The 576,716-nt window shown below is 37.7% G+C and overlaps 4 protein-coding genes across 10 annotated transcripts in view; 1 reads left to right on the forward strand and 3 right to left on the reverse strand.

The window, feature by feature from the left end:
• Positions 1–148,549: 148,549 nt before the first annotated feature.
• Positions 148,550–458,856, reverse strand: unc80 (unc80, NALCN channel complex subunit). Of its 2 annotated transcripts, XM_083128960.1 has the most exons (64): positions 458,700–458,856; positions 418,889–418,988; positions 398,362–398,410; positions 392,151–392,177; positions 355,122–355,142; positions 352,649–352,794; positions 351,165–351,330; positions 347,329–347,548; positions 342,278–342,384; positions 336,958–337,041; positions 334,808–334,870; positions 332,680–332,822; positions 331,277–331,462; positions 327,597–327,775; positions 315,135–315,331; positions 309,624–309,769; positions 301,053–301,079; positions 297,077–297,212; positions 293,675–293,860; positions 289,530–289,765; positions 287,819–288,057; positions 283,329–283,516; positions 281,302–281,450; positions 280,276–280,396; positions 278,946–279,108; positions 277,315–277,438; positions 275,908–276,023; positions 272,346–272,536; positions 269,526–269,741; positions 267,592–267,727; positions 266,741–267,001; positions 265,525–265,613; positions 262,621–262,783; positions 260,209–260,408; positions 258,396–258,515; positions 254,828–254,991; positions 254,115–254,289; positions 249,819–250,066; positions 247,464–247,671; positions 246,633–246,822; positions 244,806–244,975; positions 241,948–242,196; positions 240,904–241,036; positions 238,131–238,271; positions 228,605–228,798; positions 223,935–224,045; positions 222,073–222,302; positions 220,488–220,683; positions 214,961–215,179; positions 206,042–206,187; positions 204,060–204,234; positions 202,034–202,183; positions 201,163–201,366; positions 199,103–199,219; positions 198,358–198,501; positions 192,045–192,168; positions 188,672–188,881; positions 187,120–187,304; positions 185,348–185,513; positions 184,342–184,482; positions 173,923–174,039; positions 159,260–159,379; positions 154,422–154,573; positions 148,550–151,528 (listed from the first exon to the last, which is right to left on the reverse strand). In XM_083128960.1, exons 2-64 carry the CDS (start codon positions 418,972–418,974, stop codon positions 150,956–150,958), a joined length of 10,233 nt encoding a protein of 3,410 aa, XP_082985086.1. In that variant the 5' UTR covers positions 418,975–418,988; positions 458,700–458,856; the 3' UTR covers positions 148,550–150,955. The 2 variants fall into 2 exon arrangements, with proteins under 2 accessions (XP_082985086.1, XP_082985094.1); XM_083128968.1 differs by lacking the exon at positions 301,053–301,079.
• A 46,961-nt stretch (positions 458,857–505,817) lies between these two features.
• On the forward strand, positions 505,818–541,923 carry LOC145983892 (aminopeptidase N-like). Its single transcript, XM_083117032.1, has 15 exons — positions 505,818–505,862; positions 507,956–508,566; positions 510,391–510,549; positions 512,936–513,229; positions 513,908–514,091; positions 516,907–517,063; positions 521,331–521,412; positions 522,601–522,784; positions 524,709–524,910; positions 527,070–527,347; positions 532,897–533,096; positions 536,344–536,499; positions 539,485–539,628; positions 539,875–539,953; positions 541,689–541,923. The coding sequence occupies exons 2-15, from the start codon at positions 507,977–507,979 to the stop codon at positions 541,836–541,838; spliced, it is 2,859 nt and encodes a 952-aa protein (XP_082973158.1). The 5' UTR covers positions 505,818–505,862; positions 507,956–507,976; the 3' UTR covers positions 541,839–541,923.
• Positions 541,924–555,442: 13,519 nt separating this feature from the next.
• Positions 555,443–560,610, reverse strand: LOC145983941 (uncharacterized). Its single transcript, XM_083117168.1, has 4 exons — positions 560,473–560,610; positions 559,548–559,675; positions 557,188–557,366; positions 555,443–555,754 (listed from the first exon to the last, which is right to left on the reverse strand). The coding sequence occupies exons 2-4, from the start codon at positions 559,627–559,629 to the stop codon at positions 555,536–555,538; spliced, it is 480 nt and encodes a 159-aa protein (XP_082973294.1). The 5' UTR covers positions 559,630–559,675; positions 560,473–560,610; the 3' UTR covers positions 555,443–555,535.
• A 16,081-nt stretch (positions 560,611–576,691) lies between these two features.
• The window catches only part of LOC145992616 (aminopeptidase N-like), a 351,916-nt gene continuing 351,891 nt past the window's right edge, over positions 576,692–576,716 (reverse strand). For all 6 annotated transcript variants that reach the window (XM_083128997.1, XM_083129006.1, XM_083129014.1 and 3 more), the window contains one exon: positions 576,692–576,716. This exon is cut by the window's right edge and continues 1,293 nt beyond it. The gene's annotated coding sequence lies outside the window, so the exon portion shown is untranslated.

Raw genomic sequence — 576,716 nt, forward strand, 5'->3', positions numbered from 1 at the left:
TTCGACTTGGCAGTCAATTTTAGGTGACCGTGACCACTATGCATCTCATTAGAAAATATGACATCACACGAGATACAAATTTTCTTCATCATGTTTCAGAGATGAAAATTATAGGAAAAGGATCAAGATAGGGGAAAAAATGCCAAAATATGTTGTTTTATGTAAAGTAAATGAGCAAATATGTAAAAATATGTAATACAAAACTTATACAAAATGATGTCAGTTACATAATTCGTTGACATTTTCGTGTTCAAAGTATGTATCTAGAAAGAAATAGAATCGTAGCAATAGCTTGATTTCGTTACCGAACGGGGGTAAGTTACATTCACCCTATCTGCCATTCCCACTTGTTCAGTCAGAAGTGTTAAATCTAAAACATGGTTTTTTTAAAATTTATTACTATATGATAATCTAATTATTCGTACCTGGTTCCTTAGGGCCGTCTCTACCAAGAAGTGTTACAATTAGTACGGTGAGTTACATCCCTATGTTCGATCCCCGCGTTCCAAACACTGCAACGCTACGGAATATGTAATTACAGGTATATACAAATCCAAGCTCTATTTATCATCCTCCATTTCTATGTTACAGCAACATGCTCTGCAGGTACTAATCGGAAACTGGCTGATCGATATTTCATCGGCTTCTAATCGAAGAAAATCAGAACTCTCCCAGTTGATAACATTTCAACAACAGCAAATATGATGAGTACACTCGTGAGCAGAAATGAATTGGAGGGAAAGTGGGATCCGAACAACTTGTGCCCGGGTATCGAACCTGGGATCCCTTAATTACATCACTTCATATCATGAGGAGAGTATTCTTAATATATATTTTCTAAAAATATCAAACTGTTTAAAAACTGCTGGTTTCAAGGAAATTATACACATACACCAGAGAGACAGGACGTTCAAATTTCCCTCGCAAAGGGATATTTTAGGGATGAATTCCAATCTATTGAGGGAAATTTCCTATAAATCGAGATTTTTCATAAACATTTTGCAGGTTAATCTGTGCTATGACACAATTTTACAAAATTTCCCTCGCAAAGGGAAATTTGGAGACTAATTCCAATTTAATGATGGAAATTCCCTTTGGACATTTTCCTGTTAAAGGAGAAACTCATAGCTGGATTTCCGTGCTACGAGACAATTTTGCAAAATTTCCCCCTTAAATTGTAATGTGACAGCTTCACTTCCAAATTTCGAAGGAAATTCCCGTCCCGTTTGACAATTTCTATAAAATTTCCCTCGAAAAGGAAATGGCGTGTAATGATATAACGATATTACCTTGGAAGGAGAAAATTTTCTCATTAAAATCTAGGATTCTATTAGATTTGCCTTGAAAGTGTTAAAGGGGAGTGCTAGGAAATTTCTCCTTAATTCGAATAAACATTAAACCTGTATTTCCGCAGAACGCGAGAAGTGATCTTGTAAAATAGAGAATTTCTTTAGAATTTCTCTCACAAATTGCAGTGTTAGTAGTTCATTACAGTTCAAGTACGAAAATTCCCTTCCAATGTTAATTTTTCCGCTAAATGCAAAGTTTCATTCCGTGCAAGCATGACATTTTCCCTTCACATCTGGAATTTATTGACAATATATTTACAGGTTATACGTTAGAGCGGAATTTACGTGTAACAACAAAAATTTCTCCCTTAAAGAGGTACATTAGACCTGAACTTACCTAAACAGCGGGAAATTTTTACAAGGACAGATTTTTTCCCTCACGTGGCAACACTGGCTCCGAATTGAAGGGCCACGATGCGGCAGTTGGGTATTGATCGGGCAACCTTGGGTCCAGCTGGTTTTCTGGACCAATGCCAGCCTCACGCCATTCTCTCTTCTGAGGACCTAGCCCCCCCCCCCCCCCCTCAACTCAAACGCAACCGATCCTCTACAGCATGTGACATTTGTCGCTTCTCATCTTCCCAACCTCCCTTGTGTGGTTGAAACTAAATATCAAGATTCAGTATCATTTTGAGGTAGCAAGATTTCAAGTTTCACCTTTAATCTGGAACCAAATTCGGTCAGGATTTGAACTGGAAACCTTGGCATTCTTCGACATTAACTATGCGAATGTAGAGCACACTGCAATGGTTGAAATATTGATAATATCAAAGAGTCGATACATAGTATTAAGATGTATAAATTTTCAATTATTTTATCGTGTATTTAGGCCTATGCCCTTTAAATACACCATAGTAAACGTGTTTTGTTGCTATAAATGGAGTTTTAATGCACTTTCTACTGTTCTTGTAGGATTTTCGTTAAACCGGTCAACTTATCCCCCCATTAGTCCGGATTAACGAGGTTTTACTGTATGTATCACGTAACCAGGGGTACAACATGGCACCTCTGGCTTCGTAGCACGTTACGCTGACCTTTTTTGCCATACAAGAATGTAAATCTTTAGAAACAAATTGAACAAATCTTAACCACAACTCAATACATTTTTTTAGATTTCCAAATATTCAAATTTATCAAATCCCAGAACAGGTATATAACAATGTAAGTTCACTATACTGTAAAAACAAATAGCAAAATTTCTTGACCACAAGCATAATTTCTTCACTTTCTTGACTGGTAGACACCCTGTAGAAAGTATTCTATTTTATTCTTGGATATAGACATCTGTGTCATTTATAAAAGTAAAAGAGGGGATGTCAGCGAAAAACATTTAGGTCCGAAAAATGACTTCCAGTTGATAACCTTCTCTGCGGATTCATTCCGGTGAAGCTCGCTAAATTATAGCTGGAGGCATGGCGTTCATTTGGCAACAAGTTCTTCTTAATGATCGACAACTGTTCGTGGTACCCCCCAAAGGAAGAAGTCGCAGACAGAGAGATCTGGCGATCGCGGTGGCCACAAAATATCGCACCGTGGGAAATGACACGTCGTTGAAACATGCTGTACGCAACTGCCATTGAAGTCCTAGATGTATGGGATGTTGCCCCATCCTGTTGGAACCACTCATGGCGTAATAGAACATCACGTCTGCGGAGTTTTGGTGCAAGGCAATTGCGCAAGATCAAAACGTAGCGATCTGAATTGACGGTAATATTAATACCGGGTTGCTAACAAAAAGTACGGGCCCAATGATCCAGAAATTCTGTTGATAGTTAGAGCATATCGACAAATATTGAAATGTCTGTACTTACGCTGAGTATCCACTATAGATTCGTTATTTTAAAAATATATATTACATAATGTTTATATCTCCATGGCAAACGCCCAATGCATAGCGTTCCGTAACTGAAATGCCAAGGCACGGACGTCCGGATGGAGGGCAAAGGGGGGGGGGGGGGGCACGGCCTCCCATGCAAAATGAATGTCCACCTAAGATGTATTTCACACATTATTTAATTTCACTCACAGTCATTTTTGTTAATTATTAAAGGAACACGTTAATTTCAGAATGAAGAAGTGATTTTAAGGGAGTATCACTATTATGGGTAAAATATCCCTCCTTCCCCCCCCTGGAAAAAAATTCCTAGCTGGCCCCTCCCTGGAATAAATCCTGAGGACGTCCATGGGCAAGAGTAGTAGCATACAGCGCCACCACTCTATGACGACTATCTTCTCTGAAGCCAAAGTACTTGCGAAAATAAAAAATCAGATTTTTTTGCCTGACCCTTTACATACCGGTATATACGCACATTATATGTAAGTGTGTGATTGATAGTGTTCAAAATACCAAGCGGTTACTGAAACTACGTTTGCTTCTCATTCTAGCCAAATCACAGGTAGGTGGCGACATGAATTCCCACGGGTATACGAATAAACCATTTGTTTTTGGTACATGAATAGGAAGACTGTTAAAACGTGAAGGTAGGATATTGTAAATTTTAGTTACTGCCGACAGTGAACGTAGCAACACAGATAAGGATATGTATTTTCCAAAATCTAGTCTTTAAAAAGATGTACATCACACTATGGTATCCTAACCGCTAGTGAAAAAAAAGCAGTCTTCGCGGTCAGTTTTCAATGTCGAAGAACTGAGGCAGAACTGAGGCTTCGCAGGTGGAAGATTTTCTCGGAATCCATCGGTCAGGGCAATGCTGGCGTCGTGGACCGGTGAACAACGCGCTTTTGCCGTAAAGGCGTTTCACAAAAACAACGACAGCTACGTGGCCACGCAGAGTTTTTGTGAAACGCCTTTACGGCAAAAGCGCGTTGTTCACCGGTCCACGACGCCATCTCGACTGAACACCGATATCAGTGTCAATGGCAAAGGTTTGTTGTCCAGATGGCACCACTCCCGTTATCTGATTCCTTAGGTAACTTGCTATTTCCAGGGTTGCCAAATCGGCCGTTTCACAGCCGCACCTGTTATATCCTTATCTGTGGTAGTAACCAGGAGGATGGCGAGCAACCGTCATCACGCGCGGAAGCTAAATCCTTATTGCCAATTGGTGTAACTCTCAATTGGCACATGTAAAGAAAGGCACTTCCATTGTGAGGGGGGGGGGACATTCACACAAATTTACATTCATTTTTTAATTATTTTCTTAGCACCTTCAAATATGTAACTTTATCAATTCACGTAATTTCATTTTCCTTGATGAAAGTCATTTAATTTGAGACTATTTCTCACCCATCTCAATTTTCAGCAACAGAAAATACATTTTTTGTAATTGTGCCACTCCTGTGACTTGACTTTAAGACCTTCCTCAGTCTTTCAGAAACTCTGAAATATATGTGTCGACTGATTTTATTTTTACAAAGCAAACTTGACACGAAATTTAGATGCTTTTAGTGTCTAAAAATATTACGACAAACTTTTTTATAATCAATTTTTGCCTGTGACCATGCAGATTATTTACTTTGAATGATTATGTAACAAGACAAAGGCTATGAAAATGATCATAAATAGATTCTTCAAACTAAGTTTGTTTTAGAAATGAAGTAGGATACTTCAAAGCTTAAGATGTAGAAAAATCAATGAGAAAATTTGAACAAAATTAGAATTTATTTAGTTTTCATATGGTATGAAACTAAATTAAGTGCAGAATCACAAATAAAATCCCACCTTTACCACAAAAATGTATTAGATTTGAAACAATACGTTATTTGTTTCTATTAATAATCCCAAATTCTGGATAGTTTTCCCTTTAAGTTCATGCATAATAAGTGATACTTTGAATGAAAATAAAATTAACTTTCTTTGTTCAGTTTCACATGGAATGGCTCAGAATCAGTTACTGTTCTAGACTCAACTCCACAACTGAATAACAGCTAGAGTTTATAAGGCTTGAAACGTTGTGCATGTAGCACATGGAAACTTCCCACGGCCAAATGATGTTCACTTTCTCAGGATATCGTTTGATTTACGAGACTTCCATCCAACAGGTGGTGCTATATATACATACTCGTGACCGTATAATATTGTACGTCAAGCAGTTTGCTTGCGGCTTAAAATAACATTGTCCTTTTATGAACGAACCACATCACGAAACTCTAACGTTTGTCATTTATTTGCACACAATGACCATACCATTTGGAATATGAAATATTTAGGTAAACATTCCGTTAAAAATATGACAAAAGAGACAACTTGTTACTCGTTCACCAAAATGCACTTTCACGTACTTATTGGTTTACAAATTAAGTTTTATTTTGTCTAACGTCTCATTTATTTTTCCATATGAACATTACCAGCTTTACTATGGATCGTGAAGTGAAAGACTCAGTGAGGTTGTAACTGAAGTGAAGATAGTTATCATATTCACGCTAAAATGTAGTTTAGTCCTACCAATTCTGATTTATATGAAAATGAAATAGATGATTGTGGGCTGAAACTGCCAGGACGGATATTTTACATACATGTGTCTAAGATTATTGTCACATTATGATATTTCACTGTATACACTCGAGGGTGGGAGAAAGTTGTTCCATGTAATACTCTACTAAACGCACGGCCATGAAAATAGGCGTCTGGGCAGAATTGCGCGGGTGCCACATATGGGAAAAGCAAAGTGAGAGCGGAACAAAAGTCGCTGGTTCCCGCGCACTGTGTGGCAACGTCAAGCGGGCTGCGTTGCCTAGTTCAAGCGTCAGACCGACCTCTCTCCGGGGCACTTTTGTGTCATCCCTGACCTTTCGAGGAAATACTGTCAGTTTGTATCGAATGGATTACAAAGACCAACTCTACAACGAGATCTTTCATTCTCTTCAACCTCCGAACACACGGGGTTGTGCTCCGACGTGGCAACAGCGCGAACTTCTGCCACGCTCCTAATTTCATGGGCGTGCGTTTAGCTTCAAGTGCTTCTAGGAAGTTTTCAGGTGCGTGTGAGATGGAGAATGTTCAAAGCAAATAGATGTGGAAAGCGCCTTGCGGTGAAAGCAGACGACACGACTGTCGAGAAGACTGTAGAAATCTACCTTTGCCCCATAACACACACCAATTGAAGTTAAGTATGGCCTTGCAATGAAAGAGGAGTCGCGGGTTCGATTCCCAGGGTCAATGGCACGCATGTCTGGAAAAAGCTATAGCAAACATTGTTCTCTGTTTGGCCACCAGAGTGCAACACGCAAATGACAACTCCAGGGAATCGATTTCAGTCCCTTCTGCCCCCGCAGACGTCGTAGCAACAGCGGCGTCTCCCGGCCACACGCCATGGTACCTCTCCCACACCCATGCAAGGTTATTGACACCGTGTGTGTTGATCCGAAGGGCATCTACTGGGAAACAGATAGAAGCCTATCTATTCCCTATCGTCAGTTTTCGCTCTCACAAGACGTGAGAGCAAGGACGATTGATTCAATCATACTCTGTCTTGGGAATCTACAGAGCAAGGCCGCGCAGTACAGTGGGAGGAGCAAAGCAGTGTGCGTTGCTGCAAACGGCTGATATAGGTGTAACCACAAGCAAAATAACCTGTTCGTCGTACTCTGATTAACCTAAATTGTTAGAAGAGTGACGTAAAACGAGGAATAGAGTCTACAAAATATATAAATAGATCTGTGAAAGTAAATTTTATAGAAAATAAATGCAAAAAAATTAAAGCCGAAAATTAATATTAGGGTGTCCTATAAGTAATGTCGAATTTGCCGAGTCTTTTGTCATTGACATTTTTTCCCTCGTAAATCGCACTGATATAAATTTCGTATTTATCGACATAAAACTTGCATCTGTAGTTCTGTAAATTTTACACGAAAATAGAAAGCCGGGAAGATTTGTAAATATGAGCCTTGTTGCGCCATTCTTGGAAAAGGAACTACTCTTTCTGAAGGCACACAAATGTACACCCTGGGCTGCATTATGCAGGCTAACAAGGCTCTGGCGCCTGGACCTGTGCTCAGGATAATCCTCTGCAGGACTTATGTTGCGTCGTCCTTGGGCGTTTGTGATTTTTCCTTGATCCATTTCATCCTATCACCCAGTGGCGTGTCCTGGTTCAGAATGTTGGTGGTTGCAGCGAATATATATATATATATAATTTATTTATATATAATGTTAATTTTTATATATTTATAATGTAAGTATACTACAGCTTGTCCACGCTAGAGGGATCGAGAAATAAATGCTCGCCATTTAAAACCAGATAAGGATATTGCTGTATTTTTCATATGACAGGAAAGGGAAACTCTCCGAGATTGTGCAACACTGTTTTCAGACAGCTACACGGTCGCGCATGCGCGTCAATAGCTTTTGTCTCGAAACGAAGCCAGGCGCCATTCAGTAGTCGATCGCGCAGTGGAAAACACGTGGACACCGCAACAGAAAGTTCAGTGCGTGTTATGGCTAGCAGAAGAGAAATCTGTTACTCGGGTTCAACGTCGTGTTCGTCGTACGTGGAATGTGGATCCACCTGGTCATAAAGCGATTCTCCATGGGACAGAACACTCCGAGAAACAGGTTCTTTACTACCGCAAACCGGCAAACATGCGAAAGTGTCTGTGAATGAGGCAACAATCGAACGTGTGAGAACGGCATTTGTAAGGAGTCCAAGGAAGTCTATCCGAAGAGCTAGTTCCGAACTTCAAATTCCTAGATCGACTATTCACAAGGTCTTACACAAGCGACTCCATTTGACTGCTTACAAGATCGAGCTTCATCACCACATAAAGCCAAATGATCGTCCGCTTAGGGCACATTTTGCAGCTGAAATACTTCTGCGATTTGAAAATGACAACTCGTATCTGGACAAGATTGTTTTCTCGGATGAAGCAACCTTTCATTTATGCGCCAAAATCAATAGGCACAACTGCCGGATATGGGGTTCAGAGATTCCCCATGTTATTCAAGAACATGAGAGAGACACGCCTAAAGTGAATGTCTGGTGTGGATTGACGAGGAACTCTGTCATTGGACCATTCTTCTTCTTAGAGGCTACAATCACAGGACATGTGTATCTGGACATGTTGCAGAACTTTGCCATAGACCAATTTCCCCCAGGATCGATTTTCCAGCAAGATGGAGCACCGGCCCATTATCATCGACAGGTACATGACTTCTTGGATGAACGTTTCCCCGATATGTGGATCGGAAGAGAAGGACCCCTTGCCTGGCCACCCAGGTCACCCGATTTGACCTCCTTGGGATTGTTTTTTCTGGGGATATGTTAAGGACGTTGTTTATCAAGGAGACAGACCAAGAAATTTGCAGGAACTGAGGGGCCGCATCACAAATGCAGTAGCGCTTGTGACTCCCCAAATGCTAGAGAACACTTGGCGGGAAGTTGAATACCGTTTAGATGTGTGCACAGCCACCAAAGGTGCACATATCGAGTTGCATTGAACATAATCTGAAACTCGGTGAGTTTTGTATCAAGTAAAAGTAAACGTTTATGTTACCAATACATTCTGTTCACTAGAAATTATCACTTATTTCTCGATCCCTCTAGCGTGGGCACCCTGTATATATTCATAATTTTATATGTATTTATATTCGGGCTGAGCCGATGTCGATGTATCGATATCGGAAAGTATCGGTTATATTTTTTTCACCGGTACCGGCTCTTTCGCAGGATCGGCAAAATGCCACGTGATACTTTCGAGGTGGTATAATTAATAATTATCATGCAAAATTTGAAGTTTCCATTTGTTCGGCAACAATAGTATTGTGCCCAATTGTTTTTTTTCTTTTGTTACGTAAGAATACTTCAATGTTCAGATTCAACTGTTGAAGGGAAACTCTGATAAAGCGATGTTTCTAATTGGACTCACCCAATAATATTAATCAGTATTTTGAACAATTTTAATTGTTAAAATTTTCAAGCATTGGTATCGGGACCGTTTGGAACACGACTTAACAACAGTACACTAAATATCGCAACTATAACAATAGACAATTAGTCCCAGCGCTCACGCTACAACATCAGGGAAGATAACTAGCACTCCACTTGTATACGATAAGTTATATTTTAAACTGAATTAGGATTGGTGATAAGGTTAGTAAATTAAGTTAAAATTCTCCCCAAAAGAAAATATTTATGTTTGCCTAACGTGGACATTTTGTCTGTTGCTCTAAGGCACGGGACAGTAAGACCTTGCCTACTGTTCGCACGCTGTTGCTCTCTAACGGCGTAAAAAATAACTAACATCCCAGGGTTTCCTGCCGGTCCGTCGTGAAGTCTTCTTCCCTGGTGGGTGACCTTGGTTTGTTGCACATTCTCTGCAACGAGGAGTCGGCTTAAGCGCGAGGATAGCAACAACGGCGTTGAACCTCGCTCCCATACTCTTCAGACCGTGAGGCAGTTGCTTCGGCGCTGCAACGTCGACCTATACGTCTACTCATATACGGTGAAATCTCGCAGGTTGTTGCCTTCTTTTTAACGGATCATAATGGAATTAGATTTTTAAAGCAAACAAGGTAAACTTATTTGTTTACGTTCAATTTATTTAATAGGAAAGCAATGAAAAAAATACTAACAAGAAGCATGAAATTTCGTGGTAAAATATCCGGTCGTGGTGCAACACTGCAACAATATCAGTAACCGTTCCTGCTATTACCATCCGCCCTCGTCGTCGCGATTAGGCAAAAGTGGCAGAATAGAAAAGTAAAATAACCTTAATCACTGTTGAAACAAGGCTCTCTGCGCGTGCAACTGCAGCTGAAATTCGTGCTGTAAAATACCACAGAATGACCACGGTTTGGTGCAAAGCTTGTTGATCCGTTTTAGAGACGGGAAGACCAGCATCGAAGCTTCGTCTTTCTCTGGGAGACCACCGCTGCGTGAACAGAAAATCCATGGAGCTTCGAAATGTAAATAGGACCTGCAGAATTGTATCCCGTGAAATGATTTTGTTCAGGTCCAGAGGAGATTTGAAGTTGCTCATCTGCTGCTGGCTAACCCGACCAATCGACGTTTATCGGGGTGTAAGGGATTGCCCTTTGTGAGGACGCTCAAATGCCAACCTCCCTTTCACGTGGTACCCCCTGGACTGCATTTTGCAAACTAACGAGGCTCTGGTGCCCGGACTCGCAGCCAGTATAATCCTCTGTGAGGCTCGTAACTGTCTGCGTGTGTTTGCGATTGTCCCATTCGTCTTATAACTATTCATCCTCATCTTCGCGATTAGCCAAAAGTGACAGAGAAGCGACGTAAAATCATGCAAAAACCAATCGAAGTTTTATCGAGCGAATTGCCATTTGTGATGTGTAAGTAGGGCTTGTAAGTTGAGGAAAAATCCTTTTTTTTTCCTAGTGTCCGAAGATGAGGCCCAATATAATATATGTTCATTGTGAGTTATTGTAGGCCAGAAAAAGGTGGGTTTTATTTGTCCTTTTTTGCTTTTTTCGGCGATTTTTGGCTTATTGGTCCTTTTATAGCCTTTTTTAGGTCTTAACGGCTTTTTTTTTTGCAACTTCACCTTCTTTCGACTACGTTTTTACTGCCCATTCTCAATTCGAATCATCATCAGTTCATCACCTCTTAAACATCCTTTCTGTAGTAAAATAAAAATATATTTGAACCATCCCTGAAACGAGAGAAAAACATTTTTGGACTGAAAGAAGATGCATTTCATTCACATAGTTTTTTCGCACTGTTCCATAGCACCAGAATTTAGTATTTTTTTATTCATTAAATATGTAATTAAAACTGAAGTTATTAATTAATTTGGATCCCATTTATACGTCCTTTATTTTCGTTTTTAGGTGCTTTTTTGGATATTTTTAGGTATTTTTATAGGTATTTTCTTTTGTCAATTTATAGGTCCTCAACTTCAGCGCCCTAGTGATGAGCAGGAACTGGACGAGGACAAGTGACCCACCTAACTGACGATTTATTTGGTTTATTTCACTTCGCATTTCTGCCGCTTTTGGCTAATCGGGAAGATGAAGATGAGGAATGATATGATGAAATTATGAAGGGACACTAACACCCACCCATCGCCAGGCCGGGATTCGAAGCCGGGACCTCTGGCATCGTCGCGTGCTGTGCTAACCGCTCCGCCATATGATAACGATCCATCTTCAGTTACTTCCAGTTGGTAGAGCCACCACAACCTTTTATCTCAACAACTGGGGAAATGTACAAAGGTTTCGCCCAAAATTACTTTCATTTCTTTAGTAGCGAGCTAGAAATAAATAATGGCATGTGGCGGTGGCTCAGTAACGCGTCTGACTACCACGCTCAAGGTCCCGGGTTCGATCCCCGGCCGGTTCAAATCCGGGAACTTTTCTAACGTTGGAAGCGGCCCCGGCGCCCACCCAGCGTCGAATAACATGGGTACCTGGGGGAAGCCCTGGGGGGTAAAGGCGGTCAGTGGCGTGGTGCTGATTACATCACCCCCTATATGCCTTCATGGCGTGGTGCTAAACACATTACCTTTTCTATCTTTACCTTTTTATACGCTGTGGAAGTCACCTGCAGCCCATGAAGTCAGAGATTGACCGCATGTCGCCATACGTCATCCGCGCATTTACTATATTAAGAGTAGTAAATAATAATTTATATCTGTGGTCATACTTGAGATACACACGTCAAACTTCCGGATGTGGATCAAATGTGTTATATAAACAGCTGTTTACAATTTCTTTACAATGTTATTGAATTTGAAATTATGCATTTCAAGATTGCACGTTTCCATACAATTTCCATTTTTGAAATATCTAGTGAAGATCTGCATTTAATTTTTCCCCAGAGAGGTGTAAAAATAATCAGTCTTCAAGTACAAAAAGTACCAATATAATATCTAAAGTTGATTATGAACTGTGTGGTGTTAAGTTCCCCGTTCTTGCAAAATGAAAGAAAATTACACTCTTTCATGAATTTTTCGTTCTAATAAGAAAATGCAATGAAGAATAATTTTCAGATAACGCTTATTAAAAATAGATACTTGAAGCTTTCCAATGAGGTATACTTACTTGTTTTCCTCCCACGGACTACAATTTTACAAGCACGCAAACCTAGGGCTCAACTTTTTTTATGTGAATAACAGTCTACACCATGCTTCCAGGAAACCTGTAACTGCGACGTTGGTGTATGATCTCACCGAGATAGCAAGCATGTCTCGATCCGTGTAGCTTGAGCGACAACCTGCGTCCTGGGGAACAGCTGGAAATCGATTCCGTTCCGCTAGCTCCAAAACCGGACGCCTAACCGCCCCGTCTCGGTGGCGAGGCACGAAGTTAGCCAACTGACGAAGGTGGTGTAAATACTTCACGCCTCCTAAATGAAACACTCACGGTTGGCGGGAGGCGTTGAAATATTTAATCCGATTTCTTGGACCAAATGCGGTTAGAAGCGGCCAAATCCCTCGGCTACCCGTCCGGAAAGGAAGCTACGTGCTGCTTAGAGGGTGTCTGGTCACACGAGTGGAGCAAATAACGGACGGTAATCGATGCGGTCCAAGATTGCGGGAAAAAATTGAATCTAGAGGGAAAAAAAGAGCAGGATTACATCAACTTAATCCCTAGGGTATTGGGGACAGATTAAGTCTAGATGTATTGGATACGAGCAACCAGGAGAAATAGCTTCCACATGTGATGTTCATCACAAAAAAATCACGGATGTCGTTCTTTTTCATAACTATTGAATTCATTTCCAATACCTTTTTAGCAACGTGCAATTTTAAAATTCAAAACAGAAAAAATATGCTTCTTTGGAAAAAAAATGTTTCCGGCAACTAAAAATTTGTTAAAATACTCGATAATTTTCGCCGAAGCTAAATTATTCCAGTATTCCTGCATATTTGTTTAAAGTTATAAAAAAATTGGTAAAAATTACCAAATTTAGTAAAAGTTACCAAAAACTCTGTTTAGCTACCAACATTTGGTCCAAATTACCAAATTTAGTAAAGGATACCAAAACTTTTCTTGATAGTTACCAAAAAATGTGGTCAAAATTATGAAATTTAGTAAAGACTACCAAATTTTCTTAAAAATTACCAAATTTATTAAACGTTACCAAAAACTTTGCTTATAGTTACCAAAAATTTGGTCAAAATTACCAAATTTAGTAAATGCTACCAAATATTTGTTCAGATACCAAAAAATTTGAACAAAATTACCAAATTTAGTAAAAAGTACCAAAATTTACCAAACGTGTTTTGCTAATTCAAACAATTTTTTTTTGCATCATGCTTTCTACCTTCCCTTTCCGCAATTCTGCACCACCATCAGAACTAGATCTCCAAAATAGCTAAACAATTGAAATGGAAATCCTCAATTTTCAACAAAACGCTGGCGGAACTTTCGAGTCCCAACAATAAGCATACAATTAAATCTGAAACCCGAACACAAAACCAGCATTCAAACAATTAAGGCTAATATGTGGTTTACTAATAAAACGTAAACAGATCGATGTACAGACTGAAACCAATAAATGGACAATTAAGAACTCCAACAATGCGTAAACAATTCAGACGATTCACAATGTACTAAAAGAGGGAAGGAGGGGAATAGCGTCACGTTAATTATTCAACTAATAAGCATGTGAACACTATTTGGGGAGCGAGTTCGTTTTCGTTGTATTCCCGCTCAATTCTAAGTTCACAGCCCATAAAGCACTCCACCCAAAAGGTGGCAACTCCCTGTTAGTGCTAAATTCTTGATGAAAATTATTTTGGACGGACACAAATTCATTAAAGTAATTAAGATCATTCACTGATTCGGACTGGACTTACAGTTGTTAAGGAATTCGAACTAAGCCACGAGTTCAAACCAAGCTGGTTGAACGCAGGGGAGAGATAATTGGGATACAGCCCCTTCCGAAATTTTGAGAAAATCAAAAGTTTGAAACAAAAGCACTAAAAAGAAGTCGGGAAACACCAAAGTGGTATAATAAATGCAAACCCACATTTTTTGTCTGAACAACTTTTATAAGGAATGTTGAAAATGGTATTTATGAAATACTCGCCCCCCTAAAAAAAAAAAAATGGGTGCACTACTAGTTACAGTAGATAATTGTGTAAAATGAGAATTTGCATTATATTCTTTGTCGTTGTACTGCAAATCTATTATCATAAAGGTGTAAATGTTATATAAATATGATTTTAGTAGAATGTTTTGGCATCTATATCTTTACAAAGAGTCAGTGATAGACTGACTGCATTGTGAGGTTTTACATCAAGTCAGACATTCTAGGTTTGTATTCAAATTCTGCAAAACGCCTAATTCCCTGAGCGTACTTACCGTTTCTCGCAAGAATATTGTTCATATTATACCAGTACAGTAGGAAATAGTTTACCTGTAAGAGAAGAAAAAAATCTTCATTAAAAAGAGTCAGTTGCTTTAAACTTGCTAGTGCCAAACTCATATCATCTTGCGTAATGTATGTTTATATTAATTTATATCTTACAGTGATTCTCCAACAACTAGGAAGAATCAAGTAAACGATAAAATGATACAGTAGGTCTCCGAGGTGGAGTGGCTAGATTAAAGCGCTACTTTGCCATGCTACAGAGCATTCCCTGATATTTTCTACGAGACTCGGCGGCAAGCGGCCCGGTATCAGCGCTTGTCTTACCCGGTGAACGGAGTCCGCGACAGTCGCTAGAGTCGGCTATTTAAATTACAGTTTTCATATTGTGTACTAACCTTGACTACAGAAGGTGTTGAAAATGATGTCCCTCTGCTGCAACACATTCCTGGCATCTCCGAAGGAAATTGGCATTTACACGTGCAAGTTCGTCTACTGTAATTCTCCCGATTAAGAATTTTAGCGGCTCTGTGGTTTTTGAAACACCCGTTTCTTGTGAGAGGCGGCGGATAAATTTCCGAGGAGACTGTTCTAACCTTTGCCCTATCTCATCGAGTTTTTCCTCAGTAAGTACACGTGGGTTTTTCTTTCCACTTTTATTCAGAACTGACCCTGTTACTCTAAACTTTTTACGAGGTTTAATTAATATAGTGGTCCTATGTGGAACGGGAACACCAGGAAATTTCGTTGCAAAACGTCGTCGCATATCTCCACAATTCCTCTTTCCGAAGTAACACTCGACAAGATAAATCCTTTGTTGTAATGTAAACTTTTCTGGTGCCATATTAAGCCACAATCTTCAACACACGGACACTACACAACACAACTTCCGAGGGAGGATTATACTGGCGTCAGTGTGCAACGTCAACAGAAAGGGAAAGAGAGCGAAGGCAGGGAGAGCGAAAGAAACATACTGTAGCGTGCGACTGTTCACCGTTCACCGGGAAAGACAAGCGCTGATGTCAGGCCGTTTGCCGGCGAGTCTCGTAGCGAATGTCAGGGAATGCTCTGTACATGTGTTATTAGCCCCATGTTGGGCGCCAATGTTTGCTACCTGCAATCTATAAATTCTATATTTAGATTCGTGTTTGATTTCTTGTTATTATCGGCCCTTGTCTCTCACTTTTAGCTAACCGTGACGATGAGGATGAATGATGATCAGATGAAGAAACACTCACACAGAGCACCAATGCTCAGGACGGGACTCGAACCTGAGAATTGCGGCAGTAATTTTTGAAAATCAGCCACTTAACGTGTCTCACTACCGATTCGTCATGTGAAACACGTTTTGTATTAAGAAAATGTACTGTTCGTCAGTTCTCACATTGGTTACAGAATATATGGCCAACCTGTATGTGTTATGTTTGATCTCCTTCATGAACTCATTTCCAGCAGACACCCTGTTATTGTAACGCGAGAAATATTAGCCCCTACTATGTGTGGGTGTCATATAACAAATGGACAGTAGGTTCCATTACGTTTCGTAACTGCCTTGCATCCAGAATAGGTTTTTACAGGCAACGCGATATGTTGATCTCAAATTTCAAGAAACACGTGGAGATATTTTCCCCTTGGTGCAAGACTCTCCATTGAGGGAATCAACGGCCTCAAGGAACTGCAGTTTGCACCCAGACTAGAAGCTTCGTTCGGCATGGATCGATCTGTCGAGACGAAGTTACCATGGCAACCATCTCAGCTGCTCTCAGTGTTGCCAGACATGTATATGTTATCGTAGGTTTGATCTTAAAGCTACACCTCTCAACTGTCTTTAAACCTGTATATCGAACCAGGGTGGCACACACTTAGATATAAAATTCAACTATAATTCCAGATTTTCAAGCCTAATTTATAAAAAAAATTCAAGCCTAAAACTAAGAAATCATTCTAGGCTACAGATTTACGACATGTTGCACATTGAACAAGGTACATACAGTGCAACCACGATTTTACGTTCTCGGATTTGACATTTTCCCATCTTATACACTGAATATTTATGGTCCCAACAGAGCAAATTATTATATATGTTTGTATTTTATTTTAGATGTTAGTGAAATTTACGTTTTTTCACCTAGGTTCCCTGAAAAACGTAAAATCGAGGTTATGGATAAGAAAAAATCACAAATGAACGTCACAGGAAGTTCAATGAATCATTATTCCTGTTGATCAATTTCTTTAATACAAATGAAAAAGTGCATTTTTACATTGCGAAGTTTTAAAACTACTAGATGCTGTAGACTTACATACTAGCGGATGATATACGTAAATACAATAAAGAATAATGCTAAAATATTTTTAAAAGCAGCTAAAGAGATAGGTTTGAGGGTTAAAAAAGAGACAACTAAATATTTGCTTACAGGTCGAAACCAAGTGTTAGGTAATAATGAAAATTTAATTATTAATAACTCGTTTGAATCAGTTTGTAAATTCAAGTACTAAGGAGTAATACTAACAAATGAAAATGATATTAAAGAGGAAATAAAAAGCAGATTTAATTCAGGAAATGTGTGTTACTCTTCGCTTCATAAACTTTTATATTCTCGTATAATATCTAAGAAACTAAAAGTTAGAATATACAAAACAGTAATTTTGCCTGTAGTATTATATGGATGCGAAACTTGGTCCTTTACATTGAAAGAGGAACATAAATTAAGAGTTGTAGATTAGACACACACAGGCGTTGTACTACGTAGAAATTTTTCAGCGATTCCACGCAAGTAAAACAGCGATAGCGAAAGATCAGGTGAGGCCAGGCCGGCTCAGTAGCTCAGTGGTTAGAGCAATGGCACGGTATGCCAGATACCCGGGTTCGAGTCCTCATTTTTCGCTGAAAAATTTCTACGTAATAAATTAAGAGTATTTGAAAAAAAAAGTCTTTAGGAAAATATTTGGACCTAAATGGGATGAGGAGACAGGTGAGTGGAGAAGGTTACATAATTTAGAAGTAGGCCTACATAATTTGTATTCATGTCCAGATATTATTACAATGATTAAATCAAGAAGACTTTGGTGGGCAGGCCATGTGGCACGAATGGGAGAGAAAAGAGGAGTTTACAGGATTGTTGTTGGGAAACCCGATGGTAAGAGACCAGTAGGAAGGCCAAGACGAAGATGAATGGATAACGTTGAGATGGACCTAAAGGAAATCGGTAAGCATGGAAAAGATTGAATTGATCTTGCCCAGGATAGGGACAGATGGAAGGCTTGTGTTGCTGCAGCCATAAACCTTCGGGTTTTGTTTGATTGATTGATTGAATTGTTGTTATAAGTCCACTTTATGCACAGATGCGCTAATCGGGACTGGACCTACAGTTTAAAGTGCGATCCAAACCACTATGCGCTTCCACCGGGTATCGAACCCGAGACCCTTTGATTACACGGCGACAACGTTACCACTACGCCATCGGGGAGGCGAAACCTTCGGGTTTAAGAAGGCTAGTAAGTTAGTTAGTTGTGAAACTTCGTAAGGTAACATGCTGCATATGTTACTTAGTACTATTATATATACTTGAATACTCTAACAGATGAGACTGAGAACGGGGTACAGTCACCGGCAATAAAAAATGGGACACCTAGATCCTGAAATGCTCGCTCAAACATAACTCACTGGAGGATGGTACAGTGTCCGAAAATTCAATGGCTCCTGGCAACCCTGCTTGCCACTTGAAAGGGCAAGCTTATTATATGCGACAGCGGATCTGCAATCAAATGACAGTGACAATTCACCAGAGACTGCGAACGGCCGACTTTAACCAGGGGGCGTAACAGATGAACTTAGAGAACCAAATGAGGCTCTTGACTACAATCTTACAGTGTTTCGTCGAAAACAGGGTGGTTCCAAAAAAGTTGACACTTTCCAATACTTAATTCGTTGAGTGGATTATGTAGTGTACTTTAGTAGCTTTTTTATGATAATCGCCATGTTGATAATTGATAATGAAGAAGGTAGTAAAGCGGGTATGGAACCCAGGAACCCTGTATTAAGTAAAGGCAGAATCGGACGGATTGGCTACCTGGCTGGAAATGATGGCTGCCAGGCTGGCTGTTAGACTGGTTTTGGCTACTAGACCGTGTTCTAATTGCATCTTGCTTTTTTGGTAGATGCTATGGAAACAACCAATTAGAGAGAACGTTTTGTCGTTGAAGATAATCTGTGGGCAAGAAAACTCGGATTTTGTCTGTGGTTTTTGATTGTTGGTTGTGCAAATTTTGTTCTTTCCTCGATAAAAATCAGCATCGCTCACAAGTTCCTCTTTGAACACTGCTGCCCCGCCATCCGTTCCCAGGCGCCTAGATAGTAATTATAATAATTGCAAAAATACAATCATTTACAAAAAAAGAACAATTTATTCAGTCACTTACATGAGTGTCATGTATGACACATGACATACATGAGTATGTTCCGGAATATACGTACATCCAAGGAAGAGGGAGGGAGCAGATAGACCCATCGCTTGAATTTGGCTTCCTAATTATACTCTGTCCCTTCTATCTCTAGAGCAAGCGAACGAAAACATGTCTGTGCGCAGGTAGTGACGCTAGACGACTCCACCAATTGAGAGTTGAGAGAGTTTATTGAGAAATTTTCACACCGAAAGTACCCTTGAGGGGCATTGTTGACATCGCACGTAATGTATATCTATACATCAATTGAGCAGTATGTTTTTATAATAGTATAACAATTAAATAATACAATGTAAAATCATACAATGACAAATTATATTTTTAAGTGGACTAGTGCTGTAAAAGTACAATATTATATACTGTATACAATCTAGATTTATTTTATAAAGTTATTTAATTCCTGAAATTATTTAACTGAATATAATGTATATTCCAATAGCAATTTTTTACTTTACTTTTAAAGATCGAGGTTGTTTCAAAATTTTTGTAACTATGTATTTGAAAAACTAAATATGCTGACCAAGGCAGTAATTTACAAGTAGTAGACCTCATAACAGGACTTAAGTTAAATGAGATGAAGACGACAATGTTTAGCTTAGACGTGAAAAGTATGTTCCCGAGCATGAAGAGGGGACACGTTTTGGACATTATTAAAAAGAGAATGGGACAAGAAATTATAGTAGAATGGGATAGTGAAAGGGTAGTGAAGGCGCTGGAAACCATTTGGAATAACGGTTGCAGTATAATGGGAGATAAAATAATGTTAATGAGTGAAGGACTGAATATAGGTTCTAGCCTAAGCCCAGCGTTGGTTGAATTGGTTATGAATGAATGGGAAAATAAAGTGATAGAAAAAGGAGGTGACAAAATAATTCTGTTTTGCAGATATGTGGACGATTGTTTTGGCATATGGAAGGGAACGAAGAGGCAGATTGGCTTTGGCATTTTTGCCAAAGAAATACAAGATGAAGAAAGAGGAATATTATTGTAACTTGAAATAGAAGAAGAAGACAAGTTAAGCTATCTAGATATATTGATGAAAAGGAAGAGAGGACAAGAAATTGAAACCGCTTGGCATCAGAAGAAGTGTGCAGCAGGGGTATTCTGCCACAAAAGAAGTGATGTAAGTGAGGTGACAAAAATAAATTTTATAAAGAATATGGAGGACAGAATCAAGAAAATATGCATGAAAAAATGTGAAAAAGAAGGCAAAATAAATAGCCTATGGAAACAGCTGGAAAAGAATGGCTATGAGAAGCAGGATAGACTGGACATAAACAGAAGAAGGAAGAAAAGTGGCAGGGGAGAATTGGAAGAGGAAGAGAAAGAAAAAGAGAGAAGGTTTGGAATAAGGAGTATGGGGAAGACCACAGAAAAGATATGCAAAGTGCTTAGGAAAGCGGCCATAAAAACTTACAGGAAGGGAGGGAGAAGCAAGCATCTTAAGAATAGTGAAGAATGCAAACAAGAAAAAGGAAAACAGAGAAGAGGAAGAGGAAGGGATTATCTACGAAGTGAAATGTAAAGAATGTCAGTGTGTGTACATAGGAGAAACGAAAAAAGGCTGAAAGACAGGTTGAAACAACATAGTAATGATGTACGACTTAAGAGAGAGAGAAATGCGATATTTAAACACACGAGAGAAACAGGACATGACATAGAGTGGGATGAGGCTAAGCAGATAGGAAGGGAGAAGAGAATGCTAGTGAGAAAATGGAAGGAAGCAAAGGAAATAGAGAAGAAAGGTGAAGAAGACAATGAACTGGAATTGGGGACTGAAGTTAAACAAAGAATGGAAGAAGGTGTTAGAAAGAGTGGAAAGGACAAGAGAGAAAGAGGAGAGGAGAAGGAAGAAAAATGAAGGAAAAAGAGCGTGAGATAAAAAGTCCAATCCCATTCTATATGGAAGTAATTGTGTTTAGCCTTTTAGGTGAAAGTACAGTTGGCAAGTGAAAGCCACCTGCTAGAAAGTTCCAAACAACTTTCTAAATAGTCTGGAGGGAATAATGTTTGTGTATATATAATGACCTGTTTTTGTATCTTGTTACATTTGTACTTGATACAGAGTCTGAAGAAGACCTTGCTAGAAGGTTGAAACGTTACGTTTAGTTTATGTTTTTAATAAAATAAATTACTGCTTTGGTCAGCATATTTAGTTTTTCACAATCATGGAAACGAGGCTTAATGGTGTTATAACTATGAACATATTGAATTTGGTAACATATTGAATGCCTATGTAAAAGGTCCTGTTTGGTATGCTGTTAGCCTCACTTTGGGAATGTGGAAGTTATTTTTTTTTGTCTGGTATTGTAATTGTGAGTAATGAACACGTGAGAGGGAACAGGATTGCGTGGAGGAGGGAAAGCGACTGCCTGCAATTACCAGCCTTCGCAGCAATGTGAACTGATTTGCTCTGCCCACTCGATTTCTCCTTCTTTCAGCCACTATGTGCGGCCTTGGTCAAGAGATAGCCGGAACAGAGTAAACGTTACCTTTATGATTTTGTTGACAAAAATAAGACAGAAACATGGGGAACACCCTATAGAACAATTTAATATCGATGGTGATGAACCTGGCACATACTCCCCCCCTCTCGAGTAAGCTAAGGTTAGTAATCTCACCGCTATTCCTATTTTTGAAGTGATATGATAAGATCTTTTTCATGTTCACAGTAACTCGAAATTATGTCCAGCTTCTGTCACTTTCATGACCTGAATACGTCAGGATATAGACATTTATTTAATATATTTTCGGTGCACGGATTGACCAATCCCGTTTCCCAATACCCGAACTGTGCAATACACTCGCTGTAGATGTGACGTCACTTCCTTCCTTTTCCCGCTCTTTATGGACACTTCAGGGAGAAAACCCGCGCCAATATAACCCAGTATTTCAAATTTCTCTTGTTCGGGAAATAAAAATAAAATGCAATTTGCTTTGAAGGGAAAGTTTGACCGGGACTTTAAGTATAGAGGAGCTTCCTATCTTATCTCCCAAGGGATTTCAAGCGAAGCAGCCTCTCCAAATAATCTTTCTCCGATAAAACGGAAATGGGGATGTAGCCTCGACCGCAGGGTCTTGGAGGGATTTTTTTTCATAAAAAAGGGATTTTTTCATAAAAAAGGGATTTTTTCATAAAAAAGGGATTTTTATGTCAGAGCAAAAGAATAAAAGACGGGAAAATATTGTCTTTGTCGTTTCTAGAGTACTTTGTACAGTCACGGACACTTCTGGGTTGTAACAATCCCATTAACTTTTAATGTGATTTCTGCAACCCAGAAGTGTCCATGACTGTACCGGCCATGTCCGATTGCCAGATTTTTTTTTTATTGTATCGCATAAGTAAAGTTTCATTACTACTTTTGTGTCTTACTATCGTACAGAATTTTGAGAACGAAAGGGGGAAATTTTTGTTTCAAATCACTCTTTTTTTTTATCAAAAAAGGGAATTTTCAAGTTTAAAAAAGTCGGGAAAAAGGGATTTTCTCAGATTGAAAATTAAATTTTTTTTACAAAATGACATTGTTAAAATGAGAATTTTTCAGGTTAAAAATGATTTTCAGACGTAGAATAATTATCTAAACTAAAAATATAAGGAGGGAAAATGTTAGATTACAAAACGAAATTTCAAGTAGAGAAGTGTAAGGCCCAGGTGGGACTGGGACTGTCTTTGCGACTGCCTCTTCCTCATTTCATCATTCCTATCGTTGCGATTAGCTAAAAGTTGCAGAAAAGTAGTGTTGCCCACGGGACAAGACGGGACAGGCTTTTAAAAATTCGAGACGAGACAAGATTGATCATGTGTCCCGAGACAAACGAATATTTTCGAGACGAGACAGCATTTCACAGCATTTCCACGAGACGAGACAGGCCAAAGTCTCGTCTCGTGGGCAACACTACAGAAAAGCAACGCAAAATAACAAAAACCAAATTAAATCAGAGTTCTGATAGTTCGAGATGATGTTAAATTGATTCGGTAGACAATTGCATAAGAAACGTTGTATGAGTGTGCGAGTCTTTGAGTTGCAGTGAGAAAGGTTTACATGTTTCGTGAGATTCCGTGAGGAAAAGTTCGTGGAGTGGAATGCTACCAGTGACGTTCTCAAGGGGGAGGGGGTTGATGGTGGTCTTACCCTCCCTTTGGCCTAGTGTTCCTTTAAAAAAAATAACGTCAAAAGCAGAAAAAGGTGGCAAAATGCTGGCTGACTACGAGAAAAAAGCATACGTCGTACCCCCCACACCTTTCAAAATCCTGGGTACGCCACTGGATGCTACATTTTTGCATTCCATGTATGATCTTGTAGCTATTGTAAATTCTTCATCTCCAATGTTGGTTGGTTAATTTGGTGTTTAAGTCCACTTATGCACAGTAAGGCTAACCGGGACTGGACCTACAGTTTAAAGTAGGTTCCGAACCACTATGTGCCTCCGCCGGGTATCGAATCCGGGACCCCTTGATTACAATGCGACGACGCTACCAGTGCGCCATCGGGAAGGCCCCTTATCTCCAATGTGTTTACGAGATTCTGGGCTATTAATGTGTAAGTTTCCAAGAGATCAGAACATAAATGGGGTTTTCGACACAAAATGGGATTTGATTATATTGAAATGGTATGTATAACATCAAAACAAAATTTTCATGGAATACTGAAACTTTCAAACCCAAACGGAAATTGTTCGTATCAAAAATCGAAAATTTAAGGGTTGCGGCCTAATTGCGAACAGTCCTAATTGCGAACAGTGCCTGAATCGTCCTAATTGCGAACACATGAAACTGAGAAATATTTCCACGTCCTAATTGCGAACACATAGAACTGAAAGCCTGTTTTTAAAAACAGGTAAGAGCAAGACATGAGAATTCTGTTCTTTGCCAGCACCAAAGGAAGAGAGACTTTGAAGACGAAAACACTTTTTTTTTTTTCTTTTTTTTTTTTTTTGATGAGCTGTGCTAGCCTGTTTTCTTGGATACACGAGTATACCATACATGCAGATTTGGGAAGTACGAATTTAGAAGCAAATGTTGTTGTACCTCTAGTCGCCACCAGACAAGAAGAAATACATTTATTTACGATTGTTTCGATTAATCGTGAGGGAAATATCAGAGTGGAACCCTGAAACGGTGAACATTGACTTCGAGGCTGCTGATATCTCTGCTTTAAACGTGGTTTTAACCAACGATTCACGGTTGTTTTTTCCACATTACACAAAGTCTTTGGAGGAAAGTTCAAGAAATTCGCATGACTATATCTTGCAATGAAGATGAAGAAATAAAGACGAGCATCAGTATGCGAGCGTCTTTAGCTTTTCTAAACCTAGAACATCTTGAAGAATGATGGCTTCATATTTACAAGCAAGCTCCTCGTAATGAAAACCTTGTGAAGTTCTTCGACTATTTTGTGGACCGGTGGCTCGGAAACTCCTTACTGCGAAAAGATATGTGGAACTGTTTCAACAGGAGGCACCGGACAAATAATGCAGTGGAGGGATGGAATCATAAAATCAACAGCGAGCTTGGTAGGCCACATCCAAGAGTGGCAGAGCTAATTAAATGCTGAGATGCTGAGGTGTCAAGCGGAAGAAAGTAAGTTTTGTTGGACGAGAGGATAGCAAGACGCACCGACAAATACAAGGAGATTGGTGATATCCCTATTTTTTTAAGAACAATATCATGTCTTTTTTTAATTAGACTAGGTAACGTCGTAACATTCACCGCATTATTAACTGACAAAGTCATTAATTATTAATTGAATAAGCTCTTTTTGTACAATAGGTAATGTATGTACTTCGACGAAGGCTTTAATCATGTCGGATTTTATGTTACAACTGACATGCTTCAATTTGAGGTGCAACTTTTACCACCACCAGAGACCCACACCACTGACCAGTCGCAAGTGTGGTACTGAGTTTCTTTTAAAATATAGTTAAAAGGACTCGGGAAATTGAGAGAAAGTTGTAGGTCACAAGGCAGAAAAATGTGTTCGCAATAAGGACGAACCCCTTCGAGTGTATTCCTGTTCAGGCAGGAAATTTGATTTGATTTATCTTACTTCGCTTCTTGTGCCACTTTTGGCTAATCTGCGAAGATGGGGATGAGTGATGATATGATGAAATTGATGAATAGACATCACAAATGTCCATTCCCAAGCCAGGATTCGAACCCGGGACCCCTGGCGTCGCAACGCGATGTGCTAACCACTCCGCCACGGGGGCCGGCTCAGGCAGGAAGTGTTCGCAATTAGGAGGACTCCAAGTTTAAGACCAGAAAAATATTTATATATTCAGAAAAGACAAATTTACATACAAAAAACAAAATTCATTTGAAAAGTGTAATTTCAATTCGAAAATATTGTAACATTTTTAGATGATAAGGGAATTTTATATTTCTCAGGTGGGAAATTTATGTCTGAGGAATTCCAGTCTATCTAGGTAGCTCAATCAAACGATCTATCCACAGTTCCAGAAAGAGGGATGAAAAATGATTTGCAGTCGTTCCGTAGTTGGGTCTGTTCTTTATATTCATGAACCAGCTAACTAGAGACAAATAAGCTCCTTCTAGGGAACAAAATGATCCCTAAGGCTCTCATTACAATTCGACACAATATCCTGGGAATCGGAGGCAATATCTGAAGAAAATGGAGGTGCTGTGATATTAAGGGAGATAGAGGGAATTTTGCTGTGTTGGTTGCATTGATATGGAGGAATGGTTCTTTTGATTCCAAGTCTTACGATTCGATTCATTCTTCTGATTCATTCAAAATAATCGATCAATCTAATTAAAACTAGTCCGATTCTACACATAGAAGATTCTATTTGTTATTTTCACGTCGCCTATCATTCTAGATTAATCTTGAAGTGACGAATGAGGTTATGTGAAAAACGCACGCTCAAACCTTGACCGGGATTCGAACGTAGGAATGCCTAGCACCAGTCACCAAAGAATTATTTTGATTGAATCGAAATGCTTATGATCAAGTTAAGATGGTGAGTTATTTGGTCAGGTAAATCGGATCAAATTATTCGTCAAACCTAACCTCAATCTGGACGGTTCTTGTTCGTTAGAAATATGCTTCATTCAAATAAATCGAAATGTCTCTAATTTGCGATTACTGAATCAAATGATTCGTTCAAAGAAGCGCACGTTGCAAGCTGGCATTAACAGGTGGGTCAGAATTCATGAGATATTCACCGAACGTACACTCACCGGCATTAAAAATGGGACACGTTGATCCTGAAATACTCGCTTCCCTGCAAGACGTCGTGTGTTGTGCCAACTATCGGATTAAAACTTATAGATACTTTAGACTGAAATTAAAAATTAACGAGTAGACGAACAATAAAACGGCACACAGCGATGTCCGTTGGACAGCGGAAACTGCGAGCTGTCGCTGCGAGTCTGTGCTTGCGGCGTTGCCACGTTCCGCGTACATTTTTACTCTGCTGAATAAAAATGTGCATAAAATCTGTTTCTCAATGTGAATTGACAACGATAATGGACTTTAAAAACAGATTCAAAGAGCTTCAAAACAACACTTATATTGTATTTGTAGGACTACCCAATACTAAGAAAAAGTTGTTTCGCAAAATTGATGATAACGATTTTTTGACAAATTTTAAAAATCTGAAAATTAATATTTGTTTTTAGGACCTCTCTTCCTGCATCATACTAAAATTTCATAACGATCGGACAACCAGTTTTTGATTTATAGAATTTCAAAGAGAGCGATCCTTTGCAAAACTCAAAATAATGGCCCTTTTCTTGTTCTCACGACGATGAAAAATACAAAGCATACTCGAAAAAATTAATTAGCATAGATCGGTGGCTCAGTCGGTAACGCGTCTGACTACCATGCTAAAGGTCCCGGGTTCGATCCCCGGCCGGTTCAAATCCGGGAACTTTTCTAACGGTGGAAGCGGCCCCGGCGCCTACCCAGCGTCGAATAACATGGGTACCTGGGGGAAACCCTGGGGGGTAAAGGCGGTCAGGGGCGTGATGCTGATCACATCACCCCCACTCACGACCGGATCAAGAAAGTGTGGGGCGTTACCCCCACACCCCCTATACGCCTTCATGGCGTGGTGCTATGCACAGGGGAGCACTTTACCTTTTTTTTTTTTTAGATTAACGCAGAATTGAATAAGCTAAATTTTGATATAACTTGTTTTTAAGTAGATCAACTGGTTAATTTTTAATTAGAGTCCAAACTCGAGTATCTACAATTTTTAATCCGACAGTAACTCTAAGGCTGTGCTAAAAGTTGTCATTAAAAATTTGCTATTAAGATCCACATATCGACGTAGAGTTAAGCAACACGCATAACGCCTAGCAGGGAAGAGACGATTTTAGGATCAACGTGTCGCATTTTTATTGCCGACGACTGTACAGTGAGCAAGGCCTCCGCGGTCACCAGACTTAACTGCACTTAACTGCATGTGGCTTTTACCTGTGGGTTACCTCAAAGGGTAGTGTTTATGAAACTAATCCACAGACTGTCAAACAGCAGACAGAAATTCATACCCGGGTATCTACCATCGTGTTTCAGAGTATCATTCCAAGAACTCATCGTTGCCTTGAGGCTTACAGAAACCACTTCTACCAGTAAGTACGTGCTTTTCCGGCTCCATAGCTAGATATTTTGACGCCCTAGGCATAATTGTGGTTTACCCCCCCCCCCCTAATCCCCCTCGCTATACCAAACAACGACATTGTATGCGAGTCCTTCGATATTTTATGATGCCATGGTTTGTGATATTTACATCCCACAAATTTTGAAATGAGGAAACAAAGAAAACTCATTGAAAACAATAGGTAATATTTAAAGATTCGTAGTTTGTATTTCTGATTTAAAAAAGTTTGTCATATTTAAGAATATTTCGGCTATGTCTTAGTATCAGAAGAATAAAAGTTGAGAATAATAATTAAAATAAATAACACAGTGTGCAGTATGTTTTCTGTATAAATTGTAATTTAAAATTATTCAACTCTGCTTGAAAATAATAACATCTTTATAAACTATAGATTATTACACATTATTCTAAGTAAAATTCACAAAATAATTACAAAACCAGACTGATATCTCAGAAAAAAATTATTGGAATTAAACTTCTCTTGCTTTCAATTAAGCAAAGTTGCCATTACCCTACCAAAATTGACAATTTTTGCAATTTCTTTTTTAGTTGACAATATTGATATATTATATAACCCACAGACTTGAATGCTGACATCTTAACGTGGTGACCCCAAATAAAGTATCTAAGGGCCACTTCATCACTTGAAAATTTTCAATGGGAACAAGGATCGAGTAACACATTGTATATTTTCCTTCTCCCCTTACCTCTGCCAAGCGTACACCCTGTATGCACATTGGCCTTGGGCTTCAACCCCTTAGCCTACCTGTGCTTTTCCATTTGTATGTTACAAAACAACCGGGGAAAGAACACCGGGAGCTGGTTCGGTTTTTCGTGGGCCACCTTGTATAGTGTATTTAATTTCTAGCACGTACGTAAGAAGAAATGAAGACTACAGGGGAAAAGGGAGGCAAGTCAGTAAATGGTCGAAAATGAGTTAACAGCATGCGACAAGGATGTGGGATTACAAAAAACAAAAACTGTAACTGAAGTTCCTAAGGACTGGGTTGCAGTGTTCCAAAGTGCACGAGTTAAACCAGAACCCTTCACAGTTGTAGAAGAGGATGATAGGATGATCAGAGACTGGAGAGGATTCCTTGAAAACTATTACATCAGGAAATGCCCCATTCCAACCAGACCAATCAAGGAGCTGAAAGTTGAAGGAGACCATCCCAGTCTGATCATGCATCGGGAACACTACAATGAAGCATGGATTTCCACAATTGTGAGCGGGAAGAAGAAAGACAGAAGCCTTGCACCTCATCTGTAATCTAACGAATTTCTACATCCTGCTAGAGCTTATGAGGGACTTCTGCAAATACCAGACGAAAAGTTCAATAATCTTCAGGAATTGAAAGTGTTCTGCACAAGAGAGGCTCAGGTTTACTACACAAACCTGCCACATGGACCTAAGGGGCAGAAACAATAAGGACAGCACTGCCTAAAACTGAACAAGTGAATTTGTGCACCACTTCATAATGCTGTAAACTGTTACATTGAGAAAGTTTTTGTCATAACTTGTGTACTCTTCTTGAATCAATTTCTTTCATACTTCATTTTCATACAAAGAAATATAAGCTTTTTTCATAATACATGTAATACAGAACATACATCAATAAGAATAAAGATTATTTGGTTTCAAACTTTCAATTTGCTATTCTGTAAAATTATGAAAAACTGACTTGCCTCCCATTCCCCCTGTAGTCTTCAAATATAACAGCTTCCTTTCTTCAAAATACTCGGAGAATTCCCTTGCATTTGAAGACCATTTACATGGACTAGAGCGGTGTGAGAAGAGGCCAAGAGAGGGGTGAGAGGAAGGATAGGGGAAGTCAATGTCCAACGACCCTTAGTTACACACAGATCTCCCTCGTTTTCTTCCCGTCTCCGTTGGTTGTTTCCTTTTGCTTGCTTACGTCACTGTTGTAACAAACTTTGACGTGCTGGCTGCTCTTTCATCTCTCTGTTTCGCTTGAAGCCTGAAAATATGCGTGCGCTCTGTCTAAACACCAAATACTTGATGTCTCGAAAGATCGCAAACGACTTCAAACTGTATTCGCACGCGGAAGGGTCAACGCTCCCTGTGTTAAGATAGCAAACTTAAGATGGTAATGTAATGTTCCTGGTTGGTACAGCCAACGGCAAAACTTCTATCTGTATATTCGTTGATTTTTATTTCATTTCATTCTCGATGCGAAGCAGATGTTGTCGTCTACTTATTAACATTTTTGTTTCGATTCATAAATCATTACATTGAGGAAATCGAACTGAATCAAAATGGTGGGCAATTCACCTGCTATTACTTTTGCAGTGCGTGAACCCACTGACAGTATGGAGGGTATAGATCTATGACCTATATATCCTTAATACGATTGTGATACAATGTTAATTGATTTGCTTTATTTTACTTCGCGTCTTGTGCCACTTTTTGACTAATTTGCGAAGATGGGGATGAGTGATGACATGATGAAATTGATAAATGGACACTCGCAAACATCCATGCCCAGGCCAGGATTCGAACCCGGGACCCCTGGTGTCGTAGCGCGATGTGATAACCACTCTGCCACGGGGCCGGCCTAATATAATGTTAAGAAATAAGCAATGGATAGGACAAAAACAGAGAAAACAATAACAATAAAAATGATGTATATAAATTGAGAACTTTAACAGAATGGCAGAAGAAACAAGCATAAAAAGAATAGAAAAAAATAGAAGTAATACAAATTAGAAGTGGTTAAACTTGAGTAAACACTTGAAGACAAGCAAGGAGGAGAGTAAAGTGGTAGGAAGGGGTAAATATAAATGAATGCATTAGAATGTTAAGAAGTAACATTAAAAAAAGTAAGGAATAAGAGTGAGGAAGCAGATAAAAAGAAGAGAAAGAACAACGAGTGAAGAATGATTAGGCATAGACAGCTCAACGTAATTAGCAGTGGCTAAGTTTCTTGTATGCCCATTTTATGCGCGGATAAGCTAATCGGGACTGAGCCTACAGTTTAAAGTGGAAGTATAATTACTGCAAAAATGCTGTTCCATCGGGAATCGAACCCTAAGCCTCTTTATTACGGGGCAACAGCGTTACACAGCATAAATAGGCTGCGGTAAGGAAGAGATTGAATGGGGGACAGGACGGAAAACAAAGGAATTACAAGTTTGCGTTCGGTAACACTGAATCGTCCTGTACAGTGTGACAATTTCGCTGAACCGCCCGGTTAAAGCGGGTCCACCGGATCTCAATCGCCGAGGCGAGTCAAAAGCTTTCACGTTGGACAATATTTGAGCTGGGTCGTACGCTCTGTGTAAATAAACTACCTTTAATGAGGTCGGGGTGAGGGTGGGGGCTGGAGCTGTTGAAGGGGAAGGGTCCGTTATGAAGTTATTCTAGACCCAGGCGTAAGTGCATATGCCTACTCTGACCTCTCCCACGGGCGTCGGGAATCGATACAGCTTGCTCGAAGCGCCCCCTGCAATGCCACGCCCACTTTTCTGCATGCGATGCGCTGCCGAAAGTGGGGACCATGCTTACAAGGTCCCTGCAGTATAAAACTGTCTCGGACGGATGGACGGATCTACACAGGTTGAATGGTAGATTCCAAGTTGTTACGTACAGTGGGATCCATGCCGTGCAAATTGTCCATCACCATGTTCGTGTACTTTATTTGACCCAATGAGAGCTTCAAGAATTAAAAGAAAACCCAAAACAAGCTGTTGACAACTTCTGCACCAGCATACATAAAAATCCATCGCTTAAAAACACATAGGATGCGAGAGAAAAATTAATGAAAATAGTCATGGACAATTTGCACGGTAATATTCAAGGATCCCACTGTACGCATGCACCGACTGGACGAGTCTAGTCGCAAAATAGGGGTGGACGGATTAGTGAAACAGGTTCCATGAAAATCGTCTGCTGTTGAAACAACATTGAAGTTTCACACATAGTAACGTCGCTGGCAAAATACGTTAAGAGGGGAGTTAAAGAGTTGCATAAGCCATCACAAACAAAACAAAGCGAGTGACAGTACAACAAAACAACTCAAATATTGATCTGAAATCTACATTGTTGCTTAATGTATGTTTTGCCTACTTTCTCTATCGCGTGTCGATTAGTCTTCTCAAGGTCTTGGCTTCGAATCCTGCCTAACGAATGTATATGGCTGATTGTCTCTTCCACTTCATCGGTTCATCACAATCGTTAGAGGAAACAAAATTCTATCCCAAGAAAAAGTGCTCCACATATGTGAGTACCACAGGAAATGAACAAAAAAGGGCTTATAACATAGAATACTAGTAAAAATTCATAATTTATTCACATATCGTGGAATGTCTGTCGGTGCAGGTATGAGTCTCATCATCATTGAGTTTTTTTTAAACGCATAAATACATATTATATAGTGTCTGGTTTATATTTAACATAGTCTATATTCTAAGAAGTACAACAATTAAAAATACAACTCCAACGTTTGAGAAAAATAATTTCGACTTTTAATTAAAATTTTAAAGTAAATTTGTTTAGTCACCGAAAAGGGGGCCATTGAGAAGTTTATGGGGGCCGGTGCCCCTTTAACAGGTCGGGATTTCGTATGAACTGCTGGTGGTTACAGTTACAAAATACAGCAGCTAAGGAAACGAATTTCCGTTGTGGGGCCATCACAAGTGGAAAATGAGAAAGATATTCGAAGTGGAAAGAAGAAGGATTCCTCGTTTACCACGCCCCACTGGCTTTCGCAAACAGTTGGGTGGTTCTTCCCTTGCATGCAGATGGCACCACCTGCATGGCTGCAGTGCACTCGTGGCCTTTCTCACGAAGATTGAAACATCTGTCTTTGCTCGCAACGTTCGTGATACCATTCCGTTCTGCTTCCGCAAAGAACGAAGAAAATCCAGCTTGGATTTGTCAGAGGGCTTGTTCAATTTACCAGCTTTCTGTGATTAGTGAAAGAGGTATCTGGCAACTGTGAACACACAATATCACCTTTAATCTTTTAGATTATTATCTCGTTGGTTTTTAGGTGTCTAAGTCTAAAGACCAGCTTTTAACGGAAGCATTCAACAGCGCCCGGAGGGGTGGAGGTGGGGAGTGCAAGTGCCCCCTGAGATATCTGGAAAAAAATCATGTAATTCGAGTAATTCGAAGGGTGAAATTGTATCTAAACATTTCATTACAAATAATATTGTTTTCTGTGATTTACAGGCTGTAAGTTACATATAAGAAATGACACAAAGCGCCAAACAAGCTATTGGCAACCTCTACACCAGCATACGTAAAAATCTACTCCTTAAAAACACGTAGCATACACGAGACAAATTAATGCAAATAGCCATGGACAATCTGCCGAGTAATGCTTCTGCATCCCACTGTACATATACTCTCACAGAGGAAGCTTGTTTTTGTAGCCGTTGGGAATGAATTTTCAAATTCAGAGTCTTAGAAAGAATGTCCAGAAAGAGCACTGAATCAGGGGAAGAGGGCGATGGGCGATAACTCCCTCCCCCCCCCCCCAGATCCTCATTGACGTAAGTAAAGACTTCACATTATCGAGCAAAATCTCCAGTTTTTAGTCACATTTCGCCATCTTTTAGATTCCTGTTTCCTTCCCGCCAAAGATAGATCCGAAAAGCAGTGGGGAAACGTGATGGTATCTGCTTCCCGAGTAGCCTATACGCCGACGACACAGACTATTCTTCCACTGTTGGATACACTCACTCCCTGCGAGTTTTGCCACAGCTGAAAGGAACTTCTTTGTTCTCAAAAAATGGTTAAGATCCCGCATGGAGGAAGAGGACTGGCTCTACTGAACATACATTTTGATATAATTAAAAGGGTTGGCAAAATAATAGAGAGGTTCCCAAATTACATGGTGAAACAAAAGTCACTACTGGTTATTGATATAATGTTATTTTTGTGAAACAAAATGCGGTAATCAATGCATAAACTATATTGAACTAATCAAAATATATTAAAAGAGTGAAATTGGTCAAGAATGCCTGTAATGCTGGCAGTGCAGCATTCGGACTGACCTCTAGAGGAAAACCTGACTTACTAACCACAATATTGGGATTGACGTACGTGAAGACAACATTTCTCTCAACAGATGGCAACTTTTTACGTCAATTTTTCTTGCGAATGATGCATTCTTCCAACATAAATAGTGACTTTTGGCACATAGTGTACAAGAAGATGATTCAGATTATCTTCTGTACATTAAAGGCTGTATTTTTGATCAAGGTCTGCAATTTTATCTTCAACTTGTACAATTCTATTTGTGAGACACCATAATCTCTTGCTTTATGTTAATTAAAAAGATGACTTCAACTTCGTTATTAACAGTGCGAATCAAATAACTTAAAAAATTAAAGATCTTTCCGACCTCAGTTCCCTCTGCTATTCACTTACACTCCTCCAAATTAAGCTCTGGGTCCGCCCCTGGACCTCTCATTCCCCCTCAATTCCAACACTAGCTATTGCGCTGAATGCAAGACATCAACCGGTCCCGATTTGACTCTCCTGTTGTAATTCGGAGTCTAAGCCATATTTTCCGTTACCATTCATGCAATCAGGGAGATCATAAAAGGGTGCTCGGGGGGCACTGACCCCCCCCCCCCTCCCCAATCTGCTCCACGCCTCCCCTGTTGAAATTTTCCGTAATCCCTTGATTACAAGGCTAAGGCGTTCCCACTACGTTATCGGGTAGGCTCCACATACAATATGTATTAAATATTATTAACACATAGAAAACAAAATTTAATTGTTCCGAGTGCCATCGCGCACAACAAGAAGCACTCAACTTTTCGATTCTCAGAAGCCAAAGTTAAGCTTCATCCAGCGTTTCCTGTTCTACTACTACTAATAATAATTTAACAAGTCAAATAGACATTTTTGAAAATCAGACAAGTTTTAAAAGGCTGTTGTACAAAAATGTATAAGGCTCATTATTGCATGTAATTTTTGTTTATGTTGCTATTTTTTGCTCTTCTTTTTCTACTGTTAAACATTCCAATGTAAAATGACTAACGCTGTATTTGTTAAATAAATAAATAAATTATAATACATATTATGCTGTAGCCTATTACAGGGTGGCTACAAACAAGCAGAAATGAAATTCACTGACTTTTCCAGGTTTTCCAGGACAAAATTTACATTTTTCCCTGACAATTACAAACTAAACTAAATCGATGTTTTTGCAAAATGGAAATAATAAACTCGTACAGATCCACGTATGGTTTTGTTAAGTACCAATATCAACTTCTATGAAATTGACTTAATTTCTCTATTCTATACGATTTGAATTCAAACTGCAAAATAGTGAATTTGGAAAATTATTACAATTCACAAGCTAGGGAAGGATTACGGAATTTTGTCATACGCAGTAAGTTTAAAATAAAATACTTGATTATTTTTAAAGTTTCGACTAAATGAGATAAGAGTGAAGAGTGATTGATTAAGAAATACAATTTTTAATTTATCAGTCTCCTTATACATTCTCGGTATTATATGTTGATATTTCCACTGCTTGCAAGAACCATGAGTGCAGACTCATTTTTCGATGCATAAAGCTACTTCTCTCTTTTCTGTAAAGCAAACAACTTAAATCTTGCATATAAGTGAAACAATTGATACGAACAAAATAAAGTGTCATATTTCCTTACATTATCAATGGGATTTCTGCTTCAGTACAGTATATCCAAGTGAAGTACTGTGAAACTGACAACATTAATGCTGACGAAAAGGGTATGTAGGTATTAGAAATTTAACGCAAGGAATTTATAGAATTGCATTCTATAGGTACCTGATTTAGCTTACCACACATTAAAACAGGAACATTCTAATAATAAAAGCTTCTGAAAGTTCATATACGAGGGGCATCCTGAAAAAAACTTCAATGGTGTATATACGCAGCACTAATGGTCATAGATAGACACACACACACACATGCAGGCAGCAAGAAGTGGCATGTAGCTGTAATCTGGTACAGTTGCAATGCAGCCGTTTTAGGACAGTTCTAGGTTAAAGATTGCAGCTCTCATACAGTCTCCCACGACTGCGATGTAGCCTACATTGCACGCTCAGAATTTGGCACAGAGCCACCAGCAATTATGTGAGGTGTGCAGACCGGACGTCGTGAGTGGTAGTATGGTCAGACGATGGTGCAGACAATTCACGGAAGGCCAATCGAATATGCACAAGACCATACAGCTGAGTATACGCGGGCCCTTTGCATCACTTCAAACTGAGAGATCATGGACTATTCCCTGTATAGCCCTGGCCTTGCATGTACAGACTTTCATCTCTTTGTTTAACTGAAGAGGTTTCTGGCAGGGCAAGGATTTGACAGCTACACTGCGGTACAGATGGTTCCAGTCTTTGCTGTCAGACACATATACCATGGGCATACAAAATTTTGTGCCATGCTACACCAAATGCCAGAACAATGGTGGTGATTATGCCAAATTAGGTTAGGACTCACTGTTACTAATGCAATAAATTACAACTGATATTCATGTTTTATTTATGCCTAATCGGTAGGGACCTTGATATTTTTTTTTTTTTTTTACTTTACAATACGGTGTTATTTTTCCCAAAATTCACATTTTCATTTTAGCGCATTTTCTGGCAAATATCTGAAATTATACCTTCATGGTGTTTTTAAACTACTGTTTCAAATTGTAAGTCACATGGCTTACACCTCTTCGTGAGAGTTTGATATCTTGAAAGTTATTTTGGGAAAGTTGTTTTCCATACCCCTTTTTTAATTTTAAGGTATGGATTTTAGATAATGGAATTTTCCCCATATATACTGAAGGGTGCATAATGCCCATAAGTGGCGACGCACCCAAAAAATTAAAATCAATCAATCTCAAGTGACAGATACCGATATATTACGGCACCAAAAATTGGCATTATCTTGTTTTGACTTGTTAGTGTTACGTTTCTCAAAATTCGCGTTTCTGTTTTAGAACATTTATCTGCCGAATATACCGAAACTTAATACTCCAGTGTGCTTTTAAATTGTAGGTCACATGGTCTACGTATTTTCGTGACAGTTTGATATGTTGGAACAGATTTTTGAGGAAGTAAATGTAAAGTGCTCCCCTGCACTTTGCCATGAAGGTGTAAAGGGGATAATTGACAATTCAAAACATATCTCGTGCGACAAATACGAAGATGTGGCTCCCGTGCGACGGTACATATAAAGTCGATCTTCTGTTATAACCCTGCCATTTTGATCTGTGATGCAAATGGTTTTGATAGAAGTTGAAAAAATCATGGGAAATACATGATTTAATGTGGCTGTCGGAATTATTCCATGTACGTATAACTTTATAGTTTACTCTTGAGTAAAATGTTGGAAAACTTGCATGTTCTATACACAAAGATGGCCTAGAAAAGACACGAATGTTGGATTTCATGGAATTTTTCGTTGTTTTAGGACATTTCTTTTAAAGAATCGCTAAAAACGCCAACAATTTGCATTTTATGCCAAATTCGCATTATTTCGATATTTTGAACGGGCGAAAAATGTGTCCAGACATCACTTCACATTCATAAACATAACTTCGCAGCAATTACCATTTTTCACGGTTTTGGCGTTTGCGAAAAATCAATGTCCCTACTAATTGGAAATTACTTTCTGGCCACCCCTCGTATAAATCAGTAGATGGAAAGTGAAAATTTAGCAGGACTGGCAGAGAAAAGTCAATTCTTGAAGAAAGTGATTTGCTTTTATGATTGAATGATTCGAGTAAATATGATATTAAAATATTTACGTATTTATTATTAGTATTTTATTTCATAATATTGGACATTAACTTCACTCAGTGACAGATTAATGATCTTCTCTCACGAGTTTAAACAGACAGGACAGAGATTGGCGTTAATTTATTTGCAATACTAGTGTTGCAGTAAATTTGAGGTTGGGATCATGCACTTGCCAATTTTTATAACGTTCACCAATGCAGATTTATGTTTCACTTTTTCGTGATAGTATTCCATATATATCCCGTTTGATTGGATTCTTCTTGATATCTAAGAATAGTGCAATGTCATTGTAAACGTATGTTAACTTGTGCGAAACCAGTAATACGTCAGGATGATGAATGAAAACACTCGTAAGCACTGCTACATTAAATAAGGTGAAGTGAGCCAGAAGAGTAATAAAATTCCAGCAGCATATTTGCAGTCTAAAGCTCTTCTTGTTTATGCATGCGATTTTTGATAGATGTTGCAGTCCATGCAATTTCTGTCGCATGTGGTAGCATATTCTATGGTGGTAGTGAGATACTTTGTCGTATGTATTAATGGAAGCTATTTGTTTCCATGTTCCCACAGTTTGCCCAACAAAATGCCTTACTACGACATCCGACAACTATCGAACTGCGCCACCTGCTCTTATCCCCTCCATCTGTTGACAAGTCCCCTTACTACTCCCATACAGACAAGAAAAAATGATAATTCAATGCATTTTCCACGTAATATTTAGAGGCTTAACCTTCACTCCCCCGATGATACCATATGGTATCATCAGAGTAAGGTCGTACTCGCCCGATGATACCATATGGTATCATGGTGCTGATTAAGAAATGAATGTGCTTTTTGGACCTTCATACACTTATGTTTGGGTGGAAACTCTGACACAGGTCTGGAGCAAGCCTGGGAAATTCATATTGATGAATAACCTCCCCCCCCCCTCCGCAACATATCCATGCCACATTTCTGAACAGTGTTTTTTAAATTTTGGTTAATTATTCAACTAGTATGGCACCCAGGAACATGAAACATGTTTCATACTCTTGAGAAATGTCCATTCGTTGAAAATAATACTGAGGTTCGCGCCTTCTTCCCAAATAGTGGGAGAAGAGATTGCAAACTCCAGATTTTTATGTTGTTTTCACTGAAATTCGGGGGTCGCGCCCCCAAACCCCCTACCTCGGTTCGGCGTTCTAATTGTACACGGTTACATGCTATGATGTTTTAGCTGCAAAACAAAACTTCTCCGAAGTAGATTGCTCCCATAGTGCCCGAGGTATAACAATTTTCCTCCAAAAATGCAAATTACCTATTTTTCGTAAAAAGAAAAAATAGTCACATTTTGGCTTATTATTCAACTTGTATGGCACCCAAGAACATGAAACATATTTCATTCTCTTGAGAAATGTCCATTCTTTGAAAAGAATATTAACGTTTGTGCCTTATTCCCAAATAGCGGGAGAAGAGGGGGCAAACTCCAGATTTTTATGTTTTTTCCACTGAAATTCGGGGGTCGCGCCTACCCTTTTCACCCTTCCTCGGTTTGGCGTTCTGAATTGTACACGGTTGCATGTTATGATGTTTTAGCTGCTAAACAAAACTTCTTCGAAGTAGATTGCTCCCATAGTACCCGAGGTATAACAATTTTCCTCCAAAAATCCAAATTACCAATTTTTCGTAAAAAAAAAAATATCACATTTTGGCTTATTATTCAACTTGTATGGCACCCAAGAACATGAAACATGTTTCATACTCTTGAGAAATGTCCATTCTTTGAAAATAATACTAAAGTTCGCGCCCTTTCCCCAAAATAGAGGGAGAAGAGGGGGCAAACTTCAAATTTTTATGTTTTTTCCATTGAAATTTCGGGGGACCTGCCCCCCAAGCCTTCCTTCCTTGGTCCGTTGTTCTGAATTGTACACGGTTGCATGCGCTGATGTCTTAGCTGAAAAAGAAAAGTTATCCGAAGTAGATTGCTCCCATAGTGTCAGAGTTATAACAATTTTCCTCCAAAGAGTGTTCGAATTTAAAATTCCCGCCGAGAAGCCCGAGCGAGAGAAATTTCTCTCTCTCTCTCTCTCTCTCTCTCTCTCTCTCTCTCTCTCTCTCTCTCTCCTCCTGCCATCACTGGTTTCTGGCGCCGTGGTTGTGTTGCACATAAAAGGGGCCTAAAACTTGAGGCCGAAACTTACGAACGAGATTTCCTGTTCCCGAGCAGAGTTCCATAACGATATCTTTAAATAAATAAATAAAAAGAAGTCAATGAAGACAAAATTCCCTGACATTTCCCTGATTTTTTTGACACCTCAAATTCCCTGACTTTTCCCGGTTTTCCAGGTTTTCCAGGTCTGTCGCCACCCTGTATTAGCCAAATTTGTTCCCCGCTACATGCAATACATCCTTTCACCCCTCTTCATGAGAAAGAAAAATAATGAAGTTTGCAAAGCGTGAAGCTAATCGAAGGGATATCATGGAGTATAAATTACACATTAATGTCTGCGCGCATGCGCGATGCAAGCAGCGAGATCAGCGTTTCGATATTACATTACTTGAAGCAGAAATTGAATTAAGCAGTTCGCCCCTTCTTCCCAACCTACCCTAACAAGAGCGTTTCCTTGCTCGTTACATCGCAATCCAGTCTGGATTACACCCCTCGGGTGAATCGATAGCCACCAGACAGTGTTGCCAACCTCCATACATTGTTACTACTCGAGGAGCATGGGTCGACGTCCAGAAGTGCTTCTTCCTTCAACTTCTCAAACAAGTGGGCGGTAAAACAATTTAGAACTTATTGCGCTTACGATGGACGGTACCGACACGAGACCGAGGCATCAATTTAAAAATCAAGACGAAGCGAGACAGACATCTGTAAAATCGAGAAGATTTTGATTTTTGTTAGTGTCACTTCTCTGGCACTTTGGCTAATCGGGCCGATGAGGATGAGTGATGACATGAATAAATTGATTAAGAGACATTAACAGAACACCATGCCCAGGCCGGGATTCGAACTCGTGACCCCTGGCGTCGTAGCGCGCTCTGTTAACCACTCCGCCACGGGGGTCATTGTAAAATCGAGAAGAAGACACTTCGGTAAAAAGTAATGAACATTTTGCACAAATTGAAATTGCTCTATTCAGAGATGAGCCATATTGAGTTTATCGTAATTGCAGTGTTAATTCAGGGTGGCTACTCTAGGACCATGATAAAATTCAAGTATAATTCCCGGTTTTCAAGGCGAACTTTCCAAAAAATCAAGCAGACGTTTTCTCTATTTCAACCTTACGTATTACCGCCTCTCAACAACCACACACAAATATCTTCATAATATAAACAGTTATGTGATTCCAACATCCAAAAATTATAATTCAATTAAACGGTATACGTAATATAATTAAAATATTTAATTTAAGGTGCTGAGTTTCTATGTACAATCAGAGGCGCAACCACGAATTTTGTCTGAGCGGGCGGGGAGAAAGTGCCAGAATAAACGTACTAATACTACTACTAATAATAGTATTCGGTAGGGATGGAAAGGAGTATATAGATCTTGCTCAGGATAGGGCCAGATGGAAGGGCTGTGTTGCTGCAGCCATGAAGCTTCGGGTTTAAGAAGGCTAGAGAGTTAGTTAGTTAGTTAATAATATTATTATTATAACATTATTATTATTATTATTGATTTGTTTTATTTTACTTCGCTTCTTGTGCCACGTTCGGCTAATTTGCGAAGATGGGGATGAGTGATATGATGAAATTGATGAATGGACAGTCACAAACATCCATGCCCAAGCCAGGATTCGAACCCGCCGGGACCCAGTGATTTATCCACACACCCCTAACACAGCCCAACACCCTCCCAAATTTTGACGAACACCCCCCAAGCAAAAAGTGGAACACTTCCCCTGCAGGGGGGGTGTAAAAATGGATTTTTATATCAACAATAGAATGACAATACTTCAATATAAAGGAACCATTTGTAGCTCTACAAGAAGCGAAGTCCAATGGACCTTTCGATCAACTACAACCAAAGTGTCAAAGAAGGAGGGTGGAATGTTCAGCATGGTCATTTCCCTTGACAAGGCTTTAGGGAAGGGACACTGCCATCTGGAAAATGTCAAACTGACCTCTAGCCCTCCTTCCAGGGAGCACACATACCGCATACAGTGTTGATATTTCTTAAATACGTTACAGGTTTGTAAATTCAACCCTTGAGTCAATTAAATTTACATTTCGTTTCATTTTCCTTTCAATTCTTTCAATGGGCTTCCGGAAGGCCCCCAAAAGTCAACCAAAAATTATATATTTTTCACATATAATTTCATTTCAGCCATAATAATATGCGTTAATTATTGCATGAATGTGATAAATTCAAATTTAAGCAATGTTTTTAGGGAACAATACTATTATTGAGGAAAATGTGCCTCGTTTCCCCTCCCCCCTTGGAAAAAAATACCTTCCTTGTCCCTTCCTGGAAAAAATCCTGCTGACGTCCATGATTCTTTCATGTGAAAAATGTACGATAAAAGTAAGGGAAGAAATTCAAAGATACAGGTTAGCAACACTGTTTTCTGTAACTTGGGCGAGATGGATGATTTTGAAGTGGTAGAGAAGAGAACAGTCAAATGTCTTAGGTCAGTCTCAGTGTAGCATCTCAGTTCGTGTGTTGTCGTTCTGCTTATGTAACAATGTCTAAAACTTTACTGCAAAATTGGCTTTAGAAGATAGAGAAATTGAAACCAGACAGAAAGAAACCGAAAATCGCGAGTAGAAAAGCAGTGACACTATATGTAGGTATAATTTCTCCCAACGGATATTCATAAAGTACCAATATAAAATTTACTGACCGAGTATTCGATATAAAACTGCAAGTATTTCATAAAGAACCTAAGTGATTCATTCGTCTATAGTTGATGTGTGTGACCATTTTTGTGGCTCTAAGAGTTCTTATCTTTGTAAAAGAAAGTATATTTTATAAGCAATTAGAAAGAGTGTTGTAAAGAAGGGGGGGTCGCGCGGGGTTTGCCTGGGTGCAAAGGACAAATGGGCCACCAAACAAGCAAAACAGATATAAATAGAAAACCGTTAACGTCGTAGTGCCCTGTGAAATTACTGGCACCCTATTAAAGTTATTGCCAGTTTGCAACGATATAGATTTAGTAAAAATTGTCTTCCTCTTTTTATCTACTCTGTTCCCTGACATAATGACATATTTAATTTTTTTCCAACTTTTCAGAGAAAGCAAAGGAAGTATAAGGAATTAAACATAAAAAGAAATGTTATTTACATTAAGTCCCAAATTTATGTCTGACCATAGGCGCACCAGTGGGGGCACGACGGTGCTTGCCACTGCCTGCTGGAAAACGTGGAGAGAAAAAATTTGCTTGTTTCATTGTGCTATTTGTGTTGGAAAGTGAAATAATTGCTATTCAATTTTTAAATAATTGAAAATAAAGCATTTCCTCAAATTAGAAGTGAAAATTCCTTGCCTTCCCTTTGCAGCTAACATGCCATGCGTTTATTTGCACATGTTATTTCGTTTTCATTTAAGGCAAAGAGGCACAATCCCTAGTGTCTCTCGTTCAGTATTTGAAAGATAAACTCTCAACATCGCCAAGCATATTTTCCAAAGTTTTGTAAGGGTATAAGACTTCAATATGCAATTCCTTGACCTATATCATTCAAAAGCAATACCAAATGTCTATCAAACGTGCATCTCAACTTCCCACTATATTTTAAAGTCTTCATGGCCATGCTCTATATAGAGTTTCATTATTTTATTTCAGTTTGTGAATCATTGTTTAAACAGAGATTTGAAAACACCAGCAGCATTTGGAACACACTCGCAACATAGAACTATTAAAATTATATATATGCATATTGTCTAACTGTAGCTAGAACAGGAGGGGGCAGGGGGCATGTGCTGAGGTAAAGAGGACACCGAACGAGCAAAGCAAGATTGTAAAGAGTACACATGGTGGGATACTGTGAAATGAAAGTATTGTCGCTATGTTTAATTAATAATATGCATTATCATTTTGCAAATAAATAGTTCTAAAAATTTTCTTGCTCGCTTCGCTCGCAGTGAGATCATTTATTTAAGACTCATATTATATCTGCAGATACATGTACTTATTACTACTACTTCAGACAGACAAGAGGACACGCACCCGCCCATGCATTGCATTCTCACTGATATTTCATCAATGAATTGGGACCCCCCTTCCAAGATAATATCTGAGTTACACCTACGATAAGAACCATACAAATACAGTTAAAAAATATTGCGCAAGTGTTCCTAAGCTTAAGAATTGATTGAAATGATCCCTGGTAATAATATTTTTAAATTTTGTGTTTTTCAATGTCATCTCTTGTGTTTGTCTAACGATTGATTAAATCAAGTACTGAACTGTAGACTGAAATGTTAACATTATCACAAAAATCTATTTTCCATCTTTTCCAGCATTTGACATCTTTTTTCTTCTGAAATGTTACGTGAAGGGAAGGGGGGGTTAATCTCTGGAAACATCTATGAACAAATTGAATTAGGGCAAACATTTTAAAATAGTCTAAAATATGCACTTAACATTTCCAAACCTACACCCCCCAAAGTTTCCAACACCCGCCCCCCAAGGGAAAAATCCTGGATTAACCCCTGCCGGGATCAACATTGTTGTTGTTGTTGTTGTTATTATTATTATTATTATTAGTAGTAGTAGTAGTAGTAGTCATAGTATCAAAGACGTTATTATCCTCGTAAATTATGCAAAAAGGGGGTAGAAGTTTGTGCTAAAGCATGTGTGTTCGAACAAACGATTTCAATTATTTTTTTTCCACACGGCACAGTAGTTCGGATCCCACTTCAAACTGTAGGTCCAGTCCCGATTACCCTTTCTGTGCATAAAGTGGACTTAAGCCACAAATCAATCAATCAATTTGAAAACATTTTTCATTTAGATAGTTCGGCGCCCAGGGCCGACTCCCGCCGCCTCCGAGCTATGGTTATAAACTTGATAAGACTAAGAAAAGCAGAAGTTGCGAGCGAAGCGAGCAAGAAAATTTTACGAAAATAATTCTTATTTGCATAAAATGTGAATAGGATTTGGATTAGAAAAAGTTGTAATTTTTCACGTCTACGGAGAAAAATTCAAGTAGAATTCACGCATAATTTCCGGAGCCAATAATTCACGCATAATACCCGTAATTCAAGGAATTCCCAGTGAGTAGCCACCCTGTAATTCTTATGTGGCAAGTAAATGTGTGCAATGCGGTTGCGTACTTTCAGGTTAAAATTCCGATTTGCAAGGGTTTGTAGCGACGAAACGTGGGTGTCAAACGGAAAGAATGTAATCAAGGAAAATTGTTTGGCTTAATGACCTCTATACGTGCTTGTAACGTCATCGCCTTGTAATCAAGGGGTCCCGGGTTCGATACCCCAGTGGTGGCACATTACATATTGGTTCGGATCCCACTTTAAAAAATGTCCAGTCTCGATTAGTCTATATGTGCCTAAAGTGAACTTTAAAGAAAAATTTATCAGCAACCCTGTATGAAGTAAACTGGTAATGTTAAGCACCAGAAAATATCTCGATGGATGACTCTACAATGCAGGAAACCTGATGTAAATATCTTTTAAAGTTTTCATGTTACAAGCCATTTAAGTTTAGGTTATGCGACTTTTGAAACACACTGTAGTACAAGAATAAGGCAGTTGGCGATGATGCAGTTTATCTCGGCTTTGAAAACTGTGCCACTCAAATAGCAGAATGCATTAGTTTCTTATTAGGAGAACTGCTAAGAACTTTTACGTAATCAATGAGTGCTATGTTTGATTCTCAGTGTTAGTACAACCGTGGTACGTGAAAACACATTTTTTTTTACCCATTCTAGTGATTCTTCGCTGCACTGAGTTGGCAACATTTCCGTGATGATACACGAGAATGACCGAATTGCTCCGAGGCGGAAGTCGGCTCCCCGGACATTCACCATATCGCAGACGATGGGAGGGACTATTTCACTCGAACCCTACACTTGTCTTCGTGCAACCAATAATTCTGCTGCAATGTAGAAAGCAAAAATTGTGTCCACCTGTTCATTATCGCAATAAACGCTCACGCCTCTGACCTCTGTTGAATGCACCTGCGAGTTAATTGACATATAAATAAGGTGGCGTTTTTATTCCGTGTGCGAGTTGATCGCATTATTATTATTTTTAGTAGTACTACTATTTCATTATTTTACATTGTATTTTAACAACGTGCTGTATGTAGCAGGCAGCATCTTCATGACATTCACGTAAAACATATTCACAATCAGCAGCAAGATAACGGTAGGTAAATTAAAATTTGCTATTTTCATTTTTTTCGTCTTGGTTCTTTGTGTTTCTATACTCTGTCCCGGTTATCTCTGGAGCAAGGCCGCGCATAGCGGTAGAAAAGGGGAGAATCGAGTAGGCAGAGCGAAGCAGTACACGCTTCTGCAAAGGCTGGTAACCGCAGTCGCTTTACCCCTCCACGCAATCCCATTCCCTCTCACATGCTCATTGGTGAAGCCGTCTTGCGTCGCTACTTGCGCAGAGACTTATTTTCGTTCGCCTGCTCCAGAGATATGTGGGACGGAGTGTAGCTTCCCTACAAGGAATTGTGTAACTCTACGGTGGTGGTAGAAGTCGCCATTGGAAATTTACTATAAAAATTTACTTATCGCCGCAGAGTTAGGCAACACACATAACGCCTTGCAAGGAAGTGAGCATTTCAGGATCCAGGTGTCCCATTTATATTGCCGGTGAATGTACAGTCACGGACACTTCTGGGTTGTAGTGATAGAACTGAAAGTCAATGGAGTTGTTACAAACCAGAAGTGTCCGTTACTGTACTTGTGCTGGATCAACTGTTGCCATAGCCTACTATTATATTTGCCACTGACTGTACAACTTCGACAAGCTTTCACAGCGTGTAGATGGATTCCATCAAGGCGAGAGAGTCTCTTTTCTTTAAAAAAAAATTAAAAAATAAGGTTTTACTTATTAATGTTCAGGCCCATACCCAAGAGAGGGGGGAAATGACCATGCCCCCTCCCGTGGAACTATGAAATGCCTTAATGTGAAAATAAAACTACGAAAATGACACTGACAATTTTTAAATTTTGTTAAGAATTTCGATGTTGACCTTCAATAAATGAATGGGTTGTTTGTGGGGAGAGAAAGGCTTCAGAAGTCTGCAGTCTGAAATCTTTGCTAATTTCAGTTTTATAACCATACCTTCCGATTTAGTCGTACGGCATTCATGGTTCATATCCACTAATGAGTAATTGTGCAACGGAAGAAATATTGCAGAACTTAAACGAAAGTGAACTAATTGTTGACAGCGATAAACGACAATACCGAGGATAAAATAAACAATACCAAAGCATTTCTGAAGTGTCAGAGATTGTTTGTAAACTATATATAGTGACATTATATCGATGCCACTGGGCATTTATTTCAGTAGCATGGACCTCAAAACAGCAAATGTTGGGAGAGCGTTGCGCGTGACATCTAGCGGAGATCCTCTGGTACTAACTTGTAATGGGTCGTCGAGACAAATACAGACTACTTACATTTTGCCGAATCACATTGCAGTACTGGAGCATTTTACCCACCTGTAAGAAAATAAAAATAAAATATAGTATCTATCACTTTATTCATAATAGTACACACTTATGTACATTATTATTTTTCTAGAAGATAATCGTATTTTTTAAAAAAAATGTCCCCGTTTAAGGGAGATTTACACCAGTGACAAGCTGCAAGCACAGTATAGATATGGCAGAGTGTTTAACAAGTAACGAAAATGACGCATTTACGTTGACTCTAGAGCCTCCAAGCGGTGACCCTTTTAAACACAAGCAGTTACGTCCCAATGGCTGGGATGATGCCATTCCTCATCATTATTAATTAAATACAACTCTATTTAGGTAACTTTTAGTTCTTTAACAATATTAACTCTACAAGATTGATTTTTTGTGAATATAGAATTGATTCAACACTTGAAAGAAATAATGAACTTGCAACCATGAGAACATACGTATATTTTCGTGTACAAAAAAACGAAACGTGGAAAACTTGTAAAGAGGAATGCAAGAACATGGAGAGAACTACATTCTTCGAAATCATGAACTTTAGTTTGGCTCTGTAAGGATCACAGGGAACATGACCACAGAAGATCCAATATGACCACCTCCCCGCCATTTGATATCCAAGCCAACACAAACGAAAATATTGGTAATTGAACCAAGTTTTACCTTTAGCACTCATTATACAACGATATCTATGCGTATAAAATGTAACAACCCACTTCCATGAAATAATGTCAACATATCTACCACTCCAGTCACTTTTGGCCGGGGACCAGCTTGAAAATTAACATAAATAAGTTGTGATATAACATCGTGAAGGACAAAGTTTTCTTAAAGTCATTCATTATAGATTAAAAAGCCGCCAGTTTTCATTAAAGTATTAGAAATTAACAATGAAATCACCCCTAAAACTGTAATCGGTTTCCATGTGGATGAGTGCGAGTCTCACATACGATCTTTTTCGACCAATGGGGTTAGACAAAATGTTTTGAAAACTTCATAGGAAGTTGACCTTGATTCCTCTCCAAGTCCCGAGTTGGGGACCTGGCTAGTCATTAGAATGGTGACACATGTCACGCGAACTCACTGAATCAATTTAGGCAGATCAAAATTTGAGACGAACTGTTTCCAATAATCAATATATTCAGAAAGTTTGTGAATCGTATTCAGTATTAGGCATTGTTTGATTCAAAGCAATATTTTAGGTGTGCTATGAGCAGCACAAACCAAATTCAAAAGATTATATAGGTTGCTACACGAAATATTTATGGTAATTAATGAATGAATAATGATTGATTTAATGCACTTAGAGTTATATTACCTTAGTTATAATTCGTGCCACCGGCACCAACTTTAGACCCTGAGATTTGTTTTATGATCTTATGAAATAATATATGTAAGCTGAGGATGTGCCCTCAAATGCATTTCTGTTCCTTGGACAAAAAATGTAGGCTTTTACATTTAAAAATCCTTTAAGGCCATTTCTGAAAAGGAATACATGGATTTTTATTGGCTGTCTTTGCCTATTCCGCAGATACCCTCACATTTAAATATAACAATTTTGACGTAAAATAATTCAATGTAAACCTCTATTCTTGAATACAATTGTTACACAATACATTTTTCAGCAACAAATATGTGCTGGAGAACGTACCGGTGTATCTTCCACCACTTTGTAATATCCATCGGATTTTTTAAAACGTTACCAGTAGAAACAAGGCGTTGTTTCTACTACTGCTGACTTTATTCATATGCCTCGTTTCGTCTGCTCCATGAATCCAGTTCTGCACAGTTTTACAGTATTGCGACTTCATATTTGTTGTTTCAGTTAGAAACGTGAATATTGTAACTCTTTAATTTTGGAACTGTTCTGTACACTATCATGTGGGGCATGACGGGGTGCCACCCCATTTTGACTCGTAATGTCTTCGGACAGTATTCTGCTTCGGTTTTTCCAGCGAGTTCAATATTTAACGTAATATTATATACTGTATGAACAAGGGTCGTGGGGTTCAAGGGGTGATCTTTCACGTAGTACACCCTGGACTGCATTTTACAGACTAGCGAGGCTCTGGCGTCTGGACGTGCGGACAGTGTAATCTTCGTAGGACTGTGTGTGTGTGCTGACTGTCCCCTTCACAGACTCAGCATTTAGCTCAGGTAAGGATATTTTAGATTTCAGACACGCTTTTATTTTTGGCATGGTAAGGGACTCGGCCCCGTATAGTGTGACGGGCGCAAAATATCTTAAGTGCTGACGCACCCAAAATTTTTAATTCAAATTCAACAAGGGTCGTGAGTTAAGGTGGGCTTCGACAACATTTTGTCATCTTTGGATTTGCTGCTCCGCTTGTGGACGACGGGCACATAACTCTTGCCCAGGTACAGACGCTGAGAATGAAAACGCTGTTCAAGACTGCGTTTTATGAGAAATAAGTACATTTACGTTTGTCTTTAGTAGCACTAAAGGTTTCATTCTTTATGGTAGGTAAATAGTGATACCACGTCATTGCCCGCTTGTGGACAAGCGACATTGTGTCAAATATTAGTTTTAACCTTTATTACATGTAAAGAATGGTTTAATAAAGGGGTTTGTGTTTTAACAAATGGACGTTTGTTAATTTTTAGTATTCATTTCGTGCAGTTAAACATTACGTATCTCGTCCTACCCCCTACATAGATATTAAGCCCTTAAAGGGATTTATTCCCTGCAAGAAACAAAAGAGAAGTAACTCTGAATTCAGTTACTTGTTACTTGGGCCTACACTTATTATTTTCAAGAAGTACTCAAGTACATTTACAGTTATTCGGAAAGGGGTATTAAATAGTTCAAAAAATATTAATTGATTGACTGGCTTTTCTTTAAAAAATTGATCTCTTTATAGTTTGTTACCCATATGCATGTGTAGATCAAAACACGCATTATTTTTCTTACCTGGCTTTGTTTAAAAATGGCATTCGGCATTTTTTGGACTTTCCAGACAGTTCCGATAACTCAGCTAAGAAAAATTATAGAAAACTGGGTGAAAAAATTGTGTTCTGTACAGTTCAAGCTATATTTTATGTCCAGTCCCCCTCTAATGCAAACGACTGAAATTTAGGACCAAAACTGATATTTGCCTTTGAACAAAAAACAAAGTTTAGGATTTTTTAACAGGGAAGTAATGCTTTTTTTAATGGCCACACAACCAGTGCTGGAATATTTGGTATGGATTGATCTAAAAGTAGATTTGACTTGATTTTATCTTTGTTATTTATTGTCGATTTACTCGGCAGGAATAAGGATAATCGCGACGATGAAATTGATAAAGGCTCACTCACAAAGAACACTCATGCCCAGCGAAAAGTAGAATAACTGTTACAAGTAACTCATCATTTCGAAATAATGGATACTCGTATGAGCATCTGGACCTATTCTTCCCGTTTTTGATATTATCAGCTAACGGTCACATGCCATACAAATATATTAAAGAATTCTGGACTTGGAAATTTCTCGTGACGGTCAAGTAAGAAGTTTCCAAAGTGTTCATTGCTCAATGTTTAACACCTACCAACTTCTCACCATAGTTCCAAATTTTTCCGTTAGATCGCAGCATCGGAAGGCAGCGAGCGGGAATCGAAGCTTGGACACTCGCGCCACTGCGGGTAAGACTCGAACTAGATTCGATAAATATGCTCCCTTTGGAAGGCAATGACCTAGTGCAATAAATATTACAACTTTCCCCGTATAGATCATGAGTTTCATAGAGAGTTTGAATCTTTTATAAAGGACAGTTTTATTCCGGCCTCCATACTTCACAAATCATATTCGATCTTCTATTTTCTTACTATTTTTTTTGTGATAGATGTTTTTATTGTGAGACACCAGTGTGTGGAAGTATCGAGTTAGGAGGTTGAAGTAATATTTACTTTTTTAAACGGGCAACTTAAACTTGGTTACTTTACGAACATAAAAGCAATGAACAAAAATATGGTTTACTAAAAAATGTAGAAGAGATTAAATTTAATTAACCTTTATATATATATACGCAAACGGCTGGGGGCTCGTCGGGCTGATCACCCGTCCCCCTTTACTGGTCTAAGAACTCCACGCTCCAACAAGGTGACGGCGGAACAGTGTGGGAGGGAGACCAGCAGTCGGTAGGTAAGCCAAGGCCCTTCAAGGTGCTGTAGAGCTGTGGGTTATTATTATTATTATATATATACGCACATTTTTGGGAGCAACGTTCTTGGTTATGTAATTTTTCAAGTATACGTATACATTCGTACTTTGAATATTCACATTGCTTAAACATATTATGTTTATTATAAATATTAATGAAAATTAATGTTAATTTTTAGGTGTTGCCAATTGCACGGTTCCCTGGAGGTAATATCATGTTTCATACAAATGTACAGTGGGATCCATGAGTATTACCTTGCAAATTGTCCATCACCATGTTCGTGCACTTTATTTGACCCAATAAGAGCTTCAAGAATTAAAAGAAAACTCAAAACAAGCTGTTGACAACTTTTTCACCAGCATACATAAAAATCCATCGCTTAAAAACACATAGGATGTAAGAGAAAAATTAATGAAAATGGTCATGGACAATTTGCACGGTAATACTCATGGATCCCACTGTACGGCCCAGATCTAGGAATCTTACATTAAATATACTGTCATCATGGAGAGAATTTTTAATAACTTGAACATAATTAGCAATGATATGCCAATATTGAACCATGATACAACATACTGTATCTGATTCTGCTATTACTAAAAATCTCGCAGTAAGTGGGTAACTCCGCCCTAAAGAAAAAAAGTCTAATTTACAAGATGTTGCTTATGTACCGAAAAGATAATCATACATGCCAAGGGGGAGGGCAAGGTTATTTCCGCCCCCTCCAACGTTCTTCAAGGAGGAGAAAGAGCATTTTGTCCCTCCCCCCAGATACTGTTTAAAATTCAGGAATGTTTTATTTGAAGGTTGATTAAAATCTCGATTCAAATCAAGATTTAAATCACGTGATTTTTTAAAAAAATTAAGTAATTTGTAGATATCAGAACTACTTTTGGTGAGTCCGACCCTGTGGCCGAGTGGTTAGCGCTGCGACGCCAAGGGTCCCGGGTTCGAATCCCGGTCGGGCTTGGTTGTTTGTGAATGTCCATTCATCAATTTCATCATTTCATCACTCATCCCCATCTTCGCAAATTAGCCAAGAGGCACAAAACGCGAAGTAAAATAAACTAAATCAAATAAAATAAAAAATACTTTTGGTGAAAGCACATTCAACTCTTAATCATTCACCAAAAGTAATTCTGATTCAGTGGTGTTTATTAGGCTCTTAGATACTCTAAAATTTTCAAGGAAATTTTCTTTTCTTAATTTGAATTAAACATTTTTGGGTGCGTCAGCACTGAGGCTATTTTGCACCCGTCACACTATACGGGGTCCAGCCCCTTATCATAACAAAAATAAAAGCGTGTCTGATAACTAAAAGTTCCTTACCTTGGTTAAAAGCTGAGGCTAAAAAGGGCGCTCAGCACAAATAAGGACAAAACACAGGACGACACAGAGTTATACTGGCCATTGGGCCAGTCGCCAGAGCCTCGTTAGTCTGCAGTCCAGGGTGTACTACGTGGAAGGAGTTCCCCTTACACCCCATTTCAAGGAAAAACGTGGGAACAAAATAATGGAGTGAAGGCGATTGGGTTCCTAAGCTTTAGGGGGGGGGAAGAACAGTATAATTTCTCTTGGTAGACAAGGCTTAGCATTGAGAGGCCATCGTGGCAATTTCCTGCACGCCCCCCCAAACCACTAATCGCCGCCACTGGGTGGAGCTAATACGAAAGGAAAATATAATATGTAAATTGTAAACTCAGTACATTTCTGTTGCTTTCAAAGTCAATAATAGCAAAAATAGCAAATATTTTGTGTAGTGTAGAATAATATACAAAATACTAACCGTGTTAAACTGTAAATTGTGTAATTATCGTTATGCTATGCTCTAAACAAACATGGCAGCAACAAAACTAAATTTCGTGATAAGGGTGATAACATAACATGTAATTGAATATTCTGATGTACGTAATTCTTGAATATTGGAAAACACAAAAGTTGAAACTTGATCAATTGCATACAATAAGAGTCGAATACTACTTATACACAGGGTGGATAAAAATAATGATTGTATCTAAAAGATCATTTTTGATGATTTTCTTGATTTAAATCAAAATTTTTGGGAATTAAATCGATTTTTAATTTCTTTCTTAACCACGCATAAAATTGCTTGTATGAGTTTTGGCACCACACATATAGATATATTTTCTTTGTAGAAAGGCTTTTTCTAGTAAACGGCCCTGTAAAATATTTGAACAGTTTGATTAAAGCAAATAAGAAAAATATATGCACTTGTACATTTTTCTGTTCTGGTACTTTATATGTGGACCTACTATGGAAATGCTTGTTGTGTGTTAATGAAACTATAATAATTTCAGTAACTTTTCTTCCAGTGAAAATAAAACTTTCTGGATGTACTCTATAATTATAACTTAAAATATTTTTACAGTCTTTGTAGTTGAATTTTGGCAATTTTTTAGTTTACAAACTATCAGCTGCCATGTTTACTTACAGTTTAATGATAATGACACTATCTACGATTTAAAATGATTAGCATTTTGTATATTTTTGTGCACAAAATGTTTACTATTTTTGCCAATAAAATTATTGAATTTAAAATCAAGAGAAATCCTGTGTTTACATTTCCTTTCGTATGAGCTTCACACCATCAGTACATATATTTTGTTTCCTTTCTTTTTTCTTTCTCAGAGCCTAATAAACACCATTAAATGATTACGAGATTAATATACTTTCACGATTCTGATATTTACAAAAGCCTTATGTACATTATTCTGTAAATTATTTATTTAAAGTGATTTTAATCCTGATTTAATGGCCTCCCCGATGGCGCAGTGGTAGCATCGTCGCCTTTTAATCAATGGGTATCGGGTCAGATTCCCAGTGGAAGCACATAGTGGTTCGGATCCCTCTTTAAACTGTAGGTCCAGTTCAGATGAGCGTTACTGTGCATAAAGTGGACTTAAAACACCAAATCAATCAATCAGTATCGGTTGAAAGTGGTATCGAATTAGCACATTACAAATTCGCCTTGCCACACAAAAACTATGTATGGAAAACTACTCAGGTGAATTAAAAAAAAATCATATGTATAAAGTTTGTCAATCATGCGCTTTGTACACATCCAACTTGTTTACTTCAAAGCTCATACTTCTATATACCTCAGAGAGAGTGGGACCTAATTGTATTTCTCGATATCATCGTGCCGGTTTCCAACATTAACACGGACGCGCCAAGAATTCTAATTCACCGAAATGAAGCTCATAAGCGGGGGTCATAAAACGGTAGAAGGCAAAAAACGTTATGTGAAATTCCCCGACCCGTCCTCATTTAATTCCTTCCCACCCCAATAAAAATCCCCTTTGTATTCTGCAACCAGCTCTGCACGTGCTCGACAACATTGATCCCGGTCGAGGATCTCGTTTCCGAAACTCCCTTCGCACCTCGCGCGGCGGGCGTGCGCAGTGCGATATGGCTTCAACCGCGAGTAATGGATATTGCTCGCAGTCTTTGCCAGGCTCTTGTAACGCGTGCGAGCTGATCAAATAACGTCAATATTTTTATCCACGTGCTTCGAAGTGATAGATCACTATAAGCAATACTTTTGATTGATGTTTTGTGAAGTTTCAATCTGCGTTCAAGGAGTTAGCACCTCTGCTTTGAAACTGTAATTGAAACTCAGCATGAAAGAAGACTATCATGATCAAACAGCTTATTCAGCACCTGATAAGATTCACGTAGTAGTATTTGCTCCAGCGTTACATAATTTCGTCATGAAGTATGGCATTTCTTTTATACTCGCACCGAGCGTTTTGATTGGTCAACTAACATTCTGGACATATTCATTCTCAGGGTTGCGGTTAGCCTAAAGATACAGAAAAGTCGCTATTAGTTGACAAATGTTACGGCAAAACAATACGTTCAATGAACTTTTAACTTAACTCAGGGTTTCCGTTAGGAAACACGAGCCCTGTGCAGCGGGATCCAGAAAGTATTGCTCGGCAAATTGTCCATGACTACTTTCATTAATTTCTCTCTTGTATCCTGTTGTTTTTAAGGAATTAATTTTTACTTCTGCTGATGCAGAGGTTGCCAGCAGAATATTTGGCGTTTTGTTCGAATTCTTGAAGCTCTCATTGCGTAAAATAGAGTAAACTAGGTGATGGACAGTTTGCTTGGTAATACTCATGGATCCCCCTGTACGACTAATATACGCGAGGGCCTTACATTTGACATTGACACCATGCAAAGAACATGAAGGTAAACAGCTTTGGTAAAGTTAAAATAATGTAAAATTTAATTTGTATATATTTTTCTAAAATGTATAAAAAGTTTACATCTTGCTGCAATATGTACGATGAAGAGGGGGAGGGGGCAATCAGATTATACTTACACTTTACTTATACTATAAGTAATTCCTTTACTTTATCTTGTTCAAAGTCACTTTTGTTGTCAGGTTCACCATATTTAATCTGTTAGATGAAATAAAGTGTTCAGTAAAACGTAGTTAGATGAAATAAGTGTTCATGTAAAACGTAAGAAAGCGACCGAGTAACAGGATAGTGGTAGATACGCTATCGTAATTAAAAACTTTATGGCCTCGGGGGGAGGGATGGGGCACCCCTGGCAGTATGAGCACTCGAGTTGAGTTGAATTGAGTTTCAAGTACACTTTATGCACAGATAGGCTAATCGGGACTAAAGTAGGATCCTAACTACTGTGCCTCTATTGGCTTGATTACAGGGCGAAGACATTACCACTACGCTATGGGGGAAGGCTCTATGAGCACATATTTTATCACATGTGTGTGCAGCCATGCATTACGGATTCATTGTTGCCACTAACATTTTTATTTCTGTGTGATAACATTAAAAAAAAGTTATCTACGGAAAGGAATCGTGCTCAGGATAAAACCCTATTCATGCATTGTTGAACGACAATTAAAGGCAGTCAAATATTAAAGCATCTTCTTGCTGTTTAAAAAAAAACTTCTTTTTCCCTTTTAAATTTTTAAAATTCCGATTCGAATTTACGTTCCTTAGGCAATTCAATATATCTAGGGTGGAGAATCAAATAGAAACCTTACACTGTTTTCATTTCTTATCTAGTAGATTTCTGAATGTAGGTTGCACAAGTGTGCTGCATTTTAGCATATATTGTAGCACGAGGCCCTGTGCGGTGGTACATGTCGCACACCCCTAACGGCGGCCCCGACTTAACCTATCATTGCTCCATCTAACAGTAATGACCGACACATGATCTTGGCTCTGAAGGTACTGCGTTCGAGTTCCGGTCAAGGCAAGGCGATTGTCATTTCGGCTACTGCAATTACGAGTGCAATTACGAGTAAATAAATGTTTTCTACGCGACAAGTAAATTACGCGTAGAAAAAAGTAAAGTATGCAAAAAAAATAGAATGAAACATAAAAATTAAAAGAAAACATGTTTTTTTGCGATGGTTATTGGCAGTGGTAGAAAAAAGGCTTTAAAAAACTTCCTTTCCTGGAGGCACTTAGAGATTCGGATCCCACTTTAAACTGTAGGTCCAGTCCCGATCAGCCTTACTGTGCATAAAGTGGACTTAAAACAACACCAACTCAATTAAGCAAGTGTACAGTACGCATGGAAAAGGAATTTGAACCTGTTACTAAAACTTTAAAATCCAACCCAAACAAATTGTTGTTAATCGTTATGTTATGTACAAGACGTACGTATCTATCAACAGGTTTCTCGACTTTTAAAAATATGGGAAAGAACACTTCAATTTTTAAAAATCTGTTGGTGAGGGTGAAGGCGTGAGTGAGGTGGCTGTGTAGACAATTTCAGAAAATAATGATTTTGTGCTGAAGTATGTAAGAAAATTAAAGTTTAAAATGAAATATCATTAAAGTAGTTTTTAAATTACTAATTTACAATTATTTTGTTTTTTGCATTTGCGTAAAAATGTTTTTCTACGCGAAGTAAATTACTAGTAAATTACACGAAATTTACGTAAAAACTAACGATTAAATTACTTTGCCAACCCTGACTGCATCCAATAACTTCTACGTCGCGATTAACCGAAGAGGCGGATACACGACGTTAAGTATCAAGGCTAGCCCTAAATTTCGTCAAAGCGGGTCAAGCTCCTTCTTGACAAGGACACGGCCCCGTCACAGAGAGAGAGACAGGCCGCCCAAATTTAGTTCCACCTCCTCAGGGGCAAAACGTGCCGCGTTTCCTGGCAACATTGCACTCTGGTCCTCCGAAATTAGCAGCGAGCTAAAAACTGCACCTTTACTTACTCATCCGTACGTAAATCGACGGTGGCGCCAAATGCGACAGAATCTGGAAATAAACAGGTGAGGGCAATAACTGAATGCCCTTCGCAGTTTCTGTATTGCGCAGGCGTGTCGAGGAATTTATTGCGTTGGAATCAAGAGTTCATAAAATGAGAAAAACGTGACATCTGCCTGCTCAAGCGAACTGAGAATGGATCGATACAATGCGACCTATCGAAGCCCCATTTAATAGGATAATATTTCGTAAAACTTTTGTGCGTACTTGGTCCATATAATTAACGTTCCTTATTTCGCCCATTTGGTTAACCCCAAAGAGTCAATAAGTAGAAGATGGACAAGGCAATAAGAGGAAGAGTCAATTGTCTTCATTAAAGGTACTAACCCAGCAACCTCATGGCATAATAGGCATAGCATGAAATTTACTATACTTTACCGTTAAAATTTAATAATCTGCCTGTTACACTCACTTAAAGTTTACATGGTCTCTGTAGACCATGTAAATTACACTAATAATTAATATACAAATCTGACTCGAAGGTAAAATTCCATTTTTCAATAATGTAAGTACGTATCAAATTGAAAACAATACTTATTACAACAAAACTTCACGTTTTTTTCTCTCACGCACCATCTGTTGGGAAAAAGTAAAATGTAGACAAAAAAACGCGACAATAGTGAAACAAAAAGGTGTGTATATTTTCCACCAATCATGACGAGTCTTGTTTTTTGATATCAGGTAGAAAATTGTTAGTATTATTTGTAAAGAGGAGGGCAAGGCAATTCTCTTATTTTCTTAAATGAAGTGCAGAGGAATTCTATTTCACTTCTACGAGGCCCATTGTTAGCACATGTTTCTTGTCTACGTATTGTCTACGCGTAGATGTAGGTTATCTTTATTTATGGGTCAACACAAATCACTGGATTTCAATACTTCCTAAGACATTTCCAAAAACATAATATATATATATATATATTTTTTTGTATTTGAATGCTTACTTACTAGATATATAATAACTGTGGGAAGTTATTTCTGTAAATACTTTGTCTATTGTCTGGTTCCCAAAAACCCCAAAGAGAAATTGAAAGCGCGCACAGTAAGTTCCTTAGATTACTAAAACTGAAGGTAGACAATATTTATCCAAAGCATGTTTCATAAGAGACACTAGAAAGGTATTTCAACCTTGAACCCGTACACAATCGAAGACACATTCATCAGCCACGTTCTCTACATAGACTCCCAAACAGTAGAACATAATCTTCACGTCATCTTTCGAAAGTTCAATTTTGTGTTGTACGTAATGAAGCGAAACCACGAAAAGAGTTCTTCCAAATCCTAGAGCAACTAAATCAGTAGATATGTAAGTCAAAAGATATGGTTTGCATCTTCCTTAGCATAAATAAATTCATAACTGAAATTCAAACATACTTAAAAGATATGTAACTTAAGTAAATGAAAGTATGTAATCTATTATTTGTCAGTTTTCCATTTTTTCTATTGTGATTGATTGAAGTGTCAGAAATGCGAAGTAAAATAAACCTAATCAAATCAAATCAAAATTAATTGTACTAAAAATGATCTAGTGTCCTATATTGTTTACTTCACTGTTAGGAATTCTCAAGGAAGCTATATAATAAAATAATATGAATGAGACATAAAAATAATAGTCCGAATGTATCTTCAAGGTTTCCATATTATTAATGATCACACGTAGTTTCAATAACTTTTCGATCATCATTACTTCAAAGTAGCGTTACAATTGAGCGACTCAGGAGTAAAACTAGATAACTCATACTCCGTTCAAAATCTAGTTAACATTGCATTCAATTGCTGCACAGTCTACAGTTGCTGTGCAATTGTGAAAATGTTATTTCAATGACCGGTGATAGCCAGAAACACAAGGGAACAGCTGGGTATCTCATAATAGGGTGGCCACTGTAGGAGCATGATAAAATTCAAGTTTGCCCTGTTTTCAGGGCAAACTTTCTAAAAATTTAAGGGTACAAGCAGATGTTTTCTCCATTTCAACCTGAGGTATTACTCTAACCACCCACACATATATATATTAACTATATAAAGGGTCTGGGTGATTCCAATGATTCCAAAAATTATAAAAAAATCAATTTCACGGTACATACATGTATAATATTTAAGGTTCGGAGTTTACTTTTGCCATTTCATGTACTCAATCTCGAAATGCACCTACAAGTCAGAAATGTTACGGGATTTAATAATCTACGAAAAAATGTTAATTGTATAAGAATTTGAAATTTAAATTTCACAAATCAACTTCAAGATATCTTATCTTGCAATAATCTTTCATCTGTCAGATTGTTCTGCAAGTAAACGAATTGGGACAATTCTGTTTTATTTTCCTCGCAGCTTTCTTTTTCTTCCTCGATAAAAATATTTTAAAAATGTGAAAAACTTGCGTTAAGGGCATTATATATATATATATATATTATATATATATATATATATATATATATAAATTCAATAGGATTTCGGATTAATAATAGTTGCAATTTTCACGTCTACGAAGAAGAAAATCACGCGCAATTGACGTAGAATTCCCGGAGCCAATAATACACGCAAAATTCCAGGAATTCCCGGTGAGTAGCTACCCTGCATAAGACACAATGCAAAGCACGAATTTTCACCTGCGTTCTTCTCGGTTTCATACTTTTGTGTGTTATCAAGTTTTACTCCTGAGCCGCTCAATTAATACTTTACTTCCATAGATTAATCATACCAAATGATACCCTTGAGCTTGAGCGATAACAATAAGCTTCCTGACCATATAGTGAGATATCACGCCAAATATATTTTACGCAACAATCTACGCTCATTCTTACATTCTTACATCCATAATAGCACCGTTGTTCAGAAACTTCAGAACCAATAATCTGTCTTGTTTACGAACCTGGTGCCACTAGAGTAGCTCCAACCTGTGCCATGTTTAGTGCCCCCCGAGTGTTACCATTTGCGCTCGTTAGTTTTAAAGAAACCCCACGGTTATCCTGTAAACATACTTCCAGTAATACACAAAATCTTAAAAGGCTGATGACCTCATTCTTGCCCGCGAACGAGAGAAAGGGCCAGCCCTTCCCTAGGAGCCGCTTCGAGCCCTCTCTCCCTTTACCCATCGACACGCAATTATTGATCCCTTCGCCTCACGCATGCGTCACAGGAACGCATCGAGCTGCCCAGGATGCCTAACTCACAGGATACAACAAAAAAGGGTGGGAGTTTCATCGGCCACTTGAGATGGAAACGAATGCAACAATACGAGGGGACCCTGGAAGCAAACGCCCGATTGCACTCTCCTTCGAGTGGTTACGAACGCGAGTCGAGGCCTGCACATGTTGTAGTGGAAAGAAACAGCGTCTGACCTTGGACAACTCTTTCAAACATATCTTTCGTACCGAAAGACCGATGTTGGTATTCTATTCAGAAAAACAGTTTTCTTTGGATTAACAATTTATTTATATATTTCAAACAGTATTTATAGTGTGGTATACAGAAAGTTTAAATGTACACAGAGTGGTAACTATAGAACAATGATAAAATTCAAGAATAATTCCTAGTTTTGAAGGCGAAGTTTCCAAAAATTCAAGGGCCCAAGCAGCTGCTTTCTCTATTTCAACCTTACCGCCTGCCCCCCCCCCCAAATATTCATAAATATATGAACAACAAAGGGTTTGTGTGATTCCAATGTGTCCAAAAATTCCACCTAGGTAATTAAATTAAATTAAAACGGTATATATATATATATATATATATATATATATATATATATATATAAACACACACACACACTATTGAAAATATTCATTTTAAGGTGCGGAGTGTACATTTGCCATTTCACATACTGAAAACTCGAAATACATCTACAAACACAAGTCACAAATGTTATGTACGGACTACACTATTCTATGAATAATTGTTAATTGTATGAGGATTTCAAACTCAAATTTACCTAATCAAATTCAAGATATCTTATCTTGCAATAACCTTCACTCTGTCAGATAGATTGTTCTGCAAAGGACATTAACAAAATAAAAGAATTTAGAGAATTCTGTTGAATTTTCCAAGCAGCTTCCATTTTCTTTCTTCCCCGATAAACATAAAAGCTAAACTGTCAAAAAATTGCCTTGGGGCATTTGTAAATGTATGAATTATTTTGGATTAATAAAAGTTGCAATTTTTCAGGTCTACGGACAAACATTCACATAGACTTCACACATAATTGACGGAAATCAATGAATTCCCCGTGAGTAGCCACCCTGGTATACATACACTCATAAGTAAATATCACAAAGCAAGAGAGAAAATTAACGTAAGAATAAAATACAACATGTTTGACAAGGACAAGAAAGATATAAAAATCTGAACAGTAATGTAAAATAATCCAATCCCAAAGACATATGTCAAACAATAGAAAATCCAAACAAAACATATATACATTCTAGTTATTCTTGGTAACATTGAGTTATTAGATCATGTAAAAATTATTTCTTCCCATTATTTTTATGCATTATGTTACTGCTCTATCATTTCCCACACCATATACTGGAGTTTATAGGCCTAATTTCATAAGAATATTGACGCATGATATTTTGCTATTCAAAATATTATCTATAAAGTTGAATTCAAGATTACTTGTTCCATCTACTAGTGACCTGAGGTTCAATCTGTGTAACATATTTTCATAGTTATAATAGAGACGAAATAATTTAAATTGAAAATAAACAAATGTAACTAGTGTTTCCTGCATGTAATTATGGTCAAATTGTTTGTAAACAAATATGAAAGATTGGTAACAGAACTAGGTTGTGGTAAACAATAATTAGATTGTTGCCTATTTAAACAAAATAAACACTGTTACTAAAAGAATTTTGTTCTGGTGAATAATCATTTGTTTTTCGCCAATTTACACAAATGAACACGGTTACTAAAATAATTTGGTTCTCGTGTATAACTATTTGTTGCATGTTTAAACAAATGTGCAAAATTGCTGAAAGAATCAAAGATACTCTTGAACAATCTTAATCGCCTATTTACCTAGCCTCCAAGCCGGAGTGGTTATCTCGGCGCGCAACGACTCCAGGGGTCCCGGGTTCGAAGCACGGCCTTACCATGGGTGTTCTTTGTGAGTGTCCCGTCATTAATTTCATTATATCATCCCTCAGCATCATCTTCACGGTTACCCAAAACTGTCAGAAAAGCGATGTGAAATAAACAAAATCATTTAAACAAATGAGGACGGTTACCGAAAAATTGAACAATCATTTGTTTGTTGCCTATTTACACATATATTTGGTTACCAGAAACTATTTCTTCGATATTTTGTTTCTCTGAGTAATAATAATTATTACTTTTATAATAAACATTTTGTTTAGAATCCTCTTGTTAGAACATTCTAGACCATCTTTATATTCATGTCTATTTTGTGGGAAGCAAGGGTGATCCTTTAGGATGGCACTCAAAATTCAACCTCTCTTCCATGCAGTACACCTTGGAGTGCATTTTGCAGCCTAACGGGGCTCTAGCGTGTAGGCTCACAGCCAGTATAATCCTCCGTGGGATTTGTTGTGTGCTGCCCGTGTGTGTTTGCACTGAAAAAGCGCTGCCGACACAGATAGTTCCAGGAGATCCACACCACATTTTGGTCAACAGCGGAGTCAAAATGGTTTTGATTAAAACCACTTATCTTGTTACTTTAACACCACTGAGGTTAAATGTGACCACAATCAGTGGCGTGCCCAAGGGATTTTGGTAAGGGATCTTTGGATAGTTTTCCTAAAAATAAAAAAAAATAAAAAAAAAGCTGGAAAAGATGGGGAAATGAAGAGTGACTGCTGAAAAACTACACGTAACCCCTTCCTCCTTTCGAAAATCCTAGGCACGCCAGTGACCTCAATGACCTCCGACATCACTGTTCTTGTGTTCATGTTTGGAGCTTGACCAACAATGTATTATTTATGCTAAGAGAACTAAACCTATGGATTGAGTGGTGGTAAAGTCGTCGCCTTGTAATCAAGTGGTCCCGGGTTCTATACCCGGTGGAGTCTCATAGGTGGTTCGGATCCCACTTTAAACTATAGATCCAGTCCCGATTAGCCTTTCTGTGTATAAAGTGGACTTAAAACAACAATTCAATCTGATTCAATATGAACCTAAAATTTCAGCTGACGTCATAAGGAGAAGACGGGAAAGGTGGTTGAGGCTCGTGCGATGAGTGAGATCAGCAAAACGATGCCATATACAGGGTGTTTTAAAAAGGTAACAAACTCTGCACTCAAATCATGTTAAAACACCCTGTACCTATTGGTACTAATTCGAATGGTGCATTCGACGACAAAGGTTAATAGTGGGCGAAGTGTCCATCAGCATGTTCAATCACTCAGTTTTCCGTAATGCAAGATTGAAGAATTGAAACACCAATAACGAGATCAACCTTTGTAATAGCAGTCTAATTTCAATCCTTAAAAAAAATTTTAAAAAAATTAAAAAAAAACATACGACGTACAAGAGAAAAGAACAAATAGAAGCTATGGTCAATTTCCCCATCATTATCTTTGCCGCTGAGTGTACTATAGAGTTTGCACTCCTCGAAATGCAAAAGCACATTACGAATAAATAAATCTGGCCGAGGTTTGAGTGAAAAATTCATGGGAGCAGGTGATTTCTACATGTAGTTCTGGAGTTATTGGTCCTTTGGGAACTTTTGTCCGCAGCTTTAGAGCTTTGTTATTGCTCAGCCCCCAGTGTGGACGCTGATTGTCATGCATCTTGCATACACGGTCCTCCAGTCGCTGGAAAAGTGCCATTTTGGACGGACGGGAGCCCTTTACCGGAACACGAGAACTCTTTTGTCTTCCGCTCTGGGAACATTTGATTGGTGCTAGAGAGACTGACCGAAAGGTCCGGACCCCCACCAAAAGGAATTGTCAAGTGTAACTTTGGTATAACTTTTTTCTTTTTTAATAATAATGTATCTGTACTAAAGTGCAACAAATGATTAGTAATGATTCGATGGGATGTATAATTTTTCATTGGCACACTGTTGAAAAGGGTTTAGTCAATAATGACTAAATCGATATATTCGAGCGGGTTTTAGTCAAAATTCAAGAAACTGTTTCCGAAAGTGAGGAAGTTGGCGTACCCAGTCTTTATCATGTCGATTTAGTCATTTGTATAGAATATTTTATTTTAAGTTTTGCAAGCTGATTGAAATCGAAATCACCAAGAGAAAATATTTTCAACCATTCTTCACATTCTTCACTTGAAACATATTTCTGTGCGTGCTGTCAATAGAAAAAGAGAACTGTTTTTCCTCTCGGTATAGCTTCGTTTCTGTGCGCACCTCATTGCGCGGAAGGATACTTACTGATGCCTGCCACCATACTGCATAACAACACCAATAAAAATATAGAATAAGAATTTGTATTTTCTGCTGAGCGAGGTTCAGCCTAGGGCTGCTCTACCACCTAACTCAGGGCAAGATATTACAAAGTAGATTACTTGTGAAAAACATTAAACAAAATAGATTATAATACATGAAAAAAATAGAAGCACACATATTGGTTCACACAATATATAATTCAAAATTGTATCTAATAAGAAGTAAAGAAATGTGTACACTAAACGCATTATTCGTGATGACAGGCGGGTGTATGGATATTTTGGGGAGAATACTGATAATTTGTATGTTAGTTTAGTCACTTGTGGAGTGACTTAATCGTTGTTTTTTCAGTAAATTTGATCTTTTCTTTGAAGTGTTTGATTGAGGTAGCAGACCTTTATTTCTTCATCAGCTGGAAATAGCAATTTTTTTGTACTCCTTGCTGTTTTGTATTTATTTATTTTAACATTGTCTGTCTTCAGAGAACATTTTATTTATACAAATTTTAGTAATTCTAACTAGAAATAAGATTGTATGTTGTTATGGGTAATCATGGAAAAACTTCCGCAAATGAACCAGACGGAATCTATTTCACAATGCACCTAGCTGTGAAGGAGATTTCTGACCGAAGCGACAAGCGGGCCTTGAGGATTTCACCAATAGAACGCAGGCTTGGGGAGACCTGCCATGCCGCTACGATGTGAAACGTTGCTGTTGATTTGCTTGTTCTCAAGCGACACGCGATAACCAACCATCAGAAATATGCAATATAATAGGTTCGGGGTATTTTTGGTTCGTTTGGATGGAGAAAGACAAAATAAACTGTTGTGTTTAACTACTAAAGGAAAGGCAATTCTTTGAACGCCAGCATCTTGTCAGCTGTCAAATTATTTGAAGGGGTACATTTAGTATCAAAGGATTTAGGAAGGCACTGCAAAACATTTGGTACGATGTACCCCTGTTCCCCCTCCAGTTCCTGCGCCACTGAGGGACACCAGATTCTCGGAAGTGTATCAGCAGGTTCGTCCATATTGATCAATTCCCTCCATCGTGAAACTTCTGTGCTTGCCTTTTGTCATTTGACCTTGAATTGGATCATTACCCACAAGTACCTTCTTCGTCTACGTCACACCAAGCATTGCCTCACTGAGAATCCCTAATTTAACTTTTTAATGTTAAAAGGACGCGCGTGACCTTGAACTCAAAAGAAGGCACTAATTGCTCTGTCACTATGTTGTAATTATTGATGCAAACCCTTTTCTCGGAAAATGTCGTCGTGCAAAATCGATAAAAAGCTTCCCACGGGAAAAACAATATATTTTTAATGTTCTCTCAATCGTATCGGAGACTTAAATGAAAAACTTAAAAGTTAGACAAAAACTGTAAGACAGACTGTATGATTCTCAACTGTTATTTACAAAACTACCTCAAGGTTGCAACACTGATATGAACAACGCTACTTTTGCCATTTTAAAGATGGTGCCTCCTCTGCACACTTCCATCAGTAAAGAACAGTGCTTTTTTGTCCTCTGAATGCCTAAAACTATATAAATTCACAACCAATTGAAAATTCAATATATCTCTGCATGCTTACCACACCAGCATGGATATCCGGAAGGAGGAACAAAGGGAGGCCAGCGCCTCTGGAAAATTAATGTCCACATAAAAATTATATATTTCACACATAATTTCATTTCAGTCACAGTAAGTTATGTTAATTATTATAAGGTCGTTGAAGAAACATAATGATTTCAGACTGAAGGGGTGGTTTTTGAGGGCGCATTAGGGGAGACCGGGGCATAGCGATCCCCTGGGGCAAAGTAATCCCTCGAAGAAAATGTACTTTACGGTGCTGCTTCCAAGCGGGAAACATGTCATCTGCAGAGCAGCCATCGTGAGTGTGTTGTAGCCGATGAGTGTTGCGGAACGTGGGCTGTGAACAACAAGTGGCGATAAAAAGAAAAGTTTTTTGGCACGTCTGAACTAAGGTAAGCAGTTTACAATATCGTGTATTGATAATTGCGTTATTGACCGAATCTGCTGGTTGAAGCTTGTTGTGAGAGGGCAAAATATGAACGATATACAAATATGAATACTTCTGTTCTTTGACGGTGAGAATGGCCGCTGATATCAACACTGGTGTGGGGCAAAGCGATCCCTGAAAAGGAAGGATGAATCAAGTGCAATGGATGCTAACAATGGACACAGGAAAAATGTGCTGGTGTGGAGGAAGATGATAGTGCTTATACTTGTGATTTTGGCTTGAAAATTAGGCTAAGTACACTTTTAAATTACCAACTTGTATTTCGTTAAAACAAATTTTTCTTTGTTTTTATTTTTTCATATGAACATGTTTCAAATTTTCTTCTCTGAATGACACTTGTTTTCTTCAACGTGTTTGTAAGTTACTTAGTTTTAATACATTTACTTTTTATTAATAAAATTAATTAATTAATTGTAATAACATTTTGAAAAGGGATCACTTTGCCCCGCATTACCTTACTTTTGGCCAAATTACTTCTTAAATACACAATGAAATAACTTCAAACATAGCTATATCAATGTAAAAACAAATTTGGTATCAACTGTGTTAAGTTTCAATGTATTCGTCGCCATACAGTGTCCTGTAGGAAGGGTCAAAGCTTAGGGGGATCACGCTGCCCAGGTCTCCCCTACTATTATGGGGAAAAATAGGCCTCCATTGCCCTCCCGGGGAAAGAAATACCTTGCTTGCCCCTCCCTAGAAAAAATCCTGCGTACGCGCATGCGCACCAGCAAGTTTACGAACGGAGGAGGAAGTTCGACAATGGCCTCAGTTCTTAGGCAGATGGGTGGCTCATAAGTGATTGCACGTGCATCCAAACCTCAGACTTCAATTGCAACTTGTGCAACCATAATGCAGAAATGTACTAGATAAAAAAAACAATAACAAATTAAGATCTTGATTTGAATCTCCCTCGTATTTGATGAGTGGAGTTCACAGACAAACTGCCATGTATTTGAATTAAATAAGTTATATCATAAAATTGGCTTTGTGTAATTAGCCTTACCAGTATATTCGTTTCAGCCATTTCATTGACGATCTCCTGCATCAATGAAGAATAACGTCCAGGTACGTTTTGATTATCTGGTAAGATTAAAGATTATAGGGGAGGAAATGTGACAATCCTAGCTTACCCGAGGGGAGGGTGGTGTCAGGTCTATCACCCTTACTTTCTCGATTTTTCAACTGTGAAATTTTTTATAAACAATGAAAATATAATACATTGTTCCCTATAGCGTTCCCAATATTCTGCATTACTTTTGTTCATAAAAACTTAAATGTAATGTACATAGGAGGCAAAAGCCCCTAGTGGCCCTATCAGGCACACCCTTTGGATGCGAGTTATTCCAGACACTCACGACAGGAACAGTGTACACTTAGTTGGCAATGATGAAAAGTTTTGTAATTATTATAATTAATAGAGAAAACTTATATTACTGCACCTTTATACACAAAAAAGCATTGATGAACAATGATTGCGAGTTTTACTGAATGTCAAAATATGTGAGTGACACTCATTTGATAATTGGTTAGTAATTTTTATTAATTATGGTAATTTTTGCAATTGTTTTAATTAATAAAAAACTAAGTTTATATAAACAAGAAAGAAAGCAGTGATTTGATAACAAAATTGTTTCTTGAATTTTAGTGAAAAAAAAGGTGGGTCTGTGAGATCCTCCTCAGGTTAAGTAAGTTTCACCTACGACACGGGTAAACTAGGGTTAATGAATAGACCTCTTATCAGACAATGTCTGTAGTTGCGCTAAAATACGTTTCTCACAAAAAGTTTGGAATATTATGTGAGACAAGAGATGATAGATACGGGATTGGAATGCAACAACATATGGGATCTGTCTGCGGGACGTTCTCGTCTTTTCGCCGACATATGGCCACCGTACCTATCACCTATTGCCTAATATAATATATTACTAGCTTGATTGCCGGGCGTTGCCCGGGTATTTATTTATCCCAATCTTCTATTAGATAGGAAAATAATGAATTCTAACTATAGTGTAAAATCAACTTTGAGTTGAACGGCATTGGGAGTGTCACTATTCATCTTAGCGACCCCGAAAACTATGGATTCCACACTAATATAGGTAGTTTTCTGTTATTTTTACGTCCCCCCTTCCCACCCCCACCCCTAGGGGTGCCAGGAGTGTCTTACCCCCAGATTTTAAGTGATATGTGTATCAAGTTTGCTTGAAATCGCTCCAGGCGTTCGAGATTTATGCCGGAACAAACATATATACATACATACATTTTTATATATCTCATAGATTCCAAACTTTTTGTGAGGACTGTAGTATTGCGACGGACAGAAGCTCATGTCTGTGTTCAAACGAAAAGAACAAACAATAAAACGTTCTTTGAACCAAACCTAACGGAAGCCTCGTTTTTACATGTGAGAAGAGTCTTGTGAAGTAAGTAACAGGATTTGGCTTTAAAACCCTTCGTGGCGCTTTTCCTCCGCTTGCAGTGCATTCGCATAGCAGTCTAGAACAATCGGTGATGTATGGGAGCTAAGCGTGCTGCCTTGTATGGCCCGTATTCTTTACGGGAACCGGAAGTGCTCCCGAGTTGTTCACACGACGGGAAGACCCTGTGAATCAAACGGTGCTGAAACAAACTCCGATGGGACGGCTGATAACGAGGCTGGAATGAATTTGCTCTACAGGTGGCGCTCGCTCACTGTGAGCGCGGACCTGTGAGAAGTCTCCTACCTTCGTCACGAAAGCCAATTGGCCAGCAACTACTGAAGCCTTTAGAACCTACGAATATTGTTGGGTTAGTTACTTAAAACAAGAAAAATGTTAGTGCTAACTTTACCATACAGTAAGGACATTTTAAGTTTCAGTGTTTGAAAGCATGTACGTCGATAGAAAATTTTGTAGGGGTGGTCAGGCCATTGATAAAACTTGAATAAAAAACAAAACTTTTTGCTATTTAGCGTCGCTTTTCTGAGACTTTTGGCTCATCGCGACGATGAGAATGAGTGATGATATGATGAAATTGATAATGGGACACTCACAAAGAACACAGGTATCCAGGCCGGGACTAGAGTACACACAAACTCAAAATGCATCAAATCAAAGATTATGCATTTTTATGCATAAATTGGCACAGTTCAACGTGCAACTTTTTTTCTTTGGAATGATCATGTCTAATCTTCTAAATTGATGTGTTATTAGTGCACCAAACTGAACAGCAACCGATAGAAGTACCCTTACATGCATTTCTGAATGACGAAATCGAAAATTAAGAACTTAACCAGCTTGGCAACTGAGCGAGCGATCACAAACACTTAATGGACCTAAAATATAAACACTTAAAGTCTATTAGGTCTACGATATATTATTTGCCACGGGGAGTTGCCAGTTGTCACGTTATAGGGAGGCCACTGTGAACCGCCCTCCCCCAGTTTCTTTTTAGAAAAAAAATTGATTCTCGATATATGCAGTTATTCACAATGTTGTTCGTACAGATGAAGTGTGAGAAGTAAACGAAAGCAAAAATTACAATAAGCCAGTGCCGGATCTAGAACCCGCAAAACCCCGCAGTGCGGGGGTGGGGGGTTGGGGGGCGGATGCAAGTAAGCCTTTAGTGGGCCCTTAGCCATTGACATAGTAGAGGGTTAGTGAATGCGCATATAAAAAATAAACGTAGTTTCTCAGAGGTACACGAATACAATATACGTGACAGGTAAAGGTAAAGTTAAAGTTCCCTGTGCATGTAGCACCGTGCCATGAAGGCACATTTAGGATATGTGGGGGCAGCGCCGTTTCGCCGCAGGAAATTACGTCACAGATACGATCAAATGTTGTGTTGGGTTGCCAGCATCCAGGCGGCAAAACAAGTCTATTTTGAACGGCTGTAGCGTCGAGTCGACGCATCAACGAGAAAAATATTACTGAGAAAAGTTGTTTGTTTTGATGTCCTCTATACGAATCTGTGGTCCGTAGGCGCCATTAAAATGACATCCGGTATATATATATATACAGGGTGCTCGAAAATTCCCCTTACAAACTCCTAGGGCTAGTAGAGGGGACTGAGTAGACACTATTTGGAATAGGAACCCATGTCCGGAAACGTACCGTTTCCGTGCTACAACCATGACAATGTGTTGGATGTGCCTGTGCTGGTATGCAACCTGGTAGGCAGTACATGACGTCAGAATATGACCTGATGGCACGTGACGTCTACCCTGCCGCGGTATCCAGTCAGGCTAACGGGTGCCGCGTACTTGATCTTCCTACAGGAAGTATTGGCCTGTTCTTGGATGCTGTGCCATTGAACGTCCGTCAGGAACTGTAGTTTCAGCACGATGGCGCACCGCCTCACTTTACACGTGACGTTCGGAAATATCTTAACCGAAGATTCGGGCTGAGATGGATAAGCCCAGGTGATCCAACCGCGTGGCCCCCACGATCGCCGGATTTAACGCCATTGGACTATTTCTTATGAGGTCGTATGAAGAGTATGGTGTACGAGACTCATGTAGAGACACGAGTTCTGGTCGCTGCACAAGAAACTAACGGGACACCGGTGTGATGGAGCGATTGTACCGGAAAATGATTCGTCGGTATAATGTGTGCAACGACGTTGGTGGTCGTCATATCAAGCCACTGTTTTAGTTGAGCAGTGCCGTATGCAACACATCCAGTGCAGAAACAAATTGTTGCGTTCCACTGTCGACACAAGTGTTATTGTGATCAATGAATAGTACGTTCCCTTTTGTTCCTTAGCATTGTTACCAATTTGATTGTATTATGTACTGTCACACATCATTCAATTCTGTACCTTACGTAACACCTCATTTGACATGGTTGTAATAAATGATTACACTTTAGGTCATCAGGTGATCTTCGGAAGTCATGTACTGCCTACCCGGTTGAATACCAACACAGGCACATCCGACACATTGTCATGGTTGTAGAATGGAAACGGAACGTTTCCGGACATGGGTTCCTATTCCAAATATTGTCTACTCAGTCCCCTCTACTAGCCCTAGGAGTTTGTAAGGGGAATTTCCGAGCACCCTGTGTGTGTGTATATATATATATATATATACATATATATATATATATATATATATATATATATATATAAAAATGGAAGAATGTAAATACAGAAGAGGGAAGACATAATTACAGGATACTGAATAACCAGCTAAGAAAAGAAACTGACAGGGCAAAAGAACAATGGATGAAACAAAAATGTGAAGAAATTGAAGAACTGGAAAAAAGAGGAAGATATGACTGTATCGTGAAGTAAACTGCTTGGGCTTCCACAACAAGAAATGGAAAACAATGTGGATGATATAAGACGAAGAAGGATGTGAAATCATAGACAGAAAAGGAATATCGAATGTGTGGGGAAAGTACATTGAAGAGCTCTACCAGAAAGAGAATCGCCCAGACAGTCTGAATGTAGAAAATGAAGACGACGTGCCTCATGATGAGAAAGGATACTATATCCTGAATGAAGAATTTGAGCAAGCACTCAAAGAAATGAGGAATGGGAAAGCAACGGGCACCGATGAAATTCCTGTTGAACTTATCAAATGTCTGGGAGATGGAAAAAGAGAAATACTGCACTTATGCAATGAAATCTATGAGAAAGGGGATTGGCCACAAGATTTCACGGAGACTGTTTTGGTACCTCTGCAGAAGAAAAGCAATGCCAGAAAATGTTCTGAGTACAGGACAATCATCTTGATATCTCACTCGGCAAAAATTCTTCTAAGAATTCTGAACAGACGCCTATACTCGAAGGTCAGTGGCGAGTTAGAGGAAGAACAGTTTGATTTCAGGAAAGGGAGAGGTACAAGGGATGCAATTGGTTTACTGAGGACCATTGGGGAAAGATATTTAGAGAAAGGAAAGGAGGTGTTTGTAGTATTTGTAGACCTGGAGAAAGCCTTTGATAGAGTGAATTTGGTTATTCTCTCAGAAATTCTGAAGAAAATTCGGGTAGATTGGAAAGAGAGGAGACTTCTAAGCAACTTATATATGAATCAACGAGTTAAAGTGAGAACAGGAGACGAAATGACAGAAGGCTGTGAAATTGGAAGAGGAGTACGACAAGGATGCTGCCTATCGCCTACTTTGTTTAATATCTATTTAGAAGATATAGTGAAAAATTGTTTCCATGGAACAGGAGGTGTCAAATTGGGAGGAAGAAGAATAAACTGCATAAGATTTGCTGATGACATGGCATTATTCGCTGAGGATGAAATAACCATAAATAGTATGTTAGAAGAGTTAAACAGCAGCTGTGAGCAGTATGGGATGAAGATTAATGTAAAGAAGACAAAGGCAATGGTTATAGGACGGAAACCAAGGAATATTAATGTCAGAGCAAACAGTGAAAGAATCCAGCAAGTGGATAGCTTCAGGTACCTCGGATGCACTATAAGCAGTGACATGAGCTGCAAACAAGAAGTGAAAATGAGAATCGCAATAGCAAAAGAAGCTTTCAATAGAAGAAAAAATGTTTTTTGTGGACCCATGGACATAGGTCTAAGGAAGAGATTAGTGAAATGTTTTGTGTGGAGTGTAGCACTATGTGGTGCAGAAACCTGGACGTTGAGAAGAAATGAAGAGAAACGACTCGAAGCTTTTGAAATGTGGACAAGGCGAAAAATGGAGCGTGTAAAATGGACGGACAAGGTAAGAAACGAAGCCGTACTGAAAAGAGTTGGTGAAAAAATATCTATACTGGAGACCATCAAGAAGAGGAAAAGAAACTGGTTAGGACACTGTCTAAGAAGGAACTGCCTGCTAAGGGATGCCTTGGAGGGAATGGTTGAAGGAGGAAATGTCCGTGGAAGAAAGAGATATCAGCTTATGGATGATATTAAATTAACTGGGTCGTATGCTATTACGAAGCGTAAGGCGGAGAATAGGGAAAGCTGGAGATTGCAGTGAAAAACCTGCCAATTAGGCAGAAAACAATGAATGAATGAATGAATGAATATATATATAATGTGTGTGTGAAGGTAGGTGGGGGGGGGGGCTCAAGATTTGTAGATCCGGCACTGCAATAAGCCTTAGTACATTAGGTATTCTCCCTTCATGTAACACGTATGGTGATTTATTTACAACCGTTTGTTCCCGCACAAACTTTATTAACAACGTAAGAACATTATATTTTAGCACAAACATGCTACTTTGATGTCACATTTCTCTTCTTACAGTTGCAATGAAAACAGAAAAACAAACACAGAAATGTTACAAAATGAGTCAATTTAATAGGCAGAATCACAACCCTTGGCCTTAATAACCGTTTGGCATATCGTGCACAGAAGCGATCCAAATCTTGCAGATGTCTGGGCTGATTCCCTTCCACTCTAAAGCCACGGCCCTCTTCAGATCTTCTTTTGACTTGCACTCATGTTTATGGGCACGTTTCTTCAAAAATGTCCATAAATGCTCAATCGGATTCAGATCTGAAATCTGGAATAGTGTTTTCAACTGCTTTGGTACATTCAAAATCAACCAGTCGCTGTTGAGTTGAGCAGTATGTTTGCTATCGTTATCCTGCTGGAACGTGAACACACGTGGCACCCCATTTGCTGGGAACTTTCAAGTTATTCTTCAGGATATTATTACAGACATGTTTGTCCATGATTCCACCAATGACTTACATTTTCCCAACTCCTTTACTCGACATACAGGCCCAGATCATTATGGATCCTACACCATTGTCCTGAATGTTGGCTTTCCACCACACACTGGTCACACCATCTGAATCCTTGGAGGTTTATTTTGGTTTAATCTGACAAGATCACGTTGTCCCAAAACTCCTGATTCTTATGTCAATGTTCTTTAGCAAAACCAACTCTATTGATACGTTTGCCCTGTACGAACAACACTGTGAGTAACTGTATAATTGCAATATTATCACCACATGCAAAATTACGCCTTAATTTTCGAATTTCTCTGTATCCTTCCAATTTCTTGTCTCTCTCTATAGGATGCTCCTCATGTCACTAACGGTTTACGCTTCACCTTACAATCGAAGCCGGAACCTGTTGACCGGCTCAAACCTTTTTCCAGCTTGTCTTATGTAATCTGCTCTGAAGTACCTTTTACAAAGGACATAATATGTAACGCCGTTACCTTGAAAGAAGCGTCAACAGCTACACTCAAATGAGAAACTCAACCGCTCCAATGTTTACCTTTGTGACGTCACCCACAGCAAAGTAAACTTGTCGAAAACATCGTCTTCACCTCTCGAGCATGCAAGATTCTGTGCACAAGCCTATCTGGTTAGGGAATTAGCACTCGTGCGTGAAAGATATAATCAGGGAACGTGTTCATATGTAAATACATATTTATGTATGAAGCTGAATTCAGTTATATTTTGTATTGTTTTTGCATATCATGGCATGTATACTTGAAAAATTCAATTTTAATTTTCCATATTTGTACATATATTAGGTTTTGGTTAACTTTTTACGTATTTTTACATATTATGTCCATATTTGAGAACATTTATCACCATATACGTCATAACTACATGTCCCCATGCAACCGAAAGAGGTGGGTGATTTTCTTTGGAATAACTGACAAATTTGAAATACGCTCCCATAACTTCTCCCCATTTGAACCAAGTTTTAGTCAATATAAATCCCTCTTAACTGACAGCACAAGGAAAGTCACGTTCGAACACTTACTACAAAATGTTTTATTCATTGATTTCGAAACAAAAAATGAAAATACATTTTGCGTTGTTTTACAATTAATGTCAATGTAAGCGAACTGTATTTTATATAGCTCGTGTAGTATCTTATGTTAAATTTTTAGTCCACATTTAACTTCATATTTTGGTGAAAATAACTAAATATGTATTTACATATTTAGCACATTTTTACCACATATAAATCCTTTCCCTGGTTATCAGTAAAGCTGTTACGAACGCCTACAGGGTGCTTTCAGCTTGGCCCTACATTGAGGCAATGAACAATGGGATCCATTATTACGCATTCGTAAGAAATATTTCACTTTAGCTTCAACATAATTTTGCATATCCCTTAGTTTTCCAGGTATTTTGAAAAAGGTTTCCAGACCTTTCGTTCTCTGTTTGCGATGTGTAAGGGGTGGTCTTTTGAGACGGTATCAAAAACTCAACCTCACTGCTCATTCCTTAATTATTTTGTGTATATAAATTGGACTGATTGGTTGGGTTCATTTTTAATTCGCTTTTCTGGCACTTTTGACTAATCGCGAAGATGAGGATGAGTGATATCTTCTTTTAAAGTTCTGAAGAAAGTAGCACTTACTTGATACTGGAGTGTGTAAGTCTTCATGTAAGCAAGGTCTGTGAAATAGTGCCTTTCTTTCTCTTACCTGAAAAAGAAAAATACAATTCTAAATATAAAACAAATTTCAATTTGTACAAATTAAAATGCATGTCGCTCTAATATGAAGTTATGGTAATTTACATGACTTACTAGATTTAATCAAGTATATGCTTCAGAAACCTTACGTTAAATTTAATGTGATCAAAAGCTAAATTCCAGCAGGCGTATATTTTGTAGGGTTACCAGACGTACTCTTTTTCCCGGGACATGTCCTCTTTCTCGGGTCCTAAAAATTGTGCGGGCGGGTTTTTAGGAAAATGGAGAAATATCCTCTTTTGAGGGGTGTAAACAAAGATTCGTGACAAAATGTTATATTTGTAAATAATTGTTAATATTGTTTCCGTGTTCAATTTCAAAGTAAGGAAATACAACACACACAGTTGCAAGAGCAAAGATAAGAAACTTTTCTTCCAAGAATATAGTTTATGTAGTTCATTATTATGTAATATCTCCATCTCTTTTTGATCTAAATATTCTCCCAAGTTCTTTATTTTCAGAAACTCTCAATTTATGTTCTTCTTCTAAAGTTATAGACCAAGTTTCACAATACTACTACTGGAATACAATACTACTGGAATAGTATGTTAATATTAGAATATTCAGACATTTGCCTGTAACTAAGCATATTATTAGTTATACTGAAACGGCGTAAATTTTTTTGCATTGGCGTGTGCTCTACAAGCTCACCAAGACACTAGTAAACTCAAAACTTGTGTTCGAAGTACAGCATCTAAAAATGTCTTCTTTTTTAGATTACGAAATCTAAAAATGTCCTCTTTTTTTTAAAGTTTGTGATCTGACAACATAAACATTTTGAAACTTACTTTCTTTGTGATGTTGGGGACAGTTGAAATGTCTAAACGTAACATTTGACGTAAATAACATCAAGCAATGGTAAAATGGTGAATTGTTACAACTATTTGGCAATAAAATATTCTCAAAATTACATTTTCTTGTGCTCTGTGGGGAAAGTAGTTTTTCAATATTGCTCTACATAAGCAAAGATGCATTCCATTTCACACTGGCAGCACACAACTCATTTAAATCACATATATTCCTCAAACATATACTTTATCACATTCTTAGAGTAAACTTTTCCCATAACTCTCGCATATTGTGTTACATAAGAGTAATTCATCCCCAGGTCATGTTAGGTCACGAAATTATTCTACAACAGATGTTTTCTATCACACTAAATGTACATATTTCTTTCCATAATTCCATCTTACCACATTAAGTGTGCATATTTCTTCCCCAAACCTCTGTTCTACCATAGTAACAAGTAAGTGTATGTATGCATTTCTTCCCCCACGTTAAGGGAATGAATTTCTCGCTTCCCAGCCTTTGTTCTACCGCGTTGGCAGTTTGTGAGTTGCTTCCAAAACAGGTGGTTGATATTCTCTACACTATTCGCAGCTCTACTCCTGGCTCATATTGACGTCTGTTGCGCCTATCGACTGGGAGTGAAGAGTGAACAAGTTAGATTGAAATCTGAGAGCAGTGTTGCCAGATAGTACAGCTTTGTCACTTCACGTGGAGATGACAACTCTGGAGCTATCTGTGACACAAAAGGGCAATGGAATAAAACTGAAACGCTTGGGTCATTAAAGAACTCCCGCAGCTTCCTCGATAACTGAGACACATATGGCCTATTGATATCCTTTCCGCTCCTTCGAACGTTCCGTTTTAAGGGTTAGAATAATGTTACCCAGCCCCGTAGCTATATATTTTGACGCCCTAGGCTGAATTGTGGTTGCCCCCCTTCCCTTCCATGCCTTCGCACTACCAAATATTGACATTTTGTGTGTGTCCTTCCTTCGATATTTTCTTCTTACGCCATGGTTTGAATCAATCCTACCAATTTTGAAATGAGGAAACAACGAAAAACTCATTACAACATAATGTAGGTTACATTTAAAGATTCGTAGTTTGCATTCCTGATTAATAAAAAGTTTAACATAATATTTCACTTATATCTGAAGAACATGTTTAAAAACGTACTATTAATACCACTTTAGGAAACAGAAAATCCCAGCAGTTGCAGAATATAAGCCTACAAATAAGTGGCGGCGATTGAGTTCCAAAACTAGGAGGAGAAGGTGCAAAAAGTGGGGGGGGGGGCAAAGATAGTTTACTTTCTCTTGTCACATAAGGATTAGCATAGTGCTGGGGCAAAAGTGGCAAAAAGCGGGGGGGAACTGGCACCCCTAATCGCCGCCACTGCTACAAATATAAGAAAAAAGGTTAGGTAGGAATAATCATTAAAATAAATACAGTGTCCAGTATGTTCTCAGTAGAAAAAAATAATTACAAATTATTCAGCTACTCTTGAAAAAATAAACCTTACATTTTCCATTTCCTTCTTTACAACTTGGACGTATTAGTTGGCACTTCAGTTTTACTTACACTTTCGTTCTCTGCACCTCCTGCAATTTCAACGTTCGAATTACATGAACTTTTTCCAGATTTCTCAGATTTTGATTAAAATTTCTGTACAATTTGTCCATACAAGCGACCTGCTTCTGTGCCTTGTACATTTTCAATTCACCCCCATTCGCCATACTGTCTTCACACATTAACCCGTGCCGGACCCTGTGACTGAGTGGTTAGCACATCGCGCTGCGACGCCAGGGGTCCCGGGTTCGAATCCCGCTCGGGCATGGTTGTTTGTGAATGTCCATTCATCAATTTCATCCTTTCATCACTCATCCCCATCTTCGCAAACTAGCCAAAAGGCACAAAACGGGGTAAAATAAAATAAATCAATCAATCAACATTAACCCGTGCAGTTACCACAACGAAATGCATTATTTGGTCAAGTCTTCATATCATGTACGTATTTGTGTAGTTTGTGTGTCAAGACAATACATAGTGGAAAGTCAAGTGTACTTGGTAAATAGAGAAGAATGGTGCATAATTAGAGGCAAAATAAGAAGTGTGTGTGCATGTGTGTTTGTGTGTACAGAAACACACATGCACATAACTATAAAACATGTAATTGTAGCTAATGTTTTCTGAAATAGAGGTTGTGCATTAGGGCATAATGATATGAACGAAGGATGCAATTTCGAAACGAAAGGAGTCTTAATTTTTTCCCCCTTCGATCAGGGTAGATTACCACAAAAATATGTTTGCAGTCAGACAACATCTTCTGTTGGCGCAAACTCGAAATATCAAAATTATTGATGACTTTGAGGGGGAGACAAATGCCCCCTGCTGGCGCCCTTGCATCTCTGCCACTTTTGGTTAATCGCCAAGATAAGGTTGAATGGTGATACAATGAGATGGATGGGCACAAACACAAGCACATAGGGACAACACAACACGAGTCCCACCGAGTCCTGACTGCAGGTCCAGGCACCACAGCCACAGTTCCGTGAGTGATCCCATCAATTTCATCACCCATTCTCATCGTCGCTGTTAGTCAAAGTGGCTGAAAAGCGACGCTAAATAAAAAAATATATACCAAGAATGTTAAAATACAAGTATATGGCACCGTTCTGCCCCACTCCTTGCGACGCTGACATCTGTTGGCAAACGGTGACAAAAGCAGCTTGCTTTTCTGTTGGCCAGAGGTCGCCTCGCGAAAAATAATCGCCCAGCTGCTGGGCGCATCTCATTACATGGTAACAAGGAAATGGCTCAAACACGTGATGTCACTGGGTCGGGGCTCCCAGTTGAGGTTCGGAATTAACCAAGAGCAGAGGGAGAGAGAGGAGTTTACGTCATGCCCCCTGTCGCAGCACGCAGGGAGGGGGGGCCTTTCTCATGGCCAAACGTATACAGTTCCTTGCATTCATTCGTGTTCCGTCACAGCAAAATATTCCATTATATTTATTTATATAAAGGGTTCAAGTAGAGTAAATATGTACTTCTGACCACAACTTTGATTTCTTGACCAAACGACCACAAAAAGTTGAAAAACTCACTTTCTCTCCCCGTTCCGCGCCTCATTTATTGCGCTGACGATGTTTCACGGGGACAAAAAGGCAGTGATGAGTGAAAGATGAGCTCTCATTCTCTCATCCTTCTCATCTTTCTCATCTTTCTCATTGTTCTCTCATTGTCTTTTTATTCTCCTCTCATCCTCTTATTTTTTTTTATTCTCTTATTTTTTTATTCTCTTATTTTCTTATTTTTTGAAAGATGAGTGCATCTTATCGTAATTTTCCAAGTCTGGGACCAAATGTTTATATATCGTGACCTACGTAAACCTCTCCTCTCATTCTCTCATTCTCTCATTTTCTTATTTTTTGAAAGATGAGTGCACTTTATCGTAATTTTCCAAGTTTGGGACCAAATGTTTATATATTGTGACCTACGTAAACCTCTTCTCTTATCCTCTTATTCTCTCAATCTCTCAATCTCTCAATCTCTCAATCTCTCATTCTCTCATTCTCTCTACCTTTAGAATATTGTCGTCAACATTAGAGATGAAGTTGGAGTGCTGGAATCAACGGGGCCAAATGTTTATATATATCGTGATCTTCGTAAACCTCTTCTCTCGGGGAGGGAACGATGTACCACACACACACACACACACACACACACACACACACACACACACACACACACACACACACACACACACACACACACACACACGCGCGTATGCCTCTTATTATTTTCCGTATTGTGACGCAAACAAACAAACAAAATAATAATTGTTGTTTTTTAGAATACCTGGCCCCTAACCCGCCAGGGTGCGTGGTGCCCAACCCAAAAAGGTTCTAACGGCTACGGCTCTAGATAACCGCACCTCTGTAGGGTTTCACGTGTTTTTTTTTTTCCCCAAACTTCCATGAAACCCTACAGAGGACCTCCGTAATGCATGCAACGTGTACTAACGACTCTAGTGTTATTTGATGTTGTGATATTTTTGGATATAGAGTTTTATTGTGAGATATAGATAAAAATAATTATGTTTATTATAATATTTTCTTGATGAAGATGGAGAATGTATGTGAGTGTTACAAATAAAGTTGCATGCTTTTTTTCTAGTGTGTGTATGTGTATATGTGTTTTGATGTTTCGACAGCATCTGAAACGATAAAAAAGAAATTTTATTGTTAATTTTCACGTGTAAAAACAACAACAAATTTTTTGTGCAAATTTTCTGATTGTCTCTCGTGCTATAGTGCAAAAAAGATATTGTAACTTATAACTAATGAAATTGACATTTGTAACTGATCTGAACTAGTGAAATTCGTATTATGCCATTGTAACTGATTGTGCTAGCACTAAAAATTTCTTATTGTGCAAGAAAATAGATGATAAAAACTTGTTAAAACTGCTCTGTGACCCTCTCATTCTTCACGTCGTAGGCGAAGGACTTCTCTGCAATCAGGATGACACTGCATAGGGTATCCTCGGGCAAGGCATCGTGGAACTCGCAGACGACCTTGATGTTGGTTCGATCGTTGACCACAACCTTTTTTCTCTTAGATGTGTTGATGACGGTCATGGGTCTCCATGTTTTGAACTCGCTGGGCGTGTAGTACATGTCCACACTTCCCTCGGTCACGCGTTTGTAAGCCGAAAACGCTTCGTAAAGTTTGAGGTAATCGTTTTTGGTCACGTCGAGGTTGTAATTCTCGCGCGGGAACACTTCGTTGCGTCCGTTCTTGAGATATACGTTCTTGATCTTGCAGTCGTCGAATTTGCTGGAATCTTTTTCCTGATTCTTGTCCCTCCCGGTCTGAAAAAGCACTACAACGAAATCTGGCATGTCGAACTGTATGTTGTTGAACTGCGTCGTCACGTCGAATTCCATGTGACTTCCCCTCGCCATCTTCTGCACGCACTGGTAACCGTGAAAGTGAATCGGTACCTGCGGACTTTTCAAGATCTCCGCTTTGTACTTGAGGGCATAGTTTGTCTCGTATTCCACCACCGGCATTCTCAATTCCATGCTCCGGATGATGCACTTGGCTGCTTCGGGTAAAGTGTTGGCTATTGGTGTGGTGCCGTCCGGACCCAAAGTAGCGTATCGCATCAGTGCGTCGTTGTCGTTGGCCGCTCTTCGAAACGTGACTCTCAGTCCTCCCTTCCACATGATCTCCTTGTAATCGGAGAAGAAACCAGGCAGCAGACGCATGGGAAAGAGCACCGTGTGACTTGTTGTCGATATTTTGGTCCCCGCTTCGAATCCTCCCGCCTGATAGTATGCTGCGTCCGTTTTGGATAATTTCAACGTTCCCACTGCCGTCGACGTGATGCCTGGATAATCTATTCTGTCAATGACGGTGTTGTGTTTCCTCACCTCCACCTGCGAGAACAGGTGAGGCACGAAGTTGTCTACGAGTATCAAGTTTGCTGCTGCGGGAAACGCGTCTCCGCTTTCTTTCTTCACCACGTCGAATTGAAGGTAGAGGTCTGCTCTGTGAGGATGAACGAACCCGTCGCCTACGTCAACGTCGTATTCGACCTCCCTGTTTGCCTCGTTGAGATTGGCAAACGTGCGACGGTTGGGAGGGAAAGATTGCAATTCGTAACTTTCGATTTGCTCCATTTTATATGTATGGTTATTTATTATACGTTGATCTCCACGATGGCAGTAGTTGTTGCACCTGCGAAATCCACCACGTCTCCTTTCTCGTTCGTCACCACCAACTCTATGTCGTCTATGCGGTTGCGACATACTGGAAAATAGATCGGCGAAGAGGGCGTGTAGATGATCGGTTCCATGAACTCGGAACTTGGTTTGAAAGTGGCTATGATTCCCGTCTGCTTGTGACTTCCTAACAATCCGTCCGAAGATTTCGTGATCATACCTTCCGCCACGTTGCAGTGTACGTTCAGAGTCTCTATGGCCAAAAATTTAGGAATGTTTGTTGCCACGTGCTTGATGCCAGCTTCGAGTTTTGTGTTGTTCTCGAAACCTAAAAGTTCTCCTATGGTGCCCAGGTCCACGGTCTCCGTCGCGGATAGGATTTCCACTCTGTGCGTGACCGAATTTTGAGAAAGGTACGTGCCTTTGGGTAATTGAGCTTGCAAAGTGGAAAGATTGTATTGTCCTGGCGTGACGACGATGTGTTCGCTTCCGACGCTAATTTTGTTGTTGTGCTGCGTAACATTAGGTATGAGGTACATGCTGTAGAATGCACGCAGAGCCACGGATTTAGGATAGACAATGTCGTCGTGCAGCGTGAGTTTCAAGATTGAAGATTCACTCGTGAGATGGAACACGCCCATCCTAGTGATGCTGTTTGAGGTTCCACAATGCTTTCTGGAAATCCTCGATCGTAGGGTTATTTATTTTAGAGAGAAACGCGAGCACGGAGAGGCAGAGATGACCGCAGTTCACGTCTCCGAAATCTTGAATGCGTTCGTCGTTGTAGTATATAGAGGTTTTGTTTGTTTTCAGATAATGAACTAAATTTGTAGGTGGAACACCTCCGAAAGAATCGAAAACGAATGCTTTATCATTGTCGTTTTTGTGGTAACATATCCAATGCGTGCCTGGATTTTCTTGACCGTCCAAGTTGACTACTCCGCATTCTCTTCTTTTAACGCTTGAAGGTAACGAGTCGGACATGAAAACTCCTCTGAAGTATTTGATTCGTAACGGTTCGATCAGAGATTCAATGTCTCGGTTGGTGAGTGCTTCTGTTTCTTTTTTTTTAAACTTTCTCATCACGCCCTTCCCCTTCTTCTCCATGGCCAGGTTGTGACGTTTCTGTTCTTCCAACTCGGCTTTGTTCTTCTTCGAGTCGATGACGGTTTTCGCGATGGCGGCACTTCCGCCAGCCAAACTTCCAACGGCCCCCAATGCTGCTAGGATGGCCGGGATGCTGAATATGAAACCTCCGATCTTTTGCTGTTTCCGCGAACGCTGCAATCTTTTCAATTGAGGTGTGCTGAGCAGCAATTTCATTCCATGTCCTTTCGACAAGCAAGAACGTTTCTTCTCGCGTTGTTTCTTGGTGAGTAACCCATCGAGGGCACCTAGATTTTTAAGATTGGAGTATGGTATCTGGTACACGACACCCTTGGGCTTCATGTTGATGCTCTATGCGTTATTTTCGCAGTATGTTATTTATATATATTCTGAGATTTTTTCTTGTGTAGTTTTTTACGGTATGTTATTTATATATTTTCAAGGCCTCGCAGTCGCTACACAAATTCTATTACGTGCTTTGTTTTCTTGCCAAGAAGTTCCTTTGTCCCCTTGTACACGATTTTTGCTTTGTTCTCGATTAAAATAGATAGCTTCTCGTCCGATAACATGTTAGCGTATCGATCTGGTAAAAATAAACTGTATTGTGCGTTGAGCAACAGGCGTACCTTGGGACCATACTGGGTAGAAACGATTGAACCGGAAGTTATCGTGTAAGATTTGTCGACTTCCAATTCCCGAATTTTTACATACTCAAATGACAAATTTAGCATTTGTTTTAATGCTTGGAGCTCACTTATTTTTTCAGTTGTCATATCGAAGAAGAGAAATTTTCAGTGTGCGTGTTAGAGAAATTTAATTGTTTTTTTTTCACCATGTGTGTTATTTATATATACCGAAGATTATATTTTTCACGATGTGCGTTATTTATATATCAAGTTTTTTTGATGCATATATATATATTATTATTTTTTAACAGAGGAAGAAAGTCCGTGCTTCGGAAAACGCGATGATGTGCGTAATGATATCTTCTTTCTCCTGCATAGACTTGTACCAATCATCAGTATACCGTCTTCTTCCCTGCATCGCCTCGTGCAGTTCCTCCGACCTCTCGCTCAATTTTTCCCCTGCAGCCGAAAGCAGAATGTTGAGATCACTGCACCTCAGGCCGCTGATCTCCCGAAGATGGTCCTTGAGAACCATTTCACAAGGGATGCGAAATTCCGGCGTTGTTCTTGCCATGATTACAAGTTTATTAACATCTCCGTTAACTACCTTTTTGAATATTTTAGATAGTAGTTCGTGCGGCAAATCAGTTATGCAAGCCATGTTTATTTTTTACTGTATGTTATTTATATACCCCACCCCAATTTTTGTTTCGTGTTCATGGCGATGGTGGTGCCTAGTGCGGCGACCCGTTCACCCAACGATGCGTCTCTGCTCACGAACCTTTCGAAAGCTGCGTGCTCTAACTTTCTGTCTGCTTCGTGACGTGCATCCAGATCCGTCTGCGTGGTGTTGTAGGCGATGTCGTGATCTTTGCATGCCGCGTCCAACGGATTCACACCCTTGTCTCCTCTCTCCAATCTTTTCTCGAGTTTGGTACCCGGTCCGCAGTACTGGTAGCCAGGTAAATGCATCTCGAAAGGTAACTTGTTGATGATGTCGTTCACAAGCCCCTTTCCTTCGGCCATGTTCCAAAATTTCGGAGGCAGCGTGTTGATGATTTTGATGAGGTAACCTATGCCCTTGTCGTCGTTCACGATGAAGTTGGAAAGTTTCGTGCTGATCATGTCCACGATGCCAACCTTCTCGTTGTAGAAATTACGGTTGCCTGCATTCTCTTCGCCGGCTATCACCAACAATCGGTCCACGAGCTTCCTCACGTCGTCCACCCAAACGAATTCTTTGGGTAACGTGTTGTAGCGTTTGACCCCGCTGCCTGTTTTGACCTGGTTCCAAATCGGTTTGATGAGATTCCTGTACTTCTCGCCGCTGCTTGATTTCACCCTATTCTGCGAGGCGTCGTTGTTCTGGTACAAGGCATCCGTCATGATCAGAATTTCCTTGTAACTTTGGTAATCTTCGTCGGTGTAATCTTTCGGCTGCTTTTTGGCAACGAGTTCCCACAGTCCCACCGTACCCGGATACCTGTTCCAACTATCCTTGTCGCCTAAATTGACTTTAATGTCGTTGCCTTCGAAGGTCACCTTCGATTTCCCAATCTTCCACACCACACCGCCGCCTTCGCTGGTTTCCATGCTGGGATACAATCCGAACACTTCATCCTTGTCGAATTTCCCCGTGCTCAGGTAGTCTCGTGCCAAAGGTCCCAACTCGATTTTATCCGAAGACGTGCTACCTATAGCTCGACGTCGTGCCGGTACATCCTTCAGTTCGAACGGCGTCGAAGGAATGCTTGAAATAGGCGTGGGTACAGCGTAACTTTTAGCTGCGAGCGGTACGAGTTCATTAATCAAATTTTTATTTTGTTCCGTGACACTTTTAATTTCTTTACCTAGACCGCTGATGGCATCGATCACAGGTTGATCCTGACGTTTCTTCTCTTCGTAGAATCCACGATTCTCGGATTTCCAACCTTTGAAGCGTTTCACAAGGTAATTGCGAAGCTTGAGATTTTCGTCTTCGATTTTTCGTTTCGTCATGACGTTATTTATATACGTCGTTTCTCACAACGTTGCAACGTTTAGAAAGTCGTTGATTTTGTTTCTGTATTTTCCATCGTTGGGTTTTCTCGTCATGTCGATCGTCACAAATCCGAAATCGTCACCGTTCCAGCAAGTAGAGCAGCCTTCCGAAAATTGATTGTAGTTCATGTCTCCGCCTACGTAGTCATCGTACGCATGCTTGAGGTTGGTGTGATCTTGACGAAACAAACATATGAAATTAGCGTTGTCGCGTACTAACTGTTTTGGAATTTTGGAAAACGTTTGAGCTAGGTAGAAGCAGTCCATTCCTTTGTGACGGCCTTGCGTGAAAAAGTTGCGAATTTCATTTTGATTTTCCAGGATGGCGTCGTCGAACACAACGACTGAATTTTCACGACAATCGTCGAGTGGTTTTATTTCCGAGGCGAACGTTGCAATGTCCAGACCATCGTACAGTTTCATCAGTTGCTGGTATTTGGATTGCTCTAAACTTTTCGAGAACACGTACAGGTGCCTGTTCTTCCAATCTAACCAATTCGGTGCAAGGAGAAAATTGTCCACGAGCAGTGTCGTTTTTCCACACCCCGAAGGTCCTACGATCAGACAGCGGATGCTGTCGGGGAGCAATTCACCGTTTTTTTTCTTCCTTCCACTTTCCGAATTAGGTAAACGTTTCACAACATTCCACGTACTCATAGAATCACTTTGTTTGAATCGATCCAACTTGTTTCCGGAAGTCCCAGCCATTTCACCAAAAGTTTGTTGCCTCTCTTGCGCAAAACTTTTTCGATAAGGTAGGTGTCAGGGTATTTAGTTTTAGAGAGTTCCTCCTCGTAGAAGCGCCCCAATAAAATTTCACCGCCACTGTCTTTTATTATATACGTGTGACGGTTCCCGGGTAGAACCCGAACCACGGTAAAAAGTTCAGTACTCCAGTTTCGTGTGAAACCCCTGTCAAACGTTCGCTTCAATTTACTGACCCTCACCTGTTCTCCAATTTTGTATTTAGCTTTTTTTGTTGTGGGCGTGTATTTTGGACAGTAAACGCTAGAAATTAAACGTTGCTCGTCAGACTTGGTAACGTCAGCTGGCTTCATGCCTATCGTTGCGTGCCGTGTGTGATTATAGTCGTTAACAAGTTCCGGGAGAATAGTGACCCACTTGTAGCTTCCCTGAAGCGTGAAGCGTGACCACATGCGCGATTTCAGAGTGCGATTGAATCTTTCCACAATGCTGGCCTTGACGTCACTGAAGGTCGAGTAATGATGAACGTTGTGTTTCCGAATAAACTTTTGGAATGCGGCATTGTAAAATTCCTTCCCTTTGTCCGTGTGCAGAAACCGAGGTCGTCTGCCGCCGCTTTCGCGAAAAATTGTCTTGAATGCTTCCGTGACGCACGTTCCTGTTTTCGCCTTCAAAGGTAGAGCCCATGCGAATTTCGAAAATGTGTCTATGACGGTGAGGAGGTACTTGTTGCCCTTGTTCAATTTATGCACGTTTTTTAACTTGCCGCTACTCATTTCGACGAGGTCGCTTTCCCAGAGGTCGTCGATTCCCTTGGTTACCACAGCCAAACGTTCGTAGTTGCGGCGTGCAGGTTTATGCAATTCTTCGACGATGGCTTGCCTAGACATTTTTTATTATTTTTAGAGATTACGTTTCAAAAGAAGCACAAGCGTGATGGGATTCAAAGAGGGTGGCACTTCGCTCGTGTTTTGAATGATCAGCTTATCGCCGGCACTCACGTCGAAAACAGTAAGATCTTCGTCTTCGTGTATTTCATATATGTTGCGCGTTTCGTTCCAACGCGCCAGAGGAATGTTTCCTGCTTTCTGGACACCACGATTCGATATCAAAGTCATGGTGGGAACGCTAGCTTTTCTGCCGTGAGACCAGTACGAAAATTCGTTTATCTGAATCGTGCCATCGAGGAGAAACTTGTAGTACGGATGATAAGGATGTAGCATGTACAGTTTGTTACCTTCGACGAAGGTGGAGATTCTCTGTTGATTGGGAACACTGTTGATTTCGATGGCTTGCAGAGAATGCAGTTTAGCGAATTTAGTGTCGACGCTAACGAGGTTGCTGTGAAGCTGACCCAGTGTGTTTTGTACGGGCACCAAATGCTCGACTATGGTATCCGTTACGGTAGAAAATGACGGTTTGATTTTCACTTCCACGTTCAACTGCTTGTAGCTTTCGTTGAGTTCTTGCAACTTGGCACCGAAAGAGGCCAGCGTTGATTCCTGCGTTGATTCCAGCACTCCAACTTGATCTCTGATGTTGACGACAATGTTCTGAAGGTTCTCGATTTGATTCAATTTCGAGCTCTTCTCGGTAAGATCGTTCACGATGATTCGCATCTCTGTAAACTGCGTGTGAAGGTCGGCGACGCTCTGCGAAGTGGGCAGCGTCGACACCAGCGAACTAATTTCGTCTCGAATCTGTTCCACGTTCGCCGTTTCCGTTTCTAGTCGTTTCAGCATACGTGATATGTTCCTTTTCAAAGCGTGTAATTCTTTGGAGGTGGGGAGATTGGCCACTTTACTCTCGAGATCGCTCAACGAACTTTTGATGTCACTCGAATCGGATAGTGCCGTCACCGCCGTTTTCAATTTTTCCAAATCTTCACTTGAAGGCACGCTTGTTCGTAACGATTCCAAGTCACCCTGTATGTTGTCCAGTACGTGATGAAAATGAGCGAGATTCGTTTCGACGTTCAAATTTTCCAAATATTGGATCTTCTGCTGAACCGTGCTTAACGTGTCTTGAATGCTCGTCAACGCTCTCGCTTCGGCGTGAATATTTTTAATTTCTTCGTTGATCAATTCCAAGGACGCCTGAAGCGTAGCGATGGTGGTTTGAATGTGTTCGAAATCTTGATAGGCCTCCAATTGAATTTTTATGTTCGCGACGCTTTTACCGATGACCTGCAGTTCGTCCGACGATGGTAGGTTCGTCATTGTATCTTCCAAAGTCTGCAACTTAGATTTGATTTCTTCCAACGTGCCGGTGAATTCTTCTTGTAATTTAGAAACAACGACCTGCAAGCGTTCTATATCAATATCATTCACGACGGTTTGAAGTTCAGAGAAATTCTTTTCTATTGCGGAAGTTCGCTCTTCGATTTCGAGTTTCAATTTTTCCAAATCTTCATTTTTCGATTGAAATTGCTGTAATTTGGCCAAATCATTTTGAAGCGAATCCATGCTCAACTGTATATTTTGAATGTTGTCGTAAGAAGGTACGTCAACATAATTTTTTATCAGTGTTTTCAGTTCGGAATCGATTTTCAGAATGGGATCGAGACATTGCGTTTGGAGCGTAGCGATCTCAGACTCTAAACTTTTGTTTAAGGTCTCCTGCAAAGCGATCAAATCGGTCCTCAACTTCTTAACTCGAACGTCCAGCATGAGAATCTCTTCTGCATGGTCTACACGCTTAGTGTTGCCGAAAATGTCGTTAGGCATTTTGGTTAACGGTTATTTATAATAGGATAGACGATTCGTAATTCTACGAAGAGAGGAATAAGTTTGTCGTAATCTCCTAGGAGTTCCACGTAAAGATAATCTCCTGCAGACACATCGTACGACATGTTAGAAAGTAGCTTGTCGTGCTTCATTCGAAAAATGTTCTTGCCGGTAGAAATTTTGATTTCGCCTGCGTTTTCCGGATTCACGGTGATTTGAAGTTTCCCGTCGATCGGAATTTCATAGAAATGTAAATTGTTATTAAAAACATAAAACATCTTGCCCACATCGTTATTTATTTCCGTCCAAATGCTGTTGAGGTGAATGATTAACAAACCGTTGAGTTTAGATAACATGGAAGGTAAGAGGTTATTGAAATTTGGTGATGCAGTGTCCATGTTGCTTTGTTTGCGAAAACCAAAGAGATTCATTGTTCTTGTTAGTTATTTAACACATCGTGCTTTTTGCTATTCTTCAAAACATATGGAGGAAAAGAATGAATGGGAGAGCCCTCGGGCGATGAAAAGTTGCAACCTGTTATTATGTTGTTAAGCCCGCTCCAAATCGAGGCTCATTAAATTCAACTCTTATTTTTCATCGCCCGAGGGCTCCCTCTTTTATTCTTTTCCTCTGTCTGTTTTTGAAGAAGAATGGGAAAAACACAGCGGACTTCATGGCTATGGGGTTACGGTTAACACACGTCACATTTATCGCTTTTATTGTAGTGCCCCCACTCTCGCGTGTGGATTTGACAATCGAGAACGCGTAACTTGTTGTCTCTGCCATCCAATGCGACCTTGGTTACGCGCGTCGTGTACAAATCATGCAATTTACTTGCAATGCGATGATCGGTGCTAAGTTGCCTTTTACCATGAAAAAGGCATTCTTTGTAGTCTTGCATGCTAAATTTGCTGGTACTTATTTTTCCTACCCCCTTCGCCTTCTTGATCTCTTTTTCTTCTGTAATCTTTACACAGTACATTTTGGCACGAAGCCCCGCAAATTCCCTGCTGTAATTACCAGCCGCTTCATCTTTGTATTTTCCAATCGTCATTTTGTTTTCTGTCGAATGTAAGTGATGGCCTGATGGTAAGTTGCTAAAATCAAACAGATGCTTCATCTTAGTCAGATCATGTTCGAGGCTTGGTGTTTGGATTAGAAAAATGAAGCTATCCGTGTCAATGTAACATATTTGGATGTTATCTCCATAAAAAGGTTGAAACTGATCGTAGTACGATTGGTACATGTGCAATTTTGATAGTTCAAGGACGGTGGCACCTATGGCAATCGGCTTGTTGAGCATCACTTGCTTCTTGTTCCTCTCAACAAATACTAGATTCTCGTCGAAAATAGTGAAGTTTTTGAAGTAGGGTGACGCGACGATCTTCTCAAATTTCTTTTCGTCCGTGACCAACGTTGCGTCGATGTAATTACGCACGTTCTCCATCGTCTTGCCGTAGATGGCGTTATTGAACAGTTTGTACAGATCCTTGTCTGCAGGCGATGTCGATTGCACTCTGCGCCGCGTGTTCTCGGCTATGTACGGTTCGAGCCACTTGCTCTGTCGGAACTTCAATCCTCTATGAACTTTCTTCAACTGCAAGCCGTGACTTATGTAAAATTGGAGGAGTCGGTAGTGCAGAACGTAATTCCGCTTGTTCTCCATGCTTAGTATGAGTTTTGGCTCCGATCCTCCAGGTGGCTTCTCCTTGGTGGGGGCCAGGGCCAATCCGTGATGTTTCTCGTGAAGCGTTTCGGGATAATCGAGATCCACTTCCAAGAAACAGCCCCATTCATTATCTTCGCTCCAGTTAAGAAAATCTTCGCAGGAGAGTTCCTCTTCGGTCATCCACCCGTAGTCGCTGATGGGAAGACACTGGGACATGGAGTGGCCGTACAGGTTGTTGACATCCCAGTAGACAATATAGGTGTTGGGTTTCGATGCATCGTAACCAGGCGTATGAGGATTGTTTGCTTGAGCATGGCGTCGGGGACATTGGACGATGCCACCCCGTATCGCACTCTCCATGAAAGCATACTGTTCCTTCTCTGCGATGAGGCCCAGTTCCACGTTGGTGTATTTCATCATCGATTCCCAAGTCAATCACGGCGTGGTGAAGAAATACGCAGGATCCAACTTGTATATCGCGATGCATCTCTTACGAAACGATTCGAAAATATCCATCAGAAGTGTCACGTCCAATTTCAGATAGAGATCGTGATAATCGCGAAAAGTTTGGCAATTGAATGCCGTCCACACACTACGAGCGTGTTCGTAGTCCTCTTCGGAACAGACGTCCTCTGTGAGAGAAGAATAAAATACCTCCCGGGGTGGAAGTTCCGTCTCGTCAAATTTCTCGAAATTGTTGACGTACTCGTAGGGGTAGACCCCCTTGCGACGCAACAGATTCAAATTCTCATCTCTCCCCGAAAAACACATTTGCTTGGTGGCCACAAGATCTTCGTCGCCAAGTTGAGCTGCAAGGCTTGCGAGGCTGGAGGACAGGAAATTGTACGAGTCCAGAATTCGCACTTCCACACTTCCTCCTTCTTGGAGAGGGATCCACACTCTCACCACAATATATTTCTCGCTTGTTCTCGGGATGATGCTGATTCGAGAAGTTATGTTGTGGAGCTCTTTGACGAAGAGATGTGTGTCGTACTTCTCCGTGTAGTGCAGAAACACGGCAACAAAATGCGACTCCTTAATTTTAAGATTGCACGAATTACAGATGGTACTTAGAAATAATCCATTCTGGTGGTTATGGTGGGCGACCTTGTAATTTTCGGCGGTGAAAGCCTGGTTACACTCCTCGCATCTTGTCGCCGCGCCATGTCTCTGTTGTTGTTCTGTTGTGAGAGCAGGTGGAGAAACGTAAGAGCCTTTCAGGCTGGGTGCAAGTTCTCTCGCGCATTCCGCTATCTTCTCAACAAAATGTTTTGCCGCATCGGGTCCGCAATACAAGATGACATCATTCAATTTTTCTCCGTAGATGGAGAAACTGCAAGGCTCGTGGTGAAAAATTTGGGTCGTGCTTGAGGTAGAGGGATCAGGCTCGCAAAACGTCATGGGAACTTGGAAGCTTTCAAAGTCGGCATAAAGGACGACGGGATGGTGGAGAAGAGCCTGGTGTTTCTGAAATTTCATCTTGGTTCCGGGTTCCGGCATGACATCTTCGGGTTCTGCATTCACAGAGCCAAAACACTTGTGCGGTTCTCTCATCTTTTTACCTCCGCGAAAAATTCTCAAACACCGATCGCAAATTTCGATCTTATCGTGATGCTTGCTGATCTGTCTTCCTACTAATCCTGAGAAATTCCGTATCAAACTGTAACGGCCATCTACAAGCAAGAGTCGAATTACATTATTCTGGCTTCTCGCAGGTCTTAACACACGAATGTTGTCGCAATCGTCAACCCCAAACACAGAAATATTGATATCTTTTCCTTTTTCCTCTCTATAGTTTTTTTCAAATTGATTGATCTTATTTAGAGGCACAGGATAGGAAATTCCTCTCATCATATTCTCGTATCTTCCCTCGTATCCTCTGTAATTGGACAGACGTTGGGGGTTATTATTATTAGCTGGGTGTAATGCGGCGATGACAGACCATAAGAAACTTTTCTGATCATTACTTTGTATGTTCAACACTGCATTTTGCTTTTTTTTTTTGTTTTTTGTTTTTTTTGAGCGCTGCGTAATGGTTTGAAATTGCAGACTCGAAGTTCTAACATGTGGCTGCGACCGCAAAGACTCCATCCACTTCCTCTACCTTCAAACTCTTCTTGTTTTTGTGTCAGGTGATCAAATAGCCGTGTCACTATCTCGTCAAGATCCTCGTTATTGTCATCGTGTAAGGCTTCACACCCTACGTAAAAGCTAAAAGTACTTGACTCGGACGAGACAACTTTCTCATACAGCAGGGTCAAGACGAGATGAATTTTAATTGCAACATTGACGAGGCAATCACGTAATTTATCGACTACCAGAGATTTCACATTGTTGAGGAAGATGCTCGAGTCACACTTTTCATCGCTTCCAGATTTATAAGTCATGATGCGTGCACTTTTATTCAAAGCACCCTCCTCATGCCCATCAGTGCGAGATTTCTTTGCCGGCGGGGCTACGACATCATGATCTGGTAGACGACATTTTTTCAAATGCCTAGCAATATTAGGTTTAGAAATCAACTTTCGACAGTTGCGACATGCCACAAGACCGGAGGGACCTGGTTGCGGTTCCATTTTTTCTCTCTGTTATTTATATATACAGAGAAATTTTTTTGGGGGGGTTGTGGTAGTGGTAGTGGAAAGCGCACTGAAACAGAAGAAAAAAAAATTGAAAAAATGCTCGACATTTTTTCCTTCCACATATATATTAGACGCAAACAGTATGTATGTATGTATGTATGTATGTATGTATGTATGTATGTGTGTGTGCACTGTTGTAGGAGGTTAAAAAATATGGGACATGTAAGTGTGTGTCAATTTTTTATGGCTCCTCTAAATATGTGTGTGTCAGACGCAAAACAAAAATATTAATATATCATGAAAATAAAAACTTACCTTTCAACAGAGATGGAGAGAAACTTCAAAATAAAAACTTGTAGCTCACTAAAACTTCCACGATGATATATATGTATACTGCCAGACAAACAATTAAGAATACTGAACTCCCACGATTGACGTTCACCCTTCAAGAGAGATAGAAAAACTTCAAAATAAAACTTGTAGCTCACTAAAACTTCCACGATGATATATATGTATACTGCCAGATAAACAAATTAAAAAATACTGAACTGCCACGATTGACGTTCACTATGATAATGATGTACAAAGAAGAAACTACTACGTTATATAGGAACTCCTCTTTTTTTTCTCCTTCTCTCCTCCCTACTCCACGCGACTCTCTTTGGTGAAAACACAATGAGGGCTATGGTCAATATCCTAGCAAATAAAACCCTTGTTAACTAATTCATTCATGCCATATTTTTTTCAACAAAAGATTTTTGTGATGTGCACAATATTCTGTAGGGACAAATAACAATAAACGGGGCGTTGACAGTTCCACCCATGCATGTATTGTCGTTTATTTCCCCCTCGGCCTCTATTCCACGCCCCGTCAGGGTGTGGTGTGTGAAACAAACGATTCCCAGCACAAAACTCAAAAAGCGGAAGATGCTGCTGTGTTTGCTTCCGCCGCATCCGCTTCTGAATCTATTGTTATCGGGGATGTAATAGATTCTTTATTCAGAACCGTGGGAAAGCTGAAAAAAAAATAAAATCTCTTCGGGCGAAAAAGGATGTAAGGTGAATGGGTTCGGGGAGGGGTTGCTGTGGCTAGTTTGGTCCGTGATGAAAATGTTACATTGAGCGATGAAACACAATTTCTCCACAGGGACAGGAAAAATTCTACCGAGCGTCGCTATCCACGCGAACATTAGAAATTGCCTGAATAGCTTGGGGGCTTGGCATAGGATTATCGATTTTTGTTTTAGAGAATAATCTATGTAAGATTCTAGCATCGAGAATAAACAACATTGATTAAATTTTTGACAACATTCGCAGTACAAATCTAAACTCGTGATGATTTCGCCGTTAGAACCTTTTTGGGTTGGGCACCACGCACCCTGGCGGGTTAGGGGCCAGGTATTCTAAAAAACAGCAATTATTATTTTGTTTGTTTGTTTGTTTGCGTCACAATACATACGCGCACATGTGTGTGTGTGTGTGTGTGTGTGTGTGTGTGTGTGTGTGTGTGTGTGTGTGTGTGTGTGTGTGTGTGTGTGTGTGTGTGTGTGTGTGTGTGTGTGGTACATCGTTCCCTCCCCGAGAGAAGAGGTTTACGAAGATCACGATATATATAAACATTTGGCCCCGTTGATTCCAGCACTCCAACTTCATCTCTAATGTTGACGACAATATTCTAAAGGTAGAGAGAATGAGAGAATGAGAGATTGAGAGATTGAGAGATTGAGAGATTGAGAGAATAAGAGGATAAGAGAAGAGGTTTACGTAGGTCACAATATATAAACATTTGGTCCCAAACTTGGAAAATTACGATAAAGTGCACTCATCTTTCAAAAAATAAGAGAATGAGAGAATGAGAGATTGAGAGATTGAGAGATTGAGAGAATAAGAGGATAAGAGAAGAGGTTTACGTAGGTCACAATATATAAACATTTGGTCCCAAACTTGGAAAATTACGATAAAGTGCACTCATCTTTCAAAAAATAAGAGAATAAGAGAATGAGAGAATGAGAGGAGAGGTTTACGTAGGTCACGATATATAAACATTTGGTCCCAGACTTGGAAAATTACGATAAGATGCACTCATCTTTCAAAAAATAAGAAAATAAGAGAATAAAAAAATAAGAGAATAAAAAAAAATAAGAGGATGAGAGGAGAATAAAAAGAGAATGAGAGAACAATAAGAAAGATGAGAAGGATGAGAGAATGAGAGCTCATCTTTCACTCATCACTGCCTTTTTGTCCCCGTGAAACATCGTCAGCGCAATAAATGAGGCGCGGAACGGGGAGAGAAAGTGAGTTTTTCAACTTTTTGTGGTCGTTTGGTCAAGAAATCAAAGTTGTGGTCAGAAGTACATATTTACTCTACTGGTTCATGTTTGATAATGTTTGCTAAAGACTGAACGAAGTCAGAGGTTCTAGGTTCGAATCGTGAGTAACAAGTTGAGCCTCGGAAGTTGTTTACTTTTCCCAGGAAGCAACCGACCTCAGTGTTAGCATAGCACGCAACGACGGTAGGGATCCCGGGATCGAATCCCGGTCGGGGCATGGATTCCTTGTAAGTGTCCCTTTATTATATCACATCACTCATTCTCATCGTCGCGATTAGCCAAAAGTGGCAAAAACGACGCATATAACGTACCTCAAGTAATCAATAAAGTTTCCCAGAAACCGGTCCACCGATTGCTAGGTTTTTTTTCCAAAATTTAGACACAGGTTACCTACTGCATTTATTTTACTTGCTTAAACGTAGTATGTATACACCACAGACCTCCAGTACCAGACTGGAAGAGTGAGGCTTTTAACACGGGTCAACTTGAAGCCAAAAATGTCGAAGGCGGGGCTGCATGGCTGCAAGCATATCTTCATATGTCCACTTATAGGCTAACAACTATTTGAAATTTTAAAGATTGTGAGTCATTACACCACACAATATTGCAATTTTTAAGTTTACTAAGAAGGATATAACTCTACATCTTCCACTCCACAAGTGAGAACAAATAATTTCTCCATGAAAATGAAAACAATATCAAGGTCTAATGCGCAGCTCCGCCATATTTCTATCCCCTTAGCTGTGCGCGAGAGAAACTAAAGCGCATCGTTTCCAATCTGTTATTAAATGTCTATGGTACACTCATACACACGCTATAAATACATAAATGACATGCGCATGTATGAGTATAGGAGAGAACTTGGCTATAAAGCGTGCAGCAACTGTAGCAACTTATACAGCGGAAGGCAAAGAAAAATTCTGACGTAAGAAGCAGGCCAGTGGACTGAGTGAGTACGGTTCATTTTATATATTTATTATTCATTGGTCATGGGGCCTTTGATCCCCACGAGGAGTAAAATAAACGCCTTATATAAAGAAAGGGAAACCATCAATCATGAAACAATATTCAGGGGAATTAACTCACCATTACCCTTTAACTAGGAATCCAGATATGAAATACTTTGTCTAGTCCAAGTTCTGGAATCCAGAACGAGTGCAGAGCGTCCGGGCATGCCAAATCGCATCCCAAACTTTCGACAACAACTTCATACCCTCTTCTAACATACACTCATCTCTCAACGCCCTATAATGTCATTAAGTCTAAACATTAAACAACTGTTCTGGACTCCAGAATTATTATCAATAAATGGATGACCAAGATCTAAACGGAGCAAATTGACAATACCGGAAGTATCTTCAATTGCTTTCAAATTCGGCATACTCACTAATTTTGGCCTCGTAATCACGAATCTGCAGTTAAAATTTGGCGGTCACGTCTAGAAATTGCAAAATAGGTCGAAAAAAGTGGGTCCGTGAACGGAGTAAACACCCTTGATTTATGAAGAAAACAACTATTTTTGCAATGATTACCGTTTCAAAACTATGTTTACGATCACACTTAATTTTAACTATGCTTGCCTAACCTGACCGTTAATGGCTCGTGGGGCAAAAATGTTTTCCATCTTTACGCAAGACGCCATTTTCTCACATGCAAATGAAAGCTCCATGCAACGGGTCTCACTTATTGCACAACACTTGAGCAACGTCGTGTTATGACTAAGGTAGCAAGACCGTTGTGCGGAAAGGAAGACGTCTTCATATCAGAAAATGGTTTCCATGTTAGTGTATGGAGAATCATAGCGGAAATTGACAAGCTTATTTTGCAATTTCTAGACGTGACCGCCAGTTTTTAACTGCAGATTCGTGATTACGAGGCCAAAATTAGTGAGTATACCGAATTTGAAAGCAATTGGAGATACTTCCAGTATTGTACATTTATACTAACGAAAATATTATTAAATTCAAATAGACGCGTAATTACAACAATCTATAGACACTCATCTTTATTATACTATCAATATATTTAGGCTAATAAACTCACACACGAGGCCTGTTCTGGGCATCATAATGGGTCTACACATTGTACTACTTCTATCAACTTTATTTTATGTATGTTTTGTTTGTTTGCATATTATATATATTTGTATATTATAAATCGGTGTAAGGCGCTGTGCTTTGGGCTCCGACTGCGGGACGGCATGGGTTCGAGTCCGCCTGGGTTCAGTCTCTTTGTTTTCGGCCTGTGTATAGGACCGGTGGCAACCCACCATCGTGAGGAAATTTGGGAGCTACGAGTGAGTTGCGTAACTCGGTTTCGGAACTCTCTTATAGCGGCTGGGGGTTAGACGTGCTGACCACACGTCACCCCATTACTGGTTGAAGATCTCTACACCTCTAGGTAGGATTGCGGGAGGAAGATTTGAAGTCGGGAGATAGGCCAAGGACCTTCAAGGGCTATAGGGCCACGCGTTATTATTATTATATTAGAAATAATAAATAAACATGAAAAAAAGGCGGGGGAACCAATTAAATTCAATCAACTGACGTCCTGGTCTCCTCTCATCTTTTTCCATTGGATATAAACAACTGCTAGATAGATTGCAATTGATTTTTTGCATGTTGTAGTCCGATCGGCTTCTTTGGTGTATGTAAATATTATTATTCTCCTTGTTTATTATTATCAGCGGAGCGAAGGAGGAAGTTTGTACTAAATATTTTGCAAATCGACAATAATAATGATGTTGTAGATCAGCATTTCTTGTTTTTATTTTGTCAAGATATCGAATGCTGAATTATAGTGAAACCACACGTGAAAGAACCTGTGCAGACTGGCAACTTCTGTGCACCATACTCCCGCTGGAGGGGGAGGTGCACGAAAACTTTTGGCTGAAGGTTATTTTCCTTGAGGTTGCTCTATGGCCCAATAGCCTTCTCGTGATTGACGGTTTTTAGATTTGTAACAAAATTATCATGGGCTATTTAAAAAAAAATCAACTCTGCCATAGTCTCATTATCAGTGTAAGATGGTCATGAATTGGGTTGCCAATTCATTTAGCATTATTATGTACGCCAAAACGGATGTGACTAATTGAATGGGCGGATAGCACTTCTTCTGTGCGCGAAGCTGAAGTGCACACCCAAAGAATCAGGCCACCAGCTGCCACAGAGTGTAATAAAGAAATAACACACCGCGCTCTCGAGACGTTTTTTCAATACCAAACGAGGAAATTCTGCAGAATTCCGTATCTGTATTCTGCTGGTATTGAAGGCAGTAATCCCATGGATTTGCTGATCGCGTTCCGTTAAGTGCCTGCCTGAGGTCGTACCCACATATAATTCATGTTACACCTGTCACCGTTCAAGCCACTGTGAGTGTCTGTCTCCGATACTCGATACTTTTACATCTGACGGCTGAAAAGTTTGACCGACATTTACAAAACTGCGGGGAAAAGCTGCTTTCGCTCCACAAAGTGCATGTTCAATGCATGGCACCCAAATGTCAACCTCACTTCCACCCCGGGAACGGCATTTTGCGGGCCAACGAGGCTCTGGCGTCTGGGCCTATGGACATTATAATCTTCGTAGGGCTGTGTGTGTGTGTTGTCCTTGTGTGTGCTGAGTGTCCCTTTACAGCCTCAGAATTTAACCCAGGTAGGTATTTTTTGGTCCTCAGACACGTTTTCAGTTTAGTAATGGTAAGGGGCTGGGCTGCGTGTAATGAGACGGGTGCAAAATAGGCTAAGTGATGACGCAGCCATAATTTTCAAATCAATCAAAATATATTATAAAAATGGAAATACCTGCGTTAGGGCCTTACTTGATAACATATTGCATATGTTTAGATAATAATTATTAGTAGTAATGAACTCAAAAGGGACAGTATGTAGATTAGTGTAGCCAACCTCCGTGGTGGAGTGGTTAGCACAGCGCGTTACGACGTCAGGGGTCCCGGGTTCGAATCCCGGCCTGGGCATTGGTGTTCTGTGTAAGTGTTCCTTCATCAATTTCACCATATCATCACTCATCGTCGCAATTAACCAAAAGTTGAAGAAAGGCGACGCTAAATAACAAAAATTAAATCATTTATTTTTTGTTGTTAATTTTTTTTTGCTGCTGTTACAGTTTCAGTACAAAATGGTATTTCAGTACCCTATCTGAAACGTTAAATAAGTGAAGAAAAGCACAATACGTAAACCAAAATTTAAAAAAGATAATGTAAGCACCTGGGTTTGACTAAGTCCAGTGTGCGAATTAACGCTGGGGGATGCCGGCCGCCCCCCCAAAATATCCCACAAAAAAGAAAAGTATTTTTATCCCTGCCTGGGATGTTTCTATCCTCCTCATAGAAAATGGAATTGAAACCATATACCGGGTGATCCATTTGAGATGTCAGAAAACTCAACCTTTATACACAAAAGGTTAATGTCCGTATATGTGAGCAGCTTGTTGTAATATAAGCAGAAAGGATGTAAGTTTCGAATGAGTGGAGGTTTACAGACTTCAGCCACATGGCGGCGCTAATGTGCATGGTAACAAAGGTGGTGATCACGTCACAACAGCGCACACAGTGGGTGCGTTCGGAAAGTCTTAACAAAACGAAGGCATTCAACGAAAATAACTGGGCTCGTGAATCTGGTGAAACCAGTTATTTTACAGACTTATGGGACACTCTAGGTGAAAGCGCAGGCGCATCGTTTTGTTTAGAGAAAGTTTCCACATGGCGTCAAGCGGAAAGAATGTCCTTATGGCAAAAATAAACTCTACTGTGGACACTGTTACTAATTTTAATCACATTCTAAGAACGGTTAAGGCATATTCATCTTGTGCACATTGCTTCATATTGCTTCATATCGCTATCTGTTAAAATTACAGTACATTTTCCAAACTAGTGCAGTTTCAATCCATCAGCACGCGCGTTGTCTGAAGGCAGCAGACGATTCTCACTGAACAAACCAGCCTCCTGGCGTTTGGTGAATCTCGTTCTTGCGCGAGACGCACAGAATGCGACTTTTGGGACAGCATAATGGAACTCACGAAATGCACGGAAGCACTTATGGGCTAGCTAGTTACCATAACTCGTTTAACGCGTTAAACTCGTGCGACTTTCGGAACGGGCCCAGTATGTCGTATGGCATGCGAAATTTTCGAGTATTCCATGCATGCTACTGCCGCCATGCAGCTGAAGTCTGTAAACCTCCAATCACTCGAAACTTACATCCTTTCTGCTTATATTACAACAAACTGCTCACAGATACGTACATTAACCTCTTTACATTACATTTCTGACATCTCAAACGGATCAATCGGCAGTATACCAGCCTTAAACCATGCTTTAACTGACCAACCCCATCCCACCGAGACAACAGAGGGCTGTTTTCTACTTAAGTTTCCATGGTGTAGTGCTGATATTTTACTTGTTAAAGTGTTCAGAAGAAACTTGTGAGTAGGTTTAGATGACCGTTAAGTTTGAACTTCGGAAAATAAATTACGTCAAGTTTTAGCTGTTATTAGTTTAATAGTTCTTCTTGTGTATGACTTCTGGTTGCCTTACAATGTAAATATAGTGAGTGTTTTTAAATTACGTGTAATTGTTGTCATAGCTATAATGACGTAGGTTGGGGGCCAGTGTCCTAAGGGAAGGGTTCCCAAACTTTTCGTTTCACGGTGCCCTTAGTGTTTCAAGATTTTTCCTCGGCGCCCAAGTCAGAATGTAGAGCTATCTAACACTTGCAACGCTCAGTTAGTGTGGTTAGGTTGCTTGTCTTAGGTACGCTTTAGACGAAAGCATTTTCCTCAGCATTTCTTTTAACATTTATGCCATGACCAAAAAACTATCGTGTAAAGTGAGAAATGTTATGGCATTCAGATGCCATTGTATATTTCATGGCATTTCTTAAGGATAGGCTCGGTCCGTAGCATTTTTCGTAGCGTAACCAATCAGAAGCGACCTCAAGGTCACGAGTGCAGTTGTAATGGCGGCCGCGTGAGATGTAGACAACGTATCACATCACACTTTTAAACGACGATAACTATTCAACCGAGAGGAATATCGCTTCGTATTAAATGGTTTTAGGTAGAGAAGAATGGCGCTGATTAAATTCATATTTTACAACGTTTACTATACACGTATGGAAGAATATTTTAGCTTTTTCAATTGTAAACACTGTGCACGCAGCATTGACGGTGTAACTCGACGTGCCTTTCGTGCTGTATGTATTGTACATTGTAATTGCAACAGCTAACCGAAATGTTCCATGAAATGCTTTGGTGAAAAACTGTAAAGTACGATCTGCTATAAGATTTTTGGAAGCATTTACGTATCATTTATGCTAGCAAAACATTAAAGGAAATGCTTTTGTCTAAAGCCATCTTTATGCTAAAAAACAAACACACATTTCAAATTCAGAAACATTTTATGTGTAAATAGTACTAAAAACCATGTGTTAGACTAACAAGTAAGTGTCATTTCAGTAAAAAAAAATTGGAACATTTCCAGTCGTCACTACACTTTGGCAACCAGTGTCCTAAGGTACTAAGAACTGCATGCAAGGCAAAAGTTGAGCTTACTGACTGTTAACTACAAATTTGCATACACAAAAGAACTCTACCTCCCAAAATGGAATCACAAATACGTGATTGAATGCCCCCGCCCCCCAAAGCAAAAACCTTAATTCCGCACAGTGACTGAATCTCAACCAACTCTGTTATCAACAAATGAAACTATTAAACTTGCAAGCTGAACGATGTCACAATGGACTACCAAAAATAACTAATATTTGCGAACGTGCAAGTCTAGTGCTTGCCACTAATTGCTCTGTAGAGGAATTTAACGACTGAAATGTTTGCAATCTAAAATCTTCAGAGGACCAATGTGCAAATTACAGTACTTTCGCACACCTGTCCACTTTAACTGCGGAATAACTTCATTTGCAACCACTCTGTGGACCTGCGTCTTTGTACTCAAGTTGCTACCTGATTCATCATCAGATCGATACGCAGATGTTTTGGTGCCTGTCTTCGGCTGTTACGACCTCGATACCACCGGAACAATCTCAATATTCAAGCCTTTCCGGGCGAATCATCGGCAGGCACTCCAAACTCCGGCGGCCAATCAGCGGACAGGAAGTTCCCGTCAAGATAGCCATCATAAGAGATTGGCAGAGGGAAGAATTGGGTTGGTTCTTTCAGGGAATAATTGCAGATTCTGATGGAATTAGATTTCTTGTAGCTTCTGCAGTAAAGATAACTTTTAAAAAAAGGTGTAGTAGGATGGGTGATCATATGATGATTGAGTGATTTGGTGTTTTAAGTCCACTTTATGCACAGTAAGGCTAATCGGGACTGGACCTACAGTTTAAAGTGTGATCCGAACCACTATGTGCCTCCACCGGGTATCGAACCCGAAACCCCTTGATTACAAAGCGACGACGCTACCACTGCGCCATCGGGGAGGCCCGAAATTGATGAAACAACGCTTACAAAGAACATCCATATCGGGATTGAAACCAAGGACATCTGGCGTCGTAGCGCGCTGTGCTAACCACTACGTCACGGAGGTCGGTGTTGACTTCTCACGAAAACGCTAGAGTCGAGTCGAAAGGCGACATTGTAATCGTACGTAGTTACCATCCGGGAGTACCTAGAAAATTTCAAATGGTAAATGGGGATACATTTATTCCAATACCTTCCTGATTTGATTCCTTCATGGGGTGTAAGGGTCACCTCTGAGGGCACTTAAACATCAACCTCTCTTCCAAGTAGTACACTTTCGGATGCATTTTTGCAGCCTAACGAGGTTCTGGCGCCTGTGCCCATATGTGTCATCCATTTATGTTTTTATGATCGTTCCATTCATCTAATCATCCATCTTAATGTATCATCATTCATCCCCATCGTCGCGATTAAACGTAAGTAACAGAAAAACGAAGTAAAATAAAGCAGGGTTGCTAAAGGTCCAGGAATTTTAGATAAATTCAATTCCGGTCCAGGAGAGAAAATCAGCAGGCGTAAATGGTTTTTGTACTTTAAAGAACCTTTTTTCGCTGTAAAGTATTTCAATTCAGTCCAGGAACATTTTTCCGGATCAATTTAAATTCGGTCCAGAATTTTTTTCCCGGATGAATTTAAATACGGTCCACGAAATTTTTTTTACGTATGGATTTAAATTCAGTCCAGGAACGTTTTATCCTGATCATTTTTAAATAGGGTCTATGTTCCGTACTAAAATGAAACAATATGCAACTTTGGACCGAATTTGAATTGTGCGAGAAAAAATGTTCCTGTCCTGGACCTTTAACAACCCTCATACGAGGGCTGCTGGAAAAGTATATGCAATCAAAATGAAAAGAGACATGTAAAATTCTGAGAATGGCTTCATTGTTTTTCAAAGTATTCACCCTTAAGATCGATACATTTTGCATTCGCTCAAACCAATTTTGAAAGCATTTTCCATTTCCATTTCTCACACGAAGCTGCTTCTTCAAACTGCTGTTGAAAATAAACGACTAGGCTTAAACAAACAATCAAAGATAATTTAAACATCAAAAAGGTCCATTCTTCCGATTTTTATAACAGCGGAACACTAGCGCCACTGTTGGTGGTAGTTTGCAGAAACTTTTCCAGCAGCCCTCGTATAAACCAATCAATCAATAGAGGTAACGTCGATCGTCTGTCTACAAGTTTCGAAAGTGGTATCCTGTTACGAAGTTATAGACATCCTGTATAGGAACCACTCCCGATTAAAGTTGCCATGAGCTAGCCTCGTTCAGCTAATTTTATCACCCTAGCTTAAGAGGTTTCCATACATCGACAGTTGACACACGGCCATCATATAGAAGTACCTCTTTCAACCCTGTTGATTAGTGCATTGAAAAATCCGGCTTGTCTGGGTCATAAATTGAAAAGAAATGGCTTCTGAAGGATGAATGGCATATTTCCTTCAATGCTACAGCTCGCGATGTCGCAAAAATGCCTTTCCTTCACGTCCATACAAGTCATATAAAATTGATGAGCGAAAATCAATATCACAACAGCACCTTAGTCTGTGGCGCAAATTCCGTCATCGATACAAAGGAAGGTAATGTTCATGCCTGTCCGAGAAATCGATCACACGAGACAGATAAATGACTGTCGACAATGTTTGAAGATGTTCCCGTTCCATTTTTGTTTATACTTTTAGCGTCGCTGCCGGGCGTGTAAGGGGGTAACCTTCTGGTAAGGCATCCAAAGTCATTCTCACTTCCACACCCTGATAACTGCTTCTTTCAGGCCAACGAGGTTCTGGCGTCTCGACCTACGACCAGTATAAACCTCTCTAGGACTGTGTTTGTCCATCTGTGTGCTGAGTGTCCCTTTACAGCCTCCGCTTTTAATCTAGGTAAGGATATTTCAGTCCTAAATTTTTAGTTCTGGTTTAGTATTGAATGAATGAATTAAGTTTTAATAACTGAGTAACATTTTTTAAAGAGGCATTTCTTTTCATTTGGGGGCCTGCCTTCCATTTGGGTTTATCCTCGTACAACTTTGGTGACAATGAAGTTCGACCAGAAAGGAATACGTGATTAAATGCACAGAGGCATAGGCGGTGGAATGGGTGACCCGCAGAAGTGACGCATGTGTGTAAGAGGAGGCGTGTGAGCAGGCAAGAATCGTGATCCCAGCATGTTGCACCCAAGGTCACGTAAAGAACGAAAACGGGGAACAATACGCGTGACATTGAACTTCGACCAGGCACCAGACCCATAAGGAGAATTCCAGATAGTGGCGCATTCGACGGAAGCATGACGTCACGGACACGATAAGGGAGTCCGCCGTATATAAGCGCGTGCTGTGCACCGAGGAACCGCAGTGCATCATCACCATGGCAGGGGCAAACCTATTGACAACACCGTGAGGAGAAGAGTGGTGGAGTTGCAACGGGATGGACTCAGTGAACGGGAAATAGGGCGCCAACTGAACTTACCCAAGTCAACCGTCCACTGCATCATCAAACACCACCAAAATACGGGTACTACAGAGCCAGGTAAGGCCCCCGGTCGAAAACGCCTGCTGAGCGTGCGTGACGTACGGATATTTAGGCGCTATATCCAGACCAACAATCATGTTTCTGTGGCCGAATTACGACTGTGGACTCGAGAACGCTTTCACACTGAAGTGTCAACCAGAACCATTCGCCGTTACCTACAGTGATGCGGTTACCGAGTGTACAAGGCGAAACGTAAACCCTTCCTTTCCATGTTGAACAAAGGCAATCGACTACGGTGGGCACGAATGTACCGGGGATGGACATTTCGGCAGTGGAACAGGGTTTTGTGGACGGACGAATCCATTTTCAATATTGTGTACGGGAAAATACGGAAAACAGTCATTTGTCGGAAGGAGGAACAGAATGAAGCAAAATGTTATGCACGTCGGGTACAGAAACCTGCGTCAGTGATGGTATGGGGATGCATGACGGCATCTGGGGTTGGACCCACTACACGTCTGTGAGGGCATTGTGAATGCACACGCCTATACACGCATACTGGAGCGGCATCTTCCCACAGTGCGAAGGCACCTGTTCCACAGGCGGCGTCTCATCTTTCAACACGACAATGCCAGGCCTCATACAGCGTGGCTGACAAGAGAATTGTTGACTCGCCATCACGTGCGAACTCTGCCATGGCCACCATCGAGTCCCGACCTCTCGCCCATTGAGAATGTGTGGCGTGTTCTTAAGCGACGTGTGCAACAGAGGGGACCCACGACAGTGGCTGTTCTTATCGCCTGCCTGCAGGAGGAATGGCACCGCATCGATGGAATACCTTGAACGACTCGTCCGCAGCATGCCCCGACGCATTGCCACAGTTATTCGCCGACGGGGCGGCGTCACACCATGGTAAACAGGATCCCCTCTAACAGTGGTCGAACTTCAATGTCACGTGTAGATGGACGAAAATGTTTTATTTTGTGAGGACACCATACATTGCTGCGTTGCAGCGGAAATTTATGTTTTCCTTTGTTCCATGTAGCCTGCTGAATAAAATATGTTCAGCATATGCATGTGTTCTCCTTCTTTCACAACGCACTCCTATATTTGTGACTGGTAGAACTTCATTGTCACTAAGGTTGTATAACGTGATGGGCCCAAATAGCCTATGTGCTGAAGTGCCCACACAAACCAATAAACTGCTTTCCTGTCACTTTAACTAATCGCAACCATGAGGAGGAATGATGATTAGATTAAATTGACGAAGAGAAACAATGTCGAGGTTGGGATTCGAACCCGGGACTTCGGTGGCGTGATTGAAAGAATCACTTAACGTTGCGTTTTACCTTTGGCTAACTCCAGCCAAGCCATCTGCTCAGAATTCGTTCTAGAGCAGTAGCCTATTTCCCAACCGCTGGGCAGTGTTCCGGTATCGGACCACGAGAGGTTCTACTGACATTTACAATTTCAGTTTGCGCAGCAAATCTCATTAATCATATTTTGCAGTGCAAAATATTCTGATTAATTTGAAATTTTCGGCGTTCAAAATTCAACATGTCAAAGAAAAGAAGCACTGGCCAATTTAATTTAAATTAAATTAATGTTTTTCAGGAAACACAATAAACATGTAGGAGTATTATATTACTTGCGCTCATGAGAATATCAAACTTCCGATGGCTTAGAAAAACAAATGAACGGAAAGAAGACAGGATGAAGATTTTGTTTGTGATAGAAAAAGTCGAAACTTCCATTTGATTAGCCGTAACTTGAAGTTGCTTTTCCATAGAAATGCACGGGGATATGTAAATATGTATTCATCATATTTTTTACAGATCGTATCTACGTAGCTTAGTCAACTTTAAAAAAACCGCTTCCACTTGCAACATGGGGAGAAATTCATACTCTTGTGTAGAATTTTTTCTCCCAGTAGCACTGGGAGCGAAACTGTTACTGTTCACATTAAACATAACGAAATATCTAATACCACAATATCTGTCACACAATAAACATGCAAGGGGTAACATAAATAAACAACAACAAAAACCTTAGAAGTAAACAAAGCAACTTCAACGGCAAAGTTACGTTGTTACAGTCGCGTGCACGTCAAGTCTTCCTGCGAGGAAATCAATTTTCCGGGTCATGAGAAGATACGTATGACCTGGAAACCCGGGTGCATTATTCATAGGGAAGATTTCTCATTCCCCACGCCCTAAAAAAGGAAGAATTAGCTGCCGCAACATGGCGGACAATGAACTAACAAACGCAATGTATTAAAAAGCAGCACCTCCGAGCTATTTAAGTAAAGTGGTTGTCCAATGAAGAAAGAATCTAATATCTAGTGTTCATCTGGCAACACCGAGATAAGATTCTTTAAAGTTTAAATAGGTATGGCATAGGGGAAGGAAGGATAAAGTGACCTGTGTGGGCAAAGTGGCCCAGTGAGTTTTCTTCGCTGTATAGCGTTGTCAGTGTTGTCTGCGACTTTGAATCGGGAGGCTGAACTTTTCTAGATGTGAACTCATTTTATTGTTTTTTCGCAAGTCTAAGTGGTACAAATTGTTCATTATAGCTAAATAATAGTAAGTGTTATAATTATATGATCTTGTGCTGTTTGATCAGCGTGAAATAACCTTTTAAATGATGTGTGTTTGAAAACGCTAAGTCATGTAGGTTAGACGTCAGACCACAGTTTTTGTAATGGCGTCATTCCGGGCAAAGTGGCCACGAAACAGACAGACTAGAAAGGCAATGAAGGATGGATTAGATGTTTAAAATGTAAGAAGTGGGCACGCGAAGAGTGCGCCGGTTGTGACGAAGAAGATGAGTTTGCGTGCGAATTTTGCAAATAGGCCTACGCCTAATTCTTTATTGATAGACTATTGATTACAAGATAAAGTAAAGAGTAATTCGTAAAGATTTCATACGTAAGATAATAGTTAAAAAACATAATACTTATTCTTAATGTGTATTACTTCAGCTTGTGTTGATTAAATACACACTCTGAATCAATGTGATTTGTTCATTTACCTATGCTGGTAAAATAGGAAGTGACTGGCCACTTTACCCAACCTAGGCGGGCATATTACTTTCTTTAAAAAAAAAGTAACGTGTACATTTCTAAACAACAAGAATTTTAAAAAAATAGAAATTGGAAGTAAAGTTATTATACTTACTATTGGTCTATGTTTTTATAACTTTGCTGATTAAAAAGGTATAAGAATTCATCAAACCTTAGAGTGGCCATTTTACCCTTCCTTCCCCTACCTATCTCGTTATTGGTCGTTGGCTGGGTTATTCAAGGTCCAGGAATTTTGAATAAATTCAAATCCGGTTCAGGAGAGAAAATCAGGAAGGGTAAATGGGTTCTAGACCGTAAAGAAACTTTTCATCTGTAAAGTGTTTCAATTCGGTCCAGGAATATTTATTCCGTCTGAATTTAAATTCGGTCCATGAACCTTTTCTTCCTGATCAATTTAAATACGGCCCCGGAACCTTTTCCAATGAAAGAATACGCAACTTGAACCGAATTTAAATTGTGCGTGAAGAAACGTTCCAGTGAAACCCAATATATGCGATTGGAATTTATCGGTTTCTGTACCTTTAACAATCCTGGTCGTTGATGCGTCGTTTCGGCGCTAAAAACATTCTAAAAAGCCCGTTCTGCTGCCTATATGCAGGCAACCCAACATAACATTTGATCGTATTTGTGACCTATCTTCCTGTCGTGAAACGGCGTGTGGCAGGCTTGCAAGGAACTTAAATATTATAAGAAAATGCCAAACTACCAATCACGTCATTTGTTGTAAAACGTAGCGAGGGAAACGCTCATTCACCCAAATGGAAGTAAACCAACGATAGGATACAGTGGGGGGAAAATTAAGGGTTAATGTATCCAAAAGGATGTAGTGAAAACTCAGACATAAGGGTGGGCGCCATTATAATGACACCTTGTGTGTGCATGTCTGTACACACACACACAGGGTGATTCAAAAGTCCGGCAACATGGGAAAACTCCCATTATTCGTGCAAATACCGAAAAATGGAAATAGGGAAAATATATTGGAAATATGTTTTCAATCTAATGTGCTTGAATTTTCAGCGCACAAGGCGCCATTCACGCTGTACACTCGCACGAGCCTCAGTGAGAAAGGAAATCGAACCCACGACCTCTTGAATACAATGCGACAGCGTTAATCAATACACTAGAGCAGGGGTTCCGCAAACTTTTTCATTTCATGGTGCCCCAGTGTTTCAAGATTTTTCCGCGGGCCCAAGTCAAAATGTAGGCCTGTCTAACACTTGCCAAGCTTATTTAGTGTGGGTAGTTTCCTTGCCTTAAGTTAAAAAATAAACAAATATTTCAAATTCAGAAACATTTTACATGTAAAAAGTAGTAAATAATCACATATTTTGAACAGTCAAAGGTAAGAATTGACAATATAGAGAAAGTCTGTAATTCACTTCCTACTTCTTATACTCACTTCTTATGCACTCCTGGTGACGTATCTGGAGTTACGATTTGGGGGTCGCGTGTTAAAATTGTACATTTACGTGTAGAAGTTGTAAAATAACGTTGTTATTTACCGCGATAATTCTCCATAAAGAAACACAGGCACCATCTTTCATGTAAGAACAAATGACGTTCAAAATTCGTTGCGCTGTCTACAGTGTTGCCACACTGTTCAGAGCATTGGTTGTGGAAAGTGATTGAGGTTACGCGGGAGAGGAATGCGGGCTTCAATTACAGTTAAGTTTGGCAACAGTGCTTCACCGCTGATTTCAGGAAAAATGGCGTGTTCCGTCGCTTACGTGCTACAAAACTACGAATTCCTTATTGAAAGTGATCATTAGCCCACAAACCATTCACGGAAGGTTAGGTTAGGTTAGGTTAGGTTTAGTTAGGTTAGGCAAGCATAGTTATAACATTTCGTTCGTAAAAGTTATAACATTTGGTTCGTAAAACTGCGCATATACACCTATCAATAAAAAAGTTCAATCGGCTTTTTATCAAATTTCCAGACGTGACCCCCGGTTTTTTACAACAGATTCGTGATTAGGAGGGCAAAATTAGTTAGTATACCGAAAATTAACAAAATTGGATACTTTCTCTATATTGTCAATTCGCTCCCAATTAAATCATTGATTGAATGTACAATTGTATTGGAACATGCCGCGGCGCACAGTTTGGGAACCACTGCACTAGAATGGAAACACTTTCGCTTGTACGAGCGAAGTTAAATAAATAAAATCAATCCAACTCAAAAAATTTGGATACGCAAACGGATGAGTAAAACACAGGATACTTGAAGTACAGTCAAAGTGGGCAAGATTTTTCTTTCTAACTTTATTTTTCCTCACATCTGTAAAAGAGTAAGTTCCAAGCATTAAATCACCCTGCCTGCCTCAACCAGTTAAGACGGCATCACGTGGCGCCACCTACGCTCAATCACAGGAAGGACGGGCGAGAATGAAGTGGAGGAAGCAGAGGACAGCACAACCAATTCACTGTCTCGGAACAAGTAATTGACACAGAGGCCTCACCGTCAGGTCACGTGGTCACTCCCACACGCAATCGCTCGACTCGGCAGTTGATACGAGCACTTAGCACCATCTCGACTACGACTAGATTTCCTCGCTAAATTTTAAGTGCTCTTTCATAAGAAACGCTTGAAGACATACAGTGCGATGCATGAGTATCTGTGTTTGGAAGTAACTAGTTACAAGTAACTTAGTTACAAGTAACAGTTACTGTTTTTTAAGAAATTAACTTCAACTAGTTACTTTTAAAACCAAGTAGCTGTAACTGTAACAGAGTTACTTTTTTCTAATAGAAGTAACGTTTCAACAGTTACTTCATGACACTTAAGTTGCTATATAAGTGTCGTAAATTATTGGTGATTACAGTGAACCAGAACCATCGATAAACTACTAGTTTCTGCTGCGATACAAATGTTCATCCTGTGTTACATTAATTGCTGCCAACAATAGAAGAGAAAAAGAGAAAGTTGTTGAACTAAACGTGTCTCCTGTCCGTGACCAGTCTGTGGCTCTGGGTTCCAGGCATTTCAGAGCGACAGGCTTATCGCATGTTTCATCTTTTGTTTGGTAGTCCTCAATTCTAAAGCGATATGCATACCTCGGAAGGGGAGTGGATTTCCCAGAGGCAGGAAGATGAGATTAGGAGAATGATTCTTTCCTATTTCAGTCAGTTTGCCATTGTCAGTTGTGTGTCTAGTTTCTGTACTTCGTTCATCTGTGGCCTCATAATTGTCCCCCTTGTGTAAGCAGCATCCGATAGTTTTTTTCTTTTTTATTACAATTAGTAATCGATTTGTGTAATTTGTTTGCAAGAAAATTTCCAGTGGAAAGTAACGGAGTTACTTTTTAAAATGAGTAACTGTAACTCTGTTACTTTTTAAGCAAGTAACTGTAAATAGTTATCTTTTAAAAAGTAACTTTCCGAACACTGATGAGTATTACCGTGCAAATTGTCCATCACCATGTTCGTCCTTCAAGAATTAAAACAAAATTCAAAACAAGCTGTTGACTACTTCTGCACCAGCATACATAAAAATCTATCGCTTAAAAACACACAGGACGTAAGAGAAAAATTAATGAAAATAGTCATGGACAATTTGCCGAGCAATACTATTGGATTCCACTGTACATGGAGACAGAAATGAGGAGAAGAGATGCAAAGAGGCAATTATTAAAATTAAGAGACACACGCGCGTGCAGCTACGTGTAAAAATAAGTTCAGTTATGTAGAAACTCGGTCACAGCAATTAGGAAAATGCAACCCAGTCGCAGTTATTTATTAGAAAAAGTAATCCAGTTCCAATTATTTATTAGGGAAAAGTAACATAATTACAGTTATGTATTAGAAAAAAGAACCCAGTTACAGTTATTTATTAGAATAACGCTGTTGCAATTGTTCGTGAAAATATAAGTTAATAGAAAAACTAACTCAGTCGCAGTTAGAGTGGCAAGCCTGGTGTTGTAACAAATTTGAACTTCTTGCAGCTAATTTAACGGTTAGTCAGTCAACAGTTTGCTGAGGAATGGTCATGTGCATTTTTATCGAAATCTACACTTAATTTAACTATGCAGTAGAGATAAGGGGCAATTTTAAATTGTTTTGTATTAATTTTGTATTGTTTTAATTAGTATTAAAATTTGTTAGGTATGTGTCTTGGTTTAACACCGTGACCCCCCTCCCGACGGCCATGCTACAGAAACCAGTTTCGCTTACCGCTTGAGCTTGTTGCCTCAGTCTGAAAGCTCCCTTACGAAAACTGACACAGGCAAAAGTCAGCATTGAAAAAGCTGTGACGGGAGAGTAAAATTTCAGTCCAGTATTACTCACTAATCACCATTTTGGCGTACTCCAACAGACAGCCAGTTCAATTAACTCTTGGCGGAAACGGATTTAAGAAGCCTTCAAGGAGTTTGATAAAGATATTCCGTGACTTGCCGATCACGCTATATCATGCAGGAAACATTATCGTGACGTAGTTATCGGGCGTTTGCCCTTCGTCCGGCTCAGCCAGATATTAAACCTTATGGATTTATCTGTGATTGATGTGAACTGCGTTATTGATTCAGCGAGTCAACTTAGCGAACCTGGAATATGAAGGTTAGACAGCTGCGTGATAAAAATAAACGTTTGTACGCAAAAATATGTCAAGTATGTACAAAAAACGTTCAGCGTTTATGGTATTAACTTGGAAGAAAGGAAAAGTGTATAATCGTTGTGTAGCAGATTACACTGTTCAACAAATTTTGACTCAAACTTTGTAAATGTCACAAAAGTAAGTTGCTTGTATTTCTTTCAGCTTATTGTGATGAAACATCATCATCAAAATGAATTCTTAGCTGTGGTTACAAAAATAAGCACCCTCAAGTTACGCGTATCGAGCTGCAACAACATACTTGAAAAAGTATTAAGTACAAAAATTTGTCAAACTCTGAAGTTTATAATTATTCAAATTGTATGCAACGATACGAACTTGAAAGAGAAGTAATGAACGTTAAAAGAAAGTTATTTACATATAAGGCTACAAATAATAAAAAAAAAGATGTAGGAAACGACGAGTGCAGAAAGAAATAACAAGATCATGAATTAAAATAAAAATGTGATTAAACACAGAACAAGATATCCTTTGCATCAACAGAATTCCAATTCTTAAAAGCAGGGCTGTGGAAAGTCCAGGAACCCATAAATTCTCTTGGGTTCCACAACAAGATCGGAACCTTCTTCCTCGCACAATTTAAATTCGGTCCAACTTACGTATTGTTTCATTTCAATACGGAACTTGGACCCTATTTAAACTGATCCGGAAAAGAGGTTCCTAGACCGAATTTAAATTCATCCGGAAGAAAAAGTTCCTGGACCGAATTGAAATACGTTATAGATAAAAAGGTTCTTTACGGTCCAGAACCCATTTACGCTTGCGATTTTCTCTCATGGACCGGAATTTAATTTGAAATTAAAAACCACTGATTGTAGAATAAAATATGAATTCAAATACGTGATGGGCAATTTGCATACTACGTATTAGCTCTGCTGTTGGATGTACGTGCTAAATACGTAAAACTTGTTAACATTTAAATCTGCCTATCAATACCGGTGTATTCGATGTTTTCTGGCATCGTAGCCTAAGCAGAGAGTATATTGGATTTCGAGACCTATTACCCAAAAGCTAATCCGAAGAAAAATTATGATCGAATACGAAACTAAAAAGATGAAAATATGAAGAGGTCGTTAAACGTGAAGACAAAGAGAAGTGGAAGCGAGCCAATAACAAACACCAAAAGAAAGCAAAGAAGCGTTCCACAGCAGCTGACCAATCACAGAGTTCGGCAGACAGGGAACGAGGAAATGAAGAAGACAATAGAGCGATGATCGACCATCGGACAGCTCATCTGGCGTTTTTCCCACACCAGCGAGAGAAAAAAGTGAAAGAATGAGAGAAAAAGAATTTGGACAAACCGTATATCTTCTTGTGGCAGGTACCTGTCTGAGGAACGACCGCATTGCATGATGGGAATGGGACATAAAAGTTTGTTGTGAACACTTCTAGGAGCGTGCACTACTTCATAAGGCGATATGTATATTTATGACGCATCCTAGGGTTCGAAAGGACAATAACTAATTCTGCAGAACTACGAAGGTCACCGCATTTCCTTGGTAAAGTTGAAGTCCCGATTCGAACGACAGTTTGGGATCTTTGACATAACTCGACCGAAGCCGACAGGACGCGTATCTGGTTTCGAGACAGTGCCTGTTTTTCTGAGAAGCGCTGGTGTGGCTTTTCCCTGCAGTGTTTAGATATCCAACACGAACTGCGACGACATTACACTCCCAAGGCCTTCACATTGTATAAAAACAATAGCACAACACAATAACACAAACTAGCAAAGATAACCGGAACCTCACGTTATGAAATCTCTAAAGAAACTGAATTGGCAACATCTCATTTACTCCACGTGAACTTGACAAGTACTGTCACTTCCTAAAACGGCCGGTATTTGTGGGAAAGGATTGAGGGGAGGATATACTGGGCTCCACGTGGACTTGACATATGGTTGTCAGAGGAAAATTGATATTCCAAACTTTCTGTGAAGTAAAGTGGCGTTCGAATCAGGACTTCAACTTTATCCCGATTGCTGGTGAAAATCGAGGACCCATTATCAAAACGTCTCACTGTTGGTTACAGGTTGATACGCAGGAGTGGCGGCAAGGGCGTTCACAGGGAGGAGCAAACAGGGGCAATTGCCCTCCCTCGATCTCAAATGCATTCAGTTCAGTAATATAAGATTTTCTTTCGGTTTTCATGTCGAAAACTTACACTCGCCTCAGTAACGCTACGCCACGTTATCAATCAATCAAACTGAAGTAGAGAGAGAACTTGGGTGCGGTTGTCTACTACACAGGCGCCTGGCTCTGACGCAGAACCACTGTGTGCCACCGGGTATCGAACCCGTGCCCTCTTGATTACAAGTAGACGACATTAACAATACGCCCTCGGGGAAGCCGAGGATGGCTGAAGTCCTCTCCCACCGTAATCTCACAAATATCTACTTTAAATAGTGTATAGTGGTAATTAATTTTACTTCATTAGCACATTAAAAAATATCCAACTGAGTTGCCATCAAAAGTGGTGCAATACCGTAATTGGTGTAGCTCAACACCTAATGGAGTGTTAAGGCGTCCATACTTGGTGTGGTGTGACGGCAAATGGTGTAACAGAACACTAAAAATGGTGTTAAGCAACGCCAATTCAACATTAACACCAAAAAGGGTGTCCTATTACCACTACTTTTGGTGGCAGCTCAGTTGCAAATTTTTTGAGAGTGCAGGATTAAACATATTGTGTAATAAGTTGTATTATACTGAGCTGAGAAATTCATCGCCAGGACTTGTACATCCCCACTTTTTGGCTTTTAGGTGGCGGCTGCTGATAAGGGATGAGCACCCCCCCCCCCTTCAAAATAAAATTCTGGCTACGGACCTGCTCATGGAGCATATCGTGGTCATGTAGTGGGCTAAACGACGCTTTATTTCTGCTGTGTTCCAAGTTATGAAAATACATGCTTTCGCCTTCATCTTTGGCACTTTTCGAGCCCATTTTAATCACTGCTAGTGTACAATTCCTTCATCACTTTTATTTCTAAATTTCAAACCTCGTGGTTTATGACATTACATGTTGCTCCGGAGATACAAACAAAGAACAGCCTTACAACAACCAGAATTAATATCATTTCCTTTGTTATAAACAAACAAATAGCATAAATAACACGGTAAGCAAGGCACGTATGTTTCCAGTCATTTTTACGAATGTACTCGTACAAAGAATCGTGTTGCCATCTATTTTTGGGACACAGTAAAGGAAAGGATTGTGGGAAACTAGATTATATCCAAGCAGACAAACAGTTTAATCCCATAAAAAGTTATAACAATCATCAAATATATTTAATTACAACACTTTCAAAACAAGGAAATGTGCTTCTTTTTTTACAATGAGTTCAATAATTTGGCCAATACTGTATATTCCTCGGTTTATCATATCGTATAAATATACACACACGTTGAATAGTATTTGAAGCATCTAACGCACACCCAGTACCAGGACATCTTCCATCGCCCTATCACGCACATCTCTGGCCTTTTAATTGCTAACTGGTGATAATCGACCTTTCAAAATGGCAGTCGATGCCCCGCTTCCATTATTGACAACGGCGGGAGCAATTAATTTCATTTCCGGATTGATTTTATACGGACACTTAGAATCACGTGACTGACAAACAGAGTCAATAATGTTTCCGGATTGGTGGATTTATTTTACTCTTGATGGCCAAATCTGAATGTGATGTCATCTAGATAGTGCAGCTCCTGACGCTAACCACTACACCGTGGAGGCAGAATTCACCATAAAATAACTGAAAAATAGGGATGCTACCGAGAGAGGTCAAGAACGAGAGAGACGAAACCGAGACTTAGTGTCCGAGACTCGAGGTCTCGTTGGAGAATTTGGGGGTCATTCCGTGTCAAATCAACCAATGGTCTTAACCTTGACATCTCAGAAACTGATATTTTTTTACAGGGGTAATGTCAGTGAAGTTGACAAACGAAAATTTCAGATTTTAGGGGTTCTTAATTTTTGACCTATTGACTTTCAAAAAAAAAACTGCAAAACTTGACAACGTTTTGAAATTATTAAACAGCTGTAGATAAAAAAACTATCGAGGATTTTCAGGTTTCGAAAAAAAATCAACTTTTCGAAAAATTACAAAATTCAAATACTACAGTCATGTTCCATTTCAAATTAAAGCTCACTAAATGCAGAAGTGTATGACACAAATCTGAGCTCTCTATGTCAAATAGTTTTCGATATGTATAAAAATTTCAAATATCAAAGTTTTCAGATTTTTGCTTATTTGAGAGTCGATAGCTCAAAAACTAAGGGGCGAAAAATTCTTAAATTTAGTATGTTTTGTCCTCTTTATTTGTACAGTGAATAAATCAAAAATCTTGAAAATACTAATCCTAAAGGTTATGTAATAAAATTCAGTTTTTGAAAGCTCCTAGCGCTGAAACAAGGCGTCAAATGAAATAAAAAAGTTATTAAGGAACGTTGTTTGCCAGAGAACAAGGCAGGCATTTGCAACTCGAGACAAAACTACACTCAGGGCCTCCCCCAATGGCGCAGTGACAGCGTCGTCGCCTTGTAATCAAAAGGTCCCGGGTTCGATTGACGGTGGATGTACGATGTACGTAGTGGTCCGGATCCCACTTTAGGCCCAGACCCGATTATCCTTTATGTGCATAAAGTGGACTTAAAAACTCAAACTAAAACAGGATGACTACTCTAAGGCTATGATAAAATTCAAGTATAATTCCCGGTCTTCAAGGCGAATTTTCCAGAAATTCAAGGTTACAAGCACATGTTTATTTCTATTTCAACTTGCGTATTACCGCCTCTCACCAACCTACACGCAAATAATTAACAATATAACGGATCGGTGTGATTCCAATGCATCCAAAAATTCTAATTCAATTAAATTGAACGGTATATATATTTAAAATATTTAATTTAAAGTTCGAAGTTTACATTTGCCACTTCACATACTCAGACTCCAAATAGACATCTAGAAACACAAGTCACAAATGTTACGGTTTATATTCTAATCTACGAAAAATTGTTAATTGTATAAGAATTCCAGACTAAAATTTACCTAGTCATCTTCAAGATATCTTGTCTTCCGTCTGTCAGATATTGTTCTGCAAAGAACAGTAACAAAGTAATCGGATTGAGAGAATTCTGTTTTATTTTTAAAGCAACTTTCTTTTCCTTCCTCGATAAATATAAAAAGTAAACTGTGAACAACTTGCCTCAATGCATTTATAAATATGTATAAATTCAATGGTATTTGGATTAACAAAAGTTGCAACTTTTCAAAGGATTCCCGGTGAGTAGCCACCCTGTAAAAAAAAAAAAAAACGCATGAAGGAAAAAATTCGGCTGTAGCTACCAGCCATTTGCACTGCTTTTCTCCACCCACTAGCTTTCTCCCCTTCTCTACAGTTATGCGCAGTTTTCCTCCACAGATTTTCGAGACAGAGCCTATTCTTTTACAAAGGGAATTTCGGATACAAACAGTCGACCTGCATATGCTTCATGCACACTCATGTATCGTCAAAAGCAAAAGAGCGAGGTTGGCCAAACTGCTTTAAATTTACATTACAGTGCAGGCCGAACGTGGCTGCTATGAGGTAGGAACTCCTCCCAGCTTTACATCCCGTCAAAGCCAAGTTCTTCGACCCGCCTAGTGGGAGAACACATTTCTTTAAAAAACAGCGATGAATGAACTCGGGCAACGAATGCGTGGGAGTGGGAGAAAAAGACAGTTTAAAACCCACGCTTATGATAAATAGCAATGAGGGAATAACATTCTTTCTCGGAGTCTCTTCTGCTAATTGTAGACACTCGTGCATTTCCGGGCATGGCTCATGTGCTCCCTTGTACCGTTATGCCCTCACAGAGTGCATGGCTGTATATAAGAAGAGCGTTTAACGGGTTAAGTAATCATTTTGTACTAATTATATAATCAAATAAACAAATCTCAAAATTGGTCATGACACTATATTGCTTGAAAAGGTTTTAAAAGTTATTAATATCATGCATAAACTAAGCAACATACGCAGGATCACATAGCCAGTAGCGTACGCAGGATTTCGTCAAGGGGGGGGGGTATTTCTAAAACTTTCTCCAAATTCACATTACCTTTGATTTATTATACTTTAATTAAATAATAATAATCACAATTAATTAATGATACTTATAATTAATTAATTAGCTGAATTACTACTAATAATACTACTAATACCACTACTACTATTATGTAGTAGAGATATACATAAATATACCATTTATGAAAACAATAGAAAGAAATTACTTTCTATCATTCAATTTTTATCAAATCCTGGGAGCATTTTTTTTGTTTTTGTTTTTTGTCTGGTCAACGAAGTGAGACATTTCAAGGTGAAGAAAATCCATAAAACAAGAAAATATATTAAAATAAATTGAAATAACTAAAGTATGGAACTCATCCAAGAAGCTGCGGTGGTCTGGTCGGTAGAGCGTCTGGCAACTACGCGGGAGATCCGGGTTCGATTCCCGAAATTGGTTGGAATATTTCCGGCTTCTTCCCCGCATAAATGTCCTCGATAATTCACATCTGGATTGTCTCACTGTTCTTACCAACAAAACATTTCCAATAGTTAAGCTTATTGTCTTTGAATAATTGTCTAGTCAACAAGGTAAGACATTTTAAAGAGAGACATTCAAACGTGCTGCGGTAAATAATACAATGGGAAGGCAGACTGGTGACTGTATTCTTGTCCGCCTAGCCTTTGTCTATACATTAGCCTCTAACAACGAACCAAGACCAAGAATGTCTTTGTTCACACAAAAAAATACATGTTCCTTGAACACTGGCGTACGTAGAGGCATGGCCGATGGTTAGAGGCACATACTTTTGGTAAATAAAAAAGCAACATTTCTGATAGATTCGGAATGAAGGACATGGTAAAGTAGATTAATATAAGTTGCACAAGATAAAAACCAGACGGTGAACAATTAACATATTTAATATAAACTGGACGTTATGTCCGAAACACTCAAGTACATTGAAACATGATATAGCAAGCATTACACAGAATATATCTGCTTATGATTTATCTTCTTCTGGCCGTGAAGACCAAGCCTTGTAGCCATACGCTTAATACCTGGACCGTATCATCCCTCCAGGTGTCCTATTAAAAAAAAATCAGGTATGCTGATGACCGTATCGATCTGGTGGGCGACGAATCCTGGTAGACCTTCTCGGAGATGAGTGAGGTGTGCTAGGGCCTTGTCCTGGGTATCCGGCTCTGCCTGGGGTAGGTTCTGGTACTGTTCCACCGGGGTTTGTTGAATTTCTATTTGGTATTGTAACGTTGAAGTCGTCGTCATCTGCAGTGTCACGTGAAACACGTCTCTTCAACCACCTGGGATGTACCACTCGTTTGATTCCATCTTCCAACATTATCTCGTAGAGGATGCTATCCCCAATTCGACGAATGACAACTCCTGGGATGTAATTTGGAGTGCCGTGCTTAGGTGATTGAACCCAAACTGCTGAGTTGATGGCGAAAGTACCATATTTCGACGAAGAATCGTTCTGAAACTTTGCTGACTTCCTCGGCTTGAACGGAGATTCACTCGAGAGAGGTAGATTGTTTGGTTCCCACCAAAATCTGGGTTGGTGTTTCAAGACCGAAAGTGCTGGTAGGCTTCCTTTTCCACCCAGTCGCGTGTTCCGAAGGATGAAAAGAAGGTTGGCGATCCCCATATCAAGTTCAAGCGTGCTCAGATTGGGTTTGTCAGTTATAAGCTTCACAAGAGCGGTTTTGACAGTACGAACGTATCGTTCGGCTAAGCCGTTGCTAGGGCTGTGATAAGGCGGTGAAGTAACATGTTTGATACCATTCTTAAGACAGAAGTTACGAAATTCGAGAGAAGTGAACGTTGGGCCGTTGTCGGATACGATAGTATTTGGTATCCCTAGCGTGGCGCAAGATTGCATAAGCCAGCGGATCGTTTCCTTTGTGTCCAATGTGTGTACAGGCCATACTTCTGTCCACTTGCTGAAGGCGTCTACTATCAGTAGGAACTTACGCCCTGCAAAGAAAAAGTGGTCTATATGCCATCTCTCGTTCACGTACGAAGCGAGAGGCCATGAAGAATCGGGTCCGTTGCGGACCTTAGGAGCATTAGCTCGGCATGTATTGCAGCTCGCTACAAAATCCGTAATCTCTGCTGACATGCCTGGCCACCAAAATCTGGATAGACACAACTCTTTCATACGAGTTGAACCTATGTGTCCATCGTGCAAAACTCTAAGAACTTCATTCCGTTTGACTGTGGGAATGATAAGTCTACCCGACCACATGAGCGTTCCCTGCTCGTACGTAAGATGAGCTCTTCTTTCGAAGAAAGGTGCGAGCTTCTTCCGTTCGGTAGACGTGTCGTGTTGATCTGGCCAACCATTTACTACACAGGAGACAACTAATGAGAGCAGTGGGTCTTCTGAAGTGGCGTTCTGTATTGCGTCTCGAGAAAGAGGAGTTACAGCGTCTTCAATGGACCCGAAATATGCATGAAGTTCTTCTTCCCCAGCTGGTATTGTGTCACGTGTTTGCGTAAGCAACCTGCTTAGCATGTCAGCTACTTCTACCTTGCTGGAATGAATTATATTATATTGGTATGAAGATAAAAGTAGAGCCCATCTCATCAATCTATTGGATGAATGTTTTGAAATGGCTCGATCCGGAGAAAAGATAAACTTTACAGCACGTGCGTCTGTAACAATCTCGAACTTGGATCCGAGTAAAAATTTGTGAAATCGCTTGATACCGTGAACTATGGCTAGAGCTTCTCTCTCTACCTGGGAGTATCTCCGCTCCGTCTCACTGAAAGTTGTAGAAGAGCAGGCGATGGTCTGTAGACCGCTATCAACTCGATGACACAATTGCGCGCCACAGCCGAAAGGAGAGCCATCAGTGATAAGTACAACTGGCTTGGTTGGATCGAAAGGCACAATAGGATTTACCTGTCGAAGTTCCGCCATGATGCTGTCGAACTCGTGTTGACAGTTATCGTCCCAGTTCCAAGAGACGTTTTTCTTGAGTAAAGAAAGCAAAAAGTGAAGTTTCGAAGCTAAGTTGGGTACAAACTTTCGATGAAAGTTGATCATCCCGATGAAGGAACGTAATTGTGATTTGTCTTGAGGTGGTGGAGAATTTAGGACGGCCTCCAAGTTCTTGTCTGACGGCCGTATACCAGTGACGTCAATCTTGTATCCTAGGTATTCGATAGATGAGGTTAGGAATTGGCTTTTGCTGGCGCTCGCTATGACATTGTGTTTGGCCAGACGATTCAGGACATCACACGTGCGTGTGAAGCATTCTTGCAATGTTTCACCTCCGATGATGACGTCATCAAAGTAGAAGGAAACTCCGGGAATGTCATCTAGTATCTTCGCTAGGACCATTTGAAACAGATCTCCACTTATGTTTATGCCAAAAGGTAGTCTGTGAGGTTTATATAATCCCCAAGGTGTGTTGACGACAGTGATGCGTTTTGCAGCTTCAGAAAGTTCCAACTGTCCGTAAGCCATTTGAAGGTCAATTATCGTAAAGTATTTACACCTGGCCAACTTAGAGAAAATATCCTCGACTCTAGCAATGGGAAACTTGACGTTTTCAGTCATTTTATTCACCGTTCCTGAGAAGTCAGTGCAGAGACGAAGTGAGCCATCTTTCTTGGTAACAACGACAAGTGGTGAGGCCCAATCAGAATATTCGACCGGTTCCCATAACCCTACTTTCACTAGATTTTGAATAGAATCCTGAACACGGTCTCGAATACCGTAAGGAACTTCGTAATGTCTACGAAATATCGGTGCAGAGTTGGATCTCAGTGGTATATCGACCAAATAAGGTGTAACGGGCTTGGACAAATCACCATCAAAGATTTTCTCGTATCTAGAAGAAATTTCTCGCCTTAGGTCGTCTGCACCAGCGCTAGTAATAGTACCTTGTACTGTGTTAGTTGAAAGAACACTGGCTGTAACTAATAATCGCCTCCAAGATGGTTGAATAATGTCCAACCACGTACGACCGATCAATGTATATAAAAGTTTCTCCTGGCAGAGAAAGACAGGTAAAGTATAATCCTTATTGTCTAAGTATAGTTTGACGGATGTTTGTGCTGTAACACGTACATATCCTTCGTTTACACCTCGTAATCGTAGGCTGGAATTAGATTTAACATAGTGTGGAAACAACTGGTCAAAATACTTCTCGTTGAAAAGAGTAACAGCAGACCCAGTATCTACTTCACATTTAACAATACACTTATTGATTTCGAGATTTATTATGAAGCTATCCGAACTGAATTGTTGCTCCAAAATGTGTTGAGTAGAAGTAACCAGTGTGGAATGAAGACTGAGCGCATCAGTGTTGAGATGGTTGAAGCTGAACGTAGACAACTCATCGGATGTTGTGCTCCGTGAGGTTGAACTGGACGTTCTATTCACGGCTCTATCTTTCAGCTTCTTTCTGCATCGTATATTCCAATGGCCTTGTCGTTTGCAGTAGCTACAGGTTGGATTTCTTGCCGGACATAGACCTTGTGGGTGATTCTTTGTGCAGTTACCGCACTGGGAGTGAGGATTTTGCTTGGTAGCAGTTGAGTTCTGAGGTTGATTGCGGCTGTTCTGCTTCATTTCTCCCGGGCGTGAACTCGTCGAAGGGTCTGTGTGGCGATCTGGATTCATCCGCGTCAAATTTCTTGAGCTGGTGGCAAAAGTCACAGAATCTGCATTGTACTTATTTGAGAATAATTTAACTTCTCGTTCTAATAACTCACAATGCAAAGCAATTTCTTGACATTTAGCAAAGGAAAGATCACTTTCAGATAATAATCTTTTCCGAGCAGAATCTGAATGTATACCAACGATGAATTGTTCAACAAGTGCCTCATCTAAATACTGCTCATACACACATTTGGCTGCTTGTTGTTTGATTCTCACTACGAATTGAGCAACTGATTCTCCTTGAGACTGAATACATTTTCGAAACTTGAACCTTTCTGTAAACTTGTTGGTTTTGGGCCTGAAGTGCTGAACCATTTTGTCTTGAATGACAGCATATGTTAGATTACATGGCATTTCAGGAGCCGTAATATTGCGAAGTACTTGGAAAGCCTTAGGACCAATGACTGCTAATAAAACTGCTGCTTTTCTTTCATTTGCCACATTCTGGGCGAGACAGAGTTGATCAAAACGCATGAAATAACTCTCGATATCTTCAATTTCTTCAGCAAATTCGCTGAATGTAATGTTGAGAGCCATGTTATCGAAACTTCAAATTACATTAACTGATAGAAATCACTGGCATGTATGAAAGTTACGATGTGTATTTGCATGAAACTTGCATGTAGAAAATTAGCAAACTTAAACGTTACATGTAAGACCGTCTTGTTGATTTGCTACATGAAATCTTACTTGTTATGATCCCGTGCCGATAAAGTCATCCTGACGATATGATTAGAATCCTTCAAATTCTCTGTTCCCTGTCCACAGCGCCAAATTGATAGATTCGGAATGAAGGACATGGTAAAGTAGATTAATATAAGTTGCACAAGATAAAAACCAGACGGTGAACAATTAACATATTTAATATAAACTGGACGTTATGTCCGAAACACTCAAGTACATTGAAACATGATATAGCAAGCATTACACAGAATATATCTGCTTATGATTTATCTTCTTCTGGCCGTGAAGACCAAGCCGCCTTGTAGCCATACGCTTAATACCTGGACCGTATCAATTTCAGTATAAAAACAGAGTCAATTTCGGGTTCAAAAGCTGTAAATAAAATGAAATTTCGCTGTTATAGCGGTGAAAAAGCGGTATATAAAATTTCATTTTGGTTTTAAAAATATGAATATAATCGCAATTGATTTAAAAACTGCACTATTACACAAAATTAACATATCCCTTCTAATAGCACATTAAATCATTACCAGAATATTAAGTTTATTCCTGTATAGAGGAGTCCATTTTTGCTTTTCAAATATATACAGCAAAATTAATAAATTTTCCGTGAATTGCATAACACACAGGATACTTCAGACTTCAGAAAGTGTCGCGTCGGTATATAAACGGTAAATTTCGTGCTTAAGAGTCTATTTCGCATTTTGCAGTTCATTTCGCATCATTTCGAGACAAAACAGGGTAGGAAAATGCACCTCACACCTTTCAGAAACCTTAAAAATTAACATTGCAATGTGTTATTTCAAATTTCGTTTTCTTTATGTCAAAAATGAAATATGCATGCCTCTACCGATGATGCTACAGCCCCTACCAAAATTTTGAGAAAATCAGAATTTTCAAATAAAAATCCGTTAAGAACTTTAAAAATCAAAATGTGTAAATGCGAAACCTCTTTTAAAGTGAATCCCGATTACCATTTTTGTCTTTGAATACAATTTTAATAGACTGAAAAGCTCCAAAAATACGAAATATTTTATCCTGCCCTCCAAAACGAAGCCATGTATTATCCACATTTACTATTCCGGTCCCTCCCCTCAAACAAAACTGCGTACGCCAGAGTATTGAACATTGTTGCAACTGAAATACAAAACATTTTATTTCTCTTTTAAATCATAGTTACCCTCATATTTCACTTTCAAGAACTTGTGCTTATTTTCAAGGCATCACTCTGAAAGACGCGTGTGCTTGGAATGTTGTGCTTTTCTCCATGCTACATGGAAATAATAATTCAAGTTATTATTATTATTATTATTATTATTATTAGTAGTAGTAGTAGTAGTAGTAGTAGTAGTAGTAGTAGTAGATGTAGTAATAGTAATAGTATTGTCCCAGATCTTTGACTGTGGTAAATTGGCCATTTAAATTTTTTTCCACAGCATTTTTCATAATATTTCACAAGCTCAAGGGGGGGGGGGGGTTTAAACCCCGTAACCTCCCTTGCGTACGCCACTGCACATAGCTGCATTTTAAGTAGAGGCGGGATACACTACAAAATATTTTGTAATTTTTTTTACTGCTTTCATTCAAAAATTTTGATTTTCTCAAAATTTCAGGAGGGGATGTAACCTCATCAGCTCCCCCCTGCGTACGCCAGTGACAGTAAACGTATTAAAAATAAAAACAACAAGCATATTATACTACAGTTAAATGTGAAGATAATATTCTTAAGTATACTATACCTAGGTACAGCGCCATGAATAACGTAGTGTGGAAAACGGCACTGCTCTGGGCGCTCTGGCTGGTTCCACTCGAATATGATACCGCTAGAGGCGCTGGTGTCGGTACAGCTGTATTGTATCCGTCTGCTTATAATGGAAGTAAATGGAGTTTTCGCTGCAACGTCAGGTTCTTTTACATGAAGCATTTCCACGAATGTGATAATTGCTATGATATTTGGTACAGTGGTTGCGAATATATTAACGAACATTCTAGACAGTAGACCACATCCTGTTATCGTTACATTCATTAATAATACGGGACAAAATATGCGCGTGAAATGCTCTTGGTAACTAAATTTTTGTGTATGAATTAGGTTCATTATTATGATTATCATCATCGTCATTTGTTTTAAAGATATACACTGAAGCATTTATATTTTTGGTCTCTTTTCTTCCGCTTTAAACTAATCGCAACGATGATGATAATGATGATTGCATGAAACGACAAGGAGAAACCCACAAAACTGTCTTAGTGGCATCGACATGAGTTTAAGGAAACTTTCAGACCAATGGGACAAGCGACACGGTATGTTCACACTGATGTGACTAGTGGCACAGACACTTCCAGACTGTAAAATAGCATTCATTGCGCATGAGGGTCCAAACAGCAAACGACACGTTCATATGCCGTATTCGCGTGCTACTTGTTACTTCGGTCTGAAAGCTCCTTAAAGGAAGGGTGTTCAGACCGAAGCGACGCGCGTCAGGGGGAGTTCCCAACTAACGTAAATGACAAGCGACATGGTGCCTTCAGTCTATTAGCAAACGTATGCTGTTAATTATGCGAACAGCAGATCTAGGCCACACGATAAACCGCATGTTACAACAACAGCTCTAGGCGACACGATAAGCCACACGTGTCGCTTTCTTGCTTGCGTGTCGCTCATACTGGCCCCTTTTCCTTGCAACGTGTTGCCGTGGTTTGTTGTTCGCGCATGCGCGATGCAATGAGTGTCTTGCTTTAGGAAGTTGCGCACCAAAGCGACAAGCGGCACGCGACACTTATCGCGATTCCACCATCCGAACGCTGGCCTGTGCTTCCCGTCATTCTGCTACGATGTGAAATGTTGCTCTTGATAGGCTGGTTTCCAAGCGACATGTGTCGCGGGTCGCTATGATATGAAAGTTGCCTTAGACCGAAGGACCCGTGTCGCTCTGGTGTGAAATCCCCGTATCGTTTGTCGCGTGTCGCTTTGGTCTAAAAACTCCTTTAGGAAACGGTGCAGTCAGAGCTTGTGGCCCTACGGTTCGAAAGACTGCATTGATTACCAACTGCTCGCTTCCAAGCGACACTTGTGGTTTGTCACCTCGGTATGAAATATCTTTCAGGATACTATTTTGATTCTAATAACATAGAAAAATAAACTCTACTACACAATCCAACATCTGACATCCGGAATCACATTGCGATGTTTCTTCTTGAGTTACGCATGCTATTTATTTATTAATTTTATTTTACTTTTCTTTCCAAATTAATGCCATTTCGTGACTGCAAATCACTCCACAAATATAACCGTTTCCATCAATTCACGTACCGCCTTTCAAGACAAACAAATCTACACAATATATTCCAAAAACTAACTAAGCCGCATTACTTTCATAAGAAAATTAGCAGCTGTGCTGATCGCACTGCCATCTATGTTGTCATCGGTCTCGTGAACCAGTTTCTTGGGTCGTTTTCCACACTACGTTATTCAAGGCGCTGTAACCTAGATAATTAAGATACATCAAGTCAATATTTGCATCTGTTTATAGAAAATCTTATTGGTTATAATATAAGTTAATATTCATACAAAGTAAATAGTAACAATTAAATTGTAACTTTGAAATTTGAACCTCACCCATTGTTTCTGTATAGCCTATAATTCAATGGACCGTATTAGTGTGACGTCATGAGTCCAAACAAAACTACCACGTGTTTTTTTCCTATCCCGAGCCATTGAAATTTCCATCGGAACGGTTAGCTTTAATTATTGTCACAGCAGTTATGCAACAAAATTGTGATGCGTATCCTACATCAATGTAAAGATGAGATTTCGGAGAATACGTCCATTTATACTACATTTCTTACAGATGAGAATGTAAAGAATAAATGGAGTAGGAAATCGAGTAAAGCGAAAGCTTGTAACGACGTCCGATCCAGGAATCGTAGCCAATGGGCGCCGCCGCTTCAGTCACGTGAGGCTACTGGTTTCCCGTCATCCATAGCGGCAGTGTGACAGACCAGTGTTGCCACATGAAGGGAAATTTCCCTCTTGCAGGGAAATTCGGACCGAAATTTTAGCCAAAGGGGAAAAGGAAATTTCGATGAAAAATACCACAATTTCAGGGAAATTTTAAGACATCTGACTACATTATTAGAGTATATGTTAATTTCCAGTTTCATATTCACATTTTCATTTTTTCTGTTAATTTTTCTGCTCCCTTCAATAGCCCCTATAGCCTTAATCTACACTGTTAAGTACATCGCTTTTCTGCACTTTCGGATAATAGTAACGATAAGGATTAACAACTAAATGGATTCCTTACCAGGATCCAAACCTGGGACATCTGGTCAGGAAGCGATGAAAGTGACATCTGTGTGAAAAATTTAACATTTCTTATTCACACGGACATGGACCAACGGAAATACTACTACTACTGCTTCCCCCACCACCACTAATAATAATAATAATAATAATAATAATTACAGCTACTGCTACTACCACTACTAATACTCATTATTATTATTGCATGATTTGCTTAGGTAAAGGGAAAAATTGGTCCAAAAAGGGAAATTTTGCCCCTTGGAAAGGGAAATTGTGCTCTCACATTGTGGCAACACTGTGACAGACTTGAGATCGGGTGAGCTTCGGCTGTGCTCGGAACTGGAATGTCTAGATTTTGTATAAAAATGCATGATTTTCTTACTCCAGTTATTCTCTTTAAGGTATGTGTTATATATAGACATATTCTCCGATATCTCATCTTTACATTGATGTACGATACACATCACAATTTTGTTGCATATCTGCTGTCACAATAATTAAAGCTAACCGTTCCGATGGAAATTTCAATGGCTCGGGATAGGAAGAAAAGAAGTTTCCACTTTGTTTAGACTCAACACACGTGCTGCGTCTTTTGCTGAAAAGTCACCACTAATATACCCCATCTCAATATGGTTAGAAAGATGATATTTCTAATATCATTTTTCTAACCATATTGAAATTAAATTTTATTACACTTCTACTATATATGTATTTAAAGGTTCGGTATTGTAAGAATTAAAGTGTATATGTTATCACGGTGGCATCACACCGATAAACAAGTTCGTATATTGATACAAAGTACTAAATTTGTGACATAATCTCATCTCAGATCAAGAGATTAGTTTTGTAGATTCTTTCAAGCTGATCAGTTGTTCTTGATTTATGTAGAATGATAAACATTGAATTCCTCACTTGACAAGTTCTTTTCTTAGAGAACACAGTATTGTTATAAACGCAACAAAATAAGAACAGACTTACATTACTAAATGAACAAAAACAAAAAAAGCACGTTTTAAGTAATATTAGTATCTGTATTTCTCTTTTCAACACGCTCTACACCTATCTGTAAATTCTTGTCCTAACCCTCACATTTCAAAATACAACATATCATGTTTCCCAACATTATTTCATACCTCTTGTCAGTGGCGACGATTAGAGGTGCGTCCGTATATACATAGGGGCCTCCCTGATTGCGTAGTGGTAATGTCGTCGCCTTGTAATCAAGGGGTCCCGGGTTCGATAAGCGGTTAAGGCACACGGCACAGTGGTTTGGATCCCATTTTGAACTGTAGGTGCAGTCCCGATTAGCCTTTCTGTGCATAAAATGGACTTTTCAATTCAATCAAACTCCTTCCTATTTATGCTTCAAACAAAAACAAAAAACAATCGTAATTACCTCAAGAACCCGAAGTTAATAGATTTAGGCTAGAGGTCTCCACATTCTGTGACGTTATAAGTACTAGGCCAAAGATTTGAAACAAAATAATATTCCCATACTTAGTTTCAGAAATTTCAAATAGTTATTTGTCCAATGGGAAGAAGACATGTCAAACTAGTGTACTTGCTTTTAATTCCAACTTTTGGGATTGGAATTTTATGATATATACACATTGCAAATATGTGAAGTTATAATTTTCACAAGATCAAGAAATCGACAGAGATGCTTATGCTTATGCTCGATTCAACCAAGAATGCACCCAACAACGCGAACAAGACGTTACATTTTGGCTTTTAAAATAAATCAGCCCCCCATTTAGCTGACATTCTCACGGATGTAAACAGCACAAGCGAAAGCGTGTCGAATATTTGCCACAGAACAACTTGTCTTGGCCAGCGGGCTTTTTCGTATCGGCCCAGGCTACGTGCCAAACAAGCTGTTGCATTTCGGCCAACGAGCCAAGTTCATCCGAACGCTCACTGGGTGCCAAACGAGAAGTCGAAACATGCACTCGGAAATACAGATGGGAAGATTCCACTACATGAGACCTTCGTCGAGCACTGCTTGTCCTCAATCTTTTTCGTCGGAAATCTTCTGGATTCTCGACAACAACAAGCAGTTTAAGTTCGATATTTACCAAGAGATCGACTTTTAAAAAGGCAACAGACTCCCTGCCTTTTCTATGCTCTGCAACAGGATTTCTAAATTGCTAAGGCTCTGTCCGAAAGGTACAAAGTACAGACTTGAAATATGGTCTTGACGGAAGTGACGTCACCTAGTACAGTTCGAAAGCGCCAAGAACATAAGTACGCAAGTGCACAGTTCGCAGTACAGATGGATGCTGACTAGGTCACGTGATTTCCGCACTCGTTGTTCATTTGTGTAAAATCACGGAGGTAGAAAGCCAGCAAGTTGTTGATTAAAGTTCTTCTAATGTGTGGAAATGTATGTGTACGAGCATTTGAAACTGCTATGTGATTTCTATGGTGAAAAGCAAGTGTTTAAAACGCGGGGAAAACAACGAGTACTCAGTTTCATCTACTGTTCGTATTTGGCGCTGCAGTCGAAGTGCAATTCGAAAGACTTACACTTCCAGTCCACGACTTGAAGACCGCACCCCAAGACCATACTCGGAGGATGCTCGCTTCGAGTACGGTTTTGCACCTTTCGGACACGGTCTAAAACTCTGTTCCCAATCGTGGATTTATTCTCGATTCAGTATTTCCCAACTCAGGAGGTCCTTCTAAATGCCTCCGGGTAGGATGAATTGTAGATTGAAATAGTTGACGTTGAGCACCTCTGTTTAACTGCTAACCTAACCTACAAAAAAGATCTGCAATATACTCGAAATATATTAGAGGAAAGAAGAAACTCTCTGTAAAGCACAGTACTTTTTCTGCCAATGGACACATACGTACGCAGCAAGGACGTATTTAGGGGTGTCCAAGGGGTCCGGACCCCCGCCCGAAAGACTTACAAAGTACAAAAATTAAATAATGAAATAATAAAATAATTAATATTAAATAATGAAAATCCCTACTTGTTGTTTAATCCAGGGTTATTAATTTCCGCCAAACTTATAGGAAAACAAGAATTATATTGGAATTATACGACCTGTGAATGACAGTACAATGCAAATTGTACAATGTTATAACCTGTTTGTCAAAGCTATGAGGCGAGTTTCCAAACGTCAAGCACGTAACTCATGCGCGTTAATCAATGTCAATAAATGTGGCTACTCATTGTACAGTCACGGACACTGCCGGCTTGTAAAGAATACATTGACTTTCAATGGAACAGTTACAAGCCGGCAGTTTCCGTGACTGTACGCCAGCAATGTCCATACATGTAACTTATTTGCCATTCCTATAAACGATACTACATGCTAGAGCTCGACATGTTTCAGCCCATATTTCGTTACGGTGGCTTCTCCCGACAATATGTTCCCTATCTCAAATTGTTCGGTGGTGCATCACCTATGCCCCGTTTCAGTTTTGCCACGATTAAACTGAACCACCCTGTATATAAATAATGTCTTGCGCGTGGGCATAGAGAAGAGAAACAAAGTTCGAGTTTCGTACATTTTGTTCGCGAAGCAAGTGAGACATTTACGCTGAGTGGGAGACACATCTGGCAAGCCAATGAAACGAAAGTTAAGTTCCGCTCTAGGTTCGCCATTAATCTTTTTTCCCGGGGGAACGTGTTTGCGTCCACCCCCCCCCCCTCTCTTGAGAATTGCTTGATCTATGTCGCTGGTCTAGTTACGCCCTATTCTGGACACTTTCAATGAATTTTTCAGTGTTGGGAAAGAAGAAGTGCTAAATTTCGGAGTGTTGTTTTAGTCACGTCACGAACGCCATATGTCAAAGAAACTATGCACGTTTTTGCACAACGCAGTGACGAAGCCAGAGGACGCCAGGGTTGACCATCCCTCTCTCCCTCCCTCCAGGAAACAAGTAAATGTTCTTTTTATTCCACATATTCCTTTTGGTATATTATATGCAATTTTGTTACGAATAAAACCACACTTTTCTCTCTTCCTTATTCTTGCTAGTCAAATGTTACGGAAAATGTAGTCACCACCATTATACACAGGACCGTAACCAGGAATTCTTTAAGGGGGTGGGGCGAAGTCAATCCTAAAGGGGGCAAATTTTTAATATATTGTGTCGTATTGGCAGATGTAGCAGGGTGCACAGAGGCACTTGCCCCCTTCCCCAAAAGAGATAAGTAACAGAAACTGCAACAAGAAAAAAAAACTTCGAGCAACATCAAATAGCAATATTTCGATAATGACCTTTCCAGATTGCCAAAGAATATAAAGTTTAACATAAATAGGCTAATAGGGACTGTATCTACTTGATATTTACAGGTCGATAATATTAATAGACGATTAATATGTACCAACAGCTTTGGGCCTCTCTGCAGAACTGATTAAGGGAGCCCTTTATAAATCATGCTTCATAATGATTCCCTCTAGTTTCCAGTATGCAAGATTTTTACGCACAAAGGAATCTAACGAGAATCCAACAACACCATTGTGTTGTGTTATGCAAGAAAAATCGAATTAATTAAATAATAATGGTTACATATTATCTACACTTTGATGAATTGTGTAAAAATTTGTAATACATTTTTTTGTACTTGCTAAAACATTAAAACATGGGTCCCTTAGTCCACCACGGACTCTATTTCCTTCAAAGGGGAGACTCTTGCATCACTACAGACAATGTTTACCTACTGGTATTTGCAAAATATTGCGCTAATTGTATTATATTATAGTTGAAATACATGTGTTTGACACCTGACAAACAAATATGAATCCCTTGATTGATCAATAACATCTTGGATTCCAGTGTCATCATTAATATTTCATATTAAGTTCATAGAAAGAAATTATTTTAATAGGGCGCAAATAATTTTACAGGGTGCCATGGCATTGTTTGGCTCCCAGGGCCTACTCCCGCCGCCCCATAGCTATGGCTCTGAACTTGGACTATAAAAATAGCAGACATTGCGACCGAAGCGAGCAAGAAAATTTTACGAAATGTATTTTTATTTGTATAAAATTTGAAATCGAGGGGGCAATTGCCCTTCTGTGCCACTTGCAAGTGCCCTTGGCCGTCTGGAAGAAAAATGCAAGGAACACGTGAAAACTAATTCCATCATGAGTACCCAATTGCCCTGCTATTCTTAGATTCTCCTAGTCTTGTTTTTTTTTACTTCAATGTTTTCTTTGGGGGGGATGCCCCCGCCCCCTGTGGTTGCGGCACTGTTTATGTGTGTCTCTTCATCAATTTCATGTCATCACTCATTGTTGCGATTAGCTAGAAGTGGCAGAAAAGCAACGCTAAGTAACAAAAATCAAATATCCACTCCCTCTTTCTGCCACATGAATCACCATTACCAAAAGGTAGACTTGGGGAAACAAAAATTTAAGCAGTTCCAAGTTCATAGCAACACATCCAAGAAAAACATCCAAACACATTAGGCAACTTTTAATATAAGACTACTCAAAATGTCACAACTGTTCTAGATACTGAAAATTGCAAAATCATTTCCCGAAGTCTGAATCCATACACCCTAATAAATCACAAAATCAATAAGTGCCTTTGTTATGTTGCTAGAGTAACACATGATATAATTGTAAAGATTAGTTAGAATTCCAGGTAGGAATGTGTTCTGGGCCAAAGCAGGCTCTCAGGGGGGCAGTTGTCCCCCCTGCCCCCCTCTAGCTACGGGCCTGATTATACAGTGTGTTTAAAAATAATTACCCGATTTTAAAACCTTATATCTGTACAACCACACACAGCCAGTGAATGAAACTTGCACTACTTGAACCTTATGGTTAAGTATTGAAGAAGATACGAGGGTTGTTTCATAAGTAAGGTAAACGACACACAGATGGCAGCACTACGGACGAAAACATTCCACCGCCATTTTCCTCCAGCCTTCACATGTCAGATGAACTTCTGCCGAGTTTTAGATCTGTGTCTTGCGTAGTTCTTGTCTGGCTATTCAAACATAGAAAGCACTTAAGAATATGATACCATATAGACAGTGGCGTGCGGTGACATTTTTTCTTGGGGAAGCAGATCCCGAAAAGTTAAGATTGATTGATTGATTTTCTTTATTTTACTTCGCTTTTTGTGCCACTTTTGGCTAATTTACGAAGATGGGGATGAGTGATGACATGATGAATAGACACTCACAAACATCCATACCCATGCCGGGATTCGAACCCGAGATCCCTGGCGTCGTAGCGCGATGTGATAACCACTCCGCCACGAGGGCCGGCGAGAAGTTAATAAAACCAAGAATCCATTGCTTCTACATGGTACGTTATACTGAAATACGAGCACTCTACCTGATTCTGTTTCATTAACGTCTCTGGTATAGATCGACCACAAGGAAAAAAAAACCTTGGGACGAGAAGTCCCCGCGCAGCTTTCCCTTCTTCCCTCCACCTCGGGCCATAAGGAAGCATGGTCCATTCTCCCCCTCCCCTACTCGCGGGGGTACGGTGCACAGGACTCGCGGGTCTGCGCAGGTTGTTTTGCTCGTGGTTCCACTATACTTCAAGATGGTCTTCAATCACCGTGTATTTGAAAAGAAAAAGGTGAATGTCCTGCCGCAGTTGTTCATTTATTCGAACTTCATTTGGCTTGTTGTCAAACAACAGACGAACGCAGATGATTGAATCAGTTTTCACGATTTTCACACATTGCAATATTCACAAATCCATTTTGGCACCACGTAGTTCTTTCCGTAGAAAATAGTAAACAATGGCAGTACTAAAGTTTTTAAAGCTTTCGGTTTCCCGCAAAAACAAACAAAACAAATAGAAATTCGCACGCCCGAGAAACTTTCAACCTCACAAAGCGCTTGGAAAAAAACTTAACCGCGGCCAGCGAGTTTTACGAACTCTATTTGGCGGATGTGTATATGGACGTGTTGTCTTAATAAGACCGAACGCTCTAAAACGTTTATATTCACATAGAATGTGTCATACGCATGTCAGCAATCATATTTTTGTTTCTGGTGTACTTTGAAACTTAATGGTTTATTTAAAAATATTAAAATTGTAACTTGCTTGGTTGATATGCTACAACGCTGGCGTGGACACTTAATCGTGCAGTCGACTTCATCGATGGCACCCCGATTTTCTTCCATTCCTTACCGATTGGAATACAAATTTTCCCGCCACATAAAACAGTCTCCCGTTGGCTTATTCAAGGTCGCCTGGTTATCTTGGGGATTCTTGCTGGCGTTGGCTAAAAGCAGGCCAGGGTGATGTGTCGCCGTCGCCGGGCAGATGTTTTGTCAACAAGCCACGAGAGGGTGTGGATGGTTCCATATCGGAAAAGGACGAACATTACAGGCCTACGGCGGGTTGATTCTATTGAGGTAACAGGAAAGGAATAATGAACAACTAAAAGTTAAAGAAGTAATGCTGTACTGGAGTGCACGCGCATGCGTATAGACCAAAGAGGATTCATAAACTTATTTCACAGAGAACTTACTCCAAAAGCCTTCCCTTGCTTTGCACAGCAACACATGTCTGAGCTTCATCTGTTTGTAAACAAGACCTGGCGCTGTCTCTACATGCATGAATAGGCGATTCTTATCAAGTATTGATTCCAGAGGACATGGTGACCTCGATACACTAACATCGATCCCATAGTCGTACTTTCCATTACACGAAATTAGCGTGCGTATACATATACTGTCGGGATCTCTGTGACTAGTATGACTACAAAGATTATACTGGAAAGTGTCGTTTATGTCCAGTAGCGGGGATTGGGTGCCAAAACTGGTAGGGGGGTCAAGGTCAGTTTCTCTTTGTACACTAGGCTTAACATTATGATTGTCCATAGTGAGGTGACAAAAGGTGGGGGGCACTGTCCCCTACGTCCCTCCAATCGCAGCAATTTGCAAGAAACTAGCCTAGTTTCATTTGTTGGAATGTTCTAAACAAGAAAATGTATATTGCTGTAAACTAGTATTCGATAGAAGTAACAAGGGTCCCGGGTTCGAATCCGGGCCTGGGCATGGATGTTTGTGAGTGTCCATCAATTTCATGATGTCATCATTCATCCCCATCTTCGCAAATTAGCCAAAAGTGGCACAAAAAGCGAAGTGAAATAAAGCAAATCAATCAATCGATCGATAGAAGTAAGTCTGGAAGCTTTCCTAGGGACGAATGATGAAACGATGAGTTGTGGAAAATATTCCAAGCTTTCGAGAGCTAACGTCACTCTCATCTTCAGGGTATATGTGTATGTGTGTTAGGTAGAACACACAAATAAACGTGCCGATCAAGAATATTTTTAACGCACACGAATTTAGTAGAATCAAGTAGAACGGGACTGTTTTTTACGATAAAAAGCCGGCTTTTTGGAATAAAAAACCCTGAAATTTTGGCATTTTTACAAATTGCAGCTATCTTATTTCTAATCTGAGTTTAGAGGTTTGAAATCCATGCTATGCAACTATTTGAAATCATGCTATTAAGCAGCATATAATCGGCGTCACTGCTTTGGATGATGCCGTTTGAAGCTGAAAGATCAGGACTATATGGTGGCCATTCAAGTGGCGATGATGATCCCTGCGCAAATTCAGTGGTTGGGAAAATGTTCATTTAGCAATTGGCACACTGAAAGAACAAAGTGTGCCGGTAACTCCATCATGTCGCAGACACACGTGTTCCATGAAGTCGTTGCTGCACTGAATTAGGATTAAAACCGTGCTTACTAACCGTCAATGAATGAAACACGGAAAAATTCGTAGGCCCAGCAAAGAAGTGATATACATATAAATAACGAAGCGATACCCGATATCAGTACACGTGCTGAATGGTATTCACCTGATAAATGAAATTATGACTAGATCACGTAGGTAAAAATTGCTTTACTATTCAACCTATTCAGACCAGGGTTGGCAAAATTTGCGTTTTTTATAAAAGAAACAAAACAAACAGTTTTTTTTTGTTTTAAACAGGAACCGAAAAAACATGTTTTAAACAAATAAAACGTTTAAAACATAATGCCAAGAAGACTTATTTTCTAAGAATAATGATGCAAAATAATCTATTAATCACCCAAGGATGGACTGTATTCTTATTATAAAGTACACGCTTGATTAACTTCCTAAAATACATATTTATGTAACTCGCATGTTAGTTGTTCGAGAACTCCACAGTTGCCAGGCCCCACTCAGACCACGTGGTAGCTACTCTGTTTTCTGAAATATATATTTTATTGTGAATGGAACTAAATATTGACATTAACAAGTGTGCAATATGTTAAGTGAGGAACAAAACTGTTTCATCCACATAGTATTCAATTTTAGAAATGTTTTAAACACTTATAAAAAACACATAGCCAGATGTTTTAAACGTGGCCCACAGGTATTCATCACGATATGTTTCTTTGTTAATCGATGTACATTTTCAGTCACTGAACAGATTTCTGTGCACAATAAACAAAATGACACGGATTGAATGAAAATACATTTATATTCGCGCATTAAAGTACACATAAGCTACATTTTTCAATTTTTAGCTTAAAAATGCAGAGTGTGTGCTTGCATGAATGTATGCGTGTGTACCTTTTTGAGCCGACCTCCGGGGGTAGTGGTTAGCACAGCGTGCTACGACGTCTGGGATCACGGGTTCGAATCCCGACATGGGTAATTTTTGTGAGCGTCCGTTCATCAATTTCATCATAGCATAGCTCATCCTCATCTTCACGATTACCCAAAAGTGGCAGACTAGTGAAGTAAAACAAACCAAATTGATGAATCTTTTTTTTTTTTTTGTGACGAGGACATTTCTGGGGTTGCATAACCCAGAGAGCTCTTACTTTAAAAATGCCGCTGCAACTGCCCCAATCACAAACCTGTGAGCAACATGTTCTGACACGCAAGTACTTTGTAATCTCAGATTTTAATTGCTGCTAATGCATGTACTTGAACATCTAGTTAAGAAAGACTCATAACTTTAAAGGGAGAAGAGGCGAGCTGGTTATCGATCCTGGCACATTACGATGTGGACGATTCGAGCTCCCTCTTGTAACGTGCTCAGAATTAGGCGTGGCAGTTTCCCGCGCAAAACGCTCACCAGACTTAAAGCGATAACTCAACGGATTTTCTGCTTTGCATTAATTCTATGTAACAATAAGGAATGTCGCACGGTTCAATCGCATTTAGTATAGCTTCTGTTGATAGCTAAGATCCACAACTGTGACCAAAATACAAACGTTTCCATTTGACGAAGCGGTAAGCATATTGTGCTACAACGTCAGATTGGTTAAGCTTGGATGAGTTCTGTCCAATCATCTACTTCAATGTAGTTATTAATCGAATGGTAGAAAAGCGGCGTGTTATCATAATGATCACGTAGTCATTTTACTATTAAATGAAGGGCTGGGATGGAGGGGGGGGGGGGACATGGTCACATTTTCGTTATTAATGAGTTACAACATAAAAAGAGCTACATAATAGCCACGATCCAGGCAATTAAACCCCGAATCATCCAAATACATGATTTGGTAAAGCAGTAAACAAAGTAGAGAAGTTTACTGATTTTTGGAGCATTTTTGAATTTCATAACCATAATTTCAAATTACATTGTTTGGCAAATACTGTAAAAACAATGTGTTTTTTAAGTATGATGTAATTTGATAAGCTTAGTTTATTGATTCTTCTTTGTAGATAAGCAGGCTCAATTTTTTGTCGCCATAATATTATAGTTCTGTTTTCAAGATTTTCCCGGGTTCGATACCCGGTGGAGGAATGGTTCGGATCCCACTTTAAACTGTAGGTCCAATCCCGATTAGCTTATCTGTGCATAGAGTGGATTTAAATCAACATTTCAAGACTTTCTTTGCACCCTATAAGCCTATTAATATTATTATTAATTTAAAGTGTTATGTAAGTATATCCTCGATGTTAAAATATATTATGCTTGAATAGAAAAATTGCTTAGTAATTAAATAAAGTGGATCACTAACAAATCATACATATTACCAAATAACGTACGCACTTTATTAGTATTTGGGACCTAATTTTGAGGGGGCAAAAGCAAACAGCCTAATTTTGAGGGGGTGGAATCAAAGCTGAGTCTTCAATTTGGACGAAGAGACTCGAAAAGTTTTCCATCCCTTGAAAACAGCGTCCAGTATTATTTGCTAAATAACTGACGTTTGCGAAATCACAGATAGCTATTACTTTGCTCCTCTTGCCTACTCTATATTTGTAGTCAAATATGTGAAGTTTGCTAAAATGATTTTGGACTCGCTGTCGGTTGTTCACAAAATATAAACAGTTTCCTTTATTTGATATATAACCAGCGTGAAATACTTGTGGTTATACATCACAAGAAGTTACCAAAAACTCACAATTTCAGACAGATTGTCAGATATTTTGTGAAACTAAATATCAGACCTGTCGGCTGTCTATAATAAACCTGAAAATGTGTGTACGAAACTACACTCGTCACAAAAAGTTTGGAATATTGTTATATTATGCACAAGTTTGAAATATTATTATATTAGACAAGAGGCGATAGGCACGGTGGCATATGTCAGTGAAAAGACAAGAACTTCCACCAGAGAGATCCCATGTGTTGTTGCATTCCCAAGGCAGTGTCTATCACCTATTGTCTACATAACAATATCCCAAACTTTTTGTGAGGAGTGTAATTTGGATCAGACTTGGATGTTGTTGTGTAGCATTAACTAATATTTATGCTATGGTATATTGTTACATACCACAATTAGCGAAATGTTATGGCGTATGTGGATATGAAAGTAGTATGTACGTTTTTAATGGAACACTATTAGATATACAACCATTGCAATTGTTAGGCATGTAGTGAATGCTGCGTTTAAATGCCTCTTAAATAAATTGGACGAATTTTAGGGTGTGCCTTCATAATTCCATAACAATGACAATTTTATTCTAACCGTACATAAGAACTCACTCGAATGTTCGCGAGGTCCTCCTATGTACACTCCTGTTCAGATAAAGCGGCACATACTTCAACTGTCCAACCTTATAAAATGTGCCACTTTGTGAACAAGAGTGCACAATTTCAGTTATAACTTTTAGGCCATGCCAGGCAGTTATATTTTTAATTTTACTCTGTTTACAATAATTATTCTTGTAATTAATAATAATTCCACTTTTCGTTTACTTTTATATCGAAAATAACTTCTATAGTGTTTTTCGTATGTGTGCAAGGGCAATCAATGGACTATGATTTTGACGTGTGGGAATGTGACTTCACAGGGATAGGACTACATTCATTGCAGTTTATTGTTGGGAGAGACATCTTTTTATTATACTGACAAACTATCACATACCTGATTTAGCAGAAGTTGAAGCTGAAGCCCTTGATTCGATGACCACATCTTCGGCATCGGTGTCGATTTGAGATCCCGCCAAAGGCGCCTGCTCCGTCGAATGGGGAGCTAGATTCTGTACGTTGGCCGTCTGGACCTCCGTCATGTCGGTACACTTTTTTATATCACACACCACTCACACGCAATAAACAAATACTCTGCTCTTTATTTTTACTTCTTCCTTTTTACCTCCAGCACAAAAATAAACAAAGACAATTCACTTCACAATAACGAGATCGATTCGATTTTCGCCTTCACTTTCAATTGCCCCGTAATACGCACCAGAACGATAAGCGCGCTCCCTTCGGCTCGAGTTGGTTTAGAGTGAATCTACCGTCCCGCGCCTAGCAAGCGAGGTTTGAAGGGATTCGCGTATTGTACCGTTTCCCACTTCCTCGCGTGCATTGAAAAATCTCAGTACGAAGTGTTGCAAAACAACAACGACGTTATTCGTTACGTAGCTGTTGCTGTCTTCCGACTCCTAAATTTGTTTACTGTGCAAACAATGAAATCAGCAAGTAGCTTATGAATAATTAATCGACAACGTAAGGTCAACACAGCACAGGGTATCGTCGCTCTTTATGTACACTTTTTTACAAGTCTTAGACTTCCGCAATGTGGGAAAAGAAGATAAGCTTGAAAGAAGACAATAGAACACAAAATAGATCGCAGGAGGGTAAGTGATGTAACGTGAGATAAACACCAGACGGTTGAAAAGAAACATGAAAAAGAATTGCACCATTGTTTACTTGCTGCACGTAAAATGTAGGTGGACGTTTGACAGTTTTCTCAGGAGCCTCACAACAGTAATGATGTGAAGGTACTGCTACGAGAATAAATTCAGAGAGATGTTAGCTATTTTGTTGTAATTCTCTTGGAGAAAAACGCCAGAACGGTTATTTTCAACTTTAGTCAGAACGTGTGTTAGCATATTCGGAGTAGAGAAGCAAGTTTTGCTACTACTCACAGCGGCTCTTTGAGTGTTACTTTGAAAAGAATTTCGAGAGAATTGTTGCGATAACTTTATTGGACTGAAGGTAAATTTGTTTTATAATTAATATTCTGTAGCTTTTGAATGAGTATATTTAATTACAGTATTATAAAAGTAAATGGCCGACGTAATTTAGCAAGTAGCCCAATTTGACACGGTTTCTTCGATTTCAGTAACATGGTTTTCTATCTGACGTAATTGCTTCATGGTTACATAATGCTGAGTGTGCCAGTATACCCTGTCTCAGCTATATCTGACCAAGGCCGTGCATAGCGGCAGAGAAGGGGAGTATCGAGTGGGCAGAGTGAAGCAGTACACGCTGCTCTAAGGCTGGTAACTGCAGCCGCTTTTCCCCCCTCCACGCAATAACGTTCTCTCTCGCCCTCGCGTGTCCACTGGTGGTAGCGGCTCGCGTCACTAGGTTGCGCAGAGACATGTTTTCGTTCGCTTGCTCCAGAGGTAACTGAGACAGGGTATATTTACTTTGTTGTAAATAATTTCCAATCAATAAACATGGTAAGATAAAGTTTGAACCTTTATTGGTGAATTATCAATGATTACTTTCTAAAAAATGCCTTCCGATGGCGTGGTGATAACGTCGGCGCCTTGTAATCCAGGGGTTCCCGGTCCAATACCCTGTGGAAGCGCATTGCACAGTGGTTCGAATCGCACTTTAAACTGTAGGTCCAGTCCCGATTAGCATATCTGAGTAAACAGTGTACTTAAAACAAACATTGTCTCATAAATGCTTAGCTGGAGGAAAAAAATGTTCACGATAAAATTATCTGCGACAAAAAAAGGTTATTGCAGGTTTTGGATCTTTTTGCCATTTACCTGATATGCTGGAACATCGCACGAGTGTATTCTTCTTGAAGCCAGAGTCTTTTCAAGCGCACACTTGTCGCGTAGCACATAAAAGTTTAAAAAATTCGCAGCTCGAGAACTAATTGTCGTAGAGAGATGAAATTGGTTTTGTTTTCTTTATTAAAGACAGGGCTTTTAACGGAAGTAAAAATTTATACATTATGCCTCCAAATAATTAGTGTTTAAGGTAAAAAAAAATAAGAAAATTGAAATTTAAAAAAAGGCACATATGCCCCCCTCCAATAGACTAAAGTGAAATGAAAAACATAGTATGTAGCGGTGGAACATTCCTACAATCATGCAAAGTTTCGTTGCAATCAGACTTGTACTTCTTGGCTAAAAGAAAATAACATTGTATAAAGCGGCAGTGTTGCCAACTTAACTGAACAATTTCCGTAATTTCGCTTCTAACATCTGCCCTATGGATGCTGGATTGACCAAATTTGAAGGGAAGCACGGCAAAAGACCACTCTATGAGGATATGTAATGCCAGTACTGCAACTTTGAAAAAGAAAGAAAAAAAATTGCGGCGGTCGGAAATTTTGCGTAATTACGGAAAATTTAGAACTTCAGGCCTTTGCCCCCACTTCCACCTAAACCCTGAATTGTAGCACGTTGCTTAAAATGTTGCTTTTTACTCATTCTTACATGCAGAATTTAATTTTTTCAAAAATATGCAGTAGTTTAGAAGTTAGAACCCTTTATCTTCAATTTATCCCATAGTAACAAAGGGAGACAAAGGTCTTTTTCAAACGGCACTTGTTAATAATAGTAAAAATGGATGTATTGTTTTGTAATTCGAGTATGTAATACCTTTAGAGGTATAATAATGAACAAAAAATAACTGAAGTATAGTTTTCATGAAATCTGTCACGTTGTCCAGGCAAATTTCGAAAATTAGTACTTTGCCCCCTCATCCCCCTGCACCCTCAATTGTCGGACGTTGCTTAAAATGTTGCTTTCTACTCACTTTTACGTGTAGAATTTATTCTTTTAAAAAAGATGCAGTAGTTTAGAAGTTAGAGGCATTTGTATAAATCTATCCCATAATGTTGTTATAACCATGCTGAAACAAAGGACTTTTTCAAATGTCGCTTGTCAATAGTAGTGACAATTCTTGTCGCAGGACAAACTTTACTTTAGAATGTGAATTTTGCGCTTGCGATAATAAAATCCATGTCATTTTTGCTATGGATTACTTACCCGAAGAGGAAGCTAAATCATTATAGGATGCAACAAATTCTATTCTCGCATATCACTTAGAAATCTCTAGCTGTGGTTCTGTACATGAAACATGATACAATAATTTAATCCACCTCCCCGATGGCGTAGTGGTAACGTCGTCGCCTTGTAGTCAAGGAGTCCCGGGTTCGATACCTGGTGGATGCACCTGACACGGTGGTTGAGACCCCACTTTAAACTGTATGTCCAGTCCCGATTAGCCTTTCTATGTATAAAGTGGACTTATAACAATTATTCAATCAATCAACCAGTCAATAATTGAATCCATCACATGAACTAAAATATGTTAACATTCAGTACTTGAAAAATTATAAAATATAAACATAAATCACTTACCAGACTAATTGAAATCACATAAATATAAATTATTATGTATTGTCAAAGAAATTTTGGGGTGGGAAATAACTAACGATTTTAGGGGGACTGCGTCCTTGGTCTTGGAAGGGTTGGGAATTGAAGTATTGTTCAACAATCAATGTGGTATCACTATTTTCAACTGTAAAAAGGCAGAATTTCTTAAAATTTCATGCCCCAGGGGCGGACATTGCATTTAGTGGATCTCCACGTCCACCATCTGGAAAGGGAACTGGAGTGTAGGCATTACGAACTCAAATGCCTTACAATCACATAGCCCCATATTATTTTCATGTGTGGGACGAAAAGACTTGTTAAAGCTCAGTGGCGCAAGCTACCAAAGCAATATGCAATAACGTAACAATATATTATGTCATTATAATCACACGATCATTCAATAATATCTTGATAAAACCGTTCCATTTCTTCGCTACACATAGAACAAATACCAGGCCTGCACCGAGAAGCCGAAGTGATCTCCCTCTTGCATTGGTTCAGCAGTGGCAGACAGTTGCGTGCACACCTCAAGGTCACGGGTCGTGTGTGTGTGTGTGTGTATTTCTGCTGCAAACGAAGCTAGCATCGGACAGGGAGTTAGTTTGCTCTATACAGAGAGTGTATCGGAGTGTTTCAACTCGTATTGTTTTCGGTTTTCCGCAGTTTACGGGTTTGGTTTGCCGAATGTATATGAAAGTGTGTGAAGATACCAGGTAGTATTTGCCTAGGTATTAATATAGAACAATGTGTACTATAAAAGAGCTTTTGTCCAAGCAGTTTTCTGCTCGTTCTTCCTCAGAAAAAAAATGAGATAATTCAAAATTAATTTAATCCATTATCAGTTGTGATTTTTATCTTTGATATTTATTCATTTAATTTAAACTATTACCAGCTGTGATTTTTATCAAGGCAAGCCTGCCCCTTTGATTTACTATTGTCTACTTAAAAATTATATATTCAGTGCTTTGATTATCTAAATGGTCACCTCACACCGCTGTTAAAGCTATTTGGAAACAAGGCACAGGAATGGGGATATGGCATTTTCCAAAGTTTACAAATATACCACTCCCGCCTCAGTTCAAGATGGCCTTGTAAAAATTGAGGCAAAAACGAAGCCAGACCCTTTGGGATTCCTTGAGATTAGACAGACCCCTTGTAAAATCGAGACAAGACTGAGCTTAATGGTTCAAGAGACTTTGGTATAAAATTTGAAAATTTACCTAAACAAAATTTTCTTTACTCTGCAACTTCCTCAGATATACCATGCAAATATGTACATGATTATTTATAGAAAAGTCATATATCTTGTTTATAGTAATTGTAAAGTCAATCCATTAGTGACTTCAGGATGCAATTGCATTTTTCTTGGAACTCCGTGTTGAAGTGATGCATCAAACTAAAACTTTATTAAGGAAAGTTGTTTGTCTTATGACCTGTGTACACTGCGAAAGTTTGTGTGGTTACATTTTGCATTTGTTGTTTATACCAGCACTTGTAGTGGAAGATCTTAGCCGAGAGGATATCATATGGTTTAACATGGTGACAATGAGACAACTGTGGGGAAATGCTATCCGAAAAATTTGCTAGCTGGGAGACACACCATACCCTCACATCCTCCCTCAATTCGAAGATTTTTCCGGTCTGCAAAAAATAGCACGTTAGTTACTATTTATTTGTGAATTATAGTCGAAATATTACACTTGAAAAAATTTACTACAGTATTGCAAAATACGAATTTACAAAATTCAATCTTCTGTGCTGCTATCATTGGTTTTGTTATCTGACACACTGATGCGACGATTACGCAATGAAATGTTACATGCCGATTTTTGGTCTGAAAAAACAGGGTGTGACCATTAAGCTGTGGCGACCATTATGTGGTAAAATACGATAGTTGGAAGTATTTACATGTTGGAAGTGGAGAAATGCTTGAATCAAAGATCCATTTGAAAGAAATGGAAAAAATCTTCATAAAAATCACAGCCGGGTCATCTCTGATTACCTATATGACCCGGAGTATACACCACTGCCATAGGCTAGCCTATGTGCTGGAGGACTAGGTACAAAGCCAGACGTCTGAGATTTGAACCCTGGGTGAATATGGATGTGTACTTCTTTTTGCCATCATTCATCGTCATCATCTACCCAAGAAGTAGAAAATTTACAAAATAACCACTGTTTACGAATGTTGTAGCTGGCCTCCATGGGGAAATGGTTAGCACAGCATACTACAAGGGTGGGATTACCAGGTTCAAATCCCAGGTTGGGCATGGGTGTCCTTTACAAGTGTCCCTACATCACTTATCCTCATCGTTACTATTAACCAAAAGTGGCAGAAAAGTGACCCTAAACAAAAATCAAATCAAATCAATGAATGTTAATAACTGCAAAACTAAAGTTTTATCCAAATGAAATCAGTTGCCTCCTGAAGTTCTCAGTGCTTCACGTCTATGAAATGTGACTGAAATGTTTGACAGGTCAGAGGTGAAGAAGCCATTTGATTGATTGATTTGGTGTTTTAAGTCCACTTTATGCACAGTATGGCCAATTGGGACTGGACCTACAGATTAAAGTGGGATTCAAACCACTATATACATCCATGGGTATCGAAACCGGGACCCCTTGATTACAAGGCAAAGACGCTACCACGGGGAGCCTGCCATTTGTCGTAAGCATTAAACAATACATTTATGTACACTTAACCTGCTGATTGCAATGGTAAAATTCTGTATAACAAACAAGAACACTATTTTCTGTGTATGGGGAAGGAAAGAAACACACGAATACAAAACACATAATTATATATTTCCCTTTCAAAAATTGATCTCAATTTTCTACTCATATATACATATATACTTCATATATATAACAGATTAACAATTATCATGTAACACTGAGAGCTTGCTCTGCACATAATAAATAACAACACATCACAAACAGGAACGCCCAACATATTAAAATTTTTGCTAGTTTATAAATATTTGCATACATTTAACAAATTTGGCCATTATTAGCAGCAACATGGCTGGAAGGCTAAAGAAATTCAACCCTTCTTCACAAAGCTAGGTTACAAAATCAGCAAATTACTATTAATAGGATGTTAGTGATCCTGGGGTTCAGGTGGGTATAAATGTAAGTGACAATGAATATTTTATTGCCAAGTGACCCTGAGCACACAGCTGTCTTAATTCATCCCCCATCATACAGTTTGATAGTGGTATACAATAGGGATGCGAATTCGGTCCCAAATCATCTGAATTGAGTGGGATTTGAACCCTGTATCTCATGTCCAAATCCAGTAGGATTCAAATTCTGCATCCAATATCTGAATTCCAAATTGGCCATCTCATGCCTAAATTCTGAATCTGGTATCTAAATTCTGGATCTGACACCCAAATCCCAAATCCTGGATTCAATATGTGGATCTCATAACTACAATAAATCCTAGATCTGATATCCAGATCTTGAACCTGATTCTGATATCCAAATCCCAAATCCAATGTGTGGATCACCCATCTAAATTCTAGATCTGATATCCAAATGCTAAATCTGATATCTAAATCCTGCATCTGATATTCAAATCCAAAACTCTGAATCCAAAATCATGGATCTGATATCCAAATCCCAATTTGATATCAAAATCATGAATCCGATATCCAATATCTAAATCCTCTATCTCGGATCTGAACCCCAAATCGTGTATCCAATTCCTTATCGGAATTAATTAGAATTCAATATTGAAATTTTCAGAGATTCAGAGAACATTCCTACCATTCATGAAATAACACAAGTTCTAATTTGGGAATTATAGAAAATGGTTAGACCTTTGAACCCTGTGTTATCAGGTAAATGATTACATCAGCAATATGACACACGAGGGATCTGAACACACAAATGGCCCAGGTGATATCTTGACAAATTTTACAGAGAAAATTGTCTGCGAGGAAGAGTTGAATTTCCAAGCAACAATAGTAACATTGTACTTTTACTAAGAGCACATAACATGGAAGCAACATTTAACAATTTCAGTAACATTCAACCAGTCATATTCTTTTCCTGAACAACTTCGATTCTATTCTGTGACTGTAAACAGCATGTAAATCTTATCATTCAAAACAAGTTCTGATTGTCATTTCCAATAGATTTTGACTTTTTCTTGTTAAAAATATGAAACATTTTCTGATACTTGCATAAATGACAAATTACCAGATGAATGCGATATACTGATACCCATTATGTGAGGAGATGTGAAAAACAAGGGATCAACTTTAACAGTATACAAAGGAGACAAAATAGAACAATAGTTTAATGTTTAATGACTGTCGCTTAACTTGTGAATTTTTTCATAGAGTTATTTTGTGCTGCAGTTTATACTTTTAAATTAATCACAATGATTTGAAAGAACCAAACATGAAAGTTATGGAGAAGTATATCTGCTGAGATATATTTCTGTGTCTAAACTATATATTTTTATCCGTTTCTATTTTCTTATCTAATCCAACTGCTATTGAAAGTATTTGAAGACATCAATTTACGTACATATTGTTTGAAGTTCACTTTGAATTTTTAACATGGCAATAGGCAGCATAAAATAAAACCTGTTGTACTTTTCTGCCTTTTTAAAAAAAGTTCTCTTGCATCCAGCATTGAATGACTTCTTTTAGAATAGTGATAACCAGTATTTCCTCTAGATCCATCAAATGGGTGCTTTGCTAACAACAGACAACAATATTTTTAAATAATCGAATAGAACATGGAAGGTTTGAACATTTAATTTAAGTGAATCGATCATCTTTGATTAGAGGGAAAGATTCAGGTCCACATAATTTCGTTTTCCAGTCTCAGAAAATGTTGACCAACACAGTTCGCAGTTATGTAAACAAGGTCTTGTAAAATGTGATCTAAAGAACCCTCAATAATAATAATAATAATCCACATTTGTGTTCTCTTCTGCAGATGGATCAAATAGGCAAAACAATATCTGCAGCAGTAAAATAAAATCGGTTTGCGTGTTTGTGATCAGTTTAGTTAAGGTTTGGAACCAATATTGACTTTTTCGTGATTTCTTAACAATTTTATTTTTCCTTTTGCACATCGTCCTTTTGTATCCATACTTCCTCAATGGCACACAAGCACACTGACATGCACATGTATACAAATTATAATAACTTGTTTATGAGTGAGTCTCAATTATATAAGTGTATCTTCATCTTGCGTTTCGAAAACCATTAAAAGAGAATGCTGAGATCCAGTTTTCTCACTCCTCTTCAATAAGGCCGCCTCCTCGCCACTGTTCAACGACTCTGCCGAGCTTCCCTCCGCGTCGGCAGCCACATCCCGAGGGCTGCCGTAGTTTCCGGCATCGTGCGAGGCACTGCTCGTTGACGGCAAGTCGTGGAAGTCCGGAGAGGCGAGCGGTGGAGATCGAGCGTGAGTCGTGAGTTTGGCACCACCACCCGACACACTTGGAGGCGGCGGACTTTCCAGTTGCTCGAGCATGAGGAGGCTGTAGCGTTCTGCGGTGCCGAAGCTTTCTCTGTATCCAGACGTGCTCGAGGTTTGCGACACAGCACTGTCCTCGTCCCATGATATTTCCGTTCGGGCTGGAGCTGGATGATGGCGTTGCTCTGCATGGCGACTTTTAACATGCGACAGGCCGTTGTCTGGTATTCTTGTTACGGATAATTCCATTGGCTCTTCGATTGGAGGTTTCTTCCTGCTTACTTGCGGAAGCTCCTGAGGCTCAATTTTGATATGGGATACCTAAGTAGGAAAAATATTATTTTCTTATGTTTATGTTTTTTGTATATAAGATAGAAAAAGAGAAGTGGAAGCTTTGAAAATTCTAAATGGATTAAATATAATAATAATAACCCATAGAGTAACAGCAGTGAGGGTCAGTGCCTACCGCCCTAGCGACTGCTGGCCTCACTCCCACCTGCTGAGGTAGGATATCATCCAACCAGTTAGGGAGTGGTGTGTGGTCAGCACGACGAACCCCCAGGTGTTGTAAGTTTCATGACCGGGTTACGCTACCCATTCATAGCTCCCAATTTCCTCATGATGGTGGGTGGCCATTGCTCGCATACAGTCCAAAGCTTGCACCTTAGACCACAGGGCCACATTATGGGACAAATGGAGTAATTACAGAGATAAGATCAAAGATCATTAAACAAAAATAAGTGGTAAATAAAAAAATACAATTTTTTTACTACATGTGTTACCACTATATTTCACAATATTCCATTTTTTAAGAGTTACTTCACACTGAATAATAATGTATAGAGCTATTAAATTACAGGAATACAAGCCTTGGGACAATTTGGTAGAGAAAAATGGGGATTTCTCTGAAGGCCTGGGTCTGTAAATGTGTTTTGTAAAATAAATCCTACAGTGTGCAAATCATCCTCATGTCACTTGCTGCAAGGATTGGAGCCTACGTTATGCCGTACTTGCAACGTTGTTTTAAGTGTTCGACATAATTTCTTCTTAAATGTGCTGATGTTAATCATCACAGATAGTGTTTTAACCTTCTTAACTATTTATCTTCTATGTTGGGAGACGATGCCAGTGTTATAACCATTCTTTTTTATGTTTTTGAGAAGAGCAGGTCTCTTCCACTGTTTCGGAGGTAGTTTTTATTTACACTAGACTCTCGCTAATCCGGCCCTCAATACTCCACCTTCTCAGTAGTCCGGCTCACATCCGGCCTGTAGTCACTCAAGCAGAAATGATGCTCACAACAATGAATTATCGTGTTCAACAATGTTGTTAGTTAAAAATGTTAAACAATGCTATACATACGTACAGTATTTGGAATTGTGACTTTCTTACAGTAAAGTTTAGTACATACTATGGCTTCTAAAAGGAAACACGTAAAGTACAGCCTGTATAGTCCCTATGTGTTTAAACTACACAGTAGTACGTAATTTCCGACCCTCTCAATAATCCGGCACTTCCGCGAATCCGGCACCCATATGTGCAAGGAATGGCCGGACTAGCGAGAGTCTAGTGTATTTGCTATATTAAAGTTTCAGATACAGCACTGAAAGACCATTTTATACTGAAACTGTAGCAACAAGAAAATTACTATCCTTACCATTTTTAATGTTTTGCATTTGTCCAATTCAGGTCCATTTACAACCTGCATTTTTTAATCTTTCTTGAGGGGCTTTTTACACCCATTTTTATCTTTTTAAAATTGAGGTAAGGGTTTTAGACAAGGGGATTTTACCCGCATTCATTGAAGGGTGCAAATTGGCCTAATGTGCCGACGCACCCAAAAATTTTAATTCAAACAATCATATGTATGTATATATAGAACTTGTGTATGCCTAGTGATTAGTGCTCCCATCTTCGGTGAGAGTGGTTGCAGATTTGATTCGTTCTGAAATTTCGGTGTTGACAAAGCATCGTGAGGACAACTGAGGAGCTGCTTGAAAGCAATGGCAGTGGAGGACTCTGGTCTTGAAAGACAGAAAACACTGGTGTTGAGTCTTGATGCGCTATCAACACCCAATGAACAGCTGCTTGGTAGAACTTGGTTTTCTTGGTTTAAAACAGGCAGTTTTCACCATGGGTTTTGGTTCTAAATTGTGACAATTCACCCATGCAATTCTTACTAAATATTATGTAATAATACAAACACCTTCTTTTCTGTTACCTTTACTCATTTACATGGGTAGTGGTCTACTTTGTACTAGTGTTTTTACCTTTGAGGTTTAAAATGCAATATGCAATTTCATTTTTACTTTCAAAGGAAAGTCTAATGTTAGTAATTTAAATGCTTATGTTAGTTGTACAGTATATGCAAAACAGGTTAAATAACTCTTGAAAATGATATGTGTAAAGCATGCATAGTCACAGCTGAAAACATCCATGAACTCAACCTTCCCTCTAAACAAGAATGTTTTTGTCAATATACTTTTCATATATACCGTAGTTCTTCGAATCGAAGATGCCATCAAATCTAAGGCACACCTGAAATTTCGCCTAATTTTTTCAGAAAAAAAAAATCTTCGAATTTAAGGCGCAGGAATATGCACAAAGACGTTCATATTTTAAGCTTTGTGGTGTTTATTTAAAGATGTATAGAGTACATGTTTATTTGTTTACAAATACGGTACTTTACCTTGCAACTCTTTATAACTACCCGTATTAGAGACTGCAGTAGATTCGATGTTGTACATGCATGAAATACGTATATTGTAGTATATACATAGAATCGAAGATGCCATCAAATCTAAGGTGCACCTGAATTTTGAACGTCTAAAATCTGACAAAAACCTGCATCTTAGATTCGAAGAACTACGGTATATAACCAACAAGTTATAATTTGAACATCATGTTTGCTTCTATGCAAAACTAGTTTTTTTATACAATGCTACTTACCTTTTCTGGTATGTTGCCCGCAGGTTTGTACTTGATACAACATGATTGTCTGGATTTCACAATTGATGAAAAATAAATCGCACATGCAGCAAGACTACATCACAAAAAAAAGAACAAACATAGAAGACAATGCAAAGGAAATCATTGCTGGTACTATTTTCGCACGAAAGTTTCGATGAAAGTATTCTTTAGTGATTTTTAAGAAAAATAATGTAAACAACTTAACCACTTATGACAATTTGTCATAATAAAATGTAAAATTTACCTCAATGTGGCCTTTCCGGCTCTTTCGTAGCTGGAATGTCTTTCGGCTCTGAGCCTTCTGTCGCTGAAGCCGGTGCCTTGGTCTTCCTGGCATCTCACCAGAGCTGTCGTCTGCAGGGCTTGTGGGACTCAGTGGAGTAGTAGATGTTTCTCCTACATTGTTTAATGGGAAACAAGACTTACATGTCTCACAGAATTGAAACAGAAAACTAAGCATATTCATAGACATTACACAGAACATAAAATGCTATATGGAACACCTAGCTCTTTTGGTCGATTGAGGACAGCAGAATCAATAGAAAAATCAAACTTTCACATTAATTTTTGGGAGAAATTAACAGGGTTCCTACATGAACTGTAAATGTTATTTTTCCTGAGTTTTCCAGAATTCTCAATTTTTTATCGCAGAGTACTTAAAACACAGTATATTACTATTTTAAATTGATTATACAATGGCTTCCTCAATTTCCCGTCATAGCCATACCATCCTCACCTTTTTAAATTATTATTATTATTATTATTAGAGATGGTTTTGGTCAATTTAAACATATCAGTGTATTGCTAATTTTATGAATCTGATATATTTATAAATAGCCTGCAATCAAGTGCAATATTATGTCATTGTGTTATTATTTTTAATATAAAAACATATAATTCCTCCTGTGTCGTGGTTTTCTAATGTAAATATTTAAATGTGCAATTTGTTTTACAAAGACAAAATCTATTACAGTCACCTACTTAAGTAGATTAGTAAAGGAGGTGAATGAACCATTCGTGTTCTTCAAGGAACATTTACAATTTTATATCGATTCAATAGAATATTGATGATTGGTATCAATAAATTTTATGTCAGTACTTTACCAGCATTGGCAAAAATTTAATATCAGTTCACTTTGTGATACCAAAACAAAGCAAATTCAAGAATAAAATAGAATCCTTGTGCATATAATTAAGGACTAAGATTACAGATTTTTGTGGGAATTAAATATAATTTCAAACTGTATTACAGCACATGATATATACTGCTGGACAATGAAAACCGGACACTTTAATATTTGACATCTGAATTGCAATAACAGCTCGCAGGTATATTACAGAATGTTCGGCAGATCATGTAGTACCATATGCACCATTCATAGGCTCGGACTTTGTTTATGCATTCGTACTTAATTCAGTTTCTGCAACATTTAGTTAGCCCTTGTACCAGAGCTTTTATCGACCCATTGCGTTATCACAAAAAATGCAAGTGTCCGGTTTTTTTTGTCCAGCAGTATATAAACCAACATAGTCACATTCTTGACAAACAGAAATTTACAAATTGACACAATATCAATTAATCTGTAATATAAAAATAAACATATGTCCAAAGCCTGTATCTTTAAAGTAGTTTGTGTAAAGTAGGTTAATGAACTTGTAGTTATTAATATATAGGGTGTCTACAAATGATTGAAGCTGTTTCATGATGTTACTGTACGTGTATTATTGAACATATCGTGAAGTAACTTTACAGTTTTGTAGAGAAACTCAACAAGTTTTGTGACGCATTACAAGTTTTAGATATGTTCCCCTTTCATGATTCTGCAGACAAACCTCGTAATCAATTTCTTCCCAAACGTGCAGCATGTCCCTATCAATTTGATCAAAAGCACTGATGATGTGAGGCCGCAGTTCTGCAAGATTACTCAGTAATGCTCAGTAATGGAGGCACAAACATTAAATCATTCACATAACCCCCACACAAAAAAGTCACACGGAGTTAAGTCAGGGGTGTGTGAGGCATTGACAGCAGTTGTTGATCATCATTTCCACAATGACCGATCCATCGGTTTGACACTCTGGTGGTTAAGAATTCATGGGCATTGTGATGGAACTGGGGTATTGCACCATCCACCTGGTGGATCAAGTTCTCAATGTCTGTCTCCCCCTGTGGCATTAGCCAATTTTCTAACATACATACATACTTGTATACTGTTGTTTGCTGAAAAAGAAGGTGCTGTAAACTCTAAATTTTGGGATTGCACAAAAAGCATTGAGTTTCGGGAAGTCGCAAATATGCTCAACAGCTCCACGGGGAACAGAAAATCCCCATAACTTGTAATGTGTCACAAAACTTGTTGAGTTTCTCTACAAAACTGCAAAGTTAGTTTGTGATACGTTCAATAATACATGTGCAGTAATAACATGAAACCGCTTCAATCATTTGAAGACACCCTGTACATTAGTTGTAATTATTATCATCAACATATTCTAATCCCTCAGATATACTTCATTGGGACTTGTTGATCAATTAGTTGATTTTTCCTGAAGTTTTTATTTTTTCAAATTTCCTGAGATTTCCAGGTTCTCCAGGTGTGCGAGAACCCTGTAGAACCGATGATATTGGAAAATAGTGGCATTATCAGCATATCCGATTCAGTGTGTTTATAAATATCTGCAACTGAGTACAGAGTAGTTATTTTACATGACTCTACATATTAACTCTCTCGATGAGGAAGAATGAATGAATTAATTACAGTTTCTGTGTGCTTATTCCACTGTCCTAGGCAGCCAAAACTAGTTTTGACTTATAACTTTTTAATGACGTGTTTCCGGAGGATTACAAGGGGATTTGTTTCCTTGACACATATCATTTGTAAATGAGCCAACCAATACAGGCATGTGCAACATACAGTAAAACCTCGTTAATCTGGACTAATGGGGGGAGAGGGATTAGTTGACCAGTTTAACGAAAGTCTGGATTAACTTAAATAACTAAAATAACAGTAGAAAGTGTATTAAAACTCCATTTATAGCAACAAAACACATTTTTTAGGGTGTATTTAAAGGTCATAGGCCTAAATACACTATACAGTAGAGCACACAGTCTGCGGGAAACAGAATTTCATCAGTGGTTGACTGCCTTTTCTTTGGGAAGTTCCCTTGTTGACTTCTAGCCACATTTAAAACTTTGCATTCTGTTTTTTTTTCTTCTTTTTTGCCTGTCTGGATTAAGCAAAGTCTGGCTTATTGGGGTCCGGATTAACGAAGTTTTACTGTATTATGTCACCATGGTGTGGAAGTTAACTGTGATTGTTTCTTAGCAAAATGGCGCTTCACCCTTCAGTGTGAAATAAAAATGAATCAATTCCTCACACCTGAGGCATCTAAAACTAACGTTAGATATTTAACAAGCACAGTGGGAGACAGGCCACAGTGCAGGGCCTGTGGAAGGATGAAATTCGCTTGCAGACAGCTGATATTATCTATTGGGCCAATAAAAAATGTCTGCATGAAAAAAAATACTATCAGAAGAAATCATCCGTAGAAAATTGTAAATATTTGCGTTTGACTGATATTGGTGAGGAAACGGCAATGATTGCGGCAGGAAAGATACATTCAACAGACCCCCAAAACCTTATGTAAATTAAATGTATCAGTTACAAGAGACACTCTCACTCAACAAAAGGTACAGCAATGTCTAAGGCCAGCCACACACCAGATCTGACACGATGCAATGAGAGAGAACATGACACAACATGACGAGTCATTTTGTTTGTCAGCTAAAATCTGATTGCAGATTTTGTCCATGTATGCAGTAGGTCTAGGTGTGTGTTTTATAATTTCAGGTAATGATACATTATAACTGTTAACAGCAGAATCAATGTATATGATGTGTATGTAGAATTAATGTATCATTTTATAGGTTTTGAACTGAATCTATATATGTACGTATATACTGCTACTGCCATTGCACTGTGGTGATGTTTATTGTGGGGGCCACAGGGGCTATTCAAACAAGATTTTCTTGCCTCTGTTTCCGGTCTGTGGCTGAAGTGAATGGACTTGCGCATGTGCTGATTGTTTTCTCGCAAGCTGCTCCAGGCGAGACCAAGTTCCACGGACCTTCGTTATTTTGTTGCAAGGTGGCTTAGAGTCTAATGTTTCGTCCAGTGTGTGGCTGCCCATTAGAGAGTAATGTCAAATCTTTCCTGAGACAGTTTGCGAAAACAATGAACCGTTGTGTCGTGTTGGATACGGTGTGTGCCTGGCCTAATACATCATTGTTTTAGTTCAAGTGTATGCCAATTGCAAGTTCCCATATTAATATCAAAAACTAACCAGGGAAAGTTAATGAGACTGCAAATCGTTAATAATCCTTTCTCTTCACATATGTCCATTTCAATAAATAGGAATTTACAACTGTCACTTTTCAATTTCATGCAAATAATTTATGATAAAATAGCAAAATTACTGCTTCAATACATTGCAAACTCAAACTTTTTCACACATAATTATTCCATGAATTGATAATTTCCAAAATTATTTGACTTTAATTACACTTTAACAAGCTTTGAAGATTTTTCAGTTCCTCCATTGCATCTCTTATTTCTTTGTCGTATTGCAATGCCTTACTAATTATCAGTATGTAACATTAAAATATAATATAAAACCACTAAAAAGGAAATACATACATATATAGTATTAAATCACAATTTACATAATAATTCATGCACATCCTGTAAAATCAATCATAGTATTTTTTTCTGAAGTTACTAAACGTATCCCTCTAGTGTTACAAAATATTAAACATATTTTATATATAAATATAAATCCTGCAAAAAAACCATTTGTTGAATGAAACATTTCAAATATTTTTGATTGGTTCTATCTTGCTACAGAAAAAATGTACACTACAAGCAGAAAAAACACAGAGAAAATATGCAACTGAAAAAATATATGTTGGCAAAAAGGGCACATTCAAAAAGGATGGGGGAAAGAAGTCATGCTGTAAGTTGGGGTGTGAAAAAATCTAGAATAGTGACAAGACGTAGCATGCATTTCTAAAATCAAAGCATTTACCTGAAGAGTACCTATACTCTACAGAAGACACAAAGCGGAGTTTGGAGACCTTTTGTTGAGGTAAAAAAGCAGATTTTTGACTCAATTTACGCTCATCGCTAGAAGTCTGTTGCGACAACTCTGAAACATGCCACACCAGAATAACTATGAGAACGACACTGTTGGTCACCACAACAAGCACTAACAGCCAATGAGACTTTGTGTTTGCAAATTTGAGCAATGGAAATTCAGTTCATATAATTGAATCAATAAAAATTTAAGATTACAGCTTAAGAGATTTTTGGGGGTGATATTATTACTTCATCTGATCGTCTTAATGCTTACATGTACCTCAATTGTTGCATTGCTGTCTTCTACATTGTGAACTATATGTAATGCGATTTTTCTATGCCAGGGGTGTTGAAACTTTCTATGTGTGTGTGGGGGAGGGGCAGTGTTTGGTCATGGGCAACATTAAATTATATTTACACTAAAGATAATGCTTCAAAATAAAATTAGAAGCTTTTATAAGTATTAAGGTGGCCTGCATAAAAAGCCATGTGCCGATGTAGCCTGTGGGCCATAGTTTGGGGCACCCTGTTTTGTAGGATTCTCATGGATTAAGGAAAAGTTTTCGATTTTAGACTGACTAAAAACAAGGCTTTTATTATGTACATTGAATACACAAGTTCTATTTCTGCCGGTAGAGCTGACTCATGTGTTTTTGTATTTTTCCTACTCTATGTTGTTTTTTACTCCCATTTGAGTCTCATCATGGCAATGAAGATGATGGTCATTACATGAAATTGATGATTGCACACTCACAAATGAACATTCATGTCCATTCCAGGACATAAACCTGGAACCATCACAGGCAGAATTGTGAATAAACCACTCAACATTCAAAGCCACTGAGGTTAACTCATGTGCTATCATAACAAGCTGCAAAGCTGTGTGTGGGGGGTGGGGGGTCGGTTCAAATCACAGATTATGTATGGAAGTTTCTTGTTTCTGAGCTTGAAAGGGGGGTAAAAGTTGCTGGAGCATCTATGGCCAAGATGTGTCCCTTTGGTGCATTCACAGCACACACATGGGAGAGGTTTTCACTTATAAAACCAACATGGCAGCCACATAACTTTCTACTTGGCTTCACATAGCTAACTCCCATCACACCTTTATCTACATTCCTAGACCATAAAGACCATAATATACTTCTTGTCTTGCAGTTTCCAATTTTTCTTAAGATACTAGGTGAACAGAAATGGCAAGCCTTTAGTTAATTTTATCTACCAACACATGAAACATTTATGGTAATGTGCATTCCAAAATCTTGCGATATAAAGCATGGCCTTCTATATCATTTTGCCTCTATTTTTGTGGAATAATATTACTACTACTACTATATCTGTGGTTACATGGAAAACCTAGAAAGCTCATATTACATATGTAAAGAAAACATATTTTCTTAGGATTTTATTCAAACATTAAGTGCAAATAGTACTGACTAGATATTTTGGTGTACATCACCAAACATCCAATTGCTAATTAGTAGGGCTCAGAAGTTGAAGACCTATAAATTGCCAAAAAAGACCTAAAAATATATATAAAAAAAAAGGACTTAAAAACGGAAAAAAGTACATATAAATGTGATCCAAATTAATTAATGACTTCAGTTTTAATTACATATTTAATGAATAAAAAAATTAAAAATCTCGTGGTATGGATCACACAGCGCGAAAAAACTATATGAATGAAATGCATCTTCTTTCAGACATTATATTTTTTTTAGATTAACATAATTTGAAAAATCATATTTGGCCTAACCACACTAGGGTTACAGAAATAGGACTTCGGATCCTATTTCAGTCGTCCAAAAATGTTTTTCTCTCGTTTCAGGGATGGTTCAAATATATATATATTTTTTTATTTCTTAACTACAGAAAGGATGTTTAAGAGGTTATGAACTGATGATGATTCGAATTGAGAATGGGCAGTAAAAACGTAGTCGAAAGAAGGTGAAGTTGCAAAAAAAGACCAATGAGCCAAAAAATGCCGAAAAGGCAAAAAAGGACAAATAAAACCCACCTTTTTCTGGCCTACAATGACCCAAAATGAACATATATTATGTTGGGCCTCGTCTTCGGACACTAGGAAATAAAAAGGATTTTTCCTCAACTTAGAGCCCTACTATTTAGTTTGATATCCTCTGGACCAAATGAAGATGACATAAGTAACAGATCTTATGTTCAGAAAGCTGCAAATCGGTTAACAAAAGAAATTTAAGTAAAATACAAGGACAACAATTCCACTTGATTTTAACTATGATGTTTTAATCCAGAGTATCCTAAAGAAGAACTACATTACCAATGTGGACAACAGCAGCCCAATGCAATTGAGGTACATAAATGCTTGTAAAGTTTTTATATATTTCAATAACAAGACAGAATTATAACAAATAATTTTAACTGTTAATATCCAAAATGTTAATGCATTAAAGTTTTATTCACTGCTTGAATTAAAATATATTGTTAAAGGAATTGTTAAAGCTTCTAGATACTGTTTTACTAATATTTCATAGATATCAGGTTAACATTAAAAGATACATTAGAGTGCAGTTATGTAGTTATAAATATAAAAAGAATTTAATACATCTGTAATTTCTTTCATAAGTAATGTGTTAGCCTGACCAGAAGGATAGAATCTGTCATACAGAATATCATGCCGCTATCTGTACCATTAAAATGTCACGTCTGTGCTGTTCAAAATGAAACTAATATAACCACTACTTTATCTGCAATTTGGATTAATTTCAATGAAAAAAATGAACCAGTATGTTGTGCACGGATTAAGGCAATTTTGGTGGTAGGTAAATATTGTCCACAGAATCAATTGTCTCTTCTTGCAGAATTCTAGGGTTTTTGACTGAAAATGTGTGTTTATGGAAAAATTACCAATAGCTTACTTCAAAAGAGCAAAATGTATATTATTATTTAATTCCTTCGACAAGCATTCTGTCAACAAAACCAACCATTCACCAAATGCATGAACAAAAATGCCTAAATTAAGAATAACTCATAATTTTTTACAATAAACAAACTAGAGATGTGGCAGATTAATAGGTAGTCTATGAATATCGGTATGCCGATATATTGGTTTATTGGTAACACTATTACACCAATCTACTATACTTTATGCTCATCATTTTTATGAATATAAATTAATATAATTTATTTAATAATGTACATGAGTTTTGTAAAGTAAATGTCTAAGTACGCAATCCTTTTTTGAACATTCGTGCTTCTCAAGAAACATTGCAATTTTATGTAAGATCGGTAGAATGATGGTTACTGATAAATTTTATATTGGTGTAAATATTCTTGGTATAGGATAAAAATTCATATCAGTCCATTCATAAAAGCAACTATTTCAAATTTTCCTTAAGTATTGGTTTATTGAAAATTGTAAACTTAGTAAATTATATTAAAGCACAGATTATGACTTGCTCCAACATTACAAAGAATAAATAATTAGTCTCGACTTAACTTTATTAATATTTATGGCCAGTGGCGGAGATTACGGGGGCGAGGAGGGCAGTTGCCCCCCAGTTTTTGCCACTTTTGCCCCCACACTATGCTAAATCATATCTACAAAGTAAAATATACTGTCTTTGCCCCCCTAGTTATGGCACCTCTCTCCCCCAGTTTTGGGACCCAATTGCCACCACTGTTTATGGCACATAATTGTTTATTTTAAACAATGCTTCCGTTGCTTCAAACAGACTTCATTAGGTAAAATAACAACAGATTCATCATCCTCGTTATCTCACGTAAAGAACGCTGAAGCAGTGGGAACATTTTGTTTAAAAAAAATAATTACATGCCATTGTTATTAATATAATTAACTGAAGACTAATCACTTATATTATTTATTCCGAGTAAATCATGTTAAAGAAAATGGTTATATCTGAAATAAACTGATTTTTCATTACCGAAATTTGCATTCACCTCACTGGCTGATTCTTGTTATAGTTTTTAGAGGAACAATACATAGTTTCTACAGTAGCAGACAATTTCACAAAAACAGAATGCACTTAAGTTGACAACAGTGTATATTTGTATCACAGCCTACTCACATAAAACATTATGAAATAGAAGCCTCATTTACTAGCATTATATGTAGCCCATTTTATAACATACACACAAAGCAACTTCTATGTTGAGATTATAGAAATAACATATGTTGTGTTAAATTTGTACTTTCTTGTTAGACAATTGAACATTCATTCGCAGTCATTCTTCTTTTCTAAATTTTCGGATTCTGTTCAACATATGCATGAAATTTTAACTAACTATCTGTAGTTGTGTGTCCAATAGGATTAGTGGAAGCAAAAGTGTGCATAACTAGGAACTTGCGGTCACAGTGGGACTATTTTTTTTAATCAAGAAAGGTAGAAGTATTAACTTGTGTACTGTAAATAAAAAGTAATACATACCTAAAACTATTAAAAACCTACTGGGAGTGAAAGAAAGATATATTGGAACTGCAGTTTCTTTGTTCCGCGATTTTAAACTTTCTGACAATTCATATACTACTCATTGTAAGTTCTTTCAGCTAAGGGGTGCTCAAAATTGTGTAATCAATATTTCTCTATACACAGAATGAGAACACACACATTTTTACATTGGTAATCTTTTCTCCTAAAACTCAACTTATGTGTGGCTTTGAGTTTTAAGTCCACTTTATGCACAGACAAGCTAATTGGGACTGGACCTTCAGCTGAACAACTGGGACTTCTTGATTACAAGGTGATGACATTACCACTATGCCATCGGGGAGGCCTGGTTACATACGCAACTGACAGGGTATGATAAATAGACCAGTTTAGTGTTGAAAATGGTGACAATGCTTGGAGAGTGTGTGACAAAAAAGCAAAGCATTATTATTCATTTGTTGTTGGGCAAAGGCTTTGGATGGAATATCTTCTTAGGAAAAATAGTTATATTGTAAAAAAACATATTTTACAGTACAGGGTGTCTACAAATGATTGAAGCGGTTTCACGTTGTTACTGTACGTGTATTATTGAACATATCGTGAAGTAACTGTACAGTTTTGTAGAGAAACTCAACAAGTTTTGTGACACATTACAAGTGTTCGATATGTCCCCCCTTTGTGATTCTGCAAACATAAACTTTATAATCAAGATCTTCTCAAACGCGATGCAGCATGTTCCTATCAATTTGATCAAAACCACTGATTCGAGCCCGCAGTTCTGCTAGTTAACTCGGTAATGGAGGCACAAACACTAAATCCTGCACATAACCCCACACGCAAAAAGTCACACGGAGTTAAGTCAGGGGAGCGTGAGGCAATGACAGCAGTTGTTGATCATCATTTCCACAACAACCGATCCATCGATTTGACACACTGGTGGTTAAAAATCCGTGCACATCATGATGGAACTGTGGCAGAGCACCATCCAACTGGTGGATAAAGTTCTCACTGTCTGTCTCCAACTGTGGCATGAGGCAATTTTCTAACCTGTCAAGATACCCATATTCTGTAATGGTTGTTCGCTGAAGAAGAAGGGGCCGTAAACTCTAAATTTTCAGATTGCACAAAAAGCGTTGAGTTTTGGAAAGTCACGAAAATGCTCAACGGCACCCCGAGTAACAGAAAACCCCATAACTTGTAATGTGTCACAAAACTTGTTGAGTTTCTCTGCAAAACTGCTAAGTTACTTCGTGATACATTCAGTAATACATGTACAGTAACATCATGAAACAGCTTCAATCATTTGTAGACACCCTGTATTTGTTCTTTGTTCACTTTATTCACAGATACGCTAATCAGAAGTGGAACTACAGTTTAAAGTGTGATCCGAAACAATATGTGCCTCCACCAGGTATGGAACACAGGATTCCTTGATTATAAGTAGACCTTCGATTTTAGGTTTTTAACCTATTTTTTTCCTTTATAGGTATGTAAGAAATAATAAGTTATGTCAGCGTTTCATTAAAAAATGCAACTGATGGAAGTTTGATAGTGCCTAAAGAAAAGCTATATTGCTTGCTAGAACCTATTTTAGGTTTATCTGCCTAAATCAAGCCTTTTTTTTAGGTTTTTATATATTTTTAAAAGTTTTACAGGATTTTTATGTCACACAGAGGCATTGGCTTTATTTGTTCGGAAAAAAAATGAACGATGAAAGTGTTTGAAACATACTCTCTGCTGATTTCGCTTCCTCCAAGTCCATGGTGAATTCTTCAAATTTCAAATGTCTAGTGCCACTGTTACCTGTGCAGTGTGAAGTGCAAACTTCTGATCCACGTGGCCTTGCTAACTTTCACATCACTTCGGTGCTTTAAGGCATTCATGCCTTGCAAACTAACATTTCAGCATTGAAGTTTGCACCACTGACTATGTTGTTGAAAGATTATTTTCAGGGTATAAGATGATCCTCACAGACAAAATTGCCAAGTTTGACTGCGGATAACATAAAAAACTATTTTTGTCTAACTATAAGGCGAAGAGTGAATTTTAATAGCAAATTTCCAATGGTAAGTTCTGCCATCGCCGTAGGGTTAGGTAACGCACATAATGGTATTTCAGGATATAGGTGTCCCATTTTCATTACCGGTGACTATATCTAATCAGCATTTTTCAGGAATTTTGAACAATTTTAAGTTTTTTTGAACCTACTTCAGGGTTTTTTTTGAGCCTAACTTATGATTTTTAGGACTTATTTTTGGATTTTTAGAACCCATTTTAGGGTTTTTAGAGCCTATTTTAGGAACTAAAAGCACACTTTTTAGAACCTAAATATCCGATATCTAATTATAATGCAGCTACAAATCATTTACACTTTCTTTCTTCACTTATAGGAGGAAGACAGTAAATACTTCACAAATTGCTCTAAAAAAAGTTAAAAAACAGATACAAACTTGAAACCTGTTATTACGCATTTGTTCCATCTGTATTTGTGGTAATTTAGGATTACTTTTCTGCTACTTTTGGCTAATTGTAAACATGAGGATGATGAAGGAAAACTCAAAGAACACCCATGCCAAGGAAAGGATTTGAACCTGGGAACCTTGGCATTTAAGAGCCACTCAAAGACACATCCACATAAGTTTATACTTTTCCACATCTAATACAGACAGTTAGTCTAAATTACCTATAGTTGAAGTATTGAATAAATAGAAAAGAAGAAAGTTTTTTTAGAAATACATCACATTGACACATACAGCTGTGAGCTTGTATTTTACAAATTCATCATTACTGACAACTTTATAGTTGCATACTTTAAATTATTTAATTTTATATAATATGTATTATCGTTATTTTCTTTTTCAAATATATGTACATACATTTATATGGCATATTATATTGAATCAATAATCTGTCATTAATGGAAACTAGACTCATCTATTAAACACTACGTGAAAATCAAGAGATACAATACAGCTCTCTAAAGAAAATGTTAGCTGAAATAGAAACATATTAGTTTTATTACTTTTTTAGACAATTACAATTTTAAGAATAATTTTATTAATATGTTAGATTTGAATTAGATAAATCTACAAGTTTCATTACAACAATTTATGTACATAAACATATGTAGACTTTACTATTATTTTAGTACATTGAAACCTTGATTACTTGTTTCTCAGGGGACTGTGTCACAAAAAACTTATAAACCAGGATAATGGTATAATGTAGTAAAATTTTGTCCTGTTGGGAGCAGGACGACTTAATGAACAGGATGAGCCAGAAATATGTTTGTACGTTTGAAGTAAGTGTAGTGTGTTACTGTACAATGTAGAGGGAAATGGCGAATGGTGTATTAAACTTGAAACTTCATTTTATAATTTCAGATAAGAGTCACGTGCCCAAGCTTACGTCATTAGCCAAGATGGCGCTGAACTTACAGCAGCAAGTTACAGTTGAAGCGTCATGGGCAACTGCATACCAGAATGATTGTGAGGCTGGGAGACTGTTATGACATGACTTTAACACAACATTGTTGGCGTCGACTGTGGGAAAGTGGAGAAAATGACTGCTTACATCAAATTGTTCTTCAAGTCCATTACTGCACACATGGCTCTTACAATCATTGTGGTATGCAATTGCCCAATGGTGTAAGCTGGGGTGCGTGACAGTTTATCTGAAATGAAAAAATCAAGTTTCAAGTTTAATATACTATTCACCATTTTCCTCTAAATTCTACAGTAACACACTACACTTACTTCAAATGTGCAGCTATATTTCTAACACCCTATATACTGGAGAAAAATGTAAAATACGAGAAAACAGTATTGAGGTTCCATTCTATCACTTATATAATTTTATCTTCTCTTTAGATTTTACATGCATTTTATAACTTGATTTGTATCTAAATGTAATATTTTTATATATAATTTTTGTACCAAAAACAATCTTGTGAATCTACCCTTTAAAATATGTTATAATTGAAACTATTTTAGAAATGAAGAATCCCATAAAGCAGACTTGATTTTTTAAAAAAAAAGAAAAAATCTAATTTTTCAACTTGATTAGCAGATATTTCCGCATGTACATGTTTGAATACCGACTTTCATAGCACTCGCATTTCTTTTCAAATATTAAAAGTGGGAACATTTTCTCTCAAGATGCATCACAATCATCCACAAAAAACTATGGAAATTTTGAGTTGTTGGAAACTACTGTGAGAAGGAAAAACGTGTAGACTATACAAAGGAGGAGTATTTTGAATGATAATAAATGTTACAAAGAACTTAGAAATAATGCCATGGGAATGGGATACTTCTTCCTAACACAACAATTTCTCTGTTCCTAATGTATAGTATCGTATGAACATTACTCATTTCATTCATTTCTTCTGGCAGATATAATCTCCCTCCAATTACCTGTGTACATATGTGTAAATATTAACCCAACCACAGCTTATTAAATAATTTTCTTAAGGAATGTGAATATAATTTGGGTCTGTGATGAACTTATATTACACATTTCTTGTGTTCTTTACTGTTCTGACCAAATTAATTAGTGTCATTAGTGCAAGAAGTTAAAAGGATTAGATTTGAAATCAAGAAGTAGGTATAAGACAGTATAAATCATTTAATGTTAACATACTGAAGTGTTTGTCAAGAATAAAAAATAAAATAGCTTTTGATGAGAAACAGTGCAAAGTTGCAAAATTCTACTCTCTGCATTAAATCTCGTAAAATCTGCAAAGCTATTCCCTGTAGTAATTTTTAGAACTGTATGAATTGGTGAAACAAAGGCCTGAAGAACTGCTCTCTGTAGCAATTAGTAAAATAAAGCCCTGAAGAACTGTTCTCCGTAGATATTGGTAAAACAAAGCCCTGAAAAGCTGCTCACTGTAGCAATTGGTAAAACAAAAGCCCTGCAGAGATGCTCTCTGTAGCAATTGGTAAAACAAAGCCCTGAAGAACTGTTCTCTGTAGCAAATGGTAAAACTAAGCTCTGAAAAATTGTTCTCTGCAGCAATTGGTAAAACAGAAGCACTGAAGAACTGCTCTCTGTAGGAATTGGTAAAACAAAGCACTGAAGAACTGTTCTCTGTAGGAATTGGTAAACCAAAGTTCTGAAGAGCTGCTCTCTCTGGCAATTGGTAAAACATAGCATTGAAGAACTGTCTTCTTAGGAATTAGTAAACCAAGGCCCAGAAGAACTGCCCTTTGAAGAAATTGGTAAAACAAAGCCCTGAAGAACTGCTCTCTGTAGCAATTGGTAAAACAAAGACCTGAAGAGCTGCTCTCTATAGCAATTGGTAAAACAAATCCATGCTCTATGTAGCAATTGGTAAAACATAAGCCCTGAAGAGCTGCTCTCTGCAGCAATTGGTAAAACAAAGCACTGAAGAACTGCCCTCTGAAGAAATAGGTAAAACAAAGCACTGAAGAACTGCTCCCTACAGAAATTGGTAAAACAAAGCCCTGAATAGCTGCTCTCTATAGCAATTGATAAAACAAAGCACTAAAGAACTGTTCTCTGTAGGAATTAGTAAAACAAAGCCCTGAAGACATGCTCTCAGTAGTAATTGGTAAAACAAAACACTGAAGATGTGTCTTCTTAGAAATTGGTAAAACAAAGCCCAGAAGAACTGCCCTCTGAAGAAATTGGTAAAACAAAGACCTGAAGAGTTGCTCTCTGTAGTAATTGGTAAAACAAAGCCCTGCTCTCTGTAACAATTGGTAAAACAAAAGCCCTGCAGAGCTGCATTCTGTAGCAATTAGTAAAACAAAGCCCTGAAGAACTGTTCTCTGTTGGAATTGGTAAAACAAAGCTCTGAAGAGCTGCTCTATCTGACAATTGGTAAAACAAAACAGCGAAGATGTGTCTCCTTAGGAATCAGTACAATACAATTCAAATGTTTCTACATCAATGGAATGACCATGACCAAGAACATTGACAATCCTAATTTATTCTCCCCCCCCCATTTTAAACAATTCTTATTTAATGTTCATCATATTAACACAGATCAATTCCTTCTAAGCAATGACCTTGAGAAAGGAATTGTGGAATTTCCAGAAACATATTTAGGCCTTACTATCTTATGGACTGTCATTTAGAGTACAGCTTTATTAAACCTTGTATTTAGTGAAATAGATTATCTTTGAACAAGAAACACAATTTTGATAAAGTATACTTTACAAGTTGTGCTAATGTAAATCACATTTCCACTGCAATATTACACTTCTGCCTCAAATTCTTTGCTATTTTGCGATGCTTTGACTATAATGATCATATGACTGAAGCAAGATATAACAGACATTGCAAATAATTCTATACATCCTTGTTTCAAATATCTGATGGTGAATGATATAGTTGAAGTATCTGATGCTAGTTAAGAAAATTTGCATAAAGCAATCTTCTCAGATAGGATGATTTGCAAAAGCATCCTACCACCTATCCCCAACTAGGAAGTTCCACTTTGAGCACTGATCAGAAGGGTAATATATAGCCCATGGAAATGTAAGGAATGTGATATTTTTATGTAAAATAGCTGCAATAATGGGAGATTACTCTTAGCTAGATTTCTCCTTGGGTATGAAAATTGACATGGAAGACACTCAGGTTCAATTCCCAGGTGGGCAATTTAAGGTGAGAATAAATAGGTTCTGGTAGCAACCCTGGGGGAAGTAAAGGTGGCCGACCATACATTAGTTTCATTACTCCAAAAAATGTCTGAGATCATGAATATGTGGGGCCTGTTTCAGTATTGTCGTCTTCAAAACAAGATTTTATGTCTGTTCATTGTTCAGTAATTCCATGACAGATGGCATGGTTTTACAGCATGATTTGCAGAAAACAAGTTGAGAAGAATTATATCAACAAGTGAAGATGAGATGTCCTCTCAATCAGTCCTATTAAGTTAAAACTTGGTTAATGAATCTACAGCTATAGGTTCGAGGCTCCTGGGGGAAGCATAACTTTTCTCCTGAAGTTTTGGCCTGTATATGGGACCGGTGGCTACCCACCATCGTGAGGAAATTGGGGAGCTACGAATGAGTAACATAACCCGGTCACGGAAACCTATAACAATGACTGGGGGTTTGTCGTGCTGACCACACGTCACCCTGTAACTGGTTGGATGATCTTCCACCTCAGTAGGTGGGAGTGGGAGTGAGGCCAGCAGTCATTAGGTAGGCCCTGGTCTTCACGGGCTGTTCCACCACCGGTTATATTACGAGGGGCGTACTATTATGATTTACACTTTATTTTTTTTCAGGTCCCACGGTCCACCATTTGAGAAGTGAGGACTGGCATATGAAGCTACTAGTCTAGTTTACCGATTGCAGGCAGCAGTGCCGAAAAAGGATTCCCGGTGTTCACACAGCAGCACGTTCCGTACATCATTGTCAGCGGACTATTGGACAACATGGAAAGCGACTATAATGGTCAGCATTGGACAAGTTGGTTTCTATGGAGAGAGGGCGTGACCACAGCAGAGTTTTACAGACGAGAGTACGTGGGGTGTGGCAGGATTAAACACTAGTGGAAATGAATATATTTTCGGCAAATTTCAACCTCCCTCTGCCCAAAAGACTACTTTCTTAAATGCATTTATATAGTCATAATTGTATCCTTGAACATACACTGTAGCACGGAGCAAGCATTTGAATAATTGAAATATTAAGTTAAACGTAAAGTTAGATATGTTTCTCTCTGTAAAAGTAAACAATGTGGGATGGTAACAACACATTCAATGCAGTGAATGCACATCAGATGCTGGTACTACTTATTCTTTAGTACTTTTTACCTCTGAATCAACTATATCTACATATTACATTATATACTTATGTTCAACAAGCTTCCATTTCTCACTAACAGGATGGATGAATAAAATAACTCTTTGCAAACGTTATTATAATATAATAGGACTGAGGGAGATTAAACAGTTCTCTATTACTATTAATTGGTATCAGCATGTTAGTGTACAAGTACAATTATTGATGGTTTTTCTAATCTGATATATCTATAAACAGCTTGTCACTGAGTTTACAATTCTATTATTGTTGTTACTAAAAATATAATTCATACACCATGAATCATAAAGTAAATTTCTCAATATCATCTTCAAGGTCAAACTTATTGCAGTCACCTGGTTTCATACATTAATGAAGAAGGTGAATGAACTCTTCAGAGTACTCAAACAATGTTCTTGTGTTTATATTTGATTTGTAAAAGCAGTAAATACCATATTTGTATTTTATCAACATTGGCCAAAATTTCATATTGGTTCATGCCTACAATTTGCTGGAGTCCACTTTATGTTCAGGTAGGCTAATCAAGACTGGGCCTACAGTTTAAAGTGGGAATGTGCATCTACTGAGAATTGAACCTGCGACCTCTTGATTATAAAGCACTGCATTCTATATTTAGCTGTGAACAAGGATGCAGACATTAAATTATTTTCTTACACAAGTATATAATAGGTAGTTCCATGTGTCTCTTGTGAAAAAATGTAGTGGACCTACAAAATTTTATTAGTTTGTAATTTTTTAAGAAATTTGCAAACTACTAACATGAAGAGTATCAGCATATGATACTAGGAACATCAGAAATGGAAAAACATGACTATGGGCAAAAATTGTCATTTACTTTCTTATACTTGGACTGTCATCAAATTTATTGGATAAAAATCAATGGGTCTCACTTATCACACACTCCTCAAACGCCTTTTTGGTAAAGCCTCACCCTTCGTCTTCTGACGTAAGCATGGATTGCTTACATTGTTAGGTTTGGGTCTGTTAGCATAAATACACTGCAATTATTCGGGGCTTGACTAAATGGTGTTCTTTATGTTACAAAATAGCTACAAAATACCACATCATATGAGTGGCATGTTCAAGTCAGTAATAGTAGAGCTTGGTACCAAAACATTAATCAACCTCGGGCAGTGGTTGTTTTTATATTAAGAATGAGTACAGGTTACGTCTTAGTTAATCAACATTTAGCACATTTAAAAGTTGTGCCCTCAACGTCCTGTCAGTGCAGAGAAGATATCCAATGACTCAATCATTTGTTTTTTCAATGTCACCTAAGGCAACAACATTAAGACACTTTATATAAAAACTTACAACACGTACGGGTTCCATTTTCGATATCCATATCTACATTAATCTCTGAACCAAGTACTGCAGTAATTTGGATGCTTTATAGTTTCGCTCGAAAACATAGGATTGCAATCTAAACATTCATGGTTCCCACAACTATTCAGACAAATTAAATTTAAAAGACCTCATAAAGTTGTAATATTATAAGAAAAGAATGGACTACAGCAGTCAATAAGAAGACAATGGTGTTTTGAAGAAAGTGAAATATACATATATTAATCAACATGTTGGAACATAAATAATAGTACCTGAACTCAGCAACTTTGGCTACAAATCGCGAAATTATGTGGTGTGAGCTAACAAAATAATGACGATGATGACACTTTTCAAACACCTTTTTGGTCAAGCCCTGCCCTTTGGTTTCTGACGTAAGCACAGATTGTTTACATTGTTAGATTTAGGTCTGTTAGGAAAATACACTGCAATTTTTCAAGGATTGACCAAAAAGGTATTATTTATGCCAAGAGACCTAAACAATGTAAGCAACCCACATTTACGCCAGAAGCCGAAGGGTGGGGGCTTTACCACAAAAATGTTTGTGAAGTGTGCGATACATGAGACCCATCAAAGTCAACAGTCTTCTGTGAATGATGACCAGTTACCAAAATTGATAGGCGACTAAGGTAATTTTTCACAAAAGACACACGGGATTATTATGCATTTGTGTAAGCAAAGGATGCACATGAGACAAAAAGCTTGCCCATATCATACCCACAGCTTGTCTTGCCTCGTCAGACACCGGATAAAGCATCTCCCATTATTGCAAAAATAACCTTTCCCAGTAACCTGTAAAAGAACTTCATTCTAGAGGTTAGCATTAACCCAAATAGTACTCTCGCTTAGCTTACAAGGTAAAAAACAAAACTCCACTGGAACTACTAGTAGAACTACCAACACATAGCATGTACAGAGAGAAAGAGAAAGACTAAAAGCAAGGGGTAGTTAAACTACTATCAGAGGGGGGGAGTGAACAGGTGTGCACTACATCAGGGAAAAGTTCCGCATGGGGCACATTTCTAACCTACTTGTGAGTGCTCTACCTGTTACAACTTTTCCCATCACAATACTACCACTTGAGGTTTGGGACTCCTTTTGTTCACTCAAGTCCCGGTTCAAAGGAGACCGAGTTGACGCCACACTTCCACTGGACACAGACTCTGCATTGACAAATCAACACTTATTGTACTTACTAATATATACATGGATACAGCTAAAACACTAACATGGAGCTCTGATTATTATAATTAGAGATGTTATTGTAATATTGCAACTGTGCATAGGAGTTTATGCTGATTGGAAGGATTGTTTGGGTTTAATTTTTGTATCGGCACGGCTCAGTCATAGGTTTTTCGCTCGAGCGGCAAATAGTTCGCACGGGCAACACTAGATGGCATGCAGAATTGATAGGTCTTACGCTCGAGCGAAAAATGCTTGAATGAGCGGAATACACTCGAACTCTCGAACCCTATTAGTACACGTATTTCCGTTATTTGTCTATGATAATGCATCCTCAAATATGGATCGTGAAGTAAAAACAAGTGACATTGAAAATTAAGTGAACATAGTCATAATCTCCATGTTAAAATGCAGTTTTGTATATCTTACCAAGATACATGAAAATGAAATAGATGATTATGGGCTGAAACTACTGAGGCTGACATTTTATGTTTCTACGATTATTGTCACATTAAAATTATGTTCGATTGAATGTCATAACTGCATTTTTTTTTTATTTTGCAGAATATGATTATCATTTTTGGTAAGTGAACAAAGATGTACATGTACTTGTGGCACTGTGATACAATATTTGTAATTGCTTAGGCAGCTCTGTCAGCATGTGTATCCATTTTACGTGTCGGTCTGTAGATATTGCATACTTTCATATGTAATATATTTGAGCCTTACATAATAATATGTGGAATTATGATTTGGAATCGTAATTGCATGGAGTGTTTTCCCTTTATGTATGTGTATTAGGTTGATAGTGCTGCTTATCAGGTCGTCAGTCATTCCACTACGAGTGCGGTACGATCGAGTGTATCACGCTCGAGCGTGGGAGATTCGATCAAGTATTTTCGAGCGAAAGTGGTCCAATGCAGTACTCTATCACAGGTGATGTTCGTTGTTTTTGCAAGCACAGTATTTTCATAAGTCTAAAAGGGAGACAGGTGAGTAAAGGTAAAAAAGGTAAAGTTCCACTGTGCCAAGAAGGCACATTTAGGGAGTGTGAAGGTAAGGCCACACACATTCTTGATCTCTGCCATTTTTGGAGGTGATGTGATCAGCACCATGCTCCAGCCACCTTTACCCCCTAGTACCTATTGACTTGAAGCTGCATGAACCCCAGAGCTGCCTTATGCAGGAACAAGGCTGGAAAAATTCCGACCTTAGTTCACCCACCCTGGGAATCAAACCCAGGTCTCCCGCGTGGCAGTCAGATGCCCTACCAACTAGACCATCGTGGCTCCTATGGAGACAGGTGAGTGGAGAAGGTTACATAATTTAGAACTGCATAATTTACATTTATATTACAGTAAAACCTCATTAATCCGGACCCGGATAAACCAGACAGGAAAAAGGGGAAAAAAAGGCAGAAGAAAGGTTTTAAATGTGGCTAGAAGTCAACAATCGCATTCGTCATATTGCTCCGTAGTGGCTAAGAATACGTACATCCAACATCCATGGGAGAACTTCCCAAAGAAAGGGCAGTCAATCACTGATGAAATTCTGTTTCCCGCAGACTTTGTACTGTATAGTGTATTTAGGCCTATGCCCTTTAAATACACCATAATAAACGTGATTTGTTGCTATAAATGGAGTTTTAATGCACTTTCTACTGTTCTATTAGGTTATTTCAGTTAATCTGGACTTTCGTTAAACCAGCCAACTTATCCCCCCATTAGTGTGGATTAATGAGGTTTTACTGTATTAGAATGATTAAATCAAGAAGACTTAGGTGGGCAGACCATGTGGCACGAATGGGAGAGGAAAGAAGAGTTTACAAGATTCTTGTTGGGAAACCTGATGGTAAGGGACCGGTGGGAAAGCCAAGATGAAGATGGAGGGATAATGTTGAGATGGACCTAAAGGAAATCGATGGAAAAGATTGAATTGATCTTGCCAAGGATAGGGACAGATTAAAGGCATGTTGCTGCAGCACCTTCAGGTTTAAGAAGGCTAGAGAGTTAGTTAGTTACACAGCACAAATAGAAAGTATATGGTTTGGTTGACCAGTATTGGCAAAATATTAACAGGTGGTATTAAAAAGTATTGGCAACTTCCCCTTGTACAGGTATTTGAAGGTCAAGTACCAATACTACAGAGTACAAAAACCTGCACAATTTATTATTAATATTTTGTGGCAGTGCTAAATTTTATGTGATAGTTATCTCAATTTCGGATTGGCTAATTTGGACAGAACCCACAGTTTAGAGTGGGATCTGAACCACGTGCCTCAATCGGGGGATTGAAACTTGGAACCCTTAATTACAAGGCAATAACATCACCACTATGCCTCCGCGAAGCCCTTATCTCAAACATGATTCCATGATTTCTATCAAGCGAAATTCTGGTGCCATGATATGATACAGTTGAAATTGGACACTCAATATTCTGGTACTGACTCAGTGCTAGAAAGAGAATCATGAACCTTTTCTGCTTTGGAATCATCAGGATAGGATGCAGATAGACCAGATGAAGTGAAATTTGGCTACTGCAAGGAAGCATAGTGTACCTGGAAAGTCACATGCCATGACAGCCATATTGGACTTGTAACATGTGGCAAGAAAACAATGATTTGTGCTGTTTTGAACATTCTTCATGTGCGAGTTATGCTAAGTATAACATGTGATTATTATCAAGTGACAAACATTTGTTTCAGCACTATTGGAAGCAATCGTTATCCAGAATGAATAAAACTGGATTTTGATCAGGCCTGGCTATACCAAAATATGTACGGGAGAGAACAGCTACTCTCATTGGCTACTCAGTTTCCAATGATGACACCTGATTATTGAGGTTAAAAGCTCAATATCTGTTTTTGCAACTCCAGCCATTAAGTTTTAGGTCATTTTGACTCTGAATAGTTTTGAAATGCTTTCAGAATTACTTGCAAGGGTGCCCGCAGGGAGGAACCAAGGGGGACACTTGCTCCCCACCTTAAAATTTCTGGAAAGAGATAATGTAATTCGAATGGTGAAATTGTAGCGATATTTTGTGACATAAAATGTTGTTTTCTGTAACTTACAGGCTGTAAGTTATAGCAACTATTATTATTATTATTTGAAGTTTAGTTACATATAAGCTTACAGTCTATTTTACACTGATTATCTTACTATAAAAAACAGCTTTTTGTCTGTATACAGTTATGCAAATTATATATGGATATGCAGAATATGTAATTTACAAGGTATGTATTTTTAAAAAATATAAGTACTAATAGTAATAATAATAATAACAAAAATAATAAGCATTATAATAATAATAAAGTTTCTGTGACCCTGCCCCCTTTGAGAAAAAACTGGGCACCCTTGATTACTTGGCTGATAGACAACATGTGATAACTTCCTCATAGATTTCAACTTTATGAGAACTGACCATAGACCTATATGCGTTCCGGAAGAAACCAAGGAACAGTTGCCTGAATAACTAGAATTTATTTTAATAATTCTACAAAAATAAAAATGCACATAGAATGAACTACATTTGTGGTGATTGGAGTTTTGCATTCGAGTTAATTATTACTAATGATGAAGCAAATTTATTCTTTGTTACAAATTTAAGTGTTCTGTAATATGAACAGCTACTATATAGCTGAAGCAGGAAACATGTTAATCACAGGAAGATCTATTGACCCACTAATATGCATTTCTCTATACCTTGTAGCTTCTGAGATAGTGACAGTATTGTTCACCTCTAATTATAAATTCTATAGAAAGGGTATTGCACTTCACCCAAAATGTTTCATGCTCCTAATTCAGATATAGTAAAAATATCAAAGATACCTTGCACATATTATCCCAAAATGAGCCGATGTTCTTTTGAAAAATTGCCATTTTTTTTATTATACAGGGTGATTATAAATGATTCATCATGTTTGAAAGAGCTGCATTAAAAAAATATATAACACATACAATAAAGAATGATACATGAAAATAAACAGAAACTGTCAAGTTTCAGGCATACTTTCACAAATGTTCAATGTGGCTTCCTTTCATCACACATCTATGCGATAGTCTAATTCGTCCCACATGCACTCTAGCATATCCCTACTAATGGTCGTAAATGCAGCTATAATGCGATCCTGCAGCTCAACCAAAGTTGTTGGTAGTGATGGCACATATATTGTGTCATTCACATGCCCCCAAAGAAAAAAAAACACACACTGTTAGGTCGGGAGATCTAGGAGGCCATGGGAAAAGTACTAAGACATCTTCAGCATGGCGCCCACAGGTGACCAGTTTCCTTAAACTGTCGATGCCGTCACAGAATGCTTTGGTGACCTGGTGGTGCAGTTGCAAACTGTCTCCGGAAAGCACGCTGTATAGAAACAACGAAAAAACACTTCTCATATTCCAAAGCACAGAATGCTTTCTGCTGCATACATGCCATTTTGTAAACTAGGTTTGTGCTGCCATCTGTTGACAGGCACCAAGGTTACAAATATGAGAAATTAAACTTTCAGATGTGTTCTTTTGTTTCATGATTAGCACATGCATATTATATTAATAGTTTTGGAAATATTTCACTTTAAAACCCAATGAATCATTTATAATTACCCTGTATTATTGTTTGTAAAAATGATCGAAAACACTTGGATATAATCCATGTAAAAGAGCGGAATGACCTGCTTGATACGACCGTATAATCTGCAAGGCATCCTGCCCCTAAATATAATTTTGATTGCAGATAAATAGAGCTAAAGCACAGCGAGACATACTTGATAAAAAGAAAGAAAAGGAGGGAGGGGGGAGAGATAGAGAGAGAGAGAGAGAGAGAGAGAGAGAGAGAGAGAGAGAGAGAGAGAGAGAGAGAGAGAAGGGGAAATAAAAGTAAACAGCCCAAACAATATCTACACCTTTTCCACAAATAATTCACAACAGTCAATATCAGGACAACAATGTGGCCATTACAGGTCTGCAGGGAGAGAATTTGCTCCAGCACCAAATAGTTCACACGGACAACACTAGATAGCATATGAAATCAAGAGCTTCTTCACTCAAGTGAATAACGCTTGAATGAGCAAAACGAGCAGTATACACTCGAAGCCCAGTAGTACGAATAACCATAATTTGTCTGTGGTAGTGGGCACACAAATATGGATCGTGAAGTAAAAGACACAGTGAATTTGAAACTTCTTAGTCTTCATCTCCATGTTAAAATCTAGTTTAGTATATTCTACAAATGCACAGTGATATATGGAAACGAAATACTGTAGATGGTTGTGGGCTGAAACTACCAAGGTATATTTTACACATAAGTGTCTACAATTATTATCACATTAAAATGATATTCCATTGTAAATGCTCAAGCGTGGGAGACTCGAACAAGTACGAGCGAGCGAAAGTGGTCCCATGCAGTACTCTAGTAGCCATGAAAGTGTGGGGGGAGGGGTAATTGTAGACTATGATACGGTACTATTATAGTATGGGGGTGACACCTATAAATCATATATTTCGCACTCTTTTACATTGCTAACATACTATTTTGGAATGCGGAACAGTTCCTAAGGTGAAATAATGCATTTCTAACTAAGATAATGTCTATTTCTTACATTTACGAGTACTTACTGTTACTTGTTATTTCGATTCTGTAACACATTATGGCGGGCGATAGCGTACTGGTTCAGGGCACATTGTGCAAGTGTTTTGTCGATTTATGCAGTGTTGCAACCTCGTTCACCGGAAAATACCTACTTTTGTGGCCAGATTTGAAATTATGCTAATACCTCACAAACCATTGACATTAGCCCCACAAACCATTCACGTTAGCCCCAAAAACCATTTTCCATAAGGTTAGGTTAGGTTAAGTTAGGTTAGGCAAGCATAGAAAAAAAAATACTAGACACGTCATGTTCTAGTGAAAACACGGCGAGTTTGAAACACTGACTATGGGGAACATTGTGCTCTCGTGCAGAAAGCAAATGGCGGCAACAGAAACAGTGTGTCGGACAGAGATTTTTTCCAGAAAACAACATGTATTCGCATTAAAATGGTTCAAAACTACATTCACGAACTTCCACAATGCTACAGAAAATTATTTCCGTAAGTACTTTCGCCTGTAAATTTGAAGAAATCCGTCACCCCTATACTATAATGTTACCTATGATACAGCTCTATATGCGTAATTATTAATATTATATTTATGGTCCTTATGTGGTTAATTTCTCTACTCATAGTGATGGTGAATATTAAATTCACTGAAACTGTAGAGGAATTTAGAATTGTAACCACATAAGTTAAGTTATGTATAGTATCTAGAAAAGGTGTTGATATTGTTGCCTTCTAATTGGTAGAAATGAAACCGTAACTTAAAAGTCTCTGTACGAAAATTGCTACTGGCTAACATATATATTAGGGTGGATCAAATGAAAACGGAACAGAGGCCACAGAATGAAATCAACAAGGTTAATTTCAAACATAATCTCCAAAGTTACACAAGCACTGGTCCCACTGTTTCGCCAAGCGGTGAATACCCTGCTCGTAGAACTCCTTTGGCTGAGATCGGAACCAGTTGCGAACATTGTCCATTGTCATTGTCAGAGTGGAAACGCCGACCCTTCAATGCCTTTTTGAACGGACCAAAGATATGGAAGTCCCATGATGATAGATCAGGGCTATATGGTGGGTGTTCCAACACACTCCACCCAAACGTCGCCAACGTGTTCTTTGTAACTGCTGACGTATGCGACTGCACGTTGTTATGCAGCAAAACCACTGCAGAGGACAACAGGCCGGGCTGTTTGACCTTGATTGCTGCTTGGACGATAGTGCTTCCCTACCGCCTATGCATATCATGTGCGACTATCTAGGGCGAGTCCATTATGCAGTAGGGGTTTCCATCCTTAGATCCCACTCTACCTGTACACAGGGTTGTCACCACACATACGTAAATATAACCAATACATCCACTGTTCAGTTTTCATTTGATCCACCCTTATACATATATATATGTTAAAAATAAAATTAATAGTTAATATTAATTAACTATGCTGCCATAATACACTAGTATATATATACTGGATTTAATGTTCAAGCATTAACAGAGGCATATTTTTCTCACTTGTAAAAGCATAATTCTTTATTCATAATTGCAAATCTCTTATAATATCATGGTAAAATTATAGATTTTTATCATTTTTCACCTTTCATCGTAAAAAAAATAAAATCTTCAATTGCTAAATCTACAATTTACTCTGACAGTGGAGGTTAGCAAAGGGAAAGAAAATGAAATTCGCCCTTTTTCTTAAGTAACGTGAAAAACTTATACCTCTAGTTATTAATATTTATAGAGTAAAAATGAAAACACCAGATGGGAAAAAAAAAGAAATCTAGAAGAAAACTACAATTAAAAAAGGCAATGTACAAGTATAGAAATATATAAACCTCTTCTGGTAACTGTCAAAAACTTTTATATTCCTGGCTGGGTATGAGTCAAAAGAATGTACTTGGAAATTCTATTTTTATCTTTTCTGTTGAAAGTCAGGGAGGATCACATGAACCTCTGAACCAATCAGCTTTGTCCAGTTGCCGTGGTGAGGGAAAATTCTGACGGGATTCTGAGTTGCCAAATTTTTCACTTCGCGTCATTTTCGAAACAGGTGGCATCCCCAACAAGTTCTAACACGGCAGTTGCCGTGGCACAGCAAGCGAATTGGTCTCTGATTCCCTGCCTCTTCCTGAAATGCAACAGAAGGGGGCATGTTGGCAGGCAGAGGTGTCGTGTACGACTGGACAAAAATAAGACTTGTAACAACCAGTAACAACACTGCTTCCCCCCCCCCCCTTGAACTGGAGGCAGAAAGCCTGGGTTTTCTCAAGTCCATTCTTTGGCCAGGTGGACTTACGTGCCTCCACCAAGTATCAAACCTGGGATCTCTTGATTATAAGGTGATGACGTTACTGCTACGCCACCGGGAGGCCAAGGCAAATGAACAATTGGTTTAATTTGTTCAGTAAGTAGTATGCTTGTGAAAAGATACATTAGTATGAAAATGTACATTACGTGTTAGTACCCTGAACCTCTTCATGATGGCTATTATAGGTCGATTGCAATCAGAGCATACATTCAATCATGCATATATTGTGCATAAATTGCGGTAAGAATGTGATGATGGTTGAAAGAACACATGTTGCATATACACACACAGAGACAGAAATGCAACCCTACTCAGTTATACATAGGAGATTTAATATAGTAGTATCCTCTGTCACCACTTTGACAGGTGCTGCCACCAGCTTTTTCTAAACAAGGAACGATGGATGGCATTCTAATCCACTCTGGCAAATGTGAGTGAAGCATGGAAAGCTTAACACTACAAGGTTAAAAACATTAAAGGAGAATATGGAAGACAAAATCAAGAAAATATGCATGAAAGAAGAAGAAATGGAGAGCCTACGGGAGCAACTAGAAAAGAATGGGTATAAAAAGGAAGACAGACTTGATGTAAACAGAAGAGGAAGGAAGGAAGAAACAGGAGAGGGGAAGAGAAAGAAAAAGAGAGGTGGTTTGGTATAAGGAATATGGAGAAAGCCACAGAGATGATAGGCAAAGTACTTAGAAAGGTGGGCATAAATACATACAGAAAGGGAGGCTGCAGCATTTTAAGGACAATGGAAGAATGAAGAAAACAGAGAGGAGGGGATTATATATGAAGTTCAGTGCAAGGAATGTGATAGTGTGTACATAGGGGAAATAAAAAAAAGAGACTGAAAGACAGGTTGAAGCAACATAAGGATGACATAAGATTAAAGAGGGAGAAAAATGCTATATTCAAGCACACAAAAAAAAAACTGGACATGACATAGAATGGGAAAAAGCTAGGAAGATAGGGAGAGAGAAGAGAGGAATAGTGAGGAAGTGGAAAGAGGCGAAGGACATAGAGAAAAAAGGAGAGGAAGAAATAATGAACCAGATTGGGGGACTGAAAATCAACAAAGAATGGAAAGGAGTGTTAGAAAGAGTTGAAAGGAAGGAGGAAAGAAGAAGGAAGGATAATGAAGAAAGAAAAGGGGAGGGAAGGAGCCCAGGTAAAAAAGTAAAGTGCTCCCCTGTGCTTAGCACCATGCCATGAAGGCCTATAAGGGGTGTGGGGGTAACGCCCCACACTTTCTTGATCCGGTCATGAGTGGGGATGATGTGATCAGCATCACGCCCCTGACCACCTTTACCCTCCAGGGTTTCACTCAGGTACCCATGTCATTCAACGCTGGATGGGAGCTGGGGCCGCTTCCAATGTTACAAAAGTTCCCGGATTTGAACCGGCTAGGGATCGAACCCGGGACCTTTAGCATGGTAGTCAGATGTGTTACCGACTGAGCCACTGTGGCCACAGGAGATAAGGAATCTGTCCACATCCAGACCTTGAGGAATGGATAAGGTGCAGATTCTTACCAGGTACCTATCAATCACCTGTCAGGTAGTGTCAATTATCTGTCAGGAGATTCCACACTCAGGAAATGTCCTAAGATAAGAACTGGTGCCTTCATGTTCTTTTGTGTATGGACCCTGTACTGGGAGTGTATATAAAGATGATGGTTGTATCTTTCATCAATTTATTGTGAATATTCGTCTGAAGAAGACCCTGTTAGAGGATGGAAACATTACGTTTTTATGCATATTTTTCTTTATACTATAAAAGTTGGTTGGTTGGCATTTTGATGTTTTATGAAATTTGTATGACTGTGAAGGAACGATAAATGTGAAATAATCGAGATATTTCTCGTGATACAGTATTTTATTTTACAAGAAAAAAAATCAGTTAGTGTTCAGCTGGGAGCGTTATGAGAAGATACCTCTCTGTGCCTCAGTTATGGAAACTTAACACATGTATTAACCATGGCAAGACAAAATAAAACAGACAATAGTTGTTAATGCCGGACTTCATGACTGAATGCATACCAAAAAGTTCGTTATAAATATATGGAGCAACTAAATCCTGGTAAAAATGTGGTTGACCCACTGGCAATTTGTAAAGGGCATTTCACACCAAACCGACAAGTGACAGATGTTGCATGTCATTTAAGGATTTCAGCAGACTTGTCCTTAATCGAGTGACATATGTCACTTGTCACTTCAGTGTGAAATCCCCCTAAGAGCACTGGCATGTAATGACACAAGGCCTCAGATTCAAACACTAGTCGAGCAACAATATCCATAACAACACAGTGCAGCTAAGAACTTAACAACACGTAAGTTTTCAACACAGATACAGCATTTTCTCCCCCTGTGCATGTACGTACCTCTTTGCGGAGGCTGTGATTCCACAGGATTTCCTCTTCCGGAATCTCCAGTGAAGAGCTCAATAAGGGAAGGTCTGTGGCGGCGAGGTTGTTGAGTGTGGCACATGTCACCAACCGTATTCTTTTTAGCATCTTGTTCATCTATTTTAAAAGACAAATATTTTAAAAAAGCAATATTCAGCCACACCAAATTCAAATATAAACAAGTAATCAAGAAAATGAATGTTTATGAACAATAGGAATGGGACAGACTAATCAATACCTAATTTGGTATTACTGATCATTTTATCAATCTGCTATATCTATAAATACCTAATCTGTAATTTAGTGCAAAAATCTGCCAAAATAGTTTTATGGATATAAACATATAAATCCTAGGTGATGGTTTTGTAAAGATATTTAAACACTGCCTCTAATTTATCAAGAATCTTGAAGATCAATGTTTACTTGGTTGAAAACACTGAGCAAATACAAAACATGCTACAATAAGATATAATTGTTTAAATATCTTTTTGAAAAAAATACCACATATATGTTACACTCATTTTGAGTTTCTAGGTTTATTAAATTCTAGTTATTGTTAAGAAACCTTACACAATTTTCATGTTTAGTTCTTACTATTAATGATTCACACATAAGTTTTGGAATTCAATGACAGCCCTGAAAAGGAATTACTAATTAACTCTCTAGCCTTCTTAAACCCGAAGGTTTATGGTTGCAGCAACACTAGCCTTCCATATGTCCCTATCCTGGGCCAGATCAATCCAATCTTTTCCATCGTTACGGATTACGGATCAACATTATCTCTCCATCATCTTTGCCTTCCTACAGGTCACTTACCATCAGGTTTCCCAACACTAACCCTGTAAACAGTTCTTTCCTCTCCCGTTCGTGCCACATGGCCTGCCCATTTAAGTTTTCTTGATGTAAGTAGTTGTACTGAAAAGGAATTCTATTGTATTTATATATGCTACTGTACAGATTGTGAGAAACTTGTATTACTTGCCATATCTCCTGTACTCTATTTCTTCCTTGAGTTCTTTCATTTCATGGGCCAAGTCCATAAGAAGAGAACTTTTACATTTAGGATTCGTTATCCTTACACCTCTCAGCTTTTCTCTGATGACGAACTGACTGTGTCGCTCAGCCTCAGTAGCTGGTGGCTGGTCAAGCTATTGTTTACACAAAGGATAAAGAGATGTCAATTACACCAATTACAGGGAGATGAATTTATAACGTATAAATATTTTTAAAATATTAATAATAAAAGTTGTTTGCATTTAGTGTAAGCATCAGGGAAAGTTAATAGTTATAGTTACACTTTCAGAAATTAGAAAAAAATGATCTCGTTAAAAATTCAAGAGCATTACATTATGGGAGAATTCACACCAAAGTGACAAGCAACATGTGTTTCACCAATCAAACACAAGCTTGTGCAGCCTGTCATGCCACTAAGGTGCGAAACGTTGCTGCTCATTTGCTCCTTTCCAAGTGGCATTTGTAGCGTGTCGCTTCAGTCTGAAATCTCCCTACAACCTGACCATACAATCTTGTCAGAAATTAATTTTAGAAATTTGATTAATGTGAATATCACAACATATAGTCCAGATTATACATGGTATTTATTGGCACTATCTAAATAAAACATCTAAGATGTGAAGGTACGTGCAAATTGTCACAATTTCAGTTTATCTAGTTTTTCAAAGCTGTTGCCAGTATCTGCACTAGAATATGAAATGAACCACATATCAGAAGTTTAGAAGTATTGAATGTGTTATAATCTGTAAAAGTGTTCCCCTGTGCTTAGCACCACGCCATGAAGGCGTATAGGGGGTGTGGGGGTAACGCCCCACACTTTCTTGATCCGGTCATGAGTGGGGGTGATGTGATCAGCATCACGCCCCTGACCGCCTTTACCCCCCAGGTACCCATGTTATTCGCCGCAGGGTGGGTGCCGGGGCCGCTTCCATCGTTAGAAAAGTTCCCGGAATTTGAACCGGCCAGGGATCGAACCCGGGACCTTGAGCATGGTAGTCAGATGCGTTACCGACTGAGCCACCGCGGCCACTGTTATAATCTGTAGTTATGTAAATGTTTAAGAAAGTTACTGCACAATATAAGGATTTCCTATTACAGGCCAACAATCACAAATTACCAATTGTGAGACTTATACCATCCTCGATAGAAATTCCATATTTCACACCTCATGTTGATAATATGATAACAATTCTGTACAAAACAGACACATGCCTGAATATCTCAATCTTCAAATTTTCAACAAATCCCATTGTTCTTGTTCACAAGAAGGAAAACAAGAAATGCAACTTATATTACATAATGATAAGGTAAGGTCAAGTTCCCCATGCTAATAGCACCATGCCATGAAGGCACATTCAGGGGATGTGGGGGTAGGGCCCTACACATTCTCGATCTTGGCCATTTTGCAGGTGGTGATCAGCACCATGCTCCATTTCTTCCCCAAGTACCCATTGATTTGAGGCTGGGTGAGCCCCAGAGCCCCTTTTAAGGGGACAAGGGCAGAAAAATTCTGACAGATCACCCATCCCAGGAATCGAACCTGGGTCTTCCCTGTGTCAGTCAGACACCCTACTGACTAGATTATCACAGCTCCATAGTTAGACTCATGATGATGTTAACAAACATTTTAAAAAGGAAGGAGGAGAAATACATGATGTCGTATTCATAGTTGACCAGTTGTATAAAATTTGATGTTTCAAATACTCACTTTAAAAATAATGTTACATCGAATTAATTTACCTTGTGAAGAACAAATGCTTGAAGCAGCAAATACAGTGGTGTCCTGTGCGTCACAACAAAGTCCAGAAAATTCCAGAAGTACTGCCCACCATCACTCTGCTTCCCGATTTGCATAACATTTCTTGCTATTCGAGGCCAGTCGTTAACCAGGTTCCTCTCGAAACAAACCATCATGATTTTCAAACCTAGAAAGAAAATGCTTTTATTAACAGAAATAAATACAACAGCACATTGTTTAAAGATGGTTGGGAAAGGTTCCTCTCAAGTTAAAGAAACAATGCCAACTTGCACAATTAATGAAATGGTCCTTAAAGAAATTGAATGGGCCATTGAGCTCTTTAATAAATGTACGTGGGTCGTTCAATATATAAGTTTCCATATGCTGTAAAAAAAATTATTTTTAAGATATATTAGAAAACTATGCATACATGTGTAGGAGGATCCTTCCTCACTTCTCCACATAATCCCCATAGAGATTCAGGCATTTGTCCCACCGTTGCATCAATTTGTCCATACCCTTTGCAAGAAAATCAGGGCTCTGGCTATTGAGCACTATTCTCACATTACGCTTCACTTCTTCATCTGTTTCGAAACTGTAACCTTGCAATTCAGACTTTAACACCGGAAAAAGATGGAAATCACTCTGTGCTAAATCGGGGCTGTATGGAGGGTGGGGCAGCCGTTCCCACCCCAGTTCTTCAATTTTGTGTTGTGTTTGCACTGCTGAGTGGGTGCGAGCGTTATCGTCAAGAAGAATGACACCAGCTGACAGGAGATCTGGTCGCTTATGTCGAATTGCGTTTTTCAGTTTATCCAATGTTTCACAATAACGGTCAGCATTAATTGTTCTTCCTCGTTCCAAAAAGTCCAAAAGCAGAATGCCCTTAGCATCCATGCTTCTGAACTCCTTATGACGCGAGCCCGCGTTTTCCGAACAAGCATTTACTTTTCGCCCTTGAGCGCATGCGCCTTCACGTCTGATAACGAATCGAGTGTTATTCCTTGTAGACGAAGGATGGCGCTTGTCAACCATCTGCTTCTATTTAATGGCATTGCTTTATACAATATTTTATAGCACAGGGAAACTTATATATTGAACGTCCCTAGTATGTTACCAGATGAATTCTATGCAAACGAAGCTGCACATTTATACATTACTTTTTAAAAACATAAGCCATGGAGATTATATGCTTATAACCATAAAAATTATAACAAAATGGCAGAATATTGCATTAAATTAATAATATATATATATATTGTCTGATACTGATAGAGTTCCGATTAATCTAGCGAAAACCAAATAACAAGATACTTGAAAGTAACAAGTCCTACGAATTTGATTGTCTAAAAGAAAGTAACTGTAAAAGTAATTTAGTTGTTTTTTGAACAAAGTAACTCAGTAACTTTTAAACAGCAACTTTATGAACACGAATGCAGAAAGTGCAAGACATGTATGCGTTCATTAACTAAGCAGGCTACGGCATTTTTTAACACACCCTGATTAGCCCTACTAGCAGATTTCACACTAGAACCCCCCTGATGTAATACTTACCAAGGAAAGCCACTTTATACAGGGTCGGTCGAACTTTTGTGTGCTTCTTCGAATCCCTCGAGTTGAAAGACATGCTGCCCATTCTCATTTCGGAAACGTTCTTTATATTTTGTCCCGTGACAGGTGCAGTTTTTGCATCTGGTGGGTTGATTGCTTGGAGGATGACTGTCAGTATGTAACTAACATCTGCTTCCTTAATCTTAGGGGTGTCTGGAAAACAAAGAAAAAATCATTGTGTTACCTTACCTAAAAATCTTATAAATACAAAGAAACTACTACTCACTTTTATCCGTGAAGCTGTTGTTTTTTTTTTCGATTAATTTCAGTGGCCACTGCCACCATCCTCATTGGAACTTGCTGTTCTGAGATTAATCAAAAAAGAAAAAACAGCTTCGCGGATAAAAGTGAGTACTATTTTCTCCATATTTATATACTACCGCGTCTCTCTTTTCCCAATTATGAATAAAAATCTTAGTTTGATATTGCCAACTTATTTCGATATGTGAATGTCTTTCACAATGATTGACCATGAATTAGAATAAAGGTTTCCAACTGATAAATGTAGACAATCTATGTCACGGTAGTTTTGTTTTGCTTGCTTTCAAGTAGACTCTTTATTATATTCCTAGATTGTGACATTTTCACACATTTTAAGTAAAAAGGAACTGATACCAATGTCAATGTATCAATATTGTAAAGTATCGGTAGGAATTTATTTTATTTAGAACGAGTATATTCATAGTTTCATCATGGTTGTCATTGGATAACATTTCACTAGAGATTTTTTTCTTATGGATTTAAATTATGTACAAAGTATACTACTACATGGGATGAATTGAAATTCAATACATACATACATACAATACATGGAATGAAACATAATGCAACACAATGATAAATAGTACAGAAAATTATTGAGTGAATGCACAAGAATACATATTTTATAACACAAATATATCAAATTTGTAAATACAATGTTGTGTACACTTAAATGTATATATACACACTGTAAGTAGGCATTGGAATTTCTTTTGATTTGTTACATATAAAAAAAAATCATCCACTTTGTATTCTCCAAGAGAAATTCCTTGACATGATTTCTAAATGTTTTTTTTTCTACATTTTCTTCAATACATTGGGTAATTTATTGTATAGTGTTAATCCTGTGTGGTCAATAGTATTTTTTGTTAACTGTAATCTTATGGTCTCTAAATGAAAGTTGTTTGCTGTTCTTGTGTTGTGTTCATGGAAGTTGCAATTTTGGTTAAATAAGTGTGCATGCTCGTGTATGAATGAAACTATTTCTAAAATATATAAGCAAGGCACTGGTAATATACGAAGAAGTTTAAAGATTGGTTTACTAGGTGTTCTAGGAGCTTCTTTGAGACTTTTCCGGCATTTTGGTCTGCAAAATGTAATGCGATACTTTTGCGAAGTCTAATTATCCTTGAAGTTATGCAAAATTTGGAGGCTGCATGAACGAGTCACCTCTCGGCAGCTTTGATTTCTCACCAACACTGGCAGGAAAGTACTTTTCTCTTTTCACTTGTGAACACCAAACGAAAGGTCATCTTTCCAGGTGGTTAGCAGCTTTGGCTGCAAGTCACAAACTTCAGGAAAAGTTCTCACGGCTCGGTATAATTGGTGTCAGAACCCAGTTTCAAGCCGAAATGTCTGTAAAATTTTCTAAAAATTGTGTTTTCAGCGTAACATGAATTATGTACACTACTGACAAAAAGTTTAAGACCACCATCAAAAACGGCGAAAAAATCAGTATGGAGTGTTGTATGGAACCAATGGTTCCTGTCCAAGAAAAACATGAAGATGATACACATGGAAAATGCAATGTAGTCTTGTTTGAACCTCGCAAGACACGAAACCATTTTTTTTTCCGAATGTGTAGCATGTGGTTGGCAAAATGGAAAGTGACAAAAAACGTTGCTGAAGCTGCCAACATTGCAGCTGTGTGCGTGAAACCGGTCAGTACGGCAGCCAGCCTCATGCGCATCTTTATCAATGGCTCAGGATCAGTTGCTGTTCATGCAGGCGACATTGCGAGCCCATTATTGTGTGTGAGGTGTGCAAGGTAAGTGGAGCTGTGTGAAATGGCCCATCATCGTGGGGAACAGGTGATTTCGGTTGAAAAGCATCCTGTGATATTTGCACTGAAAAATGAAGGTTATTTGGAACGCGAAATAGCAAGAAAACAGAATATTTCCAAGACTGGTGTTCATTGTGCATTGGACAGATACCGTAAAACCAACAGTCATGCTGACCGTGCACGTAGGGGAAGAGCTCGTGTAACATCTGCAGCTGACGATAGGTATATTACAGTAACTAGTAAACTGAACAGGCACCTAACAGCACCAGTCATCGCTGCTTCCCTGAATAACAGCAGAGTGACGCCTGTCTCTGTGTCAACGGTGAAGAATAGGTTGCATGAAGAAGGGCTGCATGGCAGAGTAGCTGCTATAAAGCCATTGACGACGTGTGAACAAGACAAAACGATTAGCCTGGGCTAAAATGCACCAAGGTTGGACTGTGGATAACTGGAAACGGGTACTCTGGACCGACGAATCCAAATATGAATTATTTGGCAGCAATAGGCGAACCTTTGTGCTTAGAAAGGTCGGCGAGAGAATGAAAGAAGAGTGTTTTCTTCCCATAGTGAAACATGGGGGTGGAAGTGTAATGGTGTGGGGATGTTTTGAAAGAAACCAGATGGAGGACCTTCATAAAATTCAGGGAACATTGGTAAAAGAAGGGTATCATCAGATATTGGTGCACCATGTCATCCCCTCTGGTCGTCATCTTGTTGGTGATGGGTTTATTTTTCAACAAGATAATGATCCCACACATACATCCAAATTGTGCACGCGGTATTTGGAACACAAGGCAACAGAAGGGGCATTACTTCTCATGATGTGGCCACCACAGTCTGCTGATCTTTCACCAATTGAACTGCTATGGGACCAAATCAATAGGGACATCAGGAAGAAGTTACCCAGCAACACTCAACAGCTATGGGAATTCATCAACGATGCCTGGCGTAACATTCAACCATCCTATCTGGAAAAACTATTGGAGCGCATGCCACGTGTTTGCGCTGCTGTCATTAAGGCACATGGTGGACATATTGATGAAAGCAAAATATGAGGTGACATTAGTATGAATAGTGGATGTACCTATGTTTGTACATTGCCAGGCAGATTCTGACATCTGTTTCTTGTACATTAATTATGAAATACATTCATTTCTACTAATTTTTAGCACTTTTTCCTGGTGGTCTTAAACTTTTTGTCGGTAGTGTATAACAAAATTCCCAAACCTCCCCCGTTACATTTTTTGGGGATCACCTGTATAAGCAACTCACCTTTTCTTCCACTTCCAACCCTCAGTGACATGGGAAGGAGGAAATTCATCAACATATTCTCGGTCTTGTCTTGAGTTTGGAACATAGTAATCCCTCCACAAGCCTGCTCCAGAGAGTACGTGTCCTGCAATACAACAATAATAAAGATAACTCTGATAAATCAGCTTTTATTGCACATCCAATCTGAATACAAATCCTAAATTAATTTATAACATATGAGGCAGAGTCAAAAATAACCTTAATATATGTGACGTTTTTTTCTACGCATTTGTATTTTCGCGTAGAAAAACGTCACAATTTCTCATTTCCTTCGTACGCTTTGCGTCTTGTTTGTTTCCCTGGATTATAATTTATTACGCTAGAGGTCTCCACCGACCCCTTGTTCCGTGCTCGCTTCCCGAGCAGAAAGCAGTAGCAGTTCCGATCCTGTAATTATCGCGATAAGAACGACGTGACTTTGCGTCACGAGTGTGGAGAGAATTTTACGTGCGCCGCATGGTTAAGTGTGCAAGTTGCCTCGCTGCCGAGACTTAACCCAATTTTGAATTCTTCCCTTTTTGCGCGCACAAAGAATTAGTTTTCTCTCTCCACAAGCATTGGACCTTATATCGCGAAGCAGTTTTATGGAAGGGTGCGTTTGACGATTGTACCAAGGTGCTCATTGCCCAGTTTGAAATAGGAATGATACGTAATATAAGAGGTTAACGTATCGATAAATTGTAATGTTCAAAATTCTTTGATATGTTCAGAATTATAACCAGCATTAAGTAATGAGGTTCAATTGGAACTGGTGGGCGTATTAGCATTCGCTGGAACTTTGTAATTTCTGCGTAAAACGCATGTATATAATCACTGCCACGTCTAATGACAAGACAAAGAATGACAGTCAGAAATTGTTAACGTTGTAGTTCGAAGGAAGTTCAAAAAAGGATACGTAAAATTAGAATTGTACGTCATAAAACTATCCTTTTTATATTGTTGTTATTGGAGAAATTTACTGTTTCTTGTTCATGATTGGATATAAATAAATTTGTTACTCAAAAGTATTTTTCGAAACTTTCATACAATTCTGTGCCTCTCCTTTTGTTTATAAACTTTGCGTAAAGTAAAACACTAAAGTAACGAATCTATTATTGATACCAAAAAAAAAAAGAACTAGTGTTGAAACATATAGTAGACGATGTAGTTTGTTACATGTAGTTATTATGTGTTAATGTGATAATATTTCTGAATTGCAGCAGTGTAATTTTCCACGATATTTTGTGATCATTTATGTTTGCCTACAATTCCTCTCTTGATTGGTAAATGGGGAACAATTAATCCTCGCGTTATATTTGAGTTCGCACGATAATAGGCATTGGCTCTCTTTTGAGACTGAGGGGGTAGCCCTAAAGGCTGGCCGTAACCTTCAATAATTTCGAATTTGTATCTGTTGGTTGTAGCTTTACCTTAAGCTTGTGCATAAATAGATCCCGGACCTTTTTCACGCTTCCCTTGAGATTAATTTGTTCTATTTCTTCATGCACACAACCAGCAGGTTACATATAGCAATAAAAAATCAGAATAATGTAGTAGATACTTGTACATCACGTATAAAGAACAGATTATACAGGGTAATTCAAAATTAATGGTACAACTTTACAGTTATTATGACATTACTATTTATGATAGAAAATAAGACAAGGCATCAATTTAAAGAAAAAAACTCTGGAAGTTTTATTCCCATTTAGCAGGCTTATTCTGCTTAGTCGATGGTCCAACAGGATCGCCAGTGTCGCAAAATGGCTAATGACGAGCAGAAGGTGTATTGTGTGTTGGAGCTATCGAGAACTGATTCAATCACAATGGTGCAAAGACATTTCTGCATGCTTTTCGATAGTAATGCATAATGTTTCACCCTTCCGAAAGATTTGCCAAAGTTACAACTGCGAATTGTTAGTGTCTTCGAAACTGTTGACAACGACTTGCTGTCTTGTGCATAGCAAGTACTTGATTATTGTTTAGACCTTTTCCACGTTACACGTGGTTACCATGTTGAATCTTTATATTGTGAGTCATGTGAGTAAAACTTCCAGACTTCTTCTTTATATTCATGCCTTGATATATATATATACATATGTGTGGTCTGATGGGATATGTGACGTCAGGGACCACATCAAGATGACCGCCCCCTTGGAGACATGCATCACAAAGAAGCAGGGGGCTGTTACCCAGTTTTTGGGGGAGTGAGAGTTTAAAACCAAGACACATTCATCAGAGGATGAAGATGCAGTGTGGGGATTCCTTTGTGTCACATCAGCAGGTTTATGACTCTCACAGAAAGTTTAAAAGTGGAGTGCCAACTCTGACTAACGGAGCTCGCTCTGGTCGGCATCGCACTGTGATGATGCTCACTCTCTTCTAGGACTGTAAATCTCCAATCCTGGAACATTACATGCACAGAAGATGCAGTGTTAACAGTTAGTTGTATTGTTATCTGCTTGAGTTGCACTTGAAACCTGCAATCATGTAGAAAATGTCGCAGTCTGCTCAGTTCTGGTGTGCTCTTGCAGCATGATAATGTGAGGCCACACACAGCTCATGCAAAAGCATATACAATTATGGAACGTCCTGCATATTCACTGGTCCTAGCATTGAGGAGTGACAGGCAGTGCAGGAGTGGTTACGTGGTCAGTCAGAAGATTTTTTTTTCTTGTTGAATCCAGGCATTAGTGAAACTGTGGCACATTTGCATTGAATGTGGTAGAGACCATGTTGAAATTTGATGATGTGTGTACATATTCTGTTATGTACATAAAATAAATATTTATTTATAAATCCCACCTACGTCACATGAATAAAGAGTGATACTCTTACCTTAAAATGCCAGAATCTAGTTCTCATCATCTAACAACGATTCTCTCCTACTTGGTGTGGGTTGTAGTATAAAGGAGGGGCAGGAGGAAGGTATTGCGGCATATGTTAACTTCACCAAGATTGTCGAACTTAAAGGAAAACAAATTTGAAGGTAAATTTTTGGAATTGTCAAAAGTTCACCACAGCTTGTTTGTAGGGGTGGGACTGATTAATCGGTACTCTATCGGTACCGGCCGATATAGCCATATCGGTGTATCAGTAAAATTATCGATTATTTTACTGATCCAATATATCGATAAATATCTGATAATTCAGGTTCTTCAAGGACCATTTCAAATTTTATATCGGATCGGTAGAATATCGGTATCGGTAAATTTTATATTGGCCCATCCCTACTTTAAGGTGTCCACTAGATGTCCAGATGGGCTAATCAGAACCAACCAACCTTCCTACATGGTGAAAACTATTATTTTCCAACAACCTGGCTTGGGGGGAAGGGGGGGGGGAGAGATACAGATAGGAATTGGGAGCGAAACTAGATTGATTGATTAATTTAAAATTAGTGAGTGCGTCTGCACATTTGACTTTACACCTCTCAATGTACATGCGGAAATATCCCCTTATCTAAAATTCTTACGTAAAATGCTAAAACAAGGGTGTAAGAAGCCCCTTGAGAATGGTTAAAAGTGCGATGTTGTAAAGAGACCTGAACAAGACAAACACATTAAAAAGTAAGAACAAACAAAAAATATCCTAGACAGTGGAAAGCTAAGAACATTTGTTAAAACACTGTCGTCATCTCCCAGCAGGGATGACAGTTGGCAAGATGAAAAGTTTGCCTGAGGAAAGCAAGAATATGCTGAACACTTAAAACAACGTTACAAACATGACGCATCGGAGGGTTCAGCCGTTGCAGCAAGTGACCATGGGTGAGACGGCTGTGTGCAATATGCAGCCGCGTAAGAAGAACTTTTGTGTTCCTTCACATTTTGTGTTTTTGTCAAGAACGAAATATGCATGCCCATAGGTATCTGTTTGAATTGGTATCCGCTGAGCTCCATTCTTCCTGCCATTGTCATTGTTATCACCTTTCCATTTGAATTTCTTTGTATTTTCAACTCTGAGATCACTCTAGTGTCATTCTGCCTCTAGCCAGGCGAGATGAAATATGAATTGATGGGTAAATGTATGTGGGATTTTTGACCGTTATTCACATGTACTTTGGAACCCCGATTTTACGTTCCTTGGTTTTACATTTTCCCGCATTATACATTCAATAAAATCGAGGTTCCACTGTATATCAATCTTGAAATTTTCTGGCACAATTTTAATTTGCAAACTAAATACATCAACAAATAACAAGTTTATTACTCAAAAATAATATGTATTGTAGCGTGACAATTGCTGTACATAAAAATAGCTGACCAAGACAGAACAAAAATCTCAAAGAAATGACTGTACAATTATTTAGTGAACATGACGTGTAAACATTTCAATAATTTTGACAGAAAAAAAGTTTATTTGACAGTTTCCATAAAATTACACTGACTACGAAGATTCAAGACCTCCGATACTCTGCCAACTGCATCCACTTCTGTGCCCTTAGTAGCTGAAGAAGCCAGGGCATTACAAAACGATCAGAGTCAGTTTCCATATTGGTCTATATGTCGACAGTGTGATTTCCTCTTGCCTCCCTCTAGATTCTCCACTCGTGCAGACAGGTCCCGGATCACCTTCATAAAATCCGCCATTCTCTTGCTGCTTTGGCCAGCATAGCTTCTGCTTCTTCTATGATACACCTGGTCGTCAGGTGTTGTCCTCAGGTGTTTTCCGGAGCGTTCGACCGCAAGGGAACTGTGCACGCTCCTTCCTCTCTTGTTTTGCCTCTTGGCATCATCAACGGTGTATCGATCTTTATCAACTTCCCTGATGCCGGTCGATGGATCCTTCAACACTTTTCTCACTGCTTTAGCCACGCCTTGCATCTTAGGGTACTTGGATCTTATACAATCGCGAATGACCTGAGACTTAACCCCTTTGGGTCCCTTCAGGGTTGCGATGAAACTCTTTACAGCCTTCACCATTTCCTTGTCGCTGATGGCCAGTTGTTGTTCTTCGGGTTGATCCTCTTTAAGGCAATTGCGAGAACGATTGCGACGCTTTTGTTTCTGCTTCTGCCTAGACTTTTCATCTCTGTCTGTCCCCACGCAATGGGTGTCTTTCTCCTCTCCACACACTCCATCCTCTGATTGGCACTCACAGAATGAATCACAGTCAGAGCCTTCAGTGGAACTCATGATACTCAAAGGGTTAGCTTCACTAGTAAGTAATGCAAACTGTAATTTAAATATGAAGTTTTGCAGGACTAGTAATTTTGACAATGTATTCGAATGATCAAGATAGCCGAAACCACAGTAACATATTTTGGAGGTATTGTTGTAACTGTAAATGATTTACAGCATTGTTGCAAGCAGTTTTAAAACATTCCTTGTTACTCCATTGTTGCAGCAATTTGAATGTTAACTGTTTAGCACAATAAAGTGAAGTAAAGGACAGATCTCAAGACATACGTATCAGAAAATTTATACAGAGTCAATTCATTTGTCAAAGGTGTTACGCTTCCCTTCATATTTAAACTGTAAACTTAGTGTGACTTAAATTTATTTTGAAATCGCAACAGAAACAGAAGTAGTACATCAATAACTTCCTGCAGCCAAACTCGCATGAACTGCAAAAAAACTTAGAGAAATTGAAGGAAATATGTTGACACGAGTGTTACCAAATTTGAGAACTGTATTTGCAGGTGGAAAGCTTGAAATAAAAAAACAGAAAACTCTGGTCTCTGAATGAACCTTATGCATTGAAATGTATGTTCCGTTATGTATAAAGAACAAAGTTCATCCTGAACATTTTTATTTTTGAAAATATTCTTAAACTCAACATTAAGAAACAAAAAAATCTTGTGTTAAATCTACAAATTCAACTTCAATAACAAATAGATATGCCAAAAACAAAAGTCAAACAATAAACTTGTTGGATCCACATAATTTGATATGTTTTTAAAAAATCTGGTTAATTAAGATTTTTTTCTTTTCTTTTGCAATATTCCAATATTGAAACTTTTATGGGTTTATGTTCACATGAATCTGAAGCTGAAATTCCCAATCCAGCTTCGGATAATTCTTGAGAAAGATGTATGTGTTGTACACATATTTTAACAATTACAGTACAAGTTAGTGTTTTTCTAAAAGAAGCTAGTAAACAATTAATTTTTACATGATTCTTATTTTTCAATATATGTGTATGTGTAGTACAGCGAAACATTGAGCAAATTAAAGAACTTCAGCTACTGAAGAAATGAAAGTTCCTTCAAATATTTATTTTAAGATGAACGTGGTTACACAGACAATTTGCAAAGATTAAAATTATGAAATAACTGATTTAAGATCTTGCTTACCCCAATTGCAAGGATTTGTAAAGCTATTAGGCGCACGACAGTAGAACAAAAATGTGGTGGAGGTACTTGACTCATTAATGCAACGGTTGCAGACGACACCCCTTCTCCCACACCTGGTCCATTTGCATCTCCAATGATCAGAGACTGCAAAGAAAAATTATGTAATAATTATAGACATCTATTTGTGATGAATTCAGAAACTATTCAAAAACAATTTTTAAGTATATAAAATTACATTTCAATGTTATTATGATAAATAAAATATTAAATTAGATTCAAAAACATTACACTTATTACACAACATGAGCATTTTCAAGGTTTGTGACAGCCAAAACCACAGTAAGCACAAACAAAAATCTTGTACTTTATTTCTGGAAATGAGTTTGACACTAATGCACATACTGTCACATATTTTCAGATTCATTTATTTTGTTGTAATATTATAATGATTCTTTTAAAGGATGACAATTGTTCATTATACATTATCCAGCAGAATTTATTAACTTCCATAATTATTGCATATATTACAAAACATGAGGTCCTTGAAAATTTCATGTTAGTAAACTTTGTGTTTAAAAGTTTATTTTTCATTTGTGCATTACTTCATGATTAAATATCTTTGTGTCACATTAAACTACTATTTGGAAGGTCTATGAGCTGGACAGACAGAATTTGTTGCAAAAACACAGCCATATAGCTTATAAAGATAACAATGAATATTCTAAAAGCACAAAATTCTATTTACCTGGCATGTATTTATCAAGGTTTTGATGTGTTGCATGTGAATTATATATGGGTAGCGTGAGAGCGTTTCATATATTCCCTTCAAAAGGCCTGCAGCTGCATCCCAATCAGTATGACGCTGAAAGAAATGAATTTCATGTAGTAAAATCAATGTTATGTAAGGTGGATGATAAATTTTATGTTAGGGGCTGGAATTGTATCACTTTCAAAGTACTAGGCAATGGATAGGGTACATTAATCAGTACTCTATTGGTCGATATAGATATGTTGTTGCATCAATAAAATTACAGATATTTTTGCCAATCCATAGGGAATAAAAGAGCACGATTTCCGCACAAAAACTGGGTACATGATCAAAAGTGCTCCATAAAATGACATTTTGGTGTTAAAATGGTTATTACAATCCTACATTTTATTTAAAAACTACACTTATTATACAAAATGAACATTTTCTTTCTAATAGCACATTTATGTAGTTTATTCCTGTGTAAAGGAATCAATTTTCTCTCAACATTTGACAGCTAAATTTATAAATTTTCCTTGCATAACTCACAGAATGCCTAAAGTGCTGTGTTCATAAATAAACTACACATTTCATGTTTAAGAGTTTATTTAGCATTTTGCTGTTCATTTCGCATCCTTCTATGACAAAACAGGGGAGCAAAATGTGCTCACAATTTTCAAAGACATAAAAAATGAACATTACAGCATGCTATTTCACATTTAGTGTTTACATCAAAACAAAATATATGTGTCTCTACGGATCTCATATAGCCTGTAATTTAGTGCACAAATTTGCCATTTTGTTATTAATTTTATGAATATAAACATGTAATTCATACATTCTGGTTTTGTAAAGTATTCTTCAAAAGCAATATCAATTATATTCAGCTTGTACCCATTAAATTCATCTTATTACAAACATAAGTTTAGGAAGTTAATGAACTGTTGATGCCCTCCCAAGAAAATTTATAACTTTGTACCAGTATTGGCGAATTTTATGTCTGTAGTTTATTGACATTGGCAAAAATTCCATACTGATACATCTCTAATAAATGTATATGTCATTGTTGATTTTCTTAGTAATAAATCTGTTCAATCATTCTTCTTTATGGAAAAAAAATCTTAAGGTGTTACAACCGTTAATATCCACATCCTTCTCTGTGTCCTAAAAACATCTATCCTAGAACATGGCTCTCTGCCCATCCTAGCTAACCTTTCAGACTTCTTTCCATGAGGAATCTTCCAATTCCAAAGTTCACAAATGTAAGGTCAATGACTGGAGCCACATGTTTATGGTAAATAAAATATAATGTTTGGATACACAAACTGGGCACATTTCAGGATCAAAAGCCATATAAAAAATGGCATTTCGGTGTTAAAATAGTGAATAAAATGATAAATTTGATCTTAAAACTTCACTTATTACACTGTATAAACATTTCTCTTCTATTAATGCATTTATGTATACTCTGTCCCAGCTAACTGTGGAGCAGGCAAACGAAAACAAGTCACTACTGAAGTAGTGACGTGAGAAGGCTCCACCAATGAACACGTAATAGGAATGGAATCGCGTGGAGTGGGGGAAAGCTACTGCAGTTACCAACCTTCTCAGCAGCGTGTACTGCTTCGCTCTGGCCACTCGATTTCCTTCGCTTCTCTGACACTATGCGCAGCCTTGCTCCACAGTTAGCTGGGACAGGGTATAGTTATTTTGTGTTTCTGTCAAAAGCAAAATATGCACGCCTCTATCAATGATCTAATTGAGTTACTTATTCATGTCATGATAGCTGCAAACATTATGAAAGTCGACATGTTAGAGCCTACATACCACCATTGAAGGTTGGAGCGTGTATTTAGACATGGGTGATATATTCATTCATTCATTGACATATGAGTACGGGTATTCGTGTGGAATTACAAAATTGTGTTTTTCAATTACAGCTCTTTGTTATGAAAGTGGATAATGACTTTTGTGGACACCCTGTGAAACTAAGCTACAGCAACGAATGTTTTCCAGTTTATATCATATCAATGCATCTACAGGATATGATTACTTACACGTATCGAAGGCTTCTTGTATATTTTGCTGAATGTCTTATCTAACCTTCGAAGGATAGTAATTAAAGCTGGCCTCATGGCTTCATTCGTCCACTCTGTAGAGGGTAGTATCTCGTTCATGTACTTCTGGAGGCCTCGACAAGCCATTGTGTCTGGATCATAAGGTGACACTTTTAGCAAACTGTGACCAATATCTGCCAGGCGCTGAAATAAGAAATCTCAGTTCATTGTTGGTCTTCCAACAACATTAGGATAGTTGTGAAGCAAGGCCATCAACAACCCAGAGAATGTAGATATATGTTCTAAGCTCTTTAGTGCTAATGGAAATGTGAATACAGTAAAACCTCGTTAATCTGGACTAATGGGAGATAAGTTGACCGGTTTAACGAAAGTCCGGATTAACTGAAATAACCTAAAAGAACAGTAGAAAGTGCATTAAAACTCCATTTATAGCAACAAAACACGTTTATTATGGTGTATTAAAGGGCATAGGCCTAAATACTCTATACAGTACAGTAAAATGTAAAACAGTACGTACGACAAATGCGACTGTTGACTTCTAGCCACATTTAAAACCTTGCATTCTGCTTTTTTTTCTTTCTTTCTTATTTGCTTGCCTGTCCGGATTAAGCGAAGTCCAGCTTACCTGGGTCCAGATTAATGAGGTTTTACTATTTATTTCCATGCCGTTTGCCAATTATTTTGCTGCAAACGCCTGACATTCCAGTTCATAACTTGCCTGCTGGATGGCAGCACAAGTACTCTTTTTTCGTTTTTTCACCTACATGTCCTTTGAACATGTGCTATGGATTTGCTCAACACTAATTATTTTCCAAACTAAATAATAGAGAAGAAAACTGTAATTACACACCACATGGGCCCTAATATCCAAGAGCTCTATAGTCTTCCCATCTTGGCCTTTCTTGTTAAGCTCTGGCAACCTTGTTGTGCAAGTAGTTAGGAATTCTGCCACCAGAGAGAGAAGAATATCACGAGGTCGACGAAATTCATTTCTTAGAACCTGAAAGGGCAATGAAACTCATGAAACATGTTGCACAATAGTATTTTAATTTATTTATTATTGACTACAACTGATCATTTCAAATATTATAATGGGTATATGCAGGGTGTAAAGCAAAGCAATTTTCAATGTTACTGTAAGAAAGTGCAAATTATGATAAAAATTCAGTAAACTATCTTTTGAGAATAAGTTGTTACATACTCTTGAAAACAAGAATAAATATCACAGCATCCAATAAAATGAAGTTCAATTTTTTTCTGGTTGTTCATCATGGTCAAGTGGACAGAAGAGATGAAAAGCATGCATAACTCTCTCTCTCTTCTAGAAAACCATCAATGCTGGCCCAGTCAAGGCATCTGATCACTGTTGAATGATAACAGGAGTTGGGAGTTTACTTAAATTATCTTGTCCCCCTCACAACCAAAATAGCTAGGCTGGCCAGTTAAATACAGTGGAACCTTGTTTATATGTTTTTCATGGGACCAAGCTGTATAAACTTAAAATACAGGAAAATGTAAAATCAAGGGAAATTTTATGACATTCTGGTATGTTGGGACCATCAGGATTGAATGCATAATGTGGAAAAATGTAAAATCCGGGAACATAAAATCGGTGGTCCCCTGTATATATTATGATCGGCCAGATTTATCAGTATTGGCTGATAGAGGCATATTGTGGTATTGGTAGAATTACCAATAATTTTACCGATTCAATAAATCTACAGATATCTTATAACAGGATGGCCACTCTAGGACCATGATAAAATTCATGTATAATTCCCGGTATTCAATGCAAACTTTCCAAAAATTCAAGAGTACAAGCAGATGTTTTCTCTATTTCAACCTTATTTATTACCCCCTCTCATTGCCCACACACATACTGACACAAATATATAAACAATACAAAGAGTCTATATGATTCCAATGTATCTAAAAATTCTAATTCAGGTCAATTAATCGGTATATATACTATTTAAAATATTCGCTTTAAGGTGCGGAGTTTACATTTGCCATTTTACATATTCAGACTCGAAATATATCTTTACAAACACAAGTCACAAATGTTATGGGATGTACTGATCTAATCTAATTCTACGACAATTCTGTTTTATTTTCCATGCAACTTCCTTTTTCCTTCCTCTATAAAAATAACAGATACTCTGTGAAAACGTGCCTCGGGGTATTTGTAAATATATGAATTCATTTGGATTAATAAAAGTTGCAATTTTTCACGTCTATGGAGAAAAATTCACATAGAATTTACACATAATTCCCGCATAATTCCTGGAATTCAAGGAATTCCTGGTAAAAATCCACCCTGTATAATTTAGTGCAAAATTCTGCCATTTCGTTATAATTTTTATGAATTAAAACATATAATCTACATGCCCTAGTCTTTTTTAAAGTAAATGTCTAAATGCGCAACTTGTTTTGCACTGTAGTCACCTCAAAACACAATTTATTAAGGAGGTTAAAGAACCTTTGAGGTTCTTCAAGGACCATTTGGAATTTCATATTGGATCGGTAGAATATCGGTTATCGGTATCAGTAAATTTCATATGGTTCTTTATCAGTACCAGGCAAAATTTGATATCAGTCCATTCCTAATGTATATAATAAACACCAGCCAGGAAAGTGGTAGGGAGATTATAATGTCTCCTAGGAGAATATTGGAACTACTTTCGTCATTGAATATTTCTGGTTCATTTCCCTTGTACTTCTCTCATGTCTACTGTGGAGATCACACAATGTATGTGAATTTGCAAAGATAAAATTGAATTATCCCCATTTTAAATGTTCAAAATAAGATACATAGACATATTCTAATTACTGTACGTTATTCTGTAATGATGATTTGACAAATTAAGTTGTCCTACCTCAGAATCCTCCATGTCTCTTTCGTACATTATCTTGCTCCTGCTGTGGTCACTCATGTATTTTGAATGTGAATCCTCATCAAACTCATATCCTGGCGAATAAGGACCCCTGCTGTAATTTCTTTGGCTTGATCCCTTGTGATCTGGACTGGACTTCTGCGGTCCATTGTAGTTCCTGAAAGATTGATTCACTTTTCTGTCTAATTGCTAAGATGAGGATGGATGGCAGTGGATTCATTCAAATCATTTAAATTAAAAAATAATTTAGAGAATAATGTACATAATTATTTTGTAGATATCAGAGTCACTTTTTGTGAAAGTACATTGATCTTGTAATCATTCAATGGCATTTATTAGGCTCCAAGTAAGGAAACAAAATATATGTAATGTTGGGGTGAAGCTCATATGAAAGGAAATGTAATTTGTAAACCATACACACCCTTCAATTTCTCTTGATTTAAAATTCAATAATTTTTATAGGAAAAAATAGCAAACATTTTGTGTAGAATAATATACAAAATACTAAGCATGTTAAACAGTAAATAGTGTAATTAACATTAACTGTAAATAAACATGGCAGCTGATATCTTGCGAACTACCATTAAAGAAATTGCCAAAATTCAGCTAAAAAGACTATAAAAATATTTTAAATTACAATTATATAATACATCCAGAATGATATATTTTCACCAGAATAAAAGTTACTGAAATTATTATAGTTTCATTAACACACTCAACAAACATTTCCATAGTAGTAGGTTCATATATACAGTATCAGAAATAGAAAAATGTATATTTACATATAATTTTTTATTTGCTTTACTCATTCTGTTCAAATATTTTACAGGGCCGTTTACCAGAAAAAGCTTTTCTATAAAGAAACATACATCTATATATACATAGTGCCAAAAACGAAACAAGCAATTTTGAGTTGCTTTTTTTTAAAATAAAAAAAATCGATTTAAATAAAAAAATCATGAAAAATGATTTTTTTTAAAAATAAAAATCCTGATTTTTATCCAGGTGATAAGTAGATCCCATGATATTTATGCTCAATAAAAGATCGCAATTTTGGTAAAAAAAACAACAAAAAAAACTGTGGCATATTTCGGGATCGAAAGTACAAGTAGTATATAAATTATACTTATTACACAAAATTAACATTTCACTTCTATAGTTATCAGAGTTTTAAGTTTATTCCTGTAAAGGAGTCCAGCTTTGCTTCTCAAATATTTACAGCACAATTAATAAATTTTCTGTGATTTCCGTAACTCACAGGATTATTCACACCTCAGAAGGTTTTGCATTGGTAAATAAACCCTAAATTTCATGTTTAAGAATTTATTTTGCAGTATTTCGTGACAAAATATGGTAGCAAAATGCACCTTTCAAAAACATGAAAAATGAACATTGAAATGCGAAATGTTTTCATCAAAAACAAAATATGCATGTCCCAGTGACAAGATGAAATGGATGAAGGGGCAATCACAAACACATATGGACAGAACACAAATCCCTCAGAGGATTATACTGACTGAGAGACCAGATGCCAGAGCCTCGCTACTCTTCAGAAAATGTCACCTCTTACACATCAAGCAAAATGCATCGAAAGTCCAATGTATTTAAGGGGAATGTAACCAAATGTGAAGAAGTTTTTTTTTTATAATTTCGACTTTTGTACTAGGTTTCAACATTATGTAACTTTCCTGTTCTCAAGAGTATGAGCGTGAAATCACCGTGAAAACACAATGCATGAATTTTAAATCACAGACTTCTTTTATTACAACTTTCGTACCATTTCTGACACACTTTGCCCTCCGAACAAAAGGTTCAAACAAAAAACTTGCCCACACTCGAATTTCCACACATTCTAACAATGGGGAAAAAACTTAAATTATAGTTTGAACTTGCAACTATGGCTAATGAACATTATGTTCCTGATCTGAAGATAGCATTTCTTCCAAAGAGGCTTTTACACTCACTTGGCTAATGCTTCGCAGTTGTTCACCAGAGTTTTCACAGCTATGGCCAACTGATATATAATCTCCTTTTCGCCTTTCCCTTCTGAATTATAGGTCGGATCTCGGATGTGCTGTAAATAACATGGCAGTATGGCTTCCAAAATAATCTGAAAAGAAGAACAGAAGTATGACATTTCAATAACTTGAAATGACTTGCATAGACACTTCGCCCATGAATAAAGAATTTATAATTCTAATTCTAATACTGTTACAATTACTTATGCTGGTGCATTAAAAATTCATTACCCATTCCATTAAATTAAATGTAATATGTTGACAATAAGAATTTCTGGTTAACAATTTGCCCAAGAAAAATTTTGTAGCAGAGCTCATGCAATCCTTTACTTGGCACTAAAACAAACTGGAAAAAAAAAAGAAAGATCCTCTTCACATAGGGACTAAGATGTTGAATCAGTACTTTCATAGCTGTTACAGTCATGTTCAAAAAATCTGTCGCATGGATTTTTTGTAAGTCCAACGTCTTACGAAATTATGTTGGTAGCTCTGAAACAAGGAAGTGTTGTGAAATATACGATCCTCCAATCAGAGTGAAGTTCGATTCTGAGGAGCAGGAGGCGTGACTCACGGTCTTGTCCACAGGAAGTTCAACCAATGCAGCATTTCCAAATATGAGATAACGTCCCCATTGGTTAAATATTGTTTCAATAATGCGAATCGGCAGAAAGATTGCGCAAAAGTTTACTTTGTCGTTTTAATGCTTTTAATCGTTTCAAATTAGTATTAAATTGTCCCAATTATAGTTCATGAGCTTAATATAATGTATTCATGTATGTGTTTGACAATCATATATCACTCATTAGAACAATTTTCACATAGTTTTCACTACGTGAGATGGCATTTCATTTACATTTACGATAAAATAGTGGTTTGGGTGTAATAACAGTTTTCATTAATTAATTTAGAGATGCATTTTTATTTGTTGAGTTAATGATTATGTTAATTCGTTCTTTCTCGCGAAAAGAGGGAACCACAGCTGAAAGAAAATACGCAACTTGTATTATTGAGGTCAAGAGTTCGTTTTAACATCACTTTTTGCACACATAGGCTAATCACGACTCGGGATACATTTAAATTGGAATCTGAAACATTATGCGACCTGACTGGAACTCGGAAAAGGACACACCGATTACAAGACGTCGATACATTACCACTTGGTCTGGTGAACGCCAATAATAATGAGGGGTTGAGGGAGTGGGAGAGGGGTGATGGAAAGTAGAAAATAAATAGTATTTTTGGGGGTATTTAATGTTATATTTATACACATACAAACCTAAGAAAATATTTATTTTGATACATGTGTGTCGGGGTTGGGGAAGGGGGAAAAGAGAGGGACAGAAAGATATTGGGAGAGATGGGACGAAGAGGTGATTGTGGAAAATGTTTTATTTGACGTTCAGTAATAAAAATAATCAAATCAATGATGATTATCTTATAAATACCATATTTAATGTAAATTTGTTTTAAAAATGGGGGCGGGGAGCTGTTTGTTTTACGTTCAGTGCAGGATAACAAGTGAAGACACAAAGTGGATCGTATCTCACTTTAAACTGTAGGTCCAGGCCCCATTAGCCTATCTGTGTATAACGTGGATTTAGAATTCAGTAGAAAATAACGTCGATCTAGTATTTTGGATTTTAGATGCGTTGAGATCACTAAAATTTCCAATTCTTATAATAAGAAACCTGTCCTCATATTACCATTTTGAAAGAGAGAGAGTTAATTGTATAATCTTTCGTTGTTAGTTTCAAAGAAGACTAATTCAAATAGTAACAATGGGAATGAATAAAGCTTGCGAAAAGTTTTTACCACCGTGGGGATTTGAACCTACGACCATTAGAGTGACAACTCAGTGCGAGAACCACTACCCCACAAGTTTGTTCCTTCATACGGCATGATTATAAGTTAAGACCAACTCGTTCAATGTGAATTTGAAATTTAATCCCCACCCGCCTCTTTACAAACAATACACCCAAATGCTCCTTTGTAGCAAATGAAATAAAGGTGGTATGAATGTCACAAAACATTTAAGGAAAAATCTAATATATTTACGATGCAATCGATTTACATGGAGAGGCTACAGCTTCGAGAATTGAGGTTGTGGTTTGACTGTAATTGTAGGATACCCCATATCGATAAGTCAAGGCTCTAGTGTGCACTAGATTGGTTCATTTGTAGTGACGTGCTCAGGAATTTGTAAAAAGGTATGTGAATATAAAAATGTGTTAATGCTAATTTTTTAAACAGTGAACTCATAATTTTATATCTCTCTGTCATTATCCTACTTAGGAATTAATTAGTATTGCAGGAGTCATACTGAAAAGAAATCTCACGTGACAATGACGAGAAATTAGATTTACGGAAGGAATAGTTTTCATATTTTAAAACCTCGAAGGGCCATGGGCTATCTCCCGACTGTCAGTCTCCCTTCCACAATCCTGCCTAGAGTTATCTTCAACTGGCAACGAGGTGACGTTTGTCAGCACGTCGAACCCTCAGCCGTTATAGAAGATATCTGAAACCAGGTTACACCAGTCACTCGTAGCTCCCCAATTTCCTCACGATGGTGGGTTGCCACCGGTCCTATACAGATAACAGGCCGAGAACCCAGGACGACTCGAATCCATGCCATCCCGCTGCAGTTGGAGTCCAAAGCACAGAGTCTTAGACCACACCGTTACAGAGAAGGAGAGTTTTCATATTTTGTTTCTTATAAATGTCGACAATACATTAAATATATTACGCACCAAAAATTAGTGTAAAAAAATAACCGGTTCTATAAGAGATTCGAACTTTCGATCTTCACTCAACGAGGCTGCTATATTTATCAATTTCCCATTTTCTCACTCAATAACCTTCGTTGAACGTTGTCTTAAGAGTCGTTAGCAACCTTGTAAACCTTATTAACCTATCTGCTGTCTATCACAAATGTATTTTACAACCTGGAGTACATTTTCATGTCTGCAATTTAGAACTTGACTTTCGTGGTAAGTAATTCTCTACCGTCTACTATAATAAATAAATCAAAGTCTACATATCTCATATTTTGTAAATGCGAAATGTCATTGTTAAATGTTAGAAACTATTTCTTATTCCACCGTTAGTTCCAGATTTAGCCACAGCATTCTGGAAACCAGCGTGAAACGTGTTTCCCCTACTTCCAAGGTCAGGTGAACCCTTATCAGTTGCATTGGATGCCTGTGAACATGTTACTTCATACGTCATGGTACTGTGGTGGATTTCTTCCCCTTCCCCTTTTACCTTGAACGGAAGTTATCCCCGACTGGGCACGACGAATCAATCACAGAAAAGCAGACTGTCTACTAAATCGCATGCCATGTATTATTTTGAGCTCCTAGGTTTTGGAAAGTGAAATAAAAAAAAGTATGTAACATTAATTCATAATGGTTGACTTCTTTGGGTATTATTTCATGACTCTTTTCTACTTACTCCAATGAAACTTTTGTCTACTGTTTTCAGTAGATCAATAGGTGTTTTGAAACATCAATGTTAAGATTTTTTAAATTTGATTTACAATTTGTGTGCCTGAAAACTTAGGGTATTTTACACCCGTCACGCTATACGGGGTCCAGCCCCTTATCATGACAAAAATAAAAGCGTGTCTGAAAACTAAAATATCCTTACCTGGGTTAAAAGCTGAGCCTGTAAAGCGACAGACAGTCAGCACAAACAAGGACAACACACACCCAGTCCTACAAAGATTATAGTAACAGTAGGTCCAGTCACCAGAGCCTCGTTAGTCTGCAAAATGCAGTTCAGGGTGTACTACATGGAAGTGAGGTTGGTTTAAATTTTAAATAGATATAAAAACAAATTGTTAGTGAGGAGGAATAAAAAGTTATATTTACAGCTAACATGCTGAGCTAAACACACTACAAGGGTGTAAGGGATGACCTTCCACGAAGTATGTACACCCAATTGTTGCTTCCACATAGTATACCCTGGACTTCAGTTTGCAGACAAACGAGGTTCTGGCGACTGGCCCCATGGCCAGTATAATTTTCTGTGTTGTCCTGTGTTTGGTCCTTGTGGGTGCTGAGTGTCTCTTTACAGCCTCAGCTTTTAACCGAATTCAGAATATTTTAATATTTTAGTTACAACACGACGTTACAGTTATGTTATTTTAGTTCTGATAAGGGGCTGGACCCCGTATAAAGTGACAGGTGCAAAATAGCCTAAGTGCTGACGCACCCAAAATTTTGAATTCAAATTGAAATTCAAACACAATACATGCAATATTACATGTAGTACTGAAGAGAATATTTCACTTGTAGTTCCTCAACTGTAATTACACATTAGGCCTACTGAAAGTGTTCAGTAGGAAATCATTGATTTTGAGTAGATTTCCGAGAGACACAGTAGAGTACTACAATTGATAACAGTAGATTCTGTCTACTGTAAACAGTATAAATTACGTAGGTTTATAACGACGATGAGAATGAAACAGAGGTAAAAACAATGATAATGAAATGCAGATGCGACCTGGAGCAAACAGGAACGTAGAATGTCTGGCAGCGAGACGCAAGAGTTGATCAAGCGATTGCAGCATCAAATTTAGCTTAGAGCTCATAATTGATATTTCTACATGAGCTCAACATACAAGTTACATACAATGAGAGAATTGAATTGAGTTTACATCTCACGTGATATGAGTCGAAACTATTGTTGCACATTGAACTGTGAAGTGAATCAATATTCAATTCGATTAACTAGTGAATGGTAATGGGCTGAGATTTTGTAACGAGATGTGCCAAATGGCTGACAGTATAATAACTTATCGACACATTGATTTAATATATTTGAACAATCTTATAATGAACGATTTTGCATGAAATTTTATTACTTGAATCTACATCACTTCATTGCAAAGGCTACAAGGCATTTTATGGGTTGTAAAATTCTGTGTTCGATTCACCGATCGGTTAACTCTGCGATTTTTATTTCTTATTAAACCGAAAAATTATTTATTGCATTTTACTTATTATGAAAATTCGTATATTATTTGCTTTTCGAAATGTAGAGAATATATTGTTTTTCATGCTTTTTACAAGAATACAACTATGCATGGTGAACAAAAAATAATGTAATATAAATACTATTCACAAAAGGATGTCAATAGTATTTATTTGTTTTGTTTCTTGATAATTTTCCCTAAAATAAAAATGTATAACTTTCGCTGTACATGACATTTCGTCGAATATGACACATGGATCATTTTTATGCAAATCCTAGTAAAATGATGAGAAATTCAAAAACATATTCTGAAAAATTATTTTCAAAAATAACATTAGAAAATCATTAGAAAGGAGTGTTATTGTTTAAAAAATATATATAATATTTTCATTTCTTTCAATTATTAATTAAATACAATACTTAGTTGCTATATATATTAATAATAGGGGTAATCGAACAGAAGTCAAACTTATAATCTTCGGTGTGTAATACTGATAGCCTATCACCGAACCACTTTACCATCATAAAATAAATTGAAGTTTTTTTCTCGGAAATTACTGGCTAGTGCACGCTGGAACCTTGCCATACGAATATCTACCCTACCACTACAAGAAACCACGTCACAACGTCAATTATCGAAGCTGTAGCCTCTCCATGTAAAACGGTTGTAGATTAGTAGATTTTGCTTAAATGTTTTGTGACATTCATACCACATTTATTTCATTTGCTACAAAGGAGCGTTTGGGTGTGTTGTTTGTAAAGAGGCGGGTGGGGATTAAATTTCTAATTCACATTGAACGAATTGGTCTTAACTTATAATCATGCCGTATGAAGGAACAAACTCGTGGGGTAGTGGTTCTCGCACTGAGTTGTCACTCTAATGGTCGTAGGTTCAAATCCCCACGGTGGCAAAAACTTTTCGCAAGCTTTATTCATTCCCATTGTTACTATTTGAATTAGTCTTCTTTGAAACTAACAACGAAAGATTATACAATTAACTCTCTCTCTTTCAAAATGGTAATATGAGGACAGGTTTCTTATTATAAGAATTGGAAATTTTAGTGGTCTCAACGCATCTAAAATCCAAAATACTAGATCGACGTTATTTTCTACTGAATTCTAAATCCACGTTATACACAGATAGGCTAATGGGGCCTGGACCTACAGTTTAAAGTGAGATACGAACCACTATGTGTCTCCACTTGTTATCCTGCACTGAACGTAAAACAAACAGCTCCCCGCCCCCATTTTTAAAACAAATTTACATTAAATATGGTATTTATAAGATAATCATCATTGATTTCATTGTTTTTATTACTGAACGTCAAATAAAACATTTTCCACAATCACCTCTTCGTCCCATCTCTCCCAATATCTTTCTGTCCCTCTCTTTTCCCCCTTCCCCACCCCCTACACACATGTATCAAAATAAATATTTTCTTAGCTTTGTATGTGTATAAATATAACATTAAATACCCCCAAAAATACTATTTATTTTCTACTTTCCATCACCCCTCTCCCACTCCCTCAACCCCTCATTATTATTGGCGTTCACCAGACCAAGTGGTAATGTATCGACGTCTTGTAATCGGTGTGTCCTTTTCCGAGTTCCAGTCAGGTCGCATAATGTTTCAGATTCCAATTTAAATGTATCCCGAGTCGTGATTAGCCTATGTGTGCAAAAAGTGATGTTAAAACGAACTCTTGACCTCAATAATACAAGTTGCGTATTTTCTTTCAGCTGTGGTTCCCTCTTTTCGCGAGAAAGAACGAATTAACATAATCATTAACTCAACAAATAAAAATGCATCTCTAAATTAATTAATGAAAACTGTTATTACACCCAAACCACTATTTTATCGTAAATGTAAATGAAATGCCATCTCACGTAGTGAAAACTATGTGAAAATTGTTCTAATGAGTGATATATGATTGTCAAACACATACATGAATACATTATATTAAGCTCATGAACTATAATTGGGACAATTTAATACTAATTTGAAACGATTAAAAGCATTAAAACGACAAAGTAAACTTTTGCGCAATCTTTCTGCCGATTCGCATTATTGAAACAATATTTAACCAATGGGGACGTTATCTCATATTTGGAAATGCTGCATTGGTTGAACTTCCTGTGGACAAGACCGTGAGTCACGCCTCCTGCTCCTCAGAATCGAACTTCACTCTGATTGGAGGATCGTATATTTCACAACACTTCCTTGTTTCAGAGCTACCAACATAATTTCGTAAGACGTTGGACTTACAAAAAATCCACGCGACAGATTTTTTGAACATGACTGTACAACAATAAAATTATATTAATGTGTTAAATATTGACTTCCAATATACGCAAGTAATCACACAAATTTATTTGGAAGGGTCCTTGGTTCGAAACTCAGTGGAGGCACATTGCATAGTGGTTCAGATCCCACTTTAGGTTCAGTTCTGATTAGCCTTTCTGTGGAGCTGGTTACAAACTGCACACCCTCAAAAATTTCAACTTCTTAAGATTTAATCGACATATTTTAATGATTAATGTAACAAAATTGATTTCAAGATGCAGAAACCACACATATCAATATATTTAGCCACAAGTTAAAAACAGAAAACATTCTCATTAAATATAATCTTCATGAACAATGCAAAATTTTCCATTTTCTTATGAGTGTATGTAGGTCACCAGCACCAATTAATTATTCACTAAACTAGGCTCCGAAACTAGACTTTTGCCATTTGTGGACTTGTTATAAAAGTTGAAAAGTTTATCTCCAAATTTGGAGTGCGAATATTCATTACTAGAGAGAAATCAAGATTTGTGAAACAAAGTCCAGACTAAAAAATCCATGTGTTGAAAACGAAATATAATATTCCCTATCTATAATACATACAAGGTTTGTCCGGAAAGTAATGAGACTGGCCACCGCACGGCGCTCCAGTCGTCAACAGCGTGTCTGCCACGAGCGGGATTGTTGGGGGGAGGGGGGCCTTCTAACCAACGCTACCCAGATCAGTCACTTCCGAGCTCTGGTAGAGTAAGGGTCGCTTATCGCGCAAACTGTGTTTAAAAACAACATCGAGATTTTTGGAAGTTCAAAATGCAGCATTCGCTTGAGCAACAATACGCCATTAAATTTTGCTTCAAGCTTGGAAAAACCGCTGCAGAGACGTTCACCATGATTAAGGAGGCCTACCAGGACCAAGCCCTGTCAAGAGCCCAGGTTTTCTGTTGGCATGGAGATTTCAAGAATGGACGGGAAAACGTGGAAGATGACGAATGCTCTGGATGCCCTTCGACGAGTTGTGTGGACGACAATGTTGTCAAAGTGAAGGAACTCTTGGACCAAGACCATCTATTGAGTGGGAGAATATTAGCCGGAGAACTGAATCTACCCAAAACAGTGGTGCACGGAATTGTGAGTGAAAAATTGAACATGCGCAAGATTTGTGCGAAAAGTGCTGGATGATGGACAAAAGGAAGCTCCATCACAATAACATGCCGAGTCACACTGCGTTCGTTGTGACATCATTACTGGCTAGAATCGACGTTCCCACATTGCCGCAGCCAACGTACAGTCCCGACATGAGGCCAGCAGACTTTTATCTATTCCCCAAGCTCAAAAGAAGCTTGAAAGGTTGCTGTTTTGACGATGTTTTGGCCATCCAAGCAGCAACAACGGGTGTTCTGAGGGGGTTGTCGGAAGCTGACTTCCAAGAGGCATATGCTGCATGGAAATCACGCTGGCAGGAGTGTGTCGATAGCCAAGGAGAGAGCTTTGAAGAATTTTAAGTTGTACCAATTGGATCAATAAATTTTAGTTCCTGGACCCAGTCTCATTACTTTCTGGACAAACCCTGTACACACCAAAAGAAAAAAGGAACACTTACCAGCATTTGTTGCCCACGTACAGAATCCGCCGCATAAGCAATGACCATTATACACAGTGATATGCAATCTAGCACAGTAACCATTTCGTTTTCGTCGTGGTAGCAGAAGTCGATGGCTTTCAGAGGTTTTTCCTCCTTCACAAGCTCACCAATGTTAAGGGGGTCCGGCGAAGGGGTCTCCAAGCTCAGAAGCAGATTGAACAAGCAATTGGCTTGCACCTGGAATTGACACAGAGGGTCAGGGTTTAGGGCAAACTTCAGCACCGTGCATGGACTGCATATCTTATAGACGTAAAAATGCTAAAGGATGACTCAAGTAAGATGTACATCAAAGTTGGTTGTATATGTAGGCAAATGGCTGCGTTACTGGTAGCTTCATCAGACAGGTGGCGAAATTGATTGCAATCAAAAAAATACATGGAAAAACAAATAACGAGTTGATTTGAATAGATTACCTCTCTCCATGCACCTGCCAAATGAATATCTTTAGATATAATAGAATTCTGTTTGAGACACAACAAAATTTTCTACATAAATTATGAATCACAGCGTAAACTTTATATTCATTATAATTTTGCCATATTTATATTGCACATAATACAGGGTGCATCATAACAGAGTAAACAACTTTGAGATTTTATTTCGATTAAACTGTATGGATACGACAATGATATTTTTTGTGTATCAATCAGTAACACTTCAAGTTTCTACAAATGTCTACAAATGTTCAATGTGGCTTCCAGCAGTTAAGCGTGACACATCCTATCGAAATTCTAGTTCTTGTCACACTTTTCCCAAGAACTCCTCATCCACCAAAGCAAGGGAGTTCTTATTCTCTCCTAACTGTTGCACATTCTGCGGCATAGGTGGCACATAGACTTTGTCCTTCACAAAGTCCCAAATGCAGAAGTCTAGAGGTGTAAGGTCCTGGAACTTTAAGACACTGACTGCTTTTTCTGCATCTGTGGAAGCTGCCATTTCCTTCAACACTACACCAGTGCCACAATGACAGTGTTTACAAATCTCTTGCACATGAAAACAAAACTTGAAGATTTTCTCATTGTTGTAGAACAAACCTCATTGTTGTGTTACAGATAATTTTTTAATAATAAATCTGATAAGTTGTTTATTATGACACACACTGCATTTCAATCTCAGTAGTAACCATATAACTATTAAATGATTTTTTCTTTTAAAGTGAATTGTAATGAAACAAAAAAATAATTCACGTTTTTTTCAATATTTATTTTTCATTTACTACCGTTATCAGCAGAAAAGTAACAACTAAAGACAATTAAAAGCAGACTGAAAGTTGAAATAGAGAGAAAAGAACATATTACTGTATTTAGCCCATAGAGACCCAGTCAACTGATCTTTAATTGGCTCATTCCACACAAGATGGCTCTATGATCAGGTGATGTCACAAGATGCTGACTGATACCTGTATAGGTAAAGGTAAAAAGGTAAAGTGTTCCCCTGTGCTTAGCACCACGCCATGAAGGCGTATAGGGGGTGTGGGGGTAACGCCCCACACTTTCTTGATCCGGTCGTGAGTGGGGGTGATGTGATCAGCATCACGCCCCTGACCGCCTTTACCCCCCAGGGTTTCCCCCAGGTACCCATGTTATTCGACGCTGGGTGGGCGCCGGGGCCGCTTCCACCGTTAGAAAAGTTCCCGGATTTGAACCGGCCGGGGATCGAACCCGGGACCTTTAGCATGGTAGTCAGACGCGTTACCGACTGAGCCACCGCGGTCTCTCTGATACTTGTATAGACACTACAATATTTTCTCCTCTGTTCCTTTACACACACGCAAATATATAAGTTCTATAATGTACAGTCATACATTATAATCTATCTACACAACACAGATACAGCAACTAATTTATTATGTTCAAAGCCTTGGTATCTATTCACTGCTGACACAGTGGTACCAACAAAATAAAATTAACAATGCTTATTACAAAAACATCTACAACAATATCCATGCTGTACTTATTTTCTAATTTCTAATCATGCAGCCAATTTCCATAGTTTAAATAACATGCCCCTAAACTATCAGTTGTTGTATTGTAATCTATTTCATTAAGATTTCTGCAGGAGGTGTGGAATTTGGTATAAAGTATGGCTGAGTTGCTACCACTTTTGAAGTAATGTCATTACTCAGTCTGCCAATTATATAATGACTTTTGTATTTATTTTTCCTGATCTTACATCACGTTTATGCATCTTTAGGGTAATCACCAAGCTGGAAAATCACTTATCGCAAAATCAACATCTACTGAAAAACAGTTCTGTTAGTTTCAAATTAGTTTGAGGAGAGGCAGGGAGGGAGGGAGGGAGGGAGAGAGGGAGGGGGTGAGAGAGAGAGAGAGAGAGAGAGAGAGAGAGAGAGAGAGAGAGAGAGCGAGTGAGAGAGTGTGTGTGTGTGTTTACAAGTGGTTCTCTTTCCAAAATACATTTCAGCCTCATTCCGCAGGGCTTTCTCAAGCTTTCCAAGTAGTTTAAAATGTTAGAAACAAAATATTGGTTTAGAGGTAAAACAGCATGAAAGGATACAATAGGAAGGTGATGAGGAAACATCTAGGAAAATCTTAAGAACCATGAATGGGTGGAAAAGATTTAAAGATGGAAGACGAAATGTCAGTCCTGAACACCGGAGTGGGACACCAGTTTGCATGGCAACTGAGGCAGTGAAACAGCAGATCGACCAGCGAATCCGTTAATTTAGTACTCTCTCCCTGACTTAAACAATTGTCTCCGTACTGAACCTTCATTCTGCTGTAGATTTTACTCCCTCTGACCCCCCCCAAAAAAAAACACTTCGTTGCTCTTCTACGGTGCAAGTCATCAGTGGAGCAGCCATGTTGTACGAGATACTGCACAGGCGCATACTGCTCGATCGTCACGACACCTTTATAGCATGTTGCTAAGGAACCATTTTGAGTCCCGAAATACATATTTTCATTGTGAATAAATCTCCATGAAGTTTAGAATAAAATTCCTGTTATTTAATGACTTACCCTCGTATTTACTACAGGATTTCCCAAAATTGAAATCATCAATTTTCCACAGCTCATGCCGTATGCAAAGAATGCACGCCATTCCATAAACTGAAATGACCACATCTTGTCTATTACTCTTTATAGTCTAATTACACATCTAGTATGCTAAAGGATATTCCAGAAGTAACAATTACCTGCAAAATATTTGCTGAAATTAATTGATGCACAAACACAAAAACACCACATTCCTCGGCACATGAACACTGCATGGCATCTCATGAACTGCTGAATTGTGAATGCACAATGTTACACAACATACACATACTGCTGAAGCACACGAAACATTTCCTTTGAAACACAACTCAAAATGTTTTTCTGTGATTGCAACAATGCTTTTCATAGACACGTCAAAAAAATGATGATAGTGATACCTTTAGCTTGATTGCTTGTTTATTTAATGTTTTTTTTTTCTAATTGTACAACAATTTTATTTATTGGGAGCAGGAAGGCCAACTGTATGATGTGGAAAAATGTAAAATCAGAGTTCCACTATATGTACAGTCACAAACACAATCTCTGTCTGAAAATAAAGAATCCTCAAAGGTCTTGTGAGTTGTGACGAACACATTGTAAGTAAATGGTTTTGTTACAACCCAGAAGTGTCCATGGCTGTACGAGAAACAATAATAACGCATGGAAACTAATCAATTATATATTCTTGACAACATAACACTGTCATAAAGTTCAAAAGAAATCCAGAGAGCAGGCAGATTGGCTTGAACCGATGTGGTATTAGCAAACATTCTACATGCTAACTAATTTCATGTCGCTAAGTGTAGAGGAAAGTGGATTATTATGAAGTGTTCATCATACTCTGGATGGTTCTACTAATATTTTAACCATGCTTATGAGGACATATATGATGGTGTCTTGGATAAAAGGCAAATTTAAACATCCATGCTGTATGTTTATTTCTTAATATCTCATTTGTCCTACACTGTGGCTGTGTGGTCTAAGGTGCAAGTTATGGGATGCCCACAGGTTTGAGACTCCCAGGAAAAGCATAATAACTTTTCTCCTGAGATTTCATCCAGTGTATGGGACCGGTGGCCACAAACAATCCTGAGGACATTGGGGAGCTACGAATAAGTAGTGTAACCCTGTCATACAAGAACTACAATTACAACTGGGGGTTCATTGTACTGACCACACATCACCCTGTAACTGTTTGGATGATCCCCCACCTCTGGTGGATGTGAGGATGGCTGTCGGTAGGTAGGCACTGGCCCTTATGGGCTGTTACGCCATGGGATATTATTATTATTATTTTTATTATTATTGTAATATCTTCTTCAATACATGGCATTACTGCAGATACTTCTTAAACATATATAAAATATTTACTATGTATTTTAAATAGTGCTGTGTAGTAGTGAATATATTACTAGAGTCGTGCATATTTAGTTTTTGACGAAAACACGAAATGTGAAATAACACATCCTAATGTTAATTTTTCATATTTCTGAAAGGTGTGAGATGCATTTTCCTACCCTGTTTTGTCACAAAATAATGCGAAATGAACTGCAAAATGCGAAAGAGAGACTTAAACACAAAATTTAGAGTTTATTTACCGCCACAACACTTTCTGAAGTCAGAAAATTGGTTAATTCTGCTGTGAATACTTGAGAAGTAAAAATGGACCCCTTAATATTCTGGTAACGACATAAATGTGTTATTAGAAAGGATTTGTTTGTTTTGTGTAGTAAGAGCAGTTTTTAAATCAAATTTAGGGTTACATTCACAATTTTAAAACTAAAATGTCATTTTATATATCTCTATAACAGCGAAATTTTATTTTATTTACTGCTTTTGAACCCGAAATTGACTCTGTTTTTGTCCCAAAATTTTGCTTCTCTATTTACCAAAAATATATGCATCTAGATATTACACAAAGAAATAACGTTCTTTACAACATACGAAGATTGATTATTGAGTTTATTTTACTTCGATTTTATGCCACATTTGGCCATTTTGCTAATTGCGAAGATGAGGATGAATGATGATTGATTTGTTTTATTTTAGGATGAAAAGTGATAAGATAAAATGGATGAAGGGACATTCACATGCATAAATGGACAGCAAACAACACAGGCCCCAAAGAGGATTATATTTGCCATGAGTCCAGATGACAGAGCCTAGCTAGCCTGCAAATACAGTCCAGGATTTACTTTGGAAGTAAAGTTGGCATTTGGATGTCCTGAGAAAGGGCCACACCTTACACATCAACCATAAAATATCTGTTCTTTACTCAGAATTCAGACCTCTGATTTGACAATGGAACAAAGATTTTGCACATTTTCAAAAATAGCTAACAGTCTATGAAAAGCACAAGAATCCACGGTCGCATTTTGACAAACATAACAAACATTCCACAAAAGCTGTTACATTCAAACGATTAGCACACACACATCGTTCCCATTTTTATACAGCAGGCCATCAAGATTCATGTATAAAGTTCTCACTTTATGTGCATCCCCATACTGTGAGTCCTCATCCGTGTCTAATATTGCTGAAACGCTCCCGAACATTTGAAGGATGAATGGCTTACGGTTCATCAAATAGAACTGCTTACATGCATACTCAACAGTTCTTTTCACCAGTTTATTTGTCTGGTGATTTGAATAAATTTGAAGGAGCGTTGGCATTATTAATAAATACCTGGAATATAAAGATTTGTACAAAAAAAAAGTCAAATTACTATGGAAAAAACTACTTAAAATGTTCTTTGATGGTAATGCAACAGAAAATGTATATTTATTTCTAGACAAAATATGATTTCTATGCTGTTTTGCAAGTTATCCACCTATAATTTTTTTGCAAACAAATCATTGCACCAGAATTAAATTACTTGATATACTTGTAACATGCATGTATCCATACTCCAGAAAAACATCTTAGGAAAAAATAACAATATCATCTGCATATTGCAATATTTTGCTTCACAATTCATTGACAAGTTTCAGACCCACATTACACCATGTGCGTAAAGAAGTAACATTTCTTCTTTCTGCTCCTTGTATAACAGTAAAATATCAAAAGATTTTACAAGTGTTTCAGTCAGTGAAGATATAATATATTTCAGTCAGAACATGGTGATATATTCATAATTGGGAGAAGAGAGATGGGGTAGTAGACAAATACGGAGAAATTAGTACTCACTTTATCCACGAAACTGCTTTCTTTTTCTTTGTTCTATTGATTTCAGTGGCCACTGCCACCATCCTCATTGGAACGATAAGGTGAGTACTAGTTTCTCCGTATTTATGGTGATATAGTTATTCTTAGGGATGGGATAAATTAATTGGTACTTTATCGGTATCGGCCGATTGGTGTATCGGTTTATCAGTAAATACCAATCCAATATATCTATAAATACCTTATAATTTAGTGCAAAATTTTGCCATTGTGTTATAATTTTTATGGATAATCACCATGCCTTATTTTTTTAAAAAGTAAATGTTTAAATATGCACCTTCTTTTGCACTGCAGTCACCTTGAAACATGCATTTATTACAGAGGTCAATGATAACAATTTAGGTTCTTCAAGGACCATTAAGAATTGTATATTGGATCGGTAGAATATCAGTATCCGTAAACTTTATATCGGTACTATATCGGTATTGGCCCATCCATAATACATTTATTTTGTACCAAGATTCTGTGAAAAGTTATACTTTGTGATGACGTAAACAATATTTTAATATTCTGATGTAATTCTTGAATGTTTTGAAGCAAAACTCTGGTAAATTTAAGCATATAATTAAAAATCTTAATTGTTACAATACTGAAGCATCGGTATTAGTATCAGTGGAAAGCAGTAAGTGTATCTATCAGCACTGGTGGGTATCTGTTCAAACTGGTATTCTTCCCTGACGATGAAAGTGCCATTCACCTTGCAAAATATCTAAGATTTAGATGTCTCCTTATTTAACTCCCCCCTCTATTCCATAATGTCCTCACAGGAAAAAGAGAAAAGGAACAGAGCAAGAAAAAGTAACGCTATACAAAAACACTACAATAATTACATTTCTAGAATAACAATCTTACCCATTTGTTGAAAAAATATTTTTGAAGTTATGAGCAGCATTAATATACGTTGCCATGACGTAACGCAGGATGCAGGAATCTTCGCTGTGCAGTATCACAGCTCCGTTTAACACGTTTAAGAAAAGATGAATGTCTCCAGAGTAAGCAAAATTCCCAGCCATTGCTTCAAACATCCTTGCAATCAGTCTCACCCACATGAATTTGTGCAAAACGTCCAAGCCCAGAAGTTCCTAAAATTATTATTTTTTTCTTATTTTGTATATAAACATGACAACAAGCAGTACATAAATTCATTAGATATACAGTTCCAATCTGTAATTTATAACACAATAATTAACAGTAAATTGTACTTAAAAATTATATTATTTAAAATCATAGCACAAAAATGGTTGATTGAATTTAAAATTTTGGGTGCATCAGTACTTAGGCTATTTTGCACACGTCACATGATATGCTCCTTACCTTATCTAAAATTTACTTTGAACACAACTGTAATGTCAGAGACTAAAATAGTCTTCCTTACAGCGCTGTAAAGGGGCACTCTGCACAAAACAAGGACAAAACACAAGACAACACACACAGTCCTATGAAGTATTTTTTGCAAGTCTGCAAAATGCAATCCAGGGTATTCTATGTGGAAGGGCGCTCCTTACACTCCAATCATTGTTGAAATTAACTTCTTGCACAAATATATAGTAATCATTTAGCATTTACAACATGCCTCAGATATAATTGATCATGACCTGCTATTGACTTTTTCTAGCTAAATTTGTTAACATGAAAATAAACCATGAAGACATAATAACATTATCATTCAATCAAAATACAGTTTAAAATGTGCCACTATGTATCAGAAGCTATATTCTTGACAAGACAACATTTACATTATGATATAAAGTCATAATATACATTCAATATGAACAAACATAAGCTAGAATTAATGATATATTCATTAATATAAAATAATAAATTAAATAAATTACATTAATTCAAAAATAAATTTAGTTTATCAATTGATTGTTTGATTGATTTGGTTTATTGTACTTTCCCTTTTTTTTACCACTTTTGGCTAATTGCAAAGATGAGGATGAGTGAAACTGTCGAAGGGACACTAACGAAAAAACACCCATGCCCATACTGGGATTTGAACTTGGAATTCTTGGTGTTGTAGCATGCTATGCTAACCACTCTGCCACAGAGGTTGGCTAAAATTTACTTCATCAATATTTCAATTTTTAGATAGTTAAAAACATTGAAAAAATATGTACAGTAAACCCAGAATTTATATTTTCCCACATTATGCATTCAATCTTCCTGGCCCCAACATAAGATGTTATAAAATTTGCACCGATTTTTTGTTATCCTACATTTTAAGTTTTTAACCTTGGTCACCTGAAAAACATAAAATCAAGGTTCCACTGTAATATCAAACCTGCTTTCCACTACAACTTTAGAAATAAGAGCTGACCCCTGTGGCAGAGTGGTTAGCACATTGTGCTATGATGCCAGGGGTCCCGGGTTCGAATCCCGGCCTGGGCATAGATGTTTGTAGTGTCCATTGATCAATTGTATCATATCATCACTCATTTCCAGCTTCGCAAATTAGCCAAAAGTGGCACAAAAAGCAAAGAAAAATAAAGCCAATCAATCAATCAATTTACAAATAAGACTCAAAAAAATAAACTTTACTATATATATATAAGAGAGGTGATAGCTGTCAGAAATCATTTGAATAAAAATTATTTAACCCTTCTAGCATTTTTTTCATGTTAGTACACCTACAGTGAAAATATAATGCTTTGAACTGACACAATGCAGTGCAGACTTTCTGGTAGACATGGGTTTTACACTTCCCCACTTACCTCTCCAAGCTCCCCTCCATTATAAAGATCGAGATCGGTTTCCAAAGCTTTCCTTGGAAAAGACGGAAGTTTCATGAGTTCCTCATGGAGGAAAACAACTCTTTGAACAACCTGGAATTTTTTTAAAAAAAAGTAACACTGGATAATAACAGGTAATAAGCAAAGCATGTTAGTTAACAAATTTACTTAATTCATAATTAGGAGAAGAGAGACGCGGTAGTAGATAAATACAGAGAAACTAGTACTTAACAGTTTCGTGAATAAAGTAAGTACTAGTTTTTCCGTATTTAAATTTACTTAAGTTGCCAATATATATATAAGTGACAAAATTAACGCTGAGCCAATACCAGTGGTATCGTTATCAGAAAGTATTGTTTGGAATTCATCTACAGATACCAGCTGATACTTTTCTGGCAATTTGGTCTTTCACAGGGTCCGCAAAAATGCCGTGTGACACTTCCTGGAATCTATCTATTCTGGAAATTATGCAAAATTCAAATTTTCTATTATTTCCACCAATTTTGCATGAAAAACTATATTTTGTGATTAGATAATTCTGATGTAATTCTTGAATGTTCTAAAGCAAATTTCATGTTAGATTGATGTATATAGTTGGAGAAGAAAATTTACACCATTATTGATCAATATTTTGAACAAATTTTAATTATTACAATTTTCAAGTATCAGTATCGGTGGGAATCGGTAAGAGTATTGGTATTGATTCAGCCCTAGACAAAATATTATTCGTGGAAGAGAAACGTTGCCTCATGGTTGAGTCCTGTTGTAGGCATAGGTGTTTGTTTCTTTGTACATGTCTTTTCATCAATGTGATGTAATCATTATCACAATTAGCATAGGGAGGCACATAATCAACATAAAAGAGGAAAAATACAAAATACATACATTTTGTATTTGTATTTTTGTTATTTAGTGCTGCTTCTCTGCCACATTATGACTAATTGCAACAATGACGATGAGTGATGATTAGATTAAATTGATGAAGGGACACTCACGTGCCCAGGCCAAGATTTGAACCTGAGAACCTCAGCGATGAAATTAAAATTTGACTGCTAACATGCTCGGTCACTTAATTGGCACAAAATACATACAGAACGGAAATAAGTTTACTACATTCCTTCACTATGATCTTCTTCTGTCTCAAATCTAGAACGGATGAATACCATCAGCAGAGTTGTTTTTGTTGAAGCCCCGTGCAGTTCTTTCAGTTTTGTGAAGAAATCTTGTTTGGGGAATGTGGTGGATTTAAATTAATTAGCTGAAACAGCTTATAGAGCACAGAGGATTTATTAAGGCCTACTGAAAAGTTATGTGAAAACTGTGACTTGTGGCCATGCTTCGTACGGCTCAAAGCTTGACTGAACTTTAGTCAATTTACACAGTTGAGAATGCAGATGAATGATCTGAGCAAGAAAAGTACCAAACTTAATATTGTGGAAAGCTTTCAGCAAATTATTTCCAGCATTAGAGAACAGGTTGGTACTCTCGAAACAAGTTCAGTCACACATGAGTCAATGCTATCTGCTTTTAGTGTTCATTTACAAGAACCGAATGAGAAGTATAAGCAACTGTATATTGATTTAAGAAATCAAGCTTTTCTTTTATGAGATTACCAATCATGTGACTGAGCAGATACACCCTATCGAAAATAAACTCTGGCAAATTCATGCTAATCTTATAAACAATGATACCAAAAAACCTAAGCCAATACTCTACCACTGAGCTACCGTGCTAACAAATTCTTTTTCAGGAGCAACAGTGTGACAACACTGTCAAGCAAGCAGAGTATGACAATGTTTTGGCAGCACTCTGCATTAATAATCTTGTATTGCGAAACTGCATGGTAATTATCACTCATTGGATGGACATCATACACTACTATCAGCTAAACTTTTGGATTTCCAGGTTCTTCACACACAATTTTATTGCAAGGAGAAACATTGATAACACAGCATAGCATTCCTTGACATGTACAGTCACGGACACTTCTGGGTTGTAATAATCCTACTGAAAGTCAATGGATCTTTTACAACCCAGAAGTGTCCATGACTGTACAACCCAGTGGCGTATGCTGGTTTTAACTAGTGGGTAATCTCAGACACTTGATTCATCCACCCACTCCTGAAGTCTCCCTGCAAATTTACCTCAACATTCATACAGGATTTACGAATGTATGTGTGAAAAATGTTACCTTATTGTTGCGACCACTGTCGAATAATTGTTGTGATTGCACTTGCAGTTAATCTACGTTTAGAATTTTAAACAATAAAACAAGATAATATAATAAATCTATAAGAAAAAACCTGTAACAAAGAATATGAAAGGAATTCGGTAATGAAATAAAAACCCTCAATATTAATTGAAGTGTAAAATTCAAGTTACCCCAGTACCCAGTTACTCGTGCATTCCTGATTTTTGTTTTTATACACGGAAGTTTGAGTTCAAGACCTGTGGTACAAGAGATTCTACTGGCCTACCTACATTAACTATTTCCAATTTCTCCGGAAAAGATCCCGTTCCAAATATTTTCACACGAAAATATTATATTATATCCATTGCCTTTAACTTTAAACACAGCACTAGCACGAATACTAAACCACTAACAGCTAAACAAATATTAAATTCTCGAATCGCTACAACACGCATTCAATTCCCTGCGCCAATCTTCTATTGTGGTTCCTTCCTGCTTGACACAGACTTCATATTCTCTGCGATGCGCGAGGTTCTATAAGTTGGAATCATTGCGTTTTTTGTTTATATATTTTACATTCAAACATCTTTTATAATTATGATCATTATTAATCTAGAGAGGGGGGAGAAGCAACTTAAATTACCTAATATATGTGTACGTATATATATAATTTACTTCTGATAGCTTTCCCTTTTAAAAATTATTCATTTCTGTGAAAGAAATACTCTCACTGGTTTTGAAGGCTACAAAGAAAGTAATCACGCATTTTAAAATACAAAAATGAATAAAAGTAAGTATATAAATAGTTTAATTACTTCATTAATCGATTTATTAAATTGTTATTTGACGTCGCTTTTCTGCCACTTTTGGCTAATCACTACGAGTGATGATATGAAATTTATGAAGGGACATTTACAAAGAGCACCCATGCCCAGCCCGGTATTCGAACCCTGGAGCTCTGACGTCATAGGGAGCTGTGGCAACCACTCCGCCACAGAGGTCGGTGTAATTTCTTGAATTTCTAGTTAAAATTTAATTTATTTAATTACCGTCATCTTCAATATTAAAGCTTTTTTTTTCCCTATGACAATATCTGTTGAAATAACAGATATCAGGAAGACAGAAGCAAATGTAAAATGAAAATTAACATAGAATTGGTTCGCAAATGTTGTTCACATTTCCCTGTTTCTCGCGCACTTTCAGATGTATTTTCTCTACTTTCCTTTTCAGTACGTAATTTGCGAAACCAGAATTCTGTTTCCTGAGAAATTTCTTTGTCGTAAACAACACGGCTGCTACGATACAAAGGCCACCGGGGAAGAATGGCAGAAGAGGGTGCCAGCCGAGGGAACGGCAAAGGCTCTGGGGTGGAGAGTGCGACCGATGGACTCTCTCCAGAAGGAGCTTACCCTTGCCACGCAATAACCGCGCCTGAGAAGCAGTGTTTCCTTCCCCTCCCATCAAGGGATTTAAAGGGAGCCGGTGGAATCTCACCCTGACGTCACCAGATTCCACCAGCTGGAGAAAGTGGCTGAAAGCCTCTCGGACATTCAGCGGCAAATGTTTGAAAAACATTCGCACGCTGGGAGTAAAGAAATATGCGAATCAAAGATTGGTTCGGAAGAATATTGCGAAGAAATAAAAAACAACTTTTTTTAAAAATTATAGTCGGGTCATCTCCGATTACCTAGGTTACCCAGAGTATACGCCGCTGGTACAACCTCAATTCTGATCAGTTCACATCATTCTTACTTGGGAAGTATCTTTATAGGATGGTCTTGTTAGACGACAATATTTGAATGCAGTGCTTTCTTCCTTCCCTAAGTTGAATATTTGCATAACTAAGGATGTGAAATACAGAGCTAAATTTTGATTTATAATTTTTGGTTGCAGCTGTATAGTGATTACTTGGGCATATGTTGCTGGTGTCGTGACAAAATTCTGGACTGCTAGTGTTGCTAACCAAAGTTAAATACCATTAAAATGTCACTTTTTAACTCCACCATATAAAATCGTTATTGCTAAACACACTAAGTGCTTCACTTGACCCCTATTCTATCCAGTCACAACATTGCATATTATGATAGAACAATATCATTCTTATCAACTTTTCTCCTCTGAAAAGGGAAAAAAAATCAGTCTGGCTTGAGCAATTAACTTCTAAAATTTCATGTATGGAGTGAACTGGCACAAAATAATTTTAACATATCTCAATAAATGAGGCTTCATAAGGCAAGAAATCCAGTACGTACAAATTTATCCCAGTTCTTTTGTTATAAGTGAACAAAATTAAGCTTTTGTAACTTTTGGAACACCTTTTACCAATTCACCGCAAGTACTAAGACTAGTTATATGCTCACATGATCATAAGAAATATGGAGACAGGCCACTATTGCATATCCATTCTTCATAACATATGGACAGAGAACAGTAGTAAAAATTTGCAAACTTCTACACATACCATGTCAACATTCTTCAGAATAGCCCAAGTCAACAAAACTTTTCCAATTTCCACAAATTTCAATATCAACGCTTGCCTCTGCAAGGCATTGTATGCCTCTTCTGGTTCCATGTGAATTAGGGAGAGTTGAGGATACTGGGATCTCTTGAAGAAGTAGAAGTCACGTACATATGCTGAAGGACTGTGAATCTGATCTGTCAGAGAAAACAATATATTGGAAAATTGGGAATTATTAAGTTTCTAAATTTTTCATTCTTACAGCATATTACATTTTTCAAAGTATTTTGGCCACAGTCCACATGGTTCAATATACAGTGGGATGCACAAGTATTTGCTTGGCAAATTGTCCATGACTATTAATTCATATTTCTCTTGGAAAGTATGCATCTTTAATGATTTTTTAAGTATGTTGGTGCAGAGGCTGTCAACAGCTTGTCTGAATTTTGTTTCAATTCTTCAAGCTCTCATTGGGTAAAACAAAGAGCATGAACGTGGTGGACAATTTACTTGGTAATACTTATGCAGGCCTGTACCGAGGATTTTTTTTAGGGAGGTGCCAATCCATGTTATATATATATATATATATATATATATATATATATATATATATATATATATATATATATATATATATTTGGATAAAAGAAAGGAGGGCCAAAAGGGCTAAAGAAAAATCAAAGAAGGAGAAAGGAAACACTCACCAGACAGCAGTGAAAGAATTCGAATTTTTTCAGTGTCTGTTGAGTGTTTCCTTTCTCCTCCTTTGATTTTTATATAGCATCGTATTGGGTTATGGTTAGCCAAAGGAAGAGAAACATTTTCACCTGGTAGCCAGTAGCTGCGATTGGACAATTTACTTTCTCTTAGTAGACAAAGTTTGAGTTTTAGGTCTACTTTTATGCACAGATAGACTAATTGGGACTGGGCCTACAGTTCAAAGTGTGATGCGAACCACTATGTGCATCCACCGCATCTGGGTAGACAAGGCTTATCATTAAGAGGCCATACTGCAGGAAGCAAAAGTGGAAATAGTTGGGGAGGGGGGGGGGGCAACTGCCACTCCATGGCCTCCAATTGCCACCACTGCTGGTAGCCTTGCATCAATGGTAATAAAACTACAAGTACTAAATATGGCAGACTGCAGACTTATGGAAATCACCTCTCTACACAACAAACACATTCATTTATGCAAAGACAAAATTGAAATTTTTACAAGTTTGAAAAATTGTCGATATTTACGTAGCTTTTTATAGGTTCACATATTAAAATTTCATGGCTGGGTATGGGCCTGTTATGCATCTCACTGTACCATAGAAGCTTGTCTACAGGAAAAGGGAAAAACTAAGACCGAGTCGATACCACTCAGAATGGATACCAATGAAAATACTTGAAATTCATTAACAGTTCAAAGTAGTTCAGGATATTTATTAATTTTAATATGCAAGCATTCCAATGGAACTATACCATTGCTTTAAAATATTCATTACTTCACATGAGATAATCATAATCACCTAGTTAATTTCTCACAATGCTGTTCCAAAAATAATGAAACTATGCACTTTGCATAATTTCCAGGAAAACACCACCATGGCATTTTTGCAGACTCAACGAAACACCAGATTTAAAGAAGAAGAGCTTTGAGTTTTCGCTTTAACTTCATTTTATGCACAGATAAACTAATTGGGGACTGGATATAGTTTTAAGTAGGATCTGAAGCACTATGTGCCTCCACTGGGTATTGAACACTGGACCCCTTGATTACAAGGCAATGCCCCATTACTACTATGCAGGCTGGATAAAAATCATGATTTTTATTTAAAGAAATAGTTTTTGTTGATTTTTTATTTAAACCTAATATTTTGATTTTTTAAGAAAACAAGCTTAAAATTGCTTGCATAGTTTTTGGCACCTTGCACATAGATGTATGTATTTAATAGAAGGGCTTTTTCTAGTAAACGGCCCTGTAAAATATTTGAACAATTTGAGTTTGTGTTTTAAGTCCACTTTATGCACAGAAAGGCTAATTAGGACTGGACCTACAGTTTAAAATAGGATTGGAACCACTATTTGCCTTCACCGGGAATATAACCCGGGACTCCTTGCTTACAACGCGATGACGCTACCATTGAATCATTGGGGAGGCCCTTTGAACAATTTGATTAAAGAAAAAATAAAGAATATACGTAAACATATATTTTTCTGATACTGCAACTTCTATGAAAATGTTTCTGGAGTGTGTTAATGAAACTAATAATAATTTCAGTGACTTATCTTCCATTGAACATAAAACATTCTGGATAATTATTTTTATAAAATTTGTATCTGAATTTTGGAGATTCTTTTAATGATAGTTCAAAAAATATCAGCTCCCATATTTATTTACAGTTTAATGATATTGACACTATTTATGGTTTAACATGATTAGTATTTTGTATATTTTTCTACTCAAAATGTTTACTATTTTTGCCAATAAAATTGTTGAATTTTAAATCAAGAGAAATCCTGAGTTTGCATTTCCTTTTGTATGAGCTTCACACAATCAGTAACTAACTAACTCTCTAGCCTTCTTAAACCCGAAGGTTCATGGCTGCAGCAGAACAGGCCTTCCATCTGTCTCTATCTTGAGCAAGATCTATATACTCTTTTCCATCTCTACCGATTTCCTTTAGATCCATCTCAACGTTGTTCCTCCATCTTCGTTTTGGCCTTCCTATAGGTCTCTTACCATCAGGTTTCCCAACAAGAATCCTGTGAATGCCTCTTTCCTCTCCCATTCGTGGCACATGGCCTGCCCACCTAAGTCTTCTTGATTTAATTATTCTGATAATATCTGGACATGAATACAAATTATGTAGTTCTAAATTATGTAACCTTCTCCACTCACCTGTCTCCTCATCCCTTTTAGGTCCAAAGATTTTCCTAAGGATCTTATTATCAAATACTCTCACTTTGTGTTCCTCTTTCAATGTAAGGGACCAAGTTTCACACCCATATAATTAGGGAACGGAACTTTATGTGCTAAAAAACTCAGAAATATTTATTTTTTATGTGTCATAAATGTTGAAAATATGTGATAAAAACAGAAAAATATGTGACAAAAATAAAAACATTTGGTAACAAAAACAAACTATAACATGCATTTTAAACACCTGAAATTAGTTTCTAAATGCTTACCTCTTAGCGAGCTATTTTTTGGAAGAGTTGCAGTGGATCACCATAGTTTTTTCCAAATTCTCCATTGTAAATCTGTCACGATTATCTCTAAAAAGCATCTTATATTGTGAGAGAGATCGCTCCACGTCACAAGAAACAATTCTTGCATATTTGAATCACGAATGTCACTAACGCTTAAGTTTTCCAAAGCTTCCTCTTCCTCTACTTCACTTTCCAAAACACATGCAATTTGGCACAAAGTTTGAAAACCTTGGTTTTTCCCAAAACATTCTGTACATTTAGACACTTAGATCCAGTGAGTTCTTGCAGTTTCGTTTCTACTATACGGACTTTACCAATGGAAGCTGCCAAAGTGTTCGCGGACGATTCAAGCTTTCATATGGAATTAGAGAGAATGGACAGGTTTGTTGAGATGTATGCCAATTCGACTTTTATGGAGGGCTCCATCAACAGTTCTTGCAGAATTCTTCTTTGTCGAGATCATTTACAACAGATACAATTTTTTCAAAGTTCTGGGCATAACATCTGCATCCAACCAAGTGCCCCATCGCGTAACTAGGGGGAAGGGGAACCTCAGGACGTTTTTGTTTAAAAATGTCTATTCTTCTAGGCAACTTGATAAAAACTTTCTTGCCATTTGAAACCAGTTTATCGACATTGGGATAAAGAGCTCTTATCTTTTCATATATTCTATGCAACGCATGGGCCACACATTTAATGTGCACCATTTTGGCGTAGCTAACGGCAAGGCCTACTGCAGCTTTTTTCATGTAAGCTGCAGCATCTGTCACGAGGAGAAGAACATTGTCAAATTTTATGCCTTCCGGTCACAATAGCTGCATTGCTTCATTAAAAAGCCTTGATATCGTTACGTGTAGCCAGCCCCAGCTACTTACAGCTATTTTCTCCCAATAGGATTGTAGGCGAGGTGCCAGAAGTCTGCCAGCGAGGGTGTTCAAAGACAAAACAAACCTAGTACTCTCGATATGAAAGAGGTGCAGAGTAGCCTATAAACATTCTTCCGTCGAGGATTTCGAGGTGGATGAAGTCAATGAGCGATTTTATGTATTTAAAATGAAAATTCGCAAAATATGTATTTACATACGGAAAACTGGAAAATATGTGTTTTTATGTAAAATAAAATTTGCTGTGTTGACATATAAGGCTATGATCAGAATTTTGGCAAAAATGAGGGTCTGTATCTTATCGCAGAAAAAACATTTAATTACCTAAAGTTCCTTTCCCTACATATAATACTACAGGCAATATTACTGTTTTGTATATTTTAACTTTTAGTTTCTTAGATATTAAACGAGAAGACAAAAGTTTATGAAGAGAGAAGTAACATGCACTTCTTGAATTAAGCCTACTTTTTATTTCCTCTTTAATATAATTTTCATTTGTTAATATTACTCCTAAGTATTTGAATTTGGAAACTGGTTCAAAGGAGTTGTTATAAATAATTAGATTTTGATTATTACCTAACACTTGGTTTCGGCCTGTAAGCATATATTTAGTTTTCTCCTTGTTAACTTCCAAACCTATCTCTTTAGCAGTTTTGAAAAATATTGTAGCATTATTCTTAATTGTATTTATATCATCCCCTAATAAGTCTACATCATCTGCATATGCTAACAACTGAGTCACACCATTTAATTTTAGTCCTTCGTTAGTTTCTTTTACCTTCCTAACAGCATATTCTAAGGCAAAATTAAAGAGCAATGGAGATAATGCATCTCCTTGTTTTAACCCATCATGAATTGTAAATTTGTAAGTCACATTAATACCCACACGAATTTGACTTTCTGTTTCACTGGTGCATACTTTTATCATACTAACAACCTTCTTAGGTATTCCAAACTCTACTAATATATTATATAATTTATCTCTTTTGACCGAATCATATGCTTTTTTTAAATCAATGAATAGCTGATGGACATGTTGATTATATTCCCACTTTTTTCAAATGTCTGTCTGATGTGAAAAATTTGATCTGTAGTTGATCTGTTACGTTTAAATCCACATTGCCTATAATTTCATTAGCATATGGGGTTAGTCTTGTTAAAAGAATGTTAGACAATATTTTATATGTTGTTGAGAGTAGAGAAATTCCACGGTAATTATTGCAGTTCATTTTATCACCTTTTTAAAAAAACACAGAAACAATTATGGATTCTTTCCACTGTTGAGGTATTTCTTCTTTATTCCATATTAAACAAATTAATTTATGAATTTTACATATTAACGAATTTCCACCATATTTAATTAACTCAGCTGGTATTAAATCAATGCCAGGTGCTTTGTTATTCTTTAGCCTTTTAATAGCATTTTTAACTTCAGTCAAGTTAGGTTCTGGAACTAAAGGTTCTGCTGTGTGTACTTCATTTACTTCTGATTTATCTCCTACATGAACATTTAAAAGGTCATTAAAGTAGTTCTTCCATCTATTTAGAATATCGCTTGGGTCAGCTAGAAAATCACCATCTTTATATTTTATCAAGTTTACTTTAGGTTGCCACCCCTTTCTAAATTCATTTACACCTTTATATAAATCTCTGATATTTTTGTTTTTGCTGTTTGTTTCAATTTTGTTTATTTTGCTTTTCAAGTAATCTCTTTTTTTTACTTCTAAACGTGCGGTTAACTTCTCGCTTTATTCTATTATAATTGCTTAGATTTGTATCATCCGAGTTATTTAACCACCTAAGTCTAGCCTGATTTCTTATTTCTACTAGATTATGAAATTCATTATCAAACCATGGCTTACTTTTTCTTGGTTTATGGTATCCTATAGTTTCTTTAGCTGCTGATTCTATTTCATTACGTATGTGCTCCCAATTCTTATTTACGTCTGTTTCATTTATATTTTCATCATCATTTAAATCCTGCAAAACATCAAATCTATTTGACAGTTTAATTTGGTAATATTTCTTAATTCTTTCATCAGCAAATTTTCCTGTATTAAATTTTAGAACTTTTAGATTTTGTTCCTTATGATTTATCACTGAGAGTCTTTCTCTTAATTTAGCAATTACTAAATAATGGTCACTGGCACAGTCAGCACCTCTATGTGTACGAACGTCAATTATACTAGTATGCCTTCTCTTATCAATGAGAATATGATCTATCTGATTATGAGTTTTACCATCTGGAGAAGACCAGGTATATTTATGGATATCTTTATGTTTAAAAGTGGTACTTTTCACAATTAAATTCTTTGAGGTTGCAAAAGTAATCAATCTTATACCATTATCATTACTTAATTCATGAAGACTTTCTTTACCAATCGTGGGTTTAAATGTCTCTTCTTTGCCAATCTGTGCATTACAGTCACCTAACAGAATTTTCATATCATACTGAGAAAATTTATCAAAGATCTGTTCTAACTCTGCATAAAAATCATCTTTAGTATTATCATCTTTATCTTCCGTTGGTGCATGTATGTTTATTAAAATAATTTTACACCACCTACCCTGTAAAACTGCATATGATATCCTATCATTAATAAATTCTACTGTTTTAAGAGACGAGATAATTCTATTATTTATGAAAAAGCCTGTTCCAAAATTATGATTTTCAGTACCACCATAGAAAAAAGTATAATTTTTAGTTTTACAATTCCCTTCTCCTGGCCAGCTAACTTCATGGACAGCTACTACATCTAATTTATACTTACCTATCTCATTAACTGTACACTGAAATGCCCCAGGCCGGTAAAGGCTCAGAACATTCCAGGTGCCTAATTTAATATCCTTATTCCTAACGTAGATCTTATCCTTAGTCCAGGGACCTCCCAAAGTAGTCCCCACCCGGAGATCCGAACGGGGGACTATTTTACCTCCGAAATATTTTACCTTGGGAACATCCATGGTCTTATATTGCTGTTTCTTGACATGTCTTTTTACAGTGCAGAGTTGTCAGCTCTACGCCTAACCCCCAATATGAATGGAGGACTGCACCTGTCGTTTGTCAGCAGATCCCTCGGATCTAGCTGGGAGGATCACATTGTAGTCCACCAACCATACCCCACTTCTGCCGATTGTGGGGCGCTCATAGAGCCATGACAGGAAAGTTCATTTTGGATGTCAATGTCAAAATTTTAAAACTAAAATATCTGTGTACTATATAAGGAAATTGAATCCCTGTGCATCATCTAGATTTTCTCTTGGACAGCTGAATGTACAGGGAAGCAATATAATGGAAAAAGATAATGTCAGAGTTGTTCCTGAAGGAGAATTCTCCAAAAGAAATTGGCCAGAAGATGTTTGTTATGTAAAAAGATAACGTCCCATCCTATGGCATTGTGAAATTCAAGCGCAATATACACTCATGCTTATAAATTAAGGATAATGCTGAATCTTGTGCAAAGAAATATTTGATTGCACGTTGCAGCTTGAAATTATGTCCGGGTACTGTATCAAAGAACCTGTGTTGACTATGACCTTGATTCAGTGTATGGTGGCGCTGTAAGCAGACCAATGACTCACAGGAGTGAAACTGCTGACCAGAGTACAGTGCCGATAGGAAGTGTGCAGTTGTGTTTAGTTGTGCTAATGGTGAGTGCGTGTGTGAAATGACTTGACGAGCACATATTGATGATGTAATGAGGGGAAGGATACCTGGGTGGCTAGAGGCGGGCCAAAGACAGAAGGTCGTGTCACAGGTGCACTATGTGCCACAAAGTGTCATCTCACGATTATGGCAAAGATTACAACAGACTGGAAATGTGTCTTGGCGCTACAGCAGTGGATGTCTACAGTGTACAAGAGTAAGTGCCCAGAGACACAGACGGAGTACTGCCGGGGGCCTTGCTCAAGACCTTACAGCTGCCACTGGAACAGTTGTTTCCAGACACACTGTGTACAGACGACTTAACAGGCACGGTTTATTCGCCCGGAGGCCTGCAATCTGCATTCCACTGTCACATGGTCACAGAGTAGCCCGTAACAACTGGTGTAGAGAACACAGGACATGGACAATGGAAGAATGGTCTCAGGTACTCTTCACTGACGAGTCCAGGTATAGTCTCAACAATGATTCTCGTCGTGTAACCATCTGGCGTGAACCAGGAACCAGATACCGACCCGGTAACATCGTCGAAAGGAACCAGTATGGAGGTGGTGGTGTCACGGTGTGGGGTGGCCTTATCCTGGGTTCACGTACACCCTTGCATATCTTCGACAGAGGTACTGTAACAGGTCAGGTGTACCGGGATGTTATTCTGCAAGACTACGTTCATCTTATCAGAGGTACAGTCGGTCCTACGTTTCTCCTGATGGATGACAATGCCAGGCCACACCGAGCTGCTATTGTGGAGGAGCACCTTCAAACAGAAGACAAAATACGAATGGAGTGGCCTGCCTATTACCCCGACCTCAACCCAATCGAACATGCTTGGGATGCTCTAGGCCGACGTGTCGCTGCACGTCTTCCACCTCCTCGGACTCTTCAGGAGCTCCGACAGGTACTGGTGCAAGAATGGGAGGCCATACCCCAACAGCTGCTCGACAACCTCCTCCAGAGTATGCCAAGCCGTTGTACTGCATGTGTCAATGTGCATGGGCATCACATTCCATACTGAAACCTGTGCACATACTCAAAGAACTGTGGAACAACAATTTACACTCTCCCTTGGTTTGTATCATATGGTTTGGTTTTTCTCACGTTTTCTGCAATAAACAGGGTTAAACAGGGTATGTGGATGTCTTTCTTGTGTGTTCAACATGTGTCTGTGCTACCAGAACTAGTTTGTTTCAGTGCTGTATCGTGGGGCACCAAAACCTCTATTATCCTTAATTTATGAGCATGAGTGTAGTTTAGATGTGGTCAGATCCTGGTTGAGTCGGAGCACATTCCAGGTTATTCTTACAGTCATTGATTGGTTGATTGAATGAGTTGGTGTTTTAAGTCCACTTTATGCATCATGAGGCTAATCATAAAGTAAATACATTTTATTTCCTTTACTTTCCTATCTTAGAACCTAATAATCACCATTAAATGATTACGAGAGTAATGTACTTTCACGAAAAGTGTTTCCGATATCTACAAAATCTTTATGTACATTATTGTAAAAATTATTAATGTAGAGTGATTTTTTTAAAAAATCACCTGATTTAAATCACCAAATTGAAATAGCTTATGACAGCCACACAGAGGCTTATAAATTATGGAAATGTTAATAAAAAATGTGCCTCAAGCAGGAATCGAACCCAGATCTTGGGTACTCAGTATCAATGCTTTATCAACTGAACTAAGTCAATCACTATAACTCACTACCTAGATCTTCATGTGTGACATGTCCATGCTAAGCAAACACCAATAAAAAACAAAAGAGTTATAATATTCTACTTACGTGTCTTATGATCAACTAAAAAGAACTCCTTATGCCGAGATTCTTCAATGCCAAAGAAGTCAAGCGACTCCCTCAGGATCTGGCAAAACTGAGTATCTTCTTGTACTGGAAACTGAGATGGAATGCCTCCAGCATCTGGCTCTGTAAAAAATGGATGAATAATACTTTTTAAATGATTTTTTTTTTAAAAAAAAAGTTAGGTCCACTTCATGGCCAGATAGGCTAATTTGAGACTCAACATTCAATTTAAAGTTCGATCTGAACCACTGTACAATGGGACTTCCCTGGAAAAAAAGAATCCTTTTAAAGAACTGTACAATGTTTGTAGTGTGGTAACATGATCGATTATGTACAGGGTGTACACAAATGAATATTGGAGTTTTAAGCATGTGTATTTTCTCTGCGATATACAATACAATAATGAATCATACCGGAGATGGAAGAGTAACTCAACGAATTTCTATAACACAAGTGTTCACTCAAATTCACATGACTAAAAAAAGTCATCATCTTTCTAATCCAGCTCTTCTTCACCGAAGTTGGTACGGACCACATGATCTGCAGGCTTTAGGGCCTGTAACAGCTGCACGCGGTACAGCCTAAGTCGGAGCCATTTTCTTAATACTTTCCACACTGTCATGGTCGGTATTGTTAGTTCTCGACTAACAATTTCCTAGGAGTCTGCACGAAAGCCACTATGACGCATTATACATTCTCATCTGACATACATGGTTGTCTGGTGCTCTTCCCCTTACACAGGCACCCCATCGTCTGGAATTGGTTAAAGCACCTAGAAATGTCGTTTTCAGATAGGGTGTCTTTGCCAACACATCCGTTAGACTGTAATCACCGACTTACACCTCGCGAATTCCAAGATGCAAAAAGCCTTATGCTTCGGGAGTCGCTGCCATCTTTACAACTGGTGCTGCCATGCGGTAGAGTTAGGAAACAAATTTGGGAACATATATAATTGAAACTTCCACAGTTGCTCTTTCATCACATTAAGAGACAACTGGCTGGGGTTACTTACATAACCATTCAAAACACTTAAAACTTCGATATTCATTTGTGTACACCCTGTATAATTTTAAAATAACAATTTCTCATCATCTTGTCTTTTTAAGTTGGATGCATCTTTCCATTTTTATATCTATTCTAAACAATCTCAGGCATACAGCTTTATTATTCCTTGTTGACAGTCCCAAAATGAAAAAAATGTATTACAAAATACTTTAAAGAGCAAACTTGGAGGAAAATAGGAAAATAATTCTATGGCCATGATAGATAATGAGTAAGGTAACAAAGTCAGATAGAAGCAACAAAAGTAATGTAACAGTTGCAGTGGCGTAGTGTCCACGTAAGGCTTGTAAGTCCACCTTACAAGCTGAAATTATTGAAGAAAACGTATTTCATTCCTGTATTTATTGCTTGAACACACATAGCAATATCAGACTTCAAGTAGAACTTTTAACGAAACAATTGAGGACTTGTTTTGATTCGAGTTGTTTCTCTGTAAGGCTTCTTCAGAGGACTTACGCGCGGGTGAATGGAAGAAATGATTTGGACTCGCACATGGCGGGTGTGTTTGCTTACGTAGTATCTTATCAACCAATGACAGGGCACCCCGATTCTCACGCACTGTAACGCGCATTACGAGTGGGTGCTGCTATCTGGCGAGATTTCTGTCCCCGCTGCGTCCGTTTGCACGGTCGGTAGAGAACCAAGAAAATCGACTCCCATGTTGTTTCAATAATGCGTGACGGGAGGTGTAGCTAACAAAACGGGTGTCATTTTAAATGTGTAAACTAGCTATTAAGTTCACAAAGAGATGGTTTAATGTTGGAAGCAGCGAAGTTAAACATAAAAGAGGAATGTCTGGCAATTCTAGATCCGGCAGCGCCCGCAAAGTTAGGCGCGTGCATCCCAGTTGCCCGTAATGTTAAAAGATTGCACGTAATACTTAGCATTATGATTTACAGTTTTTTTTTTTACCTTTTCCTTTGACTAAGTTGCTTGATATGCTTTTCAAAATGTGCTCAAATATCGTAACCATGATAATGAGTAATATTTTTGAATGTATCTTACGCATTTCCCACAAATGGCTTTTTAGTGAAAGAAAAAGAATAATAACAATAAAAATATGACATGGCTTTTCCAGAAGAAGAGTTTGTGTGCTTAACAAAGCTGTATGCGAAATTTGTAAATTGCTACCAGTTGAAAGTTGAGCTACAGGTAATTTATTCTGAAGCCGAATATAGAGTACAGAGTGTGTTTGAACTTCATGAGTACCTGCGTACTACCCATTTGAATGAAGCTGTTGAACAAGTGTACAAACTAACAGAATTCTTCCTCACTGTTCCTGCCTCAAGCTTGTCGGTGGAAAAGTAGTTTTCTGCACTGAAGAGGATTCACACATTTCAACGCAGCACACAGACTCAGGCAAGGAAATCTGACTTGGGACTGGTATCCATTGAAAAGGAGCTGCCAAAAACATTGACCAGAAACTCCCGATTCTACGACGTCGTGATTGAGGAGTTACAGTATAAATGAGAATTTCCATTAAGTAATACATATGCTATTATTGTTAACATAGAGTGTGTGCATTTTATGTTTGAAATTAAGTATGCCCATGCATGACTTACATTCAAATAGATTCTATTTAGTTAAAATATCTTTGGGTTTTCTTTATCCAATATTCAGATCAGGTTTATCTAAGGAAGCCTTACACCTTTCATAGTATCACGCTACGCCACTGAACAGTTGAACCTTTTACCTTGTGGTCCATGGACAATAATCTTCTTGGCTGACGGAACATTGGCTGTAAGAAGTATGGAAGCATCACACTGTTCTTTCCTCAAGATTTGTTTCAGATCTTTGAACATTATACCTTGGACACTGTGCACAACCTACAGTAGAAATAGATATTTTAATAGTTACAAAATTAACTTGAAATTTTGCTCAATAACCATAGTTACATCATTAGACTATATTAGGTTGAACCTTGATTTTTTCAGAAAAGTTGCCCAAGTAACCAGAACCGTTGGGACAACTAGTTTTTATGTGGGATTACATTGGTTGGCAGAGTGAAGTTTGTCTTATGTTGGATCAATGGTTGTTGCCAACGCTTGCTCAACCATGGAAAAGCGAGTCAAAATAAGTTTTAAAACTACTTTCTCCTGTTAAGACAACTTTCAAGACTATGCTGTAAATTCTACCGTGTAAAATAAGTGACATGTAACAGTGTTTCTTTTAGAATATTTTATTCTTATAAATTATAAGAAATTACGGATGAGACAGATTAATCGGTACTCTATCGATATCGGCCAATGTAGGCATATCGGTGTATCGGTAAAATTACCATAATTTTACCGATCTGATATATCATTAAATATCTTGCAATTTAGTGCAATATTTTGCCATTCTGTTATAATTTTTATGGATATAAACAATTAATCTCCATTCTGTACTTTTTTTTCAGAAAATGTCTAAATATGCAACTTCTTTTGCATTGCAGAAGCTTGGTTCATCTGATAACATGCAGTTTTTGAGGAGGCCAATGAACCATTTGGAATTCTATATTGGATCATTAGAATATCGGTTATCGGTATTGGTAAATTTTATATTGGTGCTTTATCGGCATTGGCCAAAATTTGATATTGTCCCATCCCTATAAGAAATTAATAAATTTAATATTTTAGTGTCCACACATCTTCAATCTCTAAAAAAAAGAGCTTTAAAATGAATGTTTCACCATTCTTTGACCAATGTGAACAAGTGAACGGCAATGTTACTGCAAGGTTACAAAGCAGATACTTACCATCCACAAAATTGATAAAGCTGTTCCGATCAGCTTCTGTCCCCCTTCTTGAGGAGACCTTACATAGAACATTACATAGCCTATTATGTAGTTGTAGAGGGCAAAGGCTGCCTGCTGAGGTAACTTTGGAACAAAGCGAATGAGATGGCGTAAGATCTTGAACATCAGGTCTTGCTTTTCTCTTGTTAGTCTCTCAAGGATGTAACGTAGGAAAAGTGCACTGTCCTCTACCAAGCAGTTCCATATCACCTACAAGAAAACATTTATTTGATTAATAGGACTGAATTTAATCACAGCACACAAACCATTAGACAAAACATGCTCCAAACCCCAAAAAGGTCTGCTTACTTAGTTTAACTTCTAATCCAACATTTTGAGAAAGCAGGAACATGCTAATGAATGAACACTATCAATAACAAACTCAAAATATGGTTAGCCTGATTTTTAAGTTTGTCCCGCCTTCTCGTTCTATCCTTTTTTTTTAAATAGTTTATTTTTTTCAATGTCTTAATATCTAGGCATATATGAAGAAGGAACCAGAAATAGATCCGAAACATTGCATAAAAGATTTTAGACCAACCTCACCTTTTCTTATCCTAACAAGATTTATCTCATTTTCGTTTAACATCTCCCTCTCTCTCTCACCTCTTCCAACATCTCGGGCACCCATAAAACTGATGCAACATATGGTCTGGTGTGTACTGAACTCCAGCAAATTTTACTGTAAATGATGGGGCACCAAACTCATAGATAAGAACAAGATTATATGATAATTATGAATGTTGCACATGATTTCTGAGTAGTGTGAATTCTTCAGGTTTTGTATAGAATTATGAGTAGCTGTAGACAAATGTGTATTTCAATTCTTGTGTGTACACGAAATGTGAAATAACATGCTGTAATATTCATTTTCACATTTTTGAAAGGTGTGAGATACATTTTCCTACCACGTTTTGTTACAAAATGATGCAAAGTAAACTCTTAAACATAAAATTTAGAATTTAGTTTCCAACACAATACCTTCTAAGCCTGAATTATTCTGAGAGTTATACACAATCATGGAATATTGATTAATTCTGCTGCAAATAATTGAGAAGAGAAAATTGATCCCTTTACACATAATTAAAGGTACGAGGTTTGGAGCATAAGTCATGGCAACTATTTTTTTTCACATGAGAATGAGGAACTGGCACGAAAATCAGAAATAAACAAATGGAAGGGATCAGTGTATGGTATTATGGAATGTATGGACAATGCAGATCATGTGTACCAGGTGCAAGAAAGGGAAACAAGCAAACATCCTTAGCACTATGTGACATGTAAATATGGAGAAACTAGTACTCACTTTATCCGCGAAATCGTTTTTTCTTCTTTATTCTATTAATTTCAGTAGCCGCTGCCACCATCCTCATTGGAACTTGCTGTACTGTTGCTTGGCGTGCGTCTCTTGTTTGTAGTTCTCTGGCTGCCGCTGGGTGTGCTGTTGTTAACTGTGCGTCTGGCTCTGTGTCCTCTGCTATTTCTAGGTGATAACTGTTGTAGTAGGGGAATCCAAGTGTGGTGTGCCTGTCCGCTATCAATGTTAACTCATGCGGGAAGTGCATTATGGTGTGTGTTTCCTTGATTTTGGTGTCTACGAGCGTGTGGGCAGTGTGTTTGACTTGAACCTTTTGAATTTTATGGCTATTGTATTTCATATGTTTAGCAAGACCAGTAGTGGGTTGGGCTTCTTTCGCATCTGCTAGGTGCTGTTGGATTCTTTCATTGACAGATCTGATGGACCTGCCGATGTAATGTGCCTTGCATTCACACTCTGCACTGTATACACCTGGTTTATCAAGGGGGAGAGGAAGTACCGTTTGTGTTTGTTCAGTTTATCAGCTATTTTGGAATTGGGTTTGTGCGCTACTTTGACGCCATATGGGAGAAGGTCTTTGGAAATGAGGTTGGAAGTGGTGGGATGGTAGGGGAAGGCAAACCATTTATATTGGCCGCTGGAGGTTGATTGTGGCTGTGTTGCTTGCGGATGGGTTGATTGTGGTTGGTTAGGTGTCTGACCTGTATTTCCGATTTACTGCACCAAGTGGAAAGTTGTGCTTCAGTGTAGCCATGTTTCAGGGCTATTTCATCGATAGCGGGCAAGCGCACCACACTTAGATTCCCCTACTACAACAGTTATCACCCGGAAATAGCAGACGACACAGACCCAGATGCACAGTTAACAACAGTGTACCTAGGGGCAGCCAGAGAACTACAAACAAAAGATGCATGCCAAGCAACAGTACAGCAAATTCCAACGAGGATGGTGGCAGTGGCCACTGAAATTAATCGAAAAAGAAAAAATAGCATCACGGATAAAAGTGAGTACTAGTTTCTCCGTATTTATATACTACCCAATTATGAATGCGACATGTGTTTACAAGAAGGCATACATTGGCATTACAGGAACAAAAGAGGCACATCTATGGTAGGACATTATTCCCCACAGTTTTCATCAGCTACCTGTGGTATTCTCTGGCACTTATCCCCACAAAAAAGGCTATTTTAACACAAAAACTCTATTCAAGCCAGGCTACAGGGGTTTATTCAACAATGAATTACCACTGCCCTCTGTATGATAACTGAGGATTATATTCTCCATTATAACAGCAAATGCAATTTTAAACCACTTTTCATCTCACAATGTGCCCAGTTATTGTACAGATGTGACTAGTTATGAGAAATTCCAGTACACATCTCAGGATTCAAGGAATCCCCGAGAGACAACTTGGAATTTAAAGCTGTTGCATGATAACATGCCTCCTCCGCTTGCAGTGAAATAAAGATGATAATTCTGATGTTAACGAAGCTAAACTAACCTGGTATGCAACTTCGTACACAGCATTCCCATCTGGAGAGACGGCTGCGTCATCAAGCAGGTTGATGATCTGGATGACAGCCGAACACAAGCACGAAGGGAAGAGGGAATGGGCTGCGTGGATGTGATGAGAAGTGTTTCTCTGCTGGGTTTCTGGCTGCTCCTCATCCCCTAAAAGTACAGGTAGACCAATATGAAATATCAACTGATAATGCAAACAGATATTCTACTGATTCAATGTATTAAACTGCAAACATTCCATGGTGAGCCTGAATGGTTCATAATTCACCAGTACGCAAAATAAACTTTGGGAAGAAGTGAGAGGGAGTTTAGGTGTGTAAACAGGAAATTCATTAACATATTTACATGGAATTTCACCCTCCCTTTAAAAGGAGACGTATCCACATTATTACTATTATTATGTATTAACACCTGAAAAGACATTAAAATTTCACAAATGTCCTTCCTGATTGTTCCATTATTGGTCTATAACGATTTTTAAAATTTTTCATAAATTCTTATTATTCTTCAAAAATGTTTTGTCCCCATTCTCATTTCTACAACAAATTCAACAGATTTTATGGGAAAATATTTAAATTAACATTTGTTTGATTTTTACATAAGAATTACCAAGAACACTTAAAAAAATTGTCTTCTTGTACAATTATTCAATGTTAAAATCGTGGAATGTTGTAGATTTGCCTCATCTTATCAACTTTTTGTATTCAACTTAATACATTAATCGTTTTGGACAACAATAACAAATACTTAAAGTATTGATTGTTGAGTTTCTTGATAATACTGCCAGTTTCAGAAAATTCATTTGTGGTGTTAGTGATGGCGCTGATGATGTTTGAATGCACAAAATGATACTCACTCATGAAGATTACATTTGAAAATCTGACCATCATCATTCATACAAGACATACCATACAGATTAGAGAAGTATGATATGAAACTGATATAATGCAAATACAAAATTTGTTAATACTGAGAGCCTATATTATAACGATCCAATATGGAATGTCAATCATTCAGTCAAAAAGCTCAATTTTTTATTGGTTTTTGATAGATTGATTTTGTTTATTTTACTTTGCTTTTCTGCCACTTTTGGCTAATTGCGAAGAATGATATGAGTGAAGATATGACGAAATTGATGAAGGGACACTTACAAAGAACACCCATGCTCAGGGATTTGAACATGGGATCCCTAGATCAAAACAGACACTGCTAACCACTCCACCACAGAGATTAGCAAATTTTACACCAGAATACATAATGAAGGGTAACAAGCCCCCCCCCAAAAAAGTAACTGGTTAGAAATGTGCATAAAAATTAGGTTTGCTTTTATATTCATAATGTCAGTAACACCATAGATTGACTTCAGGGTTTTGGTGCTGTAATATATGAACTTATATTATGTACCAGAAACATAATTAAAGCACATGTAAGTCTTCATACAGATATTCTATGACAATTAATTATCACTGGTTTACAAGAATATTTCCAACAGAAAGTAACTGTAAAAGTACAGTAAATTTACACTTACTTTTCAAGTACCAATAACTGTAACAGTAACTCAGTTACTTTTCATAAGTAACGGTCTTAACTCAGCTATCTGCATGCACAATTGAAGTAACTTATCAATTAACAGGCATTTTCTTATGGTCTATTTTTTTTTTTCACTGTTTATGTCAATTATTATTTACCATAAATTTGTGGCCCTAACCATTACCATTAGTATGTTAGCTCTACATTCTTAGTTCAGTAAAGTATCAATGCTAAAGGAGAGAGAAAAGCCCAGAGAACAAACACAATGAAAAAGTACCTTCATCATGATCATCTCCTACAGCATGATATAAACTTGGTTCATAAGCAGCCTGCACCGTAACAGGAATAGTAGTAATAAGGAAGTTCTCCCTCTCAATTCTCTTCTTATCCTCTTCCGCTTGCAGTGCCATCTTGATCAACTCTGTCTGCTGCTTCTTACGAGTTTTTGTTGCTGTTACTAAGGAACGCTGTTAAAAAAACAATATGAAATATGTATTGCATTAGTGTTTTTTTCAAAAAAGAAAATAACCAGTGCTGTTCCAAATTTCTTTTAAATATGACCAAGCTGATACGAATGGCATGGTGCAACAGCCCTTTGAGAAGCAAGGCTTGGCAAGCAGCTATTTTCCGCCTTTCAAGACCGGACTGCACTACTTCTTCTTTTCAAGAAGCTCCCCAATTACCCCCACACCCCCTATATGCCTTCATGGCATGGTGCTAAGCACAGGGGATCACTTTACCTTTTTTTACCCCAATTGTCCTCATGACTCTGGGTAAATGCCAAAATTTTGTGTGCTCCCACTGGGAATCGAACATGGGACCGCTCGCATGAAAGGTGGGATGCTATCCATTTGGCTATGCAGGAGCCCACCTTATACAATGTACTTACATAATTACTAGAACACCACTGCATGTGTCCAATTATGGAAAATACCAACCAATACTGAAGATCTCATAAAATAACCCAGACTGTGATTTCGTACCACCCCATACTAGCTATTACATTTGAAAATAATTCCTTTCAACACTTGCACTACCACATTAAAAGCGAGTATGGAAATTTGAAATGATAAAGCATGACATAATGAACATAGCTAACAATACTCACATGACTTTCTTGATTGATAGTAACTTCCTCTACTTTCGTTTTGACTTGGGGCATCCATGGAGGGTCAACAACAGGGAGTGATTCGATTCCTATTTTTGGGGATGGAAGAGTGAATTCGATGCCAGGGGGAGGCACTTTGAAAGTGACATGAGCTCCTTCTTCCATTCGGGGCCACACCTGGTACCTTAGTTTCCACAGTACCTGGAATCTATGTAAGCAGAGAAGCATTTTATATAAGTATTACATATGTTAGCCACTAACAATATACACTAAAAAAATATCCAATTCATATTAAGGAAATGAAAGACGCGGTAGTAGAACTTTAGCACTCACTTTTCCACGAAGCTGTTTCTTGTTCTTCTATTAATTTCAATGGCCACTGTCACCATCCTTGAAACTCGCCACACAATTGTTTGATGTGCTTCTGTTGATTTCAGTTCTTTAGTTGCTGCTAGGTGCAAAAACAGCTTTGCAGAAAAGTGAGTACTTAGGGATTCTCTGTATTTATTAAGTTCATCCAAATTTAATGGAACCATGCCCATTTTGAATAAATGAAAATTTGGATAATACTGGAATATATTGTACACTCCTGTTCAGATAACTGGCACATACTTCAAATGTCCACAATTATAAAATGTGCCACTTTATGCTGATTGATTAATTGAGTTGGTGTTTTAAGTTCACTTTATGCACATTAAGGCTAATTGGGACTGGACCTACAGTTTAAACTGGGATCTGAACCACTATGAGCCACTTTATGCAAACAGGAGTGTACAAACATGTATTGTACATTAAAAAAATGACAGTGAAAGTAACACAAAGAATAAAGCAATGTTATTAACAGAGTTACAGTATGTATTACTTGTGCAAGGTTATGTCAGATGGAATAGCTTGTGTATGTCATTAAATTCTACTAAAAAATCATTTTGATTAAAGAAGATAAACAAATTTTAGTATAAGAAAAACAAGTTGTTTATCTAGATAAAAGGTAACCATGACATGGTTAAACAACACAGTGTATTAGAAAACTGTCACATTATGACATCTTGTTCATCCACAGTTTCAGAATTTTATGACGGCTACTATTAAACTATAAGAAACCTCATATGTTTAAATATGAAATGTTAAGAGGCAAGAAAATTTTAGCCAAATCCTTGAACTTGAAAAAATTGCTCAAATGTGTGCATGAAGATTAAAATGTTCTTTTTACTTTTTAATAAATCATATTTTAAAGTGAAACTCTTTGTAAATTGATGCATATCATTCGAGCAGAACATACAGCGTAAGTCAAAATGATGTTCCCGATTTCATTCATTTCTTATACGAAAGGCAATGAGCTTTTCTTGCATATGTATTTTTTTTATGGAATATAATCTCAAAAAGTTTTCTTTTTCTTTCTATTGCAGACTCGTAATTGCGCTGTCGGCCACCAGGAGGCAGTTTTGTCAAAGTGAGGAAAATGTAACCGTAAACCTTCCTGTTGGAAATGGCACAAAAGACATTCATATTGCAAAACAGCATTTGGCTTCTCTGTTCCCCAAAGCTACACATTGTGTCTGTGCACTTTCACTGAAATGTGGAATGTGGATTCATCACTGAAGATCAACTTTTCTGAGAATCCATCTTCTTCCATGCACTGTTGTAACTTTTCACAGAATTTTCCTCACTGTGACTAAACTGCCTCATGGTAGCTGACAGTGCAACTACGAGTCTGCAATAGAAAGAAAAAAAACTTTTTGAGATTATATTCCATAAACGAATTACATATGCAAGAAAAGCTCATTAGCTTTCGTATAAGAAATGAATGAAATCGGGAACATCATTTTGACTTATGCTGTAATTACACTTAATGTATTAATCTTTAATTTGAACAGCTTTTAATGGGGACTGAGTGAATATTAAAGGTTGAATATATCTGTACCGGTTTACAAAAGTACCGGTTGGATTTTATTTTCCGATACTTCTCCGGCATTTTGTTTGCAAAAATGCAACACAATACTTTTGCAGGGTCTAAATATCCTGGAAGTTATGAAAAATTCGAAGTTTCCATTGATTTTGTACCAATATTATGCAAAAAAAAACAAAAAAAACTGTATTTTGTGCTTACAAAACAGGTATTTATACATGACAGGTATATATTCCCGATGTATACTTTGAAGCAAAACTCTGGTAAGTTGATGCTTATAATTTGAGGGGAATACCCATCCATTAACATTAATCAATATTTTCCACAAATTTTAATACAATTTTCAAGCATCAGTATCAATGGAAACGGTATGAGTTTTAGCATCAGAATGGATATCAGCTTCGCCTCAGTTAATTTCAAATGTTACTTGTGACTTAGCAGTGAAATACCTGAGTATTGCATTGATCCTGGTGCCAGGGTCTTGGTGATGCAAAGCATGCTGCATAATCTCCGTTGCTTGAGAAGGAGCCTTGACAGCAGACAGGATAAACAAAGAGGCAGCAGAAGCAGCTACTTCTTGGTTGAACTCCAGCAGCAGTTCCCATGCCACCGGAAGGATGTCGATGAACAGTTCTTCTGGCAGAACAACCGCTCCCTTTACAAGTACTGATAATGGAGCATGGAATATGTCCTTTACCTAAAATATTAAAAAAATATAAATTGAAATATTTTTAAAAAATATAAATGTGACAGCCCAGATTGAAATAAAGGTAGCAGCAAGGGTTAAAAAAAAATCTGCCTCTTAGAGCAGACAATTAAAGAACGAAGTCATGATGGATCATACCTAAAGCCACATAAGAACGAGAAAATATAAGAATAATTATGATTATGTTATAACCAGGGGTAGGAAAAAATTATTCAGGCACCAGCCCCTTTTTCTAAAGAGCCAACCCTTTTTTCTTATTTTGGCAAATACAGTCTAAGAAAGCAAACTGAAGCTTGGGGCAGAGTTGACAAGTTTTTCATCCCATGAAAATAGTGTCGAAGATTATTTGCTAAATAAATGTTACATTTGTGAAATCACAAATATTATTATTTATGACTAGAGCTCGGAAGTTCAAGACCTATAAATTGCCAAAAAAAGACCTATAAAAGGACCTAAAAATATCAAAAAAGAACCTAAATACGGAAAAAAGGACTTATAAATGCGATCCAAATTAATTAATAACTTCATTTTAATTACATATATAATGAATAAAAAAAAATCTGGTGGTATGGAACACACAGTGCGAAAAAACTGAAAGGTTCAAAACAAGAGAAAGTTGCCACTTATAGCGCGACTTTCCAGACAAGTTACGGTTCAAGGACCTTGTACCGTACCTGCTTCAGTCGTCCAAAAATGTTTTCTCTAGTTTCAGGGATGGTTCAAATATACTCTATGTGATCAAAAATATCCGGACACCAGTCAAAATATGTGTTGTGCATAGTAGGCCACTCTGTGGAGCCATCTACAGTGAGGTGAGGCAAGCAAGGGACCACTACAGGCAGCATAGTGCACGAGACAGCAGAATGGGTCCATTGAAGGAACTTACAGACTTCAAACGTGGTGAAGTGATTGGGTGCCACAGGAGTAACAAGTCAGTGCGTGAGATATCCACCCTCCTAAACATCCCGAAATTTACTGTGTCCGATGTGATAGTAAAGTGGAAACATAATGGGACGTGTACAACTGCAAAACATTCTGGCCAAGTGCCCATGTTGACAGACAGAAACCGCCGAGTATTGAATAGGGTAGTACAAGAGAACCGGCAATCAGCGATCACCACCATCACACAGGAATTCCAAACCAGGGCAGGATGTAATCCTAGTAGCATGACTGTGCGACGTGAGGTATGACGACTCGGTTACCATTCACGAGTGGCTGCCCATAAGCCCCACATCACCCAATGAAACGCGAAGCACCGCCTCGCATGGTGTAAGGAGAGGCGACACTGGTCATTAGAACAGTGGAGAAATCAGTGATGTGGAGTGACGAATCGTGTTACACTATGTGGCAATCTGATGGTTGTGTGTGTGTGTGGCAAATGCCTCATGAACGACATTTATCATCCTGTGTTGTGCCGACAGTGAAATTCGGTGGAGGTGGGTTGAGAGTATGGGCATGTTTTTCCTGGAAGGGGCTTGGTCCCCTCGTTACTTTGCATGGTACTGTCACGGCACATCATTACGTTGACATTTTACAAACGTTCATGCTGCCTACCATCGAAGGACAGTTTGTGGATGATGATTGCGTGTTTCAACATGACGATGCACCCGTCCACACTGTGGGCCATGTGGGACAGTGGTTTCAAGAGAACAATGTCCCACTTATGGCCTGGCCTGCGCAAAGCCCCGATTTGAATCCCATTGAACATCTCTGGGATGTTTTGGAACGCTGACTTCGTGCCAGACCATGCCGACCAACATCCACTGATCTTCTCATCTTGGCACTCCGTGAAGAATGGGCACCCAATCCTCAAGATATCTTTCGCCACCTGATTGCCGATATGCCTGCGAGAGTGGAGGCTGTCATCAAGGCCAAGGGTGGCCCCACATGGTATTGATTGCCACTGCATTCGATGGAGGATGCTTCGAACTTCACGCCCTAATTCCAGTGAGTGTCCGGATATTTTTGATCACATAGAGTATTTCTTTCTTTCTTTCTTTCTTTTTATTTCTTTACTACAGAAAGGATGTTTAAGAGGTGATGAACTGATGATGGTTCGAATTGAGAATGTAAATTTGTAAATTTTAAGAAATTTGAAATTTTTTGGGGAGACAAGTGCCCCCCCCCTTTGCCCCCGTCAAGTTACACCTATGAATCCAACTAATATAACCAATATAAAACCACACATGATCTTAAAGGTAAAGGTAAGGCGTGTGCTTAGCACCACGCCATGAAGGCATATAGGGGGCATGGGGGTAACACCCCACACTTTCTTTTTCCGGTCATGATGGGGGTGATGTGATCAGCTTCACGCCCCTGACCACCTTTACCCCCCAGGGTTTCCCCCAGGTACCCATGCCATTCGATGCTGGGTGGGCGCCGGGGCTGCTTCCAACATTAGAAAAGTTCCCGGATTTGAACCGGCCGGGGATCGAACCCGGGACCTTTAGCATGGTAGTCAGACGTGTTACCAACTGAGCCACCAAGCCACACATATGTTTTTAATTCACAGACTGCATTAAAAGTAAGCAATTCTTATGCCAGGGTGGCCTTCCTAAAGAAGGCTCTACCGTTAACAATGAATAACACATTCAATAACACATTCTAATATATGACCGATCTCTACCATATTGCTGCAGATTTTAAAATTCATCTAGTAACACTGCAATAATTTATAATGGAATTTTTATTATTCTGACTTAATGATACATGTGATTCGGAAAATACAAACATTAAAAAACACATACTGTACTCATTATTTTGAAAAAAAATGTAATGGAAATTTCACATGGCGCAGTGGTAGCATTGTTGCCTTGTAATGAAGGGGTCCCGGGTTCGATACCAGTTGGAGGCACATAGTGGTTGGGATCCCACTTTAAACTGTAAGTCCAGTCCCAATTAGCCATTCTGTGCATAAAGTGGACTTAAAACAACAATTCAATTTCAATTCAATTTGATTTATTGGTAAAATTACAGATTATTTTACTGATCCGATATATCAATAAATATCTGATATTTTAGTGCAAATTTCTGCCATTTTGTTGTAATGGATAATGTTATGGATAATCTCCATGCTTTACTTTCTAAAAAAAATCTTTTGCACTACAGTCTCCTTGAAACACATTTACACATAACACACACACACACAGGGTGATTCAAAAAGGACTTTACAACTTTGAGAGCAAATAGAAATTTATTCAGATAACTTACAAAGTCGATTGAGGTGCCATTGCAAAACCAAAACACATCAAGTTTGTCATACAACATTCATGTTGGGTCGATGTTGATTTTATTTCAAACCTGATCTTTAATGAAACCCCACAAGAAAAAAATGTAGCGGGGTCAAATCTGGGGAGCGAGGTGGCCATGCAATTGGACCTGCACAACCAATCCATTGACCTGGGAATCGGGTAACAAGAAAATCTCGGACTTATACGTGGTAGTGCCCCCTCTTGCTGATAGTAAAGGCGTCCATCTTGGTCATCTTCGTCGAACTGAGGAATTAGAAAATTTTGTAGCATATCCAGATATACGATACCATTTATGGTTGGCTCCTGGAAGAACAGGCCAAAACACACACAAACACACAAACCCACCAGTAAAAGTAGACATTTTCAAGAACAATGCTGACAGCGCTACTGGTGGGCAAGTTCAGTACTAATGGACTACGTGAGTCAAAAGTTGATGTGTTTTGCTTTGCAATGGCACCTCAACCAACTCTGAAAGTTACCTGAATAAATTTCTATATGCTTTCAAAGTTGTAAAGTTCTCTTTGAATCACCCTGTATATGGAACTGAATTTGAAAATTCAGGCACCAGGTGAAACTTTTCAGGTGTCATGGCAATCGGAGAGGACCCTGCATTTTTCTACCTCTGATTATGACAATGATGAAGAATTAAGAATGGTGAAGAAGTTCTTTTCAAAATTCTATAGTTCCAGGTCACAAAACTGATCGATGGACAATACTACAATTATCCATAAAACATAACATTTGTGGAGGAAAAACAATAATTAAAATATCACAAAAGACAACAATACCTGAACTTTGATATACTTCAGCACTGCTGGTGTTTCCTTTTTTTCATCTTTTGATTTTTCAGATTTTGACTTCAAATCTCTGCCTCTCTCTCCATCCTGGTCACTTATATCGCGAGATGAGTCTGGATGGCATCCCAGTCTACTCAGCAGCGATATATCAATATTTCTGTCTATCCTGAAGCAACAAAAATACAATTATATGTAAAGGATACACCGGCTTGAATATTTTTATAGTATAAATAAACTTCGAATGCAACATTTATTTATATCTAAAAAGAGACCTGATATTTGTGAAGAAAATACATTTTCACGACTCCAAATTGTGGATTTCAGAGTACAATTAAATGAATTTCTTTACCAATATAAGAAGTACCATGCTAAAATCTACCAGTACCGGTCACCAATAATGCAAATTATTTCCATTTAAAACATTTGTCTTCATAATCTATATATTTGGCCATATGACTCTGATGAACTTTATCAGTGGCGTGCCCAAGGGGGGAGTTGGTGGGGGTCATACCCTATTCCTTTGACCCGGTATATGGCAAGATGAGGACTGACTACTAAAAAAAAAGTATACTTAACCCCCTCCATTTTTTATAAATCCTGGGCACACCACTGGACTTGATTGTAGGACAAGCTGAAAGCTCATGCACAGACAGGAATGGATCTTTCACATGAAAGAAACTTACAATTTGTGCAAAGAGACATACCTATCCTTTTTGCCTAGGCTGTCTTTCCTCCTGATTGGCGAGGTTTGTGTGCTCGTTTGGTCTGACACTTTGCGCCCGCCCCTCGCTTTGTCCTTTTTGGCATCTTCTCTCTGGTGTTTATCTGAGCCAACATCACCTGCGATTCCAAACTCCTCGCCATATATCTGAATACATAACAATTATCTTCATTAATAAAAACATTAAAAAAGTTATATATTTTCTGATTAATGTGAACATTAAATTAGATGGATGGCAAAATTCAGACTTGGCACATCATTGCTCATACACTTGCTCAAAAATGGTTTATTTAGAAGTTGACAATCTTTTGCTTTGCGGTCTGTCTTTGTAATACAAGGTGCATTCAATAAATAACCACAAAAATAGTATAAAAAAATCTAAAATACGACCGTGATTGTTACATGTTTGTTATTTTGTGAAGGCATCTGTAAGCTATTCATAGCTGGGACTGGCATGCCTGCCTCGTGCATGGGATGCTGGGAAACAAGTTACACAAGATGGGGCACCCTTACAGGAGTTCTCCAAGCTGGAGCAGCAAAGTGTCGTGAGATATTTGTTGAGTGAAGGTGTGGAACTGATAGAAATTCATCGTCACATGACAGTTCAGTACGGTGACAACTATATGAGTCAATCACAAGTGTACGAGTGGGCTGAGAAGTTCAAACAGGGCATAACCAGTGTTGAAGATTCTCCACGTCCAGGTCCCTCTGTCCCTGCAGTCACTGATAGCAACATTGCTCAAGTGGAGGACTTGCTAAAAAGGTCATGTTAACTTTGTTTTGGGACCACAAGGGGCCAATTCTAGAACATTACATGCCTAGAGTTCATAATGTAACCAGTACCACCTACTCCAACCTTTTGCGCGAAAAACTGAAACCAGCCATTCTGCAGAGACGATGTGGTAAGGTGTCACTAGTGTGCTATTGCTCCATGACAATGCGAGACCACACACTGCCAGTGTCACATTGTCTACCATCGAGGGCCTAAAGTTTGAGTGCATACCCCACCCTCCATATTTGCCCGATCTTGCACCTTCTGATTTCCACACCTTTGGCCCACTGAAAGATGCACTAAGTGGATCATGGTTCCAGAATGATGACAAAATCAAGTCAGCGGTGCATGAGTGGTTTCACACGCATCCAAAATAACTTTTTTCCTGTGGAATCAGTGCCTTTATCAAGCTCTGGCATAGGTGCATTGAACTAGGAGGGAATGATGTTGAAACATAGTACTGTAGTTCTTTTGATGCTTGTAATAAGTATTTGTTACAACATATTTCCGGTTATATATTGAATGAGCCTTGCATATAGAAAGAAAAACTGCAGTAGCATTGAAAATATCAGAGATGACAACACACTACTTTCCGTTGCGGGAGGTTTGACCACTTGGAGTAGCCAACTCAGCATAGTGAACATTGCCACCATCAAATGTTGAAAGCAGTGATTCTTGGCCTATACTCGCTCTGACTTTCTCATATGTGACATTAATGTACTTGTGCCCAGCCCTATAATTTGTTGACCACTGGTATAGTTTTAAATTGAAATTAATTTCAGCTTGTTTTCTGTATTTGTAATTTGCTTCTATGTTGCTTAAGAAAGCTTTTGACCATGGCAAAAAGCAACACATGACGGATGACAAATAACACAGAGGTTTCAAATCAAAGTGACAAGCAACATGGACCCCATCCAGTTTGTTGAAAAGCATTCACTGTCCATAAGCTGCCAACAGACTGAGGTGACATGATGCACAATACTGAGAAAATGGCCCAGTCTGACAGACATGCAATCAATAAGCAATGTGCAGGTTGTAGCTTATCTGAAAGCTCACTTCATGGTGCCTACAATTTTGTAAAAACAAAATTCCATGATTTTCCCAGGATTTGCAGACAAGAACCAGAATTATCCAGACCGATTCATTACAATGATTCATGTATTTAAAAGACATGTGCAAGAGGGCCACTAAATTTTAGCTAAAAAAACACTTAGAATCCCAGTAAGTCAACCTTTCAGAATGTTCACTTCAGATGTTGAAAGGAAGAACAAGATGAGAACTGAACAGAAACTGACTGTTGGATAGGGGCATCAGGGGGGTGAGCTTTTACATATTACTTGCCACGTAATGACCGAGGTAAAATAACTCTTGTTTTACAAAAACAATCATAGCAATTATAGCAAAAATCAATACATAATTATAGTAATTTTTAGAAATATTCAAATCAATGCAATTATTCTTTATTAAAGAGCGAGGTTCATCATGTGACTGTTCTGTCATCTAACCTACTAATATCAACCAAACACAACCCAAAAATTCCAACAAGAATGTGGCAAATTTCAATACCTACTCACCGTAGTACACTGATGAGCCTTGTTTCCACGTTAATAAAACATTAAAATGCTGGCCAAGGCAAAATTTATTGAAATAAAAATAATCACTAAAAACATAACGTTTCTACCCTCTAACAGGGTCTTCTTCAGATGAAGATTCACAATAAATTGATGAAAGATACAATCACCATCTTATATATACACTCCCAGAACAGGGTACATACACAAAACAAACATGAAGGCACCAGACGTTATCAGAGAACATTTCCTGTTAGGAATTCCTGAGTGTGGAATCTCCTGACAGGTACCTGGTGAGAGTCTGTGCCTTATCAATTCCTCTATGTCTGGATGTGGGCAGATTCCTTATCTCCTGGACTCCTTCTCTCCTCTTTTCTTTCTTCCTTCTGCTCTCCTCCTTCCTTTCTCTCATCCTTTCCACTCTTTCTAACACTCCTTTCCATTCTTTGTTGATTTTCAGTCCCCCAATCCAGTTCATTATTTCTTCCTCTCCTTTTTTCTCTATTTCCTTGGCATATTTTCACTAGTGAGGAAGTGTACACACATACTTTTAGTGCAATACTACAAAAATGTTGATTTTTACAGAAACAGTAAATTTCTCTGACATTTCCATGACTTTTCCAGAAAAAGTAAATTACCTGACTTTTCCAGGATTTCCAGGTTTTCCAGACTAGTAGACAGCCTGTCCTTTAGATTAAATGAAATTATTTGAGAATGAATGATGATCGGAAGGAAATACTGAAGGAGAACACCAAAACAACACCCATGTTCAAGCTGGAATTTGAACATGCAATCAACAGCAGTGAGGGTAACATTTCAACTCCTCACATGGAGTTGATGTTGGTGGAAAGAGCAGATAGCAGAGAGTGTTAGGAGAAGAGGACAAGATTGGAACACCGTGGAAAGAAATGAGTGGTGGAAGACCAGGAAAAAATGGAGAGGCTTGATTTCTATGCCGACCCAGCCAGAGGCAGGAAACAGCAAAGGATGATGATGATGATGACATGGAGTTCTCATCAGGTTGGAGGTAGGAGATCCAGGCATATGGCATCCACTCTGCTGCTATTGGGGAAATTTAAAGCATTCATCCAGCTATGCCCAAGGCTTGAGCAAATATTCCCCACTCAACAAATTTCCAAGCACTGGCTCAAGTACATTTATTAAATATTTCAACTGCCAATTCCTTACAATAGCCTTGTGATACTCACCCTCCTGACAGATTTCACCAATCTAGAGCATGCCCTCATGTGCCTCCTGTAGCAGAAGGGGTGGCAGAATGACTGATGTGAGCAGTAGAAGTTAAAGGAGTTTGCTAGTTGCACAACCACCTAAAATGTAACAGAAAAATCCATGAACTGTACATTTTAACAAGCATATCAGCTTCCAAACATTGTGCTGTGTTGTTGTTGTGAGCAAGGTAAGTCGAACATGATTTTCCTAGCATGAGGTTACATTTTTCCAAATGTAATTAATATTCCAATTGCCACTATACCTAATTAATTTACCAGGGTTATGCTTTAATATATCCATGGGTTTACACATGAATTAATCACAATATTGAAGTAGCTAACATTTAATTATGAAATATCCTCCACGACACACGATATTGTCACATAACTCATGAAAGTTATGCATTTAGCATATTTTCCAGGATATTGAAACACATGAAAGTGTCACATGGCATTTTAAAGACCTCAAAAGATACCTATGCTACTGGTATCATAATGGAATCTGATATAGTACTTAACAATGCTGATACTACTGCTATTAGTGGATACATCAGTATTGGTATTACTCAACCCTATTAACTTATTGAAGAGTTAGTGAAAATTTGAGGCTCAACCCAGGATCAAACCTTGGTTTTTGGCAATCTGTGCAATTGCTCTACCACTGAGCCACCAAGTGAGCCTTTGTAGGTCGCAATCATCCAACGGTGGTAACAGCATTCGAAGCCAAACACAATGTGTACAATGCATGTGCGATATTGGCTGCTAATGGCAACAGGTTGAATGTGAGGTGGACATGCGGCTACGAGATGCAGTCGAATGGCAAAGTCGAAGCATACAGCACAACAATGCTATAGTGCTAGTAGTGTTGACATCAAAACAAAGCAATAGCAGTCCTAAACAAAGAAAACATTGCATTATACCTATAGCATCAGTTGCCAAAGCTGACATTTTGGCAGAAAGGGATGCAAACAATTTCTGACAGTGAGAAGGAAGTGACAGATGACATATTAGCATTCTTGAAAGATACGTCAGAGAAATGTGGAGTATTCATATACTCTCGATTGTGATGACAATGTAGGCGGAGAGTGCAACGATGGCGCATTACAACTCCCAAGGAGTTTGCCTTTGATCTTGGTGATGTAAACTTTTGTGATCACTGTGGCACGCCATTTTTCATTCGTTGCTCATGGTGTTTTGGACGTTTTGTAAATGTCGATGACGTCCAATTTGTGAAGTGTCCCGCACTGTGGCCATGCAGTCTAAGGTGTCATGCTTCGAGCACTGGTTACGGGATACATGCAGGTTCGAGTCTCCTGGGAGAAGCGTAACAACTTTTCTCCTGAGATCCGGGCCTGTGTATGGGACCAATGGGTCACCCACTAACTTGAGGAAATTGGGGAGCTAGGAATGAGTAGTGTAACCCGTCATGAAAACCTACAATGACTGGGGGTTTGTCGTGCTGGCCACACATCACCCCGTAACTGGTTGAATGATGTCCTACCTTGGCAGGCGGGGGTGAGGTAGGCCCTGGCCCTCACGAGCTGTTGTGCCACGGCACAGTCCATATAAGGTTGCTCTCTGCACCTCCAGTACATTTACATTGTTCTCCTATGCACGTGGTGAGTCATTAGCAGCTGCGATTTTGCTCTCACCATGTTTCATGCTGATGCTTCAAATGGTGCCACTTTACATTGCACTTGCGACCTCGAAGTCAACAGCATGAAGTTACCAGAGCTTTATATTTTATTTTAAGGGACTGCCTATTTGTAAGAAAGAAGACAAGTAAACATACCTTTAGCCAAGGCATATTCTTAGTCACAGTTGAATCATCTGTGTCGTTACTATCACTAGGAGACTCTGGTGGCTGGTCATCGCTCAACACTCCTGGAGATTCCTCTCCACTAACCTCATGTTCTGCATGTTCTGATGTGTCACTTCTATCTGACAAGGAACTTACTTTCCTCTTCGATCGAATAGAATCAGCTCGTTTCACTGAAAGAAACATGGAATTTAAATTTTATATATTATACCAGGGATGGAAAGATATGAAATTGCTGCTAATATAAAAAAATCCCAACATAAAAATTATTGATACCACTAACAAATATTCTACTGATTTGATATAAAATTGCGAATGTTTCTTGAAGAACATGAATGGCCCATTAATAGAGGAATGCATATTTAATTTTTGACAAAAACACGAAATGTGAAATAACACATTGTAATGCTAATTTTTCATGTTTCTGAAAAGTGAGGTGCATTTTCCTACCCTGTTTTGTCACAAAATGAGCTGCAAAATGCGAAATAGACTCAAACACGAAATTTAGAGTTTATTTACAGACGCGACACTTTTTGAAGTCAGAATTATCCTGAGAGTTAGGAAAATTGGTTAATTCTGCTGTAAATATTTGAGAAGCAAAAATAGACCCCTTTATACAGGAATAAACTTAATAATTCTGGTAATGATTTAATGTGCTATTAGAAGGGATATGTTTATTTTCTGTAGTAAGTTAAGGTTTTTAAATCAAATTTGGCATTATATTCACATTTTTAAAACCAAAATTTCATTTTATATGCTGCTTTTTTCACTGCTTTAACAGCAAAATTTTATTATATTTACCGCTTTTGAACCTGAAATCGACTGTTTTTGTACTGAAATGTTGCTTTTTTATTTACCAAAAATATGTACCTCTACCCATTAATCTTCATAATTAATTTAAATGGGTATGTTGGATATCTGTCATGCCCACTTGTTATCTGCAGTGGGTCCAATGGATATATCTGTTCTCAACATTCTCTTGGCTCATATCTACTGCAGGGTGTCTACCAAAATAATAAATACAAAATTCTTGACATTTTCACGATTTTCTTGACCTTTTTTCAGTTTTAAAGTATATTTATTAAATCTCTACTTACGTAAATTTCGAAATTGCAATTAAGAAAATAAATATTTATTTAATGAAATACTCCTACAAAAAAGCCAGTTAAGACGAAAACTGAAGTTGTATTTAACAAGATAATTAGACTTGATTGATCCATTAATGCATCCTGGAATGCATTTGGCAGACTAGTAAGGCTTTGGCATCTAAACTCTCAGCCAGTATAATCTTATGTGGGGCTTGTGTTGTCGTTCCGAAATATTTGTAGTTGTCCCTTGATTCATCTTATCTGAGCACCATTCCTCCTCATCTTTGCGATTAGCCAAAAGGGGCAGAAAAGAGAAGTAAAATGAACAAAAAACAATCAATCAGTCATTGTGATAGCAATTTTAGTTCTTGACCTACAAGTTGATTTCTTTACTTTTTCTTGACTTTCATGACTGGTAGACAGCCTGTACTGTGTATGACGAGCTACGAACCGGTTTCTTTCACTATTGAATTAGTTCGCATTTCCGTCATGAGATGTCACCCTTCAGAAGCTCCCGAGTATAAATACTCTGGAGCTTGGTACAATCACCACAAGATGGAGATGCTGCTTCAATGTTGGAACTCTGCTATCTGTGTTTATCTTGCACTTGGAACCGAGGTGTGTGCCAATTTAGGAGCCAGCTTAGCATTTTTGTTGATTGATTTATTGAATTAGCTTATTATATATATAGGGTGTGATGATGAGAATAAGTGATGAAGGGACATTCACAAAGAACATCCATGCCCAGGCTTGGATTCGAACCTGGGATCTCTGGAGTCATAGCACACTGTGCCAGGGACCACTATATTACATACACATATATTACATATGAGAATACTTGTTATGAGGAAAATGTTGTATCATTAATTTGCTGAAAATTTTCGTTCTGATCCATCTTCAAGTTGCAATTTAATAAAAATGTAACCATTATTCACCTTTCAGCATCAAATTTCACTAAATATGCAAACATATAAGGTTTTTGCATACACAGGTATCCTGATATTATCTTCCTGAATTTTTCAATTTTACCACACTATGATATTTTTATCATGTCTGTAAAAGTTCTATAAGCAAGGTTTGTAAATGCTACAGACACAACTTACATTTACCTTATGAGATAACTAAACAAAAAATTAATAATAAATGAAAAACAAGTATGTGAAAGATTCCCGAGAAATAGGTCAGTTTGTTTATTTATAATAGTAACATAGTAATAAAATGTATGTAAACAAGTATGCATGCTTCTTCTGTTGATACACAGAGATAGTTTTAACAGAAGTTGAAAAAGGAATATTACTTAGATCACAGTCCGGTTCCTTCTCCTTTGCTGCACCTTTCTTCAACTTGAGGCTGCGTCTTTTGAAAGAGCCCGTGGCACCAGATGTCCCCCTTCGCAAGAGGAATGGTCGAGGTGGAGGCACTCTTCTTCCCTTTTTGTCATCTGCTTGTGCTTCTTCGCCCTGTTAGGTATTGAAAAATGTCATTTTTTTTTTCAGTTCCGTTTCAACAAATAATACAATATTAAATCATAACTGAGCAAAATAGACTGAATGAAACCAGACATGTATCTAGAAAGACTGAGGTCTAAACCAAGTGTCTCAAAAGAAAATAATAATAATCAGGCTTTGGTCTCGGGGTATGGGATGCACCTTGATTCAAGACTGCTGGGGAGAAGCATAACAACTTTTCTCCTGAGATTTCGGCCACTGTATGGGACTGGTGACCACCCACCATAGTGAGGAAATTGGGGAACTATGAATGAGTAACGTAACCCGATCATGGCAACCTACAACAATGACAGGGGGTTTGTCGTGCTGACCACATGTCACCCCATAACTGGTTAGATGATTGCCCACCCCTTCTGAGGAATGCTGGAGTGAGGCTGGCAGTCTGTAGGTAGGCCATGGCCCTCAAGAGCTGTTGCGCCATGGGTTATTTTTATAATATAATATAACAATATTAATTAAAATGTTACTGTCATTTATAGATTTATTCATGATAATATCTAAGTTAATTAATATTGCATTGTTATTATTGGATGAACAGGTAATAAAGAATGGTATAAGAATAGAGAAATAACATAACATATTCATTATCAAGCTTACATGTAGTTAAGTCCACCAAAATTTGTATAAAAACAAGAAAATTAATGTCAAAATGATAAAAAATTGAATATTTATTGAATAACAAAAAAAAAAGGTTGAATTGATAAAAGTAAAGTTCCTGATTAATATTTCATGCATATTATTATAAGTAGCAGTATGCATAAACCTTCTTTGATACTATTCTTCAAAACCATATGATCCCAATCTAATCCTTGCCTTCTAATAAGTTCGAAAGAAATAAATAACAGTCAATTAACAAGAAATGCTAAACAGGCATATTTTCATTATTTAATTTTAGAACTTGTTACATCTTTTAAAGGGGGAGTGTGGACCCCCTGAATGCATCCTTGATTTTACATTTATTGCATTATGCATCGATCCCAGTGCAACGAAGCATTAAAAATATTTTTAAGGAACACATTTCCTGACTTCTAGTGAACTACTTGTAATCAAGGTACCACCATAATCAGTGTCAACCAGTGAATTTGCAGTCTGAGAAGTCTCTAAATTACTTTCTGAAGACTTGCAAGAAAGCTTGTACCATTGGTCTAACCTTCAATTACTTGTTAAGTAATACTGACATAAATTTTGTTTACCCGTAACTGAACATTTAACAATTGCATGTCATGCTTCTTCACTTTATGGTTAATAATTGTTTACACTTGAGTCGGTCACATTATAAATTGTGTTCAAAACTTGATCACACCCTTCTTTGATATCATTTGTCAAAAGATTTTTCAGTTCCATGGAAATTTCTTTTCTTTTTTTAAAAAAAATCTGTTGTAGCTAAACTGAATTCTGCTATTTTGTATCTTTGTGATTATAAAAATTACTTAAAATGTACTATGTAATGTGAATTTTTTTACCAATATGAACGAAGTGCCAAGATAAAATCTACATATACCAATCACTACTAACTGTTGTTTCTTTCCAGTTTAAAATGGCTTTTGCTGTACTGCAAATTTCAATAAATAAATAAATAAAATAAATAAATGTAAAATTTCCTACATACAATGATGAAAATCTACCGTACCAGTCAGTTAGGGAGATAAAATGAAAAAGGATCTAGTGAAAGAATGAACATGTCAAAGTAATGTGATAAATAGGAACACAATCAGGAAACTACAAAAGTTGTTCACAAGACCTATTTTAAGAAATGAGAGGTCTTGTTACCTTAGTTACCGATCATAACTCACATTTCTAAGGGAAATATATTTCTATATGTACCCAAGTAACCACCACCATTGGGCCAACGTCACTTTTTATGTGGGAAAGGTTGGCTTTATGTCGGTTGGCAAATCGACGTTGGTCTTACGTTGGGACAAAGGTGGTCCCAACGTTTGCTCAACCATGGAAACGTGAGTCAAAATCAGTTTTAAAAACAAATTTTTAAGGCTAAGACAACTTTCAGGAGAATGCTGAAAATTCTATAGTGTAAAATAAGTGACATGTAACAGTGTTTCTTTTCGAATATTTCAGTCACAGCACATACTGGAAATATAATATATTTTTAATGAAAGTAGAAGGTATTTTTAATTTGCAGTCACTCACCAGTCCTTTGTCAGCCACTATGGATGACATATGTGTTGGGAATTGCTTATTGTTTGTCTCTTTTGCTGTAGTAGAACAAGAACATTCTTATAGGTATTATTGTGAAGGTGGTTAAGCAATGTTTATGTGCAGACTAAATTCCATGAAAGGTAAGTAAACTTTAGAAGGTTTTTGTGCCATCACTTGAAGGTATGGTGCCTTGAAAACAATGATACCACGTGACTGAGAAAGTGCTGTGTATTTTTTTTATTTTCATAAATAACTTGAACTATTGTTTACATTTGGCCTCACAATAAATTATGTATATATATCAGAAAACAAATCTATCCATTCTTTAGTTTTCATTACATTGGGCCAATGTAAAACCATACGTTGGGCCAACGTAAAAACATACGTAAAAACATACGTTGGCCCAACATTGGAACCACGGCCAAAATTACCGTTGGCCAATGATATGTTCTTGCATTGGGCCAACCATTTTCAGTACAGTTGGCCCAACCACTTTTGGTTACTTCGGTAATTGAAATGTGTGAATATTGCTGTACCTGGGCAGTGACAGTTGTATTGCTGCTTCCTTCAGACTCATTGTCTGGTTCATGCAAAACAAAACTTATCTTCCTCTCTCCTTGAACACCTGTGAATAAATAATTATGTTAGTACAAATCACATGGTAAGACAAATGTACTTTATTTGTATGGAAGTACAGCAAAAAGATTCTATCTTTTCCTTCTCTTCATGTTTTTTCTTGAAGAGGATGACAAGAGTTTATTTATTTATTAAACACTAGAGGCAAATGCCCAGTTACAGTGCTTTGAGGTATTGTATGAAAGTACAAGCCCAAATTTGGTCCATACAAGGATATAAGGAAAGAAAATTAACAAGATTACAGCGTTGTACAGAGTTGAATCAAATAATCAAATGTACGACAAGGATGATCATGTCTAAAACTTCGTTGTTGGCACTGATACTTCTAAAAACAAATTACAATAAGGCATGATTTTTTTTTCTTGTAATTTCAATTTGAAATCTATTTAAATTAATTTGAAATCAATTTAAAATAGAAATAATAATTTCTATAATTATAGAAATATTTTACATTTTGTATATTAGAGACCATTTTATGTACTTTTATTATTGGAAAGAAGAAGTTGAATTTGCTAATTGTTTTTTGTTTTCTTAAAATCAACTTTCTGATGTTATATTTTGCACTCTAAGTTTTTATTTCTGGGGCTATTTAATACTGAAGGGAAAAAGTCAGGGAAGTCCATTTTCTGTCATAAGTGAGGTAGTGGTGTAATTAGATGAAAGATGAAGAAACCATATCGCTGAGGCATCATTTCATTTTTTGAAACATATGTTTTTCTACCTTTCCATTTACATATCCCGTAAGGTAAAATTTCATTTTTCCGGAGTTTGATGAAAGTTGACTTACTTGTTCCCCCCCCCCCCCTCACTCTCAAATGAGAAAAAAAGTATGGATTTGAAAAGCACAAATGGTTTTGTAGATACAAAAATAAATAAAATACAATTGGAAAATTTACAAGGGGTTAGTGAGCACGTTTGTGCAAGTAATAGTTAGTGTTCTGTGGTTAATCAACCATTACGTAGGGTTGGTTTCAATTCTTATACAACTAACAATTTTGTGATTTTGTTCATTTTGGTTATCTTACAAGTAAATGTCAGTAATGAATTTAAATATTAACAAGTTTTATTCAAGAAAAACAAACAGTGTGATCATGTTCCAATATGAACTGAACTCACCCCCCTCTCGTTCCCCAGCAATGGACTGAAGACTTTGAGCTGAGGTCTGCGAGTGTCCCATGGATGACAATGCCATGCTCCAGCGTCGGTTGGCTTCTCGGCTGCATGTCCAAGGAACAGGCTTCTCCCTCGTGGAGAGCCTGGTTGATTTTGGCAAGGTCTGGTAGGTCTCCCTCAGGAAAGCCGTTATCTCAAAGAGAAGCACACACGCAACCATTCTCAGAGCAATCGGACAGTCGGAGCCATAAAGATTAACACTTGCTGTTGAAAGGGACAAGATAGTGTAAGTCAGATGGTTCATATATGCACCAATAAAATTCTAATTACATAAACATACACTTCATTCTGTGTTAACGTGGTCCCAGGTTTGATACCCGGTGGAGGCACATAGTGGTTCAGTTCCCACTGTCCAGTCCCGATGACCTTTTCTGTGCATAAAGTGGACATTCACAATTGTAATGCTCATCTTAGGTGATTTGAAAGGGAGAAAGTGGACCTCCCTGATGGCATAGTGGTATCATCGAATGATCCCAAGTTCAATACCCGGTGGATGTACTTAATGGTTCAGATCTCACTTTAAATTGTAGGCACAGTTTCGATTAGCCCATGTGTGCATAAAGTGGACATATAACAACAACTCAAAGGGTGATACTGCATTTTCTACTATATTTTTTCATGAAATGATGCAAAATTACATAGAAAAAGTTAAATGTATAGATTAATTGTGGACATAACACATTTCTGTGTCTGTCAATTCCACAGCTTTGGACCAGTAACTGAATAAATTTAAATAGATACTGATATAAATAGCAGCTGTGGAACTAATCTATGTAGTATTGCAGACTATGTACCTTCATCTAGAAAATCCTCTTCCTCATCGGCCATTAGTAGATCCTTCTGTCTGTTCTCCTCTGTCACCATGGAAACCACATTGCTAACATGTTGCTTGTCTTCTTCCATCATCTCCTCCAACCTAGCACCTAGGGCCTACAGACACAAAAATATGTCATGTGAAATATTCAACAACCACCAATGATTAGAGGCATGCATATTTCGTTTTTGATGAAAACACGAAATGTGAAGTAACATGTTGTAATGTTAATTTTTCAATTTTCTGAAAGGTGTCACGAAATGATGCGAAATGCAAAATAGGCTCTTAAACACGAAATTTAGAGTTTATTTACCGATGCGACACTTTCTGAAGTTTGAATTATCCTGTGAGATGCAATTCACGGAAAAATTTATTAATCTGCTGTCAATATTTGAGAAGCAAAATTGGACCCCTCTATACAGAAATAAACTTAATACTCTGGTAACTACATAAATGTTCTATTAGAAGGGATATATTTATTTTGTATTATAATTGCAGTTTTTAAATCAAATTTAGGATTATATTCACAATTTTAAAACCAAAATGTCCTTTCATATATCTCTTTTATCAGACTTTTCATTTATATAACACCAAAATTTTATTTTATTTACTGCTTTTGAACCCAAAATTGACTGTTTCTGTACCAAAATTTTGCTTTTTTTATGTACCAAAAATATGTGCCTCTACCAATGATTCATTTAGACTGAATTCAATACATTTTATTCTTGATAATTTTAAAGAGGACTGTAAGTTTAAATCAAATCACCATTGGCCTTCATCATGAGCAGACTAAAAATTATGGCCACCTTGCAATATCATAGCGTCAACAAGTTAAAGGGCGGTAGAAAGAATACCTGATTTATAAACAACATTTTTCTCTTAAAGATATTGCTTTTATCTTCGTACAAGATTGTAAGATGGCCGTAGTTTTTAGCACGCTCTTGATGAAGGACTGGTACACTGCAGATATGAAATTGCTACACAATCATAAAATTAAGAATAAGATGTAACATCCCACTACATAATTGGATTTTCACTCACAATACCTGGGTTTCAACTAGGGCCCAATACCAATGTATTGGCGATACTAGAGTATCAATCAGAAATTATTGGTTAGATTTTATTTACCGATACTGCTAACACAATTCTGAAGTTTTGGTCTATTACGAAGTCGCCAAAAATGTCATGCTACACTTTCACAAGTCCAACTATTCTGGATATTATGCAAATTCAGAGTTTCCATTTATTTTGCAGCAATATTGTGTGAAAAAAATATTTTGAGATTACATAACAGGTATTTTAATTATTGTAGATTAGGCACACACAGGAGATGTCTCAGTGGTTTGAGCAATGGAATGGTACGCTGAAAATTTCTACGTAGTACATCTCCTGTGTGTGCCTAATCTACAATAATTAACATCTCTACGGTGGGAGGAACCAGGCAACGTCGAAGTCTACTGTGTTTCAAAGGCAACCGATCCTGTTGCAGTAGCACTGGCAGAGATGATTCCATGAAGGTAAAACAGCGATAGCGAAAAATCAGGCGAGGCTAGGCCGGCTCGGTAGTTCAGTGGTTAGAGCAATGGCACGGTGTGCCAGAGATCCAGGTTCGAGTCCTCGTCGTGCCTGCATTTTTCAATGAAAATTTCTACATAGGTATTTTAATATTCCATAGTAATTCATCAATATTTTGAAGCAAAACAGTAATTTGATGCTTTTAATTAGAATGAAATAATCACCCACTAAAATTAATAAATATTTTGAAAAACTTTTTTAATTTTTAAAATTATATAGCACCACTATTCGTATTAGTGGGAACTAATAAAGAGTAACAATCTGGGTATTTGTTCAAAGTGAAATGAGTTCAGCTCTGGAACAAGGTGCAATAATTTCAGGTATCTTAAGTATACCTACCTCAGCCCACTGATAAAACATCTTCCCGGCTGTTCTTTGGAGGATATGAGTTCTCCTCATTCCAGATGGTGTTCCTCTATTTGACAAAGGACCAGAGGGACGGAAAATGGGGAAGTTCAGCTTCATCCATGTAGGCCACTGGCCTTTGTTGCAGCAGTGAACAAAGTATGCACACTCCAAAAACAATGCTGCTCTGGAAACTACAGGAGCATTAGGCTGGGGAAAGAAGAAAAAAACATGTCATTGAAGATAGTGATCATGTGACAAGCATACACAAAGCAGAATCATCATAAATTTTGTTAACACTATTAATTAAAACATTTTATATCTACTGTTTCTAAAATAGAGTTTGTTGTAGGCGGTGTTTAATAATAAATTGTTATAAATACGGAGAAACTAGTACTCACTTTTATCCGCGAAGCTGTTTTTTCTTCTTTTTCGATTAATTTCAGTGGCCACTGAACGAGGATGGTGGCAGTGGCCACTGAAATTAATCGAAAAAGAAGAAAAAACAGCTTCGCGGATAAAAGTGAGTACTAGTTTCTCCGTATTTATATACTACCGCGTCTCTCTTTTCCCAATCATAAATAAATTGTTGTTGCGAAAATAATTGTTGTTAACGTGTGAGCTAAGTACATATTACCAATGACACTTGCCTTGAAAGCAAATTTTCTTTTACAAAGTTTGAAACTTAAAACTGGTCAAAAGTGATTGATTGATTGATTTGGTTTATTTTACTTCACTTCTCTGCCACTTTTGGCTAATCGTAAAGATGAAGATGAGTGATGATATGATTAAAATGGGACAATTGCAAAGAGCAACCCATACCCAGGCTGCGATTCAAACCCAGGACCTCTGGTCTGCATTTGTGAGTCTCTGGCATCTGGACTCACAGCCAGTATAATCTTATGTGAAGTTCATGTTGTTGTCACCCTATATTTGTGATTGTTCCTTCATCCATCTTATCCCTGCTGGCAATTTCTACTGTTTTCAGTAGACAATTTCTACTGTTTTCAAATGACTTCTACTGTGTACTGTGAAATGTACTGAAATCCTATTGTTAGAGGCACATATTTTTGGTAAATAAATAAAATGAAATTTCGCTGTTATAGGGGGGTGAAAAAGTGCCATATAAAATGATATTTTGGTGTTAAAAAATGTGAATATAATCCCAAATTTGACTTAAAAACTGCACTTACGACACAAAATAAACATATCCCTTCTAATAGCACATTAAATCATTACCAGAATATTAAGTTTATTCCTGTATAAAGGGGTCCATTTTTGCTTCTCAAATATTTACAGCAGAATTAATCAATTTTTCGTGAATTGCGTAACTCACAGGATACTTCAGATGTCAGAAAGTGTCATGTCGGTATATAAAGGGTAAATTTTGTGTTTAAGAGTCTATTTTGCATTTTGCAGTTTATCTCGCATCATTTCGTGACAAAAAACGGTAGGAAAATGCACCTCACACCATTCAGAAATGTGAAAAATTAACATTAGAATGTGTTATTTCACATTTCGTGTTTTCATCAAAAACTAAATATGCATGCCTCTACCTATTTTAGATCAACTATACAGCTACTGTACTCTACAGTAAGTCTCCTGTACTGAAAAAACAATGTATATAATAATGCATAATACTTGCTACCATATATTATAAAATCATTTATTTACTCCAAGAATAGACAAATTAATTCTTGACACCATATTTTCAGTGATTTTGAAGTGAATTAGAAAAACAGTACATGAACTGAATTTCTACTATTTTTCTGATGAATACTACTGATGTCAGATATATCTTAATGAATAAGTTACTACAATTCTATCTTAAGAAATAACTCAACCTTAAAGTAGCTAGTAGTTTGAATACATGATCATATCAGTTGATTTTTTTTTCACCTTAGAATTTCCATGGTTATTATTATATCTGTATAATGCTATTGCTGAAAGGAGCCATGTTTTGATCAACATAGTCAACAGTGTTTGCTTGTTTTGGTTTATTAAGCATTGAGGGTCAGGTCTTCATTTAAACTAATTTTTTGCTGTTTTCGTGTGGTTATAGGAAGAACAATATGTCAATTTATGTATAAAAGAGTATGTTTTTCAATTGTCTACATGTGTGTTAACCACAATGAAGCTACACACTTAAAAACGTGTTAACTTTACTTGATTTCTTTGTTGTGTGAATGCATTTCTAAGTAGCAAGTTCCACATGCTTTACCATACAATTATTTTAGTTGTTTATACGATTTCGCCAGTGCATTTTCAGTTGTATAGATAAGAAAATTTTCATTACTGACAAGAGTACTGTTTTCAGAAAGCAATATACTGAACACAACAAAAGATATTAGTTGTACAATTATATTACTGAAAACATTAAGAGTACAGTTCAACTACTTAAGATAGAAGAAACAGTTAGACTAACAAAAACAGTAGAAAACATTATCAATCCAGTTTAGCTACTGAAAACAGTACACACAGTTGGGCTACTGCAAACAGTAGAAGACAGTAGCATTACAGTTCATCTACTGAAAACAGTAGATGTTTCAAAACACCCATTGATCTTCTGAAAACAGTAGACAGAATTTTCAGTACGGATATTACTACCATTGATCCTCGTTTTCGCGATTAGCTAAAGGGGCAGAAAAGTGAAGTAAAGTAAACTAAATCAATGAGTCTAACCAAAAATTCTTGACCACAAGTATAATATCTTGACTACAAGTATAATATCTTGACTTTTTATTGATTTCTTGACCTATTAGTTGATTACTTTTTCTTGACACCTTGATAGTGAAAATAAACAACGCTACTTACCAAGTCCAACGTGGCAGCAAGTAAATGTGGGTCCGGAACAGAACCAGGCTGGCAAGTCTCCAGGAGAAAGGAAAACCTCTGCATACCTCTCCGGACAGGAAGCAGAGGAACCAGCTTCCTCTCCTTCAGGACCACGAACTCTGATTCTCGTGACATGTCCCCAAACTCCATCGAGTTCCTTCTGCTTAGATCTGGAACATAATTTTGCGAGTTAACTAAGTTTGTTTCACAGGTGCATAAATGTTGTAAAGAAAATGATGGTTAGAGTTATAATTTTTTCCTATGTGAAATGTGAAAACTTCATATTCGTCAGAATTTCTTGAAATATATTTATTATGTGGCCGCGGTGGCTCAGTCGGTAACGCGTCTGACTACCATGCTAAAGGTCCCGGGTTCGATCCCCGGCCGGTTCAAATCCGGGAACTTTTCTAACGGTGGAAGCGGCCCCGGCGCCCACCCAGCGTCGAATAACATGGGTACCTGGAGGAAACCCTGGGGGGTAAAGGCGGTCAGGGGCGTGATGCTGATCACATCACCCCCACTCACGACCGGATCAAGAAAGTGTGGGGCGTTACCCCCACACCCCCTATACACCTTCATGGTGTGGTGCTATGCACAGGGGAACACTTTACCTTTTTTTTTACCTTTTTATATTATTTTTTTTGGTGTTATCATTTACCTGGCAAGGCTTCACAGTGAAATCACAGTGTCATGAGTTCAATTCCCAGTGGAGAAAAAAGTGGTTCGGAATCTTCTTTTAACTGTTTATTCAGTCCCGATTACCTTATCTGAGGGTAAAGTAGGCAATCACAACTGAAGTAGCATGTATTGTGACATTGTTTCGTATCGTACCCAAGGTAAAAGTGAGCTGTTATCCTTAGCTTAACAGGAAGCAGACAAAGGAATGCTTAATAAGAAATTACGCAAACACTAGAGGGCAGTCGATGAGTGTTGATGGTGAGAGATGGGGGTCGAGGAGAGCGGATAGTGAGGAGAACCTTTGGAACTTAGGGACACTTTTTGGACAGTGAGGAGCAAGATGAGTGAAATCTGACAGGGAGGTCAGATGTGTGACAATTGCCATTATTGAAAGGACAATCTGTGGGAATAATCGTCATCCAAACGAAATGGGAGGTAACTAAGATCCTGTCCATATCGATTCAGTCGTGGAGAGTATAAAACCCATTTCTAGTTCAAGTCAATTCCATTGCCATTCCTTTGAACGTTATCTCTCGCACATCTTGCTTTTAGGCCAAGCGAGTAATAACTTTCAGGAGATGACTGATGAATAGCTACATCACCCAAGAGACAACTTAGGGTCTCTGGTTCGATCCCGATGTAGTATTAAAACTACGTTACGGTTTGTTGTCAATTACCATTGATGCAAATTTTGCTTTCCTCGGGCAGACAATTAAGCTTCCCAACTGTTTGTCATCCATTTTGGGAGATTACAACAGTGTTTTATCAAATGTTTTTAGCTTTTTGCGAAGAGCCGGACTCTTCCACTGTCTGTGAGAGAGCTTTTAGTTTTGTCTTACTTTTTAATGTGTTGTGTTTGTCTTTACAACCTTACACTTTTCACTTTTCTCAAGGGACTTTTTACACCCAGTTTTAAATCTTTAAGTAAGAATTTTAGATAAAGGGATATTTCCCCGTACACATGCAAGGGTGCAAAATGGCTTAATGTATGGACACACCCAACAATTTTAATTCAATCAATCAATCCTAATGGGATCCATTGTCTAATTTATTATTTATCTATTGCTACACAGGGCCTCCCTGATGGCTTAGTGGTAACATCATCACTTGTAATCAAGGGCTCCTGGATAAAATACCTGGTGTAGGCATATGGCAATGGTTCTATTCCCTGTAAACTAAACTGTAGTATTTTGTAGTCATAGACAAAATTTAAGGTCTGGAAGGTAATAATAATAAATAAAATAATAATAAATTGTCTTTATTCAGCGGGCAAGGTTCAGCCAAGGGCTGCTCTGCTACCTAACCCTTGTCAATATGATAATACATATGATAATCCATAAGTTTATATAACTTATGGAGCAGTAAGCTAAACTTAAAAAAAAAAAAATGAAGAAAGAAAAACATACATAGGAATTAGTTGCATACAAAAAAAAAAGTATAACTAGAAATACAAAAGACAATAGTAATAATAATACAATAATACAATTCCTTATGGTGAGTGACTTGATGCCTTCAGTATGTGCTGCCATTGTTCCATTAACAGCAGATCTTTTATTTTACCTTTGAAATTTAATGGGTTGTTTACACTAGCAATATTTGCAGGCAATGCATTCCATGCTTTGGGAGCTGAAAAGGAGAAAGATGATTTGTAGGCCATAGTAGAGTGATTGGGTAAATCGAAGTTGTTCCGCTTACGGGTAACATACTGATGGATTTCCCTACGGGAATGCATCTTCTCAAACAGGTACTGTGGTTTACCTTCTGTCAGTATGCGGTGTATGAAACAGAGATAGTGCAACTTCCTTCTGTTTGCCATGGTAAGAACCTGATTATTATTTAAGAATGGAAGAATATGATCGGATCTTTTTGCTTGAAAAATGTATCGGAAGCACGCATTTTGCACCATTTGTATTTTTTTACTGAGCTTTTGTGAGAGTTGAGGGCTGTAAACATTATCACAATAGTCGAACAATGGGTAGATTAATGCTTGGATGAGTCTTAGCTTGCATTCCGCAGGAAGGAAGTCACAGAAACGATTCAGATTCCTAATTGTTCCATAAGCTTTCCTACATTGCGTCTTTACATGTTCTGTCCAATCAAAAATTTCGTCAAAAATCAGACCAAGATTTTTAGCAGTGTTATTCCTGACAATGAGCAAATTGTTTATTTTGAGCTCGATCTTAATATTTTTAATTAACGACCTTGAATAATTAGAACCAATGATTATGAAAGTGGATTTTTCTGGATTTATTTTAAGACCATTAGATACACACCAGTTACTGACAATGTTCAAGTCAGAATTTAGTGACTGAAGCTTATGTTCCAATGAAGCGTAATGATCTGAGAAATATAATGGGTATCGTCTACGTAAAAATGTGGAGTGAAGAATTTTTAGGAGGGGGCCTAATATCGATCCTGCTTTCAGCGTTATAGGTTGAGACAAGTGAGATGGTGAATTATGTAATACGACCCTTTGACGTCTGTTAAATAGATATGTTTGAAACCAGTTTAATGTTGAAGGAGAAAACTTGTAATATTTAAGTTTGGCTAATAATAAATCATGCTGCACCGTGTCAAAAGCCTTACTGAGATCCAGAAGTACTAAAATAGTGACTTGCTGTTTATCAATAGCATAGAGAATATCATCTACAACTTTAGCAAGAGCAGTAACAAACTAATTAATTTTAAAAACCGAGCTTCCATGTCGAAAGGGTTAAATTACCACAGAATACTGATGATAAAAAATTGGGTCAAAAACTCAAATCATTTAAAATAGTGCATTTTCGACTTACTGTTTTAACTGAAAAGGAAAATGAAAAAGCAGCTCAATATATTTAAGGCAGTAAACAAAATATTTACTTACAGCTTCCAGGTGCTTCCTCAGTGCTGCCATCTCTCTTTTTGCCTTTTCCAAAACCAAATTTGTTGAAGTGATCTCCCATTCTCCGCTTGGCCTTTTGAAGTGTTTGGCCAACATGACTGTAAGATATGGATTTGACATATGACATAGAATCAGATACTATGGCAATATATACAACATCAAGTTTATTATTGTATAGGCATTATAATACAAGTAATAATCCATGGTGTAACAGCCCGTAAGGGCAAGTGTCTACCTACAGACTGCCCACCTCACTCCCATCAGGGGTGGCAGATTATCCAACTAGTTAAGGGGTGATGTGTGGTCATGACAAACCGTCAGTCATTGTTGTACGTTTTCTATGACTGGGTTATGCTACTCATTCGTAACTCCCCAATTTCCGATCCCATACACAAGCCGAAATCTCAGAAAAGTTATGCTTCCCCAGGAGACTCGAACATGTGTGCGTCCCACAGCCGGAGCCCAAAACACCTTAGACCACACTACCGTGGTGCGGGACATATGGGCATTAGGGGCACATATTTTTGGTAAATAAAAAAAGGAAAATTTCAGTACAAAAACAGTCAATTTCGGGTTCAAAAGCGGTAAATAAAATGAAATTTCAGTTATAACGGCGAAAAAGCAGCATATAAAATTAAATTTTGGTTTTCAAAATGTGAATATAATCCCAAATTGATTTTAAAACTGCACTATTACACAAAATAAACATATCCCTTCTAATAGCATGTTAAATAATTACCAGAATATTAAGTTTATTCCTGTCCATTTTTGTTTCTCAAATGTTTGCAGCAGAATTATTCAATTTTCCGTGAATTGCATATCTCACAGGATAATTTAGACTTCAGAAAGTGTCGCGTCTGTATATAATTGGTAAATTTCGTGTTTAAGAGCCTAATTTGGAATTTTCGAGTTCATTTCGGATCATTTCCTGACAAAACAGGGTAGGAAAATGTACCTCACACCTTTCAGAGAGATGAAAAATTAACATTAAAATGTGTTATTTCACATTTAGTGTTCTAGTCAAAAACTAAATATGCATGCCTCTAGGCATTATATAAAAGGTTTTTTATTGTTGTTTTTTTTTTTTTTTATCTAAAGCTATCTCCAGATTTATTTCTCATTAACAGTGCTGAGCTAATGCTGATGTATGAGTAACAGTCAGCAGTTACTAGTTAAAATAATACACACAATAAACAATAGCGTGTTCAAAATGTGCATTTTAGTGTTTGGGCAGGACCTTGAAATGTGTGTATTTTTAAGTTGTTTCTTTATATCTTGTATGATTTTGTGTGTTCCATGCAGTTTTTGAATGTATATTTTATGTGTCAAGTAGATCTTTTCATGTAATTTCCTAACTTTGATCAAAGCACAAACCAACCACCAACTTACCTTGCACTTCCCTTCTGGGTGATTCTATTTGGGAATCTTGCAAAGGAACTCTCCACAGGAGAATCTATGCCATTGTAACTGTCAGTCGAGCCAGGTTTGTTTACTTCACTCTTGAACCAGTTCACTATAAACAAATAAATAAATAAAATAAAGTCAAATAAAAACAAAAAGGATATTGTGTGATGAACAGCATTACGTAATAGTATATAAACTCTGATCCTAGTTTTTTTGAAATTTGAATATTCCTGGAATTAGCGAATGTGAAGCAAACTTTTGAGGTTAATAAATAATGTTTCTATGATTAGCTGGAAATTTTAAGAAAGAAAATGCAGCATATGTTCTGATAATCCCAAACTGTTATGTTACCATGGCAATGTCAATGTTGCCAAATACATAAACGTCACACAACTTATTACAGATTTAAAAAAAAAATTGTTATACAACTTTATACATTAACGGAATAAACAAATTTGAAGTTTAAAACAGATATGAATGACTTATTTTAAATTTACAATGAAAACATAAGGAACACCAACATAAGAAGCAAAAAAGCTTGTGCTGTAATTGAGAACATTTACAAAACTCTTTATAATTAGCTGCATTACTGCATGAATAATTTGTAAAAAAAACTACGATCCTTCTGTGATACAAGTGTCTATATTCTCAATGCATTTTTTTTCAACAGATGTACCAGTTATCAATTTATCTCTTGAAAAAGATAATCATTATTTTTATTCATTTTGCTTCAATAAAAATACCATAGTCTGAAAAAATCATATGTTCACAGCCGACAGATATTGTTTCTCACTTACGAATACAAATACCAAGATACCAAGTACATTAGAATAAATAAAGAAAATGAAAAAGTCCTCTAAAAGCATTGGAAATCTCTATATATGATATATATAAACATGTATGTATGTGTATATGTGTGTGTTTGTATGTTCAGCAATAACTCTCGAACACCTGGAGCGATTTCAACCAAACTTGGTACACATATCACTTGCAATCTGGAAAGAAATACTGTGGGGGCAAGACACCCCCGGCACCCCTAGTGGTGGGGGTAGGAAGGGGACATAAAATAGCATTCTGTTGCCTGGCATTTTTGTGTCATATCCTGCAAGTTATGCTTACTGCAACACAGAACATCGAAGTTGGTTGCCTACACAGAAGGTGCGATATTGCTATCCTCAAGCTATTTCAACACATATCACTTACAATCTGAAAAGAAATACTGTGGGGGTAAGACACCCCTGGCACTCCTAGGGGTGGGGGTGAGAAGGGGGTGACATGTAAAAATAATTGAAAATGACCGATATTAGTGTGGAATCCATAGTTTTCAGGGTCACTAAGATGAATAGTCACACTCTCAATGCCGTTCAACTCCAAGTTCATTTTACACTATAGTTAGAATTCATTATTTTCCTGTCTAATAGAAGACTGGGATAAATAAATAACCGGGCAATGCCAGGCAATCAGCTAGTGTTATATCAATATCACACCACTCTAAAAACATGCCAGAAAAAAAATCTTCAAATTTAAAAATTAATCTTACACAAGATATTTTATTTATAACTTTCTTTCACATCAGGGGAAAATAAACCATGCCATTCATCAACTCTGAAACTTACCAATCTGAAAGCGAGATGACTTCCGGGTTTTCATGCTTGGGCCAGAGTCATTTTTCAAATTCTTCTCACTGTGGCGAGGAGTGAGAATATAATGCTTTCTTCTACCTGCTGGACTTTGACTAGTTTTCGTTAAGTCCTCGCTTTCCTCAGTCTCCAACAAACTCTGCAATGCAACACCACAAAATACTTCATTCATTTTACATCCTTCATTATTATTAGTCAGGGTAAATTTTGTGTAGAGTATTCTGATGACATTACATATTGTTAATTTAAACTGGACAACTTCTACTAAAAAATAACAATCTAATAAGTTGTTTTATTCTATATTTTTAAGCACCAAATGTGTTGAAAGTAATTAAAAAAACACAATTTGCATTATTTTGCAATTTTGAATGCATAAAAGATGTCAGAACATTCACATACATAAACCATTTTATTTGCAACAATTAAAATTTTTCTGTTTTTTTTTTTTTTTTGTGTGTTTGAGAAAAATCACAGTCCCTAGTAATGGATAGTATTGCTGTTGGCTCTCACCTAGAAATAAAGCATTAACAATACTTGGTAAACAATTCCTCATATATTTCATTTATATTTATGATACTTGAGTTACAGAGGAGACAAAACAATTAAAATGACATTCAATGGGTTGCATGAATAAAACTGAGCACCTGCCCATTTCTCCAACTTTTTGCAGCAAGTAATCCATATCACATTAACCCTTTCTGCATGAGTGACGGGCATAGCCCATTGTACAATTTCTGTCCAATAAGATGAGCGACAGGCATAGCCCATTGTTCACTATAAAATTACATTATGAATAAACGATGGGCTATAATCGCACCATGCCTCTTGTGCATGAGTGTTATAACCACCTATTTCAAATTCCAAGCACTAGATATCAAGTTTTTCACTACTGAATTTTACTTGTACTTGTGTTGAATTAAGTTGCACTTTTGTTTATATTCTTGAAAATAGCATTTAATAATTTATATCCACATTGTGGAAATTTCTTACGATGATTCCGGTTAGAACTTTTTAGTTAGTTACGATTTGTATACTAATAGAAAATTGTTCAGAAAATTCCACACTTATGGGGTTAATAAAATTGTTCACACAGGGAACATGTTAAGGATGTGTATATGAATGTAAGTCATAGTTGAGAAGTTGTTAGGTTGGAAACTATGCAAGGGAGTATCTTATTCTTACAAAGATGGAGCATTGCTCTGCCACCAAGGTCATGCACATTTTTATTAATACAACCAAAGTAATACAGCTAAGCATGCAATTTACTCCAAGCATGCATTTTAGATGTTAGAAAGTGAAAGCATACAGCACAAGTAGACGAAGTGCTTCTTTTCTTCACAAGGAACTTGCGCCCACCCTTGTCATCCATGATGTAACAACCACCTTGGAACTCTGGTTGTTCATCGCCCTCCGACTGCTGCATGTGCCTATTGAGAGAGCATTTGGGCATGTTAGTAATTGTTAAGTTGTTAGGTGTTAGGATCAGATGAAACAGATTTAAAAACTTACTACAAATTCTGCCAGATAAGACAAATGGCCTCCTGTCCTGTAAAAAAATTACACATGACATAAAGTATTATATTTCATTTAATAGTTTTGTAAAACAATGCACAATTTGATAATCATTTATTGAACAATCCTTATAAAACCAAACAGCATTATTTCAACAGTACATACAATAGCAGTATTATAAATTTAAGCCATATTTAACATAATGCACCTTATTATTTTAAAAAAACTTCCTTTTTCACAATTAAAATAACAATGAAAACTTTCATCTGCATTAAACAAGAAAATGTATTCTGCAAATCAAAATAACACATACAAATATAGCAAGAAGCTATTTATTAAAAGCAGCCTCTACAAAATTATTAATTTGTATGCTATATTTTTCACTAGATGCTTCACAACAATATGCACGTTCTCTAGAGATGGAGTCATATATGTAAGGCAAACATCAAGAATAATTGGAAAGAGATGGCATGAATGCGATTTAGTAATTACAAATTCAGACTTGTCAGTTCACATCTTTCAGGAAACAAATGATTAAAAAAAAAGTAACAGATATAGATTTATATGTATGGGAAAATCATTCAGTGCAAAAAGACATGAAGAAATTAATTCACTTTTTCACGTGTGGGTGATGTCATCACCTCCGAAATTACTGCAACTAAAAAGGCCAAGAAACTTCGTACAAAAGTAAGATTTTGAATTGCCTGATATTTAGGATTTGCAATTAAATTGACCCTTGCAACTACCATGTGCCTGGATTAGAAAGAAAACTAGGCACTATGTTTTGACTTATTGGTATCGTGCAAACAATTGCAATTACCTTATCACCCTTGTTGTTTGAGTGTCTGGTTGCTTCTTGTGTGGCCTACTTGCAGAATCAAGTAGGCCACTGAGTGCCACACGCCTAAAAACACCTCCATGAGCCTCTTTAATATATGTCATCAGCTGACGAACATCACAATACAAAGCCTGAGAGAGAAAGGAACGGATGCATAAGTTAAGACAAAACATAAGATAAGTAACAAAACTAAGGCTGAGCCAATGCCAATATACCAGTGATATCGGAAAGTATAGGTTGGAATTCATCTACCGATACCAGCCAATACTTTCCCGACATTTTGGTCTCTCACAGGGTCTGAAGAAATGCCACGTAACACTTTTGCAGAGTCTAATTACCTGCAAATAATGCAAAACTCAAAGTTTATTGTTACTTTGCACCAATTTTACGCAAAAAAACTGTATTTTGTGATTACATAACATCTGTTTTAATATTCTGATGTAATTCTTGAATATTTTAAAGCGCTTCTCTTGGTAAATTGATGCATATGATTGGAGAAGAATATTTACATGCCAATATTGATCAATATTTTGAAAATTTTTAATTATTCCAATTTTCAAGTATCGGTATCTGTATTGATGGGAATCTGTAAGAGTATCAGTATCGATATCGGTTCAAGGTGGTATCGGCTCAGCCCTAAAAAAAATATATCATTTCGTAACTTCTGTTTTAGTGTAAGTAAAATATTTTAATATTAAGAATACTGAATTCTAAATTCACCAAACCAAATAAAAAATTATATTTGTTAAAACACTAGAATAACACACAAACAGCTCAATGAAAAATGCTTAGGAGTTCTTCCGAGCTTTCGACTCCTTCACGGAATCATCTTCAGGGTTGGTCGAGGGAAGACGGAGTGGATGCAGTTGTAGTTCCACTGGTGTTACTTAATGTGTCTCAGACAGATGTGTCTCCGTGAAGGAGTCGAAAGCTCGAAAGAAATCCTAAGTGTTTTTCATCGTGCTGTATGTGTGTTATTCTAGTGTTTTAACAAATATGTTGCCGGCACGTGACGTAAGAAGTTTTCTACTGTCATAAAAAACTACATTTCGCTTCTGAAATTCTGCAAGACCAACAAATAGGAGGGGGTGGCTTAACAGTTCTTGCCCAGACTTCCTTCTGAAAATATGTGTAATTTTGTCAATTTGCCAATTTGCAGGATGATAACACCATTTGTTTCACTGTTTTAAGTCATTGGAAGAACCATGATGGAGAAAAATGTGGAAAAGTATTAACTTTTTGCAACACAATGCTCCCTCACAAAAGGCAGGGAAGACACTGGCTGTCGAAGGTTTTCAGGTTTCGGTGCATAGACCATCCACCCTAATTGCCAGATCTTGCCCTGTCGGACAATTACCTATTACAAGACAAAGAAATGTTATAAAAATAAAATGTTGAGTAATGAAAGTGGATTTAAAAGTTGATTAATATGATATAAATTATCCTCATTAGCAGTTCGTTAAACAGTCTGTTGTCAACAAACTGGGAGGTATGTCAAATGTTCTGATTACTACCCATGGAGTATACTATGGCTATGCTGTAAACGCAGCTCCAACTTGTTTGTCATAGAAAAGAGCTAGGTATTAAGACATTTCCTTTGCAAAATCAAGGTGAATCACATATTTTTTATTTCTAATTGATTGATTGATTTGGTTAATTTTAATTCGGATTTCTGCCACTTTTGGCTAATCATGAAGATGAGGATAAGTGATGATATGTTGAAATTGATGAAGGGACACTTACAATGAACACCAATGCCCCAGCTGAGATTGAAACTTGGGACTTTTGATGTTGTAGATGTTTTCATTTATAAAACCAATAAGAAAGTAGCAAAAGTCTATTAAGTTAAGGTATATTTGTGGAAAAACTATCAAATAAAACAACATGAACTTAGAATATGTTATGCTAAAGTATTATTACACATTCATGTAAATAGCTTATGTGCTTTAAACCATTACCAATTCAACCTCTCTTATTGCTACTTCCTTACGGACTATGAAATGACTCACCATATTTTCCTGAGTTTTTAATTCCTTGATGGATGCCACCAGCCTACTGACCAAAGTCTTGAATATGTTGGCCATCATTTGTCCTTCAATTCCCCGACTCCCTCCACCCCCTAATCCAGCTCCGAAATTTGTGGCGTAGCCTCCTTGGGTTACCATGTCTGGAGATTTGCTGGCACTTCGCTTCTGATCTGATTTGAAAAAAAGAAAGACATTTTCAACTAGAAATAATGCAAACCACTATTAAAACTGTAATTGGTGGTCAGTTTTTCACTACAATTTCTAGCACGCAGTGTTAATTGGACATTATCCATAGTTATTGATATACCAGATATGAAAGGAAAATTATAATATAAAAAGTAGGGATGGGACCGATTAATCGGTACTCTATCGGTATCGGCCAATATAGACATATCGGTGTATCGGTAAAATTACCAATTAATTTACCGATCCAATATATCGAATATATGATATATATATATATGTATCTTATAATTTAGTGCAAAATTCTGCCATTTTGTTATAATTTTTATGGATAATCTCGATGCCCTACTTTCTAAAAAAGTAAATGTCTAAATATTCAACACTTGTTTTGCACTGCAGTCACCTCGAAACACACATTTGTTAAGGAGATCAATGAACATTTCAGGTTCTTCATGTACCATATCTAATTTTATATCGGATCGGTAAAATATCAGTATCGGTAAATTTTATATTGGTACTTTATCGGTATCGGCCAAAATTTCATATCGGACCATCAAAAAGCTTTGAAGTCAATGACTATGAGGGTCATTATATTTAATTTGATTTGCTTTTAATATCAAAATGTATTACTTTAACTATAAAAGAGGAAACTTTTAATAATGTTCAGTTACTATTTTCATCATAACTCTCACATGTTCTTTTTCAGGGTGCGTGCCAAAATAGCAAATCCAAAATTCATGACCTTTCCTTCTTTTTCCTTGTCCTTTTTTCCCTTTCTCTTAACATATATTTAATCGCGCCCTAGTTATTTAATTGTGCTCTACTTAGGGATAGTTGGAAATTAAGAAAATAGATATTTTTTTCAATGAAAAAGCCCTATGATGAAAACTGAAGCTGCACTATTTAGACTTGCTTTAATTATTATTAATGCATGTAAAAATTAATGCTTCAGACTTCACCCTGGATGGAGAATGGCCACATTCCTTTACTTAATATTTTCGCAAAACTTCATGCATGTAAGAATGTAACTCTTAAGAAACAAGGTGATAAAATCTTAACCACAACTCAATACAATCTTAGATTTCCAAATATTCAATTTTATCAAATCCCAGTACAGGTATATAACAATGTAAATTCATTATACTGTAAAAACTAGCAAAAATTATTGACCTTAAGCATAATTTCTTGACTTTTTCTCGACTTTCTTGACCTACCTGTTGATTTCTCGACTGGTAGACACCCTGTTTTTACAACACAATTTTAGACACAGCTGTTAGGCAAAGTTTTGACAGATGGTTTCCTTCATTTGATTTTTTTTTTATTTAGTGTCACTATGATGAGGGTGAAAATGATGAAGTGACACTCACAAAGAACACCCATGCCCAGGCCATGATTCGTACTCAGGACCCAGGTTAGTTACAGTATGTAACATTGTTATTCGTACACACAGAATTTCCGAGGAAAAAATGTCATATCTACTAGTAAATATAATTATTTTCATATGTACCTGGAAATTAATGTTAATGAATGTTTCACCAACAAATGTCAATAAAAATGTATGTTTAAAGTGTATAAACAGAGCATATAATTTGTGTGAAAAGAGAAAAACACGCTGTTTCATGCAACATTGTTATTCGTACAGGCAAGAGTTTCAATCTTCCTCACATACAGCACCACCGCTATTCGGGTGATTTCATGCAGTTTGCAACCCACACCCATAGTTAGAGATGTTCCAAGAAAACCAAAAGAGCGACTGTTGAATAAACGTGATGAACACTTTATTTTCAAAAAAAGTGCAAGAAAACCCTGGACTAAGTGTTCCTCAGTTACGACCGTTAGTAGAAAATGTTGCTGGCAAGATGATGTCCGATCAAACTGTCCGACGTGCCTTGTGGAAGCATGGATATCATGGCAGAATACCACGAAAGAGGCCGTATGTAAATAAGGTGAATCGCATACAGCGCCGCCGCTATTCGGCGATTTCGTGCAGTTTGCAACTTCGTAACAAGTTTGAACATGCAGGCACGCTCCCCATCAAGCGGAATGCTGGCATAGGTATTGTTGTAGGGCTATTATCTATCTATCAGCATGTTCGAAATGGGCAAGGTGAAGGAACTTAGTTCCGATCTGAAGGATGTTATTATAAATTTGGCCCTTAGAGGTTATTTGTTAAGAAAAATTGGACAAACAGTCAATAAATCACACTCCACAGTTCAATACACAGTAAACAAATTTAGAGAGGAAGGTTCAACACAGAATGTGCCAAGAAAACCAAAAGAGAGACGGTTGAATAAACGTGATGAACACTTTATTTTCAAAAAAGTGCGAGAAAACCCCCGACTAAGTGTTCCTCAGTTACGACCGTTAGTAGAAAATGTTGCTGGCAAGATGATGTCCGATCAAACTGTCCGACGTGCCTTGTGGAAGCTTGGATATTATGGCAGAATACCACGAAAGAGGCCGTATGTTGAATCGCAGGAATGGACTTTCATTCGCGAAAGAGCACATCCACAAGGACCAGGAATTTTGGGATAGTGTCATATGGTCAGATGAGTGCAAGATTAATATATACGGGTCAGATGGGATAAATAGGGTCTGGAGAAAATCAAATAAAGACAATGATCACATTAACACAGTTCCAACAGTTAAACACGGTGGTGGGTCATTAATGATTTGGAGCTGTATGTCGTCCAAAGGTGTTGGTACCATCCAGTTTATTGATGGTATCATGGATGCATATGTTTATGTGGACATATTGAAGAACAATGTAAAGCAGAGTGCCCAAAAAATTGGACATGCTGCATATCTACAGATTCCAACAAGACATTGACAATAAACATAAGGCACGAGTTAACATGAATTGGCTAATATGGAATGTGCCCAAACTACTACAAACACCAGCTCAAAGTCCAGACTTAAATCCCATTGAGCAATTATGGGCAATTTTGAAGCGGCGAGTCCACAAAGCAGGCGTGAAGTCCAAAAAAGAGTTGAAAACTGTCGTACAAGCCGAGTGGAATAAAATAAGCTCTGAAACATGTCGGAAACTGGTTAATTCTAAGAACAGGTGTCCAGCAGTAATTAAAGCCAAGGGATACGCATCAAAGTTTTAAGAACTGTCAGTCAATTTGCTCTGAATATACTTTTTATTTTATATTATTAAGTGTACGAATAGAAAAGTTGTACAAAAAATGGCATGTTTCTCTTTCAGTTTCATTTAATTCATTATTGTCACTGGTTATACAGAATTTGGGTAAGATTTTATGTTTCTAATGATATTAGTTATTGAATTGTAAAGAAACAATTTCAAAAGAGTGCATTTCCTTTCAGATATTAAAGCATTTTCTTTGAAAATCCGTGTGTACGAATAAGAATGTTACATACTGTATATTCATTTATATTTTGCCACATGTTTCCACCCTGTGACCCTTACAATGACATTTTTTCCCCAGTTTAGGGCTGGGTCTGTAGCCCCCATAAATCATGGGCTGAAACTTTGCTTTCATTAATACGAACTTAGTAACCTTCAATATAAAGTGTGTCCCAAAATTATTGCAGGATTCAAATTGGGTGTAATTTTCTTTTTCTGCAGGGTTGCTAGCATTCTGCAAGGTCACATGTTGTACTAAATATGTTGCGGTTAGTCAATATGGAGCGCTACATGATGGAGGAGAGAGTGACGATCATTAGAATCCATTGCAAGTATGGAGAATGTTTCGCTGAGACTGTGTGCAAATTAAGTGACATTTTCGGTAGGAGAAACTCCCAAAAAGAAACAACTGTGAAAAGACTAGTTGAAAAATTTGAACAAATAGGTTCAGTTGGAAACAACAACAACAACAAAAAAAAAAGCAGGCTGATTTCATACCGAAAGTTCAGTTGAAAACATAGCTACTATGAGCGATAGTGTGGCAGAGTGTCCTGAAACCATCATCGGCCTCTGCAACTGGAAATTTCAAAAAGTACAATGCAATGGATTTTAACTTATCCTATTCCATATTTAAAGGCAATGTTTACCCTTTCACATAATGTGATAACTTTGCCAACTAATAAATAAATAAAATGTTATTTTCTTAAATTAAATCTGCATTTCTTTAGGGTCACCTTTTATTAATTTCTTCATATTCCTTCACATAATTTCTTTCCTGAATCCAAAGCATTAAAATTACACTAAAGTTTTTGTAATTAACCTGGCAACACTACTCACCTTTGCCAGTGCCTCAGGCACATGGCCCTGTGGTCACTCCACAGAGCTTGCTCTGATGAAAATAAAACCAGAAATAACTTACTCAGAGGCGAGAGAAGAGAACTCGGGTCGACACAGAATCCCACGTAAGCATGGAAGAAGTCCAGAATATCAGTTATGGACTGGTTGTGGACCATCTGTCTCAGAAAGTGAGAGAACTGCTTCTGGCTGGCTCGGTGAAGCTTTCCGAGTATTGTTTGAGCCTGAGAACGAAGAAAATCAGCTGGAGGTCCCCTATGGCCATCTCCACACCCTTGAGGACATCCCAAGTGTTTATAAACTCTGAAAGCATGATGAATACATGTTAGTATTGGTGAAATCACTATATGAGGATCATTAAAAAAAAATAATAATAATTACATGCTCATAACTGCCTACTTGTATAATTGTGGAGGATGAGGTTATTTATTCCTTTGTAATAGTCTCCAGCCGAATATAGCACATGTTGCCAAATTTCTGGCAATTTCCTCACACAGTCAGAGGAATCATTTTTCTGCATATCACTGAAGGACAGCCCTAAGGCCTGCACCATTATCATTGATGGTCTCATCGTTGAGGATCTTGTGCTTCCAAAACATGTTATAGTTGCAAGAACTCATGTCCAGCTTATAGGGGTATGCTTTAGCATTCCACCAATCCGACCGCTCAAGCAGTTGCCCTGCTGAATTTGCAACATGGCACCTTAAATTGTGATGCAGCACAATCGGATGTTTCGCAAGAAGCATTGGCCGTTTCCTAAGAATAGCTGGATGAAGGTAACGCTCCAGAAAGCTACTGTAATATTCACTATTCACAGTAACTCCTTTCAGTACTGTGTAATGGGCCTCCCCAATGGCGTAGTGGTAAAGTTGTCACCTTCTAATCAAGGGGTCACAGGTTCAATACCCAGTGGAGGCACAGTGGTTTGTATCCCACTTTAAACTGTAGGTCCAGTCCCAGTTAGCCTATATATGCATAAAGTGGACTTAAAACAACATACCAAACAAACATACAGCACTGTGTAACAAAGGAAAACAACTTCATAGTCATAGGCAACAAGAAGTATAATTTTAATGTTGCTGGGTGCTTGTTGGAACTTTCACGGTCTTGGCAAGTCAATATGGCACTTAATCACTGTTTGATATTGATGTGCCTCTTCATGACAGGCTTGCACAAGTTATCTGTGACACATAATGACATTTCTTTCATGTGCAACTTGAATTTTAATGCATGCAATTTTTTGTGAGAATATTGTTTTAGGATGGACAACTCAATATGGCTACATTCAGTGCAGTGCTGCCACCACACATCAATCTGTGGAACTACGACATGTCACGTGTAGAGGCAGGAAGAAAGCCATTATCTGAATTCACAATTAATTGTTGCTACCAGTGACAAACAGTGAACATATTGTTCAGTAATCACAGTCTTTAAATGATCCCCATAATTAACACATGTAGTATATAAAAGGACCAACTTTACTCAGGAATTTCTTTAAGACTCCCACAATATTTGCAAAGCTCAAGAAGGCAAAAGAAGCAATTGACTGCAATTAAAATCTGGAGTAAAACCTTAAAGTATGTGTGAACACTGACAGGTTGAAAGTGCATTGTATATACTTGGAATGGATACATAAGAACACATACAAACACACATGTTTGATCCCTGTTTGAGTCATAATTTTCACATAACTTGTACATGTATAACTATAGCATAGAGTTATAAAAAAATGGTTACTACTGACCTAATTAGAACAGAATTGTATTGGTACTAACCTGATAATACAGCTCATGACTAGATTGTGTGGCGTGAATTTTTCACTCAACTTAGACTCCTTCTTTTCCTCGCTCGAGTCATCATTCCTTTTTGACTGGCTGTGGGATCGTCCGGCTTCCTCCCTCAGGCACTGTTTGAGCACCCCAAGTTCCAGTAGGATTTCGAGGATGTTGAGAATGGTGTCGCACACACGAAGAGTACATACGTTATCTCTCATCGCAACCGAGTGCACAGCCTGCAAGTGGGAAAGTATGCAAGTAATTGACACAGAAGGTATCTTAACATTAATATATGAATGAATGTGATATGAAAAATTTGTTAAATGTCAAATTATTATCCGTACCAGCTAACTGTAGACCCCGCGAACGAGAACAAGTCTCTGAGCAAGTAGTGACGCGAGACGACTCCACCAATGAACAGTGAGAGAAACGGAATTGTGTAATGGGCGATGGGACTTAACCACTTTCCAATGCAGCGTTGCAAACTTTTGAAAAGGATAATACCAAACGCACATGGCAAACGGACCGCATTTTTGTCTCCAGGTCCGTACAATTGGTTTAAGAATTTCTTAGGGAAATATTAGGGATAAAACTGCAAGAGCGAATTTTGACAAGCCGTGCATTTAGCGTACAGACTAAGGTCTGGATCATACGTCCGTACATGTACGGTCAGAACCGTACGGTTGGTAATGCTGCACTTTCACCACTCGATTTTCGTCCTCCTCCTCTGCCGATTATGCAATCCTGCTCTACAGTTAGTTGGGGCAGGGTATAGTTGGGCACTTTTTATATTGGAGTTGCAGCCGAATAGATACCACTGTGAACTAATACTGAATGCTGTTAATCTTATGCTTTAAATATTAAAAAATTACACCAAAATATAAAAATACCTGATACATATCCACAAAATACAGTTTTTCCACATAATATTGATGTAAAATCAATGGAAATTTCAAATTTTACATAATTTTCAGGATAACTACACTCTGGAAAATTGTCATGTGGAATTTTTGCTGACTTCGCAAAAGGCCAAAATGCTTGAAAAGTATTGCGCTGGTATAGCTGAACAAAATGCAATCGATACTCTCCAACATGGTGCTACAGGATGGGTGTCTACCAAAATAAGAAATCCAAAATTCTTGACCTTTTTCGCAGTTTCTTTCTTAACATTTATTTAACCGCCCCCTACTTAGGTATAGTTGGAAATTAAGAAAATGGATATCTTTATTCAATGAAAAACCCCTACCACAAGGTCCGCTAAAATAAAAACTGAAGTTTTACTTTAACAAGAGATTTAGACTTCTTTCAATTATTATTGCATGTACAAATTAATGTTTCAGACTTCATCCTGGATGGGGAATGGCCACATTACTTTATTTAATACTTTTGTAAAACTTCACGTATTCAAGAATATAATTCTTAAGAAACAATGTGAACAAATCTTAACCACAGCTAAACACAATTTTAGATTTCCAAATATTCCATTTTATCAAATCCCAGTACAGGTACATAAATTCACTATATCATGAAAAATATTTTAAAATTCCCTCAAGCATAATTCCTTGACCTTTTCTCGACTTTCTTGACCAACCTGTTGATTTCTTGACTTTCTTGACAGGTAGACACCCTGTTCTGGTATCAGTTGATACTAGGGATGGTCACAAAATCTTGATTTTGAATTATCTGTTATCAGAATATCCATATTTCAAATTATCTGATATCCATTTCAGATGCAACGGATAATCTGGATATCTAGAGAATTCGGATATCCATATACCATATTTACTCATGAAAAATGCACACTTTTTTCCAAAATTTTTGCCCCAAAAACTGTAGTGCACATTATGCACAAAATAAATCAGGCAGCCAACATGAAACCGTACAGGGTCATTCCATGATTTTGTGACACTTCCATTAATTTTTCATGTTTACGGAACCCTATCATGTTATATATCATTGTAAAGCTTAAATTCTGCAGTTTCTAAATATGGCAACAGTATTACATTCAATATGGTGACACTAATGTGCCATGCGGTTGAAATAAGCTCATCACAAAATGAGGGAATGTATATGGTACTTTGGATAAAAGAAAATATAAGAAAAAAGAAAATAATTAAAATATATTATTGGCCAAATAATATGACATATATGGAAGAAATCTTGTGCTGCTAACTGTTAGTTTGAGGGTCCTGCATGTGCCTCATACAAATATTATGTTAATCACAGAAAAATTATATATGTTGAAGTTATTTTAGAAAAAGTAAAGAAGGAATGAACAAAACCATGCATAAAAGTTTAAAGGCCATTTCTCACGATTTTTCACTTTGTAATATAATGTTCTGTGACACCAAGAAAAGCAGTGCCATTCTGGCAGAATTCGAGCATGCACCTCCTGTCACATGGGATGCGTATCAGCAGTATTTGTTGGGCGAGAAATAATAGAACATTACTCCCTGAGCACTGCAAATCCATAAGGTAATTTTGATCTCGCTTTCTACTATTACAGAATAAATAAGGTGGTTAAAGAGTGAAAGCTTTGGGATGCTAAACACACTGGAGGTGGTGTGGGTTAGTGGCTTATTGTTTACACAAGAGGATATTCTCATCTTGGTTCACATAGCAACAGGTGACACATTGAATAGGTATGGTGTCATTCACTCTTGATCGGCAAATGACCTACAAATAAGAAAACTATTTCTTGAACCTGGATAGTAGTGTGCATTATATATGAGACATAACTGTTTGTCACTTTCCCCATCAAAAACCAGGGTGCGCATTATACACTCACACACATTATACATACATAAATACGATAATACAAATATCTGGATAATTCAGATATCCTGATAGAACAGATTTCATGAAGGATTTATAGGAAGTTCATACAGTAAAATATGAAAATGACAAATAAAAGAACGTGTGGATAGCCTGAAGAACAGACAAATGAAACAACTGTCTGGATAATCCGGATATCCAGATAATTCAGATCAGGGGTGCCCATCCCCTCCCCTAAGGCCAAGGATGCACTCCCCATCAAATCGTTCATCAAAATCCCCACCAAAAGAATTGTTCATTATAACCCCCCCCCCCACACACACACACACACACAAATATAGTTTGGATAAACATGCAGTAACTGATTTTTCTTTGAATTTCGATTATTTTACTTCATATTTTCAAAAATTAAGTTTTCGCAATACGTAAGTTTTAGACAACGAAAGCTGACAGTATGTTACAATTATCCAGTCAGTCGTAGCACAGAAACACATACAAGTGAATCAAATCCTGACTGAAATCTTCCAAAACTAAAACTGAAGTCTGCTTGTCGAAAGTTCCAACTCAGAGCAGATTCGGAACTACCACAAAGAAACACCAGACAGTTTACCCCCGGGCAATATGCCAACAATTGAAATACACATGAAATTTGAATCCTTTCATTGCAGTTGAAATTAAAAGACTGAAAAAGAAAAAGCACGGCTCACTTTCATGTTTACTAACATAAAAAGTGAAAAACTGCTCAGGCTCACTGTCATTGTTAGTGTACTGAATCAAACTTATTCTTAACAGTTTGTATGCGTAACTAACCTTGTATTTAAGCGAACAGCACACCAGCCCCCTTTATAAACCAATTCTAAAGGTATAAGAGGTGGTGTTTCATTTCAACCCAATTGCCACCATCACCCACAGGTAGGAAGAAAAACTAATAACCATAACTAAAATTCAATAACAAGTCAATCAAACTAAACGATTCCCCCATTTGTGTGTGAAGATACATAGAATTGGTAGCTAAACTATACATTTTGGCCCCCCCAAAAATTCCCATGACGTGCCTGCATCATGAATCCCTCCCCCTTTGGGCACCCCTGATTCAGATAATCCAAATATCAGATATTTGGATAATTTAGATATCCAGATAATCCATATATCAGTATATCTGATGCCCAGATATTTGAAATCTGGATAGAAAATTATCCGATATCTGGATAAAAGTTTATCCAAATTTGGCAATCCCTAGTTGATACCGATACATCAGCTCTTGCAATTATGTTCTCGCAATTAATGTTTTTATTTAACTAGAATTTTCTCACACTACTTACCTACAGTACGTACTTGAACAATTTAAGATAATATGAATTTTGACTTACCTTCAGCACAACCTGGTAATCAATGTCTCCATCCTTAGTGATGTAACACATTGATCCCGGAGCTTCGGGAATTTCCTCCCCTGTATATGTGATGTTGGAATCCGTCTGAGATCTTGTTAAGCTAGGCTTACGTTCCTGTTGTTTGCCTTGCAAGCTTATGATGTCCAGCTGACTGTCTATGGAACCCTGAAATGCAATAAAATCATCATTTATAGCCTACTTTAGCAGGGTGAGTCAAAAGTCCCTGACCACTCCTTGTAAAATTAAAGGGAGTGTAGATTACAGCAATTGGTCATGGTAGTAATATGTTAGGCCTAGGGGGAAACATTTTGGTACATGACAACATCTGCCATCTTGGATCCAACTTCATTTCTTTAAATGGGAAGGAGAGCATGTGGGGTATGGTTTTGGGTTAGAATTTCACCAGGAATTCAGTGGTGAAGTCAGATTTATGAAAACTTGAATGGTAAGGAAGTTATGTAGAATGGAAGGTACAGTCAACCTCACTGAAATCTATCAATACCAATTCTGAGTGGTAAGAGTGGCCAGAGTGGAACGAGAGTTCGGGTTGGAATGGTGATGTGATGGAGGGGAAAGTGGAACAGCGAAGGAGGGGAAATAACCTTCATGACTTCTTGAACTGGAGTTGATCGCCAGTGCTGGCTGGGCAACAGGACGTGTTTTGCCGATTTTATAGGACCCTGGTTTTAAGGTCTCATGGGAAATGGGGAACTTTCTTTAAAACAGGATTTTTAACATGTGGTTTTTAGACAGGAATGTTGGCAGTGATTATTTTAAGTGTTTAAGGTTTCTAACCTAATCCTTTTTAACACTTCGTGATGCAGCATAATGATTAGTGCCTAGAGAAAATAAGAACCTGAAGAAGGGGGCAGAGTTGTACCCCAAAACATTGTTTGCAAAACCTCATACTCAATCACGTAAGTAAGTCCAATTTTATACTAGTTTAGTATTGATTATATTATATAGTAAGTAACACGCACTACACGCAAATTATTTTAATTATAACAAGTTTATAACTGAAAGCAAAATGCTGTATATTTTGATACAAAATGACTTGCTAATAGTGTAATAGTGTATCAATCTAAGATAGGAAAATAATTAGTGCAAGTGTTAAAGTATTCATTCAATTACTTATATATGTAATCACAAAATATTAACTTTGATACAATTAGGGTGAAAAATGGTTCTCAAAAAACTTTTCTCTCAATGTTTTTTCTTTATATCTCCCGCAAAAATGTAATATTTAGGGAACTGATTTTTAGGTAAAAACATATATTTTTTGTTACTTTGGAAGTCAACCATACTCGGTAGGAGTGCGAACCATATGGCTGCAAAGTAATATGCGAAGTCTTATTTCCTATGGATAATTTTACCATGAGCTCATGAAACACATATTTATAAGTCATAAAATGTACATATTTTAGACATTTCAGGCAAAATAAAGTTTCCAAATTCTTTGTGCAAATGCATATTTTGGAGTTAATGCATAAAATAAACGAAATACATGGCAAACAGGTACGTATCTAGAAATATATTTCAGAGGGGGGTCCGAACCAATGTCCCAGAAATAATAATAATACTTTTTAATTAAAATAATTAAATTATGATTAAAATATAATAAAATATTACATTAATTAATATTGTATTGTTATTACAGCATCAATAGGTTAAAAAGACTGTGTAAGAATAGAGATATATCAGCACGTATTCATTATCTAGCTTGCATGTATTCAAGCTCACCAAATTTTTTTATGAAAACAAGGATATTAATGTTAAATAGATAAAGAATTGAATATTTATTGAATAACAAAAACGACATTAGGTGGCTCAGTCGGTAACACGTCTGACTACCATGCTAAAGGTCCCGGGTTTGATCCGGGATTCAAATCCGGGAACTTTTCTAACGTTGGAAGCGACCCCGGCGTCCACCCAGCATCGAATAACATGGGTACCCGTGGGGAAACCTTGAGGGGTAAAGGCGGTCAGGGGCGTGGTGCTGATCACATCACCCCCACTCACGACCGGATCAAGAAAGTGTGGAGCGTTACCCCCACACCCCCTATACACCTTCATGGCATGGTGCTAAGCACAGGGGAACACTTTACCTTTTACATTAGATCCAGTTGATTAAAAGTAAAGTTTCTGATTAATACTTTATGCATATTATCATAAGTAGAAGAGTGCATAAATCTTCTTTGATACTGTCCTTCAAAGCCATATAATTCCAATCTAATCCTTGCCTTCCAGTAAATTTGAAGAAAAGAACTAAACATCGATTATACAACAAATGCAAAACAAGTACATTTTCATTATTTAATTTATGTATTTTTTAATTCTTTCAGGGGTGGAGGGGTCTGGATCCCCTTGACCCTCCCCCTAAATACATCCTCGATGGTAAAGCAGTAAATTACTATTCTTTCCGGGTCTCTACAACACACTGGTCACTACTGATACAGCACCTACAGACCTACGATTTAAAGTGGGATCTGAACCACTATGTGCCTCCAGCAGGTGTTGAACACAAGACCTCTAAACATGTAGGTGACATTGATGATGTTAAGTGTGCATGACATCATGCACTTCAAATGTGTACATCTGACTACATGTGATGTGAAAAGGTCATTTTTCCCAATAGAAGTCATTGTTCAGAGATAATGGGCATGCATTTTCAATGAATAATTTGGAAATGTGCTTTGTTGTTCATTGAAGTTAACAGAATGCAACAAGGAACTAACACCCTGCTGCCACTGATGAGTATCTATTTCGTTTGACAGAACATTGAATGAAAACATTTTTTTATTTTTAGCCACTTATTTCCGCTGTTTGTGGAACATAGTAAAATAAATATTTTTCAATTATTTAGCGCTTAAAAATCTACTCTCTAACAATATTCAGCTCTCCACTGGAATATACTGTACCTGGCATTGTAATTGTCACCAAGAGGCTGGTTCTGTTGCAGTTTCACTGGCTGGGACAATTTCCCAACAGCAGCAGTGAAAAATTACAAGCCAGAGCTATTGCTAGGCAGATTTCACAGCAAAGCAACAGGTGACAAGCAACATGCAACAAGAATTCACACCAAAGCGAGAAGCGACACTAGCCCATTCAGTCTACAGCAAACCATTCACTGTGCATGCATGAGCAAGAGCACAAGGCAACACGATGCACAGATTGAGAAAATGGGCCAGTCAGAGCGACAGGCAAGTGATAAGTGATACGTGCAGCTCCTCACGTTGCTTCTGTTTGAAAGGTTCAATTGATTACTGAGGGTTCATTTCAAATCAACTGTCGCTTGTCGCTTTGGTGTGAAATCTCCTGTATGGCAACATTTCCGTTGTATTTTTTATTGAAATTTCAGAGGCATTAAAACAAGCCAATTACCTGTCTCCTCATGTAATCAGGAGATGGCGTTGGTGTATGCTCCGTTACAGTGATGATTGGATTCGGAATAGTGTGTGTCTGGATCACAGGAAGCCTTGACAGTTTCGTTTTTTCAGGATGACTTTCTCCGATGTACCTAGAAAGAGAAAAAATTCAAGGATCTCACACTAAATGAACAAATTAAAAGTAACTTTGCTTTCTTTTAAAATAATTTCATGAAGAATTACAAGAATCACTTATAATTCTATGAAAGCATCTTTGGATAGAACTCTAAAATGAAAGCTAGCTGTGAAATTACATTCATGGATTGATTATCTGTACAGTTGTGAAAACGAGTTTCAATCACAATAAGGAAACTGTAGCTGTAAAGTGAAGCAGGATTATAAACAACATTACAGTGAAACAGTGTTATAATTTCTGAAATTAGTTGTTGTTCTGTGGTATGATGGAAACTTGTTTCCCTGACTGTATAATTCCCTATGTTACAAATGTGTTCAAAGCCAAATTACAAGGAATCTATTGGGTACTTTCACATGCGTTGATCTCTGACAGTAAAGAAAGTGTGATGAAAAGATTCTCTCGAACTATCGATCAGGTGAGATATGGAAAAGATTCCAAGCTTTTGAGAGCTAACGTCACTTTCATCTTTAGGGTAGAAGTGCAGTCCTGAGCGTCAACCCAGTGTATATACATTCATGGAGGGGTGTTGTCAGCAAAGATGGCAGACCAATCGGGTACCATGTCTGCACTGCTGGTCCACTATAGCTAGCCAAGCTGGGTCCAGTTCGAGTCCCGTGTCACGATTGAGATTCTCTTTTTTACCATGAATATCTTTGCTTCTTGTATTATGAGGTCCCAGTAGTTTGAAGATATGGCTATAATTTCTGAGTTGCTGAAATCTGGTCTATGGCCCTCGTTGATTGAATGTTCCGCTAGTCCTGACTTTCCGGATGGAAATTCTTCATGTAGCTTTGGTGTTCTTTGCAGCGCTGTTCTATTATCCTGTCCATCTGCTCAATGTATACTTTACCACATTTGCAGATAATATGGTAAACTCCCAGTGTTTTGAGTTCTAAATCCTCTTTGGAGTTGCGTAGTGGAACATTCAATCAATGAAGGCCATAGACTAGATTTCAGCAACTCGCAAATTATAGCCATATCTTCAAACTACTGGGACCTCATCATAAAAGAAGCAATAGGTATTCATGGGAAAAAAAAGAATCTCAATCGTGACCCGGGGCTCGAACTGGACTTAGCTTTGCTAACGATAGTCGACCAGCAGTGCGGACATAGCAGACATGGCACCCGATTGGTCCACCATCTTCACCAGCAACTCCCCCTGCATGAATGTATATACACCAGGTTGACGCTCAAGACTGCACATCTACCCTGAAGATGAGAGTGACGTTAGCTCTCAAAAGCTTGGAATCTTTTCCCCAACTCACCTGGTCGATAGCCCGAGAGAATCTTTTCAACATTTGTCGCCAGGAAAGCTTCAAGACTTGCTTCAAGGAAAGTATGGTTTGATACTGAGTGAATAATATCTTGTAAAAAGTGCTAGTGAGACTGCACTACATAAATGAATACTTAAAATGTAGTGATTTCTAGTTACCGTATTTACTCATGTATAATGCACACTTTTCTCTGAAATTTTTGTTCCAAAAACTGTGGTACGTATTATGCACAGAATAATTAGAACAGCCGACATGAAACCGTACATGGCCATTCCATGATTTTGTGACACCTGCATTGATATTTTGTGTTTACGAAACCCTATCATGTTATATATCATTGTAAAGCTTAAATTCTGTAGTTTCTGAACATGGCAACAGTATTCCATTCAAGATAGCGATACTAATGTGCAATGCGTTTGAAATTAACTCATCACAAAATGAAGGAACAATCTGATTTTTATGGTACTTTGGATGAAATAAAATATAAGGAAAAAGAAAATAATAATTAAAATGTTTTACTGGCCAAATAATATGTCATATTTCGAGTGTGTAAATACCTTAATGGTCGAAATCTTTTGCTGCTAACTGCTAATGAAGGTCCTGAATGTGCCTCTTCTAAAAGTTACGTTAGTCATGGAAAAAGTATATATTAAAGTTTATTTTTAGAAAATGTAAAGAGGAAATGAGCAAAACTGCATATAAAAGTCTAAAGGCCATGCCTCACAATTTTTCACTTTGTAATGTAATGTTCTGCTACACTAACAGAAGCAGTCCGTTCTGGTGGAATTCATACATGAACCTCGTACAACTCAGAAAGCCATTTCTTGCATCTGAATTATACTGCACATTATATACAATATATAATTGTTTGTCACTTTTCCATATAAAAAACCAGGGTGCGTGTACGTGCACGTGCATTATACATGCGTAAATACGGTATTCCTTCTAATCCTTCTCTCTGTGTCATTTTAGTTATTAACTTGCCACCACTGACCTCTTGTTATTGTTACTAATTCTTAACTGTGCCAGGGATGAAATAAATTAACCAGTACTCTATTGGCAAAGTATGTTTCAAGTTTATTTTCTCTTCAGATACGCTCACCAAGACTGGACCTACATTTTAAGGGGGAACCACACCACCATGGAAAGTGCCTCAACCAGGAAGCAAACACGAGTTCTCAAGAAATAGCCACTATCAACAATTAATGAGATCATTTTGTGTACTATTACACTAATTTTTTTACCCCTTCTTGAATGCAGTGTTTATAAATTAATTTATTCGACCACTCCTCATATTTAAATGTTACATAACTACTGTATTTTCAGTTTTCATACACAATTATCTGACGAACTGATCATTTTTTTTTCACATGGTATTTAGTTGCTACCATATTCTAGAACAGAGAAATCCATTAAAGTGTAGACTGCTGCATCAGTGTTTGCACTATCGGCAAGTGAAGAGCTCGTGGCTGCATGTCTACACTGTAGACTGCCTGTGAATCAAGCATGCAAGTTTTCGTAACTAGTTCAAAGAGGGATTTGTTTACAACATGGAACTTTTACACCTGGGAATATTGTTTCAAATCGCCTTTGAACTTCATGGTCAATTGAGTTAGCACATATGAATAATATATGTAAATACACGCTGTGCAGTAGAAAACATTTGCAGAGTCATAACACACTTTGTGGTTGAATACACTAGAAAAAACAATACTTAACAAGCACCCTATCACTTCACAGTCACCAGACTGATAAACAGGCCACACAATAGAAAAAATGTAGCTTATCACTTCATAGACTCCTATCTACTTTCAGGACCTCCACGAAAACCGGTTTCTAGCTCCCCTCACCAGCTTACATTAGATGTATAAAAAATGTGTGCACATCGAAGGAAACAAGTTTGAGCACCTACTTTTATGAATCTGGTAAGTAAATCACTTTTTAAAATCATTCCGGAAACTGCTGTGTGCTTGCTTCATCGACACTCTACGATGCCGACAAACGACCAGGAGTGCTTTGCTTGCCGATAGCACAAACACTGACATGGCAGTCTACACTTCAATGGATCACTCTGTATTTGACGTACAATTTTTATTAGTATTGGTAAGAATCATATTGATCCATCCTTAGTTCATAACAAGGGTAATGCAATATTCTGCTTATTTTCATATCATTCTACAAAGACAACAGATTGTTGAAGAACTACAAATGAAGAAATAATAGTTTATATAATTGTCATTATAACGACATATGACTTCTTGTTAAGCACTTAATTCAGAAAAATTGTAGTAGATTCCATTCATTGGCTTTGAACAAGCTACATTACTGAAAATTAGGTTCTGTTTCAAAATAAGTTCACTGTTTCATGAAATAACTCAATAACAATGAATTATAGCACAACTAAACATATCATGTCATTACTGCAGTGTAGTGATTTAGTATTTGTGAAACAATGAGATCAAGAAAAAAACAGCTAAGCTACAATACAAGGTGTGAGTGTAAGGTCAGTTAGGCTAACTTACCCACCAGGCATTTCATCTATCAAACAGCTGAGGCAAAAGAAGAAAAGGAGAAATGAGATAACGTCGAGAAGAAAAACAGAACACAGGGAAGATAAGAGACAGGTACAGAATGTGTACAATGTAGATCCCTTAAGTTTATTTTATTGCCTTGGCTCAATTGTTACGGCTATTATATTCTTTGGTTCTTTGCTGCTGACAGGGACGGGCAATCATGCAAATATACATGATGTTTCACTTGCTCTCGGCCTCTGATTCTCTATTATAAAATCAAACTATTGGTCATAATGTATTGAAATTTACTATGGGTACACCTTGATGTATGAGAAGCATGGAGACATCATTGGAGATGGCGCCACAGTCTCTCTAGTTCTTGCGTGGGTATGTGCGTGCATCTTGGCAATTCTGCTGGTAAATACCAATCATACGAACGTGTGCTTTCAGTCTGAGTTCCTGGCTCTGCTGTTGTGATCACTGATAGTGGTTTGTGTTTATTTGGGTTCGGCTTCTGGCAGTTATGGATGTCCTCCTTCACACACATTCAACAATGTTCCTGTTGATTCCAGTTTCTTCATCAACATTGAACGTAAGACTTTGCACATGGTTTCCGGACCCCAAACTGCTGTGGCATAAATTGTCGCTGGCATGCCTTTATGGACTCTGTTTTCCAATAAGCGCGGATGATAAACACGCACTGTTCCACTGAGTACAGACTCATACTGTACTGTTTTGTTACTGTACTGTAATCATGAACCACTTATTGTAAGCTCAAACTTTCAACTGAACCCAAACAAACACGAACCACTATCAGGTGTGTCACAACAGCAGGGCCAAGAACTCAGACTGAAAGCACACATCTGTATGATTTTCATTTAACAGCAGAATCGCTTTGATGTATGTGCATGCCGACACAAGGACTAAAAAGACTGTGGCGCCATCTCCAATGATGTCAATATGCTTCTGATACACCAAGCTAAGCAAAAATAAGGGGCCGAGAGTGAGTGAAACACACTGTATATTGTGTAGCGAAAATGGAAGTCGACATATTAGGAACGGAATGACAAGGATGATGAAACATACAATTACTGGGTGTCAGTGGTACAAACATTTTGTCAATAAGCATGCAAAAAACGAGGGAGCAGAAGTGGACCACTGTCAACTCGTAATTTCTTCCGACTCAATAGTGTCACTGAAATATGAGGATCACCTATCAGCTGCTAAGTGCATGCTTTAAAGGTAGCATAAGCTACATTTTAGCAACATCTTACTTGGGAAAGCAATGTTAACATAAACACATCTATGTGGTTCTCTCAAAACATGAAATTGGCACCCTGATCTTGGTTCAACATTTTAATATACAGGGTGATTCATCAGGGTGGCCACTCTAAGTTCATGATACAATTAAAGTATAATTCCTGGTTTTCAAGGCAAACTTTCTAAAAATTCAAGGGTACAAGTAGATGTTTTCTCGGTTTCAACCTTACATATTACTGCCTCTCACTACCCACACACATACAAATATGTTAATATAAAGTGTCTGTGTGATTTCAATGTATTAAACATTCTAACTGAAGTCAATTAAAAGGTATATTTAAGATGCGGGAGTTTATATTGACATTTCACATATACTCAAGACTAAATACATCGTACATCTACAAACACAAGTCACAAATCATATGGGATATACTATTCTATAAAAAATTGTTAATTCTATACAAATTTCAAGCCGGCTCCTGTGGAGGAGTGGTTAGCACATCATGCTACAATGCCAGGGGTCCCGGGTTTGAATCCCAGCCTGGTGTGAGTGTCCATCCATTCATCAATTTCATCATATCACTCATCCCCATCTTTGCAAATTAGCCAAAAAGTGGCGCAAAAAGCAAATCAACCAATATACAAATTCCAAACCAAAAATTAAACTAATCAACCTCAAGATATCTCATTTTGCAATAATCTTCCGCCTGTGAGATAGATTGTTCTGCAAAGGACACAAACAAAGAAAACGGATTCAAATAATTTTGTTATATTTTCCATGCAGCTTTCTTTTCCTTCATCTATAACAATAAAAGCTAAACTGTAAAAAACTTGTCTCAAGGCATTTATAAATTCAGTGGAATTTGGATTAATAAAAGTTTCAATTTTTCACGTCTATGGAGAAAATTCCATGCAGAATTCACACAGAATTCGCAGTGAACTCTGTTCATAAGTCTGTGAAACATTTTAGAAATACACTACATATAAATAATGGAACTGACAGTGAAAATTCTGATGTCGATATAATGACAACCTGTCCAACTTTTTTGTCCACACCTCACAAATGAACTGTCTATCCACCTTCTCTAACACAATCCACAGTTGCTTCACCTGTTTTTTGACGTCCCCGCCAAATAGCGGTGCACAGACAGCCTGTATCTCGGATTGCAACTGCTTCCTCCTAGTTGGAAACCATGGTAAGTATGCACTTGTGTGGTTTTCTACAAAAAACTTAGAGAGTTTGTTGTTCCATCAGAATCAGAATTAATACTATCTGTTGTATAGTTTATCTGTGGTGAATTTCCAAAATGGTTCACAGACTAATGAAAAACTGCACAAATATATATATATGTTGAAGCAGAAACATTGTTAATTAAATGTTAATGGCGAAAGGGAGTTCAATTTTTGTCATTGACAGTAAAACATAATTTCTTTAGATTGGCCACAAAAAAAAAAAAAATAATAAAAATAATGAAAAATAATAATAAAAATAAAAATAATAATAACAACAACAAAAAAAAACCACCACCCTTATCTCAATAATCAACAACTTGAAACATGACTGAAAACAATACAATGTGATTTAAAACAATAATGGCAAAGGAAACCAAAGCAGCAATTTTTTGGTGAACACAAGAGATGCAAAATATTACAAACTGATTGAAAAATGTGGTTCAAGGAGGATTTGAACTTGGAATTTTGACATCACACCATTTCTCGCTTTCCTGTAATAATTACACAGATGGTCTTTAACCAGCAATAATGAATGCAGTATTCTGAGGATTTCAATAGTATCCATGTCTCTTTCAAGAAACCAAACTGCTTTTTATTTAAACAACCATTCAGCTGACGAGTATGGAGAACAATGCATGTGTGCATCAAATGTAGCAAACGTGTTAATTTGTTTTGAGGGGGGAAGGGCTTTTTTCTGTATTGAGCTCCCACACCCTTCAAGACCTAATTTTGGTGTTAGTGTCTTCCTGTAATCTATCTCCTATCTCTTCATATTTCACACGTTTTTCTTACCAACAATATTTTCCCACAGCTGCCACACAGTAAGAATTCATGGTACTACAGTGAAACCTCGATTTTACGTTTTTCAGGGTACCAAGTTTAAAAAACTTAAAATATGGGAAAATGTAAAATCGAGGAAAATTTTATAACATTTTGCTATGTTGAGACCATGAAGTTTGAATGTATAATGCAGGAAAATGCAAAATCGAGGAATATAAAATCGGGGTTCCACTGTAATTTCATCATTATCAGTGTTTGAACTACTATTTGCATTACTAGTACATCATATACGAGGGTTGATCAGAAAAAAACATTTACAAGTGGAATGATTTGACTCCTAATTGCAGTAGAGTGATACAATTAGTGTACATTGGGATTCATGAGTATTACCATGCAAATTGTCCATCACCATGTTCGTGCACTTTAGTTGACCCAATAACAGCTTGAAGAATTAAAAGAAAACTCAAAATAAGCTGTTGACAATTTCTGCACAAGCATACATAAAAATCCATTGCTTAAAAACACATAGTATGTAAGAGAAAATTTAATGAAAATAATCATGGACAATTTGCACGGTAATACTCATGGATGCCACTGTACCTCTTGAAGGCATACGACTATCGTGTTTCGAGCAGTAATAGCTGTTAAAAATGGCGGCTAATTTGAAAAAGTGGTTGAGTATGGAAAGGCAGTGAATAGCAAAATACTGGAAGCAGGATGGGATAGTGTGGAAAAATCTAAACTTCGGGAGGAAGTGGTTGAGCTAGCTTGGAGTACACTGTGTTCAGGCATAACAGAGTGTCCAAATATCAGTTTGAAAGCAATATGAAGGGCATATTGCTATTTCAGGTAGGGATGACAAATCTGGATAAAATTTTATCTGGATGTCAGATAATTTTCTATCTGGATTTTAAATATCCAGACATTAGAAATTCTGATATCCAGATTATCTGGATATACAAATTATCCAGATATCTGAATTATCCAGATATTTGGATTATCTGAAATGTTCAGATATCCGAATGTGTGCATTATCCAGACAGTTTTATAGTTTATCTGTTTTACAGGTTATCCACATATTTCTTTTATTTGTCATGTTCAAATTTCACTGTAGGGATTTTCTGCAAATGTTTCATCAAATCTGTACTATCCGGATATTTGGATTATATGCATATCCATACTATCTGGATATTTGGATTATCTGCATATCCATACTATCTGGATATTTTGATTATCTGGATATCCATACTATCTGGATATTTGGATTATCTGCATATCCATACTATCTGGATATTTGGATTATCTGCATATCCATACTATCTGGATATTTGGATTATCTGCATATCCATACTATCTGGATATTTGGATTATCTGCATATCCATACTATCTGGATATTTGGATTATCTGCATATCCATACTATCTGGATATTTGGATTATCTGCATATCCATACTATCTGGATATTTGGATTATCTGCATATCCATACTATCTGGATATTTGGATTATCTGCATATCCATACTATCTGGATATTTGGATTATCTGCATATCCATACTATCTGCATATTTGGATTATCTGCATATCCATACTATCTGCATATTTGGATTATCTGCATATCCATACTATCTGCATATTTGGATTATCTGCATATGCATATTATCTGGATATTTTGATTATCTGCATATGCATACTATCTGGATATTTTGATTATCTGCATATGCATACTATCTGGATATTTTGATTATCTGCATATGCATACTATCTGGATATTTTGATTATCTGCATATGCATACTATCTGGATATTTTGATTATCTGCATATCCATACTATCTGGATATTTGGATTATCTGCATATCCATACTATCTGGATATTTGGATTATCTGCATATCCATACTATCTGGATATTTGGATTATCTGCATATCCATACTATCTGGATATTTGGATTATCTGCATATCCATACTATCTGGATATTTGGATTATCTGCATATCCATACTATCTGGATATTTGGATTATCTGCATATCCATACTATCTGCATATTTGGATTATCTGCATATCCATACTATCTGCATATTTGGATTATCTGCATATCCATACTATCTGCATATTTGGATTATCTGCATATGCATATTATCTGGATATTTTGATTATCTGCATATGCATACTATCTGGATATTTTGATTATCTGCATATGCATACTATCTGGATATTTTGATTATCTGCATATGCATACTATCTGGATATTTTGATTATCTGCATATGCATACTATCTGGATATTTTGATTATCTGCATATCCATACTATCTGGATATTTGGATTATCTGCATATCCATACTATCTGGATATTTGGATTATCTGCATATCCATACTATCTGGATATTTGGATTATCTGCATATCCATACTATCTGGATATTTGGATTATCTGCATATCCATACTATCTGGATATTTTGATTATCTGCATATCCATACTATCTGGATATTTGGATTATCTGCATATCCATACTATCTGGATATTTGGATTATCTGCATATCCACACTATCTGGATATTTGGATTATGTGCATATCCACACTATCTGGATATTTGGAATATCTGCATATCCACACTATCTGGATATTTGGATTATCTGCATATCCATACTATCTGGATATTTTGATTATCTGCATATGCATACTATCTGGATATTTTGATTATCTGCATATCCATACTATCTGGATATTTTCATTATCTGCATATCCATACTATCTGGATATTTTCATTATCTGCATATCCATACTATCTGGATATTTGGATTATCTGCATATCCATACTATCTGGATATTTGGATTATCTGCATATCCATACTATCTGGATATTTGGATTATCTGCATATCCATACTATCTGGATATTTGGATTATCTGCATATCCATACTATCTGGATATTTTCATTATCTGCATATCCATACTATCTGGATATTTGGATTATCTGCATATCCATACTATCTGGATATTTTCATTATCTGCATATCCATACTATCTGGATATTTGGATTATCTGCATATCCATACTATCTGGATATTTGGATTATCTGCATATCCATACTATCTGGATATTTGGATTATCTGCATATCCATACTATCTGGATATTTGGATTATCTGCATATCCATACTATCTGGATACTTGGATTATCTGGATTTTCAGATTATCCAGATATTTGGATATCCTAATTATCCAGATATTTGAATATCTGGATTATGCATTGAATCTGAAACAGATATTGGATAATTTGAATTTGGATATCTGATATCCAGATTCTGTGATCATCCCTGGTTTCAAGGTGGTTCCAACATTTTTTCATTACTGCCTGTGCATCAGGACTGTACAAATTCACTCCATGTTGTGATACATGCTTAAACTGGGAAAGTGATTATGCAGAGCAGCAATTTCTTGGAACCTCTTCCATTTTACATCATAATTCCAGACTGAAAGAGATAAGTCTTGTAACCCTTTATTTTCTCATCGACCCTCGTATAATGGATGGTTGTAATTATATTGTATATGTACAGTTGTATAACAAATTCTTGTGTGACAAAATGTCTCTGTACCTTTACACAGCTTGTCTCTGTTGTATTTCCATATTCATCTCCTTACACATATCAAATGTATTTGAATTTCACAAATACATGATAAATAACAAAAATATATGAACATTTAGTGTGAAATTCAATACTTTGCCTGATGAAAACACTTGAAATATATGAAGGAAATGCTATGCACCTGAAATATGAACAAATTACAGTATGTTTTGTTATTTATCATGTTAGCACAAGTGTAAGTCTAGCATTATTTGTGCAAACAGGGGTGCCCACAGGGAGAATTCATGACGTGCCTGTGTCATGGGAATTTTTGGGGGATAAAATATTATAGTTTAGCTACCAATTCTATATATCATCTTCGCACAAAAATGGTGGTATCGCTTCATTTGATTGACTTGTTATAGATTTTTAGTTATGGCTATTAGTTTATATTCCTACCTGTGGGTGATCGCGGCAATTGGGTTGAAATGAAACACCACCTCTTATGCCTTTAGAATCGGTTTTAAAGGGGGATGGGGGACGGGGGACGTGCTGTCGGAATTAATATGAGGTTACTCAAGGAGACAAACTATTGAGAATAAGGTTGATTCAGTACACTAACAATGACAGTGAGTCTGAGCAGTCTTGCATGTTTTATGTTAGCAAGTGAGCTGTGCTTTTTCTTTTTTAGTCTTTTAATTTCAACTGCAATGAAAGGATTCAAATTTCATGCACCTTTCAATTGTTGGCATCTCAGCCAGTGGTAAACTGTCTGGTGTTTCCCCCAAAATCATTCATCATAACCCCCCCCCCCACACACACACACACACACACACAGATACACAATTGTTCCGAGTCGGCTCGGAACTGCTGACATGCGGACTTCAGTTTTAGTGTTGGATGATTTCAGGCACGATTTGTTTCTTATAAGTGTTCCTGTGCTACGACTGATTGGATAATTGTAACATACTGTCAGCTTTTGTTGTCTTAAACTTACGTATTTCGAAAATTTAATTTTAAAAAAATGAAATCAAATTATAAACATTTAAACAAAAATCAATTACTGCATGTTTATCCAAGCTATATTTGTGTGTGTGTGGGGGGGGGAGGGTTATGATGAACAATTCTTTTGGGGGATGCATCCTCGGCTTGGGGGGGGGGGGATGGGCACCACTGTGTGCAAATACTTACTTTTCCAAAGTTCAGAGAGCAAGAAATCACATATCTCTCATTAGGACCAATTGTAATCCCATACATTATGAAAGCAACAGTTTACCATATGTTTAGACATCTAAAACAATGATTTCACAATCTCGTATCATACTATTAAACTACATATGTGTATAAGGATGGATATGATCCATTTGTACAATTACATACATTTACGAGTACTTTATTATATTATGTAGACTTATGTTATGTATATGTGGGTGTGTGTATATGACTATATGTATGTATATTGTCATATGCTCATTATTTAAATACAAAAGTGTACACAGCAGTGTAAGCTTTCCTGTAAATAGAGATGTTTTCTCTGTTGGATGCAAATCAATAGATCAATAAATAGTGGTTGCTCAAACTTAACATTTATGTTCTTTGTGTTTGATTCGATATTACGGTGTTTTAATATCATTCTAAGTTGACTGCCAAATAATTTTGAAATCAGGATTAGCATACACACAAAGTATATAAACAATCACATATGTAAAATATGTAATGAATAAGTACAATTAATAATAACTGGTTACCTTAAGCTTGGCATACTTTTCCCTTTGACCAAATTGCTTGGCTGTTTATGCTTCTCCTGTTCTGGTTTAGGCTCGAATATCTTAGCCAATGCTGAACAAGGGCGCTGTGGATGGTCATCGCCCGTATCTAGGCTGCGGTGATAATCCTGGAATAAGATTGGATTAAAATTCTTAAAATCAGACAAAAACCTAAATTTTTTGTCATCAAATTTTTGATAACTCCACACTCAAAGAACATGAAATTAGGTCACTGGTGAAAACTGCACTCATGGCACATTGCTCCTGCTGGATTTGTTTGGAGGTTTATGATGATGTATGCTAATATTCTGCTGTTTCTCTCTTTAATATACCAAATACAAAAATCAGATCAATATTTTTTTGGAAATATCGGGGATGTCCCTTCTTAGATGTGGCTACAGTGCACATCTCCCTAATTCTATTGTCAATGGCATTGTTGTGACATAAGAAAGTGTGATAGACGATGTGCTCAAAAACACATTATACTCACTATTTAATATGAGGGCTGATCACCAAAGAGTGAGACTATTTTTTTTTTTTGCACAGCATTCTGTATTGTGACATTTTTTGTAATGTGCATATTGGACAAGAGTGAGGTTTCATACATAATACCCAGAGTTTGCAGCACCATCGGATCCTTTGATTGGCAGTAGGGATGTGCCGAAGCTGATTACAGATGAATGAAAATCAGCAGAAATTGACATATCGGCATCAGTATCGGCAAATCCGACATTTAAACTTGTACAGATAAACTAGAGTTATATCTTCTAATAAGTTTTATATTTTAATTTTGTAAGATTTATTGAAAATTAGGTTATGATTCCTTATAATTGTAGAGTTTTTGTAATAAAATTATTGCAAACTCTCATTCAGAGGATCAACCTACCTCAAAATCAGAAATAAAACAGTACATTACTGAACCAACTATTCCACGTGACCAGGATCCGCTGTTGTATTGGAAATTCAAAAGTGAGTATCCAAACCTGAAGCAAGTGGTGAGAAAATACTTGGGCATACCTGCTGCATCAGTATTCAGTGTTGCTGGACAGATTTGTGATAAGAGAAGAAGTAGGTTACTTCCAGAATTGCTTCAACAACTCGTGTTTCTGAAGTTGAATCTACCAGCATTATAAGAAGGACATTCATTTTGCATTTCAAAGAACTGCTTGTGTACTAATGTTAAATCTCTTGAGAATCTATGGTCTTTTTAAAGGTTCACATAAACACTTTTTGTAGATGCAAATGTACATTTGCATCTCTTGAGAATATATATGTATATACGTATGATATGCAATAGCAAATTTATTTTTTCATGCTGAAAATAACATTCCATTTCTGATTATTAATCTTATGCATCGGAATAGGTTAAATATCGACATCGGTATCGGTTCCAAAAATTATTGGTGAATACATCGGCATCGGTAAATTTTCAGCTTCGTCACATCCTTGATTGGCAGCAATGCTATTTGTTCTGGGCACTGCGTGTATTTCGCATAACGCACAATGGAGCAGTATGCAGCAATCAAATGGATTACATTATGACATACGTATTTGGCAAAATTAAACATCACCTGTGTACCACATCCACCTTATATCTCAGACGTAGGACCCATGACTTTTTCTGTTCCCTGCACTCAAGTCAAACCTACCGGGCCATGGTTTTGCGGACTCTCAAGCAGTGCTCAAGAATGTGAGGCGATTCTCGAGGATCTCACAAAGAATAGCTTACACCATGTGTTTGCGGATTGGCAGAAATGTCATAAGTGTATTCAAGTCGAGGAGGACTACTTTGAAAAACACCACTGTAATAAAAATCTGTACAAAAAAATCAGTCTCACTCTTTGTTGATCAGCCCTCGTACATATATATCCAGAGTGTAACAACTGGGCAGGAATAGTGCACGAAGAATTTTGTTAAATATACCTCTCACACATGCAATGTTGTTATACAGCAGGGATTGCCAAACTGTCGATCGCGAGCTACTGGTAGTTTGAGGGGTCATTTCCAGTAGCTTGCGAGGGGTTAGCTGCAATACACTGTAGAATAGAATTCATTTCATGTATGTGCATACCATACAAGAATTAATTTTTTTAGTGCATTTTCCTAAACACCTCCTCCTCACAGTCTACTCCCTCTTCGCACTGTTTGGGAGTTCACAAACACAGTCTTTCATTTCCCTTACTTTCACTAGACTTGCACCATTTCACTACAGTATTTCACTAAACTCTTAACCTAAGTCGTTCTTAGATTCTCCTTGGATTTATTTATTTATTTAGTAGCCCCATTCACTCATCTTGACATCTGCAATGTCTGTGACAACCTAATCACCCAACATGACAACAATCGTTGATTTTTCTACATTTCTTGCGAAAAGTATTCACACATCTTAAACACTTGTTAGGAAATGACATACTCTGTACGATGCAGAGAAATTAAAAAGGAATATTTTGACTGTACATCTTAATCCAAGAAATAATCATAAAAATTCAGTCTCAACTTGATAGCTCGCCAGGTATTTTCAAATGTTGAAAGTACCTCAATGGCTCAGAGTTTGGAGACATCTGTTATACAGGGTGTTCCCGTGACCTTGAATCAAACTGGCAGGGTGGATGGAAACTGACCCAAGTACCAATATGAGATAAAGAATCCTGGTCAGAAAACATGTTGTTAAAAAGTTATAAGCCAAAACTAGTTGGGGCTACCTATAACAGTGGAATAAGACAATTGAAATATGTGGCTTGTAGATTTAATACGGACATTGCTACAGTGTATCGTAGTACTCTACAATGAAAAACGTTACAGTAGGTGTTCAAAATGGTGGCTCCAGCATCCATGCAAGCATGACAATGATGCAAGAAGCTCTGCTGCATTTGCTCTAACATCCATGAAGTAATTCTCACAATATCACAGGCAGCAAGGATTCTTGTCAGGAAGGGATGTAAGGGGTATCCCTTGGATTGGCAACCAATCCGTCAGCCATTAATGCCAGGCAGTGCACCCTGAAAACTGCAACGCATTGTAGGCTGGTTTCATAACGAACTAGTTTTCGATTATTAGTTTCAATGATGTGTTTCTGAATGGAGGTTCCTCATCTCATATTGGTATTTAAGTCAGTCTCCATCTACCTGGCCAGTTTTAAGGTAACGGAAACAGCCTGAATATACATATATTTGTATGGATGAAGGGAGAAAGGGCCAGAAGGGCTTAATAATAGACAAGAATGAAATACAAAGCACCAGACACTGGAGAAATTTTAATTTCCACAGCCACAAGCCACATCTTCAGACGTAAAGAAAACAAAGATGGCAGAAATGGAAATGAGAGTTCCACCTGTGAAGTTCCCAGATCCAGATGAAAGATAGAGTTTGTCACGTGCTAGTTTCGATGTATTGTGTCACGTGCCAGTTTCGATGACACAATGAAAGTTGCAAGGAGGAATGGTTTCTCGGAATCGACGAGAGATGGCAGCACGCCATATAAAGAGGAGCAGAGCAAATTGTAAAAACTTGGAGCGGAGAAGAGGGATTATATATATTATAGTAAAAAAAGTATGAAAAATATATAAAAGAAGAGTCTAAATACTATAGAAGAAGTAAATAGAATGTTGTATATAGTAAATTAAAATAATTAAGAATATTGTCGCATACGAAACGTTTAGGGAAGTTATTAAGTAAGAGAACGAATTCAGAAATGTATCTCTATATCTCCTTTTGATTCTCTGGCGAGGAGAACGTCGCCAGTTTTTGTTGTTTGTTCCCGGTGGCGCTGTGTCAAAATTAGACGCCCTGAAGCACTTTTCGGTTGCGCTTTTTATTAGTCGCACTGGGCCATTGGTAGCGCTGTTTATTAGCGATCCTGGTTATTCCCCTTTGGTCGTTAAATAGGAGGTGGCGCTATTGTCAGTTTAGTCGATCCTACTCTTTCTACAAGTATAGCTTGTATTGTTTGCCAAAGAAGAGGGGAAAGCGAGCACATAAATAAGATTACGCTTACAAAAAGAAAGATAATAAATTAAAAGAAGAAAAGAAGAAGAAGCCTTTTCCATATTAAAAGAAGAAGAAGAAGCCTTTTCCATATTAAAAGAAGAAGCCTTTTTGATAATAGAAGAAGAAGAAGTCTTTTCCATATTAAAAGAAGAAGAAGCCTTTTCCATATTAAAAGAAGAAGAAGCCTTTTTGATAATAGAAGAAGAAGAAGCCTTTTTGATAATAGAAGAAGAAGTTTTTTCATATTAAAAGAAGCCTTTTCCATATTAAAAGAAGAAGAAGCCTTTTTGATAATAGAAGAAGAAGAAGCCTTATGATTATACATATATATATATATATTTTCTCTGTATTTTGTATAGTTCTCAGAATATAGATCCACATTTAACTATATCCTCTTGGCTATAAAATGCTTTCTTATTTGGAATTCTCAAACAAAGAACCTATCCCCCTGAGATTAAGATATATCTGTAGCCGTGGTAAATAACATGTAAGTACGTACCCACAAGGGGCGTAGCAAGTTGGTACAGAAAAACCTGGTTCTCTTGTCGAGCTTGGTGAAAACTGTGATGGGGGGGGGGCATTATGAGGAAAAGAGAATGAGGGTTGGGAATGGGGATAAGGGGTGGAGAAGAAGTTGGTTTGGAAAGTTTTTGAGTGGCCTTCTTTAGGCCAGGGGGTGTGGTTGCACTCACGGCTGATAATGTAGGCTCTCTTCCATATTTTGTGTGCTGAGGTGTTGGTGGATTGAGGTTAAAGGGTTAAAATGTGCGTGTGTGTAAAGAAAATAAAAGATGAGGAACCAGCATGTCTTTTAACCCTAGAAAGACAACATGTCCTGTGCCAAAAGTTAAAGCTAACCATTCGTCTGCTGGACTACTGATTTGTTCAGTATTAAAATTAATCATCAATTTTGCAAAAACTATGTTATTTACTATAAAAGTTAGTATTTACTTCCAAAATACATGAATAGCATGGCAGGAATGCAAAACTACTCTTTTTTATAAGTATTGTGTGCACTGTAAGCAACACTGGTTGGTGTTCACACATGGCTTTGGAGCAATGACACGAGAAGAATCCTCTTGCTTGAGGGTCAGAATGCACCGATTTTTCTTCCTTCTTGTATTTGAGGATCTGCATTAGTCTTTTGCATATCCACATTCAGGATATCAAAATCTTACAAAGTTGTTGTGGAAGTTTTGGTGTACGTAGACACTAACGTTTTGTCTGCCAGACGATACAAAATTAAAAACCGTTAAAAACACACTGAAGGAACGCTTGTAAAAGGACACCGATACTTCCCTGTCAGTCTCTCTGATCCACGTGAAGGTAGACGGGATGGGGAGCGGAAGATTTTAGTGGAATGGGATGAAAAAAAAACAGCTCCAAATGCGTAGTCTGCCAGACGATGCGTTAGCTTTCTACGGTTAATGTGGTTGCCATATTATGAAACAAACTTTCCACAGCGTCAGTGTAATCTCCAGTGATGCAATTTTTCATATGCATTTACCTGCTCGTATATTGCTGCAGTTTTCAGCTCTTCTGGTCTTCCAATCTTTTCCAACGTTTTCTCCGATTTGGAGAGCAACTTTGTTTCCACGAAAGCTTTTAAGTCGGCCATCTTCATCCTCTTCTTACCCTTCTCACTTGAACGTCTCGAGTGGCTGCCCTGTTCGTCCAGATTCGGCATACCTAAATATGGGGATTCTAAAACAAATTATTGATGTTAGTCTTCTGTAAATATTCAAATGCAGTCACATGCATTTAAATTAGGGACAGCAGAATCAGTTTAATCAGCCAATAATAGACAGGGAATGACTTTTAAATGAAGTTCATTAAAATAATTTAAACATTAAAATTAAAATCAGCATATTTCGACCTTATTGGTAAAGTTTTTAAATATGTATGTGATCTATTAGTTATTATTTTAGTCCTACTCATATCTTGTGCATGCGCGAATTACTCACTTAGTAGAATATTACGTATTTAAAAAATATTTAAAAATACCAAAATATAGTTTACTTACGGTTTGTGAGTATGTACAGTATGTCAAACTACGTTTCGGGAGTCAACTGCTCCCTTCTTCAGGTTAATACCTTGGCTAGCCACGTCAAATTGAAGTAAAACAAGGAGTAAGGTGATAGGTGTTACTATGGTAAAAAAAGGTTTCCTAACAACTTGCCCATTCCTGATAAAACTTCCATATCCACATTCCTGTCTTTGTAAAGCTACCAAAAGCGTAAAAAGTCAAAGAATCTTTGAGTGTCCATGTTTCACATGCATGTGTAACTATAGGTCTTATTATGGTATAATAAAGCCTGAGTTTTGCATTCTTTGACATTTCTTTACTTTTGAATAGCTCCAAATTGGCATAAAAAGCTTTGTTTCCGGATAAAATTCTCTCTTTGATTTCTTCTTCTATTGTGTTATCTCCATTCACTATTGATCTAAGGTATTTGAAGGATTTTGTCTGTTCTTATTTGATCATCATCTATGGTCAGGTCTTCCATTCCACCTTTACCTCTCGCACATCTTGGGTATTTTGTTTTTTGTGCATTTATTACGAGGCCAATTTGCTTGGATTGATGTTTCAGCTGTTGAAATGTTTCAATTAAGGATTTTTTAGATCATGCTGCGAGTACTATATCATCTGCATAAGCAATGCATTGTTTTAGTTTCGTAGATATATTGCCTCTTAGATCCAAGAGTTTCATAATTGAATCTATGATTATAATAAATAATGTTGCTGATAGAGGGTCACCTTCTTTCACTCCTAGCTCTACTTTAAATTCTTCAGTAAGTTAATTCTTTATTTTGACTCTTGCCTTGTTGTTATTTAGGGTCAATGCTATTAGTTTTATTAATTTGAATGGCACTTCGTATAATTTCAGGCAGTTTATGGCCTCGCTTCTGTAGACTGAATCAAATGCATGACTGTAATCAATAAATATGTTGTGCAAATCAATGTTGTATTTGTGGCATTTCTCAAATATTTGTCTTACCATAAATATGTTGTCTATAGTTGATCTATTCGGCCGGAATCCCATTTGGTGTTCTCCTAGTTTGCTTTCAATAATCTCTGTTAATCTCTTATTTAACAATATGGCAAATATTTTGTACCCTATGTTTAACAGTGTTATTGGTCTATAGTTGTCACAGTTCAGTCGGTCACCTTTTTTGTATATTGGACCCACAATTCCTTCTTTCCACTGCATTAGTATTTGCTCTTTTTTCCATATGTTTAATATCAGTTTATGCAATTTCTGTTTTAATGCTGTACCTCCATTCCTGATTAATTCTGCTGGTACATTGTCTGATCCTGCATCTTTATTGCTTTTAGGTTTTCTATTACTGCGCATATTTCATTCCAGGTCGGGGGTTGTAACTGTTGTTCATCACTTTAATTTTCGTCCGTTGGTAATTGCATATTCATCATTTCTTTCTTATTATATATGCTGCTAAAGTATTCTTTCCATCTATTTAGGACTAGCTCCTTTTGTGTAAGGAGGTTTCCTTCAGCATCCTTACATAATGAGAGTGAGAATGCATGATGCTCCATAAATTTCTTTACCTCCTTAAAAAAACTTTCTTGTTCCGTTTTTCTTATAACTCTCCTCTACCTGTCTAATTTTATCATTCAGCCACTTTTTCTTTTTATCTTTTATTAATTTATTTGCTTCCTTCCTCATTGTCTTATATTTCTCTAGGTTTGTTTGTGTCTTTATTTGCATTACTTTTTTCTTGCTTTGTTCATTTCTTCTACAATCCTCCTGCAATCCTCATCCCACCATTCATTTCTGGGTGCACTTCTTTGCTCTTGTATAACAGCATTAGCAGTTTCATTTATTGCCGTTTGTATATTTGTCCATTCTTCATTGATATTTCTACTTTCTATGAGATCTTTCAATTTCTCATAGAGGAGTGTTCTGTATTCTTTAATCTTTCTAGGATTTGTTGTGTCCCACTTTATTGTTTGTTCAATTTCTTTCTTGTAGATTGCTGGTAACGTTTGTTTTAGGTTGGCTTTCACAAGGAAACGGTCAGAGTCAATGTTAGGGCCCCTCAATGTTCTTACATCTTCAATTAGATCCGTTTTTCTGCTATTAATTAGTATATGGTCAATCTCATTAACAGTACTTTAGTCTGGGGATGTTCATGTACCTTTATGTAATTATTTATGTTGGAATTGTGTGCTCATAACTACCATATTATTTGCAGCTGCAAATTCACATAGGATTTCTTCATTTCTGCTTGTTGTTTCATGTAAAGTATGCTTGCCTGTTATGTTATGTTATTGTATATTTTTTCCTTTCCGTTTTGCATTAAAATCACCTAGTATTATAATCATGACACTTTTTGGTGCACTATCTAGTATATATGTCTTCATAAACTTGCTCTTTTATTTCTTCAGCTTTATCCTCTGTTGGTGCATGTGCATTAATTAAGGTTATGTTGTTGTATTTGTTTTTAATTCTTAGTTTACATGTTCTTTCATTATATGGCACAAATCCTATTACATGTTTTTGCTTTCTTTTCAGTAACACAAATCCAGTACCAGCCTGTTCTGTGTTATCTTTTGTACTGCTGTAGTATAGGGTGAAGTCCTTCTTGTTAATTACATCATTTCCCCTCCATTTGGTTTCTTGCACAGCAACTATTTCAATTCGAGTTTTCTTGATCTGTTCAGCTAGTTCTTGCATCTTTTCTGGCTTTAAAGGTGTCCAGGTTCCAAACCTTATTCTTATTCCGTTGTACTCTCTTCTTTCGGCATCCATCAATCTATCCGGCTTTTCTTTGTTGAGAGTCTTTAGCGATCGTAATTTTTGCAGTGCTAGGGTGCCGACCTTGCTAGGGTGTCCCCTTTACCTTGGAGGACCTGGTATTTTTTTCAGGGTTATCTCCCTTAGAGGGATCGGCTTCACTATGCCTTGGAGTTCCCCCTTCACCTTGGTTTTCTGTCAGGGTTCTCCTTCCTTAGCATTTGAGGATCCCTCCTCACCACAAGGCAGTGGGTTCCCTCTATATTTTTAACCCCAAGAGGGAGAGTTGCCTCTTCCGCCATACCGAAGGTCTCCTTCTCTGCTGCATCTGCCGTTGAGGTCTTCGCTATAACCCTGGCTAGGGGCCCATACAAGGCACTACTTTCCGGAGCCAGATGGACCAAGGTTTTTTAGAGAGGTTTTACTCCTCTGACATCCTCCATTAAAAATTATACTTCTCAATTACCTATATTTCTAATGAACACTATGTCAATAAAGAAAAGTTTTTAGACCAACTTTTTAAAAACAATTCGTACATTAAAGGATTAAAGATAAATTTAATATGAATGTGTCAGGAAGTGTCACCATTTTTTTTTTAAACTCAATAATGTATTACTGCTACTATCTAAAAATACAGAATAACATGCACTATATTTGATTTAATAATTTTTGTTGTATTATTTTTTGGCTTTACAACGATGCACATGCACTTTCAGAACTGCCAATTGAGGGGTCTATGCCACAAATCTTGAAAAATTTATTTTTTGCCATTTTCAGTCTTCTCCTACCATCTGTCATCTATCATGTGAACTACAACAATGTGGCATAGCTCCCGCTTGTTCTGCAGCAGATTTTCTGAGTTCTTGAATATATCCTCATCAGCATTTTGAGTGAGAGAAGGAGCTATGCCACTTACTGATGGTGTCTGCAATAGGAGTGGCAGAGGTTGTGTTGCAGTAACCGGTGCAAGATTTAATATCAGCCCTGAAGTTAAAAGATCTCATGGCAATAATGCCTTATATTCCTCCAGTTTTTCATGGTGTGTACCAAAAACTAAAATCCACAGAAACAATGGACAGTGAAGATCCTCTAGAAGACATATAAAGTTGTCTTTATGTAGATCATATGTAACCCTGAGAACATGATTTACACTCAGGCAAAAGTATTTAAGCCTTGTTCAATGTATTTGATGTGCTAGATTGCTATTTTCACATGGGTATACTACAACAATATACTATATATGTTCATAATAAATGGTATTTATATTGAAATTCATATTTTTCCTTTTGAATAATTTACCTAACAATATGTTCAGCAAAAAAAAAATTACCCTTTGTTATACAAATTATGACTCAACGCAATTCTTTAGAAAACTCCATTTATTTCTATTTCTTGTCAAAGTTGCATAGCTCCCTCTCTCACTAGACCCCTCAATTGTTATTTTGGCATTTGCATGCATATTTTGGCATTATTGAGTAAATATTTGGTCATTTTTAATGCACACATGCAGCTCCATTCGCTAGCAATGGCATAGCAGTTTATAAGTATATTTGTCAATAATATTATCAATCCAAAATTTCTAAAAAAAAAAATCTACAATTTCCATTAGCAAAATTTGTTTACATTTCTAAATACATGCAAAGTTTCAGTCCCTAAGCCAAACTATATCAGCTAAATTGTTATTGATACACATTTATTTGGTACATGAATTAAATTCTGAAATCAATGTTTGCCAATTTATTAGTCAAGTCCAGATTGCCTTGTAATTACATATTATATTATTTACTTGCACAAAAACATAAATTATCGATGAAATGCACTAATAGGATATTCATATTAATTTTATTTTTACATATGGTGTAGTGATTCTACATATGTGTAGTGCGTAGTGATTTTACACATTTTGGGGTTTTTCTAACAAAATTCTTGGCATAACCTGTGTCAGATAAGCTTAATGTCACAATTTGAGAGAACAAAGATTACCTACACTTTATACTTAGGACTCCTAGATCTTAGGCAACCACTTTGTCGAAATGGCTGTCTAACATTATATCATTAATTAATACTTTTATTTCTCAGTTTAAAATTGATAGAGGCTTATGTGTATTATGGTATGGCCATGCTATCTCCCGGCCCACATACAAATGGTTATTTTGAAAAAATCCTGTTTTTCTGCTGGATGCTCCAGGAAGGAGGGATCCTAAGATTGCCGGTTGTTGCCCAAAGACAGAAAGGAGGGGGGGGTGCACGTTTCTTCACAGATAAACGTGGCAACAATGGGTCACTCCCATAAAGGTGATCCACAAGCTGGTTCTTAGCTTGGCTGAACTATAACTCAATATTTATTAAATACATTTAGATTTATAAAAAATTTAGACCACGAAATAGATATGCTTTTTGAATATTGGTTCCATGAAACGTTTTAATTACATATTTCATCATACTGTGTGATTTATGTACATATTTTATAAGTTAATACTGCATAAAAATTTGGACTTTAGTTACTAATATTGGTAAATTTTTACATTGATATGTATTAATTTCCATATCAGTACATCCCTAATTTAATAAAATGCATAATAATCTTACTGAGGTTCTTTGCTATCATACATCTTATCACCTCATAATAATAAAATGCACAATGTGCCTGCATGGTATGACGAACTTAAAAGGCAACGTGATGTCATGTACCTCTGGCATACAATGAGAAGTACATTGTCATCTTGAGTTGCTGCTTGCAACTTACAGCTTACCTGTTGTCCTGCTTTTGTAATGTTTTAACAAGGGCTAATCCGATAATCTTACCAATTCCACTGACACAGATACTGATATTTGAAAACTAATCATTCGAATATTTTCAAAATATTGTTCGATATTAGTGGGTGAGAATTCCACTACAATCACAAACATCAATTTACTAGTGTTTTGCTTGAAAATATTCAAGAATTGTTTCAGAATATTAAAATACCTCTTATGTAATCACCGAAACCGATCGAGTTCAGATATAAAATTTAACGATACTGATAACCGATATTCTACAGATCTGATATAAATTTCCAAATGTTCCTTGAAGACCTGAATGGTTCATTGACCTTAATAAATGTGTGTTTCAAGGTGAATGCACTGCAAAAGAATTGCATATTTAGAAATTTACTTTCTTAAAAAGGATGGCATGGGGATTATCCACAAATATTATAATAAAATGATGAAATTTTGCACTAAATTATAAGATATTTATAGATATATCGGATCGGTAAAATAATACGTAATATTACCGATAAACCGATATGTCTATATCATCCGATACTGATAGAGTACCGATTAATCGGTCCCATCCCTAGTAATCACAAAATACAGTTTTTCACACAATAATGGTGCAAAATGGAAACGTTGAATTGGTATCACTGATACTAGTCAATATGGGTACATCATTATTGGCACAGCCCTAAATGACAAGGCAATAAATAAAAATATCACCATGCAATCTCTATTTTCTAATTCTTGTCCTTCCTTATTCTAACTCTACAATTCAAAATAGCGTCACTTCTCTTGACTTCAGTGCCACTAATTTTTACCCTGCTGGTAATCAAGCCTGTGACCTTTCGATTGCTGATCCAGTGCATACCACTACTCTACCTCACATGCTAATGAAGAAGCATTGTCATTAACATTCAGACAAAGGAAAATATGCTTAATATAAATAAAGTTTTGCTCCTTTCTCATACCATACTTAAAATTTTAACTCACTTGCCTCATGTACATTTTTCTCATAACTTGTTTTGCTGATTTCGATGGCATTAAAGAAAAAGAAGTCTTGGATTACTAATTTAGTAATAATTATACAAGGGAGAATCAAATGAAAGTGTTGGGTTATTGATATATGGAAGTTATTGGCACTACTGGTCCATATAATTCCACTCCTTTCAACGATTTAGCATCTTGTCGTCAGTTTCTTTATACCCTGGTAATAAAACTCTTTGGAATGCCCATACAACTTTTTGTGAACTTTAGTTTTACCTCCTCGTCTGTTCAAAACTTTTGACAATGAAGTTATTTTTTTAAAGGATCAAAAAATGTGGTCATCAGAGGACACAATGTCTAGCAAGACTACAGGAAGAAGTAGAAGATGTTCATCCTCTATTATGGCAAACTCTGTAGACCCAGGTTTTGCCAAAAAGCCAAAATTCGTTTTAGGCCCATTTTATGCTGACAGGCTAATCGGTACTGAACATGCCGTTACCGGCCATACCCAGAAGCCCTATCCTAAGCATTTCCCAACTTCCGAGAGCACTATAAAAGGGGTTAACACCCTGCCTCAGGAGCAGAAGCCAATGAGAACACCACGGATCGAGATCAGCTCACGAGAGCGCAGCAGTGCTGGATGCGAAGAATTGACTCCAGGGTTGCCCGGAAGCCATGGAGCCCAAGCTGTGAACTGTCCAGAGGCAAGACACCTCAGGCCAGCCAGTGAGACCAGCGCCCAGCCGACTGTTCCAGCATCCAGGCAATACAGAGATAGTACTTGGTGCTAATCCTTCTGCCCCTAACTTCTCCCTTCTATTATTCTATTGAGTGCTTACTAAATAAAACTCAATCAATTAACTATTCAATTTTTGTTACGTGAATTACCCGCCCTGGGACGGAACCTTTAGGTTGTAATGATGCAGTTTTTTAAAGTAGCATCTGAACTGCAGTACATTGTGCCTTCACAAGGTACTGAACCTGGGACCACTTAATTACCTGGCAAAGTGAAGCCTTGAATTGTCATGCTGGAGAAATGCACTTAGGGTTAATACTAGGGCTGAGCCGATATCACTTTCAACCTATACCGATACTGATGCCGATACTTTAACAGATTCCCACCGATACAGATACTTTGAAAACTGCAATAAATAAAAGTTGTTCAAAACACTGATCAATATTAGTGCATAAATATTATTCTCCAATTAAATACAGTCAAAAAAGTTTTGCATCACCCGAGAAGTGATGAAAATAGCATCCGCAACATGCCGAAGCAGACAAGAAACGATGAAGCAGAAATAACATGGTCGACATGCAATACCGATCACCACAGACTACTACTGGAGTCGGCAAGTGCATGCGTGTGTTCAAGCGTAGCACCACGGTAGTCGGCGAAGGTTAGTTAGGTGCTCCTTGTGTCCAGTTAGCGAAGACGAGCGAGTGCAGCTGTGTGCAAGGCATGCCTAGGCGTACAATAGTGTAGTTTGATCGGGCCAGGATCATCACGCTACTGCAGACTGGCATGTCACAATGGGCTGTAGCTAGGGCTGTTGGAGTGGCGCAAAGCGATGTCTGTAGAACCTGGATGTGGTATACAGACACAGGAACTGTAGCAGATCGTCAACGGACAGGTCGTCCACGGGCCACAACACCAGCACAAGACTGCTATGTACGACTCTCAGCTCAGCGACAGAATACCATGATGGCAAGGAACTTCACTCATGCCCTCCAGGCAGCCTCTGGTGTGCATGTGTCAAATCAAATTGTCCGTAAGAGACTCCGAGAAAGTGGTTTACGTTCCAGAAGACCTCTCCGGTGTCAGTACCTATTGCCACGACATCGGCGTGACCGTGTGCATTGGGCCTGTGCACATCGAAATTAGGGACACGATCACTGGGCTAATGTGCTCTTCACCGATGAATGTAGGCTCTATCTAAGGCCAGATTCGCGAAGAGGACGGGTGTGGTGAGGCCCTGGACTGCAGGAGCAGCTTCGTGGTGTCTAGGGGGTCCATCCATACCAAGGAGAAGGAATCATGGTATGTGCAGGGATCATGCTCGGACGTCGAACACCCCTAATTCCAATTAGAAGGACACAAACAGCTGTTCGTTATGTCAGGGACATTCTCCAGACAACTGTGGAACCATTTCAGGAAATTGGTGACGAGTTTGTCTTGGTGGATGACAATGACCATCCACACTGCACTGCACACATATGGTGCACGATTATCTGCAGGCGGCGAATATGCGTCGCATGCTCTGGCCAGCGTAAAGTCACGACATGAATTGCATCGAACATGCATGGTCGATGCTAAAAAATGCCATTGCAGCAAACTGTCCTGTGGCTCCCACCAATCTTCGTGAAGTTCTTCTTGCGTCACAGGACGAATGGGATTGCTTACCACAAGATCACCTTGATCGTCTCATCCTCAGTATGCCACAGCATGTTCAATACCTTCTTGCAGCCAGGGGAGACCTTCTTGCAGCCAGGGGAGGACACACCAGGTGGTAGACAATGTTTCTGGTGGATCCGCTATGACGAACAGTCTTCTTGTGAGAGTTCTTTGTTTTTTCGCCTCCATCATGAATTGTGCCATTTTCGTTTTAAACACATTTCTGAGAAAATTGTACTTTTTTTGTTCCCTTTTCATTCAACATATCTTGTTCTTCATCTTTTCTTTTGTATTCCCACTGTCATTGTCACTATCTTTGGTCATTTTCTGTACTGATGCAAAACTTTTTTGACTGTGTTTATATGCATCAATTAACCAACAAATTTGCTTTAGAATATTCAAGAATTATATGAATGTTCAAATATATGTTATATAACCATAACATCCAGTTTTTCATGCAAAATTGGTGCAAAATAAAGAGAAACTTGAATTTTGCATAATTTCATGATAATTAGACTCCGCGAAAGTGTCGCGTGGCATTTTTGCTGATCCCGTGAAAGACCAAAATTCCGGAAAAGTATCGGTAGGTTACTTCCAACAGATACTTTCCGATACTGATACCACTGGTATTGGCTCAGTCCCAGTTAATACACCATGTTGTTTGAGCTTGACAACCTGTATCAGGCCTCACAGATAGTAGGAGTTAATGTGATGATTTAGCAGATCATTTGTTATTAGAATCTTTGGGCAAACTAATAGCCTGACTTAGCTAAGAAGGATGAAACATGTTAGTTTCACCTGTCTCGACATAACACTGTGGCATACAAGCAGATTCATGTTGTCTGGTTTCTACTATATTATGGTCAGTTTTACACTTTCAATGCACAAAGAACAAGTAAAAGCTCTCGGTTTTTCCTCCGTGCTTCCCTTAAAAGCATAGCCATTTATTATATTCAACTTACATCGAAACAGTAAGTTTCAAACAGACATTGACCCCCACTGATTGTCTCTTTCTGTCTATTCAATGCTCCGTCCTGCTCTAACATAACTGCAAAGCTGATGATCATGATTATGGCTGGTGATAATAATGATAGGTGAATGCTTGATTTAAAATTCTTGCCCGTTTCTCAGTCGGTAATGCGTCTGACTACCATGCTAAAGGTCCCGGGTTCGATCCCCGGCCGGTTCAAATCCGGGAACTTTTCTAACGATGGAAGCGGTCCCGGCGCCCACCCAGCATCAAATAACATGGGTACCTGGGGGAAACCCTGGGGGGTAAAGGCGGTTAGGGGCGTGGTGCTGATCACATCACCCCCACTCACGACCAGATCAAGAAAGTGTGGTGCGTTACCCCCACACCCCCTATACGCCTTCATGGCATGGTGCTATGCACAGGGGAGCACTTTTGCCCGTTTCCATATATCATTTGGGGCTGTTCTGAGGTAAGTTATATGTGGTTGTCCATGCACAGGGTGTTAGGAATTTTTTAAAATTGCAGCCATCCTTATTCAATGAAATTATGGCTTCAACCGCATCTATCATCACCCATTAAAAACAGCAATTTTTGTATGTGTTCATAATCATTTCTTACCAACTTTAAATCTAACAAAGGAATATTAAAATTTTATAGAAGTTTCATTTGATTCCCTCTCGTACATACACTTTATGTGGATACAATACATATTATTGGTAACTTCTCTTTTCTTCTTTTTTAGAAGCACTTGGAAAATTATTGCTTAATCAGGTTTTGAACTTAAAGAACCTTGACAGTCTGTGCTCACCAAAGCATCAAGTTCTAGGATCTTCGTGTAGTGATGTCCTAGAGGCTAATAAGTTTATGTCTACATGCAACTTACATTTAGTTCTCACTGGTTTATAGTTTTTATACTCTGGAGGCAAATAATCTATCCTGATTAAGCAGTAATTTTCCCAACTACTTTTGAATAACTAACATCAATGTTAGTTCAAGAAGTGAGATCTAATTAAATCTTTATTAATAAACTAAATAAGATTACAATTGCAACATATGTAAGACCAACATTATTTCATCTCACAAAATTACATCCTTATAGTTCGACTGTGACATGTCAACTATAAGCAATTTCACAGAAGCAGTATTACACTTAAGTACTTATAATAATATTCATCATGTTGATCTGAAGATGTTCCTTTCAATTCTCCGAGCAATGACAGTTTCTTCGGTGAAAAATCATCACTTTTGTAGGTGGGTTAAAAAATTTGTGTCAGTCTTTGAACCAATCAAGGAAGTTCGCTACCATGGAGATAATTTGTTCATTTTGTACTGCATTGCGAAACTTAACAGCCGCACAAAAAGGAATGGATATTTTAATGAAAGGTCTCCATCTTTACGATGGTCTTGGTTCAACTGTAAAGAGACAACAGATGTTAACTGGCTCAAGGATTGCTTACGACTGAGGGTAAAGCAATAATGTGACAATGCTGTATCCACCCTTGGATTCTTTCTTCATATGTTCTTTTCAAGAAAAATTAAACTGCCATGTAGTTCCAAGCTAAATGCACAACACTATGCATTTGGAGTTTTCATATATTGTATTAAAATGCCAGTTTATGAACATAGGCTACTCGAAACTGACTTCCTGATGGTTAAATTGACCTGTTACGTTATTAGAATGGACCTAGCTTTCAAGTCTGAAACATAAAAGAGAGTCATAACTGTTTTTCAGAATGATTAGTAATGTTACATCTAGGACCCGGATTTTTATGTAATTACAGATTTTTGCCTTTGTATGTAGGCAAGTAAAAATTGCAAAGGCTGGCAAATTACGATGTTAGGAACGATATATGTGAATTTCATGTTACTTACACAGTGAATTTAATCTTTCAGTTCTTCTTGGTAGGTTTCAATTCTCAAAAGATCCTGGTATCCAACATAATGAATATTAAACAACAAATACAAAACAAGCATGCAACAGGTATATCCAAAATATCTAATTATCTCTGGGATGTTTCACAGCAGCTTCAATGCATTTCATCAGTTCCTTTTTGCTGGTTTTTGTACTAAATTTTATGCTTTAACTTAGTAGATAAGTAACCTAACCTGTAAGATAAGAGACATCCTTAATTTCAGGCACTTCTATGAAATCTTTAGAGTCTGATTCCCTCTTCTTCAGTTCAGGACTTTGATACAATGAAACTTCTATTTTTGGAATTGGTAAAGAGTTGCTTCTTCGTCTTGGCTGTTGCTGCGTACAAGATTCATCGTTGATATCATGAAGCCTGAAACAAAGCAACCTTGATTATTCATTTTTGAAGGGCCTGTGATTGACAAAATACAGTGCAAAATAAATGCATCTTGTAACTGGGTGATGCTTGGAAGTCTGATCTACACACAATGCTGTTAAAATTGACTGAAAATTAACATTCTGGATGTGTCAGCACTTAGGCTAACTACACCCATCTTGCATTATTTATTTATTTACTTATTTATTTATTATCCTGCACACAACAGGCATCTGCCCTTTTACAGTGCACAGTAAATGTCTTACATAGGATTTATACACATCAAAATAATATTTATACACATTTCAGATATTAAAAAAAAATACATATAGGGGTTATACTATATATCGTCCTTAAACATTACCGTGGATAAACAAAATGAATCAAACCTTATACAATTACATTCATATATGTACGGGTATATATATATACACATTAAGAAAGTAACAATAATAATAATAGTAATAATAATAATAAAAAAATAATAAAAATTAAAAAAATTAAGCAAGAATGTTGTCCATTAAATAGCGTTTATACTCAGAAAATTTAGCATATATGTCCAAGTGTACGCCCCTTTCTAACCATTCATTATACAATGTATCACAGGCCGATAACAATGAAAGAGAGAGTCACGAATTATGAAGGTGAACTAGGGCTGAACCAGATGTGCCCACAAGGGGAATTAAGGTGCACACTGTGCTATCAAGATTTTTGGTAGGGATTTTTCCCCTTCAAATAATATAAAATTCAACATTTATATATTTTTGCGCCATATTTAATCCATTAGACGAAGAAAAGAAAGTGTTTAAGGGTTTTATCGAAAGTGGGGGGGGGGGGGACATTCAACTCTTACATATTTCGGGTGGCTCAGTCGGTAACGCGTCTGACTACCATGCTAAAGGTCCCGGGTTCGATCCCCGGCCGGTTCAAATCTGGGAACTTTTCTAACGATGGAAGCGGCCCCAGCGCCCACCCAGCGTCGAATAACATGGGTACCTGGGGAACCCTGGGGGGTAAAGGCAGTCAGGGGCGTGATGCTGATCACATCACCCCCACTCACGACCGGATCAAGAAAGTGTGGGGCGTTACCCCCTATACGCCTTCATGGCGTGGTGCTAAGCACAGGGGAGCACATTACTTTACTTTACTTTTTATTGTGAATTCACATTGGGGGGGGGGGTATCCAACTCTAGGTCTTAGTTTATTGCTGATATTTTACTTAGAGGGGATTGAGCATTAAATTGAGGGGGTATCCAATTCTTGTGTATTATTATTGTATTCGACTGCTGCGGAAATTCTGGTGTGGAGACTGAGAATTATTTTTTTTTGGTGGAGACAATATCCACTCTTCAATATCAAAACTGGCATGGAAATTTTGGTGGTAGGATTAAGCATTAATATTAAAGAGGGAGATAGGAAGCTCTTGATAAAGTGTTAAATCTTAGATTGTCAAGGGATTTCTGTAGTGGAGGGAGAGTTCGAACATTAAATTTTGGAGACTGTATTTAGCGATATGGCATCCACACATTTCAGACACCGAACGTGCCAAATATCTCGGGATCCTAAAAAAAGTATTGACACCCCATAAAATTAATACTATTCTTTAAAGCCTACAAAGAAATGATGTAAAAATTTTCTTGCTTGCTTCGCTCACAGAAATGCATGTTTGGTGCTTTACTGAGGTGAATGTGATGTTTTATACTATAGCTGCATTACAAGACATAAGCGATATTCTCGATATTGATTAATAACATAACTTCTTAAAATATAATGCTTAGTGTTGGTATACTGCTTAATATATAGAAGGTGCATCATTTAAAACAAAGATATATCGAATCCGCATTTCTACCTTCTTGTCAGGAAAATTTTACTTTAATAAGTTAAATTTGCACTGAAGATAAAATCCACATAATTATTGTTTTTGGTTACTAAAATAATTATATTTACCTCAAGAAATTGAGGGTGGGGGTAGGGTGTTCTTTGAAAGAGGAACCGTATTTACATAATTTAATTTACTACATTTAAACAATCAACTAATCGATCAATTAAAAAATATGGACAGTTTAACATGGTATTTCATTCAAATAGACATCAAATATTACGTATTCATCCAAACTATTTTGGGAGGATTATGATGAACGATTTTAGGGGCGGTCTTGAGTGATGGGCACCTCTGTTTAGGGAGGAGGGGCAGATCAAGTATAGTGTTCAGTAAAGCTTAGAATTGATTGATTTGCTTTATTTTACTTGGCTTTTTGTGCCACTTTTGGCTAATTTGCGAAGATGGGGATGAGTGATGATATGATTAAATTGATGACTGGACACTCACAAACATCCATGCCCAGGCCAGGATTCGAACCCGGGACTCCTGGCATCGTAGCGCAATGTGCTAACCACTCTGCCACGGGGGCCGGTTAGTAAAGCTAAGGAGAAAGTTACTTTCGGTAGACACGCTGTCATAATTAAATACTTTGTGGGGATTATGCTACGGTTTGAAGGTGAAAATGCTATGATTTGGGGGGGGAGGGTGCATGACATGATATTGGGGGATGTGCAACTCGCCTTGGGAGGAAAGGGGGGGCTGGCTGAACCAATACCATAGATTGGCATTTATTCACTATTACCAATCGATACATCGGCATTTGGGTACTATTTTGCATGACCACAAAAATGTCATGCAAAAATTTCAGAGTTTAATTGTCCTCAAAATTGTGTAAATATCGAAAAAATTTCACGAAGTACTAGTAACTTGGAAGATAGGTATTGGAAATGCCACAATCTATCATGCAATAACTACAGAGGAATTATGCTGCATACAAAATCTTGTTTGTTTTGTTTGGTTTTGAAGTTCACTTTATACACAGCAAGGCTAATCGGAACTGGACCTACAGTTTAAAGAGGGACCTGAATCATTGAATCACAATGTACATATAAATTATTCAATGCCATTCTCAAGAGTATAAACACGAGCACAGTGTAATTCAACACGAGTACAAGAATTATTCAGCAATGAAGAAAGCACAACATCTAGCAGTTGGAACTTGAAAGAGGTGGTTACAACACACATGCACAAGAGTTGCAGTGCAATTATATCCCGTCGTTCATTCACAATAGAATTGACATCAATACAACCATTTCAGTAATGTACCAATTAATGACCCATTACTAGTATACATTTAGGTAATTAGCTTTTAATTGAATTAAGATTTTTTTACAATATGATCAACATTTCATTCCCCTACCCTCCTTTCACCCTCTTAATTTCTTAATAGCAGAGATTCTCAGCATCCAAGCTCTTGTGAAAGATGCATTAATACCCAGTATGAAGAAGCACTTATTTTGTAAAATTACAAGATGAAACCACAGACTTAGGAAAACATTTCAGCGTTGTGTTAAATGAATTATTGTGTCATAAATGTTCAAGTTCTTTCTTTAACAAAATTTTTGCAGGAAAGTGGTTCCATATTTTAAAAACACCCTGTATTATGTGATGCTTACCTGCGATAGAAAAATTGTAATGCCCAGTACACCCCATCCTCTTGCCACTGCGGTATGAAAAGGCACCGCAGGATGGCCACATCAAGGAACGTTGCAGCACACAAATCTACAGGACCTGTAGTTGATAAGATTTGGGATTTTTGAATACTGTCTTGCTTGCTTTCAATCGAGCCCTCAGCAGAAGATCTAGATAAGATTTTTAAGATAAAAATATCATTATTAATAAAGAAAGTCCAGAAACAAGTCACATACAACCAAATTTTATTATGGCACATGATAATTAACCCTTTCCAGACGGGACTTAGAATATAGAGCTTTCCCCCAGCAGACTGTTTTCTTTTTCAAAATATCATAGGAAATACAAGGCACGTCCAGAAAGTAAGTTCCGTTTGCAATTTACGCCTCAGCTGCACTGCAATCACAAGAGTACGCATGCGCGCCGAGTAGTTGGAAGCATTGGCAAGTCAGAGACGTCAGTGTTAGAGAAGACAGAAGTGGAGATGCTTTATAGTGGGTTGCGATAATGTTCAAGATAATCGAAACACCCGCTGTGGGGTGAAGTGCACTCAGTCATATGGTTTTTGTATGAACGGAATGTGTCAGCAGCTGAAATTCGCCATCAAATTTGTGAAGCGTATGGTGAACATAAGAACGGTACGGAGATGGGTGTGACAGTTTAACGAAGGACGGAACAATGTGCATGAATGAACTGCTTGTCTCAATATGGCACCTGCCATGCAACGACCCCTTAGAGACTTTGACTGGGAAAAATTTCCTCATCCCCAGTATAATCCAGACCTCGCCCATCTGATTTTCATCTCTTTTTGCACCTGAAAGCTTTCCTTGGTGGCCAGAGCTTCGAGGATGACGATGCTGTCAAACAAGCTATTACTACTTGGCAGCATCGTTCTTCGATAAAGGGATACAAAGTATGGTCTGTCGTTATGGTAAGTGTCTCAACAGGGATGGCAATTATGTTGAAACATAGTCCAAGGCCTGTATTTCAGTATATAATAAATTGTTTTGTTCCATTGCATTTTGTGTTATTTTAATTGGCCGACGGAACTTACTTTCTGGATGACCCTCTTTCTTATATATAAGTTACATTTTGTATACATTTTCTCACATTTATGAATTTTTTTCTGTAACAAGTTTTTGAAAGTAAAAATAATATAACATTTCATAAAAGTTACTGTAAACATTTTGAATATGAAATATAAAATTAATTCATGAAAGTAATGTAAAAACTTTCTATATGGATCAAAATCATCACGAACTGCAAAATTTGAAGCATAATCATTGTAAGAAATTAAAAAAGCAATCACTATACTACTTGACATTAAAATTTTAATTTCTTAGTCAAAACATGAAATAACTTCAGTACACACAAAATATATACTTACGCTAATTTTTGAACCTGAGACTTAGGTTTTTGTTGTTTAGTATCCGATCCAGATATAGCAGTGACTTGTTCGATCGTTAAAGTAGTTTTAGAAGCCGCTGTATTGTGTCCGCCAACAGCCATTCGAAATATCGATGATTCAGCCTGAAATACATAAAGTAAAGTATAAAAAAATACTCAAAAATATTAGCAGGGAACAGATATGTATGTAAATACATATTATGTATGAAACTTAAATCAGTTATATTTTGAATTATCTTCGGGAATCATGGCGTGTAGTCTAGAAAAATTCAGTTGTTTCTTTTCCATATTTGTACATAGGTTCTGGCTCATATTTTAGTTATTATTACATATTATTTCCATATTTCAAAACATATCTAGACATAAAGTAAAGTAAAAAGTAAAGTGCTCCCCTGTGCTATGCACCATGCCATGAAGGCGTATAGGGGGTGTCGGGTTCAGGCCCCACATTTTCTTGATCATGGCCAAAGATGGGGGTGATGTGATCAGCACCATGCCCCTGGCCACCTTTACCCCCCAGAGTTTCCTCCAGGTACTTACTTTATACGATGCTGGATGGGCGCCGGAGCCGCTTGAACAGGTGGAATAAATCTCGGTTTTCACTCGCCGGGGATCGAACCTGGGTCTCTTGCATGGTAGTCAGATGCCCTAATGACTGAGCTACCACGGCTCAATCAACATACCTAGACATATACTCGATATTCATGCAATAACTAACCACATGTCCCTGTGTGACCGAATGAGTTGGGTGAATTTCTTGCAAATAACTGACAGTCCAAAGCGAAAAACAAATGATAGTTTACGATCCATTTTATACTATCCAATTGTGTTAAATACAAGTTTTCTGACATCTTAACAATGATGCTTTTGCTATTGTAAAACACTTGAAATATTTGTTCATTTACAATTGTTGTCAACAACAGAGAATGATGGCTCAAGCATCAGATTCTGGTTGTTACAAACGTTATGTTGGCAACGTTGGAAGAAAATCCCAAGTTGAGCACCCCATTGCTAACCCCACCCTCGTTAATAGGTGCTTGCCCAGCAGAAGCTCCCAAAGCAATGATTTTGTTGCACACATACGGGATTCGCTTCCGATTTCTCTTCAAGACAGTCACAGTAATAGTTACAATGCAGAGACTGTATTTTATGTAGCTCATGTATTATCTTATATTATTAAAAAGGTAAATTGTTATTCAGGGTGGCCACTCTAGGACCATGATAAAGTTCAAGTTTAATTCCCGGTTTTCAAGGCGAACTTTCAAAAAATTTTAGGGCACAAACACACACATTTAAAATTATATAATTTACGGTGCACAGTTTACATTTGCCATTTCACATACTCAGATTTGAAATACATCTACAAACACAAGTCACAAACGTTTCGGGATAAACTCATTAAAAAAAAAAATTAAAAAATAATTGTATGAGAATTTCAAACTCACATTTACCAAATCAACGTGAAGATATCTTAGTCTGCAATAATTTTCAGTCAGTTAGATAGATTGTTCTGCAAAGTACACTCACAAAGTAAATGAACTGAGACAATTTTGTTCTATTTTTCATGCAGCTTTCTTTTCCTGCGAAAAACTTGCTTCTGGGCATTAATATGTATAAATTCAATGGAACTGCAATTAATAAAAGTTGCAATATTTCACGTCTGCGGAGAGAAATTCATGCAGAATTCACGTATAATTCCCGGAATTCAAGGAATTCCCAGTGAGTAGCCACCCTGTTATTATTTTAAGAGTACAGTGCCACGAGAAGCATAATCAATTGTTTTGAAACTCAAGAGTTTGAAAGCACTGTCCTACATTTCTAAAAAGGCAATTTTTCATAATTTAAAGTCCATATTTAACTCCATATTTTGGTGAAAATAACTCATTTTTACTACATATAAGTCCGTTCCCTGTATATTAGTATAATAATAATAATAATAATAATAATAACAACAATAATGAGAAGAAGAAATTTTATTAAAAATGGATCATTTTCATGAAACAAAGTTTGAAATTCAAATTAATGTGTGTTTACTTAAAACTTCTATTAATAATAAATTAGTAAAGAACAACACAAATGTACTTTTGTTAAATTGTAAATAAACATACTGTGAATACAGCAGCTTCCTTCAAGGGATCAGATTCAGGTAAAGATCCAAGACGAAATATCACCTGAAACGGATAAACCACGACAATCATCAGAATGAGTTTTAGAAAGAATCAGAAGCAAATTCAAGAGCATTAGAATAATGGACATAATGCAGTAATGGCTACGATAATGAATTCAACCTTATCAAAGATAAATGACTAGAGTACAATTTTGTAACAATGGTTCATTTGCTTTATTTGACGGTCTCCCACACTGATGCTCCGGACTCTTAAAGTATCAGGTATGTGTCCATATCAAGCATTCAACCATAACAATTGTACATTCACTTTGTGACCACTCTGTAGATATGCTTAGCTTCCTTCATTTGGGCAATCAAACAATGATTGAAATACTGAAGAGACAAAAACACATTTCATTTTTGGATAGAGTTCAGGCTGGAATGTTACTCTTCTAATTAGTGGAAACAAATATCTGAATGATTGATTGATTACTGAAAAAAACAACAAAAAACTGAGCTTCTCAAGACTGCATCTACTTGCACCTCTTTGTCAACTGATGGAAGTTTCTTAGCAAAATTCTTTTTCATCACTCCCTTCTTTTTCTGATTCAGAGGTGAACAACAAGTGCAACTTGGCTCCCTATGGAGTAGTGGTAACATCATCGCCTTGTAATGAAAGGGATCTGGATTCAATACCTGGTGGAGGCACAGTGGTTTGGATGCCACTTCAAACCATACGTCCAGTCCCGATTATCCATTATGCGCATCAAGTGGACTTAAAACTTCAAACAAGTGCAACTCAATGTTTGCATCACACGCATTTGGTTTTTGAGCCATATTTTCTAATATGCATGAACTACACCACACAGCAGACCACGTTTCTTACATCCAACTTACATTCTCTTTCGTCTTCTTTCTCTTCTGCTACCGTTTTTGAATTCACTACAACTAGCATAATCTCACATAACATGATTGTTATGTTCTCAATGTCTGGGCATGTATACACCCCACCTGCAGTTGAATCTAGTGAAAGCAAATCCAAAGCGTATACAGTGTGTTTCAAAAAGAATGACCTGATTTTGAAACCTTATATCCATGCAACCACGTACCGCCAGTGAATGAAACTTGCACTACTTGAACCACCATGGCCTAGAGTTTTAAATGACTGCCACTAAATACCACTAGTAGTGCCCAAATAGACGCTAACCTTAGTCATTCACAAATTGTGTCTATGCAACTGAAGGCATTCTATGTTCTCCAATTCAGCAAAGGCATTACTTTTTCTTGCTGGGATACGTCAAACAAAGTGTTTATGTTCCACCATTAGCCCTTGACTTGGATGAGCTCAAGGACAGAATCACAGCTGCAGTAAATTCTTTGGAAGAAGATACTCTCAGACGCGTTTGGAATGAATTCAGCTCTCATCTTGATGTTATCAGTGTAGAAGGTGGAGGGCACATCTGGCATTTATAATACGGTAAGTAAAACTCGGTGGCTTACTTAATACTTTGTAATTTGTTGGGTACCTGTAATACATTTTCATTATTAAATATAATTATTTGAAATTGGGTCATTCTTTTTTAAACACACTGTATATACGCTTTCTGCACTGCAACAGCACCTTGTGGATGGCGTACACATATGCAATCCACACTTAAGGGGTTAACATGGAATCCAAAGCCACTTAGCAAACTAACTAACTCTCTAGCCTTCTTAAACCCGAAGGTTCATGGCTGCAGCAATACAGGCCTTCCATCTGTCTATCTTGAGCAAGATCTATATACTCTTTTCCATCCCTACCGATCTCTTTTAGGTTCATCTCAACGTTATCCCGCCATCTTCGTCTTGGCCCCTTAGCAAAAGTGAAATAAATTAAGTCAGACAGGAACAAATATTTTGATTATTAATAAACATTGTGGGGATAGGAGTAAAATTCATCCACAATCTGTTTACCTCGGCAAATAGCTAAGGCTCCAAAGGCTGTGGTTCCAGGGACCAGGGGCCTGTTGTCCTAAAAAAATCACCCCTCACATCTCAAATAATTTGATAGAACCAAAGTTTCATTCAATTAAAATGCAATGAATAATGAATTAAGAACTCAGTTACTGTAATGGAATTATAATAACAAATAAGTTATAAATCCATTCTTACCACATGTTCTTCTTCTGTGCTGGAACTCTCCTCAGGAATAGTTTCCGGAAATGTTATGTCTTTCGGAGATGATAACCAGTTGCTCTGTAATGACAGTAAGTAGTGTTACACTTAACAAACAGGAGTATTAAAAATTATGCTGGACCGATCTGCTGTTTCTGTAATAGCTTATAAGTTTAGTAGTACATGTATAAATATGTAGTCGCCTTGTAATCAAGGGGTCCCAGGTTTGATACCTGGTGGAGGCAAATAGTGGTTAGGATCCCACTTTAAACTGTAGGTCCAGTCCCGATTAGCCTTACTGTGCATAAAGTGGATTAAAACACCAACTCAATCAATCAATGTATAAATATGTAGTTTTGTTTTTTCTAAGGCAAAACACAATAAAATCAACTGCTTACATATATTAATTAAGAGGAGAATAAACAACTCATGTTCTTATTGGAAAATTTGCAATTGTGTACCAGATCGGTAGAATAACAGTTATTGACATAAATAACTTTTGTATCAATATTTTATGAGGAATTGGCAACAATTCTTATTGATCCATTCAAAGGATTTGATTTCATATAGATATACAGGGTGAGAATAAAGTCTTTCCCTGATTATGAAAATTTATACCTCAACTTCCACAGTAGATAGGCAAACAAAACCTATGGCAATAAGTAGTGCAATACATCCAAGTTTTTTTCTTTTCATTTCTTTGTTTTGTCTGATTCTAATTCTCTTGTCTGATTTCTTCATCTCTTGTGTTTCAGGTAGCGTAATTTCCAGATTAAGTGACATTCCACATATCTGCGAAAGTAACCAGACATAATGTCTGGATATGGAGGTTGGAGAACCCACATGTCATATTACAGCACATAAGGGACAGCCCAAAAGTGAATGTCTGGTGTGACTTAATGCACAACAACATTATTGGAGAGTTCTTTTTCATTGAGCCTACCATTACATCAACAGTTTACCTGGACATGTTGAAACTTTACGTTGCGCCTCAGTTACAGGAATTTCAACCATGGGTTGTGTTTCAACAAGATGGTGCACCGCCACACTGGGAGTTAACTGTTTGCCAGTTCTTGCATGACACCTCTCCAGACAGATGGATCGGCAGAGACAGTCCCATATCATGGCCACCCCGTTCACCGGACATAACCCCTCTTCACTTTTTGGGGGGGGAGGGTTACATTAAGGACACAGTGTTTAGTTCACCAGTTCCTAATATGCAAACTGTTCAGACATGAATACGGGATGCTATGGAGACGGTCACGGAAGAGATGTTGGCAAATACATGGAGAGAAATTGAGTATCGCCTAGACAATCTAAGGGCAACAAAGGGAGCACATGTCGAAGTGTACTGAAGTGTACTGATAACAAACATCATGAGTTAAGCTACAATTTCCAACAAACCGCATATCTGTAGCTAGAATAGTTCTTTAGCAATAAAAGTTTGTAATCAGGGAAATACTTTATACTCACCCTGTAGATTAATTTCCATCCACTTGATCATATGAGTACAAATATCACTATGATATGGGATAGGTAGAGGCATGCATATTTAGTTTTTGACGAAAACACAAAACGTGAAATAACACATTTTAATGTTAATTTTTCATGTTTCTGAATGATGTGAGTTGCATTTTCCTACCCTGTTTTGTCACGAAATGATGCGAAATGAACTGCAAAATGCGAAATAGACTCTTAAACACGAAAATTACCCTTTATATACCGACACGACACTTTCTGAAGTCTGAAGTATCCTGTGAGTTATGCCATTCACGGAAAATTGATTAATTCTGCTGTAAATGTTTGAGAAGCAAAAGTGGACCCCTTTATACAGGAATAAACTTAATATTCTTGTAATGATTTAATGTACTATTAGAAGGGATATGTTTATTTTGTGTAATAGTGCAGTTTTTAAATCAAATTTGGGATTACATTCACAGCGAAATTTTATTTTATTTACCGCTATTGAACCCGAAATAGACTGTTTTTGTACCGAAATTGTGGTTTTTTATTTACCAAAAATGTGTGCCTCTAGGGATAGGTCAATTACATGTATAATTTTGAGTACAAAGGAATGAACACATACTTAAGCATATTAAAAAGTATAAAAGAGTATAAAATAACATAAAAAATAAAAATAGAAGAAAGATCAAAGGTTATGTCTATTAATGAGAAGAAAAATCAATAGTTATATCTATTAATGAAAAATATGATCTAAGTACTCCTGTGTGCTATAAAACAAATACTTCATTAGCAAGCTCTTTACTAGTTGGATTATGATTCTTGAATTCCTCTGGCAGTTTGTTATCAAGTTTTACACTTTGAAATCCTAGACCATTATGTGTTTTGGATGTGCGGACAGTAGAAAGGTGGAGTGAGTTATGCTTACGAGTGCTGTATTTGTGTATGTCCAGATTTTTTTAGAAGATTTCAGAATTTGTATGAATAAAGTACAATGTTTCTAATATGTACAAACATGGAAGAGGTAATATTTGAAATTCATTGAAAATATGTTTCGTTGGGCTTGAGGGGGATACATTTTTTCATAATTTTTAATATCCGTTTTTGCCAAATAAAATTTTTCTGCATTTTGGGTGAACTGCCCCAGAAAGAGATACCATATGTAAGTACAGGTTGAGCCTGTCCAAAATATACTGTCCTTAAATCATTTAAAGATAAAACATTTCTCAGGATTCTCATCATGTAGCAGAGCCTGCTTAACTTTTGAGTTAAAATAGTAATTTGCATGTCCCATGACAGGTTTGTGTCTATCCATACTCTAAGAATTTTATTGCATTGCTTTCTTTGACAACTTCATTGTTAATAATTACATTTTAGGTTTTTTTGTTTGTTTTATTGGATTAAACTGTTTTATGAACATTCAGGGAAAGCTTGTTGTTGTTTAGTTGTGTCATTGTCAAAATGGAATTCTCTTGAAATTCCTCATCTTCAAGGCTTCTTACTATGATGTTTGTATCATCTGCAAAAAGTATTGTTTGAGACTCTGATAAAGTTTCTGGAAGATCATTTATGTAAAGTAAAAAAAAACCTGGTCCTACACTTGAACCTTGCGGTACACCTGTTTTGAGGAACAATTGATCTGATTTGATTTTGTTACTATCTACATACTGACATCTGTCTTTTAAATAAGAAGTGAACCATTTTTTTTTGCTAAACCCCTGATTCCATAATGGTCCATTTTATCTAGTAGAATGTCATGCTGTACCAAATCAAATGCTTTGGTAAAATCTAAAAATAATCCATACACATGCATTTTTTTGTCTGTCGATTTTATTATTTTATTTGTAAATTCGAAAATAGCTTCTGATATTGATTTACTTTTTTGGTATCCAAATTGATGTTTGGATAAAATTTTGTATTTTTCTAAGAAAGTTACTAATCCATTTAGCATAATTTTCTCTATTACTTGAGAGAAAAACTGCCAAAAGAGAGATTGGCCTATAGTTTGAGCATTCCTTTTTGTTGCCTTTCTTGACTAATGGTCTCACTTTTGCAATTTTATACTCAATAGGTTTGGTTTGAGTTGGTGTTTTAAGTCCACTTTATGCACAGTAAGGCTAATCGGGACTGGACCTACAGTTTAAAGTGGGATCCGAACCACTTGTGCCTCCACCGGGTATTGAACCCGGGACCCCTTGATTACAAGGTAATGACGCTACCACTGCGCCATGGGAGATGCCCCTATACTCAATAGGAAAAATATTTGTTTCTAAAATTGTGTTGCAAATACTTACTAGTGGTTGTAATATAATATTTGCACATTTTTTGAGTAGGAAACTTGAAAACTCATCTGGCCCTGATGAATACTTATTTTTTTAAATTTATAATTACTTTCTCGACTTCTCCTTCAGTTACTGGGGTGAGAAACATAGTGTTTGCATTTCTGGGACTGCTTAAATATGTTCTTAATATAGGTGTAGAGATTGCTGCCTTTTTATTTACAGTATTGGGAATGTTCACAAAATATTTATTAAAAATTTGTGCTACATCAAGGGGATTGCTTCTTTTTTCTCCATCAGACATTATTTCTATTTTTTCATTCGCATTTTTTTTTCGTACCAGTTTCATCATTAACAATTTCCCATAGTTTTTCTGATTTGTTTTCAGATTTGCTTATTTTATCTGCAATGGCTAATTTCTTCGCATTGTTTATTACCTTCCTGAGAATATTTACATACTTTTTGTAGTGTTCTTTAAGTTCTTTGAGTTTTGGTTTTAAGTACACTTTATGCACAGGAAAGCTAATCAGGACTGGACCTGCAGTTTAAAGTGGGATATGAACCACTTACACCTCCACCAGGTATCAAACCCCCTTTGATTACGAAGCAACGATGTTAAAACTATACCATCTTTGAGGCCTTGGTCCATTTGAAGGAATGGGACAGACTACTATAGGTATCAGCCAATAAATAAGTGTATAAGTAAAAATTGATGATCAATTTACCTGTACAATATTTCTACAAATAGCATGTAAATAAATGCCCAATTAAGCCATTTTGTTACTATATTTTTATTTAAATAGTAAAAAATAAATAAAAAAATGTGTGTATGATGGTTGTAAAAAGTAAAGTTTTAAATATATATATATATATATATATATATATATATATATAAACAATACCCTAGGCAATATCTGAGATATGTACATTGATAAAGATGTACAAAACAGAATCTTCAAGGAATGTTTGCCTTTAAAATATAGAGTTATGCTGATACTGATCCTGATGTAGAAAGTATCAATTTGAATTTAGTATGTTTCTTTGTAATACACCTTTGTAATGTTGGAAACACTATGGTCAACCTGTATATCAATTATGCATTTGTACAGAACCATGAGGTGGATCAAAATGTGGAGAAAATTAAATTCAATTTTTAAATTTCATTTTAGTTCTGTGTTAAGACAGACAGATGGAATTCTACAAAACTTACAAAGTAAAAAAGTAAAGTGCTCCCCTGTGCTTTGCACCATGCCACGAAGATATATAGGGGGTGTGGAGTTAGGGGACCACACTTTCTTGACCACAGTCAAAGGTGAGTCTGATGTGAACAGCACCATGCCCCTGGCCGCCTTTACCCCCCAAAATTCAATTGGATTGATTGATTGATTTAGTTTATTTTACTTCGCATTTCCGCCACGTTTGGCTATCACAAAGATGAGGATGAGTGATGATATGATGAAGGGACACTCACGAAAGACACCCATGTCCAGGTTGAGATTTGAACCCAAGATCCCTGGAATCACCGCATGCTTTTGATAACCACTCTGCCAAACTTCAATTGGACACTAAGCTCTTACCTCCTCATCAAAGGCCTTCCCTCCAACAGTCTCCGACAGATTAATGCTTGCTGATTGGCTAGGAGGAGATTCTGTACCCAAACAGCCTTCTTCACTGGACGATTTTCCTGTAGACAGTGAAAAAGGACATTTAAAGTACAATTTGAAAGATTAGTGACAACGGAAGGAGTTTTAAACGAATTACAATCTATCAGGTGAATTATCAAAATGTAACAATATGGCTCTTGTCTTTGGATGTAAAACAATATGATAAATACAAAACTTAAATTTATTAGTTATATTATGATAAATACAGTAGGATTCTATTTGTTTCTGGCTCATTTCCAATTTGCATCAATGGTATGTTCTTAAATACGTAACATGCATTCATTTTCTCCAAAGCATTAAGCTTTCCATAACATAGATAAGATAAGATAAGATTTATTTCCATCCACTTGATCATATGAGTACAAATAGCACTATGATATGAGATAGGTCAATTACATGTGTAATTTTGAGTACAAAGGAATTAACACATACTTAAGCATATTAAAAGTATAAAGAGTATAGTATAAAATAAAAATAAAATAAAATTACATAAAATTACATGTATAATTTTGAGTACAAAGGAATTAACACATACCCTCGAATGTATGTTGGTCCCCTCCCCCAAAATGTACAAAATTTTCATTTCAATCAATTAAACAATATGACACTGCTACTACATTAGTTTAACAGTCACGAGACAGTCTGATATGATATGATATGATTTATTTCCGTCCACTTGATCTTATAAGTACAAATAGCACTATGATATGGGATAGGTTAATTACATGTATGATTTTGAGTACAAAGGAATTAACACATACTTATGCATATAAAAAAGTATAAAAGAGTATAGAATAACTTAAAAAATAGAAGAAAAATCAAAGGTTATGGCTATTAGTGAACATAAAAATGGAAGAAAATCAAAGGTTATGTCTATTAATGAAAAATATGATTTAAGTACTCCTCTGTGCTATAAAACAAATACTTCATAAGCAAGCTTTTTACTGTTATTTTAAATTTGGTTGGATTATGATTCTTGAATTCCTCTGGCAGCTTGTTATAGAGTTTTACTCCTTGAAATCCTAGACCACTATGTGTTTTGGATGTGCGGACAGTAGAAAGATGGAGGGAGTTATGCATACGAGTGCTGTACTTGTGTATGTCCAGATTTTTTTAGAAGATTTTAGAATTTGTATGAATAAAGTACAATGTTTCTAATATGTACAAACATGGAAGAGGTAATATTTGAAATTCATTGAAAATTTGTTTTGTTGGGTTTGAGAGGGATACATTCTTCATAATTTTTAATATGCGTTTTTGCCAAATAAAAATTTTCTGCATTTTGGGTGAGCTGCCCCAGAAAGAGATACCATATGTAAGTACAGGTTGAATCTGTCCAAAATATACTGTCCTTAAATCATTCAAAGTTAAAACATTTCTCAAAACTCTCATCATGTAGCAGAGCCTGCTTAACTTTTGAGTTAAATTAGTAATTTGCATGTCCCAAGACAGGTTTGAGTCTATCCATACTCCTAAGAATTTTATTGCATTGCATTCTTTGACGACTTCATTGTTAATAATTACATTTAAGTTTTTTATTTGTTTTGCTGGATTAAAATTTATTAGAATTGTTTTATTAACATTCAGGGAAAGCTTGTTGTTGTTTAGCCAGGTGTTTAGTTGTGTTGTTGTTGAAATTGAATTCTTTTGATGTTGCTCATATTCCAGGCTTTTTACTATGATATTAGTATCATCTGCAAAAAGTATTGTTTGAGACTCTGATAAGGTTTCTGGAAGATCATTTATGTAGAGTAAAAATAAAACTGGTCCTAGAATTGAGCCTTGCGGTACACCTGTATTGAGGAACAATTGGTCTGATTTGATTTTGTTAATATCTACATACTGACATCTGTCTTTTAAATAAGACTTGAACCATTTTTTTGCTAAACCTCTGATTCCATAATGGTCCATTTTATCTAGTAAAATGCCATGCTGAACCAAATCAAATGCTTTGGTAAAATCTAAAAATAATCCATGCACATGCATTTTTTTGTCTCTCGATTTTAGAATGTTATTTGTAAATTCAAAAATAGCTTCTGATATTGACTTACTTTTTTGGTATCCAAATTGATGTTTGGATAAAATGTCGTATTTTTCTAAGAAAGTTACTAATCTATTTAACATAATTTTCTCTATTACTTTAGAGAAGACCGATAAAAGAGAAATTGGCCTATAGTTTGAACATTCTTCTTTGCTGCCTTTCTTGAATAATGGTCTCACTTTTGCTATTTTGTACTCACTAGGAAAAATACCTGTTTCTAAAGATGTGTTGCAAATACTTACTAGTGGTTGTAAAATACTATTCCCACATTTTTTTAGTAGAGAACTTCAAAATTCATCTGGCCCTGATGAATACTTATTTTTTAAATTTATAATTACCTTCTCGACTTCTCCCTCAGTTACTGGTGTGAGAAACATAGTGTTTGTGTTTCGGGGACTGTTGAAATATGTTCTTAATCTAGGTGTACAGATACGAGGGAGAGTTGGAAAAAAAAGTTTCCCATACATGCCTTTCAAGAAAGTGTGGAGATTTTGGGTTGGTAATATGTTCTGGTTATACGGGCATCATCCTTCTTTTGTTTTCTGATGCACAACCTCCTTTTCCTTGTAGAGGGCACCAACGTACTGCTGTGCTGACGACAGGAATAATTAAGAAGTGTTTGCCTGGCCGGAATGGAAAACAGAGTGTCTTGCAATCATGGACAAAGGATGAAGTGCAAGTTGTTGTTCGCTACGAATGGGCAAGTGGGACTTTTGGTACAGAAATTCATAACCGGCTGGTAGAAGTGTATGGGCCTCACGTAATGTCATTTCAGTGTTACGTGTGTGACATTTTACATGCAAAATTTAACATTCTAGACATGAGATTGGAAGAAAATATTCATAATGAGCTGATTTCATAGAATTATGAAGTACTTTATGGTGTCTGATAACAAATAAAAATAACTTTAGTATGATAGCATAGGCATAACAAAAGTGCATTATGCGAGAGACTTTTAAAATGTAGCAAATTTTGACTTAATTTGTCTGTGAAGCATATAGGCTGCAGAGGCAAGTAACTTTTATTGGTGAAATGTGCAAATTATATGCATTCACAAACATCTAAACCTTAATGCAATTAAAAACAATAATAATTTCCTTATTTATTCTTTCTTTTTATTTTTATTTGCATGGAGTAGGATGACTTTTCGTGGAATGCCCGCAAAGCAAATGGTGTCAGAAATTTCAAGATGGCTGGGAAAGTGTGAAGGGTGATTGCGAGACCCAGGCTACCATCCACAGCCACTAGACAACATCCACTTTTTCCCTGTTCTGAAGAAGGCACCGAGAGGAAAGCGTTTCATCGCAACAGCAGAAGTGGAAGCCTCCGTACGCAACTTCAAACTGGACATGCAGTTTTACAAACAGGATTTCTTGAAACTTGTGAAGCAGCATAAAAAGTGCCTGAATGTCCCTGTGGACTATGTGGGAAAATAGTGTAATGCTGCCTCTTTCTGCTCATGTCATGTTCTTTAACCAGAATAAAACTATGAACAGATGGGAGACTAGAGAACCTTTTTTTTCCCAACTCTCTCTCTCGTACGTTAATTTTAATGGTTTACTATTATGATGCGCACTACGTAGCTGTAGTTTAAACATATCCAATAACATTCTCTGTCACAATTCTCTTTTGCAATGTAGTGACACTGTTTCATACAAAATTATATTTTAACTTCATGATTTGATTTTATAATTAAACAAATCATGCAGGTTAACTATTTTTTATTGAAATATTTGAACACTATTTTTATGTAGCACTTCGTTTAGAATATGATTTCCACATGGGCATCACCAGAAATTTTTGCAGGGGGGGGGGGGGGTTGGGCAAACTTAAAAGATGAATAGCAGAAAAAATAAAAATGATTATTATTATCACAGTTGTAAATGTTATTATACAATAATAAATATTATAAACTAATAAAAACAAAATTTATAAAAATAATAAAAGTAAAAAAAAAATAAAGTGCTCCCCTGTGCATAGCACCATGCCATGAAGGTGTATAGGGGTGTGGGGGTAACGTCCCACACTTTCTTGATCGGGTCATGAGTCAGGGTGATCACGCCCCTGACTGCCTTTACCCCCCAGGGTTTTCCCCAGGTACCAATGTTATTTGACACTGGGTGGGTGCCGGGGCCGCTAATAATAATTATTATTATTATTATATAAATGTGGAGACTCGATCCACCAAACGAGTGAATACCAGCACAACTATTTTCCATTTTTTATTTTGCATCTTATGCAGTTAGTATCTGAAATGCATTTTGATATTAACTTTTGCACGTCACGTTCAAGAAAAGCCTTTAAATGTTAGGTTTTTTTTTTCATAAAGTTTGTTCTGTGACCTTTCACCTACAACTGTAATTAGTATTTTTCACTCAATGTTTTCGATCCAATGCATTTTTACTTTGATTATTCTGTTCGAATACTAACTAAATGACTGTTCTTAACAATAAAAGTAACAAGCTTTCAGCTTTCTTGTATCTTTAATTGAACGATGTCAATTTCCAAGGGGGTCCACCGACCCATTCGACCCCCCTCCCGATGCCGATGGATTTCAGTAATAATGCTGATATTGGATATTATTTAGTTTGTTTAAACAATTCATGAAGCCAAAATAAAAAAAAATCAAATCAATAGTGTCCTATAAACTTTTAACAAATCACACGCAAACCATTATTTTTATATGGTGCGGGGCCCCCTGAAGCAAGGGACCTCAAGCTAGTGCCCAAGTTGCATCTTCCTGGGGCTGACTCTGCCTAACAGCAACTTTATACCTGCATCAACATCTTCCACATCAACACTTACCTCACAATCTAAGCTTGGAAAAACAAACAATGATCAGTGTACAGTGCTGCCGCTCACCAGTAACAGAACACTAAAACTAGAAAAGCCAACCCTTGCATCCCCTATTTAACATACTTACGCCCAAGGAAGACATCCCCAAATTGAGCATGCGGATATCTTGACAGCTTACTCCACAGGGTCCTTGGTTTCGGCTTGCAATGTGCGGTGAAACACGAAGTGTCTGGATGACGATAGTCCCACATCCCCTGCCATACCTTCAAGCCATTTTCAAGCCGGAATGTTTGGAAATCAGACTCTTTAAGACGGTTGCAAAGTGGAGCAAATAGGTACACGAAAAGCTGAAATGGAAGATATATGTTACGATTCTTCGAAAAGAAAAATCACTGGAACAATATTACGTTTTTTAGGGATGGGACAAATTAATGGTGCTCTCATTGGTATCGGCTGATATAGGCATATCGGTGTATCGGTAAATTACCGATTATTTTACCATTCCAATATATATCTATAAATAACTTATAATTTAGTGCAAAATTCTGGTATTTTTTTATAATTTTTATGGATAACCTCCGTGCCCTACTTCTTAGAAAAGAAAATGTCTAAATATGCAACTTCTCTCACACTGCAGTCACCTGGAAACAAACATTTATTAAGGAGATCAACGAACTATTCAGGTTCTTCAAGGACCATTTGTAGTTTTATATTGGATCAGTAGAATATCGGATATCAGTATCGGCAAATTTTATATCGGAACTTTGTCGGTATTGGCCAAAATTTCATATTTCCCTAACGTTTTTACACTTTAAAATATGTTATGTAACATTGAGAGAATTATAATAAGATCAAGGAGATGGAGAAGGCCCATTTATGAATTTTGATTTTAAGTTCTTATCCACATCAAAGTGACAGATTTGATTCAATTTTGTTCTTGATTTTTGTTACTTAACATCACATTTCTGCCACTTTTGGCTAATCATGGTGATGAAGACAAGTGATGTAATGAAACTGATGTAGGGACACTCGCAAAGAACACCCATGTCTATTTCGTGATTCCAACCTGGGACACTTGGCATCATAGCACCATGTACCATGGAGGTCAAGAACAAAGTGACAGACTTGTTTGGCTGAATGAAAGACTACTAACTGAAATATCAGATGATTGAAATGATGGACAAACTCATCAATAAGCTGGAAGTGACAATATTAGTCAAAACAATCACTAACTCTAAATTGTACAATTTTTTCACACAGTCTATCACGTCAAAAATGATAAGTGGCATCTAGAGACATGTACGAGGGTTGCTGGAAAAGTCTCTGCAAACTACCACCAACAGTGGCGCTAGTGTTCTGCTATTATAAAAATCAGAAGAATAGACCCTTTTTGTGTTTAAATTATCTTTGATTGATTGTATAAGCCTATTCGTTTATTTTTCACGGCAGTTTGAAGAAGTAGTTTCGTGTGAGAAATGGAAATTTCTCGGGAACATTTTCGGGCAATGATTTTTTTATGATTTCAAATGTAGTCGAACACTGAAACAATAAAAATATATTAATAACTTACGTTTTGCGACTATCTATGTTGCTTCTACGACGTTTCGGGATGCAACTGCTCCCTTCTTCAGGCTGTTCACTTTTAGGTTATACACAATTCATAACCGTGTCGACCTTTTATTAGGTATAGGATATGGGATTGGTTACAGGAGTATTGCAAATGCAGAACACGCGAGCCGTGGCTATTTAGTTTTAAAGTTTTAACGTTTCAAGGAGCAGTTTTTAATCAGGAAAACAGCGTGGTAATATGAGATACACCAGTTATGGGTGTTAGGTTTTTAATGTTTTTAACCACACACACTTAACCAATCCCATATCCTATACCTAATAGGAGTATTGCAAATGCAGAACATGCGGGCTGTGGCTATTTAGTTTTAAAGTTTTAATGTTTCAAGGAGCAGTTTTTAATCAGGAAAACAGTGTGGTAATATGACGTGCACCAGTTATGGGTGTTAGGTTTTTAATGTTTTTAACCACACACACTTAACCAATCCCATATCCTATACCTAATAAGAGGTCGACGCGGTTATGAATTGTGTATAACCTAAAAGTGAACAGCCTGAAGAAGGGAGCAGTTGCATCCCGAAACGTCGAAGAAGCAACATAGATACTCACAAAACATAAGTTAATATATTTTTATTATAATTGTGAGTAATTCGCACAACTTTTATCATGAACTGAAACAATGCATCGAGCGATTTTATTTGGTTTTTGGGGATGAAGCACCATCCAATAGGACTGTGTGCAATTGGTTTTCTGAACTTCAGCATGGTCGCACATTTCTCAGTGATGAAATTCGTGAAGGTCGTCCATCCACATCTGTCGTTGCCAGTAATGTTGATGTTGTACGGGAAATGATTGAGAGAGATTGTCATGTGACATACCATGAGATTCAGGCATCCTTGAACATTGATATGAAAGCAATACATACGATTTTGCATGGTGATCTGAATGTACGGAAACTTTTAAGCCATTGGACGCCACACAACTTGGCTGAAGCTCAAAAACAGGCTCGTGTCAATTGGTGTAAAGAAATGCTCAAAAAAATTCAACCAAGGCAAGTCAAATTTGGTGATTGATTTTTTGTCCAGTAAAAATGTCGAATTAATGACTCATTGTCCATACTCACCTGACTTATCACCTAATGACTTCTTTTTGTTCCCACACATGAAAAATAAGATGTGTGGTGAGCGATTTGTGTCGCCTGAAGCAGCTGTTGCATTCCGAACATCGGATTCTGACGTATCAGCTTCAGAGTGGAAAAACTGCTTTCAAAATTGGTTTGAGCGTATGCAAAAGTGTATCGATCTTAAGGGCGATTACTTTGAAAAACAATAAAACCATTCCCAGAATTTCACTTGTCTTTGATTGCAGAAACCTTTGGAGCAGCCCTCGTATTTATGGTAAGTAAGAAATTAAATTTTCAGTATTAAAACAGACTGAATTTCAGAATCTAATTTGGTATATAAAATTATATTTTCATGTTATTATGGTGAATACAATACCAGATCTTATTTAGAAATCTTACAGATTTACACAAAATAAAAAATTCCATCCTAATAGACATTAAAAATCTGCACATTCTGTTATCAATGTGAGATGTTTCAAAGTTCATCCCATTCTAAAGAAGTCTTATTTTTCATGTTACTTTTTCCTGCAGATATAAAATATATTTTTCATGTATATATGTACGGGGGTAAATCAAAAACTAAAGGTAATTTTGTGTTTCCACAGGAATACACGAAGACTGGGTGTGTCTGATATCACCACGTGTATAGTTGGAGTGACGTGGAAGTAGGAGTATCCATCACTGCCCCATTCAGTCGAGTGTCGCAGAGCAAAAATGTCACACATATAGACGCACCACTCCACGAATGCACCATCGAGGAACAGCGTGCCGTAGTGTGCTTTCTGTGGTAGTAGGGAGTCAAACGGGCAGACATCCACCGTCAGCTGTTAGCGCAGTATGGAGCAAGCACCATGACTCAACGAAAGGTGTATGAGTGGGTGGACCACTTTAAAGCGGGACGCATAAGTGTAACTGAAAGTCAAAGTGGACACCCAATAACGAGGTCCAGCAGGTGGTGCAGACGTAGATTCGTGAGCAACCAAAAACCTTCTTCGTGGACTGGATACAGAAGCTGATTGCACAATACCAAAAGTGCATTCCCGTGCAGGGGGTATATGTGGAAAAGTGATATGTGCAGTTCTTCTTCTTGCGAGGAAATAAAGATGTTATGTGAAAATTGCCTTTACTTTTTGATTTACCCTCGTATTAATCATCAAATATATTCACTAACACCATGTACATGAATACAACAATTTTGCCTCGACGAGGCACACAGTTTAGCTTTGAATTGAGCAATATTAAAAATAAGAAATACCACAATGAAAACAACTTACTGATATTGCAGGGACAGAAAACAAATAGTAAAAAGGTGATGTGTGGTAGTTTCCCCTCTCGAAGTCTGCATCTGCACATTCTTCTGCTGCATCTAAAATAATCCAGTGTAAGGTGTAGAGCAATTTTGTTTCGGCAGCACCCAAATTTTGTAAGTTTGGATCTCTCCTGTGAAAATCAGAAAAAAAAAGTGTATGTAAGAAGAAAAACATGGACTTATTTTGCTTAACTTTTCTGCCACTTTTGGCTAGATTGAGTTCATAATTGCGAAGATGAGGATGAGTGATGATATGATGAAATTGATGAAGGGACACCCATAAAGAACACCCATGCCTGCCCGGGATCCGAACCTGGGACCCCATGGCATCGTAGTGTGCTGTGCTAACCATTCCACCACGAACATGGGTTTTCAACAGCAACAAATTATAGATAAGATATTTGAATTGAATACTTCACTGAAAATAGTATTAAAATATACTTGGGGTGAGTCACAATGAATTTGAACCTTCTGGTGCTAATACTCTTCTTGAGTTTCACCGATGTAAGAACTGATGCTTGAAAATTGCAACAATCGGCAATTATTCAAAATAATGAGCAATCCACTGCAAATATATTCATCAGTTTATGTGAATTTTGCTTTAAAATATTCAAAGAGTAACATTGGAAAATTAAAATAGCTGTGGTTAAAATTAGTATATCAATTCTTAATTTTTGATAAAAAAATATTAGTACAAAATAGATGAAAATTTGAATTTTGCAGAATTTCCAAGTGTCACATTGTATTTTTACGAACTGTTCAAAATATCCAAACACCATAAAGTATTGATTGGTAACAGTGAAAAAACTCGAAGCGATACATCCCAATATCAATATCACCGGTATCAGTTCCATTATTGAATATTTGAATACCAATTTCATGAAACATCACATGAATTTAGAAAATTACATGAAATAGGATATAATGGGCCACACCACTTGTCACCAATTCTGAAAATTCCAACTTCTAAAATAATCAGTTTATTTATAAACTATACAAGATGCAAAAAATCATATTATAATAAAAATATGAAATTCCAACATAAAGAGCATAAAAATTGTAAAAGAAAAAAAAATGCAACTGCTGTATTGCTAAAACTAGGACTAAGTGGATACTGATGTATTTTTGCACCTGTTTCATGCGAAAACTGGATTTTGCAACTACATAATATGTACGTTAATATTCTCAAGTAATTCTTGAATATTTTAAAACAAAACTGTTGGAAAAATTGATGTATATAATTGCAGTGAAGTACTTCTCATATTAATCAATATTTTCACCAGCTTTTAATTCTTACAATTTTCTGGCATTGGTATGAGTATCATTACCAGTTCAAAGTGGTATCAACTCAGCCCTACCAAACAAAATATATATTTTTAATAAAATGGTTCCTTTACAGTTATAGAGCAATTGCAATAATGAAAAGCCATAAAAAGGAAGACAACTTACCTGTTTTGAAGAAGCGTTGCTGCACAGTGCATGACATGTGGGAAGGATGCCTGTATTAGACGCCATCTTGGAATTGAACGAATGGCCTCTGTAAGGCTTGGAGATAGACCGAACTGTATATTTTGAACCAGTACCTTCTCGAATGACTGTAATGAAATAGATCTAATTAGTTTACAAATCTTCAACACGTTCAAGAAAATATCTGGCACCCTTATGTACAGGGTGTACATAAAAAATGTAAGTTTCAACATTTTTTTTTTTATTTCTCGTAGCAACGGGGTATGAAAACAAGTGTTTGTACTCTCCCTGACTGCCACGGGTGACACCATTATCGAGAAATTGCAACTCCCCACCAGAAAGCATTCTGCTTACATACCATGGCTGCCACGTTCTCCCGACCAGACCCCATGTGATTTCTTCCTTTGGGGATTTGCGAAAGACCACGTTTACGTGTCACCACTACTGACCAAACTGCCTGAATTGAGAAACCGGATTGTTTCAACCATTCAGTCCATCATATCAGACATGCTGATACAAGTGTGACAGGAAATGGACTTCTGACTGGATGCTGTGTCACCAAGGGATCGCACATTGAACACTTGTAATGTAAGTTGCACAAACTTGGACAGTTCTTCTTTCATTCAATGTAACATTTGTTTTCATATCCCTTTGTTACAATAAAGAAATTGGTGAAACTGCTATATTATTTCATAATTCAACCCTGTATTCTGGTAGAATTTTTATTTGGATAATTACTTTTTAAAAAATCATAGATACTATCTACCCTCCAGAAGTAGTTTAAGGCTTGGCTGGAACTTTGTTTGATGCCAGTAAAGACATTTTTAATTTCCAGCTCTTTCGACAAACTGCTATGATATTCCAAATTTGGAAAAATTACATCTGCTTAGAATTCCGTCCAGAGCATTCACATAAATCTTAGTGTGTTTGCTGTTGCTGTTGTCTAGAAATATGAAATGGTTTAGTAAGCTTGTGAATATCTAGACAACAGCAAAAGAAAGCAAACCACACAGATTCATGTGGATGCTCTAGAACGAATTCTAAGCAGATGCAATCTTCCAGAATTTAGAATATCATAGCAGTTTTTTTAAAGAGAAAATTTCTAAAATGTTTACTCTGGCTTCAGCCAAGGTACAGCCGAGCTTTAATTTGCTTTAGAGATGTGACAATTTTCAATGTATAAATATCAGTCAAAAGTGGCATATCAGAACCTGAAATCAGTGAAGTTCAAATATATAAATTTTTACTTTCAAAATTCTGATCACAGATAACATATTGATATAATTTGGGCAATTTTAATGTTCTACTGTTCTTATTAAAGAGAAAAAGTAACAACTGTGTTTTTGAAGCTTCGTTAACAGTGTAAAATATCTAAGGATATTTATCAGACATGTACAAACAGTTTACAGTATATTTACTTTTGTGATGCTAACTGCTCTGTATTCTATATCAGAATTGATTACATATCAGCATTGGTGTTCAGCAGAGTGGTACTTCAAATTTTGTAATCCTGCTTTGTTGCATCACTAATTTCTTACAAACTCCTGTTTTTTTCCCTTATTATAATTGTCAAACAGACTGAATATTAAATTTTCTTCAGTCCATTGCATATATTTCAAATGAAACTTCTCATGACATGGAAAACTTTTCAAAATGATTTATTATTATCTTATCAAAATTCCTTTCTGAAACATGCTGTCATAGACAAATATAAAAAAATAACATTTTTCCAAACTTATATCCACAATAGATGGAGTATTTAGTTGCAACATAATGTGGTAAAAACATAGCCTATCTGATTTTTAATTCAGCATTGCAATTGTCCCATAAGTAATATCATATTTCTTGTAGAAAAAAATGCTTGTGTAAGTGAAGAAAAGAAACTTTCACCCACTTCTATTTATCTGAAAATTTGCGCAAGTAGGTATAACTATATCTATCCTGCTAAACATAAAACAGAAGAGTATATACTTTACAATGTTAGCAATTTATATTATTCTAAAAATTGTTTACATAAAAAGTCTTGCCAAATCCGACATTATTTATGGGACACCCTAATACAATCTAGCAAAACTTGATATCACTGATTTTACTATTACTACTATTGTCTCCAAAGATTATATGTACAGTGGCATCCATGAGTATTACTGTGCAAATTGTCCACGACTATTTTTATTAATTTTTATCTTGCATCCTATGTGTTTCTAAGCGATAGATTTTTATGTATGCTGGTGCAGAAGTTGCCTGCAGCTTGTTTTGAGTTTACTTTTAATTTTTGAAGCTCTTATTGGGTCAAATAAAATGCACGAACATGGTGATGGACAATTTGCAGGGTAATACTCATGGATCCCACTGTACCAAGTACTTTACTGTTACTTAGGTAAATGAACATATGTTAAGTTGAAATAATTTGACTGGTTACTTATCATGCATTTTCCATCGTCTATAAACTTACCTTACAAGCTTCTTTCAGTTCCTAGCGTATTGATTGAAAATAAGCAGACAAGGTTAGAAAAATATGCAAATATGACATTGTAATTAGTAAAAGGGAGATATAGAAGACTATTTTCTTGCACCGAAAAATTCTTGATTTTTCCTTGAAAAGAACTAACTACTTTAAAAAATAATTTGTAGTATGTCATTATGACACCCAAATGGTTTATATTACAATTTCATTTCCCATTTTTAATATTGAAGGAATATAAGCATAGAGGAGTTAAGGAGTAGAGGATTACCCCACATTTAAACCTCGCTGCGCTTTGAAATTGCATTTCCATCGGTGGCCAGTAGATGGCGCGGCCGTCTTCTTTTGCTGTTTCCAGCACAAATTGGGGGGAGAGCTCTTTCGGTGACAGTCACGTGGGTTTCAAGCGTCCTTATTGGTCAGATCTCTTGTATCCCATCAAGGCTGTTACCAATGGCAAGGGCTTCCTTTTTCGCTGGTTCCCTTCCAAGCACCGCTGTTAGGGGTGGGGTGAAGAGATGGGATGGGTGATGCGTTTCCGCCACCGCAAAGTTCTTCGGAATCTTTTACTCGAAAGTAAGGTTGCCTTTCCTATGCAATTAACAGATTCTTTGAGTGTTTATTTGAAGGCGAAATTGGGAATGTAAAATGTAGGCATTTTCAACTGGCGCCTGAATTTTCAAATTCAGTTCTCAAAAAACTTTTTTTAAAAAATATTTCAACTTCGCTTGTGGAAATTTTCATTACCACTTTTGAAATAACGAGTACAGTGTGTGGGCCTCCCCGATGGCTCAGTGGTAGCGTCGTCGCCTTGTAATCAAGGGGTTCCGGGTTCGATACTCGGTGGAGCTACAAGTGGTTCGGATCCCACTTTAAACTGTAGGTCTAGTCCCGATTGGCCTGAGCAAAAAGAAAAAAATAATAGCTCATAACTGAAGTACAAACGGGGGGCGGCGAATTCCATGCACCCGCGCAACAATCATTTCTTGACTGCAACAATCTTTACTCGGCCTTGCCGCACAAGAAATGAAAATGAACTGAATAGCGTGAAATTCAAATAATTTTTGTTTCACTTTGCTCGAAATAAAATCGTTTCTTTAAGATAGGGTGACCATTCGTCTCGTTTTGACCGGGAGAGTCCCGTTTCATAGGCGTGTCCCAGTTGTCCCGTCGATATTATACAAGAAACACTATTTGTCCCGTTTTTTAAAAGTCTAGGAATTAGCTTGAAAACCAAGTCTAAATTTGAGAGATTCTTAAAAAGAATGACTTTCTGTGTCTTGGCGGAAATTCAAATGTCAAATCCCGCGTTTTGTGTTAGATATTAATATGTGATGCAACTTTTTCGGGGAGCTTTATTAACGGTTAGTAAAGAATAAAGTTGTTCTCAAGAAGATTGGTCCTTCTGCAAAATACTTCTGGCATAGTAGTCATACCGAGATTATAAAAATTAATAGCTCTTGACAACGAGAGATCATATTTTATATAGATATTGTTCATGATGTATCATTTATGTGATCCATACTATAATAAATAATAAAAAAGGTAAAGTGCTCCCCTGTGCTTTGCACCACGCCATGAAGGCGTATCTCGGCCGAAGCTTGGAGTGATATGATCAGCACCACGCCCCTGGCCGCATTTACCTCCCAGAGTTTCCTCCAGGTATCCACTTTATACAACACTGGGCGAGCGCCGGAGCCGCATAAACAGGTGGAAAAAGTCCCGGTTCTCTCAGCCGGGGATCGAACCCGGGCCTCTCGCATGGTAGTCAGACGCCATACCGACTTTTTTATATATAAAATAAAGAAATTCCCCTATTCGGTGGTATCCCCCGTCATTCACACACATTTTCTCAACATTCGTACATATCAGTTTTTCTCTATATTCTCGGTTTTCTAAATTTACGGACAACACAAACATCCAAGTCCTAGCCGGGATTCGAACCCGGGACCACTATGCTAACCACTCCTCCACGGAGGCCGACCACCGACTGAGCTACAGCGGTTACTATAAATAATAATAATAATACGTTAATGACAATAATTTTATAGCTAATTAGGCCTAACCAATTTTTCAGGAGGGAGTAAAGTGACCTTTGGGTCAAAATATTATGGTCACCCTACTTTAAGAGCAACATCAAATCGTACTTGACCATGATTTTATGTTTAAATTTTTGCAGCTTTTAAAAATTAAGATATACTATTGATGAAATCCTACGAGCAATATTTGTATTTTCCTCAACCACTACAAATTTTTAATTCACCATGCTCCAAAAAACTTGTAAAATTATTGCTTTTTTATTTTGTTATTTTTTTTTTTTTTTTTTTGAAGAGTGACAATTGTCAATTCAACCTGTATGTGGAGTGAGTTGACGATATGTTCGGGGTCAGTTGACAATACTTGTAATTCTACCTTTGAAATGGTTTGGCATATTTTATTTCAAACAATATACTGCCTTAAAATTACAGATTACAAAAATGTGATTTAATGAACAGCATAATATGTAACATAAATGTTCCAAACCAAGGTGCGGAATCCCGGGGGGACGGGGGAATTCCTCCCACCAACGATCTTGTCTTGAAATTCCCCCCTCCCCCCACAAAAATTCTTCCAAGGGGGGAAGAGTTTTTGTTTTAACAACAAATATAAACAATTAGTTTGAGATTCGAATATACATGACTGGAATAATATCGAGAACATACAAAAAGAACGGACAACAAAGAGCCTCACCTCTAAGGACACTAAACCCAGCAATCCCCAGAACACAGAAATTGGACCGACTTGTTACTTCTTCTCCATTTCTCATCGTCTTTCGTTAGCAACCACGAAGTACATAGATATATTAATAAAACACGTAATAGCATTTATATGTGAATTTTATACATGAAACTATATCATCTTAATATATCTTATTTTTTATCCCTCCTCCCTTATGCACATCATTGTTCATCTATTTGCAATTATACATTTTGAATGAAAGACAGTCGATATAATATATTGTATATATTATAAAATAATTTGAGACATTTAATTACATTATATATATAAATATGGGTCGGGTCATTCATTCCATGTCAAATCAGGCAGGAGTTGACCCTCATAGTCACGATGTTGATGATATTTCGGACACAGCTTTGCTTTGCTCCAAAACCTGTGAAAGGATTTTGCTGAAATATGATTATTACAAATTATATGAGGGTTGTTCAAAATGTCAGTTTTGAGCATCATGCTCTTTTCAATTAAGTATATCTCGGGAACGAACGAAGATACAGAAGCGTTCTTGAGCTCGTTGTAAAGGGGAAAAACGTTTGCATGTTATGAGATGATAAAATGTTGAAACTTTGTAAAATTTGAACACACTGTTCAAATGTTCAAATTTCAAGTTTGAACAGCTCAAAACATCCCCTCATCGATTTTTCTCATTTTTGAATATTTTTAACTACCATCCTTCCTCTTCATACTAATAAAGTTTTATGAAGGTTTTTTTTTTATATAAGAGAGAAAAATGAATTTGAAATTTGTCCTGCATCAGCAATGAACTGAGCTATAATGAGACTTTTCATTTGTGTCGCGCTAGAGGATATACATACGTACTGTTCAGGGACAGATGATATTCCTCTTGATAATAGCCTTTATTTTGTGCTGTAATTGCTAATTTATACGTTACTGTTTTCATATTTTTAGCCGCGTTCATGGGGACGAGATGTGGGAGTGTTGTGAAAACTTCTGTGTTAGCCAAAAAAAAAAATTAAGTTGAAAACGACGAACGTTGGGAATGATTCCGTAAAAGATGGATTTTGGTCAGTTGTTAGACCTCTACTAGAAGAAAAAAATCTCAAAAGTTCACGTCCTTCTCCCCTGTGCTTCCCCTCAAGCATCGGATTCACAGACTCTTAGTTACTGGCTTATATCTAAGCAGTTATTTTTCTATTAAACTTTTGATCCTCATTAGATAGACTGAAGAAAAGGTAATGTTTCGTTGTTCAATAATGCGTAACGATCTGTAGGATTTTATGTTTTGGTAATGAACGATACCCCTATAAGATTGGATCACATATAAAGACGAATTCAAAGGAATTATTTTCCGGAGAGGGGCATCGTAACGATCTGTAGAATCTTTTAAATGTAACGTACAACGAACTCTAAAATCCCAGACATTTAGCCATCACTTTCCAAATCAGGAAATTGCTAGAACCATCTAAGGAATGTCTTGTTAGACATTGCCGAGCTTCCTTGATCGCCGTCGTTGCAAACAGGTGTAAACGATCGCAATCAAGTAAGAGTCTACAGATAACTGAGTCGGCATTACTGAGTAAATTCGATTGGAATAAATGTCTGGAAGGAGAGGGGTCAGTGGTCAGTTCTAAGTCAGTCAATCGAGGAGCGAGTACGAGGATTACGAAGAGAGATAAGAGGACGCCTTGGGAAGACCGTGTCGAGACGAGTCGCAAGTCAGACTCTTTGTATAGTCTCGAGCGTAACCTCTCATCGCATATCTTCAGTAGTGCAGAGACAAGTATACCCTTTCCAATAAGCCATGTTGATCCAGTCTTTGGGGGTTTAAAACTCAAGTGGTGTGTCTTGCCACACGTAGGGTTACCAGACGTCCGGTTTTTCCCGGACATGTCCTACATTTTAGCCTTATGTCCGGCGTCCGGGAGGAATTTGAAAAATATCATAAAAGTTCTACATTTTGAGCGTCACAAAATATTAATTAGGAAAATAGGTAACAGAAAGAAATCATGCTAGTTACAAGTCTATGGACTACGCTTCCAAACTCAATAGTGAAATTTATTTTGCTTCAGTCATTGATGTCCGTGTGCACGAACGAAGATCAAATTTTAAACTCGGATCGGGAAAGGATCACTGGAAAATTCCATTGCACGAAGACGTTTCAACACTTGTTTACCTTCTGATCGGCCATTCGCGACCGTTTTGGTGTCTGATCCTGGTTCACGATACTGACGCTTCGACTGCAGGCAGTTGTTTTTTAATATAAAAAGAGCGGAAAGTGATATCGAGGGCGTGCAAACGCTAGAGATGTTGGATGTACAATACTAATAATTCGAGAACTATGTAAACTAAAAACTGTTAAAATAATAATAATAATTTGTGGTTCTGTGGTGCAAAGTTGTAATATTTATAAATACTGTACTTTCTATCCCAGAACACAAAACATATATAAATGTCATATATTACGCGCAAGGTAAATTAGAACACAGCAATGTTTACGATATTGCTACATGGTGTTGGAAATATGATTGTATAAATTTACGAAAATACATGTTACTGGCTATTTACACGACACGACAATATAAATATATAAGAATTAAGAAATGAAAAATTCAAATAGTTACCACAGTACAGTAATAATAGAAATAATAATAATAATATATCTTTATTGCGGGCGAGGTTCAGCGTACACTGTTCTCTCAAAATCGAATGTATTTCGTAAGGCATTAAAGTCCCGTAGAAGAAGGTTCCATGCTTTCTCCTCCTTTTGTGTTGTGCCGTCAGTTCTTTTTTAATATCATTATTTCTTTACACTCCACTACATCCTTGTACATATTGACAAGGTTGATTAGTACATCTCTCAAATTCAGAGAAGTTTGCAGCCCGAATTATCTTCTTCTCCTACATGTTGATACTTTACCACATCACATTACTCTATGGAGTTCTTGGTTGTGATTTGTGTTAGCCAACCAATCAGGTATAGCCTTACAAATTAATCTCGGATCAGTTGAACGGAACCTCCTGATCGTTGGTGCAATGCAAATCCTTAAACCAAGTTCATTTATTGTGGATTAAAATTGATCTCGTTCATCTTGATTTATTTTGATTTAGTTTATTTTACTTCGCGTTTTGTGCCTCTTGGCTAATTTGCGAAGATGGGGATGAGTGATGAAATGATGAAATTGATGAATGGACATTCACAAACAACCAAGCCCGACCGGGATTCGAACCCGGGACCCTTGGCGTCGCAGCGCGATGTGCTAACCACTCGGCCACAGGGTCGGGCGATCTCGTTCATCTGAACTTCGAAATAATCGGAGTTGGTGAACGCGGAAATGAGTCATTGCCCCCCCTCCCAAAAGTTTGTCCTGCTATTAAACAAACAGGAAAACGGAAGCACTTAATGAACAAAGTTTTGGGACCACTTTCTGATAACGTCACTGTTCAATGCCTGAGCAGAATTTCTTGCCTTAGGGTTTATACTGATGGAACAAGGTCTTGCCCATTCTGATTCAATATTCAATACAATTTGATTGTAAAGCAGGGGTATAGATAACAAAATTATTCATGGTGTCTGCCAGTCAAGGAAGTCATGGTAGTCAAGAAAAAGTAAATATATTAACAAGTAGGTCAAGAAGTCAATAAAAAGGCAATAAATTATTCTTGTGGTCAAGAAGTTTTGCTATCATAATGACTGATTGGTTGATTTAGTTTATTTTACTTCACTTTTTTCTGTCCCTTTGGCTAATCGCGAAGATGAGGATGAATGGTGGTAAGATAAGATGGATGAAGAGACAGTCACAAACATATAGGGACAACCGACACAAGCCCCACATGAGTAGACGCCAAAGCCTCGCTTATTTGCCAAACACAGTTCAGGCTCTTTAGTAGGGTTTTTCATTAAATAAATATTTATTTTCTTAATTACTAATTTTCAACTTTACCTAAGTAGCGGTCGAATAAATAGACATTAAGAAAAACGGAAAAAGGTATAGAAAAGTCCAGAAAAAGTCAAGAATTCTGGATGTGTTATTTTGGTAGACACCCTGGACACTACTCAAGATGAAACTTCTCGAACCATTTTCAATTACGGTAACTGCTGAATATTTGTTTGCCATTACAGGTCATAATTCAAATGTTGAGAGAGTACTTTCATTACCATCAGCACAACAGACTCACGAGAGAAATTATTTTTTCATGAATTCTGTAAAATGTTTGTTTGGTACTGGTCCCTATAATTTCAAAGAGTTTGACTGTCCACTCTAACATAAATATAGTTTGGCTAAACCTGAAATTTTGATAAAGATTGTCTCCTCTGAGAAGTACCGCTTAAATCATGTAGTGAGAGGTGCATTGATTAGTATGATTGCAAGTTTTGAAATTTTGCATTTAAAAATTCATTAAGAATTAATTTTTTTAAAACTGAAAAGTGTCACTTTTCAACTACTTTCTAAAGTGTTCTATAGAAATATCTATTATTTATTGAGAATGTTTTGTGTCCTACCTACATTTTGGATAGCATGTCCTACATTTCCCTTACAGCGATCTGCTAAGTGCTAACCCTAGCCACACGTATGTGTTTAGTCAGTACCACTTGCACCTTACCATCAGGTTTGCCATGAACAGCGAGTATGCCAATAGTTGGGGGTGATGAATGATGAATGAGCTACATTACCCGTAGTACGATCCCACGTGGTGATAGATGTGGGATATTCATTTATTTCAATTCGAAATAAATGAAAATTGGAAGGATAGGCAATGATACGAATGTAAGTGGTTTTCACGTTATGTAAGAAATCATCTTTTAAAATAAAGACAAGTCTTGTCTTCCCCTGTAAAATAGAGACAAGTCTTCCTGTACTTTTAGAATTTTCTCGATTGTAACTATCAGATAAATTATGCGACAGAATATTATTTGGAATAAAAATTATAGCCTAATTTATAAGCGTTAAACTGATATAACTTTTAATGTATTTAATCAAAGAATCGCCATAAGATGTGTCTCCAAATAGAGGACTCGTACCCACAATCTTGATCACTGTCCAGCGGCTAAGTCCCTAATGATTGACGAATTGTTACACTTTTTGATAAAAGCAAGAGACTTGGTAGTATAATTGTTATGCCATTTAAGGAATTTTCAGTCGAGGAGCCAATCGCTATGTGCGTGCCGATGCCTCCCATGTTCAAAATAGTCCACCGTATTAGATTTATTTTGGTTTGATATTTCTCGGGAACGGTGACGCCTATGAATGTCTGGTTTTCTCAGAAGTGCTCCAAATAGTATAAACTTTCACACTAAATCAATAAATCTATTTTTAAAAAATAAACGATTATTTTGTGAAATACTCATTTTTAAAGTATTTTGTGAGAATAACTGCATATTGAAAATTTTGTTGATGGTTATGTTCTTACATTTTCAGTCATATAAATTAGAGCTCATTCCAACATCTCGAATTGAGGTCTCAAGCAATAAAATTTTGTATAACTGTCATTTGTCCAGTAACTTTATAAATATAAAAATAGTATTTTAAGAGGAAATCATGCCCCTTGCCCGAGCGCGACCGTCTGCCCCTCCCTTTCCTAGAAAGACGAGTTTTCCCCGTTTATTTGTAAAAGAAGTAATCAATTCCACTCCTCGGTAACTATTGGACTTACGACCTTCATATTTTTATGGGACACTTTTTAAAGGTTTATTTCATAATCTATTCACTCAAATTCTCTGTAGCAATAATGATTTCATACTTGATTTTAATTATATTGAGTTTGGTAACAGCGTACAATTGCCTCACTAAATGGTCGGCTTCTCACTTTCCGATTCCGAGGGTAAACAAAACAGGTTTCGAGAATCGACGGGACCGAGCGGGCAGTGGTTTCTAGTGTTTCGCCCGATGGGAGGGATTGAGAGAGAGGGGAGGGGGGGAGTGAACTGCCTCCTCCAGAATAAATAGCCTCGGCCTTTTACTATAGCCATGGGCAGGGGCAGCGTGACAAAATTCGCAGCAGCTTCTATTCTCCACTTGCTTGTGTCCATAGGAACACAGAGCAGATGGTAGGTTGGTTACTCTATCCCAGTGGTTCTCAACCTTTTCGAGACCTCGGCCTAGTATTTTTTTATTTTATAGGACGATGCCCAATCCCAACAAATTTATTCGTAAATACTTTTCATTTTTTTTATAGTTTATACTAACAATTGGAAAGTGTGGTATAATCATAAAGACTGACAAATATAAATTTAAATTAGTTACCAATCACTGGAGCAATGCAATATTATAGCATATAAGTTCCTCAAGCCATCATCATTAAATTAATTTCTGTTCATTATTATTGACAAACCCCTTTCTGATAAAAAATATATAATATTATTCCGTATAAAATTGATTATTGTGTTATTAAATTGATTGATTTTAATTGTGTAATTAAAACTGCCGGCCCCCGTGGCGGAGTGCTTAGCACATCGCGCTACGACGACAGGGGTCCTGGGCTCGAATTCCGGCCTGGGCATGGATGTTTGTGAGTGTCCATTTATCAATTTCATCATATCATTCCTCATCACCATCCTCGCAAATTAGACAAAAATGGCACAAAAAGCGAAGTAAAAGAAAGCAAATCAAATCAATAATTTTAATTAAAACTGTACTCACTATAGAAGTCAATTAAGCAGGAAGCCAGCAGAAGAATGACAGCTTATCGGCGAAACCCTGTCCTATCATATACACACAACAAATATGTACATGCGTAAAATATATAATTTAGTCAATAAACACTAGTTCAACACTAATACCAGGCTGTCCCAGAAGTCCTGCACCATCAGCACACTGAGCCCCAAGAGATGAAGTTTGCGAGGGTAGGTGGCGCCACCGGTGAAAGGCTGTTGGCAGGCATAGAGGACAGGTTCGTGGGATCAAGTGAAGGCACGCGCAGCATGTGTAGCCAGTGTTCCTTTGAAATTAAAGTGGGCACGATGAGTGAGGACCAAATTGCACTTCGTGCAGTGCTAGCTTTTTTTTATGGAAAAAATGTCTAACAGCAAAAGCGGCAGCGGAGGAAATTTGTCGTGTGGAGAACGAAGAAGTGGTGAATCGATGGACAGCTTCCCGTTGGTTTAAAAAATTCGCTTCGGGTGAACTACGCCTCGCGGACAAGGCCCGCACGGGGTGACCTCCGATGGACATTAACGAGTCTCTGCAGGATGCTGTGCATGCTACACCACAATCCAGCACACGTGTTAGCCAGAGGGGTTGGGGCATCCAAATCGACAGTAAAACTTCGCTTGCATGACATGGATTACACCAATACACAGTCTCGACAAAGTCCACACGAGCTGACAGAGGTGCAGGCCCAGCGCAGAGTTGCAATTTGCCAGACATTGCTACAAAACCCGCATGATCTTCGTTTTTGGAGGAGAATTGTGACAGGAGACGAGAAGTATGTGTTTCTGAAAACCCCGATACACGTAAACAGTGGGTGAAAAGAAGGCAGGAGGCCATCGCCCATGTGAAACAGGACAGATTTGGGAAAAAGCTCATGCTGAGTGTGTGGTGGAATATTGACGGGATTGTCCATTATGAGTTTGTTCCAGAAGACCATGCTGTAACAGGTGAAATGTATTCTGAACAATTACGCCGAGCGTATGCCATTCTGGACGGGAAATACCCGGCATTAACGAGGAGGAAGAGGTTACTGCTGCAAAATGACAATGCTCCCAGTCACCGGTCTCGAAGAGTGGCCAACACACTAGCTGAGCTTGACGGATTTGAGTTGTTACCTCATCCCGCCTATAGTTGGGAAGTTGCACCATCGGATTACGGTTTGTTTCGCTCTCTCTCATTTCCTGTGTGGTCGGCACTTCAGTTCATATGATGAGGTAAATTCTGCCTGTCGTGAGGTTTTCAATTCTAAACCTGCCACCTGGTATCGCCATCAGATTGAACTGTTGTCGCAGAGGTGGGTGAAGGTAATTGAACATGGAGGCCTGTACTTTGCTGGATAAAGTCTGTCTTTGTTTCTGATATTCTGATATTCCCAAGGGTTGCCCCCAGATACACATTGATTAGAGGCTAGGTGAGCCTCAGAGCCGCTTTATGAGGGGACAAGGCCCACCTCCAGAATCGAAACTGTGTCTCCCACGTGGCAGTCAGACGCCCTACCGAGTAGACTACCGAAGCAGTATTCTTTATTTTTATTTCATTTTGTCTTTATTTTTTTTTATTTTTGGTGATCTGGTGTCCCTTGCTATCACTTCGCTTAAGAATGATTTAATACACAAGGATTCTCTGTTTATTTTTAATACACCAAATCGCCGACCTACATGACGCTGTGGTTAGCACTGTGCGCAACAATGCCAGGGATGCAAGGTTCGAAGCCAGGGCTTTGCATGGTTGTTCTTTGTGAGTGTCGGTTCATCAGAACATCAATCATCCTCATCTTCACGATTAGCTAAAAGTGGCAGAAAAGCAAATAAAATAAACCAATTCAATCGAACCACAAAATCGAAATTAAATATTTGTTTTTACCCGGACATGCAAACAATTTTCATTGTGAACTCAGCCGGCTCCCGTGGCGGAGTGGTTAGCACATTGCGCTCCAACGCCAGGGGTCTCGGGTTCCCGGCCTGGGCATGGATGTTTGTGAGTGTCCATTCATCAATTTCATCATATAATCACTCATCCCCGTCTTCGCAAATTAGCCAAAAAGTGAACAAAAGTTGAAGCAAAAATAAAGCTAATAACAAATATTGTGAAATTTTATGTAAATAAAAATACTTTTCGTAAAATTTTCTTCCTCGCTTCGCTAGCAGTACCTGATTTTCTTAGTATTATCAAGTTCCGAACCGTAGCTGGGGGTGGCGAGAGTCTGCCTTGGGCGCCGAACGATCTAAATGAAAAGAGATGAATGGTGGTTTTTCCATTAATTCCGAAGAAGAGCACCCTGCCGAGATTTATTCTTTGGAACCTTTGAATATGGTGTTCTGCGCCTTTTCTCTCTTCGATCTTCCATTTCTTGAAGGTTTACTCTTCCAACGAAGGTTTGGCACTTGTTACAAATAACACAAACTCCCGTTGCTTCGTAAAACACACTGAAAGGAGGTTCAAGCATTCTGTGGTCAAAAGCAGGCGGGCCATTAGCAGCACCCCTCCCTTCCTTCGCGGTCCTGCCGAAATGAGGGGGGAAAACTCCAACCGCCGGGAAAGACCCCGTTCCGTGTAAAGGGTCGATTTTGACTTCGCCTGTTTATGGCATTTGGAATGAACATTGCCAAATTTAATGTAAATAAAACCAAATATCAAACCATTTGTGAGAATGAAAATTTGAATGAATAGATTATGAAATAAACCTTTGAAAAGTGTCCCATAAAAATTTGAAGGTCGTAAGTCCAATAGTTACGCAGAAGTGGAATTGATTACTTCTTTCAGAAGTAAATGGGAAAAACTCGGGAGACGAACGCGCTCGAGCGAGAGGCATCATTTCTTCTTAAGTATTCAGTTAATCTAAAATTTAAATTAAAACTTCTAACAAACATTGCCCAATATTACAATATATATAATACTATCGTTTGATTCGGGAATATTTTTAAGACTGCTAATTAGTAGTGGTGATCGGCACAAGAAGAGAAGTAAAATAAAGTAAATCAATAATAATAATAATGTTACAATAACATTATTAGCAACATTATTATTAACATTATTTTATTAACATTATTATTATTAACATTATTATTATTATTATTGGTACGATTATCCTGGTACTTGCCTCCCCCCCCCCCCAGACAAAAAGTCGTGTTTGCGCCTCTGGTCCCAACCAAGACAAAGCCTACATCACGCAGGAAGTCACAGCACGGAGTTTGCGGGTTGTTTTTAAAGAAATCGTTTACGCACGACATCAAACTATGGTCAATGGATTCGTCTCTCCCCAAACCTTCCCTCGCTCAAGGACGACTGGTCCTCTATGCCTCGCAAGAAGGCATCCCTTCTGTCCCGCAGTCAAGTTACGTTGTGTTCTCTGCCCACTGCCTGAAGGTCCCCTTTTGCAGGGATATAAAACCTTTTTCGAGCAAGGCCTCATCCCCTTTTGCTAAGAGAATGAATGGGATTTTGTCAACCCTCGCGGTCTGAAAATTCTGTGACGTCATCGTCACATCGGCTCGAAGAACTTGCCTTCCTGTGATGTGTTCACGTGGAGTGAACATCAGTGGAGTGTACTGAGTGTACCGAGTTTAAACCCATTCTTGAGCTTTGATTATATAATGGAAAATTTGGAGAGCGGTATTGGAGGTTTATCACGAATCTTTACAGTGTCGTTTGAGAACTTTCGATATGTCTAAACCATGTAAGCTACCGCCACCGCAAAATTCAATTTTGCATTCCCGCTCCCCGTCCCCCAAAAAAAGTCACGCGGTGACTCTTGCCAGAATTGTGAAAATTCCTTTCCTCGTCGCATTGGGTCGTCGTTATTGCGAACGTTCTTCCCGGTATTGATTTCGTATCCCCTTGTGAACTCTCAAGTGGTACTGAATATACATCTACATCAGTAAATAATGTTGATGAAGTGCTTTCTGAATAGCCTAGAAGTGATTAATGCGTTGCAATTTTTTTAAATTTACTTGTGAACGCAAAAATAGACTCAGTGGAATTTAGCAACATGTATTCTGGTGAGTTCCATAGGTAAAGGTAATGTAAATTTTCCCGTGCATATAACACCGTGCCCAGGGGCGCCGACTTGTCAAAATTATTGGGGTGGCTCTGATCACTGAAATAAATGAATGAATGACTCACTCCCTCCCTTTTTTAAAAATAAAAATTACGTCTTCGTATAGCAGATTTAAGCAGCTATTATATTCCTCATGCAAATGAAATGTAACATGAAAAACGTGTGTCTGCTCATTTGTTTTTTAGATAACAATTAACATTTTTATTTAAAAGTAGACTATGTATTTACATTAAGAGGCCAACATAACAGTTTTATGCCGGCCTCGGTAGCCGAGCGTGTTGGGTGGTCGGCTCAACTCGCTTTGATCCGGAGGTGTCGGATTCGAGTCCCGGCGAGGGCATGGGTGTGTTTTAATGTCCGCAACAGATTTGTAAAGAAAGGACATGTGACGGGTGCAAAGAACCTTAGTGTTGACGTACCCATAAAAATAGCGAATATTTACAATATTTAACAGTTTTATTTAATTATTTACATAAATGCTAACACAAATCGCAGGCAAATAGTTTTACTTTTTTGTTCTTGCTACAATATTTTACTTTTTTAATTTAATTTTGCAATAATAAATAAACACATAGCACGCCGTGCTTTAGCAATAATGCCTTTGATCATAGCCCTTCCCGCTTTCGCAATATAGACTTTTCATAAGCTTTCCTTGCGTACTTTACTGCAAGCCAGTGTTAAATAAACTCAAAGACTTTAGAATTATTTTCCCCCTATTCTTTGGACTAGAGGAAGAGATTTCGAGGATAACTAAATATCGTACATATCAATATTGCCTGAAAGTCGTGTTTACGACCTCAAATTGTTCCGATTTAACTAAACAACATACTGGTATAATTGTCATATCACCTCGTTATTTTGAAACTCTTTTTAGTAAAAATATTATCAATACTCATAATTATATACTTAGTATATAGTAATAAGTCACGTGTTTTGCTGTCTCCGCTCATAGCCCACCCCCCCAAAAGTTGATGGTTTAGCGGTCTCAGCCCCCAAATTTGATGGTCTAGAACATTTCAAATGTGTATTTTAAGTTAAGTTCATGTTGCACAATTCAGAGTAAACTTTACAAGAGAAGCAAAATAATACATTAGATTCTCTTAAGCAAAATTATTTGAGGGTCTCTTCTCCCATATCATTAACATTGGGGGGGGGGGGGCTCGAGCCCCCCAAGCCCCATGGAGTCGGCTCCTATGACCGTGCCATGATGGCATATGCAAGGGTGGGGCCCACACATTCTCGATCTCGACCATTTTGGAGGTGATCTGATCACTACGCTCCGGCAGCCTTTACCACGTTGATTTACTCTCGGGTACCCATTGATATAAGGGTGGGTGAACCTTGGAGGCACAAGGCCGGAAAAGTACCAACCTTAGATAACCCATCCCGAGAATCAAAGCCAGAAAAACACCAGCTTTGGGCCTCTCTGCAGAGCTGATTAACGGAGTCCTTTATAAATCGTGCTTCATAATGTTTCCCACTAGTTTCCAGTATGTAAGATTTTTACTCACAAAGGAATCTAACGAGAAACCAACAACACCATTGTGTTGTGTTATGCAAGAAAAATCGAATTAATTAAATAATAATGGTTACATATTATCTACACTTTGATGATAAATTATGAAAAACTTTGTAATATTTTTTTTCTACTTGCTAAAACATGGGTCCCTTAGTCCACCACGGTTTCTATTTCCTTCAAAGGGCAGAGACTCTTGCATCACAACAGACAATGTTTGCCTCCTGGTTACGTTAATCATTTTGCAAAATGTTGTGTGAATTTTGTTATTTTATTGTTGAAATAAATGTGTTTGACACCCAACAAACAAATTGGAATCCCTTGATTGATCAGTTACTTCTTGGATTACAGTGGCATCATTAATATTTCATATGAAGTTTCATAGAGAGACATTTAATTAAAAGGGTGCAAATAATTTTACGGGGCTCCATGGCATTCTCTTTAACATTTTTTCCCCCACATAGATCATTTGGCTCCCAAGGCCGACTCCCGCCGCCCCATGGTATGGCTCTGAATTTGTACTATAAGTGCGAAGATATTGCGAGCGAAGCGATCAAGAAAATTTTACGAAATGTATTCTTATTTTTATTATATTTGAAATCCAGGGGGCAATTTCCACTCTGTGCCCTCCTGCAAGTGGCCTCGGCCGTCTGAAAGATAAATGCATGGAACACGTGAAAACTAATTCCATCTTGAGTATCCATTTGTCCTTGTTTTTCTTTCTTCCTCAATGTTTGCTTCCCCTAGAATGAACTCAATCCAAGGTCGGGGAGGGGGGATGGACAATGCCCCCTTCACCCCTGTACTTGTGGCACTGTTTGTGAGTGTCTCTTTATCAATTTCATGTCATCACTCATTTTTGCGATTAGCTAGAAGTTGCACAAAAGCAAAGCTAAGTAACAAAAATTAAATATCCACTCCCTCTCTCTACCATATGATTCATATGATATGAATCAATATTACCAAAAGGTAGACTTGGGAATCAAAAATTTAAGCAGTTCGAAGTTCATGCCAACACATCAAAGAAAAACATCCGAACACATTAGGGAACTTTAATACAACACTACTCAAAATGCCACAACTGTTCTAGATATTGAAAATTGCGAAATCATTTCCCGAAGTCTGAATCTCGAAGAGAATCCCCCCTTGCATCAATGATTGTAAAATAGAACTAAAAATACACAATATTGCAGACTGCAAACTTCTGATGTCTGCCTCTCTACACAACAAACACATTCATTTTTGCAAGAAGAAAATTGGAATTTTACAAATTTGAAAAATCGTCGATGTTATTTTCGTAGCTTATTGTAAGTTCACATTTAAATATTTCATAGTTCGAGGAGGGGCATGCCCCCCCTGGCCCCTCCCCTGGGTACGGGCCTGCCCATATTATATAATATTGCCTAGAATACCAATTTTTCTATTATTTTTTATTCATCTTTATTTCTTCAACTCAGGTTTAAGTACATTGTAAATGCATTTATGACCTAATACATGCAAGAAAATGCCCTATAAACTTAGAAAAATGACCTAAAAATTCTGAAAGATTTTTAAAACAAATTTATAAACTACCAAGAGAAATTCAAATTACAAATCAACGTTACAGTATCTAGCACATGCTCATTGCGTATGATGGTAGTACAGTGGGATCCTTGAGTATTACCGTGCAAATTGTCCATGACTATTTTCATTAACTTTTCTCTTACATGCGATGCGTTTTTAAGCGATGGATTTTTATGCATGATGGTGCAGAAGTTGTCAACAGCTTGTTTTGTGTTTTCTTCTAATTCTTAAAGCTCTTACTGGGTCAAATAAAGTGTACGAACATGGTGATGGATAATTTGCACGGTAATACTCATGGATCCCACTGTACAAGTAAGAAAGTTCACTTTTTGTCATCTTTTACACTTTAAGTACTGAGTTGCAGTACACAACGAATGATTGTCGGTTTTTGGACAAGAGAGCCTTGTACACGGAAATTTTTTTCTCGACTTCCACCTACACAAGAGTAGCTTACTTGAAATGAACAATATCACTTCCTGTTAAGTCACTTTCAATTCCATAGAGTGCAAATTGCTCCCTGACAAAATATCCGATACAGAACACAAAACTTTGTACCCTTTGTTTTTTTTTACAATAATCCGTCTGGCGACAATATATTTACTGATATAGGGGAAATCACATTGTTTGAGCTGAATTGTTATACAACACCTTGTGTCAACAATTATGCACAGAATTTCTTTTTTTCTTCAAACACAGTCATTCAGAACTGCGCTGAAGACAATGAGACGAGAGTCGGGAACCTCTCTCCTTCAAAGGGTTACATTTGCATGTAAAATGTCCCTTCTTTCACCAAAATGTAGAAAATTCATAAAATGACTTAAAAAATGGCCGAAAAATGACAAACTGTTTAAAAAGTCTAAAAACTTACATTTACTTCAAAAAGGTTCAAAGAATTGCAAAAAAATGCCCAAACAAAGGCGTTCCCATTTATTCACTTACGTGTAAAATACGTTCCTATCTACTTATGCAATGTTTCTGCCTTACCAAAAAAAATATGCATTTGCATCAAAATCCTAGCCCTAGTTATCACATTACAAAGGATGTAATATTATTGAAATTACAATTTCTCACCACCAGAGTAAAGAACCTGGATAGCTATTTAGTGACTCGGACAGAACGACACCAATCAGATGTCAGCCCACCCCTTCCTTTTTTTCAGCTCCACATTTATAGTAGTCAATCATTATTAAATTGTTTCGTTCTACGTGTATTTCGATGCCCGGCCTGGGCATGGATGTTCATTGTGAATGTTCTCATATGAATTTCATCATATCATCACTCATCCTCATCGCTGTGATTAGCCAAAGTGGCAGAAAACGACGTAAATAACCTAATTCAATCAATTGAGCATTCAACACTTTCGAATCTGCCCCCCCCCCCACAAATGCTTTGTGTGAGCCTGACATACGCCCCCCTTCTTCAAATCAACATGTTTTCGTTGCTGAAATGGCGACCCTCGGAAGAAGTTTCACCTACGTAGGTGACGTCACAGCAGGCCTGTAGCTATAGGGGGCAGAGGGGCAACTGCCCCCCCTGTAAAAAGTACAGAATACATATCTACCTGGAATTCTCACTAATCTTTACAATTTGATCCTGTATTACTCTAGCAACATAACAAAGACATTTATTGATTTTGTGATTTATGAAGGTGTGTGGGATTCCGTATAATGTCGCATCAGGATTTGGGGAATAAAATCTCTTCCAGATTCAAACTTCGGGAAATGATTTATCAATTTTCAGTATGTAGAACAGTTGTGATATTTTGAGTAGTCTTGTATTAAAAGTGCCTAATGTATTTGGATGTTTTTCTTGGATGTGTTGCTAAGAAGTTTGAACAGCATAATTTTTTGTTTCCCAAGTCTACCTTTTGGTAATAGCGATTCATGTGATAGAGAGAGGGAGTGACGTGAAATTGATGAAGAGACAATCACAAACTGTGCTGCAACCACAGGGGGTAGGGGCATTGTCCCCCCCCCCCAAACTTGAACGGAAGTCCAATCTGGGAGGGGGCAAACATTGAAGTAAAGAAACATGACTAGCAGAATCTAAGAATAGTAGAACAAAATGGTTACTCAAGTTGGAATTAGTTTTCAAGTGTTTCTTGCTATTTTCCTCCAGACGGCTTAGGGCACTTGCAGGGGACAAAGAGGGGCAATTGCTCCCTCGATTTCAATTTCTTTTACAAATAAAAGTACATTTCGTAAAATTTTCTTGCTCGCTTCGCTCGCGAGATCAATATCTGATATTCTTATAGTCCCACGTTCAGAGCTATAGCTAGGGGGCGGCGGGAGTCAGCCCTGGGGGCCAAAACGATCTAAATAAAAAAAAATGTTAAAGAGAATGCCATGTTCCCCGTGAAATTTGTTGCGCCCTATTAAATAAATATTGTTTTCAGTTTGCAAACATTTGATACTAAAGATTTTCCTGCTCGCTTCGATCCCAATATGATTATTTCTGTAATGCATTCTAAATTACCCGAGAGAGAGGTAATGCCAGATATATAAATACTTTACACTGTTGCTGCTTAAATGCATGAACAATTCTTTTGAGGAAATGGAGCGTTCACATTTGAGAGACAATTTGGCGGATGAATTGACCATGTAATGTATTTAAATTATATATATATATATATATATATATATATATATATATATATATATTAAAGAAACTTTGAATATGTACACAATTTAGCGTTAACATGTTGCATATGTGTTTTGCTATTTTATGTCGCTCTATGTTACATATGTTTAAAATATATGTTGTATACATGAAAGTTATACTTGTCATATGTACAAAATAATAATGTTCGTCATTATTCTGTCCTTGAAAAATACGGTTTGTGTGCTTGTTTTCCATTATTAGCTAATATGAAATTGAACGTGTTGGAAAAATATTTCAAATAATTTGTTCAAACACAAATGCTTTAGCACCGACTTCTATCCCCTTTTGCATGATTTACGACGATAATAACGTCTTGTAATGCTACTATTATTACTACCATTACCAGCACTATATTACTATTATTATTATTGGCACGTTTGTCCTGGTACTTGACCCCCTCTCCAGATAAAAAATTGTGGTTTCGCCTCTGCTCACAAAGAAGACTCATGCCCAGGCTCGAACCTGGAACCCCTGGCTTCGCAGTGTGTTATGTAACCATCCTACCATGTAGGTCGGCTAGTGAAAGATGTAGGACAGCTTACTGGCTCAAATATCAAACACGATGAAAATGTGATAGTGTTTCACAATTATTATTTCGGTTAGAAAGCGATAAAATTTGTAGTTCCATAGGGTTACACTAAGCATCTTATGGAGTGTAAATATCAATTTCAAATCTTATGAATCATTTCTCTATGCAAACGCATCAAATATGGTAAGCAACATAGGTGTGTGTTATGATATCCATTTTATAAAGGAAAAGTTAAGTTTTAACCCTGACTGTTTGCATGATATCGTTTCAATAGCATGTTATATATTGCTCTCAGAATTTTAATCGGCAGTAAAAATAAATGACATTTGCAACTACGAAGCTTACAATGGGATTGCATCCATTAAGGACAGAAGATGCCTATTTTGATTGCTTGTAACATCGAAAGATGAATTAGAGGCGCAAATAGTGACTGAGAAAAGTTGCTTGCCTTGATGTCCTGCACACACTGTGAAAGTTGTCAATGTTATCAGGCGGCACCTTATGAATATAGGTTCAAGAAAATGACAAGTAGAAAAAAGCTGCAGTGAAATAAATACGATTGAAAATCTCTCAAATTACATTCTATTTATTTTCTTATATTTATAATAATAAATTGTGTCTGTAGCAGAAGTTGTCTGTTAAACCTACCTCAGGCACAACCTAATTTTTTGACAAATAATTATGTCAACTCTTCTGCTATGTAGTGGATTCTCCTAATTTTATTCATATATCTTAAGCCTTTGTGTGACTGGTAAAAATTAGTATCAAAATAAAAATCCCTGATATTTGGGGTTTGTACTCTTCTGCTCAAAAAGTGGTGACGATAAGCTGCTCAGAGACTTCGTGCCGCGGAAATGGGGTAAAGCGAAGGTGGCCCCTTATATCTTTCGGTTTCGTACCATAGTCATTAAGGAAGGTATTTTTCAAAATGTAAAGAGGATACAGCATTTCCCTCGATAAAACTTGATAAAACATGAAATATTAATGATGACAGTGTAATCCAAGAAGTCGCTGATCAATCAAGGGATTCCTATTTGTTTGTAAGGTGTCAACACAATATTTTGCAAAATGGTTAACGTAGGCAAAGATTGTCTGAAGTGATGCAAGAGTCTTTCATTTGAAGCAAATAGAATCCATGGTGGAGTAAGGGACCCATTTTAATGTTTTAGCAAGTAGGCCTAAAAAAATGTAAATGTTTACACAATTCATCAAAGTGTAGATAATATGTAACCATTATTATTTAATTAATTCTATTTTTCTTGCCTAACACAACACAATGGTGTTCTTGGATTCTCGTTAGATTCCTTTGTGCGTAAAAATCTTGCATACTGGAAACTAGAGGAAAACATTATGAAGCACGATTTATAAACGTCTTCCTTAATCAGTTCTGCAGAGAAGCTCAAAGCTGTTGGTACATATTAATCGTCTATTAACATTATTGACCTGTAAATATAACGTAGATACAGTCCCGATTAGCCTATATATGTTAAACTTTATCTTTGTATTCTTTGGTAGTCCGAAAATGTCATTATCGAAATATTGTTATTTGATGTTGCTCGAACTTTTTTTGTTCGTTGGAGTTTCAAGATATCATCCCTTTCCTGTTACTTATCACTTTTGGAGGAGGGGGAGGGGCATCTTCCAATGCAACACAATATATTAAAAATTTGCCCCCTCTAGGATTGACTTCGCCCCCCTACTAAAAATTCTGGCTACGGGCCTGCGTCACAGAGAAACTGGCTCTGGCGGGATTGTAAACACGAGAGTTGGGGGAAGAAAATGCCTGTAGGACCTTCAAAAGCGGGCCAAACCTGAATCAGATCCGCGAGCAGTTTGGGCATCGGGGTAATGGTTGCGGTCGTAAACTTGGGAACATTACGACAGTGAGTGAGTCCTAACTCAAGGTTATCCCCCCCCCCTCCTCCTCGAAGCCAATGCGTCGCTATTTTTCCACAGAAGATTTGAATCTGAAACCTGCGAAGATTGACATAACAGCTACTGAAGGGAGCCACGAAAGCTCAATTGATCATGATAATTAGAGACAGTGGCGTAGTGGCCGCCCGGCAATGCAGGGTGTGGCGAGGTGTAGAACCAGCCCCGCAATATTCTTTCTCTCTCTCTGCTTCTGAAATTTTATATAGCTCAAAAATTCAACAGGAAGTGTCGCTTATGAAATAATTTAATTTACAAGACAGAAATCTGGTTTCCAGTAACATATGATACGACATCTTCGATAATAAGCAGGGGCGTTCTGGTTCGGCCAGAGGGGCCCGGCTAACTTAACATATGTGTCCCCTCCGAAATGCAGAATTAACTTCCTTGCTCGCAGGTGGACATCTATAGGAAAAATCCCATATCTCATAACTAGATCTCGGATTTTTAGATGCTAAAAATCCTGAAATAGGTCCTAAAAATCTTAAGTTAGGCTCGAAAAATCCTAAAATAGGTTCGAAAAACCCTAAAATAGGTTCTAAAAATCCTGAAATAGGTCCTAAAAATCTTAAGTTAGACTCGAAAAATCCTGAAGTAGGTTAAAAAAAACTTAAAATAGTTCAAAATTTCTGAATACTGCTGATTAGGTATAGTCACCGGCAATGAAAATGAGACACATATATCCTGAAATATGCACTATCTTGCATAACGTTATGTGTGTTGCCTAACCCTACGGCGATGGCAGAACTCAACATTGGAAATTTGCTATCAAATTCCACTCATCGCCGTATAGTTTAGGCACCAATCTGTTTTCATGTTATCCACAGTAAAACTCCGCAATTTTGTCTGTGAGGATCATCTTATATTCTGAAAATCTTACAACAAAAATATAGTGAGTGGTGCAAACTTCAATGCTGAAATGTTCGTTTGCAAGGCGTGAATGCCACAAAGCATGGAAGTGACGCGAAAGTGAGCAAGACCACACAGATCAGACCACTTTGTATTGCACAGGTAACAGTGGAACCTAAAATAGGTTCTAACAAGCAAAATAGGTTTTTAGGCACTAAAAAACTTTTGTTGCGTTTTTTAACGAAACGCTGACATAACTTATTATTTCTTGCATTAATCCAGTATAGAAAGATCCAGTTACTCAACCAGTCGTTGCTTTGTTGCTGCACAATATAAAGAATTAAATTTGATAAATCATGAACTTTTATCACTAATTTTAATTTTATGTGTGGTATTTAAATGTAACTTCACATCAAATATTTTCAAGATGGCTCTAAGCCTTTTTATATTCAAATAAGAGCTGAAAAAAACTCTAAAATAGTTTACACCTGTTCCATGTTACTTCAAAGTGGTCCCAAAACTCAGTTTGATGTGGAGTCGAATTATCCCTTTGCCCTAAGGGTTCACAGCGTATGGGTGAAATGTTACCATTATTTGGGGGCATTTTGTGAAGTTCATTTTTCTTCCATATTGAAATTCTGTGGACATTTCCTTCTTTCCAGTGTGTTTTTATTTTATGATCTACAGTGCTCGAAGTGGATACTCCTATAGCTGGTATGCTTGGTCGAGGAGGATTGGATTGATTTGGTGTTTTAAGTCCACTTTATGCACAGTAAGGCTAATCGGGACTGGACCTACAGTTTAAAGTGGGATCCGAACCACTTGTGCCTCCACCGGGTATCGAAACCGGGACCCCTTGATTACAAGGCGACGACGCTACCACTGCGCCATCGGGGAGGCCTCTTGGTCGAGGAGGGTCTTTGTGTAGATCAGCATGGAGACAATGAAGAAGTGGGGGATGCTTATGCAAATTATCCTAGCAGGAGGGGATGGTTAATGGAAATGTACATAACTGGGGGAAAAGCACCCCTCTGCACTCCTTCTCCACACCCACAACTCCAGCACTGACGATCTATTATTAATATAAAAAGGTCTTGTTTCATGAAATATATCGAAAAGAAATGCTATTGTTGAAATTATTATTAATAATGTCCACTATTATTAAAATTGAAATCCTTTTCGGAATTCAGTCTTTCCGATCGACTTTCATTGAGTGACGAATTTTCAGTGAATGAAGTCCCAGCACCGCCCTATTACCCGTCTTTCAAAGCTGGAGTCCTCCATATTTCCGTCTACTAGATTCCAATTGAACTTGTGATGCTGGGTTAACACTGGAAATCTAGAGGTCCAGTTCAACCCCCAAAACAGAAATGAGCACATTGTTGAATACATTAGTTACTATTAGTATTAGAAGGCTAATGTGAGGGGATTACTTTATATCATACATTTTAGTCCGATGAGAAGGTCCGGAAAAATGCACATAGATACCTCAAAAATTTTTAGATCCAATTTGTGCAATTGAAAACAATATTGATTTATTAGTGCGCAATTAATTTCCCTGGACGCCATGGCATTCTCTCTTTTACAACTTTTTTTTAGATCATTCGTGCCCAATAGCTGGCTCCCGCCGCCCCTCTGAACTTGATTAAAAAAAGAATAGCAGATAATGCGAGCGAAACAAGCAATAAAATTTTACAAAATGAATTTTTATTTGCATAAAATTTGAAATCGAAGGGGTAATTGCTCGCATTAGCCCCTGTCCCCCCTGTAGTTGAGTCACTGTATAATGCAGACATACAGGGTGCTCGGAAATTCCCCTTACAAACTCCTAGGGCTAGTAGAGGGGACTGAGTAGACAATATTTGGAATAGGAACCCATGTCCGGAAACGTACCGTTTCCGTGCTACAACCATGACAATGTGTCGGATGTGCCTGTGTTGGTATGCAACCGGGTAGGCAGTATATGACGTCAGAAGATCACCTGATGACCTAAAGTGTAATCATTTATTACAACCATGTCAAATGAGGTGTTACGTAAGGTACGGAAGTGAATGACGTGTGACTCAGTCCATAATACAAACACATTTATTTGGTAACAATGCCAAGGGAACAAAAAAGAAACTTACTATTCATTAATCAACACCTGTGTCGACAGTGGAACGCAACAATTTGTAGACGTCATTGTCTACATTGTCATGGTTGTAGCACAGAAACGGTACGTTTCCGGACCTGGGTTCCTATTCCAAATATTGTCTACTCAGTCCCCTCTACTAGCCCTAGGAGTTTGTAAGGGGAATTTCCGAGCACCCTGTATTTAAGCAATATATGTTTACTTTGGATACTTTAGGCTCACTGCCATTGTTAGTCAACCTTAATCTGCACAGTTGCTCGACTAACCTTGTGTTAATGCGAATACCACGCACCCTTCCCCCTTCCATCCAAACCGATTCTAAAGGCATAAGAGATAATGTTTTACTTCAACCCTATCACCGCGATCACCCACAGGTAGGTAGAAAACCTATACATAATAACCAAAACTAAAAATCAATAACAAGTCAATCAAACGATAGTTTAAAGTGGGATCCGAACCACTATGTGCCTCCACCAGGTATCGAACCCGGGACTCCTTGATTGCAAGGCGAAAACTTATTCACGGCGCAATCGAGAAGGGCAGTTATAAATATCTGATACATAAAAAATATCAAATAAATTCCCTTATATGTATTAAATACTAATGTATTTTTACATGTTTAGTAATTTACTTTTATATTTAATAACATTATAAATATTAATCATATAGGCTCTTTCTTGTCAGTTGCTTGGTAGAAAATTTGAAAAGTTTCATGCACATACATAATATATATGTATAGTTTGTGTATGTCTGTGTAGACCACAATCTTCTTCCCCCCCCCCCAAAAAAAAATCAATCTTCAATGATTTCGCGCCCTGGTAGGGTATGTAGCTGCCTGGCAAAGTCCTCATTCCGTAAATTCACGAACTGCATGAAATCAGAAAAAGACATATATTCCCCCCTCGTTTTGAGAAAACCTGTTTCACAACCCACCCCTGTCCTTTCTGTGGTGAAGGACACTCCAGTGGGACAATGAATCTCCCCCCCTATTTACTGCGAGCAGCAAAAGAAGACGGCCGCGCCATCTACTGGCCACCGATGGAAATGCAATTTCAAAGCGCAGCGAGGTTTAAATGTGGGGTAATCCTCTACTCCTTAACTCCTCTATGATATAAGTACGTATCTTATCAGAGGAAAGTAACTAAATCTGGATCTCTATATAATGCGTGTGGAACAGGGTTGGCATGTTTAAAACACATGGCTTTGTTTTTTTTTTACAAATGTCTTAAACGTTTAAAACAATGTGTTTTAAACATGTTTTTTACAAGTGTTTAAAACACATTTTGGTGGTTGATATTTTATAGTATGTGATAATTTTTTGTTTGGCAACCCTGTTTTTTCATTGAATCTGTGTCAATTAATCCGTGCTTTACGGGTCTAACTTATCGCACAACACTTGAGCAACCTTATGTTCTGACGTCAGTATGGTAAACCCGTAGTCGTCGGCTACGGGTAAACCTTATCTCCAAAGGGAAATAAACTGTCCTTGTCGCCACTGTACTCATGAAAATGAGTATTTTTTTCTTTAACGACTAACTATAATTTACTGGGAAAAGGTTGACTTTATTTTGTTTAAAACATGTTTTTTAAACTCATGTTTAAAACTATGTTTAAAACAAAAAAAATCGTTTTGTTCTTTTTTTAAAAAAAAAAAAAAATTGCCACCTGGTGTGGAAGGAAAGATTTATCAACCTGGAAATCAAGATCCTACAAGATCCTATAGGCTACCAGATTGATATTCAAGTGAATAGGTAAGTGATTTTTATTCATTTCAGGTTAATTTTACTCTCATAATATTTTAACATTCGGAGTGTTGTCTTACGAATTCTTCGCGGAAGCAGGAAAATTATAAGCAGCTAATGTGGAAATTGTGTTAAGCGATTTCTCGTTATTCTAATGATTACATACCCTTTGGAACTAAATATATACCTATCGATTAAGGTAAACGGTGACTGCTTTTGTACTTTTTCTAGTTACAATGCACTTTCGTATGTAGCATTGTTTTCTTTTCGTTCTGTTTGCCAGACTTCATGATTTTCAACAGTTTCATTCCAAAATACACAGCGCCATAACAAGAATATCATCCACTGGGAGGCTATCTTTCTCATTCCGATAAATGACAAATATTCATTAAATAACATAATTCTTTTTGTAAACAAATGTTTTCCGGTCTTCCTACCACCGAACAAACAATCCCACAGTGCTAGTATTCAAACTAGTTACATTTGTAGCTCAAAAATTTCTACCCCACAATAATGTACATGTTCCAGTATAAACCTAAAATATAACCTTATATTAGCTATAAAGTGCCTTACAAAAATACTTTTAAAATACTACTATTAAACACATCATACACAGACGATTTATTTACCAGCTTCAAATGCGAGTTGCGAGATTCCGTCAGTGTTGCCACAATCTGAATCATAAATTTTCCTTTTCGAGGTATAAAATTTCCCCTGTCGGTCCGATTTTCCCCTTCGGGATGGAAACAATTTCGAGAATGATTTCCTGACTTTTAGTCGTAGCTATCCGCGATTGATCGTACCGAAACGTAGGTACACAAAACGCATGAGAAAGCGAGGGCTTGGATGTTGTGGAAAAGGTTATCATGTAGACGCTTTTGCGTTGGATACGTCTGCTGATCAACGGTCTTATATATTAAATTACCTTGGGTCTTATCCTTTCAGCAGTGGCGGTGATTAGGGGGGGGCGCCACTTTTGCCCCCGCACTATGCTAAATCTTATTTACCCTCCAGTTTTGACACCTTGCTCCCCCCAACCCGGTTTTGGAACCTAATCGCCGCCACTGCCCTTCAGTTAAAGGGAGACCCTCGATACACTATACCACAACCATGCTTAATTTACTATTTCATAATATTCGCTGTGCCACGAACTTCCGCACTCCACAAAAGCACTAGGAAATTAGAATTCTACATTGCTATCCTTGTCGAAATTTTCGGTTACAGACAAACAAAGTGTGCCACCCATAATGAAGACTCGAACTTGGTCTCTTGAGTTTCTGTCTCTGCCCTCTGCCTCTGTGACAGAGCTACTACACCTTTAACTGATTGAGTTTGTGTTTTAAGTCCACTTTATGCACAGTAAGGCTAATATAACTGAAATCAAAAATGCATGTACTATGGGTTAATATATCCCCATATAGAATATGGTATAATAGCCTGGGGAGGGGCATCTCAAAAATACACAGAGAATATTAATGCTACAAAAAAAGGGCATTAAGAATAATGAACAACCTGGGGTATAGGTCATCTTGTAAGGAGGAATTTAAGAAAAATCAAATCATGACTATAGCCTATACTCTCTCTATATATACAAAGTTATTTCATATGTTATAAATACCAAAAATGCACAAAAAAGCAACCAAATTCACGACTACAACACAAGACGAAACAAAAATTATTTCCGGGAACACAATAAACTTAAGATATCAAAAAATTGCCAAGATGGCGGATAGTACTGGGAGCGTGTTTCTTCGCTCTGCAAATTGTGGTTTTATTTTCTTGGTGTTGTGCTTCATTTGTGTTTTTCAATACCACGTACGTGTGAATCAGAACTCTAATGTAACTATGGTCAATAGTGGCTCATTATTGGAGACGTGGAAAATAGGATATAGGAACTTTCTTTTTCCGGCCGCTGGAACTTCTTCTGGCCTGACCGCAGCCATGATGGGACTACGGACGTCCGAGGACCAACGACCGCGAGGTAAGCGATCCACTCTCGGTTACTTTCACCTCTTGTGCCTCGTGCTCTTGTGCGGTGACATCCATGTCAACCCGGGACCCTCCCAAGGAAATGATACTGTTTTTTCCGTGTATTACCAGAACGTGCAAAGTTTAAAAAACAAACTTTCTGACTGTGACATTCACTTAAGCGAGCTACTGCAATATGACTGCTTAGTTTTCACCGAAACTTGGCTAAACGACACGGTGATGGATAGTGAATTACCATTTTTAAAGCATTTCAATGTATTTAGAAATGACCGTGCAAGTCGTCGTGGTGGAGGAGTGATGATCTGCGTTAATGTTAAATGGAATTGTAAAATACGAAGAGACCTAATCAAAGACTGTGAAATTATTTGGATAGAACTCAATTTTCAAAAAAACAAAAAACTTCTAATTGGATCGTATTATCGCCCACATAAGAACTCTCCTATTTCCATCCTAGAAGCCTGCAGGGATTCGGTATTAGCAGCAATGAAAAGTGGTGATATTATGCTATTTGGTGATTTCAACCTGTCCATCGATTGGGAAAGCCCAAATACGGGAACTATAAACTGCCAAAATGATCAGTGGTTTATTGATACGTTCATTCACGGAATAGGGTTAAACCAGTTCAACTTGCATAAAACACGTGGTGACAGTAACCTTGACTATGTACTGGCAACCCTGCCTAATATGCAGATAACTACAGGAAAAAATCTTCTAACCTCCGACCATGACTCACTCGACGTCACAATGCACCTGCCTACCACGAAGAAAGACAAGGAATCCGTCAAGCAGAACCAACGCCCCCACCACCTATGGCGAAAAGCTCCATGGAATGCCATCCAGCGGGTGCTCAATGTCTACCCTTGGTTTTTGCTGATGGAAGAGGAAGTGAACGAAGCCGTTGAGAACTTTGTCGAAATTCTGCATGCCACGATAAAGGACTTCGTGCCCACTGCGAGACCGAGATCTACCAAATACCCCGTCTGGTTCGACAGAGAAGTTCTCTTTGTGTTAAAAAAATAAAAAACAGGCTTGGTACCTATGGAAGCAGCACCCTAATGTTCACACTCACGGTACCTATTGTGACATCAGACGTCATTCAAAATACCTACTCAGAAAAAAATATAGTGAACATATAAATAACATAACAACCGAATGTACTACAAACCCTAAGAGATTCTTCACTTTACTAAATTCAAGAAAACAAAGCCCAGTTATACCTAAAGAAATTGTTCATAATACTGATATTGCTAGTGGAGAAGAAAGAGCCGAACTTTTTAATGTTTTTTTTCATCAGAACTTCTCACCTCCCTCACTTTCCGACCCTCTCCCCCACTTAAATGCTGTCTGTCCTCACACACTATCTTCAATCAAAACATCCCCCGAGGAAGTAAAATACCTTCTCGCTTCATTGCCCCTCCACCGGTCCCTAGGTCCAGATGAAATCCCCACAATATTCCTACGTAAAACTGCCAACTCCTTGGCTCTTCCTCTGTCTGCCTTACTCAACAAATGTTTCTCTAAGGGTGTGTTTCCTAAAAACTTCAAACGGGCCAACATTGTGCCCATTCACAAAACTGGAGATAAAAAATGTGTAAAATCCTATAGACCAATCTCGCTTCTATCGCCACTATCAATTATTTGTGAAAAAATCATCAAAAACAGGTTACTTCAGTTTACGTCACCATATATCAACACAGCACAACATGGTTTTCTTCCAGGCAGCTCTTGCCTAACAAATCTTTCCGTCTTACTTTCGCATGCTGCCAGAGCTATTGATAATAACTCCCAACTTGACACTATATATTTGGACATTTCGAAAGCCTTTGACAAAATTAATCATAAATTTCTCCTTCATAAATTATCATCCAGATTTAACATCCATGGCAAATTTCTCTCTTTACTCCAGGACTACCTCCATGAGCGTGAACAACGTGTTGTTCTTTCAGGTACCTCTTCTAACTTTCTTCCCGTTTTGTCTGGAGTTCCCCAGGGGAGTGTCTTAGGGCCGCTCCTATTCCTTCTGTACATGGATGACCTCCCTGAAAAACTGTCCTCCCTCCCTATCAATATACTTTTGTTTGCGGATGATTGTAAACTCTTTAAGGAGATCTCATCGCATCATGACATGATGATTCTTCAAAATGCTCTCACAGAACTTGTTAAGTGGTGTCGTCAGTGGAATTTAGAACTAAACCCTCAGAAATGCTCTTTCCTTACTTATTCCCTAAAAAAGAACAAAGTGGTGTCTACTTATACTATTGAAAACAAACCAATCCAAAACGTTTCCACCCAAAAGGACCTAGGTATTATCATGGATGAAAAACTCACTTTTAATTATCATATTATCGCTACCACTAAAAAAGCCATGCGCCTTCTCGGTCTTCTATACAGATTTAGCGAAATTCAAAACCCATCATCTCTTGCTTTATTCTTTAAATCTTTCATCTCGCCCATCCTTGAATACTGTTCCCCAATTTGGGCAATGGCCTCAAAAACCAATCTCACCAGAATAGATTCTGTTCTCAGTTTCTTTCTTGCAATTGTTCGCCATAGAATACCTTCCTTTCGACATGTATCCAAATCAGACACCATGGCTGCTCTGAATATTCACGCTCCATCCTTTCGTCGTGATCTAGCTGACATGAAATTTTTATACAAAATAATAAATGGCAAAATCAGAACAGATCTCCTAATCAGTGAATTCTCACTTAGGGTACCCCAAAAGCTAACGCGCAACCTGCAACTCTTCCACAACCCAACCACTAGGCTATCCCTTCTACAACGCTCCTTGTTTTACAGGCTCCCAGAAATCTACAACAAACTTCCCCTGAATGTAGATATATTCCTTCCAGAACGTAACTTTTGTATATTACTGACGAAGAACATGTAAATCTATCCCATCTTGTTATTGTTTTTTATCTTTTGTTATTATTTGTTTCTACTTTATGTTGTTTCAGTGTAAAATGGCCAAATAAGACTGTATCTGAAACTCTGAGTAAATAAATAAATAAATAAATATATCACATGTAAATGCCGGAATAACTTTCTATAATTAACTGCCAAATGACATTAAATCCATAACTCCCCAAAATAGGAAAACGAAGGCAATCGAAAACTACATCACAAATAGCCCTATACAGTATATCAGAATATACGGAACACCCTACATGAGTTTACTTTGGGAAACTGAACAAGTAAGGCACAGTGCATTGCCAAATTATCTTTTCTTACACTTTTAGTTTAATCACTTAAAAAGCAAGTGAAAAAGTAGGTATCTATAACATTGTGTAAATTTTAAATGTAATTCGGTAATCAAATGTATCCGGTTATGGACTTATATACATACATTATATCTATTTGAATGTCTATCAAATCATAAAAACTTGTTGTATATCAAAATGTGAAGGGAAAGTGCATCTGCCTTTCGGTTTCAACACGATCAAGCGCGGATACAAATGGCAGTCCCCCCCCCCCCCAACACCCCTCCCATCACTTACACAAGATAAGTAAGTTTACACTGGATGAAATGTGTGTGTTTCAGAATAAAAGTGAAATATTATTTTGCAAATTCAAAACAGATATAATCAATAATAGGTGCGCCACCAGAAAAATCGCAAAAAAAAAAAAACCTCTTGGTCTTCGGAGGCGTTCCCAACCCCTCCCCCTTTCCTCAGATAGCAATTTCTTATTCCCCCATTGGGCACTCTTAAGGAAAGATTTAGTTTCTTACTCTTCCACCTCAGCTTTAATCGTTTTACGGATCGTTGCTTTATTTCCTTTCGGGTTACTGAACTCGTTCACCGCATACAACACGATGTGGTTGGTAGTATGTATTTTTTCGTAGAATAAGTTCGTTCTTTGCAACACTGCCACACGCCGTTTCACAACATCACAGATGGGATTAAATGTTATGTTCAGTTGCCAGCATACAGGCGCAAAACGCCCCCTTCTTTTCTAACATTCGTAGCGTTCAACTCATAGGAAGGGTTCGAATCTCATTAAATATGTTGTTTTCTAACTCCATTTATCTCATCCTTGAGTAGTACATAAATGTATTATCCAGGGTCTAATCTTTACAGTGATATACGATACACATTTAGCGTTAAAATACACCCTTTGCGATCCAACTCTCACACTAAAATATGAGACGAAAACGTGACCGAACCTTGCATACTCAGTGAGCCAGTCCGTATTATTGTATTCCTAAAGGTATATAATAAATAAATAAATAAATCCAATCCAATAGTATTTAAGTCATCAAAAATTTCTCCCGCTATATGCAGTCAACATAGTTGTCTGCTAGTTGTATAGATTACAGAGTGATCCAAATATTTTTGATTCTATATCACAAATATTTAGCTCTGCAGACAAATACTTTAACTTCTTTCAAATTTTCAATGTGAAAATAGGCACGTGGCAAATGTAGTTACTTTCCTCTATATCACATGAATTTAACAGTTACTAATTACAAAACCAGTATACAATGAGCATGCATTTTTAATTGAAATAACTAAATGTAAGATGCAGAAATACACACACGGGGGTCTCTCTCTCTCTCTCTATATATATATATATACATATATATATTGTGTATTGTATTACCAAGCATCACTCAACGTCGTACACTCAACTGCTGATACTAGAAATTTGGAAGAAACAGTAGCGTGCCCAGGATTTTTGAAAGGGGGGGGTGTTACATAGACCTTTTTTCAAGTCAGTCTTCATTTTCCCATTTTCTCCCTGACTTTGACGTTCTTTTTTTAAGGAATACTGCGTCAGGGGTGGGGGAATGACCCCACCAAACTCCCTTGGGCACGCCACTGCGAATAATGCAAACTTGCATACTTCAAACTGTATCAGCAATAATTGAAACAATAAATTGAAACTACAGTATTTGTATAGTAACACAAAACTACTTCTACACTAGAAACAGTTAAGTTTACATGATATACTTTACAGAGGAACACTTAAATTCAATTTATTTGTAAATGCATGCTCAGACAAGGAATATTTTTACGTACACACAATTTAATTGGTTTAGGACAGATATGTGTGAAGGAGGCAGCAAAAATGTCTTGTGTCTGTGGTCAGAAAACTAATCTTGCAAATGTGTGCTTTACAGTTGTTACAAAAGCTGCAGTAACGGAACATTTTTTACAAGATTGATTCAAACACTTTGCTAACATACATACATAACATATACGCATAACATTTTCTTTACCGGCACGACCTCTAAGTTCCGTTCCATTGTTTATTGCTTGGAGTGTTAGGTGTGTGTTCCGATAGTTGACGCCATTGATATTCAGTTTTCATTCACATTGTTTTCAGCTAAATTGCCGCCTTGTCGAAAGAAGTTGATTGAGGCGATTGTTGTTGATATTGATCAGTGCATCATTTAATTTATGGGTCTAACTTATCGCACAAGCCCTCAACCAATTTTCCCGCTCTTCGACCTTCTGACGTAAGCGCGGAATTCTTTCGTTGTTAGGTTAGGCTTCTTAGGTTTCGATCTCTTAGCATAAATAATACACTGTGGAATATTAATAATAACCAGTGGCGCAACAGCCCGTGAGGTCCAGGGCCTACCTACCGACTGCCGGCCTCACTCCCACCTGCCGAGGTGAGAAATCATCGAATCAGTTGCTTGTGAACACTCAGTCGTTCTTGTAGGTTTCCGTGACCGGCGAACGCTTCTCATTCGTAGCTCCCCAATTTCCTCACGATAGTGGGTGATAGCCGGTGCCACACACACTCCGAAATCTGAAGAGAAAAGTTGTTACATTCCCCTCTCCCCCAGGAGACTCGAACCTGGGCGCATCCCGTAGCCCGGCCCAAAGTCTGACACCTTAGACCGCACCGCCTCGTAGCATAAACACACTGCAATTTTTCGCGGGCTTTATCAAAAAGGCATTATTTATCCTCTCTTTGGTAATGCCAAACCAAACCATCATGTACTGTTCCACGTCCCAATTTATTTAATAAATATATTATGCACGTATTGATACCAACAAAATATAGTGGCCTGACTAACTGCACACGCCAACTTCTTTTGACAGCACCGCGAAAATTATCTCGTACAGTGGGATCCATGAGTATTACCGTGCAAATTGTCCATTACTATTTTCATTAATTTTTCTCTTACATGCTATGTGTTTTTAAGCGATGGATTTTTATGTATGTTTGTGCAGAAGTTGTCAACAGCTTGTTTGAGTTTTCCTTTAACTCTTGAAGCTCTTATTGGTCAAGTGAAGTACACGAACATGGTGATGGACAATTTGAACGGTAATACTGTAAGCGAGCTGAAAGTCCTAGCAGTGTTGATTTTCATGCAAACTTGATTCAAAAGCAAGAGAAACAAATTTTCACACTTTATACATAGTTGTACATGCCTCGTGTGCGTAAGACAGTTTACAGAAAGTGTCATTTCATGCACCCTAACCGCTATTCTACAAGCACAAAATCCAACAATTTCTATCGGTCAATGGATGATATTCAGCGAACATACACACTTCCACCACAATTCATTGTTCCATATTTCAGGCAAACAGATCAGATCCCGCGTTGAAAACATGCCGCGTAAGCATTGTGCATATGATTATCGTGATCGTATGAGAAAATGTATACTGTTTAACCTTTTCCGAATTCCTACAGAAACCGTGAAAAATGTGTTAAGCGGTTAAATGCAAATATTCTCGCTGCAAGAAAGCTTCTCATACGCTTGCTTCTCACACGTGAATCTGGAAACTCTGATTACCAGGTTTCTTCCCAGAGTACACTGCGTGATGACGACAAGTTGAGTATCATCCATTGCTTTACAAGCGCCAAACTGCCATTTCAGAACATTCTACACGAACTCACACCAAGCAAGTTTAAAGATACGCAAGAACATGGCTATGTACCAGGTGGTTATAATTAAAGTGACGGTGTTCAGAGTGGTACAGCACGGGCTGTAATGAGAGTAGCAGTCTGAAACTTCGTAGATATGATAATGAAGCAATGCGCTCGCGAATTATGCCAAAAAAAAATAGTTCCAATTCTCGCCACCAGGGTAAAAAATGGCGCTGTAAGCAGTCAAAACGTGGAATTTTCCGTAACTCTGACGTCAAAGTCGGTGAAATTGCCTAACAGTTGTGTGAGCTCCCTGGTTGTTGTTGGTGACGCTTGTTGCTTTTTTTTTCCTTTAGTGATGGAATGTTCGCCGAACATTAAAAGTTTGATTTTTCCCGTGTAAAAAGCAATGGCTATTGCGAAGAAAGACCGTGCACTGCTAGTGAAGTTGTTTTACCAGAATGGGAGCAATAGTAACGCTGCACTGCGGAAATATCGCCAACAGAAAGGGCTGAGAAGAGGGCCCATGTCAATTAATGGGCTGAAGAAGATGATGAAGAAATTCGAGGAAACAGGTGAATTGGGTGTTGCACCAGGGAGAGGAAGGCGGCCCATCCCCGTGGAAGTTGTGGACGAAGTTGCTGTAGCTGTAGCTGACCGTGCAGCACATGCCTCAACTTCTGCAACCAGTGCTAGAGCTGTGGCACGTGAATTGTCACTCCCCTGGTCAACAGTTCGCAAGGTATTGCGGTGCATTTTACACTGGTATCCCTACAAGATTCAAATTGTGCACCAATTGAAACCCCAAGATATTCCACAACGCCATGAGTTTGCCCATCGGTTTTTGGCACGCATGGTAGTGGATGACATGTGGCCGGGGAATATTCTGTGGACTGACGAGGCGCATTTTACTCTGGTCGGTACAGTGAATACTCAGAACTGTCGCATATGGGGTTCCACTCGTCCACATGTTGTGCAGGAACAACCATTGCACTCAGTTTACGTGACTGCATGGTGTGGGTTCACTAGCTCCTTCATTCTTGGTCCGTTTTTCTTTGAGGAGATGACACCTCGAGGGCCTGTTAGGTGTACAGTGACATCTGCACGTTATAGGGACCTCCTTGTGCAACACGTGATTCCAGCTTTGCAAGAACGGAACAGTGAACACACCACCATTTTCATGCAAGATGGGGCAACACCACATGTCGCTCGCCACGTGAAAGATTTGCTGCGAGAAACCTTCACTAATGACCGCATCATCTCTAGGCAGTTTCCAGATGATTGGCCTTCCAGATCCCCCGACCTTAATCCATGTGACTTCTGGCTGTGGGGATATTTAAAAGATCGTGTCTATCAGGGACATGTCCGGTCTCTGCCTGATCTGAAGGCTAGCATACAACGACATGTCGCTCAGATTTCACCAGACATGCTGCGAGCAACCGTCGACCATGCCGTGTTACGAATGCAGCATGTTGCTGAATTGGGAGGCCATATTGAACAGTTCTTGTAACCATAGTTCCTAATAAACATGCCAGAGCCATTGTTCTCATGTGTTTGATCTTTCCTGCCTTTTTCCTGTAACTATACCACGTTTTGACTGCTTACAGCGCCATTTTTACCCTGGTGGCGAGAATTGGAACTATATATATATATATTTTTTTTTTTTTGCATAATTCGCGAGCGCATTGCTTCATTAGCATATCTACGAAGTTTCAGACTGCTACTCTCATTACAGCCCGTGCTGTACCACTCTGAACACCGTCACTTTAATTCTAACCACCTTGTACATTCAAAGAATAAAAGATGAGGACACAGGACCAAAACATGGAAGTACACTTACATGATGCCCTGGAGCGTGTTGGCAGAACTGAATAGAACAAAGAGTTTGTTACATGGAAAGTACAGTATGAGAAGAATGTATTGCATGTAAGCCCTTGCACATAAACATACAATGCTAGACCTAGATATTATTTTGTATTTGTCCACTGAGAGATGATCCTAAAGTTCGCAGACTGGTGCTCCCATTACTATATTCACAGGTTTCGTAGCTGGGGAGAAGCCAAGTAGCTTATAGTTCTATGCAAAACGCACAAAGGTTGAGGTTACTTGGCTTGTACTCAGCTACTACGTCTAGGGGTACATAAATATTAGACTGTTACTGTAACATATTGGTGCATGCTTTATTCCTCTCCAACAGCGTTACAGTACGTTCACACGGTTGTAACTGAAAAGTTGCACATTTTTCTCTGCATGCTTTTTTCATCATCGTTCACATAAATATTATTCTTAGCGAATTATTCATTTACTCGTTACTTCGAGATAATAAATTTTGATACTAAAAATAGAAAAATAATATATAGGTCTAGAAAGCTTTATAGCTATGGCAATAGCAGTGCTGTTATCGCGTTTAGCAATTATTTACAACTATAATTAAATAATTAAGTATATACATATAAATATTATTAAAATAGGAAAATATAATACCAAAGGAGTATTTAGACATTGCTGCTAGTATATAAGAAAGTTATGTTATTGCAATACATAAAATGAACTAGACGTTTAATATATTATTGCATATTTTTAGAGTCAGTATCAGAATTTGTTGAGTACAAGTACACAGAACACAAACATCAATCAACCACCTATCCAACTGACAAATTAGTATAACAACAATAATAATAGCATATCTTTATTGAGCGGACAATATTCAACATATGCTATTCTCCCTCATAACCATTTCCAGCACACATGCTAGTAGGTTAAGAACATACGATATAAAGATCTACGTAGTGTATATTTGGAGATGATCTCGTAACAGAGCAAAATATTAAGACTCAAGTGTATTAATGGCTTGATATGCAAAACATTCAACAAAATCAATGTTGCCAGATAATCGCTTATCTGGTGTATTGAGTAGAAGAGTTCTCTCCAAGGATATAATAATAATAATTTATTTGAATCCCATGAACAGCCAACTAGTCAGGTACTCGTACAGAACCTTGTCAAAATACATCGTAAAATAATAATACTGAATAACTTCACAAGCTGTACAATAATAATAATATAACTACAGTATAAACATCCCATTTTACCTCACATTAATATATATGAATATACATGCATACATACATACACACACACATACACACACACGCACATGGTCGTCCAAGGGAGGGTCAAGAAGGGACATTCGATCCAGTAATTTTGTTCTCATTTATTTGCAATTCTTTCTTTTTTCTTTCTTATATATTCTTTCCTCAGCTTTTACTATATCCTTGTGCTTCTTCTTGAACATTTATTTTTCCATGTTCCTATGTGTTTTCATGTGTGTCTCAGTTTTCCTTCTCTTTGATTCTTTCTTCCTGTGTTTTCTTTCTCTTTCTACCCCTCGGTTTTCTTTCCTTCTTTCTTTCTTCCTCTCTCTCTCTCTCTCTCGCTTCTATAATTCTCCTTCTGTCTACCTTCTTTATTTCTCTCTCTCTCTATGAGTGCGTGTATATTTGTCACTTCTTTGTGAGTTTTTCTTTTCTCTATATCTTTCAGTGTCTTACTTCTCTAAGCTATTAAGCTCTTCATTTCTTTAATCTTTTCGTCTCCTCTCTCCCTCCCTCCTCTCTCTCTCTCTCTCTCTCTCTCTCTGCGTGCATGTCTGGGTTCTTTAATTCTCTTCTTTTCCTTGATTATACACCGCTTCTTTCAATTCTCTCATCTTTAAATTGTTCCTTTCTTATGGCGACGGACATATAACACTTAAAGATGCAACTTTTTGATTTTGATCCCATTGGAAAATGGATGCTTCTGTTTACACATAATAATATATAATATATAATTATTGTTAGTTCGCAGTAAAACAGTAACATTGCATCTGTTTTTTTTCTTTATCAGAAGTATCTATACAATATTTCATGACAAAGATTCATAATTGTGAAGCAACATTCGGTGATAGAAGAAACTATGATTTTCGCCTCTGGGTTTAATATATTGAATGAACCACGAGAAAACATGAAATAATTACCAGAGAGTAATTTATATGCAAAACCAAGATAAGTAGCCAGGGGGAGGGCTCGGGGAACTGCAGCCTCCCAGAAATCCTACAAAAATTTAAATAGTTTGTAGTTGTTATTAATTTTACTTCATTAGCAGGATTAAACATATTGTATAATAAGTTGTAAATATATTTAGAAATTTATCTTCAGGGCTTCTAACCCCCAGTTTTTCGCTTTTAGATAGCGTCTGCTGAAAATTATTTTATTGGCTCACACCACCTTTAAGCGATTTCTAGCCAAAGTTGCTGAGTACTTGTTATATTGTCTTTGATCATGCTATTCACTTTCCTCAAGAAATTATATTCTCCATTTTCACTCTTTCAGAATTATAGACCTTTCTGTTCCTAATGCATAGTGAGATTTCGTGGTTTATTTTTGTATCGTTATTCTGGGGGTTATGAACATAAGTATTTATATTATGAAGTTATGTTTCCGGGCAAATTCATACAAGATCCACATAATGGTAGTTTTAGGTTCAGAAATAAGTGTTGATATGGACATATGGACTTCGAAAACCAAGGAACGAGTTCCCCTCGAATTAAAATTCTGGCTACGAGCCTGGCAAAACCCTATAAAATGTAAGCTATGTTCTTAAAAAGCGCCATCTTGTGACAGTTTTCGGGTTGTCTGCATCTCTATCATCTTTAGTTTGATCTTGTGACTCGTTCTTATTGTCACCTCCTCACATGATTTGCCTCTGATAAATGCATATGGCGGTCAAAGAATGGCGTACGAACGAATGCCGATCTGCATATAGATGAGAGGAAACATTTTGCCGCGAGAGAAGCGAGGGAAATAAATGGAGTAGATAACATCTCTTGACAAAAAGCCAAAGAAATCACCCACGAATCTTCGCCCGCTATTGTTGTTGTCTTGAACGAAAGAAAATTAATCGATATTACACGAGCTCAAAGATATTGCGAGTCTTCATCGCCGGTTGCCAAGGAAACTCCTCGTTGCGTACACGATTAAGAAGTGACGTCATAAAACACACAAACATTTAATCGTCAGCCACAAATGTTGATCTGGCAATACTGCTTTCTAGCAGATTTTTTTTTTTTTTTTACGAGAATGGAATATTCCTCAAGTTCTAGATGCCGAAGTATGCCAAACTGAACACAAAAAAAGCTATTGTTAGACGAATATATCGTTTATTTTGCGTCGATTTTCTACATCTCTACGCGTTGCAAATGCCTTAGTGGCGTAGAAGTTGACTCACGTTATCGCCTCCAAATGTATCGGGTAAACCACATCATAACAACGGTTCCTTGTGTTTAGCACAAGGGACAGAAAGTTGGCATTTTCATTTAGGCTATACATGAAATGCAATGAAGTTTCAGTTCCACAATCAATTCTCACATTTCCAATCCCTTATCAAATTACTTCGCCTTATCTGCAGATTAGACATGCATTTCTTCACCATTAAGAGCAGATATAATTTATTTATTAATTCACTACACCACAACCCCTGTTTATACTATGGAACCAAATCAAAAGTTCCTTATGTCCACAAACATTCCCCAACAAGATTCAAATTAATTTAAACGATATTGCAAAAATTAAGTGCATAGCAATCTCACTAGGTAATGTTATGTGAAATAGCACTATTTAAAAAATATATATATTTTACGTGAATTTCAAGGCTGAGAATTACGGGTTTTAGCATCTTATATTAACAATCCCGTCGCAGGTTAGCGAGCTACAAGCTAAACAAAGATTCCAATTCGTGTGGTGCATATGCAAATGAATACAAAATATTTCATTGCGCGTACATTTAATTGTAATACTTAAACACGATTATTCCGGACGTAACTTTTCCAACAAACTGATTTGGGAATTGATGTGAAGTTTCGTTTGCCTGACTTCCATTGGCGTTGGCTGGTTCACTGATGTTCTTGTAGTTGAAATTCTACACCTGTGCATGTCACTTGGAGTCCATCTTCTGTTGAATCTGTGGTCCTTACAAAGGCCTAATGACCCTTTGCAAGGAATGTGTTACCAGGGACGTGGGGTCCTGGTTGTGGCCCAGGCATCTGTGTGCAAATCCTGTTGACTTCAGGACTTGATTATGTTTTTTTTTTCAGCCTCTTAGGCGATGATGTCTTTCAGATGTTCAAGCTTCAGGCCTTCCTGCATTTGCAAGTTGTTGCTACATCGGCTGATACCGTTGATTCGATGCCTTATTTTGGAGAACTTTTTGTTTATACAAGTTAGATTGAGCTATGTTGTGACATGCTGGGATGACTGGTCTTACCATGATCTTTTAGATCTTGATGCGACAATGACAGTTCAGGTTACTGAAGATAGAGTACAGTCCTCCTTCCTGGCGTTCAATCTTGTATGAACATGGTTATGTGCAAATTGTTTCAAATTAAAATCTACACAGCAAATTCTTTATAAGGTTAAATAATGGAACATAATTTCAATAGTAAAATATTGCTATTTTAAAATACTTTTATCGCTTTTCAATAACGGGTCGAGGGGAGCGTAAATTTTTCGGAGAATCTTAGGTGTGGAAGGGCACCAGATTAAGCGTGGAAGAGAGGGAGTGACCATTTTTCATGCATAATATAGCCAAGATTTTTTTGGTTAATGGTAAGTTCGTTGATATAAATGTGATTGAATACAATAATAATAATAATAATAATAATAATAATAAGAGGATAGTATATTATATGGATACAAATATAAATATATTATGAATAAATCCTAGGGAAGACCTTCAACCGAATTTGTCAGGTAACAGGCGATTAATACGCTGAGATACATATTCATTCACATATTTTCTTACAGTTTTTATTGCAATTGAGGAAAAGATCAAAGTTGGAAGAAAATTTTCGTTACAAGTGAAGAATTTTGCCGTGAGAACCAACAATGGTGAGATAAATTTCAGTTTCCCAACAACTGACACACGATCAGTTTATAATTGAATAATGTGTCGTAGATATGAACTGGAATATCTCTTCTTTGCATGTTTATTTGCACACAGTGAATTCTACAGCAGCCACTATTTCTGCGATGCATATATATCTTACATATTGCAAATTTTCACGACGGGAAGGAGCCACACGGTGGGGCAAAACTAATATGAGGGGGGATACGTGGATTTCAGATTTCTGTACCTTGATTAATTACAGAAATTGCAACTAGGGAAGATATAATGTGCTCAATCAAATATCATTTTATGCACAATAATTTGCTATCAGTGTGTTTAAATATACGAACAGATACATAAAAAGCTGTCAGATCCAATTTGAGAACGAAATAGAATTTCAGAGCGTTATTTCCTCAAGTTTAGTTTGTACAAAATTTGTACTAATTTAAATATAGACGTGAAGTACATTTGGCTTTCAGTTTAGCTGCTGTTGGCTTATAATACCTAGGTAGACGTAATATGAAGAACATGGTATTAAGTACAACAATACTGATATTGTTACACACTTGACAACTATTGAATAGGCTACCTAGCATCCGGTTTGCCCTTGCTCATATTCTTCTGGTTGATGCAAGAATTTTTAAAAATGACCCATTTATATTGCCGGTCACTGTACAGTGCATTTAGCAGACATATTTATACATCTCACTCCCACAATACGTTATCAGCAAGTTCATTGCGCAGGTTGCCTATACATTAATTATGATAAACCCCCATCCTAGAATTTTTAAGTTCGATATCTGAGCACACTTGCGGTTCCAAAACCTACCGTTGTACAGCTTTTTACATCTTGAAGGGAATGTCCATCCAGGTGCTAGGTAGCCACGTCATCCTTGTAAGAAGTTTGAAGCAAGCAGGCTTAAGCCTAATTAAGCATAGCGTGTTGGACATTGCCTTAATTTATATTCAGCAATAGAATCTTCTTACATGCAAAAATATTGGAAAAGTAAAGCTTTCAAGTTAAATATTTACAGCAGAAGCTATTATAGGCCAGTTTATGTGTTATCTAAAGATCAACATATAAATCCATAATGATAGGATATAGAACATTTTAAGAATAAAAACCTTACCATACATGACGCCTCATGTAGTTTCCCAAGTTTAGGTCTAATAAACGGGCTGAAAGAGAGAGAGAAGACATTATTATTATCAAAATTATTTCAACACAAAGCATGCATATATAGCCTATACATATATATAATGCTTGCTGTTATGAAGTAAAATTGGTGTAAATATGGTGTAAAATTTTGCCCAGTTGCAAAGTAGTATGGATAGGCCTACCTTTAAAACTACATGTTGAACATTGACGTTGATTTCGTTGGGGGGAGTGGGGCAAGGCACGATATTGGGCAGGATGGAACACTTATTCCATCCGGTTCTGTTTTTGAGAGAGATGACAAATATGAAAATTCCTGGTTATTTCTTTGCTTCTTACTTTGAAGTACAGTGGGATCCATGAGTATTACTCTGCAAATTGTCCATCACTATGTTCGTGCACTTTACTTGACCCAATAACAGCTTCAAGAATTAAAAAAGAAAACTCAAAACAAGCTGTTGACAACTTCTGCACCAGCACACATAAAAATCCATCGGTTAAAACATAGGATGTGAGAGAAAAATTAATGAAAATAGTCATGGACAATTTGTACGGTAATACTCATGGATCCCACTGTACATATCTTTAATTAGCAACGGAGGTTGCAATAAGGTCATGCTAAGTTATAGATGTGTTTTAATTAGGGAGTGCATTTTCGCCCATTTGCTTTTCTCTATTCGTTTGTTGTAAAAGATACTTTATTGTTTTAAATTAGTTTCATGTTTTTTTCGAGTCTATTCACACATTTTTACAGTAGAACCCATATTTTGAGATTTAGTGCCTATTCTTCATAATCTTACCTAAAATATTCTTTAGGGTATTTCTTGCTTCCTCTCACTTTCTTTCTACAGTACTATATAGCATGGAGTATTAAAGTTGTTGTTATCGAGCCTGAACCCTTGAAGTTCAAGTTCACTTTATGCACAGAAAGGCTAGGGCCTGCAGTTTAAAGTGAGATCCAAACAACTATGTGCCTCCACCAGGTGTCGAACCCGAAACCCCTTGATTAGAAGGCCTCCCCGACAATCTAGCGCTTTGTTCTCTTTGCCGATTGCTGCACTTTGTCCTTAAACAGACCTCCGTGGCGGAGTGGTTTTAGTACAGCACGTTACGACGCCAGGGTTCGAATCCCGGCGGGTGTTCTTTGTGAGGGTTTGTTCATCAATTTCATCATATCATCACTCATTCTCATAGTCGCGATTAGCCAAACGTGGCAGAGAAGCAAAGTAAAATAAACCAAATCAATCAATCAAGAACATTGTGGAGACCGAAAATTGTCGTTGCCTTAGAAATGTTTCTATTCAGTTTCCTAAGGTGCTAGTTTCTGTTCAAAGAACTTCACTTTATAGCGACAAAAGTTGTTTTGGGTTGTTAGGGTCCCATTTTCGTTTACGCCAGAACAGATTATGGTTTAACATTTCTAGTTTACACTTTAAAACTGCTTAAGAAAACCCAAGGACTCCTTACTGTTTTTTATTACAAACTTCTAAAATAAACTAGCGGTTAATAAATGTTTAATTTGCCACTGAAAGCTGGAGGGCTTTGTTTTACATAGTTAAAACTAATACAAAAATTACCTCCAGTTGCCTTAGATTAATCTTAGGTTAGTAATATAGATTAATCAACAGAAAAAAAAACACTTTAACCTCAATAAAATGAATATGGTCGACCTCTTCTTACGATATTTACTCAGCGCTGCGTTTTACTTTTACTTTCATCAACACTTCAATACGAAAGTACACATTTCGAGAGCTGTCGACACTAGGGAACAGTTTTCGTAGAAGCTCCTTGATGTCTTCTTTCCGCCGCTTCTTCTTTTCCTCGAAGATCTTCGACGTCTATCCCTTGAAGTAATTCACCGCCGAATTCATAGTTCAAAGGTCGAACTTGGTATCAACGTTGTCACCTCGATTAGCAATTCTCAGTTCACAACTACACACTTGCAGTGTTCAAAATGTCCGGAACATAGGTGACTGTTAACTGTCCACTAGGCAAACGACATCTACAGAAACAGTCCACGAATAACCAACTGCAACTTGCTGCCGATAGCAAGATCTCCATTCCTAGAGATCTCGACGCCAACTGCTGCACGTAAACTTCTGCAGCCAAGGCGCGAAGTAACGCGGCCTTGCACTCAAAGGCTCAACAAACACTGCTCGTAAAACTTCACAGTGTTTTTCTTTGTCCCTTTACACAATGCATAGAAAGGTCAGTTCATTTTGCCCTCTATATCCTCCTCCTTCTCGGAAGAAATAATCAGTCCTCAAAATAATCGGTTATAACTTTCTACTTTTTTAAAAAGTTTCACGGGTTGTCTGATTCTCATCCATAACAACAGAATCAGCAATGTCTTATCACAGTTCAACATTGACACATAACAGCTAATTCTTTTCGACTAATTTAAATTCTCTCCAATGGCTAGACCAATAGGTAATTGTACGAAAAGAAGGTGCTGTTTCATTCGGATAATTCTGTGCGCCACTGGTTCACCATCCCTGACGGTCTCACCTCTATGTATATCACCTTGACATATCCGTTGAAAGTGTATCTAGAAACTACGAGATTTTAAACTTCCAAAAAAAGAAGACCACGTGAAGCGTTGCTAAATCTTACCAGGGAAAGCGGAAACGACTTTCGAGACCCCAGAACGGTAATTCGAAATGTTTTGGCAGCTGTTCAAAAAAAGTGGTTTGGATCCGAACATAAACCAATAACACGCTCGACTGGGAAGCCCATTATTAATCAACGAACTGCTGGCTCGGGACTTGGGGGCAAGGAATTCGTGAATCAAACATCGCTTGTTCGCTTCCGAGCCGGGCACAGCACTTCTTATGTCTTTCGACAACTTCGGATTAAAATCCACTCCATCAAAAAGATAAAATGTTATGTTTCCTTCAAGTTCTAAGTATAGGTATCATCACAGAAGGCCCTGTGTGCGAAGTATCTATTCTAACGTTATACTGGAATGATGACGTCATCAATACAAAAAAACAAGTTGTGTCGTCGATGAATATTAGCAATATACGAGGTACATTCAAATAGTGCAGGGAACCCAGTCAGTATTAGCGTGTGATTTTCTTCTTCTTAACATTCTGAGGTATAAATCTAGAAATCTGTGGGGAAAATCCACATTGCCATGGGAACGTGGTGAGCAGCATGTCCACTACCCACCTAAACATTATTTGAAGCCCTTGTGAAACGCTATTACTGTAGTGAACCCCTTTTTCAGCAGCACTGACGCGAACAACAAGCATTACAATGTACAGCACAGGCAATATTTGAGAATATTTTGATATTAAAATTTTGGGTGCGTCAGCACTTAGGCTTTCTTGCACCCGTCCATTATACGGGGTCCAGCGTCTTATCGTTACAAATAACAACTCTAGCGTTGCATAAATAAAATCCTAAAATATTCTGACTTCCGTTAAAAGCTGAGGCTGTAAACGGGTACTCAGCACACACATAAGGACAAAAAACAGGACAACGCACACAGAATTATACTGGCCATAGTGCCAGTCGCCTGAGCCTCGTTCGTCTGCAAAATGCAGTACACGGTGTACTAAATAGAAGTGAGGTTGACTTTTGGGCGCCTATGTGGAAGGTCACCCCTTACACCCCAGCACCTGCAATAAAAATAGTACATAGTACACTTCTCGGTTCCGTACATAATGTTATGTGTGTTGCCTAACTCTATGGGGAAGGCCGAACTTGCCATTGAAGATTTGCTATTGAAATTCAGCCAGCTCCGTAGAGGTAGGCAATCGTAACGAACAGGTCTGGGCAAGTCTGTGCAAGATTATGCACGCTATCGGGCAGGGATGTTACGCAATACACATAGGGAATTGAGTATTTCAGGAAATAGGTATCCCACTGACTACAGTACAGGGTAATTATAAATTATTCATGGGGTTTTTATGTGAAATATTTCCAAAACTATTAATATAAAATGTGTGTGCTAATCATGAAACGAAAGAACACATCTGAAAGTTTAATTTCTCATATTCGTAACTTTGGCTCCTGCCGACAGATGTCAGTACAAACTTAGTTTCCAAAATGGCGTCTATGCAGCAGAAAGCATTCTGTGTTTTGGAATATGAGAAGTGTTTTTCTGTTGTTACCATACAGCATGCATTCCGGAGACAGTTTGCAACTGCACCGTCAGGTCGCCAAAGCATTCTGCGATAGCATCGACAGTTTAAGGAAACTCGTTGCCTGTGTAAATGCCTGGATTGGCTGATGTGCTGAAAATGACTCAACGCTTTTTCCCATGGCCTCCTAGATCTCCCGACCTAACGGTTTGTGATTCTTTTTCCGTTTGGGGTCACGTTAAAGACACAGTGTATGTGCCACCACTACCAACAACTTTGGTCGAGCTGCAGGATCGCATTACAGCTTCATTTACGACCATTAGTAGGAATATGGTAGAGTGCGTGTGGTGCGAACTGTAGATGTGTGTTGTGTGACGAAAGGAAGCCACATTGAACATCTGTGGTATGCCTGAAGCTTGGACAGTTTCTATTTATTTTCATGTATCATACTTTATTGTATGTGTTATACATTATTTACTGCAGCAGTTTCAAACCCGATGAATCATTTATAATTACCCTGTACTATAAGTTCACTCCTTTGATCCGTATATTTTTTATTTTTTTTATTTTTCAATAATGAACTCAACAGGCTGGCGCCCAGTTAGAGAGTTCAGAGATACAGGTTTTCATACATGCTTCAGTGACTGTTATTTGATATTGTATTCATTACACAGTTTTTAAATTGTATATATGGCATAGAGAACAAATCATTTTTTTTGTTACGCTTTTCTAAGGCATTGTAGAGAATACTCATTCTCCAGATAGGGGATTTCTTGACAATGTTTGTTCGCGCTCTATTCACAAAAAAGGTTTGATGATTGGGTCGCGTCTTATTGTTAGGAACGCGTAATTTAAATTGTGAGATCCAATGAGGAGAGCGAAGTTTTCCATTATATATTTTCCAGAGCAGCAGCAGGTCGCGCACTGTCCTTCGATCGTCAAGCCTGTGCATTCGGAGCTCCTCTATTAGATTACTGTACGAATCAAATTTGGGATAAGTACCTTCAAGTTTATACTTCATATAACGTAACATCTTTGATTGTACTCGCTCTATTTTTGTAGTCTGTACTATACTGTCAGTGTTCGATACAACAGACCCGAATTCAAGTTTTGAACGCACTAATGAGTAATATAATACCTTAAGTGTTTGGGTGTCTCGAAAGTCTCTGCCCATTCTAATAATGAACCCGATAAGTTTGTAAGCGTTGCCTATTACTTTGTTAATATGGTGAGTGAAAGTTAGCTTAGAGTCAAAATATATTCCTAGGTCCTTTGCTGTTTCAGATCTTTTTAGATTGGTATTATTAAGTTTATATTGAAAATTTAAGATCGTTTTTTGTTTAGAATAAGTAACGGAATAGCATTTTGCTGCATTAAGAGAAAGACCGTCCCGCAAGCACCACGCACTCAACCTATTTATGTCTTGTTGTAGACACACAGTCTTCAATATTTCTTATTCTTTGGAAGAATTTCAGGTCGTCTGCAAATAACAGTTTCCTAGAATTAATCAAATGTTCCGGTAAGTCGTTGATTAATAGAAGAAAGAGAAGAGGTCCTATGTTGGACCCTTGAGGTACTCCGGAACGTACTAGAAATTCGCTGGATGCGTGGCCTTTATACGAGACATATTGTTTTCTATTCATTAAATATGACGCCATAAGTTTCCTGAGGGGAAGGGAAAAGTTGAAAGTGCCCAATTTACTTAGTAGTACATCATGATTTACGGTGTCAAAGGCTTTGGAAAAATCAGTGTATATTACATCCACCTGCCCCCCATCATCTAACACCGTGCTTATATAATGCAGTTTCTCGCCAAGGTTTGTTTCTATTGAGAAGTTGGGCAGAAAGCCATGCTGGAATTCAGATAAAGTTTCTTTGACATGTTATACATGTGGCAATATAAGATTTGCTCAAATATTTTAGCAGGGGCAGATAAAAGAGCTATAGGACGATGGTTTTGTATGTTTCTGTTCTCCGAGGATTTCGGTACTGGACATACAGCAGTAACTTTCCACCGTTCGGGAAACTGCGTGGAAGATAATATCGCATTGTAGATAACAAAGAGTGGAATTTTTAAAATGTCTACACATCCTTTGAAGATGTAGGGTGGGATTTTGTCTGGCCCCGCCGACTTCTTTGGCTTTAATTTTTTTACAGCTGCTTCAATTTCAGACATACTGATCATCTGAATGTTGAGTGAATCTAACGTTTTGCACTCTGTGTGCCCCGCCATGATCTCGAGGTTATACTTTGCCGTATTGTTTGCGTACACAGATTGAAAGTATTTCGCAAATTCATCAACGACGGTATTCAGGTTTAATATGGGTTCATTGTTTGAAGAAACTGGAAACTGTTTGTTTTGCCTGTTGCGATTTATGTACGACCAGAAAAGTGACGGGTCACTTTGAATATTACTTTCGATGTCGAACAAGTAATTATTATGGGCGGCTGATATTTCTTTTTTGATTGCTTTTCTGAGTTCTTTAAATTTGTTGGCATGGCGAACTGGGTTACCTACGTTTTGCTTCCATTTTTGGTGGTGGTGAGCCTTTGCTTTTATTTTTTTAATTATATTGGCGGTAAACCAGCATGGATATTTAGGAGGGGTAAGGCGTCTTATGGGAATGCACGCGTCAAATGCTTCGTGTATTATGTTGTAAAACATATCTGTCATTTCGTTTACGTTATCACAGAGTTTTAGTGTATCCCAGTTAACGACCGATAGTTTGTTGTATAGTTTGTTAAAGTCAGCTTTTTTGAAATTGTACGAGAGGTTGTTTGGCGGATGGTTACTCTGTGTCCTTTTTCTGTGCTTTATTTCAATTACGAGACAAGGATGATGCTTATCCTCAGGCACGAGTGGCTGGGTTTCTCGTGTCAACTGCATGCCAAAAACGTTACTTAGCACAAGATCGAGAGTTTTGCCGTTACTATTTTGAATGTTATTTACGCTGCGTAATTGAAAAAAGCACATATAATTGTATAAATCGCGACATACAGGAGTGGCGTTAACGAGGTTGTATTCGTTGCTTGTTATGCAAGGGATGTTGAAATCCCCTGTGAGGAGAATGTTATGTGTGGGTCTACAATGCCTTTCAAGAAAATTATAAAATAAGTTGTAAGACTTGTCGTTACAGCATGGAGTAAAGTAAACAATACAGATGTATAAGGTAGGCAGTCCATAAATTACAATTTTCACAAGCAATGAGTCGACGTTAGGGTCGTCGTTAAATTTGCCTACGAGCGTCGCTGCGTATTTGTTATGAATTGCCAGAAGAGCACCCCCGCCCAGATTTTTCCCAGAGTCAGTCGCGTTCCTGTCAGATCGGAACACGTTATAGCGATCATCAAAAAGTTCCGTGCTTAGATGGTTTTCATTAAGCCAAGTCTCTGTAATTGCTACGATGCTGTAATTGTTAGATAATATGTTCCGAGAGAACACTTGCATTTTGGTACGCAACCCGCGAACATTTTGGTACACTATGCTAAATATTTTAGTCTGAGAACTTACGTGTTTATGTTTGTGGGAGTTGCCCCCGGGCTCACATTCTTCCTCCGTTGCTGTCACTGCTACCACGTCACTTGGGGGAAGGGGTGGGGATTTCCAACCTGCTTCCGAGATTCGGCCTTCGTCTTCATCCCTCCATAGAAGCTGCACGCACCTTCCGAAACTCATGGCCTGGGGGTTTTGGACGTCCACGTTCTATCAGATGCAGTTCCAGACGCTGGCGATTGTCCACTGTGTGAAGGGGTGGGGGGAGTCCTGCTGTTTCCGCCGAGGTCGACGACTTCCTTCTTTCCTGGAGACGATCGGGGTCCTTTGTTCGAAGTTGTTGCCAAATTTACTTGTGCGTCTCTGGAACTTGCTGGAAGTGGTTTTGATGGGACGTTGTTGGATTTCAATTCTTCCAAAGTAAATGGTTTTCCATTTATGAGTAGCTTGTTATATTGCAATTTAGCATGTTGACCGCGAGCCTTTGCTTCCATAAGGTACGGTTTGAGTTCTGAACGTACCATCCGCGTTCGGCGCGTGTAGTCTTCTTGGATATAGACTGGTGTATTCTTGGCTCTATAACTGTTCAATAAAATTTCCTCCCTCCTTTTATAAAATGCCAATTTTACAATTATTGGTCGGGTCCGTCCGTTTGGCCTGCCGAGACGATGCGCTCTGTCAATGTCGAAATCATCAGTATCGATTCCCATTTCCGTTGATAAAAACTCCCTTACCAAGTCTTCTGTTCTGCCCCATGTCTCCTCACGTTCCTCCCTTATGTTGTAGAAAACGAGGTTATTTCTTCTTGATTGACTTTCCAATCTATCTATAGCGTCCTCGTTCATTAGCACTTGTTGCTTAAGCCTGTCATTTTCTTGTCTCGTGTCATTCAGTTCCTTTGTGAGTTTGGATATTTCACCCTTCAACATGGCCGTATCTTTGGTCACCGAGTTAAGTTTTTCGTCCATGGAGTCAAGTTTTGCCATGACGTCCTCGATGGTGCAGGGACCAGGATTCTCTTCCAAGCCACTCAACACTAATAACACCAGAGTAATCATGGCCACAAAAAGCAAACGCACTTCTTTAGCGGGGAGCTGCCCTCTCGCTTGCCCCGATTGGGGCCTCCACCTCCCGCTCCACGCGCCTATAGCCAGGCGCCACTGCACAACACTGTTTCCCATCCCGTTACACTTCACTGCACTCAGGAGCTGCGCGAAAACACGTCCGTTCTGCTTATTAAAAGCAGTATATATAGTTCTATTTTTAAATCAGAGTGCGATCCTTGCTATAGCCAGCCTACATCAAATACACATGCTTGCGGAAACTACTTGACCATCAGTACAGTGGCTATGAAATCCAAGGTTTACGAATGTTAAGGTAATTTGATTAATTGATTTGCTTTATTTTACTTCGCATTTCTGCCACATTTGGTTAATCGCGAAGATGAGGACAGCACACAACACGACCCCAACGGAGGAATATCCTGGCTGAGAGTCCTGGCGCCAGGGCCTGGTTAGCCTGCAAAATTTATTCCAGGGTGTACTATGTAGAAGAGCGGTTGACATTTTGTCTTGGCAAAGGTTCACCCTTTACACCCCGATGATATTGTGCAATTCGTATCAGGGTAAACAGCAGACCTCATTAGTCTATCTTTCACGGCACCACAGGGGTGAAGGTAATTTTTAGTTCATTAGAGATACGTTAGATATTGAATAGAAGTTAAGTCTTTGCATTGATCCATGGACATGTGATTATGGGTATACATATGTGTCGAATTACATAGGAAATGTATATTTACTATTACACCCTTTACTATTACAGCCTTCCCAGATAGACAGACACACACACACACAGAGAGAAAGAGAGAGAGAGAGAGAGAGAGAGACGGAAACAGAGACAGAGATAGTCAGAGACTTTGATTGATTGATTTGGTGCTCTAAGTCCAGTTTATGCACAGTAAGGCTAATCGGGACTGGGCCTACAGTTTAAAGTGAGATGTGCCTCCACCGGGTATCGAACCCGGGACCCCTTGATTACAAGGCGACGAAGCTATCACTGCCCCATCGGGGAGGCCCAGATAGTCAGAGACAGACGAACAGTGAGGTAGAAACACAGAAACAGGTGGACAGAGAGAGACAGAGAGATTGGCATACAAACGCAAAGAGATAGATAGAGAGAGGGGGAGGGAGAGACAGACAGAGTGAGAGAGAGACAGATAAAGACAGAGAGAGGCACAGATAGACGGGAAGACACACAGACAGAGGGAGGCAAACAGAGAGAGAGAGAGAGAGAGAGAGAGACGGGGATGAGAAAGAGAGAGACGGGGATGAGAAAGAGAGAGACAGAGAAAGACAGAGACAAACCGGGAGAGAGACACAGAGAGATAGAAAGAAACAGGGACAGAGAGAAAGAGATACGGAGACACACACACACACACACACAGAGAGAGAGAGAGAGAGAGACCTAGTTGAACACACACACACACAGAGGGAGAGAGAAAGTGGTGTGAAACGTGACATAAGCGCCAACAGAAAGTGCATTCCGAACACCACTGCCTGGTCAAGAGAGGGACAGTAACTGCTTTCCACGCCTTCATGAGCTTCTCCCCTATAAAAAAAAAATAAAAAAAAAAAAAATCTGGCGAGGACCCTCGGTTCCACGCTTTAATGCGCCTGCTTATCAACTCTGGAGTGTTGGATTCCATCCAATGTCCGCCATCTGGAGCCTTTCTTGCTTTAGCATGCTTTGCATGGGAGATATTAAGGCAAACCGGGAATTTCGTGGACAGAAAACTCATCGCCTTCGTTTACTTGGTTCAGCGCCATCTTGGAGGAAGTTTTCGGCACTTGTTGTGTGACTACGGACACCCACAGACAATTTTTCAAGGGTGTCAAAATCGAAGAGTTCTGTTTTCAAGTAGAATGCACTGACGCAGTGGCTACTCGTGGTTTTTCTGGGGTTACGGTAAACCGAGGAAGGTATGAAAAATGCGTTCAATTACACTGACGCAATGGGCGGAGTTTGAGCTTTTGCTTTGGGGGGGGCAGACTCTGGGAAGAAGCATATGATGTACCTGAGGGTTATTGAATATCCCCTAGTTTATAAGGGGTTCGGAGGCCTTCCCCCGGAAATTTAGAAAAAAACAACAACTTAAAAACACTGAGTTTTAGGCCTTTTAGATTTGAAAATGTTAAATTTCCTCGCTTAAGTAAAAAAATATTAAGTAGTATATTGGTTGTCAGTTTTAAAATAAGAAAACTATTCCATTTTGCATTTCATTATTTTTTATTGATACAATACTCGTATTACTTTAAAAAAGTTAAGGTACAATAGTAAGCTTTAGAAATTTTAGAAAAATTAAATTGAAAAGTCCCTTTGATGCCTCAGCAGTAACTGTTGACTCAACACAAAGTCATTTTACGTTTTTCTTTCTTCAAACTGTACACATCAATCAAATCGTCTAAGACCCGCTATTGCGGCGCAATTACCGCACATGCCATCATGCCAAATGTCAAGATTTGCGGTATGGCTTCATAACAAATATGTAGTAACTGAACTTAATCATGTGTTCTTTAAGTTGGAGGGAGGCCCCACTGGCCCCTCCAGAACTCCGCCCATGACTGTTACTAGCCTGGCCCCCCACACTTTACCTCCGCACTCGAGGTTCGGTGCACTTCATACTCGGCTCAGATTTGTCTAGGGGTATCTTTCTTTGTACGACAATGCACATGGGTTGCTACAAGTCAACATAATTATATAATTAACTACAAGAGACAACGGATAACCTTTGCGAAACCTTATTGCAATAGGGGATAAATTACCTTGTCCAGCATTTGTGAAATTAAAAACGGAATTTTTGGATATTTTCTATAGTTTAATTAACGTAAAATTTTAAGTATATACAAGTCGTATCCGAACGTTCATTTCTCTAATTATCGGGCCAAAACTCTAATTTTGAAATTGGAAATCTCCATTGTTTGTACCTGGATGCTTTACATTTCATGAATTACATCTGGAGTACGCTTGTCACAAGGTAAACTCGCGTTACTCCAAGAAACGTCTTAACAGGCGCGAGGTCGCCCGACGTGTACATTTCTCAACCTCCAGGATGACAAGGCACTAGGTTGCCCGGCGCACTGTGATTACTTCAAAATAACATCCAGTACAAACTACCTTTTCACCTGTAAACTGGACACCAAGGCACTAGTTTGCCCGGCAATCCAATCTCTTACGGCATCCGTTTCGGGAGACCTGTCCTCCGGTCCTAGCTGACCCAAGCAAAAACAGCCTCTCCCTTCCAAGTCTCAGTTCCAACAGCCGACCTCCCCCACTCTCATCTGGGAGTTTATATACGTTTTGTTGGCGTGTGTTGCCAACGGCCCTTCTATCAAAATTTTTAATCTCTAACAGCTAAACTGCCCGCCTTTCTTTTGAACGTTCGGAACACGAAGAAAGAACAGAGAGCTACATGGTATTTATACATGGAATAATACGAAACTAAAAATGCATAATAAATTGATTTACACTAATCACACATATACAGGGAGGTTATTTCAGTCGTTCACCGCCAGCGTGTCGGCCGTTCGGCGGACTCTTCATGCAACAGGTCCCGGCAAATTGCGTTCAGGAAGTCCGTAACAGAAACCGCTTGTTTTGTAATGTTTCCACTTTTCACAATTACAGTTACAATTACAATTGAAATAAGCACGTACCTTGTCGCAAGGATGCTGTGTGTGTGTGGAAAAGGTGTCCTCCCAAATACAAATATTTCTGGCACCTTATTTCTGACAGAAAATCTTAGATTAGACATCGTTACTTTATCGTCAGTTGTCAGAAAGGGAAGACAGCATCCCGGCGCATAAAGCAAACCGAAAGCGTAAAATGATATTTAAAAGTAATAATAATGATGATCACTAACCTCCTGTGTTATAAGAGATGTTGAAAATGACCTCCTTTAACAGCAATACAACACGTTTCTTAGGTTCAAGAGATCCTGTCTATCGTAATTCCCTGACCACTTTTCTGCAAGAATTCGTTTTCACGTAATTATCGTACATAAAAACTCTCTGTTCAAGACTATATTTGTTTAACGACATAACTAATGAATGAATAACAATTAACACACAATAAAGCACTGGCCATGAGTAGCACATTACAATAACACAGTATAAGCAACACGTGTACTGATAAACGCAAACAGAAGTGAACATGAACGTACACTGACGTCTGGTAGCCGACAGTGTTGCTAACCATTTTTCGGCAATGTCCCTACAGACGTAGTCAAAATGTCCCTACAACTGACCAAATGTCCCTACGCCAAGTAAAGCGACTAAAAAAATTATCACCTCATGAGCATGCAAAACAGAAGATAAAATATACACATTTACTTACCAAATCTTTCTGCTCGGTGCTTCCACAATTAATGAAGGAGCGAATTTACATTTGCCTATCCTAACTTAACCTAACCGTACCTGGAAGCGGCCCCGGCGCCTACCCAGCGTCGAATAACATGGGTACCTGGGGGAAACCCTGGGGGGGTAAAGGCGGTCAGGGGCGTGATGCTGATCACATCACCCCCACTCACGACCGGATCAAGAAAGTGTGGGGCGTTACCCTCACAACCCCTACACGCCTTCATGGCGTGGTGCTATGCACAGGGGAACACTTTACCTTTTTTGTACCTGAATGGTTCGTGGGGCTATCCGTCAATGGTTTGTTGGGCTACCCGTTTTTCGAGCTCAAATTTTAACTATGTTTGCCTTGCCTAACCTAACTTAACCTAACCTTACCGAGAATGCTCAGTGGGGCTATTCCTGAATGGTTTTGCGGTAATTGTGATTACGAACCGATAAAAAATATTTTTTTCGTAGCACTTTAACATCATCGAAGACGCCATTTTAGTATCCTGCAATTTTATGATTGATGTAATGTTGCCAAATTTACCTGTAATCAAATCAGTTCTTCTACATCGTGATTGTCGCTGTCACATGTAAGCACGTTCTTTGGGCAATATACTGAAATGAATAAGTTTATTAATTAGCCCTCCTGCACACTCCACCTAACAATCTGTATAACATTAACAACTATTTTACTGTTCTCTTCCGCTATTCTTACACAATCCATGCTCTCCAAGTATGAAATCAACAGTGTGGCAACGCTGTAGACAGCGTAACTAATTGTAATTTGTTCATATCAACAAATATGGCTACCATACTTGTATACGGAGAATCATTGCGAGAATTGAAATGCTTATTTTACAACTTCTACACGTTAATTAACATTTTTTCCCCCTCACCCCAACATGTTAACTTGAGATAAATCATCACGAATAATTATTTCGTGAGTATAAGACGTAGCATAGAAATTACAGAAGGGTCCGGTATTGTAAATTCTTGCCTTAATGAATAATAGGGGTGTGCGGGACAGAATTTTTTGGATCGGGACGGTAATTTTTTTAAATCCCGACATTCGGGACTGAAAAATTTGCAATTTCCCGACCAAGTCGGAAAATTTTCGGGACGGGAAATGTTCGAAATTTCCCGAAGCACTGGAAATCTCGAATTTTACAAGTCATTTTCACGTTAAGTGATTGTTTTTGCATTTCTAGAATAAAAACTTACAATTTTCGATAAGTTCCAGAAACTTACAAGGCAGAAAACGTCGAGAATTAACGACTTTTTAAAGTAAAGGATCCTGCACACCCCTAATGAATAACGTTGAGTCGTTTACTGTTGATTATGTTATTTGAAGTCATACATGCTGCTGCTGTGCAGAGATAGATGTTGGTTGGTGATGCTGTATTTCCTGCAGTCTTTAACAATTCTGGTCCATTTTATTTCCCTTTTTTGTTTTTGTATCACTTAACATTGAAAATATTCTTTCCGTTTCCGCTTTAGAATGTGGCAATGTTAGCACTATTTTCGCGAGAGTGGAAATGTTTTCAAAAAGGAACTTGCCTTGAAAGTTTTTGGTAACCGATAACATGTTCCAAAATTCTGATGGAGATTTGTTAGTTAGTTCTTTTTTCTCCTCTTCGCTAAAGTATCCAGATAAACTAATTCATAAAATGTCATTTACCAAGATTGAAAAAAGTACCTACGTTTTCCCTCATTTGGCAAAATCTGTCCCTACGTTCCTACGCGGGCGAAATTTAGTGAAAAGTCCCTATGCTTAGGGACATATCCCTACGGTTGGCATCACTGCCGACACGTGCAGTATGAAGCGCCCTCTCGCGGCTGACAACTCACCCAACCCCCGATAAGCTGCCGGCGCTGTCGCGACAACTGAGGATAAAGTAGCGATGACTAATCTAAGATTAGATGTCAGAAATAAGGTGCCAGAAATATTTGTATTTGGGAGGACACCTTTTCCACACACACACAGCATCCTTGCGACAAGGTACGTGCTTATTTCAATTGTAATTGTAACTGTAATTGTGAAAAGTGGAAACATTACAAAACAAGCGGTTTCTGTTACGGACTTCCTGAACGCAATTTGCCGGGACCTGTTGCATGAAGAGTCCGCCGAACGGCCGACACGCTGGCGGTGAACGACTGAAATAACCTCCCTGTATATGTTTATACACTTGATTACCCAATTAATTAACATATTAATAAATATTTCAATAAGGAAAGAAAAACACTGTTGCCCTGACACGGGGGCAGGGTAACGTGACTGACGCACGTCATGTTCACGTGTCGCCATAAGAAAGTAGAGACATAGAAGAGAAGACTTGAGAAAGCGGCAGGGAATGAGAGAAAGGAAGAGAATTAAACCAAACACGGAGTGAGAGAATGGGAGAGCAAAAGGGAAGTGGAGAGAAATAAACGAGAGACAGAAAGAGACGAAAGTAAGCCAAACACACGCACACATAGAGAGAGAAATAAAGAAGCAAGGACACATACATAGAGAATGAGAGAAATACAGGAAAGTGCAGAGGAATGAAGGAGAAATAGATAAAAAAAAAGAAGTAATCAACACATGCACACACAGAGAGAGAAATAAAGAAGCAAAAAGAGAATGGCAAATACAGGAAAAGAGAGAGCACAGAAAAAGTAAAGAAAAATAATGGATACATTTGTCGTATCGGACAAACAGATTTCTTCAAATTTACAGGAGAAATTACCGAATGCAATTTCTTTATACTTGTGGAAGTTCGGGGAAGTGTTTTCTCGCATCGTTCATTGAATTTTGCCGGTAAATCATCTATTTTTCGATATAAATGTGTGACCGATGCACGAAAGCTCTTGCATCCATTTACTTCCAGGTGGATATAGCCTGTGCGTGATGACGTAATCCCGGTCAGTGTTTCGAAACACGTGTTTTTGTAACTGAAGAAGGTACGTTTCCGCAAATGGTTTGTGGGGCTATGTGTCTATGGTTCGTGGGGCTATGTGTCAATGGTTTGTGGGACTATGTGTCAATGGTTCGTGGGGCTATGCGAGAATGGTGTGTGGGGCTACGCATATTTTTATCTAAACCAATTTTTAACTATTGTAACCTAAACGTGACCCTACCTAACCTAACCTTACCTTACCGGAAATGGTTCGTGGGGCTATGTATGAATGGTTCATGGGGCTATGCGTCAATGGTTTGTGGGGCTACGTAGGTATTTTTGGGTGCAGTGGGATGGAAACACTGCATGCCGATTACGGTAGTGAAACTGTGACCGCCATTTTGCGTATTACCGAAGGCAAAAAGAAACGAAGAAAACTTACTCCACATGTCGCAAATAGAGCTTATTTCCGTGAAATAAGCGAAATGCCACCTTCAGCAATGTTTCGCAATGCAGAATACGTTAAGTACGAATATTCAAATTAAATGAACAGGCAAATTTCAGCCGTTTGTCCGATACGAGAAATTTACCAAATAAGGAAACGAAAGATAGAAAAAAAGGGAAATATATAATTGAGAAAAACACAGAGGTGAGGGAAGGAGAGAAATAAAGAAGGAAGATAGAAATAAATAGATACAAAGACAGTATGACGTTTTTCAAGCACTTGATGCGAAATATTAGAATATTACATGTCTAATTGCTTCGGTAAAACACAAACGCAACCTGGGATAAAGAAATAAGAAACTACTTACAATTTTTCGATTTTAGGCTTCAGCCATCTTATTTTAGTAGTGCTGATGATAATTTTTCACCTCATTCTTCATTGATATTTTTTCTTTCCAGAATCGAATACAAGTTGACATAATTTCTACAAAGTTTTATATTAACAAATTCGAATAGTTTTTTACAATATTGTCCGATTTTAACTTATTATTGAATAATTTGAAATAAAATAGGTTTAAAAAAATCGCTACTATGTTGGTGAACAATAGATGGCTCTGGACTTATGAGTGTTATTCTATCATTTTTCTTTATCGTTTCTGAATGTTTTACTACAGTAGAAATGAGTTAATATCTTGATGTTTTTTACAGAATTTAGGATTTTATTTAAAATTGAGAAGATAAACCACATGTAGGAAGATAACAAAGTTTAATTTCAAATTGCCATAAAGAAAAATGTATGTAATTTTCTTTTATAGAAGTAATACAAAATAAATTTTTCTTGCCAAATGGCTCCCATATTGATATAACAGAAATTGTTGCAAAAGGAAAGTGAAGAGAAATAGAGTGGAGAGACAGATTAATAAACAAGTAAGAGAGGAATGAAGAGAGATAAACAAGCGGACACAAACGCAAGGAGAGAGGGAGAGAGAGAGAGATGAATAATCAAGCAGAAAATAATAGTAGTGGTGACCCACACAGCTCACCAAAGCAGCGGTTCAACTAATAACGTTTTCCATCACCTACAGCCCAGGGCAGGCGCTAGTCAATTTACCGCCCTGGGCAGTGGCGATAGATGATGCTTCTTTCCAACCCCACCCCCCGTCATTAAGTAGCAACGGGAAATTGAAAATCAATATATTCCTAAGTAAAACATCAAACTATAAAATATATAATGAGACTTGTTACGCCATTTCGATATTATTAAGCACAAAAGGATATTTCGCTCGACCACTTTGCTCATTACCTTACGTGGAGTAAAAAGTCATACCAGATAACTAGTGAGCAAAGAAATGTAAAGCCACACAACTGGTTTGCAATACACTGAGCCTCATGTGCGACCATTTGGACAGTTTTATTGTCGCCACTTATTTGAAGGAGCGCATCATAGACCTCTCAGTTAAGGTATCGAATCTGCTTTATCACCTTGTGGCACTCAGTGGTTTTAAAGTGAGACTACTGATATGATCCTTCAAAACGGTGGGTTGCCATTATTAACTTCCAACTTATATAATACAATATTATAACTTTCAAATTTTCATTAGGTTTATTTTTGTCTTCTCTTCAAATTTTGCAGCCCTAAAAATTTGCACGGTTCGACCCCCCTTCCGCCGGCCCTGCTACAGCCGTGACATGCCGTTCGTCTGTGTTAACGCTTTCATTCGTCTCTGTGTTTTAAAGAACTAACATCATACGTTCTGCCTTCAGAAAGCACCTTTCTTCGAAGTGTCATTCCCGTAGCTTAGGGGCTTGTTGCAGACACGTGCTACGTCTGAGCAGAGACTTGGGCAATGAGAATACGCAGCGAGGGACTGACTATAAGACCCCAGGGTACAGTTGGAGCTTGCAAACATAATTATGCAAATAGGTTTCAGATTATCTCTGAAGTTGGTGCGCCTCTGACAGCAAACTGGGCAACATAGGTCGACAGTTACGGGACGAGACTCAACAAGCTCTCGCAACGCGCATCTTCATTCCTAGCCACACAACGAGTTTCGAATTTTGATAGTTTTTCGCCGTGAGATCTTATTCTGAAATTCTGTATTGATAGTGTTGCCAACCAAGAGCATGTGTCACTAAAGGATAATTTTGTCACTTTATCCTTAATTGATTGATTGATTTGATTTATTTTACTTCGCTTCTTGTGCCACTTTTGGCTACTTTGCGAAGTTGGAAATGAGTGATGATGTGATGAAATTGATGAATGGACATTCACAAACAACCATTCCCAGGCTGGGATTCGAATCCGGAACTCCTGGCGTCGTAGCGCGATGGGATAACCATTCCGCCAGGGAGGCCGGAACTTTATCCTTAAGATCAGTCAAATTTCCATCAACCCACCCCTCCCCTCAAACATGCAGCCCTGTATTGAAATAATTTCCTTGCATTTCTTAAGCACACCATACACTTACGTTGCAATATATCGGAGTTCATAGTTCGCTTTAGTACATATCCTGATGAGGATGCCCCTTTCTCACAAAACATCTCTACGAGACGAGATTATAAAGAAATATTAATAGCTGAAGCGCAGACTGAAACTTGCCCACATAGTGACTTGCAAATAGTTTAAATACACGACTTTATCAGTCATTTGCAAAACAAAATCAAATTACTGTACTTTCTATGGGAGTTCGTGGCAGGGATTTTAAGGGTCAGTCCCTTATTTAAGTACACATGTCCCGCATCACTCGACAATCTTTCCAGGGTCGTCAATTGTCCCGTATTTGAAAATTACAACTTTTCCCGGCTGTTTCTGAAAGCCTATATCATAAACTTTTGTAGGATCATCATATTGGATAGCAGCATAATTAGTTCCGAAATTATTGTTCTATATTTATTTTTATTTTGCATATTTTCGTGCCTTTTTTGCTAGTTTTAGTGAATAAAAATCCTCTGTCTACTATTTACTTTTCATGTTCATTTTTAATTTGCATATATTTAGTGAATATTTTTTAGATGTTTGCATCATGTTGCATGCATATTTTGCTCATTTTTAGTGGGAATAAATCCCCAGTCTAGTGATGACTGAGAGTAACAAATAGTAAACGAATAATAACCACCTTGAGCAAAGATATCGATTGAGAAATTACTTTGAAATCACCCACCTCACTGGCATTGGCGTATGCAAAGGGGGGGAAGCTGATAGGGCTACAGCCCCTCTATAATTTGAGAAGAGCAAAATTTTCAAATTAATGCAGTAAAGAAATTGGGAAAACCCAAAGTGGTAAACACAAACCCTAAAATGACAATTAATTACAATTTTTGTCTTTTACTAACTTTTAAAACGAAGGCCGTGTCCGAAAGGTGTAAGACCGTGCTTGAAGCGAGCATCCTCCGAGAATGGTCTTGCAGTTCTCGTCTTGAAGTCGTGGACTGGAAGTGAAAGTCTTTCGAATTGCATTTCGACTGCAGCGCCAAATACGATCAGTGGATGAAAGTGAGGACTCGTTGTTTCCCCGCGTTTTAAACTCTTGCTTTTCATCATAGATATCACATAACATTTTCAAATGTTCTTATACATACATTTCCACATATTAGAAGAACTTCAACCAACAACTTGCCGACTTTCTACCTGCGTGATTTCAAACAAATGAACAACGGGTGCACGAGTCAAGCATTCAAGCCTGCAACGATGCGTGCTCCGCGCTGTGCTCGTTCAATTGGCGCTTTCCAACTGCACTAGCTGACGGCACTTCCAACAAGACCGTACTTCAAGCAGTGTTGTTAAAGATCCGGTAATTTTAAATAAATTCAATTCCGGTCCAGGAGAGAAAATCAGCAAGCGTAAATGGGTTCTGGACCGTAAAGAACCTTTTTCTCTGTAAAGTATTTCAATTCGGTCCAGGAACCTTTTCTTCGGATGAATGTAAACACAGTCCAAGAACTCATCTTTCAATGAAACAATACGCAATTTGGACCGATGTTCCTGTCCTGCAGGGGAACCCAATAGAACCCATTAGAATTTATGGGATTCTGGACCTTTAACATTCCTGACTTGAAGCCTCCTTTTTGGACCTTTCGGACAAAACCCAAGTCTTTTGCGTAGCTGCTATACAGACTGGACTAACGCTCCCTTTTTGTTTTTTGTTTTTAAAAAAAATGCTCTCGTTTCCCAGTTGATGTTCATCTAACAGAAAGAACATACCTGGACTGGCGCCAGAGGAATATCTGTATCGGGATGGGAATGGCGTGGTCGTTGTAGATGTCGTCGAGGGACCTCCTCCTCTCCATGGCTGCCAAAGGATCTGGAAGGAAAGAAGAAAAACATCATCGCTGGAAAAGTTATGAGATATTACCAGTGTGCTGAGAATAGGGGAACCAAGGCGGAATTTATACAGATGCGGTCTCGTGGAGTTACTACATGGGTTCTGAAGTGGGCCCGTACCCAGGGGAGGGGCTATACCACCCACCTCTCGAACTATGAAATATTTTAACCCTAGCTTACCCGAGGGGGCTGTCAGGCCCACCACATCTATTTATCAATTGTGATTTTTTTTATATAAAAAATTGAAAATAAATTATATTTATCCCAATATTTGTGTATTATTTTTGTTCATAAAACAAATATAATGTAAATAGGATGCAAAGTGCATTTGGTTGGTCTATCAGGCGCAATCTTTGAATGCGTGTAATTCGAGACACTCTTGCCAGTGACAGTGTACTCGTACAATTGACTGGTAATGATGGTAATTATCATAATTAATAAACAATTACATATAAACAAAAAGCACTAGTTAAGCATTATTATGGTTTTTGTGAGTTCTAGTGAATCGTAAAATATGTGTGAGACACTCATGCAATCATTGGTTATTATTTTTTATTAATGATGGCAATTTTTGTAATTATAATTAATAAATGACTGCACATATATAATCAACAAAGCAAGCAATTCAGTAACAAAATGATTTCTTGAATTTTAGTAATAAAAAAGTGTGGGCCTGTGAGCCCCCCCCCCAAATCTCAGTTAAGTAATTTTCTCGTACGGCACGGGTAAGCTACTCTTAATTTGAACCTATAAAAACGTACGAAAATAACATTGACAGTTTTTTTTTCAGATTTTGAACGAATTTCGATTTTTGTCTTGCATAAAAAAATGATTGTTTGTAAAGAGATGTTTCCAGATGTCTGCAGTCTCCAATATTTGATAATTTTAGTATTTTAACCATTGATGCAAGGCTATCAACAAGACGTCTCAATTTAGTCGGGACAGTCCATTTTTTTAAAATTCCTGCCCCGACTTTTTTCGAACTGCAGTCTTGATGCGACTACGGGCCTGTTCTGAATAGAAATACAGTAAAACCTCGTTAATCCGGACTAATGGGACCAAGGGTAAGTTGACCGGTTTAACGAAAGTCCGGATTAACTGAAATAACCTAAAAGAACATTAGAAAGTGCATTAAAACTCCGTTTATAGCAACAAAACACGTTTATTCTGGTGTATTTAAAGGGCATAGGCCTAAAAACACTATACAGTACAGTACAAAGTCTGCGGGAAACAGAATTTCATCAGCGGTTGACTGACTTTTCTTTTGGATGTTCTCTCGTTGACTTCTAGCCACATTTAAAACCTTGCATTCTGCTTTTTTTCTTTTTGGCCTTTTGCCTGTCCGGATTAAGCGAAGTCCGTCTTATCGGGGCCCGGATTAACGAGGTTTTACTGTATTAATAATTTTAACACTTTCGTTGGCTTAACTTACCAATATATGCTTTAACTTGATAGGAATATTATGAACGTCGCCAGAAATGTTTGTAAGGAGGATCAGTTCCTTCGTATTTAAATTAACTAAGTAGCCTACTGATAGCGACAACAGTAATACGACATTGTATAATCAACAGGCAACGAAATTACATGCAAATACATATCTGATAAAATCAATGTTATTTTTGTATTATTTTTGCGAATCGTAGAATGTAAGCTCACTGGCGTACCCAGAGGGAGGGCTGATGGATTTACAGGCCCTCTCGAAATTTTGAGAAAATCAATTTTTTACACAATTCATCAGTGTAGATAATATGTAACCATTATTCTTTAATTAATTTGATTTTTCTTGCATAACACAACACAATGGTGTTGTTGGATTCTCGTTAAGATTCCTTGTGCGTAAAAATCTTGCATACTGGAAACTAGAGGGAACCATTATGAAGCATGATTTATAAAGGGCTCCCTTAATCAGTTCTGCAGAGAGTACATGTAAATATCAAGTACAGTCCCTATTAGCCTATTTATGTTAAACTTTATATTCTTTGGCAATCTGGAAAGGTCATTATCGAACTATTACTATTTGATGATGCTCGAAGTTTTTTTGTTCGTTGCAGTTTCAAGATATCATCCCTTTCTATTACTTATGTATTTTGGTACCCTGCTATATATGCAAATGTGCCAATGCGACACAATATATTTAAAATTTGCCCCCTCTAGGGTTGACTTCACCCCCCCCCCCTACAAAGAATTCCTGGCTACGGGTCTGTATACATTTAGTCATTTTTGCATGTAATTTACACATTTGCAAATATTTTCATGCTTAAGACTTGATCTTAAAAGGGCCTCGAGTAATGGTAACGTCGTCGCCTTGTAATCAAGGGGTCCCTGATTCGATACCAGGTGGAAGCACATTACACAGTGGTTGAGATCCCACTTTAAACTGTAGGTCCAGTTTCGATTAGCCTATCTGTGATTAAAGTGAACAAACAAAACAAATTATAAAATTGATCTTAACGATTCGTTGACCAAACTTGTCCTGCGTATACGAAGCTATCCTTTTACAAAGTTATATTTGTCTAGCCTCCTTACAAGTCCTCCAAAATAAAACTGGCGGAGATGTCAGGGTATTAGTAAGATCTCCCGTTCCGTTGACGTACGTAGAGCACTTAAAATTCTACCAGGCAAAGGGGAAACTTCTCGATAGTTTGACAAGAACAGGCAGGGCTATGAATCAAAATATTCTTTTTGGTTTTCTTCCAGCAGGCCCTTCTTTAACTTGGCCTTCCCACTCTCTTTCGACTCTTTCAAGGATGTATGTTCTCCCAGATTAAAACCTCGTTCGTATTTTAGTATTATACAAGGCATTCACAAATTACGTGTACAAAAGTACGCTGTCATAGCTGCTGAACCATCTGTAGTAGCGAGCATGGGGATCCAGAACTGTTTTTCTGGGAGGGGCACTGCGTGTGATGAAATGCATGCACACACACACACACACCATGTTTTATCTAATAAATTTAAATTTCAGAATACATATTAATTAATGTGTGAAGTTAAAAAAAACAATTAGAAAGCAAATATATTTGCGAGTAAATTTATATGGATCGGGGCATCAAATTTTAAAGAAACTAATTTATCGGGCGGCGGGTTCACGAAGGTTGAGACAGTGGTACGCATAACTATTACCAAGCAAATTCTCCATCGACATGCTTATTCTCTGTTTTACGCAGTGAGAGCTTCAAGTCTTGATACAAAATATCAAACAAGCTACTGAGAACTCGTACACCGTCAAACTTAAAGTTCCATTCCTTAAAAACACGAAGGATGCAAGAGCAAAGTTGGCCTCCCCGATGGCGCAGTGGTAGCGTCGTCCCCTTGCAATCAAGGGGTCCCGGGTTCGATACCTGGTGGAGGCACAAGTGGTTCGGATCCCACTTTAAACTGTAGGTCCAGTCCCGATTAGCCTTAAAAGTAATAAAGTGGACTTAAAACACCAAATCAACTCAACTCAACGCAAGAGAAAAGTTGATGAAAATAGCGGTGTACAATTTGCCGAGCAATACTTGTGTATCCCATTGTACCATGCAAATTGTCCATCACCATGTTCGTGCACTTTATTTGACCCAATAAGAACTTCAAGAATTAAAAGAAAACTCGAAACAATCCATCGCTTAAAAACACACACGATGTAAGAGAAAAATTAATGAAAATAGTCAAGGACAATTTTATGTGCATAGTAATACTCATGGATCGCACTGTACAAACGTATGATTAATATACAGCAGTATTTTTTAGTACAGGTCTGTCTTGTTGTTCGCATTGCATCAATACTCTCCGAGACACAAGATACACGTTTGAAGGCTGGTTTCCAAATCAAACGTGTCACTTCGGTCTGAAACCTCTCTATAACGAAGTTCCCTTAGCGTTTCCTAAATGTAAGGGAACTTTACTGGCGACATGAACGTTTCACATTATTCACATTCATCTTATCTTTTTATGAATTTCTGGGCACTCTTACCAAGATTTCAACGCGATATTTGCAGTATCTGTCCCCATAATAGGCCATGCATCAAAAGAGTTCTTTGGAAGTGGAGACGTGGGCAATTGTTTGATCATGAAAAGTATCCACTTCCGGTTAGACATTTCTTGGCTTGAAGCAAGGGAAACCAACGCTTTTGTGCATGCTCTTGCGAAAATACGCTCTGCCGAATCCGCAGAAAGTCAGCCAACCGCCGAGTTTTGGCAAATGCCAAACTTTAAACTTCCTGAGTACAACACTTAAAACGCAAAGTCCGTTTAGAAACTTCGCCATGCTTCCGCCCGTGGACATTTCGTCCCCTGAGACACATTTCGTCCTATGCGTTCTGGCAGTAAAGATGTCTAGGTTCGTGGAAATAATCTCTACGTGGAGCCTTCTAGCGGCTTAAAGGCGAACTACTGCAATCAGACGTGATAAAGACAGGGTCGGCAGCGAAAGGACAACCGAGGCGAGTGCAGCTGTTGTGCGATTTATGATCTTTTGGTTCTAATATCTCCGCTGTTTCGATATCGGTAAATCATTTCGAGTACATAAGGAAACAGTTTGCAAGGAGTTCATACAGAAGCAATAATATTCAAGTTAGAAAAGTCAACTTCAGCTGTCAACTGTCGATATCAGACTAACCACAAGAGACAAAAAGTATAACATTTAGTATGCAGAAAGTGTTGACAATCTTGATCTCATTTCAGCCTAAATATCCTTATCTGTGACCATCCAAAATAAAGACAACTGATTTTTTTCTTTTGATCTATTCGTATTTATATATGAGTAAATTAACGATTAATTAGGACAACGTTTAAATTAGTAACTCCTTATAGTACATCAGTTTAGTAATATTTTCTATATAATTTTACTTTTTATGTGTTAAAAATGGTTTAAGAGAGTAAGCGCAATTACGTTTGGACATGGATTGTTTCTTAAAATGCATTTATTGTGTCAGAATGCAGGTTTTTTCTCAGCATACGATCCATAACATATCGATGTAATGTGAAATAACAATAAGACAAAAACATACCGATTAATTAATTGAATTGATTTATTTTTACTTAGCTTTTCTTCGACTTTTATCTAATCGCGACGATGGGGATGAATGTTGATAAAATTAAATGGATGAAGAGACATTTACAAACGACAGAACACGAGCCTTGCCGACGATTATACTGGCTGCGAGTCCAGACGACAGAGCATCGCTAGCCTCCTGCAAAATGCAGTCAAGGGTATACTAGGAGGAAGGAGTATATCGATATGTCACCCTGAGTATAAATTAACGATTAAACAGGACAATGTTAAATAGCTACACATAGTACGGTAGTTTAGTAATATTTTTCTACATAATTTTACTGTTTACGTTACTTTTTTAGTTTGTGTCCACTTTAATCAGAGGGAGGCTAAGCGGGAATGAACATACAGTTTAAAGTAGGATCAGAACCAGTATGTGCCTCCAACGGGAATCGAACCCGAGATCACTTCATTACAAGACGACGGGGGAACCACTACGTCATGAGGAAGGCCTTATACTGTTTACATGTTTGTATGGTATAAGGAAACGAGCATTTTTGGATGTATATTATTTCTTAGAATGCATCTATTCTGTCACTATGCAGGTTTTGCAAAGCAATATCTATACGATTGTATAACAGACCTATGAAATGTTAAATAACAACAATAATAATAACAATAAAAGTGAGGACTACAAAAAAGGAAAATGATAAAGTAAATGGCGTGGTGGATATCACAGGGCAGCACTTTTCTTTTTTTACTTTTTTTCTTGTTGATATTTCCTTAGAGAATTTTTTACCTCGCAAATACCCTTTATGTTAATTCCACGTGAGTGCCAGATTTGGAAATATGCACAGAAGTTAAATAATGAAACAAATTGTGAATACAATGGCAAATTTTGTTTCTCTTAGCACGTCAGGATAAGTAACTATCTTACAGTAACTGACAAGCTGTAGTATTTTCTGTTAATGAAATTTCGGCTGCAATTTCTCTTCGTATGGAAATCGTTACAATAACGAACCGTAAGAAGCTCCAAAAGAATTACAAATCTATGCGCAGAATGTGATTATTCCCAACAAAAGTCTACGAAACTAGGACCCTTGTTTCGTAGCGCGCTAAGCTGATAGGCTACCGATGACAGCCAGGTCTTTCGTGTAACCTCATACATATTTACTGCGTGCACCATCTAAAATATCACCATCAATGAAGCTTAGTAGAATAGGCACACATTCGGTACAAATTAAGCAGCCCAAGCTTTTCGATAATTAATCGATCCGAAATATTTTTTTCCCTAATCTTTCCAACCTCTCCGGGACTCGCTCAGTCAATACCGAGCCTCTCTCAACGTGCAGTGCTAACACAGTTTGTTCCCATGGCAACAGGGGACGATATGCCAGGCGCCGATGTTCCAAAATGGATGCTAAGAGCGTCTACCAGCCGCCAGGTGGCAGTTGAGAGGCTGGCTTGTTTTTCCATCACCTGATAACAGAGGCAGATCCTTCTGCTTGGACACAGGGTTGGTAGATAACAGGTGAATCAATAGAGAGTGGGACACGACAACCAGATGAGAAGAGAGATGGTAGTTTGAGAGATTTTTCGAAATTTAATTGGACGTAATATAATTATGCAGTCTCTTTTTATGACATACGGTACAGTAACGTAAGAAACAATTTATTAACAGGAAAAGTATGCGATGGAAAATAAGATTTTAATAAACATAGACATTGAAACAAAAGTCGAGAAAAAATAACTAGATATGTACAGTCATGGAAAAAAGTTCTTCCCCATAAGGCTTTAATAGGAGCAAGTAATGCAGGAGGGTAGGCAACACATATTGCACCCTTCGATGATCGGGTGATTTTGCCTGTCTGAACACCGAGAAATGTGTTCCACGCGAAGGTCAACATGACAAGAAAGCAAAGAGGGTCACGTGACTATTGGTTACGTGGAGTGTTGTGCTTCTCCACGTCCCCAGTTCTTGATCCACATTGCAGAAAAAGTAGAGCTGCATGCAATATATGAAAATAGGTTGTTTTCAACTACACGCTTAATTATGATTTTCCCAATTGTAAATGTATCAGACGTGTCTCCCGATTTAGTCGGGACAGTCTTTTACTTTGAATTCCTGTTTGTCATAGGCGTAACTTGACGGGAGCAGAAAGGGCATTTGTAACCCCCCGCCCAAAAAAAAATCAGGTTTCTTAAAGCAGCTAAAACAGGAATTAAATACTATGATTTGACGCGTCCAAAAAAAGTATTATATTGAAAGATTTTTCCCAAATACGTAGATAGCAATTTAATACTTTGAAAGTGTCTCAGATTTGTTTATTGTCACATCTTAGTGGCACACTACTACAAAAGTGGAATTTCGTAACAGAAATATGAACCCACTCCTTTTATTTCGTAGCCGATTTCATCTTGAAACTGAAATTAAGAATATTAGTTAACAATGTCATTGGTAAACAATAAAAAATGTGTTAGACCCAATTCTTTAATACCTTATCATAATCTTTATCGCAAGTTTAAATTTTGTTGTAAGTCCACTTTATGCAAAAAAAAAGAAGGTAAACTTCTCACCTGTGCTTGGCGCTACGCCATGAAGGCGTATAGGGGGTGTGGGGGTAACGCCCCACACTTTCTTGATTCGTTCGTGAGTGGGGGTGATGTGATCAGCATCACGCCGCCCCACACTTTCTTGATTCGTTCGTGAGTGGGAGTGATGTGATCAGCATCACGCCCCTGACCGCCTTTACCCCCAGGGTTTCCCCCAGGTACCCATGTCATTCGACGCTGGGTGGGCGCTGGGGCCGCTTCCAACGTTAGAAAAGTTCCCGGGCTTGAACCGGCCGGGAATCGAACCCGGGTCCTATAGCATGGTAGTCAGACGCGTTACCGACTGAGTCACCGGCACAGATAGACTAATCTGAAGTGCATACAGTTTAAAGTGGGATCCGAACCACTATGTGCGATCACCTGGTATCGTACCCCAGACCCCTTGATTACAAGGCCTTACCACTACGCCATCAGTGAGGCGCACACAATCTTTGTATTTCGACCTTTTTAAACCTATATGTATCATATAAGAGGTTGTTTAACGTTGCTATGCCTCTATGGATTATATTTAGCCAGTATTCGAGCACATAGCGTCAGGTTTCATAGAATATAAGCTTCTCTTCCATGTTTATGGTTTCCTGTCTGCAGTAGAAAAACTGGCAGGTTCCCATAGCATTTCTTTCAATAGTCTTCCAATGGTTGCATATCATATCACTCAAATTTGATTCATTCGTTTCGAACACAATCCCCGATGGCGCAGTGGGATCGTGGGCGCCTTGTAATTAAGGGATCCCGGGTTCGATACTCGGTGGAGGAACATAGTGGTTCGGATCCCCCTTTAAACTATAGGTCCATTCACGATTAGCCTAACAGGACATAAAGTGGACTTAATACACCAATCAACCAACCAACACAATCCCGTTATTGTCCAGATTATCGAATCCAGAACCTTCGTCGCGAATAACATAAGCAGGAAGACGATGTGAAATAACCGAACAGAAACAGAACCTAAAACCTACATCGGATAGATTGGATTAATTCGACGATACAGCACGGGTTCTGAAATGAAAAAGAATACGAAAGTTGAAGGACCTCTATACGCACCCACTTTTCCTCCACTCAATGGGGAAGATATCCTTCTAGCTGAGAAGCCTTTACGTAGGAGTGCCCTGAGGGAACTTCAAGACCACGACGATAAAGTGTTGGGACGGGACGGGACCAAAACATACGTCAGATAGCTGTGTTCTCCTTATTTCGTACGCCATTGATAACTGGAACACGTGACCTCGTCTTTGGTAGAGCAGAAGCCTGCTTGCTTGCCACCACCCTTTAGTTTAGTGACCTTCGCCCGTAGTCAGCAAGAGTGAATGACTCACCATGTACTTGTTGTCTGTGAGGCTACACAACAATAGATATTTCGTTAGTGGCTGTAAGTATTGTTTCATCTGCAGTTATATCAGTTAACCTTTCAATAGTTTCCTTCCTAATGGTTACTTTAGTGATAAACATGTAAATTAGTTCTCGAGAGTGAACGTTTTATCTATTTGAACGGGGGATTTTTATACAGCCTGCATGTATTATTTTTTCCTGAAACAAGAAGAAATTCGAAGACGCAAAAAGAGTTGTATAAGAGTAGTTAACAAAAGGAAAAAAGAAGAAGAAAACGAAAATGTAAATGCTGAAATAAATTATGGTAGAGATCGAGTGAATGACATTTTGTCATGGGGCCTCCTCGATGGCGTAGTGATAACGTCGTCGCCTTGTAATCAGTGGATCCCGGGCTTGATACACGGTGTATGCACATAGTGGTTAGTATCCCACTTTAAACTAAAGGTCGAGTCCAGATTAGCATATCTGTGCACCAAACCAAAACTAAGAAAGAAATTGTCACAGTGCAAGAAAATTTCATGTTCAACCAGATACGAAACAAAAGGGAATAATATATTGCAGGTTGGAGTTCACATCTGTAGCATCTAACCAGCACAATTATGAATCGCAACATATCGTATCAGATCCATTTGTATTATACATGTATGATAATATAAGAGAAGTAGAGGAAAGAGAAAACCAAGCGAAACACGAACGCGTTCTCAAGAATTTCAAATCTCGTTACATAAGGAGTCCCGAACAGGCATGACTTTCTTGTTCTTGCTCTTTTATCTGCTTCATTTCATCATAATTCATCGTTATGGTTAACTGCAGGGGAAGAATAATGACAATAATTGCCAATACAAAGCCAATGACAAACAGAACAACTCGATTACGGAGGTGCCAAGAAGAAACGAGACTTGACAGTTTCTCCGTCTCTCGGTTTGTCGAATTGAAAATTGCTCTCCCGTTCTCGGTCTCGATTAGTTAAATATAGAAATCGAAAATGTATGTGAATGAATATACATGTATTTTATATATTCCGGTTTTGTAGGAGATTTCGTGAGAGATGAAATAAGTACTCTTCCATTGTATTTATTAGGGCCTCCCCGATGGCGCAGTGGTAGCGTCGTCGCCTTGGAATCAAGGGGTCCCGGGTTCGATACCTGGTGGAGGCACAAGTGGTTCGGATCCCACTTGAAACTGTAGGTCCAGTCCCGATTAGCCTTACTGTGCATAAAGTGGACTTAAAAGACACCAACTCAACAACCATCGTATTTATTTTTATAATTTTTATTCCCTGTTCGATGATCGCGACGATAAGGACGAATGACCATTACATGAAATTGATGACGAAATAGTCAAACACCCCCGACAAGGACGGTACTCAAACCCGGGAACTTTGGCGACGATATCGAATGTCAATCACTTAATGAGCTTGACCACCGAGCCTGCTTAATGTTGTTTCTGTCAGGTAATTCGTAATAATATCCCACATTCACTATCATTTGCTTCATAATTTATCTTATTGTTGTGATTAACCTGAATTCAAAGAATTAGTTGAAAGGCAAAAATGCAAGATTGAATGTCTCTGATGTTACTTCGTGCCGAATAATATGACGTGGTATTATGATATGAATTTATTAATCATATAATATGCCTATTCATTCCATTGATTGATCCCAATTGAGCACACAAAATATGGTATAATGTCCACTCCATGGAGGAGTGGTTAGCACAGCGCGCTACGATGCCATGGGTCCCTGGTTAGAATCTCGACTTGGGCGTGGGTGTCCTTGGTAAGTGTCCCTTCATCAATTTCATCATAGCATCACTCATCTTCATCGTCGCTATTTGCCAAAAGTGAAAGAATAGCAAATCTAAATAACAAACATCCAATCAAATCGAACATCTCTACCGATTTAATTCTATACGGTACCGAATTCCCACTTTATTACTGCATCTTAAGTCATTTTACAGCATCTCAATTGTTTTCCGATTCGAAAACATTTGGAATGTTGTTTTGTGCAGTTGATTGTGCATTGTTTCGTTGTTTGGATTGTTTAATTAACGTCGCATTAATTAGTTTTAGACCAATCGTGACGGGGGAAGCACACAAAGGAAGCGAAAAAGACAAGGAAGAGACCACGGCTTTCTTTAAAGATAGCATCCCGTGAATACAACTCAAGTGACTGCAGAATATTATGAATAAAATTTATTTCGCTTTTTCCTTTTATTTCTGTTTCAGTTATTTTACTTCGCTTTTCTTCTACCACTCGCGTTACTCGTGTCGGTGAGGAAGAATTATAAACTCGTGAAATGGACGATGGTACAAAAAAATATAAGCCTCTCCCACCGTTCGAAACTGTCAGTACAAAATATTGTCTTATTTTTAAAATTTACGGGCAAATGTGGTTTGTCACGTAGTAATTTTTGCTTATCTCTTTCTCAAGGGGTTCCATTGCCTCTCTGATGTCGTAGTGGTAACGTCTTCGCCATGTAATGAAAGGCTTCCGAATTCAATACCAAATAGAGAGGCATTTGGTTCGGATCCCATTTTAATCTGTAGGTCCAGTGCATGAACTGGACTTAAACAATTAACGTGTGGCATGTGGTCTGTGATGAGAACCATCATTTCAGCGAACCTTCTTGACAATGACTCTAATATCACTTGAAAGAATAGTATTTCCTTACGTGTAGCTCTTGTCAAGAAACCAGTTCCTGAAATTTTCTTCTGGAGGCATCGTAGCACCCAGCTGTTTGTTGTGGCTGGGGCACGAGTCATGTGACTCATGCTATCAAAGCTCAATCCTTCCCGAGAACTCAGAATCACCAGGCAAACTTAAGCGAATATTTTGTTATTTGGGTTGCATAAACAATAGGCTTTAAGACGTTACGAAATTCTACGTCCCGTGGCCCAGGTATTTTTTTCTAAGACTGTACAGTGTGTCCGTAAAGTCATGGTGCACTTTTGACTGGTCACAGGAAAGCAACAAAACAAGATAGAAATGTGAAATCTTCACCAAATAAAAGGAAAACTCTCCAAGTTTCAGTACTATGATGCGCAAGCGTGTGCGCACACAGGTGATGACGCAACACCACGAACTGCGCAGCAGTGGATATGCTTCATAAGATCGACAATGATGAACGATTTCTGCAGAAGATTGTGTTTAGCGATGAGGCGACATTCCATGTCTGGGGACATGTTCATCGCCATAACGTCCGAATATGGGTTGCTGAAAATCCTCGTGCCTACGTTGAGTACGAACGTAACACCCCTAAAGTGAACGTGTGGTGTGGCCTGATGCATGATAAAGTGATAGGCCCATTTTTCTTTGCGGAGCAGACTGTGACGGCAAACAACTACCTTGACATGTTGGAAATGTATGCAGTGCCACAATTTCCAGAAAGTGTCATCTTTCAACATGACGGCGCGCCTCCACACTACGCCAACAATTTTTGTGAGTTTCTGGATACAACATTCCCCCAGCTGTGGCCAGCATGATCCCCAGATCTGATGCCCTTAGACTTTTACTTGTGGGGTTATGTGAAGCAACATGTGTACAGTGAACATATCAACGACATTAATAATTTAAAACAGAGAATCACAGACGTTATTCACTCTGTTACACCAGACGTCCTTAACCGTGTGTGGGAAGAACTTGAGTATCGTTTAGATGTGTGTTGGGCAACAAATGGAGGCCACATCGAACTGCACTGAATAGGTAAGAAACTTGGAGAGTTTTCCTTTTATTTGGTGAAGATTTCACATTTCTATCTTGTTTTGTTGCTTTCCTGTGACCAGTCAAAAGTGCACCATGACTTTACGGACACACGTATATAATGAATTAAACATGAAAGTATAAGTACGCTTATTTCAAATAAAATAACGACATTTTGCGGCAATGCATCTTTGATAATAACGAACATTTATTGTTCTTCTTAAAGTTAAAGAAACATAATTTTAAAATAAATGCGCTACGTACAGTGGTATCCATGAGTATTACCGTGCAAATTGTCCATGACTATTTTTATTAATGTTTCTCTCACATCCTGTTTTTTTAAGCGATGGATTTTTGTGTATGCTGGTGCAGAAGTTGGCAACAGCTTGTTTTGAGCTTTCTTTTAATTCTTGAAGCTTTTATTGGGTCAAATAAAGTGCACGAACATGGTGATGGACAATTAGCAAGGTATTACTCATGGATCCCACTGAACATTCACATATCCTTCAAAAGATGTCCGGTCCGGTTTCTTGCTAATTTGTAAAATTTGTTCAATTTATATGCGAGATGATAATAAATTAAGATTTGACATGTTTCAGTGGCAAAAACAAATATCAGCAAACTTTCTTAATAGTTTTCAGTAATTTTAGATACGAGTAAAATTGCGTATTTTGTAATATTACGATTATGCATTTCTGCCATAACTTGCGCTAGATAGGATTATTATTTTTATTTTTTCTATTAAGCGTCGCTTTTATTCCACTTCTGGCTAATCGCGACGACGAGGATGATTGGAATACACAATCGCAAACAACAATCCTGCCCAGGAGGGGATATGAACCCGAGATCCCGGACTTCGTAGTGCACTGTGAAGATATTCTTAAAGACTTGTTAGGATGGCTTGAAATGAACCGGAGCGAATCAGAACAGCGTTCCGGTTTGTGAATATTTGGAACCTTCCCGTTCCGCTTGTCTGAAATGGCAACGGACCGTTCCGGTTCGTTCTATTTACTTATTTATTATTATTTTTTACTATTTCACTCCATGCTGCTTTTCAGTGTGAATTAAATTGTTAATACTCTTTAATAGTACATAGTAAAGGGCACAACGATGTTCGTTGAACCGTGGACACTGCGGGCTGGCATTGGATCAGCGCTTGCGGTGTTGCCACCACGCACAGATTTACTCCGTTGTATAAAAATCTGTATAAAATCAGGTTTGCAATGTGAATTAACAATGAGAACGGATTTTATAAACAGATGCATATGGCTTCAAAACAAGACCAATATTGTATTTGTAGTACTACCCAATACTAAGAATTAGTTGTTTCGCAAAATTGATAAGAACTGTTTTTTTGACTAATTTTAATAATCTGAACTTTAAGAATTGTATTTAAAACCTTTCTGCCTGCACCGTAATAAAATTTCATCACGATCAAACAGGTTTTTTTATTTATAGAATTTCAAAGATAGCGATCGTTCTCAAAACTAGAAAAACCGGCCCTTTTTTTATCTCACGATGATAAAAAATATAAGGCACACTCGAAAAAAAATAGGTTAGCATAGATTAACGTAGAATTGAGTAAGCTAAATTTTGATGTAACTCGTTTTTATGTAGGTCTACTGGTTAATTTTTAATTGGAGTCCAAACTCAAGCATCTATAATTTATAATCCGATAGTAATTGTCCTCACGATTCTAGGCCAACAAAGACATTTTGTAACTCTCCCGGAACCTCTCGTGGCGTCTGGGGCAACAATAACCAACATTTTTCAGAGGTGTGAAAAAAATCAGACAACTTTGTTGTTTGGTCTCGGTTACAATTAATACACAATTTATATATTTCGCATTATTACATTAAAACAGAACATGTTGAAGGTCAAAACCAAGAATTATAGGAGGCAAAAAAGTTTCTAAATTAGTGTTGTTTTTTCTCTTCCAATGTGTCACTGAAAAGATGTTCATTATATATAATTACAAAACTGAGCGTGATCAATATGAAACTATCATTTCACGTTTAAAAGTGACAATTTTTCATCCTATACAATAACATTCTGTATCAAAATCCTCCATTGTTTAATTTGCACTGAATCTTGACGCTGTGTTGAATTTATATTTTTCATATACAGTAAAACCTCGTTAATCCGGACTAATGGGGAGATGAGTTGACCGGATTAACGAAAGTCTGGATTAACTGAAATAACCTAAAAGAACAGTAGAAAGTGCATTAAAACTCAGTTTATGGCATCAAAACACGTTTATTATGGTGTATCGAAAGGGCAAAGATGTAAATACACTATACAGTACAGTGGAAAGTCTGCGGGAAACAGAATTTCATCAGTGGTTGACTGCCTTTTCTTTGGGAAGTTCTCTTGTTGACGTCTAGCCACATTTAAAACCTTGCATTCTGCTATTTTTTGCCTTTTGCCTGTCGGGATTAAGCGAAGTCCGACTTATCGGAGTTCGGATTAACGAGGTTTTACTGTACAATAATATTTTCACTTGATTATTAAAAAAGGTATAGTGGCCGCGGTGGCTCAGTCGGTAACGCGTCTGACTACCATGCTCAAGGTCCCGGGTTCGATCCCCGGCCGGTTTGGCCAGTAAAAAGTGCTCCCCTGTGCTTAGCACAATGCCATGAAGGCGTATAGGGGGTGTGGGGGTAACGCCCCACACTTTCTTGATCCGGTCGTGAGTGGGGGTGATGTGATCAGCATCACGCCCCTGACCGACTTTACCCCCCCCCCCCCCCCAGGGTTTCTCCCAGGTACTCATGTCATTCGACGCTGGGTGGGCGCCGGAGCCGCTTCCAACGTTAGAAAAGTTCCAGGAACATTCTATAATTACTATTTCTTATTGAAATATTTGGGCACTATTTCCACGAAGTACTTCGCATGGAATTTGATTTCAGTAAGTTATATTTCGAAGTGTACCAAACAATCTTTGAGGTAATGAAAAAAACAGATACTTAATTGGAAGCACCAGCTTCTTATAGCTAACAATAAACAACATAAACTATTATATTAAATTGGAGCGGGGCCTCCTAAGGCCGGCTTTGGGTAGAAAAAGTGACGCAAGAAAGAGCACGAGAAAAGTTTGGTGGAAAAAACAACAGGAATTGGCACACTGATTCTTTTGTTCTTGAAGTGCTCCGGGGAAAAAAATGTCTGGTAGCAAAAGCCACGGAAAGAAGGAAGAGGTTATCTTGTTCCTTTCCATTTCCGGAGAATGGCTGGCACGGGATTCGTGAAATTGGAAGCTTGCAGTTCGGCGCTCTTCCACTTAGGACCAGCCTGTTTCTGCGCGCCATACGTGCAGGGAATAAAGTGGTTAGGGAGTCCATGAAATTCAGAGAAGAGAAAATCTATCTTCCTGTAACCTTATTATTTCAAACAAAAGTAGTAGTATGCTTGACCATACTTGTTCGTTCTATGCAACTGTGATATTTTTTCGCAAATCCATATATTATTTAGCAATAGTTGCCAGAATCTTGTCTCGTCTCGATCTCGTTGTAAATGGCTGTCTCGTTCTCCTCTCAGACTTAAAAGATGGTTTTTAAATCCACTTTTAGGCTTAGATTAGTTAATTGAGACTGGACTTACAGTTTAAAGTGGTTTCATTTCATGTAGGGGAAAGAGGGGTAATTTAGCGAAGCGGGTAAGATGACGAAGTCGCGAATTTGGCACAAAAATTCATAGATGGCAGGAGCTGAGAGTCTCATGTGGTGACGTCATGATATACTGGAAGCGGAACCATCCCTGTGGCAGTTACTGAGGGGAATAACAAGAGAAAGTTGTTTGTGATAGGTGCTAGCGTTAACTTCAAGTAGGTTCTGCGGTCATCCTGTGGAGCGGTAAGTAGGTATAGGTTTACTTTGCTGCTTGTACTGCTTCACTACCTTAGTGATTGTAGCGTTCGACATACGTATTGCATTGTTGTTGTCGTTATGCCTTTTCAGGGTGTTAAGGGGAAAAAACTAGTGTTACGGTGTGGGGTAAGATGACGAGTGAAAGACAACGCAATATCGGAGTTTCGTCATCTTACCACACTGTTAAGCGAAGAAATGACGACAACGAAAGCTAAACAATAATACAGTAAACCCTCGTTAACACAAACTCGCTTAAGCCGAACACTCGGTTAACATGAAGAAAATGTTGGTCCCGGCAGGGATGTATTATATCTTATATAAAGTTTTATCGGTTAACGTGAATTTCGGTTGCAACGAATTCCGAACTGTTTTTGGTCCGTTGCGTCATTAGATCTCATTTAACACGAACTTTCAAAGCTTTTCATATTTTTTTTCTGTTGTCCCTCTGTCGTTCCTCTGCTAGGTATGTAAGAAATAGCTCAACAATCTCTATCATCTTGTCAACAATCAACTTATACAGTACTGTAACCAACAGATTCAGATCAACAATGTGTTCAAATGTGTTTTTCTATTATTTAAAACATAGCCAGTACGAGTAACATCAAGTTGCAAGCAGTAAGACGAGAGTCATGGCCAAGAGGAAGCAGACAGACATAGATCTGCAAACAAAACTGAAAATCCCCGGTTGACACGAATTCTTTTAACACGAATTCTTGATTTTTTCTGTCCCTTGGGATTCGTGTTAACGAGGGTTTACTGTAGTTCCTAATGATTAGAATCTAATAGAAAGTCATAAGAAAAAGGTAATGGCGTGTCTAGTACGTAAAGTAGAATAAATTGAAACCATTATTTAAATGCCTCGTTATCTTACCCAGCAGGTGGGGTAAGTTGACGAAAAGTAACCTTTGCTTATATTTATTGTAGTCCGGACACTTTATGAGATTTCACATCGAAACTTGGCCTTTTTTATGACAGGATACCATATTATACCACTGCCAAAAATTATGCGTTTTGGTGAAAAAGTGGTTAAAATTCAACCTTTTCCTTAACGTCGTCAACTTGCCCCTCTTTCCCTTATTTTACTTAGTTTTCCTGCCAGTTTTGGCAACGATGAGGATGAGTGATGATATGATGAAATTGATGAAAGTACACTAAAAAAAACAATGCCCAGTCTGAGATTCGAACCCGGGACCCCTGGCATCGTAGCGCACTGTGCTAACCACTTTTTTTTTATTATTTCACAAACAATTACAGAGTTACATCTATTTGTTGTTCACAATCCACAATTTTGCATAAATACCTCTATTTTTGCTTACATTTTTACCTAACTTTCAATTTTTTTACATTCCTATAAATAATACATTTCTTAAATAGTTTGCATATATATATGTACGGGCATCGGCCTCAATTTGTTTGTTAACTGATTGGAAGTATTCGCTCAATGTTTGTTTACACATGATGCCTTTTGGTGTACAGGCATAATAGATGTAGTGTGCTAATAGCCACTGTATTGCTTGCAATTTTCTTAGCGGGAAAAGCATAAAATCTGGAAAGAGGAGATGTTCCACTGTAAAATATGCAGGAGGTTTCCTACATATACTGCCGAGACAGAGGCAGAGGAATTTCCAATTGTCTGTCATTTTAGTACAAGTTGTTCTAAGGGTATCTTCTTGATCACAACTTATGCAATTAGGTTCTGCCTCTAAATTAATCCGATATGCTCTTTCTCTAGTTAACATTGTATCATGTATCACCAAGTACCATATCGAGCGCACTGAGGCTGGAATATGTTTTGCTGTTAAGTTGCGCCATACATTCCACCAGTTAATATTAGGTTGCTGATTCATTATTCCGGGTTTGACCTTGAGCCTCTCGCACTGTTGACGATACAATAATTGCACTGTAATTGCTTCAGTCTGTATTTGTGGACTAGTTATCAAAAGATACACAAATTCTAATGCCGTTGATCGGAAGCAACTTGTATCACTGTCAAATGTTGGCAGTAATACAGGTGTTGTAAGTTCCATGTCTCTTAAGTAGGCATGGAGTATACAGGGTGTCATTTTAATGGCGCCCACGGACCACAGATTCATATAGAGGACATCAAAACAAACAACTTTTCTCAGTAACATATTTCCCGTTGGTGCGTCGATTCGACGCTACAGCCGTTCAAAAAAGACCGTTTTGCCGCCTGGATGCTGGCAACCCAACACAACATTCCATCGTATGTGTGACGTCATTTCCTGCGGCGAAGCAGCGCACGGCAGGGTTGGAAGGAACACACAAATTTTGTGAAAAATAACAAACTACCAACCACATTACTAGCTATAAAACGAAGCGAGAAACTCGTCCAGCAGACCGAACATAGCCTACCAGCCAGAAAATCAGCAGTCATCTCAGGGGAAGAGGGAAGTGAACCAACGATATGAGAAATGGTAAAAAACGTATTCAAAATGAAATGTCAATGTCGGATTTTGTCTCAGCCTACATCTAAAATATCTACAACAATAAATTTTATTGGACTTACAGCTTACACGTGGCTGTTTACGCCCAACTACATGTCAAATATTTGCAAATATTGGTGCAAGGTTGATATCTACAGGTTTGTGTCCAGATGCCATGAGGTACTTTTGTGCTGATAACGGAAGTATCCGATATTCACGTTGTTACATTACGGCTAAAACAAGTACAACCACAGTAACAATCTAATAATGAATTAGTACCGAATGTACTGCCCTGTTCACATTTGCAAACTATTACATGTGTATCCGGTGCAGAGATAAACACATAGTCGTCTTAGAGCTTGTATTACTACTACTTATATCCCTGTATTTTCAATCATTTTTGCCACTTGCTTCATAATGCTCTGAATATACATTATATTATCTGTTACTTACCTTTGGAATTTTGAGTTATTTCATTTCTGTTTTGTCATCTGTTCAGTATGTCACAAACAACTAGTATCAGAAGGACGAAGTGGATAGACTAAATTGTAGATGCTAATTTGGTAACTAGATTTGCAAATATTTGACATGCAAGCTGAGACAAAATTCAATATTACCACTTCCACTTGAATTCTATTTTCTTTCTACTTTCTTTCTACCATTTTTCGTATCGTTTGTTTACTTTCTGTTAGGTTACAGAACGTGTTTTCTCGTTTTGTGTTACGGTACATAATGTGGCTGATTGTAGCTATGTCATTTTTCACAGAGTACGTGTGTTCCTGGCAACCCTGGAACGCATCGCTTCACGACGGGATATGACGTCACAAATGCAATCAAATGTTATGTGTGGTTGCCAGCATTCAGGCGGCAAAACGGGCGTTTTTGAACGACTGTAGCGCCGAAACGACGCACCAACGAGAAAAATGTTACAGAGAAAAGTTGTTTGTTTTGATGACCTCTATACGTTTCAGTGGTCCGTGGGCGCCATTAAAATGACACCCTGTATATCCGGTTAAGTTCGGTGTATCTTTTAGCGCTACTTGAATATTTCTGTGATTGAGGAGAGCCTGTGCTTGTATTTCAATATTCATTAGATTTAGTCCACCTGTTCTTAATGGTAAACACAAAGTGGTATAGGCCACTCTAAGTACATGGGACTGCCATATAAACTGTGTGACCAGCCGCCGTATTTCTGCTGCACTTGCTGGTGGCAGTGGTAATACTTGAGCAACATACCATACTTTTGAAAGAAGAAACACGTTGCTATAAGTCACTCTAGAGATTATGGATATATTCCTTCGCTTATCGCAAGACACTGTATGTCTTAGTCTTCATATCACTACACTATATGTTCTATTTTTCATTTCTTGTATCGTTGAATAAAACACTACCCCCAAGATTGTCGCTTCATTCGCAATATCATAAGGTGAATCTTGATAGCAGTTTATTGGGTTTTTTCCTAGCTGCAAAATTTTGGATTTTTTGTCGTTTACTTTTAACCCTGTTAATTCTTGCGTTGTTTTTAAGATAGCCTGCAACTTCTGCAAGTCTTTCTCATCATTTATCAGAACAGTTACGTCATCTGCATACGCGAATGTTCTAAACGATTTTGTGCAGACTTCCACTCCCCGCACCTGTTCTTGCATCCACCGTACAACGGGTGTAATTGCTAAGCCAAATGCAAAGAGTGATAATGGACACCCTTGTCTTAATGATCTTTTCAGTGGGAAAGACGTTGACAGTGTCCCGTTAACATTAAGGCGTACTCTTGCATTTGTGTAAAGCAACTGAATAGCTGATACAACTTTTTCTCCTAATCCTACTTTTCTTAACAACGTAAAGAAATAATCGTTCTTGATTGTGTCGAACGCGTTTGCAAAGTCCAAGGCTAAAATTGCTGCTTTTGATCCAACTTTTTGTTGTTGAAGTGGCACTACATCTCTTAATGTATTTAACAGTTCAAAGATTGCACCATGCTCTCGAAAGATGAATTATTGTGGTCCTATTAATTTCTCCGCCAATTGTTGTAGTCGTTTTGTGATTAGTCGTGTGTATAATTTATAATCCACACACAAGAATGTTATCGGGCGAAAGTTATTTGCCGAGATGAGACGTCCTGGTTTCGGCACGAGTACCATCACTCCTAACAGGCTCGTTGGTCCAATGCGCTGTTGTCGGAAAACTTCATTTACCTATCGCGTCAGCATGGTCTGTACCACTGGCCAAAATGTTTGGAATAATTCAATAGGTAAGCCATCGATGCCTCCAGCGCGATTGCTTTTGCCGGCCATTACAGCTAGTTCCACTTCCTCTCTTGTAAAAGGCTGTCGGAGGAACTCCCTTTCTTCCTCTGTTACTCTTGGTCTATAGTTTTCAATAACGGAATAATCTTGTTTCTTATCAGCACTTGTGTCACTGAATTTATTGGAAAAGTAATCTACTAAATGTATTTGAATGTCTTTCGTATTTGTAAGTTTTACTCCTTCTTCACCGTCGATCTCTGTTATCAACTTCCGTTGTTCCCTGCGTCTTTCTCCTAGGACTTGCGCCAGCGGAGGTTGTTCTTTGGGATCGAACATTACTAATTTGCTTCGATAATTATATCCCTGCATTTTTTTTGGTTGTACATTCTCAGAACGACTGCTTGTATTTTCTTATATTCACTCAAAACTGTTTGATCTGTTTTGAGTTTGTTTGCTAATTCTCTAAGAACTGCATGGTAAAAGTTATACTTCTTATAAAAATCCGCCATTTTTTCTTTACTGTATTGCATGCAAAAGTATTTAATTGAGGGTTTTAGATAGGAGTCCCACCATTGTATGAAGTCCGTCTGTCTATGACTCATGGCTTCCCATTTTCCCCATTGTTCCTCAAATTACCTTACGAAAGGCTTCATCTTGAAGTAGTTGAAGGTTTAATCGCCAATATCCTCTTCCTTTCCGAACGTGTGGGATATTTAAAGCTATATCTAAGTGGACACCCAAATGATCACTGAAACAGTTTGGAAGTACCTCTACTTTTGTGGAATGCGAGAACAGTTCTTTCGTTACATAGAACCTATCTAGTCTACTAGCCGTATTTGTTCTAATGTATAAAAAAAAAGGTAAAGTGTTCCCCTGTGCATAGCACCACGCCATGAAGGCGTATAGGGGGTGTGGGGGTAACGCCCCACACTTTCTTGATCCGGTCGTGAGTGGGGGTGATGTGATCAGCATCACGCCCCTGACCGCCTTTACCCCCCAGGGTTTCCCCCAGGTACCCATGTTATTCGACGCTGGGAAGGCGCCGGGGCCGCTTCCACCGTTAGAAAAGTTCCCGGATTTGAACCGGCCGGGGATCGAACCCGGGACCTTGAGCATGGTAGTCAGACGCGTTACCGACTGAGCCACCGCGGCCACGATGTATGTATATCCTTTTTCTCTAGGGTGTTTTCTTTGCCACACATCTATTAGGTCAAACCCAGACACTAAAGTCTTTAAACTTGGTGAAGTATTAAACCCAGGGGTTTGATCCTCTCGCCTTAACGTACAGTTAAAGTCTCCCGTGCACAATATATGTTGTCTATTTCCGCCGAGGGCTGTAGCTACTTGAGTATTGAAAAATTCCTCTCTCTCTTTTCGTGCGTCACTACCAGACGGAGCATAAATATTGCATATCCACACGTCACCCACATTTACACAATTTATTCGACCTGATGGATGGGATAGTACATTTCATACTGTAATACTATTTCTAACTATAATTGCCGTCCCGTTGAATTATGATTACTATTATTATATACTACATAATCAACACCAATATCAAGATTTTCTATACCTAGTTCTTGAATACATACGATATCTAAATTATAAGAACGTATATAGTCTATGAGAGCTTTTCGTTTACGTTGAAAGTTTATTGATATTTATTGTAGCTACGTGGTAAATTATTTCCTGTTCCATATGCTTGCTTTGCATTAATGTTTTATAACACTCGCTTGAGTTGTCAGAACTTAAGTTATTAATTACAGATATTAGAAATAAACACCATATGAACAGACCCTACTACCATTACTACTATCTATATACTTTGTCAAAGTTACTTATTATCCTGTGTACTATCACAAGTACCTGTGTCCACTGTCGTATTTACTGCTGGTTTCTTTGCCTTATTTCGTTTGGGGTGAGGTCTCTTCGACGCGGTCGCCGATCTCGACGTACTGCGTTTCTTCTGGCGATGCTCAAAGGTGTCTTGGCGACGGCGCTGAAGTTGCCATTCCGCTTCCTTAGCCTGTGAGGACTTCAAAGTTCCGGCATCTATGGACATAGGCATCTCACTGTTCGCACCTTCCATCTTCAATGTAGCATCCATCATCTCGGGGGTGGATATCCCCTGATCTGGCTCCGGCGTGCCGTCGGACTCGACCGACGTGTCGGCATGCTGCTCGAGCTCCACGTTCACTGGTTCCAGTATTGGGGTGTCTTCTGCATTCTGGTTCTGGTCTGTCGACTCCTCCGTTATCACCTCCATTTCACTTGCGTCGACGGTATCACTCAGGGGCTCAACTGGTAGCTGTTCTGTCTGTTTTTGGAGAGAGTTCGATGTCGAAGCGCGATTCAAGTTATTGGTGTCGGTCTCGGTGTGCTGCGCAGATAGGTTCGTAAAGGTTGCCGACATCACTGGTTCGGTGGCATCGATCTGATTGGGCCCAAATCTGGCGACATTAGCATACAGGGGGGGATTCTTCACAGGCCCAACAGGACGTCGTTCGGGGCATTTCCCAGCCACGTGTCCCCCCAAATCGCAGATAGCACAGGTGCGTTCCTGACCAAGATACGTCACCCAAAACCGTTGTCCACATATTGTAACATACGAGGGAATTGGGTGACGTAATGACATTTTCAGGATATTTCGTCCCGTTCGAACTTTATAAATATGTTCTCCCGTGTACACTTCGTCCAGAATTTTGTCGATAATTTTGCCATATTGGCTCAAAACTGAACGTATGTCGTCATCTTCGAGTTCCTCGGGTACAACATGTATCCGGACCGTCACATAGTACATACCTGCCCACGTCATGTCAACACTATATTCATCGGTATCGTCGTGATATTTAACACAGCCCTATTGAGTTCTGTATCAAACGTTCACCAAGCACTCGCGAAGTTAATTTCAGGAACACACACTTATGAAACAAATCAATTTCTATACTCACTACTTGTTCAGGCGTTAGCTGCAACGTGTCGTTAATCCAACGATGTAAGTCTAAGGTCGAGGGCCTAGTTGCAACATTCCGAGAGTTTAATTTCAGGGCATTAATTCGCCTAAGCACCATTCTACTAAATGGTTCTATTCAACAGGACACAAAAGTTGCCACGCGAATGGAAAGTAGCCGCTTATGCAGGAGCAGCGCGCACGACGTCTGCTCACTCACGCGTTCCGTGCGAGACCACACCACTCCCCTACAGAGGTCGACTAGTTGACATATTATATCGCGTTGTTTTTATGATATGTAATGATATGTATATTTCCCCACATATCACGAACAGCCCCCTAACACCTCCCCAATTTTCCTCATCACCCCCCAAAATATTTCACAAAATTTCACCTGGCTCCAAATTTACTTTCACATAACCACCAAAGACTAAGATGTCGCAACATTTATCGAACAAAATAGACGATTTTGTTGTACATGAAACGAAAAGTTTCTAAGTTTGATGAAAGTTCTCTTATGCATTCAAAACTTAATTGAGAGTGGACCCAATTATCTTAACGCACTACCATGAAAATAGGCGACTGGGCAGAATTGCGCTGGTGCCACATATGGGAAAAGCAAAGCGAGAGAGGAACAAATATCGCTGGTTCCCGCGCACTGTGTGGCAACGTCAACAGTCATCCCTGATCTTTCGAGCAAATACTGCCAGTTTGTATCATACGGATTACAAAGACCAACTCTACAACGAGGTCCTTCATTCTCTTGAACCTCCGAACGCACGGGGTTGTGCTCCGACGTGGCAACAGCGCGAACTTCTGCCACCCGCCTAATTTCATGGCCGTGCGTTTACCCGCCAGTTTCACTCACCAACTGTGTAACGTTCTGAGAGAATATATCGCTTATAAAATGTTCTGGTAAAATGTTTGCAATTTCCTACCGCATCGCCACACCAACGTTGATCATGTGATTGCTTTATAATAATTAAACATCGAACTGTTTGATTTTTTTTGCCTGAATATTCCCACCTCGGGTTTTGAAACTTTAAAGTTCTAATAATCTTGATAATTTCCTGCTTCTCGAGCTGTATGACAACCCAGATAAACCCCTTCATCCACGTCAGTTTAAACCTCGTCTGTTCTTTTATGCGTTTTTGTCCCGGACCGCGCGTAAAGGTCGCGTTCCGACGAAATGCAAAATGTCAACGACCGTAATGCCCAATTTACTGCTACCGTACACGATGATCATAGAATTTTACGATATGCGAACATGTCTTTGTTAATGCTGATTTATTACTCCATGCTGCATATCAGGTGAACGAAATAATGAAGTGCGTTTGAAACTAGCTCATTTCACATCAACATGTCAATGGCCGAAATATTCTTCACAAAGAGAATGAAAAAAATGAAAAAGAGTTGCGAGGGATGAAAATCGAAGAGAAGAAAAATTGATAAATAAAATCTAGGCACTGGCGTACGCAGGAGGGAACTGATGGGGTAACAGCCCCCTCCGAAATTGTGAGAAAAATAAAAAATTTCAAACGGAAGCAGTAAACACCACGGAAAAAATCTGGACCAGGAATTTTCCCAGTCATCCCCCGTTTCTGCGCGGCTCTGAGGCCCACCCAGCCTCGTTTAAATGGGTACCTTGGGGAACCGTGGTATACCTCCACATCACCCCATATGCCTTCATGGCATTTGTGCATCTTTTTACCTATATCACTGAACTGGCTCTGCAAGCCAATCATGACAATAAATATGGTTGTAAAAGGGAAGAAAAACAACAGAATGTACACAGATAAACTCTCATATTTTGGCCGAGAAGAAGTCCCTATTCTTCACTGAAGAAAAGATGGAGAGAGATTAAAGAACAAAGTGAAGCGAAACACAAGAAAACTAATAAGACAGAAGATGGAGAAACAAAAAGATAAAAGATGGGAATAAAGGAAGAACTAAAAGGTTTTATCAGAAGGAAATTAAAACCGCGAAAGAAAATAAGTAATTTTCTTTCTCCGGCCATTCCTTCAGATACAGAATCGCGCTTCGCCCCAAACGCTAAGCAACCAGTTAAAGAGAAAGTGAAGCAAGGTTGGTTGCATACGCATCAGGAGTTAGGTATTTTTCTCGGCGTATAATTCGCCGCGCGCGTTGATTTATTATTTATTAATTTTGCGGGACTCTCGTTCACGGTCCGGTCATTAATGTCTGACTCCCTGGTGCTACCGCTTAGCAGTGACGTGAACAGGAACCTCGGAAGGGGGAGGGGTTGTTATGACGACTTTTTCCCTACTCAGCGCTATATTTAACCGTCTTTTGATGTTCTTTTAGTGAGCTGGGCGAAGGTGTAAGGCCACCAAATCCCCTGGACACTCTTTAGGCTCTGCGTATACAGCGACGCCGAACTCCGCGCTACGACCCCAGAAGGGCAGGGTTCGAATCCAGGCCTGAGCATGGGTGTTTGTGAGTGCCCTTTCATCAATTTTATCATATCATCAGTAGGGAACGGAACTTTATGTGCTAAAAAACTCAGAAATAGTTATTTTTTATGTGTCATAAATGTTGAAAATATGTGATAAAAACAGGAAAATATGTGACAAAAATAAAACATTTGGTAACAAAAACAAACTATAACATGCATTTTAAACACCTGAAATTAGTTTCTAAATGATTACCTCTTAGCGAGCTATTTTTTGGAAGAGTTGCAGTGGATCACCATAGTCTTTTCCAAATTCTCATTGTAAATCTGTGACGATTATCTCTAAAAAACATCTTATATTGTGAGAAAGATCGCTCCACGTCACAAGAAACAATTCTTGCATATTTGAAGCATGAAATGTCACTAACGCCGAAGTTTTCCAAAGCTTCCTCTTCCTCTACTTCACCTCACATGCAATTTGGCACATTGTTTGAAAACCTTGGTTTTTCCCCAAAAATTCTGTACATTTAGACATTTAGATCCAGTGAGTTCTTTCAGTTTCGTTTCTACTATACGGACTTCACCAATGGAAGCTGCCAAAGTGTTCGCGGACGATTCAAGCTTTCATATGGAATTAGAGAGAATGGACAGGTTTGTTGAAATGTATGCCAATTCGACTTTTAGGGAGGGCTCCATCAACAGTTTTTGCAGAATTCTTCTTTGTCGAGATCATTTACAACAGATACAATTTTTTTCAAAGTTCTGGGCATAACATCTGCATCGCGTAACTACAGGTGTAGGGGGAAGGAGAACCTCAGGACATTTTTGTTTAAAAATGTCTATTCTTCTAGGCGACTTGATAAAAACTTTCTTCCCATTTGAAACCAGTTTATCGACATCGGGATAAAGAGCTCTTATCTTTTCACATATTCTATGCAATGCATGCGCCACACATGTAATGTGCACCATTTTGGGGTAGCTAACGGCAAGACCACTGCATGTAAGCTGCAGCATCTGTCAAGAGAAGAACATTGTCAAATTTTATGCCTTCTGGCCACAATAGCTGCATTGCTTCATTAAGCCCCAGCTACTTACAGCTATTTTCTCCCAATAGGATCGTAGGCGAGGTGCCAGAAGTCTGCCAGCGAGGGTGTTCAAAGACAAAACAAACCTAGCACTCTCGATATGAAAGAGGTGCGGAGAATAAACATTTTTCCTTCGAGGATTTCGAGGTAGATGAAGTCAATGAGCGATTTTATGTATTTAAAATGAAAATTCGCAAAATATGTATTTACATACAGAAAACTGGAAAATATGTGTTTTTATGTAAAATAAAATTTGCTGTGTTGACATATAAGGCTATGATCAGAATTTTGGCAAAAATGAGGGTCTCTATCTTATCGCAGAAAAAACATTTATTTACTTAAAGTTCCTTTCCCTAATCATCACTCATCCTCATCGTCGCGATTAGACAAAAGTGGCAGAAAAGCGAAGTAAAATCAACATCAATGAATCAATGCAGCGAGTGTGCGAGGTATAGTCGACGCGGTACCTTCGTTAACGACCGGATGGCTTTGGAGTCCATGGAGCGCGACCACCAGCTGCAACAATCACTATCAAAGCACAGTGTTGCCACACATCTACTCTACACCACCTTGTCCCTCCGCGCACTAGCACCTTCCGACGGTCTCCACATTCAAGTTGCAAACTACGGCAACAGCGTATCCGCAGTCATGTGACTGAGACTCCACGTGGAGTAGACGAGCAGAATGACAGCTGCGCCCATTGGATGAAGGCTGAGTTTGACTGGACGAAAACAATTCACCCGCTGTTTAACCCCACCCACGTTCGTAGCGGCGCCTTGCTTCAGTTCTTGGACGTTAACGAAGTAAACGCATGGATTATACTAACTCATAGGCTGAAATTTCCAAACCATGGGGAGCTATTGGGGCTATAGCCTCTCCCGAAAGGTTGAGAGAATTAAAATTTTCAAATAAAAGCAGTGAAGAACTCCAGGAAAGTCCAAAGTGGTGATGCAAGCCTCCTTAAAACAACGCCGATGACCATTTTTGTGTTTGAACAACTTTTAAAACTAAGAATAAAATGATAATTACGAAATACTTTATTATGCATCCCCCTCCTAAACGCAGCTATGTAATATGCACCTTTACAATTCCAGCCCCTCTGAAGGAAAAAAAACAATGCAGCGTACGCTAGTGTTAATGTTGGTTCTATAAGGAAATCTGTAAAATATTGTATTCTTTACTACGCTGCAAGATATTTATAATATTGTTAAGTTGGTGTTGTAAGTCCAATTTATGCACAGTAAGGCTTTATAATATAGGGTTATTAAAAAAGAATAGTAGAAAATTTATTTTTAAAGAGATACAGAAGCACCTGTGATTCCATTACGCAATATGCTTGCTCTACCTTCGTTGTTGCCATTTTAGCTATCAACAACAAATAGCGCCTCTAGCGGATTTCACGTCAACAACAACCACAGGGTATACATTTACAACCTTCCTTTTTTCTTTCCCACCAGAATTGCTTTTGTCTCTCTTTTCACTTAAAAATAAATTAACCTTACTTTTGTATCATTCTTTTTGAATAACGCTGTATTGTTACGCTTAAAAGTATTTAAGTAAACAAACAAAAATATAATGTATCCGTCATGTTCAAACTCCTGCGTACAGGTAGCGTTGAAGTGGTAGTTTTTGCTGAAACCGGATATACGAGGTGTGGCTAGAAAAAATACCGGATTGATGTTGCTGATGATAAACTGCAAGCGCGTCAAGGTCAAGCGGTGCATAACGTAATATCCTGCCTATCGACTGTGTGATTTCCCAGGGTGCGCGGCGCTCAGGTCCGCTGTAGCTTGTTGATGAAGTGAACCGTACATGTGTGCTCCGTCGGAAAAATGTTAAGTGTGAAAGTGGAACAGCGTATCAATGTGAAGTTTCTTATAAAACTCGTAAAATCCGCCACAGAAACTTATGGTTTGTTGAAGGAAGTATACGGAGATAAGTGTTTATCACGCACGTAAGTGTTCGAGTGGTTTCAAAGGTTTAAAGAGGGACGAGAAGTGATCGCGTCCTGCACAGCCTTGCACGTCGAAAACGGAATCAAACATTGCAAATGTCGGTGAATTTATTCGAGAGGATCGTTGCTTGAGTATTCGAGCTATTGCAAGACAACCAACATTATTACATTAAGGTGCTGACGGCCCTTCGTGAGCGAGTAAGAAGACGTCGACCTGATTTGTGGAAAAGCAAGTCATGGATTCTTCATCAGAACAATGCTCCTGTCCATACGGCATTGTCAGTCAAGGCTTTTTTGGCCAAACATGGGATCCCAGTGTTAGAACATCCACCCTATTCGCCGGGTATCACTCCGTGAGACTTTTTTTATTCTCAAAGGTCAAATCAGCACTGAAAGGAACCAGATTTACGACCGTACAATCTGTGAAAACAAAAGCGACGAAGGTCATGAACATGGTTTCAGAAAATGATTTCAAGCACTGCTTCCAGAAATTGAAGATTCGTATGGAGCGGTGTATCGATAGTGCAGGGGAGTACTTTGAAGGGGATAATATTCGTATTATTGTACAAAATTACAAATAAAAGAGTTTGTAGCAACAGTCCGGTTTTTCCTAGCCACACCTCGTATATACCACTTCAACGCCATCTGTACGCAGGAGTTTGAACATGACCTGTTAGTAAGTAAGATTGTGAATGAATGAGTTAAAAATTGTGTCCGTCGGCCATTTCATCCTTGAAAGCATACGAGGGAAAATACTTTATCTAAAAACCTTACCTTAAAGTAGAAGAAGGGGTGTAAAGAGCCAATTTGTGAAAGATTAAAAGTGCAAGTAAAGGGAGAGAACACGTACAACACACTAAAAACTTCCGCAGGAACGGTAGAAAAGGCCCGCTCATCTCAAAAAGCTGAAAACATTTGTTAAAACATTGTCATCATCTTCCAACATGGACGATTGGGAAGATTGAAAGTTTTTATGATGACAGTAAAATCAGCACATTCAATACGAATGTGCCGAACACTTAAAACAACATTACAGACACGACACATTGGAGCAACATATTCGAAATGTTGCCCTAAATATTTGAAATTGTATTTCAAAAGATATAACACTCAGACTGTGCCTATCAGACTAGTCCAAAAGTTAATAATTCTTGAAGCTGAATTTACACCTCAACACTGACATTTTTATCTAATGATTAGGGCACAAATTTATGTTGAATAAAAGATAAACATCTCGGTAGAACAAACTGATCACATTTCGGTTAAATAACACTCCGATGTTAAAGTGGTAAATATTCTCGAATTTGATTTAAAGACTATAAATATTATTAAAGACCGGATTTTAAAGGGAAAACTTTTCCTCTAAAAAGGACAAAAAAGGGAAACTTACTGTCAAAAAATGGAAAAAAGAACTACAGTTTTCTTGCACTCCACTAAAAATACTATTTTAAATGAAAGCGCAATATATACCATTCATATGCGTATAAAAAGGGATACATTACATTTCGTATTAAAGTCCGGGAACTTTTCTAACGTTGGAAGCGGCCCCGGCGCCCACCCAGTGTCGAATGACATGGGTACCTGAGGGAAACCCTGGGGGGTAAAGGCGGTCAGGGGCGTGATGCTGATCACATCATCCCCACTCATGACCGGATCAAGAAAGTGTGGGGCGTTACCCCCACACCCCCTATACGCCTTCATGGCGTGGTGCTAAGCACAGGGGAGCACATTACCTTTTACCTTCATTCAAAATAACAGTTTTAGTAGAGTGTAAAAATAAACTATAATACTTACTTATTTCATTTTTTTGATGGTAAAGTACAGCGAATAATCTCACCATCCGTTTCGATGAAATCTTCCTTGCAACAGCTTACCTCATTCCATAGCTTTCTGCTACTTGTACCTGGCTTCGCCATTTCACTAACACTCAATACTGTCGTCACTGTCACACAGTTAAGTTAAAACTATTCTAAAAAACTTCACAATTAAAGTCTAAATCTAGCAGATAATTACACTTTCAACTCAACAGTTTTATATGTTCCAAACTGTTGATGAATATCTTTCACCATTGACTTGTTGAGTGCTGTTGTCCATTCTGTTCTTATGATATGAGGACTTTGTGAGGTCTTTTGGATTTAAATTGTCGTGAGGGTCATGGCTGTTTAGATTGTGAACCTATGTTTTCGAGCGAAACTATGTCTGTCGGATCCGATATTTTAATTTCTTGGAATTAGTTCTTCTTCTTCTATCTAACCTAACCTCACATTGTAAGTGCTCACACTAATGACGTTACGTCAGCCAATCCGATTGCTTGAAACTGTTGTGGCATCAATCACTACCATTTTAATTACAATTCTGTTATACAATTCTCTTTCCTACTAAAAGCCTCATTTGCCATTAAAGGATGGTCCAAATGAACTCAACCTAACCACTGACTAATTTCTGCTATCTCTTCTTGGGCCACCATGCACTCTTCATCTTGTATCAGTGCATATTACCGCTACTACTATTAATACAAGTAGCAACAATTATTATAATGGTGGTGCCGATTGTGGAGGTGGCATTATTTTAAAAAGTGAGTCACAAGCCACGAAGAGTTCTTATCCTGTGTAGCAGTAGCCGGTTATTATTCGTGTTTATTAGGGCCTCCCCGATGATGCAGTGGTAATATCCTCGCCTTGTAATCAAGGGGTCCCAAGTTCGATACGCGGTGGAGGCACATAGTGTTCGAACACCACTTTAAATTATAGATTCAGTCACGATTAGCCTTTCTATGGATAAAGTTGACTTAGAACCCAAACAAGCATACCCCTGGGTTTTTTAAAGTTTGTTATGAATTAAATCGGTTCGACAACTCTTATTTATGCTATTAGGCTAACGGCGACTGAAATATCTAAGGACGTAGTATGCAAAGGAAGATCATGGAGCCCCTGTGGGCATAGCTACCGGCTGTTGAAGCTGAGAATGAAAAACTATTAAGCAAGATGTGATCTAAACCCACGACCTTCCCATCGTTAGCCCCCATCTCGATCATTCTATGCCTGTTAACACATTTTCATATATATGCACACAATGGGTATGTTTTTTTGGTAAATAGTTGTGCCGAGCCGTATGCTTATTTTGTTAACTATGCTGCTTTTCTTTATTTTTATGTTAATCGCGATGATGGAAAATAGTCATGAACAGAACAAACACAGAGAAAGACTCACTGCCAGACTGGAACTTCAACCCAGAATCTTTGGTGACGCTATCGAGTTGCTAAAGAGGTTTATCAGATATCTGCGGTAGTCTGTATATCAGAAAGAGAGAGAATATCAAAACAGGGTCGTTGTTATGTAGTGGAAAAGTATTAGGCACCCACATACTAAATCAGTGTTTGATATGAAATACCCGTTTGACTCAAATTTGACTCATTTGAGTCTTGGTTGCTAGGTGATGTGATTTATTGATTTTGACACATTTTAAAATCTCCTATTGTGACTGTAGTGATTTAAGGGGTGATGCTCATCATATTATTTTGGAATGTCCAATTCACTCAGAGAAAATAAAGACTTTATACAAAACATTGTCAAAAATTAATGTTCCTTTTCCCATTAATATGACTTCGATTTTGTGTGCTCCAGATGTTAGAATTGGATATGTTATACTTGGTTTTTTGAGAAAAACTGATCTAAAATTATAATATATTTCTGTTACTGAATGAGTTAAGGTGGCCGCGGTGGTTCAGTCGGTAACGCGTCTGACTACCATGCTCAAGGGCCCGGGTTCGATCCCCGGCCGGTTCAAATCCGGGAACCTTTCTAACGTTGGAAGCGGCCCCGGCGCCCACCCAGCGTCGAATAACATGGGTACCTGGGGGAAACCCTGGGGGGTAAAGGCGGTCAGGGGCGTGATGCTGATCACATCACCCACACTCACGACCGGATCAAGAAAGTGTGGGACGTTACCCCCACACCCCCTATACGCCTTCATGGCGTGGTGCTAAGCACAGGGGAACACTTTACCTTTTTTTGAATGAGTTAATGTAGTTATATAAAATTGTATTTAAGAGCGTTTATGAACTTTGTGTGTAAAATTTATATTAAAAATATATCTTATGTACTTATAATGTATGCTGGGCATAAACAGCCACCTGTAAAGCTGTAAGTCCAATAAATCTTTGTTGAGTTGATTTTGACGGCTGATGTAAGTTAATTTTGAAATGAATATGCAAAAACAGAATTGTTGAAAAATTGGCAGAAACAATGGACAATTACAGAGAAGACTAACGGGAAAAAATACTATTCAATTCAACCACTTATACCTAAAGAACCTTGGTATCAAGATATTAAACTTTCAAGAAATTCTTTAACAAACCATCTTAGATGTCGGCTAAATTACACCCTAGTCTCTAAAGACTTGTACACAAGGAAGATTGTGCAATCCCCAATCTGTCAGTGTGGTGCAACTGAAGGAACACCTGATCATGTTATATTAGAATGTCGTCTTAATGTAACTACGCGTAATTATTTCTAAAGAGATCTAAAAGAAGCAGGATATAATGAGGCATGCGCCTTGTCAACACTTTTGAGGAACCCGACTAAGAAAATAATAAATATACTTACCAACTATATTGTAAGAGAAAATATTGTATTATAAAATTATGAAAATGTAAAATTATGAAATGTAAAACAAATGTAACTGGTGCATAGCTGAAAAGCTACAACCAAATATACATTTGTATATAAAAAAAAGAAGTTTATTTTCGAGTGCAAGTGTGTGATATTAAGATCAGCTTAAGTATTTAGGTATTCTGACTGTGCGAGATTTAATATATTTTTCATAAAAATACCCATAAGTGATTCCCACGTCTAAAAACGCTTCGTAGTAGGTTGGTACATCTTGTGTTCTCCGAAATGGAATAATTGTAAGTATATTAAGTAAAGTTAATCCGGGAACGTGACAAAAGAATCGAGTACTGTTTAGCACTGTATCAATTTGATCCAAGCACAAGTCATCCTCATCGTTACTTGTCTCAAATAAATCGTTATTGATCTGCTTTTTAGGAAACACTATCGAAAAATATAACCTCAAGAAACATTGATAAGATGTTTACCCCGAATATATCTTCATGCTAATCTTCACAATAAGAAACGGCCATGTCTTATACTTGGAACGTGGTCCAAAAATTCCTCCACCAGAATTTCCACGAGATAGCCTTAATGAGACTTTAATTGCCTTGAATTATGAAGCTTCCTACACAGCATTAGATTCCCTGATGGCTAATTAAGAGATCCAGATCTTTATTATTACTATTATGCGACTGTTATGCCCTCTGTACAGTCCACGACCGTGATATTCATTTGTTCATTTGCTTGATTAGATTTTAACCTTTCGCAAGGAAGAATGGGATGACAGATCGTTCAAAAGTAATATGAAGTCAGACTCGAATAATGATGATTAATTTGATTCCTCTGGAAATGCATTGTATAATAGGCATTGGCGTTGCCAAACGTGGGCTCGGCGGGCACGGGCCCCTCGCGAAAACTTGTTAATTTATATTGCTCTAGATTGAAGACATATAATAATTTCAACAGCCGTGCTTAAAATATTTTTGGATGTTTAATTCCAAAATTACATTAGCTCTCGTTTTAATGATGCGCAAGGAAATGTGACGTATACCAGCTCTGTCATATGGCAAGTTATTCTTCACAATAACGAGCTGTCGGATTTTTAGGTCCTAAAATAGGCTAAAAATCCTAAAATAGGTTCGAAAAACCCTAAAATACGTTGTAAAAATCCTAAACTAGGTCCTAAAAATCTTACGTTAGGCTCGAAAAAGCCTGAAGTAGGTTCAAAAAACTTAAAATAGTTCAAAATTCCTGAAAAATGCTGATTAGGTACAGTCACCGGCAATGAAAATGGGACACCTATATCCTGAAATACTGACTATCTTGCATAACGTTATGTGTGCTGCCTAACCCTACGGCGATGGCAGAACTTACCATTGGAAATTTGCTATTAAAATCCACTCTTTTCCGTATGGTTAGGCAACAATCTATTTTTAATTTTTTCCACAGTCAAACTCCGCAATTTTGTCTGTGAGGATCATCTCATGTATGCTGAAAATAATCTATCAACAAAAACATAGTCAGTGGTGCAAACTTCAATGCTGAAATGTTAGTTTGCAAGGCATGAATGCCACAAAGCACCGAAGTCACGCAAAAGTGAGCAAGACCACACAGATCAGACCACTTTGGATTGTACGGGTGACAGTGACGCCAGATATTTTGCCTTGTTTAGAGGTTTTTAAAAAAACATCGTGAAATTGGAGGAAAGGAAATGGACAGAGAGTACGTTTCCAACACGTTCGTCATTGAATGTTTTCATTTCCAAACAAAGCAAATGCCTCTGTGTGACATGAAAATCCTGTAAAACCTTTAAAAATATATAAAAACCTAAGAAGAGGCTTGATTTAGGTGCATTAACCTACAATAGGTTTTAACAAGCAAAATAGGTTTTATTAGGCACTATAAAACTTCATCAGTTGTTGAGTTTTTAAACCAAACTCTGACATAACTTACTATTTCTTACATACCTCTAAAGGAAAAAATAGGTTAAAAACCTAGAATCCGACGTCTAGTTATAACGCCAAAAAGCGTTAATCGTTTTCAGAAATCGCTTGTAAGTGGGTAAAATGACACGTCAACATGCATAATAGCGAAGCAGACTCCGTGGCTGAGTGATCAGCACAGCGCGCTACAACGACAGGGGCTCCGGGTTCGAATCACGGCCCGAGAATGGGTGTTCTTTATGCATGCGCCTTCATCAATTTCATCATCACCCATGCCCATCGTCACGATTAGCCAAACGTGTGAGAAAAGCGAAGTAAAACAAACTAAATCAATCATTATAGTAAAATAATTCGAAATTATATTTTGTATGATTTTTATTATATCTCACAAATATTATGTGAAAAATCCCGCAATAATCAAATTTTCTGCTATGTAAGGTTCATGATTTGATAACATTCTGGAAAAGTAATATTTTTATAAATATAGTATTCACAATTAATATTCATAGTAAGTTTGTTTCAGTACTGTTTTCTAATAATCATTATCGAACCCAGTCTTGCCGACCACTTATCACAACGCTCTACGACTCCAGCGGTCCCAGGTTCGAATCCCGGACTGGGCATGTTTTTGGCGAGTGTCCCTTTATCAATTTCATCATATCATCTCTCATCCTCATCTTCACGATTAGCCAAAAGTGGCAGAAGGCGAAGTAAAATAAACCAAGTCAATTAATGCAACACATTCCTTTTTGTAATAAGTGAAGGTTGGGTTTCACTGGGAAAGACATTGTGTTTTCTCTTCCCGAGTTGGAAACACCATGTGTCTTTCTCGATCTCATCTGATTTTGCTCGTAAATACATAACGTTTAAAACTTCACATAGCTATTAATTAATATGTGCCCATTGATTAAAATTTTGGCATAATCATAAAGAGTAATATTTCGATTATGTCTAGGGTGTGTTGACAATATAAAATTAACTTTAAAGTTGTCACCGACTGGATCCAATGAACCTCTTGCTGCCCGATATAATGGACAGCAGGGCCTGGTTGAGAATCACCACTCTAGTGTCTCAGTAGCCTGTTTACATTGCATAAACAATGCATATAAAAATTAAACCACAGACAAGGGTATATAAGCAGATACAAGGCAGAAAAACCGGTGCACTTGCCTCCTGCTGGGAACGGCCCTTTGCAAGAAGTTTCGGAATAATACGTTGAGAGGCGCTGAGAGGCATCACTCGAAATCTTGCTTATATATCCTTATCTGTGATTTAACTCTGTGGGGCAATATCCTTTTCAGGGTCCAGGTATGCCAACGACTTTCTTTCTTGGTGGTTTCATGTGTATATAAAACAGACTTATCTGACCCCCTCTGGTCGTATCAATACCAGATTTCCCACTAGGCAACTTGGAAACGTATTGAGTGTTCATGATACGGGCTCCTACAAATGTGGAAAGTTCGGACTGATTCCGACTCAGAACCAGTGGCGTAGCAACATATCGCGAGGCCCTGGGCGAGATTAGAATGCGAGGACCACATCCGTTCTTTAAATTTGAAATCTCAATGTGAATCGAACAAAATCTTCAGAGATAACGTCAGCAAATTATTAAATTTAAATAATAAATTACTTACGAAAATATTTAATATTTTTTTCACCCTAAAAATTTCTTTCTCTGTTCTGCGGAAGCTGAAATCTGAAGCTGTTGTAACTAAAACCCTGCTAATATTATCCATGCCCTGCTTGAGTTAAAAACAACGCAAGCATTAAAATGCCTCGCACTTGCTTCATGGCAGTTGGAGGTGCTTTGTTGTTAACACTTATTAATATCGGGAGTGCACGGTGAAGAAAATAAAGAAAAGACAAGACGAAGTGCTTTTTATTTAATAAAAGAAAAAGTGGGTAAAAATGCATAAGTAAGTTATAGTGAATTTTTGTGTAAATGTTTTAAATGAGAAATACGACAATAATTGTTACTTTTACTTTTACATAATTCTTACTTTCGATCCCCTTAGGCTTAGGGTCCGCCCACCTGTATGTTACGATAGTTACGCCCTTATTTGAGGTATTCATTCAAATTATAACGTTTAACTAGAATTTTAAAACAATGTTCTAATTTTATTGCCCACGAAAGTTTGCCTTTTTCATATTTTTCTGATTTCTATTATTGCATTTTATGCATCAACCCTATGGAATGTGAGGCCCCTTCAGGTGCGACGCCCACCCCTTGCTACGCCACTGCTCAGAACAATACGTTAACTTATTCAAGTCACAATTTAACACGTAGTATCTGGAGGATTTAATTATATTTTTTTTTTGCACATCGAGCAGTACAGTCGGACGCATATATATTCCCAGATTTCAATTTAAAAAACGATGAGCTTAGTAGCTCTTTTGCACAGAAATGCATGCAACGTGGCTCGCAGCAAGTTAAGAATACATTCTCTACAATATTATCGGAATGATGCTGATGGATATATTCAGGTGAAACTTCGTTTAAATGCAGTGAAAGTTATATTCGCTAATCCCTCTAAAAACCCAATAAACTGATCCCTTAAAAGTTGAACATTAGTTAAGTAAATCCCGATTGCAAAATTTGCTTAATACCATTTGTAACAAAACGAAAACTCAATTCCTTTGCATACTTCTACATTTGGTTTGCATATACTCTAAACATGTTTCCATGACAACGAGGAAAACTCTCAAATTAAACTGTGAATATGTAGGCAATGCTTGTGTTTCTTCGGATAAACCAGATTTTTCCTAAAAATGTCTGCAATTATGATGGAAATCCCATACTTCAGCATTCGTAAAAGCAATCCAAAATTCTCTACCCATTAAGTACCCTAAACTTCATTAATTCTGTGAGCTGTAAGCTAAAAGACCTTAGGCGCTCGAGTTCAAGCGATTCATTTTGTGCTTTTATTTATTTTATTTCTTTCTCGTATCATTTAACAAAGGTCTTTCCTAGTCTTTTTATTCACAGAAGCTAATCAGAACTGAACATACTGTCTTACGTGGGATTCGAACCACGGGACGTGGTACAATCATTTGAGTGATTATCGTCATCAAATTACAACAGTTTTTTGATTGATTGGGTTTATTTTACTTCGCTATTCTGTCACTTTTGGCTAATCGCGAAGATGAGGATGAGTGATGACATTAATGAAGGGAAACTCGCAAAGAACACCCATGCTGGGATTCGAACCTGGGAGCTCTGGTATCGCAGCGCCCAAGCTAACCACTCCGCCACGGAGATCGGTGCAGCAGTTTGCATGAAAGTAGTGAAATCTGAAGTTATAGGGTCCAATAATGAAACTTCAAAACTGGCTTGGGGTGTTGACATCTGATCAACAAGCGTTTCGATATACAAACGTTTTTAAAAATATGAATGGGGTGAATTTCTTCGGTTATTTTCGTAAGAAGTTAGCTAAATATGTCGAGAATTTAATAGTGAAGGGAGAGTTTTAAGTTGCAGAGTACAGTTTGTGCACTATTTCGCGTAAGAATCAACAATTTGACGGTTAATTTCGCGACTGAACGCCACACGCTTGAATCTACGTACCTCTGTTACGTCATGTATATTCCTCCGTTCCAGCTGATCCCTTGTAGCTACCGAGTCTCCGGCCAATGGCTTTGTAGTTTCATCCCATTGATCTGGCTTGAGATGTGGTCCAGGCAGGCTGTGCGGGCGGGCACAACCGACAACACACCAGCGCACTCTCGCGATCTCGTCCCGCGCTACACTGAAAACCCGTCGGCTCCTGCACGGGCTCGCAGAGAAGCAAATCTGGAAGAGTCGGTCGTTTCCGTTGCACATCGGACAAGCTCGGGTGTCATTTGACCAGAGAAGGTTGTCTAGGGAGAGGGCGTGACCTAATGGGAAGAGGAAAAAACAAGCGAAGGGTGAGGTCACGTGTTTCGAGTGGCGAAAAAATATGATGAGAATTTCGTGCGAGGCAGGACGAAACATGGAAGTGACGTAACGGAAAATGGCTGTTTGTTACGACTGACACTTTCGCATTTCATTAAATTCCCGTCCTACATGCAAGTCTTTCTCCCCTCCCCACATTTATCTTCGCTTTCTTCTTCTCCCTTCCGGCCCCTCTCAAGCGATAACATTATTCGTGCTAAGAGGAAAGCAACAACTGTTCTGATAATGGCCAAGATAGTGCAGCGACATTGAACAGGCAAAAAGGAAGACGGAACGAATTAAAATCACTAGCTTTTGAATTGTTGTTTAATACCACTTTATGCACAAGAGGCTAATCGAGATTGGATCTAGTTTATAGTGGGATCCGAACCACTGTGCAATGTGCCTCCACCGGGTATCGAACCCGAGACCCATTGATTCGACGACGTTACCACTATAAATACGATAAATGCACATCGGGTAGGCCTACTAGCTTTTAGATCGACACAGTATTCGAAACGAAAATACAGTGTGTTTCAAAAAGACTGACTCGATTTTACAACCTTTTTCTTATCTGTGCAACCACGCAACTGGCACTACTTGAACCGCTGTGGTCTAGAGTTTTAAATGACTGCCGCTAGATACCACGGTAACGATGTCGACTCGACCCTTCATAATAGAAATATGTATGATACATCGTAGGAAAGGGTATGAATCAAGAATTCCAGAAATGTAGGATTTATGGGAAGGAAAAAACCGTAGTATTAAGTTTGAGAAACTTCCATTATAAATTAAACATAATGAGCCTAATTTATGTACAGATGTAAGGCTAAATGTCTAATTTGTTGTTACTCTTGTTGGGTTTAGTTATCTTAGCATAAATCATATATTTGCAGTGTGTTTCGCTAAGAGAACCGAACATAACAGACCTAACAACATAGGAACTCGTCGAGTGACATCACAACGCAAGGTTGTCCTCATGTTGTGCGATAAGGAGACAAGTGAAGTCAGTGTCTCCCTTATCGCACAATGCTAGGATTGAATAAAATAAACAAAAGCCATATATTTCCCAAAGAAATTGAAGAAAAACAATTTAAATTAACGAAAAAAGTATAGTTATTAAAAACTAGAAACTTCAATATTTAAAAATAAAATAAAAATCATAAATACGGATGAAAACACGAAATAAAGAAAGTTGAATGCTAGAGGAAATTCTCATGCATATCAACGTTAAAAACTAAAGTTCGACCTGGCAATACTGTGTTTACAACATGGTATTCGATTCGCAGAAAACAGCTATGGTAAGTAATGTAAGAAAGTTTGTTATTTCACAGAACAGGAACATCTAAGTGAAAAATGAACAGTGCCAATTCGAAGCGGGAATTAAGTACTGCGTGAGAACATATTTTCTTTTTACGCTGAAACGGTAAAACACAAGGGTCGATTGTGCAGTATAGCCGATATAGTAGTGCCCAAATAGACGCTAACATTAGTCCTTCACAAGATGGCCTCTATCCAACAAACGTTTTGTGTTCTCCAATTCAGCAAGATATTACACCCTGTGATTTTTCTTGTGGGGATACGTAAAACAACGCCTTTTTGTTGTACCATTACCAATTGACTTGGATGAGCTCAAGGAAATCATGGCTGCAGTAAATTCTGTGGAAGAAGACACTCTCAGACGCGTTTGGAACGAATTCAGCTCTCCTCTTGATGTTGTCCGTGCAGCAGGTGGAGGGAACGTGGAGCATTTATAATATAGTGAGTGAAACTCGAGGACTCACTTAATACTTTGTAATTTGTTTGGTACCTGTAACACATTTTCATTATTAAATATAATTATTTGAAATTGGGTCATTCCTTTTTAAACACGTTTTATTTAGTAAGATAAACTTTAATTAAAGTTTTACAAGGACAATTCGAGATAAGTTTACCCATATGTTGGAAATATTTTTTTTTATGTTACACCTGGTTCCTGTAGGTTTTTATTTATTTTTTATATATTACATCTTGTTTATCGTGGCGAAGGCTTATATATATATTATATAATATATGATATTATATTAAAATATTTGAAGATAACGCACATTATCATTACAGCAAGAAAATGTTAAAATCCCGACTGTCGTGGCGGAAAATAATTCTCCATTCTTCGACTAACAGTAAGGCAGAACATTTTCAGGACGTTAAATGTTCGAAATTTCTCGACACTGTGAAAATCTCGAATTCTACATATTATCTCTCTCCAGGGGTGCCCACAGGGGGGACAATGGTGCGAACACCGCCATATAATTTAGGGAGAGGTGGAAGTTTTGCCCTGAAATAATATAACATTCAACATGTATATATTTTTCTACAATATTTATTGAAAATTTTACATCCTGGCACCATTCGATAAGGCGTGCGGGACTGGGAATAAGAATATATTTCCTTCGTAATTAATTTGGAAGGATTTAGGGGGAACAGATCAAGTAACATGTTCAGTAAAGCTAAAAAAGTGATAGGATACCTATTGTACAGTCATGGAAAAAAGTTCTTCCCCATAAGGCTTTAATAGGAGCAAGTAATGCAGGAGGGTAGGCAACACATATTGCACCCTTCGATGATCGGGTGATTTTGCCTGTCTGAACACCGAGAAATGTGTTCCACGCGAAGGTCAACATGACAAGAAAGCAAAGACGGTCACGTGACTATTGGTTACGTGGAGTGTTGTGCTTCTCCACGTCCCCAGTTCCTGATCCACATTGCAGAAAAAGTAGAGCTGCATGCAATATATGAAAATAGGTTGTTTTCAACTACACGCTTAATTATGATTTTCCCAATTGTAAATGTATCAGACGTGTCTCCCGATTTAGTCGGGACAGTCTTTTACTTTGAATTCCTGTTTGTCATAGGCGTAACTTGACGGGAGCAGAAAGGGCATTTGTAACCCCCCGCCCAAAAAAAAATCAGGTTTCTTAAAGCTGCTAAAACAGGAATTAAATACTATGATTTGACGCGTCCAAAAAAAGTATTATATTGAAAGATTTTTCCCAAATACGTAGATAGCAATTTAATACTTTGAAAGTGTCTCAGATTTGTTTATTGTCACATCTTAGTGTGGCACAGGTCTACTACAAAAGTGGAATTTCGTAACAGAAATATGAACCCACTCCTTTTATTTCGTAGCCGATTTCATCTTGAAACTGAAATTAAGAATATTAGTTAACAATGTCATTGGTAAACAATAAAAAATGTGTTAGACCCAATTCTTTAATACCTTATCATAATCTTTATCGCAAGTTTAAATTTTGTTGTAAGTCCACTTTATGCAAAAAAAAAAAAAAGGTAAAGTTCTCACCTGTGCTTGGCGCTACGCCATGAAGGCGTATAGGGGGTGTGGGGGTAACGCCCCACACTTTCTTGATTCGTTCGTGAGTGGGGGTGATGTGATCAGCATCACGCCGCCCCACACTTTCTTGATTCGTTCGTGAGTGGGAGTGATGTGATCAGCATCACGCCCCTGACCGCCTTTACCCCCAGGTTTTCCCCCAAGTACCCATGTCATTCGACGCTGGGTGGGCGCTGGGGCCGCTTCCAACGTTAGAAAAGTTCCCGGGCTTGAACCGGCCGGGAATCGAACCCGGGGCCTATAGCATGGTAGTCAGACGCGTTACCAACTGAGTCACCGGCACAGATAGACTAATCTGAAGTGCATACAGTTTAAAGTGGGATCCGAACCACTATGTGCGATCACCTGGTATCGTACCCCAGACCCCTTGATTACAAGGCCTTACCACTACGCCATCAGTGAGGCGCACACAATCTTTGTATTTCGACCTTTTTAAACCTATATGTATCATATAAGAGGTTGTTTAACGTTGCTATGCCTCTATGGATTATATTTAGCCAGTATTCGAGCACATAGCGTCAGGTTTCATAGAATATAAGCTTCTCTTCCATGTTTATGGTTTCCTGTCTGCAGTAGAAAAACTGGCAGGTTCCCATAGCTTTTCTTTCAATAGTCTTCCAATGGTTGCATATCATATCACTCAAATTTGATTCATTCGTTTCGAACACAATCCCCGATGGCGCAGTGGGATCGTGGGCGCCTTGTAATTAAGGGATCCCGGGTTCGATACTCGGTGGAGGAACATAGTGGTTCGGATCCCCCTTTAAACTATAGGTCCATTCACGATTAGCCTAACAGGACATAAAGTGGACTTAAGACACCAATCAACCAACCAACACAATCCCGTTATTGTCCAGATTATCGAATCCAGAACCTTCGTCGCGAATAACATAAGCAGGAAGACGATGTGAAATAACCGAACAGAAACAGAACCTAAAACCTACATCGGATAGATTGGATTAATTCGACGATACACCACGGGTTCTGAAATGAAAAAGAATACGAAAGTTGAAGGACCTCTATACGCACCCACTTTTCCTCCATTCAATGGGGAAGATATCCTTCTAGCTGAGAAGCCTTTACGTAGGAGTGCCCTGAGGGAACTTCAAGGCCACGACGATAAAGTGTTGGGACGGGACGGGACCAAAACATACGTCAGATAGCTGTGTTCCTCCTTATTTCGTACGCCATTGATAACTGGAACACGTGACCTCGTCTTTGGTAGAGCAGAAGCCTGCTTGCTTGCCACCACCCTTTAGTTCAGTGACCTTCGCCCGTAGTCAGCAAAAGTGAATGACTCACCATATACTTGTTGTCTGTGAGGCTACACAAGAATAGATATTTCGTTAGTGGCTGTAAGTATTGTTTCATCTGCAGTTATATCAGTTAACCTTTCAATAGTTTCCTTCCTAATGGTTACGTTAGTGATAAACAAGTAAATTAGTTCTCGAGAGTGAACGTTTTATCTATTTGAACGGGGGATTTTTTTACAGCCTGCATGTATTATTTTTTCCTGAAACAAGAAGAAATTCGAAGACGCAAAAAGAGTTGTATAAGAGTAGTTAACAAAAGGAAAAAAGAAGAAGAAAACGAAAATGTAAATGCTGAAATAAATTATGGTAGAGATCGAGTGAATGACATTTTGTCATGGGGCCTCCTCGATGGCGTAGTGATAACGTCGTCGCCTTGTAATCAGTGGATCCCGGGCTTGATACACGGTGTATGCACATAGTGGTTAGTATCCCACTTTAAACTAAAGGTCGAGTCCAGATTAGCATATCTGTGGACCAAACCAAAACTAAGAAAGAAATTGTCACAGTGCAAGAAAATTTCATGTTCAACCAGATACGAAACAAAAGGGAATAATATATTGCAGGTTGGAGTTCACATCTGTAGCATCTAACCAGCACAATTATGAATCGCAACATATCGTATCAGATCCATTTTTATTATACATGTATGATAATATAAGAGAAGTAGAGGAAAGAGAAAACCAAGCGAAACACGAACGCCTTCTCAAGAATTTCAAATCTCGTTACATAAGGAGTCCCGAACAGGCATGACTTTCTTGTTCTTGCTCTTTTATCTGCTTCATTTCATCATAATTCATCGTTATGGTTAACTGCAGGGGAAGAATAATGACAATAATTGCCAATACAAAGCCAATGACAAACAGAACAACTCGATTACGGAGGTGCCAAGAAGAAACGAGACTTGACAGTTTCTCCGTCTCTCGGTTTGTCGAATTGAAAATTGCTCTCCCGTTCTCGGTCTCGATTAGTTAAATATAGAAATCGAAAATGTATGTGAATGAATATACATGTATTTTATATATTCCGGTTTTGTAGGAGATTTCGTGAGAGATTAAATAAGTACTCTTCCATTGTATTTATTAGGGCCTCCCCGATGGCGCAGTGGTAGCGTCGTCGCCTTGTAATCAAGGGGTCCCGGGTTCGATACCTGGTGGAGGCACAAGTGGTTCGGATCCCACTTGAAACTGTAGGTCCAGTCCCGATTAGCCTTACTGTGCATAAAGTGGACTTGAAAAACACCAACTCAACAACCATCGTATTTATTTTTATAATTTTTATTCCCTGTTCGATGATCGCGACGATAAGGACGAATGACCATTACATGAAATTGATGACGAAATAGTCAAACACCCCCGACAAGGACGGTACTCAAACCCGGGAACTTTGGCGACGATATCGAATGTCAATCACTTAATGAGCTTGACCACCGAGCCTGCTTAATGTTGTTTCTGTCAGGTAATTCGTAATAATATCCCACATTCACTATCATTTGCTTCATAATTTATCTTATTGTTGTGATTAACCTGAATTCAAAGAATTAGTTGAAAGGCAAAAATGCAAGATTGAATGTCTCTGATGTTACTTCGTGCCGAATAATATGACGTGGTATTATGATATGAATTTATTAATCATATAATATGCCTATTCATTTCATTGATTGATCCCAATTGAGCACACAAAATATGCTATAATGTCCACTCCATGGAGGAGTGGTTAGCACAGCGCGCTACGATGCCATGGGTCCCTGGTTAGAATCTCGACTTGGGCGTGGGTGTCCTTGGTAAGTGTCCCTTCATCAATTTCATTATAGCATCACTCATCTTCATCGTCGCTATTTGCCAAAAGTGAAAGAATAGCAAATCTAAATAACAAACATCCAATCAAATCGAACATCTCTACCGATTTAATTCTATACGGTACCGAATTCCCACTTTATTACTGCATCTTAAGTCATTTTACAGCATCTCAATTGTTTTCCGATTCGAAAACATTTGGAATGTTGTTTTGTGCAGTTGATTGTGCATTGTTTCGTTGTTTGGATTGTTTAATTAACGTCGCATTAATTAGTTTTAGACCAATCGTGACGGGGGAAGCACACAAAGGAAGCGAAAAAGACAAGGAAGAGACCACGGCTTTCTTTAAAGATAGCATCCCGTGAATACAACTCAAGTGACTGCAGAATATTATGAATAAAATTTATTTCGCTTTTTCCTTTTATTTCTGTTTCAGTTATTTTACTTCGCTTTTCTTCTACCACTCGCGTTACTCGTGTCGGTGAGGAAGAATTATAAACTCGTGAAATGGACGATGGTACAAAAAAATATAAACCTCTCCCACCGTTCGAAACTGTCAGTACAAAATATTGTCTTATTTTTAAAATTTACGGGCAAATGTGGTTTGTCACGTAGTAATTTTTGCTTATCTCTTTCTCAAGGGGTTCCATTGCCTCTCTGATGTCGTAGTGGTAACGTCTTCGCCATGTAATGAAAGGCTTCCGAATTCAATACCAAATAGAGAGGCATTTGGTTCGGATCCCATTTTAATATGTAGGTCCAGTGCATGAACTGGACTTAAACAATTAACGTGTGGCATGTGGTCTGTGATGAGAACCATCATTTCAGCGAACCTTCTTGACAATGACTCTAATATCACTTGAAAGAATAGTATTTCCTTACGTGTAGCTCTTGTCAAGAAACCAGTTCCTGAAATTTTCTTCTGGAGGCATCGTAGCACCCAGCTGTTTGTTGTGGCTGGGGCACGAGTCATGTGACTCATGCTATCAAAGCTCAATCCTTCCCGAGAACTCAGAATCACCAGGCAAACTTAAGCGAATATTTTGTTATTTGGGTTGCATAAACAATAGGCTTTAAGACGTTACGAAATTCTACGTCCCGTGGCCCAGGTATTTTTTTCTAAGACTGTACAGAAAATATGGAGAATTAACCACTTTTAAACAGTTTCCGAAGGAAATGTTTACATTTCAGTGAAACATGCTCCAATCCAACTACATTCAACTGAATATTCCTGAAGAGAAGAGAAGTAAGTATTTATTTATGACATTATGGATTATAACCCATTTTCTCTTCTATGCAGCTTGCTTTCTTCTTTTCTCTTCTTTTTTAAATAATAAAACTTCATACACATAGGTCAGAAGTTTAATTCTGGTACAGTTCCCTCTTCTAAGTGGCGTGTCGTCTACAGGTTGTTGTGGCCAAACTTTGCTCAAACATAGCGACTGCTCATGCTGTTACACGAGTCCTTTGAAAGTTCAAAATTATTACAGTGAGCTAATTATCTAAGCCTTAAAGGATAAATTATTTTCCGTTCGGCAAGTGAAATATATGCTCCCAACTCATACAGCCAAAATCTCCAAGGGATATCCGTAGGATATCCACAATGTCCAGATCAGACCTGTGGATATTATGGATATATATTAGACGTCCATGGGATATCCCGTCCTATATAAGAAGAAAATTTCCCGTCTTGGATATCCACACGAGCTCCTCTCCTGGTCATGCATAGGATTTCCCCTCCTGGACATGAATAGGATCTCCCCTCATGGACATGCAGAGGATCTCCCCTCATGGACATGCAGAGGATCTCCCCTCCTGGATATCCAGAGGATCTCCCGTCCTGGATATCCAGAGGATCTCACGTCCTGGATATCCAGAGGATCTCCCCTCCTGGATATTCAGAGGATCTCTCGTCCTGTAAATCCAGAGGATTTCCACTCCTGGATATGCAGAGGATTTTCCTTCTAGATAAAGTTGGGGGTGGGGTAGCAGGGTGGACTGTAGGCGGGCGTCAAAAATCCATCTAGCCCGGGTAAAAATTTTACCCTGAGCTGCTCCTTCATCTTATATGCTTACGGCATATTCTGTGCCCTCCCAGAAATAAATTCTAGATCACCTATGTATGAAGGCAGTAAGTTACTTGGTGCATAGCTTAATTTGATAAGTGAGGAGTTCACAGCGCCGCCAACGTAACGCTATATCCAGCCCAAACAAAACAGTTACGATTTACTGTTAAAAAGTGACAGACTCAAATTAGCTAAGGCTTATGTGAACTGACTTGGCTATCTGCCAATCGTGGTGGATGTTTCCCCCACACCATGCACGCTGAAATTACATCCACAATCTGCTCTGCTAGTAAAACAAACAAAAAATCGAATTTGCAGGCAAACAAATATCATGCAAATTGCTTTGAGAACAGCCATATAATGTAATAGATGCATGTCTGGTCGTTGAAAGTTGACATTTAATTGCCACGGCTCGGAAAAAAACAAAAACCTTTTAAACCTACGCAATCATATCCACACCTGTCGTGCCACAAATTAGCCTTTACTTTTGGCAGCATATTAATCTTTGCTTGCTGCGAAATGTACTAATGTTCCGCCATGCCAGTGCCATCTATGAGTGGGAGTTATGTGAATGTTAACGCGACTATTTTTGCCCATAAAGAACTGTGCCTTCTTGTGAGGATAGTAGGTATTTAAGATACTATTTTCACTACTAAACAGATTACATTTGGTGAATAGGTTCTAGGTATTATTGATTGATTGATTTCTTCGCATTTCTGCCACTTTGGGCGCACAAGTGTGGACATGATTGCACAGGTTCAGAAGTTTTTTCCGAGGTCTAGCAAATTAAATATCTCAACTTTCAACAACCAAATATGCAGCATTACATTATTAACCCAATTTTAAACTTGATTTCCCAACATTCGGATTTTCACGTTCGCCCTTTCTCCTATAGTTCCTGATATATTGTATAAATAGATGAATGTGTGTGTGTTTCTGTGTGTATATCACCTTCTCGATCAACTTTCAGTTAAACATTACGCGTGTGATTATTTTCTTTGGGAGTATTTGAAAGCAAAAGTCTTCCACCCAACAGCTACGCACCCTCAATGAACTTAAAGATCGGACCCCGGCTCAAATTCCTACACAATCACTGATCGAGTGTGTTGAACGACATGGAGGTCATCACAGTAATATTGTTTTCACATAAATCAAAATGTAAGGATTGTATTTTATTTTGGTATTTCTTCTTCAATGAATAAAGTAGTTGATTTTGTCTTAATTATGTATGTTTTGTTATGTATTATTTTGACTTAAGTGTGGCGAGTTTAAAAATCGCCCGATTCATTGTCGCACCCTGTATCTCTCTTCTTCACAATCGGAAAAATCTGTCCCTTGAATCAATTATTATTTTATTTTGAAAACATCTTTACTGTTTACATAATGCTGAAAATCAGTATTTTTCTTTAATGTTTTAAACAAATCATCTGTATTTGTATATGTTTCAGCTCAGCAAAATTAACACTGCCAGGGGTGTGCAGTCACTTTAAGTAACGAATGATGTTTCATACATAGCAGAGAAAAGAATAGAACGTTACTTCTTAAAGTACAGTGGGATGCATAAGTATTACGAAGCAAATTGTCCACCACCATGTTCATTGTATTTTTTTCACGCAATGAGAGCTTCAAGAATTGACACAAATGAGATATCCTTTGCACTAGCATACGTAAAAAATTCAATCCTTAAAAACAGGTAGGACGTAAGTGAAACTTTATTGAAAATTGTCGTGGACAATTTGCCGAGCAATACTTGTGCAACCCACTTTACAGCTCTAAGAAATATCACCAACCTAAACTTCAGAAAAATCTGTACCTGCGAAGGGCTTCAGAAACAAAAATTACGAAAATATATGCACGAAAATAGAACACGGGGGTTTCTTTCGATGTTGGAAGGATCGCAACTCTGCTTTTTCAGAAAAGTGTTTGAAGCACGTACGTCAGTCAGTCGTTTTCTGTCAGATGAAGAGATATTTTGAGTCAGTTGGCGCTAAGTGTAAACAGCCGTTTTGTGAAAATGCGCTGAAAGAGCCTGGAAGAGACCCAACTTTCATTCATATGTAAATGTTTCTGTAACGCTATTTATACTTTGTAACGACTGTTCTGATTTATCAACGCAGATCTAGGGATAAATTCGGAGATATTATGTTCAAGTAAAGGGTACTAGGGAAGGCTGCCATTTTGTGAACGCATCTTGCATTTCATTTAATCTGAAGCAACGTTGATAGACGTGGAACCGTCGAATAGTTTTGTGTATTCGTGAATATTCGTGAGAGTAGGTCCTTAGGGTGACCATCCGTACTGATTTTCGCAGTACAGTCCTTTTTTGATGGGCTGTCCTGCAGAATGCGAAGCCATGTATAAAATTAAGATATGTCCTTTCTTTCACATATGTCCTGCGAAATGTCCTGATTTCTACTCCGGTCTCCGAAGTCCAAATATTTATTTTCTATTTATATTTTCTTTTGTTTTTTCCATGTCAACAGTTTATGCAGTACATACTTTTCTGTTGTGGTCGGGCTGGAGAGAATGAACATCCGGTTAGAACAATGCGTAGTTACCACGGCAGAGAGCAGGTTGTAGACAGTTGCGAACAAAAGGGTCAGGTGGCGCCGATCTGTCCAGTTGTTGCGGGGTGCGTAGAGTGGATTTCTCGTTCCTGAAGTGCACGTCTCGTATTTCAACACTGTCGGGTGAAAATGCCTCCTAGGAGGAAATGTGCATTTAATTCAGAACTGAAATCTCTTTATCCATTTCTTAAGAGAGGCAAAAGCGATAGTGATGTTCACTGTGAAAAATGTTGAGGTCAGTTTTCAATTGCAAACAGTGGAAGGTCTGAAATAACACATCTGCAAACGGCAAAACACAAATCTGCCGACGCTGCTGCTGCATCTAGTGCTACTCTTTCTACATTTTCTCGAAACAAGAATTTTGGGCCTAAAGAACAAAAATTGGCAGCAGCAGAAGCGTGTTTTGTATTTCATACAGTGCAACATAATTAATCGTTTCGTTCTACAGACTGTAGTTCGAAACTTGTTAAGAAGTGCTTCGAACCACAATATCCTTGTGCAAGAACAAAATGTGAAGCGATCGTGACAAATGTGATAAGCCCCTATGCAATTGCAGAGCTTCGGAAAGAGTTGGATCAGGTAAATTACATTACAGTTTACACAGATTCGTCGAACCATAAAGCTACGAAATTGTTTCCATTGTTGGTGCGCTACTTCCTTCCTTTGAGCGGAGTGCACGTTAAAGTTCTGGATTTTCAAGATCAGTTTGGTGAAAAGTCCGATATTGTGTCTTCGTATATCCTGAAGATATTAAATGAATACAACATTGAAACTAAAGTTGTTGGATTATGTGCTGACAACACCAACTGCAACTTTGGAGGAGCAGCAAGAAAAGATAAAAAAAAAATGTTTACAGTATTGTTCAGGAATGCTTAAACAAACCAATTGTAGGTGTAGGTTGTTCTGCACATATATTGAATAATTATTGTGTACAAACTGCGATGGACTGTTTACCGATTTGCATAGAAAGTGTGGTGCACTGATAGAAGGTTCTGCATTGATTGCAGAACTTAAACAAAAATTAGTTGGCAGATATAAAGTACATTTAGCAGGAGTATCCTCTATTCTAGGGGCAGTAAATTTTATTACAACGGTAATTAATATACGAACTATAGGAATATCCATAGAACGGGTACCATTATTTGTATGATCAGTAGTAATCACCGCAGTTCTACTATTGTTATCACTACCAGTTCTAGCAGGAGCAATTACTATACTATTAACAGATCGAAATTTAAATACCTCATTTTTTGATCCATCCGGTGGTGGAGACCCAATTTTATATCAACACCTATTCTGATTCTTTGGACACCCAGAAGTATATATTCTAATTTTACCAGGATTTGGAATAATTTCACATATTGTAACTCAAGAAAGAGGTAAAAAAGAAACATTTGGAGTTCTTGGAATAATTTACGCAATAATAGCAATTGGATTTCTAGGATTTATTGTATGGGCACATCATATATTTATTGTGGGAATAGACGTTGATACACGAGCATATTTTACTGCAGTTACAATAATTATTGCTGTACCAACAGGAATTAAGGTATTTAGATGAATTGCAACACTACATGGAACACAAATTAATTATTCTCCATCAATATTATGAGCATTGGGATTTATTTTCTTATTTACAATAGGGGGATTAACAGGAGTAGTATTAGCAAATTCATCATTAGATATTGTACTACATGACACATACTATGTTGTAGCACATTTTCATTATGTACTATCTATAGGAGCAGTATTTGCTATTATAGCAGGACTAGTACATTGATTTCCACTATTTACAGGAGTAATAATAAACCCAGATTGATTAAAAATTCAATTCATCTCCATATTTATTGGAGTCAACTTAACATTCTTTCCACAACATTTTTTAGGATTAAGAGGAATACCGCGACGATATTCGGATTATCCAGACGCATATACAATATGAAATATTGTTTCAAGATTAGGATCAATCTTATCATTTACAGCAGTAATTATTATAATTTTTATTACCTGAGAAGGTATAACAAGCGCCCGACCAACATTATTTAATCTACAACAAGCATCATCAATTGAATGATATCAAATATCACCTCCTTCTGAACATACATATTCAGAACTTCCAATACTACTTACTAACAACTAATTTTTAAGGTGGCAGAGAAGTGCATTGAATTTAAGCTTCAAATATAAGGGATACCCCTTACTTAAAAGTGGCAACTTGAAATCAAATAGGATTACAAGATAGATCCTCCCCACTAATAGAACAAATAATATTTTTCCATGACCACACAATATTAATTTTAATTATAATTACAGTATTAGTAGGATACTTAATAGCATCATTATTTAATAATAAATTAACAAACCGAATACTTTTAGAAGGACAAACGTTGGAAACAATATGAACAATTATACCAGCAATTACCTTAGTTTTTATTGCCCTACCCTCTCTACGTTTATTATATTTGTTAGATGAAATTAATCAACCTTCCTTAACTCTTAAAACTATTGGACATCAATGATACTGAAGTTATGAATACTCAGATTTTATAAAGGCAGAATTTGATTCATATATAGCTCCAACAAATGAAATAACTATAGACTCGTTTCGATTATTAGATGTAGACAATCGAACAGTACTACCAATTAATATAGATATTCAAGTACTAACTACATCTGCAGATGTATTACATTCATGAGCCATACCATCTATAGGAATTAAAATAGATGCCACTCCAGGACGACTTAACCAGGCAGGAGTAAATATTAGTCGAATTGGTCTATTCTTTGGACAATGTTCAGAAATTTGTGGTTCTAATCATAGATTTATACCAATTATTGTTGAAACTACAACTCACAAATCTTTTATTAATTGATTAATGAAAATTATACAAGAATCATTAGATGACTGAAAAGTAAGTAATGGTCTCTTAAACCACAAAATAGTAATATAACAACTATTTCTAATGAAAAGAGTTAGTTAATACATAACATAGGAATGTCAAACCTAAATTATCTTTATAGATACTTTTTTATCCCACAAATATACCCCTTAAACTGAATTATTTTATTTATAATATTTATATTAATTTATTTTCTATTTATAATTATTAACTACTATAATTATAATGAATTATTAAATAGTAATAATTTTAAAATAGAAAATAAACCAAAAATTAAATACTGAAAATGATAACAAGATTATTCTCATCATTTGACCCAACATCATCAATTATAAATATATCACTAAATTGAATAAGAACATTCTTGGGGTTATTAATAATTCCAGCCCCATTTTGATTAATACAATCACGGACCTCTATATTATATAATATAATAATAATAAAGCTACACGAAGAATTTAAAACATTTTTAGGGATAATTAGTCACCAAGGAAGAACCCTAATATTCATTAGTATATTTTCAATAATTTTATTTAATAACTCAATAGGATTACTCCCATATGTATTCATTCACTAGATCAAGTCACTTAATCTTTACCCTAACCCTAGCTCTACCAATATGATTATCATTTATATTATTTGGGTGAATTAACAATACAAAACATATATTAGCACACCTAGTACTGGAAGGTGTACCAGCACTATTAATACCAATTATAGTAGGTATTGAAATAATTAGAAATTTAATTCGTCCAATAACTTTATCAGTCCGATTAGCAGCAAACATAATAGTGGGACACTTAATAATATCAATAATTGGAAATACAGGAACAATATTAGAAATTATTGGACTTTCAATATTAATTTTAGCACAAATCATATTAATTGTTATAGAAACAGCCGTAGCATTTATCCAATCTTACGTATTTGCTTTATTAATTGCTATTTATTCTAGAGAATCAAAATAACTAATGTCAACAAACCAAAACCACCCATATCACTTAGTAGACCAAAGCCCAAGACCAGCAACAGGAGCCATTAGAGCAATAATATTAACAACAGGCATAATTAGATGATTTCACCAACAAAATATAGTACTATTATCAATAGGAATAACAACTATACTCCTTACAATAATTCAATGATGACGAGATATGTCACGAGAAGGAACATATCAAGGATTACATACAAATCAAGTCATAATAGGACTACGATGAGGTATAATTCTATTTATTATTTCAGAAGTATTATTTTTTGTATCATTCTTTTGAGCATTTTTCCATAGAAGTTTATCCCCAACAATTGAACTAGGTATACTATGACCACCAAGGGGGATTACTCCATTTAATCCAATACAAGTACCTTTATTAAATACAGCAATTCTTCTAGCCTCAGGAGTAACAGTAACATGAGCCCATCATGGATTACTAGAAAAAAACCACTCACACACAACGCAAGCACGTATATTAACATTAATATTAGGAATATATTTTACTATTCTTCAAGCATATGAATATTATGAATCCCCATTTACTATTGCTGATGCAGTAGCCTTTTTTGCCTCTTATAGTGCAGTCGAAACTGAAAAGTCTGGAGGAAAATGGGTTTGTTTGTATGTCAAGTTTTAAGGAACATGTGCGTTCATTTTATTCAACTTGTATTGAATATATTAAGTACTGGTCCTCTCCCTTTTCTGAAATGACTGTGTTGGATTGGGTAAAACTGGATTCGATGATCGAATTGGACAGGGTGCAAAATAGCGTACAATTTTTCAACAAATGGTCAGGAAAGCAACTTAATGATTCTGATCTCTTTGATGAAATTTCAAATGTAAGAGCGTATGCTACTCTTGAAAAACTGAAAGCATGGTATACTGCTCAAATGAGAGTAGATTTAAGATGGGTTGAGATATTCAAATATTTTCAGGAAAAATGTATTTCCTTTTATCAGGTATTTGATATTGTAGAGTTCAGTTTGTGCCTTCCGGCCACAAATGCACCAACTGAGAGAGTTTTCTCATTAATGAATAACATGTGGACTGCTGAGAAATCTCAATTGAAAACTGAAACTCTGAAACACCTAATAATAACTAAATATAATTTCAGTTGTACCTGTAGTGAATTCCATGATATGGTTATGGAAAATACAAAGTTATTACATGCTATTCACTCGAAGCAAAAGTACAGAACCATTAAGGATGATACTTAAATATTGGTACATTTGATTATGAAATATTTGTTAATTTGAAGTTATTGGAATTGTTTTAAAGACTTAAAGTGTAAGTGACATGTTCTCAACAAAATTTTGCTCACAACTGTAGTTTGTTTAATATGTCAAATTTTAAATACATTTAGTTTTCATTTTTGTTTTATGCCACTCCTATACTTTGGGGATTCATCAAATAAAAGAATAATTATTTTTAAAACTTTTGTCCTTTATGACTTTCCATTTTTGAAGAAAGTTTGTCATGGTATGTGTGTGTACTGTTTTTTGCTGGTAAGGATCTGGTCACCCTAGAGTAGGTTGATGTCACAAACTTCTACGAAACGACAGATCAAGTAATGTTTCCAAGGATATTGGAAGGAAATTGATGAATGACAGAAAAATGAAGGCATAAAACCTGGGCTCAAAATGGACGGCGTTCCAGTTCGTGAATATCTGGAACCTTCCCGTTCCGTCTCGTCAGAAACGGCAACGGACCGTTCTGTTTCAATTATTTCTCTCTTTTTATATTTCACTACATTTCTGTTTTCAGTTCGAACTAAATTGTACATACACTTTAATAGTACGTACTATAGAAGTGGTTCTTAAACTTTTTCTCATTGTACCCTTTAGTCATAACTAAACGATTGATTGATTGATTGATTGATTGATTGATTTGTTGTTTTAAGTCCACTTTATGCACAGTAAGGCTAATTGGGACTGGACCTACAGTTTAAAGTGGGATCCGAACCACTATGTGCCTCCAGCGGGTATCGAACCCGGGACCCCTTGATTACAAGGCGACGACGCTACCACTGCGCCATCGGGGAGGCCTCATAATTAAACGTTTAATGTACCTCCACCATAGGTTTTCTCTGAATAGTGGGTTCTGGGGAATTTTTTTTCGTTCTGATTGGTGGGGCATTTTTGATAACCTAAGTTGGAGACATGTATGTGCAATAGAAAAAAATGGTATTCGGGCTGTACGTGGAAAGATGGTAAACAAATAAACATTAGAATCCTACATTGATTATTTTATTGGGTCTGCCTACGTTTACAATTTTTCAAGATTAGTTACAAAAAAAGGTGAAATACACGTATCCTAAGAAGTACATAAAAAGCTTTAATTATCATAATTTTTTCCAGAGTTATTGAAGAAAATAATTAACAACAATAAGTTTGTAAACAAACTGTCAAGCACAATTTTGGAGTTTTTATGGTAAATCCTCAGTTTCTAGTGAGAACGATGTGTCTGCATAGCCTGGCACAGTTTCTTGATGTCTTTTTGTGCACCTGAAACTTTCAAGCTCAGATTCGGCTTCTTATTTAGTCTACTTCGGTGTTGTTTTTTTTAACCCGTTCAGGTACACAAGTAAACTGTAATTGATATTTATGATATGTATTACTTTTTGTATACCTTTTGGAGTAATTTGGACAATTAAACTAAAATTTTTCACAAAAATGTATATTAAATTTGAAATAATTGTTGGGACATATTTGTCCCTATGTACGTTAAAGGTAACAAATAACAAAATATATGCGAAATTAAGCAACACCTTGATACAAAATTATTTTTCACTTCAGAATGCAATATTATACAGGGTGGGCCAAAAGTCAGGTGACAGCATTGTCATAGGAAAGGCTGGTGTGTTGGAGGTCCACTTTGGCTACATATGATGTTTGGGGGGAGGGGCAAACCCAAGGACACATGTGACCACCCCGGGTGCCATCTTGGAATCCGCCATTGAACGCAACTTAGGTTTCTTAAATGGAACCATAGGCATGTGGCATATCATTTCCAATTGTTTTTGTCGTCAGGAGTTCAATGCCACAAACAGTTTTGTCCTATCGTGAACCTTTTCCTAAATATGGCCTGTTTTATCTTTGCAGGTATCACCGACTGAATGATGGTGCTGACGACCGAAGAACGTGTGGAGATCATCCTCATGTGTGGAAATCGGAGCTCGCGTGTGGTGGCTGCAGAGTTTAATGCATTACACCGCGATAGGGAGCCCATTTCCCACAATGGTGTGGCCAAACTCATCAGCAGATTCCGAGAGACCGGATCTGTGGCCGATAAAGCACGCAGTGGTCGCCCGAAAACGTCAACAGATGAGGCAACCACTGTCGCTGTCCTCGCATCCTTATCCAAAAGCCCCCAACGTAGCACCAGACGTATAGCCCTTGAATCTGGAGTTAGCCGAACGTCCATACGGAGGATACTTGCCGTTAACAAGTGGCACCCATACAAAATTCAGATGCATCAGCATCTGACACAGGGCGATCCTGATCGTCGGGTACAGTTTGCCGAATGGGCGACGGAGGAACTGGAGACCAACCCGGATCTCCCCTTGCAAGTGTTGTTCTCCGATGGGGCACTTTTTTACGTAAACGGAGAAGTGAACAAACAAAACTACCGTTACTGGAGTGACAACAACCCACACTGGATTGATGCATCGCTGATCGTTGGTTCCGAGAAGGTTATGGTATGGTGTGGTATTTTTGGCACGATGAACATTGGCCCATTTTACATCTTCGGCACGCTGAACTACCAACGACTGTTGGATGAGGAGATTTTTCCGTCGGTTTTGTCGGAGTACGGTTCATACCCAACGTTCTTCCAGCAGGATGGAGCTCCTCCCCACTACGGACATTGTGTACTGGACTACCTGGACCAGCAGTTCCCTGGGAAGTGGATTGGGCGTCGGGGACGGTCACTGGACCTCACGGCTCTCGACTTCTACGAGTACCTGTGGGCCCGCCACAAGGCCATGGTTTACGTCGTGAAAATCCAGAATTTACAGCATCTGGTGCAGCGGATTGTGAATGCCTGTGCTGCTGTGCGTCCAGAGACATTGCTGGCTGTGCATGAGGACTGGAAGAGGCGTGTGGCACAAACCATTGTGCAGGAGGGTGGTCATTTCAAGCATGTGTTGTGAGGAGACGCAAAGAAGGAAAGCAAGCCATAATTAGGAAAAGGTTCACGATAGGACAAAACGGTTTGCGGCATTGAACTCCTGACGAAAAAACAATTGGAAATCATATGTCACATGCCTATGTTTCCATTTAAGAAACCTAAGTTGCATTCAAGATGGCGGATTCCGAGATGGCGCCCGGGGTGGTCACATGTGTCCTTGGGTTGGCCCCACCCCTCAAACATCACACGTGGCCAAAGTGGATCTCCAACACACCAGCCTTTCCTATGACAATGCTGTCACCTGACTTTTGGCCCAACCTGTATATCAAATTATTAGGAAACTCACGAACATTGTATATTATGCATGAAATTCTGGAAACACTTGCGATCTCACACAACATACATATACATTACATATTGAGCACATGTTATTCGTAAGATTTTCTAGTTTCTTTTATCACAATTCACACAGCGTTTCCATTTTTGTACTTTTATCATGTAATGCTCTGGAGGTTTAGGAGGATATTGACTCTCAAGCCTCTTTTTGGTACTTACTGTCATTGGCAATGATCTCTTTCTGTTCGAATACTGTCCAATCAACTCTCGAGCAATGCTTTGGCGAAACTCTAGGGAAGTCATTGACTTCCCTGATTCTGTGCACACACTTTTGAAAAGCTTGCTATACACTATATAAGAATTATTAATTCCAATATCAATCAAAAAGTGACCTGAAGTAGTACTTAATTTTTACCTTACGGTCAACTTCATAAGTAACTTTTTTTCTGATCCACACCTCCCATACACTCATTGTACTTTCTGACCATCAAAGGGCAAGGAACATTTATTTTCTCAGAATTACCTTGAATGCGTCTTTTTACATTTATTATTGGGATTGGTGATATGAAATTAGATAAAAGATACACTGGCCTATTTTCCATCCACTTGATGCAAGACATACCATTAGTGTTCACTGCATAAATATCCCTTCTCTTCATTTCTTTGTCCGTTGGGAAGTTTTTTGGCATGTTTTTTCTGTTTGTGCGTACAGTACCATAAGCTTTTATGTTCTCTTCTGCTAGAATGTACTGTAGAACAGGCGAATTAAAAACGTTGTCCATATAAATTTCACAATCAAGACCACAAATGGATTTTGTTAACTGCAGTATCACACTCTCTCCAAGACCCACTTCTGCATGACTTGCCCCTTTCTTCCCTGTGTATAGGTCAAATTCACACCTGCACCTCCTTTTGAAACCCCACTTTATAGGTTTGTTCTTTATGTACTGTTTCATAATGTTATGTCAGTAGTTGAAATAATAGTTAAGCTCACTCGCTATTTAATATTCGCAATTCATTTGCACGTACTTATAACTAATTTGCACGGGTTTTAATTAATTTGCGCGTACTTAGAATTCATTTGCATGTACTTAGAATACTTTACATTTATGTATTTGCATGTTTATAACTTTTTATGAATATATAATTATTTATTTTATGAAAAATATGTATATAGAAGGTAATTAGAGGTACTAAACGCTATGCATATGTTTTCATATTCATTACTACAAAGTATGTAATGTATGAAACTATAATAATTAATGTTTATAGTATTGAAAATAAGTTTTCTATGGTTTATGAACTGCTATGAACGGAGGTAATGGGTGTAGGTACAGGTTCAATTACGATTGGGGACGGTCCCGGTGCTCGAACCCGCGATATGTAATATTATTAATTAGTACTATGTAATAATGTATGTTATTATGGTATGAAAGACGATGATCTCAGACGCCAGACAGGAGACTGTGAACTCCGCAGGTAGAGGAGAAAGGAATTTGGGGGAAGAGCGGTCAAGGTCAAATGACGTCAGAACGTCAGAACAAAGGAAGAAGCTGATTCACCAATCAGAGAACGCGCCGGTAGATTTTCAGAACCGGTTTTTTCAAGGTTAACCAGTACGCAAGAACAGGGGAAAGCTATGCAATACTGTAGGGCAGGGGAGGTATTCAACCAGACAACAAAGGATGTCTGAGAATGCGCAGCAAGGGTCAAATCTCTGAAGCTATGCGGTTTCCGCCGCCAATTAATATTCCGCTCAGGTTTGCCTCCAAGGCACAGGACGCTTTAGCGCAGGTTTTTTTTATCTGTACTATGAAGAAGGGAGAGCTATTAGGGACGGGGCCTACAGTTTTCACCATTTTCTTTTATCACGGGGTAACGAACCTAGGACCCTTTGATTATTGATTTAGGTAGTAAATGTATGTTACTGTGTGCTATTTAACTTAATTTTGAGTTTATTTTTTACCAAACTTTGACTTTATGTCAAACATTTTCACAGCTTATCCTTATTTTTACCAAAATAACACTATTTGTACTATTCAGGCAACACTTTTATTAAATTTTGGACTCACAAAGACATTTTTTTCAACGTTTAACTTATTATTTTACAACTTTATATTAATTTTTTACCAAAATAACACTATTTGTACTATTCAAGCAACATTTTTTATTAAATTTTGGACTCACAGACATTTTTTCTACGTTTAACTTATTATTTTACAACTTTATATTAATTTTTTTACCAAAATAGCACTATTTGTACTAATCAGGCAACATTTTTTATTAAATTTTGCACTCACAGACATTTTTCAACTTTTAACTTATTATTTTACAACTTTATGTTAATTTTTTACCAAAATAACACTATTTGTACTATTCAAGCAACATTTTTTATTAAATGTTGGACTCGCAAAGACATTTTTTCAACTTTTAACTTATTATTTTACAATTTTATGTTAATTTTTGTTACCAAAATAACACTATTTGTACTATTCAGGCAACATTTTTTATTAAATTTTGCACTCACAAAGACATTTTTCAACTTTTAACTTATTATTTTACAACTTTATGTTAATTTTTTACCAAAATAACACTATTTGTACTATTCAAGCAACATTTTTTATTAAATTTTGCACTCACAAAAAACATTTTTTAAATTTTTAACTTATTATTTTACAATTTAATGTTAATTTTTTACCAAAATAACACTATTTGTACTATTCAGGCAACATTTTTTATTAAATTTTGGACTCGCAAAGACATTTTTTCAACTTTTAACTTATTATTTTACAAGTTTAGGCTTATTTTTACCAAAATAACACTATTTGTACTATTCAGGCAACATTTTTTATTAAATTTTGCACTCACAAAAAACATTTTTCAATTTTTTAACTTATTATTTTACAACTTTATGTTAATTTTTACCAAAATAACACTATTTGTACTATTCAGGCAACATTTTTTATTAAATTTTGTATTTACAAAGAGATTTTTTTACAACTTTTTAACTTATTATTTACAAGTTTATACCTATTTTTAACCTAAATAACACTATTTATACTATTAAGGAAAGACTTTTAGTTATATTTTCGACACACAAAGTGTGTGTTCTCAACTTCTATCTGTTTATTTCACAAGTTTAGGCTTATTATTACCAAAATAATACAATTCAATCTGTTCAGGAAAGACTTTTAGTCGCATTTTCGACACACAAAGTGTGTGTTCTCAACTTCTATCTGTTTATTAGGCTTATTATTACTCAAATAACATTATTTATACTATTCAGGCAACATTTTTTTATTAAATTTTGGACTCAGAAAGATATTTTTACAACTTTTTAACTTATTATTTTACAAGTTTATACCTATTTTTAACCTAAATAACACTATTTACACTATTCAGGAAAGATTTTTAGTTACATTTTCGGCACACAAAGTGTGTGTTCTCTACTTTTATTTGTTTATTTCTCAAGTTTAGCCTAATATTTACTCAAATAGCACGATTTGATCGTGTCTTTTATTACATTTTGGACACACACACACACACACACAGAGAGAGAGAGAGAGAGAGAGAGAGAGAGAGAGAGAGAGAGAGAGATTTCCAACTTTACAGGATTATTCTCCAAGTTTACTCAAATAACACAATTTAAATGTGTTGTGAATTAGATTTTGTACACACGACATGTGTTTTGTCAACTTTAACCCTTTCATTTTTAAGTTTATTTTACCAAAGTAAGACGGCTTAGTCTATTCAAGAAAGTTTTCAATTATATTTTGGATGCAAAAGTATATTTTGTCAACTTCTACCCTTTTATTTTACAAGTTTATGCTTATTTTTACTCAAATAACACAATTTCATCTATTTAGGCAACATTTTGTTTCTTATATTTTACTCACAAAGACATTTTTTTTCAATTTTTAATGTATTATTTCACAAGTTTATGTAATTTTTTATTCTAATAACACAATTTTAACTATTCAGGCAACATTTTTTATTGCGATTTGGATTTACAAAGAGATTTTTTTTAAATTTTTGTATTAAATTTTCTATTTATTGTATTTCACATTCACTAATTTTTAAAGTTTTACTTTTTATTTTTATCTAAAAACTAAAGAAAAAAGTATTTTTAACTAAAAGTTATTTTATAGTTTTCGGTTTTCAGATTTCCACAATGCTATTTTTGGTTCTGTATTTCTATATTAGGATATTACAGTTCTAAGGTGTGTATAATATTTCAAAGTATTTTCAGGGTGTATTTGTTAATGCATTTGGATGATAACTATTAGGTTTTTGGACAAACTAATGTTAAGAATATTTCAACCAATCAGAAAACGCGTCGGTTTTATTTCAACCAATCAGAGAAGGCGTCAGTTTGCTTATGAGGTATAAAAACTGCGTAAAAGCAAGCAGAAGCTATTTTGAGAAGTATTTCTGAAGCATTGCGTCAGAGAAGACATCAAGTTGTGATTATTGTCTGAGATTTGAAGACAAAGAACTCAAAAGAAGCTATAATTAAGGTAAGTGAATTGTTACATATATGTATGGTGCTTTTAAATAATGCGTAAATGCAAATATTGAAACGAAGAAAACGTCAATGCAAACCAAAAAGAATATGCGTAATGTGAACAAGTACTACAACTATTTTTCTATTTTTCAGGTGCTTCTAATTTTGTATGTGTGACTGAAAGGGACCATTAGTAAAAGATGGCGTCTTCAACCTCCACAAACAAGGCTAACCACACTGCGGTGAGTACCTCGCAAGAGATTTTACCACTGGAATGTATATTCTCCACTAGTTTTTGAAATAATATATAAATCCAGAAAACAAAGAAACGAAAAAAGTAAATACAGAAATGAATATGCGTAATATAAACAAGTACTACAACTATGTTTCTATTTTTCAGGTGTTCTTATTTGTGTACCTGTGAGTGGAAGGATCTATTACTGGAAATAACGCCAACAAAGTAACCAACAAGGACATGAGTCAAATAATTGCATCATGTCCATGTTTTTCCAATTATATCTATAAGGACTGTGTGTTGGAGACTTTGAAGAGGTATACACCTGGCAAGTATATTATATGCTGGGGATGTTATTCTAATCAAGGCAACCAATTAGCCCACTATTGTGTAGTTAACCATTTCTACGAGTGTGAGTGCGTATGCTGTAAAGATGAAGATTTACTCTCTGAACGTTATTTTATTTGCCAAGGAGAACGCTGTTTGAATAAATGCCAACGATGTTTTAAGTGGATGTGCGAGAGAATCCAGTATTATTTACAGGACTTGGATAACACAAAACATATTTTTGATTTTTATATTACTAACCATGAGGATGTTGCGGATGCTTTGACGGCACACGAGGTACAGACAGAATACAAAGCTTTTTATAGTGTATTATGTGAAATTTCAAACAATATCGAACTAGTGAAAACTCTTATAGATCCTATACGCTCAGCAGAGCTTACTTATGGTAGCACAGGATTTTTGTGAGAGTTGAATAGAGACTGACTAATAACACCGAAAATGGTGCAATACATTATTGATGTACAAGGATTTATTTATAACAGAAAATTTATATTGCGTGAGATTTGTGTGAGTTCTACAAATTTGGACACTGTGTATTATGCGCTTGTGAGTGTTCCCGATTATTTCAAAGAGAACAAAGAATCGCGCTGGGTTAAAGACAATCTCCATGCATTAATGTATGATATTCCTTGTGGATGTGAAATATACTATGTCCGGAGGGCAGTTAGGAACTTGAACTGTCAAGGTGGTACATTTTTCTGCAAAGGAAAATCCAAAATTATCAAAGATTTGTTTAATATTGATAACATTGTTGATTTACAAACTGTAAACTGTCCATCCCTTAAGAATTTGTATATGTTTCAAGGAGGATTGTGCAAGTATCATTCTGATACTTCTCCCCCAGCTGAACAAGGTTGCGCATTCAGAAATGTTCAAAGACTTGTATGTTGGTACAATAATAAAAATATTAATGTGTAATGTATTTAGTGCAAATAATAAAGATTTGTGAAAAAGAAATGTTTTCTATGTTGTTATTTAGTTTTAAAGCCTTTATTCAAGGTATTTTCAAGTATTACTGGTTTTTTGGCTGCATCAACACATGGGTTATTTCTATTTGGTTTATTATACGAGGCTACAATCACTATATGTCTATGAGGACTAAAATCCACTGATTGAACCTTAAAGCTTAGGTTTACTATGTATATTGATTAAACACAGGACAACACGAATCTTACAGAGGATTGTAGGAGGCATAGGCCCACACACCAGCGCCTTATTAGCTTGCAAGAACAACTTGTATGTTGAATTGTGACTGTTTAGCAATAATATTTATAAAGTTTAAATCATTTTCATTAGATTATATATATATATTTTGGATTCAAATAAAACACTCAAGTTAAGTTTTTTAAGTTTATTTTTATTTAATATACAAATATAGAATATATCAAATTTACATATATGAAAAGTACTCTACCAAAGAGCAAAAGTCACATAGGGATTACGATTTAGCCGATGCTGAAATTCTTCCATGAGGGATTTGTAGTAAGAGAGAAATTTTTGCCACTGTTTAAAGTTGAGGGTGACTCCACCAGAGATGCTGGTGATTTCCACTTTTATATTTTCTCCACTGCCCTCGAAGGTGAAGTAAGGTTCTCCTATAATGTCTATAGATCTGAATCTGTCTTTTTGTGTGGGGAATCTGTTTTTGTAAGTGTCGAAGATCACATCTGATTTGTAGACGCATGATGGGTACTCTTCTTTATTTAGGACAATGTATTTTTTTCATGTTTCAAAATCAATTCAGTGTCTGCGAAAGTACCTCGAATAATGATATCCATGTTGGCATCGATGATGAATCTGGTTTCTGGTTTTATGTTGTTCATTTGGTGTGTGCCTCTGATAGACTGCATTTTGGTTTGGTATCAATAAAAAGTTTTAAAAATATGCAACTAGTGCTACAAAAGGAACGGAAATTATCGACAATTTCTGGATTATAACTAAAATTCAGTTTGCCTTTTACATATCCAATATTTACATACCAACACTAACTAGACTTCGATTTATATAAATGTAGCAGGAACTATATTTCTGAGAATCAAACTATATTAGGATTATATGTTAAACTTATACAAAACCAGATTATTCTATGTAAGTATATTTATATTGACTGGATTATTTAACAGATCAAACAGAAAGAAGGCAAATTCCACTAAACGTAGGTGATTGCATGAAAATAACTAGGTCAAGGAGTGACCAACAGTGAGCTGAGGTTATATATAGAGGGTCGCTCTTCATAATTCTTACCTTCGCTGGATCGGCGAAGGAACGCACTTGTGGGCGGTAGAACCTGAATGGGCTCCACCAAGACATCGGAGACTCGAAGCAGATGTCTTGGTGGATGAACCCAAGTAGGGTCATAGGCGCTAGGGTCAATTTGGTTATTTCTTCTTGTATGAGGAACCAATTTGGCCAACTCCCCACATTAACTTACATTGCTTATAACTAATTAAATTTGAAGAAAAATTATAATCTCTTAGACTGTAAACATATTTTATATTTAGGCTGCACAAGATCCAATGATAAAATTAAAAAATGGTAATCACCCAGACAGGGACTCGAACCCTGGACAGATAGGTTAAAACCCATCTGAGCACAAGGTACACTTAACAAGTTACACTATATCCATTTCAGGACATATAATACTAAAACTTTGCTAGTAGTTGATGAGATGACAGTAAATTTGAGAGTTTTAGCATTATTTGTCCTGAAATGGATATAAGTGTAACTTGTTAAGTGTACCTTGTGCTCAGATGGGTTTTAACCTATCTGTCCAGGGTTCGAGTCCCTGTCTGGGTGATTACCATTTTTTAATTTTATCATTGGATCTTGTGCAGCCTAAATATAAAATATGTTTACAGTCTAAGAGATTATAATTTTTCTTCAAATTTAATTAGTTATAAGCAATGTAAGTTAATGTGGGGAGTTGGCCAAATTGGTTCCTCATACAAGAAGAAATAACCAAATTGACCCTAGCGCCTATGACCCTACTTGGGTTCATCCACCAAGACATCTGCTTCGAGTCTCCGATGTCTTGGTGGAGCCCATTCAGGTTCTACCGCCCACAAGTGCGTTCCTTCGCCGATCCAGCGAAGGTAAGAATTATGAAGAGCGACCCTCTATATATAACCTCAGCTCACTGTTGGTCACTCCTTGACCTAGTTATTTTCATGCAATCACCTACGTTTAGTGGAATTTGCCTTCTTTCTGTTTGATCTGTTAAATAATCCAGTCAATATAAATATACTTACATAGAATAATCTGGTTTTGTATAAGTTTAACATATAATCCTAATATAGTTTGATTCTCAGAAATATAGTTCCTGCTACATTTATATAAATCGAAGTCTAGTTAGTGTTGGTATGTAAATATTGGATATGTAAAAGGCAAACTGAATTTTAGTTATAATCCAGAAATTGTCGATAATTTCCGTTCCTTTTGTAGCACTAGTTGCATATTTTTAAAACTTTTTATTGATACCAAACCAAAATGCAGTCTATCAGAGGCACACACCAAATGAACAACATAAAACCAGAAACCAGATTCATCATCGATGCCAACATGGATATCATTATTCGAGGTACTTTCGCAGACACTGAATTGATTTTGAAACATGAAAAAAATACATTGTCCTAAATAAAGAAGAGTACCCATCATGCGTCTACAAATCAGATGTGATCTTCGACACTTACAAAAACAGATTCCCCACACAAAAAGACAGATTCAGATCTATAGACATTATAGGAGAACCTTACTTCACCTTCGAGGGCAGTGGAGAAAATATAAAAGTGGAAATCACCAGCATCTCTGGTGGAGTCACCCTCAACTTTAAACAGTGGCAAAAATTTCTCTCTTACTACAAATCCCTCATGGAAGAATTTCAGCATCGGCTAAATCGTAATCCCTATGTGACTTTTGCTCTTTGGTAGAGTACTTTTCATATATGTAAATTTGATATATTCTATATTTGTATATTAAATAAAAATAAACTTAAAAAACTTAACTTGAGTGTTTTATTTGAATCCAAAATATATATATATAATCTAATGAAAATGATTTAAACTTTATAAATATTATTGCTAAACAGTCACAATTCAACATACAAGTTGTTCTTGCAAGCTAATAAGGCGCTGGTGTGTGGGCCTATGCCTCCTACAATCCTCTGTAAGATTCGTGTTGTCCTGTGTTTAATCAATATACATAGTAAACCTAAGCTTTAAGGTTCAATCAGTGGATTTTAGTCCTCATAGACATATAGTGATTGTAGCCTCGTATAATAAACCAAATAGAAATAACCCATGTGTTGATGCAGCCAAAAAACCAGTAATACTTGAAAATACCTTGAATAAAGGCTTTAAAACTAAATAACAACATAGAAAACATTTCTTTTTCACAAATCTTTATTATTTGCACTAAATACATTACACATTAATATTTTTATTATTGTACCAACATACAAGTCTTTGAACATTTCTGAATGCGCAACCTTGTTCAGCTGGGGGAGAAGTATCAGAATGATACTTGCACAATCCTCCTTGAAACATATACAAATTCTTAAGGGATGGACAGTTTACAGTTTGTAAATCAACAATGTTATCAATATTAAACAAATCTTTGATAATTTTGGATTTTCCTTTGCAGAAAAATGTACCACCTTGACAGTTCAAGTTCCTAACTGCCCTCCGGACATAGTATATTTCACATCCACAAGGAATATCATACATTAATGCATGGAGATTGTCTTTAACCCAGCGCGATTCTTTGTTCTCTTTGAAATAATCGGGAACACTCACAAGCGCATAATACACAGTGTCCAAATTTGTAGAACTCACACAAATCTCACGCAATATAAATTTTCTGTTATAAATAAATCCTTGTACATCAATAATGTATTGCACCATTTTCGGTGTTATTAGTCAGTCTCTATTCAACTCTCACAAAAATCCTGTGCTACCATAAGTAAGCTCTGCTGAGCGTATAGGATCTATAAGAGTTTTCACTAGTTCGATATTGTTTGAAATTTCACATAATACACTATAAAAAGCTTTGTATTCTGTCTGTACCTCGTGTGCCGTCAAAGCATCCGCAACATCCTCATGGTTAGTAATATAAAAATCAAAAATATGTTTTGTGTTATCCAAGTCCTGTAAATAATACTGGATTCTCTCGCACATCCACTTAAAACATCGTTGGCATTTATTCAAACAGCGTTCTCCTTGGCAAATAAAATAACGTTCAGAGAGTAAATCTTCATCTTTACAGCATACGCACTCACACTCGTAGAAATGGTTAACTACACAATAGTGGGCTAATTGGTTGCCTTGATTAGAATAACATCCCCAGCATATAATATACTTGCCAGGTGTATACCTCTTCAAAGTCTCCAACACACAGTCCTTATAGATATAATTGGAAAAACATGGACATGATGCAATTATTTGACTCATGTCCTTGTTGGTTACTTTGTTGGCGTTATTTCCAGTAATAGATCCTTCCACTCACAGGTACACAAATAAGAACACCTGAAAAATAGAAACATAGTTGTAGTACTTGTTTATATTACGCATATTCATTTCTGTATTTACTTTTTTCGTTTCTTTGTTTTCTGGATTTATATATTATTTCAAAAACTAGTGGAGAATATACATTCCAGTGGTAAAATCTCTTGCGAGGTACTCACCGCAGTGTGGTTAGCCTTGTTTGTGGAGGTTGAAGACGCCATCTTTTACTAATGGTCCCTTTCAGTCACACATACAAAATTAGAAGCACCTGAAAAATAGAAAAATAGTTGTAGTACTTGTTCACATTACGCATATTCTTTTTGGTTTGCATTGACGTTTTCTTCGTTTCAATATTTGCATTTACGCATTATTTAAAAGCACCATACATATATGTAACAATTCACTTACCTTAATTATAGCTTCTTTTGAGTTCTTTGTCTTCAAATCTCAGACAATAATCACAACTTGATGTCTTCTCTGACGCAATGCTTCAGAAATACTTCTCAAAATAGCTTCTGCTTGCTTTTACGCAGTTTTTATACCTCATAAGCAAACTGACGCCTTCTCTGATTGGTTGAAATAAAACCGACGCGTTTTCTGATTGGTTGAAATATTCTTAACATTAGTTTGTCCAAAAACCTAATAGTTATCATCCAAATGCATTAACAAATACACCCTGAAAATACTTTGAAATATTATACACACCTTAGAACTGTAATATCCTAATATAGAAATACAGAACCAAAAATAGCATTGTGGAAATCTGAAAACCGAAAACTATAAAATAACTTTTAGTTAAAAATACTTTTTTCTTTAGTTTTTAGATAAAAATAAAAAGTAAAACTTTAAAAATTAGTGAATGTGAAATACAATAAATAGAAAATTTAATACAAAAATTTAAAAAAAATCTCTTTGTAAATCCAAATCGCAATAAAAAATGTTGCCTGAATAGTTAAAATTGTGTTATTAGAATAAAAAATTACATAAACTTGTGAAATAATACATTAAAAATTGAAAAAAAATGTCTTTGTGAGTAAAATATAAGAAACAAAATGTTGCCTAAATAGATGAAATTGTGTTATTTGAGTAAAAATAAGCATAAACTTGTAAAATAAAAGGGTAGAAGTTGACAAAATATACTTTTGCATCCAAAATATAATTGAAAACTTTCTTGAATAGACTAAGCCGTCTTACTTTGGTAAAATAAACTTAAAAATGAAAGGGTTAAAGTTGACAAAACACATGTCGTGTGTACAAAATCTAATTCACAACACATTTAAATTGTGTTATTTGAGTAAACTTGGAGAATAATCCTGTAAAGTTGGAAATCTCTCTCTCTCTCTCTCTCTCTCTCTCTCTCTCTCTCTCTCTCTCTGTGTGTGTGTGTGTGTGTGTCCAAAATGTAATAAAAGACACGATCAAATCGTGCTATTTGAGTAAATATTAGGCTAAACTTGAGAAATAAACAAATAAAAGTAGAGAACACACACTTTGTGTGCCGAAAATGTAACTAAAAATCTTTCCTGAATAGTTTAAATAGTGTTATTTAGGTTAAAAATAGGTATAAACTTGTAAAATAATAAGTTAAAAAGTTGTAAAAATATCTTTCTGAGTCCAAAATTTAATAAAAAAATGTTGCCTGAATAGTATAAATAATGTTATTTGAGTAATAATAAGCCTAATAAACAGATAGAAGTTGAGAACACACACTTTGTGTGTCGAAAATGCGACTAAAAGTCTTTCCTGAACAGATTGAATTGTATTATTTTGGTAATAATAAGCCTAAACTTGTGAAATAAACAGATAGAAGTTGAGAACACACACTTTGTGTGTCGAAAATATAACTAAAAGTCTTTCCTTAATAGTATAAATAGTGTTATTTAGGTTAAAAATAGGTATAAACTTGTAAATAATAAGTTAAAAAGTTGTAAAAAAATCTCTTTGTAAATACAAAATTTAATAAAAAATGTTGCCTGAATAGTACAAATAGTGTTATTTTGGTAAAAATTAACATAAAGTTGTAAAATAATAAGTTAAAAAATTGAAAAATGTTTTTTGTGAGTGCAAAATTTAATAAAAAATGTTGCCTGAATAGTACAAATAGTGTTATTTTGGTAAAAATAAGCCTAAACTTGTAAAATAATAAGTTAAAAGTTGAAAAAATGTCTTTGCGAGTCCAAAATTTAATAAAAAATGTTGCCTGAATAGTACAAATAGTGTTATTTTGGTAAAAAATTAACATTAAATTGTAAAATAATAAGTTAAAAATTGAAAAAATGTTTTTTGTGAGTGCAAAATTTAATAAAAAATGTTGCTTGAATAGTACAAATAGTGTTATTTTGGTAAAAAATTAACATAAAGTTGTAAAATAATAAGTTAAAAGTTGAAAAATGTCTTTGTGAGTGCAAAATTTAATAAAAAATGTTGCCTGAATAGTACAAATAGTGTTATTTTGGTAACAAAAATTAACATAAAATTGTAAAATAATAAGTTAAAAGTTGAAAAAATGTCTTTGCGAGTCCAACATTTAATAAAAAATGTTGCTTGAATAGTACAAATAGTGTTATTTTGGTAAAAAATTAACATAAAGTTGTAAAATAATAAGTTAAAAGTTGAAAAATGTCTGTGAGTGCAAAATTTAATAAAAAATGTTGCCTGATTAGTACAAATAGTGCTATTTTGGTAAAAAAATTAATATAAAGTTGTAAAATAATAAGTTAAACGTAGAAAAAATGTCTGTGAGTCCAAAATTTAATAAAAAATGTTGCTTGAATAGTACAAATAGTGTTATTTTGGTAAAAAATTAATATAAAGTTGTAAAATAATAAGTTAAACGTTGAAAAAATTGTCTTTGTGAGTCCAAAATTTAATAAAAGTGTTGCCTGAATAGTACAAATAGTGTTATTTTGGTAAAAATAAGGATAAGCTGTGAAAATGTTTGACATAAAGTCAAAGTTTGGTAAAAAATAAACTCAAAATTAAGTTAAATAGCACACAGTAACATACATTTACTACCTAAATCAATAATCAAAGGGTCCTAGGTTCGTTACCCCGTGATAAAAGAAAATGGTGAAAACTGTAGGCCCCGTCCCTAATAGCTCTCCCTTCTTCATAGTACAGATAAAAAAAACCTGCGCTAAAGCGTCCTGTGCCTTGGAGGCAAACCTGAGCGGAATATTAATTGGCGGCGGAAACCGCATAGCTTCAGAGATTTGACCCTTGCTGCGCATTCTCAGACATCCTTTGTTGTCTGGTTGAATACCTCCCCTGCCCTACAGTATTGCATAGCTTTCCCCTGTTCTTGCGTACTGGTTAACCTTGAAAAAACCGGTTCTGAAAATCTACCGGCGCGTTCTCTGATTGGTGAATCAGCTTCTTCCTTTGTTCTGACGTTCTGACGTCATTTGACCTTGACCGCTCTTCCCCCAAATTCCTTTCTCCTCTACCTGCGGAGTTCACAGTCTCCTGTCTGGCGTCTGAGATCATCGTCTTTCATACCATAATAACATACATTATTACATAGTACTAATTAATAATATTACATATCGCGGGTTCGAGCACCGGGACCGTCCCCAATCGTAATTGAACCTGTACCTACACCCATTACCTCCGTTCATAGCAGTTCATAAACCATAGAAAACTTATTTTCAATACTATAAACATTAATTATTATAGTTTCATACATTACATACTTTGTAGTAATGAATATGAAAACATATGCATAGCGTTTAGTACCTCTAATTACCTTCTATATACATATTTTTCATAAAATAAATAATTATATATTCATAAAAAGTTATAAACATGCAAATACATAAATGTAAAGTATTCTAAGTACATGCAAATGAATTCTAAGTACGCGCAAATTAATTAAAACCCGTGCAAATTAGTTATAAGTACGTGCAAATGAATTGCGAATATTAAATAGCGAGTGAGCTTAACTATTATTTCAACTACTTATGTCCTTTGAATTTTACCATGTGTTCGTCTATTGTCTGGCTTTTAGATGGACTCAAAGCGGTTTGGAAGCTCTTATTTAGATGGTCCATTACTTGTCTCACTTTGTAGGCCCGGTCATACATTGGACTATTTCTGTTTGGTTGAGCCTCATTATTTGAGAAGTGCAAATACTTCCTAATTTCTTCAAAACGATGTAAAGGCATTACTTGTGTAACGTAAGGAACACTTAGATCAGGTTCCGTTGACCAATAACTTCTAATAGTAGGTAGAACATGGTAACTCATTATTACATTCATACCTAAGAAGGCTTTCATTTCTGCACTGTTTATATCAAAAACCCACGCCGTTTTGCTGAGCATATCGGCAAGTTTCCTCGACTATCAATTTGATTAGCTCATTGAAATTCATAACGGAATTGAAAATTTCAATTGGTTTTGGGACACAACCACTTTCTTCTACATTGAAAAGAAGAACTTTCCCATAATCAAAATCTTCATTAATACGTACTAAATTTCCTTGGCTTGTAACTTATATTCCACTTAAAATGTGGAACACTGAAAGCACTATGTGACTCAGGGTTTTGAACAGCTCCATGAGGACTTACAGAATTAGGGTCCATAGAATTCAGCTTGATGTCCAAAACTGTCAATCCCTCTCTTGAACAAGTAACTGCAGGTTCAGGATCGTCTATGATGACATTAGTTTCTCCTGCATCAATGTCTTCTATTAAAAATAATTGATCTTCTTCTTCTAGAAGGAGATCATCTTCATTGTTACTGTCTTCAGCTTGTAAAACTTGCACGATTTCTTCACCAGAAACAATAAATTCACGTTGCATTGATATCTTTCTGGGACAATATAATATAAAAATACGTTAAGAATGTAACATTTTATTACACACACACATACACGCAATATATATTTTATGTAGATACAATTCAAAACTTTTCTTTACAAAGAAATGTGGTTTTTTTCGAATTTGTAGAATTACCTACAAACATGCAGAAAGTTACCCTTGTGGTACTACATAGGGACGTATATGTCCCAATCAGTTTCTGAGTCTGTAGCTCTTTCAGGTGCACTGCAGGTAATCAGAAACTCATCAAAATATGTTGTACAAACATTAATAATTACAAATACCAGAATTGTATTTGTGAATTAGAAAACAATAGCAAGATATTTTACGAAACATAATCCAAAATGCAAGGCTATATACTTGCCACATTTAGATGCTTCTAAAACAGTATAAATAATACGTGTTGACGACAAATACACTTGAAACTAATAATATATATCTAGGAAGAAACGGTAATAATATTTGCTTCCATGTAACCCCTATCATATGAAGAATGTGGATAAAATAAGACATGGGACACATATGTCCCATGTACCTGAAAGGGTTAAGGTACACCATGGATGCGAAAACACTCTCCGAGCTGATTGCGTACCCCCTTCAACTCATTCATACCCCTGGGGGTATACGTACCACAGTTTGAGAACCACTGTACTATAGCATTCATATCAGCTTACCTTACACACGGAGACGTGTTGCAGAGAATGACGGTGTCCATGCGTTGCACAGTTCAATATAGCCTTTGTCTTCATTACTAACTTGAATTTACTGCTGCGTAACATAATACGCACAGTGGAATCCATGAGTATTACCGTGCAAATTGTCCATGACTATTTTCATTAATTTCTCTCATACATCCTGTGTGTTTTTAAGCGATGGATTTTTATGTATGCTGGTGCAGAAGTTGTCAACAGCTTATTTTGAGTTTTCTTTGAATTCTTGAAGCTCTTATTGGGTCAAATAAAGTGCACAAACATGGTGACGGACAATTTGCACAACAGTGTCTGTATTTCCTAGAAAAGTTATGGATCCCATTGTACAGTGAGTGAGATCTGAGTATTACCGTAAAAATTGTCCATCGCCATGTTCGTGCACTTTATTTTACCCAATAAGAGTTTCAAGAATTAAACGAAAACTCTAAACAAGCTGTTGACAACTTCTGACCGGCATACATAAAAATCCATCGCTTAAAAACTCATAGGATGCAAGAGAAAAAAATAATGAAAATAGTCATGGACAATTTGAAATCGGTAGGGATGGAAAAGAGTATATAGAACTTGCTCAAGATAGGGAAAGATGGAAGGCCTGTGTTGCTGCAGCCATGAACCTTCGGGTTTAAGAAGGCTAGAGAGTTAGTTAGTTAGTTAATACTCATGGATCCCACTGAACATTGCAAAATTATGTAGCAATTTACGCTAAGAGATTACTGTTATTGTGATATTATGTAGATATTAAATAACTGTATATCTACAATAAACTTATTCTTTAACAGTGATACTTAAAGTATTTAGAAATAAGGCTATTGTCTTTCTTATTTAAAACAGTAAATATTGTAACATGGTCTAGTTTTTTATTGGGAGTAGAAAGTAGGGGGGGGGGGTCAGGTGGAAAGTTAGGGATCTAAAAATAACATTGCATGCATGCATGACACCCACTTCCTTAATTGTCTTATTTGTTCTCTATTTATTTTTAAGTTGTGCTTCCATTGATAAAGATCCGTTGGATATCAGCTTTCGAATTTTTCTAGGAAATACAGACACTGTTGTCTCGCTTTAAGGAAGGAAGAAATCAGTCGTAAAACATTCAGTCGGATTGTTTACACTGGGCGAGTTGTAACGAAACGTTCGACATTACGTTTCAAAGAAACCAGATGTTTCACGTCGAAACTAAGAGCTGCCGGGTGGCACATGCTATTCGTTGATTTTTCCTTGCTAAATCGCGGTTTGAACCTATAAATAGCTAAAGTATAATACATCTTTGTTTGTTTCTCAAAAAATTTTGTACGTCTAACATGTGCACATGTGATGGCTTGCACATGGATCTCTCACAGTTTTCAACGATTTTCAGGAACTCTTTGCTGATGTTCTACTGGCAACAATGGTGAACTTTGTAGAGACACAACTGAGTGTAAAGATAATTTGTCAAAGGTACTCAGTTCCTCCTACATTCGTCTAGAGATGTTCACAATACTTTCATGTGGTCCTTTTTGCGACAAAGGAAATTAGAAAAGAACACTTGAAGTATTCTCTTGAGCATATGCAGCTGTAGCTTATCTTGAACAAATGTTATCTTTTCCACTCCTAACCGATTAACAAGTTTTCTCTGTGTGTGCTATCGAACACACGCTACTCACACGCAAGATAAGGTGCTTCACTTCACAGGTATCATATTTCTTCCGCTTTAACATGGCATGTATAGACGAGTCTGGTGTCGTTGTCCTGTTTACAAGGATAGAAAGGGAAAATTAATGCAAGGAATTGTCCGTGTCCTACATTAAAGGTACAGTAGAGTGTATAAATATTTGACAGGCAAACTTTACATAGCTATTTTCGTTAATTTTTCTCTTGCATAGTGACTTTATTAAAGGACTGTTTTTTGTTTCAGTTCTTGAACCGCCGGTCTCCGCAGTGGAGTGGTTAGCACAGCGCGATTCCATGTCAGGTGTCCTGGGTTCTAATCCCAGCCTGGACACCGGTGTTCTTTGTGGGTGTCCCTTCATCATATCATCCATCACCCCCCTCCTCATCGTTCTTGAACCTCGTGTTGTTAATAAAACCAACTGCACGAACATGGATATGAGCAATTTGTCACAGATGCACAGGGTGTTCATAAAATAATGGTTGGATTTCGTGTTTACTATCTTACACAAGTGTAACCTCAGTCATAAGAAAGAACAGAAAGAAAAAATCGTCGTTAAATAACCAAAATTCAACCAGAAATCCTGTACATATTGCTGTGTGATTTAGATAAAAGTGATAAATAAACTACAAAAAATATATACATCGTTCATTTTTATTACAATATCAAGATTCAATCGTTTTATCCCCCGATAAGTTTCTATGATGCAGAACGCGTCATAATACTTCCCTCTAACATTCCTGTATTCACGAAACATGCTGTCTGTAATAAAATACAAGAAATATGCTGTTTGTAATAAACTCGAGCATAAATTTTGTGGCGAATATTTTCATTCGTTATTTATATTCGCGCTAAGAGAAACTCTGCATTTGTATGGTTAACCAGTAACCGCAGAAAAGGATTATTCTTCTTTCCACAAATATGTAAATTACTTATTTTCTACCGCAACCGGACCTAATATTTCACCCGGTTGGTCACCTGGGGACACCACATACACTGCAATACTGCACATCGTAAAGTGGTTGCACACACAGTGCAGGAAGAAGGAAAAAAGGCTCGATTCTTTCACACGAAATTTGCACTCGTAGTTAAAATTAGAGAGCGGGAACTGGCAAATTCCGTGTATACTTTCATCGTGTGTGGTTCACTTGATCCGCAAACTTTTTAATTGCCCTTGTGAGATTTACGTTCCTTCAGCTCAAACCGCAAGTAGTTCGTGCTTTTGCCGGCAGAGGACTCCCGCGCACGGTGTGCATTCATTTAGTTCTACAAATCGTCGCATGGCACTGATGTCGACAACGCTAGAGGCGTGTTTGATTCTGGTATTTCTAGGAACGTTTGATAGCATTTCCGAACATAAAAACGGGGAATTTCAATTAAAAGGGGGGGAGTCACCTATTCTGCAACTTATTTCTCAGGCTCTTCTTTTCTAAATAGAGGGAATTATATTTACAGCAGGGTTGTTCAAGGTCCAGAACCCAAAAATTCTAATGACTTCTATTGGGTTCCGCTGTAGGATCGGAACCTTTTTTCTCGAACAATTTAAATTCGGCCCAAGTTGCGTTGTTTCATTGAAAAAAAGGTTCCAGTACCGTATTTTAATTGTTCCTGAAAAAAATGTTCCTGGACCGTATTTAAATTTATGCGGAAAAAAAGGTTTCTGGACCGAATTTAAATTCTTACGGGAAAAAGGTTCCTGGTCCGAATTGAAATTCATTCTGATAAAAAGGTTCCTGGACTGTATTTAAATTGATTCGTAAAAAAAGTTTCAGAGACGGAATTGAAATGCTTTAAATATCAAAAGGTTATAGGCTGTCTAGAACTCATTTACGTTTGCTGATTTTCTCTTCCAGTCAGGGATTGAACTCATTTACAATTCGTAGACCAGGATTGGCCGATTAAAAGTTGCCTTCTAAAAATGTCCGCTGGAATGTCACACTGCGGTTGTAGAAACCGTATCGCAGGATATAAATCATAACGCTGTTGTTCTCTCGTGGGCTACGTTCAAACACTCCCTTGTCGAAGAGTTACTGTACACAGTGGGGCAGGAACGGGGGGGGGGGGGGGGTACATTGTACCCCCTCAAATTTTGGTAGGGGGGTACTGTATCCCCCTAAATTCGTAAATCCCGTTGTACCCCCTGTACCGCCTTAGATAATTTGACAGACGCAAGGTGCTACTGTTTAAGAAACATATTTTCAATTCGCTCAATAAAAAAGCATTATCTAATTTATTTTACTTAGCTACCACAGAAATTCAAACCATTGTAAACTTATTCTACTACTGTGTTTGCTACTATTTAGTTAGTTCATTGACCTGTGTTCTTGGAAACCTCTTTAAGGAGATGAAAATTGTGTAAAATTTCTGTGAAACGATGGAATCAGATAAAGTTTACTCTCAGAAAATCACGCTCCAGATGAATGCTCCTTTGCGTAAGGGGGGGGGGGAGGTACACTTTTCTAAAGAAGTGGTCGCGTCGATTCAAAGATAATATATAAATCTTCATCAGAAGAATATATGACTGACCTATTCTTTTGAATTTTTTCAAATGGAATTTTCCGAATCGAAATACTTACACAAATGAGACGAGACATTGGGGGGTACAATGTACTCCTGTACTTCATAACTTTATAAGAGGTAAAACTATACTTGAACTTATATATGAAGAGATTTTTGAACATAGAGATGATACTGAGACAAAAAAAGTCTGTGTTTCCTCTCAAATTTCGAAACGAGACTGAAATAAATCTCTTCGAGATCAAAACGAGGCGATACTTGATGTCCGAGATGATCTCGTTCGAAACTCTGGTATCATAATTGAAGAAATTGGTAAAAATAAATTTAAATTACTGTGTGTCTTATCAGGCATACCAAGCGTATAATTTTTTGACTTCTTTTTTTCAAAATGTCTTGTATTTTGTTTACTGTAATTACAAAGTTAATGCATTAGTAACAATTGCGAATCTGTGCTGCCTGAATTAATCTATTTATAATATAATTCCGTATTTTTACAAAGTTAATGCATTAGTAACAATTGCGAGCCTGTGCTGCCTGAATTAATCTATTTATAATATAATTCCGTATTTCGACGGTTCACAGCATCGAAACAAGATATAATGCAGAAAAACGTTATTAAGAAAAGTTTTGCTTTGATGACATATACGTTGTGAAACTTTGAGTGGTGACACAATGTACGTGTTGCTTATACTAAACATTTCGTGGGCCAGGACGAGATATCTCGCCTTGTAATTGAAAGCGAGATATCTCGCCTTCAATTACACAATTCAATGCACAGAGCTTTGGATTCCACTTTAAACTGCAGATTCAGTCCCGATTAGCCCATGAAGTAAATATACATAGAATAAGTTTTAACAACTTCTGAGTGGACACCGAAACAAAAGAAAAGCACAAGCAAGAACGAGAAGGACCTCACCACACAGGAGGGCCTCCCCCAATGCGTCGTCGCCTTGTAATCAAGGGGTCCCGGGTTCGATACCCGGTGGAGGCACATGGCACAGTGGTTCGGATCCCACTTTAAACCGTAGGTCCAGCCCCGATTAGCCTTACTGTGCATAAAGTGGACTTAAAACACTAACTCAAAAATACTCAAACTCACCACACAGGAGGCGAGATGAGGCAGTGACAATTCTGGACTCGTCTCATCTCCATATCATTCCTAGGTCAAATGAAAGGTTCCCCTTTCCTAGACATTAGAACAGGGTGCAATTTGTGATTTTATCAGAGGACGACAACTTACTTTTACCTAAGTATTAGTATAGTACTTAGAATTGGACATTAATGGCTTAAAATCTAATTTTGATGTCGAATGCAACACAACGTCTTTTGAAGTTAAACACTAAAGTCAAACTGGAAGAAAATTACATTAGTCAAATGAATGCACGGGATAAATGAGACTCACTGCAGGTCCTATGGTTTGCCAGTTGGCTTGTCAAAGCCACTGTGTTATCTAGACTAGAGTTCATTCAATTTCTTGCAAATTTTTCTGCATGAAAGCAATGCACTGGGGGGTATAAGGAAAGTAAAAGTATGTTTAAAACTTCTACATTATTTTTCTAATCAGTTAAGGTTAGGTTTACGACATTTCACATTCGGCTGGTAGATATTGGCAGATTTTGGATTGATTTCACAAGGTCTTTGAGCAAGATGGGAATGTTTGATTGAGTGATTTGGTTAATTTTACTTCGCATTTCTGCCACTTCTAGTTAATCGCGAAGATGAGGATGAGTGATGATGGTATGATGAAATTGATGAAGGGACACTCAAAAATAACACCCATGCCCAGGCCGAGATTCGAACCGGGGGATCTCTGACGTCATAGCGCACTATGCTAACCTCTCCGCCACAGAGGCCGGTGGGGTGGGAATGTGTTTTAGATTTTCTTTGTAGATGCGAAAATCTTTAACTGTGATGCTCACATGCTTTTGCTTACATTAAAGTTCACCTTTTTACGTAAACGAGGAATTGACAAGTCACCTTAAAACATGCATGTAGCTATATACATTTAATACTACTAAATGCGAAAAGAAACCTTGGCCGGCTCTTCATATTACCCATCGAAGATTGAAAAGATAAATAAAACAATTTTCGAGCGTTTGGCTTTCCTTGCTTGCTCTGAGATCTGAAGGATTTCGGTTTTGTATGTGTAATGATAGTACTTTCAGTGCTTGAAGAACTTCGTTAGGTACAAAACCGGTATGCTACAAATAAATGCTTTGTCAAATGTTTTACAAACATTCCAAACTTAGACCTCTTACGAGTTGATCGGGAACCATCTCAACTCAATTTTTTTTAAAAAAATACAACACCCTATAGATGTCTGAGGAAATACCAAATACATGGCTTCTGAAAGGCATTGGATGTGGTACACATCTGCCATAATTTGTTTAAAGATATGTTTATGCTTAACTATGGGACTTTAAAATTAAAATGAACTGAACTGATGTAGACACTATAAATATGATTCTGTATTCAATGATATGGTTTCTATATCCAGTTGGTGAGAGACGATTGATTATTCCTGGTTGGGATGGCTGAAGATAGAGGAGAGGGAGGGGGGAATCCTCCTCACCCCTTTAATCTCACCCTGCATTAAAAATCAATATATGTATCTTTGTTAGCAATTTTGCACATTTCGAACTCCTGATATTCCGTTTCGTTAAATTCAAAATGAGTCCATGAACAAGGTCCGGAGCTTTATACTTTTCGTTTTTAAAATGACCATAAATACTAAGGAAAACAAAGAAATAAAAATTATTTATGCCAACTTTTAATTTAAAAAACAAACAAACAAACAGGAAATTCGTGTGCTGTTCTTAAATGGAATATTTTCAATGCCTTCACATCATACCTATAGGTACAGTGTCTCTCAAAAGTTTTAGGACAACGACATTTTAAACTAGGCAATCCAATTTACACAAGCCGTTGGTGGGTTGCGTGCAGAGTTAGGCTCAATTTCAGGGTTGCCACATGCACAATAGATATTTATAAAATACGCGAAAGAAATATAAACAAGTATTATTGTATAAAATTATTAAAAATATCACTATTATATCGCAAATGACAAAATTCTTTCTGAAAGAAAAAATAGGTTTTCTAGTATTTCATCGCTGATGAGTCTACAGTAAGGAAAAGAGGTGAGAGGAAACGAAAGGTTACAAAAGAGAGGAGAAAGAGAAAGCGAAAGGAGAAGAGGAAAAGTAGAGGAGAGAAGAAAGATAGGATAGACGAGGAGAGGAGATGTAGTGAGGAGAATGGAAAAAGATTCGAGGAGAGATGAGGAAAAAAGAACAAAGAAGAGAAAAGAGGAGGAAAACGAGAGGAGAGGAGAGGAGGAGACGAGAAGAGGGAAGTGGAGAGTAGAGTAAAGGAGAGAAAAAGAGAAGAACGAACAAAGAGAGAATAGTGCAGTGGAGTCGGAAATCTAAGACAGGAAAGGAGACAAGAGGAGTGGAGAAGAGTGGGATGGAGATAAGATGCGAGAAAAGTAGGGAAGGCGATATGAGATAAAAGCAGAACGGAAAGAGGGGAGAGAAGGAGAAGGAACTGGAGAGAAGAGGTTGTTGCAGAAAATATCGTCTCAGCGTCGAGAATTGATGCATTGGTCAAATTATCGACATGAAACATTCAATAACATTTTGAAATGTATTGGAGAATATATTAGATCGGTGCGAAATGCCTTTTGGCTGAGTTCAGAGCAAATTAAAATCTTCCATGTACGATCTTTGATTTTACCTGCGATTACACCACTAAAAAAAATGAACGTAATTTTTAATATTTATAAGAATTATTCAATTTTTCTCCACTTCTCGGTTCGTTGAAATGGAGATATTGTAATTCAATATTTCCCCTCCCCCCATCGTTAATTCCAAACTGAATCATTCCGTTTCACACGGCGTGGACAATGAACACAATGAGATATGTCTAAAACTTACGAAAATTTTCTGCCACCGGAAGGGTTTGAACCTACGACCATCAGATTGACAATCCTGAACGGTAGCCACTACCCTACAAGCTTTAGCTCCTTAAATCAGGTAGAAGAACCACTACACCACGCCTTTACCTTCGAATGAAACAACAATTTTTTTTAAGTATTCTGTCCCTCCAATATTGTAAATGTCGTTTGGTATACGTGTAGTTGAACTTTTACTTTAATTTTGATTTGCTTTCTTGTAGTATAACCGATATCTTCGAGAAATAATTTTCGAAGTGATTAAAAACGAGAATATTGGTAGTTGTGAAAATGCGAGTTGTTTCTTCTAACGTATTATTGTGATTAGACATTACTAATGAAAAATATCTAGAGGCTTGAACATTACAGGACGATGTTCTTTTGCTGTGAGACAAAGTACTTGTTTACTGATGCAAGTCTTGTGTCCAGAACAGTCTTATGAAATGTATTTGCTGTTGCGTAAGATAACACGAAATAATTACACCGTGTGCGAACTACCAAATCTGTGCAACGTTATACGTAAACAGTAAACAGGCGGAAAATTTTATTCATAAAATCACTTCACATTTGACAGTGTTAGTCAAGAGAGACTCGTGGGACACTGTGTTAAGGTGCTGGACTAAATCCTTCTAATTTTTCTTCCTCGAAGAACAACAATTTCTAAGGAAGAGCAATACGTGTATCTGCTCCTTTTTAACAATGTAAGCTCGAAGACAATCTGTATTACATTTATTTATATTGGTAACTTTGTGACAGTCAGATTTTCCTCTTCTCCTTTCGCTTTCTCTTTCTCCTCTCTTTTGTAACCTTTCGTTTCCTCTCACCTCTTTTCCTTACTGTAGACTCATCAGCGATGAAATACTAGAAAACCTATTTTTTCTTTCAGAAAGAATTTTGTCATTTGCGATATAATAGTGATATTTTTAATAATTTTATACAATAATACTTGTTTATATTTCTTTCGCGTATTTTATAAATATCTATTGTGCATGTGGCAACCCTGAAATTGAGCCTAACTCTGCACGCAACCCACCAACGGCTTGTGTAAATTGGATTGCCTAGTTTAAAATGTCGTTGTCCTAAAACTTTTGAGAGACACTGTACAACCTTTGAAGTAGTATATATATGCGGGCGCGCGTGTGAGTGGGTGGGTGGGGTGTATGTGTATGTGTGTATGTGTGTCTGTCTGTGTGTGTGTGTGTGTGTGTGTGTGTGTATATATATATATATATATATATATATATATATATATATATATATATATATATATATGTATGTATATGGGAGATTGAATTTTGTATCCCCCAAATGAAAAACGTTTCTGTGCCACTGACTGTAGTACATTGCACATAACTCAATGGACTATATTAGTGTGGCGTCACATTGAGTTCAAACAAACCCGTCACGTATTGCTCCGGCATCCGATCCAGGAACCGCAGCCAATTGTAGCTGAGGATGAGGTAACGTGAGGCTGCTGTGTTCCCAGCAGATATTACAACAGGGAAGGGCAGTGCTGCTACAACAAAGTGAAGGAACGCGCGCGAGAGAATGGGGCTATATGGAGAGTGGTAACGTGACTGCAGCGTTTGCGTTTCGCCCATTTCTACCTTGTACAGTATAACTTCTGGGTTATAACAATCCCATTAACTTCAATGCAATCATTACAATCCAGAAGTGTCCATGACTGTATCTTAGATTCTCGAGACAGCCAGCACCTGAATTATTCTTTCATGCTTACAAGGGGATAATTGTTTATCGTCAGGTCCGTATTCGATCCACGTTGCGTATTGTATCATTCCAATACGGAACTTGGACCCTTTTTAACTGATTCGGAAAAAAAAGGTTCCTAGAGCGTATTTAATTTGATCCTGGAATAGAGGTTCCTGGACCGAATTTAAATTGATTGATCTGGAAAAAAGGTTCCAGGACAGAATTGAAATACTTAACAGTAAAAAGGTTCTTTACGGTCCAGAACCCATTTACACTTGATGATTTTCTCTCCTGGACCGGAATTGAATTTATTTAAAATCCCTGGACCTTTGACAACCCTGATTTACAGTCCAGAAGGTGTACGCGTCATACGAATTATCCGAAAACATGTTTTTTGCCCTCTTTACCCTTGAAATTTGTACTAAAGTACGAAGTCGTAGGATGAGCTAAAAATATCGCACAAGTTGATAATTTTTAGTCTTCCTTTCTCCAAAAGTTTCACAAAAGACACAAGAGAGCAAGGGTGACATAACAGTTTTTCCTCTTTTGCATTTCTGAACACTATTCCTGTTCATTAGCCCCGTCTATTTCGCTGCACTTCTTGACTGTCTCTGCACTCGCGCGTCTGGTTGGTTACACGGTGCAACACCGACTCGTCTACTTTCTTGATTTGGTGTCACGTAGTGTATTTGGTGTCTACGCAGTTTGCACTACGTTCGGGAGCTGTGTGTGGTGCATGATCACGTGGTGCGTGCTAACTAATCAAATGAACGTTTAAAGCAGCAGACAGGCATTTGTTGAATCTTCTGAACTTGAACACCGCTTTTCGTCTAGTTGGTTGAACGTCATTTCCTTGCACCAGCCTCACACTGGGTAACACCTGCACTTCACCTAGTGACAAAAAGTGCAGCGAACTAGACGAGACTATTATTCCTCATGACACATTCGGAACGTCTGTATTCCACAGCGTCTCTCTCCAGACTGTGATGCGATCACATGACTGTCCTGAAGGTTGCCAGGTGCCACTCTCTGAAGCAGGGTTCCCATAGCACATCCGCTTAAATTACAGTGGTGCCAGTCTGAGAATTTTTTGAATCTACCTTGAATTTTAGCTTCTATAATCTCATTTTTACCATAAACTAGGTTCTCTGATTGTTTATATGGTCACATGTAGACCGAACAAAGATAACAAGTTGGGCAATCATTCTCACTTCCTCGTTTTGTCATTGTTATTGTTGAATTGTATTGCAGGTCATTGTTGTCTGAACAGAAGAGCAGCCCACCCTTCAGACAGACTGATAATGGTGTTATTGTTATCATTAGATTTACGTCGAGTCATATCTCCTATAAATAGAAGAAGCTGCAGAAGTCCTTGTGTATGATAACAGACAATGGGTAAGTTGGATTTTCCATTTGTACCATTGTGACAATTCTAGATATCTTTTCATATACCTATATAAGAACTAAACTATTAGACGCTTGGCGTCTATGTGTACTTGAACTGCTGTCTCGCCAACTAGATTCCGGAAGGTATGTTAGGAATTGATAATTCTGTTGTCTTTGGAAAGTTACTTTATAAAAGTAATTTAATTGCATTTGTTCTAAAAACTAATTCAGTTACAGTTAATCCTTTTAAATGTAACTCAGTTATAGTTTGCGTTACTTTAAAAATTAACTTGAAGTTAATTCTTACAGCTACTTAATTCTAGATTTGTAACTCGAGCTTGTATTGCATACATATACTGCAAACTGACTGTCCTTTTTATCACTAATAAACAGGGGGTTAACTAGAAGAACTCGAATTCAAAACGCATAAATTAATTGAATCGATAGTATTGAATTCAGTGTTAGCTATAACGATAAGTGACTTTTGCTAATTTTATTGTTACTAAACCAAGAAACGTTGTACGACTCCATACAACGCGAAAGGATAAAGTTTTGGACGAAACAGCCACATCATATCAACCCAACCATCAGCAACATCGGTCAACGGGATCCTAGAAGGCGGATTTATAAAATGCCGTGAGTAGATTAACTTAAAAATAACAATGCACAAAGCAGCAAGTCGCATAAAACAATACATTCTCCAACCGGCTTAATGGAACACAAGTCAAGCAACGTTTTCGCTGAACAGTATTCGGATGGGTGGCCGTGGCAATATCAGGTTCAATGTACAACACTAAATTGAATACTTAGGACAAGGGCAGAAGAAATACAAAAGCAAATACAAGGTTCGTCCCAAAAGTAATGAGACTATCTTTGGCGAGCCAGTCAGAAGGGTCCGGTAATTGCTCTGTTGGGTGGGGCGGTTGGTGGGGGATGTCAGGTACACAATCTGATGCAAATGGGTTTTCTCTGAGCCGTTCCAGCGTTTGGATCGCCAGCAAAGTGAGAAGCTGTTTTAGTGTCACGTCACGGTCGAAAATGTAGCGCAGCGGTACACTATAAATTTTTGCGTCAAACTTGGTAAATTCTCTACAGACGCGCTACAAGCCTGTGGGTACGAGACCTTGTCGAAAGCACAAGTGTGCAGGTTGCACAAGGTGTTCAAAGAAGGATGACACGATGCGGAGGACGAACAACGCTTAGGGCGCCCATCAATGTCCAGAACTGCCGATCATGGACTCAAGTGAAGTCTGTTTTGGACTCTGACCGACGATTGAGTTTGGTTTGAGTCGGAGTTTTAAGTCCACTTGGTGCACAGTAAGGCTAATCAGGACTGGACCTACAGTTTAAAGTGGAATCCGAACCACTATGTGCTTCCACCGGGTATCGAACCCGGGACCCCTTGATTACAAGGCGACGGCGCTACCACTGCGCCATCGGGAGGGCCTGACCGACGTTTGATTATGAGGTTAGTCGCAGATAAGGTGACTGCATGTGCTCGATCGCTTGAGAAAAAGAATCGCGTGCGTCTGCCCCGAGATCACAAACATCTGGTTTCTCTGTCACGACAACGCGCCATCTCACTCATCGCTGCACGTGAAAGAATTTCTGGTCAAGAAAAGTATGGCAACGTTTCCGCACCCACCATACATCCAGTACCTGGCCCTGGTCGATTTCTTTTTGTTCCCGAGGCTCAAATTTGGCCAGAAACGACACCATTTTGCTACTATTGAAAAGATCCAAGCAGCCATGACGAGTGCTCTGAAAGGAGTCTCAGGTCAAGGCTTCCTGTGCTGCTACAAAGAGTGGCAGCAACACTGGAACCGCTGTATTAATGCTCAAGGATCCTACTTGGAAGAATATTAAGTGTATTTGAACCTAGTTTCAATAAAAGGTTTACAAAATTAGTCTCATTACTTTTAGGACAGATCTTGTATAGGTAGTAGAATTGAAATGATCAGGTCTAGCTACTTAGCATAATTCTAGTTAATATTAAATGCCCTATTAGCACGACAGTAGTGCGAAAGGTGAATATATCAAAACGTAGTTAATATACGGCCTCTCTGAACATATGAAATGACTATCTATTGTCCTTCTTCCAGGTGAAACTACAAAATACAGCCATGGATCTATTTGGATCATACAGATATGTGCTTCTGCTGTGCCTATTAGTGGGAACACAGCATCACGCATCGGCGATACCTCCACCAAAACAACCCGATCATCTTCCAGCAAGACTTCCAGGCATCTGGAAAACTCCGTACTCCAAAGTTCCAAATCTTCCAGTTCCAGGAACCAAGACTTCTCCAGGCTCTTTGCTTCCAAAGGATGGAGACAATGTACGACTTTCTGGATATGTTATACCAGACGTGTACAACATAACGCTGATACCGGACATGACCGAATTCTCAATAATCGGATACGAGAGCATTGTTGTGAACGTAACCCAGGAAACCAACAATATCACTCTTCATATCTTGTCGATTACAGTGAACGAAGAATCTGTGCAAGTAATAGACTTGGCGACTGGAGAAGAGTTATCGGTTGTCGATCAGCAGTACTCGGCTCCCCTGGAGTTCTACTCCATTGTACTTCAGGACAATCTGGTCGCCGGGCAGCAATACGAGGTCAGGATTAACTTTACGGGCAGCCTGTTACAAGCTGACCGCATGGGCTTCTATAGGGATACCTACGTGATCGATGGAGAAACAAGGTAAGATCGGAATTGGATTTACTTGTGTTCATGCAGTACCATGATTTGGGTACCGAGAATCGTCAATGATAAGCAAATAAGTTAGCTATAATGTGTAGTGAAGTTGACAAAAGCAGTAAATAACCTTTTTACTACTAATTTTAGGTAGCTGACATGTATCAACAGATATTTCATATATTTGTAATTAATAGGTGAGGGACTGGCTAACTTGACTCAATATTTTGGGGGGAAAATAATAATCCTGCCATACAGTAGAACTGGGCCATCAAAACTATTGCCTGCAAGCTACAAGCGGTCCATCATGATCCTTCATATGGTCTGCATTACTCCGAGCATTTATAAAACTAAATCAGCATGCTATACATTATCTGTATTGTAAATTTCTTTGTGAGTGATATGTAATATACCTTGAGGTTGAAGCGAAGTTCTTTTTGAATATATATTTTTAAAGTTTTAACATGGAGCTTAAAAGGCAGGGCTGCGTCCTATTTGTTTTACCTATTCTAACACTGCGTTTCGAAAGAACATCCTTTCCCTCCGCTCCTGTTGAACAAATTTCGTTGCTCATTTTACCTATGGTAGGGATTGAACCCAAGACAGAGACGTGCTTTATTACTACTCTACCGAAGAAGTGAAAAACTAAATACTAGGATCATTTCAAAAATATTAGATTGACCTTCTAAGACATTAATTCAACAAAGTGATTTGTATTTTACCTCATTCTTGAGGCCCAAATGGTTTTCGAACCAGGAAACCTCTATTGTTCATGTGTCTGGGTACCTGGGTCGCCTTACTAGAGACATACTTAATGGTACCGACTCATCTTCCACTGAATGAATTCTTTATGTAACAAATTAAAGTGTGGTGGGTCCATGTCAAGATTGTATGGTGGATGTAGAAACATTTCCTATCCACGGTTTTCCAGAATGCTTTGATTTGATTTGATTTAGTTTATTTTCCTTCGCGTGTTGTGCCTCTTGGCTAATTTGCGAAGATGGGATGAGTGATGAAATGATGAAATTGATGAATGGACATTCACAAACAGCCAAGCCCGACCGGGATTCGAACCCGGGACCCTTGGCGTCGCAGCGCGATGTGCTAACCACTCGGCCACAGGGTAGGGCTCCAGAATGCCTCTTATTGTGTTGTTCCAGTTGTAATGTAGATAGATAGATTGATTGATTGATTTGGTGTTTTAAGTCCACTTTATGCACTGGACGTACAGTTTAAAGTGGAATCCGAACCAGTATGTGCCTCCACCGGGTATCGAACACTCGGGATCCCTTGATTACAAGGTGACGACGCTACCACTACGCCATCGGGGAGGCCAGGTTGTAATGTGGAATCAGAGAGATCTGACCTGAATCATTTGCTTTCATTCCAAGCCATGATTTTTCAGAAAAGAGACAAGTAAGACTTGAAATGAGCACAAAACGGTCTACACAGACTGAAACGTAGCACACAGTTGATGCAACAATCAGAGCGACTGCAACATGGTACGAGCTGCGCATGCGAGTGTGCACAACTTCTGAAATGACCCTCGTACAATTCGCTCCTTGTTGATTCAATGTCTGATATTGGTCAAAATCTTCCGAAGTTTGTATCCATAATATAATATCCACCAAGATCCGTGGCAAGTCAATACGCACTGGGTAAGAATGGGAATTCAAATATGGTCCTACAAGTTAGGGTTTAACCTTATCATAGTAACAGTTTAAAAATATTTTTAATACAACATACACGATGGTGATGATAATGATATTGAATATTCTAGTATGTCAAGGTTGTGAAATACCTGTAGATTGTTCATGATTGTCTCCTTAGGTCGTTGGGTGTGACACAATTCGAATCAACAGGTGCTAGGAGGGCTTTCCCCTGTTTCGACGAGCCAGGATACAAGGCGAGGTTCAACATAGCCCTCGGGAGACCTGAGGACTACTCAGCAGTGTCCAACATGCCACGCGTTGGGGAGTCGACACCAATGTAAGTATGGATACGGTCCTTGCTTTCGTGTTTGGCCTATATCTTGCAGGGAGATGGGTTATAGAGTTTTAATATATATATTCCTGGGGATGTTTCTTGGTGAAAATGCGGTATAAGGGGTGACATTCTGGAATGGCAGTTAATATCTGTTCCAAATAGTGCACCATGAAAACTGGCTTTTTACCCCAGACCGAACACTACGTGGAATTTGTGTTCTGTTAGTGATACCTCCTCCATTCGTTTCATCAAACCACCACTCATCTTCGTCGTCACGATTAGGCAAAAGTGGAAAAAGCGACGTAAAATAACACAAAGTTTGCTATAACTCCACTTTATACACAGGTTAATTGAGGCTGGGACTACAGTTTGTTACACGCCCACACAAATATAAAATTCAATGTTTAATATGTTATAAAAATAAATACTTGTGTAATTGTATGACGTCATAATTTTACTCAAATTTGTAGTCTGCTTTAATGGTTACTGACTAACCATAAGATGTTTTAGTTTTGGTTGCTAGATGATATGATTGATTGATTTTGATATCTGATGTAAGTTAATTTAAAATCAAAGATTGAGTTAGTGTATTCAAGCAATATTTTCAATACAATTTTAACTCGGGCAAGATTTTTTTTGTGAATGCAGTCATAAGAAATTAAGTTCAGCTTCAGCAGAAGTTTTATTGAATCTTGACTGGGCAAGTTTAAGATATTGTATATTTAAAAAAAAAAATTAAGATTCCCCAAGACTAAGTTGGCCTCATTGTAGGAACGTCTTGTGTTATCCGAAAATGAGTAATAGTAAGTATATCAAGTGAGTTTAAATCTGGAACGTGACACATTTTAGGTGGGGTTTGAACCACTATGCAATGTGCCTCCACCAGGAAATCAACCCTGGACCCTTTGATTGCAGTACGTTATCGACGACGCCCTATAACACAATTCGCACACTGAGTTTAAAAAGACGGGTGAGCAGATTGTCACAAAGAAAAGAAATGTTCCTTCCGGTTGTTCTTATACTGTATGAACAAGACTAATTACTTGTCGTTAGTTCCAATTTTAGCACTTTTCGTTTTCTCCTGCTCTATCATTAAGAATAATAGGGAAAAAAAACTTTTGGGCCATTCCAGCCTTATGTCTGAGACATTTTATACACAAAATTTAAGGTTATTTACATGAAATTGGATTAAAATAATCACAATGAACTGATTTCATAGATAACACATAACTTATACAGCATCCCATCATTTCACTAAGTAATAGAGACCATTTTCGGCATGTACTTTGTCCTCTTGCTTTCACCATATCATGAGGCTTCCTCAGGAGACAGAACTAGAAGATTTAAGACATGCCAAGGTAAGTTAAGGTTAAAAAAGGTTAAAAAGATAAAAATACCATAAAATGATAAAAGACAGTGCAGTGCCCTGTCACTCCTTCCTACTCTATGTCTGGCTGGCAACCAACTGTCCTATCCAATATGGCTGCCTGGCTGACAGGAAGTAAAGATAGCTGCACTTCCTGTTGGTTATTTGTTGATTGTGATGTAATTGTCTGGATTCCACACAGAAAAGTGCACGTACTTCCTGTCAGCCAGGGTGCCATATTGGATAGGATAGTCGGTTGCCAGCGAGACATGGAGTAGAAAGGAGTGACACGGCAATGCACTGTCTTTTATCTTTTTAACCTTTTTTTAACCTCAACTTACCTTCCCATGTCTTAAATCTTGACTATTCTTGTCCTATCTCCTGAGGAAGCCACATGATGTGGTGAAAGCTAGAGATCAAAGTAAGTACATGCCAAAACTGGTCTTTATTACTTAGTGAATTCATAGAATTATGAAATACTTTGTGATGTCTAACAAATGGAAAAACTTGAGCATGATGGCATAAGTTGAATGCCTGAAAAGCATCAACAAAAGTGCGTTACGTGTGGTGATTTAAAAATGTAGCAAATTTTGACTTCATTTGTCTGTGAAGCATACAGGCTGCAGATGCTAGTAACTTTTATTGGTGAAATGTGCAAATTATATGTATTCTCAAACATCTAAACCTTAATGCAATTAAAAACAATAATTATTTTCACATTAATTTAATATGTTATTTGCATGACACACACACACACAAACATAATATATATATATACTTACATAATATTCCAGCCACATACAGCCTACATACTGTGAGAAAAAGTCTTTTACAAACACATTACCAACATAACTTACTTAATATCAATTGACAGTAGAGGATTTTAAAACTACTCCAGATTTGCTAAGTGGTATCGTACCTGCAGTCTTCATCACAAATGAATACATCAGCACTACTGAATATACAGTCACGTGGTCCCAATATGTGTAGCTATATATTAATTCTTGAGCATTTCCATTATAGATCTGAAATCCCTGGCTACCTCCTGGATCGCTTTGAGGAGACGCCGCCAATGTCTTCGTACCTGATAGCCTTCCTGGTGTCAGATTTCGCCACAGCCACCGACGGAGATAGCTTCACCGTCTACGCACGCAGCGATAGGATTGGCGAAACGGGATACGCCGTGGACATCGGGCCACGAATCCTGCAGTACTATGGGGAATACCTGGGCATCCCCTTCGCCCTCCCCAAAATGGATTCTGTCGCTGTGCCCAGCAAAGGAGGGGCTATGGAAAACTGGGGACTAATCACTTATGGGTAATTATATAAATGCTTTGTTGTTATTGGTTTCGACCCTGCAGGGTGTTTCGCTCGATCTCGGCCCACGATTTTCGCTTATAAAAATCAAACTATTGACCATAATGTAGTACGGACTTACCTTGCTGTATGAGAATCATGGTGAGACGTCACAACGAGTTTCCCGCCGAATGCTGTCTTGCAGTTCCATGATAGTTCGTGACTTCTTGTGATGATAAGCCTTTCCTTTCAGCAGGCTCCATTGGAAGAAATCCGGTGAGGTAAGGTCAGGCGATCTGGTCCTTTGGAAATGACACGATCTTCAAAGAAGGACACAGTTTCTTGCATGCTGACATTGGAAGTGCGGCAAGTGGCGCCATCCTGCTGAAAATAGCCATTACGGAGTTCCACGTCATCCAACTGGCCAAGAACTCAGACTGAAAGCACACGTCCGTACGATTGGCATTTAACGGCAAGCCCGCGCAAGGACTGAACTGTGGCGCCATCTTCAATGATGTCACCATGCTTCTCAAGCACCAAGGTATGTCCATAGGAAATTTCATTACATTATACATTATGACCAATAGTTTGATTTTATAAGCGGAAAGCAGGGGCCGAGTACAAATAAATCGATAGTAATACAGCCTATGAGAGATTAAATAGTGATACACTGGATTGAGCAATTTCTTTTCTTCACAGGCAAAGTTACCTAGTCCAAAATGACGAAGAGAACACAATAGACGACAAACTAGGAGCGGCTTCAGTCATAGCACACGAACAGGCTCACCAATGGTTTGGAGATTTGGTTACCACTCATTGGTGGAGCGACATTTGGCTTAACGAGGGATTTGCCAACTTCTTTGAGCACATCGGTGTCAATGGTGTAAGTACATCCTTTAATTTAACATTTGCTAAACGTTAAAGTTTTAATAGATATTAGATATTATCCGGAGTCAGGTGAACATAAGTTTATTTTCAATTGTCTTCAATCTGTCAATAGATATTCATCAGAGATATGTCCTGACAGACAGAATATGTTTAATCAGAAATATGGGCAAAATTAGGATATCATAGATGTTTTGGAACCTTTAAATAGATTTTCTTGCGAACAATATGGTTACACATAGATGGATTTTGAAAACATCGACGTTTGATCATTCATTGACAAAATAGGATGGGTTAAATTTGAAGATCCAACTTAGTTTCCAATGGTCAGATTTTGGACGTCAGCCTTCGTTTTTCAAATCTCTTCAAATAGATTCTTTACATTTTTGCGCTTATACCTTGGTCAAATGATGTTTAACCCTTAATTACTATGAACGTTAATAATCACAAAATAACTATGGAGAGATCAGACAGCTGTTTTGATCTTGAACTGTGAACTAGCTGCTTTGCTATTTTCAATTTCTGACGCGTTTCACGTAACTTTGTCACGTTTCCCGGGTTAAACTCGGTTGTTATACTACTTACTGTTAATCCATTTCGGAGAACACACAGGGGCGCCGACTTGTCAAAATTATTGGGGGGGGCCTCTGATCACTGAAATAAATTAATGAATGACTCACTCCCTCCCTTTTTTAAGTTTTGGCCTCAGTCTTCGGAATCTCATAAAAGCCCATGAATTCCTTAAAAATATCAAAATTTTTATTCACAGTTCGAATGCAGAATATTAACTGTCCACGGATGGATATGTTACAAGTTTCGTCAATAGCAAAATATTCCAGACTTTTAATATCTGCTACCACGGAGCACGGAGCGCAAAACAGATCTCCCTAATAACTAACTAACTAACTCTCTAGCCTTCTTAAACCCGAAGGTTCATGGCTGCAGCAACACAGGTCTTCCATCTTTCCCTATCTTGAGCAAGATCTATATACTCTTTTCCATCCCTACCGATTTCCCTTAGGTCCATCTTAACGTTGTCCCTCCATCTTCGTCTTGGCCTTCCTACAGGTCTCTTACCATCAGGTTTCCCAACAAGAATCCTGTAAACTCCTCTTTCCTCTCCCATTCGTGCCACATGGCCTGCCCACCTAAGTCTTCTTGATTTAATTATTCTAATAATATCTGGACATGAATACAAATTATGTAACCTTCTCCACTCACCTGTCTCCTCATCCCTTTTAGGTACAAAGATTTTCCTAAGGATCTTATTTTCAAATACTCTCAATTTATGTTCCTCTTTCAATTTAAGGGACCAAGTTTCACATCCATATAATACTACAGGCAAAATTACGGTTTTGTATATTTTAACTTTTAGTTTCTTAGATATTAAACGAGAAGACAAAAGTTTATGAAGAGAGAAGTAACAGATCTCCCTAATATATGAACGATCTCGTTCTGAAGGTCATGTGAGAGCCATTTGTAGCCCGAATGTCCCATCCACTCTCCTAGTTCATGCACATCGTCTTTTGAAACTTTTAGTAAAAATTTTAACAATAATCATAATTACAGTAATAAGTCATGTGTTTTGCTGTCTCTGTTCATAGGCCCCCCCCCCAAAGTTGATGGTTTAGCGGTCTCAGCTCCCCACAGTTGATGGTCTAGATTCTAGAACATTTCAAATGTGTATTTAAAGTTAAGTTCATGTGGCACAATTCAGAGTAAACTTCACAAGAGAAGCAAAATAATACATTAGATCCTCTTAAGCAAAATTATTTGGAGGGGCTCTGCCCCCACATCGTTAACATTGGGGGGACTCGAGCCCCCCCCCCCCCAAGCCACATGGAGTCGGCGCCTATGAGAACACAAGACGTATCAGCCTACTATGAGGCATCTTCAGACGTGGGAACAACTTACGGGTAATTTTATGTAAAATATGTTAAATCTCACACAGTTAAAATACCTTAAAACTTCAGTTTATCGTCATAACACACACTTGCACTCGAAAATAAACTTCTTTTTAGAATTAAAACTGCAGTAAGCTTGAAAATATTACTCGAGTACACAAATTAAAACATTCAGTTTAAAATTTACTTACATCAGCCATCAGAATAAAAAAAACACATCGCCTAGCAACCAACACTCAAATGTCTTAAGGTTAGGCCATAACCATTGTGACAGACTACAAATTTGAGTCAAACAAATTATGGCATCATAGAATAATACAAGTGTTTCTTTTTATAATAACACATTAAACATTGAATTATTTAAATTATGTGGGTGCGTAACAACTTGACATGACTACAGAAGAATGTTGTAAAGCAGTTTTTAATTATTATTATTTAGTTTAAGAAACTTAACGTAATTTATGAAAGTAGGAAGAAAATCAGTCAAAAAATTGCAACAACGGTTTCCTTATTTTTTTGAAAATTTCAAATTCTTTAAATTTCTAGATTTTTGTGTTGCCAGAAGAGTGGGTGAGTTATGAGCCATTTGAAACACAAGAAGTAACAAAAGCACACACAACAACTATGGTCTGTCAGACCTCTAGCTGAAAATAGAATTCAATAAGATTTGGAAAGACAAACAAAGGCAAGACCTAGTGACCTTGACAGCATTTTAACACCACCCCAAATGAAACGTATGGAGAAGGGATCACCTGTAGTTAGAGATTTGCCAGAAATAAAGTAAAAGATAAATTATTGCTGTCTGAGAGACGGTTCATAGTAGTTACGTGTTCAGTCGGTAAGAGTAAATTGTTTACCATCATTATTCATTCTACAAATTCAAATTAACACACATTTTTATAACATTAGGTTGAACCAGACTTTAAGTACGACCAAGAGATCCTGATAGAGCAGGTTCAGAGAGTTCTACCATTAGATTCAACTGAAAACACGAGGCCGATATCTATGAATGTCAGCTATCCAGACGAAATAGAAAACATGTTTGACACTATAACATACTCCAAAGGTTAGTAGCTTCTTTCAGATTTATGGTATTGCAGCTATTCGTGTGCTTATCCACAGATTTATGAGTGATAATCTTATCTATCGTGCCTTGGTCCATGCAATGTAGAATTACTAATTTACAAATCGTTCAATGTACTTGAAACATCCAAACATTTTGTAAATATTGTAAATCCAGGAGTGCAATCGTGAAATATCAGGATGATCCATAAATATGTAAACATCCTTTTTAAATCAAATATGGGTAGGGCAAAACACAATCTAGGGAAGGGGAAACTTGTTAGGATACAAAACGAACATGGCGGCCATCTTGAAGTCCTCCATTTTCAGGTTAACTTTCTATTTAAATGGAAAGATGGTCCTGTGACCTCAATATAGACTCGACAAAGTGCTGTGGTTAATTTCAACTACCTTCAATCTGCATGAATCCAAAATTTACATGTTGTTTCATTGAAGATGATTTTACCCTGCGAAAAACTAGTAGAGATCGTATTGTTCTGATGCTGTCTGTCATTGATTGAGTTTGTGTTTTAAGTCTGTCATTGATTGAGTTTGTGTTTTAAGTCCACATTATGCACAGTAAGGCTAATCGGGACTGGACCTACAGTTTAAAGTGGGATCCGAACCACTATGTGCCTCCACCGGGTATCGAACCCGGGACCCCTTGATTACAAGGCGACGACGCTACCACTGTGCTATCGGGGAGGGCTGATGCTGTCATCTTATGGAAAAAAATATTTCAACGAACGTCAACATTGTTGATTAAGAAATTTCTTAAAATGGGTACGGTTAACATTATCATTTAACAAGGACACGTAACGGAAAATATTGTGAGTTCAAGCAGAACAAGGGATAACGCCATATTGAAAACAATCATGCCAACAAGTTTCTTATTAAATTCTAGCCTATTTTGATGACGCTAGCGTTTCCCTATCATTGTTTGGTTTGTACAAGGGTTGGATAAAAAGTAATGGCAACACTGGTATAATTGGTACTTGACTGTATTGGCAGAGGAGCACGTGTTACATTCCTTCAAAGTAATCGCCCCTCATCTCTAAGACCTTCTGTCACACGTATGGAAGGCGTCGTACACCGTCAGACGTCCATCTCTGTCGATGTCCCGCAGTGACCGCCCTATAGCACGTATGATGGCTTCGCGCGTGTCGTAGTGCTTCCCGCCCAGTGGTTCCTTCATTTTGACAAAACGGTCGTAATCACACGGTCTCATACCGGTGAATACGGCGGATGTTCCAGTACCTCCCACTACCAGTTATGCAGGAGCGCCGTCACATTGTTCGCAGTGTGACACCTTTCATTGTCAAGCAGGATGATGGGACACCGTGCCGTCGCTTCCTTCTTAATGCGAGACGAAGGTGGTGTTGCAAGAAGGTGCAGAAGTAGGCAGCGTTGACCGTCTGCCTGAGAGACGTTGTTCTTCTTGCCTAAACATATTGTTAGGGCGCTTGCACTCTCGTCCTCTGCTTCAGAGCACTGCTGTTTTTGACTGAATAACATACAATCGCTCCCACTCACTATACTTCCTCGTCTGACATTTCTTTATCAGCCACGAAACGCTTGTGGCGCTGTGACTCACCCCTTTCACGGGACAGCAGTGTTGCCATTACTTTTTATCCAACCCTTGTAAGTCTGTTTCCATACTTCTGAATTACGAGAAACATATCAGCAGAATGGTTAAGTTGAAATTAAGCATACCACCGTGTTTGGCGAGAAATTCTTGCTCTGTCCGAAAGATCCAAAAAGAAGTCTTGAAGTATGGTCTTGTAGGAAGTGATGTCATCTGGTGCAGTTCGAAAGCGCCAAGTTAAAGAGCAATCCAGTCCATAGCGCACAGCACGCGAGATTGTACTCTTCTTTACTAGACTTCTGCACTCGTCCAATCATTTGAAATCGTGGAAGTTGAAAGTCAACCAGATGTTTGTTGTAGTTGTTCTAATGTGTGGAAATGTAAGTATAAGAACTTTTTTAAAATGCTGTGTGATTTATATAGTGAAAATCAAGTGTTTAAAACGCAGGAAAAGCAATGTGTTCTTGGTTTTATCTATCGATCCTGTGGGGCACTGTAGTCGAAGTGTAATTCGAAAGATTTCCGCTTCCAGTCCAAGACTTCGAGATTGAATTGGTAGACTGTTCTCCAAGGAGATTCGCTTCAAATACGGTCTTGCATGGCCTCTATCCCATTTTGATGTCACATGACCATCTTTCCATGGAGATGATTTCAAGATGACGGTCTTCAAGACTGACCCTATATTATATAGAGGGTTTTTTGGTTCGTATCTCCCTATCCCTATTGGTTTTTAAAAGAGTGCAAGAGAGAAAGATATGTAAGTTGATAAACACAAACTCTACCTAAGAGGGACATATTGAAAATTTTCCACTTCTTTGAATCACCTTCCTCTCCAATGAATATAGAGTTATTTTTTATCCTTCCACAACGGTGTCATTCTTCCTTAACTGTATGAGAATCAATAATAAGACATGTAAAGCATTAATTTAATCAGTTATAACCAGCGGCGGCGCCAGGATTAATCATCTAGGGGGGCTGAGGGGGTGCGGAATGAAATTTAGGGTGTGCTATGTTAAAAATAAGGAAAACATGAAATATGAATGGATGTTTTCGTCCCTAAATCAAATATCAATCAACTTTTAGTAGGCATCTATGATAATATGCTAAAGAAACTCAAAAATACTACCGACTTGCTTCATTTTTGCCTGATTTTAGCACAACAAAGACGTTTAGTAATTTGAAAAGAACAGCTTGTTCAGGGGATGTCAATGACATATGGACGACTGGAGGATTTCTTTCCATGGAGAGGCAAACAAGGCAAAGCATTTTTCTACGGAGAGTGGTAGAGGTATATTTTGCCCCCTAATAGTGTTGCTCACTCTCTCTAAAAAACTTCAATTTTAAGTTACCATGTTCCTGCAACGCTCTTAAAATAAATAACCTAAATGACGGTGACTGAAATGTACAATTTTCGATTGACACTTTATGCACAGTAAGGCTAATCGGGACGACCTACAGTTTAAAGTGGGATCCGAACCACTATGTGCCTCCATCGGGTATCGAACACGGGATACCTTAATTACAAGGCACAATCAATTAAGGTCCAAAATTCAGTTATTAATCAAATGTCAAATACGTTGTATAAGTGTCAACAACTGCTGAGTGTTCAGTTTGTATGCGTTTGGTAAAAGAAAGAAATCGATTCGATGGAACCTAAAGTTCTGCAATTTGAAAAAGAAAATAACACAAGATATGAAATCATGTAGTCAGTCACTTTCTTGTAATCGTCAATTCACTTTTTCTGGAATGTGTCACTTTTCTGAAAATGGTTCCTTGCCTTGTTACCCCTCTCTTTGAACGCATTCGTTTTACATAATACATAGCCTACTTTCCGTTTGCCCAGATGCTGTGGTGTCAGGACAAAACGCTAAGTGCACAGAAACTTTTTAGTTAAAATCGCTTGGCTCGCAGCACTGTCCCCAACGACGAAATATGATATTTCTTCGCGAATTTTTGGCCTCTTCGCAACAGCCTTTGGAAAAGTCTGAAATGGTACGTGTAGTAGAACAAATAGAACGAATTAACGAGGAAACTATCGTCACGATACAACTCTCGTCAAGTAATTTCCCGAGAACGACCTGATGATAACTTGAAAGCAAATGAAATTTTTGTTCCAATGAGACTTGAAGAAAAGAGGAAGAACATAAGGCGGACAACAAAACCGTGTATCAACAGTGTACAGTAAATCAAGCAAGAACTAACAGTGAGATATATAAATTTATCAAAAACACAAACAGACTACTTGAAACACAAGAAGAAACAATTCCTAACAACAATTCTGAAGAAATAAAGACAAGGGCCGCTGATCTTTGTAGACTGCAGACAGTATAGGAAAATGCATGCGGAGTGTCTTTGAGAGTAGGATCAATGCTTGCCTATTGTAAATAATAACAGCAGTCTCACTTCAGTACCTACCATTCGACCCTCAATACGACAACGAAATGGAATAATATAACAATGACCGACATATTATGTAAGAGGTAATGTGTTTGACAGAATTTAAGTGCTGAAGGGGGTGCGGAAGAAAATTAAGGGATGCGCAGGCACCACTTCGCGCCCCCTGGCGCGGCCCATGGTTATAACTGAAGCATTAAAAAATAATTTAACACAGGAAATATCGTTTGAACTTGGTAATGATTGCGTTTGAAAACTTAAATTGAACACCTGATTATTTTTCTGAAATTAGGAGCCTCCATAATCAGAATGCTGCAACACATACTGACACCGGAAAGTTTCCAAAAAGGACTCAATCGCTACCTAAGTGCCAGGTAAGTTTCTTTCTGATTTTCTTGCTAGTAAGACCTACGTTTTATAGCTTTGTATGTGATCTACAGCGGGAGTGATGTTAGTCTGTTAAAAGCATTTAATTTTATTGACAATTTTGTTGTGAACTTTGTTTTATTGTATTTTATCTAACATGTGGTGCAAAAGAAGATAAGATATTGTTAATATAGCATACTCACGTTCCTTTACTTAGAAATAATAGTTATTCTTTCCTACACGCGACATATTATGAAAAATGTCCGTGGACGTCGCGAAATTGACGTTGTTCATTGACTAGAAAATAGCAAAATCTATACATTTGGGATAGTCGATAAATAAATACATTTCAATTAATTAGAATTGCAACATAATAACTGAGGGAGAAAATTCATTGCAAGAACCAGATCATAACTTCTACCACTTAATAATAGTAAATAAGTGTCAATAGTTTGTTTCTCAATTTTTTTAAAAAAAATACAGGTCGGAAAACAAAGTTCGTGAGAAAAGTGTCCTCCTAACCTTTGATCAAGATGAAGTAAAGTTATTAATAATTATGAAAAAGTGGGTATGTATTTCAATGTATCAACGATTTGAAAAATGATAAGAATAATAATGTTGTGCCAGATGTTTCCTCGTGTAGTATATATCTACAATTGTAGTACAAGAGTCTTTAGAATGATATAATAATAATAACAATGATATGGCCCTCCTAATAGCGTATATCAGGGGTTCCCAAACATTTTCGTTTCACGGCACCCTTAGTGCTTCAAGACATTTCCGCGGCGCCCAAGTCAGAATGCAGGCCTACCTAACACTTGCAACGCTCAGTTAGTGATGTTAGGTTGCTTGACTGGAGTTAAAAAATAAACGCACATTTCAAATTCAGAAACATTTTGTGTGTAAAAAGTAATAAATAAGCACATATTTGGAACAATCATATCATTTTACTGAAAATATTGGAACATTTCGCGGTGCCCCAGGACGCCGCGGCGCACACTTTGGGAACCACTGGCGTATAGTCGTTGTAACCAAGGGGACCTGCGTTCCACACCTGATCGAGACACCTTCCTCAGTGGTTCAGATTCCACTTTAAACTGTAAGTCCAATTCCGATTATCCTATTCGCATGTAACCATAACAATCTATGAAGATACATACTACATATTTTACATATATCAATTTCCTTATCAACAGAGCATACCAGCCAGCAACACGACAAGATCTGTACACAGCTCTCGATGCGCAGGCTCACGCTGACGGGACACTAAGCGATGACTTGACCGTGGAGGAAATCTTTGAGACATGGACCCTGCAGAAAGGCTTTCCTCTAATTACAGTCACCAGAGACTACGACACTGGAACAGCAACAGTTCAACAGGTCAGTAGCCTCAATCCATCCCCAAATATACATGGAACGGACTACGACTCGAATATAACCATTCAATCTTCAACTGCAAATATTAGATTATGAGACTCAATTGATCTGATGTTGATTTGCAGTCAAAATTTTGATATGATTTCTTACTTGGTCGGAACAGGTTGTATATTACAAGACTCTAATTGAATAACTAACGATTAAAGGTGACAGGAGCCCAATATATTTTAACATCATATTATAAGCAGGAATGCTTTTATTGTTTTCTAAACTTGTTGTTATTGTACTTAACTTCACCTATATATGGATATGCTGCGACTAACGTTTGAATATTTTTTTTAAAAATGTAGAATATTTATGAACTTTTGTTTCTGTAATTGAAATACTGAAGTATGAACTCTTATGGAGGCTAGGCAATATAATTTACATAGTGAAGTTCATAGCATTGGGTGTATGTTTCAGGAATACAAGGATTTGCTAATAGATGCTGCAATTTTGTTTTTACAATGTATTAATACGATTATTCTTGTTCTATATTTCTGAAATTGACGACTGGTTATGCATTATGAAGTATTCACGTTCCACCAGCCTCTCTGGCAATCATAACGCGCTAAAAAGCCAGATATCCCAGGTTCAAACCCTGGGAAAGGCACGGTTGTGATTGTTACATCACCCGTTCATCATTCTCAGCGTTACGGTTAATCCAAGAGATAGAAAAGCGTCATAAGACAAGAAATATAAAGAAACAAAGTATTCACGCTTTGTTCTTATGCAAACCAAGAGGAAAATAAACATTTACTAACAATTTGAGATCTTCTCGTGAATATTTTCGTGAGCCGGTCTTTGCTCTGTTCTACAGACTTTCGATTACGCCAGTTGGATGCTGAGGAAATATTCATACATTTTATTGGATTTATATTGGACTTTCGCTTAGTTATTGTAATTAATTTCACCAGAGACTGACTGAAGATCATGACGCCAAAGACTAAGTATTCATTTCGAACCTTTTCTTTATTCTTCTCCGATACAGTAATAATAATAATTATAATGGGTATCTGAAAATAATATATTTCAGAGAAATTTTTTTCTCTCAAATGATTTTCATGAGTATCATACCTATTGAATATTTTCTAAATTTCCGAAGGTTCTGGATTCAAATCAAGCTATTGAGAGAGTTGTGTTAGGATTAACGTAAAGAGACAGGAAATGATTCAGAATAATAAAAAATACAAAAATAAATCTTTTTTTAAAAAAAATAACTCTCATCTTAAATTGATTGATAGATTTGGTTTATTTTACTTAGCTTTTCTGCTACTTTTGGCTAATCGCAAAGATGATGAGCGATAATATGATGAAATTGATGAAGGGACACTCAAAGAACACCAGTACTCATGCTGGGATTCGAACCCTGGGCCTATGGCGTCGTAGAGCGCTGTGCTAACCCCTTCGCCATGGAAGTCGAATTCTCATCTTAAACTTTAATTGTTTAGGTAGGTACAGTGTTGAGGTGATTATAATACAAATAGTGCTTAATAATTAAGAATAATTAAGCAATTGTTGTGTGACGTTTCCTTGACACCACCTACAATTTTGGGCCCTACAGAAATCCTATCTGGGCTAGAGTCTAACTAACTAACTCAGTCTCTAGCTTCTTAAATCTGAAGCCTTATGGCTTCTATCTGTCCTATCCTAAGCAAGATCAATCCAATCTTTTCCATCCTTACAGATTTCCTTTAGGTCCATCTCAACCTTATCCCTCCATCTTCGTCTTGACCTTCCTACATATTTCTTACCATCAGGTTTCCCAACAAAAATCCTGTAAACCTCTCCCATTCGTGCCATATGGCCTGCCCACCTAAGTCTTCTTTAATTATTCTATTAATATCTGCATATGATTAATATTACACCGACTCTTCGTTCTCAACAGAAAAGGTTCGTGGCCAGCAATCCAGATGGAGATTATGAAGAATTGTGGTTCGTCCCGTTGTCTTACACCACGGAAACTGAACTTGATTTTGAAAATACAGCCCCGAAAGAGTTCTTGAGGGTGGAACCCGAAATTACCATAAATGGCCTACCTGTTGGAGATGCTGCTATCCCATTTGTTATCTTCAACGTCCAAGAAACAGGTATTGTGCATATGTAAGACATAGAAGGGTAATATGGAATGATTGAGTGATAAAACCTGAGCAACTGTTTCATTCAGTGTTCTGTGCAATGTAAGGTTTTCTGTTGGGAAAGGAGAGCCAAGTTGATTTTCTCAACAGAGTAGACTTAGATGGGCAGATCATGTGGCACGAATGGGAGAGGGAAGAAGAGTTTACAGGATTCTTGTTGGGAAACCTGATAAGATACCTGTAGGAAGGACAAGACGAAGATGGAGCGATAACGTTGAGATGGACCTAAATGAAATAGGTAAGGATGGAAAAGATTGGGTTGATCTTGTCCATGGGATAGGGACAGATGGAAGGATTGTGTTGCTGCAGCCATAAACCTTCTAGTTTAAGAAGGCTAGAGAGTGAGATAGTTAGAGATGATTAACATTTCATTACTGCCAAGTACTTCACGATCGCAGGTGTACCTTAGGCATGTTTGTAACAAATCTTTTGGCTGCTTTCTTTCGGTATAGAGAGAACCGAGAAGCAGGCTTGACTGACTCCCTTCTGCAGTGAAGTTAGGTTCGTTTTAGACTAAAGCATTTTCCTTGGCATTACCTTATTATTTCTGCTAAGATCAAGTTCTACCGTGTAAAATGGAGACATTTTATAACACTTTGATGGCACAGCATATTCCATGGAATATTTCACAAGAGAATCTGTCTTAATTGTCTTAGCATCTCGTATAATAGAAGCGAGCTCTACGTCACAAGTTCAGATGCAATGGAGGCCGAATGAGATGTAAACAATGTATCACTTCACATTTTTAAAAAGTAGATAACTACTCAACCAAGAGGAGGAAATGGTTTTAGGACAAATGGCGCTGATATATTTATATACCGCATATCATACACATATGGAAGAATGCATTAGTTGTTTCAATTGTGACCACCGAGAAAAGCACATGGAAATAAATATCTCAATATTTTGATGATATTCATAGTTACTTAAGTGTTACGTGTTACAAATATGTGTAGAGCTTTAGTTTTATTATACGTTACCCGTTTAATTAAATAATTAATTCCTCTTTGAAATTACATCTCTTCCTCTTTAAATTTATTAGTTATTAAATGAAAATCGCGTAAATCTGTACTTTTCGTGCTGTACATATTATCTAACGTTCTCTGCGCCCTTAGCATCGCAATCGCTAACTGGAATGTTTCATGAGATTCTTCAGTGTTAAGTATTCTCTGTTATAAAAATACAAATTTCTATCCTAGATATATTTGGAACATTTCAATAGCAACAGGTGGTCAGCAATTTCTCTTTCACATTCAGACTTCATATTATTAACAATATTGATTTAATGGTCCTCGTTGAGTTCTTGCTGACAGGAAAAAAATAGTAACACAAATCTATCAGAAACGAATGTATCCGAAATTTCCCAAACGCACGAAGCCTCTGTGTATTTGCTTTCATTTGAATCAGTTTCCAAATTCAAGTACTTCCGAGTAATACTAACAAACGAAAATAATATTAAAGAAGAAATTAAAAGCAGACTTAATTCAGGAAATGCGTGTTACTTTTCCCTTCATTAACTTTTATCTTCTCGCATAATACCTAAGAAACTAAACGTTAGAATATACAAAGCAGTAATTTTGCTTGTAGTATTACATGGATGTGAAACTTGGTCCACTACATTAAAAGATGAGCATAAATTAAGGGTATTTGGAAATAAAATCCTTAGGAAAACATTTGGACCTAAAAGGGATGAGGAGACAGGTGAGTGGAGAAGGTTATATAATTTAGAAGTACATAATTTGTATTCATGTCCAGATATTATTAGAATAATTAAATCAAGACGACTTAGGTGGACAGGCAGGATTATTGTTGGGAAACCTAATGGTAAGAGACCTGTAGGAAGGCCAAGACGAAGATGGAGGGATAATGTTAAGATGGACCTAAAGGCAATAGGTAGGGACGGAAAAGATTGGATTGATCTTGCCCAGGAGAGGGACAGATGCAAGGCCTGTGTTGCTGCAGCCATAAACCTTCGGGTTTAAGAAGACTAGAGAGGGTGTGAGTTAGTAAAGCTGTAAGCCCAATAAATAAAAATGACAATCACTGTTTGAGCCTTTCAACAATTACACATTGTTAACTGACTCACCTGGCAACAACAATCTTCTTCGCAGGATATTATCGCGTGAACTATGATGTGACCAACTGGCAGCTTCTAGCAGGATACCTGGTGTCTGACGACGGTCTGAACATTCACCCTCTGAACAGAGCCCAACTTCTGGACGATTCCTTCGCCTTGTCTCAGGCCGGACTTCTGAACATCAGCTACTCTTTGACACTCACCAGGTACCTGAATAAGGAGGTGGAGCTTGTTCCGTGGCAGGTGGCTATTAACATATTAGGATTCTTGGACACGCAGCTTCGCAACACGCCAGCGTACGATGATTTCGCGGTAAGTTTTTATTTTTATTTGAATACGAAGTGAAAGTATCTAAACTTGAACGGAATATTAAAATAAATTAGGATGGATTAGAACAAGTGAAACACGTGGACAAGGGCGCTCGCAGAGAGTTCTGGCAGGAATGGTGAAATTGTAGGGATATTTTGTAACCAAAAATATTTGTTTTCTGTGACTTACAGGAAGTACGTTACAGCAACTATTATTATTATTATTATTATTATTATGTGAAGTAGGGTTACATTTAAGCTTACAGTCTATTTTACACATATTATCTAAAAACTCAATATGCTGACCAAGGCATAAATTTATTTTATTATAGAACATAAACTAAACGTAACATTTCAAACTTCTAGCAAGGTCTTCTTCAGACTCTGCACCAAGCACAATGTAACAACGTACAAAACAGGACAATATATATACACACAAACATTACTCCCCTCCAGACTATTAGAAAGTTGTTCTGGAACATTCTAGCAGGTGGCTTTCCCTTGCCACCTGCTAAACATATTTTCTTACATCTAGAATGTGGTTGGACTGTTTATCTCATACTCTTTTTCCTTCATCATTCTTCCTTCTTCTCTCCTCTTTCTCTCTTGTCCTTTCCACTCTTTCTAACACCTGGAACGGACAAGAGAGAAAGAGGAGAGAAGGAAGAATAATGAAAGAAAAAGAGTGTGAGATAAAGAGTCCAACCACATTCTAGATGGAAGAAAATATGTTTAGCCTTTCAGGTGAAAGTACAGTTGACAAGGGAAAGCCACCTGCTAGATGTTCCAGAACAACTTTCTAATAGTCTGGAGAGGAGTAATGTTTGTGTGTATATATATCGTCCTGTTTTTGTACCTTTTTACATTTGTACTTGGTGCAGAGTCCTTAGAAGACCTTGCTAGAAGGTTGAAACGTTACGCTTAGTTTATGTTTTATAATTATATCGGTCAAATATTGAGTAACAAGTAATTAACCTAATTGCCCGTTATTAAGAATTAATTACGATTGGTAATATTAAAATCCGTCGCGAATAAAGTTGTCTAGCGACTGTCTTAGCCAACACTAACTTGCTCAACAACCATTTTTCGCCCGAATTCGGATTTACATGCATTCTTATGGGGAATAGCAGGAAAAGAACAACTTCTAAACCAATTGACCGAATTGGATGAGATTTTAACCAGCGGAAGACCACATCATGAAAGTACTGATTCCAAGATTTGAGCCTAATCAGAACAGAAATACGGGAGTTATGAATTATTAAAGATTCATCGCTGGATTCAATGGGATACGGATTCCTGGTGAGTTGGCCCTTACTGAACGTGTCGAATACAATAGCCGAGGATTTAACCTAATCTCTGCACGAGGGGCTGCTACCAGAGGTTAAGGACCGGAATGAGCGTTGACCAGGATAGGAGGACAACGGTCAAAGCACCTGAAACAATAAATGAATACCTAAACACTGAGGCTAGAGCGTCACTTCGTTCAAATCTGGAATAAAAGGGATGATTCGAAATAGCGAGAAAACAGTTTGCCTACAATCGCCACCGGAGTGTGAGCTACGTGCGACCTAGCTCAGAGTCGCGATCGGATCCGAGGTTTGGATTTGTTTTATCCTCGAGTGAGTGTTTTAGAGCCATGGAGTAGAGCAGATTAGACCCAGGGGGTTCGTTCCCCCTCACCGTCAAAGCATTCGTGCACATACGTGTGGTATGTGAGAATAACGCCAGACACGTCCGCCTGTGTCAATCGTCCGAAACAACGTCCTAAGTTAGCAGAAGTTAATAACAATTGATAGCAAAGTTAATACCGAAGTGCATAACAGCCGATACTATAGTTAATAACATTTGATATCCATGTGTGTCCATGTGAAACCGCGAATGGCTCATTGTGTATGTTCGTCTCAACGCCTAAGCCAAGTCTCTACGTACAAGTGACAGCGAAGGACTGACCTATTACTGCGCTAGTTGTCGTATGGAGTCGACAGTGTACGTGTACCGTCATGAACGTGCCAACGAAGTCAACGAGTGAAGCCAAGATCCGATGATGCCATACGGAACTGCCGAAGTACAACACCGGAGTGTGGACGCCTTCCAAAACTGTAGGACCACTTTCATCCTACCCAGGTCAGAGGGAATGCAGCGAAGGTAAGATCCAACCACGTGCGTGTGTGAGAGAGATGACGCCAATCTACCGCGAATCTGCGTAAATCAAATCATTGCATAACTTAAATCAGTGCTAGGGCATAACTAGACATCGGTATTCCGGCGGACAATCAATGTTGTAGATCAGAGTTTATGTTAACAGCAAACAATAGTTCATTGAAATATATTTATACCTTCTGAAAAGATAAAAGGGGTTCGCTCAAGGAACAATTATTCACTTTATACTTAAAATCCTAAACGGTAAATTGTAAACGGCAATGTAGCCAAGAAATAGCATGAGTATAGTCAAAGTATTAATTAATCTGACCTTTGTAATTGTCATATTGTCGCAATATGCCATGGAATGAGTGTATGAATGAGAGATCGAGTGAAAGAGGGCAAGATGTACTGTGTATTTATCTGTGCTTTAATATATGTGTATATTCAGAACCACCGTAGTATTATGTAACGTCATTTCAGGTACTTAAAATCAAATCCTCCTAGGTTTATTCTCGGTAACTCCGACTGTAGGCACTTATCCTGACCGTATTATAATTCATGTAATGTTTAATCCGCGTGACAGGTGTCACGTGAAGCGATTCTGCGTTGTTGCGTTGCTTAGTTCAGTTGAGTTGATCCTTTTTAGCGCGTGACATAATAAAATAAATTTCTGCCTTGGTCAGCATATTGAGTTTTTCATATCATGGAAACAAGGCTTAATGGTGTTATATATATTTTCTAACTATGAAAAAGAGCTTTATGTCCTACATGAATTAATATGTAAAATATCCACTTATGCAAATTCTAACAGGTGGCGCAAAAGTCATCATCCTATTTGAAGTGACCTTTATTTTGACATCTTGTTGTTTATATCAATAGTGTTTTGTCAGGTAAATAGAAGATACTCACGAAATTTATTGTGTGCGAAAATGAATAAGTAAGTATACCCCACAAGAACGTGGAAAAATTGTGACAATTTTGCGTGACACTTTTCCGGGCAGAGTAATACCCCTTTCTGGTGATTTGCCATGGCCGGCCAGGTCCCCCGATTTGTCGCTTTAGATTTTTTCCTCTTGGGATATTTGAAATCATTGGTTTATGTAAATAAGCCAGAGACGTTACAGCAACTAAAGGACAATATTCTGCATGAAATTGAAAACATTTCCCCGCAGATTCTTTCCAACACCACCAACGCAATAAAAAGATCCCAAATTTGAATCAATTCGAATGGTGGTCATTTATTGGATGTTATCTTTAAAAATTGAGGACATAAAAGTTACAATTATCAATAAGAGTTTAACACCAAAAAAACATACTTTGTTGTATTTAAAACCCAAGCTATAGGCTAAGAAAATCAGGTGATGACTTTTGCGCCACCTTGTATATAAATATACAGAATATAGAAATTTCAAATTATGTAATTTAAAAAAAACGTAAGTAGTAGTAGTAGTGTAAATAATAATAATAACAAAAATAATAGCAAATAATAATAATAATAATAGAAGTTTCTATAACTTCCCCCATGAGAAAAAATCCTGCTGGGTATAGAAAAACTATTGTTACTATTCAAGGTACTTTCTCAGGAAAATCTTTGTAAAGTGATTGGCAATAAAAATGGGACATCTATATCCTGAAATACTATCTTTCTGCATGGCATTGTGTGAGTTGCCTAACATTCTGCCGCCGCCGTAGAGTTATGCAACACACACAATACCATGCAGGGAAACTAGTATTTCAGGATATAAGTGTCCCATTTTTATTGCCGGTGAGTGTACATCAATGGGAGATTGCCCCTATTATAAAACCCAGATTTATCATACAGAAGGTCCCAAAGTTGCAATCTGTTAACAATGAAAACGCACAACACTAAATTATTTGCCAATTCTTTTACCGTATCAGTGGTATGCATTCTCACATGAAGTAAGATCAGATTCAATAGGTATCTTCTGAGAGAGATCAAGAAGAAACTTTATACTTGGTTTCGATTTAATGCCGCATAATTAATACATGATTAATAACAATAAAAACACACATGTGCTAGCGGGTTGCTATTTCAGGCCACATTGAACCTGCCCCGTCAGATGTCTTTGAGAGAAAGAGAATGTTGACAAGGTTGGAGTTTGTTGTTGTTCACACAATCTCCATCTACCACCGAGACTGACACTCGCAGTAACTAACTTACACGCTTGCTAGTTATACACGATGACTACATTTGTACGTGAATGCACTAATTGTAGTTTATAGATTCATATGTGGGGACCTGGGATAGCAACTACAACAGTGTTAGGTCAAGATATGGCAGTTAATTATAAGTTCTATATTTTTAACACATATCAATTATTTATTATTTCATTTTGTAGCCCTTTCCAGAGCAGTTTTTCAGATGAGGACGAGGCTGTAGCACCCAAGCCCCTTTATATATAGGCCTAGTGAAGAATATGTTGATCCCTTAGTGAGAAATAGTCGTGAAAACAATCATTTATGTATGCATTTACGATGCCAATCTTCATTCTTCAAAACAGATAAGGAAACTTGACAATTGAACCAGTTTTATACCTCAGACTAAAATTTGACCGATCCGCTCCAGAAAACAGTCCTTACCTACCTGTCTCCCAACTTGTTTTTCTTGCTTGCCAAGCCTCTCTGTACATAAGACAAGTAACTTTTAGCAACAACTTATTTATGTAGAATTTTGCATACATACAATACCATCGTCGAATTTCTAAGGTTATAATATCTAGTATATCAAGTACTTGATACAGTAGAGTATATCAAGAAGGGCATAGACAACCACTAAAGATGGGTGCCAAATCTTGCACCAATCCCTTTCTGTGAGGTTGCTACACTTTATACTGCTTCTGATCTATCGTGATATTATACATGTAACACAACACCATCTCTTAGAAGATTCCAAGTGAGACTATCCTAATTAGAAATTGGCTTTACTTGCTATTTCAAAGCTTATAATTTGTTTGCTTTTTACATCATACATTAATTCATACTTGTATCAACTATAGTCTTCCTCCTCCTCTTGCATATCTGGGTAGCCAAAGCCTGTTCTGAGACTACAAAAATTGATCATTCCATCGGCGATATGGTCTCCTACTTCCCCTCCACCCCCTTTGGCCTGTAATTTAATAATTTTCCAGGCAAACTGCTATCTGGCATCTCTCATAACATGTAGATTCACACTTTAACTGGTATCTTTGAAATTCTCCCACCATTGCTTCCATACTGTACCAAGTATAGTAATTAATATCAGTAACATTTCTCTGACTTGATTACAGTTATTCCGAAATTCATGTGGAATCACGATGGCAATAACTTTGAACTCTACTTATCTTAATATTTTTTATAAATATAGATTACTTCAATGAAGAAAATGCTAATCAACATTATATCTCATTGCAGACATACACTCTATCGTTACTGGAAGGTGTCTATGAGTACATTGGATTTGAGCAGAACCCAGATGAGCCCAAGTCCATTACCTTGACTAGATACCTGTTGCTGCCTGTCTTGAATGAACTTGGGAACGCTGATTCTTCGGCAAAGTCCCTGGAAGCTTTTCAGGAGTGGATGGCATCCACAGACCCTGACACGAATAATCCGTAAGTAATTTTGTTCAAGTTTCTAGTGAGCTACACAGAGATATACAGATAAAATGAGATGCTGGATGATAAAGGTAGAGAAGGTGTGTGTACAGGGTGATTCAGTGAAAGCGTGCAAAAATGAAACAGCATATAGGTAATACACCACTGAACAATCTGATATAGGGAACCTAGAGTCGGAGAATCCACCTTAACGAGATATGGGCTGAAACATGTCGAGCTGTAGCGTGTACTATCGTTCATAGGAATGGCAAATAAGTGACATGTATGGGCATTGCTGACGTACAATGGGTAGCGACATTTATTGACATTGATTTACGCGTATGAGTTGCATGCTTGAAGTTTGGAAGCTAATTTCATACCTTTGACAAACAGGTGCTAACAACGTTCAATTATGCACCTCACAATAGTTGTCAAAACGACGATGGCCAATCAGAATGCAAGCATGGCAGCAAGATTCTGCTGCAGCCTCAAAAACATCCCTGGCGTCTTACGAATCACATCACAAGCGGCGACAGTCCTGGCACCTAATCCCATGCCCCTCTCCAATGGAATTTCACAAACAAATCATCTGAGATAACACCAGACGAAAAATGAATCCAGGTCGGGTGACCTCGCAGGCCAGGTAATAGAGCCTCTCCATCCAATCCAGCAAACAGCAAAGGTAACATCCAGATGGTTGCGGGCATCCACACTGAAGCGAGGCGGTGCTCTGTATTTCTGTGGGTTTCCTATGTCAAAGAGTTCAGTGGTGTATCATCCGTTTCATTTTTACACGCTTTCACTGAATCACTCTGTATGTTTGTATGAGAGAGAGTTACAATTACTGATAGGTAGGTTAGTATAACCATGATAATGTGAAGTTGATCTAAATGTAGAACCTTTCCACTGTCTTAATATGTAGGTTTCTCAATCCAATCAAACTTGCCGCTTCATGTCAGCGTAGAATTAACTTAATTTACTGTAAGATCATCTATCTTCTGATATATTCATCTTCCCCGAATCCTATCCCCTTTAACTATTCTTCACAGTGAGTCTTTTTAGCAAGCAGATCCTTCGTAGCCAGTGTCCCAGACAATTTCTTTGTCTTTTCTTGATCACTTCCAACATTGCCTTCTTCCACCAACTCTTTTCAACACAGCTTTATTTCTTTCTTAGTCTATCCATTTCACACCCTCTTCGTCATACACACATTTCTAAAAGCTTCTAGTCGCTTTTCCTCACTTAGGGCCCAATACAGCGCTAGACTCCACACAAAACACTCCATTAGTCTCCTTAGTTTGTTCAAAGATCCACAAAAAAAAAAACATTTTCCCCCCCAACTAAAGACATATTACTTATTTTGCCATTGCTATTTTAGCTTTGACTTCCTGACTGAAGCTGCTGTCGCTGCTTACAATACATGCCACGTATCTGAAGCTGTTAGCTTGTTCAATTCTTGGCCTCGAATTCTCACGTAAACTGACACAGGTGAAAGTACAAGATAATAGAAGCAAAAAAGTCTCAGTAAACATGGGTCTGCAAACGAGCGGTTTTCGAGATAATCGCAAATGTGTGGTTACAAGCCGCCACTTACTTCATTGTTTGTAAACGTCATCCAAGTTGGTAAAATGCTAACAATGTCTGCGAATGTGTGGTTACAAGTCGTCATTGATTGCATTTTGTAAACACCGAGTGCTTCAATTGCGCGTTCCAAGGTTTGCTCTTTATTTACAAAACATAACATTTCGAGAAGTGGCGATGTAATGAAACAGGATGGATACAATCAGTACAGAGGATTGTACATACTTGCGACCAATTCCGAAATGAACCGGGGGTGTTCGAAAGCATTTTACCAACTAGGACGACGTTTACAAAGAATGAAGTGAGTGGCGGCTTGTAATCACACATTCGCGATTATCTCGAAAACGGCTCGTTTGCAGACCCATGTTTACTGAGACTTTTTTGCTTCTATTATCGTGTACTTTCACCTGTGTAAGTTTGCGCTATTACTTTTGAGACACCCTATATTGGCAGGACATTTCAGTACTTGATTAAAATAATCTGACAAGAACAACAATACTGCTGTACATTATTAAAACACACATTATGTCGAAATCATTGATTGTCATCATACCATCATCGCTATAGAATCTTTTCAATATCTTTATATAGTCTATCAACACATGTTCAGTTGATTACTAATTTGAGCCTTTCGGCAACTATATGTGATTTAAGTTTTATATTAAAACAGTTCTTTCTGCCAATACTCATGAAATGATTTTTCTTGTATGCACGCATTGCTTGAATTGTAGAATTATTTATCTTATAGTCTACAGTTACTACAAGCATAAAAATACAGTTTTTTGTTGTGACGTTTCAGGAGAACACACGCTCCCTTCATCAGACATTTATTTTTAGTTTGATTATACATGCAGTTATAACAATGGCTAAAAAATTTTGACAAAAAGTATCAGTTATACAATGGATCTTGCTAATATTACATTGTTGTAACATAGCAACTTAACTGTGAAACAAGCAGTCTGTTTCTATTATTTGTTACGCACCCACATAAATTACTAATTCAGTGTTTAATATGTTATTTATAAAAATAAATACTTGTGTTATTCAATGACGTCATAATTTGTTTTACTCAATTTGTAGTCTGTTACAATCGTTATGGACTAACCTTAAACAATTTGAATGTTGGTTGCTAGGTGATACAATTTATTGATTCTGATGACTGATGTAAGTGATTTTTAAGCTGAATGTTTTAATTTGTGTACTCGAGTAATAATTTCAAGCTTAATACAGTTTTAATTCTAACAAGAAGTTTATTTTCGAGTGCAAGTGTGTGTTATGACGATAAACTGAAGTTTTAAGGTATTCTAACTGTGCGAGATTTAACATATTTTACATAAAATTACCCGTAAGTTATTCCCACGTCTGAAGAGGCCTAAGTAGGCTGATACGTCTTGCGTTCTTCGAAATAGATTAACAATAAGTATAAAAACTGAGTTTAACCCGGGAACGTGACATATTACTTTAGATGAAAATTGTTATCACTTTTTCAATTATAAATCCCAAATACCAGGTAATTCAAAATCATCATCTCTTTTACGGAGATAACATTAAATTTTAAAGATGGTGGGCTACCACACTTGTGAAAAAAAATCCCTAGTGGGCCTGTGTTGCCATTCTCATTATTTAGTTCATTTTATTCAATTTATCATAAGATAATTATTCACAATTATTGTTCTCGTTTCAGAATATCACCAAACTACAGGTTCACAATAATTGCCACAGCAGTGAGGGAGGGTGACATCGACGTGTGGAACTTCGTCTATCAACGCTATTTAAATTCAGGGAACACTGATTACGCTGAAGCTCTGGGTTATTCAAGAAACCAGACACTACTCAGCAGGTCCGTATTAGCATTAACTATGATCAGACATGGAAAACAAGAGTTGATAAGAAAGGACCGATTTGGATGAGTGTGAACCATTCACACACTCGTTCTTCCATGAAGACACTTGTGTTATTGAAGAGGTTCTATTAAGAACGTGGAGCAAATCTTTCCAAAAAGCAGACGTGTTACTTCCTTCCTGACATGTTTCTACCACAGATCCATATGATTACAAGTATTCTACACAGTTGCAACTCATCTTCTCGACTTGTCACTTTTTGCTAGAAACACTTCCATTTTAAAATTCATTCCTCCATACACACACGAGGGTTACAGTAAAAGTCATGGAAACTATTTTTTTTCCACGATAATGTGGGTCAGTCCATAAATTGTAAAATATACAATTGGAAGGTCACCATATATGCTAATGTTTAATGTATGAATTTTGAACAACATAGAGATCGTATCAGGATAGAGAAAAAGACAAAATACGCGCAGTCACAGGTTGTCCTGAACGTTACATGTCGGCTGTTGCTTTTCTTCCACGCCCGAATGCTGCTGTCCACCTCGCAACAGTTCGGTACGGTAGAGCATCATTTCCTAGAGCTTCCACAAGCTCAGTGTGACATTCTCTCGCATTCCTTCCACGGGACACATTCATCCTGCACGACTGTTAAACACACACTCACTTCCCTCTGTTCAATGTCTTGGCAGCCACTGCCATCTAGTGGCGTCACAATACATTGCATGTGACGGGCTCTCCACTGTATATTTTAAAATTTCTTGCCCGACCCGCATTATCATGGAAAAAAATTACTTTTGCTCTAACCCTCGTATACACATACACACCGGGTGTTTCATAAATAATTGAGGGAGTTACAAAAATTTATTACAAGTAAACTATTGAACTTACGTTTATGAAACCAGTCCAGAACGATCGAGTTTACGTGTTTTGTTTTGTTAAGCTGCGAGTTCACATCACTGCCGCTAGACATACACTAATAAGTAGAGCCCGGAAGTTCAGGCATTTATTTTCGTTAAAATAGGCAGGCAAAAAGGCATTTATAATGTGGAAAATAGGCACTAAAAATGAAAAAAAGGCAAAATCAACCGAAAAAAGGCACATTTGGAAGTCGCTTACTTTTATCTATAATTTCTGGCAAAATATAAAAATCTACATTGGGAAGAGCATTTTAATTTTCTCCGTCTTGATTGCACATAACTACAAGGTGTTTCTTTTTTTAAGTTCTCAACATTCATTGATAGTCGTCTTGTCAGAGAGAATGTTTTTCATAATAGAAAATGATCTTTCTACTTCGACAGAAGTTATTGGAGCATACATAAAACAAGCTAATGTAGCTGAACTCATTTTGGTAACAGATTTTCACCTTTAAGAATATCACAAATTGTTTTCAATTGTTTCAAGTCATCATTTGCACTCACTACCCGTTTTCACTTTTCCGCAACAGCTGACCCCTTTTCTCCTGGCACTTCCATCATCTGCTGCATAGATTCCTCGTAGATTTTCATGGATGCTATAATTGTAATTGTCTCTGGCAATGCACCATAATGTGCAAAAATAAACTTGAATAGCACAGGAGTTATTTCACTTCACGAATTGAAGCCGCTTCATTTTCTGGAAGAGCATCGATCACCTCACTGATTTTTTCAAGGTTGTTAGCATAATGCTATATAGCTGCTGATATCCAGGTTCCGCATCTCGTCAAGACTGGTTGCGGAGGTAAACTAAGCTCAGGCGCAACTTCCTGAAATTTTCAGGTTCGAGAGGGAGATTTCAGAAATATCTTCTTTGTGTTCCAAATCAACCTGTCCACTTCAGTAGTCAATCATGCACAAGGAAATGTTAACCGAAAGGCAATATCCTAACTCAGCATGAAATACTTTTTTCTCACACTTTTCTACTTCAGCAATGTTGAAACATGCGTGAGTTCAATATTACTTAAATAAGGCGAAAATTATTCACATAATAAACGGAAGAAAAATAAATGCCAACAACGTTTTTTGGGAGAAAAATAATTTATATACACATTTTTTAAAAAAAAAAATTGTCAAATTTCATTGAAAAAGGCAAAAAAAGGCATTATAATTAAAAATAGGCAGTGGGATCCCAAATAGGCAAAATAGGCAAAATGAAAAGGCTTCTAAAACATTCGAAACAACATAAGAAACGTATATCCGGAAAAATTTTATCAATATATGCAGTAGATAAAAAGTGGCATTTTGCCAAATTTCCGGGCTCTACTAATAAGGAACTAGAAATGACAAAGAGTTAACACTTGGATTTTAAAACCTTCGAACCTGAATCATACATGGTGAAGATTAGGCTAATTACCTGTCTAACGTGAAGTTTTATGATCGAATCCAAGAATGAAGTGTATAAGCCTGTACTGAAGGCTTGCTTGTCAGGCTGAGTCAGGCAGAAAATCTGCTCCTGACTATTCCAAGTCAATCAAAGGAATCTCTGCTCCTCTATCCCTGTTGCAGTGGAGACTTGCTCCATGCAGATTCGTCAAGTTTTGACTTCCTATTCTCTTAGCAAAAATTACTACCTGTTTATCTGTCTGCTTGTTTGCTACACCGATACTCCAGGAAGTCCGTTAACACTTGACTTTGCATATTTGAAATACCTAAGAGGAGCAGGTAGCTGGTAGAATAAGTGAATGACCCTTGGTCAGGTTGAAGCTTCTTTGAAAATGTACAGGCTCAAGCTTCGTTACGATATATATATATATATATATATATATATATATATATATATATATATATATATATATATATTCGATGGCTAATTTGAAATATAATTGTTTTGTTTTCATTATGACCTTTCTACAAGCGAAAACATATGTTAATATACCGGTATTTATACATAATTTAAGCAGTAGCTTTACAAGTATTGTTAGTCAAAAAGTAACTGCGTTACAGTACTGACTTTACTTGTAGAAATTTGCCTAAGTGACGATCAATTCAATTGCTTCCTTACAGCATTCTCGAGCAGACCCTGGTCAATGCTTCGGACGGTGGGATACCAGATTTCCTTCCTTTCTTCTACGGCATAGTCATCAATGTCGAATTCCCAGATCTGGCTTACAACTTCATCAGTGAAAATTTCGACAGGATAGTTGAAGCGTAAGTAAAATGTACTTTGTTTTCAACTTTGTGGCACCATGCACTGTCAGAGAGGGTGTGAGTGGGCAGTTGTTAAATTCTTTGTCTTTTTATTGCGATTTCTTTTGGTAAACTTTGTTGCACTATAATGTTGCACCCCTAACTTGAAAACAAAATTTCTATTGGAAGAGATTTTGAAGGGGCCTTAAATGTGCAACCGAACCGAAAATATAAATTTTAAGAAATATATTTTCTTTTTACTTTCAGATTTAATGGATATACTGAAGTGGTTAATGGAATTTATTATATACTACTGAATACAAATACGAGAGAAGGACTCGACAGTGTAAGTTCATATGATTATCCATAATGATTCTTTGAGCACATATTTTATTTATTTATTATATAGAGTTTAATTTATTTTGAATTTTATACTATGGATTCGACATCCTTTAGAAATATCGTGAGTATATGAAGGGTTCGGGTGTAAAACATTGTGACATTTTAGTTATCTTTGACATCCTCGAAATTTCGAGTGAAATTGCCATGTCATACAATTTGCATCTGACTCAGTAAAGCCTTCTGTAATTGGTAAACACAACACGAAAACAATTTATCTACAGAATAGCTTCTAATAACCTTTTTCTTAATGAACTCAGAAATGACCAAAATGTTACCATGTTTTAGACTCGAGCCCTTCATAATTATAAGACCCAGAAGGGCCAATTATATAAGGCTTATTCTGACGGTAAAGATGCAAATTAATTAAGGCTAGGCTGGAGTTTTGTGGTTGGAGTTCAACATCGAATAATTTGGCATCTTTTTAATCGTCTGTGTATGGTTTTTTGTATCCACCGCGTACACATCGTAGTAGCCACTGATTTTGCACAATCTATAAAAGTTCAAGAACTCTATATCCTCGGGACATATGTAATGTAGTTTAACCAGTGTAAATTGTTTTAAACAATATGACGCCTTCCTTATTTCTTCAGTCCTTTTGAAAAGTTCTATAAATGAAACATAGCCTATGATTTGCAATTAGAATAATGTCTAACTGGAATATTCTCTTTATTATTGAATTTTCTAGTTTAATCTTTTTCGATAAACGTAGCAAGAAAGCTCAGTTCTCTTGATAATGATATTACCATGTCGGATATACCTATTAACTTCATATTAATTAATCAATCTAGTTCTTTTGTTATCAACAATAAAGGACAAATTGCAGTTCACGTGAACCAAGCAGAACTTATGTACATCAAAATGTCCAAAATAAATCCAGAAATGATCCACAGATTGTGCAAAACATATAAAAAATGATTCACGGAATATCCATGAAACATCCTTCCCGCATATTCTGTCCCTGGACGGACATATGGAAATCCAGTGGATGTTCACTGGATATCCCTGCATATCTGTTCGATATCTAGTACTTCTAGACAGGCACGAATATCAAAGAGACATCCATTAGATATTACCCGAATATTTGTGTGCTGGGTGGGACCATTAGTATTAGAAAAAAATATAGGGAAAAATACAGCACAGAGTAGTTGAAACTGTAGCTGAATAAATAATAAATGTATTGCATTTTTATTCTGTATCGAAACTAACCTATCGCCAACTTAACACCAGACTGATAGAGAAAGTTGTACAAAACAAAAACTAATAAGAGAGTGTTAATAAAGAAATGTATCTTGCAGTTTGCACTAACATAAATACTTAGAAGTTTATAGATTTTAATTAAAACAAATAAATTATATCATATTATGTTCTAGAACCTAACAATTTGATATAAAAATTGTGTCAAAAAGTATGATTGTAACGCATGTATCTACCCGATGACTTCCCCCCCCCACCCCTCAAAGAAAAAGTGGGGTTAATAGCGAGATATTTTATATGGGGCAGCCACATATTATGTACTAAATATTATACAGGAATATATATATATATTCCTGTATGATATATAGATGGACTAAAAGAAAAAATACTTTCCTGGTTTTGCTTGTTTACTTGAGGGTGGTAAGAGGACAGAGTAGTAATGTAACAAAAGAATCGAACATCTATTTTCATTTTCTTCTTTTCAGTTGATTCAACTGATAAACGATCACGATGTCGCAGATCTCCTCGATCCTTACGTAGCAGACGCTGAGTCCAGATTAGCTTGGAACGACGAATACTCTGAATTCGTCTCTCATTGGCTGAGCGACGCAGTTGCAGTCCCGAAATCCAATTAAAATATTTGCAATTTTAAAATGAATCCCGCGTCGCAAAATCCATATTCTTCGCACCAGAGGGAGCAAGCATTATTTGCATGTTTTTTGTAAGACGTGACCATGTAAAAATAAGAAACTTGGATTAAATATATTCATCATATTGCTGTTTATAATAATTCTTAACTTTAGCAGAGAAATGCATTTTGTTAAATTCTAATAAAAAATAATAATAATGCTATTGGCACAAGGTTAAGAATTTATAAGACCAACATTGTAAGTATAGGTGTGTTTCACGTACAAAGTAAGTGGGGGGCTACAGACGGAGTCAAATTCTCTGGGGGCTAAAAAATATCGACTAAAAGGTAATTACGTAATATTTTATTACGGTATAGTTTTACCAGTGACATAATTTAAAGTCAAATCCAAAGATAAATCACTGAGATGTTACGTTGCATTTTGTTCCACAGGCACGAATCTTTTATGTCAATTAAAATGCAATAATTGTATTGTTGTCTTTTCCCAAGCCATTATCGAGAGGAATAGTATCACATCATCAACAGTAAACAAAATACAGCATAAAAGTAGACTCATTATCAACTCGCTGGATATGTTTAAATACTACACGTAACACACTTTATAAGTAAAGAATGTGAGTACTTTTTTCTTCAAATAAGAAAATAACCACAGCAAGAAACTACGATAAGGTATGTCTGTGTTTACGAGCTGCTACAACATTGTTTAAATTCAAAGATTTTGCAAGCTCTTTCTCAAAGGACAGAATAGATACAGCATTCAACCTCTCATTACCATTTCGATTACGAAGGCAACACTTGATTTGCAGCAAGCAGCCGTTGATGGGTGTGTGCACATTTCAAGAACACAAAGCTTATAAAGTTCGTAAAAGGCAATTTTAAATATTTCAACCATTACAAGCAGCTGCTGAAGGGTCCATATTTTGAGTTCCCTTCTGCCTCAGTGTGCCATAACTCTAAACTGTTCAAATTACAACGAAAGATTATAGCTTTTCGTGCATCAGGAAAGCGGCACTAACTTAATAACGTAGGCATCCAATAAACAAAAAATCACCCTTGAATAGAAAGCATGTTAATGATGCCATTTTCTCTGCCATGATGAAATATCTTACTTTTTCTTGTTCAACGACTGAAATTCAGAACTTAAGGATAAAAATGGGGAGGATGTCGAAATGCCGTCCACTTAAGAGGTGCCACTCACAAGAAACAAGAATATTTTTACTACAAATTCACTTCGACTAGGAGACAAATACATTGACATAAAAGCAATGACTATAGTTGCAACTCTTGCACTGAGAATTTTTATTAGTGAAAATATATTGTGCCTCGTATTGATTCTTCTGCACAGAATCAAGTTCGTCCATTATGGTGGTACTGCAGAAATTAGTTCCTAACCTCACAAATTATAATTAGTTACAGAGGCTAATCGGAACGAGAGCTCCAGCTTCCAGTGGAATTGAATTGTTTTTTGAAGTCCACTTAATGCACAGATAGGTTAATCGGGACTGGAGTTTAGAGTGGGATCCGAACCACTGTGCAATGTGCCTCCACCGGATATCGAACTCGGAATCCCTTGATTACAAGTCGACGACGTTGGCATTACAGTACACCCTGGACTGCAGACTAACGAGGCTCTAGCGACTGGCCCAATGACCAGTATAATTCTGTGTCGTCCTGTGTTTTGTCCTTCTTTGTGCTGAGCACCCTTTTATAGACTCAGCTTTTAACCAAGGTAAGGAAATTTTATTTTCCAGACACGCTTTTATTTTTGTTATGATAAGAGGCTGGACCCCGTATAGTGTGACGGGTGCAAAATAGCCCCAGTGCTGATGCACCCAAAATAATTTAATTCAAATTTAAAGTTTTGTAGGTCTTCCAGAATTATTGCTCGAAGCATGATGCATCTTCAGAAATCTTCATGCGATTAATGGTAGTTGTTATTCATCGTCTTCTGACTCCTCTTTTAAAGAAAGCAAAGTTTACACTCTCTACTGCCAGTCATTCAGTCGGAGACATGGCAACACTGTATGAGACGCGATTGTCTTGTATCAAATGGACCATATTAATGGTGACGTCAACAGCAGACAACTGATCACGATTGAGTCTGAACATTTTAGTCACGTCGTTTGGTCTATTCGATAGCGTTGGATTTTTCATCGCAACGGGTAGCTTTAAGGTTTGTGACAGTAGTTATGAGACGAAATTCTAATGTGTATCGTACATCCATGTGAAGATGAGATTTCGGAAAATTCGTCTGTATATTACACATGCCTTACAGAGCATAAGGTGAAGAATAACTGAACTAAGAAATCATACAGTTTTATTAAAGAAAATCTAGCCATTCCACTTCCGGACACAGCTAATGGAGTTCAGAATATCATGCGACTGCAGCGCCACCGCCAATTGGCCGCAGTTTCGGATCGGAGCATTAGCTTTATTCGATTTCTTATCCCAGTTATTCGAAGCCAAGGCGTATAAAAACTTTGAACACTAAACACCTTGCCATTCTACTTTAATATCAACTAGGAATTCGATAGATTCTCTCAGCTCCTCCGAGTTTCATTTTTCTTTTATTCTTACAAGGCTAAGGTCAAGTTCCGCATGCTAATTCCATGTTGCCTAGAAAGCACATAGAGGATGTGGAAGTAGGGCTACAAAGATTCACGATCTCGTCCTTATAATTATAAAGTGATTACTTAACTTTTAAGAACATCATCATGCCTCTTTCTCATGGGCGTCGGGAGGGGGGAGGTCGAACAGGTCCATCGACCCCCCTTGGAAATTTGGATCTTTAATTTCAAGTTACAAAAATATTAGAGATTTTTATTGTTCATAACATAAATAAAGTTCATTTAATTAGTACTTGAGCAGAATAACAAAAGTTAAAAAGTGCATTACATCGAAAAATTTAGTGTAAAACGCGAGGAACAGAGAATAAATTGTTCCTCAGTTCCTACAATTCCAAAACGTATAGTTGTGTTAGAGATATCACAACATAAACTTTATGAATAAAATTTCCCCTAACTTTTAGTCACTTTATAACAAGGTGTGTAAAGTTAATAACAAAATACAATAACTATGAATTTCATTACAGTAACTGTATGAAATGTAAAATATAATGGAATACAGTTGTGTTGAATATTCATGAGGCCGAGTAGTGAAGTCTTCCCATTTATATAATAATAATTGGAATATAATCGGTTAATTTTATTATTTTTTAATAGTTATTATTGTAAAATAACAATCAAACCGTGATAATAATAATAATAATTATCATTATTATTATTAGTAGTAGTATTTCTACTAATCAAGTTTTGACCCACCCCCCTACAAACATTTCTGGCGGCACCCCTGCTCTTCCTCAATAGTAACGTTCGAAAACAGCTACAAGAACACTAGACTGTAGCCTTAACCTCGCCACGTAGCAAAAGTCAAAATAAATAAATAAATTGATGAGTGACTGAAGAAATGGAGCAATTTCGAAATATGCGCGTCCTTTGATTTTACTGGTATTTTTTCTAATACACAAAATTGTATACGAAAAGCTAAGAAAAAAAAACAATGATGTAGCGCTTCTTGCTTGTAGGCGTGTCGAAGGGAGAATTATGGAAGAGTACTAGAAAACCCGACCGGAATTCATTTTACTGAAGCAAAGAATTTAATGTAATTAATTCTCACTGCATTTTATTACTTAAAATTCCATGTCTCAACATCCGACCCTCAATCCATCCTTATACTGTATGTTGTGACATTTGAACGATTTTTCCTTACAATACTAAGTTCTGTTGAAGCTGTTATTACAAGTGTTTGCTTCTAAATTTGAAAAAATCATATTCATTTGTATTAATACAAAAAATTATTCAAGTAGGCATATAAGAAGGCAATGTGATATAACAGTAGCGTGGACCGCGAACACGATCTTAATAAAAACTTTCCTGGTCAGTTGCACTCTTATTGACTTAAATTCTTGTATTCTATTGTACTTTTGTTACTTTGCGCAACTTTTATATTACTTTTTGCTAATCGCGACGATGGTGATTACGTAGATAAAACTAATATAATAATAATAGTGACGCTCACAGAAAGAAAGACCATCTGCTACAGTAGACAAAGAAAGTAGCAAAAATACCAAATACGGAATTTTAGGCAAGTTTAGGCATTTATAGGCACTTGAAGAATCCGGATCGAGACAACATGAAACGAATATATAACATTGACGCCTACCATTTAATGCAAAGGAATAAAACTGGGAAAAATAAGCACCCTAGTCATGAGATTAAGCCCTAGAGCGAAGGGAAAGGAACAAGAAACCACACCGACATTCACCTGGAGTGACAGAAGAAAAGCACGGAAAAACTGCTTACCTGTTAATAAGGAATTGATATACAGCGCGAATATTATCTATTCTATTTTGCCACATACACACACGCATTAAAGTAGCACTTAGAAATATATAAATTTTCTGAACTTACGCGTAAAGTTGACATTCTACAATCCTAGAATAGTTAAAACTGATGCACATCTCTCACTTGCATTGCTTAAAGAAATACATAGCAACGGAAATTTATAAAAATTGGTTACGCCATTATTGATCATTGTTAGAAACTTAAGAAATATCAATTCCAAAACTTTGTTGAATGTATTTTTGACAATATCAGTGCGGAGTGGTCCGTGCCGAGCGTTATGAAGCCAGAGATCTCCGGTTCGAACCCTGACCAAGACATGGACGTATTAATGTGTTTGAACCATTGATCCAATTCATCTGTTCATCCTCATCGTCGCGGTTAACCAAAGAGGTTAAATAACCGAAATGGGGACGATGTGACGACGACAATGAAGGAAGGCAATGCCTTTCCTGGAACTCTAACCCAAGATCTCTTGCTTCCAGCGCATTAGGTTACCATTCTGTAATCTAAATTTAAACTATAGAAGTTAACTGACCGTGTATTGAACAACTCTACAATGCTGAGGCTCCGCCCAAGAGGATCAAAAAGCAGTCTCGAATTACGGTTTCGTCGGAAGTGACGTCACCTAGCGTAGTTCGATAGCGCCAATTAAAAGAGCAATCGTTGCGCGGGGCACGCGAGGTTGCAGGCTTGAATACTTGTCTCGTGCATTCGATGCTCATTTGTTTGAAATCATGAAAGTTGAAAGTAAGTCAGATGTCGGTTGTATCTTCTAATGTGTGGAAATGTAAGTATAAGAACTTTTAAAAATGCTATGTGATATCTATAGTGAAAAGCAAAGCAGGAAAATTAATGTGTTCTTAGTTTTTTCTACTGATCGTATATGGCGCTGCAGTCGAAGTGCAATCTGAAAGATTTTCGCTTCCAGTCCAAGTCTTCAAGACGCAAATGGGGCTATATGGAGAGTTTGAAACGTGGCTGCAGCGTTTGCGTTTCGCCCATTTCTACCTTGTACCTTAGATTCTCGAGACAGCCAGCACCTGGATTAGTCTTTCATGCTCACAAGTGGATAATTGTTTATCGTTAGGTCCGTATTCGATCCAAGTTGCGTATTGTTTCATTTCAATACGGAACTTGGACCCTATTTAAACTGATTCGGAAAAAAAGGTTCCTGGACCATATTGAAATTGATCCTGGAATAAAGGTTTGGAATATATATCACGGGTTATCAAGAGGGGGCTTTGTAAACCAAGTCCATTTTTTTAAAAAAAAATAAATGAAGGTAAATTATGTGGGGGGGGCTCATTCATTTATAAATATCATATACTACACAAATACTACATTTTTCTACATCTTTTAAAACATCTCTTGAAGTGTTAATTGACTGATACTGAAATTATCTCTTACACACCCCATACTATTTTAGATTATACAGATATGTATATCACACACAAAAAACGCAAAATATTTAATCACAGTGCCTACAGTATGTTCCACCCCCGGCCGAAGCAATTCAACTCCCCTTCTTTAACTTGGGAGCTGTTGTTGACCTTTGACGCAGATGCGGAGGGAACTTGCATGATGACATCAAAGTCGCAGATTTCTGTCCAAAGGGGAGGCTGGAACAGTGGCAGCAAAGGTACAGATAAAGAAGCTCTCCTATGAAAGATAATTCTAAAGTCTAGAGAATCTTCTAAATACTTGCCGCTACTTCGACTTCGGCTCATAAACAAGATGAACAAATGTACACCTGCTGTTCTCACTAAGCTGTGAGCGAAATAATCTCTGCTGTCTACATTTTCACTCTTCGCTGCAAACAAATTATACAAAATAGTTTTACCTAATGTCAGATGGGCTGACAGCAGTGCCAGGGGGAGTCTCAGCCACCGCTTTCCCCTATCTGGCTACGGCCCTGGATGCTTGTCACTGTGAAACACAGGTTTTGGTACATTGAACGTGTTAAATTGCCAGTATTAAAACCGATAACCGAGAAACAATATACTCATGATCGATAAACATTATGTTTAAAAATACAGCATTACTTAAGCCATGTTTAAAGGGGGATCCGAACCACTGTGTGCCTCCACCGGGTATCGACCCAGAGACCCCTTGATTACAAGGAACGAATCTACCACTGCGCCATCGGGGAGGCCCGACTTATTCTTGTATCAAGCTTTTGTCTTACTGAAATACATATATGTATTTTCCACAGTGATATATATTTTATCTACGTATGCTTAATTAGCAACATCGTTACATTTCGTCCCCTATCTGTCATGACCAGTCTGTAATTAAAAAAATTCCCAGAATTCTGAATCAAGTCCCACGTGAAATCCTGGACCATCCCATGAATAAAGCAGTAACAGAAACATTTGCTAATATTTTTGAATCGGTTTTCCGTTTGTTTTTGAAGATAAGAGGCTTCCAGAAATAACAGAAGTTATGAAATCTAACTTGTGGAAACCGGTGCCCAAATTATGAGGCAAGGAGAGAGAGAGAGAGGGTAAAAATATACGATGATATTTTTCCCACCCAAAGCGAAAATACCTCAGATGTTTACAAAAACGTAAACTACCCCCCCCCCTCCAATTTGCAGGATAAAGCTTTACATTTCGGGTTAATTGAATTTTCATCTCTATGCCATAGGTAATTTCAGGCAGGTATGATCCTAACTATACTCTATTCCAGGCATCTCTGGAGCAAGTGAACGAAAATAAGTCTCTGCGCAAGTTGCACTTCGAGAGGGAACGGGACTGCGTGGAGGAGAGAAAGCAGTCTTCGAGCAGCGTGCACTGCTTTTGCCTGGCCACTAGATGCGCGGCCTTGCTCCAGAGACAACTGAGACAGGGTATACCAATGTATTTGTTCTACGGCGAGTCAAGAGAGCAACGATATTTACATTCTCTACCACTCACGACCAAACGGACAAAAGAATCCTTGGTAACATGTTGAATATTTCTTCAAATATACATTTAGGCTCCGCAAAATATTCGCCCCATCTATTTGACGCAAATTTACTCTTTTCTTTCTTGAATAGGCTTATGAAAATTCCAGGTTTTGATTTCACAGAGATTACAGTTCCATTGCTATTGTTAATTATTATGGTGTATATTTAAAGTTTGCACACACAACACTACCTTTTGCTTTTCACCAGGCTTTTGAGTTTGAGTTGGTGTTTTAAGTCCACTTTATGCACAGTAAGGCTAATCGGGACTGGACCTACAGTTTAAAGTGGGATCCGATCCACTTGTTCCTCCACCGGGTATCGAACCCGGGACCCCTCGATTACAAGGTAATGACGCTACCACTGCACCATGGGGGAGGCCCTCACCAGGCTTTTAAATGTCTTCTTCGTATCTCCCCAGAAATACATTCGTTTGTGTATTGTCTAATCCCAATTAGGATGAACTATGAGTGGATAAAATTGGTGAACAGACACTCCCAAAGTAACACCCATGTTGAAGCCGGTACAAGAACCCGGAACCTTTGAATGCGAGATAGTGAAGCGACCACCGAGGAAGCAAAAATATATAGTTTCTAATTTCGTTATACGTCGATTTCTCTAACTTTTATGTTAATCGCGACAATGAGAAAGAATAATGACAGGACAATGATTCATCCATCTCTGACCAGAGTTAGAACTGGGAACTTAGTTTGTACGTTGACCAATACGCTACGAAGGTCGACTTCGGTCCTCAGATGTTGCTTTTATGCCTTGATTCGGCTCCAGTGTCTACACATTAGTTCTAATTACAGCGCCTTGAATAACGTAGTGTGGAAAACGGCACGGTTCTGCGCTCTCTGACTGGTTCCACTCGAAAATGATACCGCTAGAGGCGCTGGTGTTGCACCCGGTGCTTAGTATTCGTCTGTTTATAATGGATGGAAGTAAATGGAGTTTTCGCTGCAACGTCTGATTCTTTTACATGAAACATTTCTATGAATGTGATAATTGCTAAGACATTTGGTACAGTGGTCGCGAAGATATTAACGAACATTCTAGACAGTCGACCACGTCCTGTTATGGTCATATGGTCGTTTCGTTAATAATACGGGAGAAAAATACGCTTGGAATGCTCTTGGCAACTAAATTTTTGTGTATGAATTAGGTTCATTATTATTATCATCATCATAATTTCTTTTAAAGATATACACACTGAAGCATTTGTATTTTTGATATTTACTGTCTCTTTTCTTCCGCTTTAAACTAATCGCGGCGATGATGATAATGATGATTCCATGAAACGACAAGGGGAACCCCACAAAACTTTCTTAGTGCCATCGACATGAGTGTAAGGAAACTTTCAAACCAATGGGACAAGCGACACGGGATGTTCACACTGTCACACTAGTGACACACACTTCCAGACTGTAAAATAGCATTCATTGCACATGAGGGTCCAAACAGCAAACGACACGTTCATATGGCGTATTCGCGTGCTACTTGTTACTTCGGTCGGAAAGCTCCTTAAAGGAAGGGTGCTGAGACCGAAGCGACGCGCTACAGGGGGAGTTCCCAACTAAGTGACAAGCGACATGGTGCCTTCAGTCTATTAGCAAGCGTTGCTTGCGAACAACTGATAGGCGACACGATAAACCGCACATTACAACAACAGATCTAGGCGACACGATAAGCCACACGTGTCGCTTCTGCGTCGCTCAAACTGGGCCATTTCCTCAATAGCTTGCAACATGTTGCCGTGGTTTGTTGTTCGCGCATACGCGATGCAATGAGTGTCTTGCTTTAGGGAGATTGCGCACCAAAGCGACAAGCGGCACGCGACACTTATCGCTTGAGGATTTCACCAACCGAACGCTGGCCTGTGCTTCCCGTCATGCCTCTACGATGTGAAATGTTGATCTTGATTGGCTCGTTTCCAAGCAACATGTGTCGCTTCGGTATGAAAGTTGCCTTGTACCGAAGGACCCGTGTCGCTTTGGTGTGAAATCCTCGTATCGTTTGTCGCGTGTTGCTTTGGTGTAAAATCTCCTTGAGGAAACTGTGCAGTCAGAGCTTGTGTCCCTACGGTTCGAAAGGCTGCATTGATTACCGACTGCTCGCTTTCAAGCGACACTTGTGGGTTGTCGCCTCGGTATGAAATATCTCTCAGGATACTACTTATATTCTAATAACATAGAAAAATAGACTCTAATACACAGTCCAAGACCTGACGTCCGGAATCACATTGCGATGTTTCTTCTTGTGTTACGCACGCATGCTATTTATTTATTCATTTTATTTTACTTTTCTTTTCAAATTAATGCCATTTCGTGACTACAGATCACTCCACAAATATAACTGTTTCCATCAATTCACGTACCGCCTTTCAAGACAAACAAATCTACATAATATATTCCAAAAACTAAAAGCCGCATTACTTTCATAAGAAAATTAGCACCGATTCTGATCGCACTGCCATCTATGTTCTCATCAGTCGCGGGAACCAGTTTCTTGGGTCGTTTTCCACACTACGTTATTCAAGGCGCTGTAGTTCTAATGCTGACTTTGCAACGAGGCAGCACGCCAACCGCTTCTTTTCGAATTGGAACCAATTCATGGAACAGATTACGTGCACAAAACGCAAACACACATTTGCCACTATCGTATAGAAATTCCATTACCCACATAAAAAGACGTAGATTAAGGTCCGGCGTTGCTTTTGAATCCAAACTCCACTGTCTAGTATGGTGACATTACACACAAACTGAAATATGTGAGCATATCTGCGACCGCATCGCTAATGTATTTCTTTCGTTATTCAGAGTTACTTTCTGCGACTTCTAGCTAATCGCGACGATCAGAATGGGTGATAGACAGATGCAGTTTACTAAAGGGCACCTTGGAACATCGGTAGCAAGATCGAAAGTCGAACATTTAAGGTGATCTGCCACCGAGCAGTGCATCATGCCAACTAATCTAAAAGTTCCTCCCCTTCTTGTTGATTGCTGCGATCGTGAACATTCAAGGTCTTGTTTCCATCGTGTTCAAGCGATAAGCAGGTGTGGATGGGTACGGAGGCCTCCGAAGTGTTTTTTTTTTTACTAGCCAGGATTGCGTTGCGTAGCACGGTATTATCGGATTAGATGCAGCAGTACATGTTGACCCACTGTGCGTGTATCCGCTCGAGAATTACGTCGATTATTTTTAATCGGTAGATTTTAAAGTTTTACGTAATGTAAAAGTAGTTCCGGAACGACTTGAGATGACCGGGCCCCTCTCCAATTTTCTTCATATTTGACATACTCACTAATTGAGGCATCCTAATCACGAATCTGAAGTTAAAATTTGTCGGAAACGTCTAGAAATTGCAAAATAAGCGAAAATAAGGTGTTAGTTTTCGGAATGGAAACTATCGATTTTCGCGAAATTTTTTGTTTCACAACCAAATATATATATTCCTGATACTACCACGACACCAAATTTTAACTATGTTTGCCTAACCTAACGGAACTAACCTAACCACGCGCCAATGGTTCGTGGGACTAGCGCCAATGGTTCGTGGGGCTAGCGTCAATGGTTCGCAGTTTCTAGACGTGACCGACAAATTTTAACTTCAGATTCGTGATTAGGAGGCCTCAATTAGTGAGTATGTCAAATATGAAGAAAGGGGTCCTGTCATCTCAAGTCATACCATATAATTTTTTTAAGTACTTACCGGCGGAGATGGGACGAAGGGAAACTGCGGAAGACTACAGAATAATTGAAGAAATGCACGTCAGACTCAGTTTCATATTTGCCAAAAATGTTCCGGTCAGAGCTGAGCAATGCAGTTACCTTTGGACACCTAAGAATGTATTCCACCAACAAACACACTGCTCGTTGCCGTATTTTCAACTTCATCCCTACATTTCTGCGATATCGTCTACTGCACTTGACACATTTCTTGTTCGCTAAATCATTTTCTTCCAAGTAGGCTAAATCTCCGGATCCCGGCCGAAAATTGCAATAATGCTGAATATATCGTAAGAATGCCCAATTTTTGCTCACAAGTACTAGCATACTGCAGTTACGAAGCGCTGCAGACGCACGCCCACCTTCCGAACAAAAGCCACGTGCCATGTGACATGAAGCACTTATTGCACCAAACTCAAAGACCTTCCTGTTCAAGTGCCTTATTTCGCCTTCTGACGTCAGGCTAATCGCTTTCGTTGTTATGCTAAGAGTTTTAAACCTAACTTAACCACGAAAGCATTCCGCACTCACGTCAGAAGATGAAATAGAGCGCTTAACAAGAAGGTGTTTGACTTTGGTGCGATGAGTCATGCCCGTGATCAGTGATGTGCCGTACACTATAAGTTTACGTCTGCATGCGTTGTCTACACGTAATCTACGCGTAGATTACATTGGGTTGTAGTTTACATAGACTACGTAGACAATCCAAAGTGCATTAAAATTAATTTTCAAGGCTTTCATGAAAGGAAAGTGACATTTTCAACTATATTGGTTCCTAACGAACTGAAAATAATCCAATTTACAACAAAATTGGTCTTTTCTTCTATCATTAACTATGGAAGAAGATAAATAGTATGCAAAAGAAACAACAGATGGCAGTCGTGAAGCAACATTAGTATTTTCCCCATAAAATATTAGAATATGTTAGGTTTTTTCCTAGGTGAGATATTGTTCGAATTTGGAAGAAAGAGTAAGAAAAGTTCTCCTCACACATCAGCAACTGATACACAGTATAATTTTGTTTTACTTCCACGGCGCCCTTTGCTAAGTTATCACCTTTCGCCATGTTGCTTGCATAGATTACGTCATCTACGTGTATAAAATACGTGTAGAATGTAGACTATCGTTGTTTACGCGTAAACGTACATCACTGCCCGTGATATGCACCGAAACATCGTATGTAGCAAATCTCATACCCTCTGACGTCACACGAGGATTGCCAACCTTCAATCTCAGATACTTCCAATACCGTTCCAAGATATAAACCACAAACATAACGTAACAACATGTCCAATTTCGTTCACATCTATTTGTCATTCTTCCGTCAAGTTCTGACTTTCAAAACAAATACCTTTCTATAAAAACAAAGTCACAGATTTCTGTCATACGAGGGGCTGCAACATGGACAGTGAAGGTACAGATAAAGAAGGCCCCCTATGAAAGAACTTTCTAAAGTCTAGATAATCTTCTAAACACTTGCCGCTGCTTGGACTTCTGCTCATAAACAAGATGAACGAACAAAGTTGTGAACAAAATAATATATGCTGTCTACATTTACACTCTTCACCTCAAACAAATTAGAATACAAAATAGTTTTACCCAAAGTCAAGGGGGCTGGCGGCAGTGACAGGGGGGAGGGGGGCTCAGCCACCCCTGGCCCCTGCCTGGCTACGGGCCTGAATTCCACAGATTTAGTTCATACCACAACCACAGGGAGATGGTGACGATGAAAATTATACGGCCGGCCCCGTGGCGGAGTGGTTAGCACATCGCGCTACGAAGACAGGGGCGCCGGGTTCAAATCCCGGTCTGGGCATGAGTGCTTGTGAGTGTCCATTCATAAATTTCGTCATTATCATCACTCATCTTCGCAATTTGCCAAAAGTGGCACAGAAGCGAAGTAAAATAAACTAAATGAAAAATTTTAAAAAAATATTAGAATGATGAAAATGACGTAATAAATAGTACTATAAAATAAACCTCAATACTCTACTATAATATATATATTTCCCTGAGCTTAAGCGCCCGCCGGATTTTCTTTTCCAGAGTTGGCAGTCATTGAAACTTATTATTATTATTAGTTACTACTACTGCTTTACAAATCATAAAATTCAAATTGATTCGAAAATACTTTGGCGTTGTATACAGGTTCAGACTTGAGTCTACTATTTGGATAGAAACAAGTTTCGCCTTGCTTCCTTTCAATAAACATTTCTTCCTTTCTTTGAAATTAACCTGAAGCCAGTGGCGTGCCAAAAGGGGGGCGGTTGTTGGGGGTTATAACCCCCCTTTGGCCCAGTATTCCTAAAAAAAGAACGTCAAAGGTAGGAAAATATGACAAAATGAGGGCTGACTACCAAGAAAAAGTATATGTAACCCCTCCCTTTTGAAAATCCTGGTCACGCCACTGCCTGTAACATTATCCCATTTTTCTTTGTAGTCTTCAATTTGGATAGGGACAGATTTATTTTGCTTCTTCGATTTATTTTCTATCCTCAATTTTTTAATTAACAGCTACTTCAGGTTTGAACCTGTCCTTCCTTTATTGCGGTGTGTGCCTTATCTTTTTCACATATAAATACAGAGTGCTGTGAATAAGAAACCTCCTTACATATCTTCTGATTTTGGATCAGTGTCCAGTTCACTGAATGCCCCCATGTAACAGAAACTCCCGTTCAGTGGGACTGGCATGAACTTCAAGAAGTTCCTCGGGTAGATGGTGATGACATCGGGATCCACTTGCGGGGGCTCATCTGGGTTTGCAATGACTGCGTCAATCCAGTCAAAATTTATCTCCGGAGGAGGTGGTCTCAAGTCCTCATCGGCCTGAAAAGTTTTTAAAGTTCCTTGAAACTACTGAATGCCTGGTTTAAATATTTTAAGAAAAGAAACAAATGCAGGTCATATGAATGATAAGAGGGGAAATTCACTCCTTTAAGGTACATCTGGGTCTTTGGGTGATGTCAGAGAGGCCATTTTCGAAAAAAACCTCCATGATGTTTCAAAATTTGAAAAATAAATCTGCTTAGAATTCATTCTAAAGCATTCGTGTGAATCCTCGTGTGGTTTCCTTTCACTATTGTTTAGATATTCACAATAGTTTTGTGGCTGCGTAAGCCTATTAAACAATTGTGAATATCTGGACAACAGCAAAAGCAAATAACACGAAGATTCACATGAATGCTTTAGAAGGAATTTTTAAGCAGATATAATTTTTCATATCTTGGAACATCAAGGCATTTTTTCAAAATTAATGAAAATTTCGAAAATTGCTTCGTTGGCATCACCCTAAGGTTCTCCCCCTTCTCTTTTTTTGTTTGCTGCATTGAACATTGCTAGTTTTGAGCAATGTCATCACTTACTTTAGAAGTCAAGGAGGGGCCATTGCTTTCTGCTTTTACATTAATTAAACATTTTACATGGGGTTACTACTTTCTGGGAATTATACATGAATTATTGACTCTGGAAATTATGCATGAATTTCTCTCCATAGATATGAAAAATTGCACCTTTTATTTATTATCCAAATCCCATTGAATTGAAATGCCCTGAAGCAAGTTTGTCACAGTTTAACTTTTATTTTTATCGAGGAAGGAAAAGAAAGCTCCATAAAATACAGAATTATCCGGGTCCATTTACTTTGTTAGTGTCCTATGCAGAACAATCTATCTGACAGATGAAAGATTGTTGGAAGATAAGATATCTTGAAGTGCATTAGTTAAACTTGAGTTTCAAATAATTATACAATTAACAATTTTTTGTACATTAGTATATTTTGTAACATTTGTGAGTTGTTTTTTAAATGTATTTTGAGTCTGAGTATGTGAAATGGTAAATGTAAACTGCACACCTTAAATCAAATATTGTAAATATATATACCATATAAATGAATCGAATTGCAATTTTTGGATACAGTGAAATCACTCAGATCCTTTATATTGTTAATATGTTTGTGTGTGTATGTGTGTGGGTGATGAGAGGCAGTAATACACAAGGTTGAAATAGAGAAAGCATCTGCTTGTACCCTTGAAATTTTTGAAAGTTTGCCTTGAAAACTGGGAATTATACTTGAATGTTATCATGGTCCTAGAGTGGCCACCCTGTTCTAAATTTTAGCAATCTGAAATTTACAGATTCACAAATTAATCAATTATAATGGAAAGTGCAAATAGCTCTCCCTCATTCCTATGGTTGACAAACTACGAAGATAGAATATTGTGAAAAAAGAGGTTTGAGACCAAGAAGTGGAAGCTACTTACAAGAATCTCCTCCATGCTCCTTAGCGGTGAGTTTGGTGGTAAGTTTGAGAAGGGAGGGAAGAGGCGTCTGTTCCGAAGATCATTGATGAAAACCCACATGTACTCGTTCCTCATTGTGATGTCTTCAAGGGGTTCTTCAGCATGGAGTCTCCTCATCCACGCATTGGCTTTCCCTTGGTCTGAAAACATGCCAAGTTGTTATGGCTAGTGTTTGAAATTTAGTTGCAGTTAGGGGCAGATTCGGTATATATTATAGAGGATGCTGATAACAGTTTATTTGTGCCACGAGCAGCTCACCTCGCAGGGACCACTTCTGCTCACTTGTTCTCGTTCGAGTCTCTCACGCTTGAGCGTATACACAGGAATATCATTTTAATGTGACAATAATTGTACACACACACACATACACATGTAATATATCCGCCTTGGTAGTTTCAGCCCATAATAATCTATTTCTTTCTAATTGATTGATTGAATTAAAATTTTTGGGTACGTCAAAACATTAGACCATTTTGCACCCTTCAATTGTCACGTGCCAGTTCCGACGAAACAATGAAAAACGCAAGGAAGAAATGTTTCCCAAGAGCAACGATAGATGGCAGCGCGTCATATAAAGAAGAGCAGAGTTCATTGTAGAAACTAGGAGCGGAGAAGAGTGATTACCAAAATAAAAGGAAGAAAAGAAGAAGAAGCCTTTTCACTAATCAACGATAGAGAAGAAGAAGAAGCCTTTTCCCAAAATAGAACGATAGAAAAGAAGAAGAAGCCTTTTCCCCAAAATTGTGAGAAGAAAAGAAGAAGAAGATTTCCTTCCAATTATACATATATTTATAAGAAGAATATAACCGACGTAAATTTGGAATCAGCATATATATATATATATATATATATATATATATATATATATATATATATATATATATATTCAATGTATATACAAGCTTCGCTATATATTTTCTCTATTGTGTACAGTTTTCAGAATATAGATCCGCATTTAACTATATCCTATTGGCTATAAAACGCTTTCTTATTTGGAATTCTCGAATAAAGAACCTATCCCCTGAGTTTAAGATATCTGTAGCCGTGGTATAAGTTTATTTTAAGAAGTGCACTAGAGGGACGTTGCACAAGGTATCCGGGGAAGATTCCCTTGACTAAAACTCTTAACTCAAAATTTAAAAGGGATGTAAAACGCCCCTTGAGAAAGGTTAAAAATGCAGGTTGTAAATGGCTATACATTAAAAAAGGTAAGAATAGTTTAAAACTACCTCAGAAACAGTGGAAGAGACTTGCTCTTCTCAAAAACCTAAAGAACATTGGTTAAAACACTGACATCGTCTCCCAGCATAGAAGACAAATCATTAGGAAGAAACGCTGTCTGAGGTAATTAAAATTGATACATTCGAGAAAAATGTGCTGAACACTTAAAACAATGTTGCAAGTACGGCACAAGGGAGGGTCCAGTCCTTGCAGCAAATGACGATGTGTGAGATGGCTGTGTCCGATTCGGAGCCATGTTAAGATTACTTCTTCTCAACGGAAGGCATGGGACGAGGAACGCCAAGTACCAGTGATGGGCTTGATACCTCGAAGCTTGTTCTCCTGTATCTCATCCCACTCAGGCTGCCAGATGGTAAGAACGAAACAACGAAAAACATTCTGCCGGTCCCTAGCTGGCAGAAGGTGGACGAGAACGTCGCCGTCTGCATCAGCACACTTTGCGGCCGCATCAGCTGCTTCGTTCCCTTTGATGCCCACGTGATTAGAGATCCAACAGAAGCGAACTTCAGCTCTGGCACACAAGGACACTAGCCATCTAAAGATACGCTGCATGACAGGATGTCTGGGATTCGGCAATTCCAGACTCTGAAGCACACTGCTGGAATCGTTTGTGTATTTTCTGTATCACATGTATCATTGAATCAGAATAACAAATATGGAATTGTATTTTTTTCCACTGTTGCTAACTGAATTTTAAAATTTGCATCAATATGGTAGAGTTGGCCATGTATCAGAATGCATAGTATAGGTTATTCATGATGTTACCAGTTGAGACTTCTTTAGGAAGGCCACTTTAATCACTTTTAATCCAATCTTGTATTTATTAATAAATTAATTGTTTTAAGATCATATTTCAAAATGCGTAGCTTTATCTCAGTTGGATTCATGGCTTTCTTAGACCATATTTGCTGAAGAGAAAAAAGCTGGCTAAGGTGCTGGCACCTGAATTAGTTTTAGTTTTTTTCTACCCCTGACAATATTTCCTTGCAAACCAAACCATCACCATCTACCCTACCATAATCTATCCATCTCTTTTGACTGTATACAAATTATGCTTTTGCACTGCCCACTTAACTAACCTTCTCGGGTGAGCAATTTGATCAAGGACCTGGCAATTGTGCTGTTAAGAACAAAGCTGTCTGTAACTTGTGTTGTATCCATTTCCAATGATGCTTGTGCCAACTAGAAGAGTCTTTCGATATTTCCCCTGAAAATGGGAAGAATTGACATGGTTACTTCTGTTTGCATGAACACATATACATTGACAGCACCTTTGCTGTATTCATGTATAAACTGGAAATACATAAACTACACAGATGCTCTACTCAACTGAATTATCAGCTTTCATCTACTGGTAGATATATAAATTGCCTTGCATATGACAACATAATTTCATGTACGGAACTTTTATTGGTGTAGCTTACTTCTAGTGGTTTTGGGAAGTTAAAAATAAACCCCTTCTCTTTTTGTGATAAATATAATGCTACAGAAGAACCAGTGTTACAATTATATATATTTTAGGATGTTTACTGACTGCAAATTTCTTGGATTCTGAGAATTATGCTTGTATTTTTCTTTCCAAAAATGAAATAAAAAGAAAAAAATCAGCATCTAGAATTAGAAATCCTATCAGATTTTAATATTCATACAGGTTTTGATGTGATTAATTTGGCTTTTCCTTTTCAACATGGGTGTGTTTATATATTGTGTTACATTAGTGATTGCAAGATCAGGGGTCTCCTCGATTTCATAGTCATAATGTCGACACCTTGTAACCGGGTTTGGTCTCCGATGGAGGCACATGGCATAGTGGTTCAGATTCCACTTTAAACTGTATGCTCAGTCCCGTTAGCCTGTCTGTGGATAAAGTGGACTTCAACAACATCAATTCTTTGAGATCAGATGGAAAAATGTTTTCACCATTTACTGAAAACTAACATAAACACAAGCACACGCTCATCATGTGACATATATTTAGATGTAATTATGAAATTAAAAGTTTACCTGGATCCAGTCATCATACGTTATTAAAAACCCCACCCAACAAACCTAAAAAGTAACATATAGTGATTTTTCTTCAGAAATTAATTTGGAGGAAAGCAAAAATAATATGGATTTATTTCCATATGAACATTCACTAACAACAATTGTTAAAATGTGTCTACTATTGAGAATAGTTTTGCTAACTTATAAATTAATAATTAAAAATCTATTTGTTGGAGAGACAAATCTTCAAACAGTAGCACAAAAAAAAAATGAGTATTAGTTTTTGCTTCATATTTGTTTAAATATTTTATGGAGTCACATAACTATGAGCAAGTTTTTACTGGGTTTAATTGCAGAAATTCTTTAGTGAGCCTATTCATTATGCTGTCAGTATTAAACTGAAATTGTAGGACCACATCTAATGATTATTCTCATTTAATGTTGGTTTCAAAATTTTATTACATATTTACACCATATACATTATTTGAAGTGGACCAACCAACAATTTGCAAAGATGAGGATGAGTGATGATATGATGAAATTTTGACAATGACAGAAAAGAGAGGCTGAACATGACATTTTTGTGCATAGTTGACTATTATACTTTACTAATATATTGCACCTTATTTGTGGAAATTTATATTCTCGTTAATAATCACATGCTTGTTGTGGATAAAATGAATATCCTTGTTTTGATGGGAATTGAGCTCAAGACTACCAGTTCAGCACAGTATGCTAACCATAGGACCTCAAAGACTGCTACATAGGTTGATCGGGTCGGGTTATATCTGACCGATATGTAAAGTGTACTCACCCTATGAAAAGTCGTGCCGCCACCATTGGTTGTGTTCTATGGGACCACCAGCATAATGGACTATCGCCTGACATCGCAATTTCCACTGCAACAAATTACATTAGAGCACATGAATAGGAATTCCATCCCATTCCTCCTTACAGGCTTTCCATAGGCCAGTGAGGATGCGGGGGCGGCGATGTTGTAGACGTCATTTTGACAGTCCAAATGTGCAGAAATCCATTGGACTGGCATCAGGGCTTTTGACAGGAATGTCATGAAAAGGAATAACATGGATTCCTGTTTCCTGCTCCATGTCCTGATAAAACCGGAGGGATGATCTAGCGCTGTGTCTGGACGTTTTGTCCATGTGGATCTGCACCTGGTTCTTGTTGGCTCCATACAAACGAGGGATGTCTGTACGATAGATGGGGCAATAATGTTCCTCGAAGTAGGCAGCATTCATCTTTGTTTTTCTCCACCTTACTTATCTCCAACTTCCCCATGTAACCGTATCTGGCGACAGTCATAATTCTCTGTGGGAACTTTCTCGGCACTGGCGGTAAAACTCTCTATGTCCCTCCTGGACTACAATTCGCCGAATTCTATAAAACACCTCAGGCGACACTTGCTGGCAACCTCGAACAGGGCCCTTTGTTGGTGAATGTTTCTGCATGAGCACCATTAGTGTTTGCCTGGCCACGATGTCTTTAGCTGTGGTCACTCCGATGGTTAAACCATTTTTCCGACAGTTTCAAGTAGTGTAACAGTATATAATACTGGGACAACAAATGATGAGCTTATATGATTAAACAGACAGATTTGGCTATACTTAAAACTATGTCAAGATGCCCATATGGGTCAATTGCCCTAAGTGTGCTATGCTGTCAAACCCCAAGAATCCTGAATTCTAGTTACAAATGATGAAGCCTCAACAGACCGATTTGGCTATACTTAAAACTATGTCAAGATGCCAATATGGGTCAATTGTCTAAGTGTAGCACACTGTCAAATCTAAAGAATCCCGAATTCTAGTGTACAAATCAAGAAGCCTCAACAGATTGATTTGGCCATGTGTACAAAAGCTACATCTGTGAGATTGTTGTCCATAACCTTGTCAAAAATATGCCCCTCTTGATATTGTTTTGGCTACACTTAAAACTAAGCCAAAAATGCTCATAAAAGCCAACCACACTCAACCACACCCACCTACAATATCCCACATCCACCCATGCACACACATATTTACTTCCGGTCCACTTCCGGTCCACTTCCGGTCCACTTCTGGTTTACTTCCGGTCCACTTCAGGTCCACTTCTGGTCCACTTCCGGTTTAAGTTCAGAGTATTAATATGTTAACCCGAATATTTTAATTGGACACCAGGCCCAACTTGTTTATCTAGTACTAAGACAATGTACTATGCAGAGATCTTCTAGAATTGCTCTGTGACTCTCTCATTTCTTACATCATAAACATATGATTTTTCACCTATAAGAATAACACTACATATGGTGTCATCAGGGAGTGTATCATGGAATTCACAGATAATTTTAATGTTTGTCCTGTCATTAACCACAACCTGTTTCCTTTTTGAGGTGTTGATGACAAACATGGGTCTCTGTGCTTTGAATTCATCTGGTGAGTAATACAGGTCAGTATTCCCGGTTGTAACCCTTTTGTATGCTGTAAATGCCTCGTATAATTTAAGAAAATCATCCTTGGACATGTTTAAATTATAATTTTCTCTAGGGAACACCTCATTTCTGCCATTTTTAAGATATATGTTCTTGATGTTGCAGTTATCAAATTTACTTGAATTTTTTTCTTGATTATTGTGTCTTCCAGTCTGAAACAGTACCACCACAAAATCTGGCATGTCATATTGTATACTGGAGAATGAGTTTGTAGCATCAAATTCATAATAGCTACCAGTGGCAGGCTTCTGCACACATTGATATGTATAAAATTGTAAAGGCACCTGTGGATTTTTTAGTATATCTGCTTTGTATTTAAGAGCATAACTGGCTTCATATTCAACAACCGGGATTCTTAGCTCCATAGTCTGAATAAGGCACTTGCCTTCATCAGGTAGGGTATTAGGCAGAGCTGCCCCAGTAGAGTTTAATGTACTGTACCTCATCAAAGCATTATTATCATTGGCAGCCCTTCTAAATGTAATTCTTAAACCACAATCCACATAATATCTTTGTAATCTGAGAAGAATCCTGGCAACAGGCGCATAGGAAACAATACTGTGTGGCTCTTAGATATTATTTTATCACCAGCCTCAAATCCACCTATTTTGTAGTAAGAAGCCTCGGTCTTGGATAATTTTAGTGTGGCCAAAGCTGTAGAGGTAATACCAGGGTAATCTACTCTGTTTATAACAACACCATGTTTTCTGATCTCAATTTCAGAGAACAGATGTGGCACAAAATTATCTACCAATCTTATATTTGAGTTAGCCAGATAATCTGTACCATCGAGCTTTACAACATCAAATTTGATGTATAGGTCTGCTCTGTGAGGGTGTATAAAGCCATCTCCTACATCAAGATCAACCTCAATCTCTGTGTTCGCTTGATTTAAATTTGCAAAGGTCCTCCGGTTTGGGGGGAATGATTGTAGCTCATAACTCTCAATATTTTCCATTTTTTTTGTATGTATTTTTATTAAAATATTAATTTCTATGATAGCAGTTGTTGTGGCTCCAGCAAAATCAACTAATTCTTCTTTTTTCATTAGTGACCATCAACTCAATATAATCTATTCTATTATGGCATACAGGAAAATATAATGTTGGTGATGGAGTGTAGATGATCGGTTCCATAAATTCAGAGTTAGGTTTGAATGTTGCAATGATGCCAGTTTGTTTGTGAGTGCCTATGCCATTTGATTTGGTGATCATACCCTCGGCCACATTACAATGAATATTTAGAGTCTCTATGGCTAAGAATTTAGGTATATTAATAGCAGTGTGTTTGATGGCTGGTTCAAGTTTTGTGTTGTTCTGGAAGCCCAATAGTTCTCCTATAGTACCCAGATCCACTGTCTCTGTAGCAGACACAATTTCTACTCTGTGAGTGACAGAATTTTGAGTTAACACTATACCTCTGGGTAACTGAGCATTTAAAGTAGACAGATTATACTGCCCTGGAGTGATGACAATGTTTTGGTCACCAACTGCAATCTTGTTGTTGTGGTGTGTAATATTGGGGATCAAGTACATGCCATAAAATGATCTGAGAGCTATTGTTTTGGGATATACAATATCATCATGTAATCTAAGTTTCAATATTGAATTTTGGCTGGTGAGATGGAATACTCCCATGATGTTTCAGATACCACAGGGCCTCTTGAAAATTTTCAATTGATGGTTTATTTATTTGAGACAGATATCTAAGAACAGATAAACACAGATGTCCACAATTAACATCTTTGAAGTTTTGAACACGGGCATTATTGTAATAAAATTAGTTGATTTTAGATATTTTACTAAATTCTCAGGTGGAACACCTCCAAATGAATCAAACACAAATGCCTCATCTTTTAAATATTTAAGATAACAAATCCAGTGAGTGCCCTGATTTTTGTACTTATCCAAATTAACTATGCCAGACTCTTTGGTGAGTGGTTGTTCTGGTAAAGAATCAGACATGTACACACCTCTAAAATTTTTGATGCCCAGTGGTTTGATTAAAGCTTCAATACCTTGGTTTGTAAGTGGCTCTTGTTTTTTTTAAACTTATTCATAACTCTCTTAAGACCTTTGCCTTTTTTTTCCATAGCCAGATTATGGCGCCTTTGTTCATCTAATTTTGCCCTATTCTTCTTGGCATCTATTACTGTTTTTGCTATGGCAGCCGATCCCCCTGCTAAGCTGCCAACTGCACCAAGTGCTGCTAAGATAGCAGGGATACTAAATATAAAGCCCCCTGTATGCAATTTTTTTCTAGATTGCTGTAATTTTTTTAATTGGGTGGTACTAAGTAATAATTTCATACCATGGCCCTTGGCAAGACAAGAAATTTTTTTCTTGCGCTGCTTTTTAGTTAAAAGACTATCAATAGTTTTAAGAGATTTAAGACCTGCATAAGGTATCTGATACATAACACCCTTGGCCTTCATTGTTGGTTTATTATATACATATTCTGGGATTAACTAGTTCAATTAAATTGCAACTAATTTATTTAATTTATTACAACCCCCACCCCAGTTTTTGTTTGGTGTTCATAGCTATGGTGGTCCCCAATGCTGCTATTCTCTCACCCAAAGAAGCATTTTTGCTTACAAATCTACCAAATGCAGCCTCTTCTAATTTTTTGTCTGCCACATGTCGCTTGTCAAGATTATCATGTGTGTTGTATGCTATGTCATGGTCTCTACAAGCAGCATCTAGAGGATTAACACTAGGGTCACCTCTGTTTAGTCTATGGTCTAGTTTGGTGCCTGGACCACAATACTGATAGCCTGGTATGTGTAGCTCAAATGGCAGCTTGTTTATGATGTCATTAACCAGCCCCCGACCCTCAGAAATATTCCAAAATTTAGGTGGTAGAGTATTAATAGTTTTTATAAGATATCCAATGCCCTTACTGTCATTCACTATAAAATTAGACAATTTGGTGCTTATCATGTCCATAATTCCAACCTTTTCATTGTAAAAATTGTGGTTACCGGCATTTTCTTCCCCAGCTATCAACAGCAACCTATCTACAAGTTTCCTGACATCATCAACCCACACAAATTCTTTAGACAAGGTGTTGTACTGTTTGATTCCACTACCTGTCTTGATCTGTGACCATATGGGCTTGATTAAGTTGTATTTTGCTCCACTGCTAGACTTGACTCTTTTTTGTGTGGGATCATTGTTCTGGTATAGAGCATCTGATTTTATTAATATTTCTTTGTAGTGCTCATAATCTTGATCTGTATAGTTGCCAGGCCTTTTCCGAGTCATCAGTTCCCACAATCCAGGTGTGCCAGGGTACTTAACAAAACCACCCCTTTCTCCAAGATGAGATTCTGAATATACAATTAGATCATCTCCCATAAATGTTACCCTAAAATTGCCAATTCTATGTATGATGCTACCATCAACCTCTGTGTCAGCATATAAACCAAAAACCTCATTTTTGTTGTCTTTAGGTGTGCTTAAATATTTCTGAGCAAGAAGACCCAATTCAATAGGATCCTGAGTAGCTTCAATTCTTCGAGGAGCAACAGGACTAGGTGTATGAATACTAGAAAGTGGGGTGATTGGATAATCTAATATATTCCTAGCAGCTACAGGTACAAACTCTGTGATCAAATTTTGATTTTGCTCTGTAACAGTTTTGATATTTTTACCCAGTTCACTAATGGCATCAATAATAGGTTATTCCGTGCGCTTGTGTTGTTCATAGATACCTCGGTTCTCTACTTTCCATCCCTTAAATCTTTTTACAAGATAGTCTCTTAATTTAAGATCATCAATAATTGGTCTTTTCATGGTTATTTATATATGTTTCAATGTCTAGAAAATTGTTAATTTTATTTCTATATTTACCACTATTAGGTTTCCTTGTCATATCAATTGTGACAAAGCCATAGCGGTCCTGGTTCCAGCACCTACTGCAAAATTTAGAAAAATCATTGTAGCTCAAGTCCCCACCTACATATTCATCATGTATGTGTTTGAGGTTCGTATGGTCTTGATGAAACACACATATAAAATTGCTGTTGTCTCGGATCAGCTGTTTTGGTATTTTAGAAAAAGTCTGTGCCAGGTAGAAGCAATCCATGTTTTTGTGTCGGCCCTGTGTAAAAAAATTTCTAACCTTGTTTTGATTTTCCAGTATAATATCATCAAATACAACAACAGAGTTATCAAGATATTCATGAAGTGGTTTAACATCTGATTCAAAAGTGGCTATATCCAGTCCATCATATAACTTCATTAGTTGCTGATATTTTAATTGTTCTAAACTCTTAGAGAAGACATACAAGTGCCTGTTTTTCCAGTCTAACCAGTTGGGTGCCAATAAAAAATTATCAATCATTAGTGTAGTTTTACCACAAGCCGATGGCCCAACAATAAGACATCTAATATTATCAGGCAGCAGCTTTCCATTTCTCTTATTGTGCTGTTCAGGATCTGGTAGTCTCTTTATAACATCCCAGGTGTTCATAGTATCACTTTGTCTGCCTCTATCCAGCTGTGTTCTGGGAGTCCTAGCCATTTCACCAGTATTTTGTTGCCTTTTCTGCGGATGACTTTTTCTATAAGATATGTGTCAGGCTGTTTAGTTTTGCTGAGTTCTTCTTCATAGAATCTGCCTTTGAGAATTTCTCCTCGATGGTCTTTTATTATATATGTGTTACGGGTCCCAGGTTTAACTTGAACCACTGTAAATAATTCAGTACTCCAGTTTCTGGTAAAGCCTCTTTTGAATAAGTGCTTATATTTACTAATTCTTACTTCATCACCAACCTTGTATTTAGCTTTTTTGGTTGTTGGCTGATATCTAGGATAGTAAACAGTGCTGATCAATTGCTGCTCATCAGATGAAGTTACATCAGAGGGCTTCATGTTGATTGTGGTGTGGACTGAGTTGTTATATCTATCTAGAAGTTCTGGTAGGATAGTAAGCCATTTATAATTACCTTGAAGGGTAAATTGTTTATACATATGATTTTTTAGAGTTCTGTTGAATCTTTCTACAATAGAGGCCTTGAGATCACTGTAACTCGAGTAATGTTTTATTGACTGGCTTTTAATAAATTGTTGGAACACCAAATTATAGAATTCTTTGCCATTATCTGTTTGTAGATAGCGTGGTGATCTTCCACTCTGATTAATAATTGTCCTGAAAGCTTCTGTAACACATTTTCCAGTCTTAGATTTTAGCGGCAAAGCCCAGGCATATTTTGAAAATGTATCTATAACAGTAAGTATATACTTGTATCCTTTGTTGATCTTGTCTAAGTTTTTCAGCTGTCCCCCATGAGGGGCCATCTCAACCAAGTCAGACTGCCATAAATCATCTATGCCTTTTGTGACTACTGGTAGTCGCTTATAATTATGTCTGGCTTGTCTGTGTAATTCATCAACAATAATTTGTCTAGACATAGTATGTAAACAAGAATATTGCAACTAAACTATGGGGTGTTCAGCAGCTGATACTACAGGTAAAGGTAAAGTGCTCCCCTGTGCTTAGCACCACGCCATGAAGGCGTATAGGGGGTGTGGGGGTAACGCCCCACACTTTCTTGATCCGGTCGTGAGTGGGGGTGATGTGATCAGCATCACGCCCCTGACCGCCTTTACCCCCCAGGGTTTCCCCCAGGTACCCATGTTATTCGACGCTGATACTACAGGATTTTCTAAATATAATTTGTCTCCTATTTGTATTTTAAATTCAAGAGAACCATCATCTTCAGCATAAGTTGTCTCTAATGTATTGGGGTCTGTAAAATCTTCTAACTCTACACTGGTGACCTTTGGTTTGTTGTCAGCATTAGTTATTGATAAAGTAGGGTAGTGGTGAGCCTGTGGTTGTAGCCAATATTTGATCTTGATTGGTCTGAGTGTGCCTCCAACAAAAAAATGGTAATAAAATTGTGCAGGAGACAGCATATATATTTTGCCACCTGGTGTAAATGGTGAATCATATTCTTTGTTGGGGATACTGTACAATTCAAGGATTATTGTATGTTTAGGATTCTCAATTAGGCCAGTTATTTCTTTTTCTGCTGTAAGCAATCTACTTATTACAGATTCAAGATGCTCATTGATAGTCCTAACAATCTCATCGTGGCCTGGTTTTATTCTTATGTCCACAGCAAGTTTTTTGTATTGTTGCACAATTTCTTGAAGCTGTGTGGCAAAAACAGACAGAGCATTTGCTTGGTTGGATTCCATGGTCCCTAGTTGTTGCTTGATATTACCTACAATTTGCTGTAGATTTTCAACAACAGCTAATTTAGAACTTTGAGCAGTAAGATCATGGACTTGTCTTCTGATATCCTCAAACAAAGCATAAAGCTCATTAATATGTTGATTGGTTGGTAGAGTGGCCACTGTTTGAGTAAGCTGTTTGATCTCTGTCTGGATATTCTTGATATCTTCTGATTTCAGTATGCGATTCACAGCTCTCTTAATATTTTTAAGTTCCTGTGATGTAGGCAGATTTGCTACAGTATTCTGCAAAGATTCAAGTGCCAATTTCACAGTATTTAATTCAGAAGCATCAGCCACACTACGCATAGCATCTTGGAGCAGGGTTATGTCTGCCTGAGTAGGTGTTGATTGTTGTAAAATTTCAACTTTTGTTTGGATATCATCGATCAAGTGATGAAAATGAGATAGCTCAGATTCAGTGTTGAGGTTTTCAAGTTTGGTGATTTGTTGCTGGACACTAACAAGAGTGTCTACAATACCAGGCAGGCGAGATTCTAGAGTTTCTTGTACATTTGTCAGATCACTTTGTACTGCTGCTATGGTACTCTCAAGATGGGTTATGGTACTCTGAATTTTTCCAAAATCTTCATATGTTTCAAGTTGCAGTTTGATGTTAGCTACACTGTGAGTTATAGCACTCAGAGCATCAGAATATGGTAGGTTGTTCATAAAATTTTCAAGTGTCTCAATTTTTTATTTAACCTCGGCTATGGTATTGTTCAAGGGGTCCAGATTAGGTATTTGTAGTGATTGAATTTGTTCTTTTAGAGTGGAAATTACTAGATCAAAATCTTCTTGTGATTTTATGCTTTTGACAATTGTTTGGAGCTGTGCCTGGACACTACTAATCTGCTCTTTTAGTTGCTGTTTCAATTGTTCAGAGTTGGTAGCCTGAGTTTTTAATTTGGCTTGAAGAGCTGCTACAGCTTCCTCTAAATTTTGAAAATTATCCAATGTTGCCAAGTCAGTATATTTTTGAAACAATAATTTAAGTTCTGAATCAATTTTAAGAAGAGGGTCCATGCATTGTGATTGTAAATTTGTAATTTCTAGTTGAAGACTGGCATTGAGTGTGGTTTGTAAAGCTTGTAAATCACTTCTTAATTTTTTAACTCTGACATCAAGCATCAGAATCTCATCACTGTGATCTTCATGCCTTGTATGGCCAAATATATCATTAGGCATTTTTGTTTTAGTGGTTATTTATTATAAAATATCTAATTCTTAATTCTATAAAAAAGGTATAAGTTTGTCATAATATCCCGGGACCTCAATATATAAACAGTCACCGGCAGAAACAGTATATACAGTGCCAGAAATCATGTTTGAGTGCTTAATTCCATAAATATTTCTCCCTACTGAAATCTTGACATCACCCTCGGGAGTTGTAATAAATTGTAATTGACCACCTATAGGTAATTGGTAATGATTTAAATTATTATTAAATATGTATAATGTTTTACCTGTTTTATCATCAACATCTGTAAGTATGCTGTTCAGATGAATAATTAACAAACCACTTAGTTTAGATATTATATTAGGAGAAGGTGCTAGTGTTGGCAAGTCCACAATAGCTTTTTTAAAATCCAAATAAATTCATTGGCATGTTTATTTATTTCAAATCATGCTCTGTGATTAGGCATTGATTGCCACTTATAAAGTCACAATGTCCCCATGGTAAAGTATGTATGCCACATGACAAAATACATCTCTTATCATCATGTGGGTCTAGAGCTACTTTTCTTACAATATTGGTAGTCAACAAGTGATCTTTACTCTGAATTCTATTTTCTGATGTTTTGATTAACCTGTGTGACATGAGACAATTTTTGTAATCTTCAAATTCAAGCTCTTTGTCTACAGTATCTCTACCAATACCCTTAGTTTTTTGGCAACAGCACCACTACATGTTTCAAAACTGTACATCTTGGCCCTTAACCCAGCAAATGCCACAATAACATCGCCAAGTGTTTCATCTTTTAACTTGCCAGGTACCTTTTTGTTGTGGGGTTGAATCTTTGTATGTTCACTAGTATCAAAATATTTAAGAAATGCAGGCTGTGATATATCTTGATAGACATCTTCTGTCTGAATATCAAGGATAAAACTATCTGTGTCCATGTACATCAGTTTTACACGATCACCATAAAAAGGCTTCAGCACATCATAATAGAGCTTTAGCATGTGTAATTTGGCCAATTCTAATATCACAGCCCCTACATAAATAGGCTTATCAAACTTAATCTTTGTTTTTTCATGTTGAAGAGTGCCGTATTGTCATCATAAATTCTTCTGTAGTTGAAATTAGGCTTTGCTATCAATTTTTTGCTCCGGCTGGGGTCAGTAACTAATTTAACATCAGTATGTTTTCTGACATTTTCTATGGTTTTGCCATACACTGAATTGACCATTAATTTAAACAAGGTCTTATCAAATTGGCTTACTGCACATGTTCGAAGCTCGGTGTTTGTATCAATGTATGGCTTCAACCATCTTGAGTGCCTGAACCTTAAGACTTTGCCAACTTTGGTCACTTGAACACCATGATGCATCAGGAACTGGAGGTTTTTGTAATATATGACATAACCCTGTTTTGGCTCTAGAGTCATCATTAGCTTCTTCTGTTTAGAGCCAGGTGAACACTGGAACTCAGCAATAGGCGGCAGATCAGAGAACTGGCTGTGCAAATTATCAGGAATTGCCAGATCAACCTCTAAGAACAGGCCATAGTCACTGTCATCAAAGTCCTGAAGATCCTCAATGTTGAAATCTTCAACCCACTCAAGTCCTGCATATGGCAGTTTATCCATCATAGCATAACCATACAGGCTGTTGGTATCCACATAAAGTACATAGTTTGATGGCCGTGATGGATTATAATCGGGAATATATTTGTTGTTGGCTCTGCCATATCTCTGACAGCATTGCACCATGCCTCCTCTTATACATTGTTCCATAAACAAATACATGTCCTGATCCTGAATCAGATCCAATTGCATTTTAGTGTTCAAAAACATAGCAGACCATGCTAGGCCTGGTGCACTATAGAAATAAATTGGATCCAGCTTATAATTTTTCATTGATGATTTTCTAAATGCCTGAAGTATATCGGCTAAAAGAGTCACATCAAGTTTTAAATATGCCTTATGATAATCACCAAATGTCTGGCATTTTAAGTTGCTCCACATCAACTGGGCATGGTGATAATCTTCATCAGTAATTCCAGATGCTCTGAGTTTACTGTAGAACTCTTGTTGTGGTGGCAAAGCACACTCATCAAATTTAGAAAAATCTGTAACATAATCATATGGGTATACACCCTTCCGCCTAATTAATTTCAGGTCCTGATTTGGAAACATAGCACATGTGATTTTGAATTGGTCATCAGATAATTGACTGGCCAGAGTAGCCAAGCTAGCCGACAGAATTCTGTATGAATCAAGAAATCTTAAGTGAATAGGAACACCATTAACTTTAATTATCTTGCTAATAGCAATATATTTCTCATCATTTTCTGCTAAAATATTTAAATTCTGCTTGTCAAACCCCTCGTACCTGATCAGATGATGAAAATCATAATTAGATGCACCATGGCAAAATATTGGGACAAATTTTGGTCTCTGGATCTTAATATTACAGCTATTACACAGGGCCATTTTGAATTTACCATCTGTATGAGAATGGTGTTTCACCTTGATATTTGTATCTGAAAATTCACAATCACATACTGGGCATTTTTCTGCATTGTTGAAATCTTCAATCTGATCCTCTGTTAAAGGCAACATAGGTTTTGATTTTAATAAGACATTTGATGCTATGTCATGGCACTCATTTTCTATTCTATGTGCAAATTTTTTGATGGCATCTGGTCCCATGTATAAATATTCTTCACTAACAACACCATCCTGTACAACCACATAATAAAAACTAGAAGGCTCATGTAACTGGTATGATGTAATTGAAGATTCATCAGGATCTAGGCTGCATAATGCAAGGGGTTTGAGGTTTGATTCAAAATCACAGACTATATATGCTGGATGTTCCAACAAGGCTTCAAATTTTTTGAATTTGGCATTTTCATTTGGCTTAGGCATAACCATATGAACAGGTTTATGGTTGCCACAGTATTTCAGATGCTCAACTAACTTGTTTTTAGCAATTTCTGTATTCACTTCACAAACCCCATTTATTATTTTTTTACCATCTAATACAGTCAAACATCTTCTACACAACTTGAATATTGTCTTAGATTTGTCTAGTTGTTTTCTGACTAAAGCTTCAAGACTGTGTATCAGAGTGTAATGATATGTGCCATCCTCTTCAATTAAGAGCAGATCAATCGGAACAGCAGAATCATCATCAAGTGTACTGATTCTGAGAGGTTCTATCAAGCAATTGCCACGGCCAGAAGAACAAATAAAAACATTAATAGATAATTGTTTACCATTGATATCCCTGGCCTTTTTTTTTAAATTTATCAATATTCTGAACAGACATTGGATATTCTAAGCCCTCCATAGCATCATCAAAATCATGTTCATGTTGTTTATAATAACTTATTCTCTCAGGATGCCTTAAAACTGGAAACAAAGCAGCTAAAATACACCACAAAAAGCATTTCTCATCATTATTTTCTATGTTAACCACGGCTTTTTTGTTTTTAATATTGGCAGGTAATGGCAAATATGTGGAACCTTGTAGCAGGTTAAATTTAGAAATATTAATATATAACTTGTGTGGAGTTCCGCATAAACTCCATCCTGATTCTTTTGCAGCAAATTCAGAATGTTTAATATTCAATTGATCTATCAAACTGCTTATTATTTTGTCTAAATTTGTATTTGAATATATAGGTACAGTTTCTGTTATGTGGGGCTGTGTAAATTTTGTGCCATTTGATTTCTTATATTGTGTAAACAATTTGAGGGACAGCTTATAAGAGCCATTTTCTGCATTTAGAATAGCCTGCACATCAGAATTTATACTGTTCAAAAAATTCTTAATGTCACATCTTGGCTCTGATACAAAACGGTAATCCCTTAGTTGGCCAGCAAAACTGCTATGGATAGGTATAAAGTGTGGCTGCTTTGCTGCTCTAGTATTAACAGGTGTTTCAAGCTTCCTTTTTAGACCAGATGAAGATGGCTGTGATGAAGTAGAAGGCTGTACATAACAAGTACACTTATGCCTATTGTAATATGCTTTGCTTAATATTTTATGGCATTTTGGGCATATTTTTGTGGGTGTTCTGCATTTTTCTGGATCACAATTATGCCGGTGCCTAGCCCAATTAGGGCTGGATATATTCTTATTGCATTGATTACAATATTTCTGATTTGGCATTTTTGTTGTTGGTTTATTATATAAGATTTCTTGGGGTTCAAATCAAAACTCTATACTTAATACAAAATATCAGTTGGGTTCAGCAGTGTGCTTTGTATACTTAGTGTGTATACTAAGTGTGTTAATATGTTTGGATTTGTTGTTGGTTTATTATATAAGATTTCTTGGGGTTCAAATCAAAACTCTATACTTAATAAAACTATGACAGGTTGTAAAGCTAATAGCCCACAAGCACAAAGGTAGAATAAGTATTGATCTACAGAAGCACTGACCTAGCACAAATGCCTGTGCAGACATGTATGTCGTGGTGTGCATAGAAAGGCAATGACCTAATACCGTGTGTCATGTATTGATCTTGTATAACAAACTGGAACAGATATAAGCCTGACTCTAAATATGAATGGATTACAACAAACAAGTGGGATGTGTCAAATATCAGACTCCTTTATACAAAATATAAGTCTTTTGTTCAGTATATCAGAAATATGTTTAATATGAATAATAGGAAATTTTATATATTAAATCAAACAGACCTGTATGAGGAGCACTGCAACAACATGTCCATACTCTTCAACCACTCTCACTCGTGCTGCGATGCCAAGGGTCCCGGGTTCGAATCCCAGTTGGGCTTGGTTGTTTGTGAATGTCCATTCATCAATTTAATCATTTCATCACTCATCCCCATATTCGCAAATTAGCCAAGAGGCACAAAACGCGAAGCAAAATAAACTAAATCAATCAATCAATCAATCAACCACTCTCACAATACTAACTGATATGTAATGCAAAAGCTCTTGCCTAATAATTTGTTGCATAATATTGGATAATAATTTGTTGCACAACATGATGCAATAGAAGTGGACCGGAAGTAAACCGGAAGTAGACCGGAAGTAAACCGGAAGTGGGCTGGAAGTAAACCGGAAGTGGGCCGGAAGTGAACCGGAAGTAAACCGGAAGTGGACCGGAAGTAAATATGTGTGGGTGTGGGTTTTATGAGCACCTTGGCCTAGTTTTGGGTGTAGCAAAAACATTATCAAGAGGGGCATATTTTGAACAAGCTTATGGACAACAATTTGGCAGATGTGGCTTTTGTAAGTGTAGCCAAATCAATCTGAGGGAGGTCATCATTTCACGGGAAATTCCCGAGGGCTTTTTTACAAAAGTCTTGGATTAGACAGAGTGGCACACTTGAGCAATAAGCTCATACGGACATCTTGACCTAGTTTTAAGTGTAGCCAAATCAGTCTGAGGGGGGCTCTTCATTTATCGTGCCAGTAATATCACAAATACCACTACTGTTTCACTATTCGTTTGTACGAAAAATGTGCATGGAAAAGAGCATGATGTACCCTTCCCAATAATGGTTAATTTTCCGCGGCATTTCACTAGCACGATTGATTGATTTGGTGTTTTAAGTCCACTTTATGTGCATTAAGGCTAATCGGGATTGGACCTACAGTTTAAAGTGGGATCCGAACCACTTTGTGCCTCAATTCACTAGCACGAACACGATGCTCCGGCAACTGCAAGCTCAGACACAACACTGGTTTCTAGACCGGTTTCAAGGTTATGGCGCAACTACACACGTGGCAGCATTGTTGCCAAATCGGTCGGATATGGCCCGATCAGACTTCTGTATTACTAGACGTGAAAATGCCAAGAACATTATTACTTGTCACTTTTTGGAATACAGTCACATGAATGTTAATTAACAAGCATTTGTTTGGAATAACAATATAAAAAATAACTCCAACTAGTTACGGTGTGACGTATGGTCATCATCGTAGGTTTCCGTGACTGGGTTACACTACTCATTTGTAGCTCCCCAATTTCCGACGTTGGTGGGTGGCCACCGGTAGGAGAAAAGATGTTACATTTCCCCTCCTCTCACCAGGAGACTCAAACATGCATGTGTCCCATAGCTGGAGCCCAAAGCCTGATGCCTTAGATTGCATGGCCGTAGTGTGGGACATTTATGTGCAATGCTGAATTAAAAAATCCACCTGTTTATCAATAAAATGTTGCATAAAATCATCGAAGGAATTAAGTGAAGAATTTTCAAGAGTTAATTGTGGAGGAAGAATAAGGGTTTGTTTCAACATGGTAGTGACTCACACTTAGCTATTTTGCTAGAATTGAAATAAATAGTACAACAATGCTTTCTTAGGATTTTATTGAAAAAG

This window comes from Lepisma saccharinum, chromosome 1 (genome assembly GCF_977018435.1).
Source record: "Lepisma saccharinum chromosome 1, izLepSacc3.1, whole genome shotgun sequence".
Lineage (NCBI taxonomy): Eukaryota > Metazoa > Arthropoda > Insecta > Zygentoma > Lepismatidae > Lepisma > Lepisma saccharinum.

What these genes read in the sequence shown, in the direction of transcription:
- unc80 (XM_083128960.1), bottom strand. Translation starts at nt 418,974, where the DNA reads ATGGAGAGGAGGAGGTCCCTCGACGACATCTACAACGACCACGCCATT. An exon ending in AGGATCAATGCAATACTCAG is followed by an intron (nt 247,672 to 249,818) that starts GTATTTCACTGC and finishes CTGCTTACATAG; the next exon opens with ATTCCAGGTACTGTGGAAAC. An exon ending in GAGACATGGAGGATTCTGAG is followed by an intron (nt 202,184 to 204,059) that starts GTAGGACAACTT and finishes TTGCCCTTTCAG; the next exon opens with GTTCTAAGAAATGAATTTCG.
- LOC145983892 (XM_083117032.1), top strand. Translation starts at nt 507,977, where the DNA reads ATGGATCTATTTGGATCATACAGATATGTGCTTCTGCTGTGCCTATTA. An exon ending in AGCACATCGGTGTCAATGGT is followed by an intron (nt 514,092 to 516,906) that starts GTAAGTACATCC and finishes TTATAACATTAG; the next exon opens with GTTGAACCAGACTTTAAGTA. An exon ending in AACCAGACACTACTCAGCAG is followed by an intron (nt 536,500 to 539,484) that starts GTCCGTATTAGC and finishes GCTTCCTTACAG; the next exon opens with CATTCTCGAGCAGACCCTGG.
- LOC145983941 (XM_083117168.1), bottom strand. Translation starts at nt 559,629, where the DNA reads ATGGATACAACACAAGTTACAGACAGCTTTGTTCTTAACAGCACAATT. An exon ending in CAAATTGCTCACCCGAGAAG is followed by an intron (nt 557,367 to 559,547) that starts GTTAGTTAAGTG and finishes GCATGTTTTCAG; the next exon opens with ACCAAGGGAAAGCCAATGCG. An exon ending in GGAGCATGGAGGAGATTCTT is followed by an intron (nt 555,755 to 557,187) that starts GTAAGTAGCTTC and finishes AAAACTTTTCAG; the next exon opens with GCCGATGAGGACTTGAGACC.